The 534,383-nt window shown below is 47.6% G+C and overlaps 1 protein-coding gene and 1 non-coding gene across 2 annotated transcripts; both read left to right on the top strand.

Moving 5' to 3' along the window:
* Positions 1-50,090: 50,090 nt before the first annotated feature.
* On the top strand, positions 50,091-292,129 carry LOC144094123 (uncharacterized). Its single transcript, XM_077628042.1, has 5 exons — positions 50,091-50,702; positions 275,735-278,792; positions 280,133-280,436; positions 287,961-288,433; positions 289,593-292,129. Exons 2-5 carry the CDS (start codon positions 275,751-275,753, stop codon positions 289,824-289,826), a joined length of 4,053 nt encoding a protein of 1,350 aa, XP_077484168.1. The 5' UTR covers positions 50,091-50,702; positions 275,735-275,750; the 3' UTR covers positions 289,827-292,129.
* TRNAR-UCU (transfer RNA arginine (anticodon UCU)) lies at positions 201,754-201,827 on the top strand. Its single transcript has one exon. It is a non-coding gene; the product is annotated as a tRNA-Arg (tRNA).
* Positions 292,130-534,383: the final 242,254 nt, after the last annotated feature.

Genomic DNA, 534,383 nt, shown 5'->3' with positions numbered 1-534,383 from the left:
ATTGACGATGCAGTGCAAGAACTGCAGTGAATCCACATGACGGTGAACGGACAAGGGGTTAGATTAAAAGCAGACAAGGCACAAGAAGGTGAAAAATGCCGATCATATTGACGGTATATGAACCTGATGGCTTTCCTGTGGACGCTCTCAATTCGAATAATTTCACATTGTTAATGATTATTCCAGACGGGAGACGCGTATTCAGTTGCGGAACGAATTAAGGATTTGTACATTAATAGCTTAGTTAGTTTTGGTGCATTAGGTAACGTTGTCCTCAAATAATAGAAGACCTGACTGATAAAGCAGCGAATCAGAGACACACTACGAGGCCGTCGAGCCAGAAATTACAGAAATTACAAACATCCGTCTCACTTAACATCTGGGTGGAAGTGCTTCCTGTAAAACAAGTTCAAACTATAAGAATCCTTGGACTCTTCCTTCAGTCAAACAGGAAGGACAAGAGACATTATAAAGACTAAAGACAACCGCCAACATGACAGTAAGACTAATCAGACAAATTGGTAACAAAAGGACACGAGTGAAGGAGAAAGAACTGTGCAGAACAGTACAAGCATTTGTACTAAGCAGGCTTGTGTGCGCATTCCCATACCTGAAATTAGCAGTGATAAAGCCAAACTAGATGGTATAATTTGACACGCATACAAGGTTGTGTTAAGGCTACCGAAGTATACCTCTGCCGACAGACTGCTGGGCCTAGGAGTACACAACACCCTAGATGAGATTAAGGAAGCACACTTAACAATGCAATGAGGTCTGCTTTCCCACACCAAAGCAGGAAGGGCCATATTTCATCGCCTCGGAATAGGCATCAAGCTGCCACCACTAGACATCAGGACACAAATGCCTAAACGCATCGCTCAGGCAATACTAGTCGCGCCACTACCTAAGAATGTCTGCTCACCATGATGAGAGAAGGAAAGCTACGGCAAAAGCTCTACACAGAATGTACAGCTAACATGAACAAGTGATATATGCATGTCGCAGAAAACCCACAGAAAAAAGCGTTTGCACCATCGGCGGTGAACACGCAAGGCAGACTGATAGTCTCCGGCACTACTAAAACGAGCCTCAGAAACGGCAGAACAGGCAGTCTATCGCCCTTGCCATCATTATCACGAATGCTGATACTGTACTAAGTGATTCTAAATTTACCATACGCCGTTACGCGAGGAGAATAATTTCTCGGGCGGCAATGAATACATGGGAGCATACAAAAAACTTAGTACTAGCAGTAATGGCCACTAAATATGCTAGTATTGACACATGCTTCTCACCCAACTCACTCTGCATATCTTTTCTTTAAAGGAAGTATATTTCATGGCAAAGCAGGGCCAAGCAAGCTGTGATCCCTATTGCACGTAAGTAACTTATTTTACTGTCAAAACATATCACAAGCCACCGCGGTGACTCAGTGGTTATAGCGCTCGGCTGCTGACCCGAAAGACGCGGGTTCAATCCCGGTGGCGGCAGTGGAATTTCAATGGATGCGAAAATCTAGAGGCCCGTGTACTCTGCGATTTCAGTGCACGTTAAAGAACCCCAGGCGGTCGAAATTTCCGCCGCCTTTCGCTGCAGCATCCCTCCCAGCATCCCGTTTGGCTTGTGGGGGTTTAACGTCCCAAGAGGACGTTAAACCCCCACAAGCCAAACGAGAACTTATCATAGTCAGAACGCATCACAGTCAAAATGCATCACATTAAAAAATATCAGTCAAAACGTATTACAGAAACGTTGTATCGCTGTCAAAACGCATCACACATACTGTGCATGGAATGCACAGTGGAAACTTGTCTACTTAAATCACAGAGCAACTACGGGTGAAAATATCTGCTGAGGTTGCACATGCTGTACAATAAACATTATGCAGTACTTAAGAGAATGCATTGTTGGGCGAGTCGGTCAGTCATGATGAACAAAGTGTGCTGCGCACATGTAAACAAGGACGAGAAGGATATACAACAAGCGCTTGATGTGTACCCTTCTCGTCCTTTTTTATATGTGTGCAATACATATAAACAAGGACATGCATAGGAGAGGTACAAGTAAAACCGAAGCAGTGACCTTGTGGGAGCATCTGCCTCGCATTCGGGAGGTGCTGGGCTCGATCCCCAGTGCCGCCGGGTACCCACCGGTTTTCTAAAAGTACAAGATTTCCCCCGGCCTGCTGCTCGCCTCTTTTGGGGTGAGATGCTTGGGAAAAGGTTCCTGGACCAAACCGTAAAAAAAGAGCCACAAATGGGCTTTTACCGCACGAGGTGGATTAAGGGTTGCTTGACAGCGGAACTTATATCTGATCCGTCAAGGCAACGGTTTGGTCCAGGACCCTTTTCCCAAGCATCTTACCCCTGAAGAACCGAGCACAAGGCCTGGGGAAATCTTGTACCCATCAAAAAACTGGTGGGTACCCGGCGGCGCAGGGGATCGAACCCAGCACCTCCCGAATGTGAGGCGGATACTCTACCACAAGGCCACCGCTTCGGTTGCACATGCTGTACAATAAACATTATGCAGTACTTAAGAGAATGCATTGTTGGGCGAGTCGGTCAGTCGTGATGAACAGAGAGTGCTGCACACATTAAATAAAGGACATGCATAGGAGAGGTACAAGTAAAACATTATAGCTAAACACTTCAAATGTAATGAGCTCGCCAAGGCACCCAGTGCCAAGTTTCTAAGTACAGAAAGTTTGTGAGCTCTGGCGCTCCATGTGCTTTTGTTTGGCGTTTTTTAAATCTATCTTCGCACGTTCTGTCTGGACCTGTGTCAGTTCTGTTAGTGCATCAGCTAGGCAGCCAAACTTTACAATTGTTTTAACAGCTGCGTCGTTAAACTTAATGAATTGTTCGGCTGCATGCACCATCTTAGTTACTGCATCTGCTGCAGTCTGTGCTGTTGCCTGAACAGTCTCAGCTGCCCTTTTTTGTGCCTGTAGAGAAGCTGTCTCTAGCTCAACATTCTCACGATTATGTTGGATCACCTCCTGTAGTTGCCCAGCCTGCTGCATTGACTGTGATTGCCGCCGGCAGGGCTGCAGGCTGTCCTGTTGCTGGTGCTGATGGCCACCGTGTGCTGCTGACTGGTGTGGTGTGTTGCTGCTAGTGACTGCTACTGCTGATAGGTGCAGCCTCGTTCACTGTCGGCTGGTCCTGCAGCTGGTGGCCGTTGTGTGTAGAAGCTTCTTCACCTGCTGCTGTGGCTGTCTGGCCATCCTCTGCATCTAACTGTGTGCTGTTGAAGGATAGTGGGCTTACTAGCACATAAGCAGCTGTGACGACAGTGCCTATGTCTTCTGCTGGTACCTCAGCAGCAGCGTAAAATGTGTTCTCGTCGACGGCATCAGGAACATGTCATATAATTGGTGTAGTACTCTGTGGAGTCAGTGCCACTGTTTGTGGTCTGCAGTCCAGATGGCCCTGGCACAGCTGCATCACATGACAGCACCTGCTGGTTGCCTGTGGTGCCCCTGTGCAGATAAGACAAGCTTTCTTAGTGGTGACGTTCACTAATATGAATTCCAGCTGACTAAGTTGTCAGTATATTTCTGTCATTAGAGAAAGCTGCCTGTCTGTTTGCAGAGCAGGGAATGGTAAACAATGCAATAACAGCCAGGAGAGAGCAGTTTCCTCATCTTTCGACTTCTTGTCTGCTGATTGTTGTTGCACTCTTCGTCACTCTCTGCCATTAACCGACTATGCTTTGTTTACTGAACTGTGTGACATAGCAAAATGAAGGAACTTCAGCTTTTTTATAAAACATAACTAACGTGAAGTAAAAGCTCATCAAATCAAGAACCACACATCGATGCCACCACATTTCAAATTAACCGAAGATCCAGTTGAATGTTCACCTTCTGCTTCTCTTTCCAGAAGGCAACAGCCATTACCTTTTGTTGTAATCAAACATGACGGAGGGCCAGGAAGGGTCAAGCAGTATGGTTCAAATTATCCAAAAGTTTGAATTACTTCCGTTCGAAATATCGAGCTTTCAAAGCATTAGTATGTACGTAGTGTGATGTACACCCTTTCTCACAAGTGCCTGGGGCACTGCAGCTGCGGCTGAACCAAGTAAACCGTCTTCCCAGTGCTGATTTTGCTCCTGTTCACTGCGAAGCTAGAGATTGTGAAATGGAGTCTGCTAGCTGCACTGTAGTGTCACCTCTACTGGAGCCTAGCATAATCAGCATCCAGACGACATCACCTCTACAAGAGCATGGCAATATCGTTGAGATCACAACATGTTTGCGCCACTAATTAACAGAAGCAGTGGCTGTGTACTTTGCAGAGACTTAGCTTGCAAGTGTGGTGCTTGCGGTTTCGTAAGGCATCACATGGAAGCATGTGGGCCTCGAATGTTTCTTCCACCTAGTGTTCTTTGCAAGCAAACTGCGAAGACTGCTATCATGACTGCTGGAATTTTGTGCTCTACAGTGATTGCTTGATTATAACAATACACCTATGTTCACTGCTGCTTGGAGTAAACAAAGAATTCTCACTCGCTCAGGTCTATGCCGCCTGACAGGCCCACAAGCACGGGGTTCTGAGGCCCGAGGACCTCCCTGACTGATTCCAGCAGGGCTGGAATCTCGTGCTCATTCCGGCCGGCACCTGCAAACATTCATTGAGACAGTCATCAGTCCTTTTCCACCAAAAAAAGCAGTGCATAGTTGCTGTAATATCTTTTGCATCACAAAATACTGCAGTGAGATTCAGTATAGAACATGCACATAAATGCACCTTTATAAAAAATGCATTACTTTGTATGCAGCTGAAACACTGTCACGAAAAGTTAATTCAGTATGTACTCTTATCAGTATACTCTGTGCGCCATGTAATTGATTGTCTCTGTGATGTGCATGCCATGTCAAAATTGCAAATATTGATTTTCTGTGAATTATCAGATGCTTCATGTTGCTCTTGCATTCATTGCAGATACAAACATTGTATTACTGTTTTCTAATGTTTTCTTACCGAGATATTTGGCAATGAATGCTTGATGGACTTGCTTCCGCGCAAAATAAATTTTCCCTTCGCTGTTCTTGCTAAAGGTGTATTTATTATGCTCTATTTTTTCGCATGAGGTAAGTTATGGGAGTACGCACAATGCTACTGTACATGTGCTTGCAGAACAAGGCAAATAAAACGCAATAAAGTTGCTATCTGTATACATCACTGGCTGTCCGCGTGCAGCGTAAGCATTTGAATAGGAAACAGCAACATAACAAAATACGAAATGGTAGCAACCATGCTTTTCGGTGAAGTTATCATGCTTACTGCCTTTTTTTTTTGCTGCACATTCCGCTAAAACATTGTACGTGCGACAGCCGGACACACCACCCTCTTTCACGCCTTGTCCAAGCATCGCGCATATTTACGGCGCTGAAACCAAATTTGTCGCGGTTAACAGTGCATGTTCTCGTGGCAAGGGTGAAGGTGCGTGCTACAAAGGACGTGATGATCAAAGAAAGCATTGAGCATTTGATCTACCTAGTTGAGCGCTGTCTTTAAATGCCGCTGTGCCAAAAAAATATTGCGCCTGTTCACGGTTGCCATCGAGATATTCTGAGGTAGACAAAACTGATAACCACCTGAGTGCACAGTCCGATTGTTCTATCAAAGAAAAGAGTAGGTAAACTTTTTACTTACCAGTTTGCCGGTCGTGCTGGCGTGCCCACTGCAGTGCAGTCTTCAATTGCTGCTTCAGGTTTTTCCATTGTTTTTTTACATTCTTTAACGTCTCTTTGGACTCGATGCCTGCAATTCAGTATATCAGTTAAGCCTGCCCATGCCTGTTCGCGTTTTTTTCGAGTGATGGAGGAATTAAATTTGGCGAATAGTGGGGTTCTTTGCTCACCGACGAGACGAACTAAGTCCAATTTCTCATCTTCTGACCAGTGTGTACTTTTCATGCGTTTGCTGGCTGGCTTTCCATGCTTGCTGGCCGTTCACGTGCGCCCAAAAGCGTCTCGAAAATCTCGACTGCTTGAAGTTCGTGCATGGGTATCCCGACGTTTGAACCCGGCTCCGCTGCTTCTTCAAGGGCGACAGGGGGCAGTTTGGTTTGCAGCTTAAATTTAAAGGCCCAGTGCGGAGGAGGAGAAGCTTCGGGACGGAGAGTGGTGATACTGATACCAAGGGTAGGAAAAGGGTATGGACTTAATTCCTGCGACTGTGAGTCAACCGGCTTCCGAGAGCTATGCAGGGATTACTGCAGCATGCTGTTGCTTTTGGTTCTGCAAACTGCCGACCGAGTCCCTGTGCAGAGGTTACTTTCTGAGCGTTTTGCATTGTTCGCTGTAATGGATCGGTAGATGCCCGCGGATTTGTTCGGACCATCCGTCTTTTTCTGACGGCCCCGCGTCCAGAAGCGGCGACTTCCTTGTTAATCCCCGTCGGTGTGTCGAGAAGAAGCGTGCATGCAGGCTGAGGCAGGCGGGCCAAGGCGACGGCAAAGCTAGAGGGAAGGAGAGGGGACATTTTCCCCGTAACTCACAGAGGTCCCCGTTTTGCGGCGACAGTTAATGCGGCTGAGAGTGGGAGACACGAGCAGTGACTCTGTCGAAACCGTCATACGCCGCCCGCCCCCCTGGTTCGTCTAGGTATGAGGGGTCATCACCGCCAGGCGAGACGGGTATGGACGGTCGCGCTTGACTGAGAAGAATTAAGCGTAGCGTACGGTCAGCGCGGGCGCGGCTAGAAGACGCCGTGGCTGAGCCGCGGCGGCGCCGAAGCCAGAGGACGGGGCATTCCAGTGGGTCCCGAAAAGCCGACCGGCTCAACGAAACGCATATAGATGTACAAAGGCGATGCCGACGCACTTTCAGAGGCAGCAAACAAAGGCTGGCACCGCTTTCCAGATTTTGTGGGAACGCTGTCAACAATCCTCACGAAGACGAGTAGTTTGTTACTCGCGGCGGTAGCGGCTCGGTTGAGATTGATGGGAGCCGCCATGGTCATGGTCCATCTATCAGTGTTCAAAAAGCGCGGGAGTGTATCCGGATGTTGACATTAAATAGCGGTCATCTATTGGACAGCGCGAACGTCCGTCGCCCTCACAATCGACTTCCGGCCGATTCCCCATCTCGTTCCTTGTCGGCGGCTAAATTTCCGGCCTAGGTACTAAAAGTACCTACCGTCTGAAATAAGTCTGGAGTGTAGTTCAGATTTTTCGGTTCGTGCAAGCACACTACGTCTGCAGGGAAGTCCAGGCTCATCTTAGGTTATAATAAGACGAGATTCGGATTTCAATCTGGACTTGGAGGCTCGCGTTTGTGCAAGCGGGCCCAGGTCTGGCCGGGCTGGCGGCGGCTGGTGCACTCGGTGCGAAATAGAGACATGCTCCAATTCTCCGCCAGTGCGGTCAGAGTGCGCCAAAGCCGCCGAACGCGTTGGCGGTCACGCGCAGTTGGAGTATAGAGGGTCTCGCTTTAACCGACGTGACGTCGCCGTGCAGCGCGCGCGGGCGCGTTACGCCGGAGTATAAGCGCGCCTTAACAGAGCCTGCACTTGACCCGCACAACCAGCACTGAAAAAAAAAAAAAAACCTGTGCCGAGACTCGGATTCGAACCAGGGCCTTTGGTGTTCGAGGCGTAGACGCTATCACTCCGCCGCGACGGCTCTAGCTTTAGCCATGGATAAAGGCGCATCTAGTGAATGCACTCTTCCGATACGGAAGTCGCCATGCTTTCGCTACGTATATCCTGGCCTAACAGAGCTAGGCTATCAGAAATATTTTCCCTTTTGATTTGTGCCCTTGATCAGCGGTAAATTTATTGGTGAAAGATAAAGATTAGAAAGCACAAGAAAAACAAAACCCACATGCCGCCGGTGGGATCTCAACCCACAATTTCCGAATTTCGCGTTCGGTGCTCTACCAACAGATCTACAGCAGCGGCTTTCCAATCGCCTGCTTTCGGAGGTATTTATTGTTTTTTCTTGTGGTTTCTGATCAATTATCTTTTACCCATAAAATAGTCTCAGTACTATTTTTGTTTTTCCAACAGCATAAATTATGAAGACAAGATTAAAAGATTCCTGATTGCTGCTTCGTTTCAGAGACAGTTGTGTTCGTATGCACGTCATAAGTCCTTATTTGAAAATGTGTACATGTTTGAATAGGTCGACAAATAGGATTTTGGCACATTTCGTTTAACATTATAGGATGAAGCTTCCAAAGCAATTCAGCCTTTCAGAGACTCCTTAGTTGGGGGCTCCGTACAACTTCGATTACCCGTGATTAATTACCGTGCACTTACATCACACAGTGCATGCAAGTCGTGGGTTCGAACCCGCCCGCTACGGTAGCACTTCGATGGAGGAAAAATGTGAAAGGTTCGTGTACTGTGCGTTGTTAGTGCTCGTTAAGAACCCCAGGTGGTCGAAATTATCCGGAGCCCTCCACTACGGCGTCCCTCAATGACTGAGCCGCTTGGGGACGTCCATCTTTAAAACCCAACCAAATGTTCCATAATCCTATTTGCTGACCCATTCAAACCTATATACATTCTTCACTTAAAAGAGAGCCTCGAAGCTCTCTTTTAACTTCTCTTGTCTAGACAAGCTGAATTTGCGAGGCACTTAGGCTACAGGAGCCGCTTGCATCATTTGGCTGGCAATTCTTGAGGGCGAAGGCGTCACACGCCTCCGATTTGAGCGAGTGGCACCCACAGTTGTAACGCAGGAAAAGAGGAATGCTCCGAACAACAGCGCAAATCAATTCAGCCCGTTTATTCAGTTTCACTTACGGTGACGTCAGGTAAAAAAAATTACAGGTATGAATTATATCTTCCTGCATTTTTTACCGTACTACCTAAAATAAAAGCTTCAGCAATAGCTTAAGCGCAACAGAGCATTGCACCTGCGTTTGCAATTAGTAATCTCGTTTTGCTGTGTAAAGGCGCGCTCACATTAGCGGGAAAACGCGCAACGCAGGACGTTTTCCGCGTACCGCTTCCCGCACAAGCCGGTTTTTCTCCCGCGGACAGCCTGCTGTGCCGTCCCGCAGAGCGATGGGTTCGGTACCTATTTTTCCCGTGCCGCTGAGGAGAACAGCCAATGGGCGCGGACCGTGAACCGTGACGTCGGTCCCAGTTCAGTGACCCCGTCGGCGGAGGCGGAGGCTGCGCGCGTCCGGCCGGCCGGCCGGCCGGCTGGGCACTCGGCGGCTGCTTTGCCGACGACGACGACGCGAGAAAAGGGTACGCTTTCCAGTCTTCTCTAGTGTCACGTGACTATCCCCTTCTCTTTCTGCTCGTTCGGGTCCTCCCTCATGGCCTCCTCTCTCCACATTCCAAGACAACCGCAGCGAGAAAACGCGCGCAGTGTGAGCGTCATTCTGAGGAGCTGCGAGGCAGCGTCGACGTTGACGCTGTGCCGCTGCGGGAAGCTTCCCGCTAGTGTGAGCGCGCCTTAAGGGAGGAGAAACGTTTTTTAGCGCCGTCGTCAGCATGCGCATTCGCTATTCTTAGTCGACAGCAAATTAAAGTATTCTATCCGTAATCAGAACCGCTGCAGTTTCACTCTAATAAAACAATGTCTTCAGCATAGCGGGCGCTTAGAGTAGGCAGGCAAACACACCAAGAACTGTCTGGCGCCTTATTGAGGTGTCGCGCAACCGGGCTCTGCTACGCGTACAACTTGTCACCATCCCGTCCGAAAAGATGAGGAAGGTACCCCTTTCTAACCCCTCCCCACCCGGCGTGGGACCTCACAGCGACACTCGGAGCCCAGTCAGCATCTGTCCTGGTGCGGAGCGAGGGCGACTGCGAAATTTGCTCGGCCCAAGATAACGCTGCGAGAGAAACTCGTGCCCTGCGTTTTCCTCGCGAATAAAATGAGCTCTTCGCGCCAAGACTAGAGTGAAAGGAACGGGAGAGGAGGATGAGTAGTTGGAGAGGGAGAGCACCAGTGGGGAGTTGAAGGCTTCCGCTCGCATCTTTTAATTACGAAGTTAGTTACGATGGAAATGCGCCGCCCTTCCTCCGCGCGACGTCGCACTTCACAGCACTCGTGCTCTAATTTCGTTTCGAGGCTCGTTGTGTGCGGTTGAACCGGCCTCCATTCTTCCTTCCGCTGCTTCGTTTCTTTTCTTTTTGTTTCGTGCAACATCGCCCCTTAGCTTCGTGCCCATTCAGTGCGGCTCAATTTCCCATCTGCAACAGCTTCGCTTTGAGGCTCAAACAGATTGCAACCGGTTGTGTACACATACGTTTGTAGTGGGACGCGAGTGTCGGCCTGTGTGGAAGAGGAGGAGGATGCGAGGTTGGAGAGATAGGTTGTCAGGGAATGCTGGGCTCAGAGGGGCCGCCTCCGTGACTTCTCACACCTTGAGGAAAGCGAGAGGGAAAAATGCTAGCGATAGAAAAGACAAGCGAACTGAGGGGGTGCGTGATAAAATAGGAGAGTTAAATGGGGAGGCAGGGAGGAGGGGGAGAGAAGGCCGGCCGGAAGGGCAAAGGCGCGTCAGTTCCTGCTCCTGATTAAACTTGTAAATTGAGCGCAACTCAAGCCCTTGAGCGTGCGTGCGCGCGCGGGCGCCCGGTGCGCGAGGCAGTAGTCAGACGCCAGCGCGGGCGGGCGCGCACCGTCTGGCAGGTTGTTTGCAGAGCGAGACGCATTTTTTCCCCCTGACTCTCTCGCTCTGTCTTTCGCTCCACATCAAACCTCTTTTCCCCCGAACCCCTAGAATTTCCCCCGCCACCGTTTCTTTCCCCGCTGTCGCGAAGCTTCCCTCCTGGCGCCCGTCCGCGGGGAAAGCCTGTCGGCTTGCACGCCTCAGCCTGAGTCTCGGGGAGGTTGCAACACGGCTCGGGAAAAAACAAACAGAGCCGAGCGCGCTAGGTAAAAGAACAGCACGAAGGAGCACATCCTGACACGTGCTGGTAACGAGCAGCTTGAGTGGGAGTGGCACCTCCGTTTCTCTCGGCAACTTGTCTCTTCTTCCTTTGACAGCGGCGTCTTACCGGTACAGCTTTGACTTGGTTATTTATAGAAGGTGACGGCGAGGACCTCTTCGAGCGAAGAAACGGTACTATGGCGCCACGCATAAGCTTAGGGTGGACAAGAGCGTCTCATTAAAAAAGAGTCAGAGAAATTGTTCGCAAGGCACTCCTCTAATGGGTCCACACGGTCGCAGTTCCTATAGTTCGTTCATCATCAATCACAGTCTTCAGATCCCTCCAAGTCCTCCGTGTCGCTCTTGCTTGAAAAGAGCGGCGTTAGGCAATCGGAGGTAAATCGAAATCCATTATTTTTCTAACCGGTGGCTTCTTTTCAATGCTTAACCAAATGAACCACGATGCATGCAAAGCGGACGCCGACCGCCCCGTTCTTTGCAGACTAATGTATTTTCCAAAAATAAAAGCAGAGTACTGCTCCGTCGGGGCTGTATTTCGAAGCGCTCTTGCTCAAGTGAGGCCGAAGTAGGCGCTATTCTGTATACCGCTCGTCTCACGAGAGGTATCCACCGCGGTATCTTCTGCAAGCATCCTATGTGTCTTAATCATTGTGGTTTGAACGGCCGGTGTCTCAGCGGCTTCTCGAAAGGACGTTCTGCGGCGCTGCAAGCATAGCCGCTTCGGGTGTATTTGTGAACCAGTTCTGCATTATGAGTGTGCTGAATACAAGTTTTGCTATGCTATGCTATGAATGCTATGAAAGTTTTGCTTTGCTATGAATGTATTTATGCTTTGCCACTACAGCTGGGTGACGCCGCACGTCTTCATTGATCGAGCCCAATGCATGAAAGAAAAGAAAGACAGCACTACCCGAGGTTTGGGTTCAATATGAGTGCATGGTTGCTAATCAAAGCCGTACCTCTTGTTACAATGTACCTGCTCTAAAGAAATGCACATGAGGTGTGCCGGCTAAAAACATTCATTTGAAACAAACGTGAAATATTGAATAAGTTAGAGGGATAGATTTTTTTATTGCATAAGAGTGCAGTGCATTCACCGTTGTAAATACTAACAAACCTACAGACAACCGCATTCACCTAGCAAACGGGAGATATGCGTTCATGCGTTACTGGAAACAGGGATACTCAGAGCTCGCTGTGAAAATTCAGGAGCAGACATTGTCAATGGTTCAGTCGACCACTTCGACAGTAGTTGAAGTGGGTTCGTAAATTACCACTAAAGATACACCTGATCGAAAGACAGCTTCTGTAGTCCACCCCACGCGTAGACTAGACCACTTATTCAGGGTGGTGAAGTCACCACCTCTCCTGCTATGATATACATGAGCCCGGCTAGCACAAACTGGATAACGTGCCACCAAGGAAACATTCTAGTTATCTGACAATTGTCAGCAGCACCTTTCGTTTTCGAGGTATTCATACGAGTAAGGTGGTACCATAAAATCATCGAAGCACCCGTAATTCTGCTGTTGTTGCGGTGTAATTGCTGCACAGTACTCACTAAGAAAACTCAAGTATGAACTTGAGGGGTGTGTGAAAAGTTTTTTAATCGCCGTTTCAAGACAATGTTCTTTTCACGAGTCCATTTGCGCCCACAGGTGTGTCAGCCATGACGTCACAGTTGCGTTACCGCCTCCCACCCCTGTGTTACTACGCCTGGTGGTTGACTAGTACTGTGCGATGCTTAGTATAGCTTGATTCTTTAAAAGCCTTCCAGTAAATTTGGGCCAGTAGGTAGGCCCCAAATGAAAGGAAAATCGACTCGAGCAGTAGTAAGGCTCTTCACGTGGTTACGCATTCATACCGGGCGTCCCGCTAAATATAACCAAGCTGTGTGCTCTGTTGAGAGCTGTGCTGTTGATACTGTGCGCTGTGAAACTCTGACCATCTTTGTGCTGCTGGTATTTGTTTGGCCTAATGTGCAGTACTGTTTTATTTTGAGGAAGCTTGTCAGTTATTAAAGATGATGTAGCTAAATTTTAAATATTGGCTCAGGAAAAAAGCTGGCAGCTCGAAATTTGCAAATCACAGTGAAAAAGAGCCGGCTGAAATAATAGCATCAAGAGACAGTGTATATAGCTTTTTCTTTTTAATTACTCTCCCTTTCCTCCTTTTCTTGCCTCTCCTTGCCTTCCTTGCCCTTTCTTCTCTCCTTTCCACTCTGACCTCGAAGCTCCATACTGAGAGCAACGACAGCGGTTACGTTCTTCACAGATGGCAATGGTAATGCTAACGCAACATAACACCCGTGTGCTGTGCGATGTGAGAGCACGTTAAACAACCCCAGTATCCGGCGTCCTTGACTGCGTCCTGCATAATGAAGCCCCTGTGTCGCTTTGGGACACTAAACCCCACAATGGACCATACGCAGAGGAGTGAGCAAAAATGGGAAGACTACTGCTCTGGCGGCAGGAGCGACTGCGGGCCACACAGCGGCGCTGCAGCTCTGTAAAAATTGTTTGCAAAACTACAAACTTAACAAAAATTCGGTTGCCACACAGAAAATACCTCTTAAAGACCCAAGAATGAATCCAGTTCACGAATAAAACGGACATTTTCTGTTCTTACAGCAGCTGCACCCGAAGTAACTGTCACGTGGCCCTCCGTTTCAGAAAAATAAATATTGCTTTAAAAATGCATGAAAGTCATCATAATACATTTGGTACATTTGTAGAGTAAAAAACGAGCATATTATTATTATTATTATTATTATTATTATTATTATTATTATTATTATTATTATTATTTTCCCTACTGATTAATATGCATTGTGTACTGGGAAGTCCTTTAGATATTTTGCTGCTGTTCTCTCTTCAAGATGTGGCCTCGTACCTTGTAGAAAGCCGAGCGTTTTCTCATGGTTTTACCGATCGGACTAACTGCGATAGAAGGTAAGCGATGCAAGTTCCTCCTATTTGGCGTAAATAATGTGCTGTAATTCTTTCTATAAGTGACTTGTTGCCAGGCTGTACTGTTATTTTGTAGACAACGGGCAATCCGGCCCTACTGAATTTGACACTGCGCAGCACTCAGTGCACGCATGCACGCTAGTCATGGTGGACGTTCCCTTTATCACATATGTCTCGGTGTGTGCCTGCATACCATCGACGACGACGCTATTTAGAAAAGACCCAGCCTAGGAGAGCCTGCACATAGGCCGATCAAAATACGTAAGGGCTATTGTAGTAGGAGCACAGATGCGTGCAGTACGAAGCGTAACACTAAAGTATGTGGTGATGCTAGCCTTGAGGGTGCCTTTGTCCGCTCTAAGGAAGGAAGCAAGTGCTCTGGCAGGCGTGTGCTCTCTACTTAACTATGCATGGTGGCAGTACACAAGCGTACCGCTTTTGTGGGATGAGAACCAGTTTTTGAAATGGAAGGGAACCGCGTCGGGTTGACGACCCCGCTTTCCCCGCTTTCATGAGTACATTTTCATTTTCGTCACGGCAGACGCCTGTTGACTCGTGCAAAACATTAGCGCAAACAATGAATCTGGGGTGCTCTACCTAACGATATGCACCTAAATAGTAGGTTGTTACCTCTAAATTTATAAACAGTGATTTTTAGTATGTTATCTTGTACCCAGATAGCGCTTACAAAGGACTACTGCGTTAGATTCATCATACCCACTAATCCTGGACAAAAGCATCTTTGAAGGTCAAAAAGCTTATGAACGCGTTTTTTTCATATATTGTAAGATTTCACTGTGATAATCAATATCTCCGCAGATCCACCATCGGTAGGCGTGCATTTGTTTGTTATTAACGCTTTTGCTATCGTCAACAGCCTTCCTCATAGGTTTTCCGTGCCAGTCTTTACTGCTCGATGGAAGCGGGGTAAAAACTGTAAAAAGATTTTGCTACTCGTCGGAAGAATGGACCAACACCTTCAGTATTTCCTTAGCAGTAACTTACAATTTTCCAATGTCCAAACTTTTTGTCCGAGAATCTTGGACACGATAATTCAGACAGCCACCTACGATAAAACTGTGACTTTGCCGATTAGAACCACATTCTTTTTTATTGCATTGTATTTGTCATTGATTCATTATCTGCCATAATTGGTCTAGATAGTATTCACATGCTAATCTTAAGCCGGTTCTCATTTGCCAGCGGAGATAAGAGTTATGGAGTTCGGAGAGGGCCGCCAAACACGAGCCCGGAAGGACAGCACATCTCGGCGCCAGGAACTCCGACGCTAATAGTCACACTTTAAAGCTTCATGTTCTCAATGTTTCCGGGGCTGCTTTCTTCAAATGAACTTAATTTTGCACAAACGGCCTGGCGTCATAATGCACGTTTAGCGGACAAGAGCAACAAAATACAAGAGAAAAACAGTTCAACAGAAAATTATCAGTAAAATACAAAGTCTGCAAAAAACTGAAAAACTAGCAGACGCGTGCTCACAGCGAGAGTGCCCCGAGTGCCAGCAAACTACCCCCTCGCTGTCGCGCGGGTTTTTATCATGCTTGATAAATTTGCAGTGCGGGGTTACCCTGCTGCGCTGCTGACGGCGATGATGTCACGTGAGTAGGCATCGCTAAGTCTCCAAGACATAGCGTTCTCGCGGAGTAACAGAGCAAGCGGCCGGCAATGCGGCGTCAGACCACTCCGTTCTGTAGCGGTGAGTGGTGCTATGAGCGTTTGACGTCCCAAAGCGCCTCAGGCTATGAGGGATTCCGTAGAAAAGGGCTCTGGATAATTTCGACCACCTGGGGTTCTTTCACGTGTACTGACATCGCACAGTGTACGCGGGCCACTACCAATTCGCCTCCATCGAAAAGCGACCGTCGCAGCCGGGATCTATACCCGCATCTTTAGCGTCAGGAGCTGAAACCCATGACTACTGAGTCACCACGGCTGCTCCGGAGTGGTAAAGGCCGGTTTGATTTTAGTTCGCAGGACGTCGAGCATTTTCTCCGCACTAACCTTGAGCTGCGAACTCGTCTGCACGAATGGCGTCGCCTTCTAACGCGTATGGTAGCATATTTTATTCGTTGATCCGAAGCAAACTTACTTGCTCCACGAACCGGAAAATGCGTTTCAAAGGGCGAATTGGATTCACATCCTCATTACTGATTGGCGCCTGCGAAGTCGCAATCTATTTTGTGCTCTTTTGTTTGCCCCCCGTCGTCGCGACCGTCAGTCGCAGAGTAGCCGAACGCCGCACTAGAAATTTGTGAAGGATAAGCACCCGTGCGAGAGCGAGGGCGAAGTTTCTCGTTACTCGGGGCACGGTCTCAGCGAGCGGGCGGCGCGATATAGCAGCACCGCGGTGTGGCCCCGCAGCTGCTCCTGCCACTGGAGCGGTGGTCTCTGCACTTTTTAATCGCGTGTATATATATATATATATATATATATATATATATATATATATATATATATATATATATATATATATATATATATATATATATATATATATATATATATATATATATATATATATATATATATTCAAATCAGGCATTTAAAAATTTAGCTAGATGGTTGCTAGGTACCTAAATTTCCTAAGCAAAAATACAGCAAACTACGGTACACGATTCTCAACCACACTCATTTGACTGCACTGACCTTGGACATAGAATAAAACTAATCGTGGCTGAAGCGTGCAGCAGCTGGCAGCAGGTCGGCCTTATTAACTAGGTTCCTGGTGGTAGGATGTGATAGTACTTTGCCTAAGACGACTTCGTCAGAGCATAGCTCTGCGATGATGTCGGTCACATCCGGTCAACTATACTTCATCTCATAAGTTCCTTGCAGCGCTATGGAAGATAGAGACATCCTAAGCCAATTCGGAGAGCGCGTTAAACGTGTTCTTTCATGACTCACCGGCAGCTCGCGGCATACAGAGATATGGTTAGAAAAGGGCCTAAATCTACGCCGTCTATGTACAATAAGCGTAGGCACGCTTATGAATCCTAAACGCACGAATTTTGCGCGATGTTGCGCCCTTTGTGACATTCGTACTTTTATTTGAGCGTATGCAAACGAAGACGCGATGATATGCCAAGCCCAGTGGCGCCATCTGCTTGTTAGAACGAGAACCATTTTTGTCAACGTACCGACGATCATCTTATGAATAAAAGCGGCATAATCGCCCCTTTAAAAAAGACATTCACGGCCAGTGAACGCACTGAAAACGGCAGTAACAACGACGGATTCAGTCCGAGGCGAGGGGGTCTTGCTTTGAAGGCGTTCGCCACTTTGGAAATGATGTTAAGAATGTACTCAAGAGTCGCGCACGCTAATTGCGTGCGTAACTCGAGCGTACGTTAAGCATCGATACGAACGAGTGTTTAAGGCATGCGCACTTTAAATCGCGCTATTCAATATACTCATATGCCTATTTCATATTGGCACTACATCTGCAGCGTCAGAACGTCGCCTGTGCAGCCATCGCAGCTTTGGTAGTGCTGCGGGGAACTAATGAGATGGAGTACATGCATCAGCGGACTGCCGCAAATATACATGCACCTGATAATGTTTCTCTTCGGCAGCGTCATCTACCGTTCCTGGGCCCATGCAGCGACGAAAGTAGCACAGTGCACGTGCGCAAAGAATATATCAGCTGCACTGTTTAGTATCTGGCTTTGCCTGCACGTATTAACCGCCCAAAAAGGTCAAGTCGAATGGAATGGTGATGCATACCACGTGACCAGCGTGGCCAGAAAAGTATTCAACGTTGGAAAGCAGCCTTTAGTTGATTCATGACCGTTCTGAGTAGCTTCACTTTCGGCGCTGCCACTGTCTCGCCGCCACCGCGCTTATGGTTCCATTTGGGATGCTTAGACCAACCGGCGCACATGCAGGAAATGACTGACTGACCTTGTAGGCCATCGGAGGGCGCTTGGCCGTCGGTTGCCTATTGTTTCAACGCCGCCTTTTTATTTGTTTTTTTTTTTGCGAAGCAATGTGCATTCTGTGTGGTGTCGCGAGAGCCGAGAAACACTCGTCGGTCTCCGCGCTAAGCTGGAAACGTGCGTTTTTTGAATTTCGGGGAAAGTTCACGGTGCCTCCTCCTTCGTTGTGACTGACTGGTGCGGCCACAGTTGTTCCTCTTATCTGAGAGGAATTTCCATTGCCCCAATGCACATTTTAACGGTAGCACTGCACGGGTTTGTAATAAGCGAGCGTTCGCTATATCTGTCGCATTTATAAGCGGGCACGAATGTACATCTGCTTCGCACAAAAGTGACTAAGCGATAAAGAATGGGTTGCAGTACATTTGGCGGGTACGCTCAGGTCATGAACGGCAATTCGCCAGTATCACTAATGAAGAGGGAAGAATTTGACATTTGTATCTTACCGGTACTCACTTATGAGGTGTAAATGGGGAGGTTTACGAAAAGGGTGGAACATAAAGTGGGAACAACACAGCCAGATACGGAAAAAATTGTATAAATGTGTCGTTAATAGACAGGTAGAGAGTACAGTGGGTCAGGGAACAAGGCCGAGTAAATGATTTGTAGTTACATTCAAGCAGAAGAAATAGGCATGGACAGGGCATGTAATGCAAAAGCAAGATGCCGATGGTCGTTAAGAGTATCGGACTGGATTCTGAGACAAGGTAAGCGTAGCAGGTGTTGGCAGAAAGTATGATTGGCGGTGAGATTAGGAAGTCTGAGGGGATGAGGTTACAGAAGCTGCCACTGGACGGCGTTAATTTCAAATATGAGAGGGACACGTGTCCTGTAGTAGGCGAAGTTAGGCTGAGAATAATGATGAAGACTAAATGACAGCACGTTGTGTCCGCCCGGGCGAAGCGGCATTATGCGCTCTCAGCCATGCATGATCTGGGAAAGAGAGGCCTGCTTTGCGCCTACCGCGCTGTTCAGGTCTCGCTCTGGGTTCAAGAAAGTTCAAACGGCTGCAGACGCGGGGAGTAGGTGCAACGCCACTTTCTAATGCGATAGCTGCGCCCTCACCTGCAAAAAAAAATGTGTGCAAAAGGACAAGGACAGTCACTTGTATTTGCATGTGAAGAGAGGAAGCAACAAGCAGAAGCACCTATTTACACAGCGCTCATAACTGCAGTAACTTGGTATGGGCTGACTTCAACGGGCGTTAAAACCGATCGGAGTGCAACAATCAGCGTTCAAAACGAGAGTAGCATTCAAGCAACATTAATGACTTCAGGCCGAGCATAACGGGCAATTCAAAACACTGTTTGAACACTTACGTGCGCTAAACGCAACCATCTTGCGGGACGTTTCGTTTTTGTCACAGACGCAAGTTAATATCGACGTAGTTCAGTGTATGCAAACGGAGACGCCGTGTTATTGGATTAGATTGGATAATGATGATAATGATGATGATGTGGCCCCACCCCTTTGGAACGGGTGAGCAGTACGTACACATGAGCTTACAGGGAGAACAAAAGAGAGAAAAAAACCAGGGGCTTTATTTAAGTTCAACACAGAGAACACAGAAAAGGGAGGGGAATGGACAGTTTGTCTCAATCCCATTGTTCACTCCTGCCGGTGTATCAGCGCAGTGGACTCACCAGGTTTTTAGAGTAGGATCCTGTTATGTAAAAAAAAAAAAACGTCCCTCTGAGTGGCAGTACCCTCACTTTAAATGAAAAATAAAGCAAATATATCGCTTATACGTTTCTTTACAGGGCATATGAGACGAAGCAAAAGTTCGATGCCCCATTTTTGGGCAATGAATATACTGAAAAACGCAGTAAAAGTCACGAATCGACTGCGAAGCGAGTGGTACGTCCTGCTTCAGAGAAAGGCTGAATGGTGGGCGTGTTGAAAAGAATATTTGCCAGACAAAAAAAGAGACATACAGACAAGAGAGGACAACACAGGACAAGGGCGGTTCTAACAACTGGCCTGAGTTGTTAGGCCAGACATTGTCCTGCGTTGTTCTTCCGTCTAAGCATACATACGCATTTTTTTGGCTCGCAAAAATCCTGTTCAACTCGCTTCGAAGCGCGCCGCCATATTGGAGACGATAGTCTAGCGTATACGCAAGGGCCACGGAAACTAAACTCTGAAAATAGCGTTCGTAATGCAAGTGCACAATAAAGCTGGTTTGGTTCATGTGCGGTATGAAGCAGGCTATATTTTCTATCGGGAGTGAACTCTTCGCGCACGCCTTCGCACAGTGTCGAGGTCCAAGCCGAGCACTTCCCTCCTCGTGCAGCCCCTTGTGTCGCAGTCTCCTCCCGAGCGTGTAATGTTCTACACAGCCACTGTCCTTCTCCACGTGATGAAAGGTCTGCACAGTTCTCTTCTCGGGCTCATTGCGAGCTTTAATTTTTAGTTTTCACTCCGTGTCATACACCAAGTGCCACTCTTTCATAGCTACGACTCTTGTCTCCGCTGACTACGACTGGTTCCCAAATGTAATGTGTTGCTTGTGGTGAGCAAAAATCTGTTAATTTATGATCTGCCTGCAGGCTGACTACATAATACGTTCGCCGTGGACTTGATAAAAAATACGCATCTTGTTGCTGAAGAAACGCTTTATATCCTTCAATAGCTTGGTTTGGTTTGTCGTTCTTGTTATCCCAGCAACCGCGGCTGAAAAGATAGCATCCGGCGCAGTACGAAGTGACGCAGGTCTTTGTCTTTCCTCGTATTCGTCGTTTTCTGCGCGTTTTGTTGTCAAGAACGGATTACTAACTAGCCCGAACTAAAATCTTATTAAGCTTCGAAGAGGTTTCCTGCTTGCATTTTTTTCTCAGATTTGTACCTGGAAGACGCCGAAACAGTGCCAGCAATTAGGCGATTGCGAACATGTACGCCTGTGGAAGGATCCGTTTCACCTGCAGGTCTGCCGGGGAAATACTGAGACATACGAACAATCTGAGCCACAAGTGTCCATGTAAGTAGTTAAGTTCTCTGCCAATCGAAGAAATGGAAACCGTGCTAAGGCGTTGGTTTTATCCCTTCGTTACGAAGAACGCCTCAATTATTTCTGTGTCCGTTCTATCACTAGTGCGCGTCAAGAACGTTGTTTCCTGAGAACAGCGCTTGCAGTACTGACATCGCACAGCACACAGGCACCTTAGCGTTTTTATGGAGGAAAAACGCTAAGGCGCCCGTGTGCTGTGCGATGTCAGTACACGTTAAAGATCCCCAGGTGGTCGAAATTATTCCGGAGCCCTCCACTACGGCACATCTTTCTTCCTTTCTTCTGTCACTTCCTCCTTTATCCCTTGCCTTACAGCACGGTTCAGGTGTCCAACGATATATGAGACAGATACTGCGCCATTCCCTTTCCCCCAAAACCAATTATTCTTAAGTTCTCGCAGTTCTCGCAAAATGAACTGCGAGCCTTGTTTCGAGACGACTAAGTTCCTGGCGCGCGTTCATGAATGTAAATCCTCCTCGATTAGTTGCCGTTACGTTCTAAACACAAATGCGCCTATATGGGAGCAAAAATGGGAGTAGGCTCTCATTTATCGCACTCTCTTTTGTAAAATAAAGTGTGGTCGACGATAGCATACTCACTTTTTTCTCCTTTCTGTTTAGAGTGTGGGTTCTCCTTCCAAATTCTGCACTCGCTAAACTTTGACAAACTTCCTCTTGTCACCGTGCGCAGCTCTCAAGGGTGGGATCACGTTCGCTTCCTGTTCACTCGAGACAGGCAAGCTTATTTTGCGTCAAGCGACAAACTTCATGCACTGAAGTAGAATCGACATTTTGAGCTAGTTGGTAAAGCATCACGGAAAAAATAACGCGCACTCAGGACAACGGACAAGGAAGCGCTTGTGTTGTTTGGTCTTCCTTGTCCGTTGTCCTGAGTGCGCTTTATTTTTTCCATGAAACTTAATGCATATTAAAAACTGGAAAGACAAAATAGCGCAGCCGTGAACCTTTGGCCAACTTTGCCCGTGCTTTGTTTCTCCTCCGTCGTCTCTGACCATCTGTGTGGTCGTCGGTAGCATAAATGCCTGCCGTTGCAAGTTTCTGCCGGCTTTTTAAATATGCTGAGCTTTGAGGTGTATGCGACACAACAATAGAAGTGAATCCCTTTTTGCGACAAATTTCTCTCAGTATAGAAGAGTTATGCCAACGGGAGTTAAATAGCGCTATGATTCATATTTCCAGCGCAAAAAAAATAAAGCCTTGACAGAGGCACCACGAACGACAGAATTCAAGTGAATTTTGTTTCACAAATTTTATTTCACCTTCTATCCATTGGTTGGCGCTCAAGTATACTTCCGTTACACAACGACCATCATCAGTAGAGGCAACAAAAATAAGGCGTGCATTGAAAACAACTCACACCAATTCCTTCACATCCGTAGTTTTTTTTTCCATTTCCAACCAAGCTTACTCAATGAACATGTGCGTTTTTAGAATAACCTACTCATTTTTTTTTCGCAAGTGCAGCAGAAGGAACACTGATGTGCTGTCATTTCAAACATCCAAGACTTTATTTCTTCCTTACACAAGAAAAAGGAAGCTGAGACAAAAGGCCTGTAGCGCCTGACGAGCCCTCACCTACCTTGTACAGTTTGCAGTACAGTGCACAGGTAAAACAAAATTCAACATGTACAAATCAAACAAACATTCAAAGTATTACAAAACAAAGCAAAGAGAACGAGGCTCGCACATTGCATGAAACGTGATCATGGCAGAGCAACAAAAATGACATGAAACCAGGCTTCGCTTGCGCTCAGAAAACAAGTACGTGAAATACACAAGACTTTTCAAATGTAATAATAGGGTTCAGGCACAAAAAGGGTTGTATTTATTAGGTAAGCTAAGATTGTGTCAGAACGTAGGTGCACAAAAGTTTAAGGATTTAACATGTCATTTTGCATTAAGTAGAGATTGGTTATTGCATTAAAATGTTTGAGAGGAACACTAAAATCAAGATCACCCGAAAAACGATTTAGGGCGATAGGTGCTTGATAGATCATTTGCTGTTTCCCGTAGTTGGTACACGTCCTAAGGACTAGTTTTCTATGTGCTCGGAGGCTATACTGTGATGAGGAATTGTCTGGAATAGTATTATACAGCCGGTTTTTGTAGATGTGTTGGAACAAACGATAAAAATATACCTGATCCGCTTTAAGCAAACTGTGTTTGAGTAAGAGGGGTGCTGTAGCCAAATATTGAGGATCACCGTGATACCCTTCGATTGCTCGTAATGCCTTCTTTCGTACAAGTATCAGTTTATTGTAATTGCTTTTAGTCGTAGTGCCACAGACGAGACAACAATAAGGCAATTTGGAATAAAAAAGTGCATAGTACAAAGAAAACTTCAACCATTTCGGCAGGAGATGGGCGATTCTATTAAGGCAACCAAATGTTTTACATAGATTTGATATAAGGTTAGTGGATTGCAAGTACAATATTTTGATTTTGCGCAACACACGTCTTAGTTTCAAAAACACCTGGTATGCTGGCTTGTGCGAGCAACAGCGAATACGGTGCGCTAAATGACCTACACCAATTAGGGAAGCACCTGCAATGCTATGCTGTCGCAGGCACTCATTAGTACAACGCCCAGTCTGGGTGATGTAACATTTGCCACACCCGAGTGGTATACTGTACATCACGCCTACCTAACAGTTGAGCATGTGGCCTGGTGTGCTTTATTCTGCAGGCTATCCTCCCCTACACCGTTCACGAGGCGACACACGCACGCTACTTTTCCCGGGTCTGAAAAAACAACAGGTATTCCGCAACTTTCGCCCACCTTCTTGAGGCGCTGTGACATATGGTGCCACCGGGGCACTACTAAAGGTTGCTGCAGCGGACGTGCGTTTTTTCCCTGCGTGAGATGCCCACCAGTCTTTCCGTCAGGAATCTGTCTTTCCACCGCTGCGGCTAATGTTTCTCTCGGGAAACGGCGTCCTGCGGTCACCCTTTTTGTGAATCCACACTATCACCGACGTGATGTTCACACGACTGAGCAAGAGCAGAGTGGATCTAAACTGCTGCCCTTGCTCTCTTTACGGGCTTTGAGTAAACACGAGCTGCCCCGTGGATCCCGCTATTTAAAAATGCTCACACCAGGAGCGTTTCCGCAACACTGTCAAGGGCGCGGACAAGGGATGCCCTACGGTCGCTTGCATCGATGTTTGAGCGTCGACGCGCAGACCAACGTAGAGCGAGCCAAAGATATTCGTGTGAAGGTATCACGTCAAAGTGATATGGATATTGTCACGTAGTGGCGACGGCAATCGAAGCAGCGATGAAGACGAACAAAAGGGTCTTCTAAAAGAAAACTGTTTATTAGGCTGACTTGCACCCACAATGGACTGAATCACTCGGAGGCGGCGAAGCGACAAGCGTGCTCGGCGGTCGTCGAACAGAATGCCCGCCGCTGTCGGCCGTGCTCAATTTAAAGCTGATAGCGAACTTTCGAGAAAAAGCGTGCAAAGTTACTAGAACATTCCGGAGCAACGTAGATTCTGCTCTGCCTGGCTGCAACCAATCGAGATAAATCTAGTCGCATCTTGGGTCGCAAACAAAGCGATGAAGTGGCGTGGCGGCAGATTTGAAGAAGGAACAAACACTGCAAAGATTCGCGGCATTACTCCCCTCTCAAAGAAGCATCGGGTCGATGCTTTAAAAGGAATAATGCGACTATAGTCGGGTACAACTTAAGAAGGCAGCGGCATTTGCCCCTCAAAGGCGGATGCACACGAGCCTCCGCCAATAGGCGCGCACTTCAGGTGACGTCATGAGCCGGACGGCCGGTGACCCCGCCGACGGAGAACATGCCTAACATGGCCGCCCTCGCTTCGAACTGGGCCGAGTCGCGTCAGCTGTGTGCGTCTCCCTTCGTCAGAGTGAATTCGAATTGTTTGTGGACGTCTGTCATGTCGGAAATATTACTGCAAGCTTACGATACACAACTTGTGCCGCGTGCGTTTGTTCTGAGCCGTGAGGCGACGAAAAAAGGTTACAGCGAACATCGGTGACTGCGCTGCGCTTCGTCTGGAAACAGGATCACGCAGCGGCACACCGCTGCAAACAAACATCGTGCGTGTTTGTTCTATGGTGTTTTGTTTTGCTCCTAAGTGAAGTTACGTCGAGAAGAATTTGCCAAAGTCTGGTACCTACTGTGAGCGGCGGGTGTGTTAGTGTACTGTGCCCCTGCGTTTCACGTCGGACGTGGCGAAGTGATGGAGCAAAACCATTCTCAGGATAAATGAGAAAATCGTGCGCGGATTAAACCAACCTACGATTTCCTCAACCAAAAAGATTTGCGGAAGCTACCTCCAACGCAAAAATGTGTTGCTGCCAGCTCAGCGCGCAAACGATCGATCGTTGGCAGCAGTATGATAAGATAGCCGAGCGTCTAGAAGGGCGTCGTTCGAGTGTTGTGTAGCACCGCCGATTGATCACTTTCTACCAGTGCTAACAATCAGTGACTAACACGCGCTGCTTGAGCGAATGTCATTGGATTATTAACGGCCAGGCGTGTGGGAGCCGTGTTTGTTTCCTTAATGTCAGCCTTAGTACTAATATAAAATTATGACCGACACACTGGTGCCTTTACAAGGGAGCTTGGCTTGAATTCGCGTCTCTGTATGGCTTAGAATTCTTCACTCACTGCACGCGCCAGCTGTAGAATGCCTGCTGTGACACAATCGCACATCAGTTGTGCTGCCAGCGCTCGACTTGCTTTCCCACAACACAGCTTTGCGCTGCTTTTCGATTGTTATGATATGTTGCTACTAAAGCAATTCCAAGACAGTGAAGGCAACAGAGCCATTATGTACATCAAATAAAAGTACGACAAAGTAGGCACAGCTGCTTGTGAACTGACTCCTAATACCTCTACTCGCGTCTACCTTAAATGTGTGTGCATGTTTTCTTGCTGTTTGTTTGTATTTGTTATTTTCCCCTTTTTGCATTTTAGATCTTAGTTTTCGCGCTCGCGTTTGTGTGCATGTGTGTGAATATGTGAGTGCTTCTGTGTGTGTATGTGTTTATTATTCCTATTTGTGTCCTTTTATTTTTGTGTTTGTTCTTGTAAGCATGCTGCATCCACCTCTTCCTTTACAATTTCATTAACTCGTCACATTCAAAGCACCAAGTCCTGTGAATAGCAGGGCTGGCCTCTTCGATGTCGTTAAATCCTGCCATTCTTGTCTACCTTGCCTCCTCAGTCTGCCATCTTGCTGTGTTTTCTCCTACTATTCTGACCTTGCTTCTTGTGCTGTTGTCGCAACGTGATTAACCAACTTGCACTAAAGAAACTTCTATCAGCTGTGACGACAGAAACATTGACCGATACAAAATGTTAAAAGCATCACGTGGCTTGCGCAATAACTTCGTCTCTTACCCCTGTTAATGTGTTTATGCATCAGTGCATACGGCAGCTCGCCAGGAGTGCACATGAAAGGGTGCCATATTGTGCAACAGCATCTTGCGATGTTGTTGCATTCAGTCTTAATAAATAGATGGTTTCGCTGCCCGTCACATGTGGGGGTACACATAACATTGTGCAGTGGATTATCATTTCCTGTCTTGACGCTTTCATGATTACAAATGCAGTTTTCTAGTGAATGGAGTCCAGCAAAGCAGTGCTGTGAGAGCTTTTTCAGCTTTCACCATTTATTACCTCACCAATATCACTGTCTGAATCTGGCCGTCATTTTGCCTACGGCTTGTAACGAACAAAGTGACTCACTAAAACACGTTCAACCTTGCTGAGCATTTTTCCGGTACGTAAATATGACCAAAAAAATGCTAGCAAAGTTATTCACGTTAATAATTGTGCTTGCATTCGCGTTAATGCCAGAGTCAGATAAATAAATTAAAATTGGCTATGACAAGGCTGCACTTTTCAGTGCATACTGCTAACCGAACCTTAAAGCGTGCTCTGACTACTGTTATTTCAACATGGGGCCCGACAAACTCGACGATGGCTGCCTGAATGAGCATTTTGGGCCTCAATAAGCTAATGATGCTTTATATTTATTCTTTTATTCTCATTACTTGTGTGAGCCAGATAACCAAATAAACAATGCAACCACATGAATGTGCTTTGGCGTGCAAGCTGCTAACAGTGGCTGTCAGTTTCGTGTTGACTACTGGTATCGCAGCTGCACTGGCTATGACATGACTGCGATTTCCAGTGCAGACTGCTAACAGAGCTATAAAGCGTGCCTTGAATACTGTTATTTCAACATGGGGCCCGTCAAATTAGATGGTGGCTGCCTGAATGAGCATTTTGAGCCCGCCAAAGATAATGAGAGTTAACAGTTGTGTTTAAATTCAGATATACCAGCATTTAAACATGTTTCTATGCCACTTCTTAAATCGAGCACAATGTGTGCTGGACGTTGCTTATCAGAATTGAGGTTCTATTATAAGGAATATGCCATAAATGAAACTGCTTATTTATTTCAGAGGTCACGGAATGGATGGTTGTCTGTTGCGAACCAACGGGAAAAGTTTTGGTAGCCCTAATAAAGGCTGTTCTTTCGTTAAAAGAAGCCGTTATGCTTCGTCGAGTGGCTCAATGCCAGACAGCTCGCAGTCGGAGTCGCTTTCTTCAGTGTCATCTTCACCCAGCTGGATGATGATGGGTTGAATGTGCTCACTCCCAGACGTGTCAAGTCTGAACATTGCCTCCAAGTCCATCACGTGCTGAATGCTCTTCGCCCAGTCTTCCGCCGCTACGTGCTTGATTTTCTCCCTCAAGATGGCGTCGACCGTGGACAGCTTGAAGTCCCTGTTGTCCGCAGCGATGCCATTTTTGACCTTGGCCCAAACAAGCTCAATGGGATTAAATTCGCAGTGGTACGGCGGGAGCCTGAGTACAATGCAACCGGCGCTTACAGCTGCATTGCCTACGATGTAGCTCAGAAAGCGTGACTTTACAGATGCCACCAGCTCAAGCAGCTGCTTCATTATCATCCTTTCAGCGTAGGTGATCTTCTTGCTTGTGAGCCACGCCTGTATCTTCTCCTTTTTCCAGGCCGTCGTTGGCAATTTCTCTTCTTCGAGCGCCATCACAGCTTCGCCGTAGAGACGCCACGCTTTTATATCGACTTTGGTTGGGTGTTGCCGTTACTAATGCCTATGCCTTCCGCATAGGGATGGCCGACACCCCAACCTGTGACCACTGCGGCCATGAAGAATCAATTGGTCATATATTGTGCTCCTGCCCGCAGTACAGTCCACAGAGGGCATGCCTTAGCCACGAACTTGACCAACTGGACGACCAACCGCTATCCGAAAAAAGAATTCTACAACACCGAAATGACCTAACGTCGCAGAAGAAGGCCGTGCAAGCGCTTTCGCGCTTCTTACAATCTACCAGCCTGTGTGAAAGACTTCAACTGGAACGCCTTGTGTGTGTGTGCGTGTGTGTCTCCATGTGTGCATGTTCCTTTTTTTGCGTTTTCCTCTCTGTCATCTTTCTAACCCCTATCCCCCATCCCCAGTGTAGGGTAGCAAACCGGAGACTCACATCCGGTTAACCTCCCTGCGTTTCCTTCATTCTCTCTCTCTTTTCTCGCCGGCTATGGTAAGGTGCATTGTCTAAAACAATGACGCTACCAGTTGGCAACTTCTGCAGAATGCCATTAAACCAGCCCTCAAAGCGATTGCCGTCCATTTCCTCGTAGTAGTCGCCTGTCTTTTGGCCGCGGAATACATCCAAGCAGCCGTCGACGAAGCCATACTCGCTGCTGATGTGCGTGACGATCAGGCGCTGACCTTTCCCAGAAGGTTGTTTTAGACCCGTCGTTAGGCCATTTGCTCGAGCGAACAGGCGTCCGCGCTTCTGCACCACGGTGTCTGTCCACACGATCGACCGAGTGTGTCCCGCCGTCACCCATGTCTCGTCCACGTAGAAGATCTTTCGGCCTTCCGCTCGGTAGCGCTCCACGTCACGGAGGTAGCGATTCCGCCAATCGGTGATGTCATCCCGGTGGATAAGCAGCGAGTTGCGGCTTCTCTTTTCGTGCTTGAAGCCGATCTCAGCAAGCAGGCGACGCACAGTCCACCGCCTTAGTGATGGGAGTTCCATACGTACCGAGAACTCGATAATGATCTTCTCGACCGTCGGTATCTCGTTGCAGCGAAAGAAATCGTGCACACATGACCTCAGCGCGCACAACGTGAAGCTGTCAAACTTCGCGCTGCGTCTTCTCTTCTCCGCATTGCGTGGGCGCTTTCGGGACGGCGTCGTCAGTTTGCCACCCGAAAAATGCGAAGCTTTAACTTCCTTCCTCACCCTGAACACAGTCCTTTCGCTGACACCGAGCATGCCAGCGACAAACTTGCTCGTCTCCTCTACTCTGCGTTCAGGCTCCCTGTTACGCCAAAACGTGTAGCAGTGGAAGATCATGTTGCGTGAATCGCTGTTCAGGATGCGGCCGCTCTTGCTCTTGCTGAGGCTCCTTGGTGGTGTGATCATCGATGCGACACAAGGCTCGGTCGGCAACAAAGGCTCGCGTTCCGATGTCACCTCGCTGGGCTCCATGGCGGAAAAGAGGTACGGAACGCCGTGCGCGAACGTGCGTGAACTCACGAGATTGTAGGTTCGCAACCGAAAAAAAAAGAAACAAGTACCAATTGAAAAATAAGCCTCACACATTAAAAAAATAAGCTTGTGAAAACACACAAAAAGTACATATGAATCCTATGCTATTGAGCCAGACTGTTTTGTAATTACACGCCCGGTGCCGTCGATCTCGCTCCGTAGCAGACGACGCACAGCGTTGTAGAAGGCACGGAGTTATTTTTCTCTCGCGATCTGGCATGTGCTGAAGCATTTGCATCATGATAGTTTTACTAAACCACTCATCAAGATACACAAATCTTATTTATACAGAGAAATACGCGTTTTAGAAGCAGCCACAATTTTTTGAGCGGGACTATTTCTTTAGTCGCGGAGGCAATTGGCTGCTGCGCTTCGGTCATCTGGGCGGGGCCTCTCCTGTCTTCTAAAGTTGTACCCGACTATAGCAACAGATAAAACGGATCGTGCGAAAATAAACACAGAGTATGGAAATGCAGCATCCTTTAGCGCTTATAATAGGGCTTGAGACTGGCGACATGGAAAACTTCTGGTCGTACGCGGCGTCGCTCGGTTGCCGTCATTGCGTCACGGATGACTCCATAATCCAGTTCACCTAGCAGACGAAGAACCTTGTAAGGGCCTAAATAGCGGCGCAAAAACTTTTCACTCAATCCACGGTGGCGGAGAGGCACGGGCATTGCACTGCGCTCGTGCTGACCCCTGCCACTACCCCAAACTGGGGCAGATGGGGCATCTAATTTTTGGTCTCCTGGCTTGTACGCTGCGTTGCGTCTTCGTAGGTTGTAGCGTCTGGCGTCGGACCGCTGCTGATATTTGATACGTAATCGGGGAAGCCTACGAGCTGCTTCTGCGCGTTGAAGGTAGGCGGCGATGTCGACGTTCTCTTCTTCGGTAACGTTGGGCAACATGACGTCTAGCGTGGTCGTTGCCTTCCTGCCATGGACGAGCCTAAAAGGCCATGTCTGGGTGGTCTCCTGCACTGCGGTGTTGTATCGAAGACGACGTAAGTCAGGATGGCGTCCCAGGTTTTGTGTTCGGCATCGACATACATGGCGAGCATATCGGCGATAGTTTGTTCAGGCGCTCGGACAGCCCATTGGTCGGCGGATGGTATGCAGTTATCCTCCGGTGGCTGGTATGGCTGTAACGCAGGATGGCTTGCCTTAGTTCCGCCGTGAATGCTGTTCCTAAGCCCGTTATACCTAGTAACACGGGCTGGGGCATTTTATTTTTCAATCTATTTTCCTGCCCCCACCATAATTTTTTGTCCGCGATGAGCACATCGGGGGCGCCGTGTCGCTGAAGAATGCACTCCACAAAAAAATTGGCGACCTTGCTGCTGTTCCGTTCGGTACGGCTTTTGCCTCGGCGTAGCGGGCCAGGTAGTCGGTCGCTATGATGATCCACTTATTTCCAGACATTGACATTGGGAAAGGACAAAGCATGTCCATGCCAATCTGCTTAAAGGGCCTTGAGGGGAGTTCAATGGGGTTCAGAAATCCTGCTGGTCGGGTGGGAGGATTATTTTGTCGCTGACAGTCTCGGCAGGTTTTCACATAATGTGCGACATCGGCAGAGATTCGGGGCCAGTAATACTTGTCTTGAATGCGGCGGAAGGTGCGAGTAAACCCGAGATGTCCGGCTGTCGGCTCGTCGTGTGAAGCCTGTAGAACTTCTTTGTGGAGACAAGCAGGTAAAAGGAGATAGGCTGTTTTGCTTGCTGTGAAGTTCTTCCTGAGGACATCTTTCTGTACACAGAAGGAAGAAAGTCCTCGTTTGAATAAGCCGGGGGGGGGGGGGGGGGGAGAAACTTTGCCTTCCAAGTACTCGATGAGGTGTTCTAGGTCGCGGTCCGAGCGTTGCTGCTGGAGAAAACAGCTGGGGCTGATGGGTCCCAGGAAGGCGTCCACATCGTCGTCCGGCGGCAGCGCATCTACAGGGGCTCGTGAGAGGCAATCAGCGTCAGTGTTTGCGTCCGCACTTGTAAACGATGGTGACGTCAAACTCCTGGAGGCGCAGACTCCATCGAGCGAGGCGGCCAGAGGGGTCCTTAAGATTGGCAAGCCAGCACAGCTCGTGCTGATCGCTGACCGCCTTGCACGGTCGTCCGTACAGGCAGGGATGAAATTTCGACGTAGCCCAGATGATGGCAAGGCACTCCTTCGAATGGTTTTCGAATAGTTAGCTTCTGCCTTGAAAACGGAACGGCTAGCGTATGCGATGGCTTTCTCTAGCCCGTCGCTTTTTTGAACGAGGACGGTACCTAGGCCCAAGCTGCTTGCGTCGGTGTGAACTTCAGTATCGGCGGTTTCATCAAAATGCGCGATGATCGGTGAGGACTGTAAACGACGCTGAAGTTCTTTGAAGGCTTCTGCTTGCGGGGCTTCCCATTTAAATGGCACGTCTGCCTTCGTCAATTTTGTCAGGGGCTCGGCGATGTCGAAATTTTATTCACAAATCGTCGGTAATATGCGCACAGTCCGAGGAATCTGCGCACTGCTTTCTTATCGGCCCGCGGTGGTGACGGCAGTAGCCGTCACCACCGCCATTTCCCTAAGCCAGCCGACGTCACCAGAGAGAGGAGCCCGACTTCGGGCAACACCCTCTAAATACTTTCTTCAGGCCTCTCCAGGCCCTCCTTTCCACACGCGCTACGTCACGCCAAGTGTCCGGTCAGGCTGCTCACCAAGCGCGGCTCCGCTCCGCTCGGTTGTCTCCCTCGATGTGCTCGCGCTTGCCCGGGCAAGCACAGACACGAACGCAGTCTTGCAGTGAGCGTCTAGCTGCTGCTTGAGTCTTTCAGCCTGGCGTTGGGTGCATTTCCGTTCGCTCCTCGCACGGCTGTGTCTGTTTCGTGTGGCCGTTTCTTGTGTGGCGTGCGTACCTGTGCTAGCGCACGAATGGGAAACTGATTGCCTGCCGTGTAGCGAGTGCAACTTCGTGAAACATGGGCCGGTGCTGTGTTCCCGGGTGCCGCGGGAACTACCAGAATGGTCCCAAAGTACGTGTTTATTGCTTCCCAAGAGACGAAGTACGAAGAAAAGCCTGGTTGCGAGCCATTCCACGGAAGGATTTCACACCTACAGAGCATTCGAGGGTAAGACTCTGAAATATTGCTTAATAGGCGCTGGTAATTATCTTAGTTGTGAGCTGTCGCTCCCGGAAAGGCATGCTGTCTTTGTAGGCAATGATATCACTTCTTACACTTATGTATGAATTGTCCAGGAAGCATTTAGTTCTGTGGATGTGCATAAGGCTTGTGTAAAAGCTGTGTAAATATGTAAAAGCTGTTCACTATTCAGACTCTTTTTACTTAGTGTTTTAGGCAATGGAGAGTCATGGCGAATGGCCTTGCTTCATTTTCTCGTGCAGGTGTGTGAACTGCACTTCCACGCAGGCGACTTCATTACGACGTTGTCACACCAAGATGAACTGACAGGGAAAATAATAGAGGTGAAGCGTGACAGGCTACAGTTGAAGATTGATGCTGCGCCTTCTGTTTTTCCAAACTGCCCAAAATACTTGTCCTCAACGCCTGGACGGAGTGAATCGCCAGAGACGAAAAAAGCAAGAAGGGAAAACGCTGCTTTGCAGGAGGCTATGAGGAAGTCACTTCAGTCTAATGAGCTTGAACAGAAAAGAAACAAAGTTTCATCTTACGAGGAGTTCAAATCTAAGTTGCCTGGAATCTGCAACACGAAATTCTGGACCGTTTCTGTCGATGAGCAGTGCGTTAGGTTCCTTCTCATCGAGAATGATCCTTCACCTAATGTGAAATGCGCCTTGGTAGTTCTCCCTGATCTGTCACTTTCTGTTTTCTTGAATGGAGTGAAGCTTCTGTCGCTTCCTTCAGGCAGGATTCTGCCAGCTCAAGTATGCGACACCTCCAGCCTGTCCTTGCTGCTAGAAGAACTCGAGATAGGCTTGCATAATATACCTGAGGTGACGAAAGAGTCGAAACATACTAAAGTATTGCAGTTTGTCGGTTCACTGCTTGCAGACCTCATTGAGGACAGTGATACGACGAAAGAACAGTCTTCTTTGCTGAAATTTCTGGTTGAGCAGATAGAGCTTCTCCTCGCGAAACAGCATGTGTATAGCGCAGAGCTGCTGGTATTCGCCAGTATTTTGAATTCAATTTCTCCTCACGCATATCACTTCACAAGAGCTGCATCAAGAATCATTCTGCCCCATCCTTCCACACTGCGCCGTGTTTGCTCAAATTACAAAGCTGACCCTCTTGTGGAGCAAAATCAACCGCACTGTCTCTCCTACATCCGAGAACGAGTCAAATCAATGAAAGACCACGAGAAGACAGTGACCCTGATGATCGATGAGATCCACATAAAACCATACTTCGACTACAAAGGGGGCACAATAGTAGGATCGTCGGTTCATTCAACGGAACCAGCAACAACAGCCCATGTGTTCATGGTACAATCACTCCTTTCTGCAAACAAGGACGTCATTCACATATTACCTGTGAGCAAACTGAGCGCAGAAATTTTGCACGAGCATGCTAAGAACATAATCATTAATGTTGAGAAAATGGGGCTCAAAATTATCGCTGTGATAACGGACAACAATGCTCTGAACCGCAAGATGATGTCGTTATTTGCTACAAGTCCTCAGGTGAGCATTGTCTATCCCCATCCAGCCGATAACGCTCGCCCTCTTTTCTACGTGGTCGATCCTTTGCATCTCTTGAAGTGCATTAGGAACAATTGGATTAACCAGAAAAACCCTGGAACATGCCTCTATTTCCCTGAAATGAACTTGAGTGGAGCAATGCCCGAAGGGCCTCCTCGTATGAAAGCTGCTTCTTTCGCAGCTGTGCGGCAGCTTTATTCTTCAGAGAAGACGTCGCTTGTGAAGGCTGCTTACAGACTGAACGCAAAAGCCGTGAATCCAACCTCAATGGAGCGGCAAAATGTAAAGCTCGCTCTCGACGTCATTAATCAGTTTGTTTCAAATGCCCTCAGGACACATGGTTCCGCGTTCAAGATTCCTCAAGCTGAGTCGACTGCTCTTTTCATTGACGTTATCCTCACATGGTGGCAAATAGTCAATGTTAAGACCCCTTGCAAAGGCCAGAGGCTAAGGGACAGCATGCAAGACCCTGTAAGGTCTGTTGATGACACACAGTTAGCTTTCCTGAGCGGCGTTGTGGACTGGTTGGACGCTTGGGCAAGAATAAACATCACCAGTGGCTCGCTGACGAAAGAGACTCACAGTGCTTTGCGACTGACATGCTATTCTCTGGTAGAACTCTCGCGCTACTGCTTAGAAGAACTTCACTTCAAGTACGTACTGCTGGGCAAATTTCAGACGGATGCGCTAGAAGACCGGTTCGGCCGTTACCGCCAGCTGGCAGGATCACAGTACCACATTTCCGTGCGTCAGCTCTACGAATGTGAGAAGAAGCTTCGTCTTCAAAAACTTTTGACATTTCCACGCGAGGAAACAGAGTTTGAAGACGTAAGTGAGGATCTTGTCCCATGCAACTTTTCTGTGGCTGTCAGCGACGACGATATTACACACGCCCACTCTGACATGGATGCTATTGTCTACATTGCAGGATACGCTGCTCATGCTGCTTTAAAGAAGCTTTCATGTTCTGCTTGCTTCAGCACATTGGTGATTGAAAATCGAGAGATCGAAGCGGAAAATACTGCCATGATAGCTAACCTGTCGAGAGGAGGGCTGAAGTTTCCCCAGCCATGCACAGTTCACATGGTACTGATGACTAAACTAGTTGCAGAGAAGTTGTCTTTTGGAGCAACCGCGGAAGATTTTCTCTCCTGTAGAAATCAACGTGGTGTCGTGATTTCACAGACGATTTCCCTCCTGGACGAACACGACATTGAGACATGTGAAAATGGCCACACTGCACAAACTCTCCTGCGCTTGGTAGTACGCGTTGCAACCAACGTTGTTCTAAACAACTTTTGCAAACTAAGAAATGATGCCATACAAGACAATGCGCAGCAGAAGGCCGCAGCCCGGAAAGCAGCAACGCTTAAGAAGAAGTAAGTTTTATTCCCAAGCAATAAAAATGCTTTGCGCACACTTCATTGCTGGTGTCTCGTCGTTTTTTATTGTAAGGGTCAGATTAGCTGTACAAATACTCAACAGCGCAACATTATTGTGAGTGTCATTATTGCTGTGTGTGAAAGCTTTAAGCAAAACACAATACAGAATAAAACTAACACAATGCGCAGTAGACGGTGTTTTTTTTTTTCAATGTTCACGAACTTCTACTTTAACAACTAGATATACGCATGTGCGGTCTGTGCGGATGGATTTTACCGCACGGCAGACATCATGTACGTGATAGAACCTAATAATTAGATGATTAATTGAAATTAACTAATCAATTTTTTATTATAATGACCAATAATGCGAAATTGGCGGCCGTATGCTAAATTGTTTATTATAAAAAACTGTATTAGCAGCTCGAACTTTCTTGACAATAAGGTGTTCTGCAATAAAAAAAATATATAAAGCAGATAAAATGATAGCCTAAGGCGCGCACAAACTAGCGAATTTCTTTTCTGCAGCAACGACAAAAATGAAAATGAAGGAATCACTTATAAGGCAGCTACGTACGGCAGTACCCGAATAGTGCAGACGGGCGCGGCGCGCTGAAATCGCGGAGCGCGGGGCCTGCACGGTCCCTTGGCGTGACGTCACGCGGCCGGTGGAGAGGCCTTAGCATTGAGAGGGTGTTGCTTCGGGACCCTGCCGGACCGCACCAGACAGCGAAAGCACGCCGCTACAAGCACCACTGCTTCGCCAAAGATGCCGACCCCGATCATACTGCGGAAGCCGCGGGTGCCGCCAACTTTCAATGGATCCTTTGGTGAAGACCCTGAAGAATGGTTGGACCAATATGAGCGCGTGGCATCATTCAACAAGTGGGATGATGCGGCCAAACTCCGGCATGTCTTTTTCGCACTGGAGGGCTCAGCACGCACGTGGTATGAAAACCCCGAGTCTTCCCTAACGACATAGGAGCTATTCAAGAAGGAACTCTTGAAGGTATTCACCAGTGTCGTGAGGAAACAAAGTGCCGAACGACTCCTCGAGTCCAGGATCCAGCTTCAGAATGAGCCCGTCCGCGGTTACGTGGAAGAAATGAAGCGCCCCTTTGACGGCGCCGACCCCGGGATGACCAACGAAAAGAAAGATCAGTTTTTAATGCGCGCCGTAAAGGAACAACTCTTTGGCAGCCTCGTCCGCCAGCCGCCAAAAGCAGTCGACGAATTCATGAAAGAAGCCTGCATGATTTAAAAGACCCTCGACGTCCGAGCTCAGCAGCACAATCGCCCTTCCTCTGCCTGTGCAATCCGTTCGGACACGCCGGCCGCCACCAGCGACAGCTTGCGGGAAGTTATCCGCGAAATCGTCCGAGAGGAGCTACGCCGATTACTTACTGCCATCCTCCCCACAGCCACAAGCAGCGACTCTGATGGACGTGGTACGGGAAGAAGTGCAGCAGGCACTTGGCACCCCGACGGCCACAGAACCGCAGGCCATGACCTACGCCGCTGCAGTACGCACTCTTCAGCCTTAACGACAACCCCTACGTCCTCTCCGACATGAACAACTTGTTCGCGAACGCCACCTTCCTACCTCGCACCTCCACCAGATATCACGTAGTGGTGACGGCAGTCGATCCGGCGAAGACGGACAAACGGCTTCTAAAAGAAAACTGTTTATTGGGCTGACTTGCGCCCACAATGGACAGAATCACTCGGCTGTCGTCGAACAGAATGCCGGCCGCTGTCGGCTGTGCTCAGTTTAAAGCTGATAGCGAACTTTCGAGATAAAGCGTGCAAAGTTACTAGAACATTCTGGAATAACGTAGATTCAGCTCTGCCTGGCTGCGATCAATCGAGATAAATTTAGTCGCGTCTTGCGTAGCAAACAAAGTGATAAAATGGCGTGGCGGCAGATTTGAAGAAGAAAGAAACACTGCAAAGATTCGCGGCAATATCATGTGAGCGCTCATTGATCAATGGTACTAATGCACAACGCTCCTATATCGTCAGTTTTTAACATGTATGTCGCGATGTCACCACTACACTATCCCTTTATATCCATTTTCATTGATTCGCGTGGCGTGAACAGTCTTTACACTCACACGTGCATATTCGTTCACGGTACCGCTTTGAATATATGATGTCACTGTGATGTAGCGACCAGTGCGACACCAATAGCCCACAGGGCGCTAGCGCATACATTGTACCACCGTTTTGGACTAAGGAATGTAGACCTCTGCTCCGGTCTCTAATCCATCTTAATCCATATCCGCCTTAATGTTTTCAGTCAGTCAATCTAGCCCTCATTAACCGCCATCTTCGCAAAGCAAGCGTTCTATTAAGGAAGCGCGTCACCCCGTCGCCTGTGCTAGCCATTCTTCACCCACTCACTTTGGCGCTCTCCACGCGCGCGGCTGCGCCAGAACGATACGTCACGACGCGAACGCCCGCAGCTCCATCCCGTGTGCGTGTGGCTAACGTTGCGGCGCGAGCGCCCCTGGTGTGAGCCGCGTTAAACAGTCCATGGCCCTATGCTTGGTCTCTACTGGACGGCCTCCCAAAAACAGCCTTCGCTGTACAACTACGCCCAAAAGCCACTACGGTCGCGGCAGAAACGTTATCAAACTCTTAACGTTGAGACACGCCCGCTTCAACGGCGTGTCGCATTTAACGGCTCCCTACAGAGCCTCAATAGGCAGACGCACACCGGGTATGATTTCGGCGGAGTGTAGACGCTGGTACTATCTGGAGATATATTTTACAATGGCGTCGTGAAAGTGCTGCAACGTTCGCTCCTCTCCTCATGCTCTGTTGCACTGCGATGGGCATGGAAGACTTCAACGCTTTTTCGCTTTGCCAAGAATGAGGCAACAATGCCAGCAAGGAGAGAACAACGGTTATGTCGCGCTTAATGTTTATGGTCTTGACAATAGACGACTGCGCAACGAAGGTGTCGCTGCTTTGTGAGCAAACATGACTTCCAGTGTTTCTACATGGGAGCTTTGCGCGCCATAGCCCGCCAAGACCAAAGCTGTAGGACCAAAAAAAGACGAAATAATTTTTTGAAGCACTATATGACATACCTGATGCATTTTTGTGATTTCTAAGGTCCCGCACGGCACATTTTAGCAAAGGAGGAACAAAAACGTTCCTATCTCCACTCTGTAACTATGAAGGGCCTCAGGGAGTATGCAACATTCAGAACAGCTTTCTATACCTCCATCTCACCAAGACCAAAGAATACAAGGCTGAGGTCCTAATCCGCACACTTTACAAAGCCTACCTCTGAAACCTCATGTGCACGTCAGCGTCTCGACTGGTGACTCTGGACATCCACAACACCTTCGATGAAATCCGAGATTCGGTCCTCTCCAACCAACGCACGCGCTTTCTCACTAACTCTGCGGGACGGGTCATCCTCCAACTCATCGGGGATTCCCAAGCAACCCAAATATTCGTCCTCACAGCAATACTGCCCCTGAAAATCCGCACCCACCTTTACTCAAGCCCTATTCCCAGACACCTGCACCATGAACTCCAAAAGCCCAGGAGACAAGCCCGACTCCGGCGTCTGCGAAGGCACTATGGGAACGATTCCACCGCTGTCTACGTTGACATCGCCTCCTGTGCCCACCCGCAGACATTCGACTGTGTAGCCGTAGACAGCACTAACACTCCACTTCTGTCAGCCTCTGTCCGAGCCCCAGACCCAGTAAACCAATTAACCACCGCTGAAGCGATCGCCATCGCCTCGCCATAAAAATGAGTGACACCCACTTCAACACTGCTCAAATATTCAGATTCTCAAGCCGTCTATCGAGCGCATACAAGCGGCCGTGTCCCAGGACAGGCGCTACGCATCCTGGGACACTCTCAATCAAAACCACGCCATCACCTGGTCCCCGGGCACAAGGGCTTTGATTGCAACGCCAGGGCGGACACCTTAGCTCTAGAATTTAGTCATTGAGCGGGACAATCCCCTCCTGCCCTATACCCTCTATCCTCCCAGTTCTCCACCCGGCTCGAAATCCGACGCCTCAATAGATGCCTATACCCGCTTCCTCATCCCTCAATCTCCTCTGAAGACTCCTGCCTCCTACGGCGTCTTGAAACAAACACCTATCCCAACCTACACTATTTATATTGCCTACACCCAACATTTTACGAAGACAAATGCCCATGGTGCGGCGACACCAAAGCCCTAACACATATCCCATGGGCATGTCCCCATATGCGGCCCTGTAGCTGTGAGAGGCGAAGCTGGCCAGCGCACGCCTCGTCCACAAGACAGCTCTCCTTCTTATCGCAAGAAGGACGGCAGAAGCCTCCGGAGCCCTCGACTGACGGTCCAACCACATGCACTCCAGCCACCCTCCTCTTCAATAAACGCTCACTCACTCACTCACTCACTCACTCACTCACTCACTCACTCACTCACTCACTCACTCACTCACTCACTCACTCACTCACTCACTCACTAACTCACTCTCTCACTCACTCACTCACTCACTCACTCACTCACTCACTCACTCACTCACTCACTCATGCATGACCAAGAACTGAATGCAACAAACGCTTAAAATGTATTTTCATTCAGCACCAAAGAGTTCTTAAATGCTCCTTCTCAAGATCTAGGCCCATCGCCAGCGCGATTGTTAACCACGTATGAGCTTGAGAACGATATGAGCGAAAATTAGCGACCTCGCAGGACAGCAACGTGACGTACTACGAATGGCGAAACGCGACGCCGGCCAGGCAGGCACTCCTTCGGCGATCGGCGAGCTGATTGGCAGATATGCTGTTGGTGGAGCACCAGCCGGCTCCAGTAGCAGCCGAGCGAAACCTTCACGCCCATGAAACGACGTCCTAGGTAGTTGGTCTTGCCTATTTTTTATATCCTTGTTGCAAATAAACGAAACGAACGAATACATTTCATATATTGATACTCTGACACTCTGCAGCGGTAAACAGCGATTTTTAGTCGAGGCCGAACCCCTTCTGCGACGAGTATGCCTAGCGAGGCCGCGGTGTTCGTGCTTGCTATTTCGGCTATTTTAAAGACCGAGTTCACCAGTTTTAGAGCACGCAAATGGTCATCGAGTAAGGTTTGATAACAATAAGCCGAAATAAACGATTGCTTACATCTTTGGACTGCTGCTATTAGTAATGTCTGTCTCCATCGTAGGGGGCGGGGGTCTATAGGGATTCGAGCACAGATGGAGAGGGAAGTAAAGAAAGGGAGAGAGAGAGCGGCTGGCCACCTATTTTACACATTGCTTTATACAAAGATTAGAAAACATTTTTAAATAGGCTGTTTCCTCAGTTTATGTTACAGACCTGAAACAAACGATCCCCACGCTCTGCCAGTGTACTCATTGTTGTTGTGTAACCTTGGTGCTGAGCGACCAGCTCTGGATGATTTGTGGTGCAAGGGCACGTTTCCCTTTTTCTTCTACCCTTTGTGTAGTGATGCCAATTTTCTGTTTTTCTCCGTCCCGAGTTATAGAAGATATGTTAATGCATCTTAATGAAAATCAGAGCGAAATTTTTCAACGACTGAGAAGAAATGTTCCTACCTCCACTGACAAGAAGAGTAAAAAATGGTTGCTTACTTCAGATTCATGAAGTCCCTACATTGTAGCACGGGGGGCCTAGATCCCTTACCAGTAGTGATGGGAGGTCCCGAGACCCGTTTAATTTAAACCCTGGTTAGGGCGCACATACAGTTAACCGGATTCATAACAGCTAGACGGTGTGACCAGGTCTACCGACCAATGCGGCACGCGCCCGGCAGCAGTCGTTGGCGTCGCTTGTGGACAACATATTAGGCCATTTTATTTATTTCAAACAGGGGCCGATCAAGCTTCTGGATAAAAGAAATTAAAGTCACATGAAGAACACGTCAGAAAAGCCAGGTAACATGAGCGAGAAACACCGGCCCCACGCTGTGTCAACAACGTTACTGAGAAGCGTAAATCTGGCGCTCGAATTTATCGGCGCTTCTTGAAGCGTTAACGCACTGTGTAAATAAGTAAGCGTATAACCGGCGCAGAAGAGAAGAGTGTTAAACATAAGCAGAACGCAGCTTGCATTTCATGCTGAACGAACGCGCAGTTGCTTCCTGTTACGCAGGCAGCTATGTAAAGAAAAGTGGCGCTGATGTGCTGTCGTCGTCAAGGCGCATGCGCATTCCCGTGGAAATTACGTACCCCCGCGGTAGACTATGAAAACTAAATGCTTGAAGCATTAATTTTATGCATTCATTTAGTGAACACGCCGACTGTTTCCTAAAAAGCAGAACGAAATAGGGAGCGGCAGGTATCGAGATGAGTAGCCACGGGACCTGAGAGGCGGTGCAAAGTGGTTGTCAGCGAAGAGTATTGGTCGGCTCGGAAAGTGAGGCATCGCGTCCTTGTTATGTGCATGCCAGGGAATCGGCCCGCGCTGTCGGCTACGGGCCAGCGGCACTGACTTCCGCATCGATGTCGGCGAAGTGTGGCAGAGCTAAATACAATGCAGAAACCACGTTGACATACGCAGTATGCCGACTGACATCGGCCCAGGCAAACCGCTTGGTTTCAGAACACGGTGTTGTAGCCATTTCGAAAACCGCTGGTGCGCGCAGCATGTGTACAGTAGTAGACAACGCATCAGTCTGTGCGTCTGAACTTCTTGGGCCCACGTGATCAGAGTTGTTGCTGATACCCTAGCCCACCGTGAAAGTTTGGCTAAATTCACATAAACTCTTCTATATTTTTACACCTCTCTCGCAAATTATTTTTCATGGTAGAAAACAGCGATAAGTAGAAGAAACACACAAGTGAACTCTATAGTTAGCGCTCTTTTTCGCCATGAATTTTCACCACCTTGCATAAACTTCTGCTTTGCTTCACTTAAATAATTTTTCCCCTGGCTGGTATGGGGGAAAGGTCGATGACTTTTTCTCATTACTGTTTTCGAGTTTGCAATTGCGGAAAGGAGCTACGTCGTGCACATTAACTGTTGTCTTCTAAAAATATCCCCTCAAGCATCTCTGACTTCTTTCCCAGTGTTAACTGCCACATTTTTGTCTGACTGGCAAAAAATAAAGGCTGTTTTTTTTTTAAATCCTTCTTTATCTCCTAGAATTCCGCAAATTCCTGATGTAACATTTCGAACGGGACTTCCACGTGTTCTACAAGAATCAGTTTGCTTACTCGTGGCATGTAATTGCGTTATTACCCTAGAGCCAATGACATGGGGAACCAATGTCATTTTTCATGCTCGTGCATATAGCTCTAGGGGAGATTTCTCAAAAGGTCTTCCAAAATCCGCGTAATGAGTGACACCAGGCTGTTGCGATATGTTTTCAAAATGTTGGGAATGCCGGACTTCAGAACGTAAAGCCGGCAGTCGACAGGCTACAGGACTTTCGTGCTTTTTGCAACATTTGTTTGTCAGTCATTACTCTGTGTTGCATTTTGACAGCGTGCTTGTAGTCCGGAAAGAGCATCGAGTTCGAACAGATACTCGTGAGATGGGTAAGAAACTAGGAATGTGAACCTGGGTGTCTCTTTAAAACGGTCTAAGTAGTAAGTACAAATGTGGCACATCAGAGTTTCTTCACAGCCTTCGATCACTATTTTATCTTGCCAAAAAATATTAATGCTCAAACTTTCAATGTCCCGAGGAGGAACAAAAAATCAATCAAGATCAACCTTTATGTCTTTATGTGAATTGTACTGATGAAAAACTCTCATAGTTGGTTCCAGAATGTTCTAATACGCCATTATTGATTTTTAGCAAGATTTGGTACATCAGGAAACCTTAAAATCAAGCCGCCGCGGTGGCTGAGAGGTTATGGTGCTCGGCTGTTGACCCAAAAGACGCCGTTTCTGTCACTTGCCGCGACAGTCACATTTCGATTGAGGCGAAATACTAGACACTCATGTATTGCATGATGTCAGTGCACGTTGCGAACACTAGGTGCTAAACATTATCCAGAACCCAACGGAAGCAGCAAGGCACCTTCAACTGCTTGCCCGAGACGTGACTGTAGAGTCGTTGTCTACCCCTGGAGGCTGGACACCCTGCTTGCACCACTTCAACCCCTTACTTCACTTCAAATACCATTCGGCCTCCACCGCTGCGATACTGCCCTGTTGTGCCGCCTGTGGCTGGGAATGGCGTTCAAAAGCACCTATTCCCATTTCATCAAAATGGCAGACTCTCCAGCGTGTGAGCAGTGCGGATGCCACATGAAATGATAGGGCACCTACTCTATGGCTACCCTCGTTTTGAGCGAGAGGGTGCGTTCGCTGCTTGAACTCTCGTCCTCTCACAGAAACCAAGATTCTGGGGCATTGAACAAAATCTTCATCACAAAAGAAAGCAATGAAGGCGGCCCGGAAGATCTTAAAGGACTTCAGGACTTGAGTTCCCGATTATAAGCTTCAAGCTTTATGTGTGCGCCCTCTGTCCCCTTTCTCATAGTGGTCGATGAACACGTGAAAAACTCATTTCGTTGCTGCTATTTCTTCCCTTTTGTCTTGCGTTCCCCATCCAAACTTTAAGGTAGCCTACTGGGCACGGCCTCGTTAACCTCACTGCCTTTCCGTCCTTCTAGTTCGCTTTCTCTCCTGCACTACGGAGTCCTTCATAGGTTGAGTCGCTACGAAATCAAAAACAAAACAATCCTAGAATCTTAAGCAGTGGAGTCGGCGTTGGCATGAGGACGTTAATTTGTGCATATTCAATGTCCCTTTTTTCTACAATTCTAAAGTCTAACACTATGGCGTTCGTCAGAACTCATGGCGTTCTTTTTGCACGCAACAGTCTTTTAAGAATTAAACGCCATTATTTCCTGTATTCATGTGGGGCTTAACTGCATTGCGACTCTCACTGAGCAGAAAACAACTTTGTGTCATAGATCGTTGAAAAAGAATACTTTTCGCGCAAAACAACTAAGAAAGGACGAGGACAGAACACAAGACGAATAAACGCTACTCTCAACAGTTTTTATTGGCAGAAGAAGCAGTCATTTTGTACATTGATTCCATGTACAGAAACTGTGCACATGCCAGACTGCGCACATGCGCAATGCCAGGGAGGGTGTCGATCTCGCACCTTCAGCAGATAAGCCTATCTAAAACTTGTACTCGTCAGAGTACAGCTACTAACACAACCAGACCCCATGAAAGATACCTTGAGCAGGGGACTAGAACGAACTTGGTTGTTCATTGTAGGTCTTGTGATCGACCGGGGACATGCGCGACACGAGTAATCGGAAGAGGCAATGATGAGTCAAAGCGGGTGTTGATTGAGGCATTCCACATCAGGAAGGGGTCTGATTGTGTCAGTAGCCCTTCGGTGAAGCTGTACTCTAACGCGTACAAGTTTTTAGATAGGCTTATCTGAGGAAGGTGCGAGATCGACAGCCTGCCTGGCATTGCTCATGTACGCAGTCTTTGACATATGCACAGTTTCTGTACATGGAATCAGTGCATAAAATGAATGTTTGTTCTGCCAATAAAAATTAGTGGAGAGTAGCGCTCTCTCGTCTTGTGTTCTGCCCTCGTCCTTTCCTAGTTGTTTTGCGCTGAAAGTATTCCTTTTCAACGCTCTTCGTGCACCGCCTTGGTCACAAAAAGAGTGTCACATAATCGCGTTGGTTTTCGTACGAGCCGAGGTGTCGCAGTTCCTTCCGTTTGGGTCTGTCTTCTGACTCCTTTCGCACGGCAAAACGGCAACAACCGTTTCAGTGCACTTTCACCGAACCCTGCTGCATGCAGATTTTAAGGCGAGAGCCTTACTAGCACTTTTAGCCCGGCGTTAAGGCCGAGAGATGGTACCAAAAAGATGGCGCCGATATAGCTGGCTAGGCACTGAAGCGGTGAGTGCGACGACGGCATGCACAATAGATACCACGAGCAGAAACCTTTCCTTAACATTCGCACGTCCTCCGACGCGCTGTTTGCTAGTACGGCATAACTGGTGGACCTCCGTGGCGCCATTCATGTGCTGAAGTTCGTACCAAACTCGTGACACAACCCTTAGTTGTACAACGTTCCGGGTGGAGTTATATGATTTCTGGCTGCATACAGCGTTGTTTTCTCAGGTTGCAGGCTAGCTCCTGACAGGAATTCGAACCGGCGACATGTGTACATCAAATTGTATGCCTTTCCACGACACTCGCATCAAAATTATGACGCAACCGTTTGTCAAACAACCTTCCGGTTGGTGTCATACGATTTATCGTTCCACATAGCATACGTCTCTTAGTCAAATTGCAGGCTATCTCACGACAGAGATTCTGATGACATAATTATATTCAATCGTATGCTATTACCCAGCTTTCCCTTCACAGCTGTGACGCAACCGTTCTTAGGACAGCGTTCTGGGTGGCGTCGTAGGATTTCCCATTACACATAGCATACAGCTGTTAAGTCGGACGCTAGCTCATGACAGGAATCCTATCCGACGGCATATAATCTCACGATTAGCCATTCATGGTTTCGCCTTCACAGCACGTAAGCAGCCCTAAGAGCTCTCCGCATTTTCATTCAGTGATATTTCGGTAGTTGCTGAGAACACACAGCAGGGCTAGTTTATGGCTTATGACACTGTCAAACATGTTAGTAGCGCGAACAGACAAGGGACGATGGAAAAGTAGATACTTCTGCTCACAATCGAATACTAAAATGCATGAAATCTAGGCCTTATTTTGTTGCTGATTGCTTACTGAAATTACGATCACTTTACTCGTGAAGCATTTTTTGAAGCGTGCAAGTACATATTGACAAATATTTACAAACGCCAAATAGCTCCACCGCCGCAACTCATGTTCCACAATGGTAATAATGTACATTCTACATCTAGTAGTTGTAGTTGGCTTAGTTTGTGCTCGCCGTTTTAACAAAGCACTTCGTTCAACGAGGCAGTCGACTTTTCGCATTGCCATTTCGCCCCACATTTTCAGGGCAAAGTCCATTCGCGACTATTTATATGCGATTGACGTGTAAATAAAGACATTTTTATCGGACAGCTAGCCTAAGCGATTTCAGACTCATTTTCCCTTTTTCTGATGTTCGAGAACAGCTCTCTTCACAGCGATAATGCCAGATAGCTTGAAGTGCACAAAAATATGTCCGCCTCTCAAGACATGAAGCAGATTCAAGATTTTTAGAAAACGAACTTAATGCAATAACGAAACAATCTTACCTTCACAATAAGCAGGCAAGTGCTTATATGTCAAATTAAATTAGAAAAATATTCAACTTTGACTAATCTTTAGTTTGTTCAATTGTACATAAATACATCTGAGGCTACAATTGTTGTAATCAGTGATCTAAACTTAAAATTCATATTGCTAGCGTTTGTAGATTTGCATTAGGCACAACAAACAAGCGTAGTGACGACGAAAGGTTATTGGAAGTAATAATCCTAAGTGCAATGCCAAAGCTTGCTTATGTCCCTCGAGCGAAATCAATGCTGCCTGCTAAATAAAAAAAAAGAACATTTTAATGGCGAGTGTTTCAATACATTACTATGCGTAGCGCCCCTTCTAAGAGTGAATTAAACTATTTACTTTGCTCGATGGTCGCCAATGCCGTTATAAATGAATGGGCAGCACGCAACAATGTAGCCTTTATTCCTTCAGACGATAAGTTGCTAGTGATTACTTTCGGCAGTAAACACATAGCCGCTCAAAAGAATGCCTTTCTTTTCCTGTCGGTTTATTTTCTCATTTCGTTTCTTTTTCTTTTTTACGCTCATCCTCTACTTGCATCCGCAGCTCAAAAGAGTCGCTAACTAAACATAAATCACGCGTCACATAGATGGTGCCGCGCGGTAAACCATCACTGCGCCACTCGCCGCTTCTTGCCGAGGAAAAGAAAAAAAGGCTAGCAGTGCGAGAAATTGAATCAGGAACGGAGGCGCTATTAAGTGTCATGTCCCCTCATCGCTTTCACTGTCTTCCCGACTGCGCTTGTCCCGTGTCGGGTTGATATCGGTGATGGCGTATGTCTGTATGTATCTTTATCGAAAGCAGCTGCCTGCCTCGCCCGAGCCAGCTCTCGGAGCAGGAACCTCATAAGCTATCAACGTCATATAGAGGAGCGGCCCCGTGACCCGGAAAGCATCAAGATTGACGTTTCTCGAGGGCTGAGATTATTACAAAGATGTGTGGCGTACATTTTTGGGGCCTCTTTTTTCTCCGTGGTCGTTATGTGCGTAAAAGAAGTTTGCATCGCTTTCAGGGCTCATTGAATAGCTGAAGCCTGACAAAATTGCTAAATTTTGCACTTTTGCGAGGAATTTTTGCAAACCCGTTGTCCACGTTTTCTTTTTCTTGTCTTTAGACACGCTCTTTAATCGAATCTGTGGTAGGCCGGGGATTACAATTAGTTTCGCATTTTATTTTTCCTCCTTAAACCTAAACAGCTTCCTAAGCTTGTTGTTTGAAAGAACGATCTGTCACGAATTTTACTAGATATCTCTTGTTTTTGGCAGTAACTTTGCCATAAAAATACCAAGGCATTGCATCACAAAGCTCTTGGTGCTGTTTTCTATGTAAGACCGCTTGGTTGGTCCAATGTTTAGGGCAGTCTTCTGAGGTGGCGTAGGCCTGTAATAAGGGAGTAATTACCCAATAGCATCCACCCAAAGCAGCCATACGGTTACAGAGGAAAACTATGCAGGTTCCCCAGTAACTTTCCCCCGAAGAAGCAACATTGGAAGGGCACCTTGGTCACGTTGCCTTGCGGTGTCATCACAATCTGACCGCCACATTTTGGGCAAACCGAACAAGGTGGCAGGTGGCTGTTAAATTTACACTTGGTCGCGAGGCGTTGCTCGGGAATAGCAACGCCGGGTCCTACAAGCCCCACCGGTGGCAGCACCTGCCATCTCCGGGTAGTGCCGCATCATTTAACCACTGCATCACTGAGCCAGGCGTGGTGTGAGGACTCCAAGGGATCTATGAATGTGAAATCGAGAGTGACCATTAGCCCTTTAACTCTATTGCGTCATACCCATAATTCGGAGCTTAAGTTTCCCTTCCCATTTTTATTCGAAGCACGCAAGTTTCTCCGACGCAGTGCGCGACTTGCCTGCATACGATGCTACGAGAAGTTCAAACTCGCACTAAAGTTTCAAGAACTCTGGACGAATACAACTTCCAAAATCAACGTGCAAGACCGATAACATATGCAGGCGCGGTGTTTGGTTTATGTTTGAAATGAATAAGCACCAGTGACAGCAGTAATGATTTAACAAAAGCACGATTTTACATTTATAGTAAGTTAATCCGTAAACAAATTTCCCACCAGTACCACATCACAGCGTTTAGGCGTACGAGAACAAAGGAGCAGGGTCTGCTCGATGCACGGAGCGTACTCCTTGCCGAGCGTACAACGCCAGTTGAGGGCGCAACTCCCATGCATCTGTTCCTTTGAGGGAAGAAACATCCGGATTCAGCTGGCAGCGCCAGTGTAAGGGTCGGACGGGATCAGCGTAGATGGACAGGCAAGAAGGCCAAGCGGGAAAGGGGGACGGGTCCAGACTGCTCCTAATCACGTGACGCGGAAGAAAAGAAAGAGCGCGGGGGGGGGGGGGGGGGAGCAATATGCTGGCAAGGAAGGAGCACGAATCATCCGACGAATTAAAAGACGCGGACAGGAACAACAACGCTAAGAGACGGAGGCTGGATAGAAAGCGGCCGCATTGGACGCTAAGAGGACAGCGTCAGAGGTCGTCGCCGGAGCACTGTGCAGAAGGTCTGGGAAAAAGCAAAACAGAGAGAGAGAGACAGCGGAGGGACAGAGGGAAGAAGAGAGAGGGGAGCAAGGGGGGACAAAGAGCCGAGAGCGATGGTCGGCAGCACGGAAGAAGGCTTCGGAAATGGCGGGACATGGAGACCCTAAGAACAAATAAAAAGCGAATGCGCAAGACGCTCGAGATCGGAGCCTCTACACGAGCGAGGAAAGCCGGAACGGTCTTCAAGGCGACTGGGAAAGAAAGGGTGCCAGGGCCTCCCCTCTTTTTCGATTGCTTTCTTCCTGTTTTCGTTTGATGGCGGACGGATATAAAAATAAAAGAAACTTTTGAAAGAGAAAGAAGAGGTGAGATTAAGAAAGAAGGAAGAAAGAATTAGGAGAGGGCATCGCCGGAAGCCAAATAGAATGCAAAGAAGAAATGAAAACGAGACTCAGCAGGATCGGGGTGCGGCATGGGAGACCGAAGCGAAGCCGCCACTGAAAGGCGGGACGAAGAGGGAGATGGTGAGGAGGAGGAGGAGGAGGAGGAGGAGGAGGAGGAGGAGGGTGCATTGCAGCTTGGTTGAAACGAAGGAGGGCGAATGGAAGAGGAATGGGGAAAGCGGAGGGAATGTGGCGGGGAGGAATGGAAGGAACAGGGAGAGACGGGATAAGGTCTAAATAAAATGAAAGAAAAAGACACCTCCCCCCACCCCAACCCCCTCCTTCACCACCGACTCAGGGGGGGCCGCAGGCAAGCAAAACGCAAGCCATAGAAGACGGGCCCCCGCACCCGGCCGCGCGTGCGGCTGCCGCGGCGAAAGTGGTGGGGGCGCTCGGCCGATGGTGTCGCTGGTGGCACTAGACCGAGCCGCGCGGGGCCCGATCGGCGCCCAGACCCGCGCTCGCTACGGATGCTGCGCGACGGGCGTCAGCGGCCCGAGATGCATCGCTGAGAGAAGGCGCTCCCCACCGGCGGTCTTGGGCGCGCGCTCTGCGGATCTCTTTCCCTTCTCGCCGCGAGGCCTCACGGCGATACTCGGCTTTTCCGTCGGGAACTTTTCCTACGGCGGAGTGGGTCCGCAACCGTGTCTCAGCTGAGGCATCCGACTCCTGGATGGACTTTTTCTCAACTTGTCAGGTGATGTTCTCTGTGCAAGGAGAACTTCTTTTCCGTGCTCTGTGCGGCGTTCAGTTCGTCTCGCGCTTTTCTGTGGCATCCTGCTACGGACTTCGCTGCTGATGTGCTGCCCGATCTGCGATATCGATTGAGTGCGAACTTCGTCCGAGCTTCTTTGCAAGTAGTTGTTCCGCTTCTGGGCGCGTCGGTCGTCCAGGTGCCGTGACTGCTTCTAACTTGGGTGCTCTACTCCGGTGTTTTATCTTCCTCGAAGGATAAGATAGGCCAAAAAATTTCTACCAAAGGAGAGTTACAGCGCTTTCTGAGGAATCGCTCTTCGACGTCTCTGGCGAGGATCTCATCACCTTCTCTTGACGGACTAAAAGGGTGAGTCTTAATCTTTTCCTGTAAGCGCTCTTCAACAATCATTTTCTATGAATATAAATTATTGACTAAAAGAGTTGGTTCTCTACCGTTAATGGAACTGTACAGTGTGTCTGACGAGCTGAAATAATTCATAAAGTAGAGTGTGATTCCAAATTAAAAGAAAAAATAATTTAAAGGTATAGACCCGTGCACGATGCGGATTTCACCGAAATGCTTCGAAATTCGTAGTGATTTTTTCTACCGCCAAAGAAAGTATATTGCTAGAATAATTACATTTTGAAAATTAAAGGAGATGCTTCAGTGGTGTTACTAGTTTGTATAATGGGCTACAGCGCTACCTGTCGGCCACTAATGCACCAGTAAAATTTTGCGCGACTAAAGAAACTCCCGCACCTTCCTGTTCATTTCTGTGGAAGACGCATTGCGCTATAGTGGCTATATTTCAAATTGACTAATTTTTGCTCTTTTCTCTGCCTTTTGGATCATTCTGCATAGAACCCTTAAAATTTTGGCGGGTGACTGATTAATAACTTGAAAAATGTTGTTTCCGCATGATGTATCTCAACTGTACACTGGAGGTAAATTCGCGTGTGAAGTATAGTACGAAACAGCGAAGAAAATGATATTCTTGAAGCAAACTGTTATTATCAATGAAACTCTCTTGCATTACTACTTCCTGAGACCAACTGGGTTTTGCCTTTCTTAAGTGATAAATTCCTGCATGATGTCGTTGGGGTTGAGCGAATGCCGACGCCGTTGGAGTTTTGTGCAGCGCTCTAAAAAAGAAGAAAAATGAAGCACAGAAAAAAGTACCACTGACTGCAGCACTGAAAAGAAAAATTTGTTCGCCGTGCTTGTTTTTTTATATGGGGTGTGACAGGTTCAGGCTGTTCGGTCTTGCTTGTTAGAGTTTTCCAGGTTAACGGTTCTGCATTTCTTCTTACTCTCAGTTGAAAAGATCCCAGCCTCCTGAACAGACATCAGCAGAAATTTTAATTTTTAAGACTTTTTTCCTCTCCCGGACTAGATGCGGCAAATCCAGGCATATAAATAACCTCTGGGTGGCACTCCGGTTCAATACGCGGTTACTGATGCATCTAAACCCCGTATTCTCCTCTTGTATTAGTCATATTATACAATTGTGTGATGTGTACTCTGGTTATTTAAAAATAGCTACTCGGTTGCGCAGGGCGATAACGATGGATGCTTTTCAGCGCGGAAGTTTCTTTCAGCAGTTAGGCTTAACGTTTCGTGGCAGCCCCGGGCCGCGGTCATCCAACCGCTCTCAGCAGTGGCTGGGAGCTGGGTTTTCCGATGTTTGCGTTTTTCTCTACCGCACTGCGCATGCACGCGGTTCCAATTTAATTATGTTTAGCCGACCTGCTTCCTGTAAGGTGGTACCTAAGAACTGAATCGCAAAAGGCAAATCACTGCAAAACCTGATCACTGCTAGTCGGTCCAACCACAAAGAAAATTTAAAAAAAGTATCGAACGCCGCCTAATATTCGATGCGGTAAAAAAACACAAAAATTTCGAGGAAGCAGAACGTTTTTTAGATTGCGGTCAAGAATTGTCCGTCGCCATTGGAGACATTACCGGCTGAGAATATGCTTTCAAATAAAAGCAATGAAAACTTTGCTAGTATTCCACTTCCGCCTTTCAAGAAAAAAATAACGATACCATGCAACAACTCAGACCGAATGGAAATTTTTTGCTCATTTTGTAAGCTGGTAAGTATAATATGGAAAGACTCTTCGCGCTGCGCATAGTGATCGCGTAGAGTTGTTTGCGTGACGTGGCTGACCTTCTACGCGGAGGCCATTGGGCATGATTCACGCCACAGGGCGACAAAGGTGGCGGCGCGGTCATGTAGTTGTTTGTTCTCCTCTGAAGGGAATGCCCGAACGCGAAATGGGACCTTGAAAATTTTTCAACTTGGCTTCCCTCTTCTCGAAAAAGAAAAACACTCCACAACGTGACGGTACTCCAGTGTTTGCAAACTCTGTTCACCTGACTCATGCTTCGCTCAGAGCACTTTATATCTATGGAAATATTCTGCCACTTGGGCAGCTGGTTGGACAGCAGTTTGCTGAGCCTCGTTTGTGAAGCGGCGACCGAAGTTCTATGACAAGCAAAAAAAAAAAAGCTTTCGAAAGACCCTCGCTATTGCCAGGATATTTTGATAGCTATGCGTCCTAATAAATTGCCGATACCTCTGATGCTAAAAACTCTGCAAATTGTATTGCCTCATTTGGGTTCGTATTCATTGATATAGCGTGCGTTGCTACAACGCCTTCGCAGCAGCAATTTTAATGGCTTACTTGGCATCTAAAGAGCTGCCTTTTACATTGGTCTAGAAAGAAGTGGATTTTTGTTTTCTTGTCAAGTGAAGTGGGTACATACGTGAAATAAACGCTTTCTACAGACTTTCGAAATAAAAGCGAACCAATGTATGTGAAGAAGGTACCTGAAAATTGCGGGACGAACATGAGTCCCAACGCGGTGTGCAGAAGCTGCAAACGTCCCAAGGCAACCTTGAGGACTGAAACGCAAATTAAGGCAGAAAAAGTTAACGCAGAGTAACGCCGGCACGTTCGTTTATTATCTGTGGTCGTTCTTCTGCATAATATAACATACTGTGTTGCACTGTGCTTCGCCGCTGTTAAATATGAACAACGAATTGACCTTTAAGCTAGATCAACTGGTCGCAATGGCCCAGTGAAAAAAAAAAAAATTGAAATGAAATCAGAACAATTGTATGGGCCGCCTACATCCAAGACATGACAGGTATCTGAACGCACTCAATTTATCTCTATTTCCCATATCTCTTTCCGTCACTTCATATGTACTTAGCGTTACGCTTCGAGGCACGCGGAAGGCGACAGAGGAGCCACCCTTCGCAGAGAAACGGTTTCGGGGCGTAGCCTCTAACATCAGCTTCGTCGTCGTGTTCGTACTTCAAGGCAGTAATTTGCTCTCCGCGCTCGCCAGACAGTCGAGAGACAAGAGTGCCGACGACGACGCGTCTTCGGAGTTTCCTGAGCCGCAGAGGAGGAGGAGGAGGAGGAGGAGGAAGCGTCGTGTGGAAGCCTACACTCCAGCTGTCACTCCTTCCTTGCACGCGTAGACCGCACACAGCTGAGAGAAATAAAGAAGTTACGAGGAATCGTCTTGGGGGTTCAGGGAGGTGATCAGGGAAGGAGAGTAGGGCGGTGTTAAAGTCTACTGTTTGGAGAGAGAGAGCACGCTGGAGGAGAAATTTGGACGTGGCAAGCAGGGCGGAGAGCGTAGGTGGCGTGCCGACTCGGCGTCCCGCCTAACGATGTGGTGTGCTGCCAACGGCGCTGATTAACAGGACGCGTGTCCTCTCTTTCTCTCTCGTTCCTCCTCACACGCACACTCTCTCTCTCTCTCCTCCATCCTTCGCAGCGAGTAACGCCCTCTCTCATGGTTTACCCCGGCGCTGCTAATAGAGAAGACCCGATTGTACGGCTCCTTCTTCGAGCGGAAAACATAGACAGACTTAAGTGCAGATACATGGAAACTACGAGCCTGATAGACAGAAACGGAGCAGCGATCCGCCCGAAGACAGGAGGCGGGAAGGGGCGAGATATCTCGCACCCGTTCCGGCGAAACTGAAACGAGACGACGGGTACTTTCGCAAGGGCTTTGGGGAGACACCTTTCGCGAAGAAAGATGAGTCCTGATCAAACACCGAGGAAATAGACTCTTCAAACAGGAAGCCCTCATATTACGGGGACGGAGGAAGAGGATTAAACACGAAGTCGGACCAAAAATGGCCCGTCTGGCGAGGCAGACGAGTTTGTTCGAGAGTGACGCGCAAATTCTGGACGGGGTGCCTTCACGTGTGAAAACAGCACGGCTTGCCGAGGATAAACCAATTGGGATATGCGCAGAAGCATGAGCATGCGAGGACTGTTTGCAAAAGGGTGCGATCTTTTTTCTTTCCCGTACGCTTTTATTTTTACCTTTATTTTGATAAAAATATGTGATGAAATTCGCATCGCACAAAGCTGAGCATGAGCGTCAGTATGACGACAGCAATGCTTTTTTATTTTAGCTGAAAGCCTTCATCAGACCTAGCAGACGGGCGAGCCTCAATATAAACGAAAAGCCGTCTTTGAAACAGTTTACTACTAACACGAAACTATATAACAAAACTGGCACTCCCCAAGGCCAGAAGTACAATCCACATAGCAACAGTGTGGGAAAAATTTATTCCATGTTAATTAACAAAGCCTGAATGCAGTAGACGTAGCGTTCGCTATTATCATTCCAGACTAGCGCCAACAGGACCGGCACACTTCCTCTTCAGAGGGCATTGACCAGCCTGGAATGCATTATGAGCCTGCATTTGGAAAAGAAAAAGATACGTTGTTTGCGACATCCGAAAAATCTCGCTTTCGGCGCTGGCCTCAAGCCAAGTAAGAGCCGTGATCTTCACTTAACAACCACCTTCGGGCTCTTGCGCGACTGATACGTGAGGTGCGCTCCTTTTCGTTTCCGGTGTCTACAGCGTAGCTTTTCTGGTCTTCTTTCGCCCTGCAGGCAGTTGCAGTAAGACGAGGCATCTATGCATCGTTCTAAGGGCCATTTAGAGCACTCCTATGCACTAGGGGGAAGCTATTTAAGCGACCTTGCGCGGGTGCTCCGTACAAGATCACCCTGGACAAAAAAGGGCTCAGCACCTTTCAATGACTTCACTAGCTGTCCCGAGGGAAGAAATAGATGTCGCGAGCACACATCTAAACCTTCGCACTTGTTGAGTTAAATTAGTGAAAACAGCATGATAATTTACCCCGTTGTTCTCAGACTGACTATGTCGTCGTTGGCATGTTACCGGTTCACACGTGCTAGGAAGTCCTACAACTGCGTATCAGGTGCTTGAGCAGGATTTGTTGCCTTGTTTAACGCGAAGGTTGAATAATGCCGGCTAAGAATAAGCAAAACATAAAAAGCTTAAATTTCGGGCGCAGCCCTATTCATTCATTAAACACATGCGCATTATCAATTTATTTCGAAGATTAAAAAAATTAAGACTTTGGTCAAATTCAGAGCAAGCCTTTACAGTAACAATTAGATGGGAGATCAGAAATAAAACATTAGCATTTTGATATAAACTTCGTACTAAGAGTGGCTTACAAAGGTAAAGCGATTTGTCCTTTCGGTTGAATAACACCCGAAGGCGTAAGACAGACGACCGTAGATTTGTTTGCGTTTTGGAAATGAAGATAAATGAAGTCTTGGGCGGAGCACTTCCCAAAGGGGCGTTCCAAATGGGGCAAAATAGAGTAACTTAACGCGAGAAAAGCACAGGTTAACTGACTCAGCACAGGAAAACATTAACGCATGAAAATCACGGAACGGAGAGGTGGAAAGATCTTCAAAGTTGTTCAGCGCTAGTAATCTTACCCGTGCGCCGGCCAGTTAGGGTTTGTACCGCAATGCGCAGTGTCTCTTCTTTTACTAAACTTATTCCCTCCGCTGGAGGAAACCTCTGGAATATCGCCGTAGTTCTTAGAACTAACATAACGTTGTAAACTGTTTTCTGGAAAGGTTACGGAGATATTAAATTCCACCTATAGGAGCTTTGATTTTGCTCTTTATATGCTTCGGTGCCTTTATACACCAAGGACATGTCACTAAAAAATTGCATTTTCTCCCGGCGTCAAGAATACGCGCCAGCATGAAAAGCGTTGCAGGAAAGCCGTGGCGTTTCCGACGGCGGGTCATAGATGGCGGTAGCTGCCCGGAGGCGCCTGTTCTGTTCTTCAACTTTGGGACCGCGCATGGCCTCAATGGCTGGTTTTGGTGCAGCAGGCGCCTCCGCCATAAGCCGCTGGTGTTCCACCTAAAAAGGGAACTTGGCATTTCCTGCCACTTTTTGTGCCCAACGTTCAGCGGCGTTCAGACGCTTGCCTTTTACTTAAAGATGTCTTTGGCGACATAGGCGACCGTCTCTACCTCTAGACTCAATCGGCCTCACTGCATGGCTACGGCTGTAATACTCGCTGAATATTTCGAGGGGCACGACTAAGCGGTGCATGTCCAACATTCTTGAACAAACAATTCGAATACTGCAAAACTGTAAGGTACTGGCATGGAAATACTGAAGGTAAGAGTCCATTCTTCCGATATGTAGCAAAATATTTCTTTTATACTGTTTCCAGCGCTCGCGTCGAGCAGTAAAGACTACCATCAAAACCAATCAAACACCTTCAAAATCGAAATAATAGACCATCAGAAACCATTGACAATAGCAAAAACTTTATTAGGAAAAAAAATGCAAGCCTGTTGACGGCAGTTCTGCGGATATATTGGCGTTTATAGTGAAATCTTACAATGTATGAAAAATAATGCGTTCATAAACTCTTTCTCGTTGAAAAATGCTTTTGTCCAGATCGCTTGTTAGGCTACCAGTTAGAGCCCAGAGCGAGAGAGGCTTGGTCTAAAGCAACTGTAAACGGAGCTGTACTCCTGGTGCCGCCCATGGTTCGTATCCCACTTGGGATGAATGTTCCTCTGCGGAAAACAATGCGGAGGGAAAATGTCTGGGGTGGTTTGTAAATGTTCGGCTCTATGTTTGTCAGGATTTCCTGACAACGCGCACCTTAATTTGTCGACAATGAGAGGGCAAAGAAATTCATCCATAAAATTACGCCGTCGACTTCAGGTCGAATATCTGACGGGCTGTCCTTAAAATAATTACATTGAGAACAATGTAAATGTCAAGGCTATGATACGCGTCCACGAACAAGTTTCGTGCCATGAATCGAGTAGCTTCAAATACTGAACTTTTAGAGAAAAAGCAGACACACTGAGACGTTAAGAAGATAGCAAGGCACACATACCTAATACAGCAGCATGCAAGTACTGGGCACCGCTCGCTGCCGGAAATTTTAAAGACCTGGATTACTTTCAACAATCAAGTTCACGGGCTCATTTTTAGGCGTTAATGACGGCCGTCTCTGATGCAGCGATGTTGTGCGAGGGATTTCCTCCCTCATATGCGCCCAGGTTCGTTAGAGGTTGTGAGAGCTTTGCATATTTTCACTTTGTGTAACTTTTCATGGCTAGTCTAAGGCGGGAAATAAGTAACAATCAAGGTAATTTCATATTGATGTAATTCACGAAACATTAACCCGCCGCACTGGCTCAGTGGTTATGGCGCTCGGCTGCTGACCCGAAAGACGCGGTTTCGATACCGGCCGTGGCGGCTGAATTTAGATGGAGGCGAAATTCTAGAGGCCCGTGTACCCTGCGATGTCAGTGCGCGTTAAAAAACCCCAGGCGGTCGAAATTCCCTCAGCCCTTCACTACGGCGTCCCTCATAGCCTGAGTCGCTTTAGGACGTTAAGCCCCCATAACCCATAATGCATGCAACAACAATATGAGCGAGCCGCCACGATGCCTCAGTGGTTATGGTGCTCGGCCTCTCACCCAAAAGACGCGGGTTCGGTCCCGCATGCGGCAGTAGCATTTCGATGGAGGGGAGCCGTTAGAATCTTGAATACTGTGTAATGTCAGAGCACGTTAAAGAAACCCAGGTGGTCGAAATTATCTTGAGCCCTCCTCTACGGCAGAAGAACCGACAACTGAGCGAGTTGGTGCATCATGGACGTGGTAAAAAACAGCGCAGCGACGTACGTGTCCGTCGTCGCTGCGCTGTTTTTTTGCCACGTCTTCCTCTACGGCGTTCCATATACCGTTAGTCGCTTTGGGACGTTAAAACCCCCTAAACCAATACAGCAATAGAGTCTCAAGGCTTTAGATGAAAATGCTGAATGAAATGCAGTGTAGCCTTATTCAACAAATGTATTGTGTACATGGCTACAACAACGTAACTAAGAAAATATTTATCCCAACAAAGCGCTGTCTTGCTGGAAAGGTGTCAAAAGAAAAAATGCAGTAAGAAAGAGAACAATGAAAGCTGAAAGGAGAAAATATTTTGTCTATCCCTTGGCGCTTCATAACGAAATCAGTCATCTGCTGAAAGCAATCAGATGAGACAATAAAGGGAAAAAACAAATGTATTTCACATTCATCAAGAATAGTATAAACTAAAATATTGCTTGAATCACCCTTTCACTCACGTCTTTCAACTCTAAACATTGCGGCCATGTTTAAACTTCTGTATTGTACAGCCACTGCATCGAAGTAAAAATTTTGTGCAACCGTCTTGTGCAGTGAAACATAACTAGCATACAAGACACTGAGAGGTGCCATTGTTTAGTCTGCCTCCAAACAAGATGCGCAAATGAGCTTCACATCCCGGGGTTCCAAAAGACAGGAAATGATAATGTAGAAACCAGGTAGCACTTCTCCGGCCTGAAATAGACAGCGTGCAAGTTGTGAACGTGAGAGGCGTGAAAAACGGTTGTTAACTCGGAAGAACAACATCGGCCTTACAACAACAGCGAAATGAAAAAAAGCGGCCGCCTAGACGACATGGAAGGGTTTGTCGTTCCAGGCACAAAATTGCGCTCTTCACAGGTCAGATATTGTCCGGAAAAGAGCATGAAACAAACAATAGCGTTGGTGGAGCTCTCACAGCCTCTAGGCAGAGCTTGGTCGAAAGAATAAACGCTGCTTTAGGAAAGGACCACCCGCCGGTTTTCTCTAATGGCATGACAGTAAAATGCATACATTCTGCTTGCCCTAACAAAAAATGTAACTTCAAGGGCGCACTTAAGTCGTAAATTACAAGACTGAATAAATGGAATATCATTGCCGTTTTAAACAGGCTACATATTTTTTTTGTGTGTGTTTGCGAAGGATGCTTGTATTAAACATCCTAACTGTTTTTATTTTTTTAAAAGTTAAGATGCATGAATACGATGAATAGCTTTAGCTGCTGGGATTCTAGAAAATGGCTTAATGATACACTCGTAGAGGGAAAATCAAAGAAGAAACTTTATTTTTACAACGCATGGCACTTTGACGTTCATGCATGACCTCGCCTTTTAAGTTGCACCTTTCATCACTAATAAACTTGTCATTGAAGTCTGTTTCAAATTCATCAGAAATAGCTCACTTTGTTGATGCCCATGTGTGTTTCATTTATCGCCTAAATTATTTACAGTCTACATAGAAAATGGCTTGCATACTGAGCCCCATAGGTATGCGTTATGCGTGTCTAGTTGCGTATACTCCAAGGCCTCTCTACCATTCCCACCTCATGTGCCTGCTTCATTGGTTCAGAATCAGTATGCTAGAGCAGAAGTTTATTATTGGTAATAAAGATAAATAATTTTAGTATGTCTAACATTAACCACTTCAATAACTAATATAATAAATTGGTACAACTTATGACATTAATTACGATTAGACTAAATTATTCGTTTCACAGGTGAACTACACCTGGAAACAACGCTGAGCTTGATCGCGTTATCGTCAGAACCGAATAATCTCCTTACAGTTTAGCAAAATGCAAAACCTTGAAGCTGGTTCTACCGCATCGGGATTTTTCCTCTCCACTCCTTACAAATTCTTCTTACAGAGGAAAATTGCTGTCGCTGCTGGGTTGTCCGCCCGGGCATCCACGCCTATAACAAAGCCCAAACACGCCGCTACTTCATAGGAGAGAGGCAAACGCCCCCGTGGCCATTCGTTCGCCAGCAGGAACGCCATTCCGGTAGCGAAACGACGATGCAGCTGGAAACAGCGGCCACGAAAATAGCCTCGACGCTTTCCAGGCTGACCTCGTCTAGCTGCCGGTCAAGGCAGAGAAAAAGAGCGGCCACCGCTTCTCGGGAAAGCCAAGACCGCGTGCCGTGTGAGGCTCGAGAAAAGCGGCATCTGGTGCCTCCGCCTTCCTCGCGCAGTCTGACCGGGAGCCGTCTCTCGCGTTTTCAATAACACGCCGCACACGCCGCCTCCAGTGCCGGTGAGCCAGCGTTGTTTCCCGTCGGGAGACCAGCACGCGATCCGCTCTCGAGGGAAACACTGTCGTGCCTTGCTGGGCGCGACCCCGGATGTGTAGTGGAAGGCGCACGACACGGCCGCGTAGCAGCACGACGAACGCTTTCTTTTCTTTCGCTTTTTTTTTTACTGAAGGCTATACATTCTTACGGTGCGAAATTTGGTAAAAGATAAGCAAAACGGTGAACAACAATTTAGATGTAACGATAGGCAGCATGAACGCTTACGTGGTTGGTTGCTGACCCAAAGCACCCAAAGAGTGATGAATGGACTCCTTTCACCCATCTCACATATAGCACGTCAGTTGGAGCACCTGATGTGGTAACATAGACGCTTGAGAAAACAAGGAAGCAAATAAACGGCGCAAAGACGGCAATAATTTAAATCTACAGAATGCGCAGACACCATGAAGCTTGCTTTGAGATTGAGTAGTATTTACAAGTGGGTTTTAGCTGTATTGTTCCTTCGTTACATCAGAAAACCAAATGGAAGTACTGATTCAGTGGTTATCCTGCTCACTGCGGTGCCTTCGTGTATTATAACACTTCGTCAATAGGTGCATCAAGTATTTTTACCTAAATGTAGTGTGCTAAAGCATGAGTTCAGGTATTAAAAATAAATATCACGTTTAAATGGGGCATGGTCTTATTTGCTCTACTGCCTCATGGCCAGTAGCCGAGCATGTTTATGTAAAACTATGTGAGCGCTTGGTTGAAACCCAGCGGACAGCTCTTAATAGGCTGCCGCTCTCGAAACATCCCTGAAACAACTCCCTTTAATGCATATCGCCTGAGCTAGCACTTAATCAAGATGGCGCGCACATTCATCTAGCTTTTATCACGTGCAGTGTTTAATCACGCCCAGTTGGAAGCGTACCGCGGCATTCCCCTCTTTTTCACTCGATTATCCTAGTATTCTGTTCTGAGCCCGCACTGCTAAATAAAAGATATTTGCGGCGACGAATTAACGCTTAGCCTTCAGGCACTTTTTCAAATTTTTTAAACAGCACTCAAGTGCAGCTGTTACCTTTCCTGCTCACACGTACATAATTCTACTTTATGCCAAAGAAAACAAAATGACATAAAGAATAGCATGAGACTGTGGTGGGCCAGCAACCTGACATTACAAGTCGTGCAGAGATTAACATTGTTCTTACTAAGGTGAGGTGTCCGCACAGAATAATCCGCTTTACAATGCAATATATATTACAGCTACCCATGGATAATTCGGTGTGCTTATCTCGCAACTGTAAAAGCCGCTGTAAAGTAAGAAAATGCTATTTCCGTTCGTCACACTTAATGCATGCATTCGTTTTGATGTGGTGTAACAGAAGATAGGTGATGAAGGTGATATGGTGGCTATGTGTGGATTAGCATTAACCGTGTCGGCAATAGCTCCACTTTTGCCTAACACTGAAGCGAAAAATCTGTGTGCGTTCGTGGCATTCTACTTAAACGTCATCAGTGCTGGGATGCTTATACGGAACAAGAGAAGGGAACCCAGGTATTCCTGTGCGTTCATGCGGACCTTTTTTTCCTTTCTTTTCCTTTATTTTCTGAGCTACCACCTTCTCTCTTCAAGTTAGGCGTTTCGGCCTTTTTGCTTTTATTCTGGCGCGTTCCTTCATATGTTCCAAGCAAGCGCGCGATGCCACCGTCGGAAGCCTCAACGGATCCGTCATCCGCGTTAACGGCTCTGCTTGAAGCCCGTTAAGAGCATGAGAACTCCACATGGTTCACCGCCTCCATTACTAGGAAACTCGAAGTTCTTGAACGTAACCTGCAAAACCATTGTCTCTGCATCTGCTGCGAATCCTTCCCGCCGCACCTAAGCCCATCCCAAGTTTACCAGTGCCATAACGCAGCATTTAACTACGAACCTTTGAGAGAGAGATTTTTCGCACATCTAAAGCAAGATATCGAGGCAGGACCACTTCTCATCCTCAGACTCGTCAGCCTCGCGTTCCTTCCCGGAAGGGGAAAATGCCAGCTTAAGAGGAACAGCCATTCCGCGCATTCGTCTCCGAACGTGCAGGGAACCATAAAAACGCGCAAGGTCGCAACAAACGCGTGCACGCGAGAAGCGTTCCCGAAGCAACGCATTCCGGGAAAGCGCATAGAGGCGGACGCGTGGCGCCTCTCTCCATGTCGCTTACCATTTGTTTTCTGTAGTCTCGCTTCGGCTAAAAAAAAGCCTTAAGGTAAAATATGTTCTTGTTCAGCGTACGTTTAGCAAGTGCATTGAATGAATGGCTCTTCAAGGCGCGCCAAAGTTTCTGCAAGAGGAAGGGAGCAGAAGTTGGAGAAGGCGAATAAGCGGGCTGGTTATAAGTAATCGCCCGCTTCACGAGAAAGCCGCGCAGTCATTTAGTTAGCGCCGGGAAGTAATTACGCTGGCGCTGCCCGTTTCCAACCCAAAGTGTGTTATACCTGGTCAGCGCCAGGTGCCGCTGGCGCCTAGTTTCTGAGAGCGAGCGAAAGCGAAGCGGTGAGTTGGATGCGTTCCCGTAAAAGCAGCCATTTGGAGATTGCTTTCGAAGCGGTTGTTTTTGGTGGCCGTCGCTCACTACGCGTGGACGCTGTTTGCGCAACGCTCTGCGCTCGTTTTGCTACTGATAAAAACAAAACAGCCGCCATGCGTCGGAATTATTCACGCTTTAACTGAGGTCAAGAGAAGGCGTATTCCGCACTGGGTTTCCGCGAAAAGCGTGTTGCCAATGCCAGGTGCACCTGCCTACGTGAAGAAGGGACGGGTTCGATTATGCGCGGCGAAACGAAGGAGCTGGTATTCTTCTTATTGCGCATCAGCGAACTGTTTCGGGATTCCTGGAAGTTGGGTTCTTGGTATTCTCGCTCGCTGCCGTGAAGAGAGCGCGTGAACAGTATTTTGCGCAGCCTAGCGTGAGCATCGATCGTGCATCTCCGCATTGTGAGCAGCATTGGAATGTGTTTCGCAAGTAGCGAAGCAATTTTTGCTCCTTACCGTAAGGGGCATTATGAAACGGAAGGGATTATGAGTGTTCGAGCATTGATTATACCAGAAGCATATGAAGCAGATCTTTATTTCGAGATGGTCTTCCTCGGGCCGCTAAATAGGGTTCAGACGTTTATACTTCATGGCGCATGTATTAAGAGAGAAATAGGTTCTCCTGTTCGAAGTTACTTTTCTCTTCCGCACAGCTCGCCCCAAGCAATGAGAGCACCTATTATCACAGCCTGGTCTCAACCCCATTATCACGGTTGGCGGCCTTTTGAAAGCATATTATATCACCACAGTTACCATTTGTGAGAAAGTAGGCACATCCGTCCTGATGTTGCTGGACACAGAATCACTGTTTAGTGGTGCGGGGAGTCTACTCTATTTCTACTCATCTATATTCCGTCCCCAGTACCGTTATAATAAGGGCCACCCGGAAGAAAATACGAACTCATTCGTGGTAGACACCAGTATAGAAACGGATGAACGATTGATCACTAGGATTATAGGGGTTTAATGTCCGAAAGCGACTCACGCTATGAGGAACGCTGTAGTGAAGGGCTCCGGAAAATTCGACCACCTGGGGTTCCTTAACGTGCGCTGACATCGCACAGCACATGGGCCTATAGCATTGCACCTCTATTGAAATGCGACCGCCGCGGCTGGGATCAAATCCGCGTCTTTCGCGTCAGCAGCCGAGCGCCATAAACACTGAGGGACGGTGGCGGCTGATTGATGATTACAAAATAAGGTGATGAACTTCGGCTTGACCTTGGACAGTGAATTGGTTCCGACTGTGCTCCCTCGTCGGTGCGTGTGCATGAATTTGTATATAAGAATCATCCATTGTTATTAATATCAGGTTATCACTCACGGCACTCTCTTCATACCTCCGTTTGTCTGCCCTCTGTAACATCTTGTCGAGCCGCTTGTGTAGCGTGCTAGTCGAATAGATTTAGCGCAACAGGACCTAAAAATTGAAGCTTGTTGTAGAAACTGGATATCACCAAGAAGATTTTGGAACGATAACTTAGACGAAATTTTAAAGTAGTGCATGCAAAATGGAAAGGAAACTCCCGAAAAAGACAAAGGAAACAATATTAAGCCTGGCAGCGACGGCACTATAACGTATCCCTGTCCTTCGTGCCTCTTGCGGTTCAAGCTTTCCAAAGCAACATTGGTGTAGGGTTTCGGGCTCAACAATCGAGTATTTGGCGTCGCAACGCTAAGACGACAATTCGGTCTAGTCCAGATATCGTCTCGTAATACAACTATCGCTACAAAAAACAAACAAAAAACTCTTTAACCCAAGTGCTCACATGCGCATCAGCTGCACTTCGTCCAAACGAAGTTGATCTTGCGTTCGGAAAAGGAAAGAGAAAACGACGAAATGAAGAAGCAGAGTTCGCGCACAGCTGTAATGCTCGGCGAGAGAAGTTAATGCTCACCGACGGCATGTGTCCGAAACAAAAGTGATCAGCGTGTGGTGAGGCAAGCTAACGGTGCCCATGAATCGCGTCTTCAAAGGCTCGTCTGGGGACCCCACTTCCTTTGGTCCCTAACTCGCTCCCCCTGGTGCCCCGAAGCCGAGCCCCCGCAATTGCATCTGCATCGAAGCTTCACCGTCAGCGAGCGCCGGGTCATGGAACAAAGCACGCTGCTCGCCGGAGCACATGCTTATGCGCCTACGTAAGGAACAAAACTTCGCGGACACGCATCGCCGGAAAAGTAAAAAAAGTAACAAAAATAACGGAGGGAAAAAAAGGAAGAAAGTTTGGGCCAGGAAGGAACAGTCAGGGGGCGCTGCGGTAGACAAGAAGTGACTCCGGGAACGGCCGCGTCATGTTCTTCTCGTCAGCATCGACTTATTCGCCTGGCTGCGGCATCATTCGGTCTCCATCCGCCGACTGCTGTCGACTGCAGGAGGTGCAGCAGCAGCGGAGGCGGGACAAAAGAAGTGAGCGGAGTTGGGGAAATAAAAAAGGGAAAAGAGCATTCGGGATGTGGAAGCGAGTGGAGTTGACCCGAGTTGGAAAGCACGCTCGGTTACCGTTGGTGGGCGCTGTACACAGCCCCCGTAGCGGAGCCGGTTGGTTTGTTTGTTCGGACCCCTGGATTGTGTTTTCCATGTGCGTTCTTCCTTTTTGCCTCTTCGGACGGCCATTGAAGAAGATGGCGCTGAGATACTGGTCGTTATTTCGCGATTTAGGTTGGAAAATATTGTTATTACTGTTTCTGTTTGTATCTTGAACGGTACGGAAAATTCGTTGTTTTGCAGCAGTTGTTTAAGAATGATCACGAAGAGTGATTACTCACGAGCACTGACAGCGAGGGAGAGTGCGTTACAATTACTAATTTTCTTACCTGTGCAATGTTCTGAGCTAATAAGACACTTACATTGTTGCAATGAAAAAGGTTGCATAAAATCGTTGCTTCGATGAGGGACAAAAATGTCCTGTACCAAGGTTTTACGCCAACACATTGCATTACAAGGAAGACAAGTGTCTTCCTTAGCACTTGTAAAATTTGTAGTCGTTAGCAAGGTTGGTTTGAAATGCTGCTTTTTAGAACTTCTTGGTCCATAAACACGAACATGACAACTTTCCATGCTTATTAGATATTCAGATTCCTAAGACCCTTAACGCCTGCTCTGCTTTATTTTTATTTTATTTTTTGCTGGCAGAGGCCAGAATAGCGCCTAACATTTCCTAGAACTTTAGGGATTTGCTTTCACACATGTATTTAACAGAGAATGTTAGTGACTGCGCACACTTGCAGAATATTTGTTACTGCTTTTTTTTGGCGGGGGGTGGGGGGGGGGGGGCAGCTTTACCATTCGCATTGCTCAAAGGTATATTTAGGCAATGGGAAGTATTTAGGGATCCCAGTGTATAGAGCTCGCTTCCTTGTGACATCAATCCTCATCACTCACGTACACAACCACGCAGCACTGAGGAAGTAGTAAGCGCTGAAACAAAATTCTACGCCATGCTTTCAATGTCTATAAAAATAAAGACACAGCTTCCAATAAACGACTTAGGAGAACGCCGACGCTTGTCAGGAAAGGAAAGCACCCGATAAAGTAAGAAAGCGGTAAAAGCTCGCTCCGAGTCGAGCTGTAAATTTTGACAGCCGCTCAGGGCCACATTTTTATCACTCACCGTTTTCTTCACGCAGTGACGCCCATAAGCGATATATCATGATTTTGCTGCGCCTCGAGGAAGCTAGGCACGCCTTTGAGTTCTCCATTCTTCTCGCCATGGTCGCGCGAGTCGGCAGTTAAGAGCCGATAATGCCCGAGATTTATGTAGAACGGTCGGCGTAAATTCGCTGGCGGCTTTCTTTGCCGCGCGCTTTGCCCGTGCAGACGTATAGATGTGAGGAAATGGCGCTGAGTTCGCGGCCGTGCCTTTTGTCACGGCAGTGCGGATGCTGAAAAAAACAACAACAACGCTGTTTTCGAATCTTTCGTCGATAAAGAAACCAGCGTCGTACATTCTAGTGACGGTCGGCGAGCGGCCGTGGTGTCGACAGCTGGGCATTTGCGTTCAGCATCTATATCCAAAACTGCAATGCATTAAATGTTATTTTTAATTTCGCCGCGTAACTGCGATAACGCAATGCAGTCATGCCCAAGAATACACTGCCCCTCTCTCCCGCGTCAAGAAAATGAAGAGCAATTTCCCCTATGCCCATCCTAGTGAAATTTCTATAAACACTTTTTTCCACTCTCTTCTTAAACGTTAAATGGCACGTGTGCGAATTGTCGCAGCTTACACCGAAACAATTATTGTTGCCCGGCGTATCACAATGCCCCTGATAGGCTTCATATGGCGACTGCCCTACGCCTCTGCATCACTGGGATCTTCTTGCTCTTCTACTCTGTCTGAAGAAGGCCGCGTCGAACACCGATTAATCATTTTAACTGTTCTTTCATTATTTCTCACTAATAATTTGCGCCCTGCGTTTTGTGCTATTTAAATAAATTTTGAGGAACCCGTTAATATTTTTTTCCTACGCTTATGGGCTTTACTGCGAATTTAACTAATAACTGACACTTGCTACAGCTTAAGCATAGGATTCTAAGTGTCCTTCAGTTCTAGGTTTTAAAGCTTTGGGTGTTTTTTTCTCATCTTTCCGAGTTTGTTCGAAATATGTGATCCACGGATGAAGGAACAAATTTAGCCGCATAATTCAGTCGACACTAAGGTGAGAGAGATATCTATCTCACGAATTTATCGCTGGAATACTTCGAGAAAGCCCTGCCCTCGCTATGGTTTAGCCAGCTTTCTAACGCACCTGTTTAATAGGCTTGCGCGATTACTACAAACGCTCAGCTACCTACAGCTAATGTTCGATTCCGGGGCTCAGAAACTTTGACGGAAGGAAAAAAAAATATATATGGCACAGTAGTCGGCCTTATATATCGGCCAAAACGAGGCCACACAAGAAACCTTTGTGTTTGTTTCATATTGGCACCGCGTACCGTAGCGGCTAGAAAAGAGGTGGTGGTGGAAACTTATTGTCAATTATGATGTAAATGGTTCGGGCGAAGCCCCCTACAAGGCACTTGGAAGCTTCCTCACTCTGAGGAGGCACCCCTACAAAGCGAAGGATAGCCCTTGGGAAGCAGTCTTTCTCAGAGTCTCCCAGTAAGACTGGAAAAGAGAGCTCAGCTTCCTAGTGTAGTTCTTGCTTTAAAAACTCACGCCACCAACCTCTTCATAAACGGTCACTCACTCACTCGCTCGCTCGCTCCCTCCCTCCCTCCCTCCCTCCCTCCCTCCCTCCCTCCCTCCCTCCCTCCCTCCCTCACTCACTCACTCACTCACTCACTCACTCACTCACTCACTCACTCACTCACTCACTCACTCACTCACTCACTCACTCACTAATAATGCCAAACTGAACTTAGCCTTTATAATCTCATTCCTCTGTTCTTGAGACTTAAGACGTGGAAGCTACTTTTGCTGAAATAACTTTTATTTTCGGAAGAAAATAGATTTAATTAATTAAATGCAAGTATCAACTTGAAATGATACCAAGCCTATTTGTATTTATACGGATACCTTATACGGAGACCGCATTTATACTTATGACGCAAACGGCGAAGCGTTCACTTTACGGCTTCAGCTGAGCGAGGACGCTCGTGCTTTGAGTTGTGCCAATGCAAATCAAGTCTGAACCGGCCCCAGCGTGAAAAAGCCATACTGGCAACTCTGAGTTTGCCGATTTCTTTATAGAGGCGGTTGCGTAAAGCGCCGCAGACAAACGACCGTTCTCTTGCAGCCAATGATGCCACACCATTAATCGACCGTACGCTGTGTGCAGCGGAGCGATGTGAGTTCTGTGCAGGACTTGGTGGCTTGATTGCGAAGTTAAAGCCAAGCCTCGCCACCCGCCGAAGATATCCGATATAGACCCTCTGTCTAAGCATAACAAAGAGTTGTTCTCAGCTTTCCTTAAGAGCTTAGACTTGTCTAGATCTAAGCGCATAAGATCTAATTAGGTGTCAGAATAGTGACCATGCGACCCGTGACGTCGGGAAGTTGCAGAAACAGCCCGCGAGCACAGCTCGTGTAGTGCAGTATGTCTTTCTGCTGCTCACCTTTTGCTACGAGCCGTAGCTCATAATTGATGTCTTTCCATCACGTGATGCAAAATATGCGCCAAGCGGTAATCTGTTTCATTCCAAGCACACATTAAAGAGAAAATTTGATGAAGTTGTAACAGTTGATTTTTATTGCAAACATTTGATTCCATACCTAATGGCTTTTACTGTTATCTTCTCCGACGCAGCAGCGCCAACAGCCGAAAAACTTTTCCGTGGCTCATACTCTCACCGGTTTGTGTTCAGCGTCGCGTTTGGGTAAAAATTAAAAATATAGTGTTTATTCGTCGACCAAGCAAACAAATCAACTTTTCGGTTCACCTCTGGGGGTCATGGTCGCCTCGGATTTCTTGTTGTCTAGAAGGTTATATTCCTGCCACACGGGCACTTCCGATCCAGTCCGATCCCGATTGAAGTTCCGAGCGCGCTCCACATTGAACGCCGTTACGCGTCCGCAATCGATTGCAATTGGTAAGTGGGCCTGCTGAACGACCGGTGGAGCTGCATGCACACCTGGTTTACAGCTGTTTGAGCTCACAAAGCTAACACAGGTTGGTGGATCATATTGGAAACGTGTGCGAGCTTGTGTCGCATGTAGTTTGTCTTGTGTTTACAAAAAGTGCACGTGTTTCCAATTTGTATGGCCTCTCACGTTCCTACGTTCAATTTCTATGGGCTCTCAGTTTCGCGTTTGCTGTCCCTATGCCAGTTGCGCTGTTATTGGCAAATGCAATAACATGATTCCAAAAGCATTCCATGGACTATAGGAGAGGCCGGCAAGTCCGCACCGTTTAGCACAGTACAGCTTCTGAATGTCTAATAGGTCCCCTACAGTTCTCGTGCTTTTCAGTTTTTGTTTTCTTGAGTGCACATCTTGAATAAAAACTACTCTTTGTATCAAAAGTAAATAGTTTCTTTGCCCGTATTCTCTGATTTTCGAAACGTAACTCATGACTTACGGCGTTCAAAACAGATGCCGCCAGCATACATACGGCTAGTATTATGTTGAAAATTCGTTGAGGTAGGTATTGATGCAACCGGCGCATTGCAAGCACGCTGTCTCACTGATTGCGACAGCAGTTGTTTAGAATAAAGCTAGTTTGGCAGCCGAAAATAGACGGATTATGCACTAAGTCCAACCGCTGCACCAAGCATGCCTCCTGCATGCAAAACCGGCGTCTTTCCCTCATAACTTGTGTGCTGAGGAGAGCAATATGGTGTACCTACGCGTAGCTCTGGCCTCCGTAGAGAGCCAATGCGGTTACTCTAACGTTGTTCTATAAACAGGCAACGAAAAGCATTTGATATTTGAAAAAAAAAAGCTAAACAAAACTTGTCATTAAAAATCCCATGTGTGGGATGTAGCTACAGGAGAACCCATGACAGATGCATTCCAAGCCCCATATATCTGCTTCGTGCACGGGGGTGCTAGTATTTGCTTACTGCCCAGTCAGAAAGGCGGCGTTCAGAGCAGCAACAAAATGTTGGAAATGAGCAGCACGTGACATCAAAAAAAAAAAAACCTAAATTTTATAGCATTTACAGAATGTCTTTCTGCAAGTTCCATTTTTATTTTTGATTTTATTGCTTCCGGGGCTCGAGGGTAGCAGCCGTCGATCGTGCTTCAGGAACTGGGTTGTGACTGAGGAGGCTGGGAATCCATCGCGATTGAATTGGTCGTGTACCAATGCGGGATCGGCACTTAGTTCGATCTCAAGCGTCTCGAACACGATCGAAGGTACCCGTGTGAAAGCGGCATTATATATTTAGTGAAGGCCGGCAGATGTCTGAATGCGCGCTTGCAAGCACCAACATATGAAAGTCATACAAGGCGAGACATTTTCTTTGTCACGTAATCTCGTGTGGTGCTTACAGGCCGTGCTATTGATCACAGTAGGTTGGTATTATAAGCCAACCCTCCCCGAGGGTAGTTCGACGAAACGGATATACGTGTGCTTAAATGTATGGTTAACTATGTGTTGAGAACGGAGCTTTTTTTTTTTAAGCGCGAAGTAATACTTAGCGTCTAAGTTGGCCGATTTCGCAACGGTTTTTTTTTACACAACACGGAAAATTTCTACTTGAATTTTTCCATCAGTAGATGCCCTCGTTTTATATATCCCGATGCTGGACACAGTAATCAGGGAACGCGACAGTAACTGCACGTCGGCAAATGTGATGAACTAAATATTCACATAGTCGAAAATTATCAGCTCTTATTGTAGCGTAGCGTTCGCATCGCTTTCTACACGCAGCGCCATTAGGGGCTACTGACGCACGTATCCTCGGCGAAAGATAAGTAGGCCAAGAATTAAAGGTGCCAAAGCTAGTAGTTTGTTTTTCATGCGCCATTCGCGATCACGTGAGTCAAAAGCATTCAGGCATTGTGGTGAAGTCGACACCTCCGCATTATTTTGCACTCGACCGCTTCCGAAAGCCTTCTAGTTTGCCTATCATACACATGCTTTGTGAACTGTTTTCTTTGCCCGAGTGCTCAATTTCACCAAAAAGATGTTTTGTTTTTTCATTCACATCGGCCAGTTATATGGAAAATATTTATTTATCCTCAATAATGCGGCGTGTTGACTTATGCCCTTTACGTTACATGGCGCCGCCACCCACACGGCGTCTGTGCTGATGATAACACGTTGAGATAAGTCTGCAAACGCATTACTCGGAAGCAGGCCTCACTCATCGCAAGACTACGCTTCATAGAATAAAGGGAGTTAGTGGCTTGAGCCAGCCACCACTCTACCCACTCCACCAAGAATGGCTCCCGCATGCAAAAGTTAAGGCCTTCCCTTGGATGCTTCTGAGATGCTTTCGGGAGCAAGATGATGGACCATCGCGCAACTCTGCTCCCGTATCTGGCGTATACAGTGAATATGTAACGCGGCTGTGGCGCCTATTAACAGAAACTCCTAAAGCCCTTCGTGGCTTTTTATATAGAAGGGCACACTGAACAGTGTACGAGCCACAAAAAAAATATTACGAACGTTTATGAACGAAAAAAACAACGCTGTGCCCAACCATATTTTGCCGACTTGAGGTCACGAAGTGGAAAAAAATGAAACCGAGAGTTTTAATGCCGCGAAGTGACACATAGGCTATGATATACGCTTTAGTGGAGACGCCGGATTAATTTAGACCATCTGGGCTTCCTCACCGTGCGCCGATATGATACAGCATACGGGCGTTTGTGGACGTCCTGAAATGGAATACACCTGTAATGGCAAAGTTTACCAGCAGAACTTGACTTTAGCTTGTTTTATGCCCTTTTCTACGCCAAATTAAAGGTAAAATCCTCGTTTACTGGATATTGCAGTGCTGAGGTCCTTGAATATGAGTAATATACTTTTATTTACACTACAATCTCATGAAATGTTTTGGTCGGTATCTTTAAAAAACACGGTGGATCGATTGCGTGCTTTATTTCTTAACTCGCAGTGTTTTCACGCGGCACTGCGATACGGTGATGGCGTATACAGGCTGTTTCACCTCAGACTTTGCACAATTGTTAATAAATAAGCTTAATTTTTTAGAAGACCGTTTTTTTCGCGCATAGCATTGTCAGCGCTGTAGTACATCAGAATACGACTAACACATGCTACCTAGCAGGCCACTTAACTAGTATTAAATTATTAAGTTTTTAACTATTGCTGTTAGACTCCTTAATTATTGAGAGGCATGTAGCCCACCGCAAGTAATATCCATATCAGTGTCTGCAAATGGTAAAACGCGGTTACCCTTGGCGCCTATCGCATTAAGATATCACTATGTGCAATTCCTCCTCGACAGTGCCGTTAAGTTGCGTGGGCTTTCAAAGAAGTCAGTACATTGTTCGATAGCCGCAATCCGCAAAATATTCAACCGAACCGCGCAGGTGCCTCTAAATTATAAAGCCTCTCGCCCCCATCCTCCCAGTCCTTCCGGGAGCCCTCTTTTCACGTGATCCGGGCTTCAGGCGCGTACGAAAACAAGCGTCAGAGCGAACGGAGAAAGCTGCTCAGAAGCCAAGGCGGTTCGGCAACCTTGCCCGCATTCCATTTCTCCCGCATCGGTATACCGACGGAGACATGTAGGGTGGCTGGCGGCGTTCCTTGCCGACTGCCTTAACACTTTTACCGCTCGATCGCCGCCGCCGCCGCAGACGCCGCCTCCCCGCTCTCGTCCCTCGGCCGATCCCGCGCAGCCAAGTGAGAAATTGCTTCCGAGCTGCCTCGGCCGAGCTCAGCCGCGCGCTCGGAGCCAAGGCTTTTTCCCACTCCACCGCGCAGCCAGCCTTCCGTGGGACGCTTGTCGGCGGGCTTTTCCTTGGCGCTGATTAGATGAAGGGAGAAAACAGCGCCTCTCCTCGCCCCTATGCGCCAGGGAGCCGCCGGCGCTCAGGTGGTGCGCGGGCAGGCAGTGTTAGCCGAGCCCTTTGGGCCCTGCTGGTTACGCCGGTCTGAGCGCAACTCGTGATGCAGTCAACGGCATCGCTTTCCTCTCCTGCTAAAAGTCGTTTCCTTCGACTTCCGCTCGCTAGTTTGTTTCGTTCCTTCTTTCTTCGAGTGTTCCCTTTTTTGCTTTTATCCAGCATCGTGCTCTTCCCTATTGCCGTGCCTCGGGCTCTCCCCTGCTGCGCGTTAAACGCAGTCGGCCAGTTTCTCCACCTCGTATGCGCCTCCATAATCGTGGCCTTCTTGCGAACGCGCTTATGCGGATTTCTTGCAAATGAGGTTGAGTTGAGTTGAGTGGTTGTAAACTACCGGTGGGATTAGCCTTGCAGTTGCTGCCGGCAATTGCTCCACCGTAGCGACACTTAAATAGAAATCACAGAAACACTGTCCGCAAAAACCCAAATAGACGCTCCCGAGGTCACCATGTGGAGGCCAAATCCGTGTCCTGCAGGTAAAGTAGAAGGCGAGAAGCATCCCTTCTACTCGACTGGCTCCCGCGCGGGAAAACAATGTCCTGAAGAGAACTGTGAGGAACTCCTGCCTTCTTGAGGGATCCGAATAACACAGCCCGCTCCGCGTTGTACAAAGTACAGCACAAGAGGTTATGTTCTGTCGCACAGTATTCTTACTTTGTTCTCTTCCTCTTACTCTATCTCTTCTTTGTCACTGGGCTTGAAAGAAATCCTGACGCCAGAGGAGCCATCTTGGTAGCGTTATTTTAATACGTTTGGCATTTCTTTTGCTGCAGTAGGATACAACTCAAGAACGAAGCGGCTTTTCTCCGTCGAAGGACGCCCTTCCAGCCAAAGGCATCGACCGATTTTAATGAGCCTGCTATATCGTCACAATGCAGGGCGTGGCAGATGAAACGGGATAGTTCTCTTCCTCCATGGTCGGGAATAACCCCTTCCTGCGTCACACCGCTCCTTGCATTGCCCCGCTAGGAGTTTCACGCGAATCAACCGACGCCATTGGCTGGAAAGGCGTCCTTTGATGGGAAAAAGCCGCTTTGTGGTTGAGTTGTATCCGACTACAGCAGGACGCTTTCGACGATCGCTGATAATTTATTTTCTCCAGGAGAAGACCGTAAAATTAATGTCCCTTTTATACATAGCGGTGCCAACAATGCATCTGCTGTGGCTGGCTCTGCCACTCTATATATCTAACGCATAAACGAGAAAAAGGCAGTCTTATGCCTCTTCTTGTTTCGTCCTGTTTCTTCCCAGCTGCCCTGATTGCTTTATGCCTCAGCCTTGTACTAACTATTCGCCTGTCCACTTTCGTCAACTGCTTTGCGTGCAACAGAAGTGAAGCTCTAATTGTTGAGTGTTCATTCCAGCGGTTTTCTTGCGACTAATAAAGAGGCGTTTTTATTTTTACGGCACTTGTATTGCACCAAAGGTTTTTTGTGAGGTTTCTTTGCGTAAAATCAGGAACGGACAAATTAAGCCAGCGATGGCAGGTGATTGATTACTATGTTCATTATATTTTCATCAGAAAGCAACATACCGGGAACGTAAACTTTCCTTCGCTTATTTACAACGCTACGTGAATAACCGATGCACGAGTGCTGTTCATTGATAACCGCCAACGAGAAATCCCCCCCATAAATCACGCACCACAGTCACTAGAAGAATGTTTTGAATATTCGGGCCAGATGCTTATAATACCCCCTCACTGAAAGTCCATGACGTTCACAAACTTCTACTCCTTTTCTCATGGCGTGGATGTTAACTGTTACTCCATAATGGTCACGTTCGCAAAAGAGCACAATTGAGCTGAACAACACGTAACGGCGCATAAGCTTCACTCCTTAATGATCGCTTTTTCACAATGAAGACCTCTCGCAGGCGGGATCATCTTTCCTCAGCGACGATGATTTAAAAATAAAGGAATAAACGAATTATTCGCGTCGCTGTACCTCAACCGTTTCGGAGTGCTTTCTACGGGAGCAGCGTCATCTTAAGCCTGCCTCTTTGCTCCTTTGAATTGTAAGCGAACACATGTCCAACGTTCTCGGACAAAAATATTGACAATGCGAAAATTGTGAGATAAGAATATAGAAATATTGGAAGCACATTATTCTGATATGTAGCAAAATCTTCCTTTTAAATTGTTTGCATTGATCGCATCGGACAGACAGGACAGCCGCAGTAAATAAATGAGGAACGCTTTTGACGATAGCAAAAACGTTAATAGAAAAAGAACTACAATACTGCCATCGGGTGATATGCGGATATATTGATTCTTATAATGAAATCTAACATTGTACGAAAAAAATGCGTCCATAAAGAGTTTCCAGCTCAAAAATGCTTTTGTCCAGAATTGTTGGGGCATGACAGGAACCACTGCCAAGAACGTTGAAGGAACAAAATAGAATAGAAATGAAGATTTGGAGATATCAAAAATTTCGTCGCTGACTTTAGCTCAGGGCAAAACAGGCAAGGCCAAATTTTTACGAACAAGGAGCGCCCGAAGCCACCGGTGGTCGCTGCTTCAAATTGTCTGCTCCTCCCTCGAGGCAGCAAAGGGAGCACAGTCGAACGCATCGAGAAGAACACAAACCAAACAATTAGGCACCCCAGCAATTTGCAACTAATGGCTGTCTCTTCAGAGCAGCCTTCCTCCGTCTCCTTGGAGAAATAGATAGAGGTTGGAGAGTGAGAAGACACTGAAAGGAAAAAAAGAAAATAGCAGAGCAAGCACGCAGGAGAAACCGCGACTCAACAAAACTTCAGCAAGCCTCGCTACTAAGAAGACGACGAGCGGAGAGAGCGTGACGTGCGTCGCCAAGAGCAGACCCTGCGATGTCAGACCCCGTTCTACGTGTCCCGCTCACTTCGCACTTGCGAAGGAGAAGATTCTGATTTACTGCGAAGCGCTTCTGACGAAAATCTGGCGCTCAAGAAAGCGCCCGTCGCCCAGAAACATACGGCGTCACTTAATCACGCCGCCCCTGACGCTTCGTACATATAACGGACAAACATGGCCGCCCCATTCGTTTCGAGCCACCATTATCGGTGCAGCGCTCGGATTACTTTGGAAATATTTCGCTGAGCGCAACGTGACAATAAGAGAGCAAAATAATAGAGCAATAAGAGAGCAATAAGAGAGCAAAATAATATACAGAAAGGAAGGGACGCAGTCTTGAAATACTGGCAAAAGTCGAACGATTTCTGCCTCCGGATTTTACGGCTGCCGGTTGATTGCAGACGACGATGTGGATAGCATCACTGGAGCAAAATTGGGGAGCCATAATCTTTTTTCTTTCTTATGCCGTGATACAATAATAGCTTCATCGCGGCCATCAGTCCTGTAGTGTGCACGCAAGTTTGGTTTTATCCGCTTAATGATCGGCGAGAGCGTTGCCCAACAAAAATTATTACATTTCCCCCCAGTTTATGACGTGCCGAGCGCCATCCCATCGGCTTTGTTGGAATGCCGTGCACCAGACACCGATGGTTTTGGGTATTATCTTGCGCAAGGAGCTAATAACGATAGTCGTATGCGCCACTGGCGCAAGCACTGCGGGAAATAAAAGTAGATGTCATGTTTCCGTTGGTTAAATTCGCTATGAATAGCTCTGTTCATTAGCTGCCAATTATCAATGTTAAACGTTCTGCGAAGATATCTACAGACTCTCCCCGAAGGCTACTGCGCCGACACACGCCATCTCTATGAACGCAACTGAATATACTTCCCCTGGTGCCGTTCACAGCATTTTCTTAAAACAGGGTATTGTTAATAATCGTTATTTTATGCACAGTTCTGACATATCACCATTTCCAATGTTACAAAGCAACGAAAAAGCAGTTTCTTCTGTTGCCCCCGATTTTCTAAATACTAACATTTACAAGAACCTCCCATAGATGGCGCCAATGATGCCACCAGTAAGTGCACCATCCTGCGGCTACTAGCGCTACTTTGAACAGCCTTTGATAATGTCCGACAGTGGCGCATGATAACACCATCGTTGACAACGTGCCTACGAATGCGCACTCCCCACCTCCAGGACCGTTGTCCGGGGTACAGTATCCATCTAAAGGTGTCCTTATCGTCGCTATACATCAGTTTTGCTTGTTCTGTATTAACCAGACAAACTTAAATTTATGGACATCTTTTCTGGTCTAGCAGAAGGATAAGTGGTCGAGGTGCCGGCTTCCGCAATGTTATTCTTCGAAGCGGCATTAAAATGTTTTGCAGACGCTTTTGCGATCAGTGGGAGGGCTCGTGTTTCAATATCCCGATGCTGGAAACGACATGTGAGCGTGATAGATGCAGCACGCCAGCAAAAGTTAAGGGACAAAAACTAATATTGTCCAAGATAGCCGGAAGTAATTTCTGTTTTAGTGTAGCTTAGTGTGCAATTGTGCACCAGGGCTCCATGCCTTCTCCGCGTACCGTCGCCAGTGCCCTCGACGGCAGTTTTAGTGAACCGACAAAGTGCAAAGTTTATGCCAAAGCACTGTGACGTTATCTAGTAACATCAGCACAAAGAAATCACTCAGAGATGCGAAGTGGGCGCCTTCTTTCAACCTCCATGTTTTTTACATAATTAGACACGTTTAGGATAGTGCAAGCCTAAATAAAATATAATGAATGTGTTTAAAAGGAGAAACCAGTTTGAATTGAACGAAAATGATGTTTCGCCGAAATGTGGTCGCGTGGTTTGATATGCTGATAAAAGCTAAGTTTAAGTGCGAAGGCGGATTCAGCTTGTTCGTGCGATATTTCAATGTGAAGTTTAACTTAGATATCCTCGTTCCATTGGAGTAAAAATTCCCGGTTCAATCAGCATTACCCAAGATTCATCAGTTTAACCATAATCGCTGAACACGCTTTAGCCAGTTGTAAGTTCCTACAAGTTTTTCTTCATAAAGAACACGGCCTCTTTCCACGAGTTTTCTGTCCATCCTTGGGAAAATCTAAGAGCCTAGATGCGAATCTACGTTAAATTTACAGTAAACGAGACGCCTTCTACACTATCCTGCCTGTGTGGCAGTTGCAGGTGCAACTAACCATTTAAGGCGTTTTGTACACAATTCTCTACATTAAGAACTTGCAGCTCTTTGTCACAGTGCGCTCTAACCAGCACTAATTTTTTCGTTTTAGCTAAATTTAAATTTCTTCTTCCTTCAAAAAGTGGGCTTTTTGTACGCCAACCTTAGAAAAAAAAAAAGTGTTCTTGGTAACACATCTCCCGCCTTTTTCTTGCGGAAAAATTTGGCGCCTGAATTAATGTTTATTTCTCCGGAAGAATTTCATGCCACAACTGCATATTTGAAAGAATAATTTTGTGTTTCCGATCTCTGTGGCGTTAGTTTCGTGAGGCCTGGCGCCTCCAACTGTTTACAGAGCTTGTCACAAATTTTTGTATTAGAGTGTAAAAAATTAACTCTGATGTTTTCCACCGGAAAATTAATAATTTATCTTTGCTGAGATCTGCATATCCCACTTAGGTCGAAAGTAATCTATTTGATTCGAAATGATGAATAGCGCTTCAACAGGGTTAAGGCGAGTTTAGCAAGAGCTCCCTTGAGTGGCCACGCCAGTTTGAACCATGATTCGCACGAAAGCCATAAAGCCTAAGTATAGGCTATGTGCTATCTGTTTTCAGCCTCTTTTACCTGCACATAGTCTATGAAGAAAACTATGAAATCTGTACGGCAATGCAAATCCTCAATGAAAGAGAGATGCATTGGTATACAAACAAGTCTGTTCATGAGCGACGGGGAAGAAATTACGGGCGATTTAGTGTGTTCAGGCGCGATAGGATTTAAGTGCGCTAGCATTTCGGTTTTAATTCTCTCATCGTCATTCTCTACCTTTAATTCATGGACCGCTGGAAGTCCTCATGTCACTCCTGGTGCAGTGGTGCAGTAGTTAAGCGATGCGCCACTGCCCTGAGATAGCAGGTGTTGCGACTGGATGGGCTTGTGAGACCCAGGTTGCTATTCCCGATCAACATCTCCGAATCAGTTGTTAATTGAACTGCCACCTACTACGGTGTGCAGTTTGCGCACAATCCGGTGCGCAGGTTGTGATGATGTCACAAGGTCACGGAGCCTATGTGGCCCAGGTGCCACCGAGGAGGCCATCTTGGTGGCGGGCGGGCCACCTAGGGAAGGTTGCCTACAACCCGGTGGGCACTGACAACGACTAAGCGACTCAGTTTAAGGTCAAGTGCTAGCGCACTAAAAATTCAAACGGAAAGCCAAACACAAAGCAATAACAAAGAGATTCCGTTTTCGGGAGACGCAAGAGGCGATATCCGAGAAAGCCTGCTGCGAAGCTTTCTGCACGGGGGGCGACGTGGGAGCACATGACAAAGCGGGCGTGGGTTGGAGGGTTCCTCTGAAATGATGGCCAACAAAACGGCAGCGGGGTGTGAGGGGTAGAAAGAGAGAGGGGTAGTTCAGAAATATATGGTGAGGCAGAGAGAAAGGCAGTGAGAGAGAGAGAGAAAGAAAGCGACTTCTGCGCGTCACGGTCGAATAGTCCCACGATAAATCACGCTATCGGCGCGAACGAGCGGCTGCGCCTGGCGTTTTGAACGGCGTGTGCAAGACGGACGACTCGGGACACCGGACTTGGCATTCGATGTGCGCCGCCCGTTCTTTTGGGCCAAGTCCTGGAGCAGGAAGACGCCGTGAGAGACGACGGCGATCCGTCGTCCTCCCCGTCCGAGGCATAGCTGGAGGCGAGGCAAAGGTCGCGTAATCCCGCCCCCCTTTTCCCACATACCCTCCCCTATCCTCCGCACGTTTTGCGCTCTTGGTTCAGCAGCCGTTTGGGAGCCCTCCCTCATTCGAATAGAAGACTCAGAGTGGGTTCTTTGCTCAATGGCTCGCTTCCCTTTCGAAGGCTTCTCTTCGCTATCTCTCGCCCACTTTCCTATGCGCTGCCTTCCCCTGCATGCGTGTGTTACAGCTTGGGCGTAGTTAAAATTCCTGCTCCCTTCTTCTCCCACCGTCCCTCGTGAGCATCTATCCTCTTGCGTCAATATGAGATTCCACTCCAACATTTCTTTCCGAGCACTCGGCATTTCCTGATCTCCTCCTTGTGCCTTGCCGCCGAAGACGCCGCGCCTTTGTCGCGGCACCCTACAAGTTCAGAGCTGGCTCATTCATCTCGAGCGATGTCGGTCCTTCGCTGTCACGGCACCCTAATGGCTGTCGCCCGCAAACCACGGAAAAGAAGGGGAGCCAGCAGTCTTAGGTGTTGGTAATTACATTGCTATGCGGGGTTGACCGTCTCCAGCGACACATGACTATGAGGGACGCCGCATATAGTGAGGTCCATGCCCAGCACGTAGGGGTTTTCCGTTGCTCCTCCTTCGAAATGACCGCGTCCCGGCTTCGATCCTTGCCGCTTTGGAAAGCGCTAATTGAGAACACACACACACACACACACACACACACACACACACACACACACACACACACACACACACACACACACACACACACACACACACACACACACACACACACACACACACACACACACACACACACACACACACACACACACACACACACACACACACACACACACACACACACACACACACACACACACACACACACACACACACACACACACACACACACACACACACACACACACACACACACACACACGCACGCACGCACGCACGCACACACACGCGCACACACACACGCACGCACGCACGCACACACACGCCCACACGCACGCACGCACGCACACGCACACGCACGCACGCACACGCAGACGCACACACACACGCACACGACGAAGCGCTACTCTGGCAACACCTTATTTTTCGGAAGAGATTTGGGTATACAAACACGCCACGACGCCATACCATGCGCAACAAGAGGTGTAACTAGCCCGATTAGTAGGTCTTCTGACCGGGCATGATCTCTCGACCATGGGATCAGCAGCACTTAGTTTCATAAGCGGAGCTTGTTTCCCCGCCGTTATTTTTTTATCACTCCCGCACTCAACGACCATGCGCACATTATTTTGCCCTGCCTAATTAACAATGATAAATCAAAGGCGTGAGCCGAATAAAAACAGATCGGAAACAACTGAAGAGGGGGTGGGTGTATTGTCGCCCCGTAGCTGATTCTAGTCAGAAACAACTGTTTTTTTTTTCGTAGCACTTTGACAAACGTAAAGGTATCAGAAGCCGCCAACTGGTTATTTGCATTCGCTAAATTTTCATGTCGCTCTTCCTATAACACTAGGATATCCTGTTCCCTAGCAAACCAGGTCGTGTTCACGTAATTACCACGGTCATCACAAGTGAGAACCCCAAGGACACATAAAAGAAAGAAAATGTCGCATTTGCATCTCTAAGGTAATGCGTGCGATGCGATCTATACTACCCCTGCAAAAATAGCTGGTCTTGATTTGTTATTTGAGGGATACCAAAAGCACTAATCCCGGAACCTAAGCTGCCCACTCCGCTCCACAAAATATTGTAGACCTCCTGCATGAGCCTTCACTAGCCACGAGCACTGTGGATCCAGCGCCGAGGCCAATAATAGGCGAATGTGTCGGTGGCCGTTTCATCTAGTTCCCAGGCCAGACCGCTAATTTGCCGAGCGCTTTGTTGAAGCTGTGAAAAAAAAAAACGTTTCTTTATAATACACCCTAAACTAGACCGCTTCATTACTGATGGAATATAAGAGCATTCGCCTGTGTATATTGCTTTTCTTTAATCACATTTATTGTAGGCAGTAGCACGGAGGCATTAAGGCGGCCGAAAATTGGAGCGGCCTTTCCCTTTTTCTTTTTCCGTGCCTACCGACGATGAATATCTTGGTGTCACCCTTATTTGGGCTGAATTACGTCAAGAAAAGATATTAAGATCTCGCAAACTTTATAATGTGTGGTTTCCGCAAACTTAAATGACAGGCACGAAAACGTGGCACTAAGGCAACATCTTTCGCGCAGATGAAAACTGCATACCAGTCTGGCCTAGCTTCACGGTCACTTCACAATTTCACTTTAGTGCTCCTTTAAAAAAGTGTCATCCTTGAGACACCAGAACCATACCTATATTATCTGATATCACTTCTAATGAGTACAGTTGGACAACATCCTCAAGTGAACTCACACTTTAATTAGTTAACCGAATAGAAGGTGTTTGATTACAGTCAACAGCTAGGAAGGCTTTTCTGAAATCTATTTATGTACGTAGTGCAAGTTTGCTTGTTGAATCTTGAAGTGTTTTCAGCAGCCAGTAACAGTTTGGGAAAGCAGACGATTTTGATAAAGAAACCAGATTTATCAACAATGTTGAACACTTCTCGCAGGGAAAGTATCGAGAAAAATGTGATCGTAATTTAAAAAGAAAAACCTAACTGATAGAAGACTATTTTAAGCTTAATAGCAAAGTATTAATGCACAGTACTTGAAGCGTACCAGTTGAAGAGCGACACGCGGCAGGAAGTCTCGATAACATGGGCATATCCTAGCCAATGGGGAATGTGCTGACCAGGATTTCTTCGTAAATACTTTTCTCCTATTGGGGATGTTTAAAGTTGTCAGGCTCTCAAAGAAGCAGCCCCCAGTCTGGTTCTCACTGCCGTATACGAGATTGTTACAAGGATGATATAAATTATTGTCCTTTAGATCTGTACAGCACAGTGACTGTGGCTTATGCCATTGCCATGCCTATTAGCTTCCATCAATAAGAGGATGAGCCCTGAGCAGCAAAAAAGTCCTCCCACACTCAATAACATCAAAAAGAATGAAAAGCCGTTTCTCCAACATAAGCCCTTTACTTGTTCATCCAATATTCATGACTTAGAGCGCCCCTAATCTTTCGGCAAATACCGAAGCAATCAATGTGAGACATAGTGCTTTGCGCTAGGGAGGATAATGTGTTCATCCCTCTGTCGATCGCCCAGGTTTTCACGAATAAATAAAGTGGTTGCATTCCATTAGCGTTAATCAAAATCAAATTTTTATCATTAGCATGCGAGCTCATTAGCAAAGAGTTGGCGTCTTACAAGCGATGCGCGTTTCCTGGGAGCATTCTTTTCATCTCCTTAAGGAACTTGGATATTCCATTGTCGTCATATGAAGATGTTTCCAAAGAAGAAGCTGCATCTTTTCTCACAAATCTCGAAGTCTATATGCCTGGCACTTTCGCTGGTAGCTTAACGTGTAGACGTGAGGAGATTTATAGCACGAACGTTGTCACCATATGAAAAAAAAAATACTGACAAAAGAAGAAAACGGGTGCTCAGCAACGAGGTTATGGTAATAATAACATTGCAATTGCTAACAAATTACGTTGTAGTTGCCATGGAAAGTAGCGGCATTAACGCTAGTAACAAAAAACATAATATTGCATGCAGTAACAACTGAAATCGCTGAATTCGTGCACAAAAATACGATACTTAAAAGTTAAGGAACATATATAAAAAATATATGTATATAAAAATAAATGTATATAAAAGGCACTTCTGAAAGGAACTTAATATATAAATATAATTGACCGGGACACCTGGTCCTTTATTTGCGTGGGTGTGAGTCACAGCCGCGGTGGAAGAATAGGAGGGGGCGGAGCGGGCGTGTCGCGCAGGGCGCGCACGTTTCGGCCACGGGCCGACAGATGGCATGAAAGTAGCGGGGGGCGAGTATAACGCTGCTCGCAGTTTTCAAAAAGTGTGCTCGAGCTTTTTTTTAAATTTTTTCTAGGGCAATATTTATATCTCTTCTAAATGGCATTGAAGTGCCGCGTACCCCAGCTGCACGACAAGATGCCGCTTTTCTTTGCCGCAGCTTTTGGTCTGTTCAGCTCGATAGGCGAGTAGCGAGTGAACTCGGCGTGGTGTTATGTGAAGGAGCAATCGCAAATATTATGTTTGTGTATAAGGCAAATGATGAACCAACTGCTGGTTTAAAGTCTCGGTTAATTTATTTCTTGGTGTTTTACTCCGAGGCAATTCGAAGAAGTCCGTGTTGGATCGAGGCTAGAATGAAGGCTCCCCCTTCTTGATTGAATATGTTGGATACGTAAGAAACGATATAGTGTCTGAATGAATAGCATTATAGGTGGCCTTGTCTTGATATTTATGTTTATTGCAGCTAATACCGTACGTTCTAAAAGATTCCGAAATCGAAAGTTTTTCAAAGCGTGAGAACTTACATGAAGTTCGCATATATATATATATATATATATATATATATATATATGTGTGTGTGTGTGTGTGTGTGTGTGTGTGTGTGTGTGTGTGTGTGTGTGTGTGTGTGTGTGTGTGTGTGTGTGTGTGTGTGTGTGTGTGTGGGTTTCATTCAGTGGACAGCAGGGCACCCTCCAGTCGTTCGTGCACAATATCTACAACACCACATAATGTGCCCTGTTTACAAGTTTAGTCAAGATGTCCAAATATGCAACCTTTTGAGTTGAATCTGGAAAAGGCGTATTTGTACTGATGTTGTTAGACTTAGTGCACACTTGCTTTTGGCAGAATCCCTATCTTGACAAAAAACTAGACGGAGTTATAATTTGCTCCTTGACGGAAACATGAACGTGTATGTTGTATGATCTGATCAAAGCAGTCCCCGCCGTTGTAGTACAGTTTAGGCATGAATATGTAAATAATAAATTGTGGGGTTCAAAGTCACCAAGCGACACATTTGACATACGCCGTATTGAGAGCTCTGAATAATTAAGACCACTTGAGGTTCTCAACCAGGCGATGACATCGCGCGTCGGACGGCGTTTTTGCATTCTGCCGACATCGAAATACGGCCACCGCGGCCCCGGGACGTCGTACGTGGCGTTGGGAAGAGCAGGCGAACGCCATTGCAACTCATCCGTTTCCCTAGGGGGTTATTCATGATTATTTGGGCCACCTATGTTCCATGTACCTAAATGATACAACGTCAACAATGAACCGAGGACGCTTATTAAAAGAAAGCTCATGCTCATTATCAGCCCCATATCACTCTCGTTCTCTGCAAAAACAGGCTGGTATATGGCATCCGAATCGCAGCATCTTTCAGTTGTTCCATGGCGCCGCCGAGAAAAAGAGTTGAAGGCATCCAGCTCCCGCATATGCTTAAGAGCGCACGCTGTACATGCATGCGCTAGACGTAGTAGTTGGGATCCTAATGCTGCAGGCACAAAATAATTACTGCCCCACAGTGATATAACTCTGAGGATGAAGGTGTACTGCCAGGAAATGAAAGCTGCGACATACAACTCGACGGGAGCTGTGGAACGTATGAAGTGCTACCATCTCCATTCATTCAAATAAGAATGTCTTGCATTCCTATCTGACACGCACGCGTGTCGTTTCTTTTTATCTCTGGGTCATAGCTTGTGGTAGTAAAATTTATTGCGGTATCTCTTTGGCGTCACCTTTATTCCCAAGTGTCCGATATCTCTGTGGTCGATAATTTAATAATGTTTAAAAGTGGTCTGAAAGGGGCTCTCAATGAAGTTAAGGCATGTCTAGGATGTAAAGGACGCCGCTTCACAAATATCCTTGAATAATTCATTTTTTTAATTGCGCTTTGTGGAAACTTAGTTTTCGGTAGTCAAAATCTTAATTTCAGAGTCACGCTTTTCCCTCTCCTCTCACAGCGACGAGGCTGACTGGCCCTGGCCTTGGTAGCTGCCTCATGTCTGAAATAATCTAACCAACAGCCATCTCATGACCAGTATACACAGGGGTATGCCATGGAGAAAGGGGCGAGCATGAAAAAGCCGCCGGAAAGGGTTCTACAACTCTCGCGGGCCAATGTTGTTCTCTGTTGCGTGTAAAAGTGTATTATACATGGCTCAAGTGTTCATGGCAACAAAATGCAGCGATTGATTAAGTTGATGCGCTCTCCTCAGAAGCTATTTCAATGCCTCTTTTTGGTGTAGAGACACCAGCTTTGCCGTATGTGCAATTTCTGAAATACGCTGGCATTTTAAAACCTCAATGCGTAAATTTTTTTTGTTTTAAACTCCTCTTCTGCGTGCCGGTACAACGTACGGTTCAGATATAGTATACTGGGCGAGTTGGTTTCTAAATTCCATATCTACAGCGCTAAAGACGAAACATAAGGAACACACACAAGTTACACAACAGAGCGCTGTTGTGTGACGTGTGTGTTCCTTCGCTCCCGTCGTTAGCGCTGTAGATATGGAAGTACGGTTGCGATAGAACAAGGTTTATGGCTGATTCTCGTGATTGTATATGACAGATTCGCGCTGGACATTTGGCTTGATCTCGTAAGCTAGAGAGATGCCTATGACGCCCCACGTATTTTAGAGCAGATATCTTCAGCGACGCTCCCATTGGCTAGGTTTCATATACTTCGTACTGCACTCCACTATGCTCCCATGCGGCATTCGAGATGGACGAGCGCGGAATAATGGCTGCGGCGCATACGTAATTCCGCAGCACACGAGTTCACTTAGCTCCTGGAAGCGTAGAGCCCGGTGCGCCTTTAGTTTGCGGACGAAGCAACTTCACGCATTAAGGCGAAAGGCTTTAATAGCTCATCGTTTTCCGCCCGTTCGTCCGCGAAATCTGTCACGCTATGACATTATCAATGGCATAATTGCTGTAACTCATAGACTGTTAGCAATTATAATGGGTGATTAGTATTTAAACAATTAATGACTAACTGGTGATTAGTAAAAATTAGAAAAACACGAAAGTAAGAAAAATAATAACTAAACAAAATGACAATAATAAAATACATAAAAGCTAAAAAGTAAAACTAAAATAAATAAATATTAAAAACAAGCAAAAAGTGCGCAAATAAAAATAATAAACAAAAATTGAACAAAAGATAAAAAAATAAAAACAATAGGAAAAAATGTCATGCCTACAGGCGCCGTGGAAAAAACATGCGTTATAGAAAGTTGTATGCTTTCGCATTCCCGCCTGTAAGCAGACTTATGTTCCCTCAGAATTTTTTTTACCGATGCTGTTAAGAATATGTGGAGCATGCATGTTTGAAAACCAAGCGACCAAAGGTCCTCATTTCAGTACCGCCATCTGCCGAGAGTGGAGCGAAACGTAGACAGTTTGCTCTCCGCTTGGGCGAGCTTCATACAATCGCCTATCATAATCTCCCACCGTACTCATAAGCGGGACTCAATATTTATGCACAGAAAGCGCAGAAAGATAGCTCCGAGCAAAGATGCTCTGTTAAAGGGCCTGTGAAAGGTGCTGTCAATAGAGTATCAGTAATTCGGGGTTCTTAAAGGACGTCGATGCACGAATATCCTCCTGCAAGAATTTTTTTCGCGTGTTTGTAGAAGCTGAGTCATCTCGAATCAGAATTTGAATTTCAGTGTCTTCGAACCTTTCCCTCTCCTCTCGTCACTTTTTGCAGGCTCGAAGGTCAGCGCTTCCTGACGCACCGAAGGGACGCTGCTGACTGGCCGCGGCCACGGTATCTGCGTGACGCCTGAAATAACCTAACCATTAGCCATCTCTGAGCAGAATTACGCAGGGGCGTTCGATCGGAGGAGGGCGCGAGCATGAAAAAGTCGCCGGGAGGGACTCGCCAACTTTCGCTCGGGATTATGGGTTCTCTTTTGGGTGTAGACGCCTGCTGTCTGGCTCAGGTGTTCATGACGAGACACTGTTTCAGCGAGTTTACGTACTCTCTCCAGAAGGTGCTCCACAGCCCCTTTAATGTCCTCCAACTACAACGCCAGAATGCTACAGTGAGCGCAGTGAGGTAGATTGGCCGTTTCGTTGGGTGCGGGCTTGTTTGTACCCACGTCGCATTGCACAGAATGACTCATTAAGTTCATGTCCGAATTACGGCTGGTACAGAGTCTGGATATTGCCTGGCAGTTATATTCTATGAACAGTTAGCACTGAATAATCACGTCGAGTTCATTTCCCCCAAAAAGCTGTGAGAGGTGATGGCATAATAATGAGATTAGACTTCTTTTGGCATGGTCCATTAAGGTGCTAATATATAATTCCCTAATTTTATTGCATATTACATATTGCAACCTGGTTTGGGGTAGTACCACCACAACTAAAATCGCTGGTCTGTTACTATTGCAAAAGAAGGGTTCGTGCATTTGCTAACGGGCCGCGCCTAGCTCACACATAACCACTTTTCAACAGCCGTGGAATAACCACCATGGGCTCAATTTACGATGATTTACAGTTCAAGCGACACCTAGGAAGCAAAGAAAAAAACAGGGCAACAATTTGATTCAAGAGGTATCTAACCCCACAAGAAATACTAACGTTTACCACGCACGGTATAATAAAACGTGGCATGTTCAGAAAAGACGACCAGCGGGACCCAGTCGCTAAGCTGCAGACTACCTTCATTACTCAACTCACTTGACGAGTTAATCTGATTTGTTAGTTTTCAGTATTCGTATCTTTATGTGGAAAAATTTCTCGGCCGTCTGTTTATTTTTTGTATAATTTTGGTGAACTGTGTTATGGTTCGTATTCCTACCTTATATTACCCTGTTAATTTGAATAGTGACCTATGTTTGTAAGTGTTATTCATACAATGTGTGTTAATCGTTAAAATGCCAAATCGTTTTGTTAATACACCTGTACAAATTCAGTAGCCTGTACTTATAGAGAACATGGGCCTCGTCAAGCCCCGCTTTTTCGGCATTTTGCCCATGTTCCTGAGATTGGGTAAGCCTGATGTCAAATAAGTATGTCTGTATGTCGGAGTCCAGCAAAAAAAAGGCGTTTGTAGTGTTCTCGTTAGAAACTCGGAAGAGAACAAACGCAATACAGCCAATAGACAGACAACGTAAAAAGCTTGGAATCGCCTAGCACGATCCACGGCAGCCACAAACGCACGAGGTGCTTGGGCAACGTGTAGACACGAGAGGTTCACATGAGGTTTGACGTGGCATGTCGGGCTAGCACGTTAAAGAATTGTGCTCGATCCAAAACAACCCCAACAATCAGAAGAAAGGTAAATACCGACTGCAAGTAAATGCACATGTTGGCCTGCAAAAGAGGCGACTTAATTGCAGACTTAGCTTATAGCCTTAAACATGCACAAATAGGAAAATCAAAAAGGGACAATATCAATAAAATAATTTTTTTTTGAAGAACACCACAGCCTAACTAGAACGAAGCACCATTGAACGGAAATCACGTACAATCGCTTGGCTAAGAACTGGATGTTTAATCGAAAAAAAAACAGTTAAATATTTGACTGCCGCGGGACAAGCTCATGTCAGCTTCAAAAAATTAAAACATTAAAATGATTACTCTTTTGCTGATTTGCAAACAGATACAGGTGTTAATCTAGTTCCAAAAGTCCTACCTCGCGCTTTGTCACGGCCAGGTAAATGTTACTCACACTTGAGTTGGAACAAGATGGCCGCCTGTAGGTGATTACGAATTAGGATATCAGTCATTTTAATGTTCATTTTTGAAGATCACTTGATCTTGCCGCGCAGCGGCTAGATCCTTAACTGTGCTTTTTTTTTCGATTAAAAAGCCAGTTAGTTCAGCGCTTGTACGCGTATTTCCTTTCCGTGGACCTCCGCTTTAGCTGCGCTGTTTCGTTCTTTCAAGATGCAACACCAACTCGCCACCACGCTCTGTTGCTAGAATTACTGTGCACGGTGCTTACATTTTGCAGCTGTTCACCCCACGTAGACCACGCACACTGTAGGCACGAGTAGGTAGGTACACTTGCACTGAACATGCGATATGTGCAGAAAATTAGATCCACGGTCCTGTCACAAAGAGCCACTTATGTCCGAGGCGCACACGAAGCATTTTCTGACATCTCAACCGCATTCTGCGCGTGCACGCCGTCCCACGGGTCCAGGAGTGGGAAGGAATAGAAAGGTTATGTCGAAACGTTCAATACATATAAATACACAGGAGAGCCCACTCGTCCTGACGCTTTGCTTCAATGGTTCCTTTAATGAAGGCTCTGAAAGCTCGCGCTTTACTAGTATAGTTGAACCGAACCGCGCGTTAAAAGTAATTCTAAGAACGGCATAAAGATGATGCACGTCGCAAGAAAAAAACTCCCTTGCACAATCCCAAACTAAAAAAAAAAGTGGATCGGGCAGCATGGGCCGGGTCTATAGGGCGGGGAGGTCGCATGCGTGGCATCCGATTTCCCTTCGACTTTACGAGCGCACTTCGCCGTTGTTTAAATTGGCGGCGCCGAGGCCGCGGTCGGGAGCGGCGGCAGGCGATAATGATCTGTCCGACAGCTCTCCGTGCCTTCGTTCGGCGACGGTCCCGTAACGCGGCAGGCGCTGATTGTTAACCCCGGCCGAAGCTGGGGCACTAACCCCGCCCTCTTCTCCTCCTCACACTCCATCCTCATGCTCCCCCCCCCCCCCCATCTCTCTATCTCGGTTCTTTTTTTTTTATTCGAGAAGTGTGCCATGAGGCATAAGTTGAAAAAGGAAAGGAGGGAAGGAATGCACGGGATTGAAAGTTAAAAGAAGGAGTGAAGAACCGTTGCGCTGAGGTAGTCGCAGAGGTTGTTAATGAAACGGTTGTCCATTGTCCACTTCACGAAGTCACTTTCGCGGTTCCACCGCAGGCCCACCTCCCTGAGGAGCCGTTTTCTGATAGCAGCCGTCGCTGGGCACGTCCACAACAAGTGCCGCACATCACATATGTCCGGTGCAGCGCTACAGTGAGGGCACCTGTCAGGTAGTGGCAGATCTTTGGCACGCCACCGATGACGGACAGATGCTGTCAGAGCCGCCCCTGCCCGAATCCGGCGCACGGATACCTCCTCCTGCCGAGTAAGACTACGGGGGAGAGGTTGCGAACACGGAGGAATTAGAGCGCGTGTTCGCTGGCGCAGAACTTCGGAATCGGAAACGTGGGACAGGAACGGATCTGGGGGAAGAGGGGAAGGTGGCGGATCGTCTAATGTATGAAGATGAGTCAAAGCATCCGCTTGAATGTTATGTGGATCCTGGGCATGGCCGCGAATCCAGTGTATGCGCACAGGACATGGATACTTTGCGCAGAGCACATGAATAGATTGTGAAATCTGGAACGTTCGTCGAACAGCCTTAAGCTGTTTAAGGGCGGCGCGGGAGTCGGTGTAAATGTGAACTTTATTGAATGTTGGAACGAGCGGAAGGGAAGCAATGGCATTGTAAATGGCTTGAAGTTCCAATGCCAGGGGAGTGCACGTATCCGCAGTATACGTCGCGCGAGAGTTGAGATGCGGATGAGATGGACTATACACAGCAGTAACTCCCCTCTCTGCAGAACGAGATGCATCCGTGTATAATATGCACCCTTCAGGCAGATACGCTGCTGATACCGACGGGGAAACAGTGGAGCGATTGTCAGTGAGCTGGCAATAGGACCACAGTGGAAGTGTCTTTAAACGATGAAGTTTGAGAGACTGTTTTCGAGCTCTATTTGCCACCCGTTGGTCGATGATTTCACTGAGTGTATTACGTTGGGCGAACTCCTGTAGCACTGGTATGGGTGTTAAGCGAGGCAGATATGTTATGACGCGCATAGCCTCACGATTGATAGCTTCAAGGGAGTCCCACTGTCTGCGGGTGAGACGTTGAAATTGAGCCTGATATACTATCCGTGGCTGAAGGATAGAGCGCACAAGCTGGCGGGCCGTATGAGCACGTGCGCCACCAGAGCGCATAGCTATGCGACGAATCAGACCTAGAGTAGCGTGAGCCGATTTACGGGTGGCTGTCAGCCACGGGGTGCCAGTCCCAGATGTATGGAGGAGAAGACCAAGCATACGAACAGTTTCTACCTGATGAATCAGAGAATTATGTACCGTAAAATTTAAAGGGGGAGCTTTCCGTAAGGCGGCTTTATTTCCAATTCGAATGAAACAGGATTTAGTAGGAGAGAGTGTTAGACCCAGAGGTGGGAGGCGGGATGTCAATACATCCAGCGCGTGTTGAAGGACCGACTGATGAATAGACGCATCTGGATGACAGCACCACAAGGTGATATCATCGGCATATGCAAGCACGCGGATAGAAGGGATGGTTTCTAGGGCTCGAACAAGAGGAATTAAAGCCACATTAAATAATGTGGGGGCGAGAACGGAGCCCTGCGGCACTTCTCTATTGGAAGTGAAATTATATATTCCATTTATTTCCATCAAAGATGGGGGAGGCGAGGCAAAAAGCTGCGATAGCAGCTTGACAAGTCCTCGTCCCCTACCACTGCCAAAGGGCTTTCCGTGGACACGCACGCTGAAGGTTCGATTTGCTAAAAAGGCGTGAATGGAGAGGAGGAACCGGTGAGGGAGACCAAGAGTTTGAAGGGAGGCAAGAATGGCAGAGTGAGGGATGTTATCATATGCCTTTGTTATGTCTGTAGCGATTACGGTTCGTACAAGGTGACTCTGTGGAGAGTGGTCAAGCACGTCAGCAGCCAAAGTAGCAAGGCCGCCCTCCGTTCCAATTCGTGGGCGGAAACCAATTTGGGAATCTGGGTAAAAATCATGGGATTCCAGCCACCATGATAAGCGTGCGGCTAGAATGTTTTCATAAAGCTTGCAGATGGTAGGGGTAAGGGAAATTGGACGAAGAGCCGAGAGAGATACTGGAGGCTGACCTGACTTGGGTATTGGAACCACAATAGAATGCTTCCAGTCTCCCGGCATGACGCCAGAAAGCCACACTTCGTTAAAAGTATCAAGTAGGGTTTCCAAAGCCCTCCCTTCCAAGTTACGGAATAAGGAGTTAGGTATGCCGTCGTGCCCGGGAGTAGTAGTAGTTTTTAAACGGTCAATGGAGGCCAGCAGCTCTGCCATGGTGAGGTCAGAAGTAATCCCATCGGGGGCTCTGTTACCGATAAGTCAGGTGGAGACGTAGCGGTGCAGTCATGGTTTGGAAAAAATTGACGGGCCGCTTGTTGTGCAAATGTGTCCTCATCCACATTGAGCGCGAGGCGAATGCTCTCTGTGTAATCTGCAACCTGAGAAGGGCGCTCCATGGCGTGAAACACTCTCCAAAGATGTCGATTGCCCTGCGTAGAGGACAGGCGGGCACACCATGCAGCCCAGCGTTGCCTGCCTAGCCGCTTTGCATAGCGCCGCGCCCGTGCGGTAGCGCGGTGAAGAGTAGGAAGAGCCGAAGGGTCATCGGGGTGACGAGTAGCGTAAAGATCCGCCTGGCGACGAAGAGCCCACAGATTCAAGAGATGTATGTCCGGGTTTGGGTCGTCTTCATTTACAGTAGTGGTAATGGTGTGAGTAGCGAGAACAGCAGATAGAGTAGACAACGCTGAAGAGGGGTTGAATGTAGATAAATGATTGTCTGCGCGTACAGAGTCCCATGATGTTATTCGTACAGTGCGGCGTATTTTCCGTAGACGCGTAGGCGTGAGGGAGATAAAAATAGGGCTGTGATCGCTACCCCAAGTATCAGAATCAACAGCCCAACGAGGGTTACCAGGGCCTAACCACCAAGTCAAATCAGGTGAATACGGGCCACCTCGTGGGCGGGTAGAAGTATTCGGGTGGTTTAAAAGTTGAAAGGAATGATCCGAAAAGCTCCCTTGGATGTGTGAACCCCTTGAGGAATCCGATGGGTAACCCGACGCAGTGTGTGCGCCGTTGAAGTCACCACCAACTAGAATAGGGATACCCGAGTTGGTAGAACGTAGAAAACGAACCCATCCCAGATTGGGAGATGCGGAGCCAGGACGACTATAAAAAGAAACTAGAATAAGGGGTGTGCGTGCAGGTTTTACGAGAAGGGCGACAACCTCTTGACGTGTGTTGCACCACCGCGAAAGGTCGAGCGGTGTGTGCGGAACTGAACTGTGAATATAAATTGCAGATTTACCTGGGCTGAGGGAGGAGGCGGTGCAACGGCGATCAGGGATAGAAGGTGAATGGTATGCGCAGAAACCTGAAAGGCGTGGGAGTGCATTATGCTCTAGCAGTAGGAACGCCCATGCCCTCAGCTTTCCGTCGCGAAGGCGGATGTTCACTTCAGAGGCCTTATTAGCGAATCCTCGACAGTTCCACTGCACCACCACCGATGATGATGCGCTATCCATGACGAGGCCGAAGAGCTTCCACGATGAGGGATGTCACCTGCTTCATCAGCGCTAATATCTTATCCACAGTCGGGGTAGTCACGGCTAACATGTGGTCGGCACCTGATTGTGGGCCAGTGCTTACCCTAGGTGATTCCTCTATTGATTGCTCCCGTGTTATGAGAATTCTTCGAGAGGATTGAGAACGACGCTTTTCCCGGCGCTGGGTGAGTTCGTCTGGTCGGCGGCGAGCCTCCGCGATTGCATTGTCTAAAGCTGTGTCTTCATCTGTGGTATCCACATGTGGTGGATGCACTGGACGTTTCGGCGTACCATTTGATCCGGGAAGGTGAGCCGCTTGTGCATATGTACGCTGGCGAGGAGACGTATGGTGAGCAGCAGGCTCAGATAAAGGAAGTTCAGGGAAGTCGTTGTCGTCACATGCGAGAGCTGCACAGCGATTACTTGTAGGAACATCCATTTTTGCAGGCGACTTGTGAAACTTCTTCGCTTGCTTCTTCTTTGGACAAGCGGGGGAGCAAATGTCATGGTCCGGCGATTTGCACAGGGCACAATGAGCTGTTGGTTCATTCATGTCGGCCACAGCTGCTGAATTAGGGCAGGTATTTTGCATATGTCCTTCTTTGTGGCAGTGATAGCAAAAAATACGACGAGGTCGGAAGGGCTGTGGTTTCACGATCGCACCGTAGTAGGTAAGGTACTTCGGGAGAGTCAACGGGCCTTGCAGGATGAGCAGGTATGAGCCCCGGCGACCCATATGCCTTGCTTGCAGTACAACATGAGTTGAGCAGCGAATATTTGCGCGCACCTCCTCGGGAGGGCTCGTGCTGTCGACATGATAAACCATGCAGCGGAGTGTGTCAGGACCAGATGCAAAATATATTTGCACCGGGACATGCTTGCTGTCATCCAGGGGGATCCGCGTAACTGCGCAAAGTTTCTGGGCGTCCATCAAGGATGACAAGTTTACCGTGATGGTGTTCGATGGGCGATGGACGACAAACCCGCAGTAGTTCGAAGAGCCAAGGGCATGGTCAATTGTGGCTTGAGCATTCCGGGCAGGGATGGCAGTCATATCAAAGCGCAATGTAGGCTTGATGGTAACGCGGAACGAGTTCGAAGCAGGCGGAAGAAAGTCTTGACTCACGGGAGGCATCTGTGGAGGAGGCTCAGAAGCTGGTGACGGCCCTTGGTGGGAATACTGAACTGGCGCGACGGGCACAGTTTCTTGATGGAGTGCCACGGGCACGGAGGCGGTAGAGCAGTCCATGTCACAGGCCAAAGTCGTAGCATCGGAAGACGGCGCAGGCTGGAGGCCCAGAGGCGCTGACGATTGCGTGGACGTGGATGCTGTGTCAGGTGGCAACACAGCGGGCATCCGCGTAGCCGACGTCGACAACGCAGAATCCACGCAGACGCGTAGCGCGGCCTCGCTCGGCAGCGCCGAGCTAAGCCTAGCTTGCCCCTGAGGGTTCCGGTTGGGTTTTCTCACTTGAGAATGCGCCCGCCGTGCCGGGAATTTCTCTGCAGGGGCGTCGTCAGCATTCGGTCTCACGGAGGGCACTGTCCGACCCACGCCACACGCGAGGAGACAGCGAAGAGCGAAAACACGGACCTAGAAGCAGACACGTAGCCACCCACTAGGTCTTCGTCTTCTTCTTCTCCATATCTCTATCTCGGTTCCCTCGTTAAAACGTTGCCCTCCTGTCATAGCGTAAACTGCCACCGGGCAAAGAACGTAACATTTCTTTAGGTGTTATTTCAGCATTTCCATGACCTGCTTAGGCTGGGTATTTTCTGAGTCTGGGCGAAAGTTTCTACATTAAATCAAACGTTGGAACTGCTTAAGGGTGGAAGTTCTTATCATGAATCTATCATAGAGATGCTCCAGAAGCTAAAGATAACAGCTAGAGTGTCAGAGCTTGACAGAGGGAGAGCGAATACTCCCTGCCTACGTAATTTGCTGATGATAAGGGTTAAAAGATAACGCAAGTGACAGTTGAAATCGGTTTCTTTAACAAGGTTTGCTATGCAGCCAATACGCTTCGCAAGGAACAGGAAATTTACATAGGGTGGATGGTTGGAGACGCTTTAGCAGGGGCTTCGTGCATGAAACGGCATCCACACGAAAGACAGCCAACAAATAGTGCGGATCAGGTGAAAGGTGACCAGAACTGTTTCCTTGCTACTATTCACTATCGCAGTGCATCCTGTACCCTTTAAAACGCTGCGTTTTTTGAGCGAAACCATGCCTAGTTCATTCCCGAGTTTTGCGAAGAAAAAAAAACTCAAAAATATGTACGGGTGTTACGATGTAGCCGTGGGGGCAGCTGGCTGATCGGAATACATGCACTGTTCATGTTAAAACTAAGAAATCAATAATAAAATATCGAAGAGTCTGGCACATTCCTTGCATTAGTTATTACGTGAAGCGTAAAGGAATGAGGAGCAGAGGATGTTTTTGAAGAGTTTAATTAGGAACCATCAATATGGTGCTTTTCTTTTGGCACCAAGTCACTGCTGAGCCTTATTTCAATGGTACGATCAAACTCCGAATGAACGGTACCTAAACTAAGCATTGCATTGAAGGCCAACTCTCTTCAATCGCGTGAAGTCCTGTAGACCAAAGGAAAACCTTTGTGATTGTATTACATTCAAAACTGAAGTGAGAAGCACTCATGCCGGCCGTAGTTGTCAAAACGGTTTAATCCACGCTCTGAGAAGTGCAAAATGCAGTGACAAAGGACAAAACCTGAGCGTAGAAGCAGACATTTCAAAACCTTTTAGTTTTCGTAATCTTCGCGAAAGGGCAGCAATGCGGGTAATCATCCATACCTCGTTCAGAAAAAAATTACATATCGTGGGAGGGGAGGGAACTCAATTTCGTTGAAGCAAATGTGGCCATGATCCTGCCGTAGAAATTCCTTCTGCGGACGTCAACTTTAGCGCAACGTGCATTTTCAGTCGACGTTGTTTTACAATCTCTCACTATGCATTTGTCCAGCGCCTTCAGCGCCCTTAGCCAGAATTTGTGAATAGAATGGTGTGTTGACCGGCCACTGGTCTGTACTGCAGACAGCAGACATGAATCCGTCTGCGGGGTAACATATGATCTGGTTTCCTTATAACTCTTTCAGTACTGCCGAGACGCCCTGCTCTTGACAATCTGTTGTTGTTGTCCTCGAAACAAAATCTGTACGAATATAGCTGGCATCAAGAATTCATCTTCTTCGCCAGCAACAGCAGCAATCTAAATCCCCGCCTGGGAAAAGGCCTCTCACATTCATCTCCAAGTTCCCCTGTCCCATGCAGTCTCTCAATATTACCTAGATGGAAAGCTGGCGCTGCGATAGTTTATCCATCATGGAGAAGCACAGTAATGCCCGGAAATGAGGCTGAATGCTTGGCTTGATCTTGATGTACATGAAACGCGGATTCGGCCGTAACAATAAGACTCGTGTGAAGAGGAACCTGGAAGAAATGCCGTAAATGTTGGCCTTCCAGCCCCTAAAACTTACGCTAAGAATCCGTGGTATGGACCCAGCACCAGCCAAGAACAAAACGAAAGCTCATCTTAACGTCTTTTCCGCGGTGGATGAAGTGCTCGGACCCGCCGCGGAGGCTCAGTTGTTAAAGCGCTCGGCTACTGAGCCGGAGTACCCGGGTACGGACCCGCCCGCCGCGTCCGCGTTTCGATGGAGGCTAGACGCAAAAGGTGCCCGTGTGCTGCGCGATGTCAGCGCACGTTAAAGATCCCCAGGTGGCTGAAATTACACCAGAGACCTCCACTACGCTACCTTTTCCTTTCTTCGTTTATTCCTCCCCCCTTCTCTTCTCTTTTGGCGTGGTTCGGGTGTCCACCGAGATACGTAAGACAGTTACTGCGTCAATTCCTTTCCTCAAAAACCAATTTTCAATTCTTTCAAGCGCTCGGTAATAAACTCGGATAGACGACGACATCAATTTTAAACTAAGATAATATGGAGAAACTCCTTGGCCCTGTGCTACGGCAGCTGCACCGCGCCGAACATCGCAGACATTCGTGAATTCACATCCTTATAAGAAATTAACCATTTTCCTCTTTGTTGTGGTTCTTGGCATTAGGTGGTGGTTGGAGTCCATTTATGTGACTTTCTAACTGCAGTTAGGTGTACATTTTCTTGGAACGGGGAGAGGAATAAAGAAACGTAGCTCCCTGCTGACCGCGAGTGCACACATGAGGATGATGATGATGTCCTCAGGCTGAATACGCCTGGCACGGAAATCAGTTTCGCTTCTTTCTCATCGGAAGAAAGCGGCATGTAATGGAATCAAGCGGAAAACTGTATTATGCGCTGGTGTTGACAGAAGTGCCTGTATAGATGGTGAAGACGGGGAGGTTCAGAACGAGGAGGTAATAAATTAAGGCCGAGTCCGCAGACAAGGCGTTTATACAAGAACCGAAGCTCTCTTCTCGAGACGTTGGCGATTACACTAAGGCTTCTCTGCCTCGATGCATTGGTCAAGTGTGCCCTCTAAGAAAATTAAATTCTGTCTTTTTTTCTATAAGAACGGACAGGCACTTTTCAACGCGCTGCAGAAGTGGTTCTGAACTGATATGCTTAATAATCTCTGCTGCACCGATTTCTCAACCACTATAGAAGAGCACAACGCCGGTAGATATTGACATTGTTAGGCACAGGTCTGTTTTTTTTTCTTTTTGTCGGGAGATGGCGATTTGTACCGTTGCCAGCGAGTTGCGTTGTCGCACGAGGAAAGCTCAAGTGGCACAATTCTCTCTGAGTACTTTCGATCTCTAAGAGAACTTTCGCAATCTTCGAAGAAGTGCACTCTGCATTGTAGAGAAACTCATTCTCTACTTATGGCGAATATTTTTCGCAGTATTACAACCGCTAATGTCGACACAACTTCAGTCGCTTATTGTGGTATTGAAAAGGGTAGTACCGCCTGCACGGCCTGATGGCACTGCACCCGTTTCGTACACGGGGTTTCCGGGACGAAAATCCCATTTCCAAAGAGCGCATGCGACAGCCCGCCAGGTGATAGTCGTCCCTGACTGGAAATGCCTGGAAAATGTGCTGCCTTTGGCACTGAACATTAGCAATTGCGACATTACGTGATTGCGTTGTTAACGATTCACAATTTAGCTAGAAACCCATTAGGCGTTTCGAGATGCCGCACTCTGACCGAGCAGTAAAGCGCTTGATGTTATATTTGACTGCGGGATAATAGCAACCCAGGCAAACCTGAAATGAAGACTTCCAGGTTCCCTTCGTTGTTTCAGTGCAAGAGGCGTTTCTTACTCTAAAAAAATCGATTTATTACGGGCATAAATGTGCAATATTCACTTATTCTTGCATAAATTAACAGACCAGCGAAATTAGAAGAAAGTCGTGTCTATAGTGAGAAAGAGTCTCCTTTTTCCAATTTAGGCGTTATATACTGAACATAGAGTGAGAAGATGTCGCTATTAAAACACTAGAAAATAGGCTTGTACTGTGTACAAAAGCCCATTTTCTCTATGGACCGATGCTGCGAAGCCCAGATTATCAAAAACGCATGTTGAAACAGCAGTCATACAATGGAAACATTTATTTTTCATATTAATATCAAATGTTATACCGTTGGAGAATGACCATTTTTTGTTAAGGAAAACTAAGTTATTGTCTCCTGCCTATGCGGAGAGATAACACTGGAAATACATGGGAACACTAGTCAATTGACCTAAATCCATTGGCAAAGGAAGAGGTGGGACATCCAGACTGTTGCGGACTAGTGCGCTTCTCGACCACTTGTCGACTGACGTATGAGCAACGCGCACTTGCTTAGCTGTCCAAAAAAAAAAAGCTTGCTAGCTCGAATGTTGCTACGGTGCTGTTCCCATCGATTGCGCTCCCACCTGTATACTAATGAGCGGAAGTAAGTGGTGCGCCTTCTAGTTCAGGTCAGCACTTTCCCTCCAGTTATTAGCTATGATTTCTTCTGTATGTCTGATGTTTTGGCTGTTCTGGCGTCTCGAAAGCGAATTTCACGAGATCACTAAAAGTACACAAATGAAACTTCACAAGAGGAGTTCCTAATGCGGCTGATTCGCTTCCCGGAAGGCACGGTGGAGATCTGTTACTTGTTCACCAGCGATTAAACACACAGTAAAAAAAAAAAAAGCCAGCCTTTCGACGAGTGTAACCATATTGCTGCCAGAGCTTTACGTTACTACTAACGATCCAACGCTCAACACAGTGAAGAATAGTGTCCTTACAATTTCCTGCAGCACAAAGCCGCACCGGAGCCCAGGAGATCTTAGAGCAGGCACGAAACCTGCTAAAGTCCGCACTATTGTAGTCAGGGCATTTTCCAAACAACAGACAGTGCACCTATAATCTGCTACAACTTAGAAAGAAGCGGCAAATCCCCCCTAAAGTAGCAACTCTTGCAGTGGCGCAAACTTTTTCATGGTTTGATAATCCTTTTTCTGTATCGTTCGTTGTGTTCTTTGCGATGGCTGACCGAAACCTTTAAAGGAGGCCCTGCAGCCAGTGCGTCTCACCGATTATCATGACACCGTGTTAATCCGGTTAATCAATGTTTAATGTCCCAGCACCTTCTAGGTCCCTTCCAGGTGGAATTAACCAAGACATCATGGAAATCGGCCGACGGCATTGGTTGGTGGGCCTTCTTTGAGAGTTATTTGCCGCTTCGTCTTTTGAGTTACGTCCGACTCTAGAAAACTCTGCAATGCGATAGGTTGGAACGCTGTGAGAGTTTTTGCATAATTCGTTCGCTTTGCAGTACATTTGGCCATGCCGAAGATTTCTTTAGAGACCGGGTGGACCGTCTTCCGGGAGTTCTGTGTCAGAAAATTCCGGGCACCTGGCGGTGGGGACTGAATAACCGCAATAGTAAAGTGATGAAGCCGGAAGGTGCGCGCAAATGATCGCAGCCCTGCTGTGATGTGCGCTTTAGTATTCTCCCCAACACATTAGTCGCCTGCGCGTAGAAGGATTGTAGGAATCATTAACCATAGCGGGGAATCTTACAAACGTCACCGTGGGGGTATTTTTCGCTTTGTCTGTCTCCTTGCGACTGCCTTCTCGTGTTTCAAACATTCGCGTACTCCGTCACATCCGCAAGCACTTCGTCATCAGACGGAGCTTTGCGCCGTAAATGGCCGTGAGAACAGCGCTGTCCCTTTCGTCGCCGCGCGCACTCGTTATTTCTCGCTGCGAACGCAAAGCCGCGATTCAGATGGGAAGTACCTTATATCATTGCCCTCGTCTTCGGGTCAATGCTTCCGCGCAGCCCTTGCGCGCCAGCAGCACGTGGCCCTGCCTCAGGAAGGTGACTGCGTCACCCCATTTGAAACGGAAAACACAGCAAGAGAACGAAGAAGCTTTTCGCCACCTAACCCCGCCCGCCCTTACCATAGCCCGACGCACTCGCACCTGGTGAAAGCATCGCGCACTATCTGCCGTCCGCCCCTTCGCTAAATAAGGGAACTTGCGGAGACAAAGCCCTTCCGGCCACAAAAGCTTCTTCGCAGAGAGTGGGGTGCTTCCAGGCAGCAAACGAAAACTTTAATGCCACCATATGTCTCGGCTTTACAGCGCACCACTTTTCATTTCCACTAAGGGTATACGCTGCCAGCCGCTTTTCTCAATATGCGCCACCGACGAGAAAAGGGAGGGGGATTCCGCCTTCCCGTTTTCATTCAAACTTCCACCCAGCTGCCGGCTCTCTTTGGAATTATTTCTTTTTTGCTTTCCTTTCCTGCCTTCTTTACTACTCTTTAAACGCACCTACGTACTGAGAGAAAAAACGCAGCGACGCTGCAGAAACACAAGGGATACGCAAACTACTCCTTCGGCCTCCTTTGGGCAAGCACTCAGAGTTTCTTTGTATCAGACAGAAAAAGGGGCATTACGAAGCAAAGTGTGCTCACGGCCTGAAAAAAGGACCAGATTAACGGGGAAAATTACTACGACGAAAAAATAGAAAAGTTCTGGAGGCGACGGTAGTGGGGAAGGAGCAAACTGGAGCGAAAAACGAGATCATTTCCTTCGCGCGGGTACGCGGCTGAGGTTTTTGGCTCCGAGCAGCGGGAGCGAAAGACAATGAAAGAAAAGACAAGGTTTCGGGCCAGCTTGCATGCTCACCAGAGAGCACATCAGAAATCTGGCTAAAGAAGCGAACCAAGTAGCAGAGCCTCTTTTTGGGGTCCGACCCGGAAACAAAACGAGGTGATGGGCGGCCGTTAATGCAATAGCAATCACGGGCATCCACGAACATGTTCTTCGCTTCGAAAAAGTACCGTACCTAAGATAATTGAACAGAAGACGTTTAAGGGGTCCCCTTGTGTGCAATTAGTTCATTTTTATGTGACTTATTTTATTAACTATGAACCTTGTTGTTTAGTCGCCAGAAATACTTCAATCTGTGGAACGACGCAACGTAAGGCACTTCATAAGACAAACAGTCGCTGAGCTTGAGGCGACTATGCCTACATAATACATGGAAGGACAGCAGGGAAAGTTGGTTGCGATTCATAGTATATTGACATAATAATCTCCTTAAATTCCGAAACATGACCTGCTTGCATTCAGTCAAGAATACGGCGGTATGATCCTGCGCACACGGTATATAATGAATCCGATGGTTTCTTCAAGTCATGTGGTCCTCCAAGTACGCATTTTCGTTGTATTTACCGTGACGACGTGAACAGGCAGGCGGTGGTTCCAATCAGCTGAACCGCCTATTGTATTTGCCCCTCGCCGCATGAGCGAGATGGAGGACCGCAAGAAAATGGAGAGAGAGCGCTGTCCTTCCTATATTCTGCCATCGCAATAATAAAAAAAAAAACAGGGGCTTGCTCCTTCGCGTCCTCTTTTTTTTCTCCCCATCCCTCTGTTCCTGGGGAAGTAATCCCCAAGTTCTCAATTATCTTCCTTACCCGCGGCTGCTGCTCTTCCCGCCGCAGTCAGTGCCCTTTTCTCTTTCGAACCCGTCGCTCCTTCGGATAGCCGGCTCATCGGCGTGGCGCTGGCCAGGCGACGTCCCGGCACGCTCTTCTCCGAGTGGATCACTGTCGCCCTGTTTGCTTGGTCTGAGTCTGCTGTCGCTCGCCGGGGACCATTTTTTTTGTTGCTCTCTATATATAGTCTAGTTTTTTATCCCCTGTCTCATTTGGGCAGCGGACGCCCCATTGTCTCTGGCCGCTCATTTTGGGTCCTTGCGCGTTTATCAAAACGCTATTTCGTCCGCGGCGCCCTGACCCCTGTTCCCCTTCACGGTTCGCGAAATAGAAATACAGAGCGGAAACAATCAGCTCTCTCGTATTCAGCCAGTGGTTAGGTTGGTGCGTGATGGCCTGTGTATATTCGTTGCGCCGACGGGTGATTGAGTGATCGGCGAGTCATTGGAGCAACTTGGAGTACCTCGCAAGAAAGGAAACTCTTAGATTGGAATGAAGAAAATAGCATAAGCAAGGGAAAGGGTTTAGGATTGAGCAGAAACTGAGAAAATGAGGCCTAGGACATAACGAGTGCCACGAGCAGCAGGCGCTGCCCCGACCTTGGAGTGCATTAGCCTTATCCGGTGGCGTGATCTTCCCACCACTGCCCTCGGCCCCGCACAACCCAGCCGTCAATTTGTCTTCATTTCTTTCTTTTTTTTCGTTGCTTGACAAGGCAGCGTTAAGTCGGTGTTCATCGGTGTCCTGATCTCGGTGCTCACAGGAAGTGTCCCGTTTTGCTTTCAACGGGCGAACTGAACTCCTTGCACTAATCAAATCATTGCCTGACGTTTCCCCTGTTCTTTTCACATTCAGGACTTCTCGTGCAGGTGCTCGTTTTTAGGGTCCACTCGATGTGGCGTGGGATAATACAAATTATGAAAAGAAAAAGAGATTACTAGAAAACAATGACGGCAAAAAGTAGTGCTAATCTAAGCATGGAGACCTCGTGTAGCAAAACTGAGCTAGTTCTCCTCGAGCAGTGGCTAAGGCGCTAAATTAAGATTACAGGCCTAGCTCAGCTCACTATTCAATGAGAGCTGCTTGTGGTGCTGCTTCTTATTCTTACTGCTCTTTCGCTTGTTATCCTAAATAAGGTGTTGTCCTCGAGGCAGTGCTTAACTGAAGCCTGTTCCTGGCTTTGGCGAGGCGCCTAAGGACTCGGTCACGTAAACAGCCCTCGCTGTAGAAACATCAAGAACGAATAAGAATAAAATTCTTGGTTGCCCCTTTAAATTTGACGCTCTTAATGGCACTGGAAAGAGACCTCGTAAAGCCTTCTTCTCAACCCGACAGCGAGTTTCGCAGGTCGCCGCATTCTCTCTTCCTTCTCCTCTTAACCGAATCGTTGTGCACAGTTTTGTCGCTGCCGCGTCTCGTCCTTTTGGCTGAAATCTCGCTGCGTGAAGCGCAAAGACAGTGCGTCCCTCGTGTGTCGCGACGAACACAACGAGGCGTTAGCTCCCAGCAAGGCCGGCAAATCTCCCCGTTAGCGCTGAAAGGAAACACGTGTACGCTGAAAGGCTAAGCGATGCTGTGACGCCGCCGGGGCGCAATGGTGTGAGTTCGTGCTCAGCGGCCGAAACAAATGGGCTAATCAGCGCAGGGGTACGCCACCATTTGTTGCAATCTTTTTTATTTTTATTTTTCCCTTTCCGCGTGCGTTTGCGCCAGACTGACGGCGCCTCAAACACGCATACACAGCGGGCAACGAGTGATGTCCGCAGGGCGAGAAGTGCCTTGGAGCGTGACTATCTCGGCACGTCTTCCGCAGACGCTATTCATCATCCTGTTCCGTGGTAACCTAGGAAAAAAGAAAAAAGTATAAGAAATTGACGGCAGTTACCCCTCGGGTCACTCGGGGTTTGTTTTGATGCGACCCACCGGAATTAATTGAAGGTTGGAATGAAAACAGTGGTGGACTAAAATTAAAGCAAGACCCTATTTCTTTCATAAACAATCAAAAAGCGTCCGGTACTATCCACTGAATCGGGCATTTACCGCTCTATATAAGGTTAACGATATTACGGAGATATCTTTGATGTTAGCGAGAGGATTGAGGACTCCAATCCAGTTTCGATTCCCAGCGTAACTGCGGGACGAGCTGACTTAACGGTCTGCCTTGGATTTCTTGCAGCAAGGAAACGGCACGTAAGAAATACGTAATGCCGAAGAGGAGAGGTCTGAGTGATAAGGTGGAAAAAAGGGAAGATTGTAAAAGAGTGTGATTATAGTGCGCTCTTCTTCATAATCATGTCGCTTGTTGCAAAATTATTCACATTAAAGAGATTTTAAAGTATGCGTATATCCTATAAACTACACTGTACCTCCGGAGGGACACGGTTCTGTCTGATCATCGTGAAGAAGCCGGGCAAGGGGGTAGGTAAAGTCTCATGCAGACGACGGAAGAAAGCGCGCATTGCGGGTGTCGACGGAGCGCCACGTCCCCCGACGTCACTGGTTCCTCCTCGTTCGCGGACGGCGCAGGCAGAAGCTTCCATGCTCAAAGTGAACCGTGAAAGGAAGCAACGGAGCGGGCCGTCTAGAAAAAAATTCAGGGGGGCACTTTGTTGACCTAAAGTAGGTGAGGCGAAAGCCTTTAGCGCGGTGTTACTGCTTGTGTCCCTGATGTGTGGTTAAGATGTTGATTAAGTACGCACTTGTTTGTGAATTTTAAATGCTGGAGACACTGGAGGGCGTTTGGGAGGCATCCGTGTGATTCGACGGCTTTCCGCACTCTCCAGCGTCCTTACGCTACACAGAAATTATTTTGGGACTATAAAAAAGAGGGAAACATAATAAGCCCTAGGCAAAAATTATTGTAAGACTATAAAAAGAACGAAAAAAATAAGCCCTTGAACAAGAAGAACTACATTTGCGTTCGCAAGAAGTAGCGTTGTCGTTAGCACGCTCGGCTGCGGAAGAGAAGTATTCTGGTTCGAATCCCGCCGTGCACAAGAAGATTTTTTCCTATCGAGTTAATTTAGTCATCGGTGTGACATCACCTAAAACCGGACAAGGTCATGGCCGCAAGTATGAGCCGCTAAAGGCTTCCGCCTGAATTCTCGACACCACTTCCCTTATCGCCGTCCTCGCGCTGCCCTCCCAGGAGCGAGACAGGTATAGCAGCCCACACCTGCACCAGCAGAAAGGAATTGCGCAGGCAGCGGCATCACGGCAACCCCACCGATGTGCCCACACAGCAGCGTCCCCATCCTGGTAAAAAGTACAATGGAACTAAATTATCAATGATGGGTCTCAAGCACCACCGGAATGAGTAGCAGGAGGCCCTAAATTGTGAAACCGTAGGAAAAATGTGAGAACATTCCAGGAATGTACGCACTGCGCGCCGAACCCGTTGCCTGTACTGGCGAGCGATACCTCACGCCCTTCACCTTCGACAGAGGTGCCTGGGGTAATAATAAGTGCTCCTCTGCGTACACACACCCCGTTCCGCCATGCAGTTGAAACCTCCGCGGGCACTTTTCCGTAGTACGGAGCTCTTGTTTCGACATTCACAAGGGAGCTTCTTGGTCTGAATGTCTTAGCACCACGCCGCACTTCATGCCGCTTGCCGGCACTGGACATGGTCTGGCATCATACCCTTTACAATCGGGACCTGCCGGCATCTATCGCGGAAGAGAGCTGAATACGGAGTTGCGTTTACGCCGTTAGGAAAGAATTACAAATACAATAAATTACGGCCGAAGTTGACGCTGTAAAAATAATTGAACTTTGGCGAAATCTATAATGCGCAATGCTGCCCTATAGTTTCGGTTTTTTGCCATGGCCGCAAGTTCTGAAGGAATTAAGGGAAGAAGTAAAAGAAAGGGGCACGTGGATGAACGTTACGTTGAAACAACACAGTCAGGTGACAACTAACAGCAAGAGAACCGCCACCTTTCGCTTCGAAGCAACGACGCCAACGTCTTCCTCTCTGTAGTGTATTGTATACAAACTCACCAAACGCGCACTGTAATATAAACCATGTGCAAAAGCAGGAAGAACAAATCGCGCCTTGTGACACGCCCGCCCGGAATGAAAGTCCTCGGTCGGGGCGGCTTCGGTCAAAAGAAGCTTGGCTGGCGGTGGCAAAGCAGCAGCAAGCGAGCAATCGTGACAGGCGCGGGGCGAACCACTTCCCGGAAATGCGCGTTCTTCAGCGGCGCTGGTTGGCCCTTTGGCTCCCGCTCTCACTGCCACTCGCTTTCAACGATGATGAAGGGCCGCCGCCGATACACGCATGCACACGACAAGCCATCCGCCACCGTCGTTCAAACCCTTCGCCACAACGACGTCCTGATCGCTGCTGGTACGCCCCTCGTCTCTTTTGTCCGTCCTCCTCGGCTTCTCTCGCCAAGACAGCGGCGGGGACCCCCCCTCGAGTGGCGGGATCATCGCTCGGAGAAGAAGCGGCGTTGTGTCTCGGCAGACTCGGAACCAGTTGTTATGGATCGGCGGTCTCTCTGCCGGGACGTGGTCTCTTACTTGATTCTGGTGTACTGCGCCCGAAAAGGAGACAACAGCCAACGTTGAAACAGAGCAATTGATTTGGCTCGGGCTCAGCCAGCAAACCGAGCCCTGCCGATGTTACGCATATGGCGAACGCCTTTATCCTCAGTCGTAACGAAGGCCGCCGCGGTGGCTGAGTGGTTATGGCGCTCGGCTGCTGGCCCGAAAGACGCGGGTTCGACCCTGGCCGCGGCGGTAGAATTTCGATGGAGGCGAAACTCTAGAGGCCCGTGTACTGTGCGATGTCAGTGCATGTTAAAGAACCCCAGGTGGTCGAAATTCCCGGAGCCCTTCACTACGGCGTCTCCCATAGCCTGAGTAGCTTTGGGACGTTAAACCCCCATAAACCAAACCAAACCTCAGTCGTAACGCTCAGAACTGTGGAGTTCAGGCCAAACGGTTTCGTCATTATATAAGGGCGCAACTATAGAGAACGCCGGCTTTTCTCTTCCAAAAGGGCGTCATCTCTTTCTGAGGACAAAAATGATAATGCTTCTCACATCTCCAGTATTCTGGTATTCAGAGCCTTTGCCTGAAGAGTGGATACTCACGAAAAGGGTTGAAATTAAGTTGAAGACAACGCAGCAAGCTATGAAAAGGAAAATGTGAGGTGTAGCGCAAAGGGATAGGAAGAGGGCAGAGTGGGTCATAGAACAAACGCGAGACGAAATCAAGAAAAATAAATGGGCTTGCACAGGGCATGTAATGCGAAGGCAAGATAACCGATGATCGTTAAGGGTAACCGAGTGAACACAAAGAGAAGGCAAGCGTAGCAGGGGGCAGCAGAAAGTTAGTTGGGCGGACGAGGTCAAGAAGGTTGCGGGGATAAGGTGGCCGCAGATGGCACAGAAGAGGGCTAATAGGAGATGTATGGGAGAGGCCTTTGTCCTGGAGTGAAACTAGTCAGGCTGATTACGATGATTCCTTTGCACAAAGCACTGACCATAGTCGCACCTAGTAATTCCGGTCAAGCGCAATTTGCCACGATAGAGTTAAGAGTTCCATTTCAGCGGAAAACCCAGCGTCTTCTTTGTCGGCAGCGTGAGCGAAAAATTCCTAGAGAAGCAACCTAGGTGAGCCATCTAGGTCATGTGACCTTGCGACATCATCATAACCTGCTCTACAGATTGCGAGAAAACTTGTGACCGTGGCAGGTGGCAGTTAAATTAATGACTGGTCGCGAGAGGTTAATAGGGAAAGACAACCTGGGTCTCACAAGCCACACAAGTGCTTGTGTTTGAAAAAGCCACAAGCCGGGGCTGCTGCTTGTCGGTTAACCTCTGCACCACTTTGCCAAGAGTGGTACGAGGACTTCGAGCAGTCTGTGAACGTAAAGTAAACAATGACGAATTCCGGAAATGTGGGCATTAACCCATTAACGCTATCGCACCACACCCTTAAGGCGGAACATAAATGCCCCTCCAGTATTGTAGCGATAGCTACATTACGGCAGCATTTCGAGCCTTCAGCGGGGCGGCGCCGCCACCTAGTGGCTGCGCCACCACGCTGTCATGTGTTTGGTCACGTGGTGCGGAGCAGCTGCAGGTGGCGCGCCGCCGTGGCTTATCACGTGGTTCGTCACGTGACCAAGGTCCACTCAGCCAAGCTGTAGCTATCGCGTCTCTCCAGGTTTAGCCAGAGCTAAACCATCGCCAATTTTTTTTTTCCACCCGGAAGTTCTTTATGAATGCACTTTTTTTTTCGCATGTAGTTAAATGTACAATAACAATCAACATATAAGCTGATGCCTTCTCGCGCAGGGTGAAGCTGTGTCTCCTGGCGCTCGAGATGGAGAGTAATTTTGACTCGCCTTTGAATATTTCAGCCGCGAACTGTGCTGCTAGGACCTGATACAATGCCGTTGACATCGGTGGATCCTTCCACAGTTGACATCGCCGAGGAGGCGATCGCCATCGGAAGCGACAGGCGTGATCTTTAACCACGGAAGGTGATCTACAGCGCGATCCACTAAGGGAGATCCAGTCGACATATATGACAACACAAGACCAGCATGAATTGCGTGTCGTACTTCAGTTATCACATGCCGTTACTCGCCTTCCTGGTCAGCAGCAGGAAACAGAAGCCATGAATAAAAGTACATTTTCTCAAAACCCGTTCTGTCCTTATGACAACAAAACATTGGTAAGCATGCCCGCATTCGTGCATTGGAAGAGTGTAGGCGTAACACGCATTACACCGCTACTTTTCCTTGCTGGAGAATGGGTTCAGGGAGGATTGCGCAGGAAGACGCGCTTCTAAATCGTATGGCGAGAGTAAAGACTGTGGAAAATCTGTTTTTCCCTCCATCTCGCGCGTGACAGATAACAGACGCGTGACAGATGGAGTCGGTGCGGCGCATTAGAACGCACCCTATAGTCAAGCAGTTCGCACATACATACACGCCGCGGCATCAGCGGCTCCGCCGGATATATATCTGGCGGCGGCGAGAGAGCGGCACTGATTCGCGGATATCAGCCAGAAGCTTTTGTGGCCGCTCATGCGGTCTGCACGCTCCAGAGTCGAGGGCTGCGCGTCTTTTTGTTCCACGCGGGGCGTGCCAGATCCTCTCCGCAGCCCCCCCCCCCCCCCCCCCCCCCCCGAATTCCCACTCCGCGGATGCAGCGTTTCCGCTCGCTAACCGAGTAGGGGTTCTTGCTGGAGGAAACAAAGGGAAGGGATGAGAAAGCGTTAACACTCATATGCTATTTATTACATTTGCAAATAATACACAGAGTGGGCCAGCTAGCTATAAAAGATCAACGAGGCATTCTTCGGAAATAGAAACTACGCAAGAAGGGCTTCCGACTTACCGGCTGTGGCAGGGGCGCGACTTCGGAGGTATCGCCGGCGAACATTTGCATGCGCCGATAATGGGGAACCTGCGTTGCCAAGGTGGCACTGCAACTGTTCCATTCGGTGACTCAAAACTGCTCTTGTCAGCCGCTTGGGCCTCTACAAACGCGAGGACACATTGTGCGCGATTAGATATCCGCGTTTGGTTGACAGCATTCATTGCCTAGCTTCTCTCGGCCTAGCCCAGATAGCTGACGCACGGCACGTGCGCCTTCGACAGAGCGCGGAGGCTCACGCCAATAAGCGCCTGAAGGTGGCGCGGAAAAGTACTAAGAGTACCACCCAAAACTGCTTGCTCTTCTCGCTAGGCAGTGTGTTATTGCGTTACAATCGGCACCGCAAATTCCAGCGCAAGTTCCCCATAGACGTTTTTAGCATACCGGAGACGTACTACCGTAGACGTACACCGGTTTACCGGACCCCTCTCGCGCATGCGCAGATGCATTGTTGGGGTGAGGGGGAGCCACAGCGTGTGCGCAGCCGGCGTCCGGTAAACCGGTATACGTATACGCTTGTATGTCTCCGCTAGGCTAAAAACGTCAAATGACGGCCAGGTTTTTTCGTGCGCGCCGCATTCTTGAGGCAAAGCTATCCTCGATCATTTGCTGGGGATGGTGCCGAGAGCGCGCATTTGCTGCGCTCACTTCGCAGTCTGGAACCAGAAGTACAGCGGCAAAGCACGACGAATCTCCGTGCGCCTTGCCAAAGCTCTGCATAGCAGCTGACAAAATTATTATCGCTTTGGTTTTTAATAATTGTTTTCAAAGAGTTGATATAACTTGTGTTCCTCTGAGAAAAAGCCGCCAGTAATAGCTTTGCTCACTGATAGCTCGCCTGATGTCTCATGGAAAGTCGCAAAAACTGATACCACTTGTTTCCGCAGTCCTGCTCAGATAATCCAGGAGGGCGCACGTGTCTTTCAACGGCGAGCGAATGATTGCAATGCATATACAGCTTATGTATGAAATATAATCTGAGCGGGTTTTATTCGAAGCCGTGCAGTGCATGGGGCTATTGATCACCCCTTGAAGCCCTAAGGTTTGCATGGGGGAAGACGACATTTCCTCTCATCTGCGAGAGATATGAACGTCGGGACACACCGCAAAACCCGCAAGAAATCTTGGTGGGCTGTATATTTTTTTTTGACAAAGTTGTACCTACTCTGAAAAAAGTTGCTTCAAATACATTTTTTAGGGGTCTACTCGCCTCAGTTGGCTTCAAACCTGACGCAGTGACGCAGACGCTGTTCTGAAATCAAGTATTGGTTGGCAGATTTGTACAAGTTTTTGCGTCACCAATTTAAAATTACTTTATATTCTTGTTTTTGTGAATGTGAAAGTGCCCCCTGCTGTAATGCCGAAAGGCGATGCAGGTACCAAAAGAAATAAATAAATAATTAAAAAAATAAATTTTTATTCCTGGTTAAATTGCACTGCAGACTGCGTTAGCTCCATTCTAAAGCGCCTGACAACTGCTTATTTGATGAATGGCTGGCGAGTTGGCTTTGTCAGACACCAGCTCATTTAGGTAAGAGAGGCTTGGGCTAACACGTTGCCGCGCTTCTCCTATCGAGAAATTTTCTGGAGCAAAAGCACAGCGCGCATAACCGTTGATTTTTTATGGCGGAGAAATGTTTGCCTACTGCCTTACGTTTCTTATCTCAAGGTGACTCATGCGATGTTTGTACCGTCGAGTTAAACTTGTGCACCATAGAATGAACGTGCAAGATCTGTACATGAAGAACCGGACAAGTGTGTGCTTGTTTGAAGCGAAAAACTTGATATTACAAAAAAGCAGATAGGATCTGTAACCTCTAAACCGCTGCATAACCTTAGGAAGACTTTCCAAGAACGAGGATTTCAAAGCAGCACGCTGCCGAATGGAGAACGAACGTATACTGCTACGCATGCATTGTTGCTGCTAGCACAACACGTGAGAAGAATTTTCATTTTCGCCATCCCCCACTGCATCTGAGCGCGTTCCTGCGATGCCAGAATAGCTAAGTACAGCAACTCCCACCTCCTCACTTCGGGGCTTTGCTTTCTTTTTTTGACTCTGCACCCCGGGCGGCTCATCCGGCATCAGGAGCGACGCCCTTGGCTCTGTAGAGTGGTTTATTGGCACGATGGAAGCGCCGGCTACGAAGACCTTGGCACAGGCAATCTACGAGGCAGAGAGCCGAGAGACCAGACACAAGCGGCAGTGTTCCATCCAGCACGAGCATCCAACCGGCGGCGCGAGCGCTTCGTCGTCGTTGGCTTCGGGGCTGGTCCATCTTCATCATTCCAAGTGTCCCGGCGGAAAGAGGGAGCCATACTGGCAACTCAAGGAGAGGAGACTACGAGGGGGCTATAATACGGCTTCAAGCGGCTGACGTGAACGACGTCGCGGCCACGGCGGCGATGGTCCGAAGAAGGTGTCACCGGTTCGATAATGTAGTTGACCGGTGACGTACGCTCCAAGATGCGGTAAGGGCCGATGTGCTTGGCCGAAAATTTGGACGTATTCGGAACAGAGCCAGACCAGTGAGCCAGTGGGGAAGTGAACCGCGGGCGCGTCTTGATCGGAAGCATGGGTACGGAGACCTTGAAGTTCGGCGGTGAAGGAGCGAGCCAACTGGCGGCACTGCTCAGCATGGCGGGTGATGTCAGAGAGGGAAGCATATTCCGAGCTGTCGGGGTGGTAGGGAAGGATTGTATCCAACATACAAGAAGGTTCGCGTCCGAATAAAAGAAAGAATGGGGAAAAGCCGGTGGTTGCTTGAGAGGCGGTGTTATATGCGTAGGTGACGAACGGAAGAACCTGATCCCAATTGGAGCTGTCGGAGTGAATGTACATGGCGATCATGTCCCCAAGAGTACGGTTGAAGCGTTCAGTGAGGCCGTTGGTTTGAGGGTGGTAGGCAGTAGTGGTGCGGTGGACTGTGTGGCACGCAGCGAGAAGCTCGTGAAGAACTTCAGACAAGAAAACACGGCCGCGGTCACTGAGAAGTTCGCGAGGAGCGCCGTGACGCTGGACAAAGTGAGGAAGAAGGAAGAAGGCTACATCGCGAGCAGTAGCCGCAGGTAGGGCAGCGGTCTCAGCATACAGAGTGAGGTGGTCCACGGCGACTATGATCCAGCGATTCCCAGCGGTCGTGAAGGGAAGTGGCCCATATAGGCCGATGCTCACACGATCAAAAGGGCGAGCCGGACATGGTATTGGCTGTAACGGGGCAGTCGAAGGGCGAGGTGTCGACTTCCGTTGCTGACAAGCCGTGCAGGAGCGAACGTAGCGACGAACGAAGTTGTACATGCCCCGCCAATAGTACCTCTGGCGTAGTCGCTCGTACGTTTTCAGCGAGCCAGCGTGAGCGCTCTGAGGATCGGCATGGTGGTGTTCACAAGTCTCCGTGCGGAGATGTCGGGGAATCACGAGAAGCCACTTGCGGCCATCTGGACGATAGTTGCGCCGGTACAGAAGACCGTCGCGAAGGGCAAAATGGGAAGCCTGGCGACGAAGTGCTCGAGGGAAGGAGGCCGTAGAGGGTGCACGAAGTACGTCGAGCAACGATGAAATCCATGGATCTTGGCGTTGTTGATGGGGCATGTCCATGGTAGTGAGCGCTGCGAGTAGGGATGCAGATATTGGCGAAGAGTGCGCAGGAGAGGGCAGTGGGGAGCGGGACAAGGCGTCGGCGTCGGAGTGCTTGCGGCCTGATCGGTAAACTACGGTGATATCGAATTCCTGAAGACGGAGGGCCCAGCGGCCTAGGCGCCCTGAGGGATCTTTGAGTGAAGCCAACCAGCACAAAGCGTGATGATCGGTGACGACGGTGAACGGGCGGCCATATAAGTATGGGCGGAATTTTGTTAGAGCCGACACTACGGCGAGACACTCCTTTTCCGTCATGGTGTAGTTCGACTCAGCCTTGGTGAGGGCACGGCTGGCGTACGCCACGACGTATTCAGGAAATTCGGGCTTGCGCTGGGCAAGGACAGCCCTTGAAGCCGATTCCGCTTGCGTCGGTGTGCACTTCAGTAGGGGCACTGGGGTCGTAGTGCCGAAGGATAGGTGGCGAGGTGAGAAAACGACGGAGCGCAGCAAAAGCGTCATCGCAGGCCGAGTCCCACGTAGACAGGTCGGCGGGACCATTAAGAAGTTTCGTCAGGGGCGCGACTATGGAGGCGAAATTGGGAACAAATCGCCGAAAATAGGAGCAGAGACCCACAAATCGGCGCACTTGTTTTGTAGAAGTCGGTTTAGGGAAGTCAGCGACAGCACGGAGTTTGTCAGGATCGGGCAGGACGCCGTCTTTGGAGTCAAGGGGGCCGAGTATTGTCAGCTGCCGGGCACCAAAGTGACATTTTTTGAGATTAAGTTGAAGGCCAGCATTGGTGAGGCAGCTCAGTATCTGGCGCAAGCGCTTGAGATGCGTCGGAAAATCGGGCGAAAACACGACATCATCATCTAAATAGCAGAGACAAACAGTCCACTTCAGGCCGCGCAAGATGTCCATCATTCGTTCAAACGTTGCGGGAGCGTTACAGAGGCCGAATGGCATCACGTTGAACTCATAGAGTCCGTCAGGGGTAACGAACGCCGTTTTAGGACGGTCGGACTCAGCCATCGGGACTTGCCAATAGCCGGAACGGAGATCCAGGGAGGAGAAGAACTCGGCGCCTTGCAAGCAGTCAAGGGCGTCGTCAATACGTGGTAGCGGGTAGACGTCTTTGCGCGTAATTTTGTTCAGCCGGCGATAGTCCACGCATAATCGTATCGAGCCATCCTTCTTTTTAACCAGGACGACTGGGGACGACCAAGGACTGGCGGAAGGTTGAATAATGCCGCGCTGTAGCATGTCATCAACTTGCTCAGTTATGACGCGGCGCTCGGGAGGCGACACGCGGTAGGGGCGCTGACGGAGAGGAGCATGGGTTCCGGTGTCAATGTGGTGCTCGACAGTGGTCGCACGGCCCAAAGAAGTCTACTGGTGGTCTAACGATGAGCGAAACTGGTTGAGCAGGGCAAGGAGCTGCGCGCGGTGAGCAGTGTCGAGAGCGCGGTCAATGCAGCGGTCTAAAAGGTCTGATGACAAAGCTGGAGTAGCACCACGTGGGGTGAGGGCAGCGACTTCGGCACTGGAGGAGGTCACATAAGTGTCGAAGGAAGAGATCAAAGCAGCGGTTTCAAAATGGCTGAGGCACTCGCCACGGAGCAGGGAGAGCGCGGAGAATGAGGTATTAGAGACGAGGATAGCGGCAGCACTGTGGTGAATGTCGATGACGGCGAAGGGAAGACATAGGTGTCGGTGAGAGGCAAGTACAGGGGAAGGCATGAAGAGAATGGTGGCGTCAAAAACTGAGGCGGCGCAAACAGGGACAAGCACGGCACTGTCAGGGGGAATGTCAGTGTCCTCGGCGACAACAAGCTTAGCAGCACAACGAATCGGAGGCTCGTCGAGGAGCGCATCGCAGAGTGGAGAGAAGACGACGTGCGCACGGGCACAGTCAATGACGGCACTGTGCAGGGAGAGAAAATCCCATCCAAGGATGACGTCATGGGAGCTGGCACGGAGGACTAAACATTCGACAGCATACAAAACATCGGCGATGACGACGCGTGCTGTGCAAGTGGCAGAGGGATGAACGGTATCGGCGCTGGCGGTACGGAGTGAGAGTCCTGAAGATGGGGTTGTAACTTTGCGAAGCGAGCGGCAGAAGTTTTCGTGAATAACAGAAACGGTGGCCCCAGTGTCCACAAGCGCAAGTGTCTTGACTCCGTCGACAAAAACGTCAAGAAGGTTCGGCGGGGAAAGGCGAGGACTTAAGCAGGGCGATGAGTGCGCAGTTCGTGCCCCCGGAACTGCGGCTGCTAGTTTTCCGAATCGGCGCGGACGTTGCGACGCCTCATAGGCGACAATGAGCGGCGGCGAGGCGAAGGCGAGCGGTGGGAAACGTAGGGCTGGCGACCGTGCTCGCGGTCAGGAGAGGTCTCCTGAGGTTGTGGTCCGAAACGTGGGCGAAAGGTACGGTCTGCATCAGGGTAGTCTGGCAGAGTGTGGACAGGCGCATGCAGAGTACGTCGACAGAGGCGCGCGACGTGGCCCGGAAGACCGCAGGCGTAGCATATCGGTCGATTGTCAGCCGTGCGCCAAGGGTTGTAGGTAGGGGGCGTGAAGCGGGTCCGTGGAGCAGCAGGCGCAGGCACCACTTGAGGGACGTACGTACAAGCCTGCGGTCGCGGTGGTCGCGCGACAGCCTCGGCATACGTGAGAGGCATGGGAGTGGGGGCAGGCGGCACTTCAACTGGAGGACCGTAGCTCAACGGAGCAGCAACAGGCGGTGGCGGGGTCGGGGAAGGCTGACTTGGGGATCCAAGGGGGCTGGTTGTGGAAGAGGAGGGAGGGCGTCAGCGACCGCCTGCGTGATGGCGTGCCGGATCTCAGCGTTGAGGGGGGTCGGTGTCTGATGTTGGCGAGATAGGAGCGAGAGCTGCCGGCCGACCTCGTCCCGCACAGTCTTTGATGGTAACAAGTAGATCTGGATTGATGGCCAGGCCGGAGATGGAGTCGGTAGGCGGAGGAGGCCGACGAGCGCAAAGACGTTGCTTGCGCAACTCGTCGAAACTCTGGCAAAGGGTATACACCGAGGTAACGGTGGTGGGACTCTTCGCTAACAGCTGAAAAGCATCGTCATCGATACCCTTCATGATGTGTTTGATCTTGTCAGCCTCGGACATAGCCGGATCAACACGCTTGCAGAGGTCTACTACGTCTTCAATGTAGCTGGTGAAAGTCTCATCCGTGTGCTGAGCTCGGACGCGCAGGCTTTGCTCAGCGCGCAGTTTCCGCACTGCAGGACGGCCGAAAACCTCCGCAAGGGTGCTCTTTAGAACGGCCCAAGTGGGAATGTCGGCCTCGTGGTTGCGGAACCAGAGGTTCGCGACATCGCTGAGGTAGAAGATGACGTTGGTAAGCTTGACGCGGTCGTCCCAGTTGTTGTCGCGGCTCACCCGTTCGTATGATTCCAGCCAATCTTCCACGTCCTGGTCGCTATGGCCGCTGAAGACAGCGGGGTCGCGCTGCCGGACGGCACCGGAGCAGATGACTGGCTGCGACGTGGCGGCGGGCTGTTGGCTGGCCTTGGTAGTGGACATCGGGATGGTGCGGCTGCGAAGGTCCACGGTGATGGTGATAAGGGGAACACAGCAACCTCCACCAAATGTAGATTGGTTTATTGGCACGATGGAAGCGCCGGCTACGAAGACCTTGGCACAGGCAATCTACGAGGCAGAGAGCCGAGAGACCAGACACAAGCGGCAGTGTTCCATCCAGCACGAGCATCCAACCGGCGGCGCGAGCGCTTCGTCGTCGTTGGCTTCGGGGCTGGTTCATCTTCTTCATTCCAGCTCCTTCATTTTTTTGTCGAAATTGAACTATAAAATCAAAGGAACAAAGCTATGGAGGACCCCACCGAGACGGTCACCGCCCTCCGACGCCCTCTCCTCGATTTCCTCCGGACGCCGGAGGGGGCATTCTGACAAAACTGGTGGAAATATCCTCCTTCCCTGCTCACGCTGAAGAGCGTGGCTGTGTCATGCCATATATAAGCCTTTTTTGTTTCTTGTTATTGCTCTTTTGAAACGCTGCGCCTTCTGCGCCATGCCCGCCTCGGTTCAAAAGCGATGGTGCGTCCCTTGGAGAGACGGCGAAGGCGTGACTGCTACGTTGGAGATTTCCTATTCTTACGTCGCGCTGAAGCGGAGGAAATAAGCGCTGATTACATAAGTGATGCGGAAAGAGCGTGTCCCCATGTGAGGGGCAATGCCGTGCGGATTTTTGTACACATTCTAGGCCTCGCAACGGAATCTCTAAACTCTTGCGGAACGCGTGGGCGAATACTAAGTGTAGCACAAAGACAGACTAAATAGATTAATAGCACTTATTTTTGCAGCACGAGAGCGATACTTGGCGTTACTAGACAAATAATTACAGTGGAAAAAACAAGTTTGTGTGCATCGACAAAGAGTTATTTGTTTTTTTTTTATTAGTGAACTGAAACCGCACAGGCACCCAAAGCGGTAGTATCAATTCTAAAAAAAGCGAGTTATTTCGCAACGCAGTGCGTTTAAATGTCAACTAGCTTTCTCAAGACTACTACAAGTAAAAACTATCAGGCAACCACCCGGTATCACCGGGATATATTAGAGGATATTATGTTATCTCACTAACAAAGATATTCTCAGAAAGACTCTCTTCTTCCCACTATAGTGGGCCGCTGGGATTTTTTAAACCTTTGGTCGAGCTTTATCTGAAGTCTGGACCGCAAAACGCCTTTTGTTTAAGGCACAAATAATTTATCATTTTTTGCGTACCGAGATGCTTAAAACAATGTGTATATTAGATCTGCCACCTCTTAACACATTAAATGTTCCTTATGCAGCTCGATAATATCCGCGCGAAGTCTGGCAATTCCCTCCATACCTAAATCCTTGAAACATTTTAGAGCCTTTCTGCTCTGGATGCAGACATCTCTGATGCTCTTGTGGGTATGGACTGTGTTTTGAAAGACTGTTCAGACATTTCTATGTTTTTTGTTCCTCGGTTAGTTTTAGTCAGTTCATGTAATTGAAACTTTCTTTGTTTAAATGCTCCTATACTGCATAGTCATTGAAATGAGATCGAGCAAATTTTGCTGACAAAGATACCCGAAGTGTAGTGGGCGGGTATAATGAGTTAGAGTGGTAGAGAATGAACAGCCAGATAAGGAGATGCGATTTTTTTTCTGAGACGGGCCAATGAAAACAATTAGGAGAGAGTTTTCCTGTATCAAGTGCACCACTACCAGTTCTTATTGGGCTGTTCTCGTTTGCACCAGCAGAAGGCATCGCCTAAGCGTTCGTCCCAGAAGAGACAATGAGAAGGGAGGCGGAATGGGCTCAGCACACGCACACAGCAACAGTCGCCACGACAGCAAAACAGTCACTGTAACTTCGAAGGAAAACTGCAGAACTTGTATGCGCTGCGGCGGGGCTGGGTTGATGTAGTGTATCGGCTCCGGGGTTTGGGTCAGTGGGATTGTTGACATCGGATCTTTCAGCGCGAATGTAGTGCTAACCTCGACATTTTTTTTCTGGTTTGGTTTATGGAGGTTTAACGTGCCAAACCGACTCAAGCTATGAGATACGCCGTAGTGAAGGCCTCAGGAAATTTCTACTACCTTCGGTTCCTTAACGTTCACTGATATATACGGCACAGTACATGGGCCTCTAGAATTCAACCTCCATCGAGATTCGACCGCGCCGCGGCCGGGATCGAGCCAGCGTCGTTCGGGTCAGCAGTCGAGTGTCGTAGCGATTGAGCCATTGCGGCGGCTACAGTTTCTTCTAAGGCGGCGATAGTCGTGCCTTTGTTAAGGTGTCGATACTCCCGGCTGAAGTTTGTTACCAACATGAACTCTTGTCATTCCGGAACTCGATGCTGTGTCTTGCGATTGCGATGCTCGGTCCAGTAGTAGCTGCATGTTCGCTTCGACGGCACCATTGACGTTTCCGACAGCAGCAACATCTACATTTAGCAGAATGCTTGAACGAGGGGGTTTCTTTATATCTTCGTCGTGCCCACAGAGCGTTACATAATTATTCAGTCTCCAGTTCGTAGGTTGGGCTTTTTACGTCGATAGTGTCATGGACTTCGACTTGCCATCATTAATCGCTCTATGTCGGGTCAAGAAGTACATGCCTAGGGTCATATCACGGGAGCACTCTATGCTTTAATCCATTTTATTATAGTGAGAATAATTTCTTGTTTTCTAGGGATTAAAAATCAGTTTATAGTACCAGAACTTCTAAAAGATCTTGCAAAATTTGTAGTGAGAGAGAGAGAGAGATTTTAATGATTGCTAGAGAGGTCAGCCTGTTTGTTAGTCGGGCTTGCTACTTCAGATAACAGTGAAGAAAGACGATGAAAAAGAAAGAAAAAAGGAAGAAAATACAATAAGAAGGTGAAATCAATCATGCAGAGTACACATGCCCCCACAATCACACAGGATCATCAAAGGCTGTCTTTAAAAACCGTGTCCCTAAGAAAAACTAGTAAAGATTTCGTCCCACGCACAGCAGAAGCCGCATCACTCTAGGGTCTAAGAGCATGCTCCAAGCAGAAGGCGCTGTTGTGGCGAAGTCCTGAAGTACTTCACCTTGCGGTGGGTTTTGAAAATCTGGCAGCAGCAGACAAATTGTTCAAGATCATCGCAAGAACCATATGTCGAGCACAGAACTAAGGCACATTATCTGTCTGGTTGGCTTGAACAAATGCTTGCCACCTACTGTTAATATCTCTCTCTATGCAGATGGCATCTGTGTGTGGCGCTCCGGATGCAACTCTCGCATTGGGCACGCACAAATACAGAGGGCAAAAGGCTGTACTGAAGTATTTATAATTTACTGGGGTCTCACCATGTCCCCATGTAAGTGCTGAGCAATTTTATTTTTGAGGCGCGATCTGTCGCGCTTTGCCCTGAAAGTTTCTGGCACCACAAAGCCGTTTGACACCAGCCAGAATTTTCTAGTTTTGACCTTTGACAAGATGTTCTGGTTGTCTCTACCTGTACAACAGCTAAAACTCAGACTGTGTTCCTACGTTGCCATCCTTCGTATATGCTCTCGACAACCAGAACAGGCGTCTCTACACAGTCGATTTTGTTGACGGTTATGTGGGCCTTCTGTTCTACTGTATCCCACCTGTTCAGGGTATCTTGCAAAGAAACATCAAACTGCTCGAAGCCATGGGAGCCTACAGAATCTCCTTCGGCCTTCCCAAGAACTGCTCCACAGTGGGTACTCTAGCAGAGATAAGGTGTCTCTCTGTATCAGTCCTCGGAGCCCAGGAGCTGCTTTGTGCCCAGGTGCTGTTTGTGGCGCGTGTATCTGGCCGTACACTGCAGAGGACAGCGTAAATTAAGTGTCCGATCTTCTTCTGTTCAAGTACCACCGTGCTGTCACATCATCGTTGTTATCATGGAAGTTTGCCGCATGGCAGAGCTGGGCAAACATAGCTGGCAATAAAAGCAAAATCAACATTCCGGACTAGCACTTAAATAATTTGTCCTTGAACCCATTTTAGGAAGCTATAGTGCACACTGCCTCATCTACACTGATGGCTCTGCCACGCCCGTCTCATCAGTAGTTGGCGTGGAGATTCTATCAACATGCAAAATAATTTCGGCGACACTCACTCACCACACTTCGACTAAATGCTACCGAGCTGGCTACTCTGCGAGCGGCTTTTACTTATTTACTGCAACAACCCCCTGAATCGTGGGTTATCTTCACTGGCTGCCACGCTACACTACAGTTGTCAAATTCATAGCGCTTTAAGAAGCAGCTGGTCGTTGGCTTGAACATGTTACACAACGAGGCCTGCGAACTACGTCATGCTGTTGTGCTGCAGTGGTTACCGGCTTGCTGCGGCCCGCACGCAACGATCACGCTGACGGCGCAGAAAAAGCGGCGCATGGCGACAACTCCGCGCTGCTACTCATTCCCTTTTCCCGTAGTGATGGCGGCAGAATTTTGGTTGCTGAAACTTGGCCGACGCAACCCTCTCTGCTGTGTGATCCGTAGCGTAATTACTTACTCTTCCTTCCTATCGACTCTCCTTGCGACTTGCGCATGCCATGAAATTTAGATAGCCGTGACCCTAATAACCTGCACCGAATTCGCTTGAAAGTCTCTTGCAATAAATATCTTATTCATAAATTTACTGCATCTGTAGCGATTACGCCAATCAACCAACGTGCGTCAATCACCATTCTGAAATCGCCAGCTTTCATTAGCAGTTGTGTGGCAGTGGAAAAGTCTGTTTTGAATCCGCGCTGATGTGGATGAAGCAAAAGGTTATTCCAAGAACCACAATACTCCGAATGATCGCTTCGAATCGAAAGAGACGCGTTCGGGCTTGATAAAATAGCCTGTCAGATGGCGACCTAGCAGTATTGCTACGAGTAGAAAATAAAATTATCCCAAAAGGAACGTTCATGCGTGCCCAGAAGCAGCAATCGGCAAGGAGAGACGGGCATACAGAAAGAAAAAAATTGCGTACGCTTTCCGAGGCTTGCTTTTGATGCATAGTGTCTTTTCCGAAGCAAAAGTGTTGCTTCGTTCTCCGGTTTCTGCGAAGAGATGCTGGGATTCTAGAAGATACGGCATGCTTTGCAAAGGCCGTAGTTTATTATTTTATTCCCTCTCTGTTCTTTCGCAGAGTTTGGCAGGGTATGGACATCATTAAGCGAAGCGACGCAACTTCGAACACCCTTTCCGGTGTCGGTAAATTTGTATCTCGGTTTCAATTTTTTCCTGGTAATAATACTTTTTTTTTCGTTGTTAGACAGAATCAGCGATCCTCGCGCTGAGAAAAGATGCGGCATTACTATCTTTGTTACTTACATTCTGGACAGGGATATCATAGCGGGATTTGTTTCTTTTGCGTGGCTGCTCATTTAATCCTTTTTTTAGTCATTTACTTTCCTCCACTTTCACTGGACGCGTCTGGAGACTTCCATCGCCGTCGGTATTATTATTCGTTCATATATCCTTCAGGCCGACTGGCGAATTCCGGGAAACGCGTGACGTTCACATCGTCCCAAAAGATGGATGGCTCAAGGCTATACGGGACCCTGCGAGGAGCCAGAAGCCGAAGACGACAGCTCTTTTCGCTTCGGTCTCTTTTTATTTTTTCTTCTTTATCGAACTGCTTTCTTTCATTTTTCTCCTCGCCGCCTTCCGCCCCGTGTTCGCTCAATCACTCCGTAAACGAATGGTTCCGTAACAAAACTACTGCGACGGTTTGTCGCGGCCCAAGACTACACACACTCATCGGGATGGAAGGAGTGACCCGGGCTTGCTGGCCTGTGTCCACGGCGAAGTCCCGAGATCATTGACTTCCGGTCCCCCTTCCAAAGTTCGCTGCTATACCCACCGTGGTTTTGTCCGCAGCGCGCCTACACGCAGCCATCCTTGTCACAACACACTGCCCTCTGATCTCGGTGCCGCCGGGCTGGCCTCTCCATCGCTTGGTTGCTGTCGGTACTTATAGGGCCGCGGTGTTTCGTGCGTTGGCCCTTTTGTTGCCTTCCCGTGCAAGACTCACTTGGACATGGCTTTTTCATTGTTTTTTAGCGCGGCCATACTCTGGCAACGGGTGGCGAGCGCATCGCTGTGCGCGGCGTTGTCTTCGGGGGGCAGCGTTGCGCGCCAAAGCTATGCTCCTGTATCATTACTCTACATCCTGCGACATCTGCATTTCTTAGCATCTGGCGAGTTCTTTGCTTGGGCCACTGCGCAGCATCCGTAGTACTTCGGTCTACAAATGTGTAATGGTTAGTGATTCTGTACGTATTTTTTTTCTTTATGTGGCTCTCTTCCCAGCGTATATCTTGGATTTTTCTTGTTTTGTGACCTGCGCACTTTTTTTCCAGCTTTGCTTGGTCGTGCACTCATTGATGACGGTCTCTCACCAAAGCAACCACGTTTAAAACTACTTTTTGTCTCATGTCAGTCGGCTCAATCTTTTGCTGAGTGGGCCAAGCGTCAAGTAGCTTCGAGAGTGACGAAGATGAACACAAATTTCACTCTTAAGTAGGAGCCATTTGTAATTTTGTTCGTGTTTGATCAGCCTGCGCTTTGTTTGCTGCTTGGTCCTGGAACATGGAAGGCCCGCAGTGTCTTCTCTTTGGTTATAAAAGGCCTTTCCATGGCAGTTGTCGAGCACATTGTGCCGCAGGGAATGGGGCCGCGATCGAAATGCAGCGGCATCCATCCGTAGTGAACGATCGTCTAATGAAATGGAAGCAGCTTACATGTCTCAGCCTTTCTTGAAGAGGCGATTGCCTCTTAACTAGGCTCAACGTGTAAGCGTGCGTAAATACACCTGATACGCATGAGCGTGTATAGAAGAACATCAAGAGTATGTGGTGGGGCGTTGTGCAGGGTTTGATCAACAGCAAGAGAGAGAACTTCACCACTTGCCTTCGTTTTATGCATATTCTTCTTAATTGTCTTCTTAATTTCCTTTTTGGTTTTGAACTGGCGGTTTTTAAAGCTATCACTGAGGACAGTCATCATCGAATAAAACTTAATTCCACTGAACACTCAGAAAATTTGAACAAATAACTGGCAACAGCATGCATGTTCTTTGAGTACTGAAAAAAATACCAGATGTTTTTACGACAGTTGGCCTACTGACGGGACCTTCAAGCAACCAGTTGCGCGAAGCAGCAATACCTAAAGTTAGTGCTTCTCGCAGACTACCAAGCGCACTCAAGAAGAAGGTGAAAGCATAGTTAAAGCGCATGGAAGTCTTTCATATAAGAAGACAAGTGCCTTAACTGATAATTGCAGCTTATTGTGGTCATCATAAAAAAATTGCTGCTGTTGAGCTGCTGCTAAACGTGGTTAGAGAGCGAAAGCTGTGGTGTATCGGGCAGCTAGACGCGGCTTTGAGGGCGTTCCGCACATTGGATAGGCAGCGCGCCCAACGTGCCACCCTGGCAGGTGGCATTTAATGGTTGATCGCGAGAGGTTTGTCACCAAATGAACGGTGCGGCCTCTTGCTGCAGTTCCGCGTGTCTGCCACACATTCGCGCTAATGCATGCAGCCACATCGTTCTCTCACCACAGCGACGTACCTCAAAGCGCGTTTGAGGCGTCCACTGTCCCAGGAGAGCCAGTGATGCGCCTTCCTTTCCTCAGAATCATCGCAGTGTAGAACATTGTCAACGCCAACGGCAATGAACACAATAAACGCCGATGGTCTAAGGTTCAGTGCCGCGTTTCGGATACAAGAATGTGAATGCCATCGCACGGAGCGCACATCTGTCACTACCAGCACGTAGGTTAAATCGCGACTGAGGTGTCCACTCTCCCAGGGGGCCAGTTATGCGCATTTCCTTTGCTTTCAGAGAAAGTAGTAGTGGTGGTTTTATTAAAAAAAATAGTAAAAAGGAAGGAAAAGATTTTTGCTAGCCCCGGCATCTGCCATCGATACTGAAGCACCTGAGCTGGGGCAGCGGAAATAAAGGACAGCAGGCAGAATGGAGAAATGAAATGAAAGAGGTGAGGGGACAGGAATAGAGGACAGGGGGAGGAAGAGACCTGAGCAGAGAAAATTTAAGTTTGGTTTTTAAAATTGGTTTTGAGGAAAGGAAATGACGGCGTAACTGTCTCACCAGTGCCTCCTCTGAAACAGAAGGGGCGCTGGTCTCACACAGCGCCGCTGGTCTCATATATATCGGTAGACACCCGAACCGCACCGTAAGGAAGGGATAAACGTGGTTGAGATGTAGGTCATTCATTCTCCGGCATACGCGACGACTGCTTTAGTAAAAGCGTAATGAAGCTTTTCGCTTCAAAAATTACACGAAGGTCACGAGTGTATCAGGCGAATATCTGAAAGTTAATTTGGTGTAAGAGTAAAAAAAAGAAGCCGGGCACCGGGCCTCATGTCCGGCGATGGGGTTCGAACCAGACGGCTTCCGGAGCTGAGGAGGATGCCCAAGCCACTAGGCCACCCATCGTCTCCAAGCCTTAAATTCTTTCATCTACACTTCCCTTCTCCCTCCTCTCCTCTAACCGTGTAGATGGAAGCGTTCCCATCTCCCATTTGCTGCTCATCGCCACCTAGTTTCCCTTCCTCTTCCCTCTAGAAGGGATTTATCTGTCCACTTTTACATTTACCAACAGAGGCGCTGCGAACGATGGCGCGAAAAAAGAGGAACGGGGTGATAAGACCTAACACTCTAAAAGACGGATCTCTTCGTTCAAGCCTCGGTCTACAATAGTTAGTTAGTTATATTGATTTTAATGGCGCAAAAGCAACTATGGCTATGATGCGCCAAACACAAGGTTAGGTTCTTGTTAAATGTTACACTTTTTATACCTAGAGTTTGTTTAAAACATTGGCTTCATTAAGAAACTTAAAAATGCTTGAAAGATCAACCAGTGCTTGATCACCTAAAAGCAACTTGGGGTGTAATGGGATGTATTCATTGTAGAGTGTTGTAAAATATTTTTTTCTTAGTTGTTCCAGTTTTCTACATGAAATTAAAATGTGGTTTACAGTGAGTACATCGCCGCACATTTCGCAAAGAGGTTTGTCTTGTTTTGTCAGTAAAAAGTTGTGTGTAAGGTGTGTGTGCCCAATGCGTAGCCGACATAAAATAACTTCGGTAAAACGTTCTTGATGTCTACATGATTTCCATTCTCCTAAAACGGGTTTTATAGAATGCAGTTTGTTGTCTGCCTGTTCTTCCCATGCAGCCTGCCACTTAATTCTGAGTTTGCTGTGCACTAATTTCAAAAAATCCCTGTGTGGTATGTTATCTTGTTTTATTTGATCAATTAGAGCTTGTGCTGCGCATGCATCTGCTCTCTCATTACCTACAATTCCAACATGGCTGGGCACCCAGCAGAATATAATGTTATGATTTTGTTTTTTTATTTTAATTATGTTATGTATGATGTTTCCTATAATGGGTTCAGCGGCGTTTCTACAGTGCAGCGCTTTGCCTCGGTCTACAATACTTAAATACAGCACTGAAAAGCTAAAAGTTATAGATACCAGTTTCTGAACAACTGTTTGCAAATGTGAATGTCAATTCTATGCTAACTTTCATTGATTCCTTGATGCCAAGAGCGGTTTGTAGCAACAACTTACTCTGAATGAAGTGAGTTGATGGCTTCACATGTTTTCGATGCCATGGGGTTCGTACCGTGTTCTCGAGTAGTTTTTAGGATTGTTGCAGCTCCTTAGCAATAGGCACACACCATGTGCAAAACATTCGAAGACTAAGCCATCCTGAAACCAAACTTTGATTACATACTGGTGGGTTCAAGAGCTCCTGAAGAGAACAAAGCGAATCTCATAGCTTGTCTATTCGTTACTTGAGGAAACGACCTGAAGCGTTACGCAGGCGAATTAAACTAAGGACTTTCAGCAATTACCTATATGGGACACCAGACTTCCTCGGAACGTTTGGCTTCACATCCCTTCAATAAAAATCTGGACGAAGTATATGATCCATAAAACAAGTGAGAACTACAAACACTCGAAAAAATGGAGACCTATGTAACGAACTTTTTCTCAAACTTTTCGCTAACTTCTAGCATTTACATGTGCTTCTCAAGAGAGATGTACGTACCATGGCACTTGACAAGCCAGCTAATAGAGTATAGCTGACACGCAGCTCCTGCTTTCCATTATCTTCTCCAATCCAAGCCTACCAAAATTGCAAGAGATGTTAGCTCGTACTGCATAGTATTGCTCCTGCAGCAGCAACGAAAAGATATCGCATATATTTTACAGCCATTGCGCCTTATTAGCGCATTATGCAAAGATAACTCTTAGTTGACGTGCTGGCATGTGTGAAGTTTGACTATGGCATTTTGGCTGCCCAGTAACATTGACGCGACAAGCCTTCAGAACAATTTGACAGCGAAACAAGGACATGGCAACAATGTCGCTAAGGCAAAGCAAGGTTTTGTTACAGCTTGAATACGGTAGCACTAAGCTTTTGTATGCAGAGAAAAAGTAGATAACTGCGGCTAATGCGCTATCGAGGCAAATGGGCTATCCAGGTGCTAGTGTCAAGTCCAGTTCGAGCGCACCTATCAAGATCAGATTCAAGAAAGAACAAATCGGAATCAAGACTTGCTCGAACTAACCGAGTACATGCAGCAGGCATTGCCAGATCGCCTCAGTGACGTTCATCCTGTGGCACGAGCATACTTTCACCTGAGGAGTGCACTGTATCTCACAAACAGCTTCATTTGCGTTTGAGAACGGCTTGGCTTTCCGGCAGACCACCGAGCTCATGTTCTCAAGAAAGTGCATCACGCACATCATGGCATGCGGCTTGTAAAGGATTAGGAAGTCAAAGTGTTTACTGGCCTAGACTAAACGAAATCGCCGCCCAGGCTCACTGTGACACTTGCCATTTTATCCAAAAGGCAAACTATCGACAGCTATTGCTTGACACAGGCCTTGCAGCGGGACCATGTAAAAATTTGGCCGTCGAATTCTTCCCCCGTCAAGATTATACTTTCTTTCTCACTACTCACTACTTTTCAAAGTATGCTGAAGTTTAACATGTAAAGCTAGGACAGAAAAATTAGCTATTTCGCTACTGCAGGTCACCTGGGATGGTTTTGGAAGCTCTATGTGCTCGTCTTTGACTAGGGAGCAACGCGAATCTGAAGCCTTCAGAGCATTTCTGCAAAAATGGGACATTGCTCGCGAACTGTCACCACCACTCTGAGGTCCAGTTGAAACGATCACAACAGACGATTGAGTTCATGCTGTTCAAGTTGTGCAGTGATGACGAAGATCTGTCCTGCTTGTTTTCCTTCCATGCCCACCAGCCATTAATTAGAGAACATTTCTCTGCAGATATGTCAAAGCTAAAAATCACGGAGTTCGCAGTAGAAGTGCGCGTAGGATGGTTAGACAGGATACCGGCAAGCGCACTTTGGAAGCGAAAGATCTCATTAAGAAACGCCAAAACACGAAGGCGTCAAAAACCCACAGACATAACCGAATTGGCAGAGCTATCAAAGTTAGTCAATAAGCTCAAGTTAACCGCAATAACGAAATTTAACATGGAGAGTATCGTGCATGCTCTAAAGGATAGCGGTAGCTTAAAGGTGGGGAAAAGGAAACTAGGCATAAGTTATAAAACAAGATGTATGCGCTAAGGCACAAATAGGGCAATGTAATCATCGCTACTAATCACATCGTCAACGTTGCTGAAGGCTTTTAGAAAGACCATAAAATAGGCAACGAAATCAGGACGTTAATGGGAGAGGAAGTAGTGCACAGCAATGGCACATCCCTTTAGTACCGAACGAGGAAGAAAATCTTAGGAGCAATAGTGGGGAGGGGAGCGGCTGGCGAGGATCAGATGACAGCAGATCTGTTTAAGGACGGCGGAAAGATTGCGGTAGAACAAATAGCCGTCCTGTATACGCCATGCTTATGGCCTCAAGTTTACCGAAACACGAGCTTACCGTCAAGGGATGGAAAAGTTAGGCCTGTCAGTTTACCGTCTATCGCCCAGAAAGTATTTACCAAGGTAATCGCTAATACCAGGAAAACATTAGACTTCAGTCAACCAAATGATAAGGCACAATTTCGTGAAGGCTACTCGACAATAGACCGTATTCACACTGTCAGTCAGGTGATGGAGAAATGCGCAGAATATAAACGACCCCCCATTCATAGCCCTCATAGATTGCGAGTATGACTCAGTCGGAACCTTAGCAATCTTGCACGCAGTACAGGAACAGGGTGTAATGAGTCTTGTGTAAAAATACTAGTAGCTATAATGGCTTGACAGCCACCATAATTCTGTATATATTCAGCAATAAAGTAGAGCGTCAGGCACGGAGACACGATCTCGCCTATGCTATTCAGCGCCTGTCTACAGGAGGTATTTAGTGGCTTGGAGTGGCGAAAGTTGGGGTTAAGATTTAATGGAGAATACCTTAGTAACATGTGATTTGCTAGTGACATGGCTTTGCTAAGTCACACACGGGATGAATCGCAAACATGATCAGTGACTCGGACAGGCAGGGGAAAACGGTGGGTCTAAAAATAAATAAGCAGAAAGCCAAAGTAACGTTGAACAGTGTCCGAAGAGAACAGCTGTTTATAATTTGTAGCGAGGCGGTGGAAGTGGTAAGGAGAGACGTCTACTTAGGGCAGGTAGTGAGCGCAGGTTGTGAGCGCAAAGACTGAATCTCACAGAATGTTTTCTGCCAACCGTTCTTATAACAATTATGTAAAAGGAGCGAGTTCGGTGCATCCCCTTCACGACCTACTATTTAAAATTTGGCTGGGATCAGGGTACCCGGAAGAGTCATTGTGCTTCACGCGCATAACCCAACATCCAAAGCAATATAACTTATGTCTCCATCTAAATGGCCTCAGGGGACGTTTGTGTAATTCTCTGAGATTGTGGAGTAAATTGGAAACCACGCCTTTGAGAAGATATTTATAAATGACAGCAGCTTCATAATATTGAGTCCAAGGCAAAACTTCAATGCTTTTTTTTTATGATTAGTAAACTTATCATTAATTCAGTGGCATTAATTCCAAGCAGACTTAGACAGCTGCTGTACTAGCGATTACCTGGATTCTACACTTGCCTCCGCTGCTACATGCGTTCGAGAGAACAAGGAGTGACTCGCATCTAGCGCGTCCTTCATCTTCAACGCTAGCTCACTCATATATCTGGGGCAGCCCAGGACACAGCGGAGGCAATGCGCCCAAAGCACCACGTCACCGTTGGCTTGTAAGCTCATGTACACGCACAATAACGCAGTCGCCATATTTTCCCCGCCCCAGCGAGAAACACATCAATGTGTCGATCTCGCGAGTGGAAAGCAAACAGCCTGATTGCAGTTACCACGGCAACACTATATATGGACGCGTATACCCGCTGCTGCGAAAACCTTGGCTCTGCCGAGCAGTTTAGGGAAAGAAAGGTGCCTGCTTGCGCTCTCTCCCAGTGCGTGGTGTGACCCTCTTTGCGTCGATCTCAGATCGTTGGCCTCTCGCCTCCGCTTTTTTGTTTTTTCTTCGGCCGTCGGCTTCCCCGCGATTAGGGAGCGAACCCACTGCTGCCGCGGAGTGTGAGTGCGGAGCGGAAGAATTCCCCCATACGTGCGCAAGCATCACAAACTATAAAACATCTTCTTGCATCTACGCTCCCCGTCACCTATTTCACGGCTGTCGCTGGCCAAGGAACCGAGCTAGAGCTGCCGGGGAAGGAAGACAAGCATCAGAAACATCTGACTGAATGGGATGGGCATCCCTCCCGGCAATGACAACACGGCACGGGGAGAAATGAACAGCAGGAAGAGGGATCGAGGCAAGGGAGGGACGTTGGGCAGAAGGACGGTGGCTCACTTCCTCCTATCCTCTTCTCCCGCCCTTCCTGCTCTGAGGAAAGCCCCACTGATACCTCCGAACCCTCCCCCTCCTCAATCCCCAGCTTTCAGTCGCGGTTCCTGGCATTCCGCGCACCCCAGTGGCCGTTTGCCACACGGTTGGCTTCGCATGGCACCCGTTCGAATTCCTGGCGTTTCCAGCGACAAAGGCTCGCCGCCGGTTACCGAGCGCGCACAGGCGCTCGGCTTCGGTTCGCGCGCCACCCTTATCGCGGGGGCTTCACTGCTAGCAGGCGTGACCCTCATCGCGGGCCACTAACGTCTCAATGCGATGTCCCGACGCTCACTCCCTTGTCTCTCCTCTCTCGGGGCTTTTCGTTCGGGATAAGCTCATGTCTTTCCTTTTCATCCCTTTTGTAATTTTGTTTTGGTATCATCCGTCCGCGCGAGGGGGCTCTTTTGTCTTGGACCGTCTTCGATTTGTCGTAATGGGCGGGGTTAAATGGCTGCCGCGAGCCTCTCTTACTCCCCTATCCAACCCATCCCCTTTTATGCACCGTTGTGCTGTGCTCGGTGACCGAAATCCGGGGCTCCAACCTGACCCACGCTATCTCGTCACGGCTCCTTTCTTCTCTTTCTGCTCCTGCTTTTGTCACCTATCTTGTAGCACTCGAACACGCGTTTCTATTTTTGGTACCGGTAGTCTCCTTTTAGGGCGTGTGTCCGGTTGGCATAGTGTGGCCACTTTTGAGCGTCTGAACGTCTCGTATGCATAGTGGAAACAAATGGGAATAGTCGTTTCTTGGATGTTTTGTGGAGATGATGGCGTCTGTAATCTACACCGCTAACAGGTAGCATCATTAACGTATACATTGGAGGCAAAACTCTCTCTAAATGCACTGAACAACAATTTCTCAGGCAAACCGAACGAAGTAACTGCGAAGAGCGTCAGAAAAAGTTTTTCCTCCTTCACTATAACCATTAACATTTACGAAAATGCTACCAACCAAAAGAACACGCGCGCAAGAAACTGCCAAGAAGACGGGACTGAGGCTGGAGTAGTAACTCTTGGCTGGTGATATTTTTCTCAGTGTAATGTACCGACGAGCCCGACGACGGGTCATACTAGTGTAACATTTTTATTTAACCACTGATTTGAAAGTTGTTGCATAGGACTTACTGGATTCGTTAGCAGCTGCATCTCAATCTCTTGTAGCTCTCTGCATGAAGACATTATACTGTAGTGCACTGTTGGCGAAAGTTCACAACAGCTAGTGGGGACTGCGGCAAAAATTTATGACCTCCTGGTTAAAGAGGATGTTCGAAGCATTTAGGTGTGTGTTGCAATTTTCAATGCAACTATTAATAAAAAGTGATAGCGCAAGAAGAAAAATTTATTCGATACTCCTCGAGTATTTAAAATAACCACAGTGAAAGCTGCTTGCACACACAAAAAAAGAATTATTTTGGTGTTTAGCAATGTGAGACTTTTGATAGCCGCTGCATAACGTAACAGATATTCATCAGTTACCCTCGATCCTTTTTTGCGAAGAATCAAAGAAAATAAAAAATAAAAATAAGCAACTTAGGTGTTCATTAGATGTTGATCGCTGCAGTCCGTCCTTTTATCCTCCTTGTAGCTACACATTGGGCTCCTCGATGTGGTAAGAAACGAGGAAAATATATACAACCATATTTGGTAGTATCACAATCACAAGTCGAGACCCGTGTCTCTGAGAGTGGCTGGCTGTCGCAACGCTTCAAGAAAGCAGACAACGTTAGCCTTTCCCGCTTATATACAGGGCACAGCAAACCAACTATGAAGCCACGGGAGGCAAATATAAAGAAAGGTCGAGTGGTAAAAAAAGAGTAGAGTTTTAGCCTAGTTAAACCGAGTACACATGAGAGTGCATGTGTTCACTGGATGGTTACGATATTGAACTCAGGTTATGCTCTGATAGAGGTTAAGCTCATCTGATCTGTTGGCACCGCTGACAGAAGTTGATCAAGACGAAGATGTGCAATGCACAGCACGACAGTGTGTTGCACTTTAACACGAGGCGCGATCGGCTGCGGCGACAGCATGGTGCTCTCGTGCAGTGGCCACCGAAGCTGATCTGTTTGCGTAGCCACGGGTTCGAATCCCAGTCGTGGTAATACTTCCTTTATTTATTCATGGTCCCGGATTTTGCAGCTTTACTCGTGAAATACATATTTCTCTCTGAAATATCCAAACAGAGCCAGGTGTCGTATTTGTTGGCGGGGGGCAGCACCAGCCTGTAATCATCTTTTGGTTCCTCCTGGTGTATCAGTTGCGAGGTAAAAGGAAAACTGCCGTTTTCTTTCGCCGATATCTGTACATATGTTGTCGCAATAGGTTGAGAGAATTTGCGTGGGTGCATTGCGGGTGATTACTATCAGCTTTCTGCGTTTATTATCCTCGGTACAAACCATTAGAGACCACTTTAATATTTCGATATGTCTTAACGAATCGTGACAAGGAAGCAGACCTGCCAGAGAGCTAGTGCCGCTGTTAAAAGCGTTTCAAAGCATTGTAGACGATGCCACCCGAACCTGGCGGTGTGCCGGCCAGGCGGGCAGCTAATCAGATATAAAGTAAGTCAGGAGAGCCGAGAGCCCTTCCAAAGTCAGGCCCCTTGGGAGTGAACGGATTACGTGCAGGCTGGAGTGAAACGCTGAAGGCTAAAATCCCAATTAACACTTCTGGGTATCGTAGTGTGGCCAAGTTTTGCAAAATATCAGGGGCGACTGCCATGCAGAAACGCAGTGTAGCAGTTTGTAGATTGAAAGCGCGCGGCTGACATGGGCGTGGACACCGTTTGCCTTTGCGAAATGAAACAAACGGCGAACGATGTGCGGCACACGGTGCCCTGTTTATTCTGACAAAGGCAAGATCCCTTTCCCTTTCGGGATCTTGCCTTTGTTAGAATGAATCAAAAGAACGTTTTGCCTGCGTGTCACGGATCTCCACGGAGAACACTCGGACCGAAAGAATGGACACGGCCACAGGTGTGCTCACACAGACGCACATTTCATACAATCTACGTGACACAAACACTAGCAGACAAAACTAACTAACAAACTAATACAAAACACAAAGACTATAAATGCACACGACCCGGGAACACTGATACCAGCGTCTACTACTAGCGTTCTACTGTTAGCGGTCGGCGTTCGGGTGCGGCGTAGCATGGGTCCAGTAGCCGGCGCAGAGGAGGCGTTCGACGTGCTCGGGCTGGCGTCGCTGGCGGCGTCGTTGGCTGCGTCGTACAAACTCCCAGCCCAAGCGCCCGTGGAGGTGATGCCGGTGACGTTGGCGTTGGGGGCACCGCCCGGATGGGTGGCAACAGCGCTGGAGGCACCCCTGGCCGTAGCAGGTGGTAGCGTCCTCCGTTGACTCCCCGGAACGGGCTCAGCAACGGCAGGTAATCCACGATGCGAAGCCGTAGAACGCGAGCTCACCGGAGCAGCAGCCGGCGTCGCTCTCCTCCAGCCGAAGCGTCCCTCACCCGCCGGAGCCTCGGCTTCTCGGTTCTTCCCCCCCCCCCCCCCCCCCCGTGCTTCGCTCTTTAGCTCTGAAGAATGCAGCCATTTTACCGCGATGAACCACGATTGTTCTCACTTTTTTCCTCGGAATGTCTATAGCTGGAAATGCTTCCTCGCTGTCAGGCCGTCCCTGTCATAACAGTAGTGTGATTTTTTAGAGAACGGCCTCGAACCATTGAATACAACTGAAAAAAAAAAACAAAAAACTGAAAAGAAGAAAAGTGAACTTTAGAAGTTTCCTTCGCCGGAGCCTTTGTTTTTATTCAATTTTGTTTTATTTTTCTTCTGCCGTCATTTTTGTTTACAGTGGATTACAATTGTACTGTTTAGTTTTTCTTTTGATTCCACTTTCTTTCCCGCAGTCTCTGGCAACAGGCCAGTCGGAGACAAAAACTTTCCAGTTAGCGCGGCCCTCCTGGTAAGATTCTGAGAGCCCAGCTGTAGACTATTACAAATGTACCTAACATTGTCTAGATTCGGTTACGAAACAATGCGGTTTAAAAGTAATCTAGTACTTAATTTGTTCCAACTAGATATATTGGTATATGGTCGAATGTGGCCTCCAATGACCTTATCGGTGCCCACGCCTCTTAGTTTGGCGAGCACAATCCCCTGTGTTCCTCAGTATATGTTGAGTAATGCTTCATGACCCTTCCCATTGCACGTTGTAATACATGGTTGTCGTCAATCGGGGTTTCCTGGCCTAACATAATCGCGGTCATTTCCCCGCACAACAGCGATGATCACCGGGCAAACTTGGTGGCGCTGTTAAATGAAACACATTTATTTTGTGCTTTTGCGCTTGGCAGCCTCGTCGAGCGCCATAGCACCCCTCATGTGAGCACCCACACAGTGGGTGGTTGTCGCCAGATCATCTTTTGTCCCGGGGCTGAGACCGGGGAAAGAACAAACACATGATTAACGACACTGACGCACCCATATGCGCGAAGATCGCGCCGAATGTCGCAGCTATATTGCGAGCGTTCGTACAAAAAACTGAGAACTTATCTATATACTCGTTCTGCAAAGCTTCCTTGGCGGCACGCGTGCGCCTAGTTCTTGTTCAATACTGCGTCGTGCCGTTGGTCTGTGCCCGTCGTGGTTTTACCTGTTTGTGTGGACACCCGGGCGGTGAACATCTCTGCGTAGAACGCTCGGTGGTGGCGTGTTGTGTTTACGTCAGCCGCGGCGGCGAGCGTTTTGTTTCTCTCCGCGTTCGAGATCCCTTCGGATTGCGTGACCGCGCTGGTCGTGGGATTACGGCCCCGGGATTACCTCTGCCACCGCGTCTGACGTTGCACGGCTCCGCTTGCTGACGCGTGTAGAGGACGAAGGTGTTCTTTTTTACACGGTTCTCCCTTTTTCTCTGTGTCTACATTCCCCCTTTATATTTATATACTTTCGTGCGGTTTATCATCGCCGCTTTTCGGTTCAGCGTTCTGCGCTCTGCCTCTGCTCCTTCGTTTCAGTCGGGCACTTTTTCTATGCCGAGATGGCGCGCTAGGCGGCTTAGCGTGGCGTTCCGCACCACTTTGAGTTGACGCTGTGTTTCGGGCTCATTTACACCCAGTCGGCAGAGGCATCAGCCGCTTTGTCAAGCTTAGCTTCTCCGTCGGTTAGGAAGCAAAGACGTAGTTTCACGGTGACCTAGATTGTGAACACTTTTTGCTGGTCCAGCGATGAAATGTGGCTTTTGCTTCTGAATGCTATTGTAGGTACTGATGCGAGGGGAAGATCTGCAATTTCCCGTACATAGGATGATGTTGCGTCGCTCCTCGCGAGAGGATTGACGATATCTACGTCACGCTGCCTAATTCCACGCTGCCTAATTCACGCTGCCTAATCCCAGGCGACAGCAGTCTCGCCTGCCCGCGAGGGGAATGATTGACATTTTATTCGTTGCAAAGCTCGGCGCACGAACGTCTCCTGGCGCTGAACCCAGAGAAAGAGAGCTCAGCTGCGTAGGGTCATAAGTAATATAAAGAAAAACGCTCTGGAAGTTTACAGGGGCTCGACACCTGGACTGTACACAGTGAAGGAGGGGCCTTAAGGGAGGGCTCGATAGGGGAAGGTTTGAAAAGCTGCCCATATTTACGCTTGCTTTCTCTGCAGTTGGCGATCTACGGAGCAGGTGTAAATGTTATTTTTTTACATGTCAGCACAGTATTTGTGAAAGGCATAATAGTTCGCGGTTTGATAAAGAGAGCGATGTTGTCCACCAAAACAATGTCGGCTAGCCTGCAATGCTCGAAAGTGCGTGTAGAACGTTCAAACTACAAGGAACAGGGAAGTAAACAAGCATGGCTCTCGTATTTTGAGCTAAGTTGATGGTTCAGAAACCAGGTCGACTTGAACCTTTGGGAAGAGACGGTCGAGGGCGTTTACTGGGCATGAAGTGCTTTTTGGGTTGATTATGACGTAATAGCATGCTGCAGTTATAGACAAAGCATTTTCATTGCAAATAGTTTATTTAGCCTCTAAGCTCATGCCCAAAGATGCGTAAAAACCTCGCCATCATTTTGCAGCATACGTCTTGTTTAACAAAATGCAAGTAAAATTTGTTCAAATGCCACTAAATCCGATTTAAAATTCGCGCAGACGTAACAAGAATATTTTCCAATGTCTTTCAGCTAAATCTAGTCCAGTACTTAGGATGCTCTTCACATAAGCGATCCTAAGCCAAAGTTATTGAGGCATCAGTGTTAACATTTTGTTAACTTCGCAACTCTGCAGTGCCTTGGCGACGACATCGCTATCTCTACTTCGATTAAAACCTCCTCCTACGGAACTTGTGGCCGAATTGACCTCGCTGCATTGTTTAGTTAAACCAGACCTGTCACCAAGAGCGCCTGCTTCCGAAACAAACGCAAGTAGCTCGTCCTGCTTCACTATAGAGACGGAAATAATGGTCGTGCGTGAAATTACTTGAACTTCGCGCAAGACCAGCTCCCCGCCCGTCTTCATTCCCATTTGTTGTATCGGTTGTCTTCACTTCCATGAATGGTTGCGAAACGCCCGGGGGAGCATCACGCCAATGCGGCTCTTGGCCTGCAGCCTAAGCTTGCTCTGCTGCTCCCACACACAAGTTGTGCACACACTCAGGAGCGCGGACGATTGTGTAGGTAAGCCTTAGCCGCGTAACAGCGAAGTGACCCGTCCTCCCAGCACTGGCATTATTACAGAGTGGCAGCATCCGGTTCGCTTTAGGGCGCTTCATGTGCCAGCCGGCCAATGTTTCGGACAGTATCGCATAATTCTATGGGCGTTGCTGAAGCTGAAGACTAGAGGGGGCGCTGCGGAAGGGGACCCCGACTGCCGTGCACCACTGTACACCACATCCACTTTGGGAGAAACAACTTCGAGTACGGACTGCATCTGCCAGCCGTCTCCGAACGATGGCCACGCAGGCGGGTAACGCGAGCCACGCGCGTGCCGACGCAACATTTGTCGTCGGTGTTTGTGCGTCTGGAAACTTCGGCGTCGTCGGGTTTCGCCTTTAATGGAAGCGAATGCGGCGAGATCGGCAGTCCGGGGACCTTCCCGCGGAAGGCGTTCGCGATCGTTCTTCGTTTCCTTTTCCCTTATTCTGTGTGATTCTTCCGGTTTCTCTCTGTAACCATGGGCTAGCATTCCGCGGAGGCAACAGGAGACTCTACAGTTAACGGTTGGCCCCTCTCGGCACTCTACTAACCTTGGTCAGCCATTCGGTTCCGCCCCTTTTCTCGCCATCACGTGAGCTGTATAAAGCTTGAGCAACTGGCGTGCGTGGTGGCTCACGTGTTCTAGTGCTGTGCAGCCATTTAACGATATTTTTCCTTGAACGCGAGGTGTAGCTTTCATGCGGCACACTATACAAACGCAGCCAATTTTCCGCTCATACCTGCATTGCACGAATGAATCATACCGCTGCTGCAATGCAGATAGCTGCGTTTGAACCGGCGTTTGAACTGCCCTCCCGTTAACGATATTCTACGATAACCTCTTACCCTAGAAGGTCTGTTCTGATGTCATTATAGGAAACGATTTTAAGGGCTTTGTATTGAGGTTTTCAAATTTAAGTTGAAGAGAAAATACAGCCTTCCTACAGGGAGAAAAGGCGTAAACTTAAGCACCGGAGTAAAATGTGCATTTATAAAAATCATTTTATAATTTTTGTTACATATTTGTCCCCTTACCGTATTACGTAACATATAGTATACGGTGCATTTTCACTGTCCTAAGAAGTTGAAAATGGCATCAAGTGCCTTTTTTCTTATTTAATACCACAGTCTACAATGTCCGGAAACCAGGCGGGAAACGTCACCTTCAGGAGGATTTCTTCGGTGCTACTTTTCAAATATACTTGGAAGTAGTGCTATGGGTTTCTTGAGGAAATTCGAGAGGTAAAGAAAAGGATGTAGCGTTTAAAAACATTATGAGGTCATGAAATAGCACTTTGCCTTTCTGTTACAGCATCTGAAGCTCGATAATCCTGCCGACTGCGTTGTAAGAGGGCGATTTACACGCGTATCACATATCATACAGCTTGCCTTAATGGAAAATTTTGCCAGACTATGATATTTCATAATATAAGCTGCAGAAAAATGAATTTCTGCATTAGAGTGATTTTACAAGGATTTTCACATTCAGAATAATGCGTGTATATTTTAATTGCAGTTCCCAATTCTGTGATGATGGAGCGCGTCCAAATTTTATTGGCGAACGGAGACCGACGTCCTATCCATTCGACAGGTGGTGTCATGAAAGGCGCTAGTATACCAGGATTTTCATGAAAGACTAAGTAGACCTCGAAGACTTGGGCGCTGTGTTGCAATTGGATATTTGTAGCTGGTAGTTACTAATGGCAATATCAGTTTTTATATTTTCGAAAATGCGATTAACCTCGGCGCTGTGGCTCGACAATGGTTGCCTTTTTTCCCTAGTTGCGTGCACGGGAAAGTTTGCTTTGAATGCATGCTTTTCAAAAGCCCATGTATTTTGGCACGATGTCACCAAATTTTGTCGAGCCACGGCGCCGAGGATAATCATATTTTAGAAATTCTAAAAACTGAACGGCTGTTAGGAACTAAGGGCTAAAAATATCTAATTGGAACTAAGCGCCTAACTCTAATAGTAAAATAATAGTCGTTAGAAATTAGTTCACTAATTTACTAATTAAGACGATTCACCGGTTTTCTAGTGTCCGCAAACACTGGTAATTCTGTGCCACAAATGATGTATTTTTACCCCAAGAACCCTATTCTCGAAAATTATTCAGCAAACAAAGCAAAAATGTATGGCTCCTGGCGAACTTACTTCCAAAAGAAATGCGGGCCATACACACTGGAGGAACAGTTGCATAGCTAAGACTGAAAAATGTTTTAATGGCTCCTTGCAGTCGTGTCCATTTCATTGGATTGTAAAAGCAAAAGTCTTTCACAGCCACTGTTTTTCACGATTCGAGTGGCATGTTAACCTTGAAATACACAACATTTCATATGCATACTGGCAATCTGACTCTGTGTGCCAGAAGAGCCGCGGGGAAAAAAAGGTTCATAAGTAAGTGTTTTAATGTTGGAGGGCCAGTTTTCTGTCAGTGAGTGCATAAATATTCTCCATATATTTACACTAACATGTGTGGAATAAAATATATTTCAAACAAAGCGCCATTGTTTTTGGACAAGCGGCCAATATTTCCGCACATTATTACAAAGAAATCAGACTTACGTAAGCATTCTGGTTCGAGGACAGTATCAAAAAGAATCACGAAGATTTTAATCATAGAAAACAAACAAAATTCTTCCACAGACATTTGGACCGATAGTCAATGAACCTAGTAGGCGGTTGATTACAATAAATAACACGTAGGTCAGCGGTTACGCACATAGTCCGTAAGCAATATGAGAGGGCTGAAACTTTTTGCACAAAATGGCAAATTTTCTGGGTTTCCCTCCACTTACTTTGATAATGAGTATAGTGTGTTATACGCCAAGAAGAAAACTTCTTAGACAACTGAAAAAACTGTGCTTGTCACATAATTATTTAGTAATCAGTAAATGAATGCTCATGCTTTGTTCCCTGTCTTATTGCTCTCGGCAGTACATTGCAGATAAATTTATGTCGCAATGTTGCTTCGGTTCCAAGAAAATCTCTTTTCCACGTAAGTTTAAAATTCCGATCTTATTTGATTTCAATTGGCAACAAATTACCAAACTGCAGTCCAGAAAATTCTATTCAATTTCCCCGTACACATTGTGACGAAGAGGAAGGTAAAATGATCATTGGAGCCTTGCCTAGTGTTGCTGATGGGTATACTAATCATACATCGAGGTAGGGGATAGTTAGTGTTAATGACATTGTTATCAATGAGGGAAATTTTGTTGGCTTGTGAAGTTGTAAGCTATATTGCTTGAAGTGAGTGAAAAACGTTATTGTAAAAATGCCCTTACAGATGAGGCCATGGTCATCAAAGCGCGCATTTGCAGTTTCAACAATGGCAAAAATAATATTTTGTGTCACAGCCCTGTGGCTCACTGCCGTAATTGATACGGTTGTGTTGTATTGAAAAGAACAGGGATCGAAGAAGAGCTCGTGGAAGGTGCGCCCTTTACCAAAATAAAGAAATCGTATGCAGACTTTTGGCACACATTATGAACTTGTTCCATCGAAGCAAGGTTAGGATAAAGTAGGAAGCTTGATATTTAAAGCACACTTTTAATAACATAAATTTCAACAGATACAAAAATTATATCTCCATCAATAACCTGTCGTATGAAACCAATATGAACAGATTTTGCCTAATCCGTGTTTGAAGCTGAGTATTTTTTCAGAAATCATGCCAAAATGCAAAAAAACCTCATTATTTATAGCGTATAACACTACAGGAAGCGAGTTGCCGGAAGTACTAGGGCAGCATCATCTGCGTGCATCAAAAATCTTTGAACGCTCTAGTGAGTTAGAGTGGTCATGAATGACAATAGATAACAAAAGATGCCCCAAAATGGAGCCTTGTGGCACACGGCATGTAATTTCTTGGTTTTCAGTCGTTAACTGCTTAATGATCACTCGCTGCTGCCATGATGACAGGTAAATTTTCAGGTATTGAAGAGCGTGGTTACGTGTACCATACGTTAGGTGTTTCTTCAACAGAATACGGTGCGAAACAATGAAAAGCCTTCCTTTCTTGCCTTATGCCTGAAAACGCGCACCACATGAGAGTGGTTTATATGCTGGTGTTGATCACTTCCATGCCATGTTTTAGCTGCAGGCCATCACACGCACTATGTCATGGTCCGCTTTTGTGCGGGTGTCGGCCTCTTTAATGGCGTGTTTTAGCTCCCGGTCATTGTACGAGGGCCTTTGCCTTTCTATGTGAGCAACTCACACCAGATTCCTACAGGCTGGGTCAGGCAATAGAGCAAATGACTAGCACCTTCCAAAGCTAAAAAAATAAATAAAAGTCAGTGCGCATGGCGAAGTACATCCTTACGCTACATGGCCATAGAGAGGAAGCGAGGTCTGCTGACTGCTGCATGCTGACCACTCAGCAGCCCCTGAAGAAGGGCCCGAGTTTGTCCCAAACGTTTGGATTTTTATTTTGAACCTCAGATTGCTGCCGGAGCCGTTTTCATTAGGCTTGACTGGAAGTTGGGGCCTTTCTCCAAGCGCTTCAGCATTTAGTATTCTTAAGCTGCACGTGTCTTGGTTCTCGCCCATGATGAGGCACACTGTTCATGCGCATGTATGAGCTCACCCCTCTATCCCTTTGGCCGCCGCAGAGGCGCAGTGGTTGTGGCGCTCGGCTGCTGACCCTAAAGACGCGGGTTCGATCAAGGCCGCGGCGGTCGAGTTTCGATCGAGGCGAAATTCTTGAGGCCCATGTGTTGTGCGATGTCAACGGATGTTAAAGAACCTCAGGCGGTCGAAATTTCCGGAGCCCTTCACTGCGGCGTCCCTCATAGCATGACTCGCTTTGAAAGGTTAAACCCCTATAAAACCGAACCTCCATTCCTTTTATCACTAATCTCATCCTTGTTACTTCACCCATTTTCAACTGCCATTGTAAAGAGCTTACTCAGATAATAATAATCCCTGTTCACCTGTCACTCTTTCTAGGAGAACAGACCTCTCCTTTTCTGAGTTGCACTCTGTCTGGCATCTTACTTTCGTCCGAAACTGAACGGAGCTCGACGAGTATCGGGAACTTTTTTGTCTACCTACTCTTACCCAAGCGTGGAAGCATTGTGATGCATGCATTGACGAAAAAGCCCGTGCCTATAGTTCACATTAACTCGGCGCCCTATGCCCACTCCTGCTTCGAGTGTGGCCTAGTAAATGATCAATAATGAAGCGAAAAATACAGTCGCACAAAGGAAAGAAAAACCACAGTATACATCAGAGCTATACTACGCTGCTACAGTGTCAGCCTAGGCTCCGCTTGGAACTGCAAGCACTGATCATCGAGCTGCACGTGTGCACACGTGTGGCAGTCCTCCGTCAACCCGCGATCAATGGCGAACAATGGTTCGATTATCACGTAACACCGCTTCAGCAAGGGACACGGAGTGATAGATCTCGTTAACGCGCACGCTCCTTCGTGTGTTCCGCCCCTGTTCCCGCTACCACTTAGGCAACCGACGCCGGGTGTCTTTCCCGCACCACATCTGAACCTCGCGCGCGGCACTGCACTAGTGGGGGCATACTGGGCCGTGCAGGAAAGGGCGTTCCGCACGGTCCGTTGCAAAAGCTGGTCCGTGAAGCATAACGGCGGAGCCCAAACGGCGCAACGGGTTGCCCGACCGCGGCTAAGCCGTGCAGCCAAACTACGCCCAAATAAAGGAATTTGCCCGGAGGAGGGAAAGGAGAGGGTCATTTAATCAACGCCTTCTGCTTCACAGACTGCTTTGAATGAAGCCGAAGGAGGGAGGCTGCCGCGCTTTCATCTATTGTGAGTGCGCCGACCGGGGCCCTTTCCACCCCTACAACTTTCTCTCTGTTGGCCTTCCCTGGCGCCCTCTCCCGCACTTTTTTTTTGTTCGAGCCGCTGTGAGCCGAGGCTGGCTGATAACTCGGGACCTGCCACTGCCGGACGGAGAGATTTATGAGAGCGAGTAGTAAGCCTCGCTCCAACGGGGAGCAGGGGCGCGCGCCAGAAATAATTACACAAAGCGCCCGCCTGCGGAGTATTAGGCGAGCCTTGAAAAGAGAGCTGCTGAGCGGGAGCTTGGTCTATCTATCGGGACGTCCCTTTTCTGATGTACAGAGGAGCGCTGAGCCTGCAAGAGGAGGAGGTGATGCAGCTGCGTTCACACGGCGCCTACGCCGCTGCTAATATAGGGACTAATTGCGATACATCCTAGAAATACATTGCACCGGGTGTCGGACGCGGTAGCCCGATGCGGCAAATAAGGGTCAGCGTTTACAGTAACCTGTGACTTGCGCGTATTCTGCAAACGCGGCCAGAGATCGTTGATAATTTTGGGCAGATCAGCTGTAAATGTAGAGAACAGTAACACTAACTGAAGCTGTCGATTGCTAGCGGTCGTGCCGATAGGGATATGTGGTGGCTGTAGAAAGGGGAGCGTGCGAGAGACTCTATCTGGGACTCAGCTTAGATACCGCTTTGTGGTGAGAGTCAGCGAAGAACGCTACGAGAAATTACGCACACTACATAAAACTACATAAAATATGATGGGCGCAATTGGAACGATTTCAAGATCTGAAACACACCAAGGATGAAAGTACGTGACATACCACGGTCGCTATAATATTCGATTCTACCCGGAATCGATGCCGTTTTTAATCTCTCTCCTTTCTCCATTTAGCTGAAGCGACGCCGCACCCTACGCTTCAGCCAATAACGAAGCACGAACGTGGGGCGCGGCGTCTGTTCAGCTAAAGCTGAAGGGCGGAAACTTCTAATATGGTGTGGAACCGGTTGCAGAGCCGTTATATTATACCAGCCCTGATCCCGGCAGCACTCGCTGACATGAATGCTGTGCAAAAATGACAGAGGTAGAGGTACCTAATTATGCGAAGGGCCCGGATACACATATGAAATAGCCACTTGCAAAAGATGAAGAAAAAAACTCGAGTCGTTGAATTTATTTTTAATGCTGCGTCCGACTTTAAGTGTAAGTAAAGCGTTTTATGTATGATTAGGGGAACTAGAGAAGACATAAAAATGAGCAGAGTAACATCAATGGGGAGACTTTACGAAAATAGCCCTTTTCCCCTGGAGAGGGATACAAGGATAAAATGGACCCTCTTAGTTTAAGTAAAAGACCACAAAATTCCAAAAAATAAGAGCCCCGAGATAATGGAGCAGAATGGTGTTCGATAAAAATGTTTTAAATAAAGTTTTCGGGGCAAGAAGTCACTACTGATGGCTGTGCCTGTAGCGTAAAAATGCGTAAAATTTAAGAGTTTATTTTGCTCTTTTAATCGTAAGCCATGCCAGACGCTCAGTGAGTTCATGAGATAGGTTCGTCCCAAGGTGACAGAAGCTGGTTTCAGCGCAAATATTCAGGAAGCAGCTAGCACCCCCCCCCCCCCTCTTTCTTACACGCGAGGGCATCGATTACAATTGATGTCGCTCGGAAATTGAATTTTTATCTAGGCCTAGCACGACCACCGCAGACCGAATGGTCGGGACTGTTCCTGTTACGCAAAATAAACCCTTTCCCAAACGGTGATATTGTCATTTCTTCCAATGAATAGAAAGACGTGCATGCTGGTTGGCAATCAACTTGATTCTAGAGAAATAAAAGCGGCAGCAAAGACACGAAAGCAGACAGAAGAATCCTCCATGATGTCTACTTATTCCTGGTGTCTTTCGTTCTTCTAGAGGTATTTTCTGTTTGGTTTAGATTGGTTTTGTTTATCGGGTTTTAAGTATCTAAGCGACTCAAGGTATGAGGGAAGCCGTTGCCGAAAGCTACGGATAATTGTGACCACATGGAGTTTTTTAACATGCACTGACATCGCACAGTACATGGGCCTCCAGCATGTTGCCTGCATCGAAATGCGACCGCCGCGGCCGATATCGAGCATGCGTCTTTCGGGTGAGCAGACACAGCCGAGGACCATAACCACTGAGGCGCTGCTGCGTCTGCAGCGCTGTTTGTATTCCCCATGGTGAACATTTTTACATGGCATATATACTTGCCATTCTTAGCGAAAAACTCACTCACGGCCGATTACCAGGTCTCGTAAAAAGTAACAATAAAAGGTTGACTGCCTAAAATTGGTTATACAGACTGTGCTTGTATTGCTCTGTAACGCACTCAGCACAGGCGTTTAGGAACAAACAGTTGGTTTACTGGAAAATAGCCGAATAAACATTTTTGCGGGCGCTAGTGTCGTTCGTAGATTTCCAGCACAACTACGTATACAGTACTCGTTTTTTAGTACCAAATGAATTAAAAAGAGACGTTAACAAATGCAGAATTTAAGGAATGACATTCAGGCCTAAAGAAAAATTTAAGAATGACATTGAGGTTTTCAAAAACGGCTCTATTCGACGCGCACTTCAATCACTGCCATCGCTCTCACTAGGTGCTCACCTAGCAGTCGCTTGGTGAAAAAAAAAAGAGAACACAAAGTTGAACACTGTCGTGTAGTCTAGAATCGTTCGAAACGTTCAGAAAAACTGACATCGAGAGTTTCATCTATTCCGCCGTGGCACCGTACCCAAAGACTTTGAGAAAGGCTTCGATCATACGCTGAGCTGGCGTGGTAAGCCTGCGTTGTTTATTCGCACGAACGCATCCGCCGGCGTACTACCTTTCTCTACTAAGCTACGAACGTTAGGCAAAATAGGGCGTAGCACGGTACACAGCTTGCGAACACTATTCGGCTTGAGCCAGTGGGCAGGCCTGTGCACTTTCCTTTTCTTTCTTCCTGGCAACAACAACAACAACATTCCGAGGACCAAGTATTTCGCGCCGTAAGCACGGAAAGAACCACGCAAGCCGTGTAGGGCACACAGCCAAGAGACTACGCGGCCGCGTCATTGGAGTAAAGGGCGGTAAGTTTCGCGTCCGAATAAATACCGAGCTGAACCCAACTCCAAACCGTCCCTATGCTGTCCCTAGCTGAACCAAATTTGATGCTGCCTGTTTCCTGTAGTCTTAGATGTCCCCAACCATTGTTTGTGACTGCGAGGTGCGCTTTTTTCCACGTTTTCTACGCGCGCGAACTTCAGTTGCCGCCAGTGACGATCCATCATGGCGTTACGAGGCGTGCTCGTTGGCGATAGTCAGCTGAAGCGTTTGTGCAGGTCTCGTCTGGGGTTGCGTCCGTCGGTCGAGACCTGCACATTCAGCTTCAGCGTCTACGATGCCGTGTGCCTTGCAAGCGCTGTGCGGCGCATTAACCTGCTGCGCGCAGACTTCTGTGTTGTGTACGTGGGAGGCGACGACATCTCTAGGCCAAACACAAGTCCGCAGGAGATTTGCGACAACATCAAGGTATGTACTACGTGGTGGTGCAACGCGTCGAACTTCTGCCGATTTCAGTAATGAGTTCTGAACTATCATTTCGCATCATAGGCTCTCGTCCTGCAGCTGCTACGCGACGTGGCCCCTGTGGTCCTCGTGGTGAAGGTGCTGCCACGTTGGTTTATTACGACGGACGCCGAGGGGAGCCGTAGCTGGTTGAACCGCCGTCAGCTGCTCAACCGCAAGCTCACGGCTACGCTTAAGCGGATGCCGTCTGTGTTCATCCTGAACCCGGACGTGAGTACCGACATGCTTGTCTTGTTGTACGCCTTTGGGGTGGACAGTGCACAAAAAGGCGAGTAGAATACCAGATGAACATAGAGCTGGTGTGCAACAACATTTATTCTTAGTACAGGAAATCTCCGTTTGTTCGTGGCGAAACAAAAAACAAACAGTTTAGGAAAAGTTGTAACTGCCGGCCTCTTCTGATAACAGAGAAAGTGAGCATACATTGACATAGTCTTTGCCCCCTGCTGCTGTCATCTCAGCTTCCATATTTTGCTGTATCAGTTGCACTTTATATTTTTTAGAGCAAAACAGTTGAGAATTGAGGCGTGCGCCCACAGGTACTACAACGCAGTCATCCATCATGGGCAGTTTACACCTTGTTGGCGTACTCTCTCAACTGCTTGCAAGCATACTAACTGCTTCCTGCATGAGAAATGATTGCATGCAGTATACCACATGTTGTGTGCTCACTAATCGAACTCTTAGTAACAACTCTTGACAACACATAGTGACACGACTACCTGCACTATTCAGTTGCACACATTACAAAATTATGAAAAGAACATTGATTATGTATTGTTTAGATTTCTTTGAAGAGGTCTTGCCCTGACGAAATAGACAAAAGGTTTCAGTAGCTATGCATGAAGGTGACATGTGCCAGTTTCCCAACTTATATTCTCATTTGCATTGAAGAAAATGTGCTGGAGCCATCACGTTTTGTGAATGCAGTTTGCTCACAGCTTTAAAAAAAAAACGCAGAACACACTGATGCTGTAATGTTTTACCTTCACACTCTGCCACACAATCTCAAGAGGTTGGCCGTTGTTCAGTTTGGTTTTTCAGCACCTAAAATGCTGGGCAACATACGTAAAATCATATCTGTTAACTGAGTGAGTGTTCAGAGGAGTGCAGGGTCTTGTCTCTCACTCACGGCAAGTAGTACGTTCGATAGAGTAGCTGATGTCATTATAAAATTCTCAGTAGGCCTGCCAGCAAGGCTAAAACTGCCCATGAAGGACGCATGGCTGCACATTGCAGTACCAGTGGGTGCATATATGTCGGTTTGCAGATTCATTCTGAAAAACATGAAGGTAAATAGGAGCAGAAAACTAGAAAATCAGAAGGCTGTACCAAGAGGTGGTGACTGCATCAATATATGCTCACTGTCATGATGCAGAGCTCACCTAGCTAAGGGGTACATGCAGGCATTAAAGTATTTATCCCAGCATGTCTTCTTGGTGACCTGCCGTCAATATATGTTAAGACATTTTATCTTCACTTTGTTTTCCTCAACTACCACCTATGGAGGTATTATATGAGGGTTGGGGTTACAGATATTTAAGAAAAGATATGAGTACAGGCATTGCGTTTGAAAATGCATTGTCAAGGCTTCAAAAAATGAAAATGGGCATGTGATGCTAGCGACTTCATGGGGAAGGGCATTGCAGTCCACAAATGCTCGGGGGAAAAAAGATCCTCAGAAAATGTGTGAGCAACAGGCCGAGTTATCTGAAACGGATGCACAGCGTGGTGAGATATGTGGGTGCGATGCACAACGTAAGGTGCTTGAATGAGTGATCTGCAAAGAATTTTGTGCACCAAAGAAAGGCTGGTAATGCGGCGTCAAAGTAAAAGGCTTTCAAGGCTGTCCTTCAGAGATAAAACGCTGATGAAATAAGGGTACGGGGCATGATGCACAAAATGGACGGCATATCTTTGAATTGATTCGAGCACATTTGTTAGGTGTATCTGAGGTGGGTTCCAGATGGGACTGGCGTACTGAGGTTTTGATCTGATGTGTTTTATATGCCAGAAATTTCACGTGTTTGAGTTAATTCTGTTTTAAGCAAGTGCTATGTTTGTGTGGTCTGCTTTGTTTCTGCCTGTTCATGAGTTGTTTACTTCAAAAATATACCATAAAGGTAAAATTTTACTGAAGCTCTATACTGTTGTGATGTCTTAAATGTTTCGCCGCACTGGTTGCTCACGCTCACCGAGCCGGTAACAAAATGGCGCCAATGTGCTGCTATGTGATATTGCAAATGGTCGAGGTTAATTTGGAACCCTTCACTGTAGCAGCCCTCATACCTCAAGTCAGTTTTGGACATTAACCCTAGATACCATACCATGTTTGACGTATTGCCTCAATTTGCCCTATTTCTGAACAAATTCTATTTTATTTTCAGCATCGCTTCTTGGATGCACGTAAATTTCCAAAGAGGCACCTTTTTGGCGCCGATGGATACCATCTGTCGGCTGGTGAAGGAGTGGAGGAGCTGGCGGAGATCCTCGTCAGGAGCCTGGAAAATGTGTATGAACCAGGCATCCTTGCTCCTTTCTCAAGGGTGGCAACCAGGCACATCATTAATGCGTGCCATCACTGCGGTACAAAGGGCCATGTTAAAGGGGACGGCTACGAGTACTGCAGGCCGTAGGATCTGCACTACTATCTGCAGTGCTCATAGCAGTGGGTACTGTAGTGAAAGTGAGACCTATTTCTGATGTGCTTTTGAGCTACATCTGCTCCTTGGAATCTGTTGACATTATCTGGGATTTTTTGACATGCACTGACACCACACAGCTTGCAGGCTTTCTTGCATTTAATCTTCATGACTTGCCACCGCTGCGGTTGAAATTAATCTGGAGCTCTCCACTGTTAGTTAGTAAGACTTTCTGAGAGGCTAGTTGGTACATATTCATTTCTGGAGGCTGTACGCTAAAAAAGATGTTCACAGGCAAAAGGAGACAACAGGAAAGAAGCGCCTGTTGCGTCGCTCATAGTCTGTATGACATTCAACCCCGCATGACACGGATTATTCACATCCACTAATATTGTGCTGGCCTGCTTGGCAAGCTGGAAATCTTTGATGGGAAGAACAATTGGGAAAGTGTGGAATTCTACTTCCCCGCAAGCTATGTCCCTGAGAATAGCAAGCTGTTTTATAAACTTGTGGTGCAGCTACGTCCTCGTTGCTTTGGAATAACGGCACCCCACAACTATGTAGTGCTGCACGTTGCCACTAGTCGAATACTTTTCATGCAGCCAAAGCACTTGCAGAAATTTGCAGTGCCCCTTCACCAATGCCGTCGCCTGCAGTACCTGGTTCCATATTTCCCACAAATACAAGCGACCATGTATCATAGAGCTTGCCACTGTTCACAAACTGTCACAAGCAAACTGTTAACCTCTGAATTGAAGACATTTAATGTATGCTGCAGTTTGCTTTGTGGTTTGCATTGCCAGCAGTAAACTTCGAGGAACAGCCAACAACCGGTATCAGACGAGGTAGCGGGCACCTGTCTTGGGACCTATGGAGCTGAGCAATCATGAATGCATTCATCAATGACAAACACAATGGCAATACCAGCTCATTACAAGGTACAACCCAATTGTCTGCTGGTCTGCAATTATGCTTTCACCAAGCTGGGAATTACTGACAGATGTCCAACACATGTGTTGGACAATATGAGTATAGCCACACAGTGGTGACCGTCAGTCATCACCTTTCTTACAGTCTGCACAGACCCTGACCTGGCTCAGCATTATGTACAGACTTGGCCAACCCAGGCCTTGTGCTCAATTGAACCGTTGCAGTCACAGCCGTGTGAATGCCCTTTCCAGGCTCCCTTGTTTAGGCTGATCAAGCGTGAAGCTGCTCGTTCAACGAAATAGTAGACATAAACTGCTGCCTCTGCTGCAGCTCTCTAGCCCACCACATCATCTTTGCAAGTGGGGTCTGCCTCCTGCTGCAAAATATGCCTGGTAGGGCACCCTTTTGCAATGCTGTGGTGCACATGTCTTTCATCCAGGCCTGTCATTGACTGACACTGTTTGAATGAAGTGCGATGGATAGCGTTACCTACTATTTAGATGCCTAATGAAAAAGCATAAGTGCCTCCGACAGTCAGGTGCAACAGCACCATTTCCTTACTCTTTGGCTCCTTGCACTGCATAGCCTTTCAGAAGATCTTCAGGGCTCGCAGCTGTGTTGTACAATTTTCTCTCTCAACGTTTAAAGCTACAGAACAGTCGGTACTGGATCCACCTCCAAGAACATGTCTATTCTTATCTTGGTACGCCCGTTGTCCTGAGATTCATAAGAATCTATGTCTGCAAAACTAGGACCACCTTTTAATTGGTGAGCCCAGGATACAAGAATTTCTCGAGGTTGAAATGAATCAAGTTCACAAGCATTGCCCCCGTGTTCATTCTGCTGTTGTGCCTTGCATGTCACTGCCTGGGTGGAGAAGGAGGCTTTTATTGCACTTCTGTTTTTATAAGAAGGGAAGGAGGGGTCACTTCAATCATTGTGACATGTTGCGATGGGATGTGTACTGAGTGAATTTGGTGAATGACTGCATGTTTCCAACTGTTGTGTGTGTATTGCAACTGTAGAAACTGCTTCAAGAGTACAAGTGTAATAGTGTGCAGGTGTTACCTTTTATACAAAAATTTTAGCTCTAAACATTTCTTGACCCAGTTCCTCCGCTCATGTCCTTTTTGTAGTGCAGAAGAGTAGAATACCACGGTACAAGTAATGCTTATGGAATGTCAATATGGGTAGCGTTGGTTGAATGGTCCTACCTGTTCTGTGTACATGGCAATGTTTGTCCATCGAAAAATATGACACTCAGTGTTTATTCTACATGTTGAGTGTGTTTCTGCGACTGCAGTTTCTGAGCTGCTCTGGCTTCTTGGAGAGTGGTATCGCAAACTGGTGCTGAGGAAGGATTTTCTCACATCCAACCATACTTTGCCTATTAGTCAGCCCTGTAACATTCCCACTGCTTCTTCTCATGCGTTTTTGAGTGCGATCTGCATTAGAATGTCATGCAGCCATTTGCTGTGCATTAGAGTTTACACTGACCACGTAGCTCAGAGAGGCTCAGAGAGGTGTTCCTATAAGCCTTGCACCCGGTCACACAAAAGTGTGCTTATGGTGTGGAATGGTAAGCACTCTGTGTGTGTGCAAGCCTATAAAGGAGAGAGAAGGCTTCAAAGGGGAAACTCAAGACGCACTTTACGCCTGAGTGAACAACAAACAAAAAACAGCACATTACACATACACCAAGATAACACAACAGAAAACACCGCATTCCTATCACACTAATGGTCCTCACGCATAAACCACAAAGTCGCACTCATACAGTCTTGCTATCATATGCGGGTGGTTTGTACGCTCTCTCGGACGCGGAGTACGGACATAAACCCAAGTGGTACCTTGTTTTAAGAGACGCCGCTGTTCTATGAGAAGAGTGTTGAGGAGGATCAGGTGAAAGTGTAGCAGCAGCGACGGCCTTACGCAGCAGGAGCAGCACCAACTGCTGAAGATTATGACGCCGAAGTGCAGCCGAATTGAGCTCCCTCCGCGTGCCGGCGTCACGCGTCGTTCGGCTGCACGCCATCATACGTTCTAACACTTCAGCCAGTAAATCAATAATTTCCTTTATCGTGCCGGCCTCATACTGATTGGCGCAACAACGAGAGTCGGTGCTCCCACGTCGCCTTAGCTGGATGTCGGCGTTGGAGCATCTTCGTACTGATGACGAGGTCTGGCAGATAGCAACAGCCGCAGGCTAAGCGTCAATCCGGAGGCTTTGACACAGGGCCCGCATTCCGAAGACGGGGTCAGCGTCGTCATCCACAGATCCGGAGCATCAGCCGGTGGGGACCACGCCAGGTCAGTAGGCCTCGCGATCTAACACCTCCTGCTGCAGCTGATGGCCATGCGCCAACGTCCGCACCTAGAACGTTCCTCCTGTCTACATCGCCATCCCTCTTTTTATACGTCCACTTCATTTTCCTTTACTTCCACTTTGTTTTCAGTTTCGTCGTCGTCTTCTCCATCTCTTCCAAAAATACGACTGCACTCTCTTCCCTCTTCTCTTTCTTTCAAAGTGCCATGTGCCAATTAACATGCCTTTCCTTACGTCCAGTGTTTAATCATCCCTCTTTTCTTTTTCGCTCGTGACACACCCTTACATCTGTGGATTTCAAACCTCTATTAGCAATTCAACCGTCCAGTAAGTTTTTTTTTGTTGTTGACTTTTGTTGTGCTGCTTTTTATCCTCTTTAAGCTAACTTGTGAGAAATGTGACTATAGTTAGCATGAAGCATAACAGATGAGAGCATGGTGTAGTCTCCTCGTCATTCTCATAATTTAATATATTTGGATATTAGCACAGGCTCATTTCAGCTCTGAAATGAATTCCCTTTTAAGTGCCTGACGTTTCCAGTGCCCTTGCAGTCATGCTCCAATTATCATTGTAATGATGCTATGGCAATGACTGTGCTTGTTTTTACCTGCCCACATCGTGGCATGTTCTCATTGTAGTCCTTCCCAAATCACATGGTGCCTGTCGATGCAAGCACAGAACGGTCTTGGGCACTGCCCATGCTTTCTGCAGATAGTGTTTGCAAGAGTCCTGGCGACGTATTATAGAACTGTCAAATAGCTAAGTTGCCAAAACTTGTCGAAAACAGTCAGTTAGCCTCAATCCTATTGGTCGGTCGTGGCTGGCGGCCATATTGCTTTTTTGCATCATGGGTGGCTGCAGATTACGTCACGGATGTGGCAGAAGTGATGGCGTTGCACACCTAATTACGCAGGTGCAAATTGATTTTTTTTTTGTGATCGCCTCGAGGCGGTCAATTTGACAGTTGCGTTTGGGACAGAAAATGGCGGCGGTGAACGCGGCGATACAACTGAGGTGGTTACGCCGGTGCGAGCAACGGCGAAGGAGGGCGCATGAAGACGTGTTTGACCTGCCGGACGAGCTGTTTTAACGCCTTTTTTCGACTGTAGAAGCAGATTGTGGAATGGCTGTACGACGAAATCTCCGATGAACTGTTAGGTGCGTGTGCGAGCGCGTTATCGGTTCGGCGGCAGGTGCTATGTGCACTGCGGTTAATTGCCACGGGCAGCTTTCAAGCTGCCGTTGGTAACAAGGCACACATCGGCATCGCACAACCGATGGTAAGCGAATGCCAATCTGCTAACTTAGCACGCAGAAGGGGTGGGCTTCCGTGGTCACCTAAGTGCAATAGCTACACATAAGCAACACAGGCTTATGCTGGCAAAGCACTTCATTTTTCCCAGCAAATCGCACTTCGTGGTCGTCTTCTATTTCCTCAAGGGAAGAGAAACAGACGGCCACACATCACATACTGCAACACTTCACCCTTTGGCGTTTTCAAACGTAAGCACCGAACAAGACAAGTTTTTTTTCATTGATTTCTTACCAATCGCTTCTTGCAAGTTTGCTCGGCAGGCACGTAGCCTTCATTGCCTTCGTTCAAATTTTTCTGTGCACTTAGGTCAACCGCAAAGTAGCTTGATTTTTAGATGCCGCGTAAAAGACAATAACATTGGGTGGAATTGGCTGCTTCGGCTGCTTTCGTGCCATGGAGGAAGGACTCCATGTTTCGTACAAAGCGGCTTGTTGACATTTTACCGTTGTGAGTGCATTTCCTCGGCACCAATAGTCACCCTCTAGAAAATTGAATAACACAACTTCTTATGCTTTTTGTTTTGCTTAATATGTTCTAACTTTAAGCACAATGTTTTGGCAAAATAAAATATTAATTATTTTGATCACTGTGTATTTCTGAATGCTCTTTACAAAAAATTTAGCAGACGGTCTCTCGCCGTGCAAATAAATGCTCTCGGGGTGGCGCCCTGATGTAATTGGCTGATTCCTCGTTGCATCAAGCGGTGACGTCTCATCATTTCACCAATTTGACGTCACTGTCATTAACTTTTGACAGAATTTATGACAGTTACGTGATACGGCCTCTGCTCTCTAAATCATGTTAATGAGTACACAACGGTTCCTGAGGTCATTGTGACTGAAAGAAGTAAAGTTAAAAATTAGGAGCGCATTTAAGCTTTGCCTTAAAGTGACGCTGAAATGATTTCGATGGGTGTACTCTAGAGCAACAATTGTGTAGAGGTGGCCTTTGTGTGTATTCAAGTCAAATTTGAAACCTCTGCATGAACCGTATAATTTAGAAGTAATTGTTTAAAACTGCTGCTCACAGTAGCTCGAAACCGATTAGGGTAATGCACCTCACTGCACATTACCTATCCCGATGACATGTGGGCAGACTGGGCGAGCTTGAAGGCTGGCGCTTTTGCTCACTGACGTGTGATGTGTGAGGTGTGTCGCTCTAATAAGTTGCGAGCTACAGCGGTCCACTCGGAGCTTTCAAATTTGACTTGAATACCCGCAAAGCCCACCTCTACAGATTAGTTGCAGTAGAAGATGCCCATGGAAATCATTTCAGAGTCTCTTTAAGATAAGATGCGATAACGAATTTGCCTACCTTTAATTTTTTTTAATTACTATAACAGTGCATATCCCTAAGACGCCTTACTGCCATACACCACGTGTTCACTTGGTGCCCCTCTGACACGCTTGAACCAACAACCCTTTGTGGCATAATTGTTAAGTGCCTGCCTGGCACACAAAGGACCTAGATTCGAATCCCAATGGCAGCGAATATCTTTTCGTTTCAAACTTCTGGCAATATTTTCGCCAAGTTCGTGAAGCCTTGCTGTCAATCCTAGGTCACAGCAATGGCTTTTTGACCGAACGAGCTGTATACGCTATTGTGTAAAATTGAGTGCGATGTCACTGCACTGCTGTGCAATGGTGTGTGCAGTGTGAAACAGTCATAAGCAAATATTTTTCTGGACTGTAGGACTGTGTAAATGAAGTATTTCATGTTCTGTCACAGGCACCAGATGGAGTCCGGGGCATAGCTTCCGTATTGAAAGTGGCGATCACTAGATTAGAACGTGGAGGTTTCTGCCGTGGTTCTGGTCTCAAGCATGGCAGATGCTATGATGTCAGTGCAGCCAATGTGTTGACGGTCCGACGTCATAGGAAATGTATATGTCAAGCTTTCTTAGGTGATTCCTATGTAGCTAGGCCAGTTGTGCAGTTTTGCACAGAATCTGTTTCTGTGCCCTAAAAAAATGTTTCTATTAAACTTGGTGTACATGTGCACCTGTGGTAATAGTTGGCCACATGTGGTCCTTGTTTGTTCCACAAAATCACATGTTCTTTTAGTCGACTGCAGTACGCTAAGAAATGAAAAGCCATTGTGCTGCAGTTAATCGCCATGCATGATAGCAGTCTTGGTACTCATGGGTTGACTATATCGCACTACTTCTGCACTGGTTCTTTCCGCAAAAGTTATGGTTGGAGCAGATACTTGGAAAGATTTGTACTTTCCTATGTGACTTCTTATTCAAAGATAAGAAATTTCTCCCTCCGATCAGCAACTTCTTGGATTGCAAAAGCATAAAACAATACGTAATGCTCCTACACTTTTTATGTTTCTGCACTCATAGGAGACAACACAAATGTAGAAACCATTAGTTTTCAATACTTGCACAGCCAAGATCGTTAGACATCGGCATCAGTGCTGTTCAAGTTATGCAAGCCTGACTGAGTTGTCTGTTGTCGAAGTTATAGAACCAGCATGTGTAGAGAGTCCAACCACTGGTATGTCTAGACACTGCACCTTTGGGTTCAAACAGAAAAAGCCAGTAACAGTATGCCCAATTAATTGTTCAAAATTTGGTTTCCACCAAGAGAAGTCTATCCTTGAGATGTCTGCATTGCTTGCTGGCTATGGAGTATGAGTCCAGTCCAAAAAGAAAACAGTATGAGAACCAGGAGCGTGTGCGGTAGTGTGATTGGCGGCCTAAGTAATGCTGTTGGCCGCTTTCAGATATTAATCTGCTATCTACTTCATTAGAGTAATTACTTTGTCGAGGTTGTTGTTGCATTGCATGTAAGGACACTGACAACACTTGCAATCGTAACAAACCACTGTCATTGTAAACCATGCACAAATGTCACAAAGAAGTGTTGCAACTTGACTTCCAGGGCGGTTCACTCATCACTGCATTTCTCCTTGTAGTGGATGTCTTTTTTTTCAACACAAAAGTTTACTTTTGTGAAGCATTTCTTACTTTCACATTTCGTTCCATGAGTGAACAATTCAGCAGTGAGCGGGAAGCAAGAAATAGTTATGAACTGATAACAACCAGATAAACTGATCAGGAAGGGGAGGCGACTAGACAAAGAAAAACGTTGCACTTGCACATGTGTGGCAACTGTACATGTGCATAGTTTGCCTGTTGCTTTGACTCATTGTTTTTTCCACCCCGAAGATTTTAGAAACTAAGTTGGATTTATCGTTTCGCATCAAGGCCTGATCGCTTGACTTTTGCACTGCTGCATACCCTATGATGATAGCATTTCATTTTGTAAACACTGCTGTATAAATGAATACTGTGAAATGTGCATTAATTACATGTAAATCAACCACTGGCACTAACAAAGAAGCCAAGATGAACTGCACGTCAGTTGTGACTGCATATATAGATCACCAAAAAAAAACTGACAGTTCTGTCAGAAGTAGCATTCTCAACAAAAAAGAAAAGGTTCTGAAATTAGCACCGGAAAATGTTTACTGAATGTTTAAACACAAACCTCAAGGTTTAGTACCCAAATATATCTGTCTTTGTGCGGAAAGAGAACAGAAAATAATATTCTTGTGGTTGAGCCGATAGCTTTTCTCAAGTATCGAAGACAGACAGTGCATGAACAGCATTCATAGACTTTTGCTTTTGGCAGTCTATGTTATGATCTACATGCTAACATTGTATTCTGCGTGCTCCTTTTTTTGTGGACAGTTCTGTGATGTTATTGCTATCCTTGATGACCGTGTCAACCTTTAAAATGACTGAAATGCCGCATTTATACGGTGGGATGCTTGGCAAATGGCTCGTTACACATCTAATTGGAAATCATTTTTCTTTTTCCATGAGTGCTCGAAGTTGATTTCCCATACACTGTTGTAATACCAGGGTAGCAAGACAAGGATCCTTATAACTATTTAGATGTGTTTCTCATGCATCTGTCCTTGTTTATATTGGCTCAGTTCACAGCCATGATTGCTCCATGACATTGCTCTGAACTGGTGCTTATGATAATGGCAATACTGAAGCAGGTTCCGGTGTGGGCTGCCTTTTGTGTTGCTAGTTGCAGGCTGTCAAACAGGCCACAAAGTACAACTGCACATAACGTTGTTGTGCAGGTGGTATACATTACTCCACATAATATAAACGTCTGTGAAACGGTGTCAAGAGCATTGCACTATACACAAAACTTACGCGAATCACCCTCATTAACTTTCATACCCACACATGATATTGGCCTCATCACTACAGTTACTCCCTCAAGAATTCAAGAATGCCTGAGATGTTTCATTGAATGAATGCAATACAAGACTGCCCACTTTAAGCACTGTTCACAATGGGTACCCAGCACAACGGAATTACATATGACATTCCTGTAGAGCCATTTGAAATTTTTGTCGACACTTTAGCTTGCTTCTTTAGCATAACTCTTCAAGCCCACCACTACTACCACTGGAAGCACACTTATACATGTCTAACTTGAAATTATGTTCAGTGCAGCTTTATGCGCTGAACAAATTTCAAATGATCCCTTTATGCAATCGCTTGCGGCTCTCATTGTAAAGGCTTTCGCACTTCTCCATGTTCAGCGAAACTGTTTGTGACCATTTGGCAGCACATATTGATATGTGTGATGATGTGTTTATTTATATTTTGTCTGTACTGCCACATATTTGGAGTGTGTAGCTGTGCCCCCAGTTCTTGGTTGTATGTGTGCTTTTGTAACAGTTCTAAGTGTTTAATTCAGAAACCATATGTTGTATTCATTCCTGCTACATTGCTTTTCATTTGTACAATTCGTCATGCAGCACCTTCCAGGTGCAATAAATGAAATCTAACGGGGCGCAACCCAAAAATGGTGCAAATGAAAATTGTTGTTTCATAAACAATTTTTAATGTGCTGAGCCATGCAATGTCTTCAGGACTACATTTTTCACTCATCACTTCCAGGGTGGCTCTGTCTAGGCATTCATGAGGTGGCTCTTTTTTTCGACTGAGCACCATTACCATCCTTTTAATTTGCCTGGTAAGGAAAGGCACCTCGATTTATCAGGCTAAAGGTTTTGAAGTGCCTGCTTTTCTCTGCGCCAGTGTGCAGAGTGCAGTGCAGAGTGGCGTTAGTTGTAGGAAAATGAAACGGCCTACTAAATGTTGCGTAAATGCACACTTACGTTCATTTATTATGCGTCGTGAAATTTGGCAGTGAATGTCAGGTTAATATACAGGAATGGGAGTGTAGATGTTTTCAAAAACAACAGGTTAAGGGAAAGGTTAAACTGGGGATTAGCTTGATGATATGCGTGCATCCTCCACAGCCAGGTTGGAAGAGAACCCAGGAATAGGAAAACGTAATGAGAAGAAGGAAGAATTTCAAGGCAAAGTGCTATGCACTATTAAATGCCCGATGAGGTCAGAACCAGTTATTTAGAAGGAGGTCAATCAGGACTGCATGCTTAAATCGGTGCCTGCACAATACAACGAAATAACTTCACTGTGTAACATAGCTGTAGTGCCAAGAAGCTGCCGATAATGATGATAACACCACTGAGTATAAATATAATGGAGGCTATTCATTTGTTTTTATGCACATATATCACTCACGAAAAGTGAAGTAAACTGTCCATATGCATAAAATTGAGCACGACACAGGTATGCCACACGTATGGCTGGAGCCATTTTAAACGTTACATTTGTTGCCAGGGTTTCAAACTATGGACCTAGATTTCGTTCAGCATACATTACACCACATCGAAGGACTACCTTGGCGATGTGGCAGCAAACATTGAACCATTTGCTACGAAAACAAAGTTCTGAAGGAGCATGGACATTAAACCTTCAGTTGCGTGTTCTCTTGTTTGTACCGGTGCTTAATTAGCACATAAGTTGATATGGAATACCACTTTCGTCAATGCCTACGAAAAATCTTGTAATTCTAATTGGTTTTTTAAGCTTACGTAATGTGTACATAATTTCACTAGTCCATTTTGCTATTCGGATGCTAGACAGCGGAACGAGAATAAGAAATTCATTGCAATTATTTACTAGACGTAATCATATTCTACATGGCAGTTTATATTCACTTCTCTCGTGCTTACACAGAACGTACAGCCGAAATGTGTCTGTACTGCTTTGATGACAATTTGTGCACCTTAGGCCGGCCTTTGGTAATGTATACATGGTTTTGTCGAGCATTTTTCGCTCTGTCGACACCGCCAATTAGCCCCAGAGCACTTCCGTTTGAATAATTTGGAAGGGCGCCTTTCGCGAGCATGGGGATAAGAAAAGCATCGAAAGATGGCGCCTCACCGGCGCCGTGACGAACACTGCGCGTTTCGCTTGCCGCGCTGCCTTATAAAAACCACTGCGACATGAATTATCTGTGTTAGCACTTTTTCAAATGCTGCGCGGCACCCGTCGTCTGCACTGGCCCAAACACGGCGCAAACGTTTTCAAACGCCGCGCCATTTATGCCAAAAGCGCTGTTTGGCTAGTATCATCATCAGCAGCCAAATTTGTTTACGAACTTACAAACGCAAAAACCATTTATATAGTTGTGAAATCTTGGCTACTTGCAGTGTGTACGTTATTAAGTGTTGCCAAAACTAAAATGTGAGGATGTAATAGTGCTGGCATGCATTTTGACATGATTTTTTTGTTTTGTTTTCAAATAAGCTTGCTATGGCAGTGCTTGCGTCCACCGCTAGGGGACCAAAAAGCGGTAGACAAGATGGCCGCCTCCATTGTGCTTGCGTTACATTTCAAAACATCGCGAATAGTTCGCAAGACGCCAGCATACGAAAGGCAAGTGAACGTTTCAGGTATACCAAGTGAATCAAAGCGTGCTATTGTTTTAAATGTGGCACAGAAGTTTCGTAGCTGGCCTTCCGTGATAAGCAAGTGCGTGAGCAACGAGCGCAAGAGCGGAGGAAAGCTTTGCTTTTACTTGCATTAAGTACCAGCAGGCTGTTTTTGAAATGGTGGAAGATGAGCAGCACAAGAAATACAAGCCTTTGACGGAACTGGTGCTCATTAATTTCAAACGTCAGGTCCGGTGAGTTACACCAAGCATTGGATGTTTCAGTTCTGTGTGTGAATTGAACTGCTGTGAGCCTTTCGTCTTGCCTGCCGCGTCTGCATGCTACTTTGTACTGAAAGGGTTGTCAGTTAAAGAACTGTGCAGTGATTCTTTCGCCTTGCCTGTCACGGGTGCCTGCTACTTTGCACTAGAAGTTATGTGGATGTGAATTCCTGGCGTTTAGTTCCGCTTCAATCTATAATAGTGCCACAGCGAAACTGTAGGATCGTTCACCAGTACGCAGCGTGAACGATCACGCCAGCATATCGCGGAGAGTTCGGGATATTGGTAGGCCTGCTAGTTTTTAGGTTTAAAAATAAGGCATTTTTTGTTTTCAATACTGCACAGAGCATGGTCTTCGACGGCCAAGTCAAAGGCAGCAAGCCTTACTTAGCCTAACGAGGCCCCACTACCCATGTAATTCTCGCTGGCAAATAAAAGTGAGAAGCGCTACGAACCAAAGTACACAGCTAGGTATCACTTTGCGCTTATGATGTCTGTATACAATTACCGCAGCACCTTTCTGTCTCAGACATTCCTAGATGACTTCATGGGCTCAGTCAACATGGTTTTGCAAAGACATTAATGGGTTGTTTTGGGCTACAGTTTATGAGGTGCCAATATTTAAGTGTACCAATAAGTTCTACTGTCATATCGACTGCACAGCGAAGTTTTCACTCTTTCACGCATTGCTATGCGTGGGGATCACATACGTTGTCATTTGAAAAATGCACAGCAATTACAACTGTGCTAATACAACCATGGGTGTTTCCACCACCTTCCAACGCGTAATCTGGGAATGTTTTATTGGTTAGACCGCAAAAGGATCGGGGCTGATGTTGCTTGTACTGCCTCGCCACTTAATTCCTCATGCATTGAACTTCTATGCTGTAACTGTGCTATAAATTGCTGTGCACCTAGCCAAAGCAATCGTTGCCCTTCCCCGGCCGCCGCAGTGGCTGAGTGGTTATGGCGCTCAGCTGCTGGCCCGAAAGACGCAGGTTCGACCCCGGCGGTCGAATTTCGATGGAGGCGAAATTCTGGAGGCCCATGTGCTGTGCGATGTCAGTGCACGTTAAAGAACCCCAGGTGGCCGAAATTTCCGGAACCCTTCACTACGACGTCTCTCATAGCCTGAGTCGCTTTGGGACGTTAAACCCCCATAAACCAAACCATTGCCCTTCTCTGATAAATTCTCAACAGCAGATTCATTTAGTCAAAACACTCACACGTTTGAAATAGGAGTATTTCGTGAGGAGGGCATATACAGAAGGCGAAGGACAGAAAAAAGCGGCATACATGTAGGACATCACTTTTTTAGAGAGAGAAACTCTTGAGTGCATGTTCCTGCATTCAGCGTCTTTGGCACAGTCTGCATAACTGATTGCCCAATCGTCCACCCTTGGCATGGCAGGTAGTAGCAGAGCGAAACTCCACCTGCCAGGGAGAGAGTGGAGGAATGGGCAACCGGAAGGTGGCTAGCAGCATAACACGTCGCCTGCCAGCAGTGGCAAGAGGCATTTGAAGAGCTGCACTCAAATTTCACAATACCTACTATTGCAATCATATGTCCATATTTTTTTTTTCAAACTTGTGAAGCTTCACCATAAATGGAGTACACAAAACGCAAGTGTGTAGGGAAAGAAGCTACAGAACTGCACATGGCACAGAAAACCATATGTAGTACAATATAAGGCTTTGGAGAATAGTACACAAGACATTATATTTCTGCTGTTTATAGGAACATTTAAAACATGACTAACAAGGTACAAAACAGCGCATAATAAACCAAGAAAAGCACAGCAGCACTTTAGGGCTGCAGGGTCATGAATCGGTGTGATCAGAAATATCATTCCAGCAACTTATGGCTTGCGGGAGGTCAGTCAAATTAACAGCTGTGGTTCGACCGAGTAAGTGCCTAAAGCCGCGGTCTTTATAAAGACGACGGGATGCACAATGTGTTTCAGCTAGGGGAAGGTTAGTACGATGCATGACAAAGTAGGATGCCGTTTTGCCATGCAAGCAAGACTGCAGCTGTTCCACTCAGGTATGTGATTGTGTGTAGAGAAGTAGAGTCAAGGGAAGGGGCCTTTGCATCTTTTAAACAAAGCTTATCTTCCTCTGTAATGGCAGATGTTCCTGGTGTTGAAGCTGTGTGGTGCAAGCTGCATCTGCAAGAATGTCTCTTACGTGTGGATACCATCTACACAATTTAGAATTTTGGAGGAACATATCTTGGCTCTCATATATGCTCAAGCTCGTTTGGAAGTAAAATTATCATGGCTGGTGACCTGAACCTTGCTGGTATAAACTGGAACACACTGAATACCGGAAGTAGAGAAAGAAATTGCGTATAAGATTTTATGTTTACCTTTAGCCTCAAACAGCGTAATGAGTTAATTCTCATATATACAGAAGGTCATTCTCTACATTCATAGATCCCTGGGAGTCGTCATACCGCTCTTGGCGCAGTGGTGCAGCGATGCGCCACTGCCCTGCGATGGCAGGTTCCCCCAGTGATGGGCCTTCTGCGGCCCCACTTGCTCTTCCCGAGCGACCAATCATTCATTTAACTGCCACCTGCCACGGTGGGCAGTGTGCTCACTATCTGATGGGCAGGTTGTAATGACATTGCATGGTCACGTGGCCCACCTACCTCCTAGGTTGCTATGTAGGAACCACCTGCTAGGGCCACGCCTGTTTTTTTTTTTGCTCACAATGCTGACACCAGATGTTCTGGAGAAGGGGGCCATTAACACTATCACTTTAATACAAAGGTAGATAGCAGTAGACAGTCATGTTCATTTGAGTGCATTGTTTGCACAAAAGGTACAGAAAAATGAAAGGGTCAAGACTATAGCTGGAGGTAACATTTCAGACTGGCTTCAAATTTATCATGATCAATGGCACATGCAATGGTACCAGGCAGCTGATTCCATTGAAGAATGGGGTGGAAGAGAGGTGAATGAAAAAAGCAATTAGATTGAGGAAAGGTACATTCCTCTTTCAGTTGATCAATGCAGGTAAAAACATGACAGGTCAGCGTGATATGGCACCTAGCAAAGGAAGAATGACTGTGCTATTATTTGTGGAAAAAGGACAGAATGCAAAATATTAGCCGTCTTTGGTGCAGAGGCAAGTTCAGATATTTGTTTCATTTCTTTTACACTCAGTAATTCTTAGATATAAATTGGGCAGGCTCATTCTGCAGGCTCCAGTTTTGTTACTAAGTATCCGTGATGTCTGTTCCAAATCAAGCAGGTATATTCCACTTCGAGCACACTAATGAATTGTATGTTAAAAGCATTGTGTCTGGGTTTGCTAAACAAAGGTTGCATGTAAGGAATGCAGATTCTTTCGATGGCTTGTTAAAGGAGTCATGGTACCATTTTTCAGACTCAAATTGTTTATTGCATGTTGTTTGCTAAGCATCTCTGAACAAGTAGGCAATATATGAGCTGATTTGGTGCAGCAAGTAATTTGTAATTTATTTTTTAAAGTTACCCTGAATCAAGCAATAGTCGGGTAACACTGTCGTACCCTCGATCTGTGATGACATGAACCAATGGTCGCCTGAACTGCGCATAGTGAGGGTAGGGCAGCGGGTTGCATACTTTTCAGGCTAGGGGTGTGGAGGGGCGATGCTGGTGAATGAGGAGCCCACACCCCACAACAGGGGGACAAAGGCAACAAAGGCCTGCGTCCTTCTGTTTTATGCCTAGCTTCTGCCGGATCTTGGAGACTTCACCACAGTGTGCCACGGCAGTACTTGAGCAGGTGCGTGTTGTGCTCCACACCGACCGTGCGCGGCAGTTTTGGAGTTGATAGTGCTATCGACTTATGACAACACTCAGGCTGCATCAATATGGCCGTCACTGCTATAGGGGAGGGGCTTAGAGCCGATCACTTCTAATTGCAGTTTCTAGCTGAAATGTGCGCGTAGGACCGTACGCCTTTTTTTACGTATAGGCAATAATTCCGCGGCTAGTGGCTCTCACGTAAAATCATTTGTTGGTAGAACACGTCACGACCCTTTTAATAACCGCGTCTATTTGACTGTTCCAAGAACGGTCCGATGTTATGTGAACCCCTAAATACTTGATGGTGGTTACTGATTCTATGGGACCATTGTTCAGAGTGTAATGGCATGGTACAGGGATATATTGCAAAATCGACGGGCGTCAAAATCAGACGCAAGCACAGCTTTTAAATTTCAGAATCTGCGTCAGGCCGCGAGATATTGAACATGAGAATAGGTTCTGAGAACTCAATTGGCTTTTCCCACATCGCATATTGAAAATGGGCGGCTTTAGAACATAAGTGATGTAGGCGCAATTTCTGCAACAATGCCACGTGCAATGCCTTTTATGAACATGTAGTGCGGGAAAGGCAATTTTTACGAGTTGCCAAATGGATGTTTTCTATGGTCTATATCACAAATTACGACACTGTTTTAGAAGTGTTTTAAACTGAATTTGCCTGCTATGCTGAAGGTCTTCAATTTGTCAGTATAATCTTGTGCTCTGAAAACAAAAAGTTAAGAAGTTCAGTTTATATCCGTTAATCATTTCGTTGTTTTAATATGTACGTAATATCCGCCTTGCTGTATAATCAACCTGCATAGAGTGCGTGCCTTTCGTAGCTTCTCAAATAAAAATCCGTTTTCAATAATTTGAAACACCATGTTGTGTGTATGCATATATAAGCGCATGTGTGTAGAAAAAGTTTCTACAAAAATACCTGGTGCAGTCATTTCATCCGTTTGCACGATGAGGTGTTCCTGTTTCTTCAAACACTTGTCGCCATTTAGGCCTCAAAATAAAAAATAAGGTGGCCACTAACTCACTACAACATGGCAGAGTTTCTCTTCTGTGTGTTGCAACAAAGAGAGTTCAAATAAAGGTAAAAGAATATCTGCAAAACTGCTTGCTGGTCATCAAAATGACAGCACAATAGTATATCTGCAAGGAAAACACCTGTGCATAAGTGCTCCATTCACACCTGTAATGCAGGGTTGCAGTGTGCAGAAGTATTCTTGTGAAGTGATCATGTGGTTGCGAAGCACGATTCTGTTCTCACAATAATCCCACCGAGTTGTGACGGGAGCAACATTATGAAAACAGGCGACAGAATACTTGATGCTGTTGGTCCTGCGGGACGGCATGTTTGCTGTCTACATGAATTCCCGGCTCGCAATTTTCCCTGGGCTTGTGTTTTCATTAAGTTTACACTAACACTTCTCAGCCGAAATCAGTGAAAAGCGCAGCCGAACTGGAAATTGGGGTACTGTGCTGCTAAGGAAACAGAATTGTGCTCCTGTCTTCTCTGTCCTATTGTGGACATCCAAACCTGGATTTGTGCAAATAAATAATACAAAAAAAAATACATGGTCATGTCTTCCTTTATTTGATACTACCAAAAACAGGTTCCTGACAGGGAGGTCCTGGCAAGGCAGTCATGTTGTAAGCACTCTGCAAAGAAGCGACTATCATGTATTCGGCACAGATAGCACAATGAAACTACAGTTGGGTTAAAATAAAACAGTGTATGCAGAAATGTATAATATATCCACAGAAAGGGAAAAACATGAAACAGTAATATCACATAGCGGCTACAAAACACCGTGCAAGACCAAGTATACAGCCACAAAATTACCATAGCCAAAAGGAGAAAAGAATAGAAAGGTAAAACACGATAAAACAGCAGGAAGAAGTGTTGGAATCCTCTGAAACAAGACGGAAACCAATATGCAAAGAAAACACAAGGCTGTAAAAAAGTTTTAATCGGTACCAAGACAATTAAAAAACACGAACTGGTTTGACTGAGGCATTCGTTCGTGCCAGAGCCATACCTTGGTTGCCTACAGGGTACCCCTGAATATGCAAATGGAAGAAAAATGTGCTTATAAAAAGGAACAACTCTAAAGGAAAAGAAGCTTAGAGATAGATAAAAAACAATATGTGATGCCAGGCATCACACATCTGGTTATTACGCAGTTACCGCAAGCTACAGAATTATCCAAAACTGTTCTGCACTTAGATGAAGCAAAATAAACGAAGCATACATTTAGGGCATTTGCAAAAGTAGCGAGAAATTCCCTCAGTCCGACTTCCACTGAGGCAAAAAGGGAAAGCACGGTTTGTTTTAGTGTTAGGTGTGACGGACCCACCACCACCCGCAGACATGAGAAATGTCTGCGTCGTCACATCATATTACACCTGTTCACACCATGCAAGTGGCAACAGCACTAGCAACACCTCTCTCGCATCACATCCTGGCCTGTTTGTGCCACTTCCCTAGACTATGAATAAATTAAGACCTTTTTGATATGTTGCCAGTTGATAGCTCTCAAAATCGTGAACAGCAGAAATGTCTCCTCCTAGAATTACAAATACAACACCATGCGACACGTTTCCCCAGCTGCCAAAGTTACAATTCTGACGAATTCTCGTTCGTATAATGTTTAATGACTAACCGTAGGTGCGCAAACATTTAAACGGGCCAAACATGGCAGCACGCAACATGAAAAACTAGGATGCAGCAGCAGTCACTTACTGCGGTGTGGTGTGTGCAATGTTGGCACATGCTATAAAAACCCCGGGCGGTCTAAACTAATCCGAAGCCCTCCAATATGGCGCCCCTCGCAACCCATGTGTCAATTCACGACTTTAAACTGCTTTGATTCAATTACTACTACGATGCGCTTACATACGAGCGGCCGAAGTGCGGAGAAGGAAGCATGAAAAGCAAGGCGCTCACTAAGACAGTCAGCTGCCACATCGCTTGTGCAGTGCAAGGAGGGCGAAGCATTTGAAGGTGACCAGGAAGAGATTTTGGCTGCTTTTACTACTGACAGACCGAACGCCTAGCGAATTTCGTTCCGCACTTGAAACAATGCACATGTGGACTGATTTCTGCGAGCTCGAGAAGCCATTGAAAGCTTATGCAAAGAAATGCCAGTCGACATTTGAGCTGTCAGCTGCCAGAGCGCTTTTTCGCACTGCAATTGTGCAAGAGGGTGAAGCATCTGAGGATGACCGGAAAGAGATTCCTTGGCTGGTTTTACTATCGACAGACCGGATGTCATCAAATATTCGCCTGGATAATGTGGATAACCACCTGCAGACATGAGAAATGTCTGCGTCGTCACAGCATATTACAACTGTTCACACCATGCAAGTGGCACAAGCACTAGCAGCACCTCTCGCATCACATCATGGCATTCATGCCACACAAGAGCAACTTGAGCACAAGTGGCGCCAGCACTGGGGTAACTCTCACTCACGTACCACCCAGGCGAGTTAGTGCCACTTGGCTGCAGACCACAACTGTACACACTGAGCACAACACTGGAAAGCAGGACCACCACTGTAAGCAACTTTTACACTGTAGAGCCCACTAATGCTTTTTCACAAGGCACAGACAGACACTGCTGGGACAGGACAGACTTTTCAAACTAAACACTCTAAATGGCTGTCGCCCATTCACACTGCAGCATTAATGGCACACAAAAGCAGCTTGAGCACAAGTGGCGTCAGCACTGGGGGCACCTCTCACTGGTGTACCACCCAGGCCCGTTAGTGCCACTGGCTACATAATATCACAGGTCAGCACACTCACTCACGAGTGCACTCGTATCGCATGCATGTGACACAAGTGTGATAACGTGAGTGTGAGTGGGTGGTCGCGTGTGTGAGTCAGTCGCTGTCAGTATGTGTGGTCATGAGTGTGAGTGTGATTGAGTGGATGTGAGTGAGAGCGTGACTGAGCTGCCTTCCATGACGATGAGGTGTGCATAATATAAGGACAGTTACACGCCTAACTTTTTAAAAGGCCCCAGACCAGGTCTGCACACATAATGAACAGAAACATTTTCAATATGTGGCAGTTTCATGAACTGAAAGTTGGAATGTAAACCTGTACTGAGTTTTCAAATTCCAGAAAGCATACTGAACATTTAACTGTGTCTAATTATCTGCCGTTTTCTCAACATATCAGCAGGCTCATATTAATGAAAAAACTATTCCATACCTCCAATTACACAAAGCAAATTCAATTTTCAACTGCTGCCTGACTTGACAGCTGTCAAACATATTCCCAGCCTAAGTTTAAATGACAGCTTTGTTTACTGTATTTTTTCCTTTCATATATCAGTGCTGGCCACCAAAAGATGAGCTACCAAACAAATGCCACACTCCACAACTGTGCATTTTATAGTGTCCTGCTTCCAATAACGCTTTCCTTATCATGCCCAAAGCGTGAAGGTCACTGGTGATCCCCCATAGCTGCTGTACCCTTCTTTTAGATTTCTATGCATTTGCATACTTGTTACACGAAAACAGTCTAAAATTTAGGGGTGTGCACATAATAGAAAGGTTGAATAGTTAGCGAAGCTGCTGCGGTTGCTCATTGTAATTGTATTCAGGAGAGCTTTACATAGACGTGCTCTCTCAGAATGTGGATACATGTATCATAATTCGCGATGCGGATAGGTGGACCCTGTTGACATTCAAGCTGTTGTCTCACATGCTCCTCTTGAGAACATGTTCCAGCTGATGTAGAAGCGGTGGCATTGCTGCGTTTGGGGTAATACCTTGACTGCTTTTCTTGTCGCTTATTGGCAGAAGGTGGCCTAGGCTGAGGTGGTTCCTCCTCTTTGTCGGCACACCTCCTGACAACCTGTGCAAGTTTGCCAGTGTATTCACGCACCAATGCTGCCACTTTTTGGTCAGTTGATGTTTTTTTACTGAATTTGCGTGTAAGAGCAGCAAGCTCAATGTCAACACCTGCAAGCACATTTGAGTCTTGTGACTGAATCATGTCACCTTGAATGCTCTCGAATAGTGCTGCAGGATCATCCACTGGGAATGAATCATTTGCAGATGTGTCCTTACTGACTGACTCGTGAACAGGAGGTTCATTCAGTGAGAATGAATGATCATCTGCAGATGCCAAAACAGAAGATCGATCCTCAATGATCGGATCATGAACAGTTGCATCCCTTCTCCGCAGCTCCCACTGAACAACTGCATGGATATGGTGGCACATTTTCATGCACAGATAAAAATACCTACAGCTGCACTGGAACCTGTGGAAACAAGTGTTACATTCAGGAAAGCTAAGCATCCACCCTTGGCACTGTGTGTCCTGTCTGACAACAGTGCTGTCAGGACGTTCTTCGGATCGCGACTGCACAGACCACTTTCCATCAGAAAGTCTGGTCACGCCAGACTTGGAGACTTCCACTCCTGCAGCATGCTTCTTGAAGCAGTCTGCTGTGCGATGGTCTGCCTTGCGCTTCACTTGACAGATCAGCTGTTTCATTACCCGGTCAGTGGACAATTTCATCAAAGACACCAGCAGCCTGTCGAACCGACAGTTCTGAAACCCTCCCGAATAACTTTTCTTGAGCTCGTTATGCATTGACTCAAGATGGTTGTTAGTAGTCAATCCGGTGTCCTGCCGGTAGAAAAGAGCCCACTGTTCTGGGTGTTTAGCATATACTCTCTCAAAGTACTCAACAAACAATCGCACTTAGCAAACTTCTTTAAAGTACGGAACTCTGACGGCTCCTTGTGAAAGTCCTCTTCGCTTCTGCTGGTCCACAATGCATTCAACTTCTCCTGCACAACTTCTCGGCTTTGGCTGTCAGTTACCTTGGTCATGTTGCACTTCCAGTTCCGTCTGACGTGCCACACACACAACAGGCGTCTCACAGGGTTCCCCATGACCCTCGCCCATGCATTTGCATATGCTGGTGCATCATCTGACATGAATGCACCACAGCTAACTCGTTTGCCAAGCCTGTCCCTGATAGCAGCAAAAAATCTTACCATGACATCCTCAGACACACTACAAGAGAGGAGGAAGGCACACGGAATGCCTGATCATATCATTTCCTATCATCATCACAGTTGTAAGTTGGTGCTTATAGCGATTTGTGCCATGAGTTGAATCAACACACACTGCTCTTTGACTATGCTTTAGCAGCATGTCACCCTGGGTAGTGTTCATCATTGCCATCACAAACTCACCAATGCCTTCTTCTGTCAGTTTGTCTGCCTCTGCCTACAACAAAGCACCATGATCCTGTAGCTCGATGATCCACTTCTGTGTACTGACATAGTCATCACGATCTTTCTCCACTTCACTGCCAATATTAAACTTCATCTTTATGTTTTGAACCTCTGTTGAGGTCAAAAGGTGAATCCTGTCCAGTGGATCTCTGGTAGGCGAACGTGCATCTGAAAGAATAACCCTACGAGGGACCTGCAGCTTCAGCTTGCATGCAGTCTTTCTGCTCAGCAATTGACAAGGGCTGGCACCGTAGCTCTTTCTCATGGCCGTAGTGTTCATCTTGATAGTCTACTACCACATTTCCAATTTTTTTCAATGACATCCATTGTCGCCAAGCAGTTCCTCTCACATTTCACACTACCATGAACCTTTATTTGGCGCTTACCTCTTCCTGTCTTCACATATAACCCTGAGCGATGACAAACCAGATACTTCTTTGTCCCTCCAGATGCCAGATGTTTGTACCCCCTGACAGAACAAAGTGGACAAGCTCAGTCTTTTCCTCATGATCCTTCCAGCTTTCAAAATCTGCAAAAAAGGAACAGGCATCAATATGAGTTAAGCTACAGCAAGCAATCCCCAGAACTGCAAGTAAATTACTGCAAATTGATTGCAGCAATGTTATCTCCTGGCACTGAATGATGCTTCATTTTTTTTTTCATATGCATGCATTCCTTATTCTGGAAGGCTTATTCTCAGCTGACACATATCCCAAATAATGCAGACAGGTTTTTCTTGTTGCCATATTTATTTCCAGCCACCTGAATGTGTTCCCATACCTATCTCGGTTCATTTCGCAACTGTTTAACGATATAAGCCATGTGTATGTACACCTTATAACATGCCACAGCGTAAAACAAAGTGCGCGTAATCTGGCCCTAACTGCTACACAAAAAGGGTGAAGTGCTTCAAAAGGCTTTTGTGCCACGAACCAACATTAATTCGATAGAGGCGAAATTCTAGAGGCTCGTATGCTGTGTAAAGTCAGTGCACATGAAAGAATCCCTGGTGGTTGAAATTTCCAGAGCCTTTCACTATGGCGTGTTTGATAGCCTGAGTCGCTTTGGGACGTTAAACCCCATAAACTAAACTAAACTTATAAGCAGGCTATTTCATTACGATAATGTTTCGATTCTGGTTCATTGCAGACAGAAGGCTTGCATGCACTGGCATCAAAAAACGAAATAAGGTGCCTGAAGTTACTGAACACGGAATGATATGACTGCTGCTACAGTTCTGTTAAAACACAGCACTTCAGCATTGCAGTTCCATCCTTAACAGACCCTGCATTCCTTTCTGGAGCTACCCCTGGCATCAAATTTTTCCATCATGTTTTAATCGCAATAACACCTGTAGAAACTAGTGAAATTTGAAGGTTATCGCACTTGTTCCACCTAACACAAATCAATAAATCTTTACTGTCATGATGGGCACTTGGTGCGCAACAAAAGTGATTACAGGATATAGAAAAATTGCAATGCACACTTAGGCTCCGCCTAATAGTGTGATGCAATAGCTGTAATGTGTACCATATGTGCGGAATTCATCATTCTTGACTTCACATTCATCCGTGGACTTCATACCACACCTGGCACAGTGGTGCAGCAGTAAAGCGATGTGCCACTGACCTGCGGTGGCAGGTGCTGTCACAGGTGAGGTGGCGGGCCTTGTGCACCAGTGGGGGTTGCCCTTCTGAGCAACTTCTCACAATAAATAATTTACCCGCCACAGACGCGAGATTTTCTGCTGAACGAAAGCCTTAATACTGTTGCATTAAAAGCTTTGGTTAGCTACGTTCATATCGTGGTTGCAACCTTCTTTCGAATAAAAATATCGTGTTAGTTGGTTAATCCAAGCTGATAAAGCCTAAACAGATCACCTTCAAATCGCAGTAGGCTGTACATATAATATCGCAGCACGTACTGTCGGGGGCAAAATTGCCTAGGACACGCGATTGTTATCAAAAGCATATAGCTTTGTTATCAGCCAGCGGTTGGAAACCACGCTTGTGGAGATGAAACTAGGTCTTGGAATGTATAATGTGTATTAGTGAAATAAGGCAAACAATAGCACACTTCACACCTATAAGCCGAAATCATCAGTCGCGCGTCCTGGAAAATTTTGTCCTCACCAGTACAACAGTATATTGGTGAATAGTTTGTTTTGAAGCACTTTGCATGTAAAGCAGTTAGGCTTGTTTTAATTAGTTTACGTTAGGTTACAGAACTCAAGTGGCAGTTGTTCTTCCTGGACTTAACTCCAAGAGCAGCTAATTTTTTTCAAAATGCCTAGCTCCACCCAGGCGGAACAATAGTTCTGCCCATATGTACTTGCGCATAGCATCACGAAACATCCAAATGTAGAGAAAGTTTCCGAGATGCGTTATTTCAACTTGTGTGGCTTCCCTAAAGGAGGTATTCACATGACGTCATCCGCAAGGGGCACTAGCGGCCGGCGCGGCATTTGCCATGTTGGTGGTCGCACGCGCAGCAGCCGCAGCATTTACCTCGCTTGTGACGTGTGAAATGTGAGTGTATTTAGCGTCTCGCCGCAGATCATCTCTGTCCGCCCCGTAACACTGGGTGACTTAGTGAATACGCCGTGAACTGTGCAAAGCAGAAAAGAGCGGGCACACTGAAAATATTACACTTCATGAAAACGTCGACCCGTAGGAATGTGCAGGCGCCGGCGTGGTGTGTGACGTACTACAGGACTGCTGTCGTGCGTTAAATTCACCGATAATGAGGCCTGCCTTGTGCACGGCGTAAGTCTGCCGACATGCCAAGGAATTAAAGCATGCAAATCTATGAGACGGTGAAATTGCTTGACAAGTGGGCGAGCCGAAGATCCGTGCTGAGGGTGCCGACGGCCGAAGTGCCGTTTTTGCAGAGGTGAGTAGTTAAACGAGTTTGTTCGTTTAGCTAGCCTAACTTGTCATCTCTGTCTGCTGAAAGTGACATGTCACTACTGAATGTAGCGGAATCGCTGCACATCGCGCTGCTGCGAACCGTCCTATAGATTCCAGGTCTTGTGCACTGGAAGCAACGCTACGTTTCTACAATCAAACCTGCCAAACATTCTCGCTATGTCTGCCATTCGTGCTGCGAGTGTATGGCAGTATTTGCTCGACCATTTTGTCGCGTAAATAAAGCAGCTATGACGCAATTTGCCTTTCTGCTGGAACAATGAGGCTTCGGCAGTTCGTGGACTACAGCCGCTGGCAATATGAGGTTCTGCAGCATCTGTTTTGGAATATGGGTGATTAATCATGTGCTGTGTTATCCACGATGTGTCCTGCACGAGTAGCTGACTCTTATGAACTGATATTAAAAGCTGCAAGTCGTGTACGTTCTTGCGTGCAATGCGGCCGGCCACTTTTGCTGTCGAGTCTCGGCAGGCTGCTCGGTAAAATCACGGTACAGAATCCTGCTGCAAACTTTATGCACAATAAGCGTTCCGCAAAGAAAAGTGGACGTTGACGCATTTAACAACGTGAAAAGATGTTACGGATCACTAACAATTCAGGCCGGATACCTCACGGCGTACCGTGACACTGCGCGAGCTGGCGTGAAACGACCACAAGCATTGCGCGTTTGCCGCGGCGGCGCACGCGCCGTCTGGTAGTGCGGCCTCAGTGAATACCTCCTATACTGCAACCCCATGACAGAAAACGGTGCCTGCACAATATGGAGATCTCGTTTATACTTCACCTGTTAAGGAAGAGAACTCAAGCCTGATGCGCCTCGGCACAAATCCGTGGACCTGTTCGTGGTGCCGCAAGAGGCCACCACGGTGGGGAAACGCAACATTACAGCAAACATCACATTCAAACAAAGCACTACAATTGAGAACCAACGAGTCGGCGACATCAGGGTGCTGTTTTCGCACGTGCCGCCTCCGTGCACTTTCAGATGTGAACGCAGCATTGCACACCGGACATAGATACTTATCTTGTTCAGCGGAGCCCGCAGCAAGGCATTCCGCGCTGCTTGAACTTTGGTTTTCCATCTTGGCGATGGAAACAGCAGCCGGGTAAGAGAAAATCTGCTCACGGAGATCGTTCGGTGACTAGCTAGGATCAATGGCGATGAGCCAAGGCCTTGACAAAGCAATTGAGCATGGTCACGTGGTAAACGCATTTACCACCGCGCCGACGGTAAATGTAATTGAACTATAATCTAAAAAATAACTAAATGTTGAAATAAGGTTGAAATAAGGTATAAAAGTTTATAATTAGGCACGTTTGTGGAAGCTTATTATTAAGCAAACTGCAACAGGCACAAAAAAACTGGGACGGCTAGGGATATCCCCAACCGAGCCGAACCTGGGTATTCTTCAGCAGCCGTGGGGAAACATGGCGGAGCCTCGCGGGTTCAGCTCGGTTTTTAATACGCCCCGTAAGTTTCGCTTCGCCCGTCCGTGTGGGGCTAAAAGCATCCGCATGAAAATAGCGGTTTTGTTTTAAGTGATCTTACGGCCCGCTCCACTCAGCCAGCGAGAAAGAACGCAAGTGCGCATGCTCCGGCAGCTTGGCCCTGAGCGAAGGAGCTTAGCAGAGCGGGACTCGGGAGATGGTAACGAGCAACGGAAAAAGATGGCTGCCGCCAAAGAAAATCGTGTTCGAAGAACGTCGGTTGCTACTTGCGCTGCTGGACGGACTCACCCCACCAGAAGCCTGTATAGCGATTCAAGATATACGAAGACTTGCTTCTACAGGAGCTCAGACCACAAACCCTTTTCAGCGCCCGGAAGGTTGGAGAGCGATGCTAGGAATAAGGGTGTTCGGGGTAGACCACGAACGCCGCGAAGATGCGTTGCGCGCGATAGAAGATTGCGTGGAGCTTCTGTCTAATTTCAACAGCAAGTCAGAGCCAATCTGGGAAAGTTACATTAACGTGTATTTCTGCGCAGCTGGATGAGTTTAAGCATCGAATAATGAATATATGGGGATTATTATTTGTGACACTTTCAATTTAATTACATAGAGGGTGCCGTCACCGGCTTCCGCCTAGGGAAAATCATTGAACGCGCAGCTAAAACCGAATATGCCAAGAGTGGCCCGCTCGTGCTCGATTTGTTAACCTGATGGGAGCCAGACATGAAATCGCTAAACAAACTATACATTGGAAGAAGGAATGCAGCGTAGTCCGAAGCAAACTCTGCCGTTCCCCCGGTTAAGGCCGACGGGAGGACATTTCGGAGTTCCTAGCGCTTGGGAGAAGGAAGGAGCAGAATGCAGACGCTGCAACATCACCTTTGTGGCGGGCGTAAATTGCAGAGCTGTTATTGACAAAAAGAAAAAAAAATACAAGCTAAAGAGACATGAAAAAAGGCTGTTTTAAAATTCATTGTAAGAACAGGGGAGAAAAAATGAGGTAGCAGATAGCGTACTACAGAAACTCACAGAGCGCATCGTATATAGTGGTCAAAAAATATACATGAAACGGCCTCTTCCCTGTGTGAAAAAACTAGAAAACGAAGGGGCCGCACAGAGTTCAAAAATGAAGCCACAAAAGCTATCGCGCAGCAAAGCACAAATCCCTTTGCTCTGACGAGACTGAGGCGAAGAGGGTGAGGAGGCTTCTAGGCGGAATCGGAGTCACATGGGCAACGCTGCTCCCCTCACCGTTCAATCTCCCTGTCGTCTTTGGCCGAAGCGAGCCAGCATGGGGCAGGCGAGCGACACACGAGGTCATTCGATTGAGTCCGGTAAGCCTCGTATTGACCGGCTCAGCCACCGCCGCCGCTTCCAGTGAGGCAGGGAGGGAAACAAAATGCCTGCTCTCTTGACAGGGGCTTGAGCAATACAGAAAGCACAGGAACAGCAACAACTTCACCGCTTTCTAGGCTGATCGCTGCCGGCGGCCGCCAACAAATAAAGCGACGCGCCTCGCAGTTGTTTGCTCTGGTGGCAGGAAGAAAAGAAAAGACATTCGGCATTAAATCTTCCACTTTCCACCCCAAACACCTCCTACTCTCCGTGTCGCTTGCGTCCCAGCTCAATTCCACGATTACTTCCTCGCTTTGCCTAGCGTCACATCCGTTTTCTTTTTTTTTTTGCAATTCTCGCTCCTTACTCTATGTCATTTGGAGAGAAAGAAACTGAGATAAAAACTGCTATTTTTCGTGTTCTTTTTCGTGCTTATCTAAGCAGTGAACATATAAACCATAGTGTTGAGGTGCTAAACAGGTGACCTAGAATGGCATGTAGGCTGTTTTCTTGTCCCTGGTCTTGATAAAGCTTGATCCAAATGGAAAGTTCAAATTTACGGCGTCCACTGCGAAAGCCAGAAGCCGGCCATGCACTTTGTCTTTCCCCCTTTACGCTCATTTATCTGTAGAAACGTTGAAAAATAATTAAAAATAATTATATTCAAGTTCAAAATTTCTCTCATCTTAGAAACTGTTGGCGTGTTTCGCCTATCCCGTACATTATTTAAACGTTGAACAAATCGGAGCCAGCTTCAAGAGGGAAGTATGAGAATTTACGCTTATTTTATCCTTGGCATTGCTAAACGTAATGTCGGCATCTATTATTAGGTTATGCATCCTTCCATGAGCGTCACACAAACTAGCTCAATTGAGAAACATATATGCAGGCTTCGTGAAAAAGACTTCAGACCTCCTGTTCACATTTTGAGTCGCATAGTGAATCACCTGGCCTGGCCTTTGAAAGGCTCGAGGAAGAGGGTTGTACTGACCGTACGGAGATCTGAAGCTTCCAGTTGCGATAAGTGCCTCGGTTCATGACGGCATGAAGAAATTTCACCAAGGATGTACGACAAAATCTCGAAAGGCATTACGAAGTTCTTCATATCCGGCTTACAGCGCAGGAAATCCGACAACACTGCCACGTAAAACTGGAAGTCATGTGGTCCCGAGAAGATGGCCCCAGTGCGTCTAAAGCTGCGCTCTGGAGAGTGGAACAAGCATTGTTTCAGTGCGTGCTCAAGACAAGACGCGGACAGTCCCGAAGGAAGTTGTTTTTGGAAAGCGAATCGACGTTGCCAGTACGATCGCTTTTGAAATATTTCAGTTTGAGTCTCCTCCGCCGCTTCTTCATTGTCAGCCACGGCCTGGTGACGGGTGACACGGACGCCTTGTTTAAACGTCTCTCTTTTCTCTTTTTCTTTTCTTGAGGCCACAGGGGCGCACGAAGGAAGAGGCGAGGAGTTGAGAGCGGGTGAAAGAGATAGAGGTTGAAAAAGCTGGATTCTTTTGGCGTATTTACGAAGCGCGTGTATCAAAGCTCTGTGCCTGATGCCGTCGGAGCTGCCCAGAGAGTCTTCCTGGCGCGGTACTTTCGCAGGAAAGGCAGCTTATTTTTAGGCAGGCGGGCTCCGATCCTTGTTTTCCTTCTGTGAACTCGCGTCTTTTGTGACGAGCGTGGGAGGACTTGCACAATACGGGCTTCTTGGTCGCTTAGCTTTCTATACGAAGCCGAACTGAACACAAAGACACAAGGGGGAAGGGAGCGGCAGAGGGGTTGAAAGCAAATGAAGAAGCAAGTACAGAAGGACCCTCCCGGAACAAGAGAAAACAGACATGCAATGTCAGAGCGTATTCGCGCAAGAACCCAACACATTTCTCGACTTCCTTTCTCCCTTCTCCTTCTTTCCATTATCCTCCCCTTCCTCAAGCATCTTTCTTACTGTATTTTTTTGTTCAAGTTGCAGCACCAATCTTGAGGCTATGCAGTGTTCTGCCCATGCTCTTCTATTCCTTACTTTTTCCTCTGCTTGCATTCGTTCCGTTTAATCCCGCCTATTCCGTTTTTTCTCTCTCCTTGCCAGACAACTTTCGTTTACCCAGCGCTGTATAGATTTGAGTTCATGAAGGCGCTCGGTAACTTTGGTTTGTTTTTTCCTCCTTGACTTCTTTCTGCTTTATTTTTTTTATTCCTGCAAGGAATGTAGTTGTAACCGGGGTTTGTGTTTGCGTACCTTGGGGTGCATACAGACACGGCTCAACGAGCGGCCGGGAAGGCGGATTGCACAGCGTGGAGGACCGGGGCGTGGCCGATGCCGAAGTCGCTCGCCTGAGAAACCGGGGAAAGCACTCGCTCGCCCGCTCAGCCCTTTCGCGCGGTAACAATGTCGGTAAAAACGTGGAGCAAAACTTGTGCTGCCTTTTTCTTGCAGTTGGTGTGCTCGCTTCCGTGTCCCTGTTGTAGAGTGCTAGTCGCACAGACTTCTTTCTCAGCGGCAACGGCGCGCCCTTTGTAACATGGCGTTGCCAAAAAAATCTTGCTTTGATCTGCTGCCCAATGAGAATGCTCCCCAGGTGGACATGATCATTCGTCAGCAACATTTCCCAACATTTCCCTGGTACGTTCCGCGAAAACGTTTAGCTAAGGGAACTGTCCCCACGAATTTTCTAAAGCACCATCCCCAAGAAACCCACCGAAGTTTATCATCCCAAGGCAAGGTCCTGAGCAGTAAGAAGATTTGGAAATCCGCCTGAGGGGCCATGTTGCCGCTTCTTGGTCCATGCGTCATCCACGCCTTATGAGCCTGGCCGTTGTGGTCTGTAAGTGTCGCTTCAACTGCCTACACTGCGTGAAGGACAGCTCCATGGCTCGCCCAAATACGGTAATGTCCAAGGAAAGGCAAGTCCATGGGGTTCCTGATAGCAGAATAGAAGGAGTCTTCAGTGGCGACAGAAATTGTTATAAACAAGTGGACGTTTGGTTTCTTTAGCAATGTTGAAGATTAAGAGTTAACCAGCTTCCCAAGATGTTGAAGAGGACGACTAGATCGGTAAAGACCAATGTATTCGAGACAGAAGTGGACGAAAACGACTTTACAGTTCCAAATATATAATGCCATGTGGCACATATAACACATAAAATATATGTGCCATGTTTGTTTTTAGAAGAAGAAGACGAAGAAGAAGAAGTAGAAGAAGAAGCAGAATAAGAAGAAATTGAAGAAGAAGAAATTTAAAAATGTGCAACGTTCGGACTGATATAGCGAGAATGGTCTTCATATTAAATGTAAAACAATGATTTCCGACAGTTTTGAGCGAAGGGTTTGTTCTTCTGGAAGTTGGAGCTAGATCTTTGAAGGGAAAGCATTGCCAGCTACATTTTAACGCGATATCAATAAGGCTCCTGATCCGTAGAAAATTCGACGTCGTCGTCGCCGTTGTGAGCGCAAAATCCCCTGAGAAACAACCTAGTTGAGACCACTTGGGTGACATGACCTTCTGACGTCATCGCAACCTGCCCACCGGATTGTGAGCAAAATGTCTACCGTGGCAGGTGGCAGTTAAAGTAATGACTGGTCGCGAGAGGTTGCTTGGGAAGAGAAACCTGGATCTCACAAGCCCCACCGGTGGTAGCACCTGCTGTGGCGCACCACTTCACCGTGGCCCCACTGCTCCAGTAGTGGTATTTGGACTTCCTGATATCTACGAATGTAATGTCGATAATGCCCAATTTAGCATATAAGGGCGTTGACCCATTAAGACTACCAGGTCATACTTCTAAGGTGGAGCCTAAGCCTCCCCTCCAATCTTTGACGCTGCAAGCAATATTTGTTATTGCTTTTTATGAGAGAGGGGGGACATGAAGGCATATGCTTAATTAGCGTAAAGCGCCCGGATTAAAAGTATTCGAGACAGCCAGAGGGATTCGATATTGTATGCGGCCTAAAATTAGTATGATGGTGATTAGTAATCGGTTTTTAAGTGGACGAAATTCCGGACAAGTTGGCTCCGTTTCCTCAAAAAGCAGATGCGAGACCTAGAACCTGTGAAACCAGCTGACAGAGTTGTGATCTTTTAGAAAAATCGCTACAGCAGTAGATAGAAAAAAAATTCAGGGGTTTTAAGCTCTACCCTTGAGTGTTTAACGCAATAGCGCTAATGGATCGCTTCAGCGGGTTCTGTTCACACACAGTCACGGTTCTTATGTCTTATTTACACATTTGTCACAATTATCAGCACACAGTTTTAACATTGTTGCCTTGTAACTATTCGACGCTGCAGTTTACGCAAATAATGTTGGTTTAATTTGTATCTCAGTAATTTATACATATCTAGTTCTCTCCCATAATCATCACAATACGAAGCCCATATTAAGCCGCCAGACAACCATAATTCCTCCCTCCTGCCCCTATTCCTAAGCCAAGCGAACGCTCATATGTGGCTTACTTAGCCTGTAGCGGGCCTGGCTGGTGACCCAGTGGTATAGTGAGCGCGAGCTCGCAAAGCGGGCCTGGCTGGTGACCCAGTGGTATAGTGAGCGCGAGCTCGCAGTAAAGCTTCTGAAAATTTTGCGTTATGTAAATGCAATTACTTTATCAAGTAAAGTCGTTCGTGGTATGCGTCGGCCTTAAATTCACGTTACAAGCTCTCTTCTCATTGTTCTCAATTATTTTCATTTCTGATATCCAAGCGTCACGTCACGTGTGACGTGGGTTTCCCGTTACAAAAACGCCGTCGAGACGACGCAAGGCTTTCCGCTGAGAGGAAGGCTTAATACAGACTGGTTAAAAAGTCTTGGTCGCTTTTTCACAAGCAAAAGACACCTAGACCTTCCCATCGTGGGAGAGATATCGAAACGCCTCCTTTATGGGCTATTGCCAAATGGTTTTGCTGCGGCTTCGACCGTGCTAGCACCCTGTGCGCCTACCAGTCCAGCGAGCGGCGACGTGTACTCCCACGATGCTCGTAAGGGCGCCGCATAATTTCAGCTACGTTTCTGCTTCTTTATTGACGTGCATGACCCCTGCACCCATTGCAGCAACTTTCTATTTTAAATTGAGAGCGCTGCGCACACCATGCAGAGGGGAATGGACAGGGTGAATAGACGCGGTTCTATGGCAACGAGAGAAACGGGGTTTACATGGCTCCGCCAGAGTCCCAGCGGGGCCGCTTTTCTTCGCGTCGACGACATGTACAGGGAACCCAAGCTGAAGTTTGAGGGGGCGACGCTAGCGCCGCAGCGGCGAACCGCGGAAAGTCGGGGTGTCGCTGGAGCAGCCGCTCTGCTGGCTCACGTCTAGACAAGAGAGGGGCCGCTGCCGCTGGTTTCCGGCCATGGCTAGCTTTGTGTGCACGTGCGACGAGCGAGTTGCGCGAGCCGCAATCTTCGCAATGACAGAAGCGGCACCACCGAAGCCAAACGGAGGTGCGAGGCACTGTGGACGGCGATTAGTGGGCCGGCTGTCTGACACCGGTCCGTAATTTTCGGCTCTACTTTCTCACTTAGAGGTTTTCCAGTCTTTTTGGCGTGTGTCCTCGACGTGCGACGATCTGGGGGTCACTGGCCGCCGGCAAAACCACGTCAAGCGACCTCCTTGGCGCTGTGCGCCGTATCAACGCCGACACGGAACATCGCCGCCAGCTGAACTCCATGCTGCACTGATGGCAGCAGCGCCAGCGGCGGGTCCAGCGGCGGGTCCAGCGGCCCCTGTAGTTGCGGCTACAGACCAGGCCCCGCCAAACAAGAGACTGCGCGACGACCAAGCCAGCAACGCGCCTCTGACCGACCATCCAGAGGACATGGACCAAACATCATTTACAGTCGTATCGTACAAGAAAAAGAGAGCTACCGGTGTTCCTGTAGTTTTCAGGCCCACTGAGGAAGGAGGAAGCCTATGGAAAGCCAACCCCAACATTGTGGCTTCGGCGGTTGTAGCATCGGCTCAAGAAAAAGTCCCCAGCCATCGCATTCACAAGGATGGGAGCCTGATGGTTACAGTATCGACGCTGCCCGCCGCCAACCGTCTGCTCACGGTAACTAAGCTGGCTGGAGTGGCTGTAGAGGCCAGAGTCCCATACTCTTACATGGCAAGCTATGGCAAAATACAAGATGTACCTGTCACCTACACAGACGAAGATCTGCAGGAATATCTACGCGACCAAGGTGTCCTCTCAGCAAGGAGGCTAATCGCCTACACTCCTGAGGATGGTGGAAAGATAAAAGCGGTACGCCGTCACACAGTTATATTGGAATTCGCAAAAAATGCGCCGCTACCAAAACGAGTAACGCTGGGGTTCTGTAGTTACCCTGTAACTGAATACGTCGGAGCAGCAACTCAGTGCTATAAATGTCAGAGGCATGGCCACATATCAAGACACTGTAACGGCCCCGTGCGCTGCAAAATATGTGCTGGCCCCCACTCGCACAAAGAATGCACTTCGAGAGCGCAACCTAAATGCGCTAACTGCGGTGGCCCACACCCTGCTTCCTATGGAGGGTGTTATAAAAAGAAAGCAGCCACAGTTGCTCGCACGGCAGAGCAAACACAAGGGAAACGCCCTAAGCGCCATGAACCACCACCTAACCCCGACGTGGTTTTCACGACTTCGGCAGCTCTTTCCGCGAATCAGTCAACACAGCGTGGCAGAGCAGCTGACAAGACCTACGCAGATGCGGTAAAAAAGAAGCGTGGGAAGTCCGTTGGTTCTTCTCCTTCATCAAAGCTACTGCAACGCACTACACAAGACCCGACAAACAGCGTCGCTTGCTCTGACCCTAGGGCGCCACAACATGACAAGAAGATCAGCGGCAGGCAGCAAACCGGAAGCTCTGAACAAGATGTCACATGCCTACTGATTCCGATGCTGTTTGCAGCCATCAAGGCTCTTATCCGTTCAAACCCCTCGTCAGGAAGACTCCCAGAAGTAGAAGCTGTCCTTGCAATGGAGCCGTTGGTGTCGGTCTCCTACGCTCCGCAGGGGCGTAGTACCACACTTCAGTAATCATGGCTTCCACAGCGAGAACTTCACCGCAGCTGACAATCCACATCTTTCGTACATGCACCATTTTCCAGTGGAACGCTCGCGGGCTACGCTCTAAACTCTCAGATTTCCGACAGCTCGTGCGAGCGTACCGCTTCCCCTTCATAGTCATATGTGAATCACGCGTCGAGGAAGCTTTCCGACTCAATGGATACTATTTCCATCATTCACAACGACCAGATAACGTCAGCAGATTGCTGATAGGCTTTCACAAGGATATCCCGGCCTCACCGGTTGATGTCCCGCCTCACAGCGACAATGAATACGTATGCGCTGTCACAGTTATTGCCGGACAACAGTACACTCTGATTGGAGTATATCTTGAGCCAGGCACGCCATTTGATGCTTTGAGACTTGAAGACTTGATAGCAAGGACGCCCTCTCCGCATAATATTTGCGGAGACTTCAATGCTCATAATGAAATTTGGGGCAGCTCACATACATGTGCCCGAGGTGCCAAGCTTGCAACACTTCTCTCCAAGCATTCAGTTCAGCCATTAAATGACGGCAGCATCACCTACCTCCGAGGCCCGACGACTACCAGCAGCATCGACGTGACATTTGTCACAAGTTCATTCGCCCGCAACTCTGGCTGGTGCACTTATTTGGAGACACGTGGAAGCGACCATTACCCAATCCTCATATCGGCTTTCCATGCGCAGAGGAACCCAAAGAAATTCCTTATAAAATCTACAGACTGGGACGCATACAAGGACGCTGTAAGCAGAGGAGTTACTGCGGCAACTCGCAATGAGGAATTAGCATCGACCATTGCGTATTGCCTGAGGGCGAGTACACAACTTATAGCTAAAAATGATAACCTACCTTCAAATGATGACACATTCCAAAGGCTTTGCGCTATACGCAGGCGAGCTGAAAGGAAAGCTCTGCGCACAAAAAGCCTCGATGACCTACGTGCATGCCGACGGGCACAACGTCACATTCGACGCTACATGGATAAACTCAGTCGGCAAAAGTGGCGTGTCTTTTGTTCTACGCTGGATGTGCGCAAACCAGTAACCAATATTTGGCGGATAGTTAGAGGTATGCGCACGCCACTTCAACAACTCCACCCCTTCGCTGCACTCTCCCTTCACGAACAAAAATCTATAAAAGAAGTCTCAGAAGAATACTGCAAGCTGCTGTCGGCAGGGTCAGGGCATTCGACACTCTCCGCAGATGGTCAAACAGGCATCCCAAAGGCGGCAGTGCCAGCGTTAGACCTGCCTTTCACAATGGAAGAACTATCCACAGCTATCGCGGAGACAAACAGGCACACGTCTCCGGGTCATGATGAGGTGACCTATGACGCCATTGCAAAGCTACCCCACACCTCCCGTCTTCGACTCCTGGAGTATTACAATTCTTCCTGGATGGCTGGTGAGGTCCCCACGGAATGGAAGCTGGCGAAAATCGTGCCCGTTTTGAAACCCTGTAAGCAGCCAACAAGCTACGCATCATTCCGGCCCATTGCCCTACTGAGCTGCGTAGGTAAGCTCATGGAGCGCATGATCTGCAAGCGCATAACTTGGTTCCGAGAGAGCCGAAATGAGTTCCCCCAAGAAATGAACGGGTTCCGTCAAAACAGGTCTGCGACTGACAATATCATCGCCCTCGTCTCATCAATTGAGGAGTACCTTCATGCTGGGTACATCCCAACAGCCGTTTTCCTAGACATCAAGGCCGCTTTTGACTCCGTCTTTCATCATGCAATTCTCGCAGCCTTTGGGAGTCTTGGCCTTGGAGGAAGGCTATACAAGTGGATTGGGCATTATTTAAAAGAACGAGAAATTATTATTACCACTCCAAACGGTCCAACACGCTTTCACGCAGTGGAGAGGGGCGTACCACAGGGAGCGGTGCTCAGCCCTCTCCTGTTCAATATTGTCCTTATTCACATAAGAAGACACCTTCCGCGAAAGGTCCGCATAACAATTTATGCTGATGATATCTGCATCTGGACCGCGTCACGTTCGCGCTATATTACCCAGCAACGTCTTCAGAGAGCACTATTGCACATTTCGATGTACCTGGCTTTCAGAGGTCTTCGTCTCTCGCCAGAAAAGAGTGTTGCTATGGCGTTTACAAGAAAAACGATGACCCGATATCCGCTGCTCCTAGGCGGACGATTGCTGCCATATGTACGATCTCAGCGATTCCTGGGTGTTGTAATCGACTATAATCTGTCATGGTCACCTCAGATCAAAAAACTCCGTGCGAGGATTACTGCAGCATCGCAAGTGTTCAGGTTCATGGCGCGAACAAGGTGGGGTAGCAACTGCCGATCAATGCTTCTGCTTGAAAAAGCCTACGTTGAAGGAACCTTGCGCTACTGTCTACCAGTGCTTCAAAGATTATCTACATCAAGCAATAAGACTCTCAATGCCGCACGGAACAACTGCCTGCGAATATGTCTTGGCCTCCCAAAGGGTTCCTCTGCATCAGGAACAGTAGCGGAGGCAGGATGTGTCCCACTAGAGGTAATTGCCGCCCAGGAAACTATGCGTACCCATCTCCGCCATGTCCTGCAAGGGAAGAAGCACTTCCTACACCGTGTCCACCTAACTCACAGCAACTCTAGCTTTGGCCAGGCAGTGCAGCTCCTGCCCCTTCCTACTATTAATCAGCCTCAGGAACTACTACCTCTGGCCTTTCCTCCATGGACACTCTCTCCTCTAAAGGTGAAGAAGTCTGTTCCAGGTCTGAATGCAAAGAGCCGCATGCCACCGGCAGCACTTCTGCAAGCTACTCTCGCCTACTTAATCGAAGAATATACGCAGCACACCCATATCTTCACCGATGGTTCAACTACTAAAGAAACTTATTCTTGTGGCCTTTATGTGCCCTCAACAGGCCATGCCCTTTCTTACCGGCTGCAGCGGAGGACCTCCTCTACAACAGCTGAGCTTCATGGCATTAAGGAAGCTGTTTCTTACATCCTGCGCCGAACCGCCGGCTGTTGGGTTATCTTCACCGATTCAAAAGCATCTCTGCAGATCCTGGCCAACCTGCTGAAGAAAACGAATCACCAGCCAGTTTCCCTGGACATTGGGTATATCCATCATTTAGCTATTGCCGCAGGCCTCTGCATAACATTTCAGTGGGTACCTGCTCACTATGGCATTATGGCTAATGAAAAAGCAGATGAAGCGGCCAGTAAGGGCCATCAACATCAGAGATACATTCGAAGTTTTCTCACGAAATCTGATGCGTCCCAAATGGCTAAAAGTTTTGCGTACGAAGAAACGTATCGGCTTTGGAGTTTGCCGACACATCAGTACCAATTTCTTCACTCAATCGACCCACATCTTAGATCAAGACTCTCACCCAGAATTCCTCGACAACTCGAAACACTTTATCACCGACTTCGTCTGAATGCTGCATATACAAATGGCCTGCGATACCGTTTTGGACAAATGAACAGTCCGCACTCTGACAACTGTCCTTCGATAGAAACTGTGGAACATATCCTGCTTGAATGCCCTGCGTATGCTAACGAGCGTGCGTACTATGAACATTGCATGCAGAAGCTCTGCCCAGTGCCCCTAACAATGGACAAAGTTTTAGGCCCCTTAGCCTGCTTCAGGCAACAGAGACTTGCAATGAACTTTCTTTTTACATATTTAAAAGACATTGGACATCTCGATAAGCCCTAAATTCACTTGCAGGTTACCTTCATGCATTCTTCTTGCAGTGAACTTCGTCAGCCCATTCGTCGGACTATGCACTCCATCATTCCATAGGTTACATCAATACTCGCCACTGCATCCTTAATACCCATTTCATGGCTGCATTTTATCTTCGTTTTTTTTTCCACCTCTTCCACGCTGCTCTCCTTCAGTCTTTATCTCCCAAATTCCCCTCCCTACGCAGAGTAGCATGCCAGCGATATTGAAACGCCGGCTAAATTCTCTGTTTCTTCATTAAAGAGTCTCTCTCTCTCACTCGAGGCACTGTTTAGTGGTGATGCTTTGATGTTTATGTCGCGCCTATGGTTGAACGCCACTCACACGGAACACCACTTTCGCGCTGCAGGTGTTAAGCAGAATTAAGTACAAACATGGTGTAAGGACTGAATTAAGTTAGAGGAGTAGCACACCTGGTTTCAAAGAGTTTAAAAGTTCACCTGCCTCACGACTCAGTGAGCGGGTTATGTTCCAGAGCATGAAGCATGTGCCATACTTGAAGAGTCTTTACAGTCAACTAGCATGCATGGCGTGTAGAAAGACATTTTTAAAGCATGAGTTTTATTTTCTCCATTGAGCGAAAACCCGTCTCTCTCACTCTGTTTGTGCGTGCGCATGCGCGTGCGTGCATGCTAGCGTGATTTTGCGCGTGTGTATGTGTGCTATCACTGGATGGCATCCATAAAAGATGCCACCGTCATCCAACACGGCAAGTCGCGGTTAAAATAATTGTTGGTCGCGCGAGGTTGCTCGGGACTACCTGGATCGCACAAATCTCACCGGTGGCAGCATCCATCCCAGGGCAGTGGCGTAGCGCTTAATTCTTGCTCCACCGAGCCAAGGGCGGTATCAGGGCTTCCAGAGATATTTATCCAGAGAAAGATCTGGGCATTAACCAATTACCTATCGCGTCATAACATCAAGGCGCGGTTCGGCGGCGACTGACTTCCCGACGTTAGCGCGCTGATCAGAAGGGCTGCGGTGGCGTTTCTGTGGCGGCTATACGTAGAGCCACGTAGAAGTAGAATTACCACCTGTTTGGCTTTCGGTTACATCACAAAGTGAGCAGGTGTGAAGGAGTAATAAGTGTCTCTGCCGACTTTTTTTTCCTCTGCTGCGAACACTTTCTTCCCAGGATGTGCAAAATTTGGTGTAGTGAGGCCGTCATAAAAAACCAAAGCATATGCACAAGGTGACCCACTCTTACTGTGAACACGCGTGCAGGCGGTCGCGCTCTTCGGGGCGACAGTGCGTCAGCCCCGCCCCGCATGAAAGTGAAGTGGCAGACGAGGCGAAGCATCACCTTTAGATCCTCTTGCGGATATGCCATTTTGCCTCGGTGTGTAGCCGTGTCGAACGCGCATGGGCACTCCGAAGAGCGCGGCCTCACACTCGCCTGTTCGCCCTAAGAGTGATTCCCCCTCTACATCGCATAGAGTAACCGAAAAATGCAGTCAGCGAGCGAGTCGCTTCATTTCACAGGGCAGATAGCACTGCATATTTCTATATATACATATATATCAGGGGAATTACCTCTATTTGCACGTTGTACGGCCGTTATTACTGACTTGAGAAACACATTTTGCATCAAATGTGCCTCCTTTTCGTTGATCTCTGTTCAACAGAGTAGACGCTACTAATCAGCTTCTCCCCTTTAATTACGTTTACTTTGCGGAAGTGCTCTTCACTCTGAGCGATCTTCTTGAAGCTGTAATACATCTGGCACATCGCGAGAGCGCGTGCTTGGGTGGATCGATTCCAGGCCACCGTGCAGGGTGGAGACAACCTCAACGGTACCGCCTTATTGAATCACATGGGTTCAGCTGCGCCAGCTTTCGTAAGTACGCCGTTCATGCTGTCGTCGCGCTTCAGATTGCTTTTTTGACTTGAACAGTCTTTTTCATCAGTGTCGCACTGCGCATCATCTTACCCAGAATAGCCGTTTTAACATCCGAGGGTCGAAAGCGTAGCTGCGCGACTTAATTTTAGGGCACTGAGTTGTCGAGGCTGAACATTTAGTGCGCCGTCTGTTGGTTTGAAGAACGCGCTATTATTTTAAAGATCCGTTGCCCAGCAGCTGCTTCCGCTCCGTGCGAGTGTAGGATGCCTCGATGTGTGCATCTCGATGGCATCGAGGCACGCTATTCGAGTGGAAGAAATTTTATTCTTTTGTTTTCTACGTGTTTTTTTGTTTTTAAATCCTACGCTTTGATAGCCGCGCGTCGTCAGCCGCTGGCGCGGTACTGTTGGTTTCGCTTTCGTCGGTGGACTGACTCCGTCTGTTCTCCTCGAAAAGACTGATACCTGTATGCTTTTTAATATTTCAAATGGTAGCTGCGAGTTTCTCGCCTGTTTATTGCTCACAGGGGCGCAATTACATTCGTTTACAGGCGGGCGCTGGTATATAAAAACGATGCCACCGCATACCAATGTTGCCACTCCACCTGTGTTTTCTGTCTCGAGGCCCAGGAAACGATCGCCCCTCGTTGGCGATAGGATAAAGAATTACTGCAATTTTTTCACTCGTTTCAATTTTCTGACGGGCGCATAAAAACCTAGTTCTCTTGCGTGCGCTCATATGCTGAGTTCGCTTGCGCCGTGGACATGCGCACCGGTTGCTCTGCTGCGATTCCTCTGTTCGTGAAACTTATTTCTGCATATATTTTTTCATTTTTTTTTCAAGCCCATCTGTACTCACTAATAAACCATCCATTAAACCTGCACACAAAAAAGAGAATTGGCGGTCATTAAATAACTGCAGTTATTCCTTTCTTCAAAATTTAAACCCGAAATAAAAGTAACAGACTTTTGAGAAGTCATGCTTTGTTAAAAAGAATCGACCAGGAAAGGCTTAGTTTGAAAAAACTGCAATATTTCACGATGCCTATGGATGCAATTCCTATTTTGCATGCAAAATTGGGTGGCCACCTGTTAAGCTTTTAGAAAAATAACTGCTACCTAAATATTGAGCTTCATAACTTCACAACACGAGTACATTGAGGCCGACATTCATCACTTACTGTGGTACTGCCCAGCTCTCAAGCCTACAAGTATCCGGCACCTGGTGGTAGCAGGTCTTCACCAAGCAACCCTGCTTCATACATTGCCTGGACGCAGGGACCATACCATCGTTCTCTACTGGACTTCATCAAATCAGCTAACATTATTCCATTCATTTATTCTCTACTACATCATTCATCACACCTTCGCCCATCATTGATGCCCTGGGGCAATAAATTTCGCTTAAAAATAAAATAACTGCTCCAGCTTCATTACTGCCCCGAGTCCCGGGAAAAGCGAAAACAACGCAGGCTTTTACGCGTTGACTAGGTTCCATTGACGCACAATCAGCCCATCATGATGGCTCGGCGGGTTTGCCAAGCTCGTGAATCATGCGGTCGAACACTCTCAAAAATGTAGAACCACCAGCGAGTCACTGTGCCTAGAAAAACGCAAGCTCAGCTGATCGCTCCGAGTAACTGCGACCACCCGCCGTGATTCAAAATCGTGTCGCAACGAGAAAGAGGCGGCTTGGGGGCGGTCAAAGGATGGCACCAGCCTGAACGGCGGCGCTGGCATCGAGTCACCCTGGCGCGTGCATGCACAAGTAAGCAAGCAAGAATGCACGCGATCAAGAAAGCGTGGCGAAACCAGCGCCCGCAGCGGTCAACGTTCGAGTTTTTCCTTACTTTTCTTCCAAAGATGGCGCTGCACAACAGGCCCCGTAGCGCCACTCGGCGATGCTTTGGCAGCCTATACAAGTGCTTTTACTTGTGTCCACCGCTCCCACATTGCCCCGAGTCCACCCTTGCTGTAGTCTGCAACCATGTGTTGCAAGCGCAAGCTGTCTAGTCTAACGAAGTACAAGTAAATAGAAAAAGAAATTAATCTGCAGATATAAACTGCGGAATTCGCTGACTAAGAAAAACGTGCAAAATGGCTCCCGCAGGGAATATAATGTGGTTCATGAGATGAAAAATCATCAATCGCGATCTTGGCCCAGATATATGAAATAACTGTTTTCTGAGCCCTTTTATTCCCGTTGTGCTTTCAAGCTGCGCTTTCGCTATTTACCCACGATATATAACTTTAGTACACGATCTTTCAGCTTTTTTAGTTTCTCATTTGAGTAGTTCTTCGATGCAACAGCAGAAAGAAGGCTTAACAGAAGAGGGCAGCCGTCAAGCGTTGTCGAGCCGAATGAATAATAATAATTCGTTTTTTGGGGAAAGGAAATGGCGCAGTATCTGTCTCATATATCGCTGGACACCTGAACCGCGCCGTAAGGGAAGGAATAAAGGAGGGACTGAAAGAAGGAAGGAATAGGTGCCGTAGTGGAGGGCTCGGGAATAATTTCGATCACCTGGAGATCTTTAACGTGCACTGACATCGCACAGCACACGGGGGCGTTAGCGTTTTTCCTCCATAAAAGCGCAGCCGCCGCGGTCGGGTTCGAACCCGGGAACTCCGGATCAGTAGTCGAGCGTCCTAACCACTGAGCCACCGCGGCGGGTAGGCGCATAGCAAATTGCGAGAATCCTGACATTGTGTCGGCAGCAAAGTGGCTGCTGCAGAATCGTGGATAATACAAAAATAAGAAGAGGGGTGCACTGAAAGAAAGAGTGACAAAACAAAAGAACGGTGCCGCTAGGCCCCAGAACGGCCCCACGGGTGGCCTGCTATGTTTACCAGAGAAGTCTGACAAGGGGGGCACGTCGCCGCCGTCATCGCTGCCGTCAAGCCCCGTGTGTGTATGTGTGTGTGTGTGTGTGTGTGTGTGTGTGTGTGTGTGTGTGTGTGTGTGTGTGTGTGTGTGTGTGTGTGTGTGTGTGTGTGTGTGTGTGTGTGTGTGTGTGTGTGTGTGTGTGTGTGTGTGTGTGTGTGTGTGTGTGTGTGTGTGTGTGTGCACGCGTAGCTAAACAGCGCTGACCATGAGCAGCAGTGGCAGTGCGTGCGAACGGCCCATTCTTGGCGGCGCTTAGTATTCAGTTCGTTTACCTTCGCAAACACGGGGTCCCGAGAGGCGCACACACTTCGCGCGACTCTTTTTCACTTTCAGGGGCGCGCTGTTATTCCCGAACACTCGACCTGCCTGCCTTCCTCCGCCACCTCGCGCCCCTGCTTCCAACACTTTCACCCCGTCTTACCATCTCGTCTCGCACTTCGCCCGGAGTTCCTTCTCGTAGTCCTCCTCCTTTTCACACACACACACACACACCCTCTCACCCTCTTTCTCTTCCTTTCCCTCTTGTAACTAGGCCTCGCAAGGTGCTACGCATGTGCCCTGTGTTGTTACGTTGCAGCTCCCTTCAGCAGCACGCGGAAAGAGGACAGGAAGTGCGGAGCTGCTCTGTCTGTCGGTTTGGCGAGAAGTGCTGGCGCTTCTCTTTAGTGCCCACTCCCCTGTTCCTCCCTCACCTTTCCGCACCCCTCGTCCGGCAGGATGGCCTCTCGACGAACCTCCCAAGAAGCATTAGTCCAGCACCCTTCGAGGCGACCAACGGAATGCTCGTGTCGGGGTTGGGTAAACTGCGCAATACAAACAGGCGTGGCTGCTCAAAGTCTCGGACTGTTTCAACAAGAGATGCTTCCTTGCTTCCGCTTCAGGAGCGTCATGTCCCGAATGCCTCCTTGTAACGTAATTTGGGAGTTCTACTGAAGAGACTGAGGCGGAAGTTTACCGCGCCTCGGCGTCGGTTGCTCTTATACGCGACACATACTGTTTTAAAAGAGCGTTTGCGAAGAGCACGCGCATTTTCCGGTTGCATCACGGATAGCTGGCATTAGGGAGCGAATAAAATGGTTTCGGTGCTCGTCTACAAATGTCTGCTACTTTGTTTTCTTTAAGCCAATTAATTTTAATGCAGCACAATCCGCATCTTCAGGACAGAAAACGATTAACATGGGGCCCCTTCTTACCTGCTCCAGATTTCACGCTAATGGTAAAAGGGCTGCTAATGACGAAGCGGATTCCAAATGCAGGCTGGCGGCCTGTATACTGCTACATCTCATCCGGAATTTGACTCTCGAGCATTGAATAGCCGCTAGGCTTTGTGTTATGCTGATAGATCGGGTTTAATTGTAAAGTATTAAAATAACGCAGAAAGAGATGGGGAAGGAGGTGATGGAACTTTCAAGAAAAAAATGCGCTCTTCAACTCGGCTGCGATTCGGTTGGCCGCACTGAGTTTGGAGGAGGGACAAGCTACGAAAATACTGAGAAGTGCTAGTCTCACAGGTACAGTTCGTGTGCAGAAGAGGATAGATAAAGGGAGTAAAAACATTTCTCCAGACCATTGAGAGTTAGATACTGCCAAATAACTCGAGCAGCATAAAAGAAAGCCGGCCGAGGAGAATGTTGTCTGTTCTAAACTTGAAGGTGTTACTCTGCCTTCAACGCTTAAGCTCCACAAAGGAGCAACGAAAAAGGAACAGTCATTGTTGTGTAGGAATCTGCGGGACCACCGTCAGCCGCATACCGATGCAGGCGAAGTTGCGCCAACACGTGCTTGGAGCAATGCTCTGGGACTTTTCCCTCGGCCATTTGTCACTTTTGTCACGTCCACATAGTTCCGTATGGTTGCAAGAAATCTGTCAGTCGTTGCCAACCTGGTGACCTTCATTGTGGCGTCCCGTCGATTCCTTTAACTGCAGAAGCAGTGCCAGTGGCACTTAGGGGAAATGCTGGCGACGTCAGTGGGCAGACTTTGTGAAAGAAGCCAGCACGCTCCAAAAGCACCAACCATCAGGCACCTCCCATCCGCATCCCTCTTTCCAGGAGGCTGCTAACTCACCCGCCGCCACCCTAATCATCGATCCACCAAGACTACAATCAAGAACTTTCCGGCGCCAACCAATGTACGGTCACCCTCCACAAGACCCCAACACAGGGATGTTGACTCCTCTGGAGCATCCATCGCAGGGAGCGCCCTCCGGTGGGTGCACATCCGTGTCCAGAAGCTAATAAACGCATCTCCCACTTAAGGGGCAGCATTTCCCGCACCTCCTATAGCAACTTCCGCACATAATGCGGAAGACCTGCCTTTTATTAAACAGCGTGCGCTAACCGGACGTACACAGGAAACTTGGAGACAGAGGAAAGAAGCGCAACTTCCTACCTTTTACGCCCGTGAAGCGATGGACTAGTGGTAACTGCGACAGGTGTTCGTTGTTTCTCTTCCTCGAGGTTTTCGCCGTTGGCGTTGGTGCCCGAAAGCCCACCGCCTGGCAGCTATGGTTAAAACTAACCTTCGGGCGCCCACTTGCGAAAATGCGAGTTCATCATATTACAAACGCTGGATAACTCGTGTTAAAAAAGCATAGCCATCGTGTTATTTTTCGCATTGCTCATCTAGGGAAACTTTTTATCGTAGCTATTAAGTTCCTTCGCTCCCTATCTCTCTCTCTCACACACTAAAAAAAATGTGACCACTGCGTCGACGATTCATCCCCACACCATTGGATCAGTAGCTGGACACCAAAGGCAGTGAGTCACCGTGGCGAGTAGAATAAGAAATACAGGCAATTCATGGGCCGATCAGACGGCAGTGCGGAAGCACGGCTCGTTGCCTCTGCAAAGATCGCCACACATGGTTTATTACATTGTTTGGCTTCGTTACTCTTTGCTGTAGCTCTTTGGAACTTCAGAAAGGGCAGAATCTCCTCCGAGGCGGCCAGGACCCCGTCTCACGGCAATCTCGACAACAAAATTAGCATGCTTTGGACCCCAGCACTCGCGTCCATCCTCGGCAACGAGGCGGCTTTATGGTTAGTCCGAGCTCTCTACTTTGGAGTGACTGTGGAGCCGCCCGACTGCGGGAGCATGGATCAGCGGCTGCAGACTTCGGTTAAAAATTGTAGAGTAGGAAGGAGACTGGTGCCACCACCGGACCGTAGCTAGGCAGAGAGGCTGTCAATTGGCGATGTCTGCAGGCCGGAAATTTTGTAATCCTGGTTTTGGTCTACCATACCCAAACCGAAGATAGAGACGATGACAAATGTCGGACTTGTGGGCTGAGAGGGACCCTCGAGCACGTAATTTGAGAATGCCCTGGCTCCCCAGGCGTCAGGGAAAATGCCACGAGTGCAGATGCTTGCTGCGAAGCGAGGTCCCGACTAAACAGCTACGCGCAATCCACATGGCGGCCGAAGCCGCGAAGACGCACTGAGTCTTTGCCAATCTTGTCGCGAAGGCCCCCCCCGGCCCCCTTCTCCGGAGCCTGCGTGGTGGTGGCGGGGAGAAGGTGGGCCTCCTATATTTGTGGAACAATAATGTTTTCAATCAATCAATCAATCAATCAATCAATCAATCAATCAATCAATCAATCAATCAATCAATCAATCAATCAATCAATCAATCAATCTCCTTGCTTTCATTTAAGCGCATGACGCGGCGCACGGGACGAGGGGCGCGCGGCCCGCACACGCGTAGTAGCGTCGGCTGTGTTTCGCCCACTCCACTGTTCTTCCCGGTGCCGCGCGAGCGTGTTCCTTCGGCAATCGGTGCTGTGCCCACGTAAAGGTGCTCTTTTCCTGCTCTCACAACATGTGCTGTGAAGGCTTCCCCACCGCGTATAGGTACGGCAGTCTTCCTTTGTCGCACTTACTGTTGCATCAAGTTGTTAACCGCATCGTATTCCTTGCATATGTGGAGGACCCTTTTCTGCGCATCGTTCATCAGTTCCGCATCGTTCATCAGTTACCCTGGCAGATGTTCGTTGTATCCACGGATGGTCATGCCAACGGTGGAACATATGGTCATTTTCTTGAAATTCTCCAAGCAACCAGTTTTTTTATCTACCACATCCTTAATGGAATATTTAACAAGCCACACCACAAAAGAGCTTTAAAAAGATCTTGATGATATAGCCTTGCCAGTAGCGGTGTACAAGCTATTATGCCTTTTTGGATCGGAGAAAAATATGTTGAAACGTACAAAATATTGTCTGTACAGCCTGCTGGCAAAACTCTGTTTATTAAATTGCCTCTAGGGCTCTGTGTTCGGCCAGTAAAGACATAAATGGCGGAGAAATGATTTTTCGTTCCATAGGGTGTCAGTTGCCTTTCATGTGGAAATCTGGAGACTATCGATCATGTATTTATAGATTCTTTGAATGGGCCTTTCGGAAGGTCTTACGGCGAATCTACCAGAAAGAATTTTCCTCATTATCCCGAAGGAATTCCGTTTTTCGCAATTGAGATTTACGATGGCGTTCCTTGTAATACGCTATTGCTGTTGAGTTTACACAGCAAGCGGAAACGCCATTGGCTGTTTGCCAACCTGGTGTTCACGTCAGAGATATTCGCCAGTATTTTCTTAATTCGGTTCACCATATCATAAAGGAACAATCTTGACCCATTTCAAGCGATATCACTTAACTGTACACCGGCTGACGTGTCCGATGCCTGCCGTCAGCATTTTTGAACTAAAGCCAATAAAAAATAAAGCTATAGTGCCTCGGTGGAATGCGTGCTCGGTTCATAACCCTGATTTTGTGTGTTCGACTCTTGTTGTCTGCAAGTTTATTTCTGTTCCGTTTCTGTTTCTTTGATCGCTGCTCGACGGCCTCAGTCGACGGACACCTATCCCCGACATGGTCCATCTAATGCTCACATATTAATAAATGCCGTAACCAATAGAGGTAGAGACAACGCGTACCTAATGCGATATCTTATTGCCAAGGTCAATATCATCACAACAGCCGGTCGCTCTTTGTTCCTTCAGCTACAAAGAGCTACCTCCGATTTTCTCGAGTGTAGGCAAGCGGAGATGATTATCTGCACAGAAGCAGCAGAATGAATACGATGAGATCGTTTCGGTTTTTGGAGCGAGGAAGGGAGTGACGGTACTTCTTTCGCAGAACTACATCGAAGACAGAAACGATAGAAACAATCTTGAACGCCATCAGAGAGACGAGGCGATGGACGAGACAGGCAGCATCGCAGCACCCTCAGTTGGCGCACTGCGATCGGTGCGATCAATCTTGCTGCCACTGGTTACGCCAGCAGCCAGGAAAGACGTGCAATTGTCTTCAAGTGAAAGCGACTCCACACCTCCTCTATCTATACAGGGCTAAGGCTACAGAGACCATACACTAGGGTAGAGCACTCTTCTTCCACCTTTCTTGCTCCCCTCTACTTCGATTCTCTTGGCAGTTGATTTATCCATCCTTTCGTTTCACTGTCTCTCTCTTCGGCCACGCCAGCCGCCTTCTGCTGGTCCAGTGCTGCATTGTATCTCACTGACACGTCCGGTTCTTTTTGTTCTTTTTCGATTCTTTCAACCTCGGCTATTCCCATTACTCGGCCGTCGACTCCTACACAGTGGGGGCCGAACTAACGTTGAAGAGCTGGAGCTAGGTTTCACAGACGCCCGCAGTAGGCAAGCTCCGTGTGTCTCCTCCTCCTCCTCCTCCTCCTCCTCCTCCTCCTCCTCGACACCTCAGCCCGCTGCCAGAGTTGTCTCCGCTCTTGCTGCTTGGTGGACAGTTAGTGCGCCGTAGAGAATTGGAAGAGCCTGGAGGACAAAGCTGCCGGATCTCCTTGAAATAGCCCCGATATTCATTCGTGCACTGAGTTCAACTTAATGACCGAAATAGGAAACGCAGAGATGAAAGTGTGACTGTGAGGAGTAAAGTATTTTCCTGTATTCTTTTCTTTCCTACACGAAGTGAAAAAAGGAAACAAAAAGTATATCCAAATGCTGCAGTGCTGCACTGGAGTGTGTGGCCAGCTGCGGGAAGGAGCGCAAGATCGATGCTCCTTAATGCGCACAAGGCAGCAGTCAACATAATATAAAATGATAGCCTCCACGAACGGTGGCTGAAACCCTGTGAAATGAATTTTTTTTTTATCAGTGGGCACTTTTTAAGACTTTTGAGCGCCTCTGCCGAGGGAATTATTTTATAGGGATCCACAGAGGTATAGGTCTCAAAGGGAGTGCTTCCTGCCTAGCCTGCCGATTACAGTTTGTAAAAATGGTAAATTGTGAAGTTTAACGTGCAGAAACAGCACATGGGCTATGAGGGACGCCGTAGTGCGGGGCTGCGGATTAATTTAGACCACCCGAAGTTCCTTAACGTACCCTGGCATCGCACGGAACACGGTAGTTATTTGCGTTTCGCCTGCACCGAAACGCGGGCACAGCGGGCAAGACCGGCCATCACGTGGGTACCGCAGTCGAATACAATTTCGGACTGCCTGTTTTTATCTTTTTCGGATAAGCGACTTGCACTCAGCGTTCAACAGCTTGATTAAACCTGTCGCCACTGAAGCGTTGCAGCAAAAAGAAAAGAAAGAACAAATTCAGAATAAAGAAACAAAAAAAGAAAAGCAATTCTGAACTTGGGTGTGGATTAACAAATGACAGGAAGGCTGCATTACTTAAAAGATTAATACGTTTGACGAAGCCAATGCGAGGAATTAGAAATGTTAAAAACCAACCAGGAATTCGTTGAATGAAAAAAAGCAGCGTCTTTAGATTAAAACATCGCTCTTTTTAGGACGCCGCTAGCTCTTTTGCCAGATGTTAGTTGAAGCGTGTAATTGATTTTGTGCAGAAGATCGCCTGCCTTCCCCCTTTCCTTCCACTCCTGTCCTCACATGTATGATATTTTTTTTTTCTCGCAAGCAGTAGGGAAAGAAACGAAACGATAAATGGCTGACACCTGCGTGCGCATTAAATGAGAACGAAAACGCTTGTTGCGAAGATTCTTGTGAAGACGGATTATTTTTTTTTACAGTTTCTGCGTCCTGGAGCAAAGGCTGCCGCACTTTGGGAACCGTGTGCCGCAGTGGAACGGGCCGCGAGGGAAAAGGCCGCAAGCGTCGGCTTGAGGTCGCCAGTTCCCAGTAAACGCGCGCGTTCGATTCAGTGATGAAATAATAGTGAAGACCTTGCCTGCCATTCCCATCAGCCTTCAGCAACGGAATAAAAACTTGAGGGGAAACTTGAGCTCCGCCTTAAGATTATGAAGCGATAGTGTTAATTTTTCCGTTCATTGACCTGGGGCCCACTTAACGTATCACATCACCTATGTTCTGTCTGTATGGCCATATAGGCAATCTGCTAACTGCCTACTTTACTTCATGGATCGCTGGGAGTCCTCGTACCACTCTTGGAGCAGTGGTGCACCTGGGCCCTGTGGTGCAGCGGTTAAGCGATGCGTCAGTCCTCAGCAAGTTGCTGCATCAAATACAGCCACCGGCGGGCTTGTGAGACCCCGAGCAACCTCTAGCGACCAATCATTAATATACCTGATTCCGGCCGCTGTGGGAACTTTGCTCGCAATCGATAAGCATTGTACTTTGACATTCTGTCTTTACCTCTGAATCTGCTGTGACCTTGGTTTTTCACGTTTTTCTGCGTTTGTTGTTTTTACTTCCCTGTTTTTCTCTTTAAATTTGGTTTTTGTTTTTGAGTGTTTAGTTCCTTTTCTTTTCTTCTGCATTGGCTTTAAGCCCGGTAAAGCGTTGCTGGTCCGGGCTACCTCTCTCATTCAGTTATTTTTTGCATTTCTGAGGGAACCAATAGAAAAGTAAAAAAGGGTGGGAAGGCTGTGATGACGTCAGAAGGTCACGTGATCTAGGTGGTAGGACGGTCACCAGCTTTTTCACTCACGGCGCCGACAACGCCAGCGCCAGATTTTCTCCAGAACGGTAGCCTTAACGCTTCGCGTTAAAACTGCTGCGCGCGGTATGGTTTAAAACGCAGTGGACGATATGCATAAAACGAAAAGTTATTAAAAGGTGTAAAGTTGGTCGCAACGAAAGAAGTTAAGAGGGTACCCTCGGAGAAAGAGGACACATTGGTGCCATATAGTGAAACGAGGGAGGGAGGGGGGAGCAGATAGGTAGGCACTCACTTCTTTCATCCGCGTCGCTTCCCGTTTCCTCGGTGGTGAACTACCTCAGGCGTGGAGGCCACGCCACAGCAAGCTCAGTCGGTAGAGCATGAGACTTCTAATCTCAAGGTCGTGGGTTTGAGCCCCACGTTGGGCGCCATTGCCGAAATAAGGGGTCCAGTCTTCCGCTCCGCGCTGCCACTCCGCGGATGCAGCATCTTCAATTGCTAACTTTGGAGGGGTTCGTGCTCAAGGGAACAAAGGGAGGGAAGACATTGCGTGATCACTGGTATGCTATTTATTACATTTGAAAATAATACACATATCGGACCAGCTACACACAAAATACCAACGTGGCATTCCTCGAAAGTAGAAGGCTTCGTAAGGAGGGATTCCGACTTACCGGCTGGGGCAGGGGCGCGATTTCGGAGGTATCGGTGGCGAACGTTTGTGTGTGCCGAAAATGGCCGCCGGGTTTTGCCGTGCGCGCCGCATTCTCGGGGCAAAGCCATCCCCGAGCATTTGCTGGGGAAGGTGCCGAGAGCGCGCGTTTGCTGCGTTGACTTCGCAACCTGGAACCGGAAGTACAGCGGCAAGGCACGCCGGATCTCCGTGCCTGCCGCGGACGATGACGAGAGCGTGGGAGAGAGAGGACAACTTTATTTGCCACTTGAGGGTTGGGAGTTAGGGCAGGTCGGTTGAGTGTGGCCCCCAGGTGGGGCCCCCAGGTGGGGGCGACGTCTTGAGCCCACGAGACGATATCAAGTTGTGTCTTTTTGTCAAGCATCCATTGCGTAGATGGCCCCTGAAGGTACTTTCAGTCGTGAAAAGCATCGCCCAGCGGCCCCAAGCACCACTGGGCGATGTCGTCCGCGAATAGAGAGATGTACACACGGTGCATGTTGCCTGTGGGAACATAGCCCGGCGCCCCAATATCGCCATAAAAACGGACGCCACACCGACCCCTGTGGCACAGAGGTACACGGGACGAGGCTAACGGAGAGCGTCATCCCTGCTCACGTTAGGAAAGCTCCGCATATACCGGGGCAAATGCCCGGTTATGCCTGCCTCTGCCAGCCTAGCGGGAATCAGCGCATGGTGTACGCTGCCATTCGCACTTGAGGCGGCAACCGGCAACAACAGTGCAACCTGCAGCGCCGCTGCAGCATTCTCGAGTGCGAAGACATCGTTCGCGATCGAGATTGCCGCGCAGTTCATCCTGCGAAATTCTGTTCGTGCTCATCAAACAAACCAACCTCCATGGACAGCACTTAGAAGCGTTGCATCGCCAAATGGTCCATAAACTTATCACCGATATTAGCGCTACTGGCCGTGGGTGCGCGACCCGCTTTATGATTGGATAGATGACCACTGTGAGCCACTATACAGGTAGGTTCCCGCGTTCCCGCACCAGGCCGATTGAACAGGTTCACCTGCTGTGGGGGGACCTGGCCTTGCTCCACGATCAATTTGCGCAGCATCTGGAAGGTGACCTCGTCGGGCCTGGGCGCTGAGCGGTGGTTTCATCTGCGCGTCCCATTCTTCAGTTCCGCTGTTATGAAGAGCGCGTTGCACGGGCTATATGCATGGTTGGGATAGGAACACTGACACCACATACCAGGCTCGCAGTCATTCTGTAGTAGTGGTGCTCGCTGGGCGTTGCGGCGAAAACCTGCCAGCGGATCCCTGCGTTCGCTGTTGATTTGTTTCGCCGCTCGTGATGAGAGAGCGCCGTGAGGCTGACGGTTTGACTGAGCCGTTTTGTGCTGCAGGGTGGTGAAGTGCCACCGCTAGCAGCCATCCTGCTCATTCTTTATGCAGAGAAAAGCCCACTGCTGCCGGTAAATTTTGTTAGCGTGTCGCTTTCCTGCCCCACTCAGCCGACTGGAGATGACCAAATCGTCTCCTCTGTCACTTTTCTGAATTTTGTAAAGACCCGCCACGGTCGCTCAATGATTAGGGCGCTCGGAAACTAAGCCGCAGTTGCAGGCTACGAACCCTGCCACGGCTGCCGCGTTTTGATGGAGGCAAAAAGCAAAGGGACCGTGTGCTGTGTGATATCAGTGCAAGTTCAAGATCCCCAGGACAAATAATAATAATAATATCAATAGGTTTTTGGGGAGATGAAATGACGCAGTATCTGTCTCATATATCGGCGGACACCTGGACCGCGCCGTAACGGAAGGGATAAAGGAGGGAGTGAAAGAGGAAAGGAAGAAAGAGGTGCCGTAGTGGTGGGCTCTGGAATAATTTCGACCGTCTGGGAATCTTTAACGTGCACTGACATCGCACAGCACACGGGTGCCTTAGCGTTTTGCCTTCATAAAAATGCAGCCGCCGCGGTCGGGTACGAACCCGGGAACTACGGATCAGTAGCCGAGCGCCCTAACCACTGAGCCACCGCGGCGGGTTCAGGAGAAATTGAAAATTTATTTTTGGGGAAAGGAAATGGCACAGTATCTGTCTCACATCTCGACGGACACCGGAGCCGCGCCGTAAGGGAAGGGATAAAGGAGGGACTGAGAGAAGAAAGGGAGAAAGAGGTGCCGTAGTGGAGGACTCCAGAATGATTTCGACGACCTGGGGATCTTTAGAGTGAAAATATTCAGGAGAACACCACTACAGCACCTCTTTATTCCTTTCTACTTTAACTCCTTCCTTTATCCTTTTCCTTACGGCATGGCTCAGGTGTCCGCCGAGGTATGTGAGACAGTTACTGCACCATTTCCTTTCTTTAAAAACCAATTTTTTAAAGAGCGTGCGAGGATTGCACAGACACATTTCCTGCTCCACGAGGCGAATCACCCTAAGAAAATAAGGCAGCGGAGTCTGGCAAGATTTCTTTCCGAACAGCAAGTAGCTGGCCATAGAGCTACCTTACTCTCTCACAAATCGCCCAACCGCTTTGCCTCACCTGTCAAGCTTATAGACAGCAACCATTTTAGCGTTGCCCGAGGAAAAGTCGGCTCTATTCGTGTTTCCATTTCATATCGATGTAAGCACACAAGGAGCCGGCGGCGATTAATGCACTAAGCACAAGTCCCGTAGGTTGTCACTGATTTCCGGGTATTGCCCCTTAGGTGGCACTATCCTTCTTATCTCTCCTCTTTGCCTTTCCTGGTCACCGAAAGAGGAGTCATCCATCAATCAAGGAAGCGACGAAGTATCGTACCACGTTTCGAAGACGCAATATTGCCTTGAGGGTCTGAGCGGCGAGAAATGAAAGACAGAGAAAACATTCTGGTTTAAGATGTAAAATGTAAAGAACTGCATTGGAATAACAGCTCGATAGCTTAGCCTATTAGAATTTCGTATGAAAATTTTGGGATAACCTACGAAAAGAAGATAAATAGGCAGTTCAATGGAGAGCAACGCGGCAGAACAGTGTACTCTGGAAAACAGGCGAAGAGGTTTTCCAGGTGAAAAGGCCAGAATAGGTTTTACTACGAATTCTATCTCTATTTTCGCTTGAGTTTTATTATCAGTCTATGCTTTATTCTTGGTATCGACATTGCTTGCTTTTCTTACCAAAGAACCAACTAAATCACATGACGCGCAATATGTCCAGCTTCCATGGAGGTATAGATTTTTTCTCCAGTTACTTCCGTCATTAAGTGCAAATAAACTCAGCTAAGCGATCGAAGAGGCTATAGCTGGTATTGCATTAAACTGTTTCTTGAATGCAACTCAGCAGTAGAACGGAATGCGGTAGGCTCTTCTTTTATTTATAAGGCTGGTCATACATAAATACAACGGTAATTCTTCTCCTTCAACCAAGCAGAATTACCAAAGAAATTATCAGGAAACTTTTAGCATTCTAGGTACGTCAATACTTAAATCAGCTATTCTTTTTTTCTTTTTTAAGAAACCAGTCTTTGTGAGTATTGAAACTTAATAAATCAGGAGGTAAGAAAATAAATACGTATGCACAGAAGAAAGCTGTAATTTAAAGAGTTCAGTTTGGTTATGTAGAAGTGAAAACGCACGAAATCTGTGCAGAGATCAACTGCGCAATTCCTGGTACTGATTTCACCACTCGTAAGCAATGGTATCCTGCATAATTTAGACGACAGGCGCAAGAGCAAAAAGGGGAGGGTGTGGGGGACATAGAGAAATCATATTCATCATAAGTGAATTAACGTTAAACCAAACAGAGCAAACCTTACACTTTTGTTTATTGAGTGGATCTCGTTACCAACGCTGATATGCGGACCTCAAGTTGCACGCGCCCTCTTCTGTACCTCCTTCCATTATACTTCGCTTGAGTTCCTTTCCCTACTTCAGGGCAGCCTACGGAACATGACCTGTTAACCTCCCTGCTTTTGTACAATGTATTTGTTTCCTTTCCACCGTCACTGCTTTGCGCAGCCAAATAAAATTCGCAAGATGTAAAATGCCACCAAAAGGAAATCAGAACCGGTTCAGCCGAACACTGGCGCTGTTAGGAATGTTGCTGACAGCCTCTTCTACAAGACACAGAAGCCTCATCCAGTTTTGTCTCACGACGCAAGAAGTGTTCGCGTGGCACAGGTAGCAGGCGTTGAACTTTCCCACGAGAGGAGTTACACTTCTGAGAAACGGCCAGTTTGTTTAGGAGACAATGAAAAAAGCGCATAAAATTGAAGGCGCTATTCCAAAGTTCGTGCGACAATGAGGCGCTCCACTATGTCCTCTTTTCCCCTTCGTCGGATCCTTTCTTTTCCAGTTTCTTTTTTAGTCTGTGGCGAACTGCAAGCCGTCGCGTCAAGTCTTCCTTTTTTTTTTGCAGTTCGGGCACTTAAAAGAGAAGTAACGAAAAACATGTACACTTCCTCTTCTATATTTACGCTTGGCACTGAACCATACTTCTTATCGCTGTCAGGCACACGTCGCGTTTTGTTTACATTTATTGTCAAACGCTAAGGATGAAAGGAGTCCTTGCTCTTTTCTCACCCCTGTGGAAAAAAAAAAACACCTGCTCAAAACGCTGCAAGAAAAGTAATTCAGGGTCTATTCATCACACAGGGCCGATAAAAAAAAACGACGCCAAAAATTGAGCGCTTTCTCTATCTCGGCTTTAATTAAGCCATTGTATTGGTTTGAAGGAGTCGGAAGCTTTATCATCGGGGCAATATGTGTTTTAGACATTCACAGAAACCTTTCTTTTCCTCCCGAAACCTTTTCATGTTGCGTTTGTTCAATAACCTTCTCCACACTGGAGCTTTCTCTGGAAACTGTTGTGCTGTAATTTTGTGTTTCGCTTGTGGAAAGACAAGGACACCGCATGCGGACTTTTTTACCAGATAAATAACAAAACTCTATAATGCCTTCGCAATTCAGGAAGTTCTGCGATTTCGTTCATATAAGATTCCATGAGGACACGTAGCTGAGAACGTGCTTAATATATCGGTCGTTTGTGCCCTTGCCTACCTTATAAGGCATTGGCTTTTGTCCTATAAAAATTGGGCACCACTGGCGAGCCATAAAGATTTGGAAAAATATTAGAGTTCTATGATCTTGCCGTTTGATTTCTGCTTGAAAATTGCTGCATTTTCAAGATATACGTGAGAATTGCAATTAATTCAGTGAATCGTGCGGGCGCCGCATTCGAAAGTCCAACACATCGCGACGTGGACACCACGGGGACGAAATGAGCGTCGCCGACGTCACAATTCTTCTATGCAGGTGGCAAGAAGTGTTGACGCCGAAGACTAGCATGTTTCTTCAGACTTTCACCATAATCACAGGCGGACACTAGTGAAAAACGGTATGATGTTGCGTTCAATTTGAGCTCTACTTGAAATACTTAATTTAGGAATAATGATGAAAGGACCTACGCAAAAAGCTTTTATGGGGCCAAGATTGAGATTGCACCGGGCAACTGCATCTTTTTAAGTTTTTTTGTTTGATCCTGCCTTCTTGTTATATTTTGTTAACCAACACATCAAGAACCCATTAGATAACTAGCAGCCATTTATTTCTGTAGAACTAACGACATTGCTTCACTGTTCGTTGTTTTTGTAACTCTTTATGTAACCACTCCCCTCCAAGATACCTCCGGCCCTGAGAGTGCGCGAAATAAATAAATATATGAACAAAGATTTTAGTATGTGGCTCCAATATGGTAGCGTAGGACGGCTTCAATGTCTTTGGCCTCGGGGACTCTGTTTTTAATGCTGTAGTTTTAGTGGCAGAAACCGCAGGATTTCTCTATTTGGCACAGTCAAAGTGGTCGGACAGCAGAAAAAGCAGGTGAGTAGAAGGGCGTAGGGGGGAAACAAATAGCTAACGCTATACAGCAAGGGCAGCAAGTGTGAGGCACTGCGCGGAGGACGATGGCAGTGTGCCTGAGCGTGGCGCTTGCACTGAGACAGCCAAGATTACGGTTCCCACCTCCAGCTCAGCGCAGATATGGCTCCACGGCGCGATTCAAGAGGGCGAAGCACTGTCGCATATCACTGGGTTCTGACACAAGGCACCAGAGCGTAAACTTGTGTCAGTTGTTTTTTTATATAATAAGAAATAATAGAGATACGTTACATTTGAACGAAGGTTTCCAACGCGCTCTTTCCCAGTGGTGAATGGCTGCCACCACAGGCTTGCTAGCTTATCTGCATGCCGTCTAAGACGAACGGGACGGCTGTTGACGACATCAATTGCGCTCTGGTATGCTGATCACGTCTGGGGTAAGGAACACACCTTTCAGGTGTCCTTTTGTTTTGGTAGAGGGCACGAAGTCTAATGGCTCCCTGTCCATAGTGTAATGTGGGCTAGCGAACACAGACACCTTGATTCTTCTGCGAGAGAATTTTGAAGCAGTGTTGGCGCACGCGCACCGCCGCTGCTGCAGACTGAGTCTAAAAGTGGCGTTCTCTCGAGAGGTAGAGTTGAGCTGAGGTGTTGAATGCTACAGCTGGGGTTAGTTTTGCTTATTCTGCCGGCAATTGCTCCACCGTAGCGTCCCTTCTATGTTAATAATGCCTTAAAGCCTGTCGCATCTACACCACTATGTGCACAGTCTCTTATAATAGCACACATTCCTATCCCGCAGTCACCATCTATGCACATAATCACTCCACGCAGTCCACACCACACTCTACTCGAGAGGTAGAGTTGAGTTGAGTTGAGGTGTTGAATGCTACAGGTGGGGTTAGCCTTGCTTATTCTGCCGGCAATTGCTCCACCGTAGCGTCCCTTCTATATTTACAATGTCCTAAAGCCTGTCGCATGTACCCCGCTATGCGCACAGTCTCTTATAATAGCACACATTCCTCTCCCGCAGTCACCATCTATGCACACAATCACTCCACGCAGTCCACACCACTCCACTCGAGAGGTAGAGTTATGAAAACCTCCACTTGAAGTCGACAGCTTTCAGCTCCATATACTGTTAGCGAACTTACTCCTGAGGACGCAAAACTGAGTGAACAGCACCGATAATTCGAGCAATTTCTACCTCCTGCGTGACCTCATATTGCATTTCACATCATTACATATCCATAGAGTAATATTTAGTAACCTGTGACTATTCTCTCTTGGCGGTGTAATTGCCGTCATTTATATCCGCCCTTACCCTCCACCATTTAGTAGCTAAAATTGGGAACTCCTGCGAAAATGAGAGCGCATGTACCTCTTACTGCTCTTCATGAGAAAGTCCAGCTTGAGAGAGCCGAAGTTATATACTAATGCAGGCTATTGAGCTTCCAAATTGCGCGAATTATAGCGCGAGTACCTGTAAACTTCGCTAAATAAAGCCACTAAAGACTAGTTTAGGTGATGTGAGTTGCCGGTTGTCCTTTAAATCCGGCATGTTTCCTTACACTGCCATATGAGGACGTCCGCTGTGGCTTTCTTCATTACTGGAGCAGTCATTTCCATTAAATGAGGAAGGAGTAAAGGGAAGTTAACGAGCGGCAGTCGGTACTAAGCCCGCATGCTCGTGAAGAATATTTATGCAGTAGTCTGGCTGTGTGCGGGTGGCTCTACACATAACGTGGTCCTGTGCTATAATGTTGCCTCCTCTCTTTCTTTCTTTTCTTGCACGTATTTTCGTTTAAACATTGTCACGAAGCACGCCTTACATTTTTTAAAATCCTTTTTAGCGCCGTCGTTTTCTTGGAGACGCTCTAGCGTGGAAGAAATCTATGCATCAATTTATATTCGTCGCGCGCGGTCGCTTTTCCCGCAGCTTAGTTAGGGTTTTGTGGAAGACGCCTCTTTTCCGACCGCGATTATAGAACTTTTTATGCTTTTCTAATTCAATTATGCGAAGCCTTAATATTCAACAAGGCGCTGTGAGCGAGACAAAGGAGAATGGCACAAGAACCTTTTGCAAGAACGAGAGGGCAATTTGGCATTACTTTGTGTTCTTCCAGCTGGAGCTCCATTGGTTGGTTTAAGTCACCATAAGTAAATATGGAACAATGAAGTATAGTTAACCATGAAATGATTTTAGCTCTCGTTGTTGGCGCGCCACGGGTGACCCTGGCGGCAGAACAGACCACACGGAGGCGAACATAAACCTTGGCGTAGCTTTCAGTCTGCCTAGTGCTACGCGCTGCGCTGCTGCCGGAGCAGCGCATGCGTCAACAGCAGCGCCTTCGTGGTCCCGTGGCGGGCGAAGCTATCGCGCGAGGCGCAGTTTCCCTACAGCCCGACAGGTGCAAGCGCACTCCTGGTGGCACCGTGTGATGGATGGATGGATGGAAGAAACTTTATTTTTCATTTGTTTGAAGTGTACGTGACCTTTACGGGTCACTGGTCGCCTTCGTCGATCCTTGGTCCAGGATGCCGCACTTGACTGCTGTCATAGTGGCTCGGCGTGTTAGAAATCGTTGCACTTCCTCGTCCTGGCTGGCCAGCAAGGGTTCGCACTGCATCACACTTTGGTTGCCTATGCTAGGGTCTAAGTCTGCCTTAGGGCAGCTCCATGTGACATGCTCTAGGGTCTGTTTACTCTGACACCAAGGGCATTCGTCTGCGTATATTGTAGAGAAAGCACGCGCGATTGATTACTTGATAGAATGATTGATTGAAAACTTTCTTGTTCCACCAATGTATGAGGCAACCTACTCCCCGCCCCTTGCGCGCAGGCTCAGGGGACTGGGGCCGGGGCTTCCGCTACTTAAGACTGTCAATGACACTGCGTCTTCGCTGCTTCGGCCGCCAGGCGTATTACGGGTAGCTGTTCAGCGGGGACCTCGCTTCCAAGCAGAACCTGCCATGTGGCTCTTCTCGTCATTTGCCGTCATTACGTAATGCACGCGAACATAGAACACAGGTCCAGTGGCGCCATCTGTCAGCAGGGCCAGTAACCAGCTCTAATTTTTGTTATGCTACGTGGTGGTCGCTTGAGGTGGTGACGGCGGCGTCCAGCCGCGGGGAATGTCCCTGTGTTCTGTGCAGCACACGCTGGCCCCATTCCCTCTTCTGCACGTAGCGCACGCTGCTCGTGCGGGTTGCCATGCGTAAAACAGCGGCGAAGGAAGCCGTGCGCGCTGTCGCCCGTGAAGAAAAGCGAAAGGAAAGTGGTTGATGAGGGACGCTCCCCAAGACGCGTGTGCAGCTGTCAGTGACTAGGAGCCGTCCTAGATTGCGGTGAGCCTTTCCTGCAGTGCATTTCAGACATGCTTCTACTTTCGACGACGAGACAGTCTTTGAATTCTATGTAAGGAGCGCACATTACGATAACATTTTTACGCATCCAACAAAATTATAAAATTCTGAAACTCCTATCCGAAAAACTATAAGGCCCGAATTATTATTTGAATGATTGATTGATTGACCCACCGCCAAAACGAATGAACAACGGAACCACCGAGAACTTGTTTAGAAACCTTTAGCGTATAGTGCACCGTGTTACCGTTACAGTTACCGGAGAACCCGAAGCCCGCCTATCAAAGTGCGCACATGCTGAACGCTGCCAATGCGGCATACTTGCGCGCAGCTGCCGTGTACCTGGCGCCATCTGGCGCATTGAAGGCGACCGGCGCATGCGCATCGTTGGCTCGCGGCCTGGCAGTACTCCGGTATAGGTGACGGTAACAGGGTACACGGTGTACTCAAGGTGTCTATCGACAGATGCATTGCTAAGCACCACGGTGCATTACGGTGCTACACCCCACGGCCATGGTACTGAATGAGACATTCTTCCCTGGATTGTTCCTGGCTGTGAGTGCGCGATTTTCCGCAGCGTTCTTCAAAACATGACAGGGTTAGTGAATTCAATAGGAGAAAAATCATCTACAGCCGGAAAGAAGATAGGAATGACGGGAGGGCGAAGAAAAAAAGCCTTCTGTCAATTTCCCAAATCAAGGACAGGTCTAGAGCCAGCCGAAAGAACGAAAGCGCGAACTCAGACTGGTGGCGCCAAACGAGGCGGCTTCCCTGGAATGTCGATCAACCCGCCAGCGCGGACTGAGCACGACACCGCACGGTCTGGCGCCTTTGTTCGCGAGTTTGGCCCCCAGTGCAGGGGCTGGGACGAGCGGCGGCGATTTCCACTCCCGGAGCTGGGGCTTTTCGGTCCTTCCCGCATCAGTGAGGAACAAGGCATCCGAAATCACCCTGACAAGTTGGACAGCCATCTATTTTGTGCGCATTTTCAAATAGTTCTGTTCGTTGGGTTTATTTCGCTGGTCCTTGTATTTCGCTCGACCGCACTGCTATTGCCGAGGCGCAGGTGATATAGCATGCGGCGCATTTTTCTGCCTCCTGTGTTTCGTGTTTTATTTTTCGTACTCGTCTCGCGCTCTCAGTTTTTCACTCTAACTTATTTGACAATGCAATACAAAACAATTTTATTCTGCGAAAGGCACAGTTATCACCTGAGCCCGCGGAAGCGTCCAGCGCTGGTGGGCGGGGCACATAATTATTCGGTCAAGTTGTTGGCAGGATAGGTCGGGATGAAAAATTAATGCTGACAGCTGCGCACTCTCCGTGAACACAAACGTTGAAATGACGAAAACATTCACAAAGTCATCATTAAGAACACTTACTAGCCAGCTTGCCAACTAAATTTTTCGATAGCTAACCGCTTCAGCTGCGCGTTTCGTTGCTATTAAAGTCACAGCTGAACGTAGTGAAAGCCATGCCAATTTTTTAAAATTGAGAAAATGTGCTGAAGCTTCACGCTGTAGCGCAAGTAACTGCGGCCATCCTGCGCCTCATTCGAAAACCGCGTTGCTGTCAAGGGCGCGCAGTGCAACCGAATGAGTTAGCTCAGCTACTCTGTAGAGTACGTATGAAGAGATAATTTAACATACCGGATGCGTATTAGCAAAGACGTATAGCGGTTTACAGGGCGCCTCCTGCGCACGCACAAAGAGTGGGGGCCACTGCGCGTGCGCAGGAGGTACCTGGTAACCTGGTATAAGTGTCCGCTAATACTTCTTCCCTAGGATAAATGCCTTTAGTAGAGAATTTTAGCATGCCGAAGACGTACTAACGGACACCTATACCGGTTTTACGTGCGCGTGTTGCGAATGCGCGGTGGTCCTACTCTGCCGCGCGCTTGCCACTGCGCATGCGCAGGTCCTGCACATAATGCGGGTATACGCCTCCAATAGTACGCTTCCGGTAAGCTAGAGAGATTTAGCTAGGGGCGACGTACTAGTGTAGACGTGTACCGGCTTACCGAACGCTGGATGCGCACGCACAGTGGCCCCGCCTGGCCGCACCAGTGCCACTGCGCTTGCGCAGCGGGCATCCGGTAAGCCGGTATACGTATACGCTAGTACGTCTCCGCTACGCTAAATCTATATATTCCTACTGCCGCCCAGGCTGCACAAGTCCACTCCAGCTGCCGAGTACTGGCAGGGCAGGGAAGGCCACGTGACAGGTTCGTCGCCGAGTCAGGCCTCTTTTTGGATGTTACACCGCTTGCTGCTCAGCCGCGCCATTTGAGATTAAAGGGCGGCACGGCCAAAGATTGTTGAGCCATTGCTATGAGAGTAAAGTGCTTTTGCACTTCTAAAAGACGAGGTTGCTCTTCTTGACGGATACCTGCAAGTGGGTAATTCCAACCAAGCGCTTAAATGTGATAGTGATTTATTAAAACATGTTTGAACAGCTGAAATCAAGACGAATAAATGATCTTTGGCAGACCATGTAATGCGAAGCCAAGACAACCGCTGGTCCTTAAGAGTAACGGACTGAATACGAAGAGAAGGAAAGCGTGGCAGGGGCGGCAGAAGGTTAGGTGGGCGGATGACATTAAAAAGTTTGCAGGCAAAAAGTGGGCGCAGCTGCCAAAGGACAGGATTAATTGGAGAGACATGGAAGAGGTCTTTTCCCTGCAGTGGGCGCAGTGAGTCTGATGGTGATGATGATGATGCTGATGATGATTGCTCATTGAATAGAATACCGTAATTTCTGGCGTCCGCCGCATCTCATATTACTGCCTCGAAAGCCAACTTCATACTTGGAAAAGCACAATATTACAGTCTATTAGCGAGCTTCGTTGAAGTGGCCTCAATATTTAAAATCACGACTGCGAGATCGAACTAAGTGATTGGCGTCAAAATTGACAGCGTGAAAAAATCCATGGGTGAATCTGAGGCATGATTAAATGCCCATTTCAGGTAAGAAACGTAAACAGCTCCGTGCTTTGTATGCCCTGTCCACGTTCCACTGTGTAACCAGGGTGGCTTTAAATTCAAACAGCTTGGAAAACCGCTTCTCATTCTTGTTTCTGCCACACCACGGCGATCATTGGAAACGAATTTGATAAAAACCCCTCAAATAGATGCCCACCAGCTTAAGCATCATTTGCGCGAAAACGCAGACTAACGGGAGTAAAGGAGCAGAGTCTGCGAAAACCATGTGGTTAACTCTACGCAAGTGCTTATAGAGATAAGTGAGAGTGACACCGACGTTACTAAGAGAAGAAAAACATTGTTGCGTTACCTAAAAAAAATCAATCTAACCAGAGCCATGTAACACACGGAGCATGCAACTCCTTATCCGCTTCTATGGAGCCACTGAAGGCGCTTCTGCCTATAAGTACTTGTTACCTGTAAAAAGGTCAAGTTGCTCACGCAGTCATTGCCTTTAGCAAATTTTATCCGGTCGATGTTCCTTGCTTGATGACTGCTTACTACAGCCCCTCCTCAACCGGTTTAAAACTCCTGTCTGCAACTGAAAATAACTGCGTCCGAAATGAAGGAGATACAGAATCAATTCTTCACCATGGTTTCATAAACAGAAATGAAGCAAAAAAACCTGAAGATCTTATTTACCTATGTCAATGAATAAATTTCATCATAGAATATCTTGAACAGTGGAACACTATGAAAGGATGAATGCTGTTAGCAATAGCATTTCAGCGTTTCCTTGTGGTCCTCAGCAAGCTACACTACAAAGATTCATTAACATCGATACGTATTTTGTCGCATAAACATATCATGAGCCATGGAACATAAAAGCAATAAAATAGTGATCTTTCCGTAAAAACTTAAATTTATGCAGCAGTATTCCGGAAGTGCACGCTCCGAAAACCATGCGCCGGCATGAAGGGGCAAAATACAAAAATAAACCTTCAAAAATGTAGCTGCTTTACTGCCTGTTTTGTGATAAGAGATCCATTTTCTAAGCGGATGACACCGCTTGCATAAAGGACACTGAAACGTGAAGAAGGGTGTTGATACCAGCCTATAGGGTCGAAGTCCAGGCGCTTTTCGCCAAAATCCGCACCGTCAGCGATAGCGCAAGCACTTCGGGCAGCACGAAAAACAGAAAGAGAAACGTTCGCTGCGCGACAGGCGTCAACAGTCTCTCCTGAGCAGCACGCGACGGCCATCCTTTTAAAGCTCGAGCAAAAGCGCCACTTTCCAGAGACACTTATCTCAAAGAAGCAAAGAACAGACGCTGCTGCGGCTGATGGAAGCGGTGGTGGTCGATAGAAAGGTGGATGAGGCAGAGCACTTCGGAGCGAGCACTGGACTATCACGCAAACCCGAAAGCTAACGCAATTAAACAGCAAAAGAATGCGCTAAACAACTTTCGTGTAAAACGCCGCACCTTCACGGGATAACTATTTATCTCGAGTGGCCTCTTCTAGATCACTTTTGATTGTTTTCCAACGCGCGCCTCGTTACACCGCATCGCCGTTTTTGGCACGATCTTTCCATGACACCCGACGCGTGGGTGGAGGTGAAGAGTACCGAGGGTGAGCGCAGCCAGTGGGTGTTGAGGGATCGCCAGGAGAGTTGCGCATAAAGGTATTAACACGCCCAGGCACTGTCGGTAGTGTGGTGCTACTGAGAGGGCCGCCCTCTCTCTGTCTCGGCAGCCTATTCCTCCTCTCCTGATCAATAATGCTTGTTTGGCGCCTACATTTTTGCATTTTTATGCCCTAAATTCACTCTACAGGCCGTACTCGAAGCCCTACTTCCAGTTTCCTCGTGCACTGTAACTCGATTTTTGCTCCTTAAACTAGTTAGGATCCTCACTGAGTGCGGGCCAAGATTTTCAGCCTTCCTTCACTGAAAGAAAGATGATAAAAAGGAAAAGAAGGGGAAATCATAGCGCCCCACTCCTCCTCCGTGGTGTTTGCTTCGAATCCTTAGATAGTGACTCCTTAGATAGTGAATCCTTAGATAGTCACTCTTAGTCACTCCCTCCTTTATCCCTTCCCTTACGGCGCGGTTCAGGTGTCCAACGATATAAGAGACAGATACTGCTCCATTTCATTTCCCCCAAAATGAATTATTATTATCACATTCCAACCGTGAATAACTTCGTGCGTGTCTGTCTCTGCAGTTGTAGGATTTATTGCGGCATCCTTGTACGGTTGCGTGCTAATTTGTTACCTAGAGGGAGCGAGGGAAAGGGCACATATACGGGTTTAATTTGAATTCTATTCCAGCCTAGATTTTTGCATTTCGATTGTCTTAGGCTCTTGCTGTCGTTTTTTATTTTGTTTCCTACACTGAGAGGGGCTCAAAATTATACAATGGATCTACGTCCTTATTAGCACTAACATTCAAAGGGCTAAGAGAACATTGATGTCAGGCGTAGAAATGAAAAGAAACGCCGACCAAGGCGTGTTGTCAAAAATGTTGTGTGAACAAGTTAAGAGTAAACAAGGCTTCCATGTGGAAGCCGAAACAACCAACATTTTTAACAACAATCTTTTCCTTTTCAAATGAACCGACTATACGACCAGACGAAATGTCATCAAATCTTAAATTTAATTAATATCACTTAATGTGTCGAACGCTGAAACAAATAAGCTTAGGAGTCAGGCTTGTACGGACGCCTTGACGAAATCGCTTTCTTCTGAAATGAGCCGCACCTGTATATATCATACACATTCTGAAACAGACAACCTCCGTGCAAGCCTGAGCACTGAAAAAGACAAGTGATATTCAAAGAAAAAGTGCTAATGTCCCATGAAAAAATAGCTGCCTATCCGGTTTTTATAATACAGGTTCTAAGCCGCACAAGATAACCGGAGGCAGCGTGGGTAAGGCTAAAGAATCTGTGACTCGCTTAGCCATAGAAACACGCGCCACAGTGTGCCTAACAACCCTCGCGATGCATCCACGCACAGAGCGAATCTTTGCACGCCGCACTTGGGCATACAAATTTCCAGAAATTTGGCCTTCCAATTAACAACAAGGAACCAGAGCGAAGGCCAAAGTCCCGAAGGAAGTTAAAGAACGCGGGTTTCTGATGCGGTTGTTGTCAGAATTTTGGTTCTGCTGTCACACTAGATCTCAAATAAGAGGCACGTTTTGGGTTCAAAGCAAAGAAAAAAAAAGATTCAAGCATGGTAGTAACTTGGTCCTTCGGGTGGGCGAAAACAGCAGGAAGAATTTAACGGGAACCGGCTTTCTTTCGCCCCATGATTGCAGCCGGCCCAGAAATGACGATGGTCTCGTGGCGCCGCTGATGAAGTTGGCACTTATCCCCAACGCTGGCTCATCTGGGTCGAGTGACCGTTGCAGCTGCGACCGCACACACGACCTGTGACAGCGGTTCTGGCCGCCGACCCTATTGTACTTTCGTTCTTGGTGCCGCTTATCGCCTGCTATTTGATTGCTCTCAGTTTCTTGGTGTCGTCGTAGTTTCCTCTGTTTGTTCGCCGATCCTGAGTCGAAATCAATACCTCCATACGACTTATTTCTTATTCGAGATTCCAAACGCCATGGGTCCACGGAGTCGCGGCCGAAGCTCGATACACGATTTTTGAGAATTATACGCAATCAAAAACGAACAAATGCGGATATTCTTTATAGAAAGAGCAGCTAAAATATATTTAGCTTTCTAGCATGGTCTTAAGGACCCGCTTCACTGTAACAGGTCGGAAACCCTGGCAACTTATTCCAGGACGAAGTTAACAGCGCAGAGCGTAACGGCACACAAGAGAAGCACATACAACGAGCGCTTCACGATGGAAAACCAACAAGCCCAAGCTGCTATGCTGGTTATTCCAGAGCCCTTACATGACTTTGGGTTGAGCGTAGGGTATCGGAGTTCGCCTTAAATTATGGTACATGTTCTATAACTGCAGCCACTAATGATTATTCTGGAGCCCTTTACTATGGTGTTTCTCACAGCCGGAAAATGCGGTGGCTCAGTGGCATTCGAGCGTTGAACGAAAGGTGGCGGCATAGAATCGAGCCGCCACAGCCGCATTTACCGTTTCCACCTCAACATAATCGTCAGCCTAAGTTCGTCTTGTGCAGGGCGAAGGCCTCTCCAGCTGACATACAATTAGCCCTTTCCTATTTCACATGCGACCACTTACCCTCGGCAACTTCCTAACTTCACCCACCCACCCCACTCTTTGCAGCTCCACGTTTTGATCAGGGCAAAATGCAGTGAGCTTCTGTGGGCTGTGCCATCTCAGTGCATGTTAACGAGTCCACGGTAGTCGGATTAATCCGGAGCCCTCCACTACAGCTTCCTTCACAGCCCATAGGCTTGTTCAGAGCATCAAACCCCTATTCCATACCATCCTATACCGTACTGGACCGGTACTGGAACACGCTCCAGCTGTTTAGAACTTCTACACACAAACAAACACCGCTAAACTTGAAAATGTAAAACGCAAATGGGGTAAGATTAATCTATAACGCATATAGCTGGCGTACATCCCTAACGCAGACGCAAACTTGGAATGCTTGGCATCAAGGCGTTATCATGGACGGATAAAGCTTTTTTTCGCTTTATTACGATCAGTTAGGAATTTATAAAACACTTTACATCGATGCCGCTAACCCGCGTGCAACACGTTCCTAAAACCCTAGAAAAGTTAAAGAATATTCCTGCAGGCTAATGTTTTAGAGAATCATTCTTTCCACTAACAGCCAGCCAGTGAAATACCTTGTGTGCTTATGTTGTGCAATGTTCAAAGGTATCATTATTCTCTCGCGCGCTGTCCTGAATATATAAATGTGCTCACTCTATTGTTAGTTGCTTTTATTTTTTTTTGTTTAGACCATGGCATCAATTTGCCTTGGCTTTATTATGATTTGTCATGTATTCGTTTCTTGTTTTGCAATGTGTTTTTGCTTCACAATTAGCTTACAGCTTGCTAGTGTGTGCTGGTTTGACTTTTGAGATTTGTTACGATCCCATGCATTAAATGTTCTTAATGCCATGTTTGTCTCGTACGCCTACTCCCCCCTAAACCCTGACATTCAGGATGGCAGTATTCTTCTAAATAAATAAATATTACCACACCATATACCATACCTTACCGTACCATGCCATAATACCATACCATACCTTAGCGTACCATACCGTACCGTACAGCACCATATCATACCATACCATACCGTACCTTGCCGTACCATACCATACCATGCTATACCATGCCATACGATGCCATACCATGCCATACCTTAACTACCATACCATATCAAACCGAATTGGCGAACCTTTGTAAATTACTTCTAGTATTTCATCATCACGGTCTTAACTTTTCCCATGTAGCGTAGAGTGAATACACCAGTCACGGTACCGAAAAATAAAACGCCATAAAAAATGACGGTAGATTTGTGTAGTTAAGGCAAATGCGAATTAGGTGCGCTTGCAGTTTTGTTATCGTTTCGGTTCCGGCGTTCAGATACAGTGGTAACGGATTGCAGTTGTTAGGTTAGCGTTAATGAGTTTGTGTCCATGTGTTAATATTTGGTCATTCCCTACATTAATTGATCACTGACAGTTTTTCTAGCGCTCCTGTCACAGTGGTGGAGCGGTCAGGCTATGCGCAATGCTCTTCTGAGGCAGGTGCTACCATCGGTGGGACTTGGGTTGAGTCGATCACTTTCTCATCGTAGTGAACGCAGTACAGCTTGTCAAAACAGGTGCCAGCTCAACGTCACTCAGCGAAATGCGGCAGCCGAAATATTAGCAAGAGCGGTGGTTGCCAGAGCTAACCTTCGCGTGCCGCCGCTAATTCCCGCGAGGGGAGAGGCACTTGAACTTCTTTGGTTGTCCTGTCCGCGGGCCGACAGCAGGCCTCTCAATTTGGTGACGCACGACCACGTGATGCGCTGGCCGCGGCGAACGGTCCGTCGTGTGAATCGGCCTTTACAAACGCTTCATCTTTTCATAAACCAAGAGATTTATCTCCTATTTGAATCCCGTGAGTGGCGGAGAATTAGCGCTTTTTCATGCCACGCTGGGCGTGCCCTTTACTTTGTGCATGTCAACAATGCAGAGAGGGAATAGAAATTTTTCGCAGACGTACAGAAGAGACCTTTGAACAAAATTCGGTTAGAACCTCTTCCTGGGAGCAATGGTATATATTCGCAAGCAATGTCAAATTTTCAATATTCCACACACGACCAAAGACACGCGAAGCGTTCTTGCATCAGCCACATTCATTTCCAGAAGCTCAACGCTTCGCAAAGCGATCAGTATCGTTTTTCGTTGCACGTTAATGATATCGTCAAGCGAAGCGACCACATAAAACCTAAAACAGCACATTTCTAGGGAATCCGCCGTCTTCTAGAAAAGCCGCGCTCCAAATTCGTGACGTGCGGCACTCCTTTGAATACCCTGGGCATCGTGATACACCGCGTCGTGCGAGTGCCACCGGCTGTTATTTCTACAGTTGTCTTCTATTGAAGGTAATCTCCGTCCGGCAGAGCATTTTTCTTACCAAGCCAGCTCAAATAAACGCCTAGGCAGCCAAAGAAAAAAAATGACGGACGATTTAGCGTGGTTAAGCCGGATGCGAATTAAATGCGTTAGCACTTCGGTTTTCACTTTGATTTTGGTTGTTGATGTTATTGACTACAGTTAGCATGAAAAATACCCACGTGGGCGGATTTGCCAAAGTGTGATGGTGAATACTAAGGAAAATCATACAAAATCTGAGCGGAAAAGAAAGCAATGACGCGGTCTTCGGATCCACCGCGCACGGGCGAAAGTTGCTGAAGACGTCAGGCGCAATGCCGTTGCCAGCGAAGCTGACATTATCTTCTTGAGGACAACAATAACAATGAAGCTGATATGTTGGGGCCGGCGGGTTCAAAGCCCACTCGCGGTCACAATATTTTTTTATTTTATCTCACGTCAAGCTGAGGCAGACACACAACGGCGAAATCGGTTAGCGGGGGGAGGGGGGGGGGGGGGTACTTGCGCTGGGGCACAGATAATAAATTCTAATGCACGCGCAGTCTTTGGCCACAAAAGACTGGCAGCACACCAACCATGAAGACTTTGTTCCAAGTCCCCTCCGCACGAGTTGGCTGCTCCGTGGGTGACGACAGCCAGTTAAGTGCTGGCACCCAGGAAGAAGAACCAAGTGGCAGTTGCGGGCACGCGTCGAGTGTAGGCAGAAAATGCTGCAGTATCTTTTCAGATTTATGCGGCCTCAAAGTCACCGGAGCAGCACGGACAGCTCCCAAGTCGTAGCAAACAGAGACGAATTCGCGCGCCCTCCCTGTTTCCAAGCAAAAGCAAGAAGCACAACGGGGCTTCTGGCATCCCGAACTCAGATAGCGGAGAGCAGTGGGAGAGAGTCGCAGGCACAAAAGGATCGACCCCATTCGTTCTGGTGCATGCGCCGTCGTCTCCGGGGCTCCTGTTTCGGGTCTCCACGAATTTATACCAACATTCGACTCTTCTGGCAGTGGCAGCTTTATGCAATGTGTCGCGCCGAAGCTCGCAAACAATGAGCAGAAAGTTATGCAGAGCTGCGAGCCGCAGCCAGCGGCGCATTTGGCATCATCCCGTCGCCCCCATCCCTTCCTCACCCTCTTTTACCACACCCAGACATTTCGATGCTTCGAGTTTTGTACCATTTTCACAGTCATGGCCACCATTTAGGTGCCTACGCAAGACTCCCATCGATTGCATAACGTGTTTTTCTTTGTTTTCGGGTCGCTACGCGTCCGCATGCCATGGTTTTGAGTCTGCGCGTGGGAGGGCTATTGTTTTACCCAAGAGTGTGCCCGCTGAGTGTCCTCCTCCTGCTTGCCTCATCCGCCTCTCCAACTCGGCGCATTGTCGCAGACCCAGACCACTATCGTCCTTTCTCCGAGGCTCTTTTCACATACACGAAGTGCGATGAGAACTTTTGGGTGCCATTCCTGGAATAAGAATTCCGTTCCTGGCTTTTCGTCCGAGGCTCGTTTCGCCGATCTGCGTCCGCCACCTCGTTTCATTCGCCTTCCTATAAGCCAGATCGCCGTCCCACGCCCAGTTTAACAACTCCACTCGGCTAGAAATTGGCAATATATATATCCCGCACATCGCTACAACTTCGAGCTCGTGCTTTGCGCAATTTTAAATATACAGACTCTGTTTTTCTCGCCTACTGTATCGCATTTGCGCAACGCGTTTGGGGCAAGTTTCCATTCGTCAACGGGGCTAAGCTTGGGTGGAGGGAATATCTAACACACTAGCTTCCGAGTGGCGATCTGAACGGTTTAGGCTGCGTACTATAAACAGCCCAGCCACCACGAACGTCATTTGTTGACGGCAGCTCGCGCAGGCGCCGAAGAAATGGGCCCTCCACGTGAGAGTGTTACATGTGTTGCATCATTAAACAGAGAAAAGCTTTCGAATGCAGCCACCCGACGGATGAGAACGTTACATATTTCTGCGAGCGAGAAGGTGCGTGTACAGCGACAACGGGAAGGGGACGATTATTCTCTCCCCATGGATATGTTACTTTAATGCGCAATTACGAACGCATATCTGGTCTCGTGGATTCTTCAAGCATCCCGACAAATAAAAACGTGCGACCGTCGCTTTTCCCACATGTCGGATATATTAAAACGCCATTCAGTGCACATTTCTGAAGCGTCCTGTAACTGAAAAAAAAGTGCGTGCGTGAGACTGCGGACTGGACCATTCACCTATAAACAGGTCTCCCAGGGTGTTAAAAAGAGTTAAGGATTACTTCGTGCCTCCTGTGCCGTCAGAGATTTTTGATTAGACAGCACAACACGTACACAGCTATGTTTGTTGCAGTCTGCGCTAACACAGATAAGAGACCCATTTCCCATCCTCGATTTATTCACAAGCCTGATCATCAGGATAAAATTATTCGTCATAGCACATTATTAAAACATTATTTCTAAGCAGCACGGGAAGCGAACGCTCTACGTTTCTTGCTCGGGATGAGAGTGTTCAGTGAGATTACCCAAAACGCTACGAATGCAACTCCTCCCCTACACGGACACCAGTCTAGGCCCAGGAAGAAGGAACTCACTAAGCTAAAACGCACGGTAGAAGCGACGGCGCGATTACTCCGCCGCATAGCTAACCGCAGACAAGGGGTGAGGGAAAGAGATTTATGCCGCCTAGTGCAGGCCTTTGCGCTGAGCAGGATACTCTATGCCACCCCTTATCTGAAATTTTCGAAAGCAGAAAAGGACAAATTGGATAGCATGATACGGCAGGCCTATAAGGCTGCGTTAGGAATCCCACTAAATGCCTCAACCGAAAGGCTTATGAGGTTAGGAATACATAACACCTACAATGAACTGAAAGAAGCCCATTTAATGGCTCAAACAGCGCGATTAGCCAATTCCAGAACTGGCAGGAGTATTCTTACCAGGCTCGGAATTAACTTTCAACCTACGAATAACGATGCTAAAGTAGACTTACCCCGCGCCTATAGGACGGCCCTACTAATCAAACCACTCCCCAAAAACATGCACCCCTTACACCATGAGGGTAGAAGACAAGCACGAGCCAAAGCCTTACATAAGAAATACAGACAGTGCGCTGCAACACTTTATGTAGATGCGGCAGAATACAAAAATACCAATGCCTTTGCAGTTGTGGTTGTGAACGAGAATGGTGACCACATCGTCTCGGCGACAATCAAAACGAAATCCTCTGAAACGGCAGAAGAGGCGGCTATAGCCCTCGCCCTAGCACATACCCAAGGGAGCATCATCCTCAGTGATTCCAAAATGGGTATCAATAATTTCGCTAAAGGGCGAATTACAAACACCTCCCTTAGAATCCTTAACGCAACCAAATTCTCACCAAATTATTCCGAATTGATATGGGTCCCAGCCCATTCCGGGAATCCGGGGAACGAGGCAGCCCACCATAAAGCCCGAGGTTTCGTCGACCGGGCAGTGGATGAGTCTGGCTCCCTGAATTTCACGAAGGACTCAATGATCACATATCATGATCTCACCAATCATTTTAAACTAGAGAGGAGAATTTTCCCCCCTCCAGACAAAAGACTTACTAAAGAACAAGAGGTTACGTGGCGTCGTCTACAGACGAGATCGATACGCACCCCATCACTCCTCGCGCACATTTATCCAGATCTTTACAACCCAAACTGCAAACACTGTGGCCAACGTGCTACCTACGATCACATCCTGTGGGACTGCAAAATAGAGCCACCTCCGGGTGATCTAGTTACAGCTCCTTCTCTCGAGCGGTGGGAGACCGTGCTGGCTAGCTCTGACCCCAGAACGCAAGTTTTGGCGGTGGAGTGGGCTGACAAAGTCGTCGAGGGCTATGTACTCTCGACCACTTAACGCGACCTCTTGCCAAGCTCTTCCCGGCGAATAAAATGTTTTACAATCAATCCACGTATAGCGTCGCAAGCAAGGCCTATGGCCGGGCTCCATAAGTATTCAACAACATAACCGTAACACACCTCTGGTGTTAGCAATGAAGGGTAACGTTCTGCAATATACCGACTGGATACCATACCTGAGACCATCGATATTCATTTGTTTGTCCTACTCTATATATGATTAAGAAATTAAAGAACACAAATGCTTTTGCGCGTTTTGACCTTCGTCTGCAGTCTTCATTCAGTAAAGGTGCACCCAAAAAGCAGCTTTCATCACCGGTCACAAGAATAGTTTTCTGGTGTCTCGCAAACTCAGAGCCTCGAAAAACTAATGTTCCGCACATTAACTCTGGGAAGCAGAATAGAGAACGGTTTTCAGAACCATAAGGCGGCGGCACAATCTGCCACGATCCACGTGATGGATACAGTTTGAAATTTTTGGTGACGACAGTCGTTGAAACCATATGTCACTTATCGTGCGAGACCACTGACCATACACCGCATCAGCTGACGGCAGGATGTAGAACCTCGCTTCCAGTCACGTCAAACATTAGTGGATAAAAATTTTGAATGTTGAAAAATTGTAAGGTACTGTTATAGAAATATTGTAGGTAAATGCCCATGCTTAACTTGTGTAGCAAAATCTTCCCTTTAAAGTTTTTCCATCGCTTTCATCGAGCCGTTAAGACTGCCTTAGAGAAACAATGTGGAACGCTTTCCAGGATAGAAAAAAATGGTAATAGTAAACACATTGCAGGCCTGCCGATGGGGTACCTGCGTATATATTGATTGTTATAGTTAAATCTTACAGTATAAGAATAATTGCGTTCATAAACTCTTTCCCATTAAAAAATCGTTGTGTGCAGAATTGTTGGGCATGATATACCGTTCTTCCGGTTTACGAGTTTTATACTACGTTCCTGATGTTCGGGCGCAGTTTGTCTATAATGTTGACAGGAGGGGAATTGCACGGTCTGTGTAACCTGCTTCACGAGAGGGCTTTATTATCCAGGGGGTAGTAAATTTAGGGATCGGTTCGTCCCTTTTCTTTGGAGGGGTACAGACCTGTCCAAACGTGGTGATCCGGCGGTGATGAAGCCGGATGCGATGATGCAGGTGATGAAGCTAAAGAAATATATTTACAGAATTTACAAGAGGGAAAGCGTCAAGCCAGATAAGCAAAGCTATATACGCAAATATATTGAGTAGAATGTAAAATACAGAAAAGCAACTTCGCACAGAAACAATCTCATAAAAAGAAACAACTCTACAATACCTTACTTACAGACTTAACTCATTAGATAAAGCCTAGGTGCTGTCAAGGTTACATGCTAAGCACGGAGACTCTATCTAGACTGATGTCCAATGCTTTTTCTTGCATTTTTTTTACATTTCACAAATGAAGTCAGGGCGGTCATGTTCCGAGGCCCGCCCTAGACTTCTATTAGCCAATGAAGTTTTCATACGAGGAGCCACAGCCCCTAAAGGATGGACACAACCTCGGAGCCATGGCTTGGCTCAAAAAAAAAAATAGAAGCACAACAAGAAAAGATTTAAGACACCCTCTCCAGGCCGAAGTCCTCGCCCTTTGCGCGTGGTGCTCTTTTTTTCCACTTTGCAAGTGCGTCCTCACCTCCGGCGTATCGCCGCCGCACCTGCGTGTCACGTCTCGAAGGATAACGTGTATTTTTAGCTAATTGACAGGGTGAGTAATTTCTTGCCTGATCGTGCTGGTGCCGGTTGTCGTAACGCCGTTGACGGCGAAGTGGCGGGTGGCGACGCGCAAGGCGCCGGCATGAATACCTCCAAATGAAAGGGCCCCTCGCAAACCTCTCCGCTGGCCCGCATGTTTCCGCTGTATGGTATGAGAATATGCTGGCGTGGGAACGCAGGGACTAATCGAGCAGCGCCGCCTGTCGACTGCCACCCTTAACACGCGCCACTCGTGCTTTCTTAGTACCGGCGGGGGACACACGCTTAACAATGCTAGGTGCCCCCATCCGTCGTAGCGGCGTTGTTAATCCGACAATGACTTAAATATGAGCCGCCGGAGTCGCGCACTGTTGTGTACGCTTACATTTGACGCGTACGCAGGGAGCTCTGAGAACTTCCCTTGTAGTCCGGAGGCGCACAGCGACCTGAGGCTAATACAATTAAATTAAAGCTAAACAGGGTCGTAAACGAGGTGTGGCCTTACAGAGGTCGCGGGAAAAAAAGCAAGAAAAGCTGGGTAGGTATGCTTACGCGTTTGGAAATTTCTTTATTTTGTGTCGGAGGCAACGAAGGTCTGTGTCACACAAAATGGGCAATTAGCGAATTTGAAAAGCACCAGCTCTTGAACTTAAATTTAGGCTGTCTGCTGTCATAAGCGTCTACATCGAGCGTTTCGATAATACATTAGGTGACCACTCGCAGATCACGTGACTCATAGAACGCATATGTTTGGTTTACAGAAACATACCGCCATCACACACGTGACCTCTTCGACGCCACAGATTACTTCTAAGACATTCAACTTCATGAATTACGGGACCTTTCAGGAGCCTCTTATTGAAATATGTGTAACTGGTGAATTAGGAGCAACCTACACAAACTAGCCAAGCTTCCCGTTCTACTAAAGTAAGCCTCTTATTGGTTCTTATAAATTGTGGCGTCACCCCCGGGAATCAAAACGCCATTGACAGTTCCTACCCGATGCTCACTGAATAGGCTTTAGGTACCCGACATAAGGAAGTATAATACGGAGAGAATCGGAACACCCTCTAAAGAACGGAGGTGCTCTAAAAGCGGCCAAGAGGAAAATGGGTATAGGTAAAAATGAGGTGTATACGATAAGGTACAAGGAGGCCGATTTCATTAGAAATATGAATGAGACAGCTAATGGCACCGAGGAGTTCTACACAGATCCATACAGTAGATGAAATAATGAGGACGATAGTGAGCGAAGCAGTAGTGAAAAGAAATTGCATGGAGATCCAACCAGCAACCAGAGGGGAAGTAAAGAAATCCCCAGAGGCAATGCCGAGAAGGAAAGCAGCTGGTGAGGATCAGGTAACAGCAGATGTATTAAAGTGCGGTGGAGTTTGTGCTAGAAAAAACTGGCCGCCCTGTATATGGAATGCGTCATGACCTCGAGCGTGCCGGAAACTTGGAAAAAAGCTATGATTATCTTAATCCATTTTAGAGGGGACGTTAGAGCATCAAAATTACAGACCGATAAGCTTACTGTCCGTTTCTAGGAGGTATTTACAATGGTAAGACGCCCTGTGTGGTAATTTGATGCAAGTGGGCTTATTGAGGGATAGAAAGGGAGCGTTCTCTGCTTTTGTTGTTCTGAAAAAGGGAAAGGAGCTTGGAAGTTTTTCTTGCGTCCAACACCGGCTCATACATAAAAAAGTTTTATTGAGTCTCAGCAGATAGGACTGCTCATCGCACGAGGTAAAAATGGAAGACATGCCTTAAGAAGGCAGTGATTTTTCTCTTGGCGAGCTCTGAACGCTGCCGCCTGTAGACGAAGGTGAGCCAGCGGATTCAATTAAAGCCGACCCGAAATGGGATGAAACGAGATTGCACCCAAATCAAGTCGCGCCGCTACGGCGCTGCTTTTATCGCAGGAGTGGAGCGAGCAGCGGTGCTTACACATGTATACCAGGCCACCATGAACCGTTTGTACTTGCTGCGCAAGCAGCTGGCCGTCAACACTGGATGCGCCAACCCTTCCCTCTACTGTAGATCTCGCCTTTAAAAATAGGCCACTCATATCCGGGCATATATGGCAAAGAGCGGAGAAGGGTTCAAAAAACCGCCGTTGGTGCTCGCACTTCGTTAGAAACCCGTGTAATGGAATTCTGATCCGCGCTTCTTAGGTGGAGATCCACGTTTACGCAGACGAAAACGATTTCGCGGACCCCCTTTGATAGCCGACCGCTATCCAGGCTTCCTGCTCCTTCTTAAGCGGAGGAGACTGCACGCCGACTTTACTACCCGCGTCCTCTTTCTATCCACTAGCTGCACGCTCCTTCTACCTTAAATTATTACTCGGCGACTCAATTAGCGCCCCAGAGAACGGCCAGACAACGATGACCCTAAGGTGGAGGGCGCTAGCGATAGCGAGAGAGTTGAGAAGGGGAAAGAGGAGAAAGGGAAAGAGGGGAAAGGGAAGCAGTAACCGATCGATATTGAGGATGTGCCTGGCGTCGTCTTCATCGCCACGAGAGGGCGCACGCCGCTAGAATTTGCTCTTTAATTTAGGCATATTCCCCCTCCCCCCCACTACCACCATTGCTCACTTGCTTTCTCGTGGCTCTAGTCTACTTTTCGCGTTCACGGGACTTTCGCGCCACAACTTAGCGGAGCTGGCTGGACTAGCGCCTTTATTTTGTTATACGCATGGTTGGAACCGAAGCGTTTGTTGCGTCAGCGGGTCAACAGGAATGAGGCATTTATGCAAGCTAGTAAATCTGCAGACATAGTGTCGCTGCTTCGTCGATTCGTCGAAGAAGACTGAGCCCCTGCTCTCTCTCTGTCTCAGTGTGTGTGTGTGTGTGTGTGTGTGTGTGTGTGTGTGTGTGTGTGTGTGTGTGTGTGTGTGTGTGTGTGTGTGTGTGCGTGCGTGCGTGCGTGCGTGCGTGCGTGCGTGCGTGCGTGTGCGTGTGTGTGTGTGTGTGTGTGTGTGTGTGTGTGTGTGTGTGTGTGTGTGTGTGTGTGTGTGTGTGTGTGTGTGTGTGTGTGTGTGTGCGTGTGTGTGTGTGTGTGTGTGTGTGTGTGTGTGTGTGTGTGTGTGTGTGTGTGTGTGTGCGTGCGTGCGTGCATGCGGCCACCTAGCGAGTGATGGGGTGAAGCGAGCGGCAGCTCTGCGTTCTTGGTTGGTTTTAGAAATTGTGGCGAAAGCATTTTCGAAAAATTTAGAGTTGCGCTCTATTTCATGTACTCCTTTATTCTTTGAGGATGTATTGACCGTGGGCTTGAGAAGTCCCGTGAGATGTAGAGCATCATGAGCGACGGACATTAGGGTGAGTCTTAAATAAGGAAGCAACAGCCGCGCAGCAATAGAGAAGGAGTTAAATTCGCTCATCATCCAAATACAGCTCCAAAAATGTGTTTGACGCGACGTCGTTAAATGTCGGTTGCAAACAGCGTGCAATGCTGTGGCTAATGCAGTTTTTTCTCTCATTCCCTCTCGTAACGTCAGTGCAGCCTCGTTAGCCTGTCAACGTCGCAGAAATAAACTGCAGGCAGCTTCGCGTGCTTAATGGAAGAGTGGTTTCAGGCCAGCCTCTGCAGCCATAGTTTATTATCCCGACTGAAGACACAAATACAGTACAGGCATATTCCCAGTCGTAGACGACAGAAGAGGGGTCAACAACTGGACCTACTTCGGTGTAAGCATAGCAAATCTCTGAGGGAAACTGTCGTCAAACTAATGATAAGGCCTGTACAAGTTGAACCCCTTGTAACACGAAACAGCTCGGTTAAAATGATTGCTCTTTGCCTTCCCCCATCAGTACGCCACTGTTGCTGTTCGTCGAGGCGACGACATTAGCCCAACGGTAGACAAAAATTAACGGTTGCGAAGATATTTCTCCGCAAAGTAGAGGAGTCCGGGCTAAGGAATTAAATTTGTGGCGACTGGTGCTTTAATGCGGCATGACTCATGCAGTCTGCTGCTTTGAGTGAGCACAGCAAGCTAGAGCTAAACTTGGGCCCTGCCATAGCGACGGCACGCGCAATCATTTCCTAGGCGTCAGTGCAATCAAGTTGAGCGAAATTGCTGCAGGGTAAAATGTGTTTTTTGTCAACTGAATAAGTATTTCCAAGCTTCAGTTTCTCACTTCTTCTTGTACACATCTGAATCAACTAAGAATAAATGAGTGTTGGGAACACAAACGCTCGGGTTACCAAGCTCGCTCAGCAGTTTTTTTTGTCGTTAAAGACATATCAGACTCTACGCCTTTTCTAATCTGAAAATTATAACGATACCCTGGTACAACCAATGGTTTTCTGATGTAGTGGCAGCATGTCAGTAATATACAGCTACGGCTCTATAAAAAACCAAGGCAGAAAAGGCGCCCTGCCCTCCATCGAGCACTAAGTACACTTAATCGTCAAACGCGCGTCTATTCCAATTCAAAGAAATCGTAGGAATTTTTAAAAACAAACTTTGCTTTCCGTAGAATCAAAGGTTGCGCTTTTTGTTCAAACCATCGGTGTGCACTTGATCTGAAAACAAGTCTTTGGGCACTGTATTACGCCTTTATCTCGGCATTTAAGCCCTATCCAAACACGAAGGGAGCTCCTGATAATTCAAGCATTTCAACGGCGATTTTCGAAATGATCCCATGCGTGCTTAATATGTTATGTACAGCAGGCACTGTGTATGGATAAATAATACTCGATATATCAATTCAGTGCACCTCGCATGATTCTGTTCGTCATATAGCGGTATAGTAAAAGAGAAAAAAATGAAATGGAGTTGAGTGCTTGCGATGAGGTCTAGGGCAGCTGATCTCTGCTTTGAAGGCTGCACAATATTGATGGCCAAGTTGATCGAGAGCCCCTTTTTATGCGCCAACAAGTGAAAGAACGAGTCCCGCTTATAATACATAGGTTTAGCATAACGCAGACGAACTCACATAAACGTTTATAGTTTCTCACAGCCAAGAAAAGGAAATAATCAGAAGAAAATAAACTCGAACAGCTGATTTTGCCTATTGCTGCCCCTGCGTAGAGTGTGGTGAATTGTTAATTATTATTATGTAATATGAGTTAAAAGCCCTAAAGGCCGTCTTAGCGCGACCAGTTTCTTCACCAGAACCCAATTTCTCACGCCTCGGGCCTGAATAGGCGTTATTCCTCTGAAGAACGGAAAGCTGGCCTAGTATTTTACGTAGTGACAGCAGCGCAATAAAGGACAGACGAAAGGAAATGGCCATGCTGTTTTGCCTTTTCCTTAGTCCATCGTCCTCAGCGCTGTTGTGTGCCAAGGTGATACGCTTTGAAGGACTCGACCTGCGGCACTCGAAATTTGCAGCACGAGCGCATGTAAATACTGTCCTCAAAGTATGTGGTCGACGTTCTTTAGTCTGTTCACTTATCCCTATTCTCTACTTTCGTCGTTCTTACGTCTCGTTACCACTCGTTCCCGTTGTCAACGTGAAATAAACTTTTTCTAATTGGTCCGTGCATCTTACCTAAAAGCTGCAAACTATTCGCATAAGTGTGAATATCGTTTGGTACGGTTTTATGTGCAAAAAAAAAGCACCAGAAAACGGCCACCTTTTTCTTCTGAAAGTCGTCCATTTTTTCTCTGCTGAGACGTTCCGAGCACAAGGGTACACAGCCGGCTCTGTAGCTCAGTCGGTATAGACAAAACCTAATCCTGTGAACTAACTTTCCAATGGTATAATGTTGTGCTTCCTTCAGCCTACTGTCAAATTATCCCCTATCAAAACGCATACTGCCCAATAATTTTGTTCTCTGAACAACACATGCGTAATTAAGCTTCTGGCTTCCTTGGTGTAAGCGCGATGAGGCCCTAAGCTTGCCTTTTTCACTCGGCAGAAATCCAGCACGTAGAGCTTTGGATTCGCCTCGTACAGTCCGTGGTGAAGTACCAAGTGGATATCGCTGCCCCGCCCGAGCTGTGTTGCTCGCCGCTCATCGACACTTCGTTTCTCCGGCGAGGAGGTTGCAGAAATTGTCACGTAGTACGTCGCCGCAAGGTATCGCGATTTGATGGGGATCGCTGTGCGCTTTACGCAAGAGCGCGGCTTTCGTATGGCAGGAGAAATGGCATAAATTTGTTGAGCCACAGCGGTGAAAATATTCGCGCTTTGGAAAGTTTAAAGCCTCAAATGGCTATTAGCAACGGCCAGCTAGAAATTGGAGACAGACGCCTATGTGTAATAGTCGATTAGAAGTTAGAATTTAGTCCATCAGTTCACGAGTTAACACGATTCGCCTGTTTTTGGAAGTTTGACGTCCACAAACACTAGTATTACTAAGCCGCAATAATCTTCTCTTTACCCCAAAACCCTCTTTTTTAAATTTAGTGGCAGTCTTTCCTGAAACACTTTGTATTTTAACCCTGCGCATAGGCACTGTCCAGCCGCGACATACGCAAGAAGCACTAAAAGGAGAATATTTCAAAGCGAACAATGTTGTGCCTCAATCCAGTTTACTGATTCTGTCTAGCGCCTCAAAAAAATAGCCCAGCCGTTGGGAGCTGAGACGTTGCACGCGTTTATGCAGAGGTTGAAACAATGCAGGTTTTTTTTTTCGAGGCTCAAGCCGTCATACTATGTCATCGATGCTATCCTGTTAGAACAATATCCTCACACCTTCAACGTGTTTGTCTCTTTTCTTATTAGTCAATCCTATCCAAATTCTACACCCGGCAGCAGCTTTTCTAGGCAACGAAGTGAAAAGTACAAGGACGGAGCTTAAGTAACTGTGTCATTCCGCGAAGTAGTCCTGGTGTACCACAGTGACGCTGGTCTCCTGGCCCACTGCTCTCTGCAGTTGTTCAATTCGTTAACTCTGTTGATGGTCTAGCTTGCGCTATCTTATATAAGCTTCTTCTAACGAGTTGTGCCTAGTAGATTCAGTGTAACAGAGGACACTGCTTTTTTTCTTTCCTTTTGTAACTTTGAAATTTGCAGCTTTGCAGTGTTTGTTCATTCTGAAAAGCTGCCGACACGCCGCTTCATCGCTTTCTTTGCGATGCAAGACGCGACCAGATCTATATCGATTCATCGCATCCACGTGGAGCTGATTTTACGTTGTTCCAATCTATTGTGGTAACATTGTATGCGCTTTACCTCGAAAGTTCGCTATCAGCTTTAAATTGAGCACGGCCGAGAGCGGCAGGCATTCCGTTCGACGACAGCAGAGCACGCTTGTCGCTACGCCGCCGCCGAGTGATTCAGTCCATTGTGGGCGCAGGTCAGCCCAAATTAGTTTTGTTTACACGCCATTTTCGCTATCTTTCTGCTCTCCGGATTGCCGTCACCTTCACGTGACACTATCGAGAAAGGGCCTATGTCGGCTCCGTACAATCTAAACACGAGTACGCCTTAGTTGGGAGTAAAAAAAGGACTGAGCTGCCCTCTAGAGCACTCTCTTTTATATAACGGCGCTAGAGGACAACTTACTCCCTGCATACTCCTTTCTGTTTATAGGGCAGCTTCTCCTGCTAGAAAAAAAGTTCGTGGAGTATAGTTACGGCAGCCACCTGCCTTCTATAATTTCTGATCGCTGAACACAACCAATGGGCCGCGCTCCCCCCAAACACACACGTAGGTCACTGTGGTTCTGTTTTTTAATGTCACCAGGATCCATCTTCTGTTAGTTTCCATATGCCCTGTGTTTTGTTTGCTTTTTGTTGCAATGCACCCCCATAATTGAATCTTCTAAGGTCTGTGGGATGTCCTGCTTGAAGCACTACACTGCTCTCAAATACTGGCTTGCGCGGATGATACTGCCCTTGTAGTTACAGTCAACTTGCTTCCAGTGACAAATAATGCTATAAATAATGAAAAGTTATGCTTTTTGACTGAGTTCATTAATACCCACTTACCATGCAACACCGGAAAATTCAACTAATCAATGTTTGGCTAGAAATGCACCACTTCTTATCGAAGTGATATGTCTCAATGCATTCAAAACAATATTCTTTAATGTTTGGTCTCCTACATATAGGTAAGGCTATAATTTGCCGTTACTTAATTTTCAAAGAAACAGGTGAAGAGTGCTGGAGAAACTTGCTTACGGTTGTTTTATTCTAGGAAAGGCACGACAACATTGCGCAGGCACTATTCTAGCTCATTGAGATTCACATATGTAAAAGCCATCTGAGTACTACAGTGTCTCATGGGGTGTAACATAGAAAGCATATTTATTAACATTGCTACGACCCACACACCCAATAAAGACACCCTTACACACCAACTCCTGAACCCTAATGAACCCCCTGTGGGCCTCCATTTTGATCAGCTGCTCCGCTCTTCACCATCTCTGCACCCTCTTTAAAGAAAACTATGTGTGGCCTGATTCCCACTCGCAGTTTCTTCCTTCCGTACAAATTTACAAGACTAGAATGTGTTCCCCAGAGTGCTAAAGGCGGCCCTTACACCGTCGCTGACGTAGCGAGGGGGCCGCTCGGGAAGACGGAGAACACAGCCCGTACCCGAAATGTCTCACGCTGGCCGCTGACGTGGACGTTCGCCACCTGCTGTGGACGAGGACACAGACAAAGGCTTCAGGGAGATGAATAGAACAAGTTACACTTGATGCAAAAAGGTAAGAAAACCTCTCCGATTGGCTGACAGAAAGCAATGAGAGACACATCCAGTTAAACCTCCGGCATGACTCTAGCCTACACGACTCTCTGTGGTAAACCGCGGCCTAAAATTATGCCTAATTGCAAGTTTTATATAAAAAAAACTACCCAAATCAGCTTTGCTCCTTCTTTTACTTTTCGAATAATTCCAGCAGTATCTTTCTTGACGAACATCAAGTAACGTCGTTTACAACTTTGAGCTTCTAGAATATATCACTCATTGTTAACAATACATAAATACGAACTGACCTCATCATCTCTGTACTTTAGTACAATCATTCGCAGCACCAGACGAGAGAGAGCTACGGTTAATTATTCTTTATATCTGTCACAAAGTTCACAGAAAAAGAGGAATAAAATCTACTTGAGGAAAAATTTAACTCGTGGGGAATAGAAACAAATCTGGATAGAAATTTCCAACCTACGTGCACGCGAAAGTTCATTGAAATAGAAGGAAGGTTGAATGACATTCACTTTGCCTCAGTTCGCCTAAACAGCGGACCTACACGGTATTTGCTCGTATTGGTCCACTGAGCAGCCACTTGGTTATCGGTTTACATAGTGGTTTAAATTTTCTTTGCTGTCGCGAACAAATGCATCTTAGTTTTCATTCTAAGTTGTTATTGCTAACGCAATTGACTAAACGAATGTACCTTGAAAATGACAAAAAATCTCATATTTAATGCTTTTTAGCCAAAGCTAGACAACAGACCATTGTTATTTGCCGCTACTCACAGCTCTGGACAAGCGGCCGGCGGAAATCATCGAAATGAAAAACACAAAAAATGCTCTCTTCTTTGCCACCGTCTGGTAAGCTATCACCGAGTCCCATTTGTAGTCATTATCAGCCCGAAAGCTGACCTAAAAGCTTCCGGAATATACTTCAAGCCCTCGTCAGCGTTTTTGGCTTCGATGCTTCAAACGTGAAAAATTTCCACGCAGAACGTACGAAGAAAGGACCGAAGGAAAAGTGTGTCAGGATGTAGAAACAGGGCGCCGGGGGGTTTTGCTACTTTAACAGCCTGCGCGCCCAGCGAACGAACTGTGAAATCCTACATGAGCCTGCGTCTATCAAAGCAGCGCGGCTGTCTGGCGAGCACCGTTCTATAACATTGCTTTTTTTCGTGTCTTTCTTTTCTTCGAAATTTCTATTGTCTTCTTCGCAATTTCTTTTGTTTTCGCTTTCCAGCTGCCTCCGTCGTTTTGAGATTTTTGCGTGTCACAGCGAAAGCTCCGCCAAAGCGCCTCTGGCACAAACGACCGGGATGTTTTGGCCGACCATCTATATTGCTGTTGTCTGACTCTGCGACAAATACAGAGGAGGTCAGAGGAAAAGATAAAAAGAAAGGCGGAATCAGACTGAGGGCTGAGCTGAGAGAAAGCTTCAAGTCGAGAAAGAGGATAGAAGTTACAGTGTCCAACGAAAGTGAAAGAGAGCGTGTTACACATTATGTCCCACGGGAATTTCGCTGACAGCCCCTTTTACCATTGCTCGCCATTTGATGTTCGTTTCATTTCTTTTCTATCCCTTCATGTCTCTTTTTTATCCTTCTAATCTCTCACCGTGCCGCAGGCACGGCGACCGTGCTACTTCCGTCTCTTTTTCTCCACGGTTTTCTTATGCTGGCTGTTTCGGAGTCCTTGCCGCGAGGTGAAGTGAATGGCCGCCAGGAGGCTTCGAATCAGTGTAGTCAGCCACACAGCTGTTTCATGAATCTCACCTTAAAGCGCCTCTTTCAATACCCATCGAACGGAAACACTGTCATTAATTTGAGAGAGTACAGATTTGGCTAAAATATATCTCAGAAAACTTTACTAAAATTTATTAGTGATGAAACTAGTATGAGTGTCATTGCCGGAAGGAAAATCCAAATATTATAAAACACTTCATTAAATTTGAAATTACGGCTGAGAACAAATTTACCACGAAAATTTTCCTTTTAAGATTCGATTGTTCGTCCTCTTTTCCACCCGTTGATTTTGTGTGTATGGTGCTGGCTTAATTTGCAGCTGAGTAATGTGGTAATTTGTGTAATGAACTAGAGACGTGCTAATTAGTGAGACAATAGTTAAATGAGTATTATGCGCATAGGCTGCGCAGCGGGTGAGTTCAAAGACAATAAAGTGGAAACGGTGTAGCGATAAATGTTTGAATGTGAACAAATAACCGGGCCTGTGTGCGAAAAGAAACATACATAAATACATACATACATACATACATACATACATACATACATACATACATACATACATACATACATACATACATACATACATACATACATACATACATACATACATACATACATACATACATACATACATACATACATACATACATACATACATACATACATACATACATACATACATACATACATACAAGTTTCATTCTCCACAAAGAAGTGGAAGGAGGCGGAGGGAAAAGCCGTACATTTGTGGCTTGAAAAATCCTCCGCCCCCTTACAGTGCATACAGCAGCAGAGCGGGACAAGAGACAGTCACATTTTTTTTTGTTGCAAAGAGGAAAAAAAAAAATAAACAGCACTATATCGCATCACAAAATAAAATAAGCCTATATAAGAGTTTCAATAGAACACTGGGTTTGGACTCCTGGAAAAACATTTTTTTTTGGAAAAGTAAACAATGCAATGTAATTGAACATAAAGATAGACCTGTTCGTTCATTCACAAAAAAGAGTATGAGTAGCAAAATATTTGTACATATTTGGAAGAGACATATTGGATACATCAGCGCCTTCTTTTTCTGCAGCATTCAATAATCGCGGAAGGTTATACCGGAGTGTTTGTTGTCCATAGGCAGTACGACATTTTGGAACTTTCCATCGTTCTGGAGTTCTGGTGCTGTAGATGGGATAATTGGGTTTTAGTTCTGCCATTTCAGTAAAAACTGTACCCTCTCGTTGGACACTTAAACGGTACTGCCTGCATAATTTGTATTCGTAAATATTTCTTACTTTCAATAAATTAAGCGAAGCAAAAATATCTGAAGAAGGCGCTGTGTATTCAACGTTTTCAATTATTCGTACTATTTTTTCCTGTAGCCTTTCAAGCTTCAACAGATTAGTTTTTGTTGATGTTCCCTAGACTAAATGAGAGTAGTTTAGGTGGGAAACAAAGAGAGCGTTATAGACCATTAGTTTAACTTTTTTTGGAAGAGTATAGCGGTTGCGATTTAAAATTCCAGTTATGCAGCTCAGTTTGCTGATTAGACTGTTTACATGATCATTCCATTGTAAAGTTGAAGTAAAATATACCCCTAACACCTTGACAGTATCTACCACATCAATGGCTGCGGATCTAAACATTACGGTTCCTTGTAACGAAATTTGTTTACTTTTTGGTCGAAAAATTACCACCTTTGTTTTGTTTGCGTTAAGTTTTAATTGATTGCTGGAAATCCACGAGTCCAATTTGCGCAGAAAAATATTTGCTTTAGTAATTCCTTCAGCTTCAGAACGTGATGGCACCAAAGCACTCGTGTCGTCGGCATATATAACGAACTTGGTATCTGAGCAGATGTGTACAATATCGTTAATGTACAAATTAAATAGGACAGGGCCTAAAATGCTACCCTGTGGGACTCCTGAAATTATTTTTTTTCTGTGAGAAATGAAACCATTTATGTCGACATATTGAAATCTATTTGATAGATAACTTTGGAGCAGGGCCAAAACATGTCCCCGGATACCATAATGATGCAGTTTTTCAACCGCAGTTTTTCCTACCGCTGTAGGAAGCCATTAACGCGGTGAAGTCATACCTTTAAAGGCCAACCTTAAGAGTTCCTCTAATTTCTAACGCGATAGCGTTAAAAGTCACGTTACGCAGAAAATCTTGGTGCCGGCGTTGTGGCGTAGGGTGACGTAAGTTGGCCCAGGCAGCCACACCCACAGAAGCAACCTGGGAGCGCAACCTAGGTCACGTGACCTTCTGGGGTCATCACAACCTATACCCACCGGATTGTGAGATAACTTCAACTAACCTCAAGATAACTAACGACCAACCTGCGAGAGATTGGTCGTTAAATGCAACGTTAAAAGCAAGACCCACTGCTGCCCCCACCTGCCATCGCAGGGCTGTGGCGCATCGCTGACCGCTGCACCATTTTGCAAGGAGTGGTACGAGGACTCCCAGGGACAAATGACTGTAAAGTTGAGAATGACCAATTTCGCGTATATGGGTATTAACTCATTATTGCTATCGCTTCATATACTTAAGGCGGAGCTTAAGTGTCCCCTCCAATTAAAAAAATTGTACAACTGAACAAGTGAAAAAATTACAAATACCATTTTAGCTAAACCCGCCGCGGTGGCTCAGTGGTTAGGGCGCTCGGCTACTGATCCGGAGTTCCAGGGTTCGAACGCGACCGCGGCGGCTGCGTTTTTATGGAGGAAAAACGCTAAGGCGCCCGTGTACTGTGCGATGTCAGCGCACGTTAAAGATCCCCAGGTGGTCGAAATTATTCTGGAGCCCTCCACTACGGCACCTCTTCTTCCTTTATCCCTTCCCTTACGGCGCGGTTCAGGTGTCCAACAATATTGTGATGACCCCCATAATGCGCAGGTCCACACGGGACGGAGAGGCAAAGAGACACCGTATGGCTCAGTTTAAACAAACAGATATATTGAATAATTATACATGATTAAGATTCAGAGGCTGGGGCGTCCGAGCTTACGTGCCGACGACTTCATGGGGGCGATGGAGTGGCTCCGGAGTTGGGCTCGAGCGGTTGCTGGCAGAAGCTGCACGCCGTCGGGCTTCGGCGCTGAAGGCCCTCTTGGCGAACGATGTCGTCCTGAGCGTCCTTCTTCCGTACTGCTTCTCGATTTTTATATCCTCTTCTCCACACTCCCTAGGGTGGGGACGCCCACGCCGGAGGGGAAGGAGGGGGGGCTAGGGCTTTCACTTGGGCGCACAAACATACCACCGCACTTATGGTCTCGCCCCCCTCACGTGTTGAGTCCGAGGGAAAGAAGGTTGTCTTCGAGGTAGCGCATAGCGTCGGCTGTGGTAAGGCGCGCTCTGGCCCGCTGACAGTTCCCGCGGGTCACCGGCCTCCATTCTCCATCCATCAACTGACACTCGCTCCTCAAGGTAAGGCGCGCTCTGGCCCGCTGACAGTTCCCTTGTCCTGGAATGTGCTCGGGAGGGCCGCCCCTGGAACCGCCACGCCAATTGGGGAGGATAAGCCCGTTTCCCCGCGGCGGCGGCGGCGGGTCCGGTTGGGTCTGGTTGGGCTTAAACCCCTTCGTTCTGGTCGTCACTCAAAGAGCATGGCTGGGTAATTGTTGATGCCGCTGTCATCTGGGTCTCCGTCTACGCCGCGCCGTCGAACGCGGAACCTCGTAGCACACACGAGGAATGTCACACTCGCTCACCCTCCAGAAGAATGTTCTCCGAACATTTGAGTCCACGCAGCTCCCCTTGTCTTTCTGAATCGCCTCGCACAGTGCGTCCGACAAAACACTTTTCGCTGCACTCAACACCACTGCACAACACCATATGCCTCCGCTGTCATAACTGGCGTCTCCAGGGGCAGCACTGATCTTCTTTTACAGATAAACATGAAACTCAGCACCCAAGCCTCTCCTTTCTAGTCCAAACTGGACGAAATAAATTTACCACAGTTACAAAGGAGCTCCCACTTCTAGCACGATCACGGCACAGACAAAAATATAGATAACGAAAGGAAGTAGGGCAGGTTCTGCATGCGCTCCGCATGCTCTCCTGTGAAGGTGTTACTTAATGACAGAAAGGTTTAACTACCAACTCCGATAACTTAACACATAAGCACATAGCAATGTTATGAGCTGTGGCATTACACAATTCTAACCAGTTCACAACTCCGCTCTGTTTACGCCATTAGTCCGACTTAGCTTTCCGATTTCGCAGCGGATATCGGCCTTCATGAGTCATACTAAGTAAGTCTGTGACCCTTTGTCTGCTTTGGGACTCGCGAGGGCTCGTGGCAGGAGCCTCCCCTGGCGTTATCTGCGCGGCAACCTCGCGCGCTTCTTCTTCTAGCAATGCATGAAGTAAATCCGGTGGCATTCCGGCCGTCACCTCTGGCGCCTGCCGAACAAATGCAGGAGAGGGCGTTTCTTGCGAACTATCTGCGCGCTCCGCTTCACTTCTGTCCCCATCAAAATCCGCGCTTTCCCTTTCTTCATTTCGTGAATACTGAACCGGTGCCGACTTGAGGCGATTTGCGTGTATCCTTATCAAGCGCCGGTTCACGTCTCGGACTCTGAAGTTTACCGGAGAAAGCTTCTCGACAACCTCGCACGGTCCTCTCCACTTCGTCTGGAACTTACGAGCTAGCCCAATCTGCCTTTGGCAGTTTTCAATGTACACGCTGTCCCCCACATTAAACGGCGCGTCTCTAGCACTGCGATCGTGCACCTCCTTCCTGCGCTTCGCCGCTTTCTTTAAGGCCTCCTTTGCGATGTCCCTCGCCACTTGCAAGCGCGATTCTAGCTCCACCTTATAGTCGTCCAGTGAAGCGTATGGGACACGACGGGGGCCCTCTGGCACTTCACTAGGCTGGTCCGGGTCTCGGCCGTAGAGAAGAAAGAATGGCGATTCGCCCGTGCTCTCGTGTGCTGCGGAATTGTAGGCAAACATTGCATACGGGAGCCACAAGTCCCAGTCCCGCTGGTCGCGCGAAACAAAATGCGACAGGAACCCGGCCACGGTTTGGTTCAGTCGCTCCACCGCGCCGTTGCAAGCCGGATGGTACGGTGTTGGCTGCTTCTTAGCGATCTTAAGCAGCTCGCAAACTCTCCTCATTAGCTGCGACTCGAAGTTCGTTCCCTGATCTGTCAAGAGTTGCCTCGGGGGTCCATGTCGGAGCACGATCTGTTCGACAAATGCTCTTGCAACCGTGTCTGCCTTCTGATCTGGGAGTGCTACCGCTTCCGCGTATTTTGAAAGGTGATCGACAAATACTAAAATGTACTTGTTTCCGGAAGTGGTCGTGGGCAATGGGCCCATTATGTCCATACCTGTCGGCTCGAAGGGAGCCGAAACCTCAGGGAACGGCTGAATTGGAGCTGGTCTTCGTCCCTTGGGTGTTTTTCTTTCGAGACAGGAATGACACTTCGCACAGTAGTCTCTAACATCCTGTCGCATGCCACTCCAAAAGTACAAACGCTCCACACGCCTGCGTGTCTTCGCTACGCCAAAATGACCGGCGCATGGCGCATCGTGAAACGCGCGAAGAACCCTTTCTGTCCACGACCGAGGTATGACGACTCTCTCCCAAGCGGTTTTCTCTGGTCTCCCTTTCCTGGTTGGCCTCGTGCGCCGACACAGGGTGCCGTCTTTGCCAATGAAATAACCTAGCTGTTCGGGGTGAGACGGTGCGCCCTCTAAGCTTTCGATTATTCGCTTCAGGTCAGGATCTTTGCACTGCTCTGTGCGTAATTCGGCGGGGTCGACTACGGGGACAAACTCATCTATAGCTGCCACGGCAGCTGTGCGGCTGAGTGCATCAGCATTCAGATGCGTCTTTCCTGACTTGTGCTCAACTGCAAAGCAGTATTCCTGCAGGTGTAGATTCCATCTAGCGAGTCGCGAGCTAGGGTCCCTGACACTCATCACCCATTTCAGAGGATGGCAGTCTGTGACTAGCTTGAATTTGCGGCCGTAAAGGTAGCATCTGAAGTGCTTTACTGCCCAGACAACGGCGAGGCACTCCCTTTCCGTAGCTCCGTACTTTTGCTCTGTGGGGCTCAGCTGTCGGCTAGCAAAAGCAACGGGATGTTCTTTGCCCTCGATAACCTGAGATAGCACGGCACCAACTGCGAACTTTGACGCATCTGTGGCCATAACGAAGGGCAAATTAAAATCCGGGTGGCGCAACAGCGGTGCACTCATTAGCTTCCTTTTCAGGGCCCCAAAAGCATTCTCCGCGTTTTCGTCCCAGCGAAAGGCGACATTTTTGGCTGTTAAGGCGGTGAGCGGCTTAGCGAGCTTGGCGAACTCCTCTATGTGCCTTCGGTAGTAACCGATCAGGCCGAGAAACTGCCGGACCTGGCGGACGCTAGTCGGGGATGGAAAATCCGAGACACACCTTAGTTTCTCAGGGTCCGGTCGCACGCCGTCAGCTGAAACAACGTGCCCGAGGTATTTCACCTCGTTTTTGAGGAATTGGCACTTAGAGGGCTTCAGCTTGAGACCCGCTCCTCTTAGTCGCACCAAAACCTGCTCAATATCGCGCAAATGGTTCTCAAAACTGTCACTGTATATGATAATGTCATCCATATACACGAAGCACAGCCTCCCCAGAAGACCTGCCAGGATAACATCAGCGGTTCTCTGCCAGACAGCAGGGCTGTTGGCCAGACCCATCGGCATTCTTTTCCATTCATAGTGCCCTGAGGGCGTGTTGAATGCCGTTTTCTCGGCATCTGCCGGATCCATTGCTATCTGCCAGATTCCCGCCGCCATGTCCACTACCGTGAAGTACCTGGCAGAGCCCAGCTGAGAAAGCGTCTCCTGTATATTGGGGATGGGGTATGGATCGATGCGAGTTACGGCATTTAGTTTGCGGTAGTCCACTACCAATCGATACGAGCCATCTGGCTTTTTCACCAATAGTGCTGGTGCTCCCCAGGGTGACTTTGAGTGTTCGACAATGCCGCGATCAATCAGGTCCTGCACCTGCCGCTCCATCTCTTCACGTTGGGAGTAAGGAATCCTGTACGCACGCTGGTAAACGGGCGATGAAGTGCCGGTTTCTATCCTGTGCTTTATAACGCCACAGCAGCCCAAATCCAGGTTGGACGCGGCGAATACCTCCGAGTAGTCGTTCAGCAAACCAGCCAGAGCCTCCCTCTCCCTGGATTTTACGTGAGAAAGATCGAACGACAGCTTTGGAGCAGCCGAAGGACTAGCATGCTCTACAGTTGCGAGTACCGTATCGGTGGGCTCACGTTTCTCTATCGCAGAGGTGAAGAAAGCCAACGTTTTGTTCTTGGGAAGGCTCAGTGGCTGCTGGCTACAGTTAACCACCCGTAGGGGCACTCTGTGGGCGTCATTAACTGTCACGAGGCACGCGGCTGCCTTCAGGCCATTGCTGAGAGAGTCGACCGGCTCAAGCACTCCCACGGCGCCGCTCTCTACATCTGAAGGCACAAACGCGTACAAAATGTGCTCCGACCAAGGAAGGACGACCGCCTCATCGACCAGCCTGACGGCAACCCGCGAATATACCTTCTCCAATGATCCCACTGTTTGACGGGTGTCAATATCGGTAATGCGAATCTCAGCCCCTCTCCTGTTCAAAAACGGAACTTTTGATCCGCCCGCATTAACCTCTTCCTCAGAGAATGAGACTACTACCTTCCCTTTTCTCAAAAAATCCTGCCCTAATATACCTGACACTCCGTTTGGCAGAGACACCGTGTCCGGGCATACGTAGCAGGGGTGCTCCAATGCAATTCCGCCGAGAGAGAAGTGTAACCGGTAGAGTCCACTTATGCCAAGAGGATCCCCCGTTATGCCTACAAATTTGGTTGCCATACCACCAGACGCTTCCAACACCTCGCGGTCCCCCTTCCTTCGAAGCGTGTTAAAACTGCTCTCCTTAAGCAATGTCACCTTTGACCCCGTATCTATCAACAATTCCATGCAACAACCATTTAACTTGCAACGCACAACAGGGCATGCCTCGTCGGCCACACAAACTACCACCACCTCATCATCCACTGCTCCCTCCCCACGCTCCTCAGGCTGGGGATGACTATCTAGTTTTTTGTCTCGGTATCTGGAGCCCCGCTGTAGGCTTGCTTAGGGCGTGTCTCGCCTGCTTCTCTTTGTGGCTCCCCACGGCGCACGTTTTGCAGAACCTGGCGACGTGTCCGCGACCCTGGCAAGCGAAGCATACGATTTCTTCAAAATCTCGCATACCGCGCCTGTAGCTTTGTGGCGGTCTCCGGTTTCCAGCGAATGGGCGCTGTTGAGCGCGCGCTTCAACCTGGCGTTCTACCTGCTGAGATAGCAGCTGTTCTAAGCGATCTAACCGCTCTGTCAAGAGAGCAACCTCAGGGTTGAGCACCGCTCTCTCTATGACGCGTACTCTCGCTGCGGCTGTCGTTAACGCCTCATTTCGTTCCTCATCCAATGCGGCCTCCACGGCTTGGTCGAAATTGCTCGGCTTGCGCGAGAGCACGAACCGGCGCACGGGGTCTTGCAGACCAGCCACGAAAAAAGCGGTCATTTCCTCTTTAAGTAGATCCTCCGCGTATTTCTTCCTTAGCTGGTCTCCTTCCTCCTCCCTGCTTAACGTATCGCGTGCTATTCGCTGAAGCCGCGACGCAAATGTTCGCACGTCCTCCCCTACCATCTGTCCGGCGTCACGGAACCTCTGTACCCGCACGTGACGTGGTTCAGTGTCGAAATGCTCAAACGCGAGCTTCTTAAATTCCGCAAATGATTTTGTGGATTTTACTTTTTCGTCTCGCCATGCAAAATCATGAGCAGCTCCTGCCATCTTACACCTCGCCATTCCCAGCATTTGAGCATCGGACCATCCCCCCATTTTCCCAATCTCTTCTAGCATGGAAAAGAAATCGCAGATTGGAACCCCTGTCTTATCTCCCGTAAACGTCGGAATGACGCTTCCTAATGCCAGCATGCTTGCTCCGAGCGACGGCTGTGGAGTGGGAGCTCCCTCAGATACAGACATTTTTTTTTCAAGCCCTCCAGTGCCTCAAGCCTCTCAAATGGGGGTAAAAGTCCCACAATCAGTCCCGTGATTCCCTTTTGATTACAATTTTGAAGTCATGAATGTCACAGCATTCAGAGGACATTTGCTTTTGAGACCCCACTTCTGACACCAGTGTGATGACCCCCATAATGCGCAGGTCCACACGGGACGGAGAGGCAAAGAGACACCGTATGGCTCAGTTTAAACAAGCAGATATATTCAATAATTATACATGATTAAGATTCAGAGGCTGGGGCGTCCGAGCTTACGTGCCGACGACTTCATGGGGGCGATGGAGTGGCTCCGGAGTTGGGCTCGAGCGGTTGCTGGCAGAAGCTGCACGCCGTCGGGCTTCGGCCTGAAGGCCCTCTTGGCGAACGATGTCGTCCTGAGCGTCCTTCTTCCGTACTGCTTCTCGATTTTTATATCCTCTTCTCCACACTCCCTAGGGTGAGGACGCCCACGCCGGAGGGGAAGGAGGGGGGGCTAGGGCTTTCACTTGGGCGCACAAACATACCACCGCACTTATGGTCTCGCCCCCCTCACGTGTTGAGTCCGAGGGAAAGAAGGTTGTCTTCGAGGTAGCGCATAGCGTCGGCTGTGGTAAGGCGCGCTCTGGCCCGCTGACAGTTCCCGCGGGTCACCGGCCTCCATTCTCCATCCATCAACTGACACTCGCTCCTCAAGGTAAGGCGCGCTCTGGCCCGCTGACAGTTCCCTTGTCCTGGAATGTGCTCGGGAGGGCCGCCCCTGGAACCGCCACGCCAATTGGGGAGGATAAGCCCGTTTCCCCGCGGCGGCGGCGGCGGGTCCGGTTGGGTCCGGTTGGGCTTAAACCCCTTCGTTCTGGTCGTCACTCAAAGAGCATGGCTGGGTAATTGATGATGCCGCTGTCATCTGGGTCTCCGTCTACGCCGCGCCGTCGAACGCGGAACCTCGTAGCACACACAAGGAATGTCACAATATATGAGACAGATACTGCGCCATTTCCTTTCCCCAAAAACCTATTATTATTACCTTTTTAGCTATCAAGTTTCCGCTAAAAATTGCAGTGCGGACTGCAGAGCGTCCCAAAATAGGTTTAGTTCAAAATATTTTATTTTGATGTGCACTAAAGATTACTGTTCCTGCGCTGAAAAGCCCGTGAAATAGGTGAAAATTCCACGTGTCCAAGCGCCCGCGTGCCGCGACCGCTGTGCCTGAAGCGTGTAATTCGTGAACCTAGCCGCGTTGGATGTTGCCGCGATTGTGACGGGGGTAAAAAAAAAGTGATCGCTGGCGGCAAATTTAAAAGTAAAAATCAATCAATCAATCAATCAATCAATCAATCAATCAATCAATCAATCAATATATCAATCAATCAATTAGGCCTGCAGAGAGCAGGCATCACCTTATACACCGACACATGTCCCTGGTGCTAGGCCCACCCTACACTCTTCCACATTTTGGGCGGATGTGGGGCCAAAATGAACAATCTGCAGACGCAGACCCCGTATTTTGAGCGGTGGGAGGCGCTGCTGATTAGCGATGACCTGGAGGACCAACGGGCCCTCATACAACAGGTCCGCAGGGCAGCTCAAGACAGTGGAGCCCTGGAATGAGGGCCCCACCCAAAAGCTTAAACAGCTCCCCTTCTGTTTAATAGTTTTCCTCCTCCTTCTCCTCATTTTATGCTTCCAGCAGACGTCGTGTACAAAGATACATCAGACACCTTAATGCATCTTATTTCTCATTTGGCTGCAACATTTAGCAATCCCACTATATTGCCCTGTGGCGCTTGCGAGAAGAGCTTACGCATCTTCTCGGCTCCCCTCGTAACCGCGCCCTGTCGGCCGCCTCCGAATAATGGTTTACCTGTCATTAAACACCGCTACAGTGCCTGCTCGTTCAGGTTATAATGTGAACACGCCGCTAAGACGCATCTGCTGGAAAGACCTTATACCTACGCATTCAATCTCGGCACTACAAACTTCATTCCTGTACCCCGCCATAAAGGCCACAGGGGAAGGGCACTCGATATTTGCAGGTGAGGCTTTAACGGGAATTAAGAAAAGAAGCACTAATGTTCAGAAACGTGGCACTCCGCCAGCAACATTAGCGAAGCATTTCTGTACTTTCGCAGCAGTCAAAGCTTGGAATCGCGAAGAGCGCTGGCAATATCTTCGGGAACCATTAGTTATATCTGCCTCCAGCGAGGAAATTTTGTTTCCATTGCATCCTCTGCCGCGAGTCTGGTTGCACTAATGCAAGAGTTTATATAAGCTGTTTTCAAAGAAAAGAAAAAGGGTAAAGATGGAGCGAAACGAGGGTTAACTCCCAGGAGATGCGGGAAAGCGAAGGCAATTAGTTTTCGCAGCCCGTCGGGAAGGGCTAGGAAAGTGGTCTGGACAATAGAGCTGCGCCGTTTTTTTTTCTTTTAAACCGCTCACTGAGAGCCTCCCTCTTTCGCCCATGAGGTATCGCAGAGAGCCCGAGTTCTGCACACCTACGACCAAATGTTAAATTCCGTCGAAATCCTGAAGGACAAAGGAACCAGACCGCGCAGAAAGTTCGCCTACGCAAAAGACTGGGTATTCCCTTGTTGCGTATCCGTTCCCTTGGTGCGCACCAGACTCGAAGGCATGGCGGTGCACTTTACGGCGAGCAGGAGAGGGTGAAAAAGAAAAGCAATGAAGGGATAGGAGCAGGAGTCTTCCCTCTTTTCCGATCTTCCGAAGGTTCGGCCAGAAAAGATAACGAAAAAAGCGGGGTAGACAGAGTACTCTGCACTATCTCGCAGTGTATATGCATACAATACCTGAGGTACTTCTCCTAATTGCTGGCAGACTTTTATTTCACGAACATTCCACGCTGTAGGAGTGGCTCGTTCCACAGGAACGCTACCCGTTGCAGGATTAGTGGCAGGTATACCCGCTCAAGGGAAGGCAGGCGAGAGATATTGTCTCGAGGGAGTGCCGCGGAGATAATAACCGCGAACCACCGTCTCGAGCAACCGCGGGCTTATCTTTGATTGCGCCTGGAGAACAGAGAGGGAGACGTGAGACCACGGATGGTAAAGCATCGTCGCACGGGAACATGAACACAATGTTGAAGTGCATGCATTCCATTAGAAATATTCCCTGTTTCGTGAGATCTAAATGGCGCAAGCACTGCGCCAAGCCACCTGTGCTCGTTGGCTTTGGCTAAAGCACGTATAGGAGAAAGAATTCGCTATGCGAAATGCTGAGTCATCTCTTGCCACCGCAACGTCCACCACGCAAAATTTATTTAGCATCGCTGTTCAATCGGCCTCTTTTATATATATATATATATATATATATATATATATATATATATATATATATATATATATATATATATATATATATATATATATATATATATATATTGATTTGTGAGGGTTTAACGTCCCAAAGCGACTGAGGCTGGCTATGAAGGACGCCGTAGTGAAGGTCTCCGGAAATTTCGGCCACCTGTGGTTCTTTAGCGTGCACTGACATCGCACAGCACACGGGCCTCTAGAATTTCGACTCCATCGAAATTCGACCGCCGCGGCCGGGATCGTATACATATATATATATATATATATATATATATATATAAGAGATAGATTAATCTAAGTATTATTATCCCACTGATCAGCACTACACATTACCTTGGTTTCATATATATATATATATATATATATATATATATATATATATATATATATATATATATATATATAATCACGTCTCTTTGAGGTCATAATATAATGCCCTCAACTCCTGGAGGAATTTGAGCGAGAACTTTCTGTTTCCAAAGAGATTGCTTGATTGAAGTATTGTAATATAAACGAAGGCTGATGCGAAACTATTCGTTTGCTGCATGTTTGTTGAACCTGACAAATATGAAGTTTTAAACGCAATTTCTCACCCCCTTTTTCCTGACTAGCGAATGATAAGAAGAGCCTAAGAACGTGCACATTGGTTTCGCGAGGTGCGCCCCTTTGAAGCGGAGACATTGGGTCAAGCCTTTCGTAATGATAATCATATTTTCACAAATATTTGAAAGCAACTGACGTGACTCACGCTTATAGGAACGCTTTCATCTGATCTCGGCACCATAGACAACAAAACATCGTTTACGATAACGTTTAGGAAGATTCACTTCCTCTAAAGTACGCGGATTTGTGATTTCGCACGGCTATTATTATTTGGCCCGAGACTTTCGTAAAATTAAGGATAGAAGTCATCCCAATGAATTAAGGTTTTACAGAGATCTAAGCATGGATGGAGATGATTATGTACAATTCATTGGCAGCTAACAGGTTCACGTCAGTTTTTAAACACAGTGCAACCCACCTCCGAATCATGATGAGCCCTGCTTCGCTGCTCTTATTTGCTGCACTTGAGAGCGCTTCAGAACCTTTAATTTTTTTCATTTATTTAGAGAAGCTGTAGCTACATAACCTGTATAAGCTTTGGAGCAAGCACCAAGTTTTATTACGAATTGCCACTGTGATAAATGAGCTCCAGTGCTGGGGCTGAAGGATGATGGGCAGGTGATACTAAAGCACGAGGGGGCAAGAAACAGCCAGCACATAACTTGAAAAAAGATGTAGCGCAAAAGAGACGAGCACGGGAGAAAGACATGACAAACACGAACGCTACTAACAACTGGCTTTATTTTCTGTAACAGTTATCAGTATATTGGTGTACACATCGCATGCGCGCACGACACCAGGGTGGCGCTGGGCTTCTTGACAGAAAAAAGAAAAAGAAATCTCATTACATATCTACAATCGCAGAAATAAGGGGTGTCAAGTGTATCATCTGTGAAAGAGGGAGTGACAAACATTGAAGAAAAACCCAAAGAAAAAAACCTGAAGAAATAATAGGCACGCACGTAAGAGGCGGTGTTCTTCTTACAGAAAACTTTCCAGAAAAGCTCGCTCGGTGTAGTACAAACTTATTGACGCGTCGGTAATGCAATGACTCGCTTTTTTTGCGGATGTGGAAAGCCTCCAGCAAAATTATGCCTTTTTTGTTTGCACTGCTGCCTAGAACCTTTGCTTCTTTAAATCGGGGCTCGCACTTGCACGTCAGAACACGGGGAACTTAATTCGCGAGCTTATCTTGTTGTGATATGTTTAGAGCATGCTTCCTTAAATGGTCTTCGAGACAGCGCCCCGTCTGCCCTATATAGCATTTTCGGCAGGACATGGCATTGATGTGGGCCATTCCCAATGCACATTTGAGGAAGGCTTCTTGATGTTGCTTCTTACAACCGCGCTCAACCTCCCCGCAGATACCGGAGCATAGTTTAGCCAACTTATTTGGCGCCGAGGAAATAAGCGGCACATTGCGCCTGCTGGCCACTTTCTTGATGTTATGACCTTATGAATGTAAGGCATCACCTAGGGTTTGGCCCTCGCGCGTTCAGTTGCAGCCATCGTTCGTCGGGGCACAAGCTTCTTTAGGAGGGTTTCTTTGACTGCCGTTAGGACAGAAGAAGTGAAGCATGCAGCCAAAAGCCTGCGAATCTGATTATTAAAGCTGTCGCGCAATTCGTGCGAGCACGACTTATGGAGTGCAGATTCTAAGCAGTGTGAAGCAATGGCTCTTTTTATAGTCTTAGAGTGGGAGGAGTCGTAGGGAAGAAGTGCTTTCTTGGCACGTGAGAAATACGCCCAGCAGGTGCGTCCCTTCCTTAACCTAAGCTTCAGGTCTAAATATCATATCTCGCCATTCTGAGGGAGTTCATGGGTAAAAGGCAGTCCATTGCCATATTCATTAAACAACCGTAAGATCGGTTGAACTGAAAGTTCTTAAGTAGAGTCATTAAAACTTTTAAAAAGATTAAAAAATAATGAGCGTATTTAAACACCTTAAAAACCGGATCTGCATTAAAAGCTTGATCCAAAAGGCGACCAATATAAGCTAGAAAAATGCCATATAATATAGGCGCCTCAGGCAAATATACAGCACCCTATACAAACGCCATTGCGTTGCAGAAAAGGCTGCTTGTCAAATAGGATAAAATTGACAATGAAATAAAATTCTAAAAGGTTTGAAAAGTTGTCCTATATATTGATATATGTTGATAAATGTTAACATGTATATTGATAAGTGTTACGGAAAATGAAGCCAGTTGTTAGTAGCGTTCGTGTTTGTCGTGTCTTCCCCCCGTGTTCGTCTCTTTTGCGCTACATCTTATTCAAGCATGCGTCGCCAACTAGCCCAGCAAAAAATTTTATTGAAGCACATAACTGACGTGGTGTTGCAAAAAACAAAAAGACGTGGGCCATCGTTATCCATCCGCTGAACAAGTAGGGCACCGTTGGTACTACTCTTCAATCGTCGGCCTTTCACTTCACCTTCTTCAGGCCGATCCGGGCTTAATGAAAGTGTTGCCCAAGTTACAACAGGGCACGGACTCGCAAAGTATAGTCATCCTTGTGGGCTGATAGGTGCAGAGGGACCGAGAGCTACTGGTGCGTGTGTGACAACAAAATGCCGCAGAATTTCGCCCCGCAGAAAGTTAGACATGGCAAGGGCGCGGCGCTGTCGGCACTAAACTTCTGATGTAGCTTGCGTTCCATTAGACACACAGACAAATACGGTGGTCCCCCTGACTTGAAAGCCGAGTTGCGGACATTTTTTCTTCCTCGTAAATATAGAGAATTTCGACTTTGAGCACTGTTCACGAGCTGAAGGTAAGGAGCTTTGTCACTGTCGCTGACTGAACAGTGTGAAAAAATTTTAAACAATAGGGAAGAAGAAAAACTGACAAACGTTCACGAAAACCGTGCGACAGGGCGTACGCTGTACCTATGTGCTATAAAAACAGAGAGTAAAAGGTGGCAGTGTCCCACGCATCCTGTCGCCCCTCGCTCTCTCATGCTTCGCGCTTCTTCTAACCCCCTCGCTTTGCAGACATGTACGCCAACATCGCTAATTTGTGGGTCGCAGCCGCGAACAGCTATCGCAGTAAAGGAAACATTGGAAATAGAATCTCTGAATTTAATTTTCACTATGTTCCCGTAACACTTGCCTTGATTTGACCATGCATCGTTGACCACCTTAGGCGCTAAGTGGCCATGTCCCTTGTTGAATATCTTTATTAGTTTCTGAGCGGGCATCCTGGACACATTAATATAATAATCTCTTCCAGTCGCCAGGAGATCGACGACCGTACTACGAAAGGGAACCCAAGCCGCAATGGCGCTGTATGCGCTACGCCTCGTAACTGGCCTAATGCGTGGCCCAGTGTCGTTTGTCGTCCGATCAGCCGACCAGACGTGCGTGCTGTCCCGAACGACCCTCCAAGACGAAACGGGAAGGCGCAAAACAGCGAGGGTTGCGTTAAAGAAAGGAGATGACTAGATCCTCCAGCATGTACGCGGACTCAACGAAGCGCCTCGATCGACCATAGCGTAAAAATTCGCATCGGACATGCACTGACGGAGCAATCAGTGGTTTCCGGCTGTGCCCCACTAGAAATTGAAAACGGAAGCCACCGGGCGAGGAGACGGCTGGCGAAACAAGAGGCGCAGAGGACTCGATGGCACGCCGCTGGCCCGAATCTCGGCAATCTTGGGTCTGCCTTAGATACTGACTGTCTCGGGCAGGTAGGTTTCCCCGCCTTTGCTGTGGAGGCGGAGCTTCCTTCATTACTCCGGCAGCAGGGGTCCCTCTTAGCAACGTCACGGCTGACTTAGCCACGCAGCCTAATAAGGGGCAGCTCTCCTGTCTCGCCAACGCAGAGCTCGGACAATAGCGCTGGCATCTGAGGCTTTTGGCTCGGTTTCGCCACCGGGCCGCTGCAAAGACTTTGGCCGCGAAGATAAACTTCCGAGAGAAGATAGAGGGAAAGAATGCTTGGTTGTCACTAGAAGAGATCCCATTCGTGACGCCATGGGCGGCCGCAAAATTCGCGGGCCCAGGCCAGAGTGAAATTAAGCGTAGGCGCTGATATCTACTTTAGTGCTTTCGAGTTCAGCGAAGGAAATGAACAGAACGGTGGGGTATTCCGTCTTCATATGTCCACTCTGCTGGCCTCCGGCTCTTAGAGGGTGTGAAGTTAATAGTATGAATAAAGCGAGTGCTTTATTTATATCCTTTTCCGTGAGTGAAATTGAAGTCTAGGACCGCGTACTGCGCTCTGTTGTATTTGCGGTGGAGAGGGCGGATGTGGTGAGAGTAGGGCCCGTTTTCCAGTCCTTTCCGCAGACATTATTGGAAATTCCTTAACTGCACAGTGGGATGAGTTAGTTGAAATCGCCTGTGCTTACTATGTCATGCTTCTTGAACTCGTCAGTAGTAACGGGATTGCTGCTTGTTGCCGAAACGATGTCCAAGCCCACCAGTGCCGCTCTGCAGGTAGGTAGATAAGGCGCTGTAAGCTGCAAGCATTAAACACACATATGAGGTTGCCGGTCAGAGCCCATGTACGACTAGATAGCCATAACTACCACCACACACCGATTCTTCAAATTTCTAATTGCTCCCTTTTACGAGGAGTACGTAAATTACAGGCTGCATGCGGTATTACAACGAGCATCTTCCCTCCTGGTGCACACGCACGTTCGCTCATGCCGTGCGCAGATATGCGGTTGCTAAAATATGATTTAGCAGCGAGGGTTACGCAGCCGCGGGAACAAGGAATCGATAGAAATAACAACAAAAAAGGAAATATCAGGCAGTGAAACGTGCTGCAAAACCACGCACCGTCGGGTTCCGGAGTATCACATTTTTATTCATCTGACGCAACACATGGACCGCCGAACATGCTTCGTTAGCCCTTGTCTGCTGACACGGCACCGTGCGCCGCATTGAGTGGGACAGCAATTTGGCTCTGGTGGCTGCTGCTGTTTCTGTATTATTTTGCTTGCTCGGGTTTATCTTTCACATCTCTTGTTCGTTTCTCGAAGTCTTTCGCAACGCGGCTGACAATTCTCGCGGGCCTTAATCACCTCTGTGGTACCTCCCTTCCGAGATTCCCGGATATTTCCGGCCTTTCACGCCTGACCGGGAAACGCGACTGTTGTGCAAGACTTGACAGCGACCGTTCGCTGTGAATGGAGGCAGCGATGCGGACAGCGCTGAAGTGAAACAGAGTATGCAGAGATAGACTGCCCTGCCTTAGTTAGGTATATGTCATGGCTTCGCTGTATGCCGGGAATCGGTACGGCAGGGGCACTGGCAATTGAACATACAAATGGCGGCAAGTATATTCGTGGTGTCAGCAACGATTCTGCAACCTGGTTGTTTGGCATGAAAATTTCCAGCCTCGCTCATTATCGGTTCTTTAATGTGTGACGATAAAAGTGCAGAGACGGATGTGCTGAACATCGGAACAGTGAATAACTCCTTCGCTCTCTACTAAAAATGGCGCAGTGTTCACTTTCCTACCGAGATACATCTTTGCTAAGAATTTTAAAACTTTTTACAACGATTGGTAAAGCTTTGTGAGCCATACAGGCGTTGGTTGCTTTTTCATGACGAGATGCATTAGCAAGCGCGTAATATATGCCTGTATGACGTTCCTGATCAAATTGACCTCCATAATTTACCTTAGGACACAAGAAATTTATCTACTTTGAGCATGATTTTCGTCGAAGTGAGGCATCGTGCCTATTGAAGAAAAGAAAAACAAACGCTCCCTTTTACGCGCACTGCAAGTGGAGGTTATCGTTCCATCTCCACCAGTTTCTTGTCGGTAGACTTGCTCTTTCTGTCAGACTCGCATATCGTCTTTGAAACATTAGTATTTTCGTTTTGTTTTGTTTAGAAATTGTTGAATTATTGCCCCTGTTGGAAAACCAGTATTGAAAGCCTATGTGCCCTGTTATGGGTACCTCCGTGACACAGCAGAGACTGGCACTTTCCAGCAACGCTGTCGGAACGCTGTCGGAGAGTGTGAACAAAAGTAGGAAAATAGGGCAGCAGCGCATGCGCACCATTTCTACAACGCTGGAATGTGATATCTGTAATATGTGAAGATTTATGGCGAAGGGATCTCATTTTGTAACTCTTTCTACCCTGACGAAGCGCTGTCTTGACCTTGCGCCCGGAAAAGTTCACTCGAGACCACTCACAACGAGCCTGATGGTCGCGCAGATGGTGTTCGTTGTATCAAATGTTCGTAGTAAGTGGACTTTCAATGGAACAGCCAAATGCAGGAAGTAGAACAGTGTAAGTCCGTTATGCATATCTGATTATGCTAACTACACCATAGTACGGTGCTTTCTAAGCTCTCCAGAGCAGTCACACGCCACTCGCTGATGCCCTAGCTACCAACAAGGTGGTTTCAGGACGAAACTAACTAATCGCCGTGGAAGCGCTTCCGGTAGCATGTGGTAGGTCGGCATACTCGTCACCGTCCTTATCACGCTCCTGTCAATGCCAGAGTTCTTATACTTCACGCACTATTATTTTCGTTAGTGTAGGGCTTTCTGATGTAGGCGTCATCAGCCGCACCCACGAAGACATCCCAAGCGATATAAGTTTGGTGCAAGCTGCGCATCCGCCACGGGTTTCCACAAAAACAGACAGCGTCCTCCATCGTTCCTGGGTCCCTAAACGCTGCCATGAATCAATTCTTGATACACTTCCAGCCATGAGACCTTATCATGACACGCCAGAGAGCAGGAGAGTAACAACTGTAATGTTGCCGCAACTGGTAGCTCAACTGATATCAGTATGCGCTGCCGTCAGGACACATTGATCACGTGAAATGTGCCCACGTGAAGTAACTGGTCGTCGCGTTCCGTGGCAGATGAGCGTGGTCCCCGCAATGATGGAAATCAGCACATTTCGCTCTGCATGGTTGTGAAGCACGAGAATGACCTCCCTATTTTCTTTTTTCTCCAAGTCATGCTGGAACTCAACAAGCCACTCGGCGAACAGGTCGTCTGTCGTCTCTATGCGCCCTCTGAGCCTATGCCTACTGGCACACTCGTCGAATAAAAAGAAATAAAAACTGACAAGGATCCTTATGCGCCATTTTAAGGGCATGATGCGATATAATTAATGTGTTATTCCCCAATACGAGGAACTGGTCAATCTGTATTTACATTCATGCCACTCCGGTGCAGTGGTGCCGCGGTTAAGCAATGCGCGACTGCTCGGGTAGGCGGCTGCTTTTAACTCAGCCACGAGCGGGGCTTGTGCGACCCAGGTTGCTCTTCGTGAGCAACCTGTTACGACCAGTCATTATTTGACTGCCACCTGCCACAGTGGATAGATTGCTCACAATCTGGTCGGCATGTGGTTCGGGGCTCTAGTTTACAGCACTTTCCCGTTCGCTGTAACCGACTTGTGCAACTGCAGGCGTTCCTTGTATGCATAATTTTACGGTAGCACCGCTATTGTTCGTAATAAGGATTCGTTCGTTATAGCTGCGGCTGTTTTAAAAGGGGGCTCCACCTTTATGCTTGCTCCCGGCATCCAGGTGCTTTCCTGAAATTCTGGTGTCTGTTAAGCGCGGCGCCTTACACACTGTATTTACATCTCTGAATCGCCTGAAACTTAATGCAATCTAAATCATCTTAGAATCTTGAAAAACTGGGCGATATTGATAGTGCAGCTTGGGCACCATGGTTTTCAATCTCGCCGAGCATCGTTAAAAGGGGCCAGTGGGTTCACATTATTCCTTCGGTCAGTTCATTTTTTTTTGTGCTTGCCTCCAAGCTGCCACCATTGGGTGCGGCTCCTTCGGGTCGCTTCCTAAGTGATCTATCAAATATTCAGGAAAAAAAGCGACTAAGAGGCACCGCAGCTAGAATCGAGCGAAGGCCGTTTTGGGCCTCACTTTCTGCTTTGCGCAGGAATGGCTGGTTGTGTATTTGTAAAGCGAAATGATTTACATTTATTCTTTTTAGGTGGTGAAAGGAGATTGCGATGAGTCGTATACACGAGCCCACATCTTTCTGTGCGAAACTTGTCTGCTTCATCAAAAAAGGAAGGCCTTCGGAGACGGGCTTGAGAGCGTGCTCTGTAAAGGGCGCTGACAGGCTGCTAACGCCAGCAGAACTGAATATGGGTACGCGCTGCGTGTTCATCTGTTGCTTATGCTCTTATATTTTCGAGCACCTTGCTGATTTTTAATCATGGCAATGCAGCAAAACAGGCAACTGTGTAGCACCGACGTAAAAAAATGAATAGTAAAAAAGGGAGGCAAAAGAAGGTTCATTCTCAGATTATCGATGATTCTAGGGTCACGACACCGCCACTAAAAACCTCGAAATCATTGCTGTAAATCTACCCTCTTAAAGGTGACAGAAAGGGAAAAGACGGATTTTTTCGGTTACTAAAATATTACGTGCAAAAAACCCGCCTTTCGATTTCTACCAAAGGGCAACCGTTCAATGATTAGATTGCAAAGCTGCATTTGTTCCATGCGCTCAAGTCTGTGCGTAGTTTCCACTCAAAACTGCCCCAAAATGGCCATTCCCGAAGTTCCGTCGTCTTCTCCTTATTGTGACTCTGCTTAAACGCCGTCGTCCGTTCCGGAAGCCAAGTAAGCAGCGTGTTCAGGCCTTGACGATCGAGTGTAAAAGGCCCGAGGAACGGCAGCAGCAAACAAACTCAGCGTCATTTTATTTTCTTGAAAGACGACGTAAATAAGCCTACCCAGACAACGCTGCACGTTCTCTGTGCTTGACAAGAAGAAAGCGGACAGTTTATATGAGCGCTGCTGGTTCTTTAGTGGTGCCTAACAAGGCAACCACACGTCGCTCTTCGTGGTATAAAGAAGGCAATTGGACCCGTTAGCCACGAAACGAGGGCCCGGAGCAAAGTTGCATGTTTCTGTCTTCGCATGTTTTACCCTGTCTGGAGGCCTAACTTCGGACGCCGTTATCTTCAGCCCGTGCTGCACTCTGACTCAGACTGCAGTCTAGTTGTTTCTATTAATTTTTCAATGCTTGTTTTTACGCGCGTACAGGCGTATTATCTCTTTGAGGGTATGAGAGTTGCGACAGTGCCAGGGTGGGGCTTAGAAAATGATGTACGCACGCTCTTCATGCAAAACTGAACTATCCGAGCATATTTTTTCGAAAGCGGCAGTCTGTTTCAAGCTTTTAGTATGCCTCACACCAACCATTGTTGAAGGGGAAAAAAACCTTCCAGTTCACGGCTACCTCAGAGATGAGAGTACGAGTAATGTCTCAACCTTGTGATGCTTGTCGAAGGCAGTGCGTTGGGAAAATAACAATCTTCTTGGCCACTACTGCGATTCAAGTACTTCACTCGAACGGGGCCAGTGCCATAAAACAAGGAATGAAGTGGAAGAGATTTCATATGCAGAGCGACCACTCAATAAACTTATCAGACGGCGGAGCATTCATTTCGGTAAAGTGGCCTGCGGGGCAAGCGTTCCGTATTGCTCTGACTGCAGCTTGCATCCCGAATGCAGACGTTGCGCACGCACTCATGCCTGTATGTTGGTGTTTAGTAGCAAATACAGCCGTCTGTCGTTATAAGGCTTTTCAAGAATTTCAATCCCGGAGATTGGGCTCGCAGTGGGCCGCCTGGAACACGACGAATGAGGAGTTTCGCTCTAAAAACGGCTCTGGTGGTTGGTACAGTAAATCATCAATCAAGCATCAAAATTATCCACTGCTCCGTTTACGGATAGGATTACGCTTTATTTTTACTCTCCTGCAACGGCAACACACTGAGCGCGGCTTCTAATTAAGCTGTTCGTTATTGCCATGAATCTCTTAGGAGTAATTTTACGACGCCTATGCGCCTTACGGGTTACCGTTTTCTCCTATTTCCTTTTTGCAAAACTAATTGATGCAAGACAACAAGGCGCCAGCCTAGTCTGCAGTCTTGATAGGTTTAACATAAGCTGTTATCAGCGATTTGGGCCATGAAGGACAAAGAAGAGGAAGGGGAGACCTCTCTTATTGCTGGACGTGACACAGACTGCCTTTATTACTGATGTGTTACACACACAGACGAGCTTAAAACATTGTACCCTGCTGTGGGCAGTGGCCGGCTACCAGGGACCGCGAGAGTTTGACTATGGATATTAAGTAATCACGCCTAATTTTTGATGTTCCTGGCATGCTCCTACGGAGCGAACATTAATCTTTCAAAGTGAAACTCAAGCCGATTACTATCTGAGGAGCGAGTGTTTTGCCGTGTAATGATTTCTTAGTTTTTCTTACCACTCTTTCTTTGATGGGAAGGCCCTAAGCGCCACTGTTGAGCGTCCGCTGCATCCAGCCACTGCGCTAAATCAAGGGACGCCGGGCCTACTGCTTCTGATGTTATTTGGCCACCACTACCGAAGCCTTGTACGCCTATTGGTCAGCAATACTGCCGCAACCGCAGTGTCCAACGCATACGACTGCTCCAGATAAAAGTCGCGATCTGGGCTGTGGCTAAGATCTACAAGTAACTGAAATGCTCCCGTCCTTCATGAATGTCATGCCTGCTCTGCTTTCCAGCCTGCCCATGCCAGCAGCACACAACGCGCTGCAAGTACCGGACGAGCTGCACCCAGTTCTTGTGGCTCAGCTGAACTAGTCTTTCGGGCTGCAGTTGTGTTTAGCAGCCAAGAACCTCCACATGAACGACTTGGATTGCCGACAGCCTTGTAATAATAATAACAACAACAACAATAATAATAATAATAATAATAATAATAATAATAATAATAATAATAATAATAATAATAATAATAATAATAATAATAATAATAAAACTTTTATTTTCCATCATTTTGATGGCAGAGGTAGGGAGAAAAAGCCGGACAATCGCTTTACGAGGCTCCCCCCTCTTCCCCCTCCAGAAACAATATTAATAAAAAGGCACCGGAACAACTGTGTAGCGTGTAAAGAAAATAAAAGTGCACTTGACGACAATTTATAATTATGAATTGTCAGCACGAGATTCATCTAAACAAAAATGACGACATTTGCACAAAACATGCACAATAATTTCGTTTTTCAAAAAAAAAGAAGCGAGGTCACAATTCACGCAAGAAAAAGAAAAAAAACAAAAAGTACCCATTTTGTTTTCGCTAGCAGCAAAAAAGTCCGAAAAAGTGAATGTTCAGAGCCTTGAACACATGTCGAACATTCGGACCGAGAAAATAAGGAAAGACAACAATACAACTGCCACTTTTTACATTACAAAATGCAGGTTTTACATAAAAAAAACAAAGAAGCATCACGACCATGCAAAATAAAACAAACAAAAACATTTTCTACTGGAAGATATCGAGAGCATATCAAGAAATAGGTTAAGCTGTATATAAAACTAATCTGATATCAGCTTTCGATGATCGGTGGAGTTGAAGGCCGTACTTATGTAGTGAATTCAAGCTTGGAAGGTGATATCGTCGATCGTGATCGAGAGACCCGCTGTGCTGTGTTCTGGACTACCTGGATTCTCGCCCATTAACAGAGGCTAAGATCCTCGGACCGTGGCTGCAGCATCCGACTGCCCTCAATGCCAACGACGACATTCGTGAGAGCAATTGGCTTGGATAACGAACTGTGACTGTGCCCGTCGCCCATTCTCTCTTTCCAATCCCCTCATCCCGCCTCCGCAGTGCAGTGTAGCCAACCGGGACACCCTTCTGGTTAACATCTCTGTCTTCCTTCTTCCTCTTTTAGTTGATATGTAATTTTTTTGCGTAAAATGAAATTAAAGCAAACAAAAAGGTACAGTTGACGGTATAACCTCCGTGGTATTTAAGTTGTCAGCCAGGTAATACGACGGTCCGTGAGTGAGGAAGAACAAAAGTGCATGCTCTGAGACTGTAGTGCACATGCCTGTAATCATGCCATGTAGGTATACAGCAGTACATTATTCGCCCTTTTAAGGGGCGTGAAGTCTGAGAGTATTACAACGAAAACATTTCAGTGCTTTCTCTTAAGGGTTTGAGAAAGCTTCTTTATCAGTCATAATAGGGAGGCGGTAGGGCATCCCTGTCACTTCGCCAGAAAGGATAGCAAAAAAGTGGAAATTTTCGCTAAATTTTCATCTTTAGATAATTAATTTCTGGGGATCTTTTCCACAGATCGAACCAGACAATTATTCACAGTGTCTCGTGTTTAATCGACGCGCAGGGGTCGGCGGAAGAAAACAAATGGATCAGCGGGTTAATAACCTACCAACCGTTAGCTTTGCCATAAGCACTGTGGTGCAGACGCTTTCTTTTGCTGGCCAATGACCAACTACGAAGAAGGCGTCTTTAAGTGGGGCTTCTTCCGAACAACGCTCCGCGAAAGATTGGGCCGCCCGTGGGCAAACCTACGACCGATAAAACGATCATCATGCCGGATACGCCCAAGTTCCTAGCGGCTCGGCTTACTGAATTTATTGCTTCCGTTTCCTAACCCAGGGACAGCAATCTCTTCAGCAGCGACCTGTTTCTTTGCTTAGGAAAAGCCCGCTTTCTACGCCCTTGGTTTAAGGCACCTTCTTTGACATCATAAAATGTTTCAGAAGAGACGCCTCTCACGTACTCCATTTTTAGACATCTATTTTTCTTTTCAGCATTCCGTTTTGAAGAAGTGGCACAATTTTTGTAAGTGCCCGACAAAGCAAACATCTTTGACACAGGGAAGGTTTGTTTGTTTTTCTCTGCAAATTTTATTTTTTTTTGTGCCCCTCGTTTATCGAGGCACGCCACACGATTACATTTTTTAAAGCAAAATACTAACTGCATCACTTCAACAAGAGGCGCTACAAGAACGCGAATACTGCAGCAGGTGTAACAATAAGTTGTAATTTTTTTATGCTCCAGTAGTAGTGACGGCTAGAATAAACAATTGAGATATTGTGGAAGGTGACCTGCCTCTAGCTCCTTTATTGTAGAATTCATTTTTACACATTCTCTGTTAGCTAAGGGATGCGTAATTTGTCAAAGAATCGCTTAAACAACCAAGCGTTAAGCTATCAAAGCTTAAATCATTTACTGATTCACTCGCTTATGTAGGAAACGCAATAAATAAATAAATAAATAAATAAATAAATAAATAAATAAATAAAAAATAAATAAAAACAAATGAATCATAAATCAATCAATCAGTCAATTCGGATGTTAAGCAATCTTGATTGCAGTGACAAGTAGCGGAAGGAAAACGTTTTATAGAGCCTTGTGATATTGCGATATGTTTCATACAACGAAAGAAAAAAATGTCTGCCCAAAAATGAGCGCAATTGCTGTCATTCGGAAAGTGTACAGAAAGGAAATAGGCTTCACGTGTGCAAGTTGGAGCACCTTTTATTCAAATTTTATGCGCCTCTTTTAGCTTTCTATATTTGAAATGATCAAAGTTGTCAGTGTTCTATTCTCCTTGGCGTTTATCTCTCAAGCATTCTGCTTCTCTAAAATATAAAGAGCCGGCGGCTTCTCTTGTTCATGAAAGCTACATGTACACGTGTATTCGACAACCTTCCTGCCTGCGCTTTGTTACCGATATATTCAATCTGAAATAGAACAAAAAGAACACAGAAAATAGATAGATTTATTCAGGAGATATGAGTCATCCACAGTGGACACAAGACAGCAACGGAACCTGAACAAATCGGAAGCGTAACAAAGAAGTTTTTGTCACAAGTAAATTAACCTCGCTCCAGAGCGCACTTCTTAGCGCCTTCTGGAATTTCTTTGGCAATTCTTTCCTTATTTATATTCTTTAAAAAGCTTCTCTTCAAACCACCAAGTGGTTATTTCGCTCCACAGCACTCGATTGAAAAGAGCAGTGGTCGAAAAGGGGGAACTCCGCGTGCGCCGCATTATGTGCGTGCTGAAACGCGCGATATTGCAAATTATACAGGTGCGGCGACGGAGGAAAACTGCGAACTCTATTTCCGTTCCGAAGGAGGTACATGGGGGCGGTAATGGCTTGACGCTCTAATTGAATGAAGTTCCAAGGACCTCTCGTGATATTATAATTTATTTCCTGACCCCCTTGACCGAGGAGGAACAGTTTTCCTCTCCCGCCGTATTGATGGTTGGGAAAACAATATTCGTTGCGCAGTTAAATGAATCGGAGGACTTCACCTGCTGCAAGAAAGAAATAAGAGAAAAGTTCGCGAGTGTCATTCAAGGAAAGTGTCTCTGGTTTATATCGTGCCGTCTGTTTTCCGTAATTAACAAAGGTAAAAGCCTGACCCGAGAAATTCGCAGCTAAATTTTTTTTATTGAACATGATGAAGATAATGACTGCGCCGAGAAAAAGGCGGCACAAAGGCTTGGAATAGGTTGACGAGCCCTTCATTGGCGTGGAAATTGGATAACGGAGTATGTGCCATACATACATGAAATTGTAATTCACATTAAAAATGACAACGAAACATCATGACAGCACCATAGTTAAAACCAACAACAAATCACAATGAGCGACAAGGGTTGGCGGTGTATAGGTACGCATCCACTCAGATATATTAATTCATCAGTGTGTAAGAGTATAGCACATCATCTGGCAACTGTGATTCTTTCGAAATTTAGGCTCAAAGCACGTAAAACCTGTTGGGGCTGTTAACATAAGTTTAACAAATTTTGAAGTTCATAGCTTGTTGGCAAGAAAATTATTTTGTCTATTTATTGCCTAACAGCGTCTTAAGAGTACAGTTTCATTCAGTTGAGGACGGGAGGTGGCGCCAAGTGACGCAAAGATTGGTTCGATATGTGGAAAATAACGCCGTATAATCAATATTTGGAACAATTTTTTCTGAGGGAGACAGAGCGGTTTCATTATAGCGAACGCGTGATACCTTTGAGGAAGGAACAGTAATTAAAAACACAATTAAACAGTGCATATTTTGCAGCAGTTGTTTAATAGGCTTCGGCACTATACATCGTGGTCAGTACACGATATCAACTATACCTTCTATTTTTTCTTCCCGGCCACTTTGACGTGTCCATGTATAGTAAAATTTCATTAAAGACCACCCCTAGACTTTTGACCCCCGGAATCGTTTGAATGAACGATGAACTCATCTTCAGCAAAGGCACGAAACGAAAATCACTGTACTACGAGGTCTAAAAAGCCCAGCTTTGTTTTTTTTTTCACTATTTATGAGGCAACACAATGCCTCTGGTCGCGAGTGCTGTCACTAAGCACATCGACAATGAGGCACTGTCGCTACAGAGCTCCTTGGTCCACGTAAATAGCATCCAGCCTTTTTTTTTAAATATAGCGTATTTTCTATCATCAAACAGTTCATGCATACTTCAGCTAGCACTGAAATAAAAAGAAGGGAGAGGAGGACGCGCTGACAATAGAGTCGAAACCTCACACCTAATTCGACTAACTTCTGAAGGCAGCTTCACGGTGACCTGTTCTGATTTGAAACCAGTAAAATTCAGCAATTTCAATTTTAGTCCACGCCATAACATATCGTATTAAAGAAGTCACAAACACGAAGTGAACCTTGCTGTTCTAGCCCGGTATCTCGGCTACGATGCACACAAAGAATAGAAGCGATCTCGAGAAGAATCGCGGCACTCTCATTTGTCGACTGATTAGCTGCTGTATATTTTGTAGTATGATATTCAGACTGCGACGCACGCTGTTGCTTCAAAGATAAATGTGGAGTTATGATTTTTCGGTGTTTACGGTACGAATAATATTCATTCATATAATAAAAAAAGAGGTTAATTTTAAAAATCTCAAACAGTCTCATTTGGCTTAAGTTAAGGTTCAGTATCAAAACTTTTTTGTTTGTTGCGTCGATTTGAGTTAGACACACTATATGCGGTTCTAGTGGCACTCCATATCTTTCGCGCGTCTGTGGAACGTAGCCACATCGCATGTTCTTTAACGCGCCACGAAAATACCGCGCTGGCGAAATTCTAGAAGCAAACAGACGATCGTTGCGAAAAGAAACAGGCGGCAATGGCTCAATTAATTCACGTAAAATGTAAATAAGTGCCGTATCTTCTTACCCGCGGTTCCTCGTTAAGTTAGGCTATACGTGCCTAGGAACAGGAACACGAAACTAGCCATATTTGCTGCTACTGGACACGTAACGGAAGAAACCACTGCAGCAGGTGCCCCGTCCGTCCCTCGCCAGTGAGAAAGCAAAGCGTTACTTTATGCTACGCGAACGCTTTCTTTCCGGCGTTCTGGCAATCACCGCACTGAACGGCGCCCGCGGGCACCTTCATATACCGCTGCCTGTTGTTTGCGGACGATCCCGATCGACCCTCATCAGCGATTGATGGCGTCGTTCAGGAATATAAACGGCGTATCCGCACTAAAAATTTCTCCCAAGCTGCTATAAGTGTCTTCTGTAAGGCGCCCTCAGCGCTTAAAATCCGCCAAAGCACTGCGAAGTTTTTCCTCATTAGGGCCCGTCATTAAGGTTAACTATCGGTGCTGGAAGAATAACAGCGTGACACAGGGGGAACAACCATTTTGGGCGCGTTCGACGTTTCTCAGTTTTTCCACAGGAGCAGCTCCATGAAAAAGATGCCCGTTTGAAGGCGACGTTCAATCACTGTGCTCTCCAAGAAAAAAAAAAAACACTTTGAGTGAAATGGCGGCGCTCAACATTGGAGCGTTGTTTACGCCACTGCCTTTGCAAATCTCTGCAAGGATAAAAGATCACATAAAAAAACAGGACCTCTGAGAGCATAGTTTCATTATTTAGGCTGCAAGCCTAACAATTTTCAGTCGCGCTTCTCACTCTTATTCTTTTTGTCGCTCGTGATGACCAACTACGCATCATTTACACGTTTACATGCGCACTGGCGCACTGCGCATTTGATCGCTTCATTCTGGGAGGAAATACCTGGTTTTTTAAGTATTGTACCTCCAGAGCCGTCATTTTAGACTGCACTACATAGTATGATTCTCGGATCAGCAGTATAAAGTTCGGGTACAGCGCTCTTGGTTTCAAGGCAAATGTGTTCTGAGAAATGTGATTTCGCAACCAATACCTCCTAAACATTTTCTCCTCCACGTCGGCCTCAATAACTTGAATAACGTGACCCTGCTAGTCCCAATAAGTTTGTCATTGGTCAAGTCCCCAGCGCAAGAATTTTCGCCCGTGGCAACTAAAATACACATCTGGCGCTACATCAATGTTACAATTATGTAATTATTAAAACCTTGAGCTTCTGCATAAGATACTTCTCTGGAAAAGAGTATGTCCTTATTTCCAGGTTGTGACAAAGGCGCTCTTCAGTTTGTTGTAGCGGGATGCCAGGATCTACAACCAGCGCTATAACGCTACCGCAACTAGTGTCTGGTCTCTGCGTAAGGCTGAAGTGAACGTTAAAAAGATAATAATTTCAAACTGAACTAGAAAAAGCAATATATTTTTGTTCCAGGAAATAATTATGTCGCAAACTGTCTTTACCGACACAAAATATTCACGAAACGTCGCCTAGCGCATCTAATAATGTGTTTTTATGCATTGAGTACTAGCAAATAGTTTATTGTTTTTACTGCTTTACGGATAATAATAACAGATTACCTTTGGCCTAAACTCTTTCTTACTCCGACGTACACAAGCGAACGAAACAAAATACCCTAGGTGCGGAAAAAAATAAAAGCTGGAAAGGGCGCCAACTTGTAAAATCCCCAATACAGAACATAACAATCATTTTATGCCCTCACACACCGACACACATACAACCGGGCCATCCAGTGTTTGTGCACTGAGTATAATAACGGGCAAAAGAAAAACGCGCATTTCATCTAACTTGTCTAGAGCACTCTAATCCCTTTTGTAACGCGCACATTTCACGCTTCTCTTCCGTCCTCGCTTCTGTTTTGCGACCCGTCCTCTTCGCAAGCCATTGTTTGCCTTTGTTCTACTGGTGTCGCATGTTCCAGCGGCGCGTCAATGCCCTCGGGGAAGGAGAAAAGGAGCGCTGTAATCCATTTACCCGCCTATCAATCCCCCGCGGGCCCCCGCCAGCCAGTGAAGCGAAGCGGCAACCATTACACGGCAAAGGTGTCTCGGAAGCCCAGTGAATTGACACGCGTCTAAAAGATTAGCGGAAAGGAAGTGCAAGGCCCCACACTGCACGCTTTCCCTCTAAATTTCTTCACCTTTCCCACATATTTCTTCCCCTTTCTTGCATGCTCCTGATGCTGCTGCGGGCTCAGGCGAGCGCAGGAGTATGCTTCCCTCTTTTTTTTATACTTAAAACGCGTAGCGACGGGAGGAATCTAGCCGAATTTCCACATGCACCGCACCGAGATTCTCCCCCCCCCCCCTCCCCTACTTTTTCATTTGCTCCGGGCCGCTTTCTTGTGGGTCATTGAGAGAAGCATGATTTGGAGAGTCCGTAATGTGATGCGTCATTCTCCGACCTAAGTCTCTTCCTCGGCGTTTATGCGCATCTGCCACTTGTAAACTTGTTTTCATTCACTTGGTGTTTTTCATTTCTCTTATTTTTGAACGAAAATTGGAGAGGGAGTGCAGGTTCTCTTTGTAAACGTGTTTCGTGTCTATCTAAAAATCCTGTTGTCGCCTCGTACGTGGACGGGGTGTTTAAAGTATGGTCAAATTTGCAGGTCGAGAGTAATTTAAAACGAATATAAACGCAGTCAGTAAGAGCTGGATGCGTTGGACTTTTAAAGTGACCGGCTTGCGCCGAATTCGTGCTACGAAGTCGTATATGTCATTGCGCATCGAAATCCGTCCGATTTAATTTGCATTTAATTTTCCATTCCGCCGACCGGGAGGAGGGCGATAAAATAAAGAAAAATCGTAATGCATTTGTACACCAATCGCATTGAAACTCAGGCATGTCTCACTTCAGTCAAGCCCCGTAAGCGGTCATATGGTTCGTCCGATTGGAAGCATTCGCAGGCGAAAACCAATCGGCCTCAGGCACAGGGGGTGGTATAAAACGGCAACTATAGCTCCTTGCATGCACAAGAGGCTGACTGCCGTTCTTCACTTGATAGCCAGGCGCATCAGCCACCCCAGATTCGCCCACATCGCAGCCTATCACTGACTAGCGTATTTGATGCTTTGGAGTTTTTTTCCCAAGCCAACATTAAAAAAAAGCAAAGTGAAAAAACGCCCATTGTGAGTGCAAAGAAGGGGCAACTTTAGATGACGTTTCCTTCAGAACCAAGCCTCATTTTAATTGTTTCTTGTAGAGCAGTACTTTACTGAATGCATAAAAAAATGCGACATCTGATAAATTTGGAAAAGAGCGATGAATAGCTTCTTCACAGCCCTCGTTTCTCTTATTTAAATGAGGGCCTCAGTACGTGATGATCCAGGCAATCTATTCTTACCGCAGTGCATTTTCAGGTGCAGAAACGTGCATTGTTGGAATTCAGGTAGCAGCATCTCACCGCTGCCACCAGTTGTTGGGATTCACGTAGCGTGACTGGACCGGAGAAGAGACGAGGACGATCGGAGGAAGAAAACTAGGAAAACTTCATACAAGGACTACTTACATAATGTACAAGTACGGGCAACTGAGAGTGCTTCTCAGTAAAGAGAGCTTCTTAGCAGTCAGGAGCCTCTGGTATCGCTCAAGAAGGGGGCTCCCTTCTGGTACCAAACCAGCAGCTCTTTAAATACTCTTCGTATTCCCCAGATCCCTAGATGTCCAATCACACGATGGCACTGATGCTACCACCCACGGCACGGCGGTCCTGATGTTCTCTCGCAGCTCGGTCGAGGGAAAGGGGACAGGACCCGGTCACGTCGTCGTCCCCGCGGCCTCCAGGCGGGCGCGCACGTGCGTCCGGAACGCGCCCATGTGGACCCGGAAGGCACCTGCATGACACAGGAATTTCAACCCCAGCAGGGGTTGAAATATTTTGTACTGATGACCGGAACGCGGAACCTCTGTAGAAGGCGCGGCACTCGGGCAATTGTTAAATCCCAGCGTGAGTGAAGAGGCAACGCTGATCCTGTACTTCGTCGTCTGAGGACCGGAACGAATACGTGAGGGCGCTATGGTCGTCGCTGCTTCCGGCATTCCTGTTCGAACACATGTCCAAATTTGCCGAGCTCAACAGCAGGAAGGAAGCGCGAGCGCAACAGCATGTGCTGCGCATTCACTCCATTCTATTGGCTATAGAGGGGATTGGAAGGGAAGCGCTACTGCGGGTCTTCAGACATACTGCCAACCGGAACGCCAAGCCTTGTTTCTGAACTGTATTGCCGCTTCGGCCAAAGGCAGGGCCATCTTGTACAAGATTTTTGAATTACATGAGAGGCGGAGGGAGCTAACATTCGAGGCTGGAAAAGAACGCCACAAATTAGAGCAGCCGAGATAAATAGGGCAAGCACCCAAGCAAGGCACGACTAGCCAGGCCGCGTGTTAAGATAGTAGATAACAAAAGCGGCAGCATAACCAGTACCACCACCAAAACAGCTTCGACAGGGAGAGGGACGATGGTGAAGAGAATTCAAAGATAGTGTCCTAAGGGATATGCCGGTGTGGCAATGGCAATACCTGGCGGGATTTCCGCTGCAAGAAGAGCAAGGCTTCGGTGCCGGGGGTGCACTTCTCGTTTATCTCCTGGCACGCAGGACCAAGAATAATAACGGCTGCTGCGCAGCTGGACCGTATGTCTTCGGCCTGCAACTGATAGAGCGCTAAGGCCAGTTGTTGCGTATAGCGCTGCCTTTGTTGTGAAAGCCGACGCAGAGTGTGGCAACAGCAGACTCTCGAAGTTAGTAGCAGCTGGGTTTTTGGAAAGGCTCGACACATTTAAATATTGTCTCTGTTCACTAACACTGATAAGCAGGTGTGTACAAGTGCCGAAGCGCTGCGAAGCGAAACAAAGAAAACTAAATTTTAGTGCATCTGCTAGCCAGCTACGAACACGGTGGTTGGGCCCCTCCCGCTAGTATGTTTTTGCGGTTGCGCTCGAACGCAAGCACTGCCGGCAAAAACTAGTAGCGTGTTAAAAATTTCACTGCCTTTGCATGCAGGGCAACTCGAGCGATCAAGACAAGCATGATCACGACTACACATACCGGCCCGCCTCAGATAATTTTCATTAAATTAAGGCACGATAGCGTTACTTGGAACACACATTTGTATGAGCTTCGAATAGATAAAGATAAAGTATAAACTTCAAAAGTACACACGATCTGCGTGTTTCTTTTTTGTGATTGCAAGTGACTCGTCGTTCAAGTTTCTTGCATAGGCAGAATTGAAATTCCTCTCCAACACAACCTTTACATTGCTGATAGCTGACATGCAACAACAGCCGCGTCGTAGAAGTCTCTTATTCCTACCCGATTCGAGAACACGAAGGAAGCGCTAGTTTCTTATCAGTTGTCTCTATAAAAATCGCACTGTAAGAAGCCCTGATAGCCCTGTAACCTTTAGTCACATTCAAGGACATCATCACATAGGACGCGGCATGAAACCGCGTGTCACCGCCCGCAGCTGTGTTTCGCAGGCCGCGGTGTTCGGCTTTCGAACCCAAAGTTGTCGGCAACGGAATTTCGATGCAAGAGAAATGGAAGCACTCCAGTCTGCTGCTCGATGTCCGAGCAAGTTACAGAACCGCGGGTGGTCGGAGTTAATCCGGAGCCTTCGACTGAGACCTCTTGTAGCCGAGCTGACAGCTTATTTAACGGGCGCAGCAAGCAGTTAAAGCCCTAGGAGCAATGGACTAAGGCCCCCTCCCAGATAGGGAGGGAGGGGGGGCTCTTAATTGAATAAAATGTTTATCAGCACTTCCTATAGCAACTTTCAGTTCCGGAACGTAAAACGGGCATGCTACTGCACTTTGACGCCAAGGAAGCAGGAATAAACACATACGGTTTTATCTCTCAGTAGCCCTGCATATATTGAAAGAAGTGCCGCCGAAACCTCAAGCAACCTGGACGTAGTGCTTGCCTCGTGGTGGCTTCTTAGTAAATTTGGTCTTTATTGTTTTGCTTGGATTATTACTAGGCGTCCAGTTGGTCCATCGTAATAGCCTTTCGGACAGTCTGTGATTCTGTAGTGCAGCCAGTCAACCTACTGGTAGTGCTGTCGTGCACTAAGAACAACAATTAAGAAAGATCGCAAGCCACAGAAAAATTCAAACCCCTCTGTTTTAAGTATTCTCTGCTAGGTGAGTGTATTTCTCGTAAGTTAGAAAATATAGAAAGCATCAATAACCGCTGCAGCACACTCTACAGAAGCAACTCATTTCTTACGGGAGAAAGTACCATAGCTCGACTATATAGTTCACTGCTGTATTACTGTGGTCCAAGGGAGAGTGACAGCGCCTTGTGCAGCCAGCACCCCCGATACTTCTCATGCAGCAAACAAAGCAGGCGCTCCCGCTGCTTGTTGCCCTCAACCCAGAGGCCATCATCATTCTCCCCGTTCTAACGTTTCTTAACTGTCCGGTCTGGTTTCGCCAGCAATGCCTCGGGATGTCTATGGCTATCCTTAAGGTAGACGTGCTCCTAATTTATAACGATCTTTCATCAGAGCCGTTTGGCCAACTGATCCAGTGCCTGTTGCCATCGACACAGCCCAGCTAGCGACCATGCGCTTGGAAAAGGGAGACTCATGCTACAGTAACACCTCTCTTTGGGGCGAGTTGGTGCATACTTGAATTAGAGAAAAACTAGCGCCAAACCATGCACACCACAAGACAAGAGCGAAGACGAGACACAACCGCTCGTCTTCGTTTTTGACTTCTGATGTGCATGGTTTGGCGCTTGTTTTTATCTAATTCCGCCTCATCTAATTCCGCCTCATCTTCCTCGACATAGGCAACTATATTGGCACAAAGCCGCAGGCGGCGCGACTGCGCATGCTTTTAGGGCCGCACAGAGCAGGACCTCCAGCTATGGCTTTACACGACCGCTGTGCAAGAAGTGCCGTCGTCATCGCCGAATTCATAAAAAGCAGTAGCTAATAACCTGCATATAGAGCACCTGTGAAGAGCGAGGGCTATGTCGAGAGCAGCATGGCTTGCATTTGTCCAAGTTAGCAAAATCAACGCGAAATATTAGCTACGCTGGGCTCTAAATTCTGGAGCACTAATAACACCACAAACGTTTTAATCTTTTTTTTTTAAAGCTTCTTGTTCAAAGCTACCGGCGCACATCAATTCTTTTTATTGGCCACGCAAGAGGCCACTGGATGTCTGTGGAATTATTGCTGCTGGGCGCAACTGTTTCTATGCTGTTACAGAGTATCGTAGGTGCCATAGGCGCATTATCATGAAGGTTAGTTGTAACTTTTAAATTGAGCGTGCCCGTAAGTGAAGGACATTCTTATCTTCGACAAACCTTCAGTCGCAGTAACCCCTGTTCGCGCGCTATGCAACGCTGAAGCAGAACATTAAATTTTTGAGCAAAGGAAATGCAAAGTAACTGTTTATTTTCGGTGGACACCTCAACTGCGTCGTAATGAAAAGGAGGAAGGTAGGAGTGGAAGAAGAGAGGCAGAGAAAGACGTGCCGTAGTGGAGGTCTCCGGAATAATCTCGACCACCTGGGGATATTTAATCTGCGCTGACATCGCACAGCACCCGGGCACATTTTGCTTTTCGCCTCCACCGAAACGCGGCTGCCGCGCCCGGGTTCGGGCCGCCCAGTTGAAGCAGGCGAGCTTCGATCACTGACAAACGCGGCTGTATGCACATAAATGGAGGCATACGGACGGAGTCGCGGCGCAGCCAACGGGAGCAGAAGCGAGGAACGAAGTGAGGCAGACTGGAGCGAAGCGCCTTGTCGTACTCGGGGCAAAAAGGGCCGTAAAAAACAAGAATGGACACGACAGTCCGACACGCCAGCTGCGACCCTCCAGAACGGTCACTCCTGCCTTTCGCGCGCTGTGAACCACCGGGACCGCGTACCCGCCGATGCGAGGGAATTCGCCTAGCCTAGCCTGCTGTCTTTTTCTATTTTCTTTTCTTACACAATTCTGATTCCCTTTCACCATAATGTTTATCCATTTGTGTTCTCATTTCTACGAACGCTGCTTCTAACTCCCGGTTGTTTGCATATCAACCAATGCAAATCAGCCTACATTGTACTGGAGGGTTTGCATGGGTTATCGGTTGTTTGTGGATCGTACGGGGGGCGCATTTACTAACCGTGAGACTATTTTGTTGTCCAGCGGTAGTGACTCCTATCTCGCTTTACTTATCTGCATACTGCGCGGGTCGCTCAGTGCAAGCTGCTGGCTTTTTCCAGCCTCGAGTAAAAACATTCTGCATGTTTAGTCAGTGCAACCAAGAGTACTGCACTTCTGAGATTCTAAGAACTTTTCACTTCGAATTATTGCAGACTGTAGATCAAGCAAGCAAGAAGCGGCTCATTTGCGTCCGCGTATATTTGTGCTATGCTAATAAGAGGGAGATGAAAAATAAAGTAAAATTAACGAATTAGTTCTCCTTGGTTGTTCAGTTACTTTTAAAGGGCAGTAATTGAACACTAAAATCAGTTGCTTTTCATTGGAGTAATTGCAATTGTAATCAATTACTTTTTTTCTGTACCACATACAAGGAAGCAGTCCTGTAGAGAAAAAAAAAATATGACAATCTTGCGTCTACTTATTTATACATTGCGAACACGTTTATGGCGCCTGATAAACACTGAGCTTGTCGAATGTTGGTACTGCCCTTTTTACACCCCATTTGTTTGTTAGTAGCGCTGTGTCTTAAGGAAAGGATGAATCGTAATAAGTGCATTGTTCCACACATTGCCGACATGTATGTTAAGCGTGCAATGAATGGTTTGTTAGATACTTGCTTGAATGTAGTAGTGCCGTTCGTTAAATCGTGTTCCAGAAGACAAATCAACAGTCTGCTTTTTCCATGGATAATTTCTCCCATAGCGGCAGAATTTAGCCTGAGTGCAGACCAAGTTCGGGCACAAACATCACAAGAAGACGGTCATTATCTTCCGAAAACCGGTGCTGACTTATTAACCAGCAGTATCAGATTCATGAGTGTATTGTGGTCGTTCGAGAACTCATGTCCAACGAGGAAAACAAAGAGCAGCCGAGGTTATGGAGTGCTATGAGGGCCAGGCCGACGTGATGCGAGGAAAAGTGACCTGTGATCCAAGTGGCCAGATCCTCTCGGGGACCCTTATTTCGCGGCCGAAGGAGGCAGGGATCAGGATTCAATTTCTCGCTCATCTCCTGCGCTGCAAGCGCGCCGTTATGACTGCGATATGGCAGCCGCTGTGCCTTAACTCGCAGCCTTTTTCTGCTGCCTACGCCGCAGCTGCGTATGGTGGTTGGTATCTCCGAAAGAGCCCATGCCCATTTGCCCTGGGCTAAATACCTCGGACGCTGTCCAGAACTTTGCCCGAAGCGATTCGGCAATACTTGCCGTGGAGTCATCTTGACTGCTCTGCTGCTACTACAACGAGAGTAATTCGTAGCAGGGCTGAGGCACTCGACATTAAACAAGCCCACATGATCACACATTGAACTTGAATCCTCGTATGAACTCGGTAACAGGAATCAGCTTTGCAGGCTGAGGTATTCGAGACTAGGCTTGTCCCGCAACAGGCGCAGCAGGCCTTATGAAGTTCATTCTATGCGCACACCCCTAGGAAAGCCAGGCGCTGGGCCGGTAGACGCCTGTACCCATCCTTGTTTAGCGCTGTATTTTGAACCAACCACATCTGGCAGCCGACGCGGATGCTCTAGCCGCTAAGCCACCATCCCCTTCCACGCTCTACCCTTTACACTTTTCCTTAAAATGGACAGAGGCATTTCGCTTTCTTCATTTTGCCACCTGGAAACCGTGGCAGAGTTACTCAACACTCACGGTGGTACCTGTATTGGAAACTCCCCACATATATCGCTTGAATTCGCCCTATCACAAGATTAAATATGCGGTGACTTTTTCTTTGTATCTTTGTTTTGAGGCCCACTCATACCCACAAGGCGTCCAAGCCATGTGCATATGTTAAGAGGAAAAAAATGAGAAGGCAATATAAAAACACTGCCATGAACTGCTGTGTACACAATGCCGCGATGAAGTACCGAGAAAGAACTGAGTAAATGTTTTATTTGCACGTAAAGGAAGTGCCTTGTGAAATATTTACAAGCCACATCTTTTCTTTTTGCTTATGCAGATGCCGCCCACGTGACATGGTGACCTTACGGCTCCGCGGGGCGCGGTCCCAGACGCGAGCAATACGATGCCGCTTCCTTCCGCCCCGATGCCGCTGGCTGCTGGCGTGGCTGTCCTCGCTGCTAACAGCGCTGCTCTTACTGACACATCCGCTCAGCGCCGAAGAGCAAACCAAGGAAGACGCGTGTCCCTCCTGGAACAGAAAACCCTGGTGCCCGTGCTACGAGTTCGATAGCGACGTCTTCCTCGAGTGCAACTCGGTCTCGCCCGACCAGATAAGGAGCACCCTCCTCGAAATCCACAGCCCCGTCAAGATGCTCAGCATCTACAACCTTCGCTCCAATATGACCACGTTGCCAGCTGGCTTCTTTGTGAATAGGACGATATCGCGCTTATTCGTGTCCAACACTCACCTGACGACTATGGAAGACGGTGTTTTCGAAGGTCTTGAGGACTCTCTAGAGACCTTGTCGCTGACGCAAAGCAAGCTGAGGGAAGTTCCGAAGGGGGCACTCAAAGACCTCAGAGCGCTTCGTTCTCTTGAGTTAAGTTCGAACAACATCGAGACGCTCGAAAGCTACGTCTTTTACGGACTGCAGCTGACGAACCTACAGCTTTCCAAAAACAACGTCACAGACATCACCGAGTACGCGTTCGGTGGGCTTGAGAATAGCCTTGAAGAGCTGAACCTGATTGACAGTAACCAAAAGGAATTCCCTCTGAACGCCCTGAGACGATTGCGGAGCCTCAAAGCCCTAAGGCTGGCCGAAAACGAGATCAAGGACATACCGGATGATGGATTCACAAGATTTACAGCCTTACAAAGGTTAGACCTGAGTTCAAATAGCATCCGGGAACTCAACGAGAGGAGTTTTGTCACCATGCCACGGCTCACTTCCCTATCGCTGCATATGAACCAGCTGAGTGACCTAGATGACTCGTGCTTCATCCATCTTCTAGAGCTGGAAGCGCTGGACCTCAGCCAGAACACCATCCACACAATCGGCCGAAAGGTTCTGACACCACTCAGGAGGTTGCGCACCATCGAGTTGAGTTTCAATCACCTACACAGCATAGAAAGTGGCACGTTCCGAAACATGACTCATCTTCGCGAAGTCCTCCTTACGAACAACAACATACTGAGAATAACGAACGACACCTTCCTCAACTCCTCCCATATATCGGCTCTGTTTCTCGCGAACAACGCAATTACTCAGATTGAGATCGCCGCCTTCTACCCACTGCCGCACTTGTTCCAACTTCACCTCTCCCACAACCAGTTGCGTTCAATACACCCCACAATGTTCAAGAACAACCGCGAACTCCGATCTCTTTCCCTAGACAGCAATCTTATTGCTGACCTCCTTCCGGGAACGTTTCAGGAATTAGTAGAGCTGCGGGATCTGCGATTAGAGAACAACCTGCTAAAGAAAATACGCAAAGGAGTGTTCTATTCCTTGCCCAATTTGCAGGAGCTGCACCTCCAGTTCAACCGAATAGAGACAATCGAGAACGAGGCCTTCCAAAGCCTAGCTAACCTGCAGCACTTGAATCTTCACGGCAACAGACTAACTGATGTGGGCGATATCCTCAGTCGGTACCCGTCTAGTCTGCGTTCCCTCATCTTGACACAAAACGAAATCAGCAACATGCACACGGACAGTATGAGCGGACTCAACAAAGTAGACATACTTTGGCTTGACTGGAACAAGCTCAAGAGGCTAAAAAAGCAAATTTTTCGTGACCTCATCGAAGTCGATCGGCTTCATTTAAACCACAACGAAATAATCGCCATTGAAGACGGCGCGTTCGAGAGGATGGTCAAACTCAGAGCTCTGTACCTTGAGTACAACACCCTTAGTCACGTCAACACAGACATGTTTAGAGGGGCTGAAAGCCTTGAAGAGCTTTACTTGTCACACAACAATATCATGGACATTGAGCCGCAGACATTTCAGTCGCTGAAAAAGCTTCGAGTGCTTCACATGTCCCACAACCAAATTTACGTCATAAGGAAGTATATGTTCGAAGGTCAAATACCCCTCCAGGAACTGTTCCTGTCCAGCGTGATGGCCGAGGATGTCGAGGCAGGGTCTTTCCTCGATCTGACATTTCTCACACACCTCGACATTAGCAATAACAAGCTGATCAGTGCCAGGGTTGACTTTCTATACCTTCCTAGCCTAAAGCACCTCGACCTTTCGGGCAATAACCTCACGGGTGTTCACGATAATATCTTTTATGGGCTTTCTTCACTGGAGACGCTCAAGGTGGAAAACACGGAAATAAGTCCAATCTCGAGCAAGCTTTTTGAACCTCTTTCGCAGCTCAAAATCTTGAACTTTAAAGGCAACGCGCTGGATTCGTTGGATGGCACCCAAATGAGAGGTTTAGTGAACGTCTCAGAGCTCCACCTTGACGGTAATAACCTAAGCTCCTTGCCGTATGTTTCAGAATCAATGCTAAACCTGCAGACCATCTCTCTCTCACACAACAAGATAAGTTCTATACCGAGCAACGCATTCAAAGGAAATGTCGAGCTCGCCAAAATAAACCTGACTGACAACCTCATTTCGGAGATAAGCCAGGGCGCGTTTCGTGGGCTGCCGAGTCTAAAGGAGCTGATTCTATCCGATAATGTGCTCACTTCTCTAAAACCTTCCTTCGTCGATGATCTCGGCACACTTGAGCAGTTGGCTCTGGACGGAAACAATCTCACATTCATCCCTAACGTTCTCCTGACTTCAAACATGGACGAGCTCACGACACTAAGCCTTAACCGCAACCCTGTGATCAGGCTACGCGAAGACTTCACGACTACTGGGAGCCTGCCTGCTCTGCGCACGCTCAGCATAGAATACGGGAATATCTCCATCGTGGCGTCGAACGATTTTATAGGCTTCCCTGAGCTGTCGGCACTTTCGCTTAGACACAACAGCATCATGAAGGTGTCACCTGGTGCCTTCAAGCCCCTGAAGAAGCTGCAAGTCCTTGACCTGGGGTACAACGCCATCGACATCTTGCCTTCGGAACGCTTCCAAGGCATCGATCGCCTGCAGGTGAGGGAGGGATAGACGCAGCTTTTAACCTTACCTAGCTTCACAGCGCTAAAGGTTGAGTCCTTTATCTATCTTAACCGTTACATAGGCACTTCTTAGGAATTCAGAACGGTAGACAATTGGGTTGTTTCGTTGGTGCATGACATGAGAAAAGATATACAGCGACCAAGACCCAGACATGTAGGACGACCCCCCCCCCCGCCACCCCCTGCCCCCCCCCCCCCCACACACACACAACCGCTCTAATGGAACACAGTGTGTACTCTTTCTCCTAACTCTTACGTACGTATTTCTTCCGCTGCGCTTCTGGCCAGAGGTCTTAGGAGTCCCTGTAGGTTGCGCCTTTTCTCATGATGGTGTTGAAGATATCACTCTTTTGTTGGTGAAAACTAAAGCGGATAGCTCCGCAGTAGGCAAACACACGCTCCAGTTTCGCGTGGCGTCTGGTCGGCAGCGGGTGCAAGTCGTTCTCAAAAAAGAACAACCCTTTCCACACATAACACGCACTCCTAAAGAGATTGCCTGAGGTTCCACGCGAAAACTCTTAATGGCAACCTTACTCTTCACCAGTGACGCCTTCCATTTTGCTTCTGCTTCGGCGGAACGGACGACCGGGTCTTCACGAAGGCATTGATTTTTCTTTGCATGCGAGGCATGTTTAGCAACTGCGTCTTACGCTTCACTTGTACTTCCTCGTGGCGGGAAATCTTCCTTTTAACATATTTTAGTAACCCCCTATATTCTGTGTCTCGCTCGTTTAACAAGGATCTTCCTGAAAGTAACTAGAGCGCTTGTTAAATTAGCTTAAATCCTCTGGTTTGTCATTGCTGCCATGCCTTCTTGCCGGCCGCTCGAGCCCGGTACGCTGTACAGCGAAGGCCAAAATGGGCCGTCGAATTCAAACTGAAGCCCTTAACCTAGGCCTAATGCCGATTTCACTTCCACTATGCCATGAACTGAACCAATCAGTTCAAAAGCTACGAAGATATTTTTGTTTGTTCAGCGGCAATGATGACTTGCATCATGACGTAGTGCCGTTTATGTATTGCCTCAACCAGTACTTTCTTTTTATGACAAATTGTAATGATGATCATGACTATGTTAATCGTTTTGCGAGCCAGCTTGTGCTAATCACTCTTTGTATCCTGAAGATAAGCAGCTGCAATTTTTCTCCACGAAGTATTTACTGCTACACCCCCCCCCCCCCCCCCTGTCCTTTCCCCGTGTCCTTGTTAGAGGGGACGCACGACGCCGCTCAAGAGCGGAATGAGCGCACAACAGTTGCACTAAAAAAGGTAAAGACAGCAGCACCATGGGTAAAGTGTGGCCTTCTTTCGCAGGTGATCAACCTGACGCGAAACCACATCGTGGAACTGGCGCGGTTCGGGTCTGATCTGCGCTACCTGGAGCTGCTGGACCTGTCTTTCAATCGGGTCGCCCGGCTTCACGAAGACGTCTTCAGCAACGTGAACGGTCTCCGGTCACTTTGGATGCGCGACAACCAGATCGCCTGGGTGGCTGTCAATGCCTTCGCGAACCTGACGGCACTGGTGAGCCTCGACCTGCGCAACAACCAGCTCGCTTACCTCTCCAGCTCTGTGCTCCAGCCTATCGAGGTGCGGCTCGGCGAACTGCTGCTCTCCGGTTAGTGGAACTTTCGTTTCTGTCATTCATTACTATATATGCAAGTTTCGTACTTAGAGCACGGCAGGACTAGCAATTAACGCATGTGCTGTGGAGGCCACATCTCTGCCTCTTCCGCACTCGTCCTAATTCATGCGCAGCGTCATGCAAGCGTATTAACCAGCTCCCTTCCTCCTCCTCCTCCACCACCTTTCTCTCGATTCCGTCGGTGTAAGCGCCGCCGCCTGCACTTCATCTCACAAGTTGTTTGCATCACTGCGAAAAACACAGTTCTCTCGTCCAATCACTGCTAAGGGAAGCAACGAAGAGTCCCTCAAATATTTTGTGCAGTGTCGGGAATACTTATCAAGACGAATATTTCAGGGATTGAAAGTGTATTTCAACAGGCGTTTCATTCACTGGTTAAATTGGCATAGAAAGTCCGCACGAATACAGCACTGAAGAGGCCTGCTGCAAAGTGGCGCACCTCCATCGTAAACGTGGCATGCGCCTTGTCGGCCGGAACTTAATTCTGCGTGCAGCAGCTGGACGCGGTACTCTTTTCTTCCTAGGAACCACGAGTTGCGGTATGAGGAGTTAGGAGGAAAACGTTTTGCAGCGAACGCCGTGGTGATTGGCTCAGATCGTCGCAGCGTTCACAGCGCTGCAAACAACGTGTGAGATGGAGTATAGTGGCGTGTCCTTTTCCACTGGCAGGGAACTATAAAGCTCGAACGGCAGCAAGTTGCGGAGGTGCTCCTGTCGACCGCACTTGAAAGCGCTGCAGGTCTCGGATCATCGTGCCATGCACAAAGCAGCTGCGGCAGGTTTGTGCGTGTTTCAGGTCGAACTAAGCTCCACCATAAAAAAATGAAACACTACAAAGGACTAAAACGATCCCTTTCCAAGATTTTTTTTCTTACAGCTACATTGTATACGTGGAAAGAGATTGATCATGTATCGTCGCCGTCCGCTCTTCACATGTGCGACCAGACTTTTACCAGTAAGAAATGGCGACACGCATATAAGAAGTAAGAATCTGAGCTTTTAAATGTGCATAGAGGCATCACGGATCCTTCCATTTAGGCTGAATATTTCGAAAACGACGTAACATTTCGTCGCGTATGAGCTTGTTCAGTGAACCTTCCGCAAAGCGAAACCATGGAAGAAAATGCATAGAAGCTCTTTATAATATTAGTTTGCCTTTATTTGGCGCAGTTATCTGTATTTGTTATAAATGGTGCTCAAATATTTATTTGAAGCAGAACACGTGTGTAAGATGGGTTAATTAGCTGGAAACACACAGCGCGATTCTCTCGGTCTGCGAGAGTGGATTCTTACTGCTAAACCTCTGCCACTCTTTTCCTTAAATACGACGTTGTGGGACTGCAGAAAATTTACATTCACGCCCCGTTAATACAGGTCACTCGAATTATGGGCTCTTTTTCGTGGGACTAAAACCTTAATAATTTACTGACGCCTCTTTAATATGGAAACATGCTGTTCAGACCATGGGTAAAGCGAGATGCACGAAGCCCATTGTAACCATGTACAAAATACCAGCTGCTGCTACTAAACTACTAAATCTTCCGCCCCTTGTATATTGAGTGCAGGAAACCGCGAAAGTGCAACTGCCGTAGTAATAGACTGTGTGTGCGCGCGCGCGCGCGTGTGTGCGTGCGTGTGTGCGTGCGTGCGTGTGTGTGTGTGTGTGTGTGTGTGTTTGTGTGTGTGTGTGTGTGTGTGTGTGTGTGTGTGTGTGTGTGTGTGTGTGTGTGTGTGTGTGTGTGTGCGTGCGTGCGTGCATGCGTGTGCGCATGCGCATGTGTGGTGCGGAGGCCACGCGCCATGAAAAAATTCATTTTCCGTCTGGAGCTTGCTCTGCGCTGCAATCCGCTATAAGCAGCAATGCACCGAGTACAGAGTTTTTGGAAAGTGAACAGTCGCAGAACAAGATTCTTCATCGCACTGTAAGGCGCCCTCATGTATCTCACGCACCTGTAGGTGCCTCAAACGTGCGTCAACCTCTTCCGCAGTATTTTAGAGATAATAGAGATCAGAATTAAGCACCTGGAGTTTCCAAGGTGCGACTTCATCTCTGGTGCCCGCCTCTACGCACAGAAGCTGGCCCTAATCGCCGTGTGTTTAGAATATCTCTTTAGCGTTTATTCACGATTCCAAATTGAGGGCGACTCGATTTATGGCCAGTTTTCGTCAGTAACGAATGTGTCCAGATTAACAAAGCACGAGTGTGTATGTACCGCTAATGCTGAAGTTAAAAAAAAGCTAATAAAAATTAGACTGATTTGCTCCCTCAACTAGCCTTTTAAATTAAGACATGTCTGTATATATCGCACGTAAATTTGCAACTTCGAAAATTTTCTCGTGAAGGACTGCTTATGAAGACTAAACTGTATTACGTAAACTTCCTAAAGTGTAAATAATTTCATAAACTGCGATATCCTCCTCGATACAGGGTACCTAAACCGAGTTTGTGCATTTTTTTTTGTTGAGCGGAGTTTATAGTAATATTTTCATTCTTCTAAACTGTGTCAGTTTTTTTTCTCCTCTAATTTATTGCAGTGATGTTATTTTTTATTCTCTCTATTTCATTGTCAATTCGCACCAAATTCTTGTAAGTTCTCGTAGCGCCCTGTTTTACAGCTTATTGTAAAAAAAACATGTCTATCATTAGTGCGAGCGCTGTGATGTCTGCATTAGGCAAAGTTTTTTTCACTGAGTGTCAATTTCCTATTGTTTTAATGAATTAGCGCTGGAGCATCCACTCATGCGCTTGGCTTTTGTCTGTGAGGTCCCTCTTGTGTTATTACAATAATTCATTCTGCCAGGTCAGCTCGTAGGGCACGGCGAAAGCCTCTCTCAATAACCTGCAATTAATCTTTCTTGAGGCAGCGGCCGACCACCCTTACAACTTTATAACGATACCACTCAACCTCATGCTCTACTGCCTCGTATCATATTCCCTTTCTTTCATATCCACTCGTTTCAAGCTCTGTGCAATATGCGGGAGTGGATTTAGTTGGGACACGACGGACTAGCGCTAAATCGTGCGCAGTGCGTACAGGAAGTGCAAAGTGGCAGAAAATATTTAGTCAGCTTTCAGGAATAATTACTATACTGGATTTGTGTTAAAACTGTTTTTGCGCATTTCATAGATTACTTTACCGCTTCAAAATTATTACTCTCAATATATTTAAAAAACAGAAATGGCAACAAAGTTACTTATGTGCAAATTGTCTTCCCTTTCTTACTACTTTTACCTGAGCCCACATCTTTCTTGCTAGCTCACGGTAAGGAAATTACGATGTTTCTTTTCTTCACAGCCACCTCTTTCTCCTTCGTTGCGTTCTGTTGGTCGCATTAGTAGCGGCTTTACTAAAGGTCTTGGTATTTCTCCAAGTGAGCCTTCAATACTAGGGCTCCCTTTTAAGGCTGTGCTAAATTTCTGTGCCTAGGAGTGATTGCAAGTAATGGCATAATAGCATAATGCCTTGCAATGGCATTATGCCTTTGGTGCTGTAGCGACCGCGATTGTTGGCACGAAATTTGGAGGTAATAGATTTTCGACAATGAACTGAACTAGCGTCACTTTGTCCACCAAAGCATGTTTAGTTTTCATTTGCAAGCCAGCCCTGCTTCCTTTAAACGCAACGAGAGAAACGCTTTGTGTTCTGTAACCTCCCATCCTCTATTTTAATATGCGATATTCATTTGAGAAAATTCATTGAACTGAATGCCTTCAAAACAGTTTTGGTCGACGTTGCAGTGCAAACAGAACATTAATTAAGACAAGAAGATAATTCTGGGCTTGTTTCCACGTTGCTTTTGTGCGGCCTCACAGCAACACTGATGCCTCGGACAAGGTGCACATTTAATAAAGAATACATGTGAATCACTACGTTTACATCGAAAATAAAATGATTTCGTTGCGGAAGACATGTTGGGGAAAAGAAGCGTGCAGCTTAACGGAAGATGACGGAAAGCTGACGTTTGGTTCAGAACTTAGGATAAAATATAAAAGCTGTGAACGCCATCATGGGGCCTCGTAAAAAGGCCGATCATAAAAACAAACCCTAATGAAAAGAGTGCGTAAGCCTAAGACTAGGACTGAGCCGACGTCCCTCCTTTATATGTACGACATGAATGCATTGACGACCTTTTATTCATCAAGCTGCATGGTGTCGACCTAAGAAACGCAGACCTCCCTTTTAGCACTACTGACGTGCGAAGGCTATCTTCCTTTTCTTTCTCTGATTTAGCGTTTCTTTTCTCCCCTTTCTTTTTTTCGTTGTACGTCTCGGTCTGTTTTCGGTCTTGCGTTCGGCTTTCCTTTGTGCTCGGTCATCCCGTCCAAACCGTCGCATTTTTCAGACGCGAATCGGCGGAGGCATCGTGCTTTTATCTCTATGAATTCCCTCAACTCGAGAGCCACCGGATTCCTGAATGGTAACCGTGAGCTTCATGGCTTAACGAAGAATAATTTTCTCGTTGCCCCCCCCCCCCCCCCCCAAAAAAAAAAACAAAACAAAACAAACTTACTCCGCCGGAGGGAACGCAAGCAAGCCTTCTTAAGCAATCTGTTAATTTCGAACCGTTTTTTTTTCTCTCTGTCCCTTTCTCGGGTGTCTCGCTCAGCTCGAAAGTTCCACAAAGCGGTGCTTTTGCTAATCTAGCTTTGCTTTACAGTGCGTCAAACAGCTACCTCCTTCCATTATCCTTCCTCTTTCCTCCAAGTGTGAGTGCGCTTAGAGGTCAAATGGCACCTCCGCAATTCTCACGAAGCGTATAGGGAGAAAGCGTAAACAGCAAACGAAAATCGATGCACCTTTAGGGCTCCTCTATACGAGCATATCAACTTGAATGTTAGGACAAAACCATGGCGACCATGTGCGCTGGCTTTATAACGAAACACTGCATAAAATAGCACACCGAATCTGATGCAGCTGAAGGTTCTTTGGACTGTAAGGCGCCTCTTACGGCGTGTAGAACTTGTCTGTGGCTTGTCTGCTTAGATACGGAAAATTGTAGGCTTTAATGAGTTTAAGCTGTCTGCTTTAAAAATTCTTCCTCGCGCATTTCTTTTTTGTCGCAAAAATTACTGCAAGCAAATATTGAACCTTTGCTCCTATTACTTTCAGTTTTAGAGCTATAGCTCTTATGAGGTGGTTCACCAATTTGGCGCCGTCGTCCCCGGCGTCCGCGGCGCCACCTGCCGCCTGCCTGGGTTGGCAGGTGGCAAAGTTCACGGAATGAAAGCGCCCTACCCACTTTTAGGTGATAAGGGTGTTAGGGGAATGAGACAGGGAAGAGGAAGAGACAATGGGAAGCGACGGCTGGAAAGCTGGAGAAAGGAAAATTTCAGTCTCCATTTTTAGGGGACAGGAGGGAAAGAGGAAGTGGCAGACGAATAGGAGAGGTAGAGCGGAAGCCCAGCCCGCAGCCCAGATTCTTTCTTTGCTGTCACACCGAAGCTGAAGCTCAAAGATTGGCATTACACACTCGTGACTTTCCTATGATTTTTTTATCATCACATCAAAAGAACAATGCGTCTATTCCAAACGCCTATAGACACCCGATCTGCCTCGAAACGATAAAAAAAGACGAAGACATGCCCATCATTCGGTGCTGCTCTTTGCAATCAGGTCGTAAGCATTTTCAGTCTCTTCAAACTAGGCACGTTTTTACACCGCCGAAGTTGTTTGTTAAGCTGCCACTAATCGCAGCAGGCACAGGTGAGCTCTGGCAAGAAACATGATTAGCCAGCGAATACGGCGAAATACCATGAACCTTCACCTCGCACCAGATATTTTTGTGCTGAGGTATAAGAGTGTGCAGTAGTGCGGTGAGGGATGCAGGACCTTCGGTGTTCTTAATGTGAGTGGGATGTCTACTAATGAAAACATATGCTGAGTCATAGCCCAGAAAATGAATGACATCGAATTTCAATTGCCTAAGGGCATCAATGACCAAACGGCCAATGGCAAATGCTGGTCTCGTCAACACAAGGAAATACACATTTTACAAGCATTTCACCCAAAACAAGCCGAGCACCAGGCAAGGGTAAAACCGTTACAATTGGTAACCGGTGCATACCCGGTGGCACTGGGCATTGAATCCCACACGTACCGCGCACGAGGCGGATGCTCGAACGTGTGAGCCACCATTCCGGTGCGAGCCAGTTTATATTGATTGCATTTTGCGGTAGCTGTTTATATTTATTGCATTTTGCACAGTGGCACCAACCGGTTGGTGCCACTGTGCCTTAGCCGAAATGGAGTGCAGAATAAAAATGACTGATATAAAAATAAATTATTTTGAAACCATAAACAGTGAATCGATGAAGGAACTGAGGAATTAAAGTGATAAAACTGTATTGTAAACAGCTCCACTTATGTCTGTGTCTGACAGTGATTCTGCTTTCTGAATAATTCTTGTGGCCTACTACGAGTCACTGCCACCATGCTTTGAAGCCAGTGCCCAGCGGGAGTGAATGAAAAAGAACCACTAGAGCAAGCAGAAAAGAGGTGGCTAGAAAATGGAGCCCCTAAAGCCATTTCTCCCTTGACTGGCGTCCCGAGTCATATTTTCTCTCGGTCAAACGTTAAAGTTTGTTAGTAGTGATTACGAGCTTTCTCCACGTTAGTAGTTGCGGTGAAGAATTTCCCCACAAAAAGTTACTCGACTGTGGCATGGACTGTTTACGAAGCCGTTGTGCACATTCGCCCGCTGTCACTGTGACATTTCGGGTGATTTCTCGATGCAGTCCGCACTGGGTTCGCAGTTCAATGTTTCTTGCGATGTCGGGAAGCCTATATTCGCACCACATGTTAGGACGACAAAGAGCACCCAGGAGGGCAAAGGACAATCTGAACAGGTATTTTAGACGTTGATGCATTAGATGAATAGTGAGGCTGAACATCTTTTGCCGAAGGAGCTGGATTTGACAGGTGGGCATGCCGTCGCCTGCAGGTGGATAACATGCATCGGAAGCTTGCAACACAATCTTGATCGACCTTCTAGGCATTGGGTTCCTTTCTTTGAGTGAAATATCATAGAGATATAGACGTCACCTCTTACACATGTGGAACAGGACAACTGCTGAATGCTGCACCACAGGTATATGTAAACAGCTCCTTTACACCAGCGGCGTTCGGGCCCAGCAACTGTGAGCAATAATTGCATTGGCATGCTCAAGTCGCTTGTCCCTATATCCCTCTCTGCCACATTTCGGAGGTCCAATGCATACCAAAAAAGGAAATATGAAATTTGGATTACATAAGTCATTAAATATTGTTGAACAGAAAAGAACAGATGAGTACCCCGGGTTTTCTGTGGGATGACCGTTTAGAGAGAAAAAAAAAATTTCTTTAGGCTGAACACTAGAAAACTTTTTCAGAAATTCAAGACTGCTCCAACGGAGAAATCTCTTTGTCACTATGTCTGCACCATAGTTGGCGCGACGCAGTCCGTTGCAGACCTCGCATTTCGTTTGAGGTAACCCACGCCGTGGCTCCCGTGGCGCAGGCAACCCTTTCCACTGCGACTGCCGGCTGCTGGGCCTGTGGGAGTGGTTGCAGGACCACCCTCGGCTGAACACACGGCGGCCCAGCTGCGCGCAGCCCGACAAGCTGGCCAACCAGTCGGTGGCCTCGCTGCATCCGGTGGACTTCTGCCCCGCCCCCTTGATGACGTCGGCTGAGGTGCGGCGCCTGGAGCATGACCGACTGTCGCTGGCGTGGGATGTGCAAAACGGAACGCTCATCGGCGGCTTCCTGATCACATACCACGCCACGTCGGAGCCCGCGCCGGCAGCGGGCGCCTCTCTCGAGCCAGGCGTGCGGCGCTACGAAGTCGACGGGCTGCGCGCCGAGACCTGGTACACGGTATGCGTGACGGCCACAGGAAAGTACCTGCGCAGCCTGGGCCGCCCCACGCCATACACGGCGGACGTCGAGAGACCCTACGACATGTCCGCCAACAACAGAAAGTGTCTGCAGGTGAGCACCCCACTGCCTGCTACGTTGGCCACACTCTCAAGTCCCATTACATGTACATAAGGGTGCGACATTAAAAAAAGGGTTATGTCAGATAAGGGCCTCTAAAGGCACCTCGTTAAACTGGGCGCTAATTGTTCTCCTATAAGCGCTCTCAAATTCAGGTATGCGACGAGGATGAAGATGCCTGCAGATATGTGTGCACTGTCCGCGATTGAAGGGACTATTAACGCTTCTTTGTCTAAAACTGCGAGCATAGCAGAGGCAATCCAACTGAGAAGCCCTTTACTCCTAAAAGAAATCCACTAAATTTTGTCATGTAAGAATTTCCAACTACAAAACCAATGCTTTACTGCGTATGAGACTAGTCGCCGAGGCATTCACGATGAAAATGGAGAGGCTGAAGTGTAGTTAACAATAAGAAACCGAGACGATTCAAGGCTGCGTCCTTCACTGCAAATCTAAGGTGCAGAGAAAGCGGATAGAAAACACAAAAACGATGCTCTCTGGAGGTGACCACATAATCTACAATTCATTAAATTAAATCAACACTACAGCTTAGGGATTTTAGTTTTCTTTCAAAAAAATCTTTTGTCAAATGGTCACTCAGATCCATGTCTTCGCCCCGTGCGATTTTCGCACTCTCCAGATGTAAATGCGGATCACATTATTTTCTCCTTACCCGCAGCCCTCCACTCCACCCGCTACCATTCCCCTAATCATCACAGGTGCGTGTTGATGGCGGCTGTCGTCGGGTGTAATGACCAGCTGGTTAGCTGGTCAGTTATCTGCTGGTGGAGGAACGGCCCTAAGCCTTCCCAACCAGAATGTCGGCGTATTGCTCGTGGAAATCCTATATTCACTCGACGCTATTACTTTGCCGTGGCTACGTGAGGTGCAGAAAGAGGCCGCACAGGGAATAGGGCGACGATCAAGGAACAGTTGATAGCGCCAGACACGCAAAGCGCGGGGAACGTGGCGAACCGCAGGGAGCATGGTTAACGTCAGGCGCGCAGAACATTCCTGGGAGCAATATGGGGAGGCTCGTGGAGCATTGGTAGTGCAGGGTCGCAGTGCCTTCGAGAAAGCGGTATGGCGACGTCCAAGGTGTAAAGATTTTCTGTTTTCTCTCCCTTCTTCTCGGCCACATTCTGGCGTGCAGGTACGCACCCTGGCGCGGACCGACCGCACTCGGGTCACGCTCTCCACTCTGGGAATGATCCTGGGCGGCAGCGTGAGCGCCGTCCTCGTGCTTGTGCTCGCCGTGCTGCTGACGGCACTCAAATTCCGGCGACGGCGGCGCCGCCGCAGACCGGCCAAGGCGCAGGAGGTGCCCCAGGAGTACATCTCGTACCGGCACTTCTCCATTCAGAGCAACGACGGCGTCTACTCCTGACAGCGGGAGCAGCGCCTCGCGCAGGGCGACATCGTCATCGAGTGACGGCAGCGGCGAAGACACTGCGGCAGCACTGTCTCTACGCGACAAACGCTTCTTCGTTCACACTGGTCGTTTGCGGGAGTGTGACCTCCTTCATTGCACTGAAGGCGGGATTGCACTTTATAATCTTTTTTCTTGCCTTTTTTGCTTTCTTCGCAGTTTTCTTATATTGGTATTTATACTTTTTTATTTGCTAAGGTGGCGCGTTTAGGAAAGATACTGATGAGCTCAGAAAAAAAAAGCAGCCCCTTTTATAACAAGGGGTCTTATTTGTCCGAGTGGCTACAAACCACTTCTAAACCAAAAGGTGCTTTATGGGAGGGTAGCCTTCTCTGTGGTGAGCGACAAGGTTTGGTTACCGGTGAACCCGCATTGTCGAGGTCTGTGTTCTGGTGATGTGCGCCCTGATGTAAGATATTGCTAGACTCTCTATTGAGCACCAACAGTGTTGCTTCCTTCTTCCTCGTTGCTGGTCCCACGTAGGCAGGCAAAGCGAAGAATAGGAAGCAGTTCCTGGGCCGTTATTAAAAGGGGTCGAAAATCGAGGAAAAATTAGTAATAGCTACAATCTCAACTTTTTTTTTAAACCACTCGCTATCCTTTGCTCTTTAATGCGCAGGTATTAAGGAACAATGCCAACTATCTATTCAGTTGATCGCTACTCAGACCAACTTTTGTAAGCATCTTTCATGCGATTCATATTTTCCTGTCGTCCCCACTGGATAGCGCCCCCTTGACTGACGGCATCTTCGAGCAGCATTGGTACTTTGCGTCTAAGTCATGAGGTAATGAGCGGAAACTGCCATGAATATTCGGGCTAAGTAATAAAGCGTTCAGAAGAATCAGCCGTAAACTTTTTTTTTCTACTACCGGATATTGACTAATTGTGCCATCCAGCTTTCAAACAAAACACCTGAATTAAGCAAGTATCAAAGCCTGGCTTTGTTCATCAGACTTTGCGCGATGCAAATCCTGGCGATAGAATTTCATCCATTGAAGTCACGCATCCAGAAATTCTACCTGCAATCACGGGTACCAAACTTGCCGCTTATAAAACAGTGACAGGATCCTATAGAAGACACTAACACAGAATCAGTTGCGAAGAAGCAAATACCATTTTTTCGAGGTCAGTAACCTCCTCTTATTGGAGGCCCGGGGCATATTCGTTAAGCTGCGCACCGGACGTAATTTATACAGCAGCTGTCCTTTTAACAAGAACAAAAGACTACCATACTTAATTAGAATCCTAAGCATTATCCCGTCTAATAAAATAGACGACATAATGAACAAGACGGTGAACACAGCGCGCCGTGCCTTAGTCGTCTCCTTTATGTATCCTTTTCGTTCCTGTTTTTCGTGAACCGAATTGGGTCATGCGGCTCTTTCGTGCTTGGTGCATCAACTGAACCGCTTCATACCTTACTGAAGTAGCCCCATCTTTGCGCTACATTCAATCAACGGTGGTTGATTACCGCCGCGCTTCCTAACCGACTGTGGATAAAAAAAAATTGCTGAAGAAAAATAATGTTTTTGTCCGCAGCACCACCGGGAACCGTGAACCATGATCGCAATTATATTCTGTTTTGTTTCGTCGGACATAACCTCTAGAATTCTCCTTGTTTAGCTTACTGCCTTCCTGTATGCATTTCCAGACCTCTACATACGCAAACGGACAAATGATTTTTATTTCGTTTTTGCAAACGCCAGTGTGAACGCAAATTCGCGATGTGCTTCCCACACTAGCAGCAACTCAAAGCAACAAGAGCAACGACGCAAAAGTTCTCACCTGCGAAAACTGTGCTTTCGTGAGCTGCCCCTTGTACTGGCAGTGATAAGACAAAAGAACTGTGGCAAGAAAAGAGTCAAGCAAACGGCCCAGTGCCCGTTCTACGGTGACGCCTTCTGAACTTGCTGCACCGTGCCCGTGCACCATTCCAGAGCAGCGGAGGAAGCGGCCCAGATTTCCTCCAGACGTCCGCACAAACGTTCTCTCGTGAACTCTCGCAGTGCGAAAGGTTGTTCTTGATGTTGGATGCACTACTAGTTTCTTTTTTTCATTAAACTCACTGCGACAGCGCAGTGCACGCACATTTCATATCTAGAAGAGTCGTATGCCCGTGCAGTGTTTTTGTATAGCATTCATCCCGGCGTACAGTTATAAAGCATTTGTCGTCTTCACTACCTACCGTGCGTAAAGAGCGAGCGAAGGACCCTGTCGTATGTGTGAGTGAGAATAAAGGATGCTGTTTAAACACACGGTGAATGCGAGAGAACCGCCTTGGTCGTAATTAAGCTGGATTTAATTCAGATCTTTAAAAATAAACGGGAGCATCCGAAAAGAAAGAATACGGCCGAAAGATTCCATCTGTTTTCAGCGAGAAAATTATCTTTGCACCTTTTCTTCAGGCTGAAAGTTCATGCCGACAATATCCTCGCCTAAATGTTCATAAATTGCTCGGAATTTAGCATCCGGCTTGAAGGACAGGGCATCAATGTAATTTCTTTTTATATGAAGACGTAAACTGCAAGCAATGAGAACAGGCGAAAATAAAAACGAAACATTAGGAACAGTTCGAAAATAATTGAGTCTACAAGGATGTGTGTGGTTTCGATTGCTTGCTTTAGAGACGCTTCCATTCGTATGTCCGTTTTTATATTTCGTTAAACGCAGCAGAGGGGCCATTGTGGATGGTGTTATACCTAAAATACTGCTATTTGCGGCACCATTCGGCTCGCGGTGCGTGTTGCAGCTGCGCTGAAGAAAAAGTTTTTTTCATAAACCCCTTCAGTCCCAAAAAATGTTCCACTGGGTGAAAAATTTTCGAAATTTCAGATCTTCCCAACGAACATGCGTAGATAACCTAGAAAATATTCAAAAGGTTGTAACGGCTTCAATACGAAACAATGGGCATGAGGGAAACACTCGCGCTATATTTGTCTCTTTTTCTTTGTTTCGTCTTAGCACTATTAGATCCGTTCCGTCAACTTGCACCGAAAAGCCCGCATCAGTCGACTTCTAAAAATAATCATGCCTACCTGATGATTACTTAGGCAATTGAAGTCAGGTGCTGAGGTCTCCACTGCTTTCGGATTGGCAACTTTACATATTATTGACTCATTTCTGTACTAATATGTCAATATGAGAACAGTCCGGCCCATCTTACGCTGGCATAATCAAGCTAACGAATATACATGCGTTCCGGAGACACATCGATGTTTGCACACAGCCGACTTCGGAGTTCATTTCGCCTGCATGACTTAAGATGGTTTCATGTGGCTTGTCACAAACACCTGAATATAAGCTCCAGCAGTTCACAGAAGATTATGTCACATCATTAGGCGAATCCTAGACAAAACAAGTTGTGTACACAAATGTGCGTCACGTGACTGAAGTGGCTCAGTTCAGCGCATATCCCAACGAATGAGGTGAAATATAACAGAAGTTGCTAAACATTAGTTTTGTATCGGTCATGTAGTGCTCTCCTTGAACAGCGAAAAAACGATAAAAGAATGCGTTGATGCAATGCGAGTGTAAGGCACAGTGGGCATGATAGGCTCTTTTTAAACATAACGGCTGCGAATGTTTAGCCATCGAGACTTACATTAAATGTACTAAAGAACCGTTGACTACATATCGCGTTTCAGACAAAACCTAAATGCTCTTAAGGATTCTTAAATCAAAAAGTTCTGCAGTGTTGACATGAACACGCAGTTACGGACTGTGAACCGCAGAATTGAAACAGCGAACTTGAGCGTCTGGAAAGGAGTCAAAAATATAACGCTCCACAACACGAATATTGTGAGACATGTAATAAAGGGTTTATAAGCTTTTTACATTCAATCTGATTCCGAGGTTATAGTAATAATTGGGTGAGACATAGAAGTGTACTTTTTTCAACCATTTTTAAAACACAGCTAAAGTTGAAAAACCGAACATTCTTCTTCCTCCAGATTCGCTGAAACCAGCATCATGCTTCTTAGCTTGCAAATTTTAACTATTTTTCACACAGTGTAGTAAAACCTCGCAAGGTTCTGATTGGAATTGTTATTTCCAGTAATTGTGCAACAAAGATAACCGATCGTGGCCGATTGAAATACTTCACCAAGATACCAGCAATAAAACATTAAGCTGTGCGATATTTGTTTGAAAAATTATGATGACATCTTTGCGACCAAGAAATAGGAGAATGATACGGTACGTAGCAGACAAAATGCGCGCGCAAAGTTCCGCTTTATGGAGACTCCAGGGAGACCGTGAGAATTTTCACATTATATATATATATATATATATATATATATATATATATATATATATATATATATATATATATATGTGTGTGTGTGTGTGTGTGTGTGTGTGTGTGTGTGTGTGTGTGTGTGTGCGTGCGTGTGAGTGTCAGTATTTATTTACGTTACAAGCACAGTATATTGTAACATTGCAAAACCATTACAGTAGATATACGTTGTACAGTATATCCAGTAAACTGGCGTTATCAAAATGGCGCGAAACAAATTGAACGAAGTGTTGGGTGGTAAGCAGTTGGGTTGGTGTGGCAGCCGATTTTGCAAATAAACACTCTGCAAAAAAAATACGTTGTAGGTCTACATGCCTAAGTTCATGTATTTAAAGAACACCGCAACAATTTATTTTCGATTGCATTCAAAATCGCACTCTTTCCAGATACGTTAACAATAGCCAACAGTAAGACTTTCGAAGCGGAATATCTTTTATGCCCGCAATTCTTCCTGCATTTAAGATATGTAGTTATTGTGTTGGTTTCCTTTACAAATGTACCATTTGTACAGCGTTGTAGTAGTGATACTTTCCGTAGGATGAGAGAAGAGATCAGGAGTATGACATGGTGTTCAATGTTGAGAAAATGAAGTGTTTTTCGAAACTGTTTGTAATAAAAAGAATGACTTTCGGCACTACCTGCTTCTAATTGTTTTTTGACGCTCCGAGTACAAACAAACGTTTATTGCGTATCTAGATCAAATGCCCTCTCAAGGAGACTGCATGTGAGCAATTAACTCTGCCACATCACTCAGAAGGATGAATGCACGAAGAACGGCTCCACCTCATGCGAACTGGGTGCCGCATAATGGCTGCTTACACGCGGTTTTATAAATGATAACGCACTGCATGCATGGAAATGAAGAAATCAAATATTTTGTGTTATTTATTGATTGTTTGGATGAGCAACCGATTAATTGATTGTATTATTAATTCATTTTTTGAGTGATTTCATTGATTGATTGATTTTACAGGTCGAAGCAATATGAGAGTGAACAAGGGAGCACGTGGCCTCCGTGCGTCGTGAAGCACTGCCGACGAGTGCTGGTATGGATGGGTGGCCCCAGGTGCATGCGTAGTAAAAGCAGGCGACCGTGCTTACTGGGCATGTGCCTTTGCAATAAATTCTTACCGGCTTTCGGCGGCAGTGCTTCACGAAGCGAGGTTTTTTTTCGCTTTGGTCCCCTTTTGTTTTTCTGTCACGGATCTCCCCAGAGAACACTCGGACCGAAAGAATGGACTAGGCGACAGGTGTACCCACAGAGACGCACATTTAATACACCCTGTGTGACACACATACTAGCAGACAAAACTAACAAACTAACACAAGGACTATAAGTACACACTACCCGGGAACACTGCTACCAGCGTCTCCTACTAGCGGTCTACTGTTAGCGGTCGGCGTTCGTGCTCACGGTTGGTTTGGTGCGGCTGCGGCGTTGTATGGGTCCAGTAGCCGGCATCGACGCGGCGTTCGACGTGCTTGGGCTGGCCTCGCTGGCGGCGTCACTGGCTGCGTCGTACACGCTCCCGGCCCAAGCGCCCGTGGAGGTGACGCCGGTGTTGTTTGCGTTGGGGGCACCATCCGGATGGGTGGCAACAGCGCTGGAGACACCCCTGGCCGGAGCAGGTGGTAGCGTCCTCCCCTCCCCGGAACGGGCTCAGGCACGGCAGGAAGTCCACGATTCGAAGCAGTAGAACGCGAGCTCACCAGAGCAGTAGCCGGCGTCGCTCTCTTCCAGCCGAAGCATCCCTGACCCGCCGGAGCCTCCGCTTCTCTGTTCTTCCCCCTGCCTCGCTCTCCCTCGCCCTTTTATAGCCTTTGCGTTAGTCCATGTAAGCCTTGTCGTTCTCTTCTTTTCTTCTCCACCAATCATCCCTTTCGACCACATCGAATGCTTCTTCTTGATCTTCTTTAGTCTTCGGTTATCCCCGTCATCCGTACCGCAAACCTCTTCGTCTTCTTCACACCTCTTTCCTTCATAATTTTATTTTAGACTCTCTAAATATTATATGTGACGTTCACCACTTAATTCATCCTGGAGTCTCCGGACTGGAGACAAGTTTCTTACTGTGGCGTTTCCATTTAAGAGTCTTTGTTTCCTGAGAACGCATGTCAGGCTTGTGTTCAGCTGCCCTACCTCGTATTTTTCTTGAACAGTGTGATTATCTCGAACACGGTGAACAGTGTGACATAGGCGGCAGAACGTTAGGTGGGAAAATGAGATTAAGAAGTATTAGGGGAAATGGTGCCCGCAGGTGGCATAGGACTTGGTTAATTTGAGAGATATGGGAGAGGCCTCTATTCGACAATGGACTTAGGATGGTGATGACTGAACGAATTAATCAACAAAGTGAATAAATAAAAACTTCTGATGACCTAGCTCTGGTAAGCCAGGATATAGACCTCCTGCATGTTTTCAAACAAACTAGGTGGCGCTGCAGTCGCTAGCGGGCTCGCGGTAGGCAAAATGCCAGGGAGTGGCGTCGCGAAGAGGTGTTGAGCGCGAGTTTTCAAGGCTTGTAGGCGCGTTTCTAGTTTCTGCGAATAACAGCAATGGTTGACGCTTCCAACTTAGTAGTTTCTCGAAGTACACGAGCTCGCGTTGGCCAAGTGCGGCGTATGCAGAGAAATAGTTTGCCACTGTGTATTGCATATATGGTTAGTAGTAAACATGTAGGAAGCGTTTCTGCCGTTGATTTATACGCTAGGCATTGAATAAAATAGATTTTGACACTCTGCACCGGCCGGAATGATTTTACTTTGGGACACTAGTGAGGGGAAGTGCTGGCGTTGTTTCGGCGGAGCAGACGTGTGCTCACCCTCTGTTTACACACGTGTCGCGCTATGCGAAAAGTAGGGACAGAGTCGTGTCCCCGATCTCCTCTGTCTGGCTTAAGCGCTGTTTTTAACCGCATGATCACGCACCAACCAGGCCGGCTTCTCCCCTTGTTAAACTGGTCGATTTGGTGAAAATTTTTGATTTCTGCAATCATTTTATTTCCTATTCCTGGAGTCTTGTTTCGTGAAGAAAAATTATAACAAAATATTAAGTACAAATGTATAAATTACGCTTTTCAGATGTGTGGTCGTCGAAAATTTTGAGGTAATTTCTTGATTTCAGTGCCGCATTTCTTTAGCCAAAGCGAAGGCGAAAAGGCCACAAACGAAGGAATAAACTTTAAGGTTGGTTTTCTAACCTCTCATATTTTCTGCGACTGGCATCACACACACCTTCCTAATTTCGTAACGCATGAAAATAAAATGATTCATTTGTCGCAAACTATTCCTGAGACGTTGAGGAGCGTAATAAACCTGTCGATTTTTTTTCCTACACGCACAGTACTACGTTATTTTTGTAAGAAACGTTTTCTTGAAACTATGCATGCATAAGTACTGATCATCTAAAAAAAGAACTAAACGCGTCATCATACAGTACAGGGCTTTGTGTACATGCTGGCATAAAAAAATTTGCGCACCTTCTACTCAATAAGACATTGGAGTGACTTGACGAGGGTGTTAACTATAATTATCCAGAAGTGCACCAGGTATAGATAAAAATAAAAGGCATTACTGAAACTAGCGTAGCAAATTCATATTTGCACCAAGTTTAGTTACATATCGCATGCATAAATAACTAAAGCACTTTTCATTGCCGCGTCCCCTCTCAATCTCACCACGTCTCTGTTAGTAGCACGTCTGCGGCTGCTTTTTTCCAAACAAGCTTAGAGATCATGCACTGCCTCATGAAACATGACACATGCATGATGCAATGAAAATGAAGAAGCATGTAGCGTTTATCACACTTATGGTACGCTATTCTAAGCACGCCTACGCGACCGCGCAATATTGACACAACTTACCAGTCTTTTTTCTACTCGAATCAAATAATTCCGTCGGTCATATTAACAAACAGTTTCAAATAAATATTAAATGCCATAAAACGCCCCATTAAAGCATGCTGTGCTATTAACAAAAGAACGCATTCCTTGGGGGCGCGTGAACCTGCCGGCGCCTCGTGCACATTGGCTCAAGGTGATAAATACGTGTGCAGCTACATATGTGCGTTTTTTCCATGCGCAGTTATCAGCCTACTATTCTGATGTTCAGGTGAATGAACGCAGTAACTTGCATGCTATTAAGTGCACTGAGTGGCAGTGCCAATCGACTCCCAGACTTCGCGCTTTACTAACGTAGCGCATTGCCTTTTAGCCAGTTTCCTAATACGGTATTTATGCGCGATAAAACTATCGAGGCTAATTTAAATTTACTTTTATGCTACTTTGCGGATCCAACAGTGACGCAGCTGGTCAATACATGCTGCTTCTGCAGTGCACGGGCATGACGCAGCCGCCGGTAGCTGCGACAGCTGCGGTAGGCACGGGCAGGCGGAACCTGTTTTGCCTACCATGCGGAAGTCGCTGCTGACATCAGCGCTACCGCATCTTCGTGACGTCGCGGCGTGAAGGAGGTCTATACGTAGCGAAAGCGCGGAGACTTCCGCATCGGAAAAGTGCATTCACTAGATGCGCCTTTATTCTTGCTTAAAGGTTGAGCCGTCGTGGCGGAGTGGCAGCGTCTCCGCCTGAAACGCAAAAGGCCCTGGCTCGATTCCGAGCTTCGGCACAGGTTTTTATTTTATTCAGTGAGTGTGCGGGGGATTTCAGTGGCTCCCATAGATGCCGCCACCGAATACGTTGGTTAGCGGTTAAGCGCACGCTCGGCTAAGGCGCGTTTATACTCCGGCGTAACGCGCAGTAGAAGGTGCCACGCGTTGTCAAATGCATCACAAAAGTATAAAAGATGTAAACGATAACACTTCTCCAGTCTAGGATACTGTAATGGAAATGGTTGAATGTTGCCAGTGGTGTTTCACGAGAATAATACTTCATAAATTATGTTGGAAACAGTGACACAAATGGGACTCGAAAAGGGCGGCGATTTTCATGGCATGCTGAGAAGACAGTTAAGAAGATGTCTTTCATCAGTTTTAGGGATTGGAATCATGTTCCCCGTGTCCAATAGTCATTATTTTTATCTCTTGCACGCTCTAACCAAAGTACATCGATCACACACGACACAGCAAAGAAACCATTGCAAGAAGAAGTATATTGCTTATCAGACAACGGTGCACCATTCGTGGTGCAATCATGGAAGGAGCATGGAATCGCTGTAAGGGCCTCTTCAAATCACGAATAGCATGGAGGACTTGCGTGTGGAGCTGGGGAAGTGCATTTTCAGTACAAAAGTTTTTCAATTCGCGTACGCACGAGTGCAAATAGCACTGTTTTTTGAACGATAAGCACATAATCTCTCATGCAGTTTAGACAGTCTAGCGATGCGATGTAAACTATTTTTTTCGCTAGCCTTGGAAGAGCTTCGTTGTATCGTGTTTATTTAGTTGCTTTATTTACCTATAGAAGAAAGCATTTATTAATAAGGGGGCTACATTTGAATAACGGAGACTTGGGCTAGTTAGTACATGATGGAAGAGAACTGCGGTGCATTTACGACAGAAAAAAGAAGGGATCTACAGATGCGAACACTACCAATTCTATGTTTGACAAAAATGAGGCGTATTTACAACACCGAAATCAGAAATGGGACACATCGAATGATCGCTGCGATCACAACCAGCAACACAAAAGCTAGGGATTTCTGAGCAAGATTTCTTTTCAAGTATTCATAGCAAAAGCAATGACATAGAAACGAAACAAAAGCAGTTGGAACATTAAAAACTTCACGCGTCTTGAACATATCCTAGTTCATAATGAAAGTGGTGATGTACAAGTTTTTGCAGTAATTCATCGGAAAACAATGAAAATGCACGTTTAATTACGTCGTAATTTTGTTAAGCATTATTTCTAATAACTAAACCTTTTTCTTAGTGCGTTGAATAAAAGCACTTAATGAAAATTCTCGAAATTAGTAGTTACTGAAGCCAGGAAGCATACTGAGAGTTAACATAGCTTCAGCACACGTAAGATAAGGTTAAGTTTGCTCGCAACATGGACCCATTGATGTGAAGTTCAAGGCAGGCGGTTGTTGTTATTTGCTAAACTCTCTGCATTCGAAAGAAACTTGCTTATACGACGCAAAATATTAACAAAAATTATTGAGCCGAAATTTAACCATGAACATTTCACCAGGTTGAGCGCACTCTTTTTTGCTTCTGCTGTTATGCACAGGTGCAACGGCCAAAATCTGTGCTTCAACCGAACAGCCATATACAATACACATCAAGCAGCTGGATGGCTCACGGACACTAGCAAGAATGGGTAAAATGTAGTCCTGTCGCATTTCATTTGCGTTTGACTCAGTCCTCAGAGCACATCTGGGCACCTACTTTGTCTTCTGGAATTAAGGTTTTTCCGACGCTATTGGTGATCGCTGAAAGCAAATTTGCCATCGGAACCGCACGCAAGGTATATCAGGACAGATTTATTTTTGGGCGTGGAATCGTCAAATAATGGTTTATCGCGCTTGCTTTTAGACAGATCAAACACAGATTAATGGTAAACAAAAAAAAATCATGAAATAGAAATAAAAGGAAGGCAAAGATTCTTGAGGTTTCGATTCACAGTAAGAGACAGGCGGCTCTGTCGATACCTCTCCCTTAGGACTGCCCACTTGATCGTATTAATACAGACGGCACAATTCTGAGTGCTCACTGCACGCCGATGTGACTGTTGGGTTTCGGCTGGTTCGTACCACATATACTTACAGGTCCCTGAGCACACCCATACCTGTGGCCCACACAGATACATTCACAGCAGTTATGAATATTATCCCACTGCGTCCACTGCAGCAGAAATGCCTCTTTCATTGGGCATCCATTATCCTGTCATGCGCGAGCTGTGGCCAAGCTCTCCCCGGAACGCACGAATCTCATAATTGCCAGGTTTTCGGTCAGCCTCTTGCTGCGTTTCTCTACCCTTAGAATTTGTTCTATTGTACTAAGAGACCATATGCTCTATGCTCTCTGCCGAGAATGCCCTCTCCACTCCCATTTTTCATTTTTGATCTGCACTAATATCGAGAACTAGCAGGAGTTTTATAAGCGATGTTGGTCTATTTCAATCTCTAAGTTTTCATTATCATTTCCCTCCCATAGGCCGCTGCGCTGTTCTCAATTTCATTTCCAGCCGATTCGCCAGTCTATAAATTTCTGTACTAAAGGTAAGTACTCAGAAGATGCACGATGGTCACGTGCCGGAGGCTCCCGTGCGGCAGCCGAGATGTCCTTCATTTCGTGTTTCGGTTGGCGCCGTTTCATTGCTCCTCTTGAGCTTAGAGCTGCTTTGACAATGAGGCTGCGACTGAAATCTAAGTAGTATTAATGCACCAGATGTGTGAGTGGCATTCGCTCGGTAAGCGTCTTTCGGCGCATGCACAAGTGAACCCGTGCATGGGATAAGGATAAGCGCAGAGTGGAGTCCTATTGAGCTTTGCACATATGCAGCTGTGCAGCGGAAAAGCACAAGGGCAGAGCAAGCGCAGATTGAACTTTATTTCATAAGCAGTCGTGCATAAGATAGCCACAAAGGGTGTGCGTGTGTCGTTTGAACTTTCCATAGATATGGATGTCCAAAGGGTAAGAACAGGTGCCGAAGAAGGATACATTATCTTTTGTCCATGTGCGTCTGCATGACCAGAGAGGCGTAAATTGAAAAAAAAAAACAAGTGGACGCGGGGACCTGACTCCAAAAGTATGAGCACTGAGAGACAGGCAGACAGGCAACTCAACCCGTAAATGTAAAATGTTTTTCATGCGTCAAAAAATACCGCGTTCGCGTCAGAGTAATTTAGTAAGCCTAACTTCGTCGAGCAAAAAAAAATATAAGGTTCTCTGTTATTAATGATCGTTAAGAGCTTCAGTGACTTGTGTTTTATTAGTGATCCTTAAGAGCTGCAACGGCTGCAGAAAATATCGGGCAAGGGCAAGATTTTCTACTAGAGTTAGCCAACTGGAGTGGCATATCAGACATATACTGTGCTACACCTTTTTGAAGTCATGGTAATAAGGCAGGGCATTTTTTAATGTAGCCGTCACAGAGGGTTCGGCATGTATCAAAATATTTTCACTTCAATAGTCACATCTTATATCTGATTAGTGTATCATGACTCACTGCTCTCAGTTATGGACAAAAAGGTTTATTGAACTTGCAGGACAAAAGGTTAAATACACGCAGCAGTACACAAACAGAATATATGCTCCTTACCCTTTAGTCCGATCTTCCTCTTCGAAAGAGAAACAGAGTGGTGAAGCTCCAAAGTCAGAAGCACTCACTCGAAATCTCATTCTCCAGTACCACGTCCGCGACGAGGCCTCTTAAAGGGTACCACATAAAATCGCGATACAGGCTTAACTCAGCGCAGAGCATTGAAAAAAAATGTTTCACTTCTGTAGGGAACACTTCCCGAAAAGTTGCGGCAAACTTTTTCCCAATCAAGTGTCGTTGCAGCAGCTGGAATGGAATCACTCCGCTACAGAAAGAAGTTTGCCGAAGAATAGTAGAAGTATCGCAGGCAGGCCTCACTTCGCGAAGGGAAGCAAACCAAGAAGCTCGCGCCTGCCTTCTTTGGCTTGCGATTTGCTTGCTTCGACCTTCTAGGTTTATGGAGGAGGGGGCCTCACTTTTCAGGAGCGTTGTACAAGCACATAAAATTCGCAAGCCAAGCTAGCCACAAGGACACGAAACAAAATCCTGCTCGCGGCTTATTTGGATTTTGGATATATATAAAATGTATTAAAAGCAAGTAAACAGGGGAAGATCCCCGAAAAAGCGCCGGCGAATCTTATGAACGCATCGCACATAGGTGTGATCTACATACATGCCAGCACGATCATGAGCACTAACACCATACACGGGGCGAATATTAGGAAATCGGCAAACGGATGAACATGGCTCGCGTCATCTAACTTTTTTGGAGGTTTGATTCATAGCGCAGGATGCTACCGAAGTTTCAAGCACGACACATGATCGAAACACACGGCAAGCGCACAGGTTCATCTCCTGCAAAGCCCCGCCTCCAAGTCGCTCTCCGCCTGTGAAACTGCTCTTCGATTCGCGGAGGGATATGTGGCCCTGGCGCACCGCGAAGTCCGGTAACTGGACACTGGTTCGCCTATTAAAACATAAAATTCGACTGCCCTGCGCGTTACAGCCCCCAAATTCTTTATCTGTATATGGACCTTTTTGGGTGTTGAATATTGCAGGACGGGAGGGCCTAGGCGAATGGGTTACGAATGCGCTGCGAAGCGCTCAGGCTTTTGTTTGGAACCATTGTTTTTTTACCGCTCGCTGCTATGCTCAGCTCTAGAGGGAACTCTTAGGTCCTCAAAAGATAGGCGATTAAGGCGCCAAGGCGCGTTTTCGTGCAGTACCACTACTCGTCGCAATCTTGTAAAAACCCGATGTCTGAAGCCGAGAGGTTGCTTGGTAGAGATACTTGGGCCGCACATGCCCCACCGATGACTTCACCTGGAAGCACAGGGCAGTGTCGCATCGCTTTACGGCTGCATCTCTGCGCAAGGAGCGGTATCAAAACTCCCAAGGATCTATAAATGTAAAGTAGAGAATGACCAAATCCCCACACATGGACATTAACCCATTATCGCTATCCGAACAACTGCCGTCCGTGAACACTGGATCTGATCACCGTAACCGAACTGAAAACCGACGTGCTGTCGCACCTAATTGGTATTTGGACTAACTGCACAAGTGGGCCGTCATTTTGCACTCGTTTTCTTCCCTTGAGCAACCACTCTCTCCCGTATACTATGTGATCGTGTGCCTTCCTCCGGTTTGAAATGAGGCTGGATGCAAAAGGCCTACTTATCAGCTTTGAGGTGTCCTTCGACGAAACATCCAAATAGGCGATAGCAGTTGGCAGACCTCTCGCTCTATCCTTGATCACTTCAACCGTAAGAGCAAAACTGGACGGTGAAAAAAAAGCCACTGCATACGCAGAAAACATTGCATTTTGCCGTCGGCTATCTTCGCTGTTTACTTCAGCGCGACTCACGACCAGCGTACTGCTTGCAGCTGCAACAAGAGAAGGTGGTCGGCGAACAACAGTCAATAAAGTGTAGATATTTTTTTTTCTTGTAGAGCGCAGTAAAGGTAGCTACATATGAGGTGAGAGCGAGCTTACAGTATTGCAGACTTTCCATTTAACCTTTCATCAGTAAGAAACCATACCTTGGGAAGCAAGAAAGCTCTCCAGCACTCAAAAGCAAGGAAAATGGAAGACTTCGTTTCTATATCCTAAGCCCTTCTTGTGTTCATCCAATATACTTGCCTTAGAGCACGGCTAATCTCTTCTCAAGCGCTGAAGCCATAATCGTGAGCTACAAAGTTTCGCGCCCGAAATAACGTTTTCATAGCGGCGTCGATCGCTCAGGTTATAGAGGATTAACACAATGCTCGCGGTTCATTAGCATTAATGAGAATAAAGTTCCTATCTCTCACTGGGGTTTCATTAAGAAAGAGCTGGCATTTTGAAAAGTGATGTGTGTTCACTAGGTCAATTCTTTTCATCTCGTTAAAAAATTGGGGGATTCCTTTTTAACGAAAGGAAGTAGGCTTCAGAAACTAAGGCGCTATTGATCCCGAGTGCTATTCACCTAGAAAGATAATTTCTTCTATAACTCTGAAAATCTAGCTGCTTGGCAACATTGTTGGTGCAGAGAGGTGGTGACTTACAGTACAAGGTTGTCAGGATGTATATAAAAAAAGTTTTACCAACAACAGACGGTGCTCGACGAATTTATTATAATGATAATAGTAACGCAGTTGTTAAAAAAAACGTGTCAGTTGGAATGGGAGGTAGGTGAATTAGCACTAGTAATAAAAAGCGCCATATTGTATACTCTACCAATTGAAATCAGAAATTTATTGCAAGGAAATACGGTGCGACAAGCTCGCGGTAGACGTCTAAATGGCACTTTTAACAACTGACTCAAAAGCTGAAGAGAGTGGAACATCAGGTCTTTTAATTTTCTCGGGTATGAATTATCAGCAGGACCCAGTGTTAATGCACAGATGGAGCGTAGAGGTAGCTCAAAGCCCACTTGGTAAAGCAAGCTGCGCTGTTCGCCCACAAGCTGTGAAGCCGCAATCCATGGTTTAGCGCACTAAGCTGCATTGGGCGCTGCCTCCACTCCTTTCTTCAACGCAATCTACCGTCCGGCCTCTCCCGCAGCGATGCTACGCTGTTGTACCACCTGTGGCTAGGAGTAGCGTTTACAAGTGCCTACTCCAACATAATTGCAATGGCAGACTTCTTGCGCGTGAGAACTGCGGATCCGAAGACACAATTCAGCACGCACTTCGTGACTGTCCTCGGTTACAGCGTGAGCGTGTCTTCCTGGCTGCAACGTGCCGCCGCTTAGATCCTCATCCCTTTACAAGACAAGACTCTGGGGCTTTGCACTAAACCTTCATCGCACACTCAGCTGGGAAGGCGCTCTTGAAGTTCTTGAAGTACTCGGGATTTAATTTAAGGATAACTTTCACTGTGTGCCCTGTGCACACTATTAATAATGGATTATGGACACGTGAAATAGTGATCTCACTTTCCTCCCTCCCCTTTCTATCTCTCCTTCTGCTCCCCTTCCCACATGCAGGGTAGCATACTGGGCGTCGCCCAGTTAACCTCCCCGCCTTTACGTTCAATTCTCTCTCTCTCTCTTATCGGGCGAGTTTCCAATGCCTGTACCCGCATAGTATTGTACAGGATAACTCATTATGCCCCTGTCCAAATGAATGCTGGTATAGAGTTCAATCATGGAAGGCCATTTATAGTGAATAGGTGAAAAACTGAGAAGAAAACAAATCTAATCCAGTCCATAAAGATATCACGCAAAAATGCCAGGAATCAGGTGACACGATTCACGCTAGCCACAAATATAAAAAATTTAAATCCAATCCAGTCTATAAAGATATCACGCAAAATGCCAGGAATGAGGCGACACGATTCACGCTCGCCAAAAATATACAAAAATTTAGGTCAGTGTTGGGACACGAGACTCTGATATGTGGCCTTGCGTGTCACCGAACAGGCTAAAAAATTGTGTTCTAAAGAATATAGCGACAAAATTAGAAGGAAGATAAATATGGAGGATTATCCGAATACGAGTAGGCTAACTTCGAGAACTTCGTTTCCAACACTCCAATAAAACGACTTCAAACGACTTTAATACGTAGATATACAGGTTGCCACACATAACTGAAGCCAAGGTTTCAGAAATGAAAGAAACTTCGGACACGAATGGCACCGAATGCATAATTTTGGCACAAACCTAGAGCTACTCAGGCTATTTTTTATATTCCCCTTAACTAACTCATTAGTTATGTTTAATTCATCAGCTTTTTAAGTATTGGCTGCCGACCCCAAGTGTGATACGCAAAGTTGTAGAGCACCTTCAGATTCAGAAACCGCACAAAAAATTGTTCCCTTTTTTTCCGAGCTCCAAATAAAGCACGAGAAATATTTAAAAATACCACGTGACAGGGCGCTTGCGCTCAGTTACTGTGCTGCTCTCAAGCGTGCGATGGATGAACAAGGTCGGCTGCAGAGAGACTGTGGCCCGCGACAGGGTGTTATGCCTGATGTAGGTATCTGTACATGCGGCTATTATCGCAAGACGCCGCAAATGTATGCTGCTGGCCGAGTGTTGCCGAAGCGATAAAGCGTCAGAGGCTGCGAAAAAGAAAGAAAAGAGCGTTTTGATTCTGTTTTAAAGAAGGAAAGACCGAAGCGCGTGAGAACAATGGAAGGCTATGAGGGCTGCTTCAAGTTTGCATTTTTATACAAATTACCTAATAGTAGTTTTCGAATTGAACGATTATACTGCCACTTTACCTTAGGTTTCGAGTAACAGCGGGTAAATTAAAAATGGGACAAAACTGGGTAACGGTAAAAAAAAAGAGCGTGGCAATATTCAAGAAAGTTTATGCATGTCTTCTTCAGATTAAGACTTTTTTCCCACTGGCCCCGTCCGCTCTCCTTCTGACACTTACTGTCTACCAAGACGTTCATTTTAAATCTTGCACCCTACACGTGCATTTCGCTTCGTGGTAGCAGTATCGGGTGGCCGCGTCTTGCTCCACACTTGCTCACCGTGACTAGCGTTGCATGTAATGTGCTGCTCAAGGTGCGTAAAAAAAGGCACAAAAGTTGAGCTATTTCAACGTTGCAATCCAGGTACGGATCCGAACCCAATGATGATTGTGCGAGCATATGAGGCGCCGAGAGAGACCGGGACTTTTACGAAAAAACGGCATAAATCTTCAATCCTGGGCGAGGACGTGAAGATAGATATTCCGTGAAAGTTTTCTTTAGACCCGCATGCATGTGTTCTTAGTGTGGGTGTTGAAGTTGGGGTGTGAAAGTCTTCAGTGTGGAGAATACTGAGCAAAAGAAAACTTGATCCGTACCACTTGCAGCTGCACGAGATGTTGGAGCCCCCCGTTTTCCGAAATCGAGACGACTTCGCAAACTGGAATCTCATCAATACGGAAGAGGACCCAGGAATTGTCCACAAAATAGTGTGGACCGATGAAGCTACCGTCTCACGTAACGCCCATGTGACCATGCATCAACAGCGCTCATTGTTGGAGTGACGAAAACCCTCACTACGTTTTGAAGACACATCGCTAATATTAGTGGTCGGTTAATGTATGATGTGGAATTTATAGTGGCACTATCATTGGTTCCATGTATTTTGATAACTCACTGACAGGCGAAAGATACGTCACCGATATCCTTGATAGAGCACTTGAGAATTTCCTTTGCGAACTTCCATTCGCTAGGATCAAAGATATTTGGTGTCAGCATGATGGTGCTACTGCGCACGACCGCATCAAAGCTTGCATATGGTTGGATGAAGTCTTCCCACAGCAGTAGATAGGATGGCATGGGCCCATTGCTTGGCCGGCACAGACAGCAGATTTAACTCCGCTCGATTTCTTCCTCTGGGGCTGTGTCAAGGATAAAGTATATCGGACACCAACCGCAACATCAGAGAATCCAAAAGAAAAAATAATACAAGTCTGAAATTCCACCTCTGGCACCATGATCAAGAACACCAAGGAACACTGCCTATGATTTAGTTATTTATTTGTACATACTGCAGCCCGTACAGAGGTTATCGCAGAAGTGGACATATATACATTCAAAAACTAAAGACATGGTAGCAAAAAATTAAAACATCAAAGTTGAATACATAGAGAAAATTGCACAAATTGGGAGCATGGGTACCGTAAATAAAGAGATTACGAATCAGTTATGGCCTGTATAAATTTGTCTACAGAGAGGGAACGCACTGGACCGGCAGTGTATTCCAGCGTTCGATGGTGCGCGGAAAAAAATACTATATTTAAACACATTAGTGCGAGCAAATTAAGATAAAAAATTAAAATTATGGCAACTTCTGGTTGACGATGGTATGGCACTCGTGATGTACCTGCCGCTTGAGAGTCGATAGTGCGAATTAGCGGCACAGTGCAGAACATTTAACGATTCTAGTTGCCGGCGAGTAGCAAGGGTAGTGATTTGTAATGACTTCAGAGCAGAAGAGGGTGAAAAATCACTGCGATATTTATTATATGTGAAGCGAACTGATTTCCTTTGTATGGCCTCAATTTTCTTAATTTCTGTTACCTTGTAAGGATTCCACACGAAAGAAGCATAGTCGAGAATTGTACGGGTTTGGAATTGCAGCAGATGGTGACCTGTTAGAAGACACATTATAATGAACGGGCACTTTTTGGATTGAAGGTAGCTGAAAAATCCTTCCGGCCCTATCGCCCCTAACTTCATTACAATCCATCTGCAGGCTGCCAGCTCTTACCCATTTCAAGCATAAAAAAAAAATAAAGCTGTGTTCTTGTTCTCTTTCGTAGCCTTAGATGCTTTATCGCTTCGGCAACGCTCGGCCAGCGGCATACATTTGCGGCGTTGTGCGATATGAGCCGCACGCCCAGATACCTACACCAGGCATAACGCCCAGTCGCGGGCCAGTCTCTCTGCAGCCGACCTTGTTCATCCATCGCACGCTTGAAAGCAGCACAATGACTGAGCACAAGCGCCGTGTCACGCGGTATTTTTTCATATTTCGCGCAATTTCTTTGGAGCGCTGAAAAAAGGACCACGTGAGTTATATCGTGTACGAAACAATTTTTTGTGAGGTTCGTGAATGGGCTCTACAAATTTGCGTATCACACCTGGGGTCGGCAGCCAATACTTAAAAAGTTGATGAATTCGGCATAACTAATCAATTAGCTAAGCGGAAAATAAAAATTATTCAGAGTAGCTCTAGGCTAGTGCCAGCATGAAGCATTCGGTTAAATTCGCGTCCGAAGTGCCTTTCATTTTTAGGGCCTTCGCTCAAGCTATGGGGAATAACCTGTATATATAACTGAGAAAAACTAAATTGAGTATTATTGTTACGTGGCGGCCAGGCGAAGAATGAGACGTGATGACGGATGGCCGCTGGCCTAGCGCCACTTGTAGCTTTGTCTCCTTCGTGACTCTACTCGGGCCACCCTGCGATCGTCCCGATCGTGAATAGAAGACACTGATGAAGAGGTGCGTGAAGTGTGGATGGGCTTGGGAGGACAGTAGAACAGGAATTACAAAGTGAAGTGCTATAAAGAATAATACTGTACAAAAGACAATACGAAGAAAGACAACACAATGAATAAAATAAGTGTACATGTAAAAGGTAAAAGTTCATTGTGGCTTGTGCAGCGCGAAAAAAAAGGCGAAAGAACAAAAGAAAGAGAAACCAAAGACGAGCGCTGACTCACAACTGTTTTTATTGAAAAGAACACAAATTTTTACATCAAAGTCACGTGACATTGAGTAGCTTAGAGCACTTGTACAAGGACTTTCAAGGGGCGACTCTCTAGCTAATCAATAGACACGCCCCCCTTCCTCCGGCCTGCTTAGTTTGCCCCAAGTTGAGATCAATTATCTAGAAACAGAACATCTTTGTCAAACAGAAACTAAAGAGGCTGGCTTGCATATTGTGACTGTTTTTTACGGATTAAACACGATTCCATTAGTTCTCGGGTTGTTTTATCCCGGTGGCGAAACAAGCTCTTTGTGTTAGTGACTAAAGGGTTGCATTTTTTTCCTTTTCTTCTTTGCCGCAATCACGGCAGTGGTCTTTTAAATGGGAATACCTATAATTTCACAGTGAACTGAGATGCTCTCGCAGAAGTATGTTAATTCAACTGCTTGTCTGACCTATATAAATTGTCTCGCATGGCAGTGGAAGCTCTTAAACTACTGCGCAGGCGCAATCTACTAACCTTGATCTACATGATACCTGGCATGTACGTAGATGGGCTGGTGTTACTCACCTGCTCATGTCGATCCCTATTGGCATGGCAGAATCCGCTCAACTTATACGGCGCCGCAAAAGCGATTTCCACCTCAAGGCGTCCAGCCGCATTCTTCAAATTGCGTGCAATTTTGTGTATGTATGGAATTACAGCTCCTTTCCGATGCACTTATTCACTTCTTGGATTGAGAAAGCTCGCCCTCACCACTCCAAAAGCTACTGAATAGTGAATTAGCGGAGCTAATGAGGCTTTGTAAAACTTCAGGACTGGTTCTCCTGCAATGGGCTACTTACCAATTTCCAGAAGCGAAGAATAGGGTCGTTATGATTTCCTGCAACATGGACCGGCACCAGCGCCCCGGAGATGTGATAGCAAGTATATAGCCTGCTTTAGTATGTAGCGGTTTGGTTAGTGCATTTTCTAAGCAACAGAGACTGCACCTATTGTCAGATACAACGCAGGAACAATGCGGCAAATGCGCTTTAAAGTAGCAACACTTGCCGTAGCGCTACTGCGTTTTCTATGATTTTGTCATCGTCTTTTTTTTTTGTGAAGACTGTTGTGGTTTTTCCGCTGCATGATGGAAATTCTAAAAGGAGGCCTTCTAGCCAATAGCGTCGACTGATTCTCATAGCGCCATTCTTCATTGGGTTTATCGATGTTTACTACACAAGTACCTTTCATGTTCCCTACGTTCTCAAGCTAGCAGGTGCAAGGAAATTAACCAAGATGTGACTATCTCTCGACGCTAGTGTTTGCACGGCCTCTTGTGAGAGGCATTTGCCGCTTCCTTCTTGAGTTATATCCGACTATAGAAAACTCTGCAATGAGTCGAGTTGGAACGCGGTGAGAGCCCGTGCATCATTCGTTCGCCTTGCAGAGCATTTCGGCCTCTTGACGATTTATTTAAAGCCCGGGTGAACCCTCTTCGCGGAGTTTCGTTAAAAAAAAATTCCGAGCCCCCGGCGGTTGGGAAGGGTACACGACAATATTAAAGCTACGGAGCCGAAAGGAGAACGGAAAAGATCCTTGTCATGCAATCCTTGATCCAATACATTATTTTTATGAACGTAGTTGAATGACTACTCAAAACAAGGCACTATTACAAACGCCCCCAAAGGAGATGTTTTGCTTCCTCAGCTTCCTCGTGACTCCCGTGTAGCGTTTCAAGCATTTTACCTCAGCTTTGCGGCCTAAAGCACGTAACGACAGCGCTGCCCCCTTCGTCGCCGCGCACCCTCGTTATTTCTCACTGCAAACGCAAAACTGGGATCTAGCTGGATAGTGCCTTACCATTTCCCTCGTCTTTGGGTCACTGCTCCTGTGTAGGCCTTTCATTCCCGCCATGAGCCCTCTCGCAACACGACCAGCGCGTCACTGCTTTGTGAAACTGAAAACGCAGTGAGAGAAAGATGAAAGCGTTCGTCTACCCACACCCTTACACCCTTTCGCCCTCACCCACAGGTGGCTGGTGAAGGAATCATGCACTATCTGCTTGTACCGAAGCAGTGCGACCGCAAACCAGAGCGCATGATTCTCCCAGAGGGCAGTGAAATACGTTAATGAGACCATATATCTCGTCTTTGCCGCTGACCGCTTTTCATTCTCATTATGGCTCGGCCACCAGGTGCTTTTCTCTATACGCTCCTGCGACGAGAAAAAGAATAAGGATTGCAAGTTCCTGCGTTCATCCGAACTTTACCCAAGCCAAGGCCTTTATTCCCATCATTTTTTTGGCATTGTCTTCCTCTCTTCTTCTTTAAACGCACTCACGTAATGTGAAAACGAAGTGTCGCTGCGGAAACGCAAGGCATACGCTAAATACTCCGGTTTCCCTTGCACAGGCAATCAGAGTTTCTTTGTATTCGATAGAAAAAAAGGGGCAGTGAGACTGTGCTCAAGGCCGGAAAAAAATACTGGATTAACGGCGCGGCTATTAGAAGGAAAATATAGAAATGTTCTCGGGGCAAGGGCAGTGGTGAAGGAGCTATCTGGAATGAATAACGAGTTCATTCCTCCGATGTATAAAGTGTGCCTAAAGAAACGAAGCGAGTACCGTCGCCCCTTTCCAGGGTCCGATCCCGCCAGAAAACAAGAAGGTGGACGGTCATTAATAGAATAACAATTAGCGGAACCTACAAAGATGTTCTTCGCCGGGAAAAAGTACCGTAGCTGAAGATAAAAGAAGAGAAGAGGTTTACTGGGCACCCCCTTTCCAGCATTAATTATGTTGTGCAACATATTTTATATTTATATCGACCTGAAGGCTCAGGCCTGATGTTAACAGCGCAAAGCATAGATGGTGCACGAGAAGAGAAGCACGCACAGCGAGCGTTGCGTGTGCTTCTGTTCTCGTGCCCCTTGTATGCTCTGCGCTGTTAACTTCAAGATGGAAAACCAACAAACCCAAGCAGCTGCTTCCAATGCCCCCTTCGGTCCTGCTTACTGTGACAAAATGCAAAGGCAAGCGATGGTTCTAATGAGCTTGATCACCATGTCCCTCGCCACCTGTACGAGAGTGAGGCCGACATTAAAGCTGCAATGAATAAACGTGGCTACAGTAAACAGACATGTAAACCTTATTGCCGTACTCCAATCCCACCCCTTATGTAATACCTCGTAATGTGGTCTTTGAGGTATAAATGAATAAATGAACAAAGAACTAGATAGATAGATAAATAAATAGAATTTGCATGTTGAGCGCTGTCCATGGTATATTATCCCATCGCCAAAAAAAAAAAAAATGAATCCTGGTTTCTGCGTGTCCCTGTTCTTCTCCCATTCCCTGCATTCCTAGGACAGAAAAATACCTACATTGAAATTATCTCTCTCACCCGTCACCTGTGCTCTTGACCACCGCAGCCGGTGCCTTTTCATCTCTCAGCGCGTCGCTCCTTCCTGCAGCCGGCTCATCTGCCGGGCGCTCATGTGGCGACATTCCGCCATGTTCTTCTGTCCCCTGTTTGCTTAGTCTTTTGTCGCTCACTGGGGCCCCATCGTATTTATTTTTACTGCACTTTTCTTGCCTTGGAGCCTCTGTCTCCTTTGGCCATTGGATGCCTTGTTGTGTCTGGCGGTTCATTTTGGCTCCTTCTCGTTTACCAAAACTCGTCCGAGGCGCCCAGATCACTGTTTCCATTCATGGTGTACTAGAGAGAAAACAGGGATCCAAGAGTCAACTCCGTCCTATTCAGGTGATGGTTTTGCTCGTCCTTAATGGCCTATGTACACTACTCGCGCCGACGGGTGATCAAGTGATGGGTGAGACATTCGACGAAAACCTCAGAAACTTGGAGCAGGTAGCAAGGAAGGAAGCTGTAAGAAAAATAGCAGAAGCAGTGGAAGGCGGTTAGTATGAAGCGGAGCCTGAGGAAATGAGGCTGAGGAGATAATGAGTGATCAGGGCAAAAGGCGTTCCGACCTTGGAAAGCATTAACGTGATGTGGTGTCGCGAACTTCCTATCGACACGGTTGTCCCTGCACTATCTGGCCATAATTTTGTGTTCACTTCTTTCCTTCTTTTCTTGCTCGCCGTTAGACGAGACCGGGTCAGGTCACGTTTCATCGGTGTCCTGATCGCCATGCATGCAGGAAGTGTCTCGCATGAGCTTGAATGGCCGAACTGAACATACGCTAATGACATGATTATGTGCCATTTCCTGTCTTTCACCCCATCCAGAACGGTTCGTGTCCATGATCGCTTTTTATGGTTCCATCGCAGCGATATGGGAGAATACAATTAACGGAAAGAAAAAGAAAATAATAAAAAGTATTAACCACAAACGAAAAGATTCTCAAAGCTAGTCTTAGAGGTTTACCTCATCGCTACTTATTTAGTGCTCGTTCACTAGAGAGCTGATGCGCTAAGCTAAGCTTGGAGGCTCAGCTAACTATTCAACGAGGTCTGCTGGTGGTGCTGCTGTTTCTTCTTTTGCTTTTTTCCTGCTATTTTTTTTATTCTAAACGAGGCAGAGTCTTTCACTGAAACCTTCTGCTGGCTTCAGCGAGGTGTATAAATACTTAGTCACATAAAGAGCTCTCGCTTTAAAAACATCCAGAACAACTAAGCAAGAAATTCTCACTTAAGACGATTAATTTGACGCCTTTCCTGTAAAACGTTTCTTTGGCCCAATAGCGTGCTTCCGCACCGCTGCCATCTGTTCTTCCTGCTCCTCTTAAATAAATCATTGTGCGCAGTTTTGTCGCATCCGCGTCTCACCCTTTTAGCTAAACTGTCGCTGCGCGATGTGCAAAGACCGTGACTTGATTGGAACACAAGAAAGCACTTAAACACTCATCAATACCAGGAAGTCACCATGTTAGCGCTAAAAAGAAACGGGTGCATGCCCAAAGGCTAAGCGACGCAGTGACCACGCTGTGAATGTTGTGACCTGGAGCACAACAGCCGGGACAAACGCGCCGTGGTACGCCTTCCTTTATAGCAGTCTTTTCTTGTTTTTTTTCACGTGTGCCCTTCAGGCCCGTTCTGACGTCGCCCCAACCATTTATATATAGCGGGAAGCGAGAGGTGTCCCGTCAGGAGAAGTGCCTTGGAGCGTAACTATCTCTGCAGGTCTGCCACAGTCGCAAATTCCTCATACAGTTCGTTGTCGCCACAGACAAAAGAAAAAAAAAGGCAATAAAAATAGAAGCCAGTTACTGTTCGGGACACTGTGGCTTTGTATTTGCACGACCAACCGGGAATATCTAGAGGTTGGAATGAAAATTGAGACAATAAAAAGAATACAAGACCATGTTTCTGCTCTAATCACTTGAGGTAAGCATTGATAGGAAATTTGGAGGCGACAGAACCTGCCTACTAAGCGCCCACGGCCTAGTAAAAAAAAAATTGTAAAGCACTCTGGTGCATCAGAGAAATGTGGAACATCAGCAACTTTTTTGGCAAGTTATCGTTGTCACGTGACACTTATCACGTGACCATTGAATTAAGTCGGCAAATTTTTTGCAAACCATTGTTGTCCAACTGCAGTACAGACCCCCCCCCCCTCCCCCCGAGCTTTACCGTCATACACACCACAACGCGATCACTTCGTGCCCCACTAACAAGCTTTAACCAACGACTCCTTCGTGCGTACACGTTTTAAAACACTGGTGTCAAGGAACTACAGAAAAGTTTGACGATACAACGGTACAGGGAACAAGTACTCTGTAAGTGCGCGAGTCATCTGCCTTCTGGAGAGGCTATAGAGGTAGTCTAAAGAAGAGCGCACAATGAGGAAATTGTGTTAGGCGAGGAAGGTGTTAGGCGCTTTAGACGAATGTGCATTTCTTCTGGTGCAAAAACATTATTTAAACTGCACACATTCACGCTACCTGTGAAGGCACCGCTTCATGCTAAGGAGATGCTTGCTTCATGGACGGTGAATTGCCGCCTGTGCAATACACCAGAGACAATTTACCATTGTTTTATTCTGTGCATTGATGCTGTGTTCTTCAAGGACATATTAAGACGAACAATTAAGAAGGACAGTGACATCGCCCTACAGTATCCGTTTTTTTTTGCCTGTGCACAAAAACTGTGTTGTGTAATATGACCTCTTTATGTTGCTAGGAATATTTAGTTTTTGGAAAAGCCGCATGATGGACCGCCAGGCTGAATCACCACGGTCGTCGATATCTTTGTTCCATGAGCAATGCGCTTTGGTGCGGGAAGTATATGCTGGCCTGGAATAGCTGCCTATCTGGCTCCCCTATCCGGATGAATATGTTTGCCTTCCAGACTTTTGATGTTTTGTAAGGTGGGGTCGCGCAGAGGTATAGTGGCCAGGTGTTTTGTGGCGTAAGCATGCTTAGAGGTTTCTTTTCGGCACTGTTTCCATGAAATAAAGAAAAAAGACCCCTTCGTGGCGTAAGCGTTGCGTACGCGCCTACCACACAGACGACCCCAGTTTGAATCGCAATGCCAGTGGATTTATTTTTTCGAATGGTCATTTTCGTGCGGACACGCTGTGATGACACGTCCTGTACACGCCACTGATGGTACAGGAATTGCATTCGCATTGAAAAGAGAAAAACGAAGATATCAACAAACGGGAAGTGCGTTGAGCTCACAGAAAGAAGCAGGAGCCACAAGGCTAGACAGCCAACTGTGTCAAGTGAGAACATTGCGGGATGGTATGCACGGAACGCTGATCCCTTTGCCCGCACTGGTCAGCGATACCTGCTGCCGTTCTCCTTCTCAAGCTTGTTTGCAGTAAGAAGGTCTCCTCCGCAAACATCCACACCACTTAGCCACGCTGGACCGCGTTCTGGCACGCAGTTCAGTCCTCGGCGGACATTTTTCCTTAGCACGGAGCTGCTGTGTCGACACTCACAAACAAACTACATTGTTCCCATGCGTTGACCCTAGCCGCAATTCATTTCTCTAGCTGCAGGGGGATCGGCTGCAATCATAGCGTCAACTATGCTGACGTGTTGGCACGCATCGCGGAAAAGAGCTGAATCCAGATGTGCGTTTACGCCATTCGGTAAGGATTCGAAAACAACTACAAAATTACGGGCGAAGGTGACAGCGTCGAAAAGAATAATGCACAATTTTGGCGATAGCGGTAGTGAACATACTGTCCTATTGCTTCTTTTTTATTTTCATGGGCGCATGTATTGAAGGAATTGTGATTAGCAATTAAAGAAAGGCGCACACCGACGATGGTTGCGCTCTAGCAACCCAGACAGCTGTAAAAAAGAAAACCGTGAGCATCCGCTTTGAATGAACCCCGACAACATCTTGTTGGTACAGCATGGTATATAAACTCATCCAGCGCGTGATGCAATGTCAGTCACGTGCAGAAGCAGGAAGAACCAATCGCGCTTCGTGACAGGCACGCCCAGAGTGCAAGCTGTCAGTCGGGGCGGGCGCGTTCCAAAGGAATTTAAGCCGGCGGTAAAAAAGCGCAGAGGCGGCAAGCGAGCAGTCCGAAAGGGTCGGGGCAAACCCCTTCGCGTATGAGGGTTCTTCACCTGAGCTGATTATTCCTCAATCTTCCGCTCACACTGCCGATCGTTTCAACGATGATGAAGAGCCGCCGCCGATTTACACACGCACAAGCCACGTCATTCGCCACCGTCTTTCGGATGCTTCGCTGTTGTGACGTCCTGATAGCGTCTGCTGCACCCCTTGCCAATTTCCCTTACCTTCGTCGTTTTGCTTGCTTTTCTTTCCAAGACAGCAACTGGTAAACTCTTGAGGGGCGGGACTATAGTTCGCAGAAGAGCCGCCGTTGTGTCTCGCCAAGCTCGGAACCAATGTTTATGTATGGGTTTATGTTGAAACAATGCTATTGAAATGGCATGGGCTGAGACCGCAAAGAGAAACATTGCCGGGTTGAGCAGATGACGGATGTTTTTATATTAGGTCGAGGAGAACTCTAGTTTGGGCTAGTTGGTTCATGATTCACAAAGAAAACGGCGAGAAATAAGGGGACAAAAGAGGTCCTGCCGTGTTTGTTTCTTTTTTGGCCCCGTGTTTCACACCGTTTTCTTTGTGAATTATATGAGGTCGCAAGGCTGAAATTCATGCAGTTGACATCAAAAGGTTTCGTTACCATTCTGTAAAGGTTATCTAGAGAACGCTCACTTGTAGGAAGAAACCTCCAATTGGGCGTCATTTGCTTTTAAGGGCGGAAATCGGAATGCCTCCACACGTCATAAATATTCTGGTATTTTGTTCCTTCGCCTAATGCAAGGACCATATTAGTGCGCAGAAATTCTGGACAACCACATTTTCCCACCAGGAAGTTGTGTAAGAAAGAAATCCTTTCTCGCAGCCTAAAATGCAACTTAACAAAAAATATATCCGCATATCCCTCCTCGGGACGCTGTAGTTTTGTGCTAATTTTTGTCAAAAGGACATCCAATTGTTTTTCTGTGGCAATCTTAACTACTGGGTGCGAGCGCAGGACAAACTTAAAAAGTAAGATTTTGCTAAGCATCACAATATTAGACTATTCCCATCAATATCTTCATAACAGTATTTTGGAATATTTCAGAATTCTCTATTAAAAGTAATATTCAGAATGCAGCGCATGGTCTGATTAAAGTGGAAGGCTTGGGTGGAAGGCTTCGATCGAAGCGTGTGCATTCAATAGGCAGCGTAGTCTGTTCATTTGTTAAAAATGGGTAAGGTTATACTATATCTACAGAAATTCAGACATGTGATGGTTTGTTAGCATGCATGCGTTGTAGAAATTTAAAGTTCTTCATCTGCATGGCGAAGTGCTGTCAGAACATGACTTTGCAACGCTTCTCTTACTATCGCGATATCAGTGACCTGACGACTACAAGGCCTAGCTTTTGGGGGTATCCAACGCAGTGAAGGGACATTCATGATATCGCCCTTCGAGAAACTGGACAAGTCCTGCACAGAGGCGCGGATAGTAGTCGCTACTGACAGCAGTTTTCTGACTGATTTGAACTCCGGCCAAAGTCAAAGGTTGACTTTGGAACGGGGCCAACACTCTTCCTTTACAAGGTGGTGTGGTCATGTTGGAACCACTCTTTTTTAAACGAACACATTTCCATGAATGTGGTTTCATCATCGTCATCAGCCTGGCTACGCCCACTGCAGGGCAAACGCCTCTCACATGTCTCTCCAAATAAACCTGTCCTTTGCCAACGGCGCCCATCGTATGTCATCAATCTTAATCTCATCCGCCCACCTAACTTTTTGCCGCCCCCTGCTACGCTTGCCTTCTCTTGGAATCCACTCCGTTGCTCTTAAGGACCAGCGGTTATCTTGCCTTCGCATTGCATGGTCTGCCCAAGCCCATTTATTGCTATAATCGTGCAGTGGGATAAAACTCAAGAACGAAGTGGCAGGAGCCCCTAAAAAGGAGGCTCTCCGGCCAATGGCGTCGATTGGATTTCATAATGCCGCGGATAACCGATTTAGCCTTGCATATTCCCCATTTATCTACCAAGCCCTGCGGTTTCATGCTATCAGCTCCAAGGGGATCAATCAAGCGGGAGAAGGGGAGAATCGGTGGACGCCATTCGCTGGTAGGGTTCCTTTGAGCGGCGTTTGCCGCTTTGTTCTTCAGCTGTACACTATTGTAGTGTGTTTCCTTGCGGGGGAAGAGTTCTAGGAGGATTAAGCTCTGAAGATGCGCTTCTAACAAGCATGGCGAGAGTCAGGACCTAGCGTTGTTTCCGAAAAGGCCAAAGCGTCATGGGTAAAAATATATCAGGATTATTGCGTCGCATAATAAATGCATTCACTTGAAGTAATGTCTCCTTTGGCGTGAACTTACCCTAGCTATAACTCGCATCGTTAGCCTAAATGAAACTAGCTTTTAACACGAGGTCGTACTACGTTTGGTGAATCCTATTGAAATATGGATGTGCTGAGCGAGTCAAGTAATTCTTTAGGTAAACGTATAGAAGCATCGTGCTGGATCGCCTGCAGTTTTCAACGCCCAGTGGTAGGGATAGTTATTCTGAGTTAGTTATGTTGTCATATGTTACAAAACGCCGCTCACCACTGTGAGTTTTACATACTTTCTTGTTAATTCATACTGCGCATACAGAAATACAGCGGGAACAATACCGTTTCTTTAAGTGCCAGTGACATTTGGTAGCATTTTTATTCTGTCATTTAAGTATTGGAGAAAGGACATAATAACCTGGGGAGAGCTGGCAGGAAAAACAGAAAGGAAAAAGTGAGAAAATGGAAAGGTCCCTTCACTTACTGCGCGGTTCAGGTGTCCAAGGATATATGAGAGAGATACTGCGCCATTTCCTTTCCCCAAAAAACCAATTATTAATTATTAATGGAAAGGTACTGGTATGAATAAACGTGAGGCAATGACATAGAAAATATGTGCCTGATGCTTCGATCTTCGATCCTGATCATCTTCGAATCCTACCTCCAGTGCAGTACCCTGACACCCATCTGCGTGCCATCGTGCAGGCGCGAGCGGCAAGTCCTGGAGGTGCAGTGGAAGACAAGGAATATAGAGTGCTGGATGCTATCTGTGGCGTCCAGAGTACGGGCACACGAACAAGTTCTACAGGTCGCAATAGGCCTCATTCTGTGCTAGTTTGACTGTGTTCTCACCGCGTCGTTGGGTGGTCGGGCATTCCGTGAGTGGAGCCGCACCATTGGTCAACATCGACGCCCTCCCTGTCCTGGCCAGACAAGAGTCGTGCAATGATAAAATGAGAGTCAATGTCTCGCTGTCCCCAGTCCCATCACATTACCCATAACCCTTCCCTCAGTCCCATTCCCACAGCTTACGTCTCACCCCCTCCGCTACGTCCCAGGGGAGATCAGGGGAGTCTCCCCGGGCCCGCTCCCCTGGCTGTGGGTCGCTTTGTAACATTACCTCCCTCATTTTTTTTATTTTCCCACCTACGGGTGGCAAAAGCACAACATTGCCTTCGGGCCTTTTTATTTATATCACATTGGGTTAAGCCTGTTATACTTAGTGGCACAGGCAGGGGCCTATTGGTTTACATTCCTTTTCTGGTTGCCCCACCATACTTTTTGTGTTCTCACTGATGACGAGAATATGCCGAGTTATTGGCAGGCTTGCTAGAGAATCTCGCCGCTCGAAGCCTTTTGAAGCTCTTTCAATACGCAAGGAAAAACCTGTTGCGTGCTGGCAGAGGAATTTGCCAATTTGCCGACGAACTCTTACGTGCTAATTCGGGAATGGATATATATATATATATATATATATATATATATATATATATATATATATATATATATATATATATATATATATATACACATTACCTGTTTCCTTCAAGTCTATCATGGACGTCCCGTTCACGCTTCGTGAGCTTCAAACTACGCTCAGTGGCCTGCGGCGCCGGTGTGCACCAGGTCCCGACGGCATCACCAACAAAATCTTGCATAATCTTCCGCTCGAACTCAGGAAGGAGCTCCTAAACTTCGTCAATGGAGTTTGGGAAACTGGCGGTGTTCCTTCGTCATGAAAGGTCGCACATGTAGTTCCAGTACTGAAGCCTGGCAAAGACATGACGGACCTTGCCTCGTATCACCCTGTGTCATTGACCTCCTGTGTAGCTAAGTTGATGGAAAAGCTGTTAAATGAACGCTTATCGTGGTGGCTTGAGGACAGCAAGGCACTGCCAACATGCATCGCAGGATTCCGCCGAGGTCTTAGTGCCCAAGATAGCCTGTTATACTTGGTGAGTCACATTGAACACTAGAGAGATTTGGGCCTTTCCACATTTGCAATTTTTCTTGACGTTGCAAAAGATTATGATAACGTGCTTCAGAGCTCAATCCTGAACAGTTTGCAAGGCATGGGCATACAGGGCCATATGTTAAGATTTTTTTACAAGTTGATAAGTGATCGAGCGGTTCGTGCATGGTTAGGGAGTACCTTAAGCACCGAGAGGGTTCTATCACGAAGTGTGCCTCAAGGAAATGTCCTTTCCCCCACGCTTTTTAACGTTCTAATGGCTGGTCTTCCCGATTCGTTGCAAAAAAATTCAGGCAAGTGCGTATGTCAATATATGTTGACGACATCTGTATTTGGATTACCGGCTACCAACACAGGCGATTAGCCCGGATAGCTCGACAGGCTCTACTTTTGGTACAAGCTTACCTTCAAAGTGTGAGATTGTCTCTATCAGTGAAAAAATCCGCCTTTGTTCTGTTTCCAGGTCTAGGAAGACGTCAAGCGCGTTTAAGATAGACATTGGTCAATCTTGCATCCGCCAATTCAACCACACGCGTTTCCTGGGCGTCAATAATAACTCCCGTCTACAGTGGGGAAAAGCTGTCAACGCGATTGTTCATCCCTGTCTTCGCGTCTCAATGTGATCCGTAGAATTGCTGGTGAGCAATGGGGAAACAATTTGTCTTCAATAGTCAAACTTCATGAGGCGCTGGTGGTCAGTCGCATAATGTATCAATTACCTTTAATTTCCCCCTCGGCATCACAGCTTGAACGTCTCGAAGTTGTCCACAGAAAGGGCCTAAGAAGAGCCATTGGAGTTCCTCAGGCGGCTGCGAATAAGGCTGTACTTCATGAGTCTCTATCGAAGCCTCTTAGCCTTGTCGCTTCTGAGAGACTACTAATGCATCTTGGCCGCCTAGGAGAGACGGTAGCTGGGCGACGATCCCTTCTCCAGTGGCTCTGCAAGAGATATGAGTCGAAGGCCTACTTGGCACTTTATACTCTTACTTCTTTAGGCCTTAATGTTCGAAGGCAAAGGAAACGGTTGAAACTCCCTGGTCTTTGCCGACACTCGGCTGAAAGGTCACAATTTCCCATGTGAGCGGAAAGCGCAGCTCTCCTTTGGCAGCTACGCGTTCGCTCGTACTTGAACATTTGAAAATGCCCGCCATCTTAAAATTTTCACGAATGGTTCGGTGGACAAGGTCAAACAAGCTAGCGCAGCGGCTTTTTACATTAATTCTTTGGACTGTAAGGGGTCTGTACGCTTTACTGCTGTCATATCCTCCACAACGGCCGAAAGTGTTGCTATTTAGGCGGCTTTACGGAAGTTAGGGTCTTGTCCGGCTCAACCTGTTGTCATCCTAGCTGATTCAAAATCTGCCCTCCAGAGGTTAGAGCGCGGATTCTCTACTGATGCCTTGTCTACAAGCTCTCTTCCCTTTGTGCAGAATCTGCACAGCAGAGGCTTTACTCTATATTTCCAATGGGTTCCCTCTCACATAGGAGTCAACGGTAATGAGCTGGTAGACAGTCTCGTCCATGAACCTCTGTCAAGGAATCCATCTAAAAAAGTACCTCAAGATGGAAAACGTCTCTACAGGAAAACGGTGCTCGATCATTTCAGTACCCTGTGGAGTGCGCCCTACAAGCCATCTGTGACCAACGGACTGAGAAAATCCCAGACGACTCTACTACATCGCATTCGCACGGCCTCTGCTCGCACCCCTGCCTGGATGCATAAGACGGACACGGCATCGTCGCCGCTATGTTCTTTATGTGATGTGTGCGGAGGTATCGAACATTATATCATGTACTTCCCAGAGTACAACGCGGAAAGGTGTGATGTTCGCTTCCTTCAAGAAGACAGGAACCCTTCACAGTACAGTTCAGGACATTGTCTACCCGAGTGGAAATCAGACATGCAGAAGGGAGGCTGCATGCTTTCTTTTAACATTTCTGCAGGACACTGATCTTGTTTCTAAATAATGACAGCAGGAACGGACTATGGTCAACTGTGATTGAATGTGTGCATAGATGGTGTCTGCCGGAGAGGACTGTGATGTTGACTGTGTGGAGTGAATGTGTGCATAGACGGTGACTGCGAGAGGGGAATATGTGCTATTATATGTGACTGTGCGCCTAGTGGGGTAGATCCGACAGGTTTTGGGACATTATTAACATACAAGTGACGCTACGGTGGAGCAATTGCCCGCAGAATAAGCAAGGCTAATCCCACCTGTAGCATTCAACACCTCAACTCAACTCAACTCAACTCCAGAATACATGGGCTGAAGTGTAACAACGTGCTAGACGGCGCCGGCGCGGCGCATCTGACCACGACACGTTGTCGATCTGCTCATAGACACAGACACAGAGGCAGCAGCAGCGGCGGATATATATAACTGACAGGCTGGCAGGCGCCGACAAAGCCGCTCTGATTCGCGGATACTGGCCGGCAGTTTTCGATGTCACCTGTACAATCTGTGTGCGCAAGAACGGACGGCTGAGTTTGATTTTGTTGTACGCGGTGCATAAAACAAACTAACGCGCATCCACCACTTTTGCCCTCTCTACCACTTTCGCGCAGCTTTTCTGCGAGGCGTTCCACACCCACCTCGGGAAGAACAGAGCGGCTCCTGGACCGACCAGATTTACTTTCCGTCTGGGAATGTAATCCGGCCCTAAAGATAAAACTGGATGACAGAAATGCGTTGGACGAATGGAGCTCAAAGGGGAACCGTTTGTCTCGGCTGGTTGTCCTGTTCTGGTGCCTTGAAATATTCTGTGGTCACCTTCTTTCTATTTAGTAAAATTCACCAGAAGAGTGTTTTTCGCTTGCCTTGTGTGTAAGAGGATAAATGATAGCAGTATAATCTGTCTTTGGCCCCTCCCCCCCTCCCCCCCAAAAAAAGACTTCTGGCTACGTGACTCAGTCACACGAAATGAAGGTGGATCTCGCTCTAGCTGGCATAGTTGCTGGGAATAAAACTCTTAAAAAAATGGTAAAAACTTTATTTTTCATAAGTGCTTTAAAAACGCTCATCAAACTAAAATTCCTTTGAGAAATAGCCGCCAATAATTTCTTAGCTCACTGACTGAAGTGCTCACGTCGCCTTATGAAAATGCTCGAAAACAAACACCGTTTGCGCAGTTCTGCTAAATCTATTCACGAGTACTGATGTGTTGTTTAACGGGGAGCGGGCCAATGCGAAGCATGTACAGCCTTTGTATAAAATATGAGCCCCAGAAATTTTATTCTAAGCCAAGTAGGCTGGTTTCCTATGGTTCCCCTGGAAGTCCTACACTGTGCCGGGGGGAAGGCGAGATTGCCTCTGAACTTCGAGAGATATGGAACGCTGGCCAGAAATGCATAACCCAGAAGCAAACTGGTGGGCTGTGCATGTTTGACAAAGCTGTACGTTGCGCTAAACATATCTGTTCAGATTGGTTTGGTGAAAGCTCACCTGAGAGGGTTTGGATCCTTGCGCAGTGACGCAGACTCCATTTTTTAGTAAAGTCTTAAGTCGCAAATTTACTGCCATTTCTTTGAATTTGAGTTTATTTTCATAAGACATGCTGGCAACAAGATGAAAAGTCGCATTTCGAAGCTTGACTGACCTCGCCTCCTATAAGCAGCAGTGGGTTGTGCGAGAAAGCACATAAGCGAAATCTAATAAGCACAAAATAAATAGAGATAAAGCAAAAGCATTTTTTTATTTTTACTTATAAATCTCGGTAAGTAGGACGCAAAGAGAGAAAGGCAAAAAAGGAATATTTCACTCATCTATAAATAAGAATCGCAACTACCAAAGAATGGCTCCAAAAAGGAGCTGATGGCCAGATAACGACATTTGAAACACACGTGAAAAAAATAAGCCTCTTACGATCAACAGGCATAGTCGGATGATCAAACAAATAACAATATATACCTTAAGAAACAAGTGCCCTCGATACAATCAATTCTGTGTGAAAACTGAATTAATTGAAAGAGCAGTATATTTCGGAATTTAAACTGTAGAACTTTTTAAACGAATAGCTTTCGGCTGTTTCATACTCAGCCCGGCAACATCAATGTTATTATTTAGGTAAATGTTTAAGACATGAAGAATATTATAAATTTGAGTTTGTACCGCCTGGTTCGCGCAGTATTCGCAATAAGCAAGATAAACTGCATGATCTGTTGTCATTCTTTTCATTTTCAATTGATGTTCTACTTTTCTCTGAAACCTGGCTTTCAGTGGGAGAGTCTCCACCGCAATTTGAACAATACAGGTATAATGGCTTACTTCGTTCGAAAAATAAGAGAGGTGGTGTGGTCGTGTACGTGCTGCAGTCACAAAAATGTTAGGTCATATCGCAGTTTTCAATGGTCGCAAATGATTACGCCATGTTGCAAGTCACAAATGATGTTGAATGCCTCACGGTGCGGTTAGATGCAGCTGTGATAGTAGTGGTCTATAGGCTACCAGCAGGGAACAAGTTACACTTTTTTGAACATATTGAAGCTCTTCTTTATTACCTCAGTAGTTCAGGGATTTCCTTTGCAATCATGGGTGACGTGAATATCGACATGCTTTCTGACAACCCACCGGCAAGGCAACTGAACCAATTGATAAATTCCACTGCATGTGTGAACCTTATTACAAAAGCGACCCAACTCACGGCAGAATCTGCCACGCTACTAGATATCTGTATCAGTAATATGCATCCGCCTGGCAGTATTTCTGGATTATTAGCAGTAGATATAAGCGATCACCTACCGACGTTTTGTTCCATTCCGATTGCGCAGTTTAAAAATAAAGAAAGAGAAATTAAGGAGTCCCGCATTATAAACGAACGCGCTCTGGAAATCTTTCGCTCTCTTATCAGTACCGCTGACTGGCAACCTGTTCTAAGTGAAAAAGACCCGAACATGTCGTATGATGTGTTTTTCGATAAACTTATCTAGTGCTACGATCAGCCTTTTCCAGTAAAGACGCAGAAGCGGCACAGTAAAAAATAAGAAAACCATGGATCAGCAAAGCTATATTGAAGATGATAGATAGAAAGAACAAGATGTACCACGCCTTTGTTAAATGTCGTGACCCGACAGAGTTTACTGGATACAAGAAGTATAGAAATATGGTGAACTCGCTGGTAAAACAAGCGAAAACTCAGTATTATGAGCAGCTATTTTCAAAAATAAGAAGCAATCCCCGGAAAATATGCAATGAAGTTAGAAGCCTAACCAATCAACAGAAAACATGTGCAGACTTGCATATTTGTGATGCGCCACCAGCGCCCTCAGCTCTAGCGGGGGCCTGACGCTCGCTCAGGCGGGAGAAGCAAGGTGAAGAAAAGGAAGTGAGACGCGGTGCGCGGCGCGAACGGCACGAGGAGACGACCTCGAGCAACGGAGCAGGCGAGGTCACGGCTGAACGGCTTCCTGAACCCGGGTGACCAGGCCTGGGGAAGCCGTCCTCGCCTAGTTCTGCTCAACCAGGAGCCTGCTGTCTCGTGTCTCCTGCCTGTCGCTCGCTGCCTCGGAGTGCGGGCGCCGTGCCGGGAACAGGCAGGTGCTGCCTGCCCGGAGATCCTGCCGGCCTTGCTGTGGGATCGTGCCTGCCGTCCCGTGGCTGGGACCCCCTGCCGTGAAAGGGTGCCTTCCTGGCCGTGCCCGGGTGCCCAGACCTGGGCGGCCGTCACCTTTCTGGTGCGTCGTCAGCGCCACCGGTGCTGGTGCTCCGCGCCCGGCTTCCGGCCGCAGGAAGAACAACCCTGCGGAGGTACCTGGGCCCGGCGCCTTTCCGGCGACGGGCCGCGGAACCTCACACCGGAGCCACTCCTCGACCCTCGGCCGCACAGCTCCATACTCATCAGTGACTGCTCTCCTATATTAAGTAAACCATTTTTGTTACATCTACGGACGTGCACGGTCTGGGACGACTTTTCTGGATCCTCCGGGGCCCCACCTCGGAGGACGCTCGAACCTGCTGGGGGCCTTTTCCCCTCACAAATTTGGCGTCCGCGACAGGACCAGGCCGAGCAGCGTTTACCAGTTAACAGAGTTCATAAGACAGAATGAGTGCTGCAGATTTTCTCGCGGTAGGAGAGCGCCTGGGTTTGCAGGGACGCGAGTTGCGCGAGTGGGTAGAGGAGGAATTGAGCAAGGCACGAGAGGAGAGAGCTGCGGATCGGGAAGCCACAAAGCGGCGTTTGGAGCTCGAAGCACAGAACTTAGAGCGAGAAGCGCAGAATTTACAGCTTCGAGTTAAACTATCAGAAAGAGAAAATCCTCCTCCTAATCCAAACGCTGAAAGTGCGGAGCGTAGTGCTTCAACCGTTTTTCCCATTAGCCCACATGGCCTGATACCAACGTTTAATGAGGCACGAGATGATTTGGAGGCGTATTAGAAGCGTTTTGAACATGTCGCCACAGGGCAAGGGTGGCCGAAGGAGAAGTGGGCCACGGCTTTGAGCCTCTGTCTCGGCGGGGAAGCTCTTAGAGTCTTTGGTCGGCTATCTCCAGAGGACTCCATGGATTATGAGAAAGCGAAACTTGCCCTGCTACGAAGATTTCGTTTTACCGCTGAAGGCTATAGGGAGAGATTTCGGCAGAGCAAGCCTCACGATGACGATACAGCCTCCCAGTACGCCACGAGGCTTTTCAATTTCTTTGACCGCTGGGTAGAAATGCGGGGAGAAGGCCGCACCTTTGAGGTGGTGCGCGATATGATTGTTGCTGAGCAGTTTATAAGCAACTGCCACAATCGTTTAGTATTGTTTCTACGAGAAAGGGATTGTAAAAAGGTTGAAAAGATTGTTGAGGCCGCCGACCATTTCCTGGAGGCTCAGAGACAGAATAACCTTGCAACTTTCAAAGACCGGAGTGAGCAGAGTTCAGTGAAGCCTACAATCACGGTTCCTAATCCCAAGTCACAAATTCGATGTTTCATCTGCGAGAAGGTCGGACACAGGTCTTCCGATTGCCGTTCGAAGCCGAAGGCCCCATATTGCACATTCTGCCGCAAGTCTGGACACGACTTACAATCATGCCGGCGCTGCAGTTCAAGTGACCGGGAGACATCCGCATGTTTCATGTCACCCCAAGGTTCTTGCCCTGATTCACAGCCGGGAAGAGAGCGTTTAGATGTCCAAGCGCAGATCCTGTTCACAGACCCTCTCCACCGATTGCCAGCATGCCGGTGGTGCACGGGGAAGTGTTTGGACAAAGAGTGTCAGTGCTACGGGACACTGGAAGTAACAGCATCGTCGTACGCCAGGCCCTCGTGCCCGAGGCAGCTTATACTGGGAAAAGAGCGACATTGCTTTTGGTGGATGGTTCCACCATAGAAGCTCCTGAGGCGGAGGTGATCGTCACATCACCGTACTTTACGGGCAAGGCATTTGCAAGGTGCTTACCGACGCCTTTGTACGACGTGTTAATTGGCAATGTCCCGGGTGCACGTGTTCCTTTCTTGGAGAACTCAAATAATTGTTCATCAGTCTCGGCGAACCAGGGGACCAATTCTGCACCGGCTACGCAGGCCAACGCTCCTTGCACAGCTGTGGCGGCGAAAGCTTCGGAGACTATCTTGGATCTCTCTCAGAGCGCGGTCCACGTGTCTCGCCAGGCGACGCCTGTCAGCGGACTGTGCCGAAAGGAAAGCTGGGCAACGCTCCATTAGGACGTATGCCTATTATTTCCACACCTTTTGAGCGGGTGGCGGTGGACATCATTGGACCTTTGACTCCAACCTCATCTAGAGGGAACCGATACATCCTCACGTTGGTGGATTTTGCCACCAGGTATCCCGATGCGGTAGCCCTTCCTGCCATCGATTCAGCCACTGTGGCGGAAGGCCTTCTCGAGATGTTCTCCCGTATTGGGTTCCCACTGGAGGTCCTTTGTGATCGGGCTTCGTGTTTCACATCTGCACTTATGCGAGAAGTGAACGATTTGCTAGCTATAAAACATTTAAGTTCGACACCATACCATCCTATGTGCAACGGGCTTGTGGAGCGGTTTAATGGGACCTTGAAGAGCATGCTACAGAAGTTGTGCCAAGAACACCCCAAGGCATGGGACCGTTATCTTGCTCCACTGCTCTTCGCCTACAGAGAAGCACCGCAAGCTAGCCTGGGGTTTTCCCCATTTGAGCTCATCTACGGTCGCCAAGTCCGAGGGCCAGTTACCATTCTAAAAGAGCTCTGGACAGCCGGAAACCTGTCTGACACTGTCAGGACAACGTATGGTTATGTGCTAGATCTGAGGGAGCGTCTAGAAGGCACGCTGCAGCTCGCACACCAAAATTTAATGAGGGCGCAGAGGTCACAGAAGATGTACCACGATAGGCGCGCCTCTAATAGGAAACTGAAGGTTGGTGATCGAGCGCTAATCCTTCTACCCGCTTCTCATAACAAGCTCATCATGCATTGGAAAGGCCCTTTTGCGGTCACCGGCAAAAAGAACGAAGTCGATTACTGGCTTGACGTGGGCCCCAGCAAAAAGTTGTTTCACATAAACATGTTGAAACGCTATGAAGAACGCCAGCCAGTGAATGCCCTCCAAGCGTCATCGTTCGTGGTCGTTGAGGAAGTGGAGGCCGGTGCTACAGGAATATACTTTCCGGGTTGAACATATTAAAGGCTCTGATAACGTTGGTGCAGATTATTTAAGCCGGTCATGACCCTGTGAGAACTCTATCGCTGTGACGTTCTATTGCCTGGTCAGGTAACCAATCTTTTAGTGTGAACTTCCTTTGGTGGTGCCTGTGTAGTTACATTTTTGTTGTGTGTTTTGTGTGTGTGCAACATGACAGCCAGTGAACGGTGGTGCGCGTGGGAAAGTGTTCAGTGTGGTGTGGTGCAGTCTGCCGACCAGTGCTTGGTGCAAGTTTTTTTTTTCCGGAAAAAAAAAACTTCTCAAAGGGGGGGCATATTTGTGATGCGCCACCAGCGCCCTCAGCTCTAGCGGCGGCCTGACGCTCGCTCAGGCGGGAGAAGCAAGGTGAAGAAAAGGAAGTGAGACGCGGTGCGCGGCGCGAACGGCACGAGGAGACGAGCTCGAGCAACGGAGCAGGCGAGGTCACGGCTGAACGGCTTCCTGAACCCGGGTGACCAGGCCTGGGGAAGCCGTCCTCGCCTAGTTCTGCTCAACCAGGGGCCTGCTGTCTCGTGTCTCCTGCCTGTCGCTCGCTGCCTCGGAGTGCGGGCGCCGTGCCGGGAACAGGCAGGTGCTGCCTGCCCGGAGATCCTGCCGGCCTTGCTGTGGGATCGTGCCTGCCGTCCCGTGGCTGGGACCCCCTGCCGTGAAAGGGTGCCTTCCTGGCCGTGCCCGGGTGCCCAGACCTGGGCGGCCGTCACCTTTCTGGTGCGTCGTCAGCGCCACCGGTGCTGGTGCTCCGCGCCCGGCTTCCGGCCGCAGGAAGAACATCCCTGCGGAGGTACCTGGCCCCGGCGCCTTTCCGGCGACGGGCCGCGGAACCTCACACCGGAGCCACTCCTCGACCCTCGGCCGCACAGCTCCATACTCATCAGTGACTGCTCTCCTATATTAAGTAAACCATTTTTGTTACATCTACGGACGTGCACGGTCTGGGACGACTTTTCTGGATCCTCCGGGGCCCCACCTCGGAGGACGCTCGAACCTGCTGGGGGCCTTTTCCCCTCACAATATTACAACGCCGAATGGCGTTTTGTCTGGCTGTGCAGCTACAGTCGCTATGAATAACTACTTTGTTTCTTGCTCTGAATGTACCGACCTTAGCACAAAACAAAACAAAAATAACTCTGTTACTATTTGTGCTAACATTGCAAATTCGATCCTGTTAACTCTCTTGACGCCTTCCGAAGTGACACGAATAATTAGTACGTTAAAAAACAATACAGCTGCTGGCTATGATGACATTTCATGTGGACTGATGAAACATGTCACAGATTTAATATCTATTCCTCTGGCTCATATCATGAATTGTATGTTGGAGATCGGTGTTTCCAGACCGCTGAAAGATAGCACGCGTACATCCGATTTTTAAGAGTGGAAACAGCTATGCTTTGACTAACTACCGACCAATTTCAGTCCTCCGATCCTGTCCAATCTTTTTCAACGTGCCATCAACGTCCGGATACAAAACTTTTTCGATAAATATCATGTAATCAGTAATATGCAGTACGGATTTCAAAAAACACATCGACAGAATCAGCCCTGCTTAACATAAAAAATGAGATAACAAATCTTGAACAAAGACAATATACGCTTGGACTATTTCAAGATCTGCGTAATGCATTTGATTCTGTGTGTCACGATGTCCTCCTAGTTAAACTGAATAGGTATGGGATCCGCGGAATACCACTAGAATTAATAAAAAGCTATCCGTCAAACCGCTATCAATATGTCAGTTTTAATAAATATTCATCTCCAGTTCTGCCAATTAAAAAAGGCGTTCCACAGGGATCTATTCTCGGGCCTTTGCTGTTCATAACATACGTAAATGATTTATGCTCTATTCCTAATACCCCGAAACTAATCACGTATGCAGATGACACAAACGTATTTTTCTCTAGCAATTCACTGCTGGATATTGAACATACTGTCAATAGCTATTTGTTCCACCTGTCTACTTGGTTAAACACAAATAAATTATGCTTGAACATTCAGAAAACGAAATACATATTGTTTGCACCGCTAAACAAGCATAGGAAACCTCCCATAGAAATTTTGTTTGATGGCAAAGAAATAGCTCAAGTCAAGGCCTAAAAATTTTTAGGCGTGTGGTTTGAAGATAGCTTATCGTGGAATCCTCATGTTAACAGCCTCATAGCTGACCTAAGTAAAACAATTGGCTGCCTCTTTAAGATTTGTCCACTCATCCTTCAATGGTTACGAAATGTACTTTATTACTCACTCTTTTACTCCAAGCTTTCCTACTGTGCTTTAGTCTGGGGTACTACAAGTCACAATTACAAAAGATTAATTACCCTGCAAAAAAAGTATTAAGAGTATTTGAGCAACATCACGGCCGACCGGAACTACTGCGGACAAGGCCGCTTTTCCTGAAATACGAAATGCTAAAGGCCAATCAAATTTATTATTTCAAATTGCTTCAACACATAAAAAAAGCGAAGCTTTACAGTGTACTAAAATCCAATGCAGCTCCAGCATACACACCCCGTAAGGAAATTTTACGGCCGCCAAACATAAGAACGAATTATGGACGAGAACATATTGCATATCAAACAGCTAACCTTCTAAATAAAATACAAGGATTAACAGATCTGAGTGCTAATGTCTCCAAAAACACGCTTAGAGCTCTGCTGCTGGAAAATAACTTAGAACTTATATAATCTGCCATGTTTCAGTCCCTAATTGCTATTTTTTTAGTAGTGCATTTTCATTTTGTATCTTGCTGTTGTTTTGTTATTATGATGTTGCAATTTTTGTTGTTCCAAAACTTGCAACAACGATGTTCAGAATTTTGTTATATTTGCAATCTTTATACGAAGTATTTTGTGTCGGCATGTACGAAATATTCTTTGTTGTATACTGTTATTTTTTCGTTACATGATTTATTTACCTTTTTTTACCCATCTTATTTCCAACAGAAGATTTTGGTGTGAAACTTTTTTAAAGCTATGTTTAACGTTTGTGCCAAATTGTATGCGGGGCAAGAGCCATCGTCAGGGGTTTCGCCCTTTGCTCTTGCTCCTCTTTCTGCATCAGAAACAAATTAATCAAATCAAAATCAAATAAAAATCAAGTAATGCTGGGGATTTCGTGTATCGCGACTTGAGTGCTGTTTAATGAAATGTTCAGGCAGGCTTGTCAGCATATTATTGTTTGTTTTTGTGTTCTCTAGTGAGTGCTGAACATAAAATATATCTTTAGATGCAATCCTCTTGTATTATTGCTAGCTTTAAACAATGTTTCTATTTAATGATAACGAAAGGCGAGTACATTAAAACTAATATTTATATATTTGAAGCTAGCAAGATTTTGTATCTAGATTGCCATAGTCGTTCCTCAAACCGTAGCGCAGTAATATAGGTGGGATAAGGCGAGAGAATTGTACTGCAGCAACATTATGTTTTGGGGAGAAAATCTGTGTTTTTAAAGAATGCTCATCACTGGTTTGGTTTGGTTTATATGGGTTTAATGTCCCAAAGCGACTCAGGCTATGAGAGACGCTGTAATGAAGGGCTCCAGGAATTTCGACCACCTGTGGTTCTTTAACGTGCACTGACATCGCACAGTACACGGGCCTCTAGAATTTCGCCTTCATCGAAATTCGACCGCTGCGGCCGGGATCGAACCGCGTCTTTCGGGCCAGAAGCCGAGCGCCATAACCACTCAGCCACCGCGGCGGCTGCTCATCACTAACAAAAATTTGGATGATACGTAATTCATGTGCTTGCGCTAAGACAATTTCATTAGATACGACACCCAAAGTTCTCAATTCAGGCACAGCAGTCTTGCCGTTTTTGGAGGTAAGCAATAGAGCTGGTGGAACGTGCTTTCCTTTAGGGCGAAAGATTATCGCTTTTATTTTATAGTTGTAAATTAAAAACGGTTGTGGTCAGCCCACGCGAAAAGTTTGGACAACACTGAATTAGATCTACTAAACAGTTCTTCAGATGTATCAGAAACATAAAAAATACTTGTGTGGTCGACATAGCTCGCAAACTTAGCCCCAGCATCAATAGTAACAGTGCATTCAAATATATATTGAATACAAAATATCCACTAATGCTACCGTGGGGAACCCCAAGCTACACAAGTGCTTTATGTGAATGAACATCATTCACATCAACATACTGAAAACGTTCTGAAAGACGTTGTTTCAATAGATCTAGTAGTTTGCCAAGAACACAGTGAGACGTTAATTTTTCAAAAATGCATCTTGAGTTTAAATAGTCAACACGACAATGAGCGGGTGTTGCGGCGGGATGGAGCGCTCGAGCTAGGCCAGGTGAGAAAAGAGAACGAACGATTTTGCTGGTATCGGATTAGTGCTTATGCACTAACATCCGCAATGCTCCTTGGTTTCAGTGACTCTTGGCTGCCGCCATGAGTGGCGTCTCAATATTTTTTGGTCATCAGTGCTTCTGTGGCAAAATTGGAAACGGACTTCAGGGTTTTTGCACGATCCCAGTAAAAAAGGTGCTCTTTGACGCCTCTCATCAGCAAGTTAACCTCTTCTCTTCGGTCATGGCGGAATCAGCTCGGTTAAAAAAAGCCTACCATTTTGTCTAAGTTCACTTGCACAACCTCGCAGGGACTCTAAATGCGGGACCAGAGGAGGACACCAGCGCATTGTTTGCGTACGATGCTTCTGAACGTTCCGAGTAGTTGGATCTTGAAGCTCTCCCCGATCGCAACGGAATAAATCGAAAAAGACTCTCAGGACCGTAGCGTCGTTTTCCCAAGCGTTCTGCGCAGAAACACGATCGGAGACATCCTAGCATTGTTCGACGCCTTTATGGGGCTGGCCATGCAATATCGGCAGCTCACGAGGGTGAAGAAATAAGAAGCCCGTTGGAAAGGCATTAAGTTCTATAATCGGAAGCATCGCAGATCTGCGGTCCAGCACCTCCACTAGATGTCACGTACTTGTGACGGCAGTCCGGCAGTCAGGAAGGTAGCGGGGGCTTCCGAAGACCCTCTATATTGGGCTGACATGCGCTAAGAAATGAAAAACTCGGCGGCGGCGAGGGATACAAACGTCACCGCTACTCTCAGCTACGCTCAAATTAAAGCCGAGAAAGACCCTTCGAGACAAGACGCCACAAGCGACTATCGACAACCTCGGCTAATTTAGAAGCAGTTGTGCATGGTGCGATCATTCCAGATAGACCAAGTCGCATATCGCGTCACACAGGGAAAATTACGCGTGCTGAAAGCTTCGCGGCAATATATAAAGGCAACTGTGGGATCGCCATACACAAAAACAAAAAAGCAACAGCACGACAACAGAAGCGAGTCTGTTCGAGAAATGCGCAACGGGCACCATCGAGACTATATAGATTGTTTTTGCTCAAGGGTTCGCAGAAACTATACCAAGGCAACAGAAAACAGGGCAGTCCACGCCAAGACCGCAACACGAACCAACACTGAGCTTTTTTATTTTGTCGCCGTTCTGGATATGTTTTTTTTTTCTTGCTGTCTAGGTACACACCGCCATCTCATGACTGGCGATGTGATAACAGTGTCTTGTCAGCAATTTGCTGGAGCCCCGCGGGCTGCTCAAGTACAAGTGCTGTATCACTACAACCTCATCCTGTGAGCAAATGCGACGCTCCCGCCACGTGGAATAGAGGAGGCTCAGACAAATGCTCTTCCCGGCATATAAAGCGTGAGCGGCATTCTCTATGCCTCCACGGCGTGTATTTGTGCGCCGACTCGCATGCGTGGATTATTAGCATCTGGTGTCTTGTTCAGCACGTATGTCCTTCTGCATGTGTTGTTTGTGTCTGCGTATCTAAAAACTGTTTTGCATTCACTCTCTGCACAATTCGGCAAAAATTCAAGGGGCTTAGGTAAACCGGCGTGAGTTTTTCAAGCACCCGGAACCATGCATCAATTTTTCACCACACACGCTCGGTTGGCGTCGAGGAATACGTTATCTATTTGTTTTTTTTAATCATTAATAGGTTTCTTCCGAAGATGGTGAAGTAAAATTGCAAACGTTTGGCTGGTTCTTGGTGTTTAACATCCCAAAGGAACTGAGGCTGTGAGGGACGCCGTAGTGAAGAGTTCACAGTAATTCCGAGCACCGGGGGTTATTTAACATGCAAGGACACTAGGAAACCAGTCTCTAGCATTTCGCCTCCATCGAAATGCGACCGCAGCAGCCGGGATCATACCCGCGCCTTTTGGTCCAGCGGCATGCATGCGTCCACAAAGGCTGGAATAAAGCTACGTAGAGAGAAAGAAACAGAGAACAACATTTGCTTGCTCTTGCCGTCACTTGCTTTTGATGCTTAGGGTCTTTTTCAAGAGGGAACGTGCTGCTTCGTTCTCCGTTTCCTGCAAATCGGAAGCTGCGATTCCTGATGAAACGGAGTGCGGTGCAAAGATCTTGGTTTTATTATTTTATTCTTCTGCCTGTTTTGTTTTCTGCAGCTGCGTTTGTTAGAGAATGGACTTAGAAGAACGTCAGTTTGGGCTAGATGGTGCATTATTTGAGACGGAAATGGTAATAGCGCTGCAATTAGACGTACACAAGAAAGACTGACACAGGACATGCGCTAACTTCATCTGATTTTATTTACTGCAAATCCAGCAAATATATGGAAAATTCAAGGCATGCGCAAACAACACCTACACAACAGGCATCAACAAAACCGTTCAAGATACGATATCTCATTCTTGAAAAGGCGAACCGAGGTATCACTCACGCAATCTACTCCCCTCTTCCTAATGTGGAATGCTTCCAGAAGTTCCCTCGCCTTCGTATCTCCACTCTTGCCCAGAATCTTTATCTCCCGAAGCCGTGGCTCACACTTCTTGCATTGCTGGCATCTTTTTTGCCCCGGCCCATGTTCTGCCGCACGATTACAAACGAAGCACTCCGCGCAATGCTGTGAAAGATGCGCATCTCCTAGATTTGTAAGCGATCTTGCGTGCTCAGCCGCGCGGTCATTAACGCACCGCCCCGTTTGGCCCACGTAGGCTTTTCCGCAGGTCAGTGGTATTTCATACACCACACCTGTGCAGCACTTCACGTACTGCTTGCCATGCTTTTTGTTGCAGGAGCTCTTTTTATCGCTCCCAATGCGCGCGCATAGCTGGCCTAGCTTTCGTGGGGCAGAAAACACGACCGGCACGCCATGTCGCTTTGCCACTTTCTTCACATTGTGCGCGACCCTGTGCACATAAGGCACAACTTCTGGTCTCACCGACTGTTTGTTCGGCTCAGTCGCCTTGTGAAACAACGCACACTTGACTTTTCTTAGGAGGGCTTCAGCAACTGCTGTGATAACCGTGCATGGGAACCCCGCCGAAACCAACCGATCAACTTGCGTGTCAAAACTCATCTGCATAGCATGGCGACACGACTTCACGAGAGCCGACTCAAGGCAGAGGCGAGCAATGGCGCGTTTTACAGTTTTTGAGTGTGCTGATGTGTACGGCAAAAGCTCCTTCTGGGCTCGAGGGGAATAACGCCAACAAACATGATCCTCGCCCAGGGTAATATTAAGGTCTAAAAACTGTAAGCTCCCCCCTTTGGGTAGCTCATGAGTGAACACCAACCCCCTCCCCTCTTTTTGGAAGTTGGCTAAAACTGTGTTAACAGTATCCGTGTAGGTCAAGTTATTTTGTTTTTTAAAAACAACTAGAAAATCGTCAACATACCTAAATACTTTTAGTACTCCCTTCCCTGTTAAACTTAGTTCTAGGGCGCGGTCAATAAAAGCTAGAAAAATGTTAGTAAGAACTGGAGCTACGCAGGATCCGATGCAAATCCCTTGTCTTTGGCGGTAAAATTTGTTGTCAAATGAGACAAACGTCACACTAAGATAAAATTCAAACAACTTAATAAAATCACAAATCGACACGCCTGATGAGTTCTGGAAACTAACAGCACCGCTACTTTCTATGGCTTCCCTCACGCAAATGAACAAGGCATCGTGGGGCACCGAATAAATGAGATGAGTTTTGACACGCAAGTTGATCGGTTGGTTTCGGCGGGGTTCCCATGCACGGTTATCACAGCAGTTGCTGAAGCCCTCCTAAGAAAAGTCAAGTGTGCGTTGTTTCACAAGGCGACTGAGCCGAACAAACAGTCGGTGAGACCAGAAGTTGTGCCTTATGTGCACAGGGTCGCGCACAATGTGAAGAAAGTGGCAAAGCGACATGGCGTGCCGGTCGTGTTTTCTGCCCCACGAAAGCTAGGCCAGCTATGCGCGCGCATTGGGAGCGATAAAAAGAGCTCCTGCAACAAAAAGCATGGCAAGCAGTACGTGAAGTGCTGCACAGGTGTGGTGTATGAAATACCACTGACCTGCGGAAAAGCCTACGTGGGCCAAAAGGGGCGGTGCGTTACTGACCGCGCGGCTGAGCACGCAAGATCGCTTACAAATCTAGGAGGTGCGCATCTTTCACAGCATTGCGCGGAGTGCTTCGTTTGTAATCGTGCGGCAGAACATGGGCCGGGGCACAAAAGATGCCAGCAATGCAAGAAGAGTGAGCCACGGCTTCGGGAGATAAAGATTCTGGGCAAGAGTGGAGATACGAAGGCGAGGGAACTTCTGGAAGCATTACACATTAGGAAGAGGGGAGTAGATTGCGTGAGTGATACCTCGGTTCGCCTTTTCAAGAATGAGATATCGTATCTTGAACGGTTTTGTTGATGCCTGTTGTGTAGGTGTTGTTTGCGCATGCCTTGAATTTTCCATATATTTGCTGGCTTTGCAGTGAATAAAATCAGATGAAGTTAGCGCATGTCCTGTGTCAGTCTTTCTTGTGTACGTCTAATTGCAGCGCTATTACCATTTCCTTCTCAAATAGAGAATGGACGTCACTAGGAGAGTGGGCGCAACTTTCAAAATTCCCTTTACGCTGCCGGAAAAAATTCTCCCCTATTTTACTTCTCTGCTGCACGTAATGCTATTTTCCTTTTTTTTACAGAATCAAAGGTCTTCGCCGCCACAAATATATTTATTACTCTTTTTTTGCTTCCGTGCAACACAGAGTTACGATAGCGGCCTTCGAAGTTTCCTTTGCGTCGCTTTTCACGTAATCCTTTATTTTTAATTGATATATTTTCCTCCACTTTTACTGGACGCGTGTGGCGACTTCCATCGCGTCGGTTATATAATTCGTTCATATATCTTTCAGCCGGTCTGACGGAGTCTGGGAAACGCGTGACGCTCACATCATCCCAAAAGATGGATGGGCTCTACGCTATGCTGCACCTTCCGAGAAACCAGAAGCGGAAGGTGGCCGCTATCATTGGATTCGGTTTATTTTCCTTTTTTTCCTCAGTGAACTACTTTTTTTCTTCGCCTCGCCTTTTTTCGCCGCGCGTTAGCTTATTCACAATGTAAACAAACCGTTCCATAACCGATCCAGAACTGTCTATGTAGTCGCGGCAAAGGCTACACACACTCACCGGGACAGGGGAAGCGACCGACGCTTGCCGGCATATCTCCACGGCGAAGTGCTGGAAGCTTTGACTTCATATGTCCCTCCCAAATTTCACTGCTATGCCCCGTCGCGGTTTTGTTCGTTAGTTAGTTATATTGATTTTAATGGCGCAAAAGCAACTTAGGCTATGATGCGCCAAACACACGGTTAGAGCTTTTGTTAAAGGTTACGCTTTTTATATCTAAAGTTTGTATAAAACATTGGCTTCTCTGAGAAATTTAAAAATGCTAGAAAAATCAACCAGTGCTTGATCTCCCAAAAGTAACATGGGGTGTAGTGGGATGTATTCATTGTACAATGTTGTGAAATATTTTTTCCTCAGTTGTTCCAGTTTTTTGCATACAATTAAAATGTGGTTTACCGTGAGTTCATCGCCACACATTTCGCAGAGAGGTTTGCCTTTTTTTGTCAGTAAGAAGTTGTGAGTAAGGTGTGTGTGTCCAATGCGTAGTCGACACAAAATAACTTCTATGAAACGCTCCTGATGTGTACATGATCTCCATTCTCCCAAAACAGGTTTTATAGAATGTAGTTTGTTGTTTGTTTGTTCGTCCCATGCAATCTGCCACTTATTCCTGAGTTTACTGTACAGTAATTTAGAAAAATCCCTCTGTGGTATGTTAACTTGTTTTATATGGCCAATTCTAGCTTGTGCTGCGCAAGCATCTGCTCTCTCATTACCTAAAATTCCAGCATGGCTAGGGACCCAGCAGAATATAAAGTTATGTTTTTGCTTTGTAATTTTAACTATGTTATGTATGATTTTTCCTATTATGGGTTCAGCAGCGTTTGTAGAATGCAGCGCTTTTAGCATACTGAGTGAATCGGTGTAAATGATGCTATTTTTTATGTTTTGTTTTACTATTTGTTCTACAGCTACAAAGATGGCATAACACTCCGCAGTAAATACCGATGCATATTGTGGCAATCGTATCATTTTTTCATTTGTTCTTTGAATTACTGCACTTCCGACATGACTTTCTGTTTTTGAGCCATCAGTGTAAAATTCGGTGTAAGTGTCATATTTTTCTTGTAGTGCAAAGAACTCTTGTAGTATGTGCTCGTGTGGTATTTTCTCTTCGTTTAAGTGTGTCAATGTGAAGTCACACACTGAAGGAAGGCTGTACCATGGTGGTAGATATTCATGTCTTTGTGCAATATTAGGTAGGGCGTCCAGCACTGCTAAGTCTTCACATTTATCTTCAAAGCGCATTATTAGTGGCCTGATAAAATGTGGTTTATTATTGAATAATCTCCTAGATAGGCACTTGGTAACAATGGGATAGCAGAGATGTTTAGGGAGAGAACGGGTTTTTAGGATGTACGTGCATGTTAGTGTGACTCTTCTATCCTCTAGTGTGGGCTCATTAGCTTCAACGTAAAGACTCTTTACCGGGGATGTTCCATAAGCTCCAGTTGATAGGCGCAAACCAAGATTATGAACAGGGTCCAGTCGTTTCAAGTAGGATGTTCTTGCCGAACCATATACCACACACCCGTAGTCCAGCTTGGAGCGCACCAAAGAGCGATATATTTGCAATAGGCATGCTCTATCGGACCCCCACCGTTTTCGCGAGAGTACCTTTAATACATTGAGGGCTTGGGATGCTTTCTTTTTCAGGTTGTTAATGTGTGACAGAAATGTAAGTTTCTTGTCAAAAGTGACGCCTAAAAATTTATGTTCCTGTTTGACTGGCAGTGTGGTTTGATTCAAGCACAGATTGGGATCGACCTGTAGGCCTCGTCGTAATGAGAATAAAACAGCTACTGTCTTTTGAGGGGAGAACTTGAATCCATTTTTCTCTGCCCAAGCAGCCAGTTTATTTAGTGTGATTTGTATTTGTCTCTCGCAGGACAGTATGTTGGAAGAAGTGTATGCTATCTGTATGTCATCTACATAAACTGAATACATTACGGACTTAGGTATTACTTTGGCCAAGGAATTCATTTTTACTATAAAGAGTGTCGTACTTAAAATGCATCCCTGGGGTACGCCATTCTCTTGGGCGAATGTCGTTGATAGAGTTGCTCCCAGACGGACTCTGAATGTGCGGTTAGTCAGGAAGTCGTTCAAGCAGTTCAGCATCCTGCCGCGGATCCCTAGATCTGCTAGGTCATGGAGGATGCTGAACTTCCACGCGGTATCATAAGCTTTCTCCAAATCGAAGAAGACACCGATACAGTGCTGTTTGTGGATGAACGCCTCTCGGATGGTGTTTTCTAGGCGGACAAGGTGATCAGTGGTCGAGCATGCTTTCTTAAATCCACATTGATGTAAATCTAAGAGTCGACGAGATTCAAGTGTGAAGGTCAGTCTAGTGTTTATTATGCTTTCGAAAGATTTAGCGATGCAGCTGGTGAGGGCTATCGGTCTGTAATTGTTAGGACTTGTTGGTTGTTTTCCGGGTTTCAGAAAAGGTACTATTATTGCTTTCTTCCACTCCTCAGGTATATTTCCAGTTGTCCATATTTTGTTAAAGAATTTCAACAATGCCTGCACGGCAGCCTCAGAGAGATGGGCGAGCATAGCGTAATGCACATTATCTGGGCCTGTTGCTGTCTTTTTACCACAAGATAATGCCCTGATCAATTCCTGGAGTGTGATGGGTTGTTTGTAGTCCTCGTGCATACCTGCTGCAAATGGAAGTTTTTGTTTTTCTGCTATTGCTTTGTACTTCTGGAACGTGTTTGTGTAATTGGACGAACTGGAAACTTCAGCAAAATGCTCACCTAGTATGTTGGCCTGTTCTTCTAATGATGTTTGTGTCCCGGGTGTAGTCAACAGAGGAAGTTTGAAAGGGGTATGGTCACTACTGAATCTTCGAACTTTTTCCCACATTTTTTTGAGGTTATTGAGCTGTTAATAGAGGACACATATTTCTGCCACGAGGATTTCTCGGCATTTCTCCGAACGAATCGCGCTCTGGCCTTGGCCCTCTTAAAGGCAATCAAGTTCTCCACTGTGGGATACCGACGCAGAGAGCCCCAAGCTTTATTTTGTTGTTTTTTTGCCAATGTGCATTCTTGTGTCCACCATACTTTATGTTTTTTGTGTACGAGTCCTGTTGTTTGTGGTATGGCTAGTGTAGCGGCCGATATTATGCATGTAGTAAATTTTCCATTAACTTCGTCTATGCTGAGATCTTCACAAAATTCTTTTTCTAGTGTGGCACTTGCTGTAAAAAGTGACCAGTCGGCGAGGTGAAGTTTCCAGCGCCGTGGTCTTGTGGGGATGACTGCAGTAGACGATGAGAGGCTGATGATAATAGGTAGGTGATCACTTCCCAGAGGGTCATTTAAAACATCCCATTTAAAATCTGTAAAAAGCGATGGTGATGCGAAAGCTAAATCGAGAAAGCTCATTTTCGCCGAGCTTGGGCAACAATAAGTTGCTTTTCCTGTATTTAAAAGACAGATGTTATTTGAGAGGATAAAATCTTCGATTGTTTGCCCCCTAGAGTCGCAGCGCTCGCTTCTCCAAAAAGGGGAGTGAGCGTTAAAATCCCCAACTACCAGATATGGCTCTGGAAGTTCATCTATCAATTCTTCTAGTTCATGGACTGTTAATGTAAAATGTGGAGGAATGTATACGGAACAGATTGTTAGTGTTTTATAGCTGACGATGCTGACTGCAACCGCCTCTAGTTTTGTATTGAGCTTTATTTCTCGAGCAGGGACGCCGCTTTGGACGACAATTGCGACGCCTCCTGAGAGTCGATTTGCCTGCTCGCGATCGCGTCTAAAAGTTTGATAATGTTTCAGGATATGCACATGTTGTGGACCAAGATTGGTCTCCTGAAGACATAAAACTATGGGTAACATTGACCCTAAAATATGTGTTATGTCACTATAATTCCGCATAAGTCCTCTACAATTCCATTGAATTAAAAAAGCCATGCTTGTGTTTTTAAAATAAAATGAAAGGAGATTTACTTATGAGGTGGGCCCGTTATGAGGGGCCTGTCTTTTTTTCGCTCAAGAGAGCTGTTCCGCCGCTGTAATGGAGGCGGAGTGGGTGTTGTATCCATCACCTCAACAGAGGTGCTGGAGGACCGCGCAGCCGCGGTTGTGTTAGTTTCAGGCCTCTCCCGACGGGGGGAGGTCCTGCGGGATGCCGACCCATGGACCGGCGGTCCCTGCTTTGGCAGTGACAGGGCAGCTTTCGCTGACCCTGCCTGGGGCGTGGATGGCCCTGCCATAGGCTCGGTGGGAGCGGCCTTGGCAGGTGCCGGAGTGCTGTGCGGTGCTACGCCCCTGCGCACCACATCAGCGAAGTTTTGTTTTGCTGTGAAGGAGAATGTGTTTGTAAGCGCAAAACGCCTTCTCGCTTCTTTAAAAGAAATGTTTTCTTTGGTCTTTATGGTGATAATTTCTTTTTCTTTCTTCCAGGACGGACACGCCCTGGAGTATGCAGCATGTTCTCCTTCACAGTTTGGACAGCACAGGGCTGCGTCACATACATCAGACTGGTGATCGTTAGAGGCACATTTTGCGCAAGTTTTACGACCGCGGCAGCTCTGTGAGCCGTGGCCGAACCTTTGGCAGTTGAAACACCTGCGAGGGTTTGGTATGTATGGTCGTACATTGATTTTCAAATATCCCACGTCGATTGTGTCGGGCAGGGTGCTGGTGTTGAACGTCAGGATCATGTGTTTTGTGTCTATTTCCTTGTTGTCCTTCCGGATTTTGATTCGGTGGACATCTATGACGTCTTGGTCGATGAGCCCTTCGAGCATTTCTTTTTCAGTTATGTGAAGAAAATCATTTTCCGATATTACGCCTCGGACAGTGTTTAGTGAGCGATGAGGAGTCACGGAGACCGGGATTTCCCCTATGGACGTTAGGTTGGAGAGCTTAGAATGTTGGACATTGTCACACAGTTCGAGCAATAAGTCGCCGCTGGCCATTTTTGACAGCTTATAGCCAATGCCTAGGGTTTCAGTCAAGCACTTTGACACAAGGAAGGGGGATATTATTCTTGCCTGTTTATCTTGTTATTCACTGTGGATCACATGATATTTGGGGAAAGTTACTTTTCTTTTTTGAAAGAAGTTGTCTGCCTCGTTCCGCCCTCTTTTGAGAGAGCGATCAGGTTTTGAAAGTTGGGGAGCCATAAAAAAAAGTTTTTCGGTCATGGTGCCAGCCACCCACCACGGAGTCCAACAAGGGGACGGGACAGGAACTTGATAGCAAGTCCTGCCCACGCCAGCTGTACACCTCAACTATAACCAAATATGACGCAACTCAGGGTAGTTGGTCACACAAGGTTAACCCTCGCCGCCATGAAAAAAGGAAAAACCAAGAAGTGAGTAGGATACAGGAGAGTTGTGAGACAGAGATAGGAAAGTTAAAGATGAAGAGGAGGATAGGAAAAGGCGACTGCCGATTCCCCCCGGTCGGGTCAGGCCGGAGGTGCCGTCTGCAGGAAGCTGGGGCCAAAGTGGTGTGTTGCCTCTGCCAAGGGGCCTTAAGGGTCCAAACGCTCGGCATCGGCTCAACCACCAGGATCCCCTTTTCCCCGGACACGGCGATGCTACGCACGGCGAGGCGCGGGTGCTCGGGTCCGTGGTGATGCACAGTTCACCATCATCCCCTTGCGGTCGCGGTTTTGTCTTCATCGCCTTCATCATCCCGCACGCACGCGTGCGTGCGTGAGCGCGCACACACACACACACACACACACACACACACACACACACACACACACACGCACACGCACACGCACACACGCACACACACACACACACACACACACACACACACACACACACACACACACACACACACACACACACACACACACACACACACACACACACACACACACACACACACACACACACACACACACACACACACACACACACACACACACACACACACACACACACACACACTCTCTCTCTCTCTCTCTCTCTTCCATTGCACTACCCACTTCTCGTTGAGCCACGGCCCAGCTCATATATCATCGCTTCGTTCCTGTCTATACTTCAAGGCTCCTGGTGTTTTATGTCACCTCTTTGTTTTCCATCCGCGCACGATTCACTTGGAAGCAGCATTTCTTATGTTTTTTTTTCCGCGGACATCATCTGGCAGGGGATGGTGAGCGCCTCGTACTCTACTTGGATATCTACGCAGCATCTGCTGTACTTCGCTGGGCGAATGTACAATGTTTTATAATATTGTGCGTGTTTTTTTTTTTCAGAGTGAAAAAAGCTAAAGCTTGAGTAGCCTCGTCGAGCCAATCGCATTGGCGCGTTACATTTGACCTTCAAGTGGAGGAGTGGAGGTGTGTCAGCCGCGTGACGTACCACGTGACTCGCCGCAGCGGCAGCCGCCGCCGCCTGGCCAGCTGTGTCAACGTGACTAACCCCGTGACTCGCTGTTGGCTTAAAAGGGAGACGGGGCCGCTCTCGCGTGCATACGCACTGCCGCCTCGCAGTTTCTCGCCAAGAAGCGAGTGGGCCGGGACCGTCTAAGCCGTCGGGAAGGTCTCGCAGACGACGGGCTGATTCTGATCATCCGGCTGACGTTGCCAATCAAGCTAAGTATTTACGTGCCAAGCTAGCGGCAGAGACCGACGAAGAATGGGAGTGTCGTCTGGCCTATGGCGGCTGAAGGATGCTGAAAGGTGGCAGCGAAGAGATTTGGACGCAGCCCCCGTTTGACAGCAGGTGGCTTCTAGCGGTCTGGCTGTCTTCTTTAGAAATGTGGAGTGTTGAATCAAGAGGAAAGCAAAGAACTTTCCACACTTGCCTTAGTTTTGTTCATTGTCTTCAAATTTCAATTCATTTTATGCTTAATTACGTCTTTGGCTCACAATTGGTGCTTTTTAAGACTGTCTCTGAGAAGGACAGTATGCAATAATGCCATCTTGGATTCAAGCTTTTTTCTATTGTAAAGCAATAAAACTGAACAAATAACTTGCAATAATAGTTTCAACGAGTGCTGAAATATTTACCAAATATTTTTGTGAGAGCTCACCACCATGCAGGGCTTTAAAGAACCTAGCTACGTTAAGATGCACCACCAAAGATTAGTGCTCTTCGCAAACTACCAAATGGTCTCGAATACAAGGTGAAATGATACTCGAAGTTTATATAAAAAATAAATAGAATCGTGTTAGTGGCTAAACACTCTGAATAAGTCCATGTATTGTGGTCATCATCAAAAAGTCATACAACGGTTACGAGTGCTGAGGTCATTATTAAAAAGTCATAGAGCGGTTAACAATCGTAAGGAGAATTTTTGAGTGTTCTGTGGAGTGAAGAAAAAATTTTTTCTAAGAAATGTTCTTTTTCTTATCTTGCAAAATCAGAGAGGCATAGGTGAACCCGAATTTGTCTACGACCGCAGTGATACTCTGCAGTAGATTTAGTTTGGTTTCGATCCAACCATCTCCCGCAGCCGAGGCGGATACCCAAGCCTCTAGGCAACCATTTGCTTCCCTCCCAATCTCGCAATGCCCGTTTTCTCTTTCCTCTCCGTTAAATATGGAGATGGGAATTTTTCTCTCTCCATTTTCACACCTGCCAGCCGATACAGGTTTCGCTGCTGAGGCTGATGCAGAACACGACAACAGCGCGAAACTGAAGGACCGGTTAATAAGGGCTAACGCTCTAAAATACGAAAATGTTCAATTAAGTCTTGACCTAAAAAGCTCAAGACAACATGGAAGAGGTAGCGGTGGTGCATGACAGTTTCTCTATAGGAATTTACAATTCTGAATCGCCAAATTGTTTGCTCTGTCCTTGATGCAAATACCAAATTTTACGAACTTACTACGGATTAAGGAAATCCACGGCTATGGTCGTTTGCAACGTCGTGGGCTGTTGCCGCTTTTTAGAGTACCTTTTTGGCTCGGCGTAGCCCTTGACTGTTCGTACAGGCCATCGCCAAGGTACTTGAAATCCAGGCAAACATGAGACCACATTTTGAAGACATATTGGTTGCCTAAAGGAATCCCTAATAGCACTAAAACATCTTATAACTGTTCTGACTGTTCCGAGCGAAAACAATCTAAAGCTCAAGACCACGCAGGGGCATTTTCAGCAGGCAGGTGATGGTGAGATGCGACACCACGGTTTCCCAAGCATTCGCAGGGACAGTGCCGACGGGGATGTTGGTGTGCGGTGTGCCGCACGGACACGAGCTTCCAAGCTAAGCAGCGCGGCATGGCCATCTCCTGGGAAAAGGGGGTCCTGGTGGTCGAGCCGACGCCGCTTTTTCGGACCTTTAAAACCCCTTGGCGAGGGCAACACGCCACTTTCTCTACAGCTTACCGTCGACTAATATGCGTATAAGATGTGCAAGTTGGTGAGACATGCTAAAGGAAAGAATGGCACAGCCTCAAGTAACGTGCTCTCCTGCTGTTCTCATTGCTTGTTTCTGCGCAATTATTCCTTCTATCATTCCCGTACCCGGCACCTCCAGTATGACCCACAAGAGAAAATTAGCAGTCGCCTTTTCCTGTCCTGCCCTGCATTTTTCACGCTTCTATCTTGTATCTTAGAACTGTCCTATGTCCTACTCTTTTCTGGGCTTTTTCTTTTTTTTCCTGGCGGCTAGTGTTAACCTTGTGTGGCCAACTACCGTGTACTACGTCATACTGGGTTCGAGTTGGGGTGCACAACTGGCTTGGGTTGGACTTGCTTCCAAGGACCTACCCGGTCTCCTTGTTGAGCTCTTTGGTGTGTGGCTGGCACCACACCGGAGCGGCAAATACAATTTATGGCTCCCACTCTCCCAATGAACGATTGCAGTCAAAAAAGAGGGCGGACCGAAGCAACTGAACAGTTAGTTAAGAAAACAAGAGAGGTATTCCCGAAGGTTCGTGTGGTAAACAGTATAGAAGCTGAAAAACCGGCCATGAAAATATCTCCCTTCATAGACTCGAAGCCTCTGACTGACGCATTGGGCCTTGGCTACAAGGTGACAAAAAGCCAGCGGCGACCAACTCCTGCAGATATGTGATATAGTGCAATACTCAAAACGCCCAAGCGTAACAACCTGTGAAACATCGCAGTCTTCATTAGTGCTCATGAATCCCTGAACACAGTTAAAGGCATAATTTCTGAACATCACTTACTAGCTCTCTATAAGGTGTTGGATGATCTTAAAGAATAAAAGTTCACTGAAGTTCATAGAAAAAAAAATTGTAAAGATAAATAAATACATCCTAAATTTCAGACGATGCTTCAAGTGCCAAAGATTCGGCCAATGGCTGTCAGAGCTGTCGCGGCCGGCATACATGCGCAAAACCTGTATTAAGTGACCACCAATCCGAGGATTGCAACACTGCACATCTGGGTGCAAACTGAGAAGGAGACCACCTCTTGTAATTGAGGTCGTGTGCTACCTGGAAGAAGGAAAAGGAGATCATAACCATAAAGACAACTGAAAATATAACTTTAAGGAAAAATAACAGCTGTTCACCCAAACACAAAGCAATATCCTGTTTACCACAAAAACAAATCTCGACGATGTGGTGCGTCGGGTCGAGGCATCCCACTGGGCCTTGGAACCTGTCCAGGCCACACACAATCAGCCTGAAGCATGGCCACACAACCCCGGGCAGAACCAACGAAGGCTGCCCTACCATACCAAAAAGAGGGAGGGCCGGTCCATGGGCCGGTAGCCCACAGTACAACCCCCCCCCCCCCCCCCTCCGTCGGGAGAAGCCTGAAACACACATACCCAACATACTCCGAGTCCGCTTAGGAACAGCTTTCGCCATGACATTCACCCAAGAGAACGGTGTACCCCAGGGGTGTATTGTAAAGCAACACGCTCTTCATTTCATATTGTAATTAGTTTACGTATATGACCTACATATAGGATGTACTTCTTCCAGCGTATCTACTTGTGAGAGAGAGAAACAAATGACACTCAGTGAAAGAAATGAATTAGTTTTCCCTTCAAAAACAGTAGCTGTTATATTCTCTTTGAGACGGGGTCTGCAAGTCTATCCTAAACTATATCTCAACCAAACAGCCCTACCAATCAAACAAGAACATCAATTTCTATGCACAGCTTTTGACGAGAAACAAATTTCTACCACAAGTAAACAACCTTAAAAAGAAATGTTTTCATGCCCTCAGTGTCTTAAATGTGCTCACACGAAAATCGTGGGCGTCTGACAAAGGATGCCTTCTGCAAATGTATTGCGCCCTGATGCTCTTTAAGCTATACCACGGGAATCCTCAGCAAGAGCATCTTACTTCAAACGATCAGATCCTGCTTATAATCTTGGTGAGCACATGTCATACGGAGCATACAGAACATCCTTTGCAGGCTGCCTTTACGCTGAAGCTAATGAGCGCCCTGTAGTGGATAGAAGAGTCGCACTTGCATGCTCATAAACGTCCTTAAAATTCGTTCTCTCCCGAAACATCACTGCCATCCCATTGTCATGAAGTGACCGTACAAAATATTATTCAATAGCAAATCTCATTTTATCCGGCAGTTACTCCTGCGCTTTGAAGGTAAATGCTGTACCTAACATTGCACCAAGACGAAACAATTTGCTGCCTTGGTACAGCCTTCCTGAAGTATGCGCTTTCACATTGTCACATTTACACAAAAAACAAGGGCCAAGAAAACAAACTACAAGAATTCTTCGCACTCCAAGAAAAATACGACACCTACACTGATATTTATACTGATGGCTCGAAAACAGCAAGGCATGGTGGAAGTGCATTAGTTCGTCAAAAGGGGAAAAATGGACGCGAATGCAGCAGTGCGCATCAATTTTTACGCCAGAGTGTTAGGCCATCTCTGTAGATGTAGAGCAAATATTGAAATAGAATAAGAAAAACCGCATCATCTACACTTATTCCCTCGGTATGCTCGCGGTACTGCACTCAAGAAATGCTGCTGAGCCCTTAATAGGAAAGTCATATATAATGTAATTAAAGCGCAATGAAAAACATAACATGAAATTCTGCTTAGTCTTTAGCCATGTCGGAATTGTGGGTAGTGAAAAAACAGATGCATACGCTGCGCAAACACGATTTGGTCAAATAAAACGAGCGAAAATACCCCACATGGATTGTTCGAAGTTAATATGCAGTAGACTCAGAAATAAGTGGGGAGCTGCGTGGGAAGATCGTGTGAACGACAAACTATATTCCGTAAAGACCATTTTAGGAGAATGGAAATTACGAAGACACAATAACGTTTTACAGAACTTATGTTCTCTTGACTGCGCATTGGACGTACAGACGTTGTACAGAACTTCTTACTGACAACACAAGACAAAGCTCTCTGTGAAACGTGCGGTCGTGAGCTCACACTAAACGACAATTTAATTTCGTGTATAAAGCTTAAAGAACTAATAATAAAAAATCACATTTCAAAATGAATACATCCTACAACGCCCTGTGTTGCTTTTAGGCGATCAAGGACTTTTGTGATTTTTCATCTGTTGTTAAGTTTCTCCGGAAAGCCAACGTATTAAACAAGCTATATACAGGGTGAATCATCTGAGACTTTACACAATGGGACAAAGGTTCTGTACTATCACCATAGCCCTCTTCTGGGTCCACTGGGGATGTGAAACCAACCATAGAGACTATTGAGTTCACGATGATTATCTCGCACAGCGTTGACAAGTAGCAGTCTCTGCTCTTCTTATCTGTCCAGCTCAAGGTCAATTGGAGCACATTCGACTGTAGATTTAGTAGTGGGTAGTAAATTGACAGTATTGCAGTGAATCTTTGCAGTGTTTGCTTGTTCATTCTTCAAAGCTGCCGGCACGCCCCTTTATCGCCTTGTTTGTGGTGCAATTAAGACGCGACCAGATTTATCTCGATTGATCGCATCCAGACAAAGCTGATTCTACGTTGTTCCAGAATGTTCTAGAAACTTTGCACGTTTTATCTCGAGAGTTCGCTATCAGCTTCAAATTGGGCACTGCCGACAGCGGCGGGCATTCTTTTCGACGACCGCCGAGCATGCCAGCTGCTACACCGCCGCCGAGTGATTCAGTCCATTGTGGGCGCAATTCAGCCCAAATAAAGAGTTTTATTTAGACGCCATTTTCGCTGTCGTTCTGATCCCTCTCCGGTTAGCAGTCACCACTTGGGGACAACATTAATAACGACCTTGCCCGGCTCTCCGTGGCCACTGTTCACCACTGATGTTTTTTCAGACGCGGAGAGAGAGAGTAGTAGAAGAATAGGGACATCCGGAAAAACACAAGGGGCAACCTCTTTGAGTAACTGCGTTCACGCACTGAACTCAATTGTGACGCCACCCGTTCTGCAGAAAACTAAATATTGGATGACCTTGCACCAAGTGCAAGTGATGACGGGGCTACAGTCTACAGGAATCGTGAAGATGCAAGAGACGATCCGGTAAAGGTGACTCGTAATTAAAGAAGCCACCATCCGTCTATCCAGCCAGGTACCAGACTCTACTTTGTGCTTTCTACCAACAATTATTATAGCCATTATTTAAAAAGGAGTGAGTTGAGACCGCCATCCTCATGGCCTCGAATTAAAAATGGGTCTGTACCAAGGTACTCTGGGAGAGCCGTAAAATGAAGTCGAATTTGATTTAATCTTTAGCCTGAGAGGACGTCGAGAGGAAAAAGCTGCCAGGGGCTTGACATGCTATCGATCCTGAAAAGTGCGGCAGCACTCCGACGATATATACATAAAGAAAACATCAAATATGCAGCCAAAGGGACAGAGTGGTACATTAAATACGGTAATACAAGGTTTCCAGCCAAAACTGAGCAAAAAAGTTAAGTTTATTGTTGACTAAAAAACAAAGCGTTAAGTTTAACAGATTGTGGCAAATCAGGATATCTAAATTAATACAGGAACGTGATTACCGTAACATAGTAAGTACAATTAAAAAGCAAAAAAAAAAATGGAAGTGTTCGACAAGAAAAGAAAAATTCAACACTGAATTTCTCACAATAACAGGTGACCGCACGCTTATGCACAAAGATAATGGAACAAACTGGATTGGCTATAAGAGGAAACGCTTAGTTCCGCATCTGCGATATCATTTAGAAGGAGGGAAGGCTATGTGTCAGCATCGGCTAGCGATAGTTTGTTCGAGATGCACTGACGCAAAACTGCTGTGTCCGACGTAAAGACTTGCGCATCACGTGGTATGCCATGCCGCTGCATGGCATCAACATACCTTACACATAAATCAACATCCAAAACAAAACAACTCCTTTATCGATAAAGACAAGGTGTCATCTGGTAATTTACCGCAATGCATATTTCTTTGACATTCCCTGATGTAGTGATGAACGTGGTTAATTAGAATATTGCAGTTAACAGCCCCTTCATAATATTGTTACAGGTTCTATTTACAAATAATATTTACAAGGCAGGTCGAGAGGAGCCTGGTGCGCCGGCGGCAGGATACTTCACTTCCTCTTCTACTTCCAGCCGCCGCACGTCTTCTTTATTCCTCAGAGCCCATGCGCAGCACATGACATTTCCCCGTTCGCAGACGAAGCCCTCTGGGCCAGTCAATCAATCGGGGTCCCGAGAGTGGAATGGCTTCAGCCGTGCGACATGCACGACCTGGGTTGTCTTTGAGCGGCGTCCTTGCGTTGATTGGGGAGAGATGACATAGTTGAGGTCATTGAGGCGAGCAACAACGATGAACGGGCCTGTGTAGTGGGATAGCAGCTTTTCTGATAAGCCACGCTTGCGTAGGGGCGTCCACAACCATACAACGTCACCGGGCAGGTAGGAGACATCCTTGCGCCGGCGGTCATAACGCTGCTTAGAGCAATGCTGTGATGCCAAGGTGCGTATCCGGGCAATCCGACGGGCTTCTTCAGCGCGACATAGAGTGTTGGCAATAGAAGGCTCGGTGTCGAGAGAGAAAGGTAAGATGCTGTCGAGGGAGCTTCGAGGCGGACGGGCATAAAGAAGGAAGAATGGGCTGTAACCAGTTATTTCATGCCTCGACGTGTTATAGGCGTATGTAATGAAGGGAAGCACGTCGTCCCAGTTCTTATGGCGGGAATCGACATACATGGCCAGCATGGTCGTGAGTGTCCGATTGGTACGTTCAACCAGTCCATTAGTCTGGGGGTGGTACGGCGTGGAGTGGCGAAAATGGCATGAACTAAGACGCAGAAGCTCTTCCACAACGTCTGCCGTAAACTGGCGACCGCGGTCACTGACAACAACTCGAGGAGGTCCATGCCGGAGGATGACAGCACGAAGAAGGAAGAGCGAGACCTCAGCAGCGGTGGCGCAAGGTAGGGCGGCGGTCTCACAGTAACGGATGTGGTGATCAACGCACACTATAATCCAGCGGTTACCGTTGGACGAGCGGGGAAACGGGCCGAGCGGATCGAGTCCAACTTGTTCATATGGCGTGCTTAGAGGTGGCAAAGGATGCAGGCGTCCAGGCGGAGAAGTCGTGGGAAGCTTGAACCGCTGACACTGCACGCAGGTGGCCACGTAGCGCTGAACCATGTGACGCATTTTTGGCCAGTAAAAACGTTCTTTGATGCGGTTAAGGGTCCTGGCAAACCCCAAGTGCCCAGCCGTGACGTCACCGTGCATTGCCTGCAGAACAGAGGAGTACAGAGTAGCCGGAACGACGAGGAGAAAGCGCGCACCTCCAGGCGAGTAATTCGTTCTGTAGAGTAAACCGTCGCGAACGCAGAAAGGGCTTGCGGATGTCGGGTCACGGGCTTCGACAAAAAGCGGCGCCAAGTGCTGATTCTTGCGTTGTTCCATCTGGAAAGTGCCAAGATCTGGAAACTCTTGGGAAACGGCAGCGAGATAGTCATCGAAGTTTTCATCATCGGAAGTAGTAACCGTGAGCGGCAGCCGCGAGAGGCAATCTGCGTCGGCGTGTTGGCGGCCACTTTTGTAAGACACTTTGAAGTTAAACTCTTGGAGGCGTAACGCCCAGCGGGCCAACTGACCGCAGGGGTCGCGTAGATTGACGAGCCAGCACAGAGAGTGATGGTCTGTGACGACTGTAAAAGCACGTCCATAAAGGTACGAACGAAACCGTTGTACGCCGAAAACAACGGCGAGACACTCTTGCTCTGTTACAGTGTAATTGCGTTCCGACTTGCTGAGGGTGCGACTTGCATAAGCGACAACGTGTTGATTGCCCTCATGGCGTTGGATAAGCACAGCACCCACGCCGATGCCGCTGGCGTCAGTGTGGAGTTCAGTCGGTGCTGTCGGGCAGAAATGACGCAATATTGGCCGCGAGGTGAGGAGAAACTTGAGCTGCCGAAACGCGGAGTCGCATTCGGGAGTCCAGTGGAAAGGGGTGTCTTTCTGCAGGAGACTTGTAAGCGGGTAGGCTAAATCAGAAAACTTGGGAACGAAACGGCGAAAATATGAGCAAAGTCCTAGGAAACTCCTGAGCTCTTTCACTGATTTGGGTTCTTTGACACTGCTTACAGCTTCAACCTTCTGCGGGTCGGGTCTGAGGCCATCCTTGTCAACGAGATGACCAAGCACAGTAATTTGGCGTTCACCGAAGCAACACTTCTTCGAGTTCAGCACGAGGCCCGCTCTCTCTATGCAGTCTAGGACAATGGCTAAGCGGCTGTTATGTTCGGCGAAGGTCCTACCAAAAATAACAACATCGTCCAGATAACACATGCAAACTTGCCACTTCAGGCCACGTAAAAGCGTATCCATAAATCGTTCGAAAGTGGCAGGAGCGTTGCAAAGGCCGAAAGGCATAACATTAAATTCATACAACCCGTCAGGTGTCACGAATGCTGTCTTCTCTTTGTCTTGCGGGTGCATCGGGATCTGCCAGTACCCGGACCGTAGATCCACCGAGGAAAAGTAGGAGGCTGAGTGGAGGCAGTCAATGGCATCATCAACGCGCGGGAGCGGGTAAACATCCTTCTTTGTGACAGTGTTAAGCCGGCGGTAGTCGACACAAAATCGCCAAGTGCCATCTTTCTTTTTGACAAGGATCACTGGAGCAGCCCACGGGCTTGAAGAGTCCTGAATGATGCCGCGGTGCAACATGTCACGGACTTGTTCATCGATTATCTGACGTTCGGAAGGCGAGACGCGGTATGGCTTCTGGCGAATCGGCTGTGCAGATCCAGTATTGATCATGTGATGGGTACGGGAAGCTGGAATCGGCGGTCGTTGGTCGCGACCAAAGTCAAACACGTCCGCATGCTTCATAAGAACGGCCACTAGTACCTGGCGGTCGCTAGTGGGTAGGGATTTGTTGACCATGGCTAGGAATTGAGAGTCGCTCAGATCGCGGCGTCTAGTTGGACGAGACACGTTGTCAGTGATCGCGGCAACTGGTACAGAAAAACGTTCTTCAAAGCCAGCAAGTTTTAAACCACATGGCAATACTGCAGGTTCGTTGGAATGATTGACAGTCCAAAGAGTGGCATGGCCCTTGGTCACATGGACGACGCTGCGGGGTACTAGCACACTTTTCTTAGCACAGTTAAGGGAACAAGGTTCCACCACAGCATCGAAGGCATCAGAAATCGTGCTCGAGGACACAACGGGAACGAATATGGCAGACATTGCTGGAACGACGGTATCTTCAGAGACAGAAAACACTTGGGCAACCACTGGCGAGTCTTCTATGAGAGCTGACCGAAGGGCAGGACTTAACGATATGCCACCACTGCGGAAGTCGAGAGTAGCGCCGCACTGGTGCAAAAAGTCAATACCGAGGATGATGTCATGCGTAGAACGAGGGAGCACCGTGAATTCAGTTCGGAACATGTGGCCAGCGATCACTACATTCACAAAACAAATACCAATCGGAACCAATGATTCTCCCCCTACACCCCGGAATATAACAGCACGATCCCAAGCGAACATTATTTTACGACCCAGACGGTTCTTGAAAGTTGAACTCATCACTGACACCGTGGCCCAAGTGTCCACTAAGGCCATGACGCAAATACCGTCCACTAAAACTTCAAGGCGGTTCCTTAACATAACAATGGGCAGAGGAATTGGCACTATCGATGATCCGGCGACCGCACCTCCATCGGCCGCACACGCTAGTTTCCCGGGGACGGTGGGGAACGACGTTGGGGGGAAGGCGAGCGGCGAGAGCGGTGCGGAGGTGGAGTCAGACTTCGGTCAGAGGCAGGGGAGTCGTTCCGTGGTGGCGCGTAACTGGATGGGCGCTGAGATGATGTGAAGACACGGTCATGAACAGGCGCATTGAAACTCAGGCGAGGGTTCGACCATTGGCGCTGGGAGCGGGAAAACTGGCCCCGACGACGGCAGAAATTAGAGATGTGACCGATCATACCACAGCGGTAACAAAGTGGTGGGTCGGGGGGGCACTCGGGATAACACTCCTCGTAGCCAGTGTCGAAACGACCATCGTACTCCGGCTGCCGCAGGTGGCGTTGCGGATGAGCTGGCGCCCTGGGGCCGGGGCGGGTGATCCGGGGAGCGTCGCTGTAATCAATGCGAGTAGCACTGGTAGGGGCCTGGGCAGACAAACTCCAAGGGGAGGAGCGGGAGGTGGGAGCCGCCTGCAGAGAACAGCTCCCATACGGGACCTCACTGCGGCGCGCAAGATCTTGATGACGGGAGAGTTCGTCACGCACGATTTGACGAATCACGTCAGGGAGAGTCGCCGCATCCACAGGCTCGTGGAAATCCACGCTGGCGATGGTGGTGACGTTAGGCAGGCGACCGAACTTGGGAGTAATTCGACGCAGTTTTAGAGCTTCAAAGGTGCGGCAGTGCTTGATGATATCCGCGGGCGAGTCTAAATTTTCTTTACTAATAAGAATGCTGTAGACGTCCTCTGCGATGCCCTTGAGGAGATGACCAACGCGATCTTCGTCGGACATACTGGGATTAACGACGTTGCACAGCTTCAAGACCTCTTCTATGTAAGTCGTGCAGGTCTCTCCAGGCACTTGCGCTCTCTGAAGCAAAGACTGCTCAGCGCATTTTCGTTTGGCAACAGTATCCCCGAAGCAGCTGTGGAGCTCTTCCATAAAGCGGTCCCAACTTGCTATTGATGCCTCATGGTTTTCGAACCAAGTTAGCGCGGTGCCATCGAGAAAGAAGACGACATTGGCCAGCTGAAGAGTGGCATCCCAGCCGTTGTATTTGCTCACCCGCTTGTAATGGGTGAGCCAATCATCCACGTCTTCGCCAGCCTTCCCGGAAAACGTCCGCGGCTCACGGTAGTCCTGCCAAGCGGGCGTTGCGGCGCCGGTCGGACGTGCGTCGGCCTCCTTGGGCATTTGCACGGGCAACGGTGGCAATCCGGCGATTCTTCGGCTGCAGCGGTTGCGAGAGGGGTCCGTGGTGATCGACCCAGCACCTGCACCACACTGTTACAGGTTCTATTTACAAATAATATTTACAAGGCAGGTCGAGAGGAGCCTGGTGCGCCGGCGGCAGGATACTTCACTTCCTCTTCTACTTCCAGCCGCCGCACGTCTTCTTTATTCCTCAGAGCCCATGCGCAGCACGTGACAATATGTAGTCCAAGGAAGAATTAAAGTGTTGTTTGCTTGGGATTGCAAAAATTTTCAATAAATCAATGGTATTAAATCGAAGAATTCCACTGCAGTCATGTAGTCACGATCCCCGGAATACTGCGCTTGCGTCCGCTGCAATGCGAGTTGGAGAGAACGGTGAGCGACTCCCATCTTGTGCGCCCTTAATCTTCAACGCTCACTCACCGGTCTGGAGCTGCAAAGGACGCTAAGGAGGCAACGGGCCCAAAGCGCCCCGCCACTGTTGCAGGCTAAGCTTGTATACACGCACAATAACCCAGTCGCCATATTTTCTCCAGCCAAACAAGAAACACATCAATGTGTCGATCTCGCGAGCAGACGGGAGACAACCTGATTGCAGTTGCCACGGCAACGCTATATATAGACGCGTATTCCTACTGCAGCGGAAACCTTGGCCCGGCCTTTTGCCTCATTGGAGGCAGTTTAAGGAACTAAATAAGCGGGCTGCCGCTCTGCCGGTGAATGGTGTGACCCTCATTGCACGGGCCTGTGAAATTTGGCCTCTCGCCTCGGCTTTGCTTTTATTTTCTTCTTCTTGAGCTTTTGTTAGCGCAGCCTATAGAAGGTCTTCTTGCATGCCCCCTCCTCGTAGCTTTTTTCACGCTCGCCGCCGAGCGAGGAACCGAGCAGTAGCGGCTGCGAAGGAAGAGAAGCATCAGAAACAACTGATCGAAAGGGAAAGTAATCCCTTCTGGCAATGACAACATGGCACGGAAAAGAGGACGAGAGGAAAGAATGATCGAGGCAAGGAAGGGAAGTCTGGAAGAGGGATGCTGGCTCACCTCCTCCCATTCCTTTTACCTCCCCTTCCTGCTCCGACCAAAGCACACCTGCCCGTTCCCCTCCCCTTTCCTCCTCATCCTCTGGCTGACAGCTACGGTTCCTGCATTAGGTTCGTTAAATCGAGGCTAGCCATACCGCTGGCTTGCTCGCGTTTCCAGCGAAAAAGGTACTCCGCTCCGACAAAGAGGTCAAACATGCACTCGGTTTCCGCTCGTACTCCACTCTTGTCGCCGGGGGTTTCATCGTTTCAAAGCTTCGCAATGAACATCTCAATTCAGTGCCCCGAATCACCACTTCTTCATCGCTCATCTCTCCTGCCCGGTTGTTCGGAATAGGTTCCCGTCTTTCCTTTTTGGCCCCTTTATAATTTTCTTTTGGTAACAATTGTGTTTGCGAGAGGACTTTTCTTACACTGGTTTGGCTTTCCTGTGCGGGTTTGTGTTCCATCTTTTTCTTTGCGGTAATCGGTGTCGGGTTAAATAGCTGCCAACAGCCGCTCTTACTCTGCTATCCGCCCCTTCCCTCCTTTTGCACAGTTCTCGCCTGCTGGTCGATAGAAATCGAGGCCTCCGAAGTTAGCAGCGCTATCTTGTTACCACCGTTTTGTTCTCATTGCGTTCTGGCTTTTATCTCCTGTCTGGTCGCACTCCAACACGCATTTACAAGGGTGGCCTGCCTTTAGGAAATTTTTCGGGCTAACATAGGCTCCGTGCCAATGCAAGTTCTAACCAAAACCTAAGTTAGTGTGACCGCTTTTGAATGTCTGCACGTTCCTTACGCGCACAATAAACAAAGAAGAAGGAACGTCAATTGGATGTTTCGAAGAAAAGACGTCATGAATCATTTACACTGCTGTCAGGTCACATCATTACCTTATACGTTGCAGATAAGAAAAGTATTAAAAAGGAGTGAAAAGTATATCCTAAGGAAAATGGATAGGAGTAACTGCGAATGGCGCCAGAAAAAGTTGCGCTTGTGCGTTGTAATCATTTCATTGAATCACTAATTGAAGGATGTTTCAGAGGTATTACTACAACCGTGAGCAGCTGCATGTGTTCCTCCTTCTAGTGCGTGCATGAGCCCAATACAGTGTACTCTTGGGGAAAGTTCATTAACAGCTAGATTGTACTGTGGCAAGAACTTAAGCCCCCATGGGAAAGAAAGAGGAGGTTCGAAGCCCTTAGGGATCTGTTGCACGTTTTAATTGAGCCGTTAATAAAAAGTTGCAGCGCGAAAGGCAAACTCATTCGATATTCTTCGTCTATTGGAAATTATTACAACAAACGGTGTCTGCCCAAAATATGCGTTATATTCTGTTGTGTTGTATTGTGTTTGGTTTAATGGCACATAGGAGCTTAGGCCATCATGCGCCAAGGCGTTATTTTGCTTAGCCAACTCGGCCTTTTGCTAGACTTTGAGTACCATTACACTTAAATTAGTTGGCCTCCATTCTCGTTTGATGTCAAAGTGCAAAACATCAATGAGAAGAAAACACAGTTAAATAAAGAGATCAATAAATTGCTGCGCATGTGAAAATAGGATATCATAGGCATTGGACACTCTGTTCTTATTGGGCTGGTGGTGACCAAGCAGTGCGCTATGGATATTGCCACAGTATTTTCACGGCAAATAGTTTTCTTAGTCGCGAAGACGTGCACAAAGTATCCCACGCAGCGAGGATTATCGCCATGTTTGTAGCGTATGACTGCTTGAAGGAAAGAAATTGTAAGCAAACTTTTGTGAAATTCTAAGAAATACGCTTTAATTTTGGCGAAGTCGTTAGACAAATCTTTTTAAATATCTTTCAGGTAAATTCAGTCCAGGACGTAGAACGCCCCGTCGAAATCATCTTCACAGAATGCGACCTTATGTCAGGCGATTATGTCGGTTTACTTTAACCGCGGTTCCCTGTTCTCTTCCTTCGCATGGCACCTGCTCCGCCGTCCTTTCCCCCTCCCGACTTTCATTTTTCGCCTGAGTCAACATTTTGTGCGCGACTTCCTGCTCTCGATTTGAATTTCCACTCCAAGCATACCATGCCTTTCTATTTTTTCTTCCAAACGTGCGTCTAATTTAAAATTCCATCTTGGGTTCACTTTTTTCTTCAGCCCCTGGTTGTTTCCTTTAATGGGTTTAAACATGTGACAGCTATACTGGGGAAGCCATTTTATCATATTTTCAAAAACATTTGTGTTAGGCTATAGAAGAAACGCTCCAAAATGAGGAAAATGAGGGTGAAGCCTGCTCTTACGGTCTTTGCGGCCCATTTGACCACGCTGCATCGTTCAGTGAAATTAGATGTGTAATCGAGGCTCCTTTCTTCCCAAGCAAACGCTTTTGGCTCGCCCTTTTTCTCTACAGCGACCGAAACAATGGTTGTGTGTAAACCTGCTTGAGCTGCTTTTGTAATATCGGTTATGTCTTGGCTTCGTTGCATGGTTGCGAAACGCCCAAGAGAGGAAAACAGCAATGTGGCTCTCGGCTTGCAGCATAAGTTGCTTTGCCGCAGCTTTACAGAAGTTGTGCACACACTGAAAATCGCGAGCGACTGTCCGGCCCGTCTCAGCGGCGCAACACCAGTGCGCCACTAGCCTCTTTCCTCATCCGCCTTAGGGGGGCAGCGGGGGCACGGGGAGTAACATCCGCTTTCTTTTAGATAGATAGTATTGCATGTTTTGATGGGCGTCGTCGATGAAAGAAACGGCGAGAGAGGGCGCTGCGAAAGAAGACACGGACTCTCGTGTACCATTGTACACAGCGGCCGCTTTGAGAGAAACAACTTCGCTTACACACTGCGTCTGTCTACCCTTCTTCGAAGATGTCCGCGTGGGAGAGCAACTCGAGTCCCGCGCGCACACACGGGCGATTTGTCGTCGGCGTTTGTGGGTCTGGCACGACCGGCGTCGTCCGGTTTCACTGCTAATGGAAGCGAATGGGGAGTGTCGGAAGACGAGAGCTTTTTCTGAGGAAAGTGTTTTGATCTCTCTTCCTTTCCTTTTTCCCTAGTCTGTGTGCTTCTTTCTCTCTCATTTACCATCTTCTATTGCCTTAGAATTCTGTGGAGGCAACACGAGACTCCGCCGTTAACGGGTCGCCTTTCGTTGCCTAGTACAATAGCTCTGCAAGCACGGTTGGCCCCTCTCTGTTTAGAATCAGCCGTGGTCAGCCGTTGTATTCCTTGTAACTCTGGTCACTAGGGCTGATGGCATCACGGGAGTTGTGCTAAAGCTTACGCGATTGCTGTAGTGGCTCGCGTGTTGTGCTCCTAGAAATGCAGCCATTTAGGAATAATTTTCTTTTAACGCGAGAAATTGCCTCTGTGCGATACAGTATGCAAACTCCGGCAGCGTGACTGTCATGCTTGCATGCCACCAAGGGATGCCAGCCCATGCCGTAGTGCAGGTACCCGCATACTGGTGAACGGGATTTTAACGCTAGAGCGTTAAGGTTCCCGTTCTGCGGAAAATTCGGCGTCGTCATCGTCGGCATCCTCGGCGCTGGGAGCGAAACATCCTCGGATAACGAACCTAGGCGGCCCACCAATGTCACATGGCATCATCACAACCTTCCCACAGGATTGTGAGCAAACTGACTTCTGCGGCAGGTGGCAGTAAACGTTGGTCGCGAGATGGTGCCCGCGAAGAGCTACCTGAGTCACACAAGCCCCACCAGTGCAGCCCTTGCCATCGCATGGAAGTGGCGCATCGTTTAACCGCTGCATCACTGCGCCAGGAGTGGTATGAGGACTCTCAGGGATCTATGAATGTAATGTCAAGAATGGTCAATTTGCCATATATGGGCATTAATCCATGAAAGCTATTACGTCATACCCTTTAGACGGGTCCTAAGTAACGCCTCGAATTTCTTGAACCGCACTCATTTTCACGTTATTCTACGGTGGTAATGATGATGATGATGATGATTGTGAATTTTTATGGTGCATGGACATCTGCGGAAAAAGAGCGTCATGTCGTTTGCCCAAGGTGGAGTCTAAGACTCATTTCCTAAGCATTTCTCTCTGATTAAGCCGAGCACCAGGCCTTGGGGATCGAAGCCCGCACCTCCTGCATGCGAGGCGGATGCTCAGCCACTAGGCCACCGCTGCGGTTTTTCTACAGTGGCCTACTAGCCATGAAAATGTGTATTGAAATTCGAACCCGACCGCGGCGGCTGCGTTTTTATGGAGGAAAAACGCTAAGGCGCCCGTGTGCTGTGCGATGTCAGTGCACGTTAAAGATCCCCAGGTGGTCGAAATTATTCCGGAGCCCTCCACTACGGACCTATTTGTTCCTCTCTTCTTTCACTCCCTCCTTTATCCCTTCCGTTACGGCGCGGTTCAGGTGTCCAACGATATATGAGACAGATACTGCGCCATTTCCTTTCCACCAAAAACCAATTATTATTAAATCGCAATGCGAAACGACTGTAAGCGCTTGGTGCTAAAGTTTTCGGATCTAGGTGAAAGCGCGAATGCATTCATCTTCATAGGAAAAAAGAGAGAATGCGTTTAGGTAAAACATCCATCTAGGACGAAAATTTCGTGACTTAAATTTTTCAAGGTTTACTTTAGTTTTTCGGGACTTTTAATAAAATTGAATAATTGTTTTCTCAGAAAACGACCCAAGTTTCGTGGCAGAAACTGGTAGCGGAATTTTGTAATGCCATTTTGAATGCTTTCGGACTAGTAAGGTCTTGAGAGGCAAAGAAAGCCGTTTGTCGCGGTACTTAAGGCGATATCTGTGTTACATTTGTCACCAGTAAACAAAGAAAAACGAAAAATTAGCGATTTTTTTTTACCGTTTAAAGCAGCATATTCAGAAAACACCGATCGAGAGTCCCAGATTTCGAGGTATGCCATTGCGTAGATGTTAAAGACGATTTAAGGATGCATTTACCGCGTGCTGGTCACTAGGACAGGACGTAGAAAATTTTGTTTTTTAGCTCCGCGAATCACCTGGAATAGCTGCCACTCGGACGGCCGTCTAACACAGAGATAACTTGATATGATACACAAAATAGGAGGCGGTATAATTTTTCCTGTAGGGAACGAAAGAAAACGTGGAAGTTATACCTCTCCTCCGACTGCTGAACGAAATCTTTAGTGAGAATTAATTTCCAAGCGTAGGGCCACACAGGTTTCAGTTATGTTAACAGTACTCTACAAAGTCTATGGGACAGCCTGGCTTAGTTCGTAATGCGGCGTTTCACGTCTCAGAGCGGCATATGGGCAATGGAGAAGCCGTAGCAAATGGCTCCGAGTTGACTTCACCAGCTGTGCGCGCCCTGACACCAGGCAGCACACGGGAGTTTAGCATAGCGCGTGTAGCAGAGAGCTTTAATGCATTTCGTTTCCAATAAAGCGTGGCCGTAAAGTAGAGGATAGGATCTTGCGTCCTTGGCCTCAACACCCCAGCACCAGGGCCGCTAATCCACACAATAGTCAGTATGCTACGAATAGGGCCTAAGCCAAACAAAGAATATTTACCCCTTTCAGTGGATGCGTAAGGAAGATGCCGTCATCCGTCATGGAGGTTACGAGCATGATGAGTGTAGAACATACTAAGTAAGCTAATAAGTTGGTTGAGTTGGTGCATACTGAAGCACGTGGGAAAAAATGATGGGAACTCCTGTCACTCTGCTTTCCGAACGCTAGCAAGAATTCTAATATCAAGAATGACTAGTCTATTTGCTTATCGACCACTGCGAATCAATTAGCCTAATAAGGAACGTATCAAATAGAAATTCTGAAAGGCTATTTCTATTTCCTGCATTTCTTTTTAGACCTCTTACCTATTATTTGTACATAAGCAAACCCGTGATTAAGACAAGAATATTATAGGTTATTACATTCGCTGACTTTGGAAGGTACCATTTGCTGGGTATAGATGTGAAATAGGCCTGTAATAATGTCTTGTGGGAACACTGCGGCATCATAAGCACATGCAGCTAGAGTACACGTCCTCTGAACTTACCCTTCGTAAAGAAGGAGCCTTTAGTGGGCTTTTGTATCCCCTCTCAACAGCCCAACGGGACAGTCAAATGTGTTCTACAAGTGAGTTCCTGATCAGCGAAGCTACCTAAATAAATATTTACAAGATATTCTTTATGTGTGATGTAAAACTGGGCAAGTATTTCTCTAACGTTCTGTTCATTGATCACCGCAAAATTTGCTCACGCACAAAAAATTTAATGCCGTTCTTGTTTCAAATTTTTATACTTGCAGTCTCTTTGACACGATTTAACGTCACGTTAATAAGGGACCTATACAGCAAGTCTAGGAATGTATTAGACCAATACAAATTGGTATTATTTTATTTATTTACAGAAGACTGCTGGCTTTATTGCAAAGCCTTAAGCAGGAGTGGGTGTAAAATACACTTTGACAAAAAGAAAACCTCCCTGAGGTACACGCAACTCAGCACACAATACCGAAAAAAATGAACAACGAAAAGAAACAACATTATACAATATTAGACGACGCCTGGCGTCAAAATGAGCACTGGGGAAAAAAAAAGGAAAAATGTTGAATGCTGCAAAATTGTTACGAATTCCTAAGCGACTCCGTAAATGACTCCACAGTAGAAGCCTCTACAATATTCGCTTTGAGGACATTCCATTCCCGCACAGTACGGGGGAAGAAAGAATTCTTGTATGTTTCAGTGCGGCATGAGTATTCCTTCACTTTTAAAGAATGGTAGGATCGTGTCGAACGACCCGGGACGAGCTCAATGTACTTGCTGCTGTTAATTCCTAATTTGTTGTGAACAATCATGAACATGTATTTAAGCCTCTCGCGGTATCTCCTGAGCTGCAAAGAATCCAAATTTGCTTTCTCAAGTAGCATGGTAGGGGACGTCTGACAGCTGTATGAATTATAAATAAATCGCACTGACTTTCTTTGAATATTTTCGAGTGTTTTAATGTTTTCTTTAGTATAAGGGTCCCACACAACTGAGGCGTATTCTAAAACAGGTCGGATAAAAGTTTTGTAAGCTAGTAACCTAATTTCCTGCGTAGACTACCGGAGAGATCTTCTTAAAAAGCCAAGTTTTTTCATAGCTTTATTTTTAATATTAGAAATGTGTTTGTTCCACCGTAGGTCAGAGCTAATCGTTAATCCCAAGTACTTGTAGCTGTCCACGGTAGACAGGGGATGGTTATTAATAGTATAGGCAAAACTTAATGGCCACTTCTTCCGCGTAATAGACATTGAAACTGTTTTTTTAGTATTAATACTCATCTGCCACGTTGAGCACCAATCATGAATTTTAGCCAAGGCGTCATTAAGAAGACGCTGGTCAGCAGGAGTTCGCATTTCATGATATAATACACAATCGTCGGCAAACAGCTTGATTTTGACAGGAATTTCTTTAACAATGTCATTTATAAAAATTAAAAAGAACAATGGCCCAAGTACTGAGCCTTGTGGGATACCGGAGCTTACCAAAGCTGGGCTCGAACATGCATTGCCGATTGATATGGACTGATATCGAGACGATAGATATGCTTGTACCCACGTCAACAGTAGATCGTTTTTAAAGATAGTATTTAGCTTTAGCAAGAACTTTCTGTGTGAGACGCGGTCAAATGCTTTTTCGAAATCTAAAAAAATGACATCAATTTGACACTGGTTATCAATGGCTGCGGCAAAATCCTGCATCGTCTCTAGAAGTTGGGTCACTGTAGAGAAGCCTTTGCGAAAACCGTGTTGCCGGTCGTCAATTACGTGATTGGTTTCCAGGAAGGCTGATATATGCCCAAAAAGTATATGTTCAAGTATTTTTGAAGAAGTACACAGTAAAGATATTGGCCTATATGAGCTAAGTAGAGATGAATTTTCAGTTTTGGGAATAGGAATAATTTTTCCGTGCTTCCAGTCCTCCGGGAGCTCGGCGTTTAACAGAGACTTCTTAAATATGAGCGTTAAGTACTTGGAACACCATTCGGCATATCTCACAAGAAACGTATTTGGTATGTCATCAATTCCCGGCGTCTTTTTTGCGTCACAACTGAGAAGCAGAGAGAAAACACCTTCTTCAGTTACAGAAACATCAGTAATAGGCGGACAAGCTGAGTTAAAATGAGGCTTTCTACCATCATCGTGCGTAAACACAGTACAAAAGAAACGGTTGAAAGACGAAGCAATCTGTGTCGCATCAGTAATCAGTTCGCCGTCAACGACAACGCCGTACACAGGTTTCTTTTTCTTTGATAACTGCCGCCAGAACTTTGCAGGAGACGAAACAAGAACGTTTTTCATAGATACGCTAAAGTGATACTCTTTTGCTTTTTTGATACTTTGTTTTAAGTTCAAGCGCATATCAGACAGTTTAGCAGCATCAACTGCCGACTGGCTTCGCCGAAGTTTTTTGCGAACTCTCTTAATCTTTCGTCCCATGCGTACAAGTTCCCTCGTCATCCAAGGGCTGCTGGCGCGTAGGGTAATTACCCGAGTAGGCACAAAACGCGAAATGCAATTCAGAGCAAGGTTCTTAAAGAAAACCCAGAGATTTTCTACTGAGCAGTCGCAGGATTCGTAAAGAACAACAAAATCTGAGAATGAAATATCAAGTAAGTCTAAAACTGCAACATCATCAGCACGCGAGAAGTTTGGCACAACACGCACCTCTTTCTTTTTATTTTTCGGAAGAAGCAATGGAATGTTTAAAGATACCATAACATGGTCAGATATGCCTTCGAAATATTGAAGTATAGGACCGCGACGAAAGACACTGTTACTAACGAAGAAAAGATCAAGAATGGATTTCTTATCCTTTTGTATATGCGTTGCTTGCTTTACTAATTGAGTTAAATCGTGATCAAGTACGATGTCTACAAGAAGTTCGGCTGATGTGCAGAGCGGCTCTGGAAACTGTTTGTCCCATTTGACGAGCGGCATGTTAAAGTCTCCAGCCAATAGTACATTACTTGATTGTGCTTTCGTAGTACATAAGAATTTATTTAGTTTCTCAAAGAAAACACCGTCACCTCGTGGTGGGTGGTAAAACGCGCCAATAACAAGACTAAGTTCATTTAGAATTAGTTTACAAATGACGCATTCAATTCCTTGCACGTCAGGTAGCCTGATTACTTGGAAAGATTCTTGAAAAAGAATTGCAACACCACCACCGCGAGAAGTCCTGTCTTTGCGCATAATTCTGTATCCTGGTGGTGTAATTTCTTCATCAGTGGTATCAGAGTGCAGCCAGGTTTCGGTGATTATAATGATATGCGGTTTATGCGCCACTACTATACTTTCCAAATCCTCAGACTTGTTCACAATGCCCCGGGCGTTAAACTGAATACATTTTAGCGATTTAATTTGACTGTTCTCGATTCATTGGTCACTTTGTTTTCGATTCCGGCTGCCATGCTCTAGGACTCTTTCTTTGCTAGTGTCATCCCAAACAAACAGATCGTCACCAATTTTTATCTTGTTGTAGATTAGCTTAACCTTCTGACCGGCTTTTCGAATCTCTGCGGTGCTTTCCCAGAGATTCTTTCGTATCTGCCGCGTGGTATACGAAAAGTCTTCTGAAATAGAGTAATCGGTGTCTTTTAGTTTCGAGCAGTTTTTCAGTATGTTAACTTTCTCACGATGATCCATCAGCTTGATAATAACAGGTCGATGCTTGTTAGGTTGCTTGCGACCGATTCTATGAATTCTCTCGGCTGAAACAACTTTCGTGTCCATTTTGTCACAGAACACGCCTTTCAACACACTCTGTGACAGTTCTTCGTAAGTTTCATTCAATTTTTCAGGAATTCCGAACACGATTACATTGTTTCGTCTGCCCCGGTCTTCTAGGTCGACAAGCTTCCTTTCTAAGCCTGCAACTCGTGATTCTAGCTCCCGGCTTAACTCTCTGAATTCATTTATAGCTGATGTGAATTCTTCCACTTTGTGCAATTTGGCCTCAATTTCGCCCAGTCTCCGCTGAATATCTTTCTGGCCTTCAAGGAGCTGGGTCAGTAGCTGTTCAGTGGGTGGCCCAGGGTTGGACTCAATGTCGCCACACAGCATAAGTAGAGACAATACGAAGTCACGACCAATAAAATAAACTTCAAGCACTCTACGTGGGCATGTCAGCTGGATAAGGCACATATTATTGGATTTGATTGTAGAAACATTGCTACTAACCTGCATGAAAAACAGGAATGGATTTGACATGGTGTCGACTGGACGCCAGCTGACATGCCCACTGAAGAAGGACGATGGCAGGAGGGCTTTTATATCGTGGTTCGTCGATGACGTCGATGAGGTAGCACGTGGCGATCCCCAGCAGTCACTCAGATTCGGAAATTCTTTTTCTTTTGCGCAGTCTCCGTGCTGGCGTAGGCGTTCAGCGAGGATGAATTCCGTGTTCACAGCGCCGGCTTCCGCAGTCGAGACGATTAGGGCAAACTGCATGAAAAACAGGAATGGATTTGACATGGTGTCGACTGGACGCCAGCTGACATGCCCACTGAAGAAGGACGATGGCAGGAGGGCTTTTATATCGTGGTTCGTGGATGACGTCGATGAGGTAGCACGTGGCGATCCCCAGCAGTCACTCAGATTCGGAAATTCTTTTTCTTTTGCGCAGTCTCCGTGCTGGCGTAGGCGTTCAGCGAGGATGAATTCCGTGTTCACAGCGCCGGCTTCCGCAGTCGAGACGATTAGAGCAAACTGCATGAAAAACAGGAATGGATTTGACATGGTGTCGACTGGATGCCAGCTGACATGCCCACTAATGCCCAGCTGACATGCCCACATAATTTTCGTTTGGAAGGGCACTTGAATGAGCTACATTGATCATACTTCCACAAGCTAGATTGAAGCAAAGACACTATGACAGTAAAAAAAATTATTGCTGATTTTCACTACCTAGACAGGCACCAAAGGTCATACAATATGGCGGCGCTACGGAGGACTGCTTCCGGGGTCAGCGTATGCAGAAACGCGCATGTTTAAAAATTTTACGATTAACTTGCGCTAGTTTGTCGAAGAAGTCAACCTTGTGTGAGTCATACAGTCGCTGGTCTGCACCATGTAAAGCAATAAAGTAGAAACGAAAAACCAATCGCTTATTGGTTTATAGGAAGTTTGAGGTCCCAATGCGACTCAGGCTATGAGGGAAACCGTAGTGAAGGGCTCCGGAAATTTTGACCACTTGGGGTTGCTTAACGTGCACTGACATCGCACAGTGCACCGCCCTCTAGAATTTCGCCTCCATCGAAATTCGACCACCGCGGCCGGGATCGAACCCACGTCTTTCGGGACAGCAGCCGAGCGCCATAACCAATGAACCACCGCGGCGTACCACAAAGAAAACGGTGTCTTGCGCAAGAGAACCGCCATCGTGAAGTGGGAGCGTAAGATAGTCGATGCGCGCTTTGTAGCGAATTTAGGATCAGTCACGTCGACGATGAAGAAATTTGTACAGCGAGTGAATGGCAAAGCCAGATGAGATAAGCACATCACAGTGACTGTCAACTTGCCATACCGCTACTCTCTGAACACGCTACAAAACGTTGAAAAACATGGTCGGTAGGCTTTTAGCTGATAAAGCAGCCCCTTTTTTAGTGTGTTTTTTGTGTCCATGCATTTATTAACCGTGCGCTTCCTTAAATGAGCACATAATTCTTAAGGCATGCATAGAGGTAGAAAGCCAGACTGGTGAGGTAACCTGTTTTCCAGGAGCAATCAACCGCTCTTTGTGCTATAATTTTGCTCGTATGCACTAGTTGCAACGCATTTAGGAATTATAAGGCAGCATTGATATTATTATTTTCGTTCGTTACTAATGGATTCTTTTCATTGCTGATTTCCAGCCGCAGCGAATGTACTGCGTTACCAAAGTGCAAAAATATTCAGAAAGACACTGAATTTTAAGTGTATGATTATATTACCCCGTCCGTGATTAGAAACCACCATGTCACCAGCTACCCATGCCGTAATACGGCCTGCAGTTACAGTCACACAAAACTCTTCGCGCTTAGAACGTGCCCTTTAGTCTCGTCTGCAGTGCTTTTTTTTAAAATAATGCGCCTCGTATATACCGGATGTTTCACCTGAGATATTATGCAATTTTTGGAAAAAGGCTTTTTGATTTAGAAGAGCGGTTTTTTCGTCATAGCACTGTCAGCGGTCTAGCGCAAATGACTGCAGCTAAGACATGCTAACTAGTAGGCTGGTTAACTAAAATTCTGTGGTTAATTTTTCCGCTGTTCCTATTCCTCTCCTTACGTACATAAAAGCATCTAACGCACCTTGGGTAATATGAAAATACCTTTTATAATCTGCAAAACGCATTACCCTTGGTGCTGTGGCCCTGCAAATTTTGGCTGGCTATGTCGCGCCAAAATAAAGGTGCATTCGCGAAGCTTGCAGGAAAAGTAAAACATCTAGTGCACGTAACTCTTCGAATGAGCCAAAATTTGGTGGGCCAGAGCGCCGAAGGTGACTGCGTTTTTAAACTTCGAATTCTTTTCATGGTATTACTCACGGTGGGCTACACGCCACTTAATAAGCAAGAAGACTAACTATTCAAGAGCAGTTAACGAAGTACTACAACCGACCTTGGTTGCATTCTGATGGGATAAAACACTGGCAACACTGTGCCGGAAAGAGTGCTCTTCTATATCAAAAAGGCTGTTTATTAATATTGCAGTAGAACTTAGGCGAAGCACGCGGTATACCACGAACATTATGGTTCTAGAAATGTTAGTATGGTTGCCCGATGAGAACTCTGCTCGCGTAAGCGTTTCACTTTACCCTGCTAACCTCCTGTCCAGATGCTCTCATCTGTGTTAGTAACACCCCAAAAATGACAGAATTAGTCTTTGCAGCTTTTAAATATTCATTTTACAGCGTTCCCAGGAAATGTTTTTACAGTTGAGCCGTCACATTAACACGGGAACAAAAAAAAAGTAGTTGCGACGTCCCAGACCTTCTTAGAATAGTGTTTTTTTCTTTGCTGTACGAGAGCACTATGCTATTGTCGATTTTTTTTCTTGCTGTTTACGGTCGAAAAAAATGTTTTTGCTTTGTTCAACAATGCTATCGCCACAATAAATCTCGCATGTTAAACTGCCACACTTCCGCACTGTGCAGTGCACGTCGCCGTGTTTATCAACTTCCATCTGTGCGAAAAAAACACTATTAGACTATTAGACGGTCCCAAGAGAAAATTAAACCAACATAACTGGCTTTAAAGCTATGTGGACACCTCATTCGCGCTTCGAGCTACGCCGCGGTAGTGACAGAGAAATGTGTGCTGCATGCGTTGGTAGGAACAATTCAGTGGAACAATACACGTTGCAATTCACAGCATTGTTCCAGAAACGCGTAACTTCAGCAATAGCCTCTTCCTTTCGGTAAATTGGCAATGAAGGTGTAAAATCAGACTCAGTTCATTTTGTCCATGGAGACGAGTAACGTGGTTGAGATTTTAAAACGATAGGGAGAAGCTCGGGGCGACTCGGTCTACTTTGAGATGGAGAATAAAGCATACTTGAAATCAAACACCATCGTTATTGGTCAACCGGCCTTGATGTGAAACATAAAATACAATGATCGAAGAGTAATGTGTGAAAATAGTGCAGCTCCATTTCGCACAGTTTATGCACCTGTTCCTTCCATACAAAGTGGCGATCAAATATAAATATAACCCCAAACTATTTGAAGGTAAACGTGCTTTCAATAAAATCATTTTTAATAGGCATAGAAATGGCATTTGACTCAAAAACCATTTATTTGACTGGAACAAAAATTAACTGGCTTGCTGTGTTTTTGAATGTCATTAGTCAGTGAGGAAATAAAAGAGCTCAAAAACAAAGCTTGCGGCACACGGTATGTAATATTTTAGTACGAGGTCCTGATATACTTAAAGACTGCTTGCTGCTGCCGTGAGGAGCGGGAACTTTTATAAAATTGAACAGTGCTGTTGCCTATACCATATCTTACCTGTTTCTTTCGCAGAGGGCCCTGTTATATGATGTCAGAAGCCTTTCCAACATCTATAATTACACTTTTTTTCAACACTGTGATTATAAAGAGCAGATCTCAGAAGTTGTGATACAGTGAACACCGCCGAGGGCGTGAGCTCGTTACAGAGAAAACCACGGCGCTGACGACAAACGAAGTTGCTATCATCGGTAGAAGTCTACAGCTGGGCAGGAAATGACGTTTGAAAAAAAAAACGCATTGATGACACTCAGTACATAATGTGGCCTGTAGCGAAAAGGAGGGTTAGGGTCACTACTTTCACACACTGAGGCAACTTTTGAAGCTTCCAGAATATCCACAAGCTTCAGTCAAACGCATAATTGAAAACTTTTCAAAACTGTTCACAAGAATTATTGATGGCATTGGTGCTAACAAAGCAGATTCAACTGTGTTCTTACGTAAGGTAGTGTTGAATTTAATAAAATTTGTAATTTCTCTTGACAAGTTATAGAGCTGTATGTTTTCGTTCACCTATTCTTGCAACTTCTCAATCTTCAACATTTGGCTAGTGTGTTTTTCCTGATGAATAAACAGATTAGTTTGGTGAAATTTGCTTGAATATGTATCTTAAACTATCTGTTGATTCTGTGTTTATTGCAATAAGAATTCTTTATCAATGTTCAGAGTGGGTCCCCAGTAAACTAAGCCCAAACGGCATGTTCGTGGTGACGCAGTGGATACTTTCGTGATTACTATATAATTACTTGATTATTACTTGAACCCCACGGAGACTTACGACTGCATGCGCTGTGCTGCTCTATTTGCTGAGAGCTGGGCTTTCGTTCCTTGTTGGGTATAGCGGGTCGTGATTGGTACGAGCGTGTATATGAACCCCGTACAAAACACGTGTATGGTGTATGTCGGTGCTTTTATTGAGACTTCAACTCACTCAGTGGTTTTGTGCATCTTTCTTTTTCTCCACACTCTCAGCAAGCAGTGAGTCAAATTCCGTTTCCTGTCTTGGTGCCCAGTTGGCCTGAGCAGATTTCGTGCATTCACTTTAAGCGTAAAGAACGCTCACAAAATGCAGAGACGTACAGAATACGAGTGTGGTCTATTGCAATGAATAGCGAGTAAAGAAAATTTTACACTCGCAACACACGCACTCCTGAAGGAACGTCAACATTATTGGGTAGGTGTCTTTGCCTGCCCGTAATCCGCCAGCTCTCGTCTCCCGTGCGTACACAGAAGGCCAAAAACAGAGAGAGCATGTCGATCTGGGACGCACGCGCTCGCGAGAGGAACGGTTTGAGGCAAACGACTCTCAGAGTGATGTCGGCCCACAACGGCAAAAGGAGAGCCTCTCCCCCGTCGCATACCATGCGACTGTGCAGCCTGATCTGCGACTGGTTTTATTGATTGCCAGCCGCGCTGCTCACTCTGTACCCTCTTCCTCTACGATTCATTTCCTTCACCGGCCTTGGGTACCCGGTGCAGGCGGGTATCTGAAAGGCGCTCAGTGAAACGCTGCCTCAGCAGCGTGTTTCTTTACCGCCCCATTTCAGGCGCACGCTTTTGTATCACTGCTGCCTTCCTTTGAGACGGACGCCGGTGAGATTTTTGCTTTATTATGTGCTGCAAGACGGTTTTTGCCCGCTTTTTTTTTATCGGAGATACCTCTCAACGAGAAAAGAAATGACAGCGTACATCAAGACTGATGTTTCACTTAGCTCCTGCTTCCTGTTTAGAGCATCGTTTTTTCTGTGTAACAACGTCGGCGCGTTCGCAAAAGCACTTCACCGCTAGGTTAGTCTGCTTCGCATAGTTTCCGTTAGCCCGCAGCACAAGCTCAAAGGAAAAGAAGGAAATATTCACGGTGACAGTTTTGCTTGGCAATGAAGGGATGGTTACGGGGGCGCAGCGTTTTTAACTCTGTCATTCAACCAGACAGTCAATACGGAACGGCGTGCCCGGCTGCCTGATGCGTTAGTGTCTCCGTGTTACCTTCACAACGTCGCTGAGGCAGCCGGAGTCACCTATGGAAGCTTTTTACTAAAATTGCCTAGCAACGTACGTACGTACGTACATACATACATACATACGTACATACGTACATACGTACATACGTACATACATACATACATACATACATACATACATACATACATACATACATACATACATACATACATACATACATACATACATACATACATACATACATACATACATACATACATACATACATACATACATACATACATACAGACATACATACATACATACATACATACATAAATACATACATACATACATACATACATACATACATACATACATACATACATACATACAAACATACTCTAACGGGGCTTAGGTCAGCGCTTAGGCGGCGGTGAAACCACGGCAGCGAAACATAGCCCCTAGCGTGCCAAGTTCAGCAGGCTCTCGCTCTGAGCGATGGCAGTTCAGCTAGGCTAATGCCCTCCTCACAATCGCCCCGGGGAGAAAAGGAGCCATCCTGGACACTCACGGTGCCGACAACACAACCGGGTCGTAGTACGGCTCGAGTCGAACATGCAGAGTCTCGCGGCCACGTCGGCGGACATTGGAAGACGATGTGAGTGGCTCAATAACGTAGTTGACTGAGTATGTGCGCTCCGGGACGCGCTGGGGGCCATGGAGTTTGGAAAGAAGTTGCTTGGAGAGGCAGTGAACACTGAAAGGGATCCACAGCTAGACGCATGAACCGGGCGGGAAAGCCGTTGCAAGCTTACCTACGTCATGGCGGTATTTTTGGCGCCCCTGAGTGTCTGACGTGCGACGGTGCAATCTGGCGGCAGTCTACTGCATGCTCGCCAGCTTCAAGGCCGTTGTGCACACCGATAAGGCAGGGCGGTAGGGGAAATCTGTGTCGATGGGAGCGGACAAATGCGGGCCATAAAGGAGAAAAAATAGGGAGAAGCCGGTCGTTGACTGGGTAGCAGTGTTGTAGGCGTGCGTAATATAGGGTATAACGAGGTACCACTTCGTGTGGTTGGCAGCAACGTAGTACATGGCCAACACGCCGCCCACAGTGCGATTAAATCGTTTGGTTAGACCATTGGTTTGCTAACGGTGGGCTGTACAAGTCCGTTGAATGATATTGCACTCGGCGAGTAAAGCTTTGATGACTTCAGTTAAGAAGACGGGTCCTCAGTCACAGAGGTGTTCACGAGGAGCACGGTGGCGAATTATGAAGCGCTACAAAATGAAGGACGCCAAATCACGAGCTGTAGCAGCCGGGAGTGCAGCGGTTTCGGCATACCGTGTCAGGTGATCAATGGCAACAATGACCGAGTGGTTGCCTGCAGCGGTGTACGGCAGAGGGCTGTATAAATCGATGGCAACTCGGTAAAAGGGGCGAGGCGGACAATGTAGAGGTGGCAACACGCCAGCAGCGTGATGGGGCAGTTGCTTACGGCATTTGCAGCCCGGCAGGAGCGGACGTACTTGTGGACGAAGTTATACATGCTGCGCCAGTAGTACCCGAGACGGATGCGAGTGTACGTCTTGAATACTCCCGCGTGGCCGTATTGCGGGTGTGCAGGGAAACCGGCGTAGATGTGAGCTCGGAGATGTCGGGGAATGTGGAGAAGTCATTTTGGTCGATCAGAGTTATAGTTACGCTGATAAAGCAGATTATCACGAATTGCAAAATGTGAAGCTGGTCGACGAATAGCGGGGGACGCTGGAAAAGTAGATGGCTCGGATAGAAAGGTGAAACGAGAGACAACGCAATGATCTTTACGCTGCTCGGAAACCATGTCGTAGCTTGTGAGCGAAGGCGCAGAGGATCCGACGGTGGAGAGGCTGGCAATCTCTGCTGGTAGCGGGGAGCTGTATAGGGTATCAGGGTCCTTATGCTTGAGGCCTGACCGGTAGACGACTCGAAAGTTTTAATCTTCTAGATGGAGAGCCCGTCGAGCAAAGCGACCGGAGGGATCTTTTAACGAAGAAAGCCAGCGTAGGGCTTGATGGACGGAGACCACGTCAAAATTACGGCCATAGAGATCAGGTCGAAACTGGCCAAGTACCCAGACAATGACCGAACACTTTTTTTCTATCACGAAGTAGTTCGACTCGGCTTTCGTGAGGGCGCCGCTGGCGTAAGCAACTGCACGTTCTTCGAATCTAGGGTTGCGCTAGGCGAGGACAGACACCCCCAGGCCAATGCCACTGGCGTTCGTGAGTACTCCACTTGGGGCTTGTTGGTCGAAGTGGCGCAAGATAGGTAGCGCCTCGAGGAGCCTGCGCAAGATGTAGGCGCCGTCGCAGGCAGGCGACCAACTAGAGAAATCGACGTTGTGGCCGAGAAGCTGAGTTAAAGGGGCAACATTGGTGGCAAACTAGCGGGTAAAACGTCGAAAGTTGGGACAGAGGCCTAGGAAGTTGCGCAGTTCCTTAATAGAAGCAGGCTTTGGAAACACAGTCAAAGGACGATGTTTGCCGGCGTCGAAAAGGACATCGTTCTTTGACAGCACGTGGCCTAAAATTTTCGATTCACGAGCAGCAAATTGAAACTTTTTTTAAGTTCAGTTGCAGGCCGGTGTCCGAAAGGAACGTTCAGACGTGCTTCAGCCAGTACAGACGAGTCTCAAATTCGGGCAAAAAGATCACGACGACGTCCAGGCAACACACACCCGACTTCCACTTCCGGCCACGCAGAATGTCGTCCATCATGCGCTCTACAGTAGCCGGAGCATTGCAGAAGCCGAAAGGCATGACGTTAAATTCATACAGGTCATCGGGTGTCACAAGAGCGGTTTCATGGCTATCATCGGCTGCCATGGGGACCTGCCAGTACCAAGAGCGTAAATCGAGAGAAGAGAAGAGTTCCGCTCGTTGTAGGCAGTCCAGAGCATCATCAATACGGGGAAGAGTGTAAAAATCCTTTTGGCGTGATCTTATTCAGGCGGCGGTAATCAATATAGAAATGAATAGAGCCATGTTTCTTCTTCATGAGTACCACGGGCGAGTCCCATGGACTGTGGAGGCCTGAGTCACGCTGCTCTAAAGCATGGTGTCAACCTGTTCCTGTAGAACTTGGCGCTCATTGGCGGATACACGATATAGGCGCTGACCCATGGTGGCATGGTCATCGGTTTGGATGTGGCGGACGTAAGTCGACGTGCGCGTCAAAGCGGGTTGGTGTGAATCGAAGGAGGAACGAAATTGATGAAGTAGCGCGTAGTGTCGCGTGCAGGAATCGACGGGAGAAGGTACCTACGTCGAGAGACGGCAAATCATCAGTCTCAACGCAAGAGAGAATGAAATCAATTATCTGCATGGTACTGAGGTAATCACCGCGAAGCACAGCGAAAGCATGAACAAACGGATTGGTCACGAAAAACGCGGTAGGGCCAGCTGACAGGGTTAGTACTGCGTAAGGTATGGGCAGGCACTTGCGGCGCATAAACAGGGGCGATGGTGTAAAAAGTACGCTGTGGTAACGAACAAGGTCAGAAGCGATGGGCACAAGACCAGAAGAGAACGCAGGGAGGTCATTCATGGAGAGATATACTTACGTAAAGAGCGGACACTTCCTTAGGGCGCTTCGGGCGAGCTACTACATGGCCGCTAGCGCCCGAGCGGTTGGTCAGACCGCTAACTTCGTCCTCCGAGAGTTTAGGTCCGTGCTTCAGCTCTGTTTCAGTTTCAGTTTTGATAGCAATGCTTTCGATTCTGATTCTCCTTTGGCTATTGAAATATTCAACTGCATTGTCTAAATGGAGCACAAGTGCTTTAATATTTCATTTCTAAGCATGCCATACATATAGAGGTATTAAACTCTCGGGTCGCAGTGAATCGCAAACTTTTGCTGGAAATATTTATTTTTTTCAGATACTGCAGACCATACATATACATGGCCCAGGCAGGAGGGGCATCCGCGGCAATAACATGAGTACACATATAACAAGCATACAGCTGTTCAGAAACAAATTTCACACAAAAAAATTCATAACGAGCGAACTACAATTAACAGCGCAAAAATTGACGCTCCAGTTCTTTAACAAAGTCACAGGCTGCGAAAGTGTGCGAAGGCAGGGAATTCCATTCACTGGTAGTCCTGGGAAAAAAAACTATGCTTATAGGTATTGGTTGGTGCAAAAATTGGGGCCAAGGAGTGAGGGTGTGTGTGTCGAGTTTTCCTGGTGCAATGTGGCTTAACACAGTCTGGCATGTTTAACCTCAGCGTACCTGAGACGCAGTTATGCAAAAAAGCGAGCCGACTAATTTTTCGACGGGATTCCAATGTTCCTATACTATGTTGCCGCATCAATAAGGAAGGAGAATCACCAAGCTTCTCGAAGAACCTACGCAAGCTGAATAAGTTCATGCAGGTTGGAATAATGCAATCAAAGCTGTCCTTACTTTAGTTTTATGCCGTCATTGAGCCGCCTGTTTCAGTTGCAGACACTGAAGAGAGTGATTTCACAAAAAGTGTTTATTTTTTCTTGTTTACAATTTGAATTGTACAGAAAAAATACTGGATCACACACATTTTATAAAATACATCATAATACAAAGTGCAACAGCAAATAAGTTATGTTAAAACCGGTGGCGCCATGTCACGAACACCGATCACTTGCTGATGCCGATCACCTGAAATTCTCTGAAACACATCATGTCGGCGGCATTGACACACATATCAGAAGTTATGCTTGAATAAAACGTATTAGTATTTGTTGTACTTCAGTCTAAAACAATCTTCTTTATATTTTAGGCTACTCTCTTTTTTGCTGTTCGTTTCCTAGCACTCTATGACACCCAAAAAGCACATAGTAGGTTTCGAACCCAATCGGGCAGCTCGATTCTGATGCTTCGATGGCAGTCAACTGTTCCTAAACGCGGCTGAAACGCGATCGAGGCATATTGAGGCCCGATTAGGATCTGACCGATCACGATCCAAACTGTCCGCTTCCCGTGTGACAAAGGTATTTTCACGTGGTCGATTTCAAATGCACATTACACTGTTCGACCCACGCCATATAAAAGCTTTGTATTACGATAGGGGTGATTCATCGAGAAATCCTGTGTTTTAAACAAAACGTGTTGCGAGTGACTTTTGGAAATTACGCTTTCGAAGTAATGCTCTTCCGGAAAAGACAGTACAAGAAGAAACGAATGATTTACGGCTCATATAGGCTACACGTGCAAAATACGTTCACGCAGCATAACAAACGACTTGCTACAATGTTCTTAGCTCCGGAAACATCAAAATTAATCCTGCAGGCAAAAGGAAACAACTTACCGTAAATACGAGGCAACGCGTTGAAAAGCGGGGGGGGGGGGGGAGGGGGGGCGTATCCGGCCGCACAAGACCGGCGCAGCACCAACTTCGATATGGAAATGGAACGATTGGATGCAATCCGCTGGACGTGTGATAATAACCCGCGTCGACCTTTGAAGTAGAGTGGAAGCAAACATAGGCCGCCTGGCGGGTGGTCAGACCCTTTTTTGCTCGGCCGCGGAGCGGCTTGAGTGTGCGCGCTCTTTACGTAAGAATGGCTCTCAATGGGTCAGTGTTTTCGGCAACCACGGCTTTAGCAGAAGCAGCACAAAAGACATCGCTCTACGAGGAACCGCTGAGCGCAAAGCAATTGAGTTCAGCACGAGCACAATCGATGACTGCGTTATGGCGTTACAGGAAGTCCCAACCCAAAATGATTTCATGAGAACAGTTTGTGGCGACACACTCTGAGCATATATCCGCGGAGCCTCCGCCTTGTTATCATCCGGCCCAGCGTAGCACGGCCACACGCTGGTCTGCGTTACCGATAAACACAGCGCCACAGCTGCGTAACCCGAGGCATGCGTCAGCGACGATGGCTAAAAAACAGGCTGCTCGGCAGGGAAGAGCGGCTTTGTTCCTTCCGCTACCGAGACGAGCGTAGCATTGGTATGCTCGTCCGCTGCCATCGCTAATCGAATAAACAGTTAAGTTCTGTAGCGAAAGCTACACTGGCCACGAACTTGCGATTTCGCTGTGGCGGTGCTCCAAGGAGGCACAGAAACAAACCTTAAGCCGTTGCCCAGCAACCGCCGCAGCTTGGCGGACGCCGCGCTCCTCGCCGCGGAACTGCCTTACCCTTACCCGCCCATTACGCACTTAACCGCTAACCATCATATTCGGCGGCGGCATCCATGGGAGCCACTGAAACCCCAGCGCACCCACTGAATAATAAAAAAAACTCTGTCGAGGCTGGAAATAGAAGCAGGGCCTTTGGTGTTTGAGGCGGAGACGCTACCACTCCGCCACGACGAATCAATGTTTAATCATGAATAAAGGCGCATCGAGTGAATGCACGAGTTTCTTATATTAACTATTTCGATCCAGTAGTCGCCGCGCTTTAGCTACGTATATCCTGGCCTAACAGAGCTAGGCCATCGGCAATATTTTTTATGTTGGGAGTCCTCCTTCAGCACAAACGACGTCCTACATCTGGTGACCCGGACAACGGACAATAACGCATCGCCATGGACGACGAGCAAGAGCAACAGCTTCAGGAACGGCGAGGCCAACTCAGTAATTCCGTGGAGGAGCATCCCGCCGGCTCCGCCGAGGACGTCAGAACCCCGGCAGACGGCATACCGCACGCTGCCCCGCACGACGTCTGGCATGTCGCTGTCAAGCTTCCGCCATTTTGGGCCGAGTCGTCCGAGATATGGTTTGCCCAAGTCGAGGCCCACATCACGCGCACATCACGCAAGACTTGACCCACTACGATTATGTCGTCGCCCACCACGATGCCCGCTATGTCAACGAGGTCAGGGATACATACCCTTGCCAACCCACCAACGGCCAACCTTAACGAACACCTCAAAGCTGAACTCATCCGCAGCCTGTCATTCTCGGAAGACCAGAAGGTGCGACAACTACAGTCCGCAGAACTTGCCGAACGCAAGCCTTCGCAGCTCCTCCGCCACATGCGTGCTCTCGCGGGCAACACGGAAGTCCAGGATTCCTTAGTGCGAGCACTTTGGCTTCCACGACTTCCACCGCACGTCCAGGCAATTCTGCAGGCTCAGCTTACGCTACCTCTCGACCAACTTGCCGAGATCGCTGATCGCGTCATCGAGGTCTCTTTGCAACAGTTGTCGCCCACCATCCTGGCTGCCGCTGAACACCACAGAATTTGCGCGCTGTATCGACAACGACATCAATCGACAGCTCAGCTCCATTCAAAGACGCATGGGCCAATACTTGCCGACGCGCCACCCGCAAAGCCATGACCGTAACACCACCCCGATGTAGTAGCCTGGTGATGACGACCGGGGCTACTGCCATCCACGCTTTGTAGTCAGAGCACGACAATGTCCGCTGCATATAAGGAAAACGCTAACGGCAGTTCGTAGACACGGCTGCGAGCTGCCAACCTGGAGGCCGTCGCATATTCGCTACCGACGAAATTACAAAGCAGTGGTTCCTTGTCGACAGCGGTTCCGACATTTGCTGCTACCCACGAGCCCATCTTCAAGGTACCCGTCCTCCTATATCTTTCAAGCTCAGCGCGGCAAATCGGTCCACAATCAAGATTTACGGCTCGCTCCGCCTGCTCGACCAGTTTAAAAACCTACGCCGTGGCCTTCATTGGAATTTTTTTAATCGCCGACGTCATCGAGCCTATTATCGGCTCAGACGTTTTGGCGCACTACAACCTCCTTTCGGACAGCCGCCACGTCCGTCTCATCGACGCGACAATGAAACATTCTTCGCCAGGACAACGAACGACTACCCACCAGTCAAGCATCAAAGTACTCAGTGTTGAAAATCATTCACCGTTTCAGGCCATCCTCGCCGAATTTCCCGGTTTAACGCACCCTAGAGGGTTGCTACGTGATGTGCAGCACACCACTGTGCACTGCATCTGGACCACCCCAGGCCCCTGGTTTTCTGCCTCGCCCGTCGCCTTGCTCCGGACCGCATACGCATAGCCAAAGCAGAGTTCGAAGCCATGATGCGTGAGGGATTCGCCCGCCGCTCCGACGGCCCATGGGCGTCGCCATTTCATCTTGTCCCGAAGAAGACCGAAGGCTGGTGGTCCTTTGGAGACTACCGTGCTCTCAACGTCGACACCATTCCGGACACGTACCCCGTTCACTATATACAGGACTTCGCCCATCGCATTTATAGCTGGCATGTTTTCTCTGTGCTAGACTTGGTGAAGGCCTACACGCAGATAGTAGTCAATCCGGACGACGTCCCGAAAACTGCAATCATTACCGCCTTCGGTTTGTTCGAGTTTCCCTTCATGAGCTTTGGCGTAAGGAACACTGGACAAACCTTTCAGCGCTTCGCCGACGAAGTCTTCCGCGGCCTCGACTTCTGCTTCTTCTATCTTGACGACATGCTGGTCTTTTCCCGTAAGGCCGACGAACACCACACGCACCTTCGTCTACTTTTCTAACGTCTCAATAACCACGGCCTACTCGTCAACGTCCCAAAGTGCACGCCCAGCGCTTCAGTCGTCAAATTCCTGAGCCATGAAGATTCATCACCTAAAACTCGACCTTTGCCTCAACGTATCTCAGACGTGCAAAATTACCCCCAACCCATCACCGCTAAAGACCTTCGCTGTTTCCTCGGCATGCTGAACTTTTACAGGCGTTTCTTGCCACACGCAGCCGACTACCAGGCACCCCTCCATGATGGCTTGGCTGGTCTACGAGGAAACCAACCCGTCACGTGGACACCAGCTTTAACGAAACTTTTCGAATAATGCGAAGCTGCTCTCTGCACCGCCACCCTTACCTGCCATCCCGGGCCAGACGCTCCTTTGGGGCTCTTCACGGACGCCTCTGACTTTACCGTCGGCACCGCGCTTATGCAACGCATAGGCAACAGCTAGGATCCCTTGGAGTTCTTCTCCAAGAAACGTTCAGCTCGAAACAGGACCCCTTCTGCTGCCAGTCCCACACACGAAACCACGACCCTAGCCTCGTTGATTTCTCCAGCTTACTACAGAGAACTTCTGGCGATATACGAAGTTCGACACTTTCGCCACATTCTCGAAGCACAGCTCTGCACTATCTACACCGACTGCAAACCTTTGACCTACGCCTTCTCTCAACGCCACGACAAACTCCCGCCGGTCCAGCAGAACCAGTTCTCGTTCATTGCCCAGTTTGCCACCGACATACAACATGTCAGCGGAAAGGGCAATGTGGTCATCGACTTACTTTCATGTGCGGCAGCTATCAGCTCTTCGCAGATAACAGCTGACGTCCTCGCCGATGCTCAGACTACGGAAATTGAGCTGCAAGACCTTCTTAAGGCCGGGTGCTCACTGCAGCTGCAACAAGTTCCCATATCCCGATTAACAACGACTATCTAGTGCGACATGTCAACTGCACGAAGCAGGCCTTACGTGCTCCTTTCCTATCGCCGTGGCCTCTTCAACAAGCTGCATAATCTCAGCCATCCCAGCATACACGCCTTGTGGCCGACCGCTATGCCTGGCGCTCTATTCAGCGCGATTGCCACCCCTCGGCGCTACCCTGCATTCAATGCCAGCACGCTTAAGTCACCAGGCATGTCACTTCACCGTTCGGAGCATTTCCCCAGCCCTCTGGTCGGTTCCAACACGTCCACCTTGATATCATAGGGCCCTTTTCACGGCTGGACCGTCACCGATCTGTACACTCGATGGCCTGAGGCATGGTCCCTCGAGGGAATCACAGCGGAAGCCGTCGCCTCGGCCTTCTCCAGCTGGATTGCTCGCTTCGGGCCCCCTCGCCACGTCACCACCCACGAAGCACGACAGTTCGAATCGCACCTTTCAGGCTCCTTGGGCTGACCATCAGGTTCGAGCGCTCGAGGACCACCAGCTACCACCCTTGCGCCAACGGTATGATCGAGCGTTTACACCGACAGTTCAACGCAGCCATCATGTGCCACCCGGACTCAACCTGGCTCCAAGCCATCCCAGCCATCGCCCTAGGTCTTCGCACCACCTACAAGCCGGACATTACGGCTACACCAGCAGGGCTCGTCTACGGGGAACCACTCCGTCTCCAAGGCGAATTTCTTGCTGCACCGCCATCCGCCACCACGACGTCAGATCCCACCGATTTTGTCGCCCGGCTCTGACGCACCATCGCTGCCCTCTGTCCGTCATCTCCATTCACCAAGATATGTAACAAGATATGCTAATGATTCGAGGTCGTCCGACTCACCAGCAAGTTTCCGAGCGAATGTTCGCCCGCGCTAGGGAAAGGGTATACTTCGAGGCTGGACAGGACGAGATAAGGCAGCCAGGCTTCCCGCCGCTTCCTCGCCCCGCTGGCGAAGAGCGGAGCCGCGAGCGACACGTCCATTTGCGCCGACGATCCCAGGCGAACCCTGTTCTCTCTCCCGCGTGCGAGCTGCGAGCAGTGTCTCGCACTGCGACGCTGGCACCCTCTCTCGTTAGTTAAGGTAACTAACAAGGGAATGTGCCCCCTCCCCTCTCGAGTCGAGGCTGCTGCTGCACGGTGCATCGCGGGAAAGACTCCACAGGGGACTTCAGGGCAGATCCCCACAATACATACATACATGCACACATGCACGCATACATACATACATACATACATACATACATACATACATACATACATACATACATACATACATACATACATACATACATACATACATACATTTATACATACTTACACGCATACATACATATACATCCGTACGTACATACATACATATGTACATACATGCATACATGCATAACCACAGCGGTGGCTCAATAATAAATCCGCAAGCAAGCCTCACCATCGCTCTAAAGAATGCCGCAGGCAAGGATGAAAGTGATAGTGAATGTGCCGAGATATTTAACCGCGCGTTTGTATCTGTTTTTACAGACGAAGCTGCCTCACCATTGCCCCATCCGCCTACTGTAACACTGCCGGCAATGTCGCCCATCGAAATCACAGCGCAATGTATCGAAAACCTTATCGACTGAATTAAACTTTCGTCAGCCTCTGGAGTGGGCGAAATCATCTGAAAAATACCGGAAAACACAAAACACATTTCTGCCATTTATCTTTCATTATTGTTTTTGCAATCACTGTCGACAGGAGCTTTACCAGACGACTGGAAGGTGGGGAGGGTCATCACGGCCGAAAAGTCAGGTAAAAAGAATTCTCCGTTAAATACGGCCCATCTCCTTAACCAGCGTGCCTTGCGAAATAATGGAACATGTCATCGATTCCCATATAAACTTTCTAGACTCAAACAACTTCCTCGGTCCGGCTCAACACGGGTTTCGTATACGGGGTTTTCCTGCGAGACCCAACTGGCAATCTTCACTCGCGACGTGCATGCTAAATTTGACCGTAGCCTGCAGACCGATGTGTTATTTTTAGATTTCGCGAAGGCATCTGACAAGGTACCTGAATAGCGCCGAAAACTAAAACTCGCCCTTTTAAATTTACACCATAATATCCTGGAATGCATTAAAGAATTTCTAGCTAACCGCTCTCAGTTCGTTTCTATTAACCACCGCTCAAGCGCTCTCCCTTTTTAATCTGGCGTACCTCCGGGATCTGTCCTCGGCACACTCTTGTTTCCAGTATATATTAATGATCAAGCTTCACATGAACCATGTAAAATTCGTATCTTCGCCGATGACTGCGTAGTCTATCGCACTGTTACTAAAATTTCTGATCAAATGGCCCTTCAAAACGACCTTAACGTCCATAAGTGGTGTGACCTCTGGCTAATGACACTAAATGCTAACAAATGCAAACTTGTTTCCTTTCATTGTCAACCCAATCCCCTTATTTTTTCCTATGCAGTTGCTAACTCGTTTATAGAAAGCGTCCAATCATTTAGTAATCTTGGTATCACCGTCTGCAGCAATCTTTCTCAAGAGACACATTACCACAATCCTATCATCTGCTAACAGATCCCTAGGATTCATGAAACGTCATCTTCGTCATGCGCCGCAACAAGTGAAGCTCCTCGCTTATAAAACTCTCATCAGGCCGAAACTTGAGTACGCCAGCCCTATCTGGAGCCCACACCATGCATACCTAACGAATGCACTCGAATCAGTTCAAAACCGCGCCATTCGTTTCGTTCACTCTGCATATCCATATACCACCAGCGTTTCAGCTCTGAAGAAGAATTCCGGTCTTGAAAGCCTCGCAGCCCGGCGCCGCATCACCAGCCTCTTTTTGCTCCACAAGTTTTTCCATAGTTCTCTAAATCAACTATCCTACATTACTCATCCGAACAGCATATCTCACCGCACTACCCACCCGTTTCAGGTTGCCCGCCCTGTGTCCCGTACTGCAACTTATTCAGGCTCATTTTTTCCCCGAGATATTGTGGACTGGAATGCCCACCCCACCGATATCGCTATCATCACGCACCCGTCTGTATTTTCCGATGCTGTAAACACTTATATTTAAAGGCAATGACTTTTACTTGTTGATGAATATGTTAACCCACGCCTTATGTAATACACCTGAAGGGGGTCTTTGAAGTGGAAAAAGAGAAGTCAAGTAAACTTCCAAACTGAAGAGGGGATGACAAGTATCATAAATATTTAGCCTTCTTAGTATCACCCATACGGCACGCGGGAAGTTCTGTTTGGCATTTATCTACGCAAAAACCTCTGCTGCCTAGTCCTCAACAACTAGAAGCTCGATGCTTACTTCCCCACCGAGTGAGTTCTGGTAAGAGAACAGTAACAGACCGAAAAACATACGAAAAGGATGTACCAAAAATGATAGAAAATGACAGGTATACTAGAGTGCAACACTGCCAGACGGGGCTACACGTAGAGATCTAAGCATAGCTCGCTGAGGTTCTTGTGCACATACGGTAGAAGCGACAGCCTGCCGTCAACCATTAATGGGTGGCGACCAATGGTTCAATTATCACCTAAAATAGACAGAAATTTATCTCGTTAGCCGCTTTAAGATTTCCTACGTACGCTCCATTGCATGCTTCTCCCCTGTCTCCGTAAGTAATGACGTCGGGTGGCTTTGCCATTGCACGCCTAAGCCTCCAACACGGCACCCACGACTGTGCGCGTAAAGGCCCGTGCAGGAGAGGGTGTCTGGCATGATTCCTTGCAACAGCTCTTGCGTGAAGAGTAGTCGCGCAGCACAAAACCACGCAACGGACGAAATGCACGTAAGACAAGGCTATGGCTGGGTGGAGGAAGAGGAGAGGGTCATTTCATTCGCGCTTACTGCTTCACGGCCTCCGCTGAATAATATAAAAAAGGCAGGCCACCACGTTGTCACGCATTGTTAGAGTGCGCCGCCCGAATTCCTTTCCTTCTCGCCATCTTCTTCCCCCTTGGCCTTCCCTGCCACACTCTCACCCACATTTTTTCGCGCCGTTCGGGCAGAGGATGGACGGGACCTGCCCCTGCCTGAGAGAGAAATTCACGACGGCGAATACTAAGCCTCGCTGCTTCGGGGAGCTGGGGCGTGCGCCAGAAATAATAACACAAAGCGGCCGCCTGCGGGGTATTAGGCAAGCCTTGAATTGAGAGCTAGTGAGTGGGAGCGCTGGTTTTCTGTCCTTCTGCTGAGCTGAGCAGTGCTGAGCCTGCAAGAGGAGGCGATGCAGCGGCATTCTTACGTCGTCGACAACGCTGCTAACGAGGACCAGTACCGATGTGCCTACCACGACACCTTGCGCCCCGTGTCGGACGCAGAAGCCCGTTGCGGCAAAGAGAGGCTGGCGTTCACAGTGATCCACGGTAGGCGCGCATTCTGCACACGCAGACCGACGTGACGCTGCTTTCGCGCAGATCATCTGTGAATGTGGGGTGGAGTGTCAATACTAGAAATAGCAGATAGTTGGTGGTCGCGTCGGTATGTAAATTTGAAATGACAACTGGGCAATGTACACCAGGCTAGCTGCGTTATCTAGGACTCAGCGAGGAGTCCGTTTTTCGGTGGTAGTCAATGAATATACAAAAAATAAAGTACCAACTTTACACAAAATGTGTTCGCCCCAATTGGAAAAAAATAAATTCAGAGAGTTATCAAGTTTAGCAAAAGTGCTTCCTTCCTGTGTCGGTTAAATGTAATGATTCCATCCTGAATCGGTGCAATTTTTGAAGTCCTTGTGCTTGGTCATTGGCTGAAGCGATGCCAGGCATTACGCTATAGCCGTTAACAGTGAAGGGCGATGAAATTAAAATGTGACATCGTGGAATAATAATAATAATATTAATTGGTTTTAGGGGGAAACGAAATGGCGCAGTATCTGTCTCATATATCAATGGACACCTGAACTGCGCCGTAAGGGAAGGGATAAGGGAGGGAGTGAAAGAAGAAAGGAAGAAGAGGTGCCGTAGTGGAGGGCTCCGGAATAATTTCGACCACCTGGGGATCTTTAACGTGCACTGACATCGCACAGCACACGGGCGCCTTAGCGTTTTTCCTCCATAAAAACGCAGCCGCCGCGGTCGGGTTAGAACCCGGGAACTCCCGATCAGTAGTCGAGCGCCCTAACCACTGACGTGGAACCGGTCACAGAATCATGTATTTCGGGGGATTACAGCGCAGACAAACACAGGAAGAAACGAAGTGACTACTTCGTTTCTTCCTGTGTTTGTCTGCCCTGTAAACCCCCGTTGTAAACTCCTGTTCCACTTTCTTTAAATAAGCATTGTTTTCGTACAACATTCGTGTTAACTGTGGCTAATGAAATACATGATTCTGCGATCGTGGAATCGGTCGCAGAATCATGTATTTCGTTAGCCACAGTTAACACGAATGTTGTACGAAAACAATGCTTATTTAAAGAAAGTGGAACACGAGTTGGCCACACACTACCGCAGATTCAACAGAAGCGCTGATATTGATTAATGCCATATAGCACCTTCTACACGAAGACAAGGCCTTTTCGCCGGCTTCGGAAGATAAAGATCAAAGTATGGAAAAGCCAAGTGCACTTACACAAGGGGAGGAATTCTGCTAATAGTAATAGCGTCTCTTACAATACTAATGAACATAAATTTTCGCAATAAACGTGACACATGGGTGTAGAAGACAATATTAATGCTGAAGGTCATGATACAACACCAAAAAAGAGCCGCGCGGACGGCTTTACTGAACCTGGGGTCTTGTCCTGCTCAACCGGTTGTGATCCTGACGGATTCAAAGTCTTGCCTTCGAAGGTTAGAGCGCAAGCTCCCTACAGATACCTTGTCTCATAGCACTCTGCGCATGGTGCATAACCTGCACAGCAGAGGCTTCTCCATATGATTCCAATGGGTGCCCTCACATATAGATAACATAGGCAACGGGGGAGCCGACCGTCTCTGCCATAAATCGCTGTCATGTAATCCGTCCAGAAAAGTTCCTCAGGATGTAACGACGAGGAGGAAGAGGAGGAGGAGGAAAGGCTGGGAGGTTAATTGGAAGAATAATTGGTTTGCTGCCCTGCACGGAGGGAAAGGCATGAGGGGATAAAAATATGAAGCAGAACATAGAGTAGCAGGAAATTGAAGCAACTATGCAAAGTCACAGCGTTCGGTGTAGTAACAGCCTGTCGTGCAGGCCAGAAGTTCTCAAGAAGCGGAGCAGCGCCTTGGAGGCCTTCACCGCCGACGATCGCCGCGGCCAGTGGCCGAGAATATTCATTTACGCCAGTGGGCGTGGATCTGACACTCCAGCGCACGGCAGAGAGATTGCCTTTCGGCGCTGTAGGTAGGGCATTCACATGAAATGTGGCCTATATACTCGCCACCACCGCAGATGGCACATGCAGGGCTATCAGGCATACCGCTTAAGAAAGACTAATGATTGTTGAAAGCTACTCCAAGCCACAGGCGACACAGCAAAGTCGTTTCTCGTCGTGGTAGGCCGGATGGAAGTCGGAGCTTCAGATCTGGGTCCAAGGATTGTAAACGAGAATTCGAAATTGGCCTGAATTCCACGCGGCAAGTGTGATGTCCCGTGCCAGTGGTCGAAGCCTACACGCTACACAGGACTCTGGAGATGGGAATGGACACAAAATCGTCCTCGTAGTAAGCAGTTCGCGCGGCCTCGTCCGCGCGGTGGTTGCTTGCGATGCCGCTGTGTCCTGGCAGCCATTGGCAAACAATAACGTGCCCTGTATTGATGGCGGCGTGGTGGAGCTCACAGGATTTCTGCGACCAGTTGTTAACAGAGCCCATGACGACGAGCAGATTGTAAGACTTCGAGGGATGCTTTTGAATGAGTGAAAACAGACCATTGCTGGGGCGCTTCTTCACTGATATGCTCAATGGTGACACGAACAGGAGTAAGTGCTGCACCAGTGGATGAAGACCGGTGTTATGTGTTCACTTTATTAACTATCGTCTGTACGGGGATGAACACGGAGCTCGAGGAACTGTAAAGGGTCACTGAGCCATCGGTGTATACGTGCAGTCGGAGTCCGTGCTGGTCATGGAAATATTCTAGAGTGGTCTGTTTTAGTGCCGTCGGCGATAAATAAGCCTTCTTTTTTATGCCTGGTATGGAAATAAGCACACGAGGTTGGTGCAGGCTCCATAATGGAGAGGACGGTCTAGAAGCTGGTGTAAAATAGCTGGTAGAAAGTTGCGAAGGGCATCAATAATTTTTGCAAATGATGTACGCGGCCGATTAGCAGGAAGACTGGCAAGATGGTGCGCGGGAATCCGAGAGAGGTGACAAATATGCGCTCTCAATGCTTCCATTGTTACATAGGCTGTCAATAGATTCTCCTGGGCAATGAGTGCTGTTGCAGCTGTAGACGAGCATTTTAGTCGTCCTAGGCACGTCGAGAGAGCTCGAGCTTCAACACTTTGTAGACACCGTATGTTCGTTTTCCTCAGGTTTCCTTCCTAGGGCAGGGAGAATGTGCCAAAGGAATCCCATGTATAATGCGGTGTACAGCTCAGCCATTTTACTACCCTGTGGAGTTCACCCTACAAGCCATGTGTGACTTAAGGACTACAAAGATTCTAGACCACATTGCTAAATCGCGTTCGCAACGGCTGTGCTCGTACTCCGGCGTGGATGTATAAGACGGGACTGGCATGGTCTCCGCTGTGTTTCACATGTGGTGTGTGAGGTAATATAGAACATTACCTTATGTGCGGACCAGTGTACAAAGCAGAAAGGTGTGTGTCGTAAGCTTCCCTTCAATGCAAAGAAGCCCCTGATAGTTACCTTTAGGACACTGTCTACCCGCGCAGAAAACAATCATGTTGAAAGCGGGCTTGACGCCTTCTTTTAATGTTCCTCTAGAACTCAGATTTGGACTCCAAACGGTGTCAGTAGGAGTTTACTATCGACTATTATAGGTGATTGTGTTTAGATCTATGTAGATCAGTCAGGTTTCAGATATGTGCCTGATTTGTGGACCTTATTTAGCATTTATGTGTCGCTACGTTGGAGCAATTGCCGGCAGAATCCGCGAGGCTCACCCCACCTGTAGCTTGCAACAACTTCAACCTCTCTCTTTCAGCCTCTTATCCATGCGCAGATAAAGCGTGAAGCCATTCGCTAAGTTTATTTGGAATACTGCGTCCGACTTCAGGCTGAAGTTAAGTGCACTGGGCATCATTAGGAGAACTCAAGAATCCGCAATAAACGTCAGCACGGTCGCTTTGTTTGGACTTTAAAAATTACCCTCCTATTTTGAAAAAGGTTACGATAACAAAAACAATGCCATAAACCAGGCGTGTAGATCCTAAACGAAGGACCACACCTATTAGAAGAACTTAGAGCCTTGCCGTATTGGAGTAAAATATTGATCGATATAGAACTTCATAGCAAAACTTTCTAGGTAGTACTTTACTGACGTGCGGCTCTCTACGTGCAGCGCGAAAAGCGTGGAATTTAATGGTTTGCAAAGCGTTTTTGAACGTAAGCCAAGCCACGCGTGCCGAGCGTATTTAAGTTAGATCCCTACAGAGGGGACTGAAGCTGGCGTCAGCGCAAATATTAAGGAAGCCGCCATCATGCCCCCCTTCCTCCTCCTCCGCCTCAATTTCCTTGGCGATCTGGTGAAACGCAGTGGAGAAAGCAGGGCACGTGTTACGAATGATGCATCCCTGAAACGATATTTTCTGTGCGCGCAGCAGGAACTGTCCCAAAAAAATGGTTGCGGTCGTTCCTGTTACCAAATTGAAACCTTTTCCCAAACAAGAAAATCGAATATTCTTCCAAAGTATCGAAAGACGAGCTACTGTAGTCGAAATCTCCCTGAGTTTTGAAGAATAACAGCAGCGTCAAAAGGAGGAAAGCAGATTAAATAAGCGTGTGTCATGTCTTACTTCTTCCCCGTGTCTTACGTCATGTTATGTCTACAGCTGGTAATGCACCGTCTGACCTGCCGAAGATCCGAAAGAACGGTGCCGTACTGAGAAAAAGCCTGCGGGATATTGCCACGCCTCGCTGGGCGATGACGACTTCCCGTCGAAGGACGCATGGGGACAGTGACAGAAGATAGCTGGTCATTCGGAGGACTGATGTGACGGGACCATTCAGCAATTACCCGTATCCGTCAGGAGCCCGCTTAAGAGCCCGCCGCTCGCGGTTTATTTCAGTTGACGCCCGCGGCGTCGCATGAGCCACGTGATTTTTCGAGGAGAGAAAGCCGCCTGCACCACGGTTTCTGCACTGCAGAAGTCAGGAGCGGAAATGCTACCTTCTCGACAGTTCCCATGGTCTGACTCAGCCAACGAGCGTCTCCGCCTGCTAGAGCACTGCTGTGCGAGACGGTGCTGCATTTCTGATGCTGCAGTGTTGCGCTGTTTCGGTCGGCGTCTGCCCTGGGAGGGATGTGTCTTATGTTGGACTGGCGACAGGTTGAGATTTGGGCTGTACCTGAGGGGCTTAAACGACGGCATGAAGTGACCACGGACGCTTGTGGCCCTGGCATAAGGCTCATCCAATCGCTCGTCGATATGAACTCCTAATCCTTTGCACTTATAATATTTCACTCTGTAATTGGGTTAGTAAAAGTCCCATTAAACCTGGAAGTTTTTGTTTTCTCAACTTCAAAGCTTCAGTCTTTTCTCAGCCCGAAGAATGAAATACGCTACCAAATGGAGCCCGGGTTCGTGTTAACCCGAGCGCCACGACAGTTCTTCTAGCGCTGTTTTTATTCCTCATGGTGGAAATTTTTACCACGCATAGGTAAATGCACATCAAGGAAAAACTAAAACACTCAGGAGCGGTTTCTAGGTCTGGCAAAAAGCAATAAAAAATAATTTAGTTTTTAGCACTGGGTATTGACTGTGCTTGTATCGTTCGGTTACGCACTCAATGGAGGCGTGTAGGAACACAGAGGGTATTTACTCGAAAATACTGGAAAAAATTTGTGAAGAGGGTAGTGTCGCTTCCAGGTTTTCGGCAAAACTACCAATACATTGCTCGCGTTCCAAGTTCGAAATGAATAAAACGAGCTGCTGCCGAATGCAGAATTTACCGACAAAGATTATTTTGGTCTTAAATATTTGCAAACCGGCTCCATTCAACAAGCAGGACAACCGCTGGCACCCTGGTCACTATCTGCATACATAGCACTTGCTAAGTAAAAAAAAAAGAAACGAACACCAAGTTCAACGCTCTCGTCCAGTCAAACTTCAGTGGAGCGTGCGCCCAGAGATTAGTCTGTGCCGGGCAGACACCGTCACCAAAGAGCGGGAAAGGTGTCTACCACGCGCTCGGATGGCATGACATGTAAGCGTCGTTTAGATGCATGACGTTTGAGAAAATTTGCAGAATGAGGAACGTTTGAGGAATTTACATTAGTACAGTAGGGTGCTCCGTACCGCTTCATTCTGAATACAAAGTATTTCGCATCATAGATGCGGAGAATACAACGCGAGATTTAGGACTGTCGCGAATTGGTAACACGTCCCCGACTTTCCACAGGGGAACGCTATCGCGTGCAGGTTCGAACGAAACAACAAAGAGAGCAGACAAAACAATACGAAGCCGTATTTATAATTTAAAAAAAAGAGCCGATACGAAACGAAAACAAGAAAAACACACATTCAACACGCGTAATACACTACAGAATAAAGGAAAGGGTTCACCAGATACTGAGCGTCCCAGGTGAGGCGGGGATGGCTTGCAGACAGGACGTATGCGAGTGGATGTAGTGCGACGCGTCGCTGGCGTTGCGGCGACGGAAGAGACGAAAAAGAGCCAGGTGGTAGTAGGAGCGGAGAGCGCTGCAGGAAGACGCCGGTGGCCTCCCGTCAACAGCCCGAAGAACTTGGCAGCAGCAGGAGAATCGTAGCCAGATCCCATCGACGACGACCGGAAATGCCAAAGGCTTAAAGCAGGCTATCCAAGGGTGTCTTGAGGCAGCACGGACGCTTAGTCCATCGGCTGCCACCTCAACACTTTCAAGGAACGCAGTAGGCTTGCGTCGGTGGTCCAAGAGAGGTCACAAAAGCACGGACCTAACGTCCGACGACTGCCACCTCCACGCTTGAATGACACGATCTCCGCTGCGCTGTCTCCCCTCACACCTCGGTTTTCTGACACGTCAGCTCTCCGCTCCTCGTGCTCGCCACACTCTTCGTCGCCGTCGCCTCGCACCCTTCACACCTCGTACCCTTCGTCGCCTCACACCCTTCGCACGCGCACGCGCGCAGCGCTGGGCTGGCACGCGCAGTGATCCGCTATCCGACGCATCGCTGTCGAATCACCGCGTTCGAAAATCCTCCGAAGGTTTGTTGTGCACCTCACAAGGGCACACAAGCAAGAGCCTATGCAAGTAGTTCATCATTAGAGAAAGAGGCTTCAAGGTTCGCTTCGCCCATCTTTATTGGGCTAAATAAGGTTCTAGTTTGCACGAACCGCAACAGCAAGCGAGCAGAAACCCAACTGCTTATGCGCCACCTTCTTGGCCGTGTGCGGGTGAGGAGAGGAGCGGGACAGGCGAGACAGCAACCAATAGCGGAAAAAGATGGCTGCCGCCAAAGAAAGGAGTGTTAGAAGAGCGCCGGTTACTTTGTGCACTGCTGGGACCGGATAACCGAACCAAAGGCCTTGAAAGCGGTTCAAGATAAACGAAGACTTGCTTCTGCGCGAGGAGAGGCGGCGAACCCTTCCAAGCGTCCAGAAAGCTGTAGGAAGGTGCTGCGAACAGTAGTGTTCGCATTAGAACGGGAACGCCACGAAGCTACTTTGCGCGCTAGTAGATATTGCTGGAGCTGTTGGTTGTCTACATTGCACTGCACGGCAGAGCGAACCTGAGAAAGTAAGTGACGTATACGGCTGTTTGTAAGCAACATAAGGTATAAGGTACTTTATTATGAAATAATGAGCCTGTGCGGTTTATTATGTATAACACTTGCATTTAAATTCACAGAGCGCTCCTTAAGCGCTCTCCGCTGAGCGGAACTCGTGGAGAGCTTAGCTGAAATTGAGTATGCAACAAGCGCTCCGCTTGGGCTCAGCGTTGTAACGCAAGAGGAGCAGAACGTCAAGACGCTTTATTAAAAATACCTAATAGAACAATGAATCCAACGTGGTGGAAAACAAGCTCTCCAATTTCCGCGGATGAGTGCGATAACTGGATATTTAGGAGCTCCCAGAGGACGGCGCTAGAATGGATTTAGCAAATATAAGCGCCGCAATGCCGCTTTTCTTCTGGGCATAAGCTACAGAGCTCTTTGTCAATAAATAAAAGAATACACGCGAAAAAAATTCAGTCATGCTGTTTCAAAATATACTTCGAGAACTCCAAGAAATAAATGAGGAAGACAAAACACAGAGCGTAGTGCAGGCAATCACAGCGCGCCGCCTAGGGGTCAAGCAACAAATAAAGATAAAAGCTTAAACACTACATAAAAAATTAGAAAGCCAAGGGGCAGGCACAAGGTTCACAAGTGAAGTCCCTAGAGCAACGCTGTCGGGCAGCAAAAAACAAATTCCTTCGCTCTGACAATTGCAAAAGGTCAGAGATTATTTTCGACTGAGGAGAAGAAGAAGGGAAAGGAGCCGACTTGGAAGAGGAATTGAAGTCACCAGGGCAACGCTGCTCTCCTCTCCTCTCCGTTCAGTCTCCCTTTGGTTTTTGTCCAAGGCCCTGCGAGCGACGCACGTGGTCATTCGATTGAGTCCGGTAAGCCTCGTATTGACCTGTCTAGTCACCGCTGCCGCTTCCAATGTGGGAGGATAAATAAAACGCCTGTCCTCCCGACAGGGGCATCAGTTAACAATGGCGAAAGCACAGAGGCAGCAACAACTTCACGCTTTCTACGCTCGATACCGCGAGCGGTGCAAGCCAAGAGATGACGCGCCTCGCATTCGTTCTCCGGAGACAGGACGAAAACAAAAGACCTCCTGCCTTAAATCCCTCACTTAACCTCGCATTCACCTCTTGCTCTGCACATGTCCAGCGCCGCAGGTGAACTCCATGATGTCTACCTCACTCTCCTTGGCGTCATGAGGTTATTTTTTTCAATTTCTGACTTTTTACTCTGTGCCATCTGGACAGCAAGAAGCTGAGGTAAAAGCAGCTGTGTTCGTGCTTGCGTTTGTGCTTATTTATTGTGTGCAAATATAAACTATAGTCTTCCTTATAAGTAGATGACCGGGAATGGCACATCGGCAACAGGCTTATCCTAGGCTTTGCTAAAGCTCCAAATGGTACCTTTGGAAGAACAGCGTTCAGTGTGAAGGCAAGACCTTCACAAGCACCGTGTTTTTCCCAGTTTATGTTTACTTATACGCGAAAAGGAACAAAACATTTCATTTTAAATTCTCATCAGTTTTTTGTCTTACCTTAGCAATTATTGGGCTTTCTTGCCAATCACATACTTAATTTTCACGTTAAGCAAAACAATGAAGCTGCGAGAATAAGGTATGAGAAATAATTGTTAATTTTTTTTCAAACATATTATTGGCTGGAAGAGTTCGCACGTGTACTCTTCAGTAGATGGCAAGGCCGACTAGCCCATTTGCTAAACCTAGAGATGCACCCTAGCTGGACAAGCTCCAGGACACATGTTGGAAAGCACCACGCACGCATACCACCGCACCCACAGGAGCCCAAAAGAATAAAACGCTTGAAAAGGTGAGGAGAAGGGTTCTATTACCCCAAGGAGATTCTAAGCTCTCAGTGGCTTAAGAACGCCTGGGCACTCGGCTGAACATGAAACCAAACGCGCTGCAGAGTTTTCATCAAAGGTCCACGTCAAAATATTGTGTTGCATGCTGCACCAAAAAAATTCAGGCTGGAATGCTAAGCGACGTTTCCAGTCCGATTGTGTCCGAACGTACGATTAAGTTACAGCCGCGTCCCCCGCTTCATCATTGTAGGCCACGGCTCGAAAACGAGTGACAGGGACGTCAGTTGAATTCGTCTCTCTTTCATTCTTTCTTTGTTTCGAAATCAAAACTATGAATTAGGTCTAGGCGACAAGTCCAGAGAGGACGAAGAAAGAAGAGGCTAGGGAAACTGAAATCCCTTCGCTTATTTACCGGCTGAGTGTATCATCATTATTGTTTCCTTGCTGCCCCTGGTGCTGGCGAGATGGTCTTCCCGGCATGTTTCTTTCTCAGGAAAGGTTGGGAGTATTCTGTCCTCTCACTGAAGTCGCGGCCTTTGTAAGAAGCGTGGGAGGACGTGCAAAATAAGGGGCTCCTGGTAGCATAGCTTTCGACGATAAATCGAATTGAAAACGAAGAAAAAGGGAGGATAAGTCATGGACTGGGGTTAGAAGCAACTGGAGAAGAAAATAAAGAAGGGCAAATCCCGAACCAAAATTAGAGACGCGCAAAGTCACAGCGCATTCAAAAAACCACCCAACAGCAGACAAGAGGCGAATGCTACCGTGAGGAGGACTGGGGCGTAGCCGATGGCAAAGTCACTCGTCTCAGAAAGTGAATAGAGCTCTCGCTAGACCGCAAAGCGCTTGCACGTGGTATCAAGGTAGGTAAAAATTTTGAGTAAAGAAAAGCTACCTTCTTATTATAGTTGAGCTCCTCTGTTCCGTGCAACGTTGTAGAGCGATAGTTGTGGAGGTCTTTCCCTGGAAAAAATGGGGCCACCTTTGAAATATGCTGCAACCTAAAAATCTAGCCTTCACTTCCTGCCCAAAGAGAATGCTTCCCAAGGGGACAGGAGCGTTTGTCAGCCACATTTCTCAAGACCAGCCGAATATCCTCCCCGAAAACGTTTACCAAGCCCCATTCACGAATAATAGAACGAAGAATTTTCGAAAAGACTATCCACAAGGAACCTACCCCGGTTATTTTCTCCCAGGAAAGTTCCTCACTATTAGGCAGATTCCGGAAGTGTACTGTGGGGTCATGTCAACGGGTCTTGATCCAAGTATCAAGCAGGCCTTGTGTGCCTGACCCTTGTGGAACTTGAAGCGTGCGCTTTAAATGTCAGCACTGCGTGGAGGAAGACAACTCAAAGGCCCTCCGGCACATTAAATGTCCACGGGAAGGAAAGAGTGCAGGATGGCTATGAAACAAATAGCAGAACATAGAGTGCTCAGTGGTGACAGAAAATTTTATAAATAAATCGTCATTAGTTCCCTTTAGGAATGTGAAAAAAAAGGCAGTTACCCAGCATCCCCTGATGGTGAACAAAACGACGGCAACGACGAAGAGACATGAGAATAGAAGAGGACGAGGGACGATGTAAAGTTACAAATATGATAGAAAAATCAAGGTTCGGACTGGGATGGTGAGGCCGATCATGATATTAAATATAAAACAATTTTTTCGTCAGTTTATGGCTGTTTTCCTTGTGCACGTTGTACCTAGATCTTTTAGGAGAAAACAATACGGCTGGTATTTTGAAGCAATAAATTATATTTTTTGTTGGTTTCTATGAGAGACCAAAACGTGAGGGCATTATTATAATTTAGCATAAAGCTCTCCGCTTCTGACAGTGTGAGATAGCCGTAGATTCGATATTGTATACGGCTTAAAATTGGTCGTATTGTGATGAGTAATAACTTTCAAATGTTTATAGTTTGAATTGAAGATTATTCAATTTTTTCAAAAAGGAGGGGCGAGAACTAAATCCTATGCAACTAACTTGATAGGGGCTTGACCTGTTAGAAAGAGTTGTTACAGCAGCATATAGAAAAAAAGAGATCAGGTTGAATTTTTACCAACAAAACACGCGTAGACCTTTCCATCGGGGGAGAGAGATATCGAACCATCTCCTGGTCCTGGTGCCGCTTCCACTGTGCTAGCACCAAGTGCACACTGCAGTCGAGCGAACAATTATGTAAGGCCCTGTGGGCCTTATTGAACATTTCTACAAATGAAGCAATGAAAGGAAATATTAGTAACATAAATTAAGTAGAAGTGAAAAGGATATATACACACTGCAGCAAAAATAACGCAAATGGAATCCTATTGATAAAAATATAGCTAACAAAAATGGAAACTAAAAGCGCCTGTAAAAACATAGGAATTCTGAGTTCGTGACCATATTCGACGACAACAAAAAAAACTATATCGCGGTTAAGTTTTCAATAAGGATCGAATCCGCATGCATGGAAGTTCTTAGAAATCGAGCGCAGTTGAGCAAAAAGACAATGTATATGAGTATGCAAGAAGCGTCAGCGCAAGATGATTTTTTAAGGCCATGTTTGTCTTGTTCGAATTTTTTCTTTTTCCTTTCAAAAGAAATCACGAGACTGCCACTATACATGATGATAGATTTATATGACGAACGTAAGTGTTCGCGAAAAAGGAAAGCTCAGAATTGGAGGGGGCACTTAAGCCGCGCCTTAAGTGTATGAAGCGATAGCTTGAGTGGGTTACCGCCCATATATGCGGAATTGGTCGCTCTCAAGTATGCATTCATAGATCCCTCAGAATCCTCATACCACTCCTGACACGTGGGCGCAGCGGTTAAGCGATGGCCCTGCGATGGCAGGAGCTGCCATCGATGGGGCTTATGCAAACTAGTTTTCTGCTACTAGGCGAATTTTTGTCACCTGTCCATAATATGACGAGATATGTTATATAATGTAATACTATTATAATATATTATGATTTATATAATGTAATACACCAACGCCGATGACGACGAAGGATTTCCTGCACAACGAGATCTTTAACACAGTCGTTTTTTTTGGGAAAAATCCGCTCTAAATGCATCTCTTGCCTGTAGCACCGATCCTTTTCTCTCTACTGTTGACTACTCATTCGGTGCAGGACTCCCCGCTTAAGCCTGTACTTATGTAGATGCGGGTTCAGTCCCACAAACCCTTGGGCGGCTTGTGGTGAAGTCGAGACATTGGAGCATTCCCTGAAAATCTTGCCGTAGCTTTGTACAACAGTGGAGAACACACCTAGAAATTCCCATTACACAGTTAGGTCTCACTTTGTTGGTTCCCCTCCTCCTCTCTTCCGGTGCGAGCGTCAGGGGTATTCTATTGCATCAATTTTGCGAATACCTCCACAACTGTATAACAGCTGTCGGCAGATTCCCTTGCTAATCGTTTCCAAAATCTGCACATTTAAAATAGCGTTTGGGTGATTTCGTGTATTTAATTCTCAGTTATTATCTCCAGATGTTTTGTTTTTTCATTCTTTTTAATTACTCTTAAATTTCAGCCTAGGCAAGATCATTAGCTTGGCACCAGTTTACCCTATTCTATGGCGTCTCCCCACTGAACCCTGGCCAATCCCCCGTCGTGGGTATGTGCCATGTCACGAAGGCAATAACAACACTGTCGTCCTAAAAAACGTCACCTCAAAACTCTCAAAATTACTCGCTAGTGGGATAGCACAAAAGGTGCTGTTCCGGCATACTGAACTTCTCTTTCTAACCTCTGCGCAGCACCAATCTACTCTACAGTGCACCAAAAGTGGCAGTACAAAACGCAATATATTGCAAGAATTATATACAAGGAATTGGTTATATACAAGGAATTGATATACAAGGCATCAATACCTTAGTCTGAACATAGTTAGGTGGGTGTTCCTAGGCAAGTGGCTTTAAATCACCACTCCGAGACCTTTCATAGGCGGTAAAGTGTGATTTTTCCTTTCTTGACGTGTATGGAGATTAAACCTAATAATTCTATCGATTCTGGTGAGTAGACCACTTTTATCCCCGTACTAACCAACAAAAGACATCGTGCCGAAGTGCAACTCAGTATAGTACTTGCACAATCATATTTTCCTCGAAACCCTGAAACACTTGAATTCTCTAGCTTCATTATTACCAATCATTAACGATTCCATTTAGTTTTTAACACCCATATTTGTCTCTTTGCCGAACTGTTGTTTTTGTTTCTTCTAAATTATATAATAATAATTCCTTTCTCATTGTATAAAGAATTAACAGGCAATCGTCGACCTATTTGGGCTCGACGTTCATCTCATAAGGCTTTTTGGTATTAACTGCCGTGCCCCTCGGCAATGTCCTATCGACCTTGACGGTCTAATAACGGTAAAAATAAACATTCCTTTTGTTTTACTTTTTCTTATCTTAAGGAGATCCTTTCACTCAAATGCTCTTTTTGAACTCACTTTTTGCTCGTTATTTAATGTCCCTTTCGTTACCGCGGTACTTTTTTGTTTTTATACGTTGTCGTCGTATTTTATCGTATTTAAGAATACAACTCCAAAATCTTCGAATGTAAGTGGACATAAAGGTTGCATATATCGTGTTGAAAAAAAAAAACTGTGTGCCTAGATTAAAAAATGCGATAGATTTCTGTGACAGCCATCGATAAATAATGATAAACGCGCTCAGTGTTAGAATTAGTTTATTTTAATCAATATATTACCACTTCATGCAGCACCATGAAGGCATAATTCCAGGGGCGGGGGTGGCGGGATATATATATACAGAAGGCAAACATATGGCATGAGCTAACCGGTAGTGCAAGATACAATGAATCGCGGAGGATAAAATATGGAGCGTCACCTGTGCGTTCACAACCCTCAAAGTTCTGACAAAAAGAAACACGAAATAAGAAAAAGCGGGAAACAGCAACTGAGCACTGAGCATGTCATGATTCCTACAAGAATGCTCGGAGCGTAGGCTTGGACTGGCATTCCACAACACAATACGGCTGATTGCTCTATTCATTGAAGGCATGCGGAAGAAATAAGTTCTTGAAACATCAGTACGGCAATTTGACTCGGGTATTTTCCGTTCGTGGACGCGCCTTCTGGATTAAAACTGTGGTGGCAGCAATGAAGCTTTAGAATTAATACCGGTTTTATTTAAACAGATGCGGTAGGGAAATTGCAACCTAATTCGCAACCTTGTGCTTTCTTAGGGAGACCCAGTTCAACTCCTGTTTGATAGAGCTACTACGAACCTTTAACCAATACTTGTTAGTAACAAACTGTGCGGCACTCTTTGCAACGCGTTCCAGTATAGCAATGTGGGTACCAACACCAGGACCGCAAACTGCACAGGAATGCTCCATGATTGGCCTGATACAAGTGAAATATAAAAATTTTTAATGCCCTGAAGACAGTCCCGAAAATTCCTTTTTAAAAAGAAACGTATTCATCCAGTTTTCGTCAAGCCAGGTCAGCCGAAAAATAAACACCCTTAATTTATATTCTATCGTTTTAGGTAAAGGCTGGTTGTTTAAAAGATAATGCGACACAATAATAATACTCCTCGAGTAAACTAAGTGGAGTAGCATTTTGGAGCGTTCAAAATGATGTCCCGATTTTCGCTCCAGCGTTAAATGCTTTCTAAGTTTTGCTGAAGATTACCTCTGTTAAATGAGGATTTAATTGAATGATATAAAATGCAGTCGCCTGCATACAACCGCACCTGGCAAATAATGTTTTTCAAGATGTCATTAACCTATATTAAGAACAGCAGAGGGCCTAACACAGATCCTTGCGGAACACTATAAGTCACATTTCCTATGTCTGAAAAGTGGCCGTTTACCAAGTCTCGTTCCTTGCGCCCTTCAAGATAATTTTTGATCCATTTGATAGCTTATAAAGCGATAGCTTATGAAGTAACAGGTCGTGGAAAATTATTTCGGAGGCCTTTATGTAATCTACCAATATGCAGTGAACCTGCTCCCTAGTGTCAAAGATAGAGGAAAGATCATGAGTGAATTCAGCTAATTGTGTTGTACATGAACGGCAACCATAAAAACCACGTTGGGATTTCATGAAAAAGTTATTTAATTTAATTTGTTTATTCACAGATCGCTAAATGATGTGTTTCATTATTGTACAGCAAATGCAGGGAAGGGTAATAAACCATTAAATTGCAAGACTATTCCGTGAACCACGGTTCCGAATCGGGACAGCGTTGGTTATTTCACTGTTGCCAGCGATCTCCCCTTTGTTCGTATAGACGTCACTAAACCACCAAGTATCAATGCGAGCAGCAGTAAATGAGTTATTTTTTTATTTATTTATTTATTTATTTACAGATACTGCAGGCTCTTCTCGGGCCCATGCAGGAGTGGTTACAAGGAGGGAATATAAAACAAAGGGAATACGTAAAGTACAAGGGTACAAAAATAACATTTCATCGCTATAGTGGCACAGGGTACTAACGACGTCAAAGCCAGGAGAAGAAACTAGCGGGTTGAAAAGGAAACACATGTAATTGCACAGAAAATACAAATGGAAATTGGGCGACATAGGTTCATCACGGTGGTACTGACAGTGATTCAACTCTGTTAACATGCTCTATGAATGATTCGATTGAGTTGCAGTTTACAGCAGCCGGTGGTAGTTTATTCCAGCAAAAAATAGCCGATGGGAATAAAGAATATTGATGAGCATTAATGTGGCTTATGGGTTGATGAAGTGCTTTTTCATGGTTATTTCTTGAAGAGTCTCCTCTGCATCTTTTTCTGTCTTAACATCCTCACATTGGCTAAACTGCATTTTTTTTACTGAATTTCATATTTAATAGTTATGTTGCTTGTGATATGACGCGTGAATATTTTTGTCCGGCTCTGTAGTTTCTTTTTGTCAAACATCATTCCCTTGTTGTATGCATGATGGTAATTTCTATATGTTATTATTGATATTATTTTATTCATTAGCGTCTCTCTAATCAGTAATTAAGTAAACTGTCGTTAAAGAAGTAAGTGAAATCGGAAGAAGTGGCGCCTTCTTTGACCTCCAGTGCTTGACTCTGAAGCCCGCAGACGCAGTATTAACGGCTGTTCTACCGCCGAGTTTGGGCCATTTCATTTATATTCTCCTCTGACAATGAATAGCACGTGCTGCGTAAGAAATGATACAATGCCCTTGGAGGCGCTTTTTATTCAAGGGATACTTTTTGCCAAATGTGGTGTGAAAGTGTAAAATATTCTTCTGCATGCTGATGCTCGAAACGAAAGGGCTGAAGAAAATTGACACGCTTCGGGAATATTCCAGCATGTCGGAGAAACAAGTTGTATTAAAATATGACGAACTTCAAATACCTTACAGTAACTATGCCTATGGCAGGTTCAGCAGGGGTGGAATAAGAAAAGGCACATGTGTTGCCTGCAGTCTGTAGCCATGCGCAGCTAGCGCAGGCTCTTTTGTTGTAAGAACGAAAAGCAAATAAAAAGAGATATTTATCAGCAATAATCAGCAGCACAGTTGGCTGACTTAGAATTATGTACAAAATGAAGCCATCGAAAAGGAAATGTTGTTCATGAAATGTAAATTCATCGATCGAAATGTTGACATAGTGGTGATATCGCACAGAATTGAATAATATTTGAAACAGTAGCCTTTATTCAGAGATAAGATATTGTTTTCTCTGTCTCGCTTTCCCTGGCGTCTCTTCCCTTTGCGGTTTTACCTTTCACCCTCGCTTTAAAGTTTTAATGCAAGATCTGTTTTTCTGCTTTTTCCTTTGGATAGCGCTTCGCGGCCAAAGCAGAAAGAAGGCAGCACAGAAGAGCGACAATAAAGTGTATGCTGCAGAAGGGTGCCGAATGCAAAAAGAAAGAGAGAGAGGTGTATTGAAAGAAAGAGAGACAAACGAATAAGAGAAGTGCTTCGCCGGCCACCAAGATGACACCAATGGCGGTCGCTGACCTCTCCTGGCGAGGACAGCGAACAGAAGTGCCGGATGTCACCATCCTCGCTGTTGTGTGCATGGTGTGGCGCGCATCTAAAGAGCGTTGACAGGCGGCTGCGGTGGAAGCGTATGATCACGGTTCAGGCGTGGTGGCGCTTCAGCATTCAGTTCGTTTGGCTCGGCAAGCGGGGGGTCCTGAAAGGCACACACGCTTCGCTCAACTGTTTTTCACTTCAGACGCGAGCATTCACACCCCAATCCTCGAGCAGCCTTCCTGCACCACTATTTCACGCCCCTTCCGCCCATGCTTTCGTCTCGTCTTGCTTTCTCGGCGCTGCAAGCATCCAGTGCATGGTTAGCTGCGGAGGACCGGAGCTCCTTCTCACGCTACTCTTCCTTCTTCGCGTATCCAAATCAGGCCTCGGTGCTTCTAATGCAACTGCTCAGCTTGATTACTCTGTGTGTCTCTGCAGCGACTCGAGGAAAGGGAAAAGGAAGCTCGAAGCTGCTGTTTCTATCGGTGTGGCGGCAGGATGGCCCGGAAGTATGGCATCCCTACCATTTCATAAGAAGGCGCAGTACCGGCACTCATCAAGGTAGGCAACGAGTTCTCGTGTGCGTGTGAGACAAACTGCAGGAATATAAGCTGGAGTGGCAGCACAGAAACTAGGATCTGTTCAAAAGGAGAGGCGTCGTTGTTTTCGCCTAGATGCGCCATCGTATCTTTACCATGCTTATTTCCTAAATTTAGCCGTTCCAATAAAGAGACCGAGGCTGAATTTTTTTCATGCGTCTGGGGGATCAGTAGTTGCCCGCAACACTTACGCTTCCAAACAAGCATTTGCAGACAGCAGAGGTGGAGAATTGCGCCATACCGGGATTAGAACTTCAGTCCCATTGCACGCGAGGCGGATGCTGTAACAGCGTAACAAAAAATCGCTGTAACAGTGTAATCGCTGTAACAGAGTAATAAAAATATAAGAGGTCTCGACAGATTTTTTCTAGCTGTTTCCTCGGTATTTTCGCTTGAGTTTTATTATCCGTCTGTGCATTATTACCACCAAGGGTTCCGAGCCTTCGTGGCAACGTTTAGCAGTCGTTAATAAAATGTAAAATGCAGTAAGGAAGGAAATCAGACTATATGTAGGTGGTGCAGCCGAACACTTAAGATGTCAGAAGTGTTAGTTATAGTCTGTTTTTCAATACACAGAGGCCTCACCAGTTGTGTTTCATAAAGCAAGAAGTTTTTTACGTCTCACTGTTATAAGCATTTAACTTTAAAACAAAAACAATTAGACTTCTGCCATGACGCCATTTTCCCTAGGCCACAAGGAAACAACTTAAAACCGGAGTGCGGTGTGCAAGAGGTATTAGTCGCCATGAAGCGCTGCGTCTTGTTCAGCTTCCCCATCGGCCCCTCCTTACATAGATTTTTTGCGCGTGGCGCTGGCAAGGCGTGGCGGCAAATGTTTTTTTTCTCTTCTACATTTATGGCCACTAAACGAAATATGTCATGAAGAAAAAATGCATATACTAGCCCTTGTACATTTATGCTTGGCATTGAATCATTCTTCTTATCGCTGTCAGGCCCACGTCCTGTTTTGTTTTACGGTGCTCTCAAAGTAAAAAGAGCAGAGCAGTAAAAATGAAGCTTGCGTTTTTTCCAAACCCTGTAGAAATAAAGCACGTTCTCAAATCGCTGCAAGAAAAGTAATTTAGGGGCTATTTATCACACGAAGGCGATATGAAAAACGACTTCAAAAATTGAGCGCTTTGTTCGTCTCGGCTTTAATTACGCCATCGCTTTCGCCTGAAGAATTACGAACCTTTGTCCTGCTGACAATATCTGGTTTTGACGCGGACAGGAAATTCTTTTTGCCTACAAGAACTTTTCATGTCGTCTCGGCTCAATGACCTTCTCCAGACTGAAACCCTGTCCATAAAAGGCTGTTGCGATGTATTTTTGCTTCTTGCGCGCAAAAAGGCAAAGAAATCGCAAGCAGATTTTTTACAGGCAAATAGCAAGAATGCCCGATGCTTTCATACTTCGGGAAGCTGTGAGCTTTCGTTCACATAAGATTTAATTAAAAACACCGCCAAGCAGAATATCTTCGACTCACAGAGACCGCCACCAGCCGGCATATCCTGCATTCCCTTGAAATCCGGAGATCGACCAATCATCCGACATAACTCGCCATACCAATACCCTTACACCAAGAACTGCTTATTAGAGTCGCCGTAGTGGCTCTGTGGTTATGGCGCTCGGCTGCTGACCCTAAAGATGCGGGTTCGATCCTGGCCGCAAAAGTTGAAGTTTGATGGAGGCGAAATTCTAGAGGCCCGCGTACTGTTCGGTGTCAGTGCACGTTGAAGAACCCCTGGTGGTCGAAATTTCCACAGCCTTTCACTACGGCGTCCCTCAAAGCATGAGTTGCTTTGGGACGTTGAACCTTCATAATCGAAACCAAATTAAACCAAGAACTGCTCATTAAGCCGCTACCCCGTAACATGCACCTCGAACACCACGATCAACACCCTAGAGCTCATGCTAAATCACTCCACCGATATTACGGCTCCGAGCCGGACGCCGTATGCGTAGACGCAGCCTGCACTCGCTATGAAGCCGTCGCTGCCGTGACAGACCACTCTCTCCTTCATTGGTCCACACACATTCCCCAGAGACACCTCCTCTGAAGCTGCAGAGGAAGCCACCATTTCCCTCGCCATTGTCGGCACATAAGCCCGGTATCTTTTATCGGATTCAAAAACTGCAATCCGAAATTTCGCACGAGGCTGAATCCACGTCCCTGCGTTTTGCACACTGGACTCACCTGGTGCACCTCCGGGCTGTCGTGCGGACCTGACTTTGGTGACCGCGCTCTACGGGAGTCGTGGAAACGAGGCCGTAGACCTTTTAGCCCGACGTTCTTTAAAGCAGGCTCTGGCGGCCTCCACCCTGGGATTTACGAATGAGCAAGCGCACACTTTGAGCGAGCTGGCGCAGGCATCGAAGGCCTGGCGTCAGCTATACTTCCCACCGCACAAGTCCCTCAGAAATCGACAGGCAACCTTTTGGCGGAAATTACGAACACGCACTTACCCATGTCCTCTCACTTTTTCGCCCTATCACCTCCTTTTCCGTACTTCATCCTGTACTCTGTGTCACGAAACTCTCGCTTCTGCTCTCCTCCTCATTTCTCATTGTCCGACAGATCCTCCCCCGCGGGACCTAGATCAGGGACACTCTGCTGCGCTCTAAGGATCCGGTGGTGCAGAAAACAACGCTTCTGACCACGCTGCCAGCGTTTCGGATTGCAGGATTATAAACGACTGAGGCCGTGCGGGGGCCCGGGAGCCGGCGTGCTTCAAAATCCTGTTTTTAAAAATAATGTGTTTGGTGATGATGACGATTAAAAAACATTTTTGAGAAGGTGGTATAGCTATATTGTTCACTGGTGCTCTTGGCTCACTTTTAGTCATACCCTTTATAATAGAAAGATCGGTCGTCCACTGGCGAATTCAAAAATGGGGAAAGTAGTGAAGTTCGATAAACTCGCATTTTGATTAATACGTGAACGTAGATGCATTCATTAAGATGTACGTTAGAAATGGAATTTACAGAATTCTGTGGTTCTTGCATTCAAAAGCCTAATGCATCTTGACGGGGTCGTGAGAGAGAGGAAAAATTTGGCAGTGGCTTAGCTCGGCTATGCCAGGATAAACGTAGCGAGAGGTACGTTTCCTTAGCTGAGCTTGTTGTGGTCACTATGTGCAGCAATGAGGGACATTGGGTATACACATCTTTTATTCATTTTGCTTGACAGAGACGAAGACTGCCCGGTGATGTCTGAAGTAGCATGCAGCGGTCTCAATTTTTTCGATACAGTATTTCGATTTGCTAGAGCCTCTTTAGTATACAAGCTCTAAAGTAATTCTCCATTGTGTAGTATGGACTTGAGGGTCGGAAGCTAATATAAGGTCAAACGTTTCTTTCATACACTAAGAGAGTCCTGTTTTCAGTTGAAATCATCCAAACTCACACAAAATTGTGAAACCGTGCCGTAGGCTGGTATACACATGGCAACGACATCAATCGTCTGCTTGACAGATGTTCCCGATGCCACGTAGACTCCTTGGATGATAATGCCGCTTTCCAGAAGCCCAATACAGCAGGCTTCACAATTAGTCACCGCGATCAAAGGGAGATAGATGTCTGACAGCGGTGGTACCTTGCTGCACGGACGCACAAACTCCGCGTTCTTATTTGGTTCAAGCCAACTGTCAGGCGACAACCTACGGATCGGAAGAGTTAATCTTCTCTTGTCTACACAGCTGTTTAGGAGCGGCTGAACTCTCCTTCTCTGTATGCATGTCAAACGATGCGATTCAGAGACCCAGTAGATGTCGGCATTTATACCCAATCCTGCGCATGCGATGCGTGGTTCGGGTGATAGAGCGGCGTGCGGCGAGACGGTGACGAAGAACGCGACGCAGCTGTGGGGTCTCTCTGGTTACCATGGTATCGGTGCATGTGCACAACTGCTTAACCGCGTGACGTCACGCTCAGCTTTGACGGTGGAGCGGCCGCGCGGCTGCGGCGACGGCAAAGCGCACGCCGCACTTTGCTCTTCTCCGGTTGCCATGGTAACGGCGCATGTGGACAACTGGCCTCTGCCATGTACCGCGAAATGTTCGACTGTTAGCCTAGTGTAGCTCGCGCTACAAAAGGCTTCGGCGATGTCCGTGTTCTATGCCGCTGCCAAGAAGTGCTATTGTCAGAAACCGCCCCGGCGTGTTCTTTACTTTCATCATACTCACCGCTGGACACCAATGGAAACGGCATGATGACGAGTTCAAATTCTGCGATACTTCAAACGTTATATTTTTTTATTTATTTATTTACAAATACTGCAGGCCCTATTCGGGCCCAAGCAGGAGTGGGTACATACAACAACGTAAATTACCATTGCCAATTAGCAATTAAGAACACAATAAACATGTACATACATCATTGTAACACTATACGTAACAGAAATAAACATGAACGTACAACAGTGCAATACGTAAACAAAATAACAATGAAAAAGCGTAACGCAAAAGAAACTGCTCTCATTGCGGCAATTTTAGAGGTCAAAGAAAAGGTTATTTGAAAGCTGAACGAACGATTCTATTGTATTAGCGTTAACTACTTCTTCGGGTAATTTATTCCATAGTGAAATTGCATGGGGAAAAAGAGAATATTGATGGATGTTAAGGTTGCTTAATGGTTGCTTAATTGTTTTGTTGTGGTTTGTACGAGCAGAGCGCATGGGGGGCTCGGGTAAATAACATTCACGCGCTATTTTGTAGTGACCATGGTACAGCTGATATAAAAATTTGATGCGAGATACAATTCTGCGATGAACTAGTTTTTTCAATTTCGCCCTGTCGCGAAGAACGGACACGCTTGAAAAACGCGAGTATGTGTAGTATATAAACCGCAAAGCTAAATTTTGCACTCTTTCTATTTTCTTGATTAAATATTTTTGATGAGGGCTCCAGATTAAATCCGCATATTCTAATTTTGGTCTGACAAGAGCTTTGTATGCTGTTAACTTAACGGTTGATGAAGTACGGCGCAATTTTCGTTTCAAAAATGCCAGCTTTTTTAGCGCGTTGCTGCAAACGTTTTCTATATGGGGTTCCCAACTTAAATTGCTTGTGAGTGTAACACCTAAATACTTCACTCGCTGGGTTTTATGAATATAAGAATTATTAATAATATAAGCAAAATCTAAGGGTTCTTTCTTGTTGGTAAATGTAATAGCTGCCGTCTTCAAAGTGTTTAGCTTCAGTCCCCATGTTTCACACCATACGCTAATTGAGTGCAACGCGTCATTAAGTCTTACTTGGTCGGAGTGATGATTTACATTAGTATAAATAACACAATCGTCCGCAAACAACCGGATCTTCACAGGCGATTGAACAGATAAATAGATGTCATTGATATAAACTAAGAACAACAAGGGACCGAGAACTGACCACTGTGGTACCCCTGAGTGCACTTTCAGTGTACTAGAAACGCAGTCTTTAACAGCAACGTATTGTTTTCTTGAGGACAAATAAGATTCTATCCAACGGATGATATTGCGTTCAATGCCCACTGAGAGCAGTTTAGTTACTAAATCGGCATGCGGAACTACATCGAACGCTTTGGAACGATGATCAGAACGATGATAACAAAACATACACACGGGGCTGTGTTGAGAATAACATTCAGTTTGTTACAGGCGTTTTCAGTTATAGTATTTATTTGTTTCTGCCTTTTGTCGCATGCATGTTAAATACGTGGATTCAGTGTGGTAGTGAAGGATGTGCATTCAATCTTTTTGGCTAGGGAAGGAGGGGGGGGGGGGGAGTGGGCTCTCTTTTTACTGCTATACCTGTTGGTTGGAGAAACTCAAGGATTTGCGGATTTGGCATGGACGTCCTTACAGGGAAGGTGGTGGGATAGTAAAAGGAGTAGGAGAGCAGGAGGGCGTACGGGTAAGGAAAAAGCTATTGAGACACAGCAGTGAGTGGAGTGGCGCGGCGCCACGCTGAACGAGGGTGAACAGCGAGACGATGGTGACATCGAATGCAGATGGCAGCATGGAGGTTAAGGGCAAGGGCATGGCCTTTACCTTCCATGTATGTTAGTTGATGTTCGAGACCCTTTTTCTCAGGGTTTACTAGTGTTAGAGCAGCCCCACCGGTATGATTAGAAATGACCTTTTTATATTCTCTTTCTGAACCAGAATGATTGCCCAATAGCTCTGGAACTTTTGGTTTGTTTTTTACTAAACCCTAGCAATTTTTAAGCCGAAGTAGGTAATAAACATGCTGTGAAACAAAATCTCCTGCATTAATTTCTTCAAATTTAGTTCAGTAGTCTTGTCCTTACTCTTATTATACAGTAGGGGTAAAACGTTGGAGAAATTTGTATCGAGATAATTGGCTCTTATGTGGGAAAAAGAGCTTTATTAGAAGATTAGTCTCAACGAATGCACTTTGATATCATCATCATTGTCACCATCACCCTTACTACACCGACTGCTGGGCAAAGGCCTCTTCCATATCTCTCCAATTAACCGTGCCCTTTGCCAGCTGCGCCCACCCTATGCTTGCGAACTCCTTAATCTCATCCGCCCACCTAACCTTCTGCCGCCCTTTGCTACGCTTGCCTTCTCCTCGAATCATCTCCGTTACCCGTAAGGACCAGCGGTTATCTTGTCTTCGCATTGCATGCCCTGCCCAAGCTCATTTCTTCCTCTTGATTTCGACTAGGATGCCATTAGCCGCGTTTTTTCCCTCACCCACTCTTCCCGCTTCCGGTCGCTTAACGTTACATCTATCAGTTTTCTTCCCGTGGCTCGCTGCGTTCTCCTTAAATTTAAGGGGCTGTGAAGGGGGCTCTAAAGTTGCGGCATGCCTGGTATATTGAAGGACGCCACTTCACGAATAGTGTCCAGCAAGGATTTTTTAAATGCGCTTTGTAGAATTGTAGAAGCTGAGTTATCTGTAGTTAAAATTTGAAGTTCAGCGTCTTCGCGCCTTTGCCTCTCCTCTCGTCACTTTTTGCACGCTGGAAGGTAGGCGCTCCTTAGCCGAACCCCCTCTGGGAGCGGTGCTTCCCGACCCGCCGGAGCTAAGCGGCTTATTGGCCACGGCCACGGTAGCTGCCTGACGTCTGAAAGAATCTAACCAATGGCCACCTCTCACCTTGTCTACGCAGATGCGGGGGACGGAGGAGGGTGCGACATGAAAGAGTGGCCGCGAAGGGCTCGCCAACTTTGACGCGTGATTGTGGGTTGTCTGCTGCGTGTACAAGAGTATTATTTTGCTCTGGTTTTCATGGCAACAAAGTGCATTGATTGAGGTAAGGTGCTCTCCTCGGAAGGCGTTTCAGAGCCCCTTTAAGCTAACCATTTTCGTTAGCCCCCACGTTTCTGCCCCATAGGTGAGTACAGGTGAGATACAGCTGTTATATAGTTTTCTCTAGGGGGATTTAGGTAAACTGCTAATCATGATCTCAGAGAACCTGCCATATGCGCTCCACCCTATTCTTATCCTTCCAGTTATTTCCCTCTAATGATCCAGGACAGCTGTCACTACCTGCCCTAAGTCGACGACCTTTACCACTTCCAGAACCTCGCTTCGAAATGTCAACTGCTGTTCCTTTGCTAGGCTGTTGAACACTACTGTGGTTTTCTGCAAGTTAATTTTTAGACCCACCGTTCTGCTCTGCCTGTCTAAATTATTGATTACGCCTTGCAGTCCATCTCTTGAGTGACACACTAAGGCAATGTCATCAGCGAATCGCAGATTATTTAGGCATTTTCCGTTAACTTTTATGCCTTGGATATATGATTTTAAATAGACATCAGCCAGGTAGTCAGCCCCACAATCACTTCTTTTATCTCCTATTTGCTGTCTTACTTTGTGGCCTCTTTTGTGATGAACTGTGTAGCCCCATCCACAAAGTGGCCATTGCCAGTTGGCCTCAAACAGCCACTGCATCGTGTAACATCCCGCTGAAACACCAAGTGACATGAAAATGTCAATTTGGTCAACGCAGCCGTCATTAAAAGTAACCATAGCGTTCATCCTGAATATTTTCTGCGTCTAAATACCAACATGCACATTTTACATTACACTCCCAAACGAAACTGTCGGATGGTTATTTTCGTTTTTTTTCTTCTCATGCAGAAATTTCTTACCGCGATAGCGTTACACTCCCAATTTTCCTTAAAACCCGGCATCGGCTTTGTCGGCGTCGGAGCAGTGAGCGAAAAATCACTAGCGCAACTCTGGCAGGTGATACCCACATAGCAACCTAGGGGGCAGGTGGAACGCCTAGGTAACCTCGCGGCATCTTCCCAACCTTCCCAGTAGATAGCGAGCAAACTGCCCACCATGGCAGGTGGAAATTTAATTAATGGTTGGCCGCTAAAGAAGATCAACCTGGGCCGAACAAGGCCGACCACTGGGAGCATCTACCACCACATGGCAGTGGCGTATCACTTAAAGGCTGCGCCACTGCTCCAGGGACTGTATCAAGACTTGCAGATATCCATGAACGTAAAGTAGATAATGACATAGTGCATATATGATAATCAACCCACTACGCTATCGCGTCGCGCCCTTCAGGCAGAGCGTAAGTATCCCATAAAATTTTCTTCCTCAACCAGTGTATAGCCGCGATCAGTAAGCATCTTTATCTCGTCTGTGTGCTGCTGACAGCGAGAGTTCTGAACAGCAGTAATCCGTGGTAGGTGCTAGACACCACAAGGACGCTCCGCCCTTTGCCGCACGGCTTTGCCATAGTTAGAGTATGGAAGTAAGCGTACGTGGATTAGTGCGGATTTGATGCTTCCAGTAGAAATTTTCCAAACTCCAGCACAAATTTGAAGCAAAACAAAACGCTAGGAATCTTTTTGCCCTTGCCAGATGAGCAGTAATAATCATTCTAAGCCTGTAGAAAATTAGCGCAAGTTTCTTATCTTTCTTTCTTCAAAGGAGGGCTACATATCCCACATGAGTGTAATATGGACCGCGATTGGCCACCACATACGTTATAGGCCTGTCAATTGTTGTGTCGAAAAGATTGCTAACTCACATATGAGATTTTGGATGTTGTCAAGAATGAAACGGCAATTCCATATCATGAAAAAACAAAAACGTTCAAGTGTTTTAACCTGCCCTGTACCATTATTATACCGTGACTCGATGAGGCGCTGGCACCGAGACCCCGTCGGTGATAATTCGCAGCTTTAGTGCAGCGCGGAGGGCGAAGATGAGGCTCCTCGCATTGGTTCAAGAAGGCACTGCACTTGTGGCATTCCAGAAACAAAGGGAAGACATTGCACAGCAAAATGAAACTGGGTTCACACACTCCACACCGCAACATAGTCCTTTGAGGCTCCTTTTTTTCGTTTTACGCGACTAGACCATCGATTTACGTAACAAGAATGAAGGCTTATATTCCACTTTTTTTCCTTTAATAATAGTAATAATTGTTTTTTTGGGGGAAGGAAATGGCGCAGTTTCTGTCTCATATATCGTTGGACACCTGAATCGCGCCGTAAGGGAAGGGACAAGGGAGGGAGTGAAAGTAGAAAGGAAGAAAGGTGCCCTAGTGGAGGGCTCCGGAATAATTTCGACCACCTGGGGATCTTTAACGTGCACTGACATCGCACAGCACACGGGCGCCTTAGCGTTTTTCCTCCATAAAAACACAGCCGCCGCGGTCGGGTTCGAACCCAGGAACTCCGGATCAGTAGTCGAGCGCCCTAACCACTGAGCCACCGCGGCGGGGGTTTTTTTTTAGTGAATCAATTTCACAAACAGTGCACAAGTTTCTGTGCCTGTCGTCGCATAAAGTGAGGCGGCTGTTTACCACATCAATGGCGCACGGGATGGGCCATATTGTTACGCACGTTTGGAGGACGACAAAGCATTTGGTGAACGATGACGACGCCTTGGTGCGCTCTTGTGATAATTTCGAGCAGCTCGGCTGTCTCAGGCCGTCGGTCATTTGCCTCGATGAATACCTTTGCCTTGGCATAACATGTGATGGAGGTTGCCAAATTTGATCCTGGGCCCCCGGCTGGAACTCCCCAGTGGTCGACACCTCGCCACCATTCCCATGTCTACCGAATCCTCACCCTCCCCGCGGGAAACGCAAGCCACTGTTCTGCTACTCGTGAACCAGGCACCTTTTGCGGGACCGGCACGCTGATGTGGACGACTGGCTCGCCCTTTATCAACGCGTCAGCACCCATAAGAGATCGGATGCGACGCTGATGGTTGGAAATGTAATATTTCATCTGACCGGCACCGCGAGAGTGTGCCTTGAAACAAAGGATGATGACTTGACATCGTGGGACGTCTTTCTGCAGAAGATCCGCGACCTGTTTGGCGAACTCATCGGCCGTCAATTCGCCGCCAAAAAGGCTCTCGCGTCGGGCGCAGACGTCTTCCGAGCCCTACATCGCTTACTTTCAGGACGTCCTGGCCTTCTGCCGTAAGGTCGACAAAGACACGTCCGAGGCAAAGGTCGGCCACATCATGAAAGGTATTGCCAACGACGCCTTTAATCTCCTGCTATGCAAGGGCTTCTCTATGGTTGCTTATGTTCTGGAGGTGCGCAGGCGCTTCGAGCAGGCCAAACACAGGCGAATTTTCCGCCGTTTTGATCGGCTACCGAACACCGCTGCCGGCTCCTCATGTGATGTCTTGCCAACACTGCGGCAACCTTTAGACCCGGCTAACATTACCTGCATCGTGTGCCGCGAACTGGAAGCAGTGACGCCCGCTGTTTCCCCCTTGCAACTGCCGGACAACACTCTGGCCCTCATCCAGACCGACGTTCGCCAGGAGGTGCGAACGTGGCCCTACCTTCTGCTTGTACCGTGGACAACGTTAATTCTAGCCCGGATTCTACAGTGATCGCGGCTGCCACTTCTTCCAGTTTCTCGCCTCGGTACCGTTACCGCAACCCTGATGAATGGCGTACGCCTAATGACCGCTCTATCTGCTTTACGTGCTCGCTCGTCGGATGCATCTCCTGTCACAGCTGGAGCCGTTGGTCTGCGCCTCCCCGTCCCTTCTCCTCCGTCTGTCGCTGTAGCTACTACGCTCCGCGTCGTTACTCACACTTCCTGATCCCGTCCGTGACGAGGCCGCTCCGCCAGCTCACCCCCAGCAAGTCATCTCCGTTCAACTCCCGCCACTTCTCAGAAAACTCGGTGATGCAGCCCCCAGAGGTGACGCTGTATCATTGATCCGGCCTGAAAATCCTCTTTTGACCTTCGCTCAACGCAGTAATATTTTGATTGTTCTTGTGGATAGTGTCCCGGTGACTGCCGTCATTGACACCGGCGCCCACGTGTCTGTCCTGAGGTCTTCTGAGCGCCGCCACCACAAGAAAGTTTTAAAACCTGCCGCCACGCCCACCGTTTACGTCGCCTATGGCAGCACTGCTGCCGTGACTGGAATGGGCAAGGCGTGAGTTAGCCCTGCCGGTCGTCATGTTCCAGTTGCTTACCGTCCTGACCAGTTGCCCGAGGACGTGATCCTTGGCCTTGATTTTCTAAGTGCCCATTCGGCCCTTATTGACTGTTCCTCTGGCCTTCTTCGATTGGATCTGCCTCTCAGTTCTGTACACTCTACCTGCTCCCCTCGCCTTCACACCAAGCAGTTTGCTCGACTGCCGCCTTATAAGAGATTGAGTCTACATTCCTAAGCCTCCTTCTCCGCCTGCCCCTGAAGGAGACTACGTGGCTTGCCCTATCACTGCCGTGATTCTGCATCCTAACGTCGTCTCTCCACCATCGATGTCCATATCACCTGGACTGCACATACCTCCCTGTCCTCAACTGCAGCCTGTGTCCTCAGGTCCTCCCCGCTGGTATTTCATTTGCTGACCTGTCCCCATTGACAGATTGCACAATTTCTGCCCTAGCTCCTGCCCCACCACCTGATGTTTCCAACGCTTCTCCATCACCGACTGCTGTGAGTATGCCATTTCTAGGATCATTACCAATGACCTGTGCCCTGAGGACTCCACATTCCTTCATGTACTCTTATCTTTATACCGTGACATTTTCGACTTTGGTGACCACCCGTTGGGTCAACCCTTTGTTGTCGCCCACCTGATTGACAGTGGAGAAAACATCTTCGACGGAAGTACATCTGGTTGGGTTCTTGAGATAGTTGAGAGAAAACTGACGCCAACCAATATTTTTAACTTTACCCAACGTTTCGGGACGAACTCGGTCCCTTCTTCAGGGGTGACTAAAGTGTGCCAGCAGCAGCAGCGGGTGGCTGCCTTCGCTCTCCATTTTGCCAATCCTTTGCCATTCTTTGCCATTCCTGGACGTCTTCATAAGAAGAAAAGGGGCAGATCTAAAGTTGGGTGTCTATAGGAAGCGAACCCATACTGGCCGCTACCAAACTTTTAATTCCAACCATCTTACTAGCCACAAGGAATCCGTCGTCTCCTCTCTCCTGAGAATAGCAAAGTCAATTCTGTTCCTCCGAAGCGGAGAAAAAAGCAAAAGGCATCGTTCTCGCTGACCTACAGAAGAATGGCTACACACGTGGCTTTATTCAATGCGTTGGTCGTCGCCAAGCTCGGAGGACAAGGGAACCAGCCAACAATGAAACAACAAAACACGGGCGAGTTGTGCTTCCATATGTGAGGGGAACAAGCGAGGCACTCGCAAGCATTCTCGGAAAACATGGAATCTACGTGGCTCACAAGCCTGTTTCGACTATAAGCCGCTTCTTACCACGACCGAAAGACCGCGCCCTTAGAGAAAAACAACCGGGTGTCGTCTACAAAAATCCCATGCTCAAAGTTCCCGGCTTCATATAACGGCGAAACAAAAAACCTCCGCCAAAGAATAAGGCAACACAAAAATGACATCCTGCTAATGAAATCAGAATCCAACCCCTTCGCCGAACACTACGAGCGCGCTGACCACTGGATAGCCTTCGAGGAGGTAAGCGTCTTGGCCGTGGAACCAAACCTGTTCAAGAGGCGACATGTGAAGTCAAGGCACACTGGGCTCACAAAGGAGGCGATGAATAGGACTCCAGGAACACTCCCCTCTGCGTACGTTAGTGGACTGCGCCACGTGCTTATAAAGGGAGAAAAGGGAGAGCGAAGGCAGGAAGCAGCAGGAGCAGCAGCAGCTGCTGCTGCCCCCGCCGCCGCCGCCGCCGCAGCATGCTGCTGCTGCTGCTGCTGCTGCTGCTGCTGCTGCCCCCGCCGCCGCCGCCGCCGCAGCATGCTGCTGCTGCTGCTGCTGCTGCTGCTGCTGCTGCTGCTGCTGCTGCTGCTGCTGCTGCTGCTGCTGCTGCTGCTGCTGCTGCTGCTGCTGCTGCTGCTGCTGCTGCTGCTGCTGCTGCTGCTGCTGCTGCTGCTGCTGCTGCTGCTGCTGCTGCTGCTGCTGCTGCTGCTGCTGCTGCTGCTGCTGCTGCTGCTGCTGCTGCTGCTGCTGCTGCTGCTGCTGCTGCTGCTGCTGCTGCTGCTGCTGCTGCTGCTGCTGCTGCTGCTGCTGCTGCTGCTGCTGCTGCTGCTGCTGCTGCTGCTGCTGCTGCTGCTGCTGCTGCTGCTGCTGCTGCTGCTGCTGCTGCTGCTGCTGCTGCTGCTGCTGCTGCTGCTGCTGCTGCTGCTGCTGCTGCTGCTGCTGCTGCTGCTGCTGCTGCTGCTGCTGCTGCTGCTGCTGCTGCTGCTGCTGCTGCTGCTGCTGCTGCTGCTGCTGCTGCTGCTGCTGCTGCTGCTGCTGCTGCTGCTGCTGCTGCTGCTGCTGCTGCTGCTGCTGCTGCTGCTGCTGCTGCTGCTGCTGCTGCTGCTGCTGCTGCTGCTGCTGCTGCTGCTGCTGCTGCTGCTGCTGCTGCTGCTGCTGCTGCTGCTGCTGCTGCTGCTGCTGCTGCTGCTGCTGCTGCTGCTGCTGCTGCTGCTGCTGCTGCTGCTGCTGCTGCTGCTGCTGCTGCTGCTGCTGCTGCTGCTGCTGCTGCTGCTGCTGCTGCTGCTGCTGCTGCTGCTGCTGCTGCTGCTGCTGCTGCTGCTGCTGCTGCTGCTGCTGCTGCTGCTGCTGCTGCTGCTGCTGCTGCTGCTGCTGCTGCTGCTGCTGCTGCTGCTGCTGCTGCTGCTGCTGCTGCTGCTGCTGCTGCTGCTGCTGCTGCTGCTGCTGCTGCTGCTGCTGCTGCTGCTGCTGCTGCTGCTGCTGCTGCTGCTGCTGCTGCTGCTGCTGCTGCTGCTGCTGCTGCTGCTGCTGCTGCTGCTGCTGCTGCTGCTGCTGCTGCTGCTGCTGCTGCTGCTGCTGCTGCTGCTGCTGCTGCTGCTGCTGCTGCTGCTGCTGCTGCTGCTGCTGCTGCTGCTGCTGCTGCTGCTGCTGCTGCTGCTGCTGCTGCTGCTGCTGCTGCTGCTGCTGCTGCTGCTGCTGCTGCTGCTGCTGCTGCTGCTGCTGCTGCTGCTGCTGCTGCTGCTGCTGCTGCTGCTGCTGCTGCTGCTGCTGCTGCTGCTGCTGCTGCTGCTGCTGCTGCTGCTGCTGCTGCTGCTGCTGCTGCTGCTGCTGCTGCTGCTGCTGCTGCTGCTGCTGCTGCTGCTGCTGCTGCTGCTGCTGCTGCTGCTGCTGCTGCTGCTGCTGCTGCTGCTGCTGCTGCTGCTGCTGCTGCTGCTGCTGCTGCTGCTGCTGCTGCTGCTGCTGCTGCTGCTGCTGCTGCTGCTGCTGCTGCTGCTGCTGCTGCTGCTGCTGCTGCTGCTGCTGCTGCTGCTGCTGCTGCTGCTGCTGCTGCTGCTGCTGCTGCTGCTGCTGCTGCTGCTGCTGCTGCTGCTGCTGCTGCTGCTGCTGCTGCTGCTGCTGCTGCTGCTGCTGCTGCTGCTGCTGCTGCTGCTGCTGCTGCTGCTGCTGCTGCTGCTGCTGCTGCTGCTGCTGCTGCTGCTGCTGCTGCTGCTGCTGCTGCTGCTGCTGCTGCTGCTGCTGCTGCTGCTGCTGCTGCTGCTGCTGCTGCTGCTGCTGCTGCTGCTGCTGCTGCTGCTGCTGCTGCTGCTGCTGCTGCTGCTGCTGCTGCTGCTGCTGCTGCTGCTGCTGCTGCTGCTGCTGCTGCTGCTGCTGCTGCTGCTGCTGCTGCTGCTGCTGCTGCTGCTGCTGCTGCTGCTGCTGCTGCTGCTGCTGCTGCTGCTGCTGCTGCTGCTGCTGCTGCTGCTGCTGCTGCTGCTGCTGCTGCTGCTGCTGCTGCTGCTGCTGCTGCTGCTGCTGCTGCTGCTGCTGCTGCTGCTGCTGCTGCTGCTGCTGCTGCTGCTGCTGCTGCTGCTGCTGCTGCTGCTGCTGCTGCTGCTGCTGCTGCTGCTGCTGCTGCTGCTGCTGCTGCTGCTGCTGCTGCTGCTGCTGCTGCTGCTGCTGCTGCTGCTGCTGCTGCTGCTGCTGCTGCTGCTGCTGCTGCTGCTGCTGCTGCTGCTGCTGCTGCTGCTGCTGCTGCTGCTGCTGCTGCTGCTGCTGCTGCTGCTGCTGCTGCTGCTGCTGCTGCTGCTGCTGCTGCTGCTGCTGCTGCTGCTGCTGCTGCTGCTGCTGCTGCTGCTGCTGCTGCTGCTGCTGCTGCTGCTGCTGCTGCTGCTGCTGCTGCTGCTGCTGCTGCTGCTGCTGCTGCTGCTGCTGCTGCTGCTGCTGCTGCTGCTGCTGCTGCTGCTGCTGCTGCTGCTGCTGCTGCTGCTGCTGCTGCTGCTGCTGCTGCTGCTGCTGCTGCTGCTGCTGCTGCTGCTGCTGCTGCTGCTGCTGCTGCTGCTGCTGCTGCTGCTGCTGCTGCTGCTGCTGCTGCTGCTGCTGCTGCTGCTGCTGCTGCTGCTGCTGCTGCTGCTGCTGCTGCTGCTGCTGCTGCTGCTGCTGCTGCTGCTGCTGCTGCTGCTGCTGCTGCTGCTGCTGCTGCTGCTGCTGCTGCTGCTGCTGCTGCTGCTGCTGCTGCTGCTGCTGCTGCTGCTGCTGCTGCTGCTGCTGCTGCTGCTGCTGCTGCTGCTGCTGCTGCTGCTGCTGCTGCTGCTGCTGCTGCTGCTGCTGCTGCTGCTGCTGCTGCTGCTGCTGCTGCTGCTGCTGCTGCTGCTGCTGCTGCTGCTGCTGCTGCTGCTGCTGCTGCTGCTGCTGCTGCTGCTGCTGCTGCTGCTGCTGCTGCTGCTGCTGCTGCTGCTGCTGCTGCTGCTGCTGCTGCTGCTGCTGCTGCTGCTGCTGCTGCTGCTGCTGCTGCTGCTGCTGCTGCTGCTGCTGCTGCTGCTGCTGCTGCTGCTGCTGCTGCTGCTGCTGCTGCTGCTGCTGCTGCTGCTGCTGCTGCTGCTGCTGCTGCTGCTGCTGCTGCTGCTGCTGCTGCTGCTGCTGCTGCTGCTGCTGCTGCTGCTGCTGCTGCTGCTGCTGCTGCTGCTGCTGCTGCTGCTGCTGCTGCTGCTGCTGCTGCTGCTGCTGCTGCTGCTGCTGCTGCTGCTGCTGCTGCTGCTGCTGCTGCTGCTGCTGCTGCTGCTGCTGCTGCTGCTGCTGCTGCTGCTGCTGCTGCTGCTGCTGCTGCTGCTGCTGCTGCTGCTGCTGCTGCTGCTGCTGCTGCTGCTGCTGCTGCTGCTGCTGCTGCTGCTGCTGCTGCTGCTGCTGCTGCTGCTGCTGCTGCTGCTGCTGCTGCTGCTGCTGCTGCTGCTGCTGCTGCTGCTGCTGCTGCTGCTGCTGCTGCTGCTGCTGCTGCTGCTGCTGCTGCTGCTGCTGCTGCTGCTGCTGCTGCTGCTGCTGCTGCTGCTGCTGCTGCTGCTGCTGCTGCTGCTGCTGCTGCTGCTGCTGCTGCTGCTGCTGCTGCTGCTGCTGCTGCTGCTGCTGCTGCTGCTGCTGCTGCTGCTGCTGCTGCTGCTGCTGCTGCTGCTGCTGCTGCTGCTGCTGCTGCTGCTGCTGCTGCTGCTGCTGCTGCTGCTGCTGCTGCTGCTGCTGCTGCTGCTGCTGCTGCTGCTGCTGCTGCTGCTGCTGCTGCTGCTGCTGCTGCTGCTGCTGCTGCTGCTGCTGCTGCTGCTGCTGCTGCTGCTGCTGCTGCTGCTGCTGCTGCTGCTGCTGCTGCTGCTGCTGCTGCTGCTGCTGCTGCTGCTGCTGCTGCTGCTGCTGCTGCTGCTGCTGCTGCTGCTGCTGCTGCTGCTGCTGCTGCTGCTGCTGCTGCTGCTGCTGCTGCTGCTGCTGCTGCTGCTGCTGCTGCTGCTGCTGCTGCTGCTGCTGCTGCTGCTGCTGCTGCTGCTGCTGCTGCTGCTGCTGCTGCTGCTGCTGCTGCTGCTGCTGCTGCTGCTGCTGCTGCTGCTGCTGCTGCTGCTGCTGCTGCTGCTGCTGCTGCTGCTGCTGCTGCTGCTGCTGCTGCTGCTGCTGCTGCTGCTGCTGCTGCTGCTGCTGCTGCTGCTGCTGCTGCTGCTGCTGCTGCTGCTGCTGCTGCTGCTGCTGCTGCTGCTGCTGCTGCTGCTGCTGCTGCTGCTGCTGCTGCTGCTGCTGCTGCTGCTGCTGCTGCTGCTGCTGCTGCTGCTGCTGCTGCTGCTGCTGCTGCTGCTGCTGCTGCTGCTGCTGCTGCTGCTGCTGCTGCTGCTGCTGCTGCTGCTGCTGCTGCTGCTGCTGCTGCTGCTGCTGCTGCTGCTGCTGCTGCTGCTGCTGCTGGCACACTTTAGTCACCCCTGAAGAAGAGACCGAGCTGGTCCCGAAACGTTGGGTAAAGTTAAATATATTGGTTGGCGCCAGTTTTCTCTCAACTATTTAGAGTGGAGATGCCCGCGCTATTCACAAACGGCTCTACAGGGCCTCCCTCTGTGAGCGCTGTGTCATCCAGATGGAGAGAGACACCATTCTAGGCATAAATAGAACGCTGCAAAGGTGCGATGATGTTCGTACCGCCCGAGGTCCTCAAAGAAGGGAATCACTTTGGAAGGGGAGGCCATAAGTGCCACTGCAACTTATCCGCCTCCTTCAATAACCACACGGAATCAAGGGAACCCGGCCTTTTGTTACGCCGGACCTACTGCTTCAGATATTACGTGACCAGCACTACCAAAGTCTTGTTCGCAAACTGGGTCAGGGACGTTGCCTCACTCCCATGTCGAACGCCTGCGGCTGCTCCAGACAAGGCCAGGATCCGTATCGTGACCAAGATATGCAAGTGATTGCAACGCTCACATTGTTGATTAAAGTCATGCGTGTTCTGCGTTTTTTTCCTGCGCAAGCAAGCATGAAACAACGCACTCCAAGTACTGGACACACTACATGCAATTATTGCAGCAGAACTCAACTGCAACCAAGACGCTCCACATGAGTGGCGAGTGACCGCAGCAGCCGAGTGTATTCAAAACCTACAAGGCACAGTTTTACTCCATGAGAGCGACTGATCAGAGTGACAAGTTGTGAGTATATTTATCACCACTCCTTCCTTTCCACTCTCAATCACCTCACCCTCCTCCTCAGTGCAGGGCAGCCAACCGGGACACCCATCTGGTTAACATCCCTGTCTTCCCTCTTCCTCTTTATCTCTCTCTCTCTCTCTTTGCACCTTTTACAACTCTTCAACGCACACACAATTTGAGCACGAGAAACTCAAGCTCGACAAAGTCATTGACCACACTAATGTATACAATTTTGTTTCCAAATTGCGCGGCTTACAGCGAGTTTGTTGGAAACCTCACCAGCTAGAACCTCTAAAAAGTAACAGGTAGTGCGGGTCGTCTTTTAAATCCGGCATGTTTACGTGCACACAAAGATGGCGGAGCTGGCTGCAGCTTTCTTCATGGCGAGAGCCGCAGCTTCCGCGCGCCGAGGATGGAGCTGAGCGAACAAAATAGTGTTAAGCAAACCAGCCTTTGCAATCCGACCACCCCCGAAGCCGTTCTCTTTCGTTTCCACCAAATGGCGGCAAAAGGGATTGTGTTCATATTGATACGTGGCGGCTAGAAGCAGCAGTAGAAAGAGCAGAGGTAACCTGCTACGCAAGGAACCGATGGCTTGGAGTAGACTCTCATCACACAAGCGCGCACCTCAGCGTCGTCTTCGTTACCAACCACTTCGTCGTCCTCCCAGCGTCCGTAGCATGACCCCCCCTCGCGGCAAAAGCACCGTCCCGGTGCGCACTACACAGGCCAGCTAGACGGCGAGTTGTAAGGTTTGAGGCGGGACACATGGACGATGTCGGTGCGGGGTGCAGCGGCCGGAGATGGCGGATGTAGCTGGGTGATCTCGTACGTCCCCGCGGTCACCGGACGTACGACCCGATAAGGGCCTGTATATCGGGGGAGCAGTTTTTCACAAAGGCCCACACGGCGGGAAGGGATCCAGAGTAACACAAGGGAGCCAGGAGAGTAGGTGACTTCACGACGGCGACAGTCATGACGTCGTTTCTGATTGACTTGGGAGGCCGACAGCCGCTGGCGGGCGACAAGACGGGCAGCGTCGGCGCGAGCGATGGCGTCCCGAGCGTAAGGACTCGTGGAGGCGGTGGCGGGCAGTACACTGTCGAAGGGCAGCAAATGATCGCGGCCAAGGAGAAGGTAAAAAAGGGAGAAACCGGCTGTATCGTGACGCGTAGAATTGTAGGCGAATGTAACAAATGGGAGGCTAATATCCCAGTCGCGGTGATGGTCGGAGACGTACATGGAAATCATGTAGGTGAGGGTACGGTTCAGACGTTCAGTGAGGCCGTTCGTCTGCGGATGGTAGGCCCTGGCGAATTGATGACGGACGGAGCAGGAGCGGAGGAGTTCGGCGACCACTTTGGAAAGAAAGCAGCGACCGCGATCGGTGAGCAAGTGACGGGGAGCACCGTGGTGGAGTATGACGTCGTGCAGGAGAAAGTCAGCGACATCAGTTGCGCAGCTGGTTGGGATCGCTCGAGTAATAGCGTAGCGCGTGGAGTAGTCCATCGCGACCGCGATCCATTTGTTTCCCACAGCAGACACCGGAAAAGGGCCGAGCAGGTCGAGGCCGACACGGAAAAACGGGTCTACGGGGATGGGGAATCGGCTGAAGGTGCCCGGGAGGGATAACCGAGGGCGTCTTCCGCCGTTGGCACAGTTCGCAAGCGGCCACATAACGGCGGACAGAACGGTATAGACCGGGCCAAAAGAAGCGGCGGCGCACGCTGTCGTAGGTGCGGGAGACTCCAAGATGACCGGCCGTGGGAACGTCATGAAGCTGTTCAAGGACGCTGCTGCGCAGGTGTTTAGGGACCACGAGCAAGAGGTCAGCGCCGTCAGGCTGCATATTGCGCCGGTAGAGGACGTTCTCATGGAGCACAAACGGGGCGAGGGACGCATCACAGCGGTTGGCAGTGAGGCGGTCGATGAGGGAACGTAGCGACGAATACAAGCGCTGTTCTTGCGCAATGTTGCGGAAGGCCGAGATGGATAAGACGCAGGCGTCAGCCTCGCATTCGTTGGAGGAAGGCGGATCGACAGGGTAACGGGACAAGCAATCCGCGTCCTGGTGCAAGCGGCCGGACTTGTGGACGACACAAAATGTGTACTCGTGAAGGCGAAGAGCCCAGCGCCCCAGCCGGCCAGTAGGGTCTTTGAGCGAAGAAAGCCAGCATAAGGCGTGGTGATCCGTGATAACAGAGAAAGGGTGCCCAAACAAGTAAGGGCGGAATTTTGCAATAGCCCGAACCAGAGCGAGGCATTCTAGCTCGGTGATAGAATAGTTGCGCTTTGACACAGAAAGGAGACGGCTGGCGTACGCAATAACGCGAAGCTTGTTGCGTTGCCGCTGAGCAAGTAGGGCACCAATGCCATGACCGCTCGCATCAGTCCGAAGTTCCGTAGTTCCGTAGGGGCTGAAGGATTAAAGTGCGCCAACAAAGGTGGAGCAGTGAGGGCACTGATAAGGGCTCTGAAGGCGTCAGCTTGGGGGGGGGGGGGGGGGAGGGGGTCCCCAAGAGAACGGGATGTCCTTCTTGAGGAGCGTGGTAAGAGGTCGGGCTATTTCCGCAAAGTTCTGGATGAACCGGCGGAAATAGGAACATAGGCCGAGAAAGCTGCGCACATCACCGGAGGAGCGCGGAGTGGGAAATGAACGCACGGCGCGGACTTTGTCGGGGTCGGGTTGGATCCCCGCAGAATCGACCAAGTGGCCAAGGACCTTGAGCTGACGGCGGCCGAAGGTACATTTCTTCGAGTTCAGCTGAAGACCAGCGCGGCGGAAGACGGCAAGGATGGCTGAAAGGCGATGCAGGTGGCTTTGGAATGTGGACGAAAAAACAATCACGTCATCTAAGTAGCAGAGACATGTCGTCCACTTAAAACCGCGCAGGAGGGAGTCCATCATGCGCTCGAAGGTCGCAGGGGCATTGCACAGGCCGAAAGGCATGACTTTAAATTGGTACAGGCCGTCCGGGGTGACAAAGGCGGTTTTCTCCCGATCCCGTTCATGGACAGCGATCTGCCAGTACCCTGAGCGAAGATCGATGGAGGAAAAGTAACTGGCGCCGTGCAAGCAGTCGAGAGCGTCGTCAATTCGGGGCAAAGGGTAGACGTCTTTCTTTGTGACGGCATTCAGATGGCGGTAATCGACGCAGAATCGCCAGGTTTGATCTTTCTTTCTAACAAGCACGACAGGGGACGCCCAAGGACTACTCGAAGGCTCGATGATGTTGCGGGCCAGCATCTTGCCCACCTCTGCCTCAATAACACGGCGCTCGGCGAGGGAGACCCTATAGGGCCGTCCGTGAATAGGGCGGGCTTCGCCGGTGTCAATGTGGTGGGCGACAACAGAGGTTTGACCCAAGGGACGGTCCCCAAAGTCAAAAATATCACTGTAGGAGGACAAAAGGCTGTGAAGAGCTGTAGAATCAGCAGAGGGCAGATCGGCCGCGATCATCCGGGAAATAGAGTCCTCACGGGAGGGTTGCAATGTAGGGACATTGGAGACGGCAGTCGTTGGGTCAGGAGCCGGGACAGAAACTGTGCAATCGGTCAATGGGGACAGATCAGCAAAGAAAATGCCGGTCTGAAGTACCTGAGGGGACAGGCTGAAGTTGAGGACAGGGAGGCAGGTGCAGTTGTTGGTGATGTGGACAATGGTGTGGGGAAAAAGGACATTACGATTCAGAATCACAGCGGTGATAGGGCAGGCGACGTAGTCTCCATCAGGGACGGGAGGAGAAGGCGACATAGGGATGTAGACAGCAGTTTGTGGCGGGAGACGAGCAAACTCGGTGGATTGATGGCGAGGTGAGCTGGTGGAGTCGTCATTGCACAGGGGCAGATCCAATCGAAGAAGGCCTGAGGAACAGTCAATAAGAGCTGAATGGGCGGTTAAAAAGTCAAGGCCAAGGATTATGTCCTGAGGGCGCCGGGTCAGGACGGTGAACAGAACAGGTATATGACGCCCGGCAATGCTGACTCTCGCAGTGCACATTCCAATCACGGCAGCGGGGCTGCCATCGGCGACGCGAACCGTGGACATGGCGGCAGGCGTTAAAACTTTCTTCAGACGGCGGCGCAAAGAAGAGCTCAGGACAGACACTTGGGCGCCAGTATCAATGAGGGCAAGGACCGGGACACCATCCACGAGAACATTCAAGAGATTACGTTGGGCAGCGGGGGTCAAGAGAGGATTTTCAGGCCGGGTCAATGATGCAGCGTCACCTCCGGGGGCTGCATCGGCTAGTTTTCCGAGAAATGGCGGGAGGTCGAAGGAGAAGGGCTGCGGCGTGTGGGAGGAGAACGGGAACGGCGGCCTAATGGGGAAGGTGAGCGGCTGGACCCACGAGCGTGCGGAGCGGGCTCGTCAGGGAGCGGATCGGGTCGTGGTGTGAAGCGGTGCGGGCCGTAGTCGTTGCGGCGGTCGACGAAGGAGTAGAGGCGAGGTGGCGGGGACCAACGGCTGCTGCAGTGACGGGAGATGTGTCCGACGCGAGAGCAGGTAAAACAGATCGGCTTGTCATCAGAGGTATGCCATTCGGCAGGATTGCGATATCGGTACCGAGGCGAGAAGCTGCGACTGTAAGTGGCAGCTGCGATCACTGGAGGATCCGGGCTAGCATGAGCGTTGTCCACGACGCGAGGAGAAGGGACGGCCAAGTTCGCAACCTCCTGGCGAATGACGGCTTGGATGAGGGCCAAGGTGTTGTCCGGCAGTGGCAAAGAAGAAACAGCGGGCGTCATCGCCTCCAGTTCGCGGCGCACGATACGGGTTAAGTTAGCCGGGTCGGAAGGCTGCCGTAATGTTGGCAGATCTTCACAGGAGGAGCTAGCAGCAGTGTTCGGCAGCCGGTCAAAATGATGAGAAATGCGCCGGTGTTTGGCTTGCTCGAAACGGCGGCACACCTCAAGAACAGAAGCGACCGTGGAACAGTCTTTGCATAGAAGCAGATTAAATGCATCGTCGGCAATGCCTTTCAGTATGTGGCCAACTCTATCTGCTTCGGACATGTCTTTATCAACTTTACGGCACAAGGCGAGGACGTCTTGGATGTAGGCTATGTATGGCTCGGAGGAAGTTTGGGCGCGGGACGCGAGTGCCTTCTTGGCTGCGAGTTGGCGGCCGATGGGTTTTCCGAAGAGGTCGCGGAGCTTCTGCTTACATATGTCCCATGAGGTCAAGTCATCTTCGTGGGTTTCGAACCACACTCTCGCGGTGCCGGTCAGGTAAAATATCACATTAGCGAGCATCAGCGTTGGATCCCACCTGTTGTGCGTGCTGACGCGTTCGTAAAGGGCCAGCCAGTCGTCCACATCAACGTCGTCTGTGCCGCAGAACGTGCCCGGTTCGCTGTGGTGGGCGACGACGACCGCTGGCGGTGTTGACGGAGAGGGAGATGGCTCGGACTCGGTAGACATGTTGGCGAGACGGCGGCCACGACGGAGAGCCAGCTTGAGGTCGGGGATCGAATTTAGCAACCTCCACCAACCTGTGGGCCTTTGTGAAAAACTGCTCCCCCGATATACAGGCCCTTATCGGGTCGTACGTCCGGTGACCGCGGTGACGTACGAGATCACCCCGCTACAATATGCTCGCGGCAACTAAGTTTTCTGCAGAGGCTTGTTTATTCGTAGCCAGGCTGTGTGTGGGTTGCGCTCCTCCCCCCTTTCTTTGTGCTGCTTGTTATTTGGTTTCGCCATTTTCGCGAAGGGCGCGTTCCATTCTTTATAGTTTTAAGTCCTGTGGTTTTCTGCGAGATCCTCTGTCACGAGCTAAAACCGCGAAACAATCGATATTAGCTGCCTGCGGACACTTTTATCGGCACATATTAATTCGGGTGTTGTGGCAGGCGGCTCTCTCGCGACCGCGAATATTAACGGGATATTATTAAAAGGCTCTGCCGCAGAAAAGCCGCCGTCGACGTTTTCAGCATCGTTGACTAAGAGTAAAAAATGCACGAAAAATCTCCAGAGTAGCAGCCTAGGTGCGCTAGCTAAGTCACTAGACATTATAATGTCATCACAACCTGTTAAAAAAAATGTGAGCAGACTGCCCCCGTATCAGGTGGCAGGTAAATTAACGATTGGTCGCGAGAGGTTGATCGGGAAGAGAAAGCTGGGTAGCACAAGCCCCACCGGTGGCAGCACCTGCCATCGCAGTGCTGTGGCGCATCTCTTAATCGCTGTAGCACTGCACCAGGAGTGGTATGAGGCTTCGAAGGATTCATGAATGTAAAGTAGAGGATGAACAATTCCGCATGAATGGGCACAAAGCCATTATCGCTATCGCGTCTTGCCCTTAAGGGAAAGCTGAAGTGTCCTCTTCATTCTTTAAATATTTTATGTTTTTGCCTCCTGAAACATTCGAACGGAATATCCTGCGTTGCGTTACGCAGCGCCTCGATCCTCACCCCTTGACACAGGATAATATCCTCCCACCGTGGCCACAGCAGTCGGCTGTCGTCAATGCATACAAGGCACTGTTCTACTAGCTGAGAGCGACTCTCTTGAGTGACAAATTGAGTCTGTGCTCCTTACCCTTTCTCTCTTTCTCTTTTCAATCCCCTCATTCTTCCTCCCCAGTGCAGGGTAGCTAACGGAATCACCTTTCTGGTTAACATTCCTGTCTTCATCTTCCACTTTGTCTCTATGTCACTATTTAACCAGATGGTTTCAGCGAGACGAAAGAGAATGGCGTACCAATTTTTTCGAAGCACACCAGGGCAAGTCAGCTGAATCGAGGGCTCTGTGAGGGAAGGACACTTCGACTTTTTGTATGTCACCCTAAATAAATATCGACTGTGAGGCTTTTTTTGTAGAATGCACGTTACTAAAAAGTTCTTAAGCGCAGAACGAAAATCTGAGACTCTTCGCACTAAACAATTACGTGCGCTGAGTGATTACGTGAATAATTAATTTTTTGACTGATTGGCTGACTGGCTGACCGACCAAATGACCGACTGACTGACCGACTGATTGATTGAACTTTCACCAGAATGAATGAAAGAATGAACAACGGAACCACCGATAGGCTGGTTGATAGATCGCCTGCTATGCAGCAGTGGGTTCAGTGGACAGGTCGTGGTACTGAATAATGCATTCTTCCCCAATTGTTCCTGGGCATGCGTGTGCAATTTTCCTCAACGTGCTCAAGGCAGTACCGCGCAGGGAATCTGATAGGCAAGCAGTTTCCGACCGCCAGAAGGAATAAAGGAACGATGAGAGGGTGAGAGAGGAAAGCCTTCCGTCAATTTTTCAAATCAAAGTTGTGGTGAGAGCCAGTCGACAGAACCGAGGAGCGGCAACCCACACTAGTGGCGGCCAAACGAGGCGGCTTGACTGGAATGTCGATCAGTCCGGAAGCAAGGACCGATCACGATACCCCACAGTCCAGCGCCTTTGTTCGCGAGTGAGGTCCCCGAGGAAGGGGCTGGGACGAGTGCCGGCAATTTCCAGTCCTGGAGCTGGGCTTCTCCCGTCCTTCCTGCACAAGTACAAAACAAAAGATTACAAATCACCCTGTGGAGTTTGAAGGCGAGTGGCTTTGTGCACATTTCTCGTTGATATATATTTTTTAATCTCCTCAGCCTTTCTATTTTGCTCGTCTGCGCTGCTGCTCTCGAGGCGGGGGCGACGCAGCATCTGGGGCCGTTTGGTTCCACCTTTCATCTTGTTTTATCTTTTCACCGAAATCTCGCTCTCTAAATTTATAAGCCCTTTTTTTTGTCTTCTGCAAAGACAGGAAAATTCGAGTGACAAGAAGTTCCTCTACGTTCGACAAAACACGACTCTAAAAAGGAATTACGGCCTGCGGAATGCAGGCATGCCGGCTGTTTAAATAAGTGCGTTATTAATTTGAAATAGCAGGTTTTTTTTTGTTTTAGGCATCAAGCTGCTTTTTAAGGTATAGTAATACCGGAAGCGACCAACAACAAAAAATAAGGAATCATCTTACCAGTTCAGTTTTCAATACAATGCAATAGCAATACAGTAAAATGAATTGGAATGCAATATCGTACAATAAAATACATTATCCTGCCAAAGGCACATGTATTATTTAGGCCCACGGAAGGACCGAGCGATTTTTTCATGACATTGATGACATTTGATGAACTTGATGGCGCCATAGGTCGGTGTGAAAAACTGCTACTGACAGTGACCCATTCTCCGTAAATGCAGAAGTAATACCGAAGAAGACAATACGCAAGACACCATTAAGGACGCTGATATACTGAGCTGGTTAAATAAAGTTTTTGATGGCAATTGAAAAGAAGAAGATAACAAATCAAGGAGATGCAGAACCAATTCCTGATCATACTTTCACAAAAACAGCTCAATACAAAGGAAATTTTTAGAAAATCTTATTTACCAATGCCAATAACTAAACTTAAAAAGAATACCTTCACGAGTGGGAGATTCTGCAAGAATGAAAGGATTTTGTTAGCAATAATTATTCAGCCATTGCTTAGCCATCGCGCCGCAGGTGTTAGAATCCGTCTCCTCAGAAACCATGCGGAGACATGCAGATGGCAGTGCGCTAAAATACAGAAGTAGTGTAGGCTCCCTTACTGTTGTCATCTGATAAGAGATCCATTTTCTAAGCGTATGACGCCACGGGCCGAGAAGACGCCGAACGTCAACGGTGTTGCTTCCACTTTTTAGGCCGGAAGGCGAAACCACGCCGTTGCTGATAGCCGAAGCACTTCGGGAGGCAAACGCAAAAAACAGGTTCTAAAAGGTTCCCTGGCAACAAGAGTCAACAGTATCTCCCAAGCAGAACTCCATGGCGATGCTTTTATCATGCGAGCAACAGCACGATTTCCCAGAGACATTTATCTAAACGAAGCAAAGAACAGCTGCTACTGCAGAGGAAAGCAGTGGTGGTGGTCGATGAAAAGGCGAATGAGGGAAAGAAGTCCTAAGCGGGGACTCGAAAATTACATGGGCGAGAAAGCATGGGCGACAAAAATAGCAAGAAAGGCGCTATGCAATTTTCGCTTTAAAACGGCGCACATTCAAGAGGGGACTGCTTATCTCGAAGGGCCGCTATTAAATCAATTTTGTGTATTTTCCAACCCGCTTCTCGTTTCTTGGCATCGCCGTTTCTGTCACGATCTTTCTATGAGACCCAAAGCGTCGTACGACGTAGAGAGTGCCGAGGGACAGCGCTTAGAGACAGGGTGCTGAGGGATCTCGAGGGTAGTTACACCAGGCAGTATTTACGCGTCTAGGGGCCTTCGATTAAACGGTGGGGCGCGGTGTTTGGAGAGATCAACCGTCACTGCGTCTACCAGCTTCTCTCTCCTCTTCCACCCCTCCTGATCGGTCGTACTTTTTTTCGTACCTACTTCTCCGTTTCATTTTTCTTTAGAAATCACTCTTCAGCCTGTACTGGAAGCCCTCTTCCCGTGTTCCCTCATGCAATTAGCTCGATTTTTTCTCCTTAGACCAAAAAAGATCCTGTGCGGGGAAACGTTTGCATGTTCCCCCCTACAGAAAGAACGAGCGAGGGAAGGAAAAGAAGTGGGGGCAGTGCTCCCCGGTCCACTGTGGTGCCGACGTCGAACCCTTGTGGAGCGGGGTGTCACCCTTGGCTTGCTTCTTCTCTCATTCCATTTCTTCGTGCGAAAAAAGCAGTGTGGGAAGAATGTAAACGGGGGTCTAAGGGTGCGCGAGTGAAAGTCCTCGTCCCTGCTTTCCAGCTGCAGCAGGGCTGCTCAAACAAGCCCCTCGCTGCTCCATTGCCACACACTCCTCTTTCTTTCCTGCCTCTCTACCCACTCTGGAGCGGAATCGCCGCCACTCGACGAACCTTCTTTCTCCCTGTCTGACGCTTATGCCACCCTTCTTTGCATTTATTGTTTTCTCTGTCTAGACCTCCCCACCGTCACACCCTAATTCTTGAGCCCGTGCATTCATTTATTTCCCCTCATCCCTTTCTCCCCGTGCCGGGTAGCAAACCGGTTCTACTCCGGGCTATGCTAGCGACCTTTCATTCCCCTCTTCTTCCCGCCGCCTTGCGTTCTGTGTTTCGCCGCTGCTTCTAATTCTTCCTCCTTTTCCAGTTACGTTTTTTATCGTGAGTCGTCTCCTCGACAGCTGCATCGGTAATTACGAAAGCGTATGCATATTGTGTAAATTGTCTGAGGCTTCCTGGGCCTCAGGGAATGCTGTGCATTCACAACAAACGCCCTGCGCACCGCTTTCGACGATAAATGGATGGAAGGTAGGAGCGCCCCCTTTGAAACGGGTTGGTGGCTGTCGGCACCATGCTCGGCTTTTTTCTTTATTTTGATACCTGTTTTATAAATCGACTTGAAATTTCGTCATTTTCTTTATATATGCTTTCAGTCCTACGCTTGTAACCTCTTGTCATCTCTGTGCTTTAGAGCCACCATTCTTCCAATCGCTTTTTGCTAACTTCCACCGCATATTCATTTACATGACCATTGTTATTTGTAAACTCTAGGGCCTCAGGGAGAGTGGCTATGCCTGCATCGACATTCGGATGGCTACCATCACATTCGAGTATGAGGTGCTCAATTGTGTGTACAGATTTACCACACACAGCACATGTGTTGTCTTCGTAGTTGAATTTTTTTTTGCAACGGCGCGTTCTAAGACACCCTGATCTAGCTTCAAAGATTAGGGCACTGCCTCTTGAACCGTGCCTCTTGAGTTATCACAGAATGATTCCTTCCTCATCTGCATTTTGTAGCATCAATGTAGTTCTACACTATACTTCTTGCCAATTGAATTATTGCAGTTTTTACCTTATGCGATCTGTACGTGTTCTTTAACGCTCTTTCTTTCTCCTTCCCTGTGTCCGGCATGCTTACTAGTTAGTTTCCTTTTTCTTTTGCGGCAACGTGAGTCAACGCTCTTTCTGTATAAGTATTTAAATACCTTAGCTGCTCACCTGTTATCGTCCAATTTTCTCAGGCGTTCTTCATGTGATCTTAAGTCTGATCTTCCTATGTTTCGAACGATCCCCAGTGCACTTTCGAAAGTTGCAATTTTTGAACGGTGCTTCCAACTACGCCCGGACAATTTTCATGAAACCGATGCCACGCTGTGGCGGCGGTGCAAACTAGTCGAGGAAGGATCGGTGCGCGCGGAATGCGGTCTATTGATCAGTTGCATGAGCGGTTCGCCAGTATGTGCTGCTCTCAGTGTTTTCGTATTAAGTAATTCTCCGCAGATCTCTTATGCAAATATTTGCATGCTAACTAGGTAGAAGAGCCTCTAGGTGTCATTGCGTGTATTTTTCTATGGCAGCATTATAGGGAGAGCGTGGGAACAGGAGTAATCCATGGAACGATTGCAGCACCGTGACAGCTCAGTTATTATCAGGCACCCAGCCTATATTTCTAAACATATGATTTTCCAGTAGTCTAAAGGCCTATGGAAGTTCAAGGTGCAGTTTTGTAAAAAACAACCCTTGGCCCCAAAAGTCTGATTCTCACATTTCGAGCGCGAATAGTTTTCTGCGCGTCTCTCTCTCTGGCTGCAGGCCTTACTGAGGCATGGTTGTATGGTAGTATGGTACTTTGTTATCCAGAGAGAGCGCGCCAATGACCGGTGAAATAATTTTATTGGAATTCGATTTTCCTAAAACTTTCTGTTTTGCACACCGATTTGTCTCATGCCCTCTATGACACTTGAATCAGTCACACAGACGAGCCGATGGCAAGAATCGAATAGAATCTGACTAAAACAATTGTACCCTACCGATATCACATACCTTCCTTTTATGCCTTCCACCCACCCCTTATAACAAAGATAAAGTGTTGTTAATTGTTTCGCAAAAGCAGTGCGCGGAAAAAAGCTACATGCTTGTTCTCGGTTTACTAATGTACATAAAATTACACACCTAAATATATATTTAAGGAAGTACATCGTTAATAAAATATATGATGTCGAGAAAACGCAACAGGGTGCCGTTTTATCAGTTGAAACCGAAGCGAACTTAAACGGCAGTTCTTCCTAGCTTGTTTACAGCGAAGTAGCATGACAGACTGAGAATTACTGGTTGTTGCTTACCTGACCTTCTTGTTTTGTCATTCACCAGTCACAGAAACTATACGCTAATTTTGGCGGTTAAGCTGCGAAGAACTATATTGTATCCAGGACATTTTGTAAGAGTGTGAACCGCGAGCTTGAAAGATTATGTTCCTGAACCGGCCCATTGTTTTTGTGACAACCCAGCGGCCACAAATGATGCTGATATCACGCAAAAAAGGCGGCAGAAATCAAATTCAAGATGAGACCAATGCGTAGAAATGTATGGCTAGTGGCCGAAGCTGTTGGCTCTGCTCCCAGACGAGCATGAAAATTCGTTACTAGGGATGCTGTCGCAACTTTGCACGCCGCCTATAACTGAAAATAGAGAGAAACATCGTTAAGTTGGGGAGGGTGAAGCAGAACAGTCAAACCAAGGGTCGCGTCTTCAAAGACATCTCCCCACAAAAATCCCCACGGCTTCGTATACTGCTCTCCAACTGATATCCTCTAGAACTGGGGCTTCCACCCAGCCCTCTCCCGTGAAAGAGCTGTTTAATTATACGGTTCAGTACGAATTAGCATCACTGATGCCTCTCCTTTGTTATGAAGTAGCCGGAGATGCCCCATCCTCTCCCTCTTGCCCTTTATCTCTTTATGGGCCGTTATGAATGAGAACTACGACGAGAAGAAGGGTCGTTGGGTGGTCAGGCGTTAAACGACGCGTCTCGTTAAAGCGCGCTGCGTGCTGACTAGTTTTTGCATCTTGCCAGCTGGCTCTTCTCACGCCAGCGGAGGACTTTGAATCTTGAGTGACGGTGCTTAGGGTCCGCGAGCAAAACGCAGCTTTTTGCGAGTTCACGCAAAATACTTTTCGCAATTTCCGCTCAGCTAGCCGCCCGATACGATGCAAACTAGTGATCCAAGTGTATGTACGCGTGCGCACAAGCACCACCACACGAGGGCAAGAAGATATGGTTTTCTTTTGCTAATGAGAAATGCCGAAGCGTAGAGCATCTAGTTTCACCCAGATCTGTAAAGATATGCATGCCGGGCGTCTCTTTATAAAAAAATGCAGAAATGCCTTAGTTCCCGCATGAAAAATCGAAGGTCCCGGAGGAATATAGCAGTTTCATTACGGGAGAAAAAAAGAAATCTTTTTTTACTTAGTGTGGTTGGTCCATTATCAGCGCACCTGAAACGGTGGCTGTCATCATTTGCGTTTTGTGAGCATTTATAAATGTGAACGAGCACCGTTTCCTTTGAAGCGCCAACTGGTGTCCGCTATTATGGTTAGTAACTTGTAGGCCATGCTCTCTGATCGCCGGATTTAAGTGGGATGTGCTAGAAGTTAGAAGCAGGCGATGGGTTTATCCGCCCTCTCCTGGTGCCTACGATACCAGGGCTACCTCGATAACGGGTCTTGGTAGAGATAGAAGGAATAAATACCGAGAAATTGCGGACATCTTACAACATCGTGCAGATGGGATAACCACTCTAGAAAGCTAGACAGCGGAAACAAAACCAGAAAGGTGGTTGTTCTTGCTTCTAACACTAAAGATAAATTTATTTAAAATAAATTCAGGGCACCCACTGCCAGTTGGACAGCGCTCAAGGCCGCGACCTTCCCGTGTCTGACCTGGGAATTGTGTAGATATACAGAACATTTTGCACAGCGATGTTTTTTTTCCCGGCCGCTTGTTTTTCACCTTGCGCTCTTTGCCCACTGTAACTAACTTGAAGAAAGAGTTGCTTGCAGCGTGGACATTCCTTAGAAACACTGCCACGTTTAGCAATTTTCGTTAGTCGTCTTGAAGACGAGTGTCTTGAACATAGACTTACCCAGTCAGACCTTACATACATTGAGCTAATCCAAATTATAAAAAAATGGCGCTTGTCACCTTAATTTCATCAGACGCACGTGTGTATTAGAGCACAACTCTGTACATATTTCGAGCCAGGAATTCATAAAAACAATCCGCCACCAGCATCAGTCTTTCCGCGCTTGAATTCTCGCTTGAAATTCCGTCTCACCTCTCCGAGTGGTGGTTTTCTTGACATGCTTGCCTGAACAGCGCTTCTTACTTTTCTTCAGTCATTCTCTTCACGTAATGTGGAATGAGGTCCGAGAGCAAACGGTACTAAAGCGAGAATGGCTTCTCTAAGCAGGGGCACCCGATGAGTTACAAAAGCTCGCTTGAGCCAAGTGGACACAAGAGGACTCACTGTAAGGACGAAGTAAACAGAAAAAACCAACAGGGACTTAAACGGCTTGAAACAATAAATGTCGGGTGTGCGGCTAGGAAGAGAACGACACAACGAAATTTATAACCCTTTTAAATGCTAGAGCAGCTAGGCGCCTTTCGCAACAGCGTTTCGTTGAACACCACACTCCACAAAATACCCGCAGGCCGCGCATCAACAGGAATCAAGAACACTACCAGCACCCGCGTTTTTCTGTGTTCGCACGCCATTTCCCCGCCAAGTCGGCGCCCCAGTCGTCAATGTCGATGCGGATTCCTCGGCCGTGTGTTCGCCCCCAAGGTATCGTCGTACGAAGGGATTCGCCTTTCTCACCTCAATGTGGTTCGCTGAGCTGAAATTTACTGAGTGTTGTTTGTTTGGTAAGCGAGTGAGAAAGCATTCAAAGGAAAGATAGAAAACTTCGCGGACTCAGCTAGCTGATCGCTTTTTCTAGTTTACATGAATAGTAAAGGAGAGGTTGGTGATGCGTAGCGGCTCCTGCTACCCCTTTTCACGAATTCGTAGCAGCCACTTGGTCCGACGATGTACAGATTAACACAACATAAACACAAACAGTACACAACATATAAAGCAAAGTACAAGCGTCAGTAAAAGTAACAATAATGAGACAACCGACCTTGAATGTTAAGAGAACAGTACACAATACAATTAAAATAAGCGGTATGAATACACAAGGAGAGAAGAGCAAGAAATAAGCTGATTTGCAGCACACACAGGAAAGTAGATAACAACGCTATTAAACCAGTCACTAAACAAAAACAGAAAAAAAAGTTTGTTTGCAGCCGACACAGCAAAGCATTCCCACACAGAGAGGTAAGCGCTCTAGCACTGACTCCAATCCTACCAAGCTAGTACTTCCCAAGGATACCGCTGTCCTGAAGGAATGCTATCAATGCCACAAGTTCTCGCATTTGCAGTTGACATGTCGGCCACGGGCCCAAAAGCTTTCGTAGACTTAAGGGTCTTTTATCGAGAGCGCTCAAGTCTCTCTTCAATTGCGACCTGAGGTTGTCGTGCACTCGGCAATCCAATAATAGTTGAGCCACATCTTCGTTTTCTTGACCGCACGCACACCATGGGCTGTCTGCGTGGCCAATTCTATGAATAAAGTGCTTCGTGTAAGCCGTTCTTAAACGCATGCAAGCGGTGAAAGAGCGTTTCTAAACTCCTGCTGATAGAGAATGGAATATTAAACCGCAGCAACGGATCGCTTGTTTGCTTTGCAGCAACTCAGGGCTCGGAGGATCCGCTAGGTGGCGCCGCCCTGTTTAGCTGGCTGCCTATCGAGCTCCGCTTTCACCTGCCCCTGGCCTAATCCAGGGCTTCGCCCGCCCCTGGATTTCCTCTCCATCGTTTCCGGAAGGCTTCCGAAGCACGTGGATACCATCGGCATCACGGCCCGCTGCCGGGCTGGCCCTTCAAGCGCCTCCAAAAGTCTGAACCGGCGCGGCGCCTCGCTAACCCTAACGCCCCGCGCCTGCACCTCTGCAATGCAGCGTCTCACGAAGCCCCTGCAGCCCAGACCCACTGATGCCGCCACCGCGGGGCCTACTCCAACCGCCCACGCCACCGCGCAAAATCCTGTCGCAACCAACACTGTGAGCGACGCTGGGAGCTCCGGATCGACGGCCGCGGCGCAGCCGGCAGCGTTCGTCGTCGCCGCAGCGTCCACCGCTCGCCAACTCCACGCTCTAAGAGACGTCAACACCTTTGGGCCCATAGACGCGTCGCAGCCGCCTGCGTTCGTCGACGCCGCCGGTGCCGCCGCGCCTACACCAGCCACATTACCCGCTGACACCAAGACCTGCAGCGCGGCACCAGCGTCGCAGATTGCGCCCCAGGCTGACGATTCGTCGGCAGACATGGACTTCATGGCGTCCCCGGTAGACGACTTTCCATCCCCGGAAATCGGCTGGAGCACCATCGGTGCCAGCCGTAAGCCTGCTTCCGCCACCCGACCCCGCTCCGAGCTCATCACTGTTGGCATACAACTCCCTCCTGGTACCCTCAATCCCAAGTTGCCTCTCTACGACGTGCTCGCCGCAGTCACCTCCGCTGCACAACTTTCCTCCAAGACCAGTGCAGACATCACCCTTCAGGCCAAGCCAGCCCAAAGCCTTGTGTTTTTAAAAACTCATTCTCCTCTCACCGCCCACCTCCTACTTTCTATCACGCACCTCCACCTTCACGGTAAGCCTGTCAGCATCAAAACTTATTCCCCCCATCCTCCCATCTCATGCCTCGGCGTCATCCATAACGCCGGTGGCCACTTCACTCCTGATGAGCTCATGCATGAACTAGAATCTTTCAAAACAGATATTCTCGCTGCTCGCATGATGGGATCCACTCAATCAGTGCTCATAACGTTCGCTGGTACCGTCATCCCCCACTTTGTATATTTCAAACGCGTTGCCTTCCGGTGCCGTCCTCATAAACCTAAGCCTCCCACCTGCACCCGTTGTCTCACTCTAGGCCACCGCGCCCACCAATGCCCCCAGCACAGCGTTCCGGCAAAGTGCCGTCGCTGTGCTGCCCCTCTACCCGCTGACCCTTCCGCTCATGTGTGTGCCCAGCCCTGGTGCGTTCATTGCCAGGTGAATACCCACCCTTCCCTCGACCCCACTTGCCCCTTCCTCCTTGCTAAACAACGCGAGTGTGCTAAAGCTGCATACCTCCGACGCTTAGCTTTGCGCCGGGCCACTCAACCCACCACCCCCTCCTCCTCCTCCTCGTCCTCCTCCTCTAATCATGAATATCCATCAGCTCCGATCACGTCACCACCAGGCTCCTTCGCCGCCATAGTTAAAGGATCCTCGGTGCCAGCGTCCCTCTCTTCCACTACACCACCCTCTCCATCCTTGACTGACGCGAGCCGCTCCTTCGACCTCCGGCTAGCAATGCTCGAACGCCAGCAGCGAGAGCAGCAGCGCATTTCCCACGATCTACAACAGCAGATACATGCCTTGACTCAAACCCTCCAGACAACCACCTCCTCTCTTACCTCCCAGCTTAGCAAGCTAAATGAGCACCTTGCCACGTTCCCCACTCCCTCCTCCAGAGCCCAGGTCGCCCCTTTGGCTGACCTTGTCGAAACCACCACACAGGCACATCACACTCGCTTGGTTCAGCTGGAAACTTCGGTTCTCCAGATTCTTACCACCCTCCAAGCACAATCAAAGCAATTGGAATCTTTCACATCTATGCTCCAATCCGTCCATGAGTCACTGCCCCCGGCAAAAAAGAAGGAACGCGTACCATCGCGTTCCTCTCCACTCTCATAATGGCGTTTGGCGAGGACCTCGAAATTGTGCAGTGGAACTGCCGAAATCTTTGCCACAATAAGACCCCCCTCCACCAGTACCTACTCACTCGCCCCTCTCTGCCTCATTTTCTCCTTCTCCAGGAGACCCGGACGGCCCGCAATGTCCCAGGCTACCGCGCCTACCATGCCACTACGGCCACGCCACTTGCGTCTATTTATGTACGCAGTGACGTGCTCGTAGAGCAAATTGACATCCCCTCCACCCTCCTTAAATATTTAGTTTGTGTGGTTTATTACCACCCTTCTTCCCGCATCTCACTCGTCCTTTTGTCTTTTTACAACCCCCCTGTCACTTCCTCTTTATTCTCTGCTCTGGGCAAATTCCTTCACTCTCTTCCTTCTACCTCCCATCTCCTCTTTGGTGGTGACTTTAATGCCCCTCACACACTCTGGGGCTACCCACAAACCCTCAAACCCGGCCGCCTCCTGCATTGTCTGGCCCAGGAACGCCACCTCACCCTTCTTAATACTCCTGGCTCTCCTACTCGAGCGGGCATTGCCTCACAACGCCCCACGACACCCGACCTCACTTTCTCTCGGGGTTCACTTTCCTTTCACTGGCAGGTGACAGCCGAAACTCTTCTAAGTGACCACTTTCTCATCCATATCACCACCTCTCTTTCCCACATCCCTCGCTGTCATCCGGTTATTCACACTGACTGGCATGCTTTTCGCACAAATCTCGCCTCCGACTCCTTTCAATCCTACGACGACTGGACGTCGCGCATCTCTGCAGCGCTCACGTCCAGTAGCCGTCGCGTTCGCTCTCGTTACCCAATCCAGGACCCAGATCCACACCTTATCCGTTTATGGCGTCGCCGTAAACGTCTTCAACGCTCCTTTCGCTCCCAACCACACAATGCCCAACTTTCCTCCCGGATCACTGCTCTGCGGGCTGAGATCGTCGCCCACTGCGCCTCCCTCGAGCATTCTCGTTGGAGTGCTCTTTGTGATGGCCTTGATTCTGCATTGCACTCGCGATCCGCATGGTCTCTCTTTAAATCCCTCCTTGGCAGTAAGCCTGCCCTTGCTCCCACTCTAGCTAAAGCCCTCACTCAGGGGACTCCCTCCGAAGTTTTTGATCAACTCGCCTCTCTCTACCTCCCGCCCCCTCTGGCACCCTCCTACCCGGTGTACTCAGGTGGACCTAACCCCGATCTGGACCAATGCTTCACTCTCCGGGAGCTCGAATCTGCTCTGGCTGCTAATTCTACACGCTCGGCTCCCGGTGAGGATGCCATTACATACACCACACTTCGTAACCTTCCTGACTGCGCCAAAGAATTCCTCCTTCAAACCTACAATGAGGCCTGGGAGAGCGGCTGCTTGCCGAGCTCCTGGACATCCTCCCTTATTTCTATGATTCCAAAGCCGGGCAAACCTCCCTCTCTCTCTAACCTCCGCCCAATCTCCCTGACGTCGTGCGTTGGTAAGACCCTTGAGCGAATGGCTCTGACTCGCCTCTCTGATTTCCTTGAGGCACGGGAGTTCTTCCCCCATTCTCTCATTGGCTTCCGACGCCGCGTCTGTGCACAGGACATGTTTCTGATTCTCCAGCAAACGTTCCTGTCCCCTACACCCACTCAAATTTACGCACTTGTGACTGTCGATGTGCGCAAGGCCTTTGACTGTGTTTGCCACGATCACATCCTTTCTCAACTCGCCTCTTTGGATTGTGGCTCCCGCATGTACTCCTATATCCGCTCATTCCTCTCTAAACGTGTGGCTCGCTTTCGAGTAGATACCGACTTGTCTAACCCACACCACCTCACCCGTGGCACTCCTCAAGGTGCTGTTCTCTCTCCTACCCTTTTCAATCTCGCTATGGCCCCTCTCGCCTCCCAGCTAGCTGAAATTCCCGACCTGCATCATATATTTTACGCCGATGACATCACTCTCTGGTGTTCATCTGGCTCTCCCGGTCACGTACAGGACACCCTGCAACGTGGCCTAGATCTCATCGACTCCTTTCTCACCACCGCTGGCCTCTCTCCTGCTCCTGAGAAATCCGAGCTTCTCCTTCTCAACCATTCCTCCTACCAGCGCTCACACAACCACTTCGTCTCTCTCCACCTTTCTGGCTCTCCCATTCCTGTCGTCACACAGTGCAAAGTTCTTGGCTTCCCTTTGCATGCGGCTAAGAATGTGCAAGCCCTCCACCGCGCTGTCACCACCTGCCACTCTGTAACTCACCTCCTGCGGCGCGTGGTCACTCGACGCTCAGGTCTCCACGAGGCTCACGCGTGCCGCGTTGCCCACGCGCTGGCCCTCAACAAAGTCTTGTACTTTGCACCCTACGCTTCCTTCAATGAGACTCAACTTAACGCTCTCGAGACTGCCCTTGTGGGCCTCTACAAGGCAGCTCTCAACCTCCCTATCACTACCTCTACCACTAAGCTCTTTGCCACAGGCCTCTTCCATCCTCTTCGTTCTCTTCTCAGTCTCCATCGTGACTCACAACTCGCCCGGCTTTCCCTTACCCGTCAGGGTCAGTGGTTATTGACTCAAGCGGGTATTTCGCCCATTCCAATCTCCCCGTTTACCTCTCCTATTCCCACCCCCGCTCCCAATCTTCGTATCCTTCCCCTCCCGACCAACATGTCCCCCGTCCTGCACGCCGGACGTCGTCATGCGGCCGCACAGCACCATTCCCCTCTCTTTGATACCCAGGGTGTAGCTTACACGGATGCCTCCTTCGTGGCTCCTCGAGGTTCCTGCGGCTACGCCCTGTACCATCCACACCTCCCTTCTCCTGAAACCCACACCAGCGGGCCGTATCTACACCCTCCAGACGCATTGTCCCTCGAGGTCCTCGCCATTGCGCATGCCCTCCAGTCATTTGCCCTCCTTCCCTCTCTCCAAGAGTACACAGTCTATTCAGACTCACAAGCCGCTATACACCACATACAGAAACGCACCCTGACCCCTTCTCTCCAACAGGAGGTCGAGCGAGCGGTCTCCGCACTGCAGCCTTCCATCGTTTTCCTCCGCTGGGTCCCTGGGCATTCAGGGATTGACGGCAATGAGCTGGCCCATCAGGTCGCCCGCGACACACTTTTCCGGGCACCGTTGATCCCCTGGCCCAAGCCCTCGGAGGACGGTGGGAGGCTCACCCTTCGCCGCACCATAAAAGAGGTCTACCTTGAGCTCCGCCTCGACAAACGCCTTTACCCTCCTCCTCATCCATCACTCACGGTGCCGGAGTCTCGCCTTCTTCGGCACATTCAGATGAATGCAGTTATCACCCCGTCCCGCCTCGTCCAATATCGCTATCGATCGGACCCTTCCTGTCCCAACTGCCCCTGCATCTATGCGGACCTGGCCCATTGCCTCTTCTATTGCCCGGCTGCTCAGCAGTCGGGTTCCTTCCCCCCACCCTTTCTATCCATCACCACCTGGCTCGACTGGCTTGGCGCTGAAGGGGAAGAAGAACAGCGGCTTCTGGTCGCCCAGGCGGTCGACATGCTCGGCCTATAAATTATGGTCGAATAAAAGTCTTTACTACTACTACTACTACTCAGGGCTCTGTTGCTTCTGTTCTCTTTATTTTTACCTAACCGATGGGTGCGATTATACAGCCGCTGCCTTTCCAACTGATCAGGTTGCCGTTCTCCTCGGCTCCTTTTGCAACGCAGCTATCGCTATGATTGCTCCTTCACAGCTAACCGCAGAGAAGAAACAAGTTGAAAAGGCAAGCGTTGAAAAAGAAAACCCTAATATGATCCAGCGCCGGTGGTGGGATTTCTTTGTCCTTTCAGTATATATTTTTTTTTATCGCAGGCGGCGTACAGTTCACAGGCTTTCGCCTTTCGCCCCTCGTTATATGATTTTTCCTTCTTCCGCTCGCGGTATCTTTTCAAACGGCGATCCCTCGTACAGAGCCGAGTGAAATCAATCGGCTACGCAGAAGTGTATCGCCATGTCCATTTTTTAGACCTCGCACTTGCCCGTATATCCCCCGGCCAGGCGGAGCGCGTAAGGAGCGCGCGAGGAAAATCGGCGCAGCAGACCTCGTTCATCATGAGCGTACAATCTAGCGCGAAACCTAAGTCAATGTCAATAGGGACCCCCCCCCCCCTCTGCTAGGCTTGAGGGCCCCCAAGGGAATAGCGGGCCCCAGGCCTACGTACGAGTACGCCGGTGAGTTTTAGAACAGAGGTATTGCCTACGCAGCGGGGCCACATCGATTGCAGCGCCACTGCGGCAAACCAAAAAGTTACTCTTAGGAACATTTTAGAATATGCGTTTATTTCTTCATCGAAAATGGTAATTGTTGCAGGCATACAATTTACGAATAAAAATTATAACAAGTGAGTGTTTTTAAACAGCCCTTTTTGTTTTAAAGTGAATGCGAAATATGTCAGCCAAGACATCTTTATGACGACCACACGATGCGTACTCGCTAAGCCTAAGAGCTCTGTAGACACGGAAGCGATCTGAAATTTTGGCGCATTTCATCGCTAAAATTTTGTGGTGCGGGCATCTCACAGACAGAGCGAAAGCTTCGTGTACCTTTCGTTTGCCGTGAACTTAATACACAGAGTAGCGGCGACAATGAATCGGTGCGCCATGTTGGCCGAACGTAAAGCGGCGTTGGGGAGCACGCTTTTTCGGCAAAATAGTGTTCGCCGCTAACGTTAACCCAAGACGTAAGGCGGGCCTTGCGTTCCGCGCATGCGCCATTCGATGCCCCAAACTTCTTTATTTGGGCCCCCAAAGCTTGGGGCCCCCCATTCTAAAACTCTCTAATACCGCAGCTTAAACACCTGCAAACGGGACAGAACTACGACTATTACAGGAGCAGCTGGCGCTGCAGCTGTATCACTTGACAAACTCCGGAACTCGGCATCATTGCTGCGACCCTTCCAAGGAAACCTGCTCTCTCATCTACCATTTCGCACGTCACTATTTACTTCCATGGCCACGCCCTCCCGGGTTCACGCTGTGTTCAAGACTGTGCGTACAAGTGTCACTTCGGGCCACATCGTGATAGACAGCCTAAGAAAGCAAGGAAAAAGTTCACTGAACGCTTGCCCTTCTTGTAATGGGATGTTAAGCGACAGCTGGGCTGGTGCCAAATTATTAATTTTTATCATAACTTAGTTTCATACATAGCAGGCAACACAGCGGAGGCTGCGTCGGCGAAACCATATTACTCCGCAGCGTATCATTCGTCCGTCTCGAAGCTTCAGTGTCATGAGTGTTTCGACGAAAACAAAGATCAGTGTAAAACGAAGTAGCAGCACTGAAAATTACGGCCAAAGCTGTGAGCCGCTCAGTAATTGTTCTCTTTGGCTATAATTATCACTGAATGTGAACTAATTTTCAGGCGCAGATGCAGTAAGCGCGATTTTCCTCGCCAGCCGCGTATCAGTCCGCCATATTGATTCTTACGCCTCGAAGTCTCGATAAGATGGAGAACGAAATCGTGGCGAGAGGTAAAACGAAATCGGAGATTGCCATTCACGGCACTTAAGATCTGTCGCAACTAAATATGTTTGCGTTAACTTTCGTTGTAGAACAACTTACTTATTGGGCGTGGACTTAGGCTGCGCGAACCGGCGAGCTAGCTTTGGCCGCGTTGCCTGCTATTTATGAAACAAAGTTATGTTATTGTGGAGTGTGAGTGCGGGTGCATGTTAGTGACTTAACGCAGGCGCCCTTGAAGCACGACTGTGCGTCCGTGTGCGAAAGCCCAACATGCACTGCGGCGCATGGTCACACATCCATGCACGTCTGAAGCTGATGCCCTTCGATCTAGGAGCAATGAGGGAGAGAGGACGGGTGAGTGGGAGAACAACCGGTATTCAGATGCACATGCTGTCTGTGTCCTTACGCCGTGGCGAGAGCATGCCAACCAACCAGCATGGTTGTTGTCTCTCTTACTTTTTCTGCTCGCCCACCTTCAGTGTAGGCGGTGAACGCTTTCACGGCGAGTTCAAGCCCTACATACATGACTGCTCGTCGACGCAGGTTACTATAGTCGGACACAACTCGAGAACGAAGCGGCTTTTCCCTGTCAGAGGACGCCCTCCCAGCCAGCCAATGGCATCGGCCAACTCTCATAACGCTGCTAGGGCGACAATACAGGGAGTAACAGATAAAAGGGAATAGCCCCTCCCTGCGTTGTCGAGCTACTGCCTGCATTGCGCCGCTAGCAGGGTCAATAGAGTCGGTCGACGCCATAGGCTGGAAAGGCGTCCTATTAAGGGGAAAGGCCAAATCGTTCTTGAGTTGTACCTGACTATACACCCTCATGTCATTCCAGTATTGAAGACGATGAAAGAGGGGTGGGGGGTAGGTGAGTGGGAACCGCCACAGGCAAGTTCCCATGCGAATAATGTGCCCTAGTCCGAGTTCTGCGCTAATGCAGTGGTGGCCAGAAACAGATAGGCAGAAAAAAATGAATAAAATGGATCTGCACGAACAGGAGGCGGAGATGAAGAAGAGAACAATCCGTGTGCAACAAGGCAGCGCTGTGAGCGAAAGGCGCCTTCCCAGCGCGGTGGATGACAAGTTAGCGCGTGGCGCCGGCGGGATTCGATAGCATGTCTTTGGGCAGCCCGCATTCAGTGTGGCAACTACAGGAGGTATCGACGACGCTAGCATACTCGTTCCTCTGGCGGCGAAGACGCAGTCCTATAGCTGTCAATCGGCTCTGCTACACTGCGGGCTCAATAAGGAGTTGTAGCTTCTCGTCGCTTTCACACAAAATGGAGAACAGCGGATCCAGTAGGCAAGCAAAAAAAAAAACGGCCGTTTCCGCATAAATTCTCGGAAGAGAAAATGCTTTATTGATTTTCTTGGTTTCGTCAGTCTCGCGTGTGCCTAGTGGCGATAGGTTTGCTTCTAGTGCGATTTTTTAAGCAAAGGCTGTGACTACCCCACATAGTGTGCGGGTCCACACGGGACGGAGAGGCAAAGAGACACAGTTTGACTCAGCTTGAACAAAACAAATATATTGAAGAATTACGTGTTAACGCGTACGTGGTGTACAGGCTGGGGTGCTCAAGCGTACATGCTGCTACGCTGGCGCCGGAGTCTTCCTCAGAAGGAACGGAGAGGATCCGCTGTGGGGCTTTTTCGTTGGCTCAGGCTTGTCTTCTGCCCCGGAGGCTTGGTCGCTTCGTTCACCTGAGGACCGACTGTCAGCGGTGTACTCTCAAACCTTGCTCGTTACTAAAAATGACTGGCTTTTCTCCGTTTCTTTTTCGTCCATTAGGCCGACCCCTCTTTCTAGGTTGGAGCGTCTCCCTCGCCCTCCTCTCAGCGCCGGCTTTCCTTGTCTTCCTCCGCATTTTCCCGCCGGCTCGGGACTTTTCTTCTCTGGATGGCGTCACTGTAACTTTCGTTGACCAGTTGAGCGCTTAAAGATAATGGCCAGGCATTCAACATTCAGGTCTGCAATGAGCCCTTGGCCCTCGACATCCGACGATTCCTGGCACCGTACAGTCTCTTGTTCAAGCATGTCCGGTGTCTCACAAAGAGTAGATGTCGCCGGAGATACGACCCTCAGGAGACGCGCTGCGCGCTCACATGGCGTTACTAGCCCATTACAAAAAATTAAACGTCATGTGTTTGTTAGTGTGTGCGTGTACTCGCAAATTGTACAGAAAATTCTAGGAACAAATATAGGGGGACATCATCAAGCGGCCGTTGGACGGACACAGCAAGACGAGAACCGCCATTTCAGACAATCATAGATTGCGTTCTTCTGCCTATACTTATATTTACTCCCTACTGGCCGAGCTCAATATGGCGACAGTTTGCCCAATATTCGTGCCAAAATTGTGACGCAACGTTGTGCAATTCAATGTTCCGGGTGGCACCATAACATTTAACGTTGCATCCTGAGTCGCTTTGGGACGTTAAATGCAGAAAAACCCATCCATTTCTCGTTGAATCTAGCTTACACGTTGTAGGCTTGCTTGCGATAGCGGTTCGAACTAACGACATATGTACCTTCAATTGTATGCCTTCCCGTACTGTTTACCTCTTTCTGAAAGCGCGGTTCAGAGTCCACCTACATGTGAGACAGCTATTGCGCCATTTCCTTTCCCCAAAACCAATTTTTGAATTAAAAGTGTAACGCAACGGTTCGTCGCACACCGTTGCGGGTGGTTCATACGATTTCGCGTCGCGTATAAAATATGTCTTTTAGTCAGGTTGGAGGCAAGCTCGAGACAGACATTCGAACCGTGTTTCTGAGTGTTTCACCCGGACCTTTGTGGATTAAGCGTTTGTGGAACAGGCGTTCGGAGGCGCGTATTCGCTTCATTTCTCAGTGCGCAACTTGCGCCTAGGTCGAACACTCACGATGACACACTAATGCCGCTTTCACCACCACGGCACGTCAGCAGTCCTAACTAGTACTGCTGACGTGCACTAAGACTTTACTAGGAGAAGGCAAACAGGCTATTTTGTTTGTTGAAGCTTGACGTCCTGGTCGCATAGCCAGGTGTCGAGACAACCTGGATTAAAAAAATGTTTTTTTTTGGTTTTTGAGGAAAGGAAATGGCGAAGTAATCGTCTCACATCTTGCTAGCCACCTGAACCACGCCGTTAGAAAAGGGAGGAACATGGGAGTGTAAGAAGAAAGGAAGAAAGAGGTGCTAAAGTGGAGGGCTCCTAAATACTTTCAGCACCTGGGGATTGTTAACGTGCACTGATATCACAAAACACAAGGGCGCCTTTGCGTTTCGCCTCTATCGACACGCGGCTGCTGCGGCCGGGTTCGAACCCTAGAACTCCGGCTCAGCAGCCGAGCGCCCTTACTACTGAGCCAATCACGGCGGGAACGATTTTATGCCTTTCTTTCTTTCATCCCTTGCAAAAATTGCTTGTGTGATTCTTTAGAAAATCTTTCAGATTACTCAATAGAATGTAATGTGTTTCTATTAGATCTGTACAGAAAATTTGTCCAGTTTCAATAACTAATAGGCCACCGCGTTCTTATAGGAACACGGCTAATGTCGTTTAAAAGAAACACTGTAATGACTTGCTTTAGAAATTCCTTGAACCGTCTGTTTAGAAACACTTTTGAGTACACTCGTTTCGTAATGTGCTCCTTTTGAATCTTTGTAGAATTTGGGTACAGTGTTTCAATAACTATTTGGCCACCACATGGTTATAGGAATACGGTTAATGTCCTTTAAAAAATACTATAATGACTTGCTTTAGAAACTCCTTGAGAAATTGTTTAGAAGTCCTTTTGAGTGTACTCGTTTGTTTGTAATGCGCTTCTTTTGAATCTATATAGAATTTGGGTACAATGTTTCAATAACTAACTGGCCACCGCATTGTTATAGGGGCACGGCTAATGAATGTCCTTTAAAAGAAACACTGTAACAACTCTATTTTGAAAGTAGTTAAAGGAATTTTATAGAAATCCATTTGAATGCATTCATTTCATTGGAATGTGATATTTTTGTTTGTGTATAAGATTTGAGTAATAAGTTTCAATAACGAATTGGCCGCCACATTCATGCAGAGCTCCGCTAGTGGCTTTCAAGAGGCGCCCTGTAATGATTTTTTTCAGAAAGCTCTTCGGGAGTTGTTTAGGAATGCTTTTTCACACTATTTTTGTTGCATCGTGTTGCTTTTGGATCTGCAAAAAATCCTGTGTGTCATTTCGCCACCGCACTGCCATGGAATGGGGTTAAACATTTATCTCTATTTCCTGGCGGTAAGGGAAACAGCCCATAAGTGCATGATGTAACAACTGTTAATGCTGTAAGCATACAAGAAATACAGAGCAAAGCACACCATATGGAATAAAGTAACTTTATTTCACTTAGCAACATTTACAGTAGCTTATGGAATTAAATGATTGCAGCCCCTAGTGAGACTTAGCAATTTGCAGCAATTATGATGAAAATTGGTAGGATGTGTAGGACGTGAGCAGTATCAGCACATTTTATTTTGTGACAATTAATTTTAGATGGGAGGAAGACAACGAAGTTGTTCTGTATCAGAACGCTGCCTTCACATCTCTGCAGTTTTCTGGTAATTTGTGCTATAATCACGGAGGCGCCGCTCCCTTTTTGCCACAACGATGGAAGTGGCAGCTGCTGGGCCTCTATTGGAACCCGGTGGGTCGGCAGCAGCCGCCCAGAGGTAGCGCCTTCACCGCCAGAGTGACTCGAGCAGCCAGGCCACTTTTGTGTACTCGGTGCCAAGTGAAGACTCCTCGTCCTCGGCAGACGACGGTTTAATACCGGTTGTTGGCAAGAAGGCCAAGCGCAGACTGCGTAGACAAGCCGAATCGTCCTCATCGATCACGTCAACGGTGCCCTCAAGCACGCCAACGATTATCACGGCGCGAAGTTCCTCGGCGCATACAGCCTTGTTTGTGCCGTTGAACCCAACGGACAACTTTAACCTCCTGAACAGGCAAGCCATCTCTATTTATCTGGCGAGCCTCGTACCGGAAGGCATTAAAGATGCCAGGATAAACCCGTTCAAAAACGTCATTGCCATTGATGTGGTGCAGCGAAGTGCACTAGAGAGTTTAACCGCAAGCACCAAACTCGGCAAAATCAGTGTACGCCCCCTTACTCTCCAGGACAGCGGCACTACGAGTGGCGTAATCTACCACGTCGACATCGCCATCTGTGACGCAGATTTACCCATGTTGATCAAGCCGGCAAACAACGGCATTTCCATCATTCAAGTTCAGCGGTTAGGAAGATTACATGCATCAAGCTGACCTTCAAGGGGGACTGCATACCATCGTACGTGAAGGCTGGACACTTTCGTCATCCAGTTCGACCTTTTGTGCCTAAGCCACTTCAACGCAGGAAGTGCATGAGGATCGGCCACGTGAGCGGCGTCTGCATCAAATCCATCGTGTGCCCGCGATGCTCCGAGCCACACAGCGGTGACATTTTCCGCGTGACTACCTTGTAGTGCGCCAACTGCCACGGCCCTCATGACTCTTCCTCGAAAGACTGCCCCCGTCTAAAGACCGAGCGGGCGGTGCTGAAGCAAATGGTGCGAGACCATTCTACGCACAAAAAAGCCGCCGCAAAGGTGCGACGACATCGTTCGCGCCGCCAAAGGTCGTCAAAGAAAGCAGTCACATTTGAGAAGAATGCCCCAAACGCAACTGCAGCTTGTCCGCCTCCACCAGAAACCGTACCAAATCAAGGGAGCCCGGCGCTTGGTAAGGCTGGACCTGCTGCCTCAGGTTCAACTTGGCCACCACTGCCGAAGCATTCTACGCCTACTGTGCCATGAATGTTGGTGCACTCAGGGCAGTGTGCAGCGCCTACGACTGATCCAGCCAACAGGTACGATCAAGGCCATGGCCCAGATATGCAAGTGATTGCAATGCTAACGTCACTAATGAATGCCATGCGTGCTCTGTTTTCCAGCCTACGCACGCCAGCAGCAACTAGCGCATTTCAAGTGCTGGATGCGGTACATCCAGTTCTTGTGGCTCTACAGTAGAAGCCATCATGGCTCCTTCGGACCTGTCTTTTCAAAAGAAAGTCAAGCAAGCTTTCATTTTCCAATGGAATGCTCGTGGACTCCAGTCCCGGATTTCCGATTTACTGCACTACGTCTACGAGAATCACTTCCCCATTCTTGTGATTTGTGAACCGAAGACACCGGCAATTTTGCGAATATCCGGTTACGAGACATTTGCATCACCCACACGCAACAGATCCAGCAAAGTCTTCGAGTACATTCGACGTGACCTTACATATGTGCAACATTGAGTTCCTCCGAACGAAGACAGTCAGTACGTTTGCCTGACAGTGAAGTGCCGAGACCTGACGTTTACGCTACTGGCGCTGTACTTCGCGCCATCAAGTCGTTTCGACGCCAGAAGTTTGAGTGGTTTCATGGCAGCTACACCTGCTCCGTGGGCCATTATGGGTACTTAAATGCTCATCACACCATGTGGGGAGGCGTTAGGATGGACGTTAGAGGAAGACAGCTTGTGTCCTTCGCCTCTGATTATGACCTCCAGTGCCTTAATGACGGAAGCCCGACCTATATTCGAGGGGTGACTTTTAGCAGCCGCTTGGACTTGACTTTCGTTTCACAGTGCTTTACCAAAAGCGTCCGGCGGTTTTCGGATGTAGAAACCCACGGCAGCGACCATATCCCAACCTATCTGATTATTACCGGCCATTCCACATTTTCCCCAGCCACGTGTAGGCAGCGCATTGACTGGACAGTTTTTAACTTACTTATGGAGGCTGCTTGCACAGAGGGCTCTTCTCTACCGGCCTTGAACAAAAAATTAAGGAGGCCATGGAACACGCCACCTGCCCCTTTAACCCTGTCGCTAACTACACCGATTTTGACTTCGAATTGCAGCTACTGCAATCAGAACGGCGCGGGGCAGAGTGCATATACGGGCACACAAAGTCGTGCCTAGACCTAAGAGATGCTAGGCGCATACAGAAGAAGATTCGGCGCAGAATTCAGGCACTGCAAACACAACGCTGGAGTACATTTTGCCAAACACTTGATCTACGGAAGCCTTTGTCACACGTTTGGAGTGCAATTCGGGGTCTTGGCACGTCCCCTCAACAGCGCTACCCGTTCAAATCCGTAGCGCTCCACCAAAGGCGCAGTGTGGTTGAGGTAGCCGAAGATTTCTGCGCAAGAATAACAGGCCCTCCGAATCCAGGAGCAACGCTGCACTGCAACAATGTTCCACCCTCACGGGATTCCCGGATGGATGTACTATTCTCCATGGAAGAACTTGATGCTGCGCTGGCTTGTTCTAGAAGGTCATCATCACCAGGGCTCGATGGTGTGACGTACTCTGCACTTGCCAACCTTGGCCAAGAAGCTCGACGGGCTCTTTTGGACACTTATAAGAAGTCATGGACTGCTCGCATAGTTCCTTATGATTGGAAGACCAGTCGTCTGGTTCCACTTCTTAAACCGGGGGAATCACCGCTCGACCTTTCATCATACCGAGAAATTGCACTCGCCAGCTGCGTCGGCAAAGTAATGGAAAGAATGCTGCTCACACGCGTGGAATGGTACTTGGAGCGATATCACGTTTATCCAACGTTCATGTCTGGGTTCCGACGGGGCCGCTCTTCTATCGACAACATGGTCAATCTTGTAACGTCTGTGCAACACAGCAGAAGTTTAAAAAGATTGACCGTGGCATTGTTTTTGGATTTCAAGGGCGCGTACGACAACGTAACGCATCAGGACATTTTGGACGCAATGGAAGCTGCTGAGATCGGAGGCCGCACGTTCAGCTAGATGCGCAGCTATTTATCAGAGAGGTCGTTTTTTGTCCTGACTGCGGATGGACCAACGTCCTTACACCAAAATTCGCGCGGAATCCCTCAGGGTGGAGTGCTCAGCCCAGTTCTCTTCAACCTTGCTCTCATCGGAATAGTCTACGTATTGCCACAATCCTCTCAGATCTCTATATATGCAGATGATATCTGTATTTGGGCATAAGGGGTGACCCGCCCTCAAGTTCGTGCAAGACTTCAAAAAGCGGCATCGATATTGACATCTTAACTTCGCTTGCAGGGCCTGAACATTTCGATCGAAAAGTGTTCACTTGTGGCGTTTACGCTCAAAATAATGTCACGTTACACAACTCGCATTAATGGTGAAGCCATTCCCTATGAGAGAAGCCACATCTTCCTTGGTGTTGTCATCGACAGGAACCTCTCGTGGAGTCCACATATCTACGACATGAGAAAGAGAATAATTGCGATTGTCCGCGTCCTCTCCTTCCTCGGGGAAAGTCCTGGGGCGCATCAGTGCGCTCGATGCAACAACTGTACCGTTCCCTATTTCTGGCCTACATTCAGTACAGTCTTCCGATATTCAGTTCCATTAGAAAGACAAATATCAAGACTCTTCAAAGTGTGCAAGCGCAAGCTCTCCGTATCTGCCTTAAATTGCCTAAATGTGCATTAACAGCAGCAACTGTTTTTTTTTTGCCCGGGAACATCCTGTTACTCTATACATTGCTGTTGACATCATGGGAACATAATCGGCACGTCACACTGGTTCCCTGTCATCACCTCGCAACACGCCCAATAATTAGGCCGCGTACTGCATTCGCCAAAGTCATTGAAGCCCATCGCGCATATCTTCCATCGGAGTTAGCCCCTGCGTCAAGACCATGCTCACCCTTATGGAGTCTGCATGAACCTCGGGTTGACGTCTATATTCCTGGCATTACGAAGAAAGCTGGTGTATCACTGCTCACTCTCAAAGAACTGACATTGTATCACCTGCATTCTTACCACAGTCGCCGCATACATGTTTACACAGATGGATCAGTTCACCCGACCAGTTCTGCGGGGCCGGTGGTGATACCGGCGAGATCCATCTTCATGAAAGTGGAGACGGCCTATCCAACATCTTCAACTGGTGCGGAACTCGCAGCCTTACGGGCTGCGGTTGAGTTCATCAGTCAAGGACCTCCACATAACTGGACGGTTTCCACCAACTCTAAAGCAGCCCTTCAAGCCCTGCAAGCTGCGCTACGCCGCGGGTCGCCGGAACAACTTGTTGCTGAGATCCGTCTACTGTATCATGGCACTGTATCCAAAGGTCATGACATCATTTTGCAATGGCTGGCAGGACACTGTGGTATTAACGGTAATCACCAGGCCGATGCTGCTGCGCGTTCTGCTCACAACAACGAACTTCCAGTCAGGATCCTAATATCAAGACCTGACGCTGCGTGTGGGCTTCGCCCTTTGGCGCTGGAGCTCACACTTTCAGCGTGGAACACGGGAGTTTTGCAACCTCCGCCTCAAGGCACTGGATCCTGGACTGCGCCTTCGTGTTCCACGTAACTTAGTACGTCGCGAAGCAACATTGTTATGCCGTTTATGAATCGGTGTTGCTTTTACCAACCACTATGCTTTCCGGATGGGGATGGCCGACAGCCCTACTTGTGAAAGCCGTGGTTTTGAGGAGACCATCGCTCATCTTCTCTGAGTGCCCTGCATTTGCGAGTGCAAGACATACACTGTGTTGTGCCCTGGACCGCCTCGATCCTCGCCCATTAACAGAGCAAAAGATCCTCGGTCCGTGGCCACAGAAGTCGACTGCCTGCAAGGCCTACAAGAGACTCTTTGCCTACTTGAGAGCGACTGGATTGATTGACAAATTATGACAGCGTTGTGCGTATGTGTGTTATGCCTTTTTACCCTTCTCTCTTCCTCCTTTTAGTCCCCTAATTCCTCTTCCCACGTGCAGGGTAGCCACCCGGAACCCCTTTCTGGTTAACATCCCTGCCTTTCCCTCCTCCTCTTTACCTGCCTACCTGCCTACCTACCCGCCTGCCTGCCTGCACGAGACATGTTCCACGAGACATTTTCCTGCCTGCACGAGACATTTTCCACGAGACATGTGCAACGAAGATCTCATCTCAAAGAGAGCATGTTTTCATGAAAAAATCAGGACAGTGCCGACTCAAATACTGCTTAGCCTTCCCCCTTGAGTATCTCTTAGTATGAGCCTGCCTTAATTGTGATACATTTATGCCATACCTAAGTTGCAAAATGCTAGTTGGAGCCACAGCAAAAGGCTAGCTGCATGTACATTCTACGAGAATTAAGATATAAAGCACTATGTGCCTTTATGTATCATTCTGAAAGGATTTCATTTACGGCTGTCCAAGGACTGTGAGCATAATAAAAATGTGAACATTTATCAAGGCATCAAAATTATTTTGAAAAGCAAATGCGAGATCTGCGCAGTATTAAACTGACCTGTTATTGAAAGATTATAGACACTTAATTTTGGTGGCATGTTTTCTTCTCTACAATGATGCAGAAGACACGACTATGCATTAATCACCAGGTGGTATACTTTATAAGTGAATTCTTCTGTAATGCTGCTTCTGTTTTGGCAGCTGAATTATGAATGTGACGTTAAATTGCTTATAGGTCACGTGAGGAGTGAAAAAAGAGCATATCGCTGACATTCGTTGTCATTCCAGCTGTTGAGACCGGATGCCTTTAGCATCGCAGTGAATGAAAATGACAAAGAAGCGATTATGCCGCAGTTTCTTCATGTCTCTCGTGACCTATAAGCATTTTTTGATGTCACAGCATCGTTCGGCTGTTGAAACCTAAACAGCGTGAGAAAGAAATTCGTTTATAAATTATTTAGCGGTCGAACCAGAATACCACATAGAATTATTGGAGTACACGGAAACATTGTATCCATGTATAATAATGCCCTATGCACCATTACAAAGCAGCAAACATTCCCCCATAATTTAGGTGCCCGTACTCCATTAAGCAGCAGGAACAAGAGCAAGACACAAAATTCAAGAATGAGCAAAAGAAAGAGTACCGTAATAATTTCTACTCTGTATGACTAAAATATACTAATAAGAACGCAAATTTCAAGGAGCACTTAATATCTGATACAGAGCAGTTATGAGCAAGTTAATTATCACACATATTGCTGTTTGCAAAAGGGTGCACATTGGTTGGCGTTTCAGTTCTAACCGGTTTGCACTGCCTGCTATTAACCACAAAAAATCTGTACACTAAATATGTGACTCTGCCAAACAAAAGCGCTGATTTCTTTTATTACATATATGTCACTTGTCTTTTCCTGCACTGCTTTTCATGTACACCTTGGTCCACTCATAGGGAATAGAGAGTGGTAAGAATAGGACGCTTTAGAGTTGGCTGTTCGACCATCCTTGTTAGGTAACAACATAAGCTGTGAATGTCACCTGTTACAGCCCCCTTCTTCACTCAACTGCCGCTGCCAACATGCAAATAATTTTACACCTATTCATGGTTTCCTGAGCTGTGCTTAAGTGTTGGCTGGATTCACAATAGGCAGGTTGCTTCTAACAATCTAAGAGATCATCAGAAGCAGGCTGCCAAATTAATTTCTCAAGAAACGTGTGATGTGCTGTAGTATATAAGTGAACAAAAATAAAAATGACAAAAGCCATATCCCGTTTAGAAGAGAAACAAAACAAATATTTCGAAGACCAATCTGTTTCATGTTCGTTGCATTCTTTTATAGTAAATAGTAAGGAGGATAACTGTGCGGTGTTGCATTTGGGTTGCAAGCCCCAAGGGTAGCGTTGGCCTGGCGGCCTGGGGCAAAGCAGGAAACATCCGAAGGTCCCGGCAAAGGAAGAGTCGACTGGCAACAGAACAACTAGTTTATTCTGGCATCGCAAAAGAGCAGCCGGTCAGGGCGACCACGTTACTCGAAGGAAGGAATCGAAGGCTCTCTCTGCGTTCGGGGCAGCGGCTTCTTATACCCTCGGAGTCGAGGGCAAGAGGGAACGGCTTGGGAAGAGTCATCCGATACGGCGACGCTTGAACATGTTCAGGCGTGACGGGCGCGTCCGCCAGGCCGGCGCCGGTCAGACCTCCTCGCCTCCCAGTTGAGGAGCTCCTCTCCCCGGCTGCCGCGCTTTGACAAGCGTGGGCAAAACAAGCACACACACACACGCACGCACGACGACACGTGGCACTGAAACATGCCTGGACGCGCTTGGCGGGAGGCGTTGCGGCAGCGATGAACGAAGCCGCGGCATCCGGTGCATCCGCGCCGGCTATACCGCGCGCTGTAGGCGAGACGTAACAGACCGCCCCGCCGGGAGAAGGAGATCCCGATGGTCAGGGGACTGCATCCGCTGTCCAGAGGGATGTCGCTCGATGATGCTCGTAAACGAATCCGGTCGTCCCTCGACGTTGCTTGAGCGCAGCGCACAGAGAAGGCCTCGTTCTCGGGTTCAGGATCACATAGGACACTGCAAAGTCACTTCGGGAGAGTTGCCATTTTTGTGCTCGTTTCCAGCAAGCGTTAGAACTACGCCGAAACGCAACCGCTCAGTCAGCAAGCACGAGACAACCCTCACTAAGCTCTGCCAGGCTCTTTCCCCTTTTATACTACTGCCTAGTTCCATACAGTAGTCAAGCAGCACTCAGAACGCGTCCACAAATTGGAAAATTGCACTAGAAAGCACATAATCACTTTGAAACACTAAACAAAAGCAATATGTTAAAAATCCTGCCTCAGGAAGAAAACATCAGTAACCAACAATTTTGAGGCGGATTCCTACGTTAGGGGCTTCGACTTAAGCCATCGGCGTTACCGTTGAGACTCCCCTTTTTGTAACGCACCTCAAAGGAATATTGTTGCAAAGCGAGGCTCCAGCGCAGGAGGCGGCCATTTTTGGGAGAGATGTTCTGCAGCCATTGGAGAGGGCAGTGATCCGTCTCAATGATAAACCTCGAGCCGGCTAGGTAGCATGACAATTTCTGAACGGCCCACACGAGACACGCACACTCTTTCTCGGTGGCGCTGTACGCCTGCTCACGACAGGTCAGCTTACGACTAGCATACAGGACGGGGTGTTCCACTTCTCCATTGTCCCTTTGGCACAGTACAACGCCCATGCCTCGCTCACTAGCATCGCACTGAACAACGAACCCTTTGGTATAGTCTGGCGATCGTAGCACAGGCTGGCTTGTTAGGGCGCTCTTTAGGGCGCTAAAAGCTCTCTCCTTTGTCTCGCTCCAGACGACTGTTTGGGGCTCTGTTTTTCTTAGAGCATCCGTCAGGGGAGCCGCGATATCGGAGTACCTGGGGATGTACCTCTGATAGTAGCCGGCGACACCTAAGAACGACCGAATATCGGTCTTCGTGCGCGGTTGCGGGAAGTCTCGCACAGCGGCCACCTTTATTTCAGAGGGGCGGCGACGACCCTGTCCAATCACGTGACCGAGGTAGACAACCTCGGCCTGTGCTAATTGGCACTTGGGAGCCTTGACTGTCAAGCCCGCTTCGCGCAGGCGGGTTAGCACTGCCCGCAAGTGTGCCATATGCTCAGACCAGGATGCGGAGAATATCGCTACGTCGTCTAAATACGGTAAAGCAAATTCTTCCTGTCCCCGCAACACTTTGTCCATGAGGCTTGAAAAGCAGTATGGCGCGTTCTTCAAACCAAAACTCAAAACTTTAGGACGGAATGTTCCCATTGGTGAAATGAACGCCGCATACCTACTAGCCTCCTCTGTAAGTGGAACCTGCCAATAACCCCTGACAAGATCTAGGGTGGAAATAAACTGAGCGCTACTAACTTTCTCAAGGCGCTCCTCGATGTTAGGGATCGGATAAATTTGATCCTTAGTGATGGAATTAAGCCTGCGGTAGTCGACGCAAGGACGAGGTTCCTTGCCCGGTACCTCAACTAAAATCAAAGGGGAGGTATAATCACTCTCACCCGCCTCAATAACACCGAGCTGTAGCATTTTCTTTACCTCAGCCTCCATAATATCGCGCTGGCGGGGTGACACCCGGTACGCCTTGGATCGTACTGGCTCTGGGGAGGTAAGTTCTATATCATGAGTAAGGACAGAAGTCCTACCAGGCCTCTCAGAGAACTGACCTTGAAACTCTTGTAAGAGTTGGTGTAATTCGGTTTTCTGCTCAGGCGACAGCGGTGCTTTAATGATTAAGTCACTAATAACCTGATCAGTGTCTTCCCTGTTCGTCACTGAGCTTAGTCCCGGAAGCTCGACCGGAAGCTCTTCTAACTTTCCCGTGTCGTGCATTTCCTCTCCAGTACCTGGTGCCTTCAACGCTACAGGCTCAATTTTATCCAGTTCGGACGTGCTCTGGATATCAGCTTGCTGCGCCTCCGACCCTTTTTCATTGTTTTCAATTTTATCCAGTTCGGACGTGCTCTGGATATCAGCTTGCTGCGCCTCCGACCCTTTTTCATTGTTTGACAACGTCGGCCCCTCAACTACCGCCTTTGCAGCGAGCTCCCGAACTCCTGATCTGGTTAAGGCCTGAACGCTAGCCTCACCAAACAAAAGCCCCTTCTCGCGCAGGAGGTGATCGGACCTGTTCGAAAATAGGTACGGGTACTGGGGGGGCAGCCTAGATGACACTACGGCCTCCGTCTCAAGTGCTCCGAAAGGTCCTTCAATAAGCACTTTTGCTACGGGCAGACACACGCTATGAGCTTCCACGGCTTGCTTGATCCATGCGCGCTCGCCCGTGAACATATCGGGTTCTACGTAAGAGGGGTGAACTACATCCATTGTAGCTGCGGAATCACGAAGCACTCGGCACTCTTTCCCGTTCACGAGGAAGTCTCGCATGTAAGGCTCGAGAAGCTTCATGTTCTCGTCAGTGCTACATAATGACAAACACACGACTTCTCTTTTTGTTTCTGGACACTGCGCCGAAAAGTGACCCGGCTTCTGGCACGTATAACACACGCGCGCTTGCCTCGCCTCGAACCGCTTTCTGCGTTCGGCTTCGGCTGCCGCCGTCTCCTTACGTTCGGTCGGACTGCTTTCACTCGCATCCGCACTACGCGTGTCCCCCCTTGCTCTCATGGGTGTGAACTTCGGCCTCTCAGACTTGGAGCCAAATTCACCCTTTTGACCGTCCTTAGCTCCGCGAGCCCGACGCGTCACAAACTCCTCGGCTAGCTCGGCGGCTTTAGCCACTGTACTAACGTCTGGCCTATCCAAGACCCAGTACCGCACGTTCTCAGGTAACCGACTATAAAACTGTTCCAGCCCGAAACACTGCAGAATTTTCTCGTGGTCACCAAACGCTTTCTCTTCTTTGAGCCACTCCTGCATGTTTGACATAAGCCTGTAGGCAAACTCTGTATATGACTCATTTCTGCCTTTTTCATTTTCCCGAAACTTCCGACGGAACGCCTCCGCTGACAGCCTGTACTTTTTTAGCAGACTTGATTTCACTTGGTCGAAATCCTCTGCCTCCTCTCTCTTCAAGCGAGCGACTACGTCGGCCGCCTCGGCGGGTAACAAAGTGAGCAAGCGCTGTGGCCACGTTTCCCGAGAGAACCCCTGCTTCTCGCACGTTCGCTCAAAGTTAACCAGGAACAAACCAATGTCCTCTCCAAGCTTAAACGGCCGCATCAGGTCAGTCATTTTGAACGATACCCGTTCTCCTGCACCGTGTGCCTGACTTCCATTACGAGCGCGTTCCATCTCTACCTCGAGACGCTTCATTTCCAAAGCGTGTTGACGGTCGCGCTCTTCTTTCTCTTTCTCTTTTTGTTCTTTACGTTCTCGCTCCTCTTTCTCTTTTTGTTCTTTACGTTCTCGCTCCTCTTTCTCTTTTTGTTCTTTACGTTCGCGCTCGTCTTTCTCTTTTTGTTCTTTACGTTCGCGCTCGTCTTTCTCTTTTTGTTCTTTACGTTCGCGCTCCTCTTTCTCTTTTTGTTTCCTCTCCTCAATGGTCTCAAGGCATTCCGACAGCTCGTCATCCTCAGCCTCCAACTCAAGAATCGCCCTTAGCAGTTCTGGTTTTCTGAGTTTGTCTGAGACATCAAGACCCAACTCTCTTGCAAGCTCCAGCAATTTCGGTTTGCGCAACGACTTCAAATCCATGGCTGCTCCGAATGCTGCTTTCTCTACTGCCTACTATTGTCTTGCCGCAAACTAACCCGGCAGCAACGACAACCACAATTACCAGCTCTGTTTCTGACACTAACAAAAGCCTGGCAAAACTCAGAAGAAGAAAGTCCCGCACTCACCAAACCTCGCAGCCACGAATTCAGCGCAGTCGTTCCGCTGCAGGCAACCAGTCATCACACAGGGCTCGTTGCACTGCTCCCGGATGGTCGTTGTGCTGCTCAGCATACAGTTGACCGCATATCTTCGCTGCTGGCCTCCGTTGTCGGGATCTCACCGCTGGCAACCAGTTGTTGCATTTGGGTTGCAAGCCCCAAGGGTAGCGTTGGCCTGGCGGCCTGGGGCAAAGCAGGAAACATCCGAAGGTCCCGGCAAAGGAAGAGTCGACTGGCAACAGAACAACTAGTTTATTCTGGCATCGCAAAAGAGCAGCCGGTCAGGGCGACCACGTTACTCGAAGGAAGGAATCGAAGGCTCTCTCTGCGTTCGGGGCAGCGGCTTCTTATACCCTCGGAGTCGAGGGCAAGAGGGAACGGCTTGGGAAGAGTCATCCGATACGGCGACGCTTGAACATGTTCAGGCGTGACGGGCGCGTCCGCCAGGCCGGCGCCGGTCAGACCTCCTCGCCTCCCAGTTGAGGAGCTCCTCTCCCCGGCTGCCGCGCTTTGACAAGCGTGGGCAAAACAAGCACACACACACACGCACGCACGACGACACGTGGCACTGAAACATGCCTGGACGCGCTTGGCGGGAGGCGTTGCGGCAGCGATGAACGAAGCCGCGGCATCCGGTGCATCCGCGCCGGCTATACCGCGCGCTGTAGGCGAGACGTAACAGCGGGATATAAACAGCCAACTCAAAGCACACACTTGAAATACGCAAACGCTTGATATGAGGTTTGCCTTTCTAACCATGCTGCTGTGAACATATTTAGTTTGTAATTCAGATCTTTTCAATGATTGCATTATTCTGAAAATAAAAATTGGCCACAGGAGGCAGTTAGTTGATCCCGGCACTTCAAGCTATTCCAGATGTGATTTTCATTGGGCATATCCCGCAGTAAAATAATTCATTTGCATAGACACCATTATTTTCTATCATAAATTGTGCTGATGTCTTGCAGTAAGCTGATGATGTGACCTGGCTGACAGATGGTGAGGTGCGTTGTTCTTGTCTGTGCAGAGATGAGGAGGTATCAGGTAGGCGCCACCCATGCTTGCCAGTCTGAAGTACCCAGATGTCTGCGTATAGGCCAAAGAAAAAAACCTGTCAGTGAGACCGAGCACACAACTGCTTTCACACTAAAGCAAACAGAATCAACAATCAGATCAGTATGTTTAAGCAGTAGCATTCTGGTCATCTAGCTTTGAAAAGGTTGCCAACAGCACAATACAGAAGGTACAACTTCAAAATAAATGCAATGTACCCTTAGAAAAGAACTGTAAACACCATCCAGCTCTGACTGATACCCCCGCCATATTGAACTATTCCATGACAATGAATAATAGTATTAAATTAGCCTGTGGCAATATTCTTCTCATACATAAAATATTTATTGCCATTATAATACATGACATTCACAATCACTTGTTTTTAGAGAATTAATTCACATTATGTGTTTTCCAAGTGACCAGTTAATAGCAGTAAGAAAATTAGAGCCAGTGAAAACTGTGAGAACAGCTGTCACTCAACCTCCATAGTTGATAGGCAGCACAGAGCATCTACATCTGGGTCTCTCAGACTGGTGCCGCAAACACAGTAATTGCAGTTACTTAACATATGACAAGGCAGTGATGCCGTGGACCCCCTTTGTTAAGGAGGAGAGAACTTCATAAATTGTGATGTTGCTCCATTTAGAAAACTTCTCGGTTTCCTGCTCCAATAACGCTGAGTTGATACGGCTGAAATTGTTGCGAAAGAAAAGTAGGTGTATTAACACTGTCAAATTACTTTTCAAACTGCTAACCCGTATAACCCTTTACCTACATTTAAATGACTCCATTCAGTTACAGGCACATTAAAAAATCCCGATATCCTAGGACTCTGGTAGTGATATCAATAAGGCATTGTTTCAGTTGCTGCAGAAAAGCAATGAAATTACAGCCAAGCAAAAGAATCAGCGCCAATACCACAGACATGACAAAACACAATGTAAAATAGTAAGCTTTTTACGGCAAGACACTACAGAACGAGTGGAAGCTCCACTTACACACATATCTCGGCGAAATTTAGGTGCCAGTACTTCTCTCATTGAAGAATTGCACGTGTCACCATTGCACACATAAAGTCCTTTGAAATAAAATTATTTAAAAGCACAGTCGAAAAAACATTATGCCCAGTTTGCCATAGTACGGCCCAATGTGTGCAATTACAGAAACGGAAGCATTCCCAGCACAGTGCAGCGACATGTTGGAAGGTGTAATGGTGTGTTACTAGTTTTTTTCCTTCGTAGAGGTTCATTACTGCAGCAGTTCGAAGTATGCTTGAAATGCCAGAAAATAAACCAATCAACCAAATCCAGCGCCCACAAAATGCGTAATGCTCTCGGTGAGCGAACAACGCCGAAAAGAAATTCAGAAAAGTTATTTTTGTTATACCCTGTACACACGCACACATACAAGCACAAGCACGAAAAACTAAACGCCGAGAACCACTGCCACTGAGAAGCATACGTCGTTCCAACAGAGTGCTTTCCACGCGTTGGTCCCATTCATCGCAATGACTCGGTCTGTGCGCACGACGTCGTGATCTTGAACCGGAAAAGGTATGCACACGACGCGACCTTAGCGCCCTCAGCGGCGCTGGCGGCGGCGCGCGCTCGAAGAATGTTCGGGTCGGTCGCCGGCCGCCGCGACTACTCGATTAAAATCGGCGGCCGGACGTACTACTGCTTGGCGCGGCGTCGTGAACTTCTGCTGGAGTTGCAATCTGTAAATAAAGCGATGTGCGGTGGCAATTCCTTTGCGCTTTTACGGGGGTACCCGAATTGCTGACAGCGAGATTCGTGACAGTTGCGCTGAAAAGCACAACGTCGTGATCGTGCCGTATTGCCCCGAATCAGAATTAACTGACATCCCTTTACTGTTGAAGAATATTTGGCTCGGCCGCCGCAACGCCGTGGTCGTGCCGTTTTGCTCAGAATCAGAACTGACACGCCTTACAACAGTAATATACCCCGACCCGTCGTCGTCGTCGGGCTGACTCGCGCGCGGAACTCGACCTTCGGTTGGTGGTCCTCATCACATTTAACTGCAGTCATAGACTGTACGACAGCAGCTTATAACTGTTTTTCTAGCTGTGCTACATTCTCTGTTCGGCGAAGCGGCTGCCTGCCTGGAGCAGTGTGAAGTACGCGTACAGCTACTTTATAAGTTTTGAAAACTGTCACATAAGTTCTAGTCGTTCACAATGAAAAAGCATAGCCAGGCATGCGAGGAAACAGTGGTAAAGTAGAACTACAATTTTCCGGCAATTTCTCAGAAGTAACAATAATAATTATTTCTTTTCATTAAGTAAAAGTGCAGTGTGTGGCATAACTCGTAACCGCAACTCCTGTACGTGCCCGGCGGGCCCAAACTCAATTTGCATGTATCCGGCTTTCGTAAGTCCGCTGCTGCTGCGGCCGAACATGTTTGCAAAGGAAAATTAGATGTGTACAAGGAAGCGGGTGAGCATCACGGCGCTGACCGCACCCGCCGCAATCGATCAGTATATATCGCCAGCATGGGCAGCGGTGGCGGCACACAGCGCCGAGCTGTCCGGCCGCCGATTTGAGTAATGTGACTACGACGAGAAAGCAGTCTCCGTGACCGTCTGTGAGCCATGTTTGGCGCCGTAGTAGGGGGCACGGGCTCGACAGCCGGCAGCCGAACCCGAACAGTCTTCCTCGAGCACCCGCCGCTGAGGGCGCTAAGGTCGCATCGTGCGCATACCTTTTCCGGTTCAAGATCACGACGTCGTGCGCACAGGCCGAGCCCATCGAAATAGTGAAGGCATATATACCATGAGATCAAAAATATGCGACTACACCACATATCGCAACTTCATCGCTGCGGAGAAGCTATAGGCGTGAAGCGATGGTTTTCATTGCTGTGTGACTGGCTCGCGGTCACGTGAAAACAGCGCACTTGCGGAAGCCTGTTGCGTCGAACTCGAACCTCTACTGCACTCCGAAGAAGTTGTCAGAAAATACCCAGCATCATTTACAGCACTTCACGCACCCTACCACAACATTTTGAAATAAAGAAAATTTCAAGCACTATACTCACATTCTTAAGCAGTCCCGCCAGGTCGTTCTTTCTTCCACGTTGTTGCCGGCGTTGTCACGGCGTGGTGCAAGGCGAAATACGACGTCTTCCCATATCCACAGAACAGCTTCAGGCACTTCAGAAGGTCTTCCGAAGCGCACAAGTCGCACACCATTTTTTTAGCGCATTCAGAGAACCACAGCATGAAAAGGCCACGCAAGGCGCAACACGAAACGCAACGTTATTAGACAACAAAACAACGCCCGAAATGCAACCCGGCCACAAAAAGAACATGGCGCCGCAGCTGGCGACTTAGAGGATTGGACAGGATTGGCTTCGACTGGCTTTTTTCGCCGCGGCACCAGGCTGGAGTTTCGGTTTTCTTCGGACCCGGTTACTCTTGGGAACGAAAATTCATTTTCGCGTCAGGACTCATAATTAGGAGCAGTGCTGGTAGACTATTGGGCCTCTTTCCTGTAGCAGCCTCCAGTTTTAACTACATATTACCATGGCTGGAAAGGAATGCGCCGGGTGTGACCATTATAAGCCTCTCCACAATACATTGTCGGGCTTGCTTGAGGGAATCGTCAGTGTTGGCTTCGCGCCTAGGCACAGATGTGCTTGACAAGCCTGTGGACATTCCTTTCACACAGCAATTTGGCAGCGATGTACTTAATGTGCTTGATCCCTACCCAATAAGTCTTGAGAACGAGACTGCATGTTCTCGCGTGTGGCCGGGGCCTGCTGGGACGACGGGGGAATCTGTGTGGGCATGACCCTTCATTTGCAAAACTCTCAAAGTCAGCTTCTCTTTACAGCGGAAGAGATGTTTACCGTTCAGGCCAAACCTGTTTTAGGGGCAGATCGGGCGCCGCGCTGGAGAAATGTATTGTCAAAAAATGCCGCGCGCCTTTTGTGCACACGCTTCTGGTTTATGTTGTTGCGGCAACAAAGGGATTAGGCGATGATCTGCCAAGACATTTATGCGCAGGTGAATGCACCCTCAACCACGCTGCAATCGCGAGGGAATGGTGAAACGCAGCTTTGCCAGTCCTCAGCGCTGCACCGAACACCTGCCCCTAAGACGGGCCGCGAAGATGTAGTACAAGTGTTTTTGCTATGCAGGAAAGGTGACTACCGAAGTTTTGGAACTGTTCTGCTAATACTGCACCAAATTATTGTCCTTTAGTGCGTCATGTGCTTGGTCGACAAACACCGCTCGTGGTAGAACAGGTGCGTAATGTTTATGCTATACACAGGACGTTACGGAAAAAATTAAGGCCCTTTTTTTCTTTTCGCCGAAGCAAAAATAGGATATAACTTATGCAGACAGAAATCAAGACGAGCTCTTAAAATGTTGAATGCAGTAACTTCGGCGATGAACAAGGCTACTCCTATTCGCGCTCATTAGTCAGTATAATGAGAGCTGATCATATTTTGCCGTTCATCGAGGAAAAATATTTGTTTACAGATATTTGTATGCTTTAATTGTTTATCCCGTTTCTGGAGATTTCAAGCGATCGCAATGGCAATGAGGTTGAGCTGTACTAGAGCCTACAATGTCACTGTACATGAGTTCTGCCGAGTTCTTTTTCGAGGTCAGTGGTGGGCTCAGTGGTGTCTTTTGAAATTGTAATGCTACATGTTTGCATTGACTTATTTCTAGTGTGACCAGGTGCAGTTTGGTTTAACATTTTACCGCGTTTTTACCTCGAACGGAGCGAACTTAAACAGTGAAGACAGCGAAGAATATCTATAAAATATGGCTCATAAAGACGCTATACCGAGAGAATTCAGTACATGACTGCGAATGGAGCGAATTCATTCAGCGAAGGCACGAAACAAGATTTTTAAAACAGGCTCGCAATGATATATTTACACGGTATTTATTTATTTAGACCTCAAATGCCCCTTGGGCAGGCGTTTTACATGAGGAATAATGAAGTCTTCCAGAGACAATTCTATTGAATCTGTTTTGAGTGTGAACGGAGCGAGTTCATATAGCGAAGGCACAAAACAAGCTCTATAAAATTCGACTCAATATGAAGCCTTACAAAGGGAATTCTATAGAATTTGTTTGACTGCGAACAGAGCGAGTTCGTACAGCGAAGGCTCAAAACAAGTTTTATAAATTTTGGCTCATGATGAAGCCTTATTGAGCCAATTCTTTAGAATCCCTGTTGACTGCGTACAGAGCTAGATTTTATAGTAAGGTCACGTTAAAGATTAAATAGAATGCTCAATGAGCTGGCTCGATAGGCAGCGAGTTCCTATAGAGATCCTTTGGAATCATTAGGCTCCCTATACAGGTTCAAAAGAAATTCGATATTCATTTTTGTAAGGGCACGCTCGATTACAGCGAATGCCAGCTTGAATTGTCGGCCTGAGGACAAAAAATCGATATTTCTTTACAGGAGTTGATCTTATCACACGGAACAAGAACAGCACAGCCTTCATGAAGGTCTATTTGCCCTCATAAAGGTCTCATTGTGTCAAGTAAAACATTGCGTCTAGAACTCATGAGCCGGAGCAAACGCTCTTCAGAAATGTCAACCGTCGGGTAGTTACCATGTATTCAACTTACAATGTACATCTTCTTTCTACTCACCTGAAAACAATGAAAAGGGTCAATGTTCTCGATAATCCTGAGTTTAAAATGGCTTCACATTGGGTTCTTTAACCAGAGTTCTTTAACTGCAAAGACTGTTCATTTTCGAATCTAGAAACCCCATCCGACATGCTCAGAATTCACTTTATTGAGTTCAGGTTTGCGTTGCATCGTGTACTTCCATTCACTTATGCATTCTTGGTTATCGATAAAAGTGATATTAAGTATGTAATTTCTCTAACTGCCGATGCTACATTGCAGAAAGCAACACTCAGATTGAATGCTTTGCTCTGCGTGCGACGTCAATACCCGCAACAGACGCGGCACTTTTCATTCCATATTATGCCGTTAATGGAAAATCCGAAGAGAGACATGCGCTAAGAGCAGCTCCGTAGTGGCGAGCTCCAGAATAATTGAGACCTCTTAGGATCTTTTAGTGTGCACTGAATCCGCAAAGCAACCAAAAGCGTTTTCTCGCATTTCGTCCTCATCGAAATGGGACCCCTGCAGGCTGGTTCGATAGTGCTACCCCGGGGTCGGCAGCCGAACTCCAGAGGCGCTCAGCCACAGCCGTTGGTTATTTTCACACTAAATAATAGCCTGTTCGGTTTTATATAGCTACTCTTGCGAACGAAATCAGTTTGCTAAGAGGAAAGATATCAGATCTCATTCTATTCAGTGCATTGACTGTAATAAGAATGAAAGAGTATTCAAGAAAATGACATGCCTCATGTACTCTACAAATGGCAAGTAATGGGTATTCTACAAACGCGCAGCCACAAAACAAAAAATATAGGTTATCTTCACATTCATAAAGAGTACACTAAAGCTCCGTTCATTGAAGGCGCTGTTTTGGTTCGAGAAAGCAGTGGTAACATTTCCTTGTTTCGCCCAACAATAACCATGCAGCGTCATGTTCAACATCCTACAGCGGCGGGCTCAATCACAGGTTTAATGCCGGTACGAAAGAGCAATATGCATTTATGCCATGAATAGCGCTAACCTTGATAGAATGACCTGGGGCAGAGAGGCGACGAAAAGGTCGAGCACTTAGGTTTTCATTCTGAAAAAAAATAAAAAAACACCTGCATGGCAGCAAGGAGAAGCATGGATACTTAGTTCAATAGCTCTATTTCAGCAGCAAATAGCAGGCACTCTTATGACACATCATTTTAAATATTTGCTGGGTGGTGCCTCCGATGCCGTCGAAAGGCAACCGGTGCTGCATGGCATGAGGCGCAAACACTCCTAGTTACAGTTTGTAAAGGGTATGGCCGACCGCTTTCAATCCAGCCGAATTCCAAATGAATAAATAAGGGGTTCTATCCTCAGGTTAAAGGTACACAGGACAATGTCGCCAATTCGTGATCGCAGGTATGCACGGTAAGTGTGCGGGCCCACAAAGGCTCTATAGCAGAATGCCGCGAAGACACGAACCTTTCGACTGGGTTAGCTGGCACAATTGCAAGAACACACCGCCTTAGTGCGAAGGCTGGTTCCTGTCCTTAACATAGTAGTGAATATGACCAACGAGTTGCATGGACCGCTACAGGGTAGCAGTCCGTGCGGAGTGCCACTTCGCGGAGCGCGATTATGTAACCACTCCTTGCATATAGGCCGTGCCTCGCGGATAGCGATAACCTCTTCAAAAGAGAAACGCTACGGGCATGCACTCATGCGCGACAAATCCATCAGGTGCAAAGTGTGAGGAACACGTGCTTATTACACTTAGGGGTACATAATTGTCAGTGAATCTTTCTTTCTCTCCAGCACACCTTTAAAATGCTTCTCAGGCAGTGGTTTCCGAAATCAGACCAGGGCAGGTACGAATGAAATCGACTCCAAAACACATTATGATGAAGAATGCCTCAAAACACTTTGCGAGTTTTCATACCATAACATAAAAGGCCCGTAACTATTCTCTACGCACTATAAGTACTGAGCTCAAGTGCTGTATATAACAGTGTCAATAAATGTGATGTCCACGCTTTCAAAACAATTGACAGATGGGCATGCTGGTGTAACGTCATTGTACATCTGCAGCTCATTAAGATGACCGCAGAACTAGAAGGCAGGCACATGCATTCACAAGGGCACCGGCACAATTAGAATACAGGGGAACTTATTGAAAAACAAAAACCCGAGTGCTTGAGCCAGTCTCTCTTAGCATGCATAAATGTGGGGTGGCCTACTTGGATAATCGATTTGCGTTTGCATTGAGGCGCGCACGAGCTTGTTGTAAGTGATCTGCACACAGTTCACGCTTTTCGTTGTACCATGCACCTCATCTGCTTCCCTCTCCTTTGTATTTGCTCTCAGCGCACTGTGCAAGTATAATGGAAGTTTCTGCATTCCGAAGAGCAGCATCAAGAACCAGGAGGCGTTCTAACTTGATTCATAACGACGGTAAAAGTTCGAAAGGTGGAACAGCAGATGCAGGATGGCACGTTGCATTCACTGATGTCGACAATTTGCGCGGCAGGTGATTCAAAACACTCTGATCTAGATATTTCGCACCATATGGTGGCTTTCGCTATCGCAAGAACACTCATTCTTTCGTTTTTATCGGTTCATAACGAGTGCGGCTAATATTTCATTAAGCGGATATTCTAGCCGCAGCGATATGGTGGGGCGGGGCCATATAACACAACACAGGATAACCTTTTGTTATGTGCAGCGAATCAGAGATTGCATATCATTTTTATCTTTTTTCCCTACCTTAGCTAACCTCCTTTCGTCTCTTCTCTAACACTGGGCTTTGATCAGGCTAAAGACGCTAGATTTTTACGCTGGAAGCTCCGACCTGACTTCGCGTGGCTTAGCTTGGCGCGGCGCGGCGCTGCTCGAGTTGCTTGCTGCGCGGAGAAGGCACCAACCACCCCACAGCGCCACGGTAGAACTAGCCGCCTATGGGGTGCGCGAAGCTGCTCAGTCAGTGCTAACGAAAAAAAAGAAGAGAGAAAAGACAGAGGAGAGGGAGTCGCCTTGGCGTTTCCGCAGCGTTGAGGACAATGGCTTCCCATTGGCACACGAGCCATCTCGAGAAGAGGCCCGGAAATCGAAAGCGTTCGGGATGGTGCGTGGCCACACATGCCGTTGTTCTCCGTAGCCGGCCGTTACGCCTTAGGCTTTCCCTCTCATTTTCCTTCTTTTCTCATCCACGCATACAAACATACATATGCCGCAAGACCATCTTGCCCTGGCTACTACTTCGACTTTCACTGAGTCTGTACGTTTACAATTCGCCTTGTGTGTTGCACCGCGCTCCACAATCCTCACTCTTCAGCCCCTTCCCCTCGCGTTTCTTCTTTGTGCACACCGTCCACTCCCCGCCCTCCCCTCTCCTGCTCTTGCTTGTGTACGCACCCACAGAAAGCTTTGACTTGGCCGGAGATGGCTACGACTTCCATCCCTGAGCTACGTTTCTTTTTTCTTCTTCTTTTTGTTCCCACCGATTCCTGCCTTGACGAAGCTTCACATAAAAGTTGTGAGAAGGAAACGGCTTCCAGGCAGCAAAGAAAAGTAGGGAGGGGTTAATAAGGCTAAATAAGATGACGTGTTGAAGACCAGAGACAAAAGAAGACGCCCTGAACTTGGTTTGCGCAGCTAAAGCCGACGATAAAAAATTGAAAGGCTCGCGTTTGCGCTCGCATTTAAAGGGGTGAGGCCGCGTCTCCAACGCTTCAATTCATCGGTTTTGCAAAGTAATTATCGTGTTACACTCGACTTTTTACAGACTCGCTGAGTTCCAATTATTGCCTGTTGCGCACTTACATGCATTTAGCAGAAAGAAGTCACCGTCTAACTTATGGCTACATCCAGCGTACTCAATTAATGCAAAACTTTGTGGAAGTAAGCCTCACAGCGCCCTATCCTTCATTTTTGCTCTCGCTTCACACGACAGGTAATCATTATCATCTTCAGACAGACTACGCCCCTTTCGAAACAACGATCTCTTCAACTGGTCTCCAATTCGCGATGGCCGCCGCGGTGGCCGAGTGGTTATGGCACTCGGCTGCTGGCCCGAAAGACGCGGGTTTGATCACGGCCGCGGAGGTCGAATTTCGATTAAAGCAAAATTCTAGAGGACCGTGTACTGTGCGATGTCAGTGCACGTTAAAGAACCCCAGGTGATCGAAATTTCCGGAGACCTTCACTACGGCGTCTCTCATAGCCTGAGGCACTTTGGGACGTTGAACCCCCATAAACCAAACCGAACCAATTCGCGATGTCTGACACCAGACGCAGTTACCCTTTCCCAGAAACTTTTTATCCTCATATGTGACGTGTGCAGCACAATATGGAGACCTAAAATTCAAGTTAGAAAACACAGCACTCTGTCATCTTTACTTTAAAAGACCCTTATTTGACAAAAACTAATGCTGTCTGCATACGTATTCTTGTTTAGTTCTCGCGTAAGTTAAAATAATTTAGTAAAGTTTGAAAACATCAAAAGAAAATATAAAAGGTTGCAAAGCATTGCAGAACAATGTTTGAAATCTTTGCGAGCAAATTACAGCATTGAAATCTTGTTGACCACCTTTTTTAATAATAACTGGAAATGCTACCATAACATTCCACATGCAGGCACTTTTTCCTAATTGTACGATCACCAAAATCCGATCACTTAACTATACAATTTCTCTTTGTACCACTATTTAAGACGGCGCATTGCTAATAACACGTATTTTCTTCATGAAATGGCTAACAGTCAGCCGAGCTACAAAGTATGCAGCCCAAGAAACGTCATTAAATGGCACATTAAAACACCCGGAGCAACATATGAATGCCAAACACTTGAAAACATACTGTGACGTTTGCTAAATACCCTTTCTATAAAACAATAATTCCCCATAAACCACCACGCACAAGAGTCGTTTGGACATTTTTTTTTACTGACTTACACTCCACTGCGCTTGTAAAGCAAATGAACTGTACTAATACTTAATTTTAATACATATTGTATGTCATTTCATTTCTCTTACGAGAAGTAAGTATCAGAATTCTGTGTAACCATGTATAACGCGCAGGTGGTATAATTTCTAGGTACCAACTGTTTTGTTATCAAAGTTGGCAGCTGGATGTCCATAGCCTAGTGAAGCTGTCCGACAGGCAGCTTTTCTAAGTGCGCCCTGCGACCATGTACATATTGGTGGTGAAATGAAGCTTAATATTGTTATATTAAAAAAAATGTTTTTTTTTTGCTATGACGCCGGTGACAATGCTTATAGATCCGATCATCGGACAAAAGACATGCTTGAGGTGTGCCATGTGATGGGGACTACTTAAATGCTTCTCATTTTAAGAATGGTGTGCAGCAGCATGTTAGCACTTGTCTGTATGCCCCAAAAGCAAGATCTGCAAAAATGCTGTTGTTGGTTGCTATCATCCTTTTTCTTAAAACTCGTTCGTGAAGCAAGTTAAAAAAAAACTGAGCAGTCCGGCTGCTGTAAACACACAAAATCTGTAGGAGGTCAGAGTTGTAAATTTTTAACCGTTGTACGCTTCCTATTTTTGCTGGGTTAGCATTAGCAGCCACTCCACGATAAAAACGAGCCTGGCATCCGGCGGCGTTGAATATTCAAGTGTAGAGAGGAATTCTTCCCTCTGCACTTATAACGGAAAGGAAGCAGAGGCGAGAAGATGGATGCGACAAGAATAACCAAGATGGTGGCTGCTGTGAAGGGAGGAGGTTCGGACACGGGGCAGAGAAATGCACAACGCTTGGGCAGTTGCCGCGGGAACAACATGGCAAGTGGCTACGGTGTGGAAGCTGGAGGACCAGTCAGACGTTGTTAATCAGCTCACACTGATTTATTTATTGATTTATTTCAGAATACTGCAGGCCAATGCTTGGCCCAATCATTATTGCTCTAAGTCACAACCGCGGCTCTTCAAGCAAGGGACGGACATAATAATAACGCAGTGAAATGCATAATAAGACTTAGGTGTCCCGTAAATTTCTTTCCTTTCTCTGTTTTTGTTTTCAGCATTTACCACAGTTACGCAGCTCGGGACAGATGTTCTTGAAGCAGCTAGAGCGGTGCTAAAGAAGATGAAGCCCTTTATCTGCTTTCTAAACGCAGAGCGCTGCCAGGCGACTACTGGTGCCGAGGCAGAGCTTCCCATGAAGTCTTTGCTTCCATTTGCTGGAAGAAAAAGAAAAGGTTGTGGGGACGAGAAAGGGTGGAGCCGGGAGGTTGAGAGTGCGCGTAGCATACAGAGAAATAAACTGCACTAGAAATGTTCCCCTCAGGCCGCCCACTGCGGGCTGCTCCTACAAATAAACGCGCAAATGTTATTCACGTACGTCACTACCACGGCTCTCTGGAAATGCGAGGCCGTTAACAGCCAAGTACACCCTACAAGGGGACGGCGGAATGTTAGGTGTGCGGATAAGATTCTGTCGTTCGCGGGGATTAGATGGCCGCAGTAGGCACAGCATAGCGTTAATTCGGGACATATTGGAGAGGCGTTTGTCCTGCGGTGGGTGTAGTCACGCTGATGATGATAATGACCGCTCACAATCGGGGCCGCATCAGCGCGCTCTTATAGTAAGTCACGAGGCTCAGACGAGGCGGTTTTGTAGATATAATGCCTTTGAAACATGAGTTAGGTATGGCAGCTTTATTTAGAACATTTTACTTGCACTACGAAGTAAACAAAATCTGCGGAGCAACGCACCAAGTGGAGAGAGTCACAAAACGAAAAGACGGTCATGCAAAAGCGAAGGTTGTGCCGTCTGCATGTGAAGCGGGCGGAACGGAAACCAGTAGCAGTTGATACTCTTTGTCCGTTTGCACATAGCAAAACTGCACGTGCAGGCTTTTACAAGACGCCTTTCTCAGGCAACGCGTCAATGCGTCAACGCGTGTTAGATTGGCCAGGGTGAAAGTGGAGGAATAGAAAGAAGTGAAGTAGGGAATACTAAACTAATTACCCCGACGGCACGGGGAAAGAGAAATCAAAAAGCCATTAGGTCCGCTTCCTTCGCCAACGCCCCGATAGCGTCGAGGGCAACGTCGGCTGCAGTAGCAGCCGTTATACTACTCGAAGCAAGGACGCGAACTCCCGGTCCACCCCGACTTACCTTGTCACGAGAAGAGCCCACGAGGCCCCGCATTTCTGTTACTCTCTCCTACCGTCATCCCAGTTTGGCGTCTAGCAGCGCCTGGCTCCGTCGGCCGAGAAGAGGGATGCGCTTTACCCCGTCTCCGCAAAAGCGGTGCTGCTCCGTCCAATCGTGGCAACACTTCCAAACGCTCGCTTTCTTCACTTTATTCTCCTGTTTTGCTTTCTTCTAAGCCCCATATTCAAGTCGTTCAGAAGCTTCAAGGTCGTCTCGCCGCCACTAAATGTCTTCCCTTCTGTTTGCTCTATTCTGCTTCCTGTCGAGTTCATTCCACAAACTCCCCCCCCCCCCCCCCCCGTGTTCCCCTGTTCCTTCATTTATCCGCTACTCTCATGATTTCTTCTCTTTTACTGTTTCAAAATTTAACAACGCTGCAGCGTAGAGCGTGTAAAGCTAAGAATAGTTCCTGGGCGCAAGAAAGGAGAGCTGCACTGTTATAGACGCTACGCTTGTGGGTCTCTCCATGCCTGAATCCGGAGTATTAAAGCCTATTTTGGATGGCTGTCCCGAATGAAGTACAAAACCTTAGAACATTAGTGTACCGGTGCCAGCGATTCCACTCAGATCGAATCAAAGGTCGCTGCAATGGCGGCTCTGGTGTGAACGCGAAGTGAAGGAACTTTACAGGAAAAGCGACGCCAGGGCTGCGGAAACATGTATTGTTTCTGTACGCCATGGCACTGTTGACCGTAAGGACCTCTTTCGTTTTTTTTTTCTCTAGTGGTACAGAGGATGTGGGGAGTGCTGCATCTGCGTGGCACTTCCCAGAGTAAAGAAAAAATGAACTGCTCACTTTCGCTACGTTATATTTTTGTGCCTCAGTTGAACTCTATGTTCCGATCGATTCAAGGTCCTATATCCCTTACATCATGTGCGAATAGAAAACAGCGTTTCGGCGCTTCGTACGTGTGTCATGCGAAAGCCCAACTATTTTGTTTTAACGCGGCAGCGTTAAGGAGCTTCTGTCGCAGAAAAGCGGTGTCTGCACTGTTGGCGTTGTAACACAAAAGTCTTGCAAAGACACGGGTAATCGAGATCAGGTCTTGAGATTGCGAGGAGAGCACGCGCAGAACACGCTACGAAGGCTGGTTTGTTCGCACTGAATAAACGGGGAACTAGAGAATGCGTTGTGGTCTTTGACGTCTTGAAGTGTCTTTTTGTATTGATGCCTATGTACATGAGTAATACGCTGGCAGCGTTGCAACACGCTGTCGCATTCCACTCTTTAAGGCGAAGCTTAAGCTTCCTCTAATGTTTTTTTCCGCTACGAAAAATTTTCAGCCTGGACGTAACTGGTTGCGCGTTAGACATTCGAAAAAAGTAATCTGTGCTGGAAAAAGCATCTTTATTTCCCCTAAATCTCTCAGCAAAAAAATCGCGATGAATCTGTGCTTCGTTCAGTATCAGTACGGCTCCTGTATAATGTATTGTGATGTAATCGTGTACAAATGTGTGCCATTCTCTAGGCCACAATATGAACACGTCAGGCTATTCACAGGAATGCGATATATACCATTAATCTGCATGCTGGACATTCCGGCAATTAAAGAAGAAAGGAGAGGTGTTGAAACTACTATCGGAAATGATGGAGAGAACGACCTGCTTTTAATGGCACAATGGGAACTGTACGAAGGAGCGCCAAGCCTGACGTATTTGTTCAGTATGCATATGATCATAAATTCAATTTCATAAGCACTTCAAAGCAGAAATCCGAGAACTAGACCAAGGGACAGGTTTTACCCGACGGAAGACCTCTGAGTATCTGTCGCCACCAGGGTCTAACCCGAAATCGAGTGCAGGAAATGTGGCTGAACGAGTCCATTGCAATACAATATTTATTTTAGGTACAAAGACAGCTGAGCGCAGGGAATTAAATTTTAAGACAGCTTTAATAGTAACGCACAAAGGCACAACAGAACAGCAATATCGGTGCCTTTCTTTTAGGGACTGCATCGAAAAAAATATTGCTTCCTAAGTCTCCTGCCGTAATTTTTTTAATTTTCATACTACGAACACAATTTTATCGACCCTAATGCTCCCACGAGGCTGTCTGGCTTCCTTTAAAATACGAGCTATTTACCAGTGGCAAATTCCCTGCGTTCGGGGAAGCAGAAACAAGCGTCGCTTTTGCGACAGTCAGAACCTCATCTACGCCTGTGGATTTTCTTGAGTAATGATTTCCTTGAATATTGTTACCACCCCTTCGACTCCAATCCTGTATATTCGCGTGAGAAAACGGGTGACATTTTAGAGTACAGCACACTGCTTCGGCGGTTGAGGCTGGAGCAGTGCAGATAAGCCGATTACACATGTGGTGTTGCCTGTGGCCATGCTCTATCTATGCTGAAATCAGCGACTGCTCTGAATATAATTGCATACTTCCTATACGCCTACTGTCCCGTCTCAGTGCAGCGGTTTCATTGAAACAATATAACACGCACATGTAAGCAGTATACTTCTGTTTTGGAGAGAGTGTATGATACCGCCTACCTGGCCGCGACATCGCCCTTGAAAATCGGCGCTGTCTCTCTTTTATGAATATAACTCGAAAGCTCCGCTGGACACTGCGATCGGTACTAATGAGGGACCACTGGTGCAATGGAAGGTCGTGTGCTGTGCCTCGTAAGATGTGACTAACTACTTGCTACTTACTCGGCTCCTGATGCAGGCTCGGTACATTTTCGGTTTCATGGAAAAGCAGAAAAGCAGACAAAAGGAAATGAATAAAAATAAAATAGGCCAAACAATTCCCATTTCAGGAAGAAAATATAGGTGGCTTTCTTCACGTTCTTAAAGACGGGTGTGCCGCTATTTGACTGCTACACGTCTGCAGAGGACTGCGACAAGTCTGGCCAATGTCAACGTCTACAGGAGTTGGCAGCGAACTCATGCAAGAAAAAAACGAAACATCCTGTCAATACTAAAAATAGGTAATTATGCGCCAAACAATCACTTCGACTTAATAATGACCTCTTTCCGAAGGTGGTAATGAACCCTGTTTGCATTTCTTTTGCTGCACTGCTTTTGTCTGGTTTTCCGAAGCCAATTGAAATGCACCCTTCAGTTTCAATTGTCCCTTTTAGTACAAGCGCAGGCAGTGCCTTCTAGCGCAAGCTTCAGAATGCACGCCGTTGGCTTTGCGGCAAAAGGCAAAACCTCTTCAAATGCACCCGGATTTTGCCTTGACGGCTATTTCTTCCCACGACAAAGTGCTGAAACACATTTGAAGTGCTGTTTTTTTTTTCATCAAACAGGGTGCTATCCTCTAATTGTTTGCCCAGGATTGCCGTTTTAGAGCGCTGCAAAATAATCACTCTTCAAATATACGCTCTCAAGAAAGTGAGCTTATCTCCACATTCGGCCTAACCCTCCACACGGATCCTGCTCAGCTCACCAGAATAGGTAACTGCGTACCACGGAACACGTGCCCTGATCTTACATTCACCAAAAACATACGATATGCTGATTGCCACAACACCGAGGAAACCCTTGGTAGCGACCACTGCATCCTCCTCACGCTCACATCGAGAGGCTACACTCCCACACTGGACTCGCTTTCGCTCTAAGTACACTAAGCCTGAACCTATAGTCCAATTGGGTTATGAATCTTGGTCTCAACATCTGGTGGCCCAGCTTCGTAAGGTTGAAGAACAAGTTCAGCTCTCAGAGGCAACGCCGGCAGTGGACAACCACCTCCTGCACTTCTGGGAGGCCCTGCATAGCCTCATCAGCCGATCGCGTCGGCTGAAGCACAACCGCCAACTCAAAATTCGTATCGCGGCACTCCCCCAGGAGGCAGCCGAGTATGCGGCCCACTGTAATACTGCGGCTCGACAAATGTCGAATCGGAGCACATGGCGTCTCTTTCGCGCCTTGATCGATCTGGCTGAAACACGAAACGAAACTCAGAAACACCTACACAGAGCTACTCACGCTTTCGACGGGGACACTTCGAAATTGACTACATCGCTCGGAGATAAATATCTCTGTACCATTCAGGACTCCCGTGGGTAGGCATACTCATATGCAGGTTCTGAGAATGAGGAGCTCGAGAGACCTTTCCAGCTTTCCGACTTCAAAGTGGCCCTGGCAAAAATGAAGCCCGGCAGAGTGCCCGGACAGGATAGAGTGACAGTTAATCTCCTTGCTAACCTCCCGGACCCGCATACCGGTGCCTTCTTCACTACTTTAACACCACATGGGTCGGGGGCAGATCCCTCTCAATGGACTGCAAAACAGCACTAGTCACTTTCATACCGAAGCCCGGAAAAGCTATCAATATTGAGAATCTCAGACCTATTTCAGTGATTTCTTTTGTGGCGAAGTTGATGGAAACTACGGTCAGAGACAGACTTTCAACATATCTGGATCCCAAACACACCTTTGTGGACACCATGTTAGGATCCCGTCCACAACGATCCGCGCAGGATACTCTGCTGCAACTACACAAGGAAGACTTGGATCCGGGCGAACACCACAGTGACGAAAAGGTGGTCCTCGCCTTGGACCTCAAGTGGGCGTTTGACAACGTGACCCACGACATCATACTCACGCATTTGTCACAGACGAACAGTGGCCACAAGACGTATAGGTACATCTGACAATTTCTCTCTGATCGGCAAACCTATATGCGTATCCAAGACCAAGAGCATGGCCTGTGCCTCCTGGATACCAGAGGAAGTCTACAGGGAGCGGTCCTCTCTCCTCTTCTTTAATCTCGCCATGGCTCACCTCCCGGAACTGGTTAATGTTGTCGCAGGCACCAGGCATGCCCTGTATGCCGATGACATCACGCTGTTGGCAACACATGGGTCGTTGGGACACATCGAGGCCATCTGCAACAAGCGGCGACTATCGTGGACGGATACGCTCGCCGCTGTGGCCTGGAATGCTCCCCGACCAAATCAGAATTCGTGCACCTTCGGCCCAACCCGAAGTGCATCACCAAAATTGACATCTCCCTTGCTAGCGGCTCTATTCCTGAACACGATGAGGTAAGAGTGTGGGACTCTTTATTCACCGCTACCGCAAAATCGATACAACCCTTCAGAAGCTCCGCAACATAGGAGATCAGCTGGTCCGCATGGTCCGCCGAGTATGTAACAAACGAGGGAAGGGGTTACGATGCAAGGACGCCCTGAGGCTTGGAACTGCATTCGTAACCAGCCGGATTCTCTATTTGGCACCCTATCTCCACTTGCGGAAATGTGACGAGAACACATTAGAGGTCATCCTTCGCAGAATCTATAAGCCCGCTATCTACATCCCCATAGCGACGTCCAATAAACGGCTTATCGATCTCGGGATGACCAACACCTTTGCGGAACTACCCGAGGCGCACTTAAAGAACCAGTACTTGCGGTTGAAGAAATCCTAAGCAGGCAAAAGCCTCCTAAACCGCATGCACATTGCCTGCAAAGCGCATGGAGAGGAAAGGGTCGAGGTTCCAGAGGACTGGCGCCACGCGCTACAGGTCCAACCTCTGCCACAAAACAGGACAAAGGAGACTCACGAGAACCGTCGAAGCACGTGGTGATAGCTCTTAACGTCAGCTACGGCTCTCGCTACGGAGTATTTTACACGGATGATGGTAGCCCACAGCACGCGGGATGGTATACGGCCGCAGCAATCCATCAAAACACGCACATTCAGGGACTCACTTTCCGTGCCCCAAACATTACACTCGCGAAGAAGGTCGCCATAGCACTCGCCGCTGTATAACCGGGCTCCCGGGTTATCATCACCGACTCACTAGAAGCCTGTCGGAATCTAGAATAAGGACGCATATCTCAACGTGCCGCCAAAATTTTACAAACAATTTTACAAGCGAGTGCCGGGGTCACCCGGACACACGTGTCTTCATCTGGACCTCAGCACATGCAGGACTAGAGGGAAACGAGGCTGCAAACGCCTCAGCCCGCGCGCTCAATCACCGGGCATCGTCTTGACACTCGCCGCCTCAGGTATCAGAACCTAATCCAGCTAGCAGTTACAAACAAATTATTAAATTATATGAAACACATCATAGCCGCTTTCATCCCCCTGCAAAAGGGCCGACCAAAAGCGAGGAGCTTGGCTCCTTCGCTCATATACCAACACGGTGCTATTCCTGGCAGTGCTCCAATAATTTAATCCGGCTTTTAACGGCGAGTGCCCGCATTGTGAGTACGCGTTCTCGGACGTGTATGACATAATGTGGGCATAGGACCCTTGACCCTGCTCACCCCCCTTTCTCCTTATCCTGCTTACCACCCCCCCCTTGCCGCGGAAGCCACAGGGATCCTGGACTAGCGACCCCTCCTATTATTTGTAAGGGGCTCGCAGTTTAGGCCAGTTCTCACACTCTCTAGTGAATACTCATGAAAAAATGTTTTTCACCACAACCTCAAGAAGGTTGCCTGATTGCAGATAATTTTTTTAGAAAGGCGCGACAAAAATTTAGCCTTGGACAAGAGGAATTCCTGAGCGTTTCGAAACAAATAGTTGGGGGCGTTAATTATTGCTGAAACTCATTTGTTTATTGCAAAAGCACTACCTCACGAGATCAAAACGGCTCACCGGTTTGTGTGATGCTTGATCTCTAGGGTGGCCGTAGGGAAACTATAAAAAATAAAATAAATATTGTAGCAACCGGGTTTAGAACACCCGGCGGCGCGAACACATAACCTTCGTTGGCCACTCCACGAGAACATTATTCTATCGCGGCTTTTCTTTCCCAAAATGGTGTTTATTACCATGATGCGATATTTTATGTGCATGACCTATCTACAAACATTAAGAACGCAATGGTAAATCAACACACATAAGCAACGAAGCACGAGAAAAGAGTCAATGCAGAGCACCCAGCTAATACACCACATAACGACACATCTAAGCAACAAAGAACTAAAGAAAGGCAATGAGCAGCAGAGCGCAAAGAGTGAGTGCCACTGCAATTCAAACTCGGTCTGGGCATACAATTCTTTCAGGTGTACAATCTTTCTACTGAAATGGTCTTTAGCAGAAACAAGAAATTTGCAGTATCGGTCCTACATTCGTGTTTTCCAGAGGCTATGTAATCTAGTTAAAAATACCATACCTATGGGTTCGTCAACAAATGCAAGTGCAGTGATGTATCGTGCAGAATTCGGCGTCAGATTAACTCCTTTTTTCAGTGTCCGCTGCATGATGCCCTTGAAGAGCATTGCATGCTTACAATTGATGAAACAATGCTCAATCGTTTAAGGGTCATCCATGTTCCTCTATTGATGTGTTTTTTCCTCTATCCATGTCTTAAACGTTAATCTCGCAGTGTGTAGCTGACAAAAATGTTTTTGTACATGGCTGGCGATGTATTTTACGTACTCTCTTGAGTACGGCCTGTCCCTGTAGATCAAAATACACAGAGCGTTACATTGGCGGAGGTAGGAGCATACAGATTTAATCCTTGTACAACCGTTTCCCCGACACAGAAAACAGGAACTCGGGGTAAAAACAAATAAGTAGGAAACGAATCGACAAATACTCCTTTTGCATGAATCCCCACAAACACGGTAGATCAGAAACATTGAAAGACACAATAAGGCTCAGTAAAGCATGAACTAAATTTACTTAAAAGAATGCGCGCACTATTCAGTGTCTAGTGTCCTGGAAAAACATGCAACGTGAAACTATCTGTCGGTCGTACAGGTGGACTAAACCGAGGCCGCCAGCACTTACAGGCCGGAAAAGGCCTTATTGATTCAAAAGACGAATCGCGCACAAAAGTTGCGAAAACTCAGCGGAAACGTCGGGTACAAAGTCTTGTGGAATCAATAATTTGCTGTACGTGGAGGAAAAACGCTAAGAACGCCTTGTGCTGTGCGATGTCAGTGCACGTTAAAGAACCCCAGGTGGTCGAAATTATTCCGGAGCCCTCCACTACGGCACCTCTTCCTTCCTTTCTTCTTTCACTCCCTCCTTTACCCTTTCTTAAGGCGCGGTTCAGGTGTCCAAGGATATATGAGACAGATACTGCGCCATTTCCTTTTCCCAAAAAACTAATTATTATATTACGTGGTAAATTTTAGTGGCGGGAAACAGATTGCGTGCGGTGTCCCTGCCAAAAATCGAGAGACCATGCGGCGCAGAAATCTGAGCATAGCGCTAAAGAATTGGTACGCGGATTTTCTAGTGATGTGCACTGTGCTAGTAGGCACTCAAAAGAACGCCAAGTTACTTTGGTGGCGCGCGTGTCCGTTGCATACCAGCATATTCGGCAGGTGTAACCGCAGCAGATCGCGCCTCGTGTTAAACTGCAATGCACTCTCACGCTGTGCTTTGCACATTGCCTTCTTCTTTAAGGGCAGCTTATCCAACCGGAAACCGTTTTGGTTAACACCCCTACCTCCCACCTTCTCTTTACCTATCTATCTAATACCACTCTAAATATAATATTCGCACTTTGAGCTTTGTGGCGGTAGTGACCGACAGGTGCGCGCTGCGTGCGCTAGCGTGGGCAACGTTGAGGCAGAAACACGGCACTACAGCAATACGCTTTGACGTTGACAACATTGTTGCAGAAACGCGGCACTGGAACACAGGCGACCGACGTGCAATGGGTAAATTCGCATAGGCAATACAAAACCCGAAGACGCGCATAAATGTGCCCCTAGGCCACGGGAGACCTCAATCGCGCTTTCAGGAACGCGGTGATGGTGTCCACGTAGAAAAAACTGCGCTTTCGTGCAGTATTAATTGTAAATCGCCAGAAACTTTTTTCCTTCCCTGGATGTGTTCGTAGCTTTTTATGAAACGGAGTGTTTGACAATTCACGGTGCTGCCTCATATCGATCACTATAGAACTTTGCTTAAGAAGCAAGAAGGAATTTTTCTTTCCTCAAGCGGTGTCGTGAACAAAATTAAAAATTTTGACGCTTGACAGTGCCTAAGCAGAATGAAAGGTACACAAAATAAAAGTTGTCCAAATAACGTTCGAAGGTGCATTCGATGTAGTTTTGGATGAGACAGACAACCTAAGTAAATTAATCTGCGGATTAGCCTTTGTTACAGCCACGCCACTATAGAAGCATCACCTTGATCAGTTAAATTAACCACTTCAAGCCTGCATGAACTGTTAGGTATGCTGTGGATACTGTACCGAGAGCGTCCTGTTTTTAGCACAGCTAGGTGCTCGAAATTATATGGTCATGGTTGAAAACTCGTAAGATGAACCTCCAAGCAAGATTTTTGTTCTAACTCAGGAAGGGTATCGCTTTTTTGTTACATTGGTGGGACAGCAGAGAGAGAGAGACTATGAATTTCATTATACTGCACGTTGAAAACAGAATGCTAAATAAAAATGTTTAGACAAAAAATGCTTGGATTCAAAGATGCGCAGCCGTGCCCTTATCCCGTGCCTGTAGGCTCTCCCTTTAAATGCTTCTTTGCGAAATCTACGCCATGCGTCCTGACAATTAGCTAGACAAACGAGAGACTGAGCAGTCAAAAAGATCCTTTAATTGAAAAACAGGTGACGCCCCGCTATCTGAAAGATGGTGATTCGCGTTGGTACTAATACGATAAGAACAACTCTTTATTCAATTCTTGGAAACAGGCAACTTCTTGCTGCAGCAAAACTATTGTCTACGCAGTACTTAAGTCTTTCAACTTCATATATAAGTACACATATAAAATTTACATCTACTGGTTCTATATTACAGAGTGCCCTGTCATCGTGGGCCCCATGTAATTTCATTTAGCAGGGAAGAGAAAACGGAATGTGCGTTACGTCGTTTTTTTTTTGAAGAGGATACAATTATTCTTAATCTTAAGTCAGTCTAGAGGAAAACGGGCACAGAGCGGGAGTAATTTTTAAGCTTTAAAATTTCTCCATCTGTTCTGCCGCGTGCAAATGAAGGTCTGTTTCTGGAGAGAAAAATGAACTCTGAATTATCACTGGGTTTCTAACAGTGCGTGAAGCAGAGCTTAAGGACCATCTCTAACCGATGAAAGAGGTGCGTTATGTTTGGTAAAAGCCAATAACTTCAGTTCTACTCAAGTTGAGGTTGTAAAACTCGCGTTGTCTTAACGTTGGCTGTAGACACACCGGCAGAGGAAGAGGCGGGAAGACAAGAAGGCTATAAGGGTTTTCGGCGCGTTTTATAGGCAGTCAGTTACATTTCTCTGTGCTCAGAAAGATAACACCGCTCATAAGATGAGCCCTTCGTTTCATTTCATTTCTCTCTGTCCTCTCTCTCCTAATTTATGAAATCTCTTCCTCCTTACCCGCAACCATTTTCTTCCCCTTTGAACAGTAACGGGAGGCCCGTGTGTGCCTTCTGTGGCACCCATTCAACTATGGCGCGAGTAACCATTACAAGAAAAAGCAAATCAGGAGAAGCTAAGGCTGCTTGCATGAAATGAAAGACGCCAGCTAACATGGTCTCGTTGTGAAGTCAAAAAGTAAACTGCACCGACAGACGGAGCTAACCAACTCCACCGCTCTTCTTTCATCTTCTGCCAAAGTACAAGTATCAGTATCAAAAACAAAAACCAATAATGTAGTCAAGACTTCGACGGAAATCCGTCTGGTCAGGCATGGTGATGCAATGAAGTGAAGTAGCAGTCACTGACCATAGTCGAAAAAAGAAAGACGTTTCGAAACCCGTACGGGTTTCTTGTTCACAGTGAGCAGGACAAGAGCGGTGGCGAATTTATATCCGGAGAATGTGACGTAAAGATCGGGCGTAGATGCCTGGCATGGGGCCAGCGTTCTTGTTTAATGTTGCTTGTGATGTTTGGATGAATAGCGATTCCAGCAGAAGGCGCGTCGTCAGGCTTCTTTCCTTAGATAAGATGGAGGCATTGCCCCAGTCAATCTGGTGGCCAGTGTCGTGTGCATGACCCGCCAGCGCATTTGTGGCATGCTTTTTGTTTTTCACATCACGTTGGTGGTCCTTTATGCGTCTTGAGAACTTCCATGTCTCACCGATGTAGGCATGATTGCAGTTCAGGCATGGTATTTTGTAGACGACTCCTGGAAACTGCTCATTTGGTAGTCGGTCTTTCACATTCATTAGCTGATTCCGCAGCTTGCTGACAGGCATGTGGGACACGCGTAGGTCGTATTTTGAGAACACACGAGACGACGCTTCGCTGATACCAGGCATGTATGGAATGCCTGCTCGTGTTCGATACGTCCTACAGTCAGTGGTAGCTGGATGTGCAGCTCGTTCTTGTATCTTTGATATGAAGCGGCTCGGATAACCGTTGGCTGACAGTTCTTCGTGCACTCTTTTTAACTCCTTTTCTTGATCTTCTCGGCTTTTGCAGACACGTGCCGCACGTTTGGTCAGTGATGTGACGACGGAGGCTTTGTGCGCAACTGGATGATTTGAATGAAAATTTAAGTACTGGGCTGTGTGCGTAGGCTTTCTGTACACAGAGAACGAAAGGCGATTGTCCCTCCGCTCGACCAGGACATCCAAGAAGGGAAGGCGGTTTTCTTGCTCAAACTCGGCCGTGAACTTCAAGCTTGGTTCGACACTGTTTAGTTCATGTAGAAACCGCGACGCGTCCTCTTTCCTTAATATGCAAAAACAGTCGTCGACATACCGGTAGAAGACCTTGGTTGCTGGAGTGAAAGCACTCAATACCTTGTCCTCTAGTGCTTCCATGACGAGGTTTGCTGTGGTGACCGATATGGAAGCGCCCATCGCAGTGCCTTGGGTCTGTCTGTAGAAATTTGAATTAAAGGAAAAATACGTATTGCTTAGGCAGAACCGTAGCAGTGTGCTCAGCTCTGGAACGTCGAAGGGCGTACGACTTGCCAGATTGCGGTCCTTCTCCAACGCTTCCTCGCAAGTGGAGACGGCTAGGTCAACCGGGACACTGGTGAAGAGTGCCGTGACGTCGAAGGAGACCATTACGTCCTCTGCGTTCAATTCCAAGTCATGCAGTTTCTGAACAAAATTTGAAGAGTTCCCGATGTACGTCCTAGTCTTTCCGGATAAAGGGCTGAACACTTCGTGGAGGTACCCCGAAAGTCGATACAGTGGCGACCTTGTGAAGTCCACTATCGGGCGTAGGGGGACTCCAGGCTTGTGGATCTTCGGTAGACCGTATATAGCAGGAGCCGAACCATTTGTGCATAGGAGGCGGTAGTAAAGTTTCTTGTTATCCGGGGGCACGAGCTTAAATAGGCCCGCCAGCAGTTCTTGCAATTTTGTTTGCAATCTGGCCGTACGATCGCATGGTACAGACAAGTAGGTGCCGTCGTTCAGTAAACCGATCATCTTGTCATTGTATTCACTGCGGTTGAGCAGGACGGTAACATTCCCTTTGTCTGCCGGTAAGATGGCAATCTCCGGGTTCCTTCTGAGGTCGCGTATGGCTCGTTTCTCAGCCACAGAGAAGAGGGGCTTATGCCGCCACTTCGAGAGAACGCCAATGGCGCGAGTGCGGGCTTCATCTCGGACGTTCATAGGTAGCAGGCTTACCGCACGCTCAACCGCACAGATTACCTTTTTCTTTTCTGGTGGGCGATCTGTATTAAAGCTCAAACCGCGGAAGAGGACAGAGGTTTCTGCTGCGCTTGGCTTGTAGGAGGAGAGGTTCACCACAACCTGTCTTTTGTTCTCTTTCCTTGGAATCCGAAGAGCATCAATCTTCTTCTCATGCGATGCCTTGCAATGCCGTTCTCTTACTGCTGCCGTGTAGTTGGCGTGCAGTTGTACGTCAGGAAAGCGCTCTTGGACAATGTATTCGAGCTGTCTCCGCGCGAAAAACGAGTCGGTCTCGAGGCGCTTTATCTTCTGCCGGCATTCCTGAACACGTGAAAGTACATGTTTTCTTTCGGCGTGTTGAATGATCTGGTGGCCCCAGACGGAGTGGACGGGAGTTTTGAGACGGAGAGACTTGGGTACCAGGTTCTCCCACCTGCATGTCAGGTTGAAGTCTAGATGGGTCTTGAAGGCTGCGACTCTTGAGGTTAGTGAAACAAAGCGACGAATCTTTGTGACCACGTCTTGTCCGTAAATGCTCCGAAAGTTCATGTAGTCAAGAGTTCGACAGAAATCCGTCTGGTCAGGCATGGTGATGCAATGAAGTGAAGTAGCAGTCACTGACCATAGTCGAAAAAAGAAAGACGTTTCGAAACCCGTACGGGTTTCTTGTTCACAGTGAGCAGGACAAGAGCGGTGGCGAATTTATATCCGGAGAATGTGACGTAAAGATCGGGCGTAGATGCCTGGCATGGGGCCAGCGTTCTTGTTTAAAGTTGCTTGTGATGTTTGGATGAATAGCGATTCCAGCAGATGGCGCGTCGTCAGGTTTCTTTCCTTAGATAAGATGGAGGCATTGCCCCAGTCAATCTGGTGGCCTGTGTCGTGTGCATGACCCGCCAGCGCATTTGTGGCATGCTTTTTGTTTTTCACATCACGTTGGTGGTCCTTTATGCGTCTTGAGAACTTCCCTGTCTCACCGATGTAGGCATGATTGCAGTTCAGGCTTGGTATTTTGAAGACGACTCCTGGAAACTGCTCATTTGGTAGTCTGTCTTTCACATTCATTAGCTGATTCCGCAGCTTGCTGACAGGCATGTGGGCCACGCGTAGGTCGTATTTTGAGAACACACGAGACCACGCTTCACTGATACCAGGCATGTATGGAATCCCTGCTTGTGTTCGATACGTCCTACAATCAGAGTAGCTGGATGTGCAGCTCGTTTTTGTATCTTTGATATGAAGCGGCTCGGATAACCGTTGGCTGACAGTTCTTCGTGTACTCTTTTTAACCCCTTTTCTTGATCTTCTCGGCTTTTGCAGACACGTGTCGCACGTTTGGTCAGTGATGTGACGACGGAGGCTTTGTGCGCAACTGGATTATTTGAATGAAAATTTAATTATTGGGCTGTGTGCGTAGGCTTTCTGTACACAGAGAACGAAAGGCGATTGTCCCTCCGCTCGACCAGGACATCCAAGAAGGGAAGGCGGTTTTCTTGCTCCAACTCGGCCGTGAACTTCAAGCTTGGTTCGACACTGTTTAGTTCATGTAGAAACCGCGAGGCGTCCTCTTTCCTTAATATGCAAAAACAGTCGTCGACATACCGGTAGAAGACCTTGGGTGCTGGAGTGAAAGCATTCAATACCTTGTCTTCTAGTGCTTCCATGACGAGGTTTGCTGTGGTGACCGATATGGAAGCGCCCATCGCAGTGCCTTGGGTCTGTCTGTAGAACTTTGAATTAAAAGAAAAATACGTATTGCTTAGGCAGAACCGTAGCAGTGTGCTCAGCTCTGGAACGTCGAAGGGCGTACGACTTGCCAGATTGCGGTCCTTCTCCAACGCTTCCTAGCACGTGGAAACGGCTAGGTCAACCGGGACACTGACGACACGCCTTCTGCTGAAATCGCTATTCATCCAAACATCACAAGCAAGATTAAACAAGAACGCTGGCCCCATGCCAGGCATCTACGCCCGATCTTTACGTCACATTCTCCGGATATAAATTCGCCACCGCTCTTGTCCTGCTCACTGTGAACAAGAAACCCGTACGGGTTTCGAAACGTCTTTCTTTTTTCGGCTATGGTCAGTGACTGCTACTTCACTTCATTGCATCACCATGCCTGACCAGACGGATTTCCGTCGAACTCTTGACTACATGAACTTTCGGAGCATTTACGGACAAGACGTGGTCACCAAGATTCGTCGCTTTGTTTCACTAACTTCAAGAGTCGCAGCCCTCAAGACCCATCTAGACTTCAACCTGACATGCAGGTGGGAGAACCTGGTACCCAAGTCTCTCCCTCTCAAAACTCCCGTCCACTCCGTCTGGGGCCACCAGATCATTCAACACGCCGAAAGAAAACTGGTACTTGCACGTGTTCAGGAATGCCGGCAGAAGATAAAGCGCCTCGAGACCGACTCGTTTTTCGCGCGGAGACAGCTCGAATACATTGCCCAAGAGCGCTTTCCGGACGTACAACTGCACGCCAACTACACGGCAGCAGTAAGAGAACGGCATTGCAAGGCATCGCATGAGAAGAAGGTTGATGCTCTTCGGATTCCAAGGAAAGAGAAGAAAAGACAGGTTGTGGTGAACCTCTCCTCCTACAAGCCAAGCGCAGCAGAAACCTCTGTCCTCTGCCGCGGTTTGAGCTTTAATACAGATCGCCCACCAGAAAAGAAAAAGGTAATCTGTGCGGTTGAGCGTGCGGTAAGCCTGCTACCTATGAACGTCCGAGATGAAGCCCGCACTCGCGCCATTGGCGTTCTCTCGAAGTGGCGGCATAAGCCCCTCTTCTCTGTGGCTGAGAAACGAGCCATACGCGACCTCAGAAGGAACCCGGAGATTGCCATCTTACCGGCAGACAAAGGGAATGTTACTGTCCTGCTCAACCGCAGTGAATACAATGACAAGATGATCGGTTTACTGAACGACGGCACCTACTTGTCTGTACCACGCGATCGTACGGCCAGATTGCAAACAAAATTGCAAGAACTGCTGGCGGGCCTATTTAAGCTCGTGCCCCCGGATAACAAGAAACTTTACTACCGCCTCCTATGCACAAATGGTTCGGCTCCTGCTATATACGGTCTACCGAAGATCCACAAGCCTGGAGTCCCCCTACGCCCGATAGTGGACTTCACAAGGTCGCCACTGTATCGACTTTCGGGGTACCTCCACGAAGTGTTCAGCCCTTTATCCGGAAAGACTGGGACGTACATCGGGAACTCTTCAAATTTTGTTAAGAAACTGCATGACTTGGAATTGGACGCAGAGGACGTAATGGTCTCCTTCGACGTCACGGCACTCTTCACCAGTGTTCCGGTTGACCTAGCCGTTTCCACGTGCGAGGAAGCGTTGGAGAAGGACCGCAATCTGGAAGTCGTACGCCCTTCGACGTTCAAGAGCTGAGCACACTGCTACGGTTCTGCCTAAGCAATACGTAGTTTTCCTTTAATTCAAAGTTCTACAGACAGACCCAAGGCACTGCGATGGGCGCTTCCATATCGGTCACCACAGCAAACCTCGTCATGGAAGCACTAGAGGACAAGGTATTGAGTGCTTTCACTCCAGCAACCAAGGTCTTCTACCGGTATGTCGACGACTGTTTTTGCATATTAAGGAAACAGGACGCGTCGCGGTTTCTACATGAACTAAACAGTGTCGCACCAAGCTTGAAGTTCACGGCCGAGTTTGAGCAAGAAAACCGCCTTCTCTTCTTGGATGTCCTGGTCGAGCGGAGGGACAATCGCCTTTCGTTCTCTGTGTACAGAAAGCCTACGCACACAGCCCAGTACTTAAATTTTTATTCAAATCATCCAGTTGCGCACAAAGCCTCCGTCGTCACATCATTGACCAAACGTGCGACACGTGTCTGCAAAAGCCGAGAAGATCAAGAAAAGGAGTTAAAAAGAGTGCACGAAGAACTGTCAGCCAACGGTTATCCGAGCCGCTTCATATCAAAGATACAAGAACGAGCTGCACATCCAGCTACCACTGATTGTAGGACGTATCGAACACGAGCAGGCATTCCATACATGCCTGGTATCAGCGAAGCGTTGTCTCGTGTGTTCTCAAAATACGACCTACGCGTGGCCCACATGCCTGTCGGGAAGCTGCGGAATCAGCTAATGAATGTGAAAGACCGACTACCAAATGAGCAGTTTCCAGGAGTCGTCTACAAAATACCATGCCTGAACTGCAATCATGCCTAGATCGGTGAGACAGGGAAGTTCTCAAGACGCATAAAGGACCACCAACGCGATGTGAAAAACAAAAAGCATGCCACAAATGCGCTGGCGGGTCATGCACACGACACTGGCCACCAGATTGACTGGGGCAATGCCTCCATCTTATCTAAGGAAAGAAACCTGACGACGCGCCTTCTGCTGGAATCGCTATTCATCCAAACATCACAAGCAACATTAAACAAGAACGCTGGCCCCATGCCAGGCATCTACGCCCGATGTTTACGTCACATTCTCCGGATATAGATTCGCCACCGCTCTTGTCCTGCTCACTGTGAACAAGAAACCCGTACGGGTTTCGAAACGTCTTTCTTTTTTCGACTATGGTCAGTGACTGCTACTTCACTTCATTGCATCACCATGCCTGACCAGACGGATTTTCGTCGAACTCTTGACTACATGAACATTCGGAGCATTTACGGACAAGACGTGGTCACCAAGATTCGTCGCTTTGTTTCACTAACTTCAAGAGTCGCAGCCTTCAAGACCCATCTAGACTTCAACCTGACATGCAGGTGGGAGAACCTGGTACCCAAGTCTCTCCCTCTCAAAACTCCCGTCCACTCCGTCTGGGGCCACCAGATCATTCAACACGCCGAAAGAAAACTGGTACTTGCACGTGTTCAGGAATGCCGGCAGAAGATAAAGCGCCTCGAGACCGACTCGTTTTTCGCGCGGAGACAGCTCGAATACATTGTCCAAGAGCGCTTTCCGGACGTACAACTGCACGCCAACTACACGGCAGCAGTAAGAGAACGGCATTGCAAGGCATCGCATGAGAAGAAGGTTGATGCTCTTCGGATTCCAAGGAAAGAGAACAAAAGACAGGTTGTGGTGAACCTCTCCTCCTACAAGCCAAGCGCAGCAGAAACCTCTGTCCTCTGCCGCGGTTTGAGCTTTAATACAGATCGCCCACCAGAAAAGAAAAAGGTAATCTGTGCGGTTGAGCGTGCGGTAAGCCTGCTACCTATGAACGTCCGAGATGAAGCCCGCACTCGCGCCATTGGCGTCCTCTCGAAGTGGCGGCATAAGCCCCTCTTCTCTGTGGCTGAGAAAGGAGCCATACGCGACCTCAGAAGGAACCCGGAGATTGCCATCTTACCGGCAGACAAAGGGAATGCTACCGTCCAGCTCAACCGCAGTGAATACAATGGCAAGATGATCGGTATACTGAACGACGGCACCTACTTGTCTGTACCACGCTATCCTACGGCCAGATTGCAAACAAAATTGCAAGAACTGCTGGCGGGCCTATTTAAGCTCGTGCCCCCGGATAACAAGAAACTTTACTACCGCCTCCTATGCACAAATGGTTCGGCTCCTGCTATATACGGTCTACCGAAGATCCACAAGCCTGGAGTCCCGCTACGCCCGATAGTGAACTTCACAAGGTCGCCACTGTATCGACTTTCGGGGTACCTCCACGAAGTGTTCAGCCCTTTATCCGGAAAGACTAGGACGTACATCGGGAACTCTTCAAATTTTGTTCAGAAACTGCATAACTTGGAATTGGACGCAGAGGACGTAATGTTCTCCTTCGACGTCACGGCACTCTTCACCAGTGTCCCGGTTGACCCAGCCGTTTCCACATGCGAGGAAGCGTTGGAGAAGGACCGCAATCTGGCAAGTCGTACGCCCTTTGACGTTCCAGAGCTGAGCACACTGCTGCGGTTCTGCCTAAGCAATACGTATTTTTCTTTTAATTCAAAGTTCTACAGACAGACCCAAGGCACTGCGATGGGCGCTTCCATATCGGTCACCACAGCAAACCTCGTCATGGAAGCACTAGAGGACAAGGTATTGAATGCTTTCACTCCAGCACCCAAGGTCTTCTACCGGTATGTCGACGACTGTTTTGGCATATTATGGAAAGAGGACGCGTCGCGGTTTCTACATGAACTAAACAGTGTCGAACCAAGCTTGAAGTTCACGGCCGAGTTTGAGCAAGAAAACCGCCTTCCCTTCTTGGATGTCCTGGTCGAGCGGAGGGACAATCGCCTTTCGTTCTCTGTGTACAGAAAGCCTACGCACACAGCCCAGTACTTAAATTTTCATTCAAATCATCCAGTTGCGCACAAAGCCTCCGTCGTCACATCACTGACCCAACGTGCGACACGTGTTTGCAAAAGCCGAGAAGATCAAGAAAAGGAGTTAAAAAGAGTGCACGAAGAACTGTCAGCCAACGGTTATCCGAGCCGCTTCATATCAAAGATACAAGAACGAGCTGCACATCCAGCTACCACTGATTGTAGGACGTATCGAACACGAGCAGGCATTCCATACATGCCTGGTATCAGCGAAGCGTTGTCTCGTGTGTTCTCAAAATACGACCTACGCGTGGCCCACATGCCTGTCAGCAAGCTGCGGAATCAGGTAATGAATGTGAAAGACCGACTACCAAATGAGCAGTTTCCAGGAGTCGTCTACAAAATACCATGCCTGAACTGCAATCATGCCTACATCGGTGAGACAGGGAAGTTCTCAAGACGCATAAAGGACCACCAACGTGATGTGAAAAACAAAAAGCATGCCACAAATGCGCTGGCGGGTCATGAACACGACACTGGCCACCAGATTGACTGGGGCAATGCCTACATCTTATCTAAGGAAAGAAACCTGACGACGCGCCTTCTGCTGGAATCGCTATTCATCCAAACATCACAAGCAACATTAAATAAGAAAGCTGGCCCCATGCCAGGCATCTACGCCCGATCTTTACGTCACATTCTCCGGATATAAATTCGCCACCGCTCTTGTCCTGCTCACTGTGAACAAGAAACCCGTACGGGTTTCGAAACGTCTTTCTTTTTTCGACTATGGTCAGTGACTGCTACTTCATTGCAAAAACCAATAATGACTCACTTTTGTCACTCGGTCTCTTCTCGTATGAACTCTGCGCGTATTGATCAGTGCTAACGCTTTGTACAACTGTTAGCACCTATTAGCGAGAAACGATACTGAAGCTACGCGCGTTCATAATCTGTCATAACATAATGAGTGGCAAGCAAGGCCACGACGATGCCATAACCAGGGCGATATCAGCCTGGTTACTGGCCTGATGGGAAAAGCTTCTGTTCAACAACGTTTTCTTTAACCTCACCATGTTTTGTAAAAGAATCATGAAATAAACCGTATTCGTACTTAGGATAGGCAAACAATGCGTAATCATCTTCCCGCGACAAGCTTCAGCTAGCGCTCCTGACTACTTTCTGTTTATTTCTGCACACCTGTTTTTCAAGAGTAGTCGGTGACTTTGAAAAGGCCGCCGGATTAAAAATAAAACATTTGTATAATTAAGTGTAGTAACATAACGAACTGGGCTGGTTAGTAATGCACAGTGAAACAGAGGAAATGCGCAAAAAGAAAAAGAACTATGTAAGGAAGGAGACAGGCAGGCGCTGAACTTACAAGTGACTTTTTATTAATAAATACTCATTTGAATACCTTACCGTTTCGCTGACATGCTCAAGTCATCGTTAGCACGAAATAAATAGAGCATACCTCAATTCGAGCGATGCACAAACTTTACAGGCTTGTATCTTTGCTCAAAAGACTTATCTCACGTTTAATCAATGTCAGGGATGCGCTCTTCACGCTGGTGTCTGCTTCGTGTTAGATATGCAATTCGTCATTGATCTCTCAAACAAGCATAGAATCTGAACTTTGATCTTATTCAACGCAACTGTATTGCCCATAAATGGAGTGCAATCGCAGTTTCGGTGACGCGTCGCGAAATATGGCGATGCTTAGCCATTCAACGATTTATTATGTCCCGTAAAGCTTTTATTTAGGCACCTGCCTGTTTGGCCTACGTGCTGGTTACCCCTTTAGGCTTGACTTGAATTAAGTCTGACCCGCACCGCTGTGCTGCCGATTTCAGCAAGTTTTTTTTTTTTTTTAACAGAAGGTGCTGCACGCAAGGAAGGTATATAAATTGTGCACCATCGAAAAGTTGGCTTTACTTTTCATGGAAGAGGATCATGAATGGCTTGCCTTTTGTTCTGAATTTTAAGGCAGGGCTCTTATATCTCATCGTCATGTTTAATATGTAAAGGACTTGGCGAATAATCACACTTCGTGTCTCCACTTGCTTGTGGTTTCTGGTTTCTGGTTTATGTGGGTTTAACGTCGCAAAGCGACTCAGGCTCTGAGGGACGCCGTAGTGAAGGGCTCTAGAAATTTCGACCACCTGGGGTTCTTTAACGTGCACTAACATCGTACAGTACACGGGCCTCTAGAATTTCGCCTCCATCGAAATTCGACGGCCGCGGCCCGGATCGAACCCGCGTCTTTCGGGACAGCAGCCAAGCGCCATAACCACTCAGACACCACGGCGGTTCAACCACTGCGCCAGAAGTCAAGGGGAACAAAGATGCGCGCGCTATTGTCGCTAGGACGCTGCGTGTGAAAGTACCTCATCCCTTTGTTACGTGGGATTATGCATTCATGTATGTTTCATGAAGTGTCAGCATGAGTAGTGTGTGTCGTAATTAGAGCTAGGATTACCCGGGACAGTGATGTCACTGAAATTGAGATAAAATTGGAGTTTTCGGGACAACACGCTCACACGTGGACGCTATACCAAAGCGCCTTTTGTCCTGAGATGTTGTTCCTAGACAATGTGGTGTTTTGGTGCTCTTCGCTACACTAAAACGTGGGTTTTACTTTTTTGAGTTGAAGGAAATAGAAACATCTCTAGAGCTTTTTTGTATAGGTTCTGCCCTTTCTCCGTCATCATGTTCTTGAAACACGAAGGATAAATTCGCTTCTAAGTTGACGATAAGCAGAATTACGAGTTGAGTTATCGTTTTACCTCAGAACCACGAGCTTCACTTTGATTTTAGGAAAAACGCACGGACTCTACGAGTGTTTTACGGAGCAAAGTCATATTTATCTGCTGTTGCGCTGCAATGCGAAAAAAAAATACAGCTTATTTAACTTATTTGGCCAAATGCGAAGTATGTGCGCTAGAACGTCACATTTCATTTTGCTTTCTGTTCGAGGCTAGAGTTTCAAGGTCAGGCTTCAGGCGATGATCCGGGAAATCTGGGATTGCGAACCTTAGTAGTAGCGCGCTATAAAATTTTTGGTCGCTTTACGTACCATAAGATGGCACTGCGATAGTGGTGTGTTCTGGATCTGTTATGCACACGGTTTGAAGTGGATGAAGACAAAGATATGCAATGCACAGCGCAGCAGAGAGGGAGAGAGAATGACGAAGAGGGAAGGAATGGCTATTCACCAGAAAGGTATGTTCTCATTGGCTACCGTGCACTGGAAAAGAGGGATGATGGGATTGAGGAGGGAAAGAGAGAATGGACGAGGTGCACAGTCACAACTGGTGACACAAGCTAGTCACTCTCGTGAAGCTAATCTATGGCTTGAAGGCTTTAAGAACAGTCGACTGCTGCTGCTATGGTTGTAGGATCTAATCATCTGTGAAAGGGCGAGGATTGGGGCTTTCCAGCCCACAATGCAGCTTATTTCTTTCGGTCACCATTTGAGGGCACTCACACAGGAGATCTACAATTGTCTCCTCGCAGCGAAATCTTTCAGGAGAAACGCTGTCGGGCATCCCAATCCGGAACTAGAGTGGCTGTAAAACACAAGGCGTGATCGGTGGCGGTGATAGCACACTGGTAGTGGTCTTACATTGGCCAGCTAACCTGACCTGTTAGCCCCGCCGCGGGTTCGAAACTCGCGCCGCGCAGTCACGGCCATATCTTCTTATCCTTCATTTTTTTCATCGTCAAAAAGCGCACGAAAACCACCCGGACAGTAGGAAAGAACGAAACGAGCAACAGCGTAAAGTACCAGCTGGCCCAACGACCTACCTAGCTGGCTTCATACATTCAAAGACACAACAGGTTTTTTCGGGATTGGAAGCGTCAGTTCTAGCGCATTAAAACATGATCTTAAACCTAGACTACCAAGAAACCGAGCAAAGAACTCTTCTAAACTGCACTTCTTCGACATCGGGCTCGCCTTACTTTCTTTAGCTCTTCCGAATAGCTCCGCGGAACACAACAGAGCATCGCCTGTGTTGTGTTCTCGTTCTGTCCTATGTAGCGTTGTTCCCTACATGATCGTAAACCAACAAGCCCAACTCCCCACTCTTCTGAAAAACTTCTGAAACACGAAACTGTAATCTCGCCCTCTTGAGTGGAGCCCTCAGTCCAAGGCTCCGTGTACCGCCGCGATCCTGCAGGCCCGCCAGAGAAGCGGGGGTGAATGTGCTCGATGCCAAAAGCGTAGATGCGACAAGCGCTGCATTTGTTCCTTTCTGCTCCTTCCGCCGGTCTTCTTTGGCCATGTACCGTAGCGCTGTCACCCTAAAAGCATAACCTTAACGCTACAGTACGCACTCAATACCTGAATTTTTCTGAAGCAACTTTCCAGACTTGTCATGCAAAAATCCTCCAAACTTCAATGCAAGAGATTCTAAAATTTCAAACGCCATTTTTATATTCAGTCCCGTGGTGCCCAGTGTGGCAATCACAATGAGAATAAATCCGTACTTCTAGACTCGGTGGCAAGGGCTTCGCTGGTCACACTGTTTCTGGCAGCTTCACAATAGCAAATGGCATATTCAATTTCTTCATAAAGTCCGCTAATTTGTGGAATCGTACAGGATGCTTTTCTGCTCTCAGAAATGTTCCCCATCGATTCACCTCGGTGTCAGGAGGGGAGGGAAGTTTGCAGAAGATGTGCAACGTTAGCGTCAATTCCATAATTTCTGGATTACTTTTTTAATTTCACACGGAAATCTATTGACTCCGGCGTCCGTCTTGCGAACGTCCTCGGCCGCACGGTAGAGAACTTGAGGAATGCAAGTGACATTCATTAGATTCCGAGTTATAGATCTGAGACCATGGAACGAGATCTTAATAACTGAAACTAGGTCAGCTGCTACGATTACCAGATTTTCATGTTGAACTCCACCTGGCCAAAATCTCTGGAAAAATCACGCGGAACCTCCCTACTGTTAGTTTCCTTTACAAAGCTGACACAAGTTCGTCATTAGAGGCACGAAAAAGGATATGGTCAGCGGAGACGAACAAAAGATGAATGTAATCAGTAGTCGCGCCCATTTGGATGTGTACAGCGATGTCACTTTCATGTGCGGAAAAAAGAATTGGATGAGATGACTCGCCTTAAAAATATGACTCAATTGCGTTAATGAATTAAAGCTCATATATGCAAAATTGGTCATTCTCACCTTTACATTCATATGTACCTGGGAATCCTCATACCGCTCCTTGGGCAATGGTGCAGCAGATAAGGGATGCGTCACTGCCCTGCAATGACAGCTGCTACCACCGTTAGGTCTCGTTGCGACCCCAGTTGCTCTTCTCGCGCAGCCTCTTGAGATGAACTATTAATTTAAGTGTCAGCTTCCAGGGTGGTTAGTTTAATCACAATTCGGCGAGTAGGTTGCGATGACCTCACATGGTTACGTGACCTAGGCTGCCCACCTAGGTTGCTTCTCCCTGTACCACCATACGCCATCCTATTTATCGCTCACAACGCCGAGAACGACGACACCGGATTTTTTGCGTAACGGGGCCTTTAACTCTATTCCTATAATAAAAATACACTTGGGAAAAACTGTAATAATCTGGAATACTCAATGCAAATTCGCGACAATTAAAAAAAACGTCATTCAGAACAATTCGGTGCGACTAGCTTGATAGATGTCCAGCGGTAGTAAGCATTATGATTGGTGGAGTTTCCAAAACTGGGAAATGACCGGAAAATCTATGTTTCAGCCTTGGTGTGCAGTGGAATATCCAGCTCGTCAAAAAAATGCCTGGCAATAAGAATAGTGGGACATCCTAAATGGCTGTAATTTTTCGCTATACAGTCATCTGAGGCGCCGCATAAAAAAAAAAACACGATAGGCGTTTTCCTTTCTATCTGAGTCACACACAATGGTCTAGGAACACGTTGGTGCCATTCAATCTGTTGACTTATAACCCGAACAAACTTAAGCTCCCCGTTTGCACGGGCGCCTTAAGGAAAAGTGTGTTTGCTAAAAGTAACCACCCACACACTGTCCAAAAGGGGCAAGATATATACCAGAAGTCTCTGAACAGAACATCTCCTTCAAATTAAGACAAGAAAAACATAAGTGCGTTTGTTGAAATGTCGTTGAAAAAAATCTTATGCCGTGCTGGGAAAACAAGTCCTACGGAAAAAAAGGCACCTGAGGCAGCGACGATAAGGCAAAAAAAAAAAAAAGGCTGCGTCGTCCATGCAAATAAATGGCAGAACCTGTCTGCTAGCTCTCGCTACACATGCACGTGCAAAAAGGATCTTAACAGCGAACATGGTAGCATAAAAACACTCAGCTTGCCAATTATTAACCTCCCTATTAACCGAAAAGAACAGAAAAGGGAGCGGATCTTAAGTGCAGAAGTTAATTCAAAGTATGCGGGTTAACAGGCTCCTGGGGTTGTCGTTATATTTGGGCCAGGCTGTCAAATTAGTTCGTACAAGAGGCAAGTTTTTGGACTGAAAAAAATAAAAGGATTAACCAATGATAACAGCCTCGTTCTGCAGGGTAGAGATGGCAGAAGAAAATACGAACAAAACCGGTCCTCTTGCGACCTCATGATTTCCGCTGCTCGAGAAATGACCGCGGTCTCGTGGGCCCGCTGATTACGGTGACGCTTATCCCCAAAGATCTCTCTGCTGCGCTGAGGGAACGTTGCAGCTGCGACCACGCACACCACAGAGAGTTTATGCTTGCGGCAGCTGTTCAGGCCATCCACGCAATTCGACTTTCGTCCTTGGCCCGCCTTTGGCCAGCTTTTAGATTCCCAAAAGTTTCTGTGTGCCTTTTTCTTCAGATACTCGTTCGTCAATCCAGAGAACAAATTGATACGAGGTGTCCAATGCAGCTCACTTACTTTCCGAGACTACAAAAAGGCCTTGGGTCGAAGACTGGGCGCCCGAGGCTCGCCACAAGATTTTAGGAATTTTCCGGAATCTAAAGCGAATGCACTAAAAATCGTTAGCTTTTTAGGCCGCTTGCAGGCACCCACCACGCTGTCTCATATCGGTAGTCAAGGCAAGTTGATGTTCCCTACAAACTCTAGGTTTTACCTATTCCGAGGCCTTCTACCATACCGACTCTATAAGCAGAAAAGTACCGTGGCTTTCGATTTTCGGATGCTCAGTCCAACGCTGTGGAATCAAATCACGGCGTTTTTTCCCTGTTTTCCTGCCCCTCATCATCCTTATCGATATCATTACCGTCAACTTAACTTCGTATACTGCACTGTGAAGGCTTCTGTTCATTTCTAATTAATCCTGTCCTCTGCCCATGTAAATTTCGGCCGCCTGCAGTTCGATGCAAGCGAAATGCAACAAAAAACAATTCCGTGTTCGGGCACCACATTTCGCTTAGCCAGCAGGGGGAGAGAAATGCCTCGGCAGCCAGGAAAATAACCATTGTAATAACGCACGCGCAATCTTTGGCCGCAATAGATAGATCGCATATCTACCACAAAGACTCTCTTCCCAAGCTCCATTCCGCACAGTTGCCTACTCTTTCAGCGACGACTGCCAGTTGAGGTGCTGCCACCCCGCCGCATGAATGTCAAGCAAGGGGAAAAGAAAAAAAAAAGGCAGAGGTGTCGGGCACACGCGAACAGTGAAATATCTCCTGAGATCTATTCGGCGTTAGATTTCGCAGAGCAACGCCGACGGAGACGAAGTCGCAACAAACTGAGACGCATGTGCGCCCTCCACGTGTCAAAGCAAAACAAGACGCATAACGGAGCTTCTGGCATCCAAGACTGAACGGGAGGAGAGGGAGCGAGAAAGAGCGGCGCGGGCACAAAAGAATTCGCTGCACTCGTTATGGTGCATGTGTTGTGGTCGTCTTTTCTCTTTTTTCGGATGGCCACAAATTTATGGCAAAATTCGATTTTCGCCGCCAGCTTTATGCGATGCACCGCGCCGCGGCTCATACACAATAAGCGAAAAGTTATGCAAAGCTGTGAGCCGGTGCTAGCGGCGCGTTTGGTGTCATCCCGCAGCCCCCTCCCTCTACCACCCCTCTCTTGACCTCGTCCCGACTTTCCACTCCTTTAAGTTTTGTTCCATCTTCACAGTCACGGCCGCCGTTTGGAGGCTCGCGCAAGACTCCTATCGGTTGCATATCTTTTTGTTTCCACGCAAGGCTCTACGCATCCGAGTACCATGGTTGTGTGCATGCGCACTTGTTGGATATTGTTTTATGTCTCCCCCCCCACACACACTATTTTTTTTCCCCGAGGCTGTTTTCGCGTCAACGACATCCGATGTGCACTTTCAGGCCCATTCCTGGAATACGAATTCCAGTCGGGGCTTTCAGTAGAAATATCCTTTCGTCAGCCTGCGTCCGCCTCCTCTTTTCTTTCGCCTTCCCATAAGCCAGATAGCCGTCCCACGCACAGCTCAAGAGATCCACTGGGATAGAAATTGAAGTTATATAGCTGCCCTGTCGGTTCTCTTCTGGACTCGTGTGCTCCGCAGTTTTCTTTCTGCCGACGCCGCTTTTATTGTCGAGCGTAGTGGATTTGCGCAACGCGTTTGTCCGCAAGCTGCCAGTAGTCACCGTAGCTAACCGTGGCTTCTGTGAATGCCTAACTCACTTATTACTTAGTGGAGATGTAAATAGTGGGAAATTCAAGCGCTACAAGAACGACGACACAGAGCAGGACACAACGCTACTCGCAACGGAAATGTTTTTATTCAGAGGCAACAATACATACGCGAAAACTAAGAAAAAACCCGCAAGTCACGCGCAACGTACCGGTAAGATATGTAAAGAAGTTTAGGTGTTTTAAGATACGCGATCGACCCAACGCGAACTATGCTGCTTCGCCCAGGAAACAGAGACGCTACCCGCGTTATAACACTGCACGTGTTGCATCCTCAAAATAGACGAAAACCTTGGTACGGGGAAACTCGACGGATGTGATTGTTCAATGTTTCTGCGAACAAGAAGCGGCCTGTACATCAGGATAATAGAGGGTAGCATAATTCTCTCCCCGTGGATACGCTAGTTATCGACGCTCGTATATACCCATACCGTTTCTCCTGGTACCTTCGAAAGTTCTTGTCAATAAATTGCACGACCACAGCGATGCGCTAATGCCGCATAGATGCAAAACGATATTGTAATGCATACTTCTCAAGCATCGTGTTATTCAGAGACCTACTGTGTAAAGCTCAGGACTGGAACATTAAATTACGTTGCCCCGTGGTGCGCAAATAAGTTACGGATCACTCAGAGTTGTACGTTTTGCGCAGTCAGAAAGTTTTGATGCGACAATGCAGCATAGTTTTAGATCCCTTCTGCATTAACTATCCTACGGATTCTATATCCCGTCCCTGACCTTTTCATACCCCTGGTCATAATTATTAGGACGTTATTGTTTTGATATTTTTGTTTTGATGATATTATTAGAACATTACATCTACGCAGCTGTGCTGCATGGATAGCGAATTCGTCTTTTCTTGCCGAGGATGACGGAGACAAACCAGTACATGTAAAAAGCTATGGTTTTTATGGGGTTTAACCCTCCAAAAAGACTCAGGCTATGACGGTTTTGTAGTAAAAAGCTCGGGATAATTTTGACCAGCTGGGGTTCGTAAATGTGCGCTGATATCGCATAGTTCACAGGCCTCTAGCAGTTCAACTCCATTGAAACGCGACCGTAGCGGCCCCGCTTGAACCTGCAGTCTTTCGGTTAAGAAGCCGAGCACCATAACCAGTGAGTCATCGCCGTGGCTTCTAAAAATCTATGAGTGGCTGAGCTTGCATTTCACGTTTATAATACGGTCGCAAGCCAGACCCATTTCCACGTTCCATAAACGTTGAATGCCACAACCACAACCACCTCTCCCAACATTAGTGAACACCACAACGATAACTGTGTCTAACATGCCCACTGATTACGATAACGGGAACCGTAAATATTTATTTATTTCTCTTACTCGATAAATGATTTAGAAGGTGCAAAAACTTAACAGGAAGTTCTGTGTGTTTTGACTGTGTGTTCTATGTGTTTCGACTGCAGTCGCCATTCTTTCTAACTCTAACCGAAAAACAGCTGCCATCGCCGGTCCTAGGAACACACTTTTCTGACACCTCGTGAACGTGTAGCCTTCGCAAAATAAAATTCCATACAACAACGCAGCAATTTATGTCCTAAATTTCCAGCACCATAAGGCGACGACAAAGTCTGGCACTCTTCGCGTGATGGAGACAGTTCTCAAGTGTCAGTGCCGGCCGCCCTTAAAACTTCCGGGAACCTATCGGGCAAGACTACTGACCGGACGCCGCACCGGTCATCGGAAGGATGTAGAACATCGCTTTCGGTGTACCTTTGTCCTGGCTTACGACGGCGCTCCAGCTACCCGAAGTTTGCGCGCAGTTTGTCACGCCAAGTTGACTGGAGGGAGCTTAGGCTGTCTTTTTAAGCGCTTCAACAGACGGCTGAACGTTCAAGAAGGTCGCGCGAAAGCCAGGAAAGATGATCTGCAGTGTTGGACGTTGGATGTTTTTCATTTGGTGTGGAAGACATCGAAAATCTGCGTGAAAGAAAATAAGAAACAATTGAAATTAAAAAGTACCTGTTCTTGAAGTTCAAAGCAGATTCTAATATGACAAAAGCTCTTACTGTGGCGTTCTTTGCTGGCCGATTTATCTGTTTGCAGTGCTAGCGTAATTCGGAGACACTGCGAAGGCAAATGAAATATTCCACTTAGTGTGGTAATTCAAAGCACACGGAGCTGGAAAGGCAAGAAAACCTTCGCAACCCAGGGGAATTATTTAATTATGCTGCTCACTACGAAGTGCGAGACACTGCTGAGGCTGCAAGTAGCGAAAAAGGTTTCAATTTGCTGATATTTGGCAAAAGAGTGCCTGATAGTGAGATGGAATACCGAGTGAGAAAGTAATCAGGGCGGATATTTATTGTGATATGCGGTATATAACGGGCTCCAAGGAAGGGTTTTGCTGCCCTTCTGTTTTATATACGTGGGCTCTAAACACAGTCCAATCCATGAGCTAAGGTTGAGTGTATAGCACCGTACACAGTACACTGGTGCAGACCGGTGGCCAAGCATGGAGACAGGGTCTGACCGAACGCGGGAGATAGAAACCTGAAGAATACAATAATAGCGCAGAATTCAACAGAAATTCAAGACAGCAACAAGGACGCAGCGTGGCTGTCTCGTGATTGATGCAGCGGTTTTAAACTGCAGAGCATCAACCCGTACCCTCCGGCAGGGGGGGGGGGGGGGGGGGGGGCTTCAATATATGGAAATTTCTTCCGAATACTGAGCACCAGATTTTTTCCGGGTAAGGCGACATCGGATTTGTAGCACCACTTTATTGAAAACCAATGCCAGGAGTGGATGCGCTGCCCCACTCGAGTGGTTTACGTTGAAATAGCATGGTGGATTGGGCTTGTTGGTTGCTATTCATGATGCAGACAAGTTTCGCAGCATAAATAAAACGCACACACAAGACAAGGAACAAACAAGGAAGGACTGTGCTGCACTTCCAACTGATTTCATATGAAAAATCTTGATCTTTAAATACATTCAGTTATCATGAAGTGAAACCTAATCACAATCATCCAAGAAATTCATTTCAATCTCCAGCAATGACAGTGAAGGCGTGCTGATGAAATCGTCACCAGCTTTCCTAATAAAAAAGGCTTCGATAATTTCACGCTAAAGTTTATCGTTGGCGTGGCCCAGAAACTGCGCCTTCTTAAACATAGGTTTCCATTTGCAAGACCGACAGTGTACGACAAGATGGCCGCTGATACCATCCTTTACTAGATTGAAGAGTTCTAGCGCTCTTTCATTAAAACAACGCCCTGTTTGGCCAATGTACACTTTTTTACACGTAAGGGGAATGCTATAAACGACCTTCGTTACACAGTTCGTGAAATTTGTGACGCACTTAATATTACACGGCGACTTCTTCTTTCCCGTTATCATTGCGCATATTTTTACAACTTGCATGGGGCTGAAAATACAAGGTTAACATTGTATCGGCTGGCGATTTTCTGCAGATTGTGGGATATCTTATGCAGGTGCGGTATTACCTGACTGTTTTTCTGTTTCTTTTCTTTATCATCCACTCCTTTACTTCTCTTTCTTTTCTGCATTAGGCTCTCACAAACAGCTGAAATAACATCATCAGGGAAACCAGACATGCTTAGCCGCTCGACTTGTTGATTAACACTATCAGTCACTTGATGGGGGCAAGTTTTTTCTAGGGCAGCGTTGATGCAGTTCATGGCAATCCCGCGTTTTATGATCTTAGAATGAACGCTGTTAAAAGGGAGAAGGTTCTTTTGGGACCCAGGGATATACTTCCAGCAGATGTGGTTCCTACTGAAAGAAATTCTGAGATCTAAAAACTTTATGTTCTATGCGCAAGGCAGTTCACATGTGAATTTTAAACGTCTTGCTGCAGCTTTAAAAGCCGTGATAATTTATGCAACTGTGTCGTCAAAGGATCAAATATGCGAATTGTCAAGAATCACCAAGTAATCATCGATATGTCTAAAAATTCTTTTAACATGGAGGCCCTTTAGTGAAATGTTAACGCGCTTATCAACAAAACAAAGATTTCACAAAGTATGAAAGCTACTGAAAAACCTATGCAAATGCCAGCGTTTTGGGTATAAAACGATCATTAAAATTGATGGCCGTTGTTTGAAGATAAAGTTCTAAAAGCGTTAAAAAGTTATCTCTGTTGACAACTCATAAGTTGCGAAAAAGCACTTCTCCCGTCTCTTGAATCAACTGTCTCACGGATTTAAGCACTTCATCGTACGGTACGGAGTAATAAAGTTCTTTAACGTCTACGGAGAAACCTATGGTATCAGAAGCAATAAGGTTTTGCTCTTGGCTGAGTTATTTGATAATCTCGTGCGATCCTCGAACCAGGAAAGGATCTTCAAACGTCAAGCTTGTTAACTGCCGTTGCAGGTGTTGCCTAACTGCAGATTGCCAACCGTTCTTTTCTGAGACAATCACTCGAAACGGGAATTGCGGCTTGTGTATTTTAGGAGGGAAGAAAGGTTCTAGGCTTCCGTTTTCACATTTCTTGACTAGACTTGCGACGGAATCGAGAAGAATTTCATGTAGGAGACGAACTGCAGTGTTCTGGGATTTCTTGCTGAATTTCGTTTCGTTGAAGTTCTGTATCGCTTGAATAGTCGTTTCTAGGTATATGACCCTTTGCAAAACTACAAATCCTCCCTCTTTATCGCATTGATCTGCCATTAGGTCATGCTCGTTTAAATATATGACAACTTTCTAAAGTTGAGGAGGGCGATTTGAACTGCGACTCACTTTTTTTATCACGGAATCAGCTCCTTCCCAGGTGGCTCGGACTTTGTCGCGCTCTTTTGTTCTTCCAGCGATGCTGCGTGTCATGGCCAGGATTTCGTGCTTTTTTGAAACAGGCTCAAAACAAAACTTTGGCCCTTTTTCCAGGATCCCGCGAACCTTGTCAGACAGTTGGGTGTCGCCAAGTACGGTGACCTCCTTGCTAGGAGCAATGTGGGTTCTTTTTCTTGGCGGAAGAAGATTACGGGCCTTCTGCCATAAGAACTCTGTGCTCTGTGCAGGCAACTTCTTTTAGTCGGCGTATTTCCTTGAACTTGTGCAAGAATCATCTGCTGTGCGCGGGTCTTGGACAAGTACATGTAGCCAGTCTTCGTAAGTCGAACTTGGCGTCAGTATTCAGACTTGAGGACCTTGCACAGCCGTCTCGCATGGCCGATGGACGGCGAAACAACTCCCAATAGGGCTTGGACGTCCAGGGGAGCCAAGCCTTGCTTGACGCAGAAAGACAGAATCCTGCACTGGCAAGTGGTGACTGTAATTAGATTCACACATGTGAAAACTAGAGAAAGGTTTGCTTGGACAGATGAGTTGCGCAGGACTATGCTCAGTTGGAAGCGCAGCACAGTCCTGCTTTCTTTGTTCCTTTTCATGTGTGTGCGTTTTATTTGTGCTGCGAAACTTGTCTGCAGTATGAGTATTTTACAGCGGCTCACTGCGGTCGTGAGTGCCTACACCTGTGTCGAATGTTCGGCGTGTCCTAATCGCTGAGCCTCGTGGTGGGCCCGCTATTCTTGGCCACAAGGTTGGCTTAGTAACACCAAAATATATTAGCAGAAAGCAGCATTTTCCATCTTTGAGGCATGCAGCTGTTTAACGTTGACAGGAGTGGACGCACTGCGCGATGCCAGTATTTTACAGCAGCTATTAGTAGCATACTGCAGTCGTGAGTGACGGCGCCCATGTCGAGTGCGGTTGAATACATTGTGACCCCTACAGCGTGACCTATACAGCGCTTCTGATTGCTTTTAAAAATCACACCACCATACTCATACGACTTCTTCAACGCTAATATTTACCAACACCTAACTTAATCAGTAGTAATGTGTGGCGTAAACTACAAGGGTATCAAGAAGACGCTGTCAGTTCTACTAAATGTTCAATCAATAAGCGTGAGGTAACCGACACAAGGAAGTACAACTATAATATAGAGAGAATCGAGCAAACTGTAAAGAGTGAAGGTAACCTAAAAGCTGTCAAAACAAAATTAGTCATAGAAACAAATATTTGTGCATCAAGGGACAATGAGGGAAATATTACCAATATGAGTAACATGTATAGTCATAGTCTAAGTATCCAGGCAGTTGTACTGATCTATAATGTAGTCAATGTAATCAGGACGATAATAAGAGAGGCAGCAGTGCATAGCAAGTAACATCCCGCTGGCAACGAAAGAGGAAGTGAATGCATTAGAAACAATCCACAGCGGGAACGCAGCTGGTGAGGATCAGGTAACAGGATATCTGTTCATGCAAAGTGGATAGATTTTGCTAGATGAACTGGCCGCCCTATATACAGAATGCGTCATGAACTCGATCGTACCGCAGTTGGAAGAACGGTATCAATATCTTAATCCATAAGAAAGGAGAAGGAAAGGTCATGAAAAAAGAGTTACGGTTTTAAAACAGTTAAACCGAGTAGACGTGTGAAAGCATGTTGAACCTGGTTGGCTCAGGGTTTTTCCTTGCTGGGTGGTCGGAATTTCTGGCTACGATATTAGTTGGATAGTACAAATAGTAGATGACTATGATGTGATGTGCAATGCACAGCGCGAGAGTGTGTTGCAGTTTAACACGAGGCCTTAGTCTATATTTATGCCGTTCTTGGTTCACGCCGTCGAATCTATATGCGTCATGCGGGGACGTTGAAACGATAGATCATTTCATCCTCTACTGCCGGCGGTTTGCACGGCAGACAATTCAGTTTTTGGAAAGTCCTCTCGCTCAATTAGGGCTGCCGTTTACCCTTCCCGTCCTCCTCTCCTTCGGTGAAACCGTCAAAGGGCTTGCCATTTGGCAGAAGTGTCAGCTTCTTCACAAGTATATCATTGAAACTGGGAGATTTTTGTGTTAACTTCGCGATGCCTTTTCTTTCCTCTCTAAATTATTTTCTTCCAGACTAATTCTCAAAATGTATTTATTCTACTCACACCGCTTTGTTTCCTTGATTTCCATTCCGATTTCCTCAAGCTCTCTCAAAATTCGTGATTTTCTTCTTCATTCAGAGTCCTCTCAATTTATGAGCCGCATGAGATGAACCTGGATGAAATTTTCCCTGTTTGAATCTGCACCAAGCCCTGGCCAATCCCCCACCGTGGGTATGTGCCATCGTATTCGAGGCAACAACAACAACAGAAACACGAGGCATGATCGACGGCGGCGATAGCAAAGTGCTCTTGTGCAGTGGCCAGCGCAGCTGATCTCTTCGAAACACTGCGGGTTCGAATCCCAGTCGCAGGAATAATTATTTATATATGGTTTGGCCAAGGTCACCCTCAAGGTCAAGCTTAACACAAGCTCTGTGAGCCGGTTTCACATCGTGAAGTTGCGCTTTCGCACTAAAATACCGACCGATGAGCTTACTGTCCGTTGCGTACATTGGATTAACTAAGGTGATCGCTAATAATATCTGGACAACCATAAACTTCAATCCAGCGAAAAGCTATCCCCGCAGAGGCGTTCCCGCTGCTGTACGACGCTTGCATAACGGTCGCGGCTTCCAATAGCCAGAGGGAACCAGCTTCCTTCTTCGCATGTAAATAGTTAGAAGATGAGTGACAAATGACAGAGGCCCCTCCTTTATTCTGCGCGGCAGGTTTAAAGACTATAAAGCATTCCACACGACTATAAAGCATTCCATATAAAGCATTCCATACATAAAGCATTCCATACGGCAGGAACTCTACCTAGGTAACAATACTCGTTAAATACCGTTTGCACAAGTGGCACGATTCGGACCAGGATATAGAGAGTAAGCAAAAGAATAGAAAAGTGGAAAAAGGGAATGCAGCAAGCGCCTTTTTTGTTAACTACTAAAATCATGAATTAGGCTTATAATACAGAAGTTTAGCGTTACGGAAACCCACTGAATTGGCGTATTTTATGCAGCTCACGAATAAACCAAAACAATCAGACCACAATAAACATGAAGAGCCAAATTTGCCCATTGCTGACACTTTCGTCAAAGTGTTGCATTCTCAATAATTATATGAGTTTTGCGGATTAAATGTCGTAAATATTCTCTTTATCTTCACTCTTTCTTTGTCAGAACTGAACTTTTCAGACCCCAAGGCTGAACAGGATTCATTCACTACGCTCTTGGTCTTTCTGGAAAAGGAGCCGTTACTCCTCCGACTGTAATTTAGTGATGTATTTTATTACTCGAGATACCTACGACAGTGCAGACATAAGCAAAAAGCTGCGCTCTCTAGACATCTCCTTTCGTCTGTCTACTTCTGCGCAGTTGGAACTGCGCCAAGTTGGTAATCTTCTCAGCACTGGAAATGCGCTCAGCACAAGCCCATATATTGCCCTCAGTCAATGCTGTTCACGCTCTTTAGTTCGTGCATATTTTCTGAAAGCCGCGAACCATTCTTATAGGTGTCAGTGTTGCCGAGTCAGTTGAGCATTTTGAAAAGTGGAAACTCTGTTTTGGGAATGTCATTGATATGTTGTCTCTGCTGAGACGCTGACTTTATAAACGTACCTTCCAAAGCGGAATTGTACCAAGCCACCTCTGTAGCTGAGCCGATAGACGACCGAAATCGACAAATGAAGGTCGTGGACGTAGTTTCTATTGGCGGGTTCACGCTCGTGATGTGTTCTGCTTTGTACTGCCGCTTCTCAAATTATCTCTTGGAAAAAGAATTACCGAACAATATTTCTTCTCTAATCAATACATGAATATAATTAGTCGGCGCAGCTCGTTTTTATTTAAAACCTCTTCATTTTTTTGCCGTATGGTTTTACTAAGCCTTCATATTTCCTATTTCAGTCATTAGAAGAACAGTGCTCTACTGCACTCTAAGGCATTTCGCAATACCCGTTGGTCGTCAGCACACACAGAAGCCTCAGTGTCGCACTCCTCATTTTTGTGTCTCGTCTCGTCCTAAATGGAGCAAGCGCACTGGTAAATGAAACAAGAGGGCATGCGGTCGAAAAAAGCACCAAGTCACACATGGCTCAGCGATAAACAGCATCCGTATAAGTCGCTATCCGATTAGAAAGGAAAGCATAAGGGCCGCGCGACTGGCTCCAAACACGCCGTTGTCACTTCGTCCCGCTAATGAAAAAGTTATGATAGAATCGAGAGGCCGGGCGCATTGATGCAATGGGCGCACCGCAGCCGCCTGCGACGAAGCAAGGTTGACGGTTGCGTGAACAGCCAGCTACCCATGCCCCGTTCGTGTTTTTTATGTTACCCTGTCGCTTTCCGCCGCAACAGTTTCCACTAAAGCATTTGAGACCGACTCGTGTAATGAATTACTCTTCTTAATCAAGTCACTGGCTCTGACTCCGCCGCCGATGCACTATTTATGGAACTTGGTACATTTTCAGGCATGAATGCGTCGGAGAATCTTGGGAATAAGCAAGGGCAATTCAGGAACCCCGCCCAAATACAAAAGGAGGTAGCTGTGACCATGACGGCATTTCATTGATGGATATGAAAACTGACATTTGAAAAAGTCTTTAAAAATCTAAACATGAAATTTAATATGGAGGCATTATTGGTTAGTTGGTGCGACATAGTGAAGCGATACAGCGCGGAAGACGTCCACAACAGAGTCGATCACTGTGCCCTGTCTCTCCGCGCTCTCCCCTTCACTGTGGAATTACGGTGATAATGCGAAGGCACCGTTTCGATCGGTAAACACCGAGCAAGCTCGGGCGATGTTCGTTGGTGTGTGCCGATTGGAGTAAATAAATAAAACAAATCAAATAAATATCCGCGACTTGGATTCGAACCCGCGGAGGCGCGAACAGATCAGCCGCGCTGGCGACTGCACGAGAGTGAAAATTTATTATGAAGACGGCGCAAAAGAGACAGGGAAGGCACTAAAAACCACAGGACAGACGCCTTTTTTTTTTCTTGCGCGCTCCTTTTCCTTGCCTCTTTAGAGGCGTCTTCAGAATCCACCTTAGCTTTTTACGAACTTGCCCGAACCAAAGTACCTCTTTTGCGAGAGCACTAGGCTATCGCCGCAGCCGAACACGCCTCGTGTTAAATTGCAACACACTCGCGCGCTGTGCATTGCGCTTTGTCGTCTTCATCAGCTGATACTACTATTGAAGTAATATTCGCGCTTTGCGCTGTGTGGAGGTATTTAGAGGAAGATGTGCTCTGCATGCGTTGGCGTGGACAACGCTGTGGCAGTATTAAGGCACTAGAACAATACGCGTTGGAGTTGCCGACACTTATGCACAAATGCAGCACTGGTGTATAGGCTTCCGGCGTACATTCGGTAAACTGGCATTGACGCTAAAAAAGTTGACGCGCATAACTGGCTCCTTGTGTTGAGGACACCTCAATCGGGCTTTCAGCTACGTGGCGGTGGTGTCCGCCTGCGAAAAACTGCTTTTGCACAATGTTGCACGCTTAGCAGTGCTAATATCCACACATTTTTTCTTTAACAGTTCTTACCGCTACAAATTGCTTTGTACCAAGGACTATACCCGCCGCGGTGGCTCAGTAGTTACGGCGCTCGGCTGCTAATTCGCGGGCTCGATCCAGGCCGCGGCGGCGGAATTTCTATGAAGGCGAAATGCTGGAGGCCTGTGTACTGTGCGATTTCAGTTCACGTTAAAGAAACCCAGGTGGTCGAAATTTCCGGAGCCCTTCACTACGGCGTTCCTCATAGCATCAGTCGCTTTGGGACGTTAAACCCCAATAAACGAGGATTGAATTTGTGCCGATAAAAGTTACCTTGTAGGAAGGATAATGCAGCGATGGCGTAGAGGTAGAACATCCGCTTCGCGTGCAAGATGACCGGGGTTCAAATCCTGGTGCCGCGCAATTCTCCACCGGGTTTAAAAAAAAAATCCGCGTGTCGATGGAATTGCATAACCAGGCCTGGAGTGCGGCCTGATATCGGTGACCAGAACCGACAACGCACTCTCTCACCAGAGCAGGATTTGGCCACCCTGGTGTACTACTTGGCCACAACCTTCTATGATCAAACCAATCAACCCTCGGCCCTCAGTCCCCAGCGGCTGCAGAGCAACTGACCACGGCGGCGGTCAGACCTGTGACGCAGCGGAGGGTGCTAAGAATCTCTGGCTCCGGACAGGCCGCCATTGGAATCTGAACCTGGCAACGTTTAACGCTAGAACTTTAGCTAGTGAGGCTAGCCTAGCAGAGCTGTTTGAGGAACTAGCGGGAATTAAATGGGATGTGATAGGGCCTAGCGAAGTTAGGAGGACAGGCGAGGCGTATACAGTACTAAAGGACGGACACATTTTGTGCTATCGCGGGTTAGAGGATAGACGAGAACTAGGTCTGGGATTCCTCATTAATAAGGATATATCTGGCAACGTAGAGGAGCTCAACAGTATTAACGAGAGGGTAGCAGCTATAGCAATTAGGCTGAATAGGAGGTACAAGCTGAAAGTGGTGCAGGCCTACGCACCCACATCCAGCCATGATGACCGGACAGTTGAAAGTTTCTATGAGGACGTAGAATCGGCAATGAATAAAGCAAATCGCAATACACTGTACTGATGGGCGACTTCAATGCGAAGGTGGGCAAGAAGCAGGCTGACGACAACACGGTAGGTGACTATGGGATAGGCTCTAGAAATAGCAGGGGAGAGTTATTAGTTGAATTCGGAGATATAAATAATTTACGGATCATGAATACCTTCTTCCGCAAACGAGAAAACAGGAAGTGGGCCTGAAAGAGCCCCAATGGTGAGATTAAAATGAAATCGACTTCATACTATGCGCTAAACCTGGCATCATTCAGGATGTGGCCGTCCTCGGAAAGGTGCGTTGTAGCGACCACAGAATGGTAAGGTCTAGAATTAGCTTATACTTGAAGAGGGAACAGAAGAAGCTAGTGAAGAAGACCATTAACGAGTTAGCCGTAAGAGGGAAAGCACAGGAGTTTAGGATAGGGCTGCAAAACAGATATTCGGCTTTAACTGAGGAAGATGATCTTGATGTTCATTCAATGCACGATAATCTGACATCAATAATTACGGAGTGCGCAGTAGAAGTAGGCGGTAGGACAGTTCGAAAAAATACCGGGAAGCTGTCTGAGGTGACGAAAGATCTGATTAAGAAGCGCCAAAACATGAGGGCATCTAACCCTACCGATAGAATAGAACTAACGGAGCTATCAAAGTTAATAAATAAGCGCAAGGTAGCCGACATAAGGTTTAATATGGAGAGAATAGAGCATGCTATAAAGAACGGAGGTAGCCTAAAAACAGTGAAGAGGAAACTAGGCATAGGTAAAAACCAGATGTATTCATTAAGAGACAAGCAGGGCAATGTCATTAGCAATATGGATAAGGTAGTTAACGTAGCCGAAGAGTTCTACACAGACCTGTACAGTAGCCAATGTAATCAGAGCGCTAATGAGAAAGACCGCAGTGCACAGCAAAACGTCATCCCGCCAGTAACGAAAGATGAAGTAAAGAAAGCCTTAGAAGCAATGAAAACGGGAAAAGCAGCTGGGGAGGATCAGGTAACAGCAGATCTGTTGAAGGATGGAGGGGACATCGTGCTAGAAAAACTAGCCACCCTGTGTACGCAATGCCTTATGACCTCGACTGTACCAGAAGCTTGGAAGAATGGAAACATTGTCTTAATTCATAAGAAGGGAGACGCCAAGGACTTGAAAAATTACAGGCCGATCAGCTTACTATTCGTTGCCTACAAAGTATTTACTAAGGTAATCGCTAATAGAGTCAGGGCAACGTTAGACTTTAATCAACCAAATGATCAGGCAGGCTTTTGTAAAGGATATTCCACAATAGATCATATTCACACTATCAATCAGGTGATATAGAAATGCGCAAAATATAACCAACCTCTATATATAGCTTTCATTGATTACGAGAAAGCATTCGACTCAGTGGAAACCTCAGCAGTCATACAGGCATTGCGCAATCAGGGGGTAGAAGAGCCTTATGGCAAAATACTGGAAGATATATATAGCAACTGCACAGCTGCTATAGTCCTCCATAAAGTCAGCAATAAAATTCCAATAAGGAAGGGCGTCAAGCAAGGAGACACGATCTCGCCAATGCTGTTCACCGCATGTTTACAGGAGGTATTTCGAGGCCTGAATTGGGAACAGTTGGGAGTCGAATAAGAATAAATGGAGAATACCTAAATAATCTGCAATTTGCTGATTACATTGCCTTGCTGAGTCACTCAGGAGGTGAACTGCAAATCATGATCAATGAGTTAGACAGGCAGAGCAGATCGATGGTTCTAAAAATTAACATGCAGAAAACCAAGGTAATGTTCAACAGCCTAGCAAGGGAACAACGGTTCACAATTGGCAGCGAGAGCCTAGAAAAGTGTGACGGAATACGTCTACTTAGGGCAGGTAGTGACAGCTGATCCGGATCATGAGAGGGAGATAACTAGAAGGATAAGAATGGGGTGGAGCGTATGTGGCAAATTATCGCAGATCATGAGTGGCAGTTTACCAATTTCCCTCAAGAGGAAAGTGTACAACAGCACAATCTTACCGGTACTCACCTACGGGACAGAAACGTGGAGGCTAACGAAAAGAGTTCAGCTTAAGTTAAGGACAACGCAGCGAGCCATGGAAAGAAAAATGATAGGTGTCAGGTTAAGAGATCGGAAGCGGGCAGAGTGGGTGAGGGAACAAACACGGGTTAATGACAACCTAGTCGAAATCAAGAGAAAGAAATGGGCTTGGGCAGGGAATGTAATGCGAAGGCAAGATAACCGCTTGTCCTTAAGGGCAACGGAGTGGATTCCAAGAGAAAGTAAGCGTAGCAGGGGGCGGCAGAAGGTTAGGTGGGCGGATGAGATTAAGAAGTTTGCAGGCAAAGGGTGGATGCAGCTGGCAAAGGAGAGGGTTAATTGGAGAGACATGGGAGAGGCCTTTGCCCTGAAGTCGGTGTAGTAAGGCTGATGATGATGATGTTGATGATGATGATTATGTAGGAAGGATTCCATCTTCGCTCCTAAACAACCACAATCGCTGTTATCCAATCTTCCCAAATAGGCTAGAAAGCTAGAAAATCGAATAGAAAACACATGAAAACGATAGAAAACAGAATTCATCGCCTGACATCTATGCAACTTTAGGGCAGGCTGGTTATAGAAAACGCGGTAAGAAATGAACTCTTATTCGTTTTGACACCGAAAAATCAGAATATCTTTTTTTTTAGAAAAAAGGGGTATTGATCCAGGTGTCATTTCGGTATCAGTGGAAATTCTGTTGAAAAATTATGTTCATTTAAATATCTGGCATTCTATTTGCTCACCACACAACTTGAAAGGGACAGCTACATAGTTGCTCAAAAATTTCTTACATTTTTTAAATTTAGGAAACGCACGGAAGTCCTTGGAACGCATTATTCTTAGCTCACTGAACTTCAGATATGTAACGGTCATCTCATTTACTACAGTGACTGATTAGGTCTAACATGCAAAAAATATTTTTTTACCTTGCTGAGACTACAAAAGACAAACCGCTTTGCAGGCACCTTTATACACCAACCGCCTTACCCTAATTCATCCCTTACGAACCTTCCTTTTGATCGCCATACCGCTCCTGGCCACCGCAACACATTATTTAAGAAAACTTATACGTGCAGTGATTCAACTGTAACTATTCCTTTCTCTCAGAACTTAACGAGTTTATAGAATGCATCCATTAGAATCATAAAAGCGGAGGCGGTCATTATACCGTCTTTGACGTACAGACGGGGCTTGCAAGAAAACGTACGGACCAGCATTTGCCCGTAATGTCCCACGCTGGCCGCTAAAGTGGATGTTTGCTGCTTCCTCTGGACGCGCCCAGGGTCCAATGCTTCTAGAAGACGAATATTACAAGAAGTTCTACTTTGGGCCACAAAGAAAGAAGGCATCTCCAGGAGGTTCACGGATGCCGATAAGAGCTGGAGCTGACTCAGATTCTTGCATGACAATTGTCTACACGACTATCTCTGGTAAACCACCGGCGTCAAGTTGTGTCATAGTGCAAGTGTTCAAATTAAAAATATCACACACACGCAAAAAAGCGCTTCATTCCTCCTCGTTCCCTCGAATAGTTTCAGCAATAACAATCTTGACGCACATAAATTAATGTCGTTTACAACTTCAGGCTTCTGGCTGCAGAATAACTTTCGTTGTTACCAATGCCATCAATACCAACTGCCATCTACATCCATCTACACTTTTCAGCAAAATGAAAGGTAGCACACATCAACATTTAATGATTACTTCATAACTGTGTGTGGCAAGACAAATTTCTTCTGTTCCTAATTTTCTTCGTTACATATGATGTCGTAAGGTTATTCTTAAGTTTAGTCGGGTAGTAGCTAGAAAATTCGCAGTCTTGCGCAAAACGTTTGTTCCCCTTCATATTGCTTACAACTGCTGTCGCACACCTGTCCGCAGCAACACGCTCGCCAACAATGACTATTTTAATCTCCGAATTTGTAAAAAAAGTGTATGGGAAATGCGAGCGATGTTGACGGAAGAAAAAATTCGGAACCCATAGGCAGTTGAAGTACACCAGGCTAGAAATTTTAAGATTTCGTATATGCAGCATTTTATTGAAATCCAAGGAAGGTTGCGATCCTAACTTCCGAATTCGCCTATAGTGCTGATCTACATGTTATTATTTGTTGTGGATTACTGAGAAGCCTCTTGGCTATGGCCTAAATATTGGTGTAAACTTGTCGTTGTGATCTCTAAGTAAAAGATTATTGGTCTTGATTCAGAATGGTAAAAGCTGACACAATAGAGTAGAAGAATAAAGTTTGATACTTCCAAGATGTCTTAAACAGAAACTATTTAGACGAATGTACACATCAGACCACTGGTCTTTACCGCTGACCACGGTTTTGGACACAAATCCAACAAATATCTTCAAAATAAAACGCCCTTTTCTTGGCCTACATGTTCTAGATAATCGCCGAGTCCCATCTATAGTCATTGGGGGACGAAAATCCTGCCAGAAATGCTGTCCGAATGCGCTGCAAGAGCTCGCCACCACTCTCGCTTAATTTATACGCGAAAAATTTCTGATCACAATGTATAAAGTCGGCAAAGAAGGAAAAAAACTAGAAAGAAGTGAACCAAATGCGACTCAGCTGCTGAGAAGGAGGGCGCTGTAGAGTTTAGCAGTTTGGCAACCGGCGCGCCCAACGAACGAACTGAGAAATAATACATGAACCTCCATCTAACAAAGAACCCCAGCTGTTTGGCGTGCACCATTCTATCGTTTCCTTTTCTTTGCATCTTTGCTTTCTTGACGATTTTCATTATCTTCTTGTCATTTTCTTTAGTTTCTGATTTCGGCCGTCTCATCAATTCGAAATTTTCGCTTGCCGCAGCCAACACTCCACCAGAGCGCGTCTGGCGCAAAGGCTTTGGATGTTTTGCCCAGGCATTTATACTGACATTGTCCGACTTGGCGACACCCAAGGAGGAAGCTTAGGCAAAGGAAAGAAAGCAGAAAGGGGACTGATAGTTGACAAAAACGAACTCTCCAAGTCAGGCCAGAAAATAAAAGTCGCAGTGTTCAACAAAGGTAAATGATAGTGTTGCAAGTCATGTCCAACGGGAATTTCCTCGACTCCCCTTCTTCCCATTGCTCTCCTATTAATGTTTGTATCGCCTTTCTTGTCTATCCCTTCATATTTCTTTTCGTCCTTCTTGCCTCTCACAGCCCTGCGACTTCACAAATCTTGTTTCCTCCGTCTCTTCCTCCCCCAGTTTTTTAGAGCTTGCTGTTTCCGAGACTCTATGCCGCGAGGAGAATCGAATGGCCGCCGCTGGGTTTATATTGTGTGGTCAGCAAGAATGTAAAGGCCACTTGTTAACAGAATATCGCGTAAAATCTTCAATTAGCATACAGCGGGGGACCAGTAATACCTCTCACTGAAATGAGGCAGAAGAGTTTGGAATAAAATTGATCTGAAGGAATTTTGCAAAACAATTTCTGTAATACAAGTAGAGTGAGTCTGAGTTGGTGATGACCGACAAACCTTAAAATTAATTTTGAAATTAACGCTGAGAACAACAACATCAAACTTTTTATGTTCACATGATTCATATGTACGGCCTATTTTAGACTTTTTGATGTTTTTTTTTGGCAGCGAGGGGCAGGAAATATGTTTTTTTAACTGAAATATTTATTCGGGCTTCTCGATTGAAACCTGTGGCATTGAAGAGGTCGACATAAATATAGATTTCGTGGTTGTGCAAGAAACAAAGTTTATTGAGGATTACGCATCTCGCTAATGCGATTTTTGTGCGCAGCTGCTGAGGTATTTGAACCGTAGGCAACGACGAACGGTGCACGTTGTACCGAACGGAAGCAGCTCCGGGGTTTGGCCTGGGAAACATGCACAGAGATCCGCTGCTGCAACTGAACGACGGCGCACGATACTCTGGCGCCATCTCCAAGCGGGTCGCTGCCGCGAAGCCCTTCTTGACGCCACCGTCTTACCCGCCTCCTCAGCGTTACTCCTGGCGCTCTCTTCGCTACCGCCTTTTCTCATCCTCCGCTGCGCTCCATGCTCGGCTAGGCAAACGGTGGCGAGCAATCATGCGCTATAAAACGTGGCGACATCACAACTGGGTTGTGAAAATGGCTGGTGGCGGTGATACAATACATAATTTTTTCCCGTTTGCAGCCTATCAATACTCCGTTTTTGCCCGGTTCGAAACCGACCGCGGGCGGCTAAGGCGCCCGTGTGCTGTGCGATGCCAGTGCTCGTTAATCCCCAGGTGGCCGAAATTATTCCGGAGCCCTCCACTACGGCACCTATTCTTCCTTTCTTCTTTCACTCCCTCCTTTATCCCTTCCCTTACGGCGCGGTTCAGGTGTCCAAAGATATGTCAGACAGATACTGCGCTGTGATGACCCCCATAATGCGTAGGTCCACAAGGGACGGAGAGGCAAAGAGACACCGTATGGCTCAGTTTAAACAAACAGATATATTCAATTATTATACATGATTAAGATTCAGAGGCTGGGGCCTCCGAGCTTACGTGCCGACGACTTCATGGGGACGATGGAGGGGCTCCGGAGTTGAGCTCGAGCGGTTGCTGGCAGAAGCTGCACGCCGTCGGGCTTCGGCGCTGAAGGCCCTCTTGGCGAACGATGTCGTCCTGAGCGTCCTTCTTCCGTACTGCTTGTCGATTTTTATATCCTCTTCTCCCCACACTCCCTAGGGTGAGGACGCCCACGCCGGAGGGGAAGGAGGGGGCTAGGGCTTTCACTTCGGCGCACAAACACACCACCGCACTTATGGTCTCGCCCCCCTCACGTGTTGAGTCCGAGGGAAAGAAGGTTGTCTTCGAGGTAGCGCATAGCGTCGGCTGTGGAGAGTGACGACCAGAACGAAGGGGTTTAAGCCGAACCGGACCCCCTTTCCATAGTGTCGGCACGAGTCGAACGCCGCCGCCGCCGCCGCCGCCGCGGGGAAACGGGGTTTATCCTCCCCAATTACCGTGGCCGTTCCAAGGGGCCTCGTTTCGGCGGGCCTGGCCCCGTGGCAAGACGGTGGGCATCATCAATCAACCCTCCCGAGCACATCCCAGGACAAGGGACCACTTTCCCGGCCTTTTAGTGACCTCGCGTTCCGGCCTTGAGGGGCGAGTGTCATTTGATGGAGAACGGAGGCCGGTGCCCCGCGGGAACTGTCAACGGGCCAGAGCGCGCCTTACCTTCAGGAGCGAGTGTCATTTGATGGAGAACGGAGGCCGATGACCCGCGGGAACTGTCAGCGGGCCAGAGCGCGCCTTACCTTGAGGAGCGAGTGTCATTTGATGGAGAACGGAGGCCGGTGGCCCGCGGGAACTGTCAGCGGGCCAGAGCGCGCCTTACCTTGAGGAGCGAGTGTCATTTGATGGAGAACGGAGGCCAGTTCCCGCGGGTCGCCGGCCTCCGTTGTCCATCAAATGAGACTCGCTCCTCAAGGTAAGGCGCGCTCTGGCCCGCTGACAGTTCCCGCGGGTCACCGGCCTCCGTTCTCCATCAAATGACACTCGCTCCTCAAGGTAAGGCGCGCTCTGGCCCGCTGACAGTTCCCGCGGGGCACCGGCCTCCGTTCTCCATCAAATGACACTCGCCCCTCAAGGCCGGAACGCGAGGTCACTAAAAGGCCGGAAATGTGGTCCCTTGTCCTGGGATGTGCTCGGGAGGGTTGATTGATGATGCCCACCGTCTTTCCACGGGGCCAGGCCCGCCGAAACGAGGCCCCCTGGAACGGCCACGGTAATTGGGGAGGATAAAGCCCGTTTCCCCGCGGCGGCGGCGTTCGACTCGTGCCGACACAATGGAAAGGGGGTCCGGTTGGGCTTAAACCCCTTCGTTCTGGTCGTCACTCTCAAAGAGCATGGCTGGGTAATTGATGATGCCGCTGTCATCTGGGTCTCCGTCTACGCCGCGCCGTCGAACGCGGAACCTCGTAGCACACACAAAACGTCACACTCGCTCACCCTCCAGAAGAATGTTCTCCGAACATTTGAGTCCATGCAGCTCCCCTTGTCTTTCTGAATCGCCTCGCACAGTGCGTCCGACAAAACACTTTTCGCTGCACTCAACACCACTGCACAACACCATATGCCTCCGCTGTCATAACTGGCGTCTCCAGGGGCAGCACTGATCTTCTTTTACAGATAAACATGAAACTCAGCACCCAAGCCTCTCCTTTCTAGTCCAATCTGGACGAAATAAATTTACCAAAGTTACAAAGGAGCTCCCACTTCTAGCACGATCACGGCACAGTCAAAAATATAGATAACGAAAGGAAGTAGGGCAGGTTCTGCATGCGCTCCGCATGCTCTCCTGTGAAGGTGTTACTTAATGACAGAAAGGTTTAACTACCAACTCCGATAACTTAACACATAAGCACATAGCAATGTTATGAGCTGCGGCATTACACAATTCTAACCAGTTCACAACTCCGCTCTGTTTACGCCATTAGTCCGACTTAGCTTTCCGATTTCGCAGCGGATATCGGCCTTCATGAGTCATACTAAGTAAGTTTGTGACCCTTTGTCTGCTTTGGGACTCGCGAGGGCTCGTGGCAGGAGCCTCTCCTGGCGTTATCTGCGCGGCAACCTCGCGCGCTTCTTCTTCTAGCAATGCATGAAGTAAACCCGGTGGCATTCCGGCCGTCACCTCTGGCGCCTGCCGAACAAATGCAGGAGAGGGCGTTTCTTGCGAACTATCTGCGCGCTCCGCTTCACTTCTGTCCCCATCAAAATCCGCGCTTTCCCTTTCCTCATTTCGTGAATACTGAACCGGTGCCGACTTGAGGCGATTTGCGTGTATCCTTATCAAGCGCCGGTTCACGTCTCGGACTCTGAAGTTTACCGGAGAAAGCTTCTCGACAACCTCGCACGGACCTCTCCACTTCGTCTGGAACTTACGAGCTAGCCCAATCTGCCTTTGGCAGTTTTCAATGTACACGCTGTCCCCCACTTCAAACGGCGCGTCTCTAGCACTGCGATCGTGCACCTCCTTCCTGCGCTTCGCCGCTTTCTTTAAGGCCTCCTTTGCGATGTCCCTCGCCACTTGCAAGCGCGATTCTAGCTCAACCTTATAGTCGTCCAGTGAAGCGTATCGGACACGACGGGGGCCCTCTGGCACTTCATTAGGCTGGTCCGGGTCTCGGCCGTAGAGAAGAAAGAATGGCGATTCGCCCGTGCTCTCGTGTGCTGCGGAATTGTAGGCAAACATTGCATACGGGAGCCACAAGTCCCAGTCCCGCTGGTCGCGCGAAACAAAATGCGACAGGAACCCGGCCACGGTTTGGTTCAGTCGCTCCACCGCGCCGTTGCAAGCCGGATGGTACGGTGTTGTCTGCTTCTTAGCGATCTTAAGCAGCTCGCAAACTCTCCTCATTAGCTGCGACACGAAGTTCGTTCCCCGATCTGTCAAGAGTTGCCTCGGGGGTCCATGTCGGAGCACGATCTGTTCGACAAATGCTCTTGCAACCGTGTCTGCCTTCTGATCTGGGAGTGCTACAGCTTCCGCGTATTTTGAAAGGTGATCGACAAATACTAAAATGTACTTGTTTCCGGAAGTGGTCGCGGGCAATGGGCCCATTATGTCCATACCTGTCCGCTCGAAGGGAGCCGAAACCTCAGAGAACGGCTGAATTGGAGCTGGTCTTCGTCCCTTGGGTGTTTTTCTTTCGAGACAGGAATGACACTTCGCACAGTAGTCTCTAACATCCTGTCGCATGCCACTCCAAAAGTACAAACGCTCCACACGCCTGCGTGTCTTCGCTACGCCAAAATGACCGGCGCGAGGCGCATCGTGAAACGCGCCAAGAACCCTTTCTGTCCACGACCGAGGTATGACGACTCTCTCCCAAGCGGTTTTCTCTGGTCTCCCTTTCCTGGTTGGCCTCGTGCGCCGACACAGGGTGCCGTCTTTGCCAATTAAATAACCTAGCTGTTCGGGGTGAGACGGTGCGCCCTCTAAGCTTTAGATTATTCGCTTCAGGTCAGGATCTTTGCACTGCTCTGTGCGTAATTCGGCGGGGTCGACTACGGGGACAAACTCATCTACAGCTGCCACGGCAGCTGTGCGGCTGAGTGCATCAGCATTCAGATGTGTCTTTCCTGACTTGTGCTCAACTTCAAAGCAGTATTCCTGCAGGTGTAGATTCCATCTAGCGAGTCGCGAGCTAGGGTCCCTGACACTCATCACCCATTTCAGACGATGGCAGTCTGTGACTAGCTTGAATTTGCGGCCGTAAAGGTAGCATCTGAAGTGCTTTACTGCCCAGACAACGGCGAGGCACTCCCTTTCCGTAGCTCCGTACTTTTGCTCTGTGGGGCTCAGCTGTCGGCTAGCAAAAGCAACGGGATGTTCTTTGCCCTCGATAACCTGAGATAGCACGGCACCAACTGCGAACTTTGACGCATCTGTGGCCATAACGAAGGGCAAATTAAAATCCAGGTGGCGCAACAGCGGTGCACTCATTAGCTTCCTTTTCAGGGCCCCAAAAGCATCCTCCGCGTTTTCGTCCCAGCGAAAGACGACATTTTTGGCTGTTAAGGCGGTGAGCGGCTTAGCGAGCTTGGCGAACTCCTCTATGTGCCTTCGGTAGTAACCGATCAGGCCGAGAAACTGCCGGACCTGGCGGACGCTAGCCGGGGATGGAAAATCCGAGACACACCTTAGTTTCTCAGGGTCCGGTCGCACGCCGTCAGCTGAAACAACGTGCCCGAGGTATTTCACCTCGTTTTTGAGGAATTGGCACTTAGAGGGCTTCAGCTTGAGACCCGCTCCTCTTAGTCGCACCAAAACCTGCTCAATATCGCGCAAATGGTTCTCAAAACTGTCACTGTATATGATTATGTCATCCATATACACGAAGCACAGCCTCCCCAGAAGACCTGCCAGGATAACATCAGCGGTTCTCTGCCAGACAGCAGGGCTGTTGGCCAGACCCATCGGCATTCTTTTCCATTCATAGTGCCCTGAGGGCGTGTTGAATGCCGTTTTCTCGGCATCTGCCGGATCCATTGCTATCTGCCAGAATCCCGCCGCCATGTCCACTACCGTGAAGTACCTGGCAGAGCCCAGCTGAGAAAGCGTCGCCTGTATATTGGGGATGGGGTATGGATCGATGCGAGTTACGGCATTTAGTTTGCGGTCGTCCACTACCAATCAATACGAGCCATCTGGCTTTTCCACCAATAGTGCTGGTGCTCCCCAGGGTGACTTTGAGTGTTCGACAATGCCGCGATCAATCAGGTCCTGCACCTGCCGCTCCATCTCCTCACGTTGGGAGTAAGGAATCCTGTACGCACGCTGGTAAACGGGCGATGAAGTGCCGGTTTCTATCCTGTGCTTTATAACGCCACAGCAGCCCAAATCCAGGTTGGACGCGGCGAATACCTCCGAGTAGTCGTTCAGCAAACCAGCCAGAGCCTCCCTCTCCCTGGATTTTACGTGAGAAAGATCGAACGACAGCTTTGGAGCAGCCGAAGGACTAGCATGCTCTACAGTTGCGAGTACCGTATCGGTGGGCTCACGTTTCTCTATCGCAGAGGTGAAGAAAGCCAACGTTTTGTTCTTGGGAAGGCTCAGTGGCTGCTGGCTACAGTTAACCACCCGTAGGGGCACTCTGTGGGCGTCATTAACTGTCACGAGGCACGCGGCTGCCTTCAGGCCATTGCTGAGAGAGTCGACCGGCTCAAGCACTCCCACGGCGCCGCTCTCTACATCTGAAGGCACAAACGCGTACAAAATGTGCTCCGACCAAGGAAGGACGACCGCCTCATAGACCAGCCTGACGGCAACCCGCGAATATACCTTCTCCAATGATCCCACTGTCTGACGGGTGTCAATATCCGTAATGCGAATCTCAGCCCCTCTCCTGTTCAAAAACGGAACTTTTGATCCGCCCGCATTAACCTCTTCCTCAGAGAATGAGACTACTACCTTCCCTTTTCTCAAAAAATCCTGCCCTAATATACCTGACACTCCGTTTGGCAGAGACACCGTGTCCGGGCATACGTAGCAGGGGTGCTCCAATGCAATTCCGCCGAGAGAGAAGTGTAATCGGTAGAGTCCACTTATGCCAAGAGGATCCCCCGTTATGGCTACAAATTTGGTTGCCATACCACCAGACGCTTCCAACAACTCGCGGTCCCCCTTCCTTCGAAGCGTGTTAAAACTGCTCTCCTTGAGCAATGTCACCTTTGACCCCGTATCTATCAACAATTCCATGCAACAACCATTTAACTTGCAACGCACAACAGGGCATGCCTCGTCGGCCACACAAACTACCACCACCTCATCATCAACTGCTCCCTCCCCACGCTCCTCAGGCTGGGGAGGACTATCTAGTTTTTTGTCTCGGTATCTGGAGCCCCGCTGTAGGCTTGCTTAGGGCGTGTCTCGCCTGCTTCTCTTTGTGGCTCCCCACGGCGCACGTTTTGCAGAACCTGGCGACGTGTCCGCGACCCTGGCAAGCGAAGCATACGATTTCTTCAAAATCTCGCATACCGCGCCTGTAGCTTTCTGGCGGTCTCAGGTTTCCAGCGAATGGGCGCTGTTGAGCGCGCGCTTCATCCTGGCGTTCTACCTGCTGAGATAGCAGCTGTTCTAAGCGATCTAACCGCTCTGTCAAGAGAGCAACCTCAGGGTTGAGCACCGCTCTCTCTATGACGCGTACTCTCGCTGCGGCTGTCGTTAACGCCTCATTTCGTTCCTCATCCAATGCGGCCTCCACGGCTTGGTCGAACATGCTCGGCTTGCGCGAGAGCACGAACCGGCGCACGGGGTCTTGCAGACCAGCCACGAACAAAGCGGTCATTTCCTCTTTAAGTAGATCCTCCGCGTATTTCTTCCTTAGCTGGTCTCCTTCCTCCTCCCTGCTTAACGTATCGCGTGCTAGGCGCTGAAGCCACGACGCAAATGTTCGCACGTCCTCCCCTACCATCTGTCCGGCGTCACGAAACCTCTGTACCCGCACGTGACGTGGTTCAGTGTCGAAATGCTCAAACGCGAGATTCTTAAATTCCGCAAATGATTTTGTGGATTTTACTTTTTCGTCTCGCCATGCAAAATCATGAGCAGGTCCTGCCATCTTACACCTCGCCATTCCCAGCATTTGAGCATCGGACCATCCCCCCATTTTCCCAATCTCTTCTAGCATGGAAAAGAAATCGCAGATTGGAACCCCTGTCTTATCTCCTGTAAACGTCGGAATGACGCTTCCTAATGCCAGCATGCTTGCTCCGAGCGACGGCTGTGGAGTGGGAGCTCTCTCAGATAAAGACATTTTTTTTCAAGCCTTCCGGTGCCTCAAGCCTCTCAAATGGGGGTAAAAGTCCCACAATCAGTCCCGTGATTCCCTTTTGATAACAATTTTGAAGTCATGAATGTCGCAGCATTCAGAGGACATTTGCTTTTGAGACCCCACTTCTGACACCAGTGTGCTGACCCCCATAATGCGCAGGTCCACACGGGACGGAGAGGCAAAGAGACACCGTATGGCTCAGTTTAAACAAACAGATATATTCAATAATTATACATGACTAAGATTCAGATGCTGGGGCGTCCGAGCTTACGTGCCGACGACTTCATGGGGACGATGGAGGGGCTACGGAGTTGAGCTCGAGCGGTTGCTGGCAGAAGCTGCACGCCGTCGGGCTTCGGCGCTGAAGGCCCTCTTGGCGAACGATGTCGTCCTGAGCGTCCTTCTTCCGTACTGCTTGTCGATTTTTATATCCTCTTCTCCCCACACTCCCTAGGGTGAGGACGCCCACGCCGGAGGGGAAGGAGCGGGGCTAGGGCTTTCACTTCGGCGCACAAACACACCACCGCACTTATGGTCTCGCCCCCCTCACGTGTTGAGTCCGAGGGAAAGAAGGTTGTCTTCGAGGTAGCGCATAGCGTCGGCTGTGGTAAGGCGCGCTCTGGCCCGCTGACAGTTCCCGCGGGTCGCCGGCCTCCGTTCTCCATCAAATGACACTCGCTCCTCAAGGTAAGGCGCGCTCTGGCCCGCTGACAGTTCCCGCGGGTCACCGGCCTCCGTTCTCCATCAAATGACACTCGCTCCTCAAGGTAAGGCGCGCTCTGGCCCGCTGACAGTTCCCGCGGGTCACCGGCCTCCGTTCTCCATCAAATGACACTCGCTCCTCAAGGTAAGGCGCGCTCTGGCCCGCTGACAGTTCCCGCGGGCCACCGGCCTCCGTTCTCCATCAAATGACACTCGCTCCTCAAGGTAAGGCGCGCTCTGGCCCGCTGACAGTTCCCGCGGGTCACCGGCCTCCATTCGCCATCAAATGACACTCGCCCCTCAAGGCCGGAACGCGAGGTCACTAAAAGGCCGGGAAAGTGGTCCCTTGTCCTGGGATGTGCTCGGGAGGGTTGATTGATGATGCCCACCGTCTTGCCACGGGGCCAGGCCCGCCGAAACGAGGCCCTCTGGAACGGCCACGGTAATTGGGGAGGATAAAGCCCGTTTCCCCGCGGCGGCGGCGGCGTTCGACTCGTGCCGACACTATGGAAAGGGGGTCCGGTTGGGCTTAAACCCCTTCGTTCTGGTCGTCACTCTCAAAGAGCATGGCTGGGTAATTGATGATGCCGCTGTCATCTGGGTCTCCGTCTACGCCGCGCCGTCGAACGCGGAACCTCGTAGCACACACAAGGAACGTCACAGCGCCATTTTCTTTCCCAATGAACCAATTTGCACTTAAAATAACCTGTTTCTGATTCCAACACTGCAACCAGTCAGCGCAGGTCAACTTCACTTTGTCCTCCGTGTCGTTTTAGTTCGCGTCTGAATGCGGCGGCATTTTGGTCATATCTAGCGAGAAAAGCTTCAGGCTTTATGTACCCTTGGTTTAATGATTGTGGCCAATGTACAGGTGTTTTTCAATATATTGCTGTCACAAGCGCGGGATAACGACCGAGGCCATTTTCACGCTCCTCTTGTGCCTAATGTGCGAGTGCATCAGAGGCGGTAAATTTTTTTTGTATACAACCTGTTTCGTCAATACCGCTGTGATAAAGCTGGAATACTACTATGTCAAGCTAAGAAGATTTACTCATCTTTGTTTTTCCGACAACGAAAAAAAGAGAATGTACCGCCAGAAAACAATCATCTGGGGCGCGACCGAGCAAGGAAGATTATTTTTGAGAGCGGTAAAAAAGTGGGGTCGTCGCTCAAAAGTGTCGGGAGCATACTGTCGTGTGAAGCTGTGCTTTTGCTCTTTCACTGAGCCAAAAATTACGTTAAGAGTGAACAAAGGGGAAAAGCTGACAGCTTCAGCAGGACTCGCAGCTAATTTAGACGAGGTTTCCAAATACACCGCAACATAATAGGTGGAGGCATCTTCAACAGCATTTTTTACATGTGTGTGTATTTTTCCCAAAGTATCTTTATCAAAGTATTTTTCCCACTTTTCAGCAATAGCGGTTGCGAAAAAAATTCCAGGGCCAAATCGCAGAGCATGCAGAAGTACAAATGACTTCAAGTGTTTTTGTTTTGATGCATCCCATGTATTAGTTGCGTTCAAAAGCCACGAAATGTAAAAAACCCTGCGCGACCACGCGCTTGCGCGGCAACCGCAGTGCGTTCAAATGTGGAATTCACGAACGTGGCCGCATTGGATTGTACCGCGATAAATGACGGGGCTGCCTCTACTGGGAAGGCCTTCTGAAACGTACAAATCAGCGTCGCATTAGCTGTAGACCATAGGTAATCCGTTAATGTTTGGCCTCAGCAGCGAAGCTTTATTAGTGCTGCCGACTTGCGTGACGACATGAGTGCTGACGACATGAGTTGCAGATGTGTCATGTGTCAGCTGCTTTCATTCGCGCACTTAAGCGCCCTCAAAATGCGAAGTGCAACAAGACAGCAATTTTAAAGTTTCCGACACCCTTTTTTTTATTGTATCTTAGCTTCCTGTTTCAGGGCAGTGGGAGTTCATGCGGCATGCTAAACAAAGCTATCCTTCAAATATCGCCTGCTGAAAGAACAAAGCGGCTGATATTAGCCTGCGGTGAAAATAATGTCAATGGAAAGACATTGCGCCATGCCGTTGATAAACCATGAACGTGGGTTTTATTAGCGTAAATGGGGCGCTTGGGATTGGTCCTGATGATACCTGTATGTACGCTGTTAACTAAGAGCAAATGTCACTTCATCTCGTAGTGATTTTAATGAGTTGACCATATTTCGAGCGGGTTATGATACACAGTAAACAATGCTATTATCGAATGATGTCTGTTTTATGGGCCTATTCGGAGCTAAGTAATTGACGGCTCAACAAAATTATCTCAGTTCAATTGATCAATAAGGTGCATTCTGCCGCCCTTTGACAAGTTTTTTTTTCCCAAACACAAATAATGTACGAGTGCACGTCATAATTTATTATCTCGCTTTGGACTCGACAGTGTGAATTACGTCTCCGTTCCTTCGAAATGAGCTTCACCACTGTCTCGGAAGTGCGGCATCGACCCTTGGGCCTTAATGTCTAACGGTTCATTTCATTTTCATTGTATTTGGCCTTTTACCACTGGTCGTTGCTCCCGATGACGAACGCCGTGAACGAAAGCGCCACGCTGGTCTTGGGAGAAGCGCCCCTATGCTGCACTTATGCGAGCGCAAACCCAACCTGCTCCTCGTGGAACAGCGCTGATTCTGACGAATGACAGAGCGCGACGATGCGTTTGACACACGTGACGAGTATAAGTTGCGCTAGTCCAGTCTGGGCAACGAATGTTTGCGGTGGCGAATTGTCTGCGTAGTCTATATATGTCTCAGCCGCGCTGGATACTGCGGCAGAAGGCTCAATGACAGAGGGCACCGAGGCCACACCGCCTATGTCTGTGGTTGTCATTCGCTTTGCTTTACTACCGGTATCGATTTTGATACAGCCGACATCACGTCTAAAGGAAGTGAAAATCATTTATGTATTTATATATTATCGCTTTTGTTAACATTTCTACGTGTTGTTCTTCAGTGAGATCGCATTTTGATAGGGCATATTGGCTAGGCACTACAAACCTTATTCCGCACACTGACCTCAGACACTATAAGGGAAAAGCACGCGCTGCTTGCAGGCGGGACCTTAACAGAATAAAGGAATGTAGATATAACATCCAGAAACCTAGCTGCCTAACAATTGTGGCAAAACATCCATGTACTTGCGTCATAGCCCCGGCGCGGAACTCAGAGGAGTGCTGGCAATAACTTCGTGAACATCAGCTATGTATGGCTCCAAGGAGGAATTTTTTTTCCAGTGCATTCTGTACAGCGAATCCGGTTCCACTAATGCGAAAGTATATATCAGCTAACTTGAAAAAAAAACAGCATAGTAGGAGACAAAAGAGAGATAACTGCCACGAGAGTGTGTAAACCAGCCAGTTTTCGGAGCCTGGCGGGGAACGCTTGGAGAGCAGCTTCGACAAATGTGATTCGTAGTACTTTTTTATTTTTTAGTTTAATCGCACACAAAGAGACTTCCAGGAAGCATCGCAGAGAACCGAGCTCTCCGCGTCTACGACAGATGTGCAAATTTCGTCGAAATCCTCATCAACAAACAAGGCCATGACCACGAAGTATCCCTGCGAATTAGGCTGAAATGTCGGAAGAATGAGCTGGAAAGGCTGGAAGAATGAG

The sequence above is a fragment of the Amblyomma americanum genome, chromosome 6 (genome assembly GCF_052857255.1).
Source record: "Amblyomma americanum isolate KBUSLIRL-KWMA chromosome 6, ASM5285725v1, whole genome shotgun sequence".
Lineage (NCBI taxonomy): Eukaryota > Metazoa > Arthropoda > Arachnida > Ixodida > Ixodidae > Amblyomma > Amblyomma americanum.
This window is presented reverse-complemented; position numbering and strand designations above follow the sequence as displayed.

What these genes read in the sequence shown, in the direction of transcription:
- LOC144094123 (XM_077628042.1), top strand. Translation starts at nt 275,751, where the DNA reads ATGGTGACCTTACGGCTCCGCGGGGCGCGGTCCCAGACGCGAGCAATA. An exon ending in AAGGCATCGATCGCCTGCAG is followed by an intron (nt 278,793 to 280,132) that starts GTGAGGGAGGGA and finishes CTTCTTTCGCAG; the next exon opens with GTGATCAACCTGACGCGAAA. An exon ending in ACAACAGAAAGTGTCTGCAG is followed by an intron (nt 288,434 to 289,592) that starts GTGAGCACCCCA and finishes TCTGGCGTGCAG; the next exon opens with GTACGCACCCTGGCGCGGAC.